The sequence below is a fragment of the Rhynchophorus ferrugineus genome, unplaced genomic scaffold, assembly GCF_030347505.1.
Source record: "Rhynchophorus ferrugineus isolate W39M unplaced genomic scaffold, kcgeb_rfMv2 rfM7, whole genome shotgun sequence".
NCBI classification, from domain to species: domain Eukaryota; kingdom Metazoa; phylum Arthropoda; class Insecta; order Coleoptera; family Curculionidae; genus Rhynchophorus; species Rhynchophorus ferrugineus.
The window spans coordinates 27,648,733-28,225,448 of record NW_027472586.1 but is presented as its reverse complement, the minus strand read 5'-3'; the positions used below and the strand labels follow the sequence as shown (position 1 = coordinate 28,225,448).

General features: G+C 32.3%; 2 protein-coding genes and 1 long non-coding RNA gene across 4 annotated transcripts; 2 read left to right on the top strand and 1 right to left on the bottom strand.

The window, feature by feature from the left end:
- Window positions 1-120,191: 120,191 nt before the first annotated feature.
- Oamb (Octopamine receptor in mushroom bodies) lies at window positions 120,192-462,433 on the top strand. 2 transcript variants are annotated; one of them, XM_076409536.1, is made up of 12 exons: window positions 120,192-120,438; window positions 238,648-238,720; window positions 241,154-243,204; window positions 243,280-243,474; window positions 243,536-243,603; window positions 298,096-298,529; window positions 364,732-364,968; window positions 403,703-403,913; window positions 430,064-430,308; window positions 442,963-443,256; window positions 459,921-460,229; window positions 460,295-462,376. In XM_076409536.1, the coding sequence occupies exons 6-12, from the start codon at window positions 298,263-298,265 to the stop codon at window positions 460,391-460,393; spliced, it is 1,662 nt and encodes a 553-aa protein (XP_076265651.1). In that variant the 5' UTR covers window positions 120,192-120,438; window positions 238,648-238,720; window positions 241,154-243,204; window positions 243,280-243,474; window positions 243,536-243,603; window positions 298,096-298,262; the 3' UTR covers window positions 460,394-462,376. The 2 variants fall into 2 exon arrangements, with proteins under 2 accessions (XP_076265651.1, XP_076265650.1); XM_076409535.1 differs by lacking the exons at window positions 238,648-238,720; window positions 241,154-243,204; window positions 243,280-243,474; window positions 243,536-243,603 and having other exon boundaries at window positions 460,295-462,433.
- A 14,040-nt stretch (window positions 462,434-476,473) lies between these two features.
- LOC143199612 (uncharacterized) lies at window positions 476,474-479,835 on the top strand. The gene is made up of 4 exons (XR_013006509.1): window positions 476,474-476,758; window positions 476,803-477,142; window positions 477,361-479,374; window positions 479,732-479,835. It is a non-coding gene; the product is annotated as an uncharacterized LOC143199612 (long non-coding RNA).
- An 11,700-nt stretch (window positions 479,836-491,535) lies between these two features.
- Window positions 491,536-576,499, bottom strand: LOC143199611 (facilitated trehalose transporter Tret1). Its single transcript, XM_076409537.1, has 6 exons — window positions 576,270-576,499; window positions 563,498-563,741; window positions 560,630-560,805; window positions 534,647-534,802; window positions 511,738-511,994; window positions 491,536-492,393 (listed from the first exon to the last, which is right to left on the bottom strand). The coding sequence occupies exons 1-6, from the start codon at window positions 576,373-576,375 to the stop codon at window positions 491,857-491,859; spliced, it is 1,476 nt and encodes a 491-aa protein (XP_076265652.1). The 5' UTR covers window positions 576,376-576,499; the 3' UTR covers window positions 491,536-491,856.
- Between the last annotated feature and the right edge of the window lie 217 nt (window positions 576,500-576,716).

The window sequence follows — 576,716 nt, the reverse complement described above, 5'->3', positions numbered from 1 at the left end:
GTTCAATTGGTGAAAATTACTGTATGATTTAGAATTTTCAATAGATTCTTATATTTTAAATGTATTATTTTAAGGATTCATTGAGCAAGTATTAAGAAAGCGACATCAAATTACGATATTTTTATTTTGGCAATTAAATCTAAGAAATACATTAATATAGTCGTTTTAAAATGGTACTAAACCTGGAAAACCCTCTTAGAATCTCGAGCGATATCTATGGTATTACCATAAAAACTAACAATTCACCTTTATCTCGGACTCGGCGACGGTAATTGTGACTTTGAGCTACGAACGATAATTTTCCGGTGCCTTGAAAAGTATATCAATGGTATAGTGTGTAAAACATATTTACGTAGTCTGTTTTTTATAAGAGCAGCAGCATTACAACTTCTATAACAGGAAAAATGTGAGTTCAATTGGTGAAAATTACTGTATGATTTAGAATTTTCAATAGATTCTTATATTTTAAATGTATTATTTTAAGGATTCATTGAGCAAGTATTAAGAAAGCGACATCAAATTTCGATATTTTTATTTTGGCAATTAAATCTAAGAAATACATTAATACAGTCGTTTTAAAATGGTACTAAACCTGGAAAACCCTCTTAGAATCTCGAGCGATATTCATGGTATTACCATAAAAACTAACAATTCACCTTTATCTCAGACTCGACGATGGTAATTTTCACTTTGGGCTAAGAACGATCATTTCGATTTTTTGGCCGTTCGGATCCGGGCGAGGCCGGGAACGTTTATCGAGCTAAAATTGCAGCTGGGGCATTAGATCTCCGGGAACTTTTCATCCACTTTGAATTCGTAAATCGTCACCGGCAACATTTTTATCCGGCATTCGAATTCAGCTCGTGACGCTACGCTCGTACCTGGATATTTTGCTCCTGTTCTTGTGGCCGTCTCCAGATTCGCCTTCGAACGGAGTTTCGGGAAATCTGAGCCTGCGTGCTTTGAGTTCGGGTTTTTATTGTTCTTTAGTCTTTATCCTTACGTTTCGGCCCGCATATGGAAAGGATGTTTAGATGGACATATATAGACTATACACCTTTTAATTATTTTTTTAGTAAATTTATATATAAGTAGTAATATATTCTCAAACTTATTATACGTATTATTTACGTACAAACGTATTATATGATTATATAACTTTGATATGACTCCTCTTTTTTAATGGTTTATGTTCTCCACACAATCATTTTGATTTAAAAAACCTTCTGCAATGGATAAGCGCTTAAGAAGAAGAGAGTTTAATAGCGATATATCTTTGTGAAAATAAGAAGTTTCAATGTACACGATTGTTAAATAACGTAACTTAACAGTTAAATTCGATAGTTTTAACATGTTTGTATATAAAATAATGAGTTATTCATTAGTTTTTTTAATTATTTAAAGAAATCTATTGTCGAAACAAATTAAACACTTTCAGAATCTTATAGTAATGCTGCTTTACTATATCCCAATTTTCGATGATTTTCGTGTATATGGCAAAGAACACGCTGAAGAACCAATAAATTATTGGACAAAATCTAGCTCAAACACTCGAAGAATTTTCAGGCAATCTAAAAATTGATGAATCAGTTTCGTGTCGTTTATATGTGAAGGGATATCCAAGAAGAGGTAAAGTAGATAATATACCATACGAATTCATTAAAACTGATATTTTGAACCTTTTCAGCATTGCGGTTTTGTTACTCTTCAGACAACAAATGAAGAGTTTTTTTGTAACACTTTGCGATTGGCGATGAGAAATGGATTTACTACGACAGTACCAAACATAGAAGGTCATCGACTAGTCCCACAGGGCCATCCATATCGATGCCGAAGCGGAAAGGTCATGTTAAATGAGCGTTCAAGCGGAAAGATGAAAAAAAATTGTAGGAAATGATGGTAAATATTTTGTCTTTGCCTTTGTCTCAGAGTATATGCAAGTATGCAAGCAACGCAAAAGTGTAAATAACGCAATTTCAACATTTTTTTACTTTTTACCATTGATTATTCTAGATTTGTTGGAAGATCAAAAGTAACTTCAAGTAAAATTATATTATAAACTAGCGACCCGCCCCGGCTTCGCACGGGTGCAATGCTGATACTAAATTAAATACACTATAGAAAAAATATGAACGTTGTATATAAAAACATAGCGGCCCGCTCCGACTTTGCACGGGCATAAAATATATATGCCTATGTCACTCAATGAAAACATGATTAAAATCGATCCAGTATTTTTGGTTCATTCATTACTGCCCTTGGCCTGCACGCATTAAATTTGGAGTAAAACAATTCCTCTTCCCCTATACTTACTATGAAGATTTCCTGCTATCTTTGGAATGTCTAAATTCATACAATTTTTGTTACATTACACATTTTTAAACGCAAATTTTAAATTTGTAATATCTCCGAAAATATTTGTTTAATTTACATGCTGTAAGGAACCATATTGATCTATATTAATTGCACACTGTATTTAAGGTACTTAATTCGATAAGGATTAATGCCGTATTGCTTAAAATAGCTTCGTAAATAAGCCATTTTCTCACGTAAAAAGTAAACAATAAAAATGGTTAATGTGGGTTATTCCTAAAAGATAAACATATACCATCGCGGACTTTTTTGTAGACCTTTTTATGGTGTACAATACTGTAGTACATTAATTTGATCTAACTCGTAGGGTTAGGCAGCGTTTTTGCTAATTGCTAAATAAGCCTAAAAAAATAGGTTAATTTACGACATCACGTTAGAAACCTCTAAAATTAGCAATGTTGCCTTAGTATATTATGCATGTATTATACATATAAACCTTCCTCTTGAATCACTCTATCTATTGAAAAAAACCGTATCAAAATCCGTTGCGTAGTTTTAAAGATTTAAGCGCACATAGGGATATAGGGACAGAAAAGGCAACTTTATTTTATACTATGTAGTGATACGAGAGACCTAAGCCAACCTATTTTATATTTTTTGCTTTCACAACAAATTAAGGTAAATGAAAAAAAAGACCATATACGAAAATGTCATCCATCCATTTTCTTCCTCTCTTCACAAGACGAGAATCTTACCATCTATTTTGGATTCCACCAACATTTTTTACAGATTCACAAAAAAAATATTGAGTTCAGTTGGAATATTAAGATTTTTGATGAATTTGTGACTGTGAAACGTAAAAAGAGTCTCACTAACGTAACAATCTCGTATCCAGAATCAGAGGAACTAGATTCATTTAAACTTTATATTCTTTAATGAAACCATATTTTTCGCCATTTTGTATTTACTTTTAATATGTTTTAAAGAAATTAATCTTATTTTATATCTGTATCTTGAGAATTTTTATTCTGCATTATTAATTTATTTCAAGTTCGAATAATTTAGAGTGCTTTAATAAATCCTTTAAATCATTGTTTTTGGATTAATATATGTAAGGAAGGGAGAAAATACTTAAATTTTTAATGCAATGTGTATACCCTCTTCTATAATTTCTAGAGCATCTTTTAGTGATGAGTGGCGATCATGCTTCAATGTTAATACAATTTACCTCCTGCAGAGCAAATGTGCTTATTTCGTGTATTTTTTAGTCTGAGTTTCATGTTTTTCCTGCCGATGTCGGTTGTGAATTTGTATTCACGTGCTTATTTACTTCCATAATTATTGTATTGTTTCTGCCAATTCCCCTGGTTTCAGTTTTTCGAAAATCATGATCATGAGTATTATGATCAAGTAGTTTTTCAGTAAAATCTCATGATTTTACTCATTATACTCGCTCTCGTCCCCCATTCGACAGAATGGTCTGATGTCCGACAGAGTGTCTCAATAATAGTGAAGATATTGAATTTTAGCGTGAATTTGGATGTTAGGTATATTCATGTTCATTTCCTTTAGTTCTCTTCTCTTTTATCTGCTATTAATCAGAAACAATGCCTCGGTTCAAACAAGATCGATTATTATTATGATCACTATGATTCACTATGATTATGTCATGAGGCATTCACGCATACGTACAGACCTATTAAAGACAATTGTTAAAATTATGTGGAATATCAATAAAAATCACCTGACCTCCTAGTACCAATGAACTATATCGATTTTTTTGTTAAAGACTATGGTTAAAAGAGTAAATCTTAAGAACAGTTTGATGATTTTTTTAGTTCTTTAGGTTTTTGGAGGTTGAATAAAACTTATAGGTATAATCAAAATGATGAACATCATTTGAAATATTATTTTACGAGTATCTGTAAATGTTTAACTTGATCAATCCGCACTTATGAACAGTTATGTATGGTACACAGCACAGATCTCAATTAAACAAAAATCATATGGAAAATGGGATTATTATCGAGAACTGCAAGATTGCTTTGTAGAAACGTTCATCTTGTCGGTTGGAATGTGTGGCTGTCGACGCGGTCGTTTATCGGAACACTACTATTTGTGTGGAAGGAAACTTGTTTCTTTCATGTGTTAAATACTACATGTGTCCGATGGGAGGATGGACAGAATATTACTCCTTTTAGCCAACCTAATGGTTAGGTAAATGGAATACGGAAGCGCTATGGCAGTGGTACCGTTACAAGGGAGTAGAGAAAAGAGAAAGATACGTCGTCGTGATGGTCTTTTATAGCCGGGAACCGCATAGATCACAATAGATGTATTAGTGGTGACCTAAAGAGTTGCAGCGGTCGCTATAGCTTCTTTTTAGTAGTAGCCGACTATGAAAAATACTACGGAAATCCATCTTTCAAACGGATTTATTATATCCTCGGTACTTTTGGATGCCACAATATATGAAAGTAAGTTTATGCACTTAGATCCTACTTTTATATAATTAGATACCTATTTTTTTTATTTTGTTATATTCTGAAGTATCCTTTTTACCAACACGGGTTAATCTGGATTGGGTCTACTGCTTAACGTGGGCTCCGAACCACGGTTCTTGGAATTAAGCCACCTGTGACCAACTTAGAGATCATCCCGGACAATATCTGTTCGTACTCAGCCTGATTACTGGCGTGACTGGGATTGTTATTCCTTATCGGATTTTATACCGTAACCAATAGATATTTATAGTTTAACCACAAACTAAAGTACACCATGCCCTGCGGTATTCGAACCCGCAACTGTCGCAGCAGTAAGAGGATCGTCCTGTCGCCTTAACCACTGCTGTTATCAAGCTGGCCAAATCAGATTTCGGTATGATATTTGGTTTTATTCTTGTGAGAGATGAAAGATTAATAATAAAAATAGTCATAAAAAAATTAACATTTTTTGACCAAATTTCTGTTCTACTTTCGGCAAATAGATGGTTTTCTGTGAATTTATTTTGTCACGCATATTCATCACATAATGTTTTAAATTTATCATAATACCAAGTTTTATTCCTCAGGACAGAAGCAACGCATTAAAGTTTTAAAAATGATTTTGAAATAATAAACAATTTTAAAATGCTAAATAGGAAGTATACTAGTATTCTTTTCGTATTTTTATCTCATTAAAAAGCCTATAACAATAGATGTTTTATTCTCCGAACCCTTTTCATGCGTATTACGTTCTATATTTTACCTAGTTTTAAAAATACGACCGTGGAGTATATACGTGAAATAGGCGACATTTTAAATTCAATTGTTCTAGAAACCAAATATAATACGGGAGAAACGTGCGCCGCGGCATTATCCGGAAAGCCCATTGGAAAAGAAAGGATTTTTATTCGACAATATCATCTGGGATAAATATAAAAATAAGGCTTTGAAACATAGGCATATAATAAAATAATAGCTTGTAGTTTTAGGATTTTAAAAGCATTGTTTATCTTAAATCAATACATATTGTTTCTCTGGTTATAACAAAACAATGGTAAAACTAACATATTTAAGATTAATGCTCCTTTTAATGCCTTTAAGTCTTATATGTTGGACATAACATTAAAGGATTAACATGATGATCTTTTGGATTTCAATGAAACGAAGTGGGCGAAGAGGGTGGTGTGTTGAAACCGTTCATTTCCTGGCAGTAACATTTACCGATGACCTTCCTGAGTTGCAAAATCATACAATAGCAACTTTTGCTTGCGATGCTACCAAAATGGTGGCAGAAAAAGACTATGAAGAAGTAGTAATGAAATTGCAAATGCCAGTAAACAATCAAAAAGTCACAAACCGGATCAAGAAATGGCGAATCGAATTGAACGACAGTAAATCTGCCTTAATCAATTTTGTAAATAAAATATATTGACACATATCTACTAGTATAAATAATATCCAAGTATCATATGCTAATGCAGCGCAAATATATCGGATTCGAAGCTACACAGGAAAGCTTATGCGAAGAAGAAGAAAGGATAACTGGTTATTAAATTTTAAAAAATGCGTTGGCTAGTTGTATGAAATCCAAACCCATCAGTTTAACATAAACTATTTCTTTATTAGCCAATTTTTGATTTCAAAGGCATATGGCATCCAAATATTTAGATGGGGTTGTACTAAGAAGAACAATTTGGTAATAAGCAGGGCATAAATCGAGGACTTAAATCTGCACATACACCGGATGCATAACACTTCTGAGATTGAAAATATATTATATTTCCTTGCACAAAAAATGGTGTTATAAACAAGAAATCACGCCACGAAAAAGTAGTCTAAGTTTTTGAAATGGTGGGACCACGCAAAATAATTTTCCTGTTGCGCCTGTTAAGTTAACCCTCTATATTACTCTACGTTGCTACCATCGACTCAATCTGTCATGCAACACAGATCCATTTTCTCTTTATCTCTGTATTTCATTCTTCCGTATGTCTCTATCTACCGAACTATAATGTCCAAACTTGCTAGGACTTTGAGAAAGATTTAAAAGATTTTCATTATGTTTCAATCTGAACCCACTCTTAGATAACTGCTCGATGTATAGACACCATGGTCCCGCAATAATGGTAAACATCTCAGATAGCAATGCCATGATGGAATTATGACAAGAATGCAATATACTTTATGATATATTGAGAAATAGTTGTTTTAGTATACTTTACAACATTATTACTACTTTTTGAAACACTTTGATATAAATTTTGTAATAAAGAACTTTTCTATCTATATATTAATCGGCACCTGGAGACCTGAAATTTAGAGAGAGTTAAAGCTTATATCGAGGAAGAATTTTTAGACATAATATTTTTGTGTGGTATGCGCTATAAATGTATATTTTCCAATAAAGCGAAAAACACCCAAATCAAACAATACGGAGTTACCATCACATCAGTAAAAAAATAAAGAAAGCAAACCTAGCGGTTAGCAGTACAAATTAGCTCGCCGACAATAATGTATTAGAATCGAATCTTGCTGGAGCTAAAGGATTTTTTAAAAAAGTTTATAAAATAAAATAAAGGATAGTGTTCGTTAAAATTAAGCGAATGTTTGTTTTCTATTTTTGAAATGATATTGAAACGAAAAGTGAGTAATTAAAACACTATTAAACGAAGTGATTTGATTTGAAGCAGTGTTTTTTAAGATTCTGTGATACTTTTAGCTATTCCCCTATTGTTGGAATTATTAAACGGTCATGGCAAGAGAAAACTGCTAATGTGCCCGCTTTATTGGAAGGTATATAAATCTGTGGAAGAAAAACCCAACATATGTGAAAATCATCACAACATTAGATTTTCAATATTAAGATTTTTGATGAATTTGTGACTGTGAAACGTAAAAAGAGTCTCACTAATGTAACAATCTCGTATCCAGAATCAGAGGAACTAGATTCATTTAAACTTTATATTCTTTAATGAAACCATATTTTTCGCCATTTTGTATTTACTTTTAATATGTTTTAAAGAAATTAATCTTATTTTATATCTGTATCTTGAGAATTTTTATTCTGCATTATTAATTTATTTCAAGTTCGAATAATTTAGAGTGCTTTAATAAATCCTTTAAATCATTGTTTTTGGATTAATATATGTAAGGAAGGGAGAAAATACTTAAATTTTTAATGCAATGTGTATACCCTCTTCTATAATTTCTAGAGCATCTTTTAGTGATGAGTGGCGATCATGCTTCAATGTTAATACAATTTACCTCCTGCAGAGCAAATGTGCTTATTTCGTGTATTTTTTAGTCTGAGTTTCATGTTTTTCCTGCCGATGTCGGTTGTGAATTTGTATTCACGTGCTTATTTACTTCCATAATTATTGTATTGTTTCTGCCAATTCCCCTGGTTTCAGTTTTTCGAAAATCATGATCATGAGTATTATGATCAAGTAGTTTTTCAGTAAAATCTCATGATTTTACTCATTATACTCGCTCTCGTCCCCCATTCGACAGAATGGTCTGATGTCCGACAGAGTGTCTCAATAATAGTGAAGATATTGAATTTTAGCGTGAATTTGGATGTTAGGTATATTCATGTTCATTTCCTTTAGTTCTCTTCTCTTTTATCTGCTATTAATCAGAAACAATGCCTCGGTTCAAACAAGATCGATTATTATTATGATCACTATGATTCACTATGATTATGCCATGAGGCATTCACGCATACGTACAGACCTATTAAAGACAATTGTTAAAATTATGTGGAATATCAATAAAAATCACCTGACCTCCTAGTACCAATGAACTATATCGATTTTTTTGTTAAAGACTATGGTTAAAAGAGTAAATCTTAAGAACAGTTTGATGATTTTTTTAGTTCTTTAGGTTTTTGGAGGTTGAATAAAACTTATAGGTATAATCAAAATGATGAACATCATTTGAAATATTATTTTACGAGTATCTGTAAATGTTTAACTTGATCAATCCGCACTTATGCACAGTTATGTATGGTACACAGCACAGATCTCAATTAAACAAAAATCATATGGAAAATGGGATTATTATCGAGAACTGGAAGATTGCTTTGTAGAAACGTTCGTCTTGTCGGTCGGAATGTGTGGCTGTCGACGCGGTCGTTTATCGGAATACTACTATTTTTGTGGAAGGAAACTTGTTTATTTCATGTGTTAATTACTACATATGTCTGGTGGGAGGATGGACAGAATATTACTCCTTTTAGCCAACCTAATGGTTAGGTAAATTGAATACGGAAGCGCTATGGCAGTCGTACCGTTACAAGGGAGTAGAGAAAAGAGAAAGATACGTCGTCGTGATGGTCTTTTATAGCCGGGAACCGCATAGATCACAATAGATGTATTAGTGGTGACCTAAAGAGTTGTAGCGGTCGCTATAGCTTCTTTTTAGTAGTAGCCGACTATGAAAAATACTACGGAAATCCATCTTTCAAACGGATTTATTATATCCTCGGTACTTTCGGATGCCACAATATATGAAAGTAAGTTTATGCACTTAGATCCTACTTTTATATAATTAGATACCTATTTTTTTAATTTTGTTATATTCTGAAGTATCCTTTTTACCAACACGGGTTAATCTGGATTGGGTCTACTGCTTAACGTGGGCTCCGAACCACGGTTCTTGGAATTAAGCCACCTGTGACCAACTTAGAGATCATCCCGGACAATATCTGTTCGTACTCAGCCTGATTACTGGCGTGACTGGGATTGTTATTCCTTATCGGATTTTATACCGTAACCAATAGATATTTATAGTTTAACCACAAACTAAAGTACACCATGCCCTGCGGTATTCGAACCCGCAACTGTCGCAGCAGTAAGAGGATCGTCCTGTCGCCTTAACCACTGCTGTTATCAAGCTGGCCAAATCAGATTTCGGTATGATATTTTGGTTTTATTCTTGTGAGAGATGAAAGATTAATAATAAAAATAGTCATAAAAAAATTAACATTTTTTGACCAAATTTCTGTTCTACTTTCGGCAAATAGATGGTTTTCTGTGAATTTATTTTGTCACGCATATTCATCACATAATGTTTTAAATTTATCATAATACCAAGTTTTATTCCTCAGGGCAGAGGCAACGCATTAAAATTTTAAAAATGATTTTGAAATAATAAACAATTTTAAAATGCTAAATAGGAAGTATACTAGTATTCTTTTCGTATTTTTATCTCATTAAAAAGCCTATAACAATAGATGTTTTATTCTCCGAACCCTTTTCATGCGTATTACGTTCTATATTTTACCTAGTTTTAAAAATACGACCGTGGAGTGTATACGTGAAATAGGCGACATTTTAAATTCAATTGTTCTAGAAACCAAATATAATACGGGAGAAACGTGCGCCGCGGCATTATCCGGAAAGCCCATTGGAAAAGAAAGGATTTTTATTCGACAATATCATCTTGGATAAATATAAAAATAAGGCTCTGAAACATAGGCATATAATAAAATAATAGCTTGTATTTTTAGGATTTTAAAAGCATTGTTTATCTTATATCAATAAATATTGTTTCTCTGGTTATAATAAAACAATGGTAAAACTAACATATTTAAGATTAATGCTTCTTTTAATGGCTTTAAGTCTTATATGTTGGACATAACATTAAAGGATTAACATGAGGATCTCTTGGATTTCAATGAAACGAAGTGGGCGAAGAGGGTGGTGTGTTGAAATCGGTCGTTTCCTGGCAGTAACATTTTCCGATGACCTTCCTGAGTTGCAAAATCATACAATAGCAACTTTTGCTTACTATACTACCAAAATGGTTGCAGAAAAAGACTATGAAGAAGTAGAAATGAAATTGCAAATGCCAGTAAACTATCAAAAAGTCACAAATCGGATCAAGAAATGGCGAATCGAATTGAACGACAGTAAATCTGCCTTAATCAATTTTGTAAATAAAATATATTGACACATATCTACTAGTATAAATAATATCCAAGTATCATATGCTAATACAGCAAAAATATGTCGGATTCGAAGCTACACGGGAAAGCTTATGCGAAGAAGAAGAAAGGAGAACTGGTTATTAAATTATAAAAAATGCGTTGGCTAATTGTATGAAATCCAAACCCATCAGTTTAATATAAACTATTTCTTTATCAACCAATTTTTGATTTCAAAGGCATATGTCATCCAAATATTTAGATGGGGTTGTACTAAGAAGAACAATTTGGTACTAATATAGGGCATAAATCGAGGACTTAAATCTGTACATACACCGGATGCATAACACTTCTGAGATTGAAAATGTACTATATATCCTTGCACAAAAAATGGTGTTATAAACAAGAAATCACGCCACTAAAAAGTAGTCTAAGTTTTTGAAATGGTGGGACCACGCAAAATAATTTTCCTGTTGCGCCTGTTAAGTTAACCCTCTATATTACTCTACGTTGCTACCATCGACTCCATCTGTCATGCAATACAGATCCATTATCTCTGTATTTCATTCTTCTGTACGTCTCCATCCACCGAACTATAATGTCCAACTTGCTAGGACTTTGAGAAGGATTTAAAATATTTTGAAGATGTTTCAATCTGAACGCACTCTTAGATAACTGCTCGATGTATAGACCCCATAGTCCCACAATTATAGTAAACATGTTATTATTGAATAATGACAAGAATGCAATATGCTTTATGACATATTGAGAAATAGTTGTTTTTGTATACTTTTCAATATTATTGCAACTTTTTATAACACTGTGCAAATTTTGTAATAAAGAACTTTTATATCTATATATTAATCGGCACATGGAGACCTGAAATTTGGAGAAAGTTAAAGCTTATATCGAGGAAGAATTTTTAGACATAATATTTTTGTGTAGTATGCGCTATAAATGTATATTTTCCAATAAAGCGAAAAGCACCCAAAATCAAACAACTCGGAGTTACCATCAGATCAGTAAAAAAATAAAGAAAGCAAATCTAGCGGTTAGCAGTACAAATTAGCTCGCCGACAATAATGTATTCGGATCGAATCTGGCTGGAGCTAAAGGATTTTTTAAAAAAGTTTATAAAATAAAATAAAGTATAGTGTTCGTTAAAATTAAGCGAATGTTTGTTTTCTATTTTTGAAATGATATTGAAACGAAAAGTGAGTAATTAAAACATTATTAAACGAAGTTATTTAATTTAAAGCAGTATTATTTAAGATTCTGTGATACTTTTAGCTATTCCCCTATTGTTGGAATTATTAAACGGTCGTGGCAAGAGAAAACTGCTAATGTGCCCGCTTTATCGGAAGGTATATGAAGCTGTGAAAGAAAAACGCGACATATGAGGAAATCATCACAACATTAGATTTTCAGAATAGCAATATTGATTAACTTTTATATCTGATGATGAAAAAGAAAAAAAAAAGAAAAAATTGTTCTTGCTTGAGGACTGTTATTAATTGACATGTTTCTTAAGACATAATACATCATTGCACCAAAGCTCATTCTAAAGTTTCTTAAGAATTTTCTGTAAGTCTTAGTGTTGTCTATTTTTGATTGATTTCAAGTTTCATTACTAAATGGATTTCTTAATAAAGCACTAACCAAATATTGCAGATAATAAACACGTTAATTTGTGTATCAAGAATTAAAATAAATTGTTCACAAAATATTAACAGCTACATTGAAGTTGAATAAGCAAAAAACAAAGCAACTTTATTTTAATATTTAGGTAAAGAAATTATTCTTTTAATCAGTCTGGTATATTTATGGGTTTTGTTATGTATAAAGTTTTGGAAAATCAGTAGTTAATTTAATAATTGTAAATACATTTCTTTAAGATGTATTTCTCAATTGTAAAATTAAATTACCTATATGTGTTCGTTATTGTTTTAATACACATGCTAAAGTCAAATATCAATTTCAAAACTGTTTTATTCATATATTATCTGTGTTAATATACAAACATATAGTATTTTTTTTACTAAGCTATACTGATGTTTATATCATAAAGCATAGAAAGATCTTGTATACTTATATTTGATGCTTTAAAGTTGTTGCAGTTCTAAAAATAATCTTACTTATGATACTTTTTTGTAATATTAATTTACGTATTAATTTAGACTTATTAACACTTTGTTGATTATTGAAAGTTAATGGCAATTAGATTTAATTAAATGCATTTCAAAAAAGTATAGTGAGTGTTAGTTCTTGAGATAGTTTGCATATATTTTAATGTGTTTTAATGTACAGACATTTATTATTTTAATCAATGTTATGTATCAAATCCATGTCCGATTTTTTTATTGAAAATACTGTGAAAACAAGTTTTACTAACATATTATTTATAAATTAGTTTTTTTGCATTAATATGAGAGAATCATTATTAATTTAATACATTGGTCGAATTCCGGCCACAGCGTAATCATAATTTTTCTGATGTGTAATTTCTGATAAAACTTTGATAGTAATTCACAAAATGATAATAATGATGATAATTTCATAAAAAATTATAAATTTAGTTAAAATCATTCGCATATAAACTTATACAGATATTCAGTCATTAAATATCGAATATAAGCATCCGTATAAAAATTCGTTTTCCTCTAAAGACGAATTCAAATTTCAAATATAATTGACAGGAGTATTGAAAATAGAGTAAAGTCGTTTTCATACTTCTGTCAAATATTCAGGCGATGTATGTAGATTTAGATATATTCTTCGCGACTGTTAGGAGAACGTAAAATTGGCAAATAAGGAAAAATGCTCAAAGAAAATTTCTTCTTCTTGATTTTGATTTGAACATATTCAAAATTGACTCGTTATTTATTCTAATTATATAGAGAAACATTTTATGTATCCAGCGTGAAACATGTTACAGTCTTAGCCTAATGAAGTGTCGATTCTTTTGTGTGATATACATTTTAAAATAAAATATTTTTTAGAAACTTAAAACACATGGTTCACATTTTACAGTTATTCACCCTCTAGTATTTTTTCTTCATATTGTTCTTAAAGTCTATAACTTAATTAGCGTTTGTGATGGATATACTGCCTCTGACGAAATTCATATACATATAATCATCACAGTGTTCATATATAATGTAACTATACTTATTCAAAGAGTAATTTTTGTCCGTTCAACTTTCCGGTATATGAGGAAGAATTTGTTAGAGAAACGAAGTGGATAAGCTTAAAAATTAAGAATAAGAAGCGCAAATTGAATTTGAAGCCCGACGAAAAAACTTATTAAACCCACTATCTACTATGATACATGACGTAAAATGATGAGGGTATTTATTATAAGTTACTAAATTCAAAAAATAAAGAAGGGTTCCAAATCAAACTCACAAGTAATACAACAGCAAAAGTTAATTGTATTATTCCTGAATCATATAGAAAAGTAGTAAAACTATTAAATTGTCCATAAATAAGCTTCCGTGCATATGAAAATGTACAAACTAGTCAAACTAGGCAATCCATAGAAAATATAATCCATAGTAATTCGAAAATTCAAAAAGAGTCAATCACTATGGCACACATACAACTACTGTGCTAGAGGGTCATGATGTGTGAGCAGAGGGATATTTCGCGAAAAGTAATATACATACAAATCTTCCAAGGCTAAGTACTGAGAAGTAGTCATGGTAGTAGCACCCAGGTACTACAGGATTGATTACTTACACCGAGACCTTCAGATACAGACTGTAACTCAGGAAATGAAGAGAATGGTTAGGAGACATGAGGACAGACTCCATTCTTACGTCAATATCGATGTAATACAACTCTTGGATAACACCAGAACAGGACATAGTCTCAAAACAATCAAATCAGTTGATCTTATGTAGCGTAGCATATTGAGGTGCAGTGACAGTAAGACATATATCCTACATATATATCTAGATTTATAATATTATAGAAACAAATTGAAAGTAAGTCGGCAATGACTAGTAATAATGTAATAAAGGAGATCTGAGGAGATCCAAGGAAATTCAGAAATTTCAAAGGCACAGACAATGTTTTCACATATTTTCTTATCTACAATAAACATATATTTCTGAACTGATGTGACAGAAAATCGGAAATCGTCCAGTGCAGCAATATAAAAATAATAATATAATTTGGTGACATACGAACAAAATTAAATCACGAACAAAACAAAGCAAATTTGTATCATTTTGTATTTTATCAGAAACCAAAATATGTTAACAGCGGAGAAGAGCATTTTGCTAATTATCGAGGTTATGTTGTTGTAAAAGGATTACAAAAGCTCCGAAAGAATAATGGTTATAAGGCTGCACCAAAAATTGAGATCCTGGAAAACGACACTCTAAAGGTAGAATAGGAAAATATAACTTTGATAGGGATATATTATTTAAAAAAAAGAAAAGCAACGAAAGTTAAGCACTAACTACAACAGATATTAAACATTATGGAGAGAAAAAAACTAATACTTAAAGATCAGTTCTGGTTTATTGACAAACACTCAGCAGTTGACCAGTTTCATAGAATGAAAATAACATACCGAAATAATACATTGAACTAATAAAATTTTACAGTATAGCCAGGATGTTTAGAGCGAAACAAGAGGAGGCCTACTCTACAACGAGCAAGTGTTGAAACCATTATGGACATACGGAAACCAATTATGGGGATATTTGGCGAAAAGTAATATACATACAAATCTTCCAAGACTAAGTCCTGAGAAGTAGTCATTGTAGGAGCACCCAGGTACTACTGGATTGATTACTTACACCGAGACCTTCAGACACAGACTGTAACTCAGGAAATGAAGAGAATGGTAAGGAGAGATGAGGACAGACGCCATTACGTCAATATCGAAGTAATACAACTCTTGGATAACACCAGAACGGGACATAGTCTCAAAACAATCAACTCAGTTGATTTTGTGTAGCGTAGTATATTGAGGTGCAGTGAGACTAAGACATATATCCTACATATATACCTAGATTTATAATATTACTAGCGACCCGCCCCGGCTTCGCACGGGTGCAATGCTGATACTAATTTAAATACACTACAGAAAAAATATGAACGTTGTATATAAAATCATAGCGGCCCGCTCCGACTTTGCACGGGCATAAAATATATATGCCTATGTCACTCAATGAAAACATGATTAAAATCGATCCAGTATCATCATTACTGCCCTTGGCCTGCACGAATTAAATTTGGAGTAAAACAATTCCTCTTCCCCTATACTTACTATGAAGATTTCCTGCTATCTTTGGAATATCTAAATTCATACAATTTTTATTACATTACACATTTTTAAACTCAAATTTTAAATTTGTAATATCTCCGAAAATATTTGTTTAATTTACATGCTGTAAGGAACCATATTGATCTATATTAATTGCACACTGTATTTAAGGTACTTAATTCGATAAGGATTAATGCCGTATTGCTTAAAATAGCTTCGTAAATAAGCCATTTTCTCACGTAAAAAGTAAACAATAAAAATGGTTAATGTGGGTTATCCCTAAAAGATAAACATATACCATCGCGGACTTTTTTGTAGACCTTTTTATGGTGTACAATACTGTAGTACATTAATTTGATCTAACTCGTAGGGTTAGGCTTCCTCTTGAATCACTCTATCTATTGAAAAAAACCGCATCAAAATCCGTTGCGTAGTTTTAGAGATTTAAGCGCACATAGGGATATAGGGACAGAAAAGGCGACTTTGTTTTATACTATGTAGTGATAGAAACAAATTGAAGGTAAGTCGGCAATGACTAGTAATAATGTAATAAAGAAATTAAAAGAATCTTATATTAAACAAAATTGGCCAAATGGAGAATTCTTTATTGAATATGGACCGACCTTGACTGATGTCTTATGTTTACCCACACCCTGGTAAAAAATAAAACTACCTTAATATACAATGGGGCGTTAACAATGATGTGAAAAACTTTATTTTGTAGGTTTGGATCCCATTGATATTGCGTTCCTTTGTGCAACTCAAATGTTGCACACCCTAGGTCCACATTGGTTTCACAATTTGTTTATATAATAACCATATAATATTAAGCGAGACTTTTGAAACGGTATTAAAACTGAAAGTGAGTTATTAAAACAAAATTAAACGAAGTTATTTCATTTAAGCAGTGTTATTTAAGATTTTGTCTTACTTTCCATTATTCCCTAATTGTTAAAACTATTAAAAAGTTACGGCAAGTTTAGATAAAGAACGATTAAGAATAATATTGTCACGTAAAGTTATATTTGATATTTTTTTGCAGAGAAAAGGAAAAACTGGACAACTGTGAAAATCGTCTCAACATACATTAACAAAATTTGAGATTAACCAAAATCGACAGTTTTCTTTGCTCATAACATATTTAGATTTTCGAAATAACAATATTGATTTAATTTGACGTGTGGTGAAGAAAAGGAAACAAGAAAAATTGTTCTTGCTTAAGGACTGTTGTTAATTGGCATGGTTCTGAAGATATAGTAAATCATTGCACTAAAATTATTTCAAAAGTTTGTTAAGATTTTTCTGCAAATTTTAGTAGTATTGACTTCTGATTAATTTTAAGTTTCATTAGTAAATACATTTCTTAACAAAGCACTAACCGAGTATTGCAGGTAATAAACACGATAATTTGCGTATCAATAGTTAAAATTAATTGTTCATAGAATATCAAGCTCCGTTGTGAAACTCAATTGTTGCACACTCTAGGTTCACATTACTTTCGCAATTTGTTTATATAATAACCATATAATATTAATCGAGTGTTTGTTATTTACTTTTGAAACGGTGTTCAAACTGAAAGTGAGTTACTAAAACAAAATTAAACGAAGTTATTTCATTTAAGCAGTGTTATTTAAAATTTTTGTTACTTTCCGTTATTCCCCAATTGTTAAAATTATTAAAAAATTATGGAAAGTTTAGATGAAGAACGATTAAGAATAATATTGTCACGTAAAGTTATATTTGACATTTTTTGCTGGGAAAAAGAAAAACTGGACATATGTGAAAATCATCTCAACATACATTAACAAAATTTGAGATTAACCAAAATCGACAGTTTTCTTTGCTCATAACATATTTAGATTTTCGAAATAACAATATTGATTTAATTTGACGTGTGGTGAAGAAAGGAAAAAAAGAAAAATTGTTCTTACTTAAGGACTGTTAGTAATTGACATGGTTCTGAATATATAGTAAATCATTGCACTACAATTATTTCAAAAGTTTGTTAAGATTTTTCTGTAAATTTTAGTAGAATTGACTTTTGATTAATTTTAAGTTTCATTGGTAAATGCACTTCTTAACAAAGCACTAACCGAACACTGAAGGTAATAAACACCTTAATTTGCGTATCAATAGTAAGAATGAATTGTTCATAGAATATATAGAAAATCAAGTTCCTTCGTGCAACTCAATTGTTGCACACTCTAGATTCACATTGGTTTCACAATTTGTTTATTTAATTTGTTTTTAATAATAAGAATAAAATGTGGAGTGATAACTCGTATATTCGTCCAAGAATCCATCGCAATTTTTGAATTACTCTAATGCGAATTATCACTGGCAAAAATTTCTTTTATAGTGTGAAATTCACATGTGTCGACCGTAATTAACATACTTCAAAAAAGGAGCAGGTTCTATGTTTGAGTGTATATTTTTTTAAATATATGTTCACCGATTTCTTCGTTAATTGCGCTACAATTTACAAAATTCTTTTTATTCGAAAGAGTGTACTTCCCAGTTGGTCCCACTGGAACCAGATCAGGATCTGATGGCGGAATCCGAGGAAATACAAGAAAATTCACAAATTTCAAAGGCACATACAATGTTTTCACATATTTTCTTATCTATAATAAACATATATTTGTGTATAATGTTATTTCTGAACTGATGTGACGGAAATGGGAAATCGTCCAGTGCAGCAATACAAAAATAATAATATAATTTGGTGACATACACACAAAATTAAATTACGAACAAAACAAATCAAATTTGTAGCTTGTATGAACTTCAAAGTGATCAGTCGGTAGTATTGTAAATAGATAAACCTAAACCTACCTAAATCTAGCTAGGTATTAAGCTAAATTGTGTGTATATAGTAGAATATAAAATACGTGAAGCAGATATGTGAAATAAGGGTTTTGTTTATTTTTATTTAGTTAATATAACAATTATTATGTGCATATTTTATTTTAAAAAGTTTTTTTGTGTTAAAAATCTAAGTTTGTTTATTTACAGAAATATTATTTACAGCTATTTGTAATTCATTTATAGTTGCCCAACGTTATTGCTTATAGCGATTACTGCAGTATGCTCAGCAAATGAAATAGTTTATATATTTTTTTTAATTCAAAATGCTAATTTTAAATAAATGCGCGAAAAGTTAAATAATCTCAGCGAACTATATTTAGCAACATGTATTCGTAACATATATCATGAGCAATCAAAAAACTGAATTAAAAAAGCTGATTGTATGTTGATTTATCATTTTCCATGTTCCTAGTTCTAATTTGATTATTCGTTACATTTCCGAGTATTTTGGTTGTGTTTACTGAAAAAAAGTGAGACACACAATCGATATGTTATATCGGAAAAATATGTCTAAAAATAATGGTTCTGCATAAAAGAACAATTTGTTTAGTAAAATTAATTGTTTTTAGTGGTGGGAGAATTAATTTGTTTAAGCAACTGTAGTCCACTATTATCGATCACTATTTTATTATTATTCGTTTACAGCTATGATGCCGAAGGTTCAGGGGACGGTCGTTCCCTGTTGAAAAAGTGAATTAAGTGTTTTAAGAGGTTTTTGGTGACAGTATCTTTATTCTGCTAAATAGCTATGGTTTCCCTAATAAATTATCCAATGCGCGTCATAAATAAAGTCGAATATTTCAGCCAAATTCAGTTTGTAAAAACGTAAAATTCTAAATCGTATAATTGCTGTTTAATATCCGTGGTTACTCTGAAAATACCAAAGCCATTAAAGAGCCAGATTCAGGAACTAGCTACGTCTCTAAATCATGAACTTCGAAGATGAACGTGATAATGGGGCCCCCTCTTACCAGTAAAATGCATTGAAGAGCAATCTTATTGGAAATATTTTTAGTGTCTTACAACTCCACTTAATATTAACATAAACACTGAAAACGGGTGACGAATCAAATTCTACAGATAATCCACGAAGAGGTCTAATTGAACTCTATGACATTGCTCTTAAAAGAATGCCATTTTTAAATGCATATAATAAAATTAAGGAAGAATTATTATTTCTCTTTATGTACCTAGAAGAGACATGTATACGGTGGTCACTACTTATATTTCGGGAATAGGAGAAAAACATGAAACAACTATGATCGATACACTTTTGCATGCGCTTAAACCAATTTTTAAAGCATTTATTTCATTCCGAAAGAGGTATCTTCAAAACATGATTTTTGAAATGTTCAATAGCCTCTTCGGGCGACGAAAATCTGTTATTCTTCACGGATGGGAACAAAAAGAAGTTATTGGGTGCTAAATTAGGGCTGTACGGCGGAAGACCCATCAATTCGATGTTTTAAGTGCGTGATTCGATGTTCTATGTCTCTTGTTTGAGCCGATGTGTGAGATCTCGTTTTGTCATGATGAAGAACAATACGGCGTCTCTCGTTTGTTTTCTTTATTTCACCGAAGACTTCTGGCAAACAAATGGTTGTGTACCAATCAGAAATTATTCCTCCATTATCTATCTAGATATACCTTATCCTCTAGAGGCACTTTTGCAATATGACTAGTTTTCACGAAGAAACAGTCCACCGTCTTCTTTAAAGTGCTTCATGCGCGAACAACTTTTATTGGATTTGGTTCATCTTGGAACACCCATACAGTTGACTGCTGCTTACTTTCTGGCTCATACGAATATATCCATGATTTATTTATAAACGTCTTTCGAAGCACCGCGATTGAATTTCTGAAGTATTTTTTGCACCAATCGACGCGAGCCTTTTTTTGAGCGATTGTCAAATTGTGTAGGATCCAACGCGAACATAACTTTCGCACAGCTAAGTGTTCATGTAAAATCATATATGCTGGTGCCTCAATCACATAATAGGTTCTGAGTACGTATATCGTCAAAAATGTTAAGCTTTACAACGGAACCGTCAGATGGACTCACATGATAACAGTGTTGCCAATTTCCGGAATGTAAATGGTGACCCTCGTAATGCATACTGAATATCGGATATTGGAACATTGGGCCACAACATTGGCCAAAGGCTAATAAAGGAGGAGAGGAAAGAGAGGTGTGAGGAGAACAAAAGTTCATTGAAAAATGTGGAAGTTAGAATAATATTTTATTAGGTTTAATTATTCGTAATATTTTTTAATAAGTCATTGAATATATATTTTTTTTATGATGAAAACAGGCATGGCTTTATTTCTGGAGCTGAGTTAATATTTGGTCATTCGGTAAGTATATGTTAATTTTTTTGTTTTATGTAATTTTCTTTTGGATTTGGAAACAGGTCTGATAAAAATATACTGTAGAAAGAAGCATTGTCCCCGATAATATTGTCAGTGTAGATAAACTCCATCAGATATAAACAAGTAGAAATTGACAAATAACTGAATTCCAGCGGTCGATAGATTAGAAATTTACAATTTTTTACTTGATAGGAACAGTAACTCTTATAGTGAAAGTGAAAGTGACTGCATTAAACTTTTCTGCGGTCTGATGACCCAATTCCGACAATTAGTAACACAGTGATAAAAGGGGAAACAACTAAATAAGATATATATAAGAATAATTCTCATAGCTTTCTGTGCTTGAAATTGTTGTAGTAAATCCACTTTTCATCGTCAGTCACAGAACGCCACATAAAACTATTCTTTTGAATGAAACGGCTCTAAATGATATATTCACTCAATTCTTTTGGATTCATCCGATTGCATGTAAAGTTCTAAATACAGTTTATTGATCGACTGTTTCATCAATCAGCTGTTTGAAAGTTTTTTGAGAGTTTGAGGTGAACTTTCATACAATAAGTCTTAAAATTAATTATCGTCGAAAATCATATATATTAAGACAATTTAAACATAAGATAATATAACCTTCCTGACATGTAAAAGATCGCTTCAGTAAGTGACCTGCTTTACAACTTATAATCTAAATCTTATTTTATATACTACTAGCGACCCGCCCCGACTTCGCACGGGTGCAATGCTGATACTAAATTAAATACACTACAGAAAAAATATGAACGTTGTATATAAAAACATAGCGGCCCGCTCCTACTTTGCACGGGCATAAAATATATATGCCTTTGTCACTCAATGAAAACATGATTAAAATCAATCAAGTATTTTTGGTTCATTCATTACTGCCCTTGGCCTGCACGCATTAAATTTGGAGTAAAGCAATTCCTCTTCCCCTATACTTACTATGAAGATTTCCTGCTATCTTTGGAATATCTAAATTCATACAATTTTTATTACATTACACATTTTTAAACGCAAATTTTAAATTTGTAATATCTCCGAAAATATTTGTTTAGTTTACATGCTATAAGGAACCATATTGATCTATATTAATTGTACACACTGTATTTAAGGTACTTAATTCGATAAGGATTAATGCCGTATTGCTTAAAATAGCTTCGTAAATAAGCCATTTTCTCACGTAAAAAGTAAACAATAAAAATGGTTAATGTGGGTTATCCCTAAAAGATAAACATATACCATCGCGGACTTTTTTGTAGACCTTTTTATGGTGAATAATACTGTAGTACATTAATTTGATCTAACTCGTAGGGTTAGGCAGCGTTTTTGCTAATTGCTAAATAAGCCTAAAAAAATAGGTTAATTTACGACATCACGTAAGAAACCTCTAAAATTAGCAATGTTGCCTTAGTATATTATGCATGTATTATACATATAAACCTTCCTCTTGAATCACTCTATCTATTGAAAAAAACCGCATCAAAATCCGTTGCGTAGTTTTAAAGATTTAAGCGCACATAGGGATATAGGGACAGAAAAGGCGACTTTGTTTTATACTATGTAGTGATCCTAACTTATTCTAAAGACGATTCTAACTTATTCTAGAGATTATTAAATCTCACTCTGTGTGTGCATTAATCAGTTCGTATTGTATTTTGCGTTTGAACCTAGTGTCATCGCGTACATTTAACTGTTTGGCGAGTGCATTAGGATTCACTAATTGTCTGCCAGAGTACTTGGCACTAACACTTCGAATCACACTCGTTATGGGTTCTAAGGGAATATCGTGCTGAATCAGTTTTTTGAAGACGTAATGTAAGACGTTGAAGGATACCTATATTAGATTTGCTAGTAGTACCCCACAGTTCAATACCATATGTCCAAATGGGCTTAAGTATTAACTTATGTAGCAAAACCTTGTTATATAATGATAATTTAGATTTACCTACTATCAGTCATTACAGTTCATTTGCAACTCATGTATTTGTTCTATTATTCCATGATTATTAGGAAACCTAAATTGATGGCCCGGAATAATATTTCCCTCTTCTGAGATTATTTTGAGTCTCTTAATGTATAGTTTTTCAAATAGTTTAGAGACCACAGGTAACAAGCTTATAGGACGACTAGAGGAGACGTCTTCTGATATTTTTTTCAGGTTTAAGAATTTGCACCACTTTTAAAGTGTTAGGAAAGTAATTAGGTCTTAGCATGGCATTAAATATGAATGTTATTAATTTGATGCACTTTCCTGGCCGCTCTTTTAAGATTCTTCGAGTAATTAAGTCAAAACCAGGAGATTTTTTAGCATTGATTTCTTTAACTATTGTTCGTTTTACTTCCTTAGCAGTAAATTTCTTATGTGGCAGATGTATTTGAAACAAAGTGTTAAGAAAGTCAACAATGTTATTTTCTTCTGTTGAATCTTGTGGTTATTTTAGACTGGCACGGATTAAATAGTGTTTTTAAGTATTTAGAGAAAACTGCTACTGTATCTTTATCATTCCTAGCCCATATATTGTTATCAATTTTAATAGGTGGATTATTTAATATTATTGTTGAGGTTTTCTAATCTTTTTTGTTACTTTCTAGAGAGAATATTCCGTTGCATCACTTGGCGTTAAGTTTTCAAAATATTTTTGAATTCCTTCATTTTGTTCGATATTTATTAGCTCATTCAACTCTTTTGTTGCCTTGTTGAATTTTCTGTTATTTTCTTCTGTTCTAATGCTTATTTTTACAGAAAAAAAAACAGAAATTAAGAGCACAAATAGCGGAAATTATATATTGTAAGAAGAAAGATATGAATACCAATTAGTAATGAGAAGCTTGTAGTAAATAAAACCCCTAAAAGCAAAACATGTTATTTTAAAATAAAAATAGATTCAAGATGTCTTGAATAGTTACGATCAAGCCAAAATAAAAGGCTGAGAAGAGCTTCTGACACGGATTTATACAAGGTGTTCAGTAGTTAGTAGGATAATTTTTAGTCTTTTTTATCTGATAGTTTGTTAAATTCATATTATAGAGTATATTTTAGTTGTGTTACTACGAATATAGCGTCAAATTTCTAGTTATATTATTAACGAAAATACTGTGGTCCACGAACTTGCTGAACAAACTAATATATGTATATGGGTAAGAGTTACGGCTTATCACTTTAGAACTATTAACGTTTATAATGCTACACCCTAAAACATACAGCTTTATTAGTCAATAATTAATGTAATTAGCTTAAAATATTATCATTTTATGTGGGCGCTTGCCAAGATAATACTAATTTATTAGATAAAGCATAACTAGTTCTATTTCGGTCTGTTAATAGTTTTGCCTCTCATTATATCTTTAAACATGTCGTTGGTATATACATATCGACATGCGTTATATTTAGTGTGTATATCCGATAAAATATGAAAGATTTTGAATATAGAGGGCTTTTGTAATGAAACCCAAATCAGTAACTTGCTTCTTGAAATTTATTTTGTCTTTTTTTTATAATACTTCTTGAGCAGGAGGTAAAATTGCCTGATGTTCCAGATAATTCCAGAGTGTAATATTTAGTAGTGTAGCTTTGATTCATGACTCGTAATATATATAAAATTTTTATTAAAATGCATACATAGTAAATGTTTTAATATAATTAATATATTTTCAATTAAATCCAAGTTTTTGTAATAAAATATTTCTAACTAATATCTATAATAATATCTAATATATGAATGTTTATATATATATATATATATATTTTTATATATATATATATATATACGATGAAATATAATGGATGAAACACAAGCGTCCTTGTAACTCAGAGAAAATAAGATTCTCTTATGGGCATGAAACGTTTGATGTCAGTTTCATTACAAAGAGAATGCAGACCAAACCGTTTCATATAGCAAAGCGTTTGGGATTTGTTTGATATGTTTTAGAGTAATGTCCAGTCTAATAGTGTACGCTATAAACGGGAATGAGACCTGTATTTCGGCGCAGTTTTATTATTCTGTAAATATCCTACTAGACGTAATGACGACTATTTGCTGTTGATATTGTGGCTATTTTAAAACTAATATCATATAACATTATTATTATTTTGTGAATTGATAAATTCAGTTTATAAAAATACATTTTGTTTGTTTGTTTTTATCTATATAGTCACGGGATTTATAAAGAGTAATTTAATTCATTTCATAGATATTAGTAAGATTAATTTCTATAATTTTAGTGTCTTTATATGCATTAATTGTATTCTTATTGTTTTTTCTTAAATAAAGTAAAAATATATTCAGCCTTTCAACCCTTTATCCACCTTTCGCAGTAGATGTTAAAGACTCCTTTTACAAAGACTCTTTAACATCCTTTTGGATTTAATTTTGGTTTTCTCAATCTACTCAACTCTAGTTGAAACTTTATTTTAGCTTAGGAACGTGTCAAAAGTCTAATAAAAATAGGTAAATAGAGTACATAAATACAATAATATGGATTGGAATTTTAAGGAAATATTGCTAAAAATTAACAAATATTATTGGCCAACAAGGCAACTCATAGCTTCACAAATTCATAGCAGGTCTTCATTGCTTCAAGTAAACCGTGCTTAGTATTTCCGTGCGTTCTAGTATTTTTTGATCACAGTAGTATATATTTTTTTATTTTTAAAATACTATTTTATTTATACTCGAAGAGGGAGAACCCTCCCAGTTTGGTCTTATGCCGCTACCTTTACTCCTCTTAGAGACGGTAGATACTTTTTCTAGATTGAATTAGTTTGTTTTTGGTTAATTGCTTTACAAGATAATATAGTAACTCAAATTTTAATACTTTAATCTTACGAAATTTCCTAAATATTTCTCTTTTATTTTGTTAGGAGGCTGAAATAAACCTAAGCTAAGTCGATGAGAATTTGAAACAACTTTCCAAGAATGAAACCAATGGTAGGATCGGTAGGGATAAATCTACCAATGATAATATTGTGAAAGTGGATCCTTAGTAGAGTCATACGACGAGCTTATCTAAAGACGGAGGGAGTTCTTTATGCAGCTCTATAATCATAATTCCCGTAGGTTTTAGAATTTCTACTAGCAATTGATTTTCCAGAAACATTCTGGAATTATTATATTTCTTAATGACGTCCTAATAGACAAAATACCAACGACAATAACATTTTTGAAGTTTGGTAAGACCGCTGGGGGCGATCAAATGATGGCAGACATTATTACGGTAAGGGATATATATTTCGATAGCCTCACCTTTTGCTCTCGCAAATTTGGGAATTGGAGAGCGATATGAGAGAAGTAAGAATGGAAGAAAGCAATCTTCGAATCAAGAATTGTCGAGGAGTAAGTATTCTATCAATTATCGGAAAAGTATTTATAAAAATCATATAAAAGAAACTTGCGAGCTAGCGAACAGACAAGCGAGGAAAATTAATTAGAGTTATGATTGTTCTTTTTTATTTATTTTCACTCATCTTTAGACTGGCTTTCATCTTCTCATGCATTAGAAGCTGAACATGTTCTCCTAAAAATTGTCAAACTTCTTCAGGTACCTTATGGTGATCGATTAGTAGAGTGCGAAATGATGTGTGCTGATTTTTGCCAAGGCGATTATTTCCATTGTTTTTAAGCATTAGAATGGATATTATTGTGCGAATAGTTTTTAGAAAAGGATATGGCGTTCAACATTATGTTAGACGATCCTTGAGGAATCTGATATTCGCTGATTATAGCGCTATATACGCTGATACAGATTTTTAAGATACTACAATTTTAATGATATAGTTCGCATTACAGAACCATATGGCTTGAGAATTAGAGAATAAAACTTAAGTATTGACAATTAACGAATCGTTTGCTATTGAAAATCTTATTACTATTCAGTTACTACAAGTCAGTGTAAGTGCTGGAGTTTAAGCACTGGAGATTAGTAATACTGGGAAAGACATGAGTCGTGAGAACTGTCATCTGCTGGTAATATTGAAAGAGTCAAGCTAGAACATCAATAATCCCTCTAAGTTGATTCGTATATATATTTATTTATACTAAAATCCGACTCTTTCAAAAGTTTATCTTGCCAGTCCTTCTGTATAGCTGAAATGCTTGAGCACTGTTACAGATTGATATCTATCACCTTGAAAGGCAATTATTAAGAATAATTCTATTTTATTAGATAGATACGAGCTATGGATTGATTGATGTAATGATTATGGAGTTGGTAAAGGTTGTTTAGTTTATTCCTAACTGAACTGCAAGGTCTTATTGTATCTGAGATAATCATTTCTCCAACAGAGATTGCAATATATAGTCATAGAGAAATAGAGATTTAACTTCATAGGAAATTTGGCGAAATGTTTCGCGACGTCCAACATATAGATATGGCTACCTTTAACATAAGTTGTTTTATTCGCTATGCTAAGAGCTGCGACGGAAATTGATTGGTTCATTTCGTTTTATGGTATGTTTATTTTGCACGCCTTTTTCCATGTGCCCTACATAGAGAATCGTGTGGTTAGCATTTCATAACGTTTATACATTAAATTATTATTTTATTTTATTAGTATATACAAGTCGGTAGTTGGAATGCATTCTAATTCTAGGAAGCGTTGTGAGAAAAAGTACCCGGCGATCTTTAAGAAATGAGTAGAAAATATTAAAAATCCTAAACGGATTGGGTTAAACATGAAATAGATTTATGATCGTTACAACGTGAGATATTTTTGTGATACATTTAAACTTTCTTTTAAGTACTTATGATTTAGTGATGGCGAAAATAATACCACCATCCCAGAATATGTACAAATGGAAGTGGATCAAAATCAAAATGATGTAGAAGGTAAATTAAAGGAGTCAGTAACATTTTTGTTCATAATTGTTACCATCAATTTCTAAACTGCCTTACTATATTTGTAGTACCTATTTCCATCGTTCAAAGACACCAGGGTGTTCGAAGCAGGTACCATCGACATTTGAACAAACTCCCGAAGGTAATGGTAAAGTTTGTATTCATTAAGCCAGTATCCCCCTTTCTACTCATTCTTACTGTTAACTACTTGACTCTATACATAGACTCTATAACTTCAGTCTAGATGTTGTTTAAAAAAAAATTAACTATGTTTTTTGTTACATACAATTATGAATAAATCAGTAGACCCACAAATGGAGACTGATTTTATAGAGGCAAAACAATATCTCGTGCCCCAGATTCCAACAAAATTCATTTATTATACTCTCAGTAGGTTTTTGAGCTATGTCTTATTTTATTCAGCGATTTTGCCACGTCGATAATGTAACAACATTTTTGCCAAATGTTTAAAAAAAAACCCTTCAATTGTACATTCCATAAAGATCTTTCGGATAAAATATAAAAAGTACTAACAAGGTGTGCTATATACTTTTGAGTTAAATATGTGGACAGAATATTAAGAGGGAAGGACTCAAAGTTTGCTTCCAGTATAAGAAAACAAATAGACAGAATTCTTATAGATCCCATTAAATTGATGGCACTAAACAAATATGAAAAAGGAAAAAAACGTAAGAGATAATTTTGATTTGCAATGCACCAAAGTTTTTTGCTTATGTTTTTATATACATGTATATAATATTTAGATTTTATAGACATATTTATTTTTTTATTACATTTATATTTTGTAAATAAATTTAAATTATAAATTTATATTTATTTTTAGAGATTATGTTTATATCTATTTATTTTTAAATATTTCATTTATCTGTATTTTTAATTGAAGTTTATTAAATAAATTTATTTCAAAAAAATGTCTTTTATTTAAAGTTCATTGGTCAATTAAACATGACGTCAAGGCTGTCACTTGCCAAACATTACTAACGAGCCAATCAAATGTCTTCACAGCAAAATATTTTTCTTACAGGTGCCTATGATGGAGATTTAAGTTGACCAATCAAGTTACTTGGCTCCCTCTGGATGTTGGCTAAAGCAAAACTTTTGCACCAGAGTCTCCTATTGAGTTGCATCTCTATTATTCTATGTATATAGTCTTTAAATTTTCGAGTCTTTCCACCACAGTAATACTGAAAATAGCACTTCTAAAACGTTTGTATCAGTAAGAATGTCACAAACTAATTCCTTTTTGTTTTTGTTTAAAATATTTTTCTCCTTTATGAGTTGCTATTATAAACTTTCTTGTTAGAAGTGGTTATGTAATCGCTATAAACTTGTGTAAAAAACCGATTGTTGAATACCATGACCATTAGAACATAATTATATATAAACCACATAACATAATTTTATATTAATACCTATTAACACATACATGTATAAATCAAAATTAATTATAAGATCTAAATTGAACATATCAGTTGACACTAATTCACTCATATATTCGAGGGTTTCAACTTTTGCGTATCCCTAATTTAAAATAAGAAACTACCAAAGCTAATGATAAACATTGGTATGGATCCCGACTAGTTTTCCTACTATTGTGAATAATTTATGAGATGTATTTCGTTCCAGCATGATTTCGCGGCTTGTACAGAAACTGGTGCTGTCAATGCCTAATAATATCAACTGCAGTGCTCTTAAATTATATTTATCTACGGAAATGAATAATCAATCCATTATTTATTATTTTATTTTAAAATTAATTATTAGGTATATAGCTATATAATTTAATTTTTGTTTGTTATATTTTAGATTCTCCTTTTAAAAACTCAGGTTTATCTGTACTGAACTGCTTGACATGGGGCCCGAAACACTTCAACATCGTCAACATTAAGGCTACCGATTGGCGAGTCACCCAAGATAGAAGTAAAATCAATACGAGCCTGATTACAAGCGCGACTGGGATGATTTTTGCTAGATCGATATATTTATAATTACAAGCGCAAAATACATCAATACCCAGCGGGATTCGAACCCGAAACTATAGCAGTGCGCTACCAAGTCGCTTCAGCTAATAATGGCTTAATTGTTTTGAAAGATGCTGAAAAGTGGTAGTTAGCCATCAATAATATTTGCAATGTATATTTGAGTAATAAAATGTTTAGCATTCATAGATTTAAAGAGAAAATTTTGTATTAGCAATATCTAAATATTATAATAATATCATTGGTCACAATATTCCATCCGGATAGCCTTGTGTTGGCGTCGACTTGACTATAAGTTATGGAATATATACATTCTGTTTACCATCAAATACAGAAAAAAGGGGAAAAATAAAGGGGAACGAAAATAACCCATTCTGCTCTAAGTTCGATAAAATACGGCCATTCTCTTTTTCGTCGAATGATATCAGGGAAGAAAAGTTTGGCAATATAGAGATTTTTTCTTCTTTCGTGAGATATTAGCAAGTTCTTTTCCGTTTCACAGGTTCCGTTATTGGAAGAATAATATAATATCGTAACGAATGCGAATCTATTCCATTTATATTCAGAAGTAAATTGTTGCTGTTTGATATTTACATCGTTCACTAATAAAATAAGTATACGAAAACAAAATAAATCATATATATGCATAAGTATATATACATATGCAATACCAGTTGAGCTCCATGTCATAACTTGAGATCCACTCGATTCGGTAACAATAATTTTATTTGAATTAGATTTTTAGCAATAAAAAAAGAACAACTTTTAAGGGGAAAACTGTGGGGTAAGTTATTTTAAAAAATTTATTTACATTAATTTATTTTTTAATATATTTTAAAGTCTCCTTTTACCAACTAGGGCTTTATCTGGAGTAGACCTACAGTTTAACGTGGGCTCCGAACCACGGTCCTCAGCATTAAAACTCCTCAACTTTAGAAATCATCCCAGAAGACATCCGGTCTTACCCAGCCTGGTTACTGGCGTGACTGGCATCATATTCCTTGTCGGATTTTACACTTTTGCCTAGGACAATCACACATTTTAAACATTAACAAACATAAATTTACGACCATGCCCCAACAGGATTCGAACCCGCGGTTATCTCAAAAGTAGGAAGACCATCCTATCGCCTTTACAACTGCGCCACCAAGCTGGCTACATGCATTTGTATATATCTGCAATGCAAGGTGGGGTCCAAAGTGTATATATTAAATTTTTCTGACAGTCTATCGACACGTCGAAATCCGGTGCTGTTTATGCCCAGTTCTGTTTAAGCTTCAAAGGGGCAATGACTTAATTACGACGTAAATCATATGTTTTAAATATACTTCGATTCCAGATTAACATATTTGAATTAACGCCTATTAAGTGTTGACTGAATAAAATATTTTAATATTTATATTTTTGTTACTGTAATTATTTATTAACTTAATATTTAAAAAAAAATTCTTCTATATATAATGTAGAAATATCAAATTGTCTTCCGTAATACTTAGCCTAAATAAGTGAATTTTGTGGAAGACTGTGTTTAATATATCATTATTAAAAATTTAATTACTGTTAAAAATAGACAATATTCTTTGTTTCATAAGCATGCTTGTTTAGAACAAATCATAATGTGAATCTTATTTTATAATAATCCCATTCTGAATTGTTAATTTAATTCTATTATATGGTTGTAAATAACTACCATTGACATTTATATAAAACTTTTTTAAGCAATTAAGAGGTTTTTACATTATATGTGAATAGTTTACACTCAACAATATGATTTTCAATATATGTTGTATATTAATATACTGACATTTAGTTATCTCTGCTCTTATCACTCTGTGCTGGTAATATTCGATATTGGAACATTATCCCACAACAAAAAAGCATCTTACTATCAGGATCACTGCTCAAGTCAGTTACCATATTGTTAATTTCTGATCAAAAGAACATTTGTTAAAGATTCCACCATCTGTCTATTTCATTTTCTGTCTGTCTGATGAAGTTTATCCAAGGCGAAGGTGTTATTGTAGAGAATGCTTCTTTCCACATTTCTACGTTTTATCTAGGTACATAATTTGAAATAATCAGTCTTCCGTAATTTTATTATGTGCCTTTACTAATATTATTCTTTTAAAAATATTGTTTTAAAGTTCCATTAGACTTGTTCGTGAGCTTATAACACTTAAATCATATGCTTCCTAACAGTGTATTATAATTAAGTGACTTAAATTTTGCAGTGAAAGTAAATTAATATGCCAAGTTTGTTATATGACATATTTAGTAGCAAGAGAAAGAAAAATTTCACCATGGCTTGCTGCACAACTAAAGCCGATAACTAAAAGGATCATCTGCCTTCTCTATATCTCCAACTTAATGATTTTAGTATCCGTACATACAGAATTTCGACAGCATCTTTGTCGAATCCATAATATAGATATTAAACAATCTAATCTATATTTTAAGAATTTGTAAGGCTTTCAAAGTAGGAAGCCATAGGACGATAAAGAAAAAAATATTGCTTAAAAAATGTCTTAGAAAACACAAGAAGACAAGAAGTATTATTCATAAAACTGTCGATATGATTATTATCTTACGAACGAATTTTAGGTAGGGTACGATAAGTTAAGACGAGTTACAGGCAAAATTGATTCTTAATAAATAATTATTATATAATAATTAATAACTTATATTTATTAATAAAATTTAGTATTATGCTGTATTTTTTTTTTACCTCCTCTAAAATGTTTCGTGAATTAATGTCATGTTCTTGCAGTTTTTTAAGTCATTTTTACTATATCTAGATATGTATGGTATATATAGCTTAACATAAAACTTATGAACATTACCCTTTATTTTAATAACTAATACAGATTATATTTTACGCCTCAAATACTAAAACTATGCCGATATCAGAAGTTTCGTTATAGTTAAGACCCTACCAATGACGTTCCAAGCAATACTGAGAATATTTAAATATTTCTAACACTGAGGACGCGTGCGCCAGCGCAATATAGTCAATCTACTAGACCACGATGATTTGTAATGTATGCTAATACATTAGAGAAGTACATAATTTCACCAATTTTGCAACAGTCGGAGTAGTGCGACGTTGCCAATTATACTCTCCAAACTATTATATTAAATACGAGTAAGGTAGGAAGTTTTGTAGGTGGGGGTAATTTCGGTAACATGTGGGAATATACTGTGTATTTTGCTTTGTGTTCTGAATGGGAGGAGGTACGTTTATATTAATTCGAGAGCAAAATTTAAAATTATCGCTTAATTAGTCTTTCTTTTTTTATAATTTTAGATAGTTTAATTTACAATTCTATAGAAATATTGTCTAATTAGTTTTTGATTTAAATAATTAGTTTATTTTTATATACACTAACACTACCATTTTTTTCTATATATATTGCTTTATATTAGACTTTTCTGCTGGATCTTACGATCATTTTATGTTTTAGGAAAAACATTTGCATCGAATCTCAAGGGTGCATTCGTTTTTAAATGTGTTACTTGTGAAAACAAATATAGCAGCAAACAAATATTTAAACAGTATGGATCCAAAGCAAATCATCCTTCTATTAATGAAGATATCAAAGTGAATAAACACTGTACACGTGTAAGTTATGCCAACATACTACAACGAAAACAAATCTTCTAATGAATCATATACAGACATCTCATAACATAAATGTTGAGAAGGAATTATTGAAATTTGACACCTCTAAAGAATCTGAAATATGGAAAAATGATGTAGAGCAAGCCACAACAGATTAATTTTTCAAGAGAAGAAGCTATATTTCTTTAAATTGTGCTACAATGTAAATCAACAGGTAAAAGACATATGAAGTTTGAAGGAAGTAACAAGATAAATACACATTGCTCTGCTACTATTAAATTAAAACAAAGGGGACATTTGGACAACAAAAAACACATTTTGGACATGAAAATGCCTTAAAACACCTACATCTTTCTGTAACAAATGAATTGCAACCAAATGAGCAGCTCAAACACTATTTTATGTGATAATGTATGCTATAAGAGACAATGTAGATAATACTAATGTAAGAAGAACAGATTTAGTGAGTCACAAAGATTTACAAAACTTACAAGCAGCTTGTAATCTTAAATCCACAGCTATTAGAGATGAAAATGATGCCATAAGTGTTGAAGTATGGGTAAATGAGCTAAAATATACAGAATATATAAGCCACAAGGTGAATATATCTACCCCAATTTGAAAGAATATAATACATTTGCAGTTATTGGCCAATGTCACAATCTTAATGATGTCCATATAACTTAGACCCTTAAGGAATAGTACAAAGAAAAGGAGAAAATCGATAAAGATGATGTAACGTAAAACAGAGTAGGTACAAAAACTGGATATAATCATGACTATGAAACTAACAGTGGTGTTTGATTCTTTTATAGTTATTGACCATTGTTACTTAAGTAAATGCCCATACTGGTGGATTAGACCTACAAAGAGGATACCACGTTAAAAAAGTTCGCCTAGAACTCTACCTCATAGGTGGTGTGGAAGAGAGACCATTTAAATATTATAATTTACTATGAATTATACATTCATAATAACATAACATTCTACAATTGCCCTTTGTATTGAAATGTATTATGTTTATTGTAATATTGTTGTTTTGTATTTTTCCTTAATTTCATAAGTGAAAAGTAGAAATTTTGAGAAAAATATGTATTACTTTACCTAGTGTATTTAAAAATGATAATAATAGTTATTTCATTAAAATAGTATTCACTCATCGCAGAAATTGTCAATTTCTTTTATGAAGTCCGATTAATACAAATCTCAAATTAGTATTTCAATTAATCATTAATGTTAGTGTATTTTAAGATGGTTGTTGAAATAGTACTAGATAAGGATACGCTTTGGGTCATAATATTCAAATTATTTTATCAATACCATTGTAATACGACCTTACAGTATTTCCAAATAAATCAATAGTTTTGAAGGTCTAGTTATGCAGGTATTAAATATTTCTTATACTTTTAAAATTGATAGATACTAACTCTAAATTAACTTTACCTCTAAGAATTTAGAGGTAAAGATAATTTCGTTATTACTATTTATATTATTTTATATTATTTTTCCCTATATGTAAATACTAATTGAACATATCGGTAACATTGTAGTCGACCTGACGTTATTTTGCCCTATAATGACATATATTATATGGTGTTAACATCCGCTATTATACATTAGACGGTATTGGTGATGTACATAGGCTGTTTTATTGGAAGGTCTATAGTTAATAGATGCTACGAAGCTTTTCTTCAGAGACCCTTATTAAGTTGTTTTATCATATATCTATAGTCAAAATAGCTGAGTGTATTAATTCGTTTTATATTTCAAAATATGATTAAACAAAATAAATAAACAAACATTATACAAATATTTAATTAGTTTTGAAGTATAGTTCATTCAAAATAGCAGTAACATGGGAGATTTTTCAAAACGTCGTAATGTTGCCGCAGCTACTCTGAGTTTTAGCACATTTAGGCTCTGACATATAACAAAATTTTAATATAAATAAAATAATTGAACAAATATTCTATTAAATATAATTTATTTTAACATTATAGTACATCAAATGCATTTACTATACATCAAGGAACTTAAAACTACAATTAATTTTACGCCCACAATAATTTATAGATGAATCATAAACCAATATTCTTAAAGTTTTATTCAATCATAGTCATTTTCATAAATACTAGTCAAGTTAATAACCAAGCTGATTTTTTTCGAATCTATTAAAAACTTGCTCAAGATCCTACCATTTGATAATTTCTTCTTCAATGGGTTTGATCGAGCTCATACATACCGAAGATGTTAATTTCGACAATGTTTCTTTCCATAAATTCAGACAGTTCTGGTTTGAATATCCTCCTCGACCTGAATATTTATTGTAATAATTCTTTGCAATACCCCATATCAACAAAATTGGATTAATAATGAACTGATAGGGAGGAAGACGTAATACTGTGTGGCCATAACATTCAGTAATCTGATCTACTATGTATCTTTTCTCAGGCTTAATTCAAAAAAAGTAAATTGCATAAAATGTATGATTTCCTAGAGACTTATTTTATGTATTTTAAGCCACTTCTTAATAGCAGACTTTGTTATACTATATATATATATATATATATATATATATATATATATATATATATGTATACATAATAGATATGGTGCATTGTACATAACAATAACTGATGGTTCCTCCAAGTTCTTTTAAAGCTGATTTTCAAATTACTGCAAAAACAAGTTATGGTTCATTTTTTCCTGGCAGTCACCCTTGGACTTAGAGAAATACTAATTCTGCACTAGGTATAACACCATTCCTGTTTGCAGCATGAAGAACTGTATGTCTGCAATGAATAAATATTATGACTAACAAAACCTAATCGATAGTTATTCCAACGTTTACCTTTTTCCATGAACCTTTGTTGTCTTTACACTATATTTATTATCATCTTGCCATGAGCAAGCCAATGTACCATTCCGAAATATTCATGTCTCTTTTAAATATATAAATTATTATAATTCTTCCTTGATTTTGTTACATGTTTTTAAAAATTGTATTCTTTTAAAAGCAATCTCTGGAAGTTCCATTATACCCCTTCGTGGTTTATCTCTACACCACTTAAATCCTATATTATCCAACAATGTATGAACGGATGTTGTACATCTCTCAAGTAGCTGTATTTCTTTTAAATTTTTGTGGATAGTTTCCAGACTAACAATTTTCACTGATATAATTGTATTAAATTATGTTTCGATTGAAAAAACCACTTATACATTTCGTATATTTGATCTCTGAAACACCAAGGTTGATCTTGATTCGTCACCTGTTTCGCATAAACACGTTTTTTTGCGAATTTAAGGTTATATTGTTTATTATTTTTTGAGATATTTTAGTGACCGTGTCCGTACTAATATATAGTGCAGCTGAAAAGCGCAAAAAACTATTTTCAATAAAAACCGCGGCGATTTCAGGTTTATTATAACAAAGCGTTAAAACAACATTTGCCGGTTTATAACCCGTAATTATAATATTTTAAAGAATTTTCATACGTTTGGCAAACGGACAACAACAGGCTCATTCCGTTACATGATCGAACTTCGCTAACAGCATTCTATCTCTTTTTAAATAGAATAAAATGACAAGGATAATATTGTCTGATTGTAAAACGAATTTACAATGTTAGGCGGACATATATTGACACTCGTGTCACTGCTATTTTGAATTGACTATATTTTTCGGATCATGTTTAACTAAATAAACACCGACTGAAATCGAATTTGCAGCCCAATTTAATTTCGTTAGAGAAAGTTTCATGGAAGATTAGGTTGTGTCTCACTAATGTACCGATTTCAGAGTTACATCGGGGGATAAAAAAAAGGTAGAAAACTTATTTCGATTTTCCGTCTTTTCGTTTCCCCGTAATGTAGAGCGTTTAATAGAATTTCGAATAAAGTTTTATGCCTTTCTTTTACGACACAAGTTCTGATAGTTCTTACTTTGTAATTTTGTTTTACTGTATTGTGTCGAAGTATAGTCCCAGTAACATATAAAATATTGAAATTGTCAATACATTTTTGTTTAAGTTTTGTCGATAAATCTTACCATTCATATGACAGTTTAATTTAATCGGTAATTTTACTCTTGGTAACAATCATTTGTATTAAATAGACTTATTTTACAATAACTGTCACTTAGATTTTGTAACGTAAAAATATTAATTATTGTGGAACTGGGATAAATAATTTTCTCGGGATTTTTTATTTTAATTCTGTTATTCTTTTATTAGCTTTTATATATTTTTAGCGACCGCTACAATCCTTTAGGCAACCACTATTACATCTACATTAAATGCAAAGGTTGGCAACGCTGATAGATTGGTACCATGCGCTTCCCGGCTATTTCATAGACGCATATCACATAATCCCAAATGAAGAATTCGATTTCCATGCCAAACATTCAAGTCTGCATCAAGCTACCCGCATCGCGGCAACAGTCCACCAGGCATTAAGAAAACAGCGAAAAACTAGAGCTATCTTTTTAGATGTCTCCAAAGCTTTCGATCAAGTATGGCATCATGGTCTAATATTCAAAGCGAAACAGCTTGGTCTATGAAATGACCTAATCTCCCTGATAGATTCATACTTGGACGGTAGGTACTTTCAAGTGAGGATCGGCGACGCAATCTCCTCTCACTAACAGATTTCTGCAGGAGTCCCGCAAAGTGCTGAACGATCCCCAGCCCTATTCAATCTCGATAAGGCTGATTTCCCACTCCACAAAGTTTCCGACACATCATTTTATGCAGATGATACCGCTTTTTTACACAACCGGTTATAGTCTTGACGCTATTCGCGACAGACTTCCAGAAGTCCAACTGAACCGGGCGATTGCATAGTACAAATTCTGGCGGCTGCAGATAAACTCAAGCAAAACTTAGGCTATTCTGTTCCACAGTAAGAAGGGGTTCCGCGCCTATCGCCTCCAAATCGATAAATTAGCTATCCCCTGGCTCCAGAAAGTATCATACCTCGGTCTCCAGTTCGACCGTAGGTTCCAATGGTCAGCCCAAATTCAGCACGCCATTTGGAAAGGCAATGGCGTGTACAGCCTACTATTCCTCTGAAGAAAAAGTAAACTTCCAATCCCCCCGAAAGCGACTCTCTACAAAATTCTAGTCCATCCAGTCTGCCTCTACGGAGCACAGGTGTGGTACAGGTATGTCTCTAAGAGACAACTTGAGCTACTCTAAGTGTTCCAACCAAAGAGCCGCACGTTACTCAATCGCCCATAATTTATGAGGAACATCAACACTTCCAATCAGGCATCCCGTTTGTGAAGAATTTCACGAGTATGCTTAGTGTAGGGTTCTCCATAGGCGCTTTAGAACCCGACAACACCTTGATTACATCCCTACCCATCCACAGACCTCGGTAGTAAACCAATTAGCACAATTCCAGTCGTAACCCAGGGTATCTGTCTCCCGCAAAACAGTCACTATTTCAACCCGAACCGACATCAGCAAAAGACCCTTTGGTTCTAGCTGGTTATCATGGAATAAAAAAAAGCGTCTTTCTCTTATAAATTTTCTCTACCCCCTTGTAACAGTACCACTTTCATAACTCTTCGGTACTTTCTTTACCTAACCTAATATTCTGTCCATTCTCCCATCGACCCTATGTAGTACTTAACACATGAAATAAACAAGTTTTTATTCAGCCGGCGTTTTCTGTTCCCGGGCGAATTCCTTTCACAAAAATAGTAGTGAGTGTTCCGATAAACAATCGCGTCGACAGCCACACATTTCGACCGACAAGACTAAGATTCCAACATATTAATCGGCATATACACAGACCCACATGTCCTGTTAAATGATGATGATGATAATGAAGATTTATGTATTTATAAGTTAAGCTGAAATGTAAGATAGGTAAAGTGTGGCACGTTAAAAATATTATGTAATATATACCAAAAATATACAACAGGAAATGATTTAAAACACACTATAAAAAGGCCCACAATTATTTGTATCTTTTAATTTGACCCTGCGCCATGTATCCCCAGCTCTATTTGTAATACGATAAATGTACAGCTTCTCCTATATCTAATTATTAACGAGAATGTTTCCTTTATTGCTAGATTGTGCTACTTGAAATTGTTATATTGTAAATTATGGAAGAACAAATATGTGTTCAGATTTAAAGATATTATAAATTGTGTATCGAAAGACTAGAGAAAAAGCTGTGAAAGATAAAAACATCACACAACAAATTTTCATGTTGAAATAGATCAACAAAATTTTAAAATAAGAAGAATTATCTGTTTCTAAGAGGAGAATGTCCTCACCCATGTAGATTTCACCATATCTTTCAGATTCATATGTTTTGTCAGTTTTTCTAGTAAGTATACAAAGCAACAGCTGATAGAAGCATATATTTTTCAGCTATAAAAACAGTTAGTCAGTTATGTGGCTGTCCAGCGTACACATTAGTAAAGTCAAATAGACATTGCAACATGCTGATTCAATACCAAACGGCCGTTGCAATGCCTATAACGAAGTTTAAGTTAATTATTAATTATATATAAAAAGACTATACATAAAAAGCCATGACTATGACTAAAAAGACTAAAGACTAACTTATGAATTGAAAGACTAGTAAATATTGTGACCACTGTAAATACAGCTCACATACACAAACCAGAAGAGTATCAAAACGCGAGCTAATTGATGTCACCATCTTTGCTGGTGCTTCAACCTTAGTCCGTAGAATGAGTAATCGTAGATCTTAAAAACTGTAGCTTCATTTCGAGGAATATAAGTTTCTTTGCTTTCCTTTTGTTGTGTTTCGTGCTTTATTGTGTTCGATCAACGGCCAACATAATTAATTTAAGTTTGCAGTATTTTCTGTGCTTCTTTTTCATTTGCAAGGCAAGAGCTAGATACGAACAAAATTGTTAACAAGATGGGCGTTAATAGAAAAAAATAATAATTCATGTGTGCCCTTCTACGTAAGCTCATATGTGTATAAATACGAATTTTTAACAATGGTGCCTTAACCAATTTCCTTAACCAACAGCCAGAATCTTCAAAAATATATTATTTAAAACATTTAGGGTAGTATTTATATTTGTATATCTAAGGTTATTGGTCAAACAAAATACTTGCGTGAAGTATATAGATTAAGGTTGAATCCATCCCCATTTAACTGAATATCGTCTAATGATTTTTGCCAAACAGAAATAGTAATTATATTTGTAGCCTGAACTTTAGTAAAGGTCTTGATTTTCATGATTTATATTGATTTATATATTTGTAATTTAATTGTGATATCAAAAATGAAATAATGAGAGTGAAATAACGTGTGAATAATAGTGAGAATGAAATAATTTTTGAATAAAATTTATTTGAGAACGTCCAAGTTGGGAGCAATTCTAAAATGGCGCAAGTATAAGGGTACTAAAATACTGTTTTTCAATTTATCAAAAATATATAATATATATGCATGTATATATGCATAAGTATCTTAATAAACTTAATTTCGATCGAATTTCAACAACTGGTTGATCACTTAATCTAATTATTATGGACAAAGGTTTAAAGTATATTAATTTCGCCGAAATTGATTGGAAATTTCCGGAAATCTAAATGAAATATGCGAAATTGTATATACTATAAATTATTAATACTTGTAAAATGTTTTTTTTTGTCATGTGATAGGTAGACACATAGTATTGTTTACTATTGTAATGTTGTTCTGAATGTTCTAGAAAAAGAACAATCCTCTATTTTTATGAAAACTCTTAAAATATTAAAATTATACTTGTCGAAAATTTGTAATTTTTGCAACTAATATAAACGTATAGTTTGTTTATGCTGACAATTCTAAATTACTTTTGCGTTTGTATTGTTCTTTAATTCGGTGATTAATTGAATTATAATATATTCTAAAAAAATAATTTAACAATAGACGAAATCAAGTTTATTATTTGAAGAAAATTTTAAACACACAAATATAGACTTAATGAAGCTCTATATAGAATAATTGGCGTTAAAATAAAATTTTGAATATTTTAACGAATAATAATTGTTATAATTAAATATTTTTAATACAATCTCTATTCGATGATATCCAAAGAGATGGTGTAATTCTACTTTGGCTTAAGGCAACTATAACTTGTTATCACCAGACGCCTACGAAAATTAAGTGAAATAATATGGAGATAAAGTGAAACAGAAATGTTTTTCTTATAAGAAAGCAAATGGCATCAAAAATTGCTTTATAAAAGCATTATATTTTCATTCAACTAACTGAAATTATGCTTGTTCACTTAGGAGGTGTATTATCTCCATTCTTGAAAGACAGGATAAATATTTTTATTTTCTGATATTGAATCAGTTCGTATTTTGATAATAGCGATCAATTTTTGAACTGCGGAATCAGATATAATACTTCACTGACAAAGTACTAAGAATATTTGTGTCAAATTGATGCAGACAACAATGCGAGCTTTTTATTTTACTAGTGTGCCGGTTACCTGTGGATAAAATACCTTTCGCGTGTCAAAAACTCTCACTAAATCCTGACATTTATATTATCTTCTTATGAAAGATGAATTATTAAAATTGCAACTGTTTTCAACATAACATACTAGGGCTCCTTTCTTTCTTTATGCAGTTTTTTATAACATCTTTATTAGATACGCTTAGTACAATTTTAATTTACAATTAATTTATTACTACATTTCCTATGTACTTGGATTAATTAACAAGCAAGACGAGTGCGAGAAAATACATCAGTATGTATTCCTCAATTATAAAATTATAATTATTTATTAATTATTAACTTACAGCTATAGTTTACACTAATAGTACACACTATATGTCCACACAAGTTCGTATGATTTTATTCGTTTCAGTCTCCTGACATCCTGCGCGCTGTCCAGCAGTTGTATTGCTTCCACGTTAGTATGATTTAGTAATCTTCTTTCGTGTTTCAAGGCGAAATCCTGAATAACTCCAGAAATCCATTTGATTTCCAGGTCATCGTGCAGTTCTTCATTGGTTACATAGCGATAGGCATTGGTAATCAATCGAAGAACCCTGTTTTGACAGCGCTGTATGACTAACTGGTTTGAATTTTTAGTGCAACCCCATATTTGCACCCGATAGGTCCAAATTGGCTTTATAATTGTATTTTAGATCAACCTCTTTGATTTTAGATCAAGTTGAGAGTATCTTCCAACTAACCAGTATAGTTGTTTTATTTTGGTTCTAATGTGTTTTGCTTTTTGTCTAACGTGATGCTTCTTTATGCAGTAAATTGCAAAATAAACCTAGAGTATTTCATTGAAGTTTAAACGATATATTGGCTATATCGAGTAAACCTATCCTTATTAAAATAGTTTACCATGGATTATTAATGAATGATTTTACGGAAAATCCAGTTCAGTGAGTTTCTAATTCAACAACAGGTAACTGCCATATATTCAATGTACTCAATAACTTACATGTAGTTAGGCAAAGCATCTGAGTCAATTATCTATATTCTACGTACATTGTATAAATTCTTCGAACAGCTTGTACAAGCACGTTTGTTTTAGGCTTTAATTTTCTGGAAATTTGAATTGGAAATTAAATTTTAACAGACATTTCAATTTGTATGCACTCTAATGGATGACTGGATTCGCAGCGTCAAACTTTAAAACTTTTCAGTCTGGAGAGCGCTGGATGTATTTTCTTAATTAATTATTATGTTATAAAGTTTAGCAATTAAAAACTTTAAGTTTGGAATGTCCTAGAAATACAATGAGCTAATTATGTTGTGCCATGAATACTGTGGTGTTGGCGATAGTTAATATAGGGTTCATATTTAAATCTTCCCTGGTCCTTTAATTTCAGTCACTTATATACTTCTTACTTCTTACTTATATCTCTTGTATATCCTCACTCTTGCTATAATACTTCGTAGTCAATTCCATATACCAACATTCCTCATTGGTGACATAAATTGTATAATATAATATATAAAATATATATTTATATTTTATAAAATATAAAATATATAAATTGTTTGTAGCAATCGACAGTACTGTCGGGCATAACTGATGTATATTGATAATGTATATAATCCTGAAAACATGCGCAGTTATCTATATATAACTCTATTATTTTAGGTATACATACCCATATTGTACATTATAAAATATATATTATATTGGTACATCTTACACCGCATTATAACTTTGTTATAAATTACGAAAAATCACATTAAAAACAACTATAATAAGTTTTTTAAAAGGAATTAAAATATTAATAGTAATCATTAATATTTTACAAAACAAACATTTTCACGCATAGAAATTATTTGCCGATTCCAAAATTAAGACTATATGATAAAAAAAACATCCAGATAATAAGGTAGATGGAGGAACATCCACAATTATCCGTGAAAATATAAGACGCTATAAAAGAGAGAAATTCAGCGAGGACTATTTAGAAGCCACCAGTGTAACTATTGAAAAAGTACACGGGCCATTAACAATGAGCCATACCCATCCACCTAAATACAACAACAACGCAGAACAATACCACGGTTTCTTTAACAAGCTAATTTATTGCCGGAGGAGACTACAATGCAAAATATGAAATGTGTGGTTTTAGATTAATAACACCAAAAGGCGAAGAATTGGTCAAAGCAATGGAGGCGCATAATTTACAGCATATCACTACTAGTGAGTCAACATATTGACCATTAGATAAAAATAAAATTACCGATACCATAGACATTTGTGTTATATCAAATATTAACATCAAAAACTCAGTCATGCTTTGATCTATCATCTGATCACTCACTAGTTATTATAACAGTCAACTCATATATTGCCAACAAAACAAAACCACCTTTCTGTATGACATTAAAAGTAACTGGACATTAGTTAGAGAGAAACTAGACAGTTTAATATACCTAAATTTACTTCATAAAACTGAAAGAGAAGCAGAAACAGCAGCAATATATTGATATTGTCTATAAAGAAATGAAGAAATGACAAGCATAGTACCTTCCAACCCCTTTCGGGCTTTACCACATCTAACTCTTCAACTCACTTTAATGTGAAACCCATTATTCTCCCACTCTCTTTCGCAAAACTATCCTTGATTTAAGAACATCCCTACCCCTTATAAAAAAATGTCTTCCCAAGCTATTATCCTCCTGCTGGATACACAAAAGTATCCTATGGTAGCAAATTTCAATATGAATTGACTTAAAACGCCATTTCGGGCAATATTAGTATCGTGGCTTTATTATTACCTACCTAAAAAATTCTTTGTGGTGTATTGTGACTGGCGATTAAAAATGGATTAATCACGATAATTCCAAGCATAGCAAATCATGGACTAGTCCAGGATAACCATCCACTGAAGAGGAATAAACTGTAATAACTGTAACTGTATAATATGTAACCATAAAATGTTGCTCTATATATGTAGGTATCAGTAAGTCATTGAAAGCCATTCTCCTGTATATCAATGCTCGGCCACTAGTTGCAAGAATAGTGAAGGATACACTGTTGCGCCTCGAAAAGGAAGTTTTATCGCACTCGTGTTTTCACTAACCAACGTCGATCTTTCGACGTGATATTGCAATGTTGTCGGAAAGTTTTAAAATTTGATTATATCGAATTGTCTTTTTAAGTGAAAAAATCATTATATATTCTTTGCTGTTAAGTAGTATATAATTATAAACTCCTTCCGTCCTCTCTATGCATAGATATAGACAAATTAAGAAGATATCTACATTTATTTGTATCAAAATGCGCGTGTGTATAGCTATACGCAGCTAAGCAGCTGCTTCGTTATATTACATCACATCTTATTTCTTCTGCTGTAATCTACTACCAATAATAGGTTTAATCAAACCACAGTAACGTGAAAAAAAATCTGTGTATATCAAGCTATAGTCCGCTTAATAAAAAAGTGAACTCACGGCATTTAAATTGATGATGTCAAAACGTGGCAATGTTGCCGGATTATTTATTATGTAGTATTTATTAATTTTGTTTTTGACATAAAAAAATTCTAATATAAATAAAATAATGAAACAAAAATAATATCAAAATATAATTAATTTTAACATTATAGTACATCTAATACATATATTATCGAATGATTTAAACTACAATCATTTGTATAATCATAATAGTTATAAGTTGCTTTTGTGTTTTATTATATTTACATAGAACTCTTTTCTACACCATCAATGAGGTAGAGTTCTAAGTACGTTTTTTATGTAATGGTATCCGCTGGAGGCCTAATCCACCTAATTAGCAAATCTATATCCAAGTAATGTACTTTACTTTCATTAGAGAACATATCTACCTTTTACATTTAGTTCTTGATTCCTTCGGTGCAGTGTTTCCATGAAAAGTCATTTTGATATTAGTGTATTCCTCCTTAATTTGATGTCATACTGTTCAGCAATTTCATCTATCATGTATTTTATAAAAGTAAATAATACGAAATAGTTCTTAATTCACTTCTTCGTCAGTGTACTATGCTATGATGCATGTTCATAACAATAACTGATGGTTCCTCCAAACTCTTTACAAGCTGATTTTCAAACCACAGCAAAAACATGTTATATTGCAATTTATTCACCCTTGGACATAGAGGAACACTAACACAAATTCTGCAAGGAATTATTAATAAATGTTATGACCAACAAAACCTAATCAATTATTGCAACGTTTACAATTTTCTGTCAATTTTTGTTGTTTTAACAGTATTTTTATTATCATCCATGCCATGAGTGAGCCTTTCTTGATTTTACTATAAGCTTCAAAAATTGTATTCTTTTAAAAACATTGACAAACTTTAGAACTCTCGGTGGGTTATCTTTACCCCATTTAAATCTTATATTTGTCAACAGTGTATAAAGCCCCAAAAAAGCCGCATCTAACAAAGTAATAATAAGCAGCGATTTGAAATTTAACAAAACAAGCAAATAAGCGTTAAAAAATTTGTAGTTATGGTATAACTAATATTTTGAAGAATTTTGCAGACTTTTGACAACCGGGTGACTTTTATACGCTGATTCATTTACATATTCGAACATATCACATGGAATGGTATCACTTTTTAGAAACTAGTGTTAAATGAGAAGTAAAATATTGTGTGCTTCAAAAACGAATATACAAATTATGACAGGCAATACATTAAACATCTTGATGACGTGAGTTCACTGTTACTTTGAATATACTATATACATCTTTTACTTTAAATATATCTCCTAAATAAATTAAAACCTAATTATAATAAACTATACTAATTAAAGACGTATTTTTGTTTCCAAAAGTAAACTTTCTGATAATAATTAAGTTATTACCGAACTGTATTCTCCAACATTTTACGTAACTTTTCACATAATAATTTACGAGTAATATATTTAAAAGACAGCGTATTAGATCGTTTGAATGGAAGTTTATAAACAGCGTAATTCGAGACTGAAATAGGGACTTTATCGTAATAACTGGCTCCTCGATATATAAAAACAAGCACATTTACTATTCCTTATCTAGGTCAAAAACTACAGTCGTTCGGAACCAGGGCTGGAGTCTGATAAGGCAGGGAGGAGCCATTCTTTATGTAAAAGAATAGCTGGGTTATTACATAAATCGTAACAAATGATGACCGGACCTTCTACAAACATCAGTCTGGCTAAATTTGTGTTTAAATATTCGGGACTTGATTGTTATCTGGAAGTTTTAGGTTAGTTCTAACCGAAAAATCTAGTTAGTTATATTCGAAGATCTTGAAATATAAAAATTATTAACTTTAGAAAGCTAAAAAATTATATAATAACAGGTTAATTGAAAATTCGCCGGCCTATCATAGTAAAACACATTTTTTGGCAAAGTCATTTTTTTTTATACAACATAATTTCCTTTAAGTGTGATACACTGATTATAGCCACCCTCCAGCTTTTCGATACCACATTTGTAGCCCAATTCTAACTAAAGTAATGGATTTTTGCCATCGTTTTCACTGATTTGTGACAAGGTGTATTATCCATGTGAAGCAGCACTTTCTTTTCCTTCAAATGCTATGTAATAATCGCTGTTGATGGTCCTTCCTTTTTCAAGGTAGTCAATGAAAATTATTCCACGCGCATCCCAAAATACACGCTATAACCTTGCCAGCCGACTATGGCGTTTTCCCACGCTTTGGAGCGGGTTCATCGTGTGCAGAGTATTTGGATTACTGTCGATTAGATTTCGGAGGGAAATGATGGAGCCATGTTTCATCCATTGTCACATATAGCCACAAAAAACTCGGGTTAATTACGCTTGAGCGAGCAATATGCTCAGAGCTTTCTCATACCCAAATATTCGTGAATGATATGATGTACATGAGTTTTGCTATTTCAATTTCAATTTACGGTCATTCAAAATCATTTTGTGGTTTTTTTAAAATGTTTTCGTCGGTAACAACCTCTTTTGGGCTTCTACTGCGTTCACCGTCTTCGGTGCTAATTTTACCAGGTCTAAACTTGGCATACCAATTCTTGATGTTTGATTTTCGTGGGGCAGTATCCGGAAACTCGGCATCAAGCCAAATTTTTGCTTCAACTCTATTTTTCCTTTCAAAAAGCAATATTTTATCAACACGCGAAATTCCTTTTTATCCGTTTTCTTCACGATAACAAAAGTTGCTTGAATCAAAATACTAAAATTCGCAGACTAATAATCCTACAGCTGTCAAACTTATACACGCATCTTTTGAGGGTTAGGGCTAACTAAAAAACATGTAATTAATTCTGGTAGTGCCATCTACATATGTATATATTCCGAGGTCTTTTCTATAGACCTGTTAGAGCCGTATCCTCCCGAATTTGGTACAAATTCCGCACTTTTTTCATAATAATCTACTAAAATTTGTTTAATACAATCATTGATCTCGCCTAATTGATCTAGCACGACTAATAGTCAGTTTTGTGTATCCTTTATTGTACTGGACTCCTTGTTATTACAGGCAAATTCCACCTTTCCTAGTTTCGGAATCATTGGTGTTATAATTTTGATTAAACCGTTCCACGTGTCCATTTGCGTGTAGTGTATCCACGGCTATCCATGATTCATATTCCCCATTTTTTAAAATTATATGAATATATCTGGAGTGAAAGCCTAGTACTTATCAATGATAATTCGTTAAGATTATCTGTAAAATCTATAATTAGGCATTCTTCTAATTTCATCGATTTATATGGATATTGTTTCATAATTTTGGTAAATACGGTAACGATTCGGAACAATTGTTTATAACCACTTGAAATTAACGGACCCAGATAATTTACATGTAAAGGTAACATAATCCTACTCTAATTTCTTGATAAATGAGGTCATCGCGTCATTTAACCGTCCGGTCACTGACGGGGCACCCGGGTATCCATTTCAAACCGCAGGTAAAAATAGGTAATTCGATATTTGGTAGAAATTCGTCAAAAATATTATAATAAAATATATCGATTTATATAAAAATTCTCACATATACGAGAAATCATTCTGACTTTTACCTGTAATTAATGAAAGTACATGTGTGAGATATACTCATCTCAAACACATATCCTTATTGCGATAGAAATAAATTTTAATAAAATTTAATGTTTAACATGCCTAGTAGAAGTGTTAGATCTGAACGATTAAACCTATGGCTTTATGACCTATTTGAGCAGATCTTTGTTGAAAATGTATTGTATTTACTTCTGTAAACTGGTCTTTACCAAATTTTATTTTTATCCAATTCGTCTAAGGTATGAAGACGAATAATCAATGTCATAACTTCTTGAAAAGTTTTAGTTAAGTTAACATTCGACATTTCATAAGTTAGTCGTAGGATACTTGACTCAAAATCAAAGAGATTGGTTTATTAGTTAATCATAAAGCCGATTTGCATTAAGACATCAAACCAACTAGTAAACCAACGCGCCTAAAACAGAGTCCTACGATACATTACCAATGCTTATCGCTATCAAACCAACGAAGAGCTGCACGATGACCTCAAAATCAAACGGATACCAAAAGTAGTTTAAGGTTTCGCCATAAAATATGAAATAAGGTTGTAAAATCACAGCAAAATGGAAGCAATAGAGCTGCTGGACAACATAGAGGAAATTAAAAGATTGAAGGGAATTAAACCACACGAATTTGTTTATAGTATAAGTGTATTTTTAATTTTGTTTGTTTTAATTTATGTTTTATTCTAATTTGGGATATACATACTGATGTATTAACCCCACACTAGCATTGTTTGTGTATTATTGCAAGTACAACAGAACAGTAGTAATACATTAATTTGTAAATTAAGATCGTACTAAGCATATCGAAAGTAATATGTAATTAATAAAAAAAATCATAAACATTTTATACAAGAAACAGTAGATGTGATACAAAAGCAAGTATATGAGAAGATATCTACGAATATGTGATTTGAAAGCTAGAATGGTAACACTCCTTAATGAAACTATGGGTGGAATTATGTGATTAGGGATGTAGAAATAATATCGATATATCGATATATCGATATATCGATACTTTTTTAAGCCGATATTTTTCGATGTATTTTCAAAAAAAATATAATTTTTTTTAAACATCATAAAAAACCATTTAATTATTTTTAATAAACCCTATAAATTGTACTTAATCTATAAGTTATAGTGTATTTTGGTACTTGATTGTAAGGGTTTATTTAAAATATATTGAAAAAAATATGGATATATATTTTTTCTCCGATATATTGATATGCTGGTATTTTTTAAAACATCGATATATCGAAATATCGATATGTTTCCCAGTGGCTGATAGCCCTTTATGGGGTTGCCCAAACTTAATAAACCAAAGGTTCTAGCAACGTCGTTAACGCCCCAAGGTATACTAGAAATGAGGATATCCACAAAGATCTAAGGGTATTAACGACCAGCGAAGAAATGAAACGTTTTGTGAAAAAAGCATGAAAAAGGTTTTGCGCGAACATAAAAATTTTGATGTACTGCAACTGCTCGACAACAGTGGTCTTACCCAGAAGTTGAACAGACAAAAGCCCACTGAACTAACATAATTAACACCGTGCTGTTTTTTGAAATTATATGAAGTGTATTACTATATCTATTAAGTGTTAATAAAGTATGTTTTAAATGTTTTCGACAACCAAAACAGATCAAATCCACTATGCTGCGATATTCGCAATGTTCAATGCAATTTGGTTGTGGAATAAGGTAAAATTGTAATCTGAAGTTTTTAACGTGGCCAAATCAGTCTATGACCTAATTAATTATCTGAGTATGTTTAAATAGTTTAATAAACTTAAAAACCGTCAGTCATGTATACGACGAGCAAATGGATGGAAGACAGACCAAGACACTAAAGAGTAACTTCTTGTACATGCACTGCCACTTGTTTTAGTTGGCTTTCTTCCATATACAGTCAGTTACCAAACAAAGTTGTTTATGGTTGTTAATCTTGGTGTGATGGCAGCTTTTGAATCAATTGGATCTTAGGTGAGTGTGCGGGTTTAAATCTTCACGCAATAGTTGATAACAGCGGTCCATTTCTTGTGCACGTCAAGGAATTATATATATTTATATATATATATATATATATATATATATATATATATATATATATATGTATGTATGTATATTCGTTATTTTAGTATTGAGAATTCAACGATTTCTCTCGATAAATTGACTTAGAAACTTTTTGTATCGCCAATAAAACCAATCTTTAGTCGTAGCTGTTTTATTATTTGAGAAGCCCGTAAAGTATTCTTCTTTCTTGTTTAAATCAGCACTAAACTTAAAAGTGTCGACGTTATTCTCTGAAATGTACGCGAAAAATTAACATAAACTTTCAACCGACGAACATTCAGCAGCCGAATCTTTGGATAGCACGATGAAATTAAAAGACTGAGCCGAGTTTCGAAACTGGGGACGGAAAAATAAACGATTCGGAAAAATCATAATTCAACCAGGAAATTTACGATTTCATTTAGAATTAGTATGTGGATTTATGAGTAGAAAAGGAGGCTGTGCGGTGGAGGAATAGTTTCAAGATAGGGTTGCTTGGAGAACGCAGCCGGCTATATCGATTTTATTGCAGTTACGGCGGCGACTGTATGTTGCTAGTAGCAAAAGTAGTTTTCGAAGGACGAGTTCAATTATATTTAAGTATACATTTTGGTGGATTGGGGGCGCTATGTCATAAAAAACTTGAAAAAGAATATGGAACAACCGAGATTGTATACAAAATAAGATGCTACTAGTTAAGAATCTAAAATAATTTGAATTTTAAAATACAATGTCGTAAAATTACAAATATTATCAACATAACCTTCAAATATTATCAAGTTTTGAAACACAAAACATAAAAATATAGACTGCGAGCTTAAGGAACACTTGCAACCATTTCTTGACTGTACGTCAAGGTCAGTCAGGTCAAGAGGGCCGGAGTTAAAAAGATGACATCTTAAGCTATATTTGTTTTTTGCTATTTTTGTGTATACTTTTAAGAAAACTTGTTGTTATGACATTATTTTTGTAGCATTTAAGCTAAATGTTATAAGATTAAATTCAAAAGCTTAATTAGAGCGTCCTCCAAAGGATTCTTCTATAGCGCAGAAATAGTTTTTATAATAAAACAATGATAAACCTCAGGAAATCTCTTAGGATGTTCTACATGAAGCTGACGAAAAGGAAGGTCTAATTTTTACATTTCAGTTCGACCAATTAATTGTGGACCAAAATGTGAAGGAATTCCTAATTATAATTCTAAATTATAATTAAAATTTTAAATTATTTGATTGTAAATCTTTTATTAATATTCACCTTCATAATTTAATTGAAATATATTCACAGATCAACTTAAATATTCGAATGGGGAGTTTCCCACATATTCCCATATTATATTCTTTAAAAAATATTAGAAGTAGGTACATATGTAATGATTTATTGAAAGGAAGTAAATTAAAAGTATTGAAATTTGAACACATTTATTCGCCAGATGTTTTAAAAATAGACGAATCTGTGCCTTCAACTTCATGCTGATAAGAACCAGACATCATAACACCAAAAAGACTAAGAACTATCTGTGTGGTAACAAAGCAAACAGCTGGCTTAATTGGCGCAGTGGTAAAGGCGACAGGATGGTTCACCTACTCTTGCGATAGTCGCGAGTTCGAATCCTGCTGGGGCATGGTCGTAAATGTATGTTCGTGATTGTTTAATACTTGTGAATGTCCTAGGCAAGAGTGTAAAATCCGACAAGGAAAATGATCCAAGTCACACCAGTAATCAGGCTTGATAAGACCGGGATTTCTAAGTTGGTCACTCGCCAGTCGGTAAGCTTAATATCGAGGACCGTGATTTAGAGCCCACGTTAAACTGCAGGTCCAGTCTAGATAAACCTCTAGTTGGTAAAAGGAGACTTTAAAAATACTGAAAACAGGAATTATTTTATAATTCTGCTATTATGTTATATTATCTAAATATTATTTAACTGTACCAGTCTTAACTGTAAGACCGTCCACCTACTCTTACGAGTGTCGTGGGTTCGAATCCTGCCAGGGCATGGTCGTAAATTTATGTTTGTAATTATTTAGCATTTGTGATTGTCCTAAAATCTATATATCCACTATTCTACTATATTCAGTTAATTTAAATATTGTATTTCTGGGTATATCTTTTAATTTATAGCTTTTAATGTATAACTAGAAATTATATCAGTTAAGAAAGATATGGTTATAGATTAGTTAGAAAGATATCAGTTGTCTGATTATATATAGTTTTTTATGTATTAAATATTTTATTAAAATTCTATTTTTTTAATGTCCTCCTGTAATATAAACATTTTTTAATTATAAATTTCAATTTTCATGTATTATCACATAAGGAGAGTACATCCAGGCAGCGATAAACTTATATAGTGGACTAAACTGACTGTACTGTGGAATAAAATTAAATGAGCTAAAATATGTTCCTATTTATTTTACCAACAAGAAACTAAACAATCCACCAGTCTTGAAATTGAATGGTGCTATACCGTATGTAGTTAGTGGAAAATATTTACGCAGAACGCTTGTCAAATTTAAATAGAAATAGCATATTAAAAGGAAATTTACCGAACTAAAAATAAAATATAAACAGTTATATTTGCTCCCTCGAAGAAAATCCAAAATGCCACAATGATATACTGACTTACAGTCAGGTGTTCAAACCAATATGACTATATGCTGTACAGTTGTGGGGCTCTACCTGGAATAGCAATGTAAGGAAAACTCCGACAAAATAATAAGTTATTGCGTAACGCAGTGGATGCACCTTGGTATATATGCAATGAAGATTTTCACCATGACCAAGAAATTCCCAACAGTTACAGAAGAAACTAAAAGTTCGCTGATAAACAGAAGTCAGGCTACACCTCCATGAAAACCCAGAGTCGCTTTAGCTACTGCATGGAAGACACCCTGTTTGCAAGCTAAAATGTGGGACTAAACTCTGGGAAGTTATGTGATAGTGCGCGAGTGAAGGAGTTTAAAGGCAGATAACGAAAACAAAGATTGTCGCTAGATAGACTAGAATGTATATATTGTAAGAACAATTTCTAGCAGTAAATTAATTATTTGTCTGGGAGACCAATTTTAATAATAAATAAATTTCAAAATAGTAGATAAACTTGGTAAGTATTTAAAAATAGTAGATAAACACCCACTTGGTGCCCTCTATTGCTTAAGAGGAACAAAACTTGGCATTAACTTTCCCCAATCCCACAGAAAGCGACTCTGTATAAAATGCTAGTCCGTCCAATCTCCCTCAATGGAGCACAGGTGTGGTACAAGTATGTCTCGGGGAGACAACTAGAACTACTCCAAGTGTTCCAATCCAAAAGAGTGAGTGCGTTATTCAGAACCCCATGGTTTATGAGGAACGTCAATATACACCTCGAATCAGACATCCCATGTGTGAAAAATTTCATAAACATGCTCAGTGTGAGGTTCTCCGTAGGAACCTTAGAAAACGATAACACCGTAATAAAATCCCTACCCGTCCACAAATCCCGGTAGTAAACAAACCACGACAGTCCCAGTCGTAACCCAGGGTCTCTGTCGCCCGCAAAACAATCATATCGTTGTTTTAGTTGGCTTTCTTCCATATACAGTCAGTTACCAAACAAAATTGTTTATGGTTGTTAATCTTGGTGTGATGGCAGCTTTTGAATCAATTGGATCTTAGGTGAGTGCGGGTTTAAATCTTCACGCAAAAGTTGATAACAGCGGTCCATTTCTTGTGCACGTCAAAGAATTGACTATATATATATATATATATATATATATATATATATATATATATATATATATATATATATATATATATATGTATATTCGTTATTTTAGTATTGAGAATTCAACGATTTCTCTCGATAAATTGACTTAGAAACTTTTTGTATCGCCAATAAAACCAATCATTAGTCGTAGCTGTTTTATTATTTGAGGAACCCGTAAAGTATTCTTCTTTCTTGTTTAAATTAGCACTAAACTTAAAAATGTCGACGTTATTCTCTAAAATGTACGCGAAAAATTAACATAAACTTTCAACCGACGAACATTCAGCAGCCGAAAGTAAAAATAAAATATAAACAGTTATATTTGCTCCCTCGAAGAAAATCCAAAGTGCCACAATGATATACTGACCTACAGTCAGGTGTTCAAACCAATATGGCTATATGCTGTACAGTTCTGGGGCTGTACCTGGAATAGCAATGTAAAGAAAACTCCGACAAAAGAATAAGTTATTGCGTAATGCAGTGGATGCACCTTGGTATATATGCAATGAAGATTTTCACCATGACCTAGAAATTCCCAACAGTCACAGAAGAAACTAAAAGTTCGCTAATAAACAGGAAGTCAGGCTACACCTCCATGAAAACCCAGAGTCGCTTTAGCTACTGCATGGAAGACACTCTGTTTGCAAGCTGAAATGTGGGACTAAACTCTGGGAAGTTATGTGATAGTGCGTGAATGAAGGAGTTTAAGGGCAGATAACGAAAATATAAATTGTCGCTAGATAGACTAGAATGTATAAATTGTAAGAACAATTTCTAGCAGTAAATTAATTATTTATCTGGGAGACCAATTTTAATAATAAATAAATTTCAAAATAGTAGATAAACCCATTTGGTGCCCTCTATTGCTTAAGAGGAACAAAACTTTAACTTTCCCCAATCCCACATAAAGCGACTCTGCATAAAATGCTAGTCCGTCCAATCTCCCTCAAGGGAGCACAGGTGTGGTACAAGTATGTCTGGGAGAGACAACTTGAACTACTCCAAGTGTTCCAATCCAAAAATGTCAGTGCGTTACTCAGAACCCCATGTGAAAAATTTCATAAACCTGCTCAGTGTGAGGTTCTCCGTAGGAACCTTAGAATATCATAACACCTTAATAAAATTCCTACCCGTCCGCAAATCCCAGCAGTAAACAGACCACGACAGTCCCAGTCGTAACTCAGGGTCTCTGTCGCCCGCAAAGCAATCATATCCCAAACCTGAAGCGACATCAGCCGAAGACTATTTGATTCTAGCTGGTCATTCTAGTAAACGAATCATTAACTTTATAAATGAGAAATCACATTCTGTCTATTCTGTGTTTTGACCCAAGTAAACGTCAGTAGCGTGAAATTTTAATTTTTCATCAGCAATTTGAAGAAATCTGCTGCCGAAATACGTAGATGTCTTTAGCACCTTCTACTAAAAATCTACTGCCTTAAATGAATGAAATTGTGGAAAATAGTTTCAAAAGCTTAAAGGGCGGTGAATCTGATGTCGAACCAACTTAGAGGCTGAACACTTATTAAGACTCGGAATTGAAACTAATTTATCACCAACGATCACTACAATCTGATATTTCGGTTAAATATTTAATCTGTTGAATTGAATTTGTTGTTGAAGAATGCGATCATTGGTTATATTCTACAAAATTTGTAATCTATCTGAAATTGTTGTATGTCCTTATGGATTCACCTTTAAATATAAGGAATTTTCATGCGGTCGTATAGGGCAAAGTCATACCGAACAATAATTTGAATAAAATATATTATATCAATTAACAAGATCTTAATAGGAAATTACAGGAAATACCCGAAAACTTAAACTTCAAAGTTAAAAAAAAACCTCAATATATATTTGAACACCGTACAATGGAACAATACGATATAAACAACACGGCTTTAAAAATAGAAAACAGAAAAAAATACAAGTAGATAGAAAAGCAGTTTCAAGTAAGAGTAAGTAGGAGGAAACTGGCAACTGCAATAAGGTTTTTGCAGTGGGTGTATTGATTTTACTACAAAGGCTTCAACGCCAGATTGTTTTTATTAATAAAAATGTTTTAAAAGCAATCAACTTGAATATCGTAAATATCAATTTTTATGAAACTATTTGAAGTACATCTTTGTGTACAATTTAGAATAAATAAAAGGTTTCTATAATAAAAGTTGATATTAAAAATATTTGCAAATTATCTCGTCATCTCGAATGATATTTTGAATAATATCCTTAAGGGAACCAAAATTATATAAAATATCCGGATATATGGATCCGGAGGGAATGAAAACTTTGTTTTGATACTATTGTTACAAGTAGTACGCTGTGATAGATATCCTTGTGATATTTTTATTATATATAATTAATATATAATATAAAATATGATATATTTAGTAATAAAATATTATAGTACAGTTGGTCGATAGTATAAATAATATATTTTGTGTATTACATATGCCTGAATATATGGCAATAATGATTTATTATTAGTATATAATTATGCAGGCTTAAAAAAGATTACAATCTATTGTTTTGCGGTAATTTAAAGCAATCTTTGGTCGTTAATTAGTGGTAAATATATCTAGTAGAAAGAAAAACAAGATTACTTAAGGTATAAAATTTAAGTGAGATATCTAACTGCCTTTCAGTTAAGAGTTAAAGAACCCTATCTCGCAATTTAAAATTAATCAACAATTAATTTTTAACGTTTGGTAAATAGGTTTTTCTTGTCTCTTTAATTTGTGCTAATAGCCTAATATAAAAATTAACAAACATACATAATTGTAATTACTATATGAACCCAAAGACATTTCACGTACAGAAGTACATTAAAATTAACGTTGGGAACTATCGACTGAAAACATTCGAAACAGTCGATAGTCGCAAAACAGTCGAAACAGTCGATAGTCGAAAAAAAAGCGACTGAAAATAGCAATTACTATTTTCAGTCAAATGCACGTTTCGACTGTTTTTTCCATTCGTAATGTCAGACGAAGATGTACGAATTCTTGTCTGTATAAAATGTGAGATTGGAAAGGACGGAGATATATGCTTGGACCAGTTAATTTTAAATGTCTATATTCTCCAATAGTAGTATAAGCCAGACAGAGATGTATATATATTTATTCCCGTGTTAATTTTAAAAAAGAAAAAAAATTACTAATTTCAATTGTCATGTAATAAATGTAATAAAAAACCATTAATTTAATGGGTTTTAAAAGTTGAACAAATTGTGTTAAGATAGTCCATTCGTTAACAAATAAAAACTGTGGTGCTCTTCTTAATAGCCAACAAAATATGAAAGTAGAGATTTCCTATCAGAAAACGTATTTATTACAAGTATTTAATATACTTTATTCACCTCTTTATCGTTAATATTTTTAAAAGAAATTTAACAACTGCTACTGTAAAAAACTCTTCAAATCTTTTGGATCTATGCAATTTCTGAAACCCTTGGAACCTAATTTTAGTTTTCAAGATTTTAGGAAAAAAGTTTCGACAAACAAGAGGCTTGGACAAAAATCGTGAAAATTTATCAAAAAAGTATTACCTATTATACCAGTCCAAAGTATTACCTATTAGGCCAGTCAAAAGTATCTTACTATTCATCATTTACAATTTAATTTTTTTTCCCCGAAAACTAGCGTACAATATATAGTTATTCACAAGCAAACTACAAAAAAACATCAAACCACATATATTACATATAAATCTATATAAGCATAAATGCGGCGCATTACTTTCAAGGACGCAGGTAGGACGGAAGGCCAGAACGTTAAAAATCAGTCGAGTGAACTAGTAGAACCGAAAATAGTAACTAAAAGTAAACGATTGAAACAGTCGATAGTAAATAGTAATAAAATCAGTCTGACCGAAAATGGCTACTGAAAACAGTTACTAGTAAAAACAGTCGAACCAAAAATAGCGACTGAAATAGTCGATAGTAAAAAGTAGTCAATTACTGAACAGTCGATAGTCGATTTTGGTCGATTGTTCCCAACACTAATTAAAATATATGTTTATGAAAAAAATTATCTCATTGGCAATAGATGCTTTTGCTTTTGAGACCCTTTAAACAGGGTAATATAATTAAGAAAAATCCAAAAACATTGGTATATTTTCTGGTGCTATTAGCTGATGTTGTTAAAATATTACGTAGTTGTTACTGAATTTTAAAAAGTAACAATATATAAATTAGTAAATAAATAAATGCATGTAACGTAAAATTCGTTAAAATATATTCTTTTTTGCGTTTAAGGTTTATCGACAAATAGAAAGGACCGCAGTCGAATTTTTTACCCTTCTAGATTCGAACATTTTACTTCAGACCTATACTGATTTTAACTTAAAAATTATTAGAAGCGCTGACAGATTGGAACTAAACTAGGGCTCGCTACAAATTTCGGTTCTTTAGATAGGTCGCCAAGACGTCAAGAGAAACAAAATATAATTACTGAATAGTTTTTGAAAAACTAACAATAATGTAATTCATTCTAAAACAAAAATAAAATATTAATTTTAGAATGGCGTATATCTAGGGTGGTTTGTATTGGTAATCAATAGTTTAAATTGGGATAGTCAACAATTTAGATAGACACAAATTTAGATACTTATAAATGACCTAAAAATGAATATCAGAGAAAGGGTAAGAGTTATAACATATAATTATGATATAACAAATAATGAAATTATTTTTAAACTGTTGAAATTACTAATTCATTAATATATTATAATAGCTGGAATGTTATTTTGAGTAACATCCTTAAGGGGCTAAAATTATACAAAATATTCAGATGCATTTTCTGAGCGTGAGGGATTCTGAGTGATTCTGAATGGAAATTTGGTTTTGGTACTATTGTTACAAGTGGTACGCTGTAAGATGTGTTTGTGATACTTTTTTCAGTTATTATACTTTTTTTATATATCTGACTTTTTTTGTTCGACAATTTGTTCTATTTAAAAAGACTGGTGTTGTCATGAAAGACATGTTCATCAACTTATATCTGTGATATTCTTCCTTCAAATAGCGATTCTCAACTTTTGATAGGTTGAATACTTTTAAACATGGAAACCGTGCCCTTTGATTTTATCTTGAGATGTATCGATATCTATGCAGTAAGCAATAGTGTCCCCAATTTGGAAATAACCACCTTGATCAAAACATGTTATATCACGTGTCTGATGATACTAGTTACTCGAAAGTACAAAGCGGTGGGTTTATATTAGACTGAGAGATATGATGAAGTACATGCCTAGACAGGATTGAGCAGGTAGTGTCGATTTTATGTATGTGTTACGTATGTAACATCATTATTTATTAATTGTGTAGGAATGTTCGTCTGGTCGGTCGGTCGGAATGTGTTGCTGTCGATGCGGTCGTTTATCGGAACACTCACTACAATTAAGTGGTAGGAATTCGCACGAGAACTGAAAACACTGGTTGAAGAAATACTTGTTTATTTCGATTTATAATTGATACATGTGGTCGACGGGAGAACTGACAGGATATTAGGTTAGGTAAAGGAAGTACGGTAGTGCTGTGGAACTGGATGTGTTACAAGGGGGTAGAGAACAGAAAAGAGATTGAGACGTCGTCTTGGTGGTCTTTTATAGCCGGAAACTGTATATTACAAATCCACCGGCGTTGCCAACCTTTGAAATTGCTGTATTCACCTACGTGACAGCCTAAAGGGTCGTAGCGGTCACTACATTTCAATTAACCCGAATCAAATTGCTTATCAAGAACATAAGACATATTGATTTACATTAGTTAAACGTATTCATTGGTGTATTTCTGCTGTAGTGCTTGATTTCAAAAAGTTGTGAATATAACGTATGTTGAAAAAACATGTCCTCAATCTTATACATATTTCTTTCCCAATGCGGTTAAGGTTCAGGAATTACCTGTTATCTCAATATTTGAAATATAGAAGGGATTTTGTTAAAGAATGGCTAGTAAAACATTAAACTTATACTCATTATTTACATACACTTTTAAATCAGTTGGTAGTGGAATTTCGTAAGGAAATTTCGATTTTTACATCAGACATCCATAAAGTAGGCCCCTATAAGAACAAACAGATTTAAGTTTTGATTTAGTAAGAAAACGTGTTTGAGTAGTAAAAACTTATTGATACTTCTTTTTATTTTTCAAGAAAAATTGTGTTTCATGTAACATATGTAATAACGTCATTTGAAAAGTCCCCGGCCTGACACATAGATGGCGCTACTAGAATTAAATCCATATGTTTTTTAGCTAACCCTAACCTTCAAAATATGCGTATATAATTTGATAGCTGACGGATCATTAGTTTGTGAATTATATCATTTTGAGTGAAGAAACTTTTGTTATTGTGAAAAAACGGATAAAAAGGAATTTTGCGTGTTAATAAAATATTGCTTTTTGAAATGTTGGAACAAATAAAGTTGAAACAAAATCTTGGCTTGATGCCGAGTTTCCGGACACTGCCCCAGGAAAATAAACCATCAATTATCGGTATGCTAAGTTTAGACGTGGTGAAATGAATACCGAAGACGGTGAACGCAGTAGACGCCAAAATTAAGTTAAGTAATTTAAAATTACTAAAACCATATTATAATTTTAAGTTTGGTTATCTAAGTTCCTTGAGCTTTTGTGTTGTATGTTGTGTATTATTTCTTATAGCTTTAATTTTATCATATTTATTTTGGTTGCGAAACTTTTTCCCATAGCCTTTTGCCCGATAGATTACATTAATTTTAAATAACCGATCATATCCATTGGAGCATTGTATGCCGAGACTCTATGTTATTATTACACAATTAATGATAACAAATCAGAAGCGTCAAAGCCCATAAGCTGTTGCGAAATCAGAATTGAAGTCAAATAAGTCATACAGTGGGATGGGGAGGGATTCGTTCACTGTGAGTATGACTCTTTACTGTGTACAATTAGAGACAGAAAAAATAACAGTCTAGTATTGAGGTAACTCTAATTTGATGAACTTTTGACATATCCATAGTATAGTTTAGACACTGTTCGACTTTTCAAAAGTGGTTATCTCAAACAGACATAACTGAACAGCGTTCAGTGGTAATGCCATCATGGTTGTGCCCAAAAAATTGCGAAGTATTGTTAATAATAACTGTATATATTTGGCTTAAAATTAAGTTTCAGACTGCCATTTTCATTAAAAACGCCACGAACATTTTCCCAGATCAATAATAATTTTGCGTTTCGCATATATACGTATTTGGTTTCTTATAAACGACAATTATTATTCCATACTTAGTCACAAAGAAAATTCTTTAATAAGGTTGTTTACGAAAACTCAAGTTTGTAAAGAAAAACAGAACGTTAAGGGAACGTGGTTTTATCGCTGAAATTGATAACGCTGCGTCAGTTTACACAGTAAACATTGCATACAGGTAACATCTTTAAGGGTATGACGGGGATGACAACACGGAACGCAGGTTGAAATTCTTTTTGTAGCCGAAATAAAAATATTTTCTATTTATCTGTATTTATGTAGTTATAACAGCAACCGATAAGAATAAACCTTGCTTAAAATATAATGTCGATGAAACTCATTGGTATTTTCAAAATAATATAGTTTAAACCACATGTATTTTTCATTATCCTGTTACCATGTAGGTCCTGTTGGTTAACACCGTTTCCAATAGACTGCAAAATGGATGAAGATGAAATTGTTATCGTTGGCAACCCATATTAATGTCGAAATATACGTACACAACGCAAAGATAACAAGTATTTTCACATATGTTCATTAAAACGATTAATTGGCTTAGCGTAAATTTTGCCTCCCTTTTTGACGAGGACGGGAGCACCGGAAGTCTATAAATTTAGCCCGAAAGCTTTTTGGAAGAAAAACTTTTTAACCTTAATATTTTTGTGTAATAACCATAACAAATAAATATATTCCAATAAAACTAAAAACGCCCAAATTAAGCAACCGGGAATAGTAGTCAAGTCGGTGACACAAAATATATAAACAACAACTAGCGGGTAGCCTTTCGGCCTAAGAGTTTAGCTCTAAAAAAAATTAAACAAATATATTAGGCTCTGGCCAACGCACTGCTAATATAAATTAACAAAATTTGAGAATAATAAGAATCGTCTATTGTGTTTGTTTACAGGATATTTAGAATTTCAAAATCAGCTTTTGATTTAATTTGATGTCTGGTGAACAGAGAACAGTTATGAAAAATATTTCTTGCTTAAGATCTAATAGAAATTGATATTGTTCTGGAGATGTAGTATATCATTTAATTAGAGGTAATTCTAAAAGTTATTAAGATGTTTCCGTAAATTTTACAGGTATTGACTTGTGATTAAATTCAGCTTTTAAAGAGTACATGTCTTAAAAACACTAACCCAATATAGTAGGTATTAAAAAGGGTTAAAATAAATGTTCCATAGAATATTAACAGTTATAAAATAGTTTCATAGAATCCTAATTTCTCATTTGTTGGTAGTAGTTTGTTACAAAGTAAGGAGCAGCAGATAAATGACAGCCATAAACGCTATAATCAGCTTTACTGACGCGCACCACATAATCCCTAATGAACAACTCGGTTTCCATACCAAACAATCAAGTCTTCATCAAGGTTCTCGCGTCGCAACTACGATCCATCAGGCACACAGTTGCAAAACTAGAGCCATCTTTCTAGATGTATTCAAAGCTTTCGACCTAGTGTGGTCCAACGGTTTAACCTTCAAAGCAAACCAACTAGGTCTACCGGATGACCTAATTTCTCTAATCTATTCATACTTGGAAGATATATCCTTTCAAGTAAAGATAGGCGATGGAGTCTCCCCTCGAAAACAATTATTTGTAAGAGTTCCGAAAGGTCCTCCACTTGTCCCAGCCGTCTTCAACTTGTACATGGCTGAATCCCACTCCCTAAGCCATCAAGCACACCAATTTATGCAGACGGTACAGTTTACTTTACAATCAGGCTCAGGTTCAGTCAGGTTTAACTCATTCCGCAAGTTCCAATTGTCTGCCAAATTCAGCACGCTATTTATAAAGGCAATGACGTGTAAGGTCTATTTCCACTCCTCTGCAAAAAAATCAAACTTCCAATCCCTCAGGATGCGACTGTGTATATGTTGGGCTGTTCAATCTGCCTTTACGGAGAATACGTGTGGTACCGGTACGTCTCCGAGAGACTACTTGCACTATTCGAAATGTTCAAATCCAAAAAAGTCCGCGCGTTACTCTATGGCTTGTGAGGAACGCAAATACCCATCTAGAATCAGGCTTCCCGTTCGTGAAAAGCTTCACGAATATGCTCAGTGTGAGGTTCTCCCTTGGTTCTCCCTTACAACACAAAAATAAAGTGATCAAATCCCTACCCATCCATAAATCTCGGTGGTTAATCCAAATATGGTAATCCCAGTCATATTCCAGGGTCTCCGTCGCCCGCAAAACCTCAGTTTCCTGAACCCGAAGCGACATCAGCAAAATACCAATTGGTTCAAGTTAGTAACTATGGAAAAAGAAATAAAAATGTCGAGGGCAGATTCCTCAGTACCACCTCGCCACCTACAGTTCACACTTCTTTTCTAATAAACATATATCTCTTAATATTTACGTTTTTATTGTATCGGCCTTAATGTCTGAATATATCGTTCACGCTTTCCTTTCTTGTAATTATTTAAAGAAGTTTCGCAGATGTGTTAAACCTGTTCGAGAACTTTCTTTTATTCTTCATTTCTAATATTAATATTTGTTTGTTTATTTTATAACAAGGTATTCAAGAAGAAAGCTTATGTTTCTTTAGGTTACTGCGTGAAGGTACACATTTGACTGTTGTCGAGACTTCTATTAACTTACTATTAAATTCTACTTGCGACAGCTTTACAAAAGGGATATTTCCGCGATTTAACTGGTGCGGCAAGCATTCGAATATGACTCAAAAATTCTGAATATATCAGTACTTCACTAGAAAAACTACGATTACCTAGACCAGTAGAAAACTTTAGTCAGTTTGTTCGCGGCCTTTCGAACCTCACGAAAAACGTACGAGGTCTTTAAATATGCGTTAGTCGTTCTTACATTGTTAAGTTATATTCTTGTAAAATTCAATTGCTGCATTAATTGGAGCCACATGATTCCAGTTAAAAGGTTGGTAAGGCAGGGAGTGCCTTTCATACTTGAACCCCATCTTCTTTAAAAAAAATACTAAATGTAAATTAATTAATAAATAAAATAAAGTAATTAATCTGGAGGACCAGCTTATAGAATAAAATTAATTTAAAAAATTCTTATTTCAAAAAATCTCCAAATAAAACATACTGATTGCTATTAAAAGCATATGACAATATTAATATAAGTCAATAAGTATCGAAAGGGGCTTCGAAAGCTTAAGGACAATGAATTTGGCGTAGAATGCTAAAATATAGTGGAAGGGCGAAAAGTATACAAAGGCGTGATACTGAAAACACTAATTTAAATAATTTCTAAAAAATAAAATATGTCGTTATGAATGTTAAAAAAAGTGCCACACATCAGAAATTGTTTCTCTGGCAATACTTGGTACTTGGATCCCCTTAAATAACGTTGCTAAAGATGGACAATACTTTTCAAATACAAAATATATTGTGCTAACAAAAAAAGACTCGAAATTTATTTAAATTTAATTAAAAAAAGGCAAATGAGAATTATAAATTAACATCGAGGGACATACGATATATTGCAACGTAAAGTTTCATAACTATATTATCAAAACTTCATAATTAGGTTTTGCTTTTTATTATGTCAGTTTGGTGAAGTGTAAATAATATGTTTTGTTTAAATTATGATAATCTCGAGTTACGAGCCAACGCAATACCATTTGCGAATTAACATTTTTTTTTGTTTAACTCAAAGAAAATCGCAGTTAGTTAAAAAACCATCAAGTTTGCCTGTTTATTCGAGAGTCTGTTTTAGCTATTCGATATATCAATAGAGAAAAATGTAGATCTTAAGAATTCAATAAAACGGCTGGAGATAGTTAAGAAAGCTATGCTTGACCGAAAATAACAGGTCAATTGAAAAGTCCCCGGCCTACCATATTAAAGCACATTTTTTTTGGCAAAATTAGTTTTTTATTCAACATAATACTTTCAAGGATGATACACTGGTTATAGCGATCCAGCTTTTCGATGCCATTTTTGTAGTACGATTTGTCTTTTGCTTCAAAATCGGCCTCAGTTTCGGCGATCACCTCTTCATTCGACGAACATTTCTTCCCAGCGAGCATTCTTTTGAGATCTGAGAACAGGAAATAGTCGCTGGGGGCCAGATCTGGAGAATATGGTGGATGAGGAAGCAATTCGAAGCCCAATTCATGGATTTTTGCCATCGTTTTAACTGACTTGTGACATGGCCCATTGTCTTGGTGCATCACCCCTTTCTTTTTCTTCAAATGCGGTCGTTTTTCAGCGATTTAGTACTTCAAACGGTCCAATAACGCTATGTAATAGTCGCTGTTGATGGTCCTTCCTTTTTCAAGGTAGTCAATGAAAATTATTCCATGGGCATTCCAAAATACAGACGCCACAACCTTGCCAGCCAACTGTAGCATTTTACCAAGCTATGGAGCGGGTCCATCATGTACAGTCCACTCGGATGACTGTCGATTGGACTTCGGAGTGAAATGATGAAGCCATGTTTTATCCATTGTCACATATCGATGCAAAAACTCGGGTTTATTACGCTTGATCATCTTCAAACACTGTTCCGAATCAACAACTCTTTGTTGTTTTTGGTCAAAAGTGAGCTCGCGCGGCACCCTCTTTGCACAGAGCTTTTTCATACCCAAATATTCGTGAATGATATGATGTGTAGGTTCAGTTGATATATTTAGAGTGTCTACTATTCATCCAATTTCAATTTACGGTCATTCAAAATCATTTTGTGGATTTTTAAAATGTTTTCGTCGGTAACAAGCCAAGTTTTCAAAAGCAATATTGTATCAACACGCGAATTTCCTTTTTATCCATTTTTTCACAGTAACAAAAGTTGCTTCACTCAAAATTCACAAACTAATTATCCGACAGCTGTCAAGTTTATACATGCATCTTTTGAGAGTTAGAGGGTTGAAAAGATATGGATAGAATTCTAGTAGCGCCATCTATGGGCCAGGCCGGGGACTTTTCTATTGACCTGCTATGTTGATAAACTGGAAGGAATTATAGAATATCTCTATCGATTACAGTAGATATATTTGAAGTGAATATTCTATGAAATAAAATCATTATATAAGCTGATATGCAACAAACGGGACAACCTACATGTATAGGCCTAAATGTACTGAATTATCTGCCATTAATTAACTTTCCGGAAGTAGTGCCAAGACTATTTCCATTAAAACTTCATGTTGTGCTTGCATATACAGCTTGATGTTTTGCTTTTACGAATACAACGATGGAAGAGAGTACCGCCAGTATGCAAGAAAGTAATAATTTATCTTATATTGAAAAATGGAATCTATAAGTCAAAGTATTTATGAACGTCATACAAATGCAACTTTAGAGAGCTCGAAAACAGGTTGAGAAAAACAGACAGGTTGAGAATAGCTAAAACCCATCTGATTTAGACAGAAGTCACTCCGACAGTTTACAGAGAATTGTTTATAGATACTGAAAGCGTGAGATTCTCATTTTTATTAATATTTTTTCTACCTTCGACCATATTCAGTGGGCTGCCTCAAAAATCTCCTACTAAATTATTAAACTTGATCAGGCAGCTTACGATGATGATGGTTCCATTAATCTTCGTACGAATACTAAAGGATTCGCCATTTTGAATTAAATTGAGATATACATCTTTTGCTTCATCACTGTCTTTCTATAGCTTGACCGATCTGATGTTCGCTGATGATAGCATATGGCTTGAAAATTAACGAAGAAAACATCATAGTATTGATCACCAGCTATGGTTAATCTCAACAGAATTCAGTTAAAGTAGGTGTAGAAGATCAAGTAGCAATGAACATGACAAGTGGTATATGCAGTATTAGGCATGATCGGCCAAGCGCAGACGCTTTTGTTTCTCTGAGATGATGCTTGTGAGAGGAAATATTACAATCGAGACCAAAATAAAGGTCTGTCAATTGCTAACCGTACTAATTCTTCTGTATGGCTCTGAGACTTGTGCACTGTAGAGTCTGCAAGCTCACCGATATCGTATTAGAAATGAAACCATATTCTGTTAAGATGCAATAGTTAATGACCGAAATCAGAAACGTAGATTACATTGATTTGAAAGTGTCTGTCAAGTTAAAGTTGAAGGAATTTCCTATCCAGTTCTATTGCGGAATCGATCTTTTGGGCGGGTTGAACAGCTTCAAAGAAGACCATGGAAATCAAGATCATGGAAAACGATGCGAAAAATAGAAAACTAAGAACTCCTGCAACACCAACAGCAGCATATTGGGAAAACAGGATTGCAGACATTTTCACTAAATATAGAAAAGGAATTGATATTTCTTATTGTAAAAGACTTCCCTTTCCAGAACACGAAGAGTAGGTTTAAGAATATGTTTATATAAACTAGAACTGCTCTAGTTTAGTTTTAAACAACTGAAAAACATTTTCCAATAAATCTTGAAGCAAGCGGAATATCAAATATTCTTGTGGTAAGGTTAACTATTTATATCAATGCTGTATGCCGAAAATGAAAAAGTAGTCAACATTTCTAAAGTTAATTTTATTACCGACCCTTTACTGGATTTCATTATGCGTTCATACTTAGGTGCAGTTGATTAATTACTGCTTTAACATAGGTATAATACCGTTGTTCCACTATGCGCGTAAATTTACAACTCACGTGTGTTAGCTAAATTATCGCCAGTCTGCGATGCAAGTTTTAGACCAATTAATCGAATTCGACAAAACATTCAAATAATGTTATTTGTTGGCAGTTGGAACTAAGTCACAATAAGCTGCATGAATTTGTGCCAATCAAAGAAAGGTAGTTTCACAGATTCAAATCACCTTGAATTTCGCCTAGAACTTGAATAATTGATAAAAATTTAATCGTATTAAGATATTATGAAATATTGAACACGACTACACCTAAAAATTTATGTTTTCTGTATATTAAATTTAGAACATATAGCCCTTACAATAGAACAGATAATGCACGTCATTAAAATTTTGTAATGCAACGTTGCCGCATCAAATTTTAGTTTTGATTTGTTTTGGCTCTGACATAACAAAATACTGGTGTAAATAAAAGGATGAAACAAGAATAATCAAATTAAAAATTATTAGGATATCAAAATATTATTTTAACATTATAGTAGATCTAATGTATATATTTTCGAAGGACTTAAACTAGAGTTAATTAAACAGCCATAATAATTTTTAGGTTTTAGTTGCTTTATTAACAGGTCAATTGAAAAGGCCTGACACATAGATGGCGCTATTAGAATTAAACCCATTTATTTTTTAGTTAGCCCTAACGCTCAAAAGATGCATGTACAAATTTGACAGCGGTCGGATCATTAGTTTGTGAATTATAGCATTTTGAGTGAAGCAACTTTTGTTATTTTGAAATTAATGGATAAAAATGAATTTCGCGTGTTAATAAAATATTGCTTTTGAAGCGAAAAAATGCAGTTGAAGCAAAAACTTGCCTTGACGCGCAGATTCCGTACATTGCCCTAGAAAAGTCAACCATCAAGGATTGGTATGCTAAGTTTAGACGTGGTGAATTGAGCTCCGAAGAAAGTGAACGCAGAGGACACCCAAAAGCGGTTATTACCGACGAAAACATTTAAAAAATCCTCAAAATGATTTTGAATGGCCAGAACTTGAAATTAAATTAAATGGCAGACACTCTCAGGATATCAACTGAACGTGTACATCATATCAATTACGAATATTTGGGTATGAGAAAGCTCAATGCAAAGTGGGTGCCGCGCGGGCTCACTTTTGGCCAAAAACAATGATGAGTTGATCATTTGGAGCAGTGTTTGAAGATGATTAAGCGTAATAAACCTGAGTTTTTGGGTCGACATGTAACTATGGATGAAACACGGCTCCATCATTTCACTCCGAAGTCCAATCGACAGTCATCCGAGTGGACTGCACACGACGGATGGGAAGGTTATGGGGCTGTATTTTACGATGCGCGTGGATTAATTTTCATTGCCTACCTTGCAAACGGAAGGACCATCAACAGCGACTAATATATAGCGTTATTTGACGTTTAAAAGACGAAATCGCCGAAAAAGGCTGCATTTGAAGAATAAGAAAGTGCTGCTTCACCAAGACAATGCACCATATCACAAGGCAGTGAAAACGATGGCAAAAATCCATGGATTGGTCTTCGAATTGCTTTCTCATCCGCCGCATCCTCCTGTTCCTGTTCTCAGATCTCAAAAGAATGCTCTCTGGGAAGTAATTTTTATCGAATGAAGAGGTGATCGCCGAAACTGAGGCCTATTTTGAAGCAAAGAAGAAATCGTACTACAAAAATGGTATCGAAAAGTTGGAGGGTCGTTAGAATCAGTGTATCATCCTTGAAGGGAATTATGTTGAATAAAAAGACTAATTTTTGTTAGACTTTTAAAAGACATTTATATTGAAGTTTTTTCCACAGCACCTATGAGGTAGAATTACCGATTCGGTTATAATGCCGGACGCATGAGACGTCATTTTGCTACTAACTAGAGTAATGCTAATTAGTAAAATGAGAAGAAAAATCCGCACCGAGTTTTAAACGAATTTTACGTTTTTCAAACTAAATTTGTGACAATACATTCAATGGCGTTGGCTGTTTTATTGGGAGGACCACAGACATTACGATTGTTGGCCGCCGTTATCCATAGATCAGAAAGGAATACAATATAAGCACACTGAATTATAAGAAACATTACATTTTTATAGACCTTTTTAGAACTGTCGCCGTAGAGGAATTTTTCCGATCGGGATCTAGCAGCACCTCCTTCGTTTTTATTTTTATAAGCGGGATTTTTTTGTACGAGAATGACGTAAGCAATGTCGATTTAACAGCCGTTCTGCAAGTAGTTTTACTACACATTATTTCCGTCGAAAATGTAAGTCCTGCTAAAGAATTGGCTATATATTTAATGACAAATACATAGTAAACAAATAAATAATAAGAAGTAATATTAATGAACTATATTATTAAAAATACCGACAGAGTGCGTATTAAAAATATTTCCACAAAACTATACTCTAGAAATATAAGAAAAATCGTAATTTAAGAAACTTGAATAAGTGCCTTATTTCCACATATCACATTGGATGCTCCCTGTTATTTAGTGAAAGGAAAACGAATAAATTCATAAAAACACATACGCCAAAATTACTATAAAATGTTCAGAAATAATTATTTTAAATTATTTTAATAATATATTCATATTTGCTGATATTTAAACATATTGCTCTTTTCTGATCACGTTCAAATTCCGTCATGAAATAAATATAACACTTGAGAAAAATAAGTAATTGAAAACTCATTTACACGCAATTAAATCAAAAAAATAATATATCGTATTTATCTCAACACATAACAGCGTCCTGATTAAACTTAGTTGGTATGAGAGCTTTTTTAGTCCCCTGTTAATCAATTACAGCGATATTCCATTGTGGATTGAAAATTACATTTACATACATTGAAAGTTAGACGTTTTTAAATAATTCAATCATCCCAAAAAAGGTCTGTTCATCGATCAAATTTTATAAAATGTGTATACCATAAAAACATGTCGAAAAACGAGAATTTAATAAATCCACGGTGACAAAAATAACATTTGCCACATTGTATAAAATGTCTATTGTTATTTGGAATATATTCCAAATATTAAGATTGAAAGATTATCAGATTTTAATAATTGAATAAGGCTGCCAAAAAATAATTACTTCCATATTTGATGTTAACACAGAAAGACGAATACGATTACAAATGATATAAAACAAATACAATTTTTATACAATATATAACATATTTATTATACCTATTACAACAAGTAGAGTAGTAGTATACAATTTAGAGTTATAGCATTAATTGATAGTTAACACGTGTGAAACTGAAAATGGAGAATATAGAAAATATTAACTATAACAGGTGGGGCAAAATTCCCGCTACCATTTAAGTTTAGCTCAGTTTTGCTTTAACCATTATGTTGTGTAAACGTCCAAATTTTATTGCAGAGAAATATTCGTCACAAGAACCAGCAGAAATAGCTACAATATTTATTGAAATTAGTCGTTCCATTATTGCCATTCAGCGGAAATTGCTTTAAAAATATCCTAATCGTCCAGTGCCTCACAAAACCACAATTTATCGTTTACATGCAAATTTTCGACGGTACGGTATGACAGCAGACCCTTTCTGGAAGACAACAAACCTCTCGTAACGCTGAAAATGTGGCTTTGGTGCGCAATAGTGTTGCAGAGTCTCTAGAAACATCAATGGAGTACAAAATTCAATTAGTCCAAAAATTGTTACCGAGAGATCCTGATCAACGAGTTGAATACAGTAATGCAATCCTAAGGCTGTCTGGTGAAATTGAGGATTTTTCGTCTAAATTGATAATGAGCGATGCAGCCCATTTTCTTCTCAAAGGCCATGTCAATAAAAAGAACAGTCGGTTTTGGGAAACACATAATCTTGAGTTAATTTATGAAACATCATTGCATCCACTAAAAACAACTGAATGGTGTGGTATTCATGCTGGAAACATCATTGGGTCCTATTTTTTGAAAATGACCAAGGTGTTGCAGTTTCTGTTACTGCTGAACGGTACCAAGACATGATTCGAAATTTTCTTGTGCTTGAAATGGAAGAGCAAGGATTAGAGGACATGTGGTTTCAGCAAGATGGGGACACAGCACACACAGCTCTTTCAATAATTCAATTATTGAATGACGTTTTTCCACGAAGACTAATTTTGCAAAGTGGCGATTTAGCATTTCTTGCATTTCTTATATTGTCTTTTCTTTCAGTAAAGTTATACGAAATCCAAATGGTAGCGGGACTTTTTCCCCCTTTTTACTTATCTCGAAGTCTCAAACATCTCTCATTTCTGAGCAGTGCATTGAGCGTATTTATATAGACTATTAATCATTTCCTATTAATTATGCTTAATCCTTATTAATTCATTAGGATTACACACTATCCAGAATGGTATTCTAACATGATTTTTTCAGCAAAGCAGAGAGCTGTCATTTTAACAGGTAAACAGTAACTTACTACAGGGCGAATTCGGCAAAGTTGGCTATATCAAAAGTAAAATGTTAAAACGTTTATTAAAATTAAAAGCTTCCTAATTTTTTAAACATGTTTAGTTAGATTTATATTTCAGATTTATGTTCTTTTCCAACTTGGGCCTATCCTGGGTTTAAGCCTTATTGGACTGCTTAACTTGGAATCTGCACCGCGGCATTCTTAATTATGTTTAGGAATTAGTAATTGATGAACCTAGATATCATCTTTGTCGAATTCTAAACTTTTATCTATAGACAATAACAATTACAAACTGTAAAGATACAAGTCAGTATCGATGCCTTAGTGTTATTACAGCAGTAGGGGGACTATCCCGTTGCCCCAAATATTGAGGCTAACAAACCGAAAAAAATATTATTAATGAGAATTTTTCATATTTCATCAGCAATTTGTTGTGATAATTCCAATACAGTTCTATTGGTTTAAATGATAAATGTGGACAATTATCCCGGAAAAGTACTCCTTCGGAGTTAACTCATAACAAGTTCTGAACTCTTGATTTACTTGATATTTATTTGTTATGTTTTAATATTTTATACTATTTATTTTCTGCTTGGAGATCTAAGCTGTGCGGTAATTTTGAGGATTTGTTTTGAGTGATTCAAGATTTCGTTATAGAAATTAGAAACTTTATAGCAAACTCTTTTCCCTATTCCTGGTTACCTCAAAAATAATTCAATAGCGAAAATTTAGCAGATCTCTTGAAACCGTTCAAGGACTCATATTTTAATTTCTGATATTGAATGATATAGATATAGAGACGATATTATGGCTTTTATGGTATTTTTCATTATAATATAGATATGCAATATTAATAATTTTTGTAGTATTTTTGTAGCCAAATATGAGTATAAATCTATTTTGAGTTCATCTAATATAATATAAAATATATCTGCAACTACGACCTGATAAATGAAATTTTATTAATATCTAATATGTGAAATATATATAACTATATTAAAATTCAGAACCCATAACCTCAAGTTGATATATACAGCGAGATCTTAAAAACATCTTAAAACTTCATAACAAAACTACAAGTATAGAAATTTTATTCCCTATGGTTCCATGTAAATATCTCAATAAATTATTTGGATATTGCCAAACCGGCATTGTAGTTCCAATAAAGTTTAGAAAATAATCGCCGTTCCAGTTATTATGCAGGAGACATGTCCTGTAACATTTTAAAAACTTGGCCCCAAGACAATATCTGACTATATGAAATCGATTTAAGATTTCAGAAAAAGGGGAAAAATGGAGGTTAGTGAGACAACATTTATAAATTGTAATATTATATAAATTTTTATATTTTTCTTAAACTGTTGGATCATAAGGGTGTCTTCTTTGAATTAACCAATTATATATTTAGTATAATTTAAACTAACAACAGTAAGATTTTTGAAATAAAATGCAAATGTACATACATATCATATATTAAAATCTAAGAACACTGGTTCTTTTTCAGGCATAAATTAAAAAAATTAAAATTTTTTAAAAACCTTAAATTTTGATCACAATATTAGTTATTTAATGAAAATCTGAATTATAGAAATTTTGAAGAATCGTGACATATTGTAATTTTACAAAGTTTAAACTGAAAAAAGTACTGGTTCGAGTTTAATACCTACAAAACAGGTTAATTGAAAAGTCTCGGCCTACCATAGTAAAACATATTTTTTTGGCAAAATTATTTTTTTATTCAACGTAATTCCCTGCAAGGGAGATAAACTGATTATCGCGACCCCCCAACTTTTCGATAACATTTTTGTAGTACAATTCATCACCTCTTCATTCGACGAAAATTCTTCAGAAAATTCTACACAGCGGGCCTACTTTTGAGATCTGAAAACAATTCATGGATTTTTAAAATCGTTTTCACTAACTTGTGACACGGTGCATTGTCTTGGTGGAGCAGCACCTACTTTTTCTTCAATTGCGGCCGTTTTTCGGCGATTTCATCCTTCAAACGGTCCAATAACGCTCTATAATAGTCGCTGTTGACGCTCCTTTCTTTTTCAAGGTGGTCAGTGAAAATTATTCCATGCGCTTCTCAAAATACAGACGCCATAAAGTTGATATCCGACTGTTGCGTTTTCTCACGCTTTGGAGCGGGTTCGTCGTGTGCAATCCACTCGGATGACTGTTGATTAGACTTCGGAGTGAAATGATGGAGCCGTGTTTCATCCGATATCACAAATCGACGTAAAAACTCAGGTTTATTACGCTTGATCAAACACTGCTCTGAATCACCAATTCGTCATTGTTTTTGATCAAAAGTGAGGCACCCACTTTGCACAGAACTTCCTCATACCCAAATATTCGTAAATGATATAATGTACACGTTCAGTTGATATCTTTAGAGTGTCATTGTGCGGATTTTTTAAATGTGTTCGTCGATAACAGCCTCTTTTGGGCATTCACTGCGTTCACCGTCTTCGGTTCTCATTTCACCACATCTAAACTTAGCGTACCAATCCTTGATGGTTGATTTTCCTGGAGCATTGTCCGGAAACTCTGCAACAAGCCAAGTTTTTGCTTCAACTGTATTTTTTCCTTGAAAAAACAATATTTTATCAACACGCGAAATTCCTTTTTCTCAATTTTTTTGACAATAACAAAAGTTGCTTCACTTAAAATACTATAATTCACAAACTAATAATTCGACAGCTATCAAATTTATATACACATCTTTTCATGGTTAGGGGTAACTAAAAAGCATGTGTATTCAGTTCTAGTAGTGCCAGCTATATACCAGGCCCGAGACTTCATTTCGCCTGTTAAGTACATATACAATGAGTATGTAAAAATTAAGAAAAGTAGTCTTGCTGCAGAAATATGTAATCAGTATATACATAACTAGCGACCCACCCCGGCTTCGCACGGGTGCAATGCTGATACTAAATTAAATACACTACAGAAAAAATATGAACGTTGTATATAAAAACATAGCGGCCCGCTCCGACTTTGCACGGACATAAAATATATATGCCTGTGTCACTCAATGAAAACATGATTAAAATCGATCCAGTATTTTTGGTACTGCCCTTGGCCTGCACGCATTAAATTTGGAGTAAAACTATTCCTCTTCCCCTAAACTTACTATGAAGATTTCCTTCTATCTCTGGAATATCTAAATTCATACAATTTTTATTACATTACACATTTTTAAACGTAAATTTTAAATTTGTAATATCTACGAAAATATTTGTTTAATTTACATGCTGTAAGGAACCATATTGATCTATATTAATTGCACACTGTATTTAAGGTACTTAATTCGATAAGGATTAATGCCGTATTGCTTAAAATAGCTTCGTAAATAAGCCATTTTCTCACGTAAAAAGTAAACAATAAAAATGGTTAATGTGGGTTATCCCTAAAAGATAAACATATACCATCACGGACTTTTTTGTAGACCTTTTTATGGTGTACAATACTGTAGTACATTAATTTGATCTAACTCGTAGGGTTAGGCAGCGTTTTTGCTAATTGCTAAATAAGCCTAAAAAAATAGGTTAATTTACGACATCACGTTAGAAACCTCTAAAATTAGCAATGTTGCCTTAGTATATTATGCATGTATTATACATATAAACCTTCCTCTTGAATCACTCTATCTATTGAAAAAAACCGCATCAAAATCCGTTGCGTAGTTTTAAAGATTTAAGCGCACATAGGGATATAGGGACAGAAAAGGCGACTTTGTTTTATACTATGTAGTGATACTAAATTGATTCCACCAAATGAGTGTTATTTTATAATTCATATTAAGATCAGAATTGATGGGTGGCCCAACTGACCTATCATGGGATCGCTAATGATATGTTTATATTCAAATATCATATGTTTTATAGATATAGCAACTTATTAAATACTTGGTCTTTTGTAGTCAATTTAATTAAATGTAACAACGCATCGCATAACAACATCTTGTCTGACCAGGTTTCTTCTTGTTACTGCAGAAATTAACTACAAAATTATATGAAAATATAATTAAGAATGATAAATAAAATATTTAACCTACATTAAATTTTTACATGAGGGTGTAAATATGCAAATAGGTAGCAGGAAATATTCTCAAAAAGTTTACAACAATGTATGTATTGTAATTTAATGTTAACAATATACCAAGCAATGCAACAAATGTATTGTCAACAAGATAGGGAAATTTTACAGTTAAGTAACGTGATTCTAATGCCATTAATTTAACAATTGAAAAACCAGAAGTTATTTTCCAAACAAATGAAGTGGACTAATTTAAAATATCTTGCGATTTGAACTTGCAAATTATTGAAACTAAATTTTAAACCTGAATATCACAAGAAATATCGGATCTGTATAATATGGATAAAAAACGTGGTTTCAAAATTTCAAAAAAAATTGATAACCCTTCAGGGCAGATCCGAGTAGCTTCGTAGAATGACCAAGTGGTTTGCAGAAAATGCTTGAAAAAAAAGCTTGCTGAGCTCAAACTCAGAAAATTTAATAAAGTTAAATTTTGCTAATTAAAAATACTTAATAATTAAAATGAATCTACAAAAAAAATTTAAATTTGAATGGGAAAAGGGATAATGTACGAATGAGAATGTGAAATAATTTTTGCTTGTTTTTAGGAATCAAGGAAATAGCTGATTCGAAATATTCAGAATGACCCTATTGAAGCTTTGAAGGCTTTGTTATATTTGTACTGAATATTTATTGTTCATTGTAACTTTATAAAAATTAAAGACGTTAGATGTAGAATGAAAATGATTTTATAAATTGAGAAAATATAGCGTCAAAGGTTCAGAAGATAAATTGAAATAGATTTGTCGAAAAAATTTCGATATATCGATAGTTTTAATAAATCAATATTTTAGGATGATATTTTTATGTTTTCCGATGATATGTTTACCTTTACGAGTAATAATCCTAGACAATATCGAGATTTCTCTCTAAGATACTAAGTACCGTTATATCGGGATATTTTTTAAATATCAAGAACGGTATATTGCTATTTTTTAAATATCGATATTTTTTCGCCTCCATAGATTAGTTTATCGCTCTAAATTTATCAAGTTATGTTAAATTACAACGTTTTTAACACAGCCATAATTTTTTGTTTAATAATAAGTATATCGGCAATATAAGTTATAATTGTATAATAGTTATATTGTTATGAAATTATTTATAGATTATAGTAAAATTGTTATAGTAATGTACCCTTATAAATTGAAAATTATTTTTAATTAGTAATTTTCAAATTATAAGGGTATATATATATATATATAGCACAGATATTATCGAAATTCCTACAATAAATGTAATTTTTATCTGTTTACATAGAATTATTTTCATCTTATCATGAATGATTGTTATATTTATTAACAAATATAAAGTAAATAATTCATCAATATAGAACAAATAGTTTTAGTTTCTTTTTACACTACTTGTACTTTTTAATAAGTCGGCCCAAAACTGAAATATTAATTGTTTCCCTCGACTGATATATATTTTTTTTTTTTTTTTTTTTTTTTATAATTATATACATTGTTACTAGTCGTTGCCGACTAACCTACAATTTGTCCTTATAATAGCTTAAATCTAGGTATATATCTAATAGGACTCATCAGTCCTACATAGTCTCTAACATAATAATAATTGTTTTAACACTTTGAGTTTTTTCTAATGCACCTCACTGCACTACACTACAACACACTACACAAGTTCAAATGGTTTGGTCCTTTTGAGTCTGCGTCCGGTTTTGGTGTTGTCCAAGAGTTGTAATACTTCGAAATTAACATGAGAGTGAAGTCTCTCCTCATGTCTCTTTGCAATTCTTTTAATTTCTTGATTGACAGTCGGTATCTGAAGATCTCGATGTAAATAAATGGTCCGGTAATATCTGGGTGCACCTACGATGCTTCTTAGGACTTTGTTCTGGAAAACTTGTATTAGATTTATGTTGCTTTTTGCGGAACATCCCCATAATTGTATTCCGTATGTCCATATAGGTTTTAATATTTGTTTATATAGAAGTAATTTATTATGTATAGTTAATTGAGATTTTCTTCCAATTAGCCAATACATTTTTCTATATTTTAACTCAAGTTCTTTTCTTTTCTTTTTGACATGTTCCTTCCACCGTAGTTTTGCATCAAGTGTCATTCCGAGATACTTAGCATTATTGCTGTATGGTATGACAGTGTGGTTTATGGTCAATGGTGTAAGCGCGGCCTGTTTATAGGTGAATTGAACATGCACAGATTTGTTTTGGTTAATTTGTATTTTCCAGATTTGGGTCCATTTATTTATAGCGTCAGTAGCCTGTTGTAGGTTTCTGGTTGCATCTTCGCTATTGTTTCCGACAGCAAGAATAGCAGTATCATCAGCAAATGTAGCCATTGTAATGTTTTCGATTTGTGGTATATCACATGTATAAAGTAGGTACAGAATTGGCCCCAGTACACTTCCTTGTGGTACACCTGCTTTAGCTTCTTTTATTGTAGAGTAAGCTTCCTCTTGTTTCACTCTAAACATTCTGGCTGCGATGTAAGATTTTAATAGTTCGGTGTGTTGCTTCGGTAATATTTTCTGTAGCTTATGGACGAGGCCTTTGTGCCATACCTTGTCGAAAGCTTGTGCTACATCTAAGAATACAGCTGAGCATACTTTGTTATCTTCATAGGCTTTTTCAATAACATCTGTTATTCTATGCACTTGATCAATCGTTGAATGTTTGGTAATAAACCCAAACTGGTGTGTTGGTATTAGGTTTTTTCTCTCTATAATTGGTTTTAATCTTTTCAAGAGGAGCTTTTCAAATACCTTAGCTATCATCGGTAACAGTGAGATAGGTCGATAAGCTTTTATATCATTTGGTGATTTTCCAGGTTTTGGAACCATTATTATTTCAGCCATTTTCCAAACGTCTGGGACATATTTCAGTCGAAATGCTGCATTGATTAAGTTAGTGAGCTTTATAATACCCTTTCTTGGCAGATTGTGCAGCAATTGCCCTGTTATTAAATCATAGCCTGGTGATTTATTTGGCTTGATGTTAGTTTTAATAACGTTGGTGACTTCTTTCGGAGTTGTTAATTGAATTGTCGAATTTTCGCCGTCTATGTCCGGTAAAGTATGTTCAATTTCACTTTCGTTTGGTTTGAAAGTTTTCTCTAAATGGTCAGCGAATGCTTCTGCTTTCTCCAGGTTGCTGCGTGCCCAACTTCCATGCATGTTTCTTATCGGAGGACTATGTAGACAGGATCGTTTTAGGTATTTAGTGGCTTTCCAGAGCGAGTAGTCTGTGTTCTTGTCATCTGTTAAATTTCGTAGATAGTTATTTATGGAATTGTTTTTAATTTCCAAAATTTCCCTCTTCAACCTTTGTGTTATGTTGTTTAAGATATTCTTATTTTCAGGTGTTCTATTTTGCTGCCATTTTTTCCGTAGTTTTCGTTTTTCAGCTACCATTTCCTTGATTTCTTTCGGGTAATTTATTCCTTTGGTTGAAGTTTTAATTTCTGGAGTGTTATTCCAAGCAGCCTGTTGGATGTCTGCAACGAATTTTTCGGTTTCATAATTTAATTGGTCTTCTGTCTTGAGGGGAACATTTAGTTGAATTCGATTGTTTATTTCTTCAACAAATCCTTCCCAGTCTGTCCTCTTGTTGGTTAATGTTGGATTTTGTTGTTTTCTTATAATGTTTTCACTCAGCGTCAAGATCACAGGTGTGTGATCTGAACTTAAGTCAAAATTTTCTTCAACTTCCATGTAGTTAGTGGTTATGTTTCTAGCTATAAAGAAGTCTAACAGGTCTGGAGTTTTCTCTGGATCGGTAGGCCAATAAGTTGGTTTTCCTGTCGACATGTAACTGCACCCTAGCTCAGCAGCTGCTTTATGTAATTCATTACCTTTAGTTGTCGTCATTCTAGATCCCCATCTTGTATTTTTAGCATTGAAATCACCACCGATTATAAATTTTTCTCCTAGGTTGTTTAGAACATTCAAGTAATTTTCTTTTTTTTGGTTGTATCTTGGAGGGCTATATATGGAAGCTAATGTAACCCTGTATTTGCTAGATATAACAGTTACTGCCGTTACCTGATTTTCTGCTAAACTGAGTCCGGGTTCTTGATGATGGCATATATTATTTTTTATTATTATTGCACTTCCTCCTCTTGCTGTGTTAGCTGGATGAATGGTGTGGTAAAAGTAATATCCTCTAAATTTAATAAAGGATTCCTTTGTCAAATGGGTTTCAGATATTAAGCAAATATCTATTTTTTGCAATTCTAGGAATACTTGTAGGTCAGCGTGATGTTTCTGAATCCCATTAGCATTCCAAATTGCGATGCGGATGTCTTTACTTGCCATTTTTAGTTCTTGAGGCCACCGCCCTATTGTTTTCGAGTTTAAGTAATCTTTCAGAAAACGATTCAATAATCTTTTCCTGGTTGTCCAGCTTTGCTATAAGTTTCAATAGCAGTTCGTTGGTTGTAACGTCTTCTTTTTTTGTTTCTTTTTGAGCGGTTTGGTTTATGCTTTGAGCATAGGTCATTTCATCGTTGATTTCGTTGTACATTTTTGGTTGTTTATTTTGAGTCACTGTTTTTTGCTCTTTAGCCTGACTGATTTTATTTCTTCTCTCTTGGAATGTTTTCGCAACTACGCATCCTCTGTAGCTTGCTGGATGCGCTTCATTGCAATTCGCACATTTCGCTTTTGTTCCTTTGGGTTTTTTGCATTCTCCCGTGATGTGTTTTCCTGAGCATTTTACACACCTTGGTTCCCTTTTACAGAATTTTTGTGTGTGTCCATGTAATTGGCATCTCTTGCACTGTGGCACAAGATTTGCCTTTCTAAGAGGTTCTATTTTTACTTCGACTCCTAGAATTTGTTTAATTTCATAAATTGCTTTTATGTCCGTGTTATGTTGGAATGATAACATAAACAGTGGTAAAGGCTTCTTCTGGACAACTATTTCTCCATTGTTATTTTTATTTCGTTCTTTTTTCAGGATATTTGTGACGTCAGTACATTTAAGTCCATTTTTTATTAACTCTTCCACTATTTTAGTAGTTTTAGCTGTCGGTGGAAGCCCTCTTGCCATTACTTTAATGTCTCTGGTTTGCTTATCTTCATACGAGTGCCATTGTAATTTTAGGAATTCCAAGCACTCAGCAATTTTCGTAAAAGTTTTACGACATTCGGCGTTTAATTTGATTTGTCCATTGTTTAATGTTGTTGCTCTAAATAGTATATTATTTGTTTTCATTGTTTCATATAGCAAGTCAAAGTCTGTGACATTACTTACTATAATTGGAGGTGGTCTCGGCACTTTTATTTCTTTATTCAATTCTTGTGCTTTAATGGTTTTTGGTTGTTGTGGTGAAGCTTCAGGTGTGTAGTTTGCTTTTCGTTTCTTATTTCTTTTAACTGTTATCCAGCCTACTTCTTTTTGCAATTCTTCCTCGTCTGTTTCATAGTTTACAGGCAATTTGTTTTCAGTGCACTGGTTCACTACGGGAATGCTAGTTGGATTGTATGTGTTTTGGTTTTTTATTAGGAGTTGTAGTGCATCTAATTGTTTTTGCATATTTGTTAGTGCAATTTCCAGATTCCGTCGGGCTGTTTTTTCGTTAATATACGCATTATAGAGAGCTTGCTCATTTTGCGTTCTCTTATGGTTTTCTTGACAAAAGATTTGATTCTGTTGTGCCAGATAAGCTTCACCTGACGTTGAAGATTGTGTTTCCATCTCATTTAGTCTCTGGTTCTCTCTATTAATCATTTTTATTTAATGAATAGTTTAATTCACGTTTTTACAAAAATTTCAGTACCGGTATTTGTTTCAGAACCGTTATAACGCCGCATTTGTGGTACAGATGATGCACCTCCGACCCTTAACAGCCCCCAAAATTTTACCTTTGTTACTTTATTGCAGTGACCATCGTTTTAAACACATTTTCACTAAACATTTAACGCGCAGTTTTAACACTGTTATTGTCGTCACGGTTTTTACTTATTTTTTAAAATCGCATTTGTGGCACAGGTAGTACACTTTCAAATTTATTACACTGACCGTCGCTCCAAACACGTCTTTACTCTACGAAGGTCGAACGACAACTGGACTGATATATATAAACCACATTTATCTACTGTAAATATGCACTAAAATAACAAAGAATTTAGCAGAAATTTCAGTTAACAAGTAAAAAAACCATTAATAATACCAAACAAAACAAAATTAACTTTGTACTAATTGACATAGAAGTGGCGCAATTCACTTTGATTCACTACGAATTATCTTGTCATCAATTGTTGGTGTATTTAATGGTCCTATTTGATCAAATAAATTATCAAATTATTCCAAAATGTAAAAATAAATACATTTTGAATGCAATACTTTTTAGTTATTCATAAACCAATGTCAAAATTAAAATGATTGTTAATAAATGATGTTAATTTTAATGTTTATTTAGTACACTAATCGGATGTAATATACTTATATTAAATAATTAGTATATCCTTGTTAATTAATATATATATATATATATATATATATATATATATATATATATATATATATATATATATTTATAATATATTTATATATATATATATATATATATAAATATATATATATATATATATATATATATATATATATATATATAAATATATTATAAATATATATATATATATATATATATATATATATATATATATATATATATATTTATATATATATATAAATATATATATATATATATATATATATATATATATATATATATATATATATATATATAATAATAATAATTATAGTGAATATTTTATTATAAAATTAATTAATGACCTTATTTTTTGATATTATAAAGTCTCCTTTTACCAACTATAGGTTTATCTGAACTAGACCTAAAGTCCCTGGAACCTCAGTATTAAGCCTACCGACTTGCGAGTGACCAAATTTAGAAATTATTCCAGAAGACATCCGGTCTTACCCTGGTTACTGGCGTGACTGGGATCATTTTCCTTATCGGATTTTACATTCTTACCTAGGAGAATTACAAAATTTAAACAATCACAAACATAAATTTACGACCATGCCCCAGCAGGATTCAAACCCGCGGCTATCGCAACAGCATGAGGACCGTTCTATCGCCTTTACCACTGCGCCACTAAGCCTGTAGCAGTACTGATCTTCTATTCATATTATTACAAATACATTAATATAAATATTGTAAGCACAAAACTGGAAAATTAATTGATTCCCACAACTGATGCATTTAAACCAGTTTTATCTACGGTTAACATGCATTAGAATAACAAATAATATAACAGAAATTTCAGTTAACAAGTAATGAAACTATTAAAAAACATAAAACAAAACAAAATTAAATTTGTATTTGTTGACATAGAAGTGACGCAATTCACTTGATTCACTATGATTTATTATCATAGATTATCAGTTGCTTATTAAACATAAAAATAAATAGATTGTTTAATGCAATAATTTTTAATAATCTATAAAAACATTTTTTTGAATTTCTATGTATATTAAGTAGTGTCAATGAAAATGTTTTATATTATGGTAATTATTTTGGTATTATAAATAGATTATTGTAACTATTGATTTATTTTTTGTTTTTATTTTTATTTTAAAGTTTATATAGTACACTAATCTGATATAATATACTTAAATTAAATAATTAGTATACTCTTATAGTGAATATTTTATTACAAAATAAATTAATGACCTTATTATTTGAAACTTACCGGATAAAAAATTACCCTCTAGAGCACACTTAGCAGTACTTTTTCACAAATCAACACAAAACTGGAAGACGAACTCATTCCGTGGCCTGATATATTTAAACTAGTTTTATCTACTTTTTTTATTTTGTCAAAAATGCATTAAAATAACAAAGAACGATAAAATATCATTTCTTATTCACGGCACTCACAACCTTTTTTACGGCACAATTGGAATCGGTGTATTAGGAACGGGTTTTCGGCGATAAACATTGTTGGGTTTCGCGTTGCCATAGATACCGTATACGCGTTAAACCATAGGCTGTGTACATTACTTTCGGCTTTTGTTGTAAATCGCTAATTAGTTACATCTGCGGAACGTTTATCTAGCGGGCCGTGTGCGACGAGCGCGTGTGTGCGATTGCAGAATTTACGAGTATACGTTTTGGGGTAAGTTTATTACTTGAAATAATTCTTAGTTTATTTACATCATATTTAATTTGTAATGTCATTACATAAAAAGTTGTTGGAAATGTTATTCAAAATAATATTACCTTAATGTTTACTTATTAAAAATTCAGCTGTTGCTGAAACTGCTTCTTGCTTCAAACTGTTGCTAAGAACAATAAAATCAAATAGCTTACAATTGTAATATATAAAATTCTAAAAGACTATAGATTTCGCTCGTAAAAATTCTTGAAACTGTTGCTTTTTTATGTTTAAGAACTGTAAATGAGCATGATAATTAATAATTGATGAATTTGAAATAGTAACTGATGGATTAATTAATTGATTATAAACAAATTCTGGTATAATATTTTGATATATTTCTATTTTCTATATCATACAATATATCTCCAGAAAATGTTTGGCTTCCAGGGATTGTTCCCCTATTTTAAGATTAAAATTCGCTAGAACGCATGCCTATATTATATTCTATCCAAAGTAGAAGTGAGCTTACGTCATTTCAATTTATGACCTCCAAATAGTGCAATGTTGATGCATTTTACATTTTGAGAATTTTTATTTATTTTAGCCTCGATATAAAACAATATTCTAATATAAATAAAATAATGAAACAAAAATTTTATAAAATATAATTTGTTTTAACATTACCGTACATCTAACACGTCAATTGAAAAGTCTCCGGCCTATCATAGTAAAACACATTTTTTTACAAAATTAGTTTTTTGTATTCAACATAATTCCCTTCAAGGGTGATATACTGATTATAGCGAATCTCCAACTTTTCGATACCATTTTCGTATTTTTGCAACCCGACTGTTACGTTTTCTCACACTTTGGAGCGGATTCATAGTGTACAATCCACTCGGATAACTCTTGATTGGACTTCGGAGTGAAATGATGGAGCCATGTATCATCCATTGTCACTTATAGATGCAAAAACTCGGGTTTATTGCGCTTGATTATCTTCAAACACTGCTCCGTATCATCAACTCGTCGTTGTTTTTAGTCAAAAGTGAACGCAAAAGTGAAAAGCGCGGCACCCACTTTGCACAGAGCTTTCTCACGTCCAAATATTCGTGAATGATATGTTGTACACGTTAAGTTGGTATCTTTAGAGAGCTATTTCATTCAATTTCAATTTACGGTCATCAAAATCATTTTTTGGATTTTTTTAAATGTTTTCGTCGGTAACAACCTCTTTTGTGCGTTCACTGCGTTCACCGTTTTCGGTGGTCATTTCACCACGTCTAAACCTAGCATACCAATCCTTGATGGTTGATTTTCCTGCGTCAGTGTCCGGAAACTGTGCATCAAGCCAAGTTTTTGCTTCAACTGTGTTTTTTCCTTTCAAAAAGCAATATTTTGTCAACACGCACAATCACATCAACGCAAAAGCTGCTTCACTCAAAATGTTATAATTCACAAACTAATGATCCGACAGCTGTCAAATTTATACACGCATCTTTTAAGGGTTAGGGTTAATTAAAAACTGTATCGATTTTGTTCGAGGATGGATGGATGGATTTATTTTTCCCTATGTGCATATACAATAAATAGGTCAAAATGTAGGAAAATATTATTATTACACAAATATTTAAACAGTATAAGGCGCTACTGAGGAGTGTCTCCTTGAGTATGAGTATTAAATGAGTATTATTTTATAATTCATATTAAGAGCAGTATAGGTCGTTGGTATAACCCGACTAATCTATCATGGGTCGCTAAACATATCTAAAAATCATATGTTTTATAGAATTAATAACTTATTTAGAACTTGGTCTTTTGTTGTCAAATTAGTTAAATGTAAGAACGCGTATATCCTGTTTGACCTATTTTCTTCTTTTCACTGGAGAAAGAAACTAGAAAATTATATAAAAATATTATTAAGAATGACAAACAAAATATTTTACCTACAGTAAATAATACTGTATTTTCTTGTCCAATCATTCTGATATTACTATATTTCTCTTTAGTTTCTTCTTCTACTACCTGTGTACATTTTTATTGATAAAATTAGAGGTAATCACTGCATTCTTTCTAATACTTTTGCCATATCTGGGAAACAATTAGTATTCATTCCCTCCATGTACATTTTAACCAAACGCTCATGTATATTCTGAAAAATTACATACATATCTATCCACATAATTTTACATCCACATATTTAACTCTCTACAGTTATCCTAAGTTAATTATATGCACACCTTTTGTTGTTTCCACTCTCATCACCCTATCTTGGTATTGTCAGCATTGAATCGTAATCCCATAGCCAGAATGTTTCATTCACTCACTATCACATTCCGCTGTTAAATTCCAATAAAACACTGGATAGCAATTCCTCCATTTGTCATGCCTTCTCCTCTGTGTCTAATGTAGTTCATCCAAACCGAAGGATGTTATGTACACATATCCAGCATTTCTTGCCTGTATAACTTTCTCGCCCTACAGATATTCTGTAATAGTTCTTCGCCACTTCCCATAACAATTCGATTTGATTGAGTGATATGGAAGAAGAGATTATATTATGTGGCCATATTATTCATCTGATTACATCAATTACTTCATCAATTCTCTCTTCATCAATTACATCTGATCTACAGTACGTCTTTCTTCAGGGCTATTTCTAAAAAAGTAATTTATATAAAATACAATTAAACATTTCATTTATATTTACCAAGTGACAATTTGAAATATTTCCAAGCCAATTCTTAATTAAATTCTTTGCCGATAACTTTTTGAATATGAATATGAATTTTTTGTATACTTATATGTTTTCTATGGATACTTTCCATACTAACACTTATCTCTGAAATAATTGTGTTAAATTATTTTTATACTAAAAAAACTACTCGCCGTTTTTATAGATTTCAATTAAACCTTAAATACAGCTAACATCAAGGTATCTAGATATTTCTTTTAGGTGAATCCAAAATCATAAACTTTCTCTTAAATTTTGGAGGTTTTAGTTATGATGACCATACTAATTTATAATGCAGCTGCAACACAATAGAAGTATTTCCTTGTTTCTGTTAGAAGTTATTGAGTAGAGAGGTAATCTGTTTTTGCCTGACAAATTATTTGGAATCTGATTCGGATACATTTTCGAACGATCAGACAACATTGTATCTCTTTTAAACTTGAATAAATGAGAAGGAAAGTATTGTCAAGTATCAAAACGAATTTACAAACTGTAATAGGCAATACATTATACATCTTAATAGTTCACTGCTACTTTGGATATACTATATGTGACGTAACGTCTATGTTAATAGGTTGCTCCAGCTTGAAGTTACATTATAAAAATTATTTATTTTGCTTGTAAATTATGAATTTTAAAGGGTATAAGTGTTGTGCGTCTCCTCAATGTGATAATACGTTAAATAGTTTACTTGTTTATAAGTATCTGATGTACAAAGCATAACAGGACAATACGAATAAATCGATTGAATCAAACTACTACAGCATGTTTGTGACATCTTGAGAAGCAATGGCTACATTCATTTTTTCAATAAGTAACTCTATGTATTTTGGCGTGGACCTTATATTCCGGGCATATATTGGTTTATCCATGTTATGTAATATGGCTCTGACTATCTCGCTGTCTGTTACTACCTGAACGGTAACCGAGTGGGACAGGTTGGTCAGTTATCTAATATGTCTTTCCGTAAAATAAAGTAAATTAATATTTTTTGTTTTCCAAAACCTTTAATGTGTTCTCAGGCTTTAGACTATTGTTTTCTTAAGGTGTATAAGCTTTAGAGCAAGATCTGAAGAATATATTTTAGACATTAGATCATTTAAGGAAGGGTTCTTTTACTTATGGTGTATATTATTATCATAAAAAAACTTTGATTGTTGAACCATCGACAGTACTAAAAATATCGGCATGTATGATTGTTTTTCAATATATATTGTAACTCTTTCGGCTCGTTCTTGTGGCGTATATTTATCCATAATAAAATTTGGATGTCTACACAACACAATGGTTAAAGCAAAACTTAGGTACACGTAACATAACCCAGATGGTGCGCAATCAAAATGATAGTGGGACTTTTTCCCCACTCTATATTTAGTAGTTTTATTTTATCAAAATCAGAAAATAGATATTTTTTTTAATAATCCAATTTCATTTAGATAAGTAGAATTTTTGTCCTTGTTGATTAATATGATCATGTCTTTCTGTAAATTCAGAAGTCAATACGCATAATATTCCTACGTTAGTAGCTGGTTTTTGTTTTTCATTCTGTTATTTCATCTTCGTTTTGTATTAGCAGAATTATTGTTATCTTGCGAATTATATCCATCAATCGCTATAATTTTTAGTAAAGAGGCAATTTCTTTTCTTTATTATTATATCTTTTATATTAATTTTACTATTAAAGCAAGGGTAAAGTTCTACAATTTCGCACGGTAATAATAGTAGAGTAATAAAGTAGTAAGTTCGCAATTCCTTTAACATTTTATACAGCATCGATGACATATCATATATGATATCATCTGTATATATTGTATAATTAAAATACAATTAAAATTTAATAGAAAAATAACGAAATATATGTACAATGAAAGCAACTTAAATATTGGCTCTAGCTAAGAGAAGGTAAAGGCATGCTGAGAATTCATCTCTGAGGATCCTTTGAAGTCCTTTCATAAGAGATCTTTTCAATGAATAGGACACGAGGCTTCTTGTAATATATAAGTGTTAATGTGATTAGATCAACTTCTTCATGTTAATGTTTCTTTTTATTTGATTGGTTATTCCTGTAATATGTAAAAAACTACTTCGCTTTTATTTTAATTTAGAATAATGACATATATAAATAATTAACCTGATCACAGAGAAACCGAACCGAACTTTTGTTTTATTTTTTGACGAACCTCTTACGACCTACTTAAATTTTTTGTCGTCGAAGTTATTCGCTGTTATTGCGGCTTCAAAGAGTTGGAAACAATAAAGGAAAGCTGAAGACCGGCAGAAGGTAAGATGGTGGCGTAATTCGCAGTAAATAAAGAGCCAGAATTATTTCTAAGTTTGTTGGGTGATTGTCGTTTACAGTTGATGAAAACAGCTGGGATGAAAATCGACGAGGTCCCTGACGGTTAGGGTACGAAGTAGAACGCAAAAAAGTTTCTTACTTTTAAGAAAAGTATTTTTTATGATATCTGAGCGTATAATAAAAGCTTTCGACTGTTGACACAGGAAAAATAAATACTCGAGACTTTTTCAAATTCCATTATAAAGAAATTTTACAAAATATATTAGTGAGGAAAAAATAACAATAATATTCGTATATTATGAAATCATTTATAGCCTTTACAGTAAACCTGTTATGTTCAATACTGTTAATTCAATACAATAAACATCGCCATGTTAAGTCAAACATTTATCAGAAGAGCTACGAAACATAGACGTCACTCACCGTTTCCTAACCATCATTACCGCATTTCAATCTTAAAACTTTTTAGCGCGCGTAAAAGATTGGTTTCCTACAACCAATGGAAAGAAAAGATTTTTTTTGATTCCACAATCTGCCCTATAGGCAATAAGTATTTCTTATGTCTATATTATATTTACATGGTATGCATCACTTCATTAAGCGATCTTCTGTATAAAATGTTATCTTAATTAATTAGTCTTATTCCAAAGCTTATTCTAAAATTTATATATGTCCAGTAACCAGATCAGGCGGTGTTAAACGTTCTACGCACCTCACTATCACGTCGCATATTTAGCTGATTAGCGAATTCATTGGGATGTACTGACACTCTTTCGAAGTACTTCACACAAATACGTTGAATTACACTCGTTATAGGTTCTAGAGGAATATCGCGTTGTATCACTTTAATCGAAATATTATACGGAGCATCAACAATTTCACGCAACACTTTTTTTTAAACCGTTGGATGATGGATATATTAGATTTGCTAGCGGTACCCCATAGTTGGATTTCATATGACCAAATAGCCTTGAGTATATTTGCGCCCGATGAGCCAATACATTTGGTATAATTTCAGTCGAAGTTGTTTTCGTTTATAGAGTATGTGCTTGTTTCAGGTTAGGCGTCGATCTAAGTGCATACCAAGATATTTAACTTGCTCTGCTTGGGGGAGTTGACGATGATTCATATTCACTGGTGGATATGTTCTTCTACGCAGGGTAAACGTTACATGGGTGTATTTTGTTTCATTGATTTTAATGCGCCATGTCTTCAACCATAATAGTAATTGATCCAGGTGGGTTTGTAGGTTTATTGATGCTGTGACTGTATCTTCATGGGATGCCAAGATTGCTGTGTCGTCTGCGTATGTTGCCACAGTAATTATATATGTGGTGGACAGATCGGCCGTAACAGAAGATACAGTACTGGACCCAGTACACTGCCTTTCAAAACTCCTGAATATATGGTATTTAATTTGGTATGTTCATCGCCTTGATTTATCAGATGAGGGAGAAGTTTCTTTAGTTTAATCTGCAAACCCGTATGCCTTACTATGTCAAAAGCCTGAGATATGTCTAGAAAAGCAGCCGAACAATATCTTTTGGCATTTAGGTCAGTGTTTATTTTGTTTACAAGTCTGTGCACTTGTTTTATAGTCGCATGCTTATTGCGAAACCAAAACTGATGTTCAGGAATAATTTTTCTTTTTTCTGTTATATAGTTTAGATTCTTGATGTATAGTTTCTCGAAAACTTTCCGGTATTTTTCCTGGTTTAAGAATCATTAGTATTTTAGCTACTTTCCAGATGCTAGGGAAGTAATTAATTCATAGCATAGCATTAAATATAAATGTTAATAGGATTCATACTCTTTTCTGATAGTTCTTTTAAAATTTTACAAAAAAAAAATTTAAGTAATTAGGTCATAACCAGGAGCTTTTTTAATTTTAATTTATCTCATTATTGTTTGTTTAACTTTTTTAACCGTTAATTTCTCGTGCGGTAAGTCCATTTGAAATGGCGAATCCAGAAAGCCAGTAATTTTATTTTCGTCATCTTTAAGTAGCTGAGACTGGAAAGGTTTAAAAACATTTTTTAAGTGTTTTGAGAAAATGTCGGCTTTCTCTTTATTGCTTCTAGCCCAATTAATTTGCTTGTTTTAATAGGTGGGTTATGCTGCTGGGGTCTCTTAATCTTTCTTGTTGTTTTCCACAATGAATAGACTGTAGCCTCAGTTGATGTCAAATTCTCTAGGTATTCTTGAATGATTCTATACATGATTCTGCATGACACTTTTTTGTATCAATATTTTTTGTAATACAGAAATCTATAGTATCTGGTTTTTTATTTCTGTCTGAAGGCGAATATGTTGGTTCACCAGTAGAGATCTGTTTTAAATTATCTGTCTTTATTTCTTTTAGCAGTTCTCTAACTTTTGAGGTTATTATTTTTGAACACCACATTAAATGTTTTGCACTGTAATCTCCTCCGGCTATAAATCTATTACCTAGCATACTGAAGAATTCTTGAAGGTGTTCTGCCTTGTTTTTTTTTGGGTGAGCAATAAATTGTAGACATTGTTAATGGTCCATGGGCTTCCTCTATGGTTATACTGGTTGCTTGCAAATAGTCTTTGCGGATTTTTTCTTTTTCGAAATGCTTTATATTATCTCGAATGATTATGGCTGTACCCCCATGTGCTTTATCAGGGTGTATCAGGTATTAGGGTTATTTGTATGATAAAGTTTATATTTGGGAATTTTCAAATAATGTTTGTCCGTAAAATGTGTTTCAGAAATCATTTTTGGTTCCCTGGTGTGTTGTTGGAGCCCATTGGTATACCAGACGGCGATTTTGTAGCTAATGGTTTCAGGCATTAGGCAAGTTTGCTGAGGACGGTCGTGAGTAGACCAAGCATCATACTCATTTGATCCATTAGTTTGGCCATCATGTTTTCTAATCTAGATATGTTGCTGCTAGTTTCAGAAGGTTGTGATGTGCTTTCTCGCTTTTGTTTTGAACCATTTTCTGGTCTGGTGGGTAGACTAGTAGGTGTGGATTGTTTTTGTTGCGGTTGATGCCTTTTTTCTCTTAAGGCAGGATATAGTTTCTGCTGCTCTTTGTGGATTGGATTGGATAATTTCCGTTACAGTTAGCACATTTCACTTTTTCATCGCGAACTTTATGAGTCCAATCTCCTGTTTTGTCTTCGCCTGCACATTTTACGCCTCCAAATGATTTGCGACAGTAGGTTTTTATGTGCCAGTACGCTTGACACCTCGTGAATTGTGGTATAATTTTTTTTGTGTGTGGTGGTTCGCATTTAATAATGTTGTTTTCTAATTTGGTGATTTCATACACCGCCTTATTATTTCCATTAGGTTTTAAATCAATATAGTACATAGGCAGAGGTTTTTTTGTTGTGCGATGTCGTATATTACGAACATTTACGATCTCGTGGCTTTGTTCAGCTAGGGCTACCTTGATGGTGTCAAAGTCCGTCCCGTGATGTAATCCTTTTAACACGAATTTAAATGTTCTCTCGGATTTAGGCCTGAATGTATGGTACTGGGTGTTTCTTTCGTCTCTCTCTTTCACTATAACTTTAATGTGCTCCACTTCGAATAATTGAATTTCTATTGTTTCATAGCTCACTGTTTTAATTGTCTAGTTCGTAGTGATGGCTTTCAATAGGTCATGGATGTGTCCATGGTCATGGTGGTTTGGGAAAAACTTTTTCAGTGCTTGATTGTATATTCTCTTCAATTTCTTCCGATAGGTCGCTAAAGCTGTTTTTTGGCTTTATTGATTTCTGCAACCAATAGTCACTTATCCTTGTTTGTTTTCTCGCAATTTCTTCTTCTGAGCTTCTCAGTCGTTCTTTGTTAATGACTGTAGTCCATTCTGATGGCGGAGTTTGCATTATTGCTGATTGTTCTAATCCTATATCAAAGTGTGCAGGTGATTTGGTTGAATTGCTATGGTTTGCCATTTTTAGATTTTTAATATTTTATTTTATTTATTTTCAGAAGATAAAATAAAATAAATACATTGTTTGTTTCACGGGCTTCATTTTTCACCTACGTTTTATTTCTTGCACTAGTTTTTGACCAAAAATACTATAAATGAATTTCAAAAGGATTGTTGTAAAATAATAGGAAATAATTTTAAAACGCTAATAAAAATGAGATGCAGTCTTTTTGTCTGGTCACGTAAACGCGTATTCACTACACTTTAGGTCCGCTGAGAGACGGATAGCCGCATCTATTATGCGTTTTTAACACTCAATTAAATAACCGTAATAAAATACTGGTTTCTTTTTAAAGAAAGGTATCTTTCTAGAGCTTGGAGCTTATTGAAAATACGTCTTCACCCCACGATAGTTGGAACCGAACTGGAAAGGAAAGATAAATGAAAAATGCAATTGTGATTTAACAAGGCAAATAACCTAAATTTTTCCACAATTGATTCGTCGATAATGAGGGTACTGTGTGACCGTAACTAAAATAACACTTTTAATTAGAACACTAAAAGTTTTATAGAACTGAAGTAAGTGAGTAGTACAAACACACTAGAAAATATAATATTGAGAAACATTAAGTAAAAATATTATCAGTATAACGCTAGGCAAGAAAATTAATAAATGTAAGTACTAGCTCTAAAGAGTACCCTATAATAGCAAAATTGCTAGTTGGAAACTGTTAGAATAGTATTACTAAGATACCCTATATTTCCTAAAAGAAATCAAGATTGTATGGATGGCAAACTTTACAAAATATGTGTTTAAACATGTTGTAACTTATCAAGTTCTATGAATTCTTAAACTAGATATCTGCTTAATGTCTTTTATTTTACTATTATACAGATACCAGGCTGTAAAAACTTGATAATATCAAATTGTTGAATGAAATATGTGTAACTTACGCTTTACCTGGTTAAATATAACCAATCAAACTAATTGATGTACGAGAAACCATTTATTTGATATCGATATAATAATGATGGGATTTGATTTGCAGTTGTCGGCTTGAATTTTATTTATATTTTTCTTTGTATTTCGAGAATATATTCAGCGATTCAATAGTGCAGCAGTGAATTCTCAATGAGTTCAGTTAGGATCGCATTTTCTTTTGTTCAGTGGTCATTCGAATTTTGTAGAAACATATACTGACCTCATACACACTTGTGCGACAAAACCAGCCACATTATATTAAATATAGTTTTCTTTAATGTCTGGTAAATGAAAAACAAAAAAATTATTAGGATCTTATACACACAATAAACAAAACAAATGAAGCTTAACCTCAAACGTTATCAACAGTGTTATATACCTCGATATGACGTTTATTGCACTTTAGACGTAATTAAAGGTAGTTAAAAGAGTAAATTCTTACATTAGAATTATTTTGTTGCTGTGAATATGTTACGGATATTCAAACTATACTGGCTAGTTCCCGTCTTGCAAGCTTTTTCTGCATTGTAACGAAAATACACAACTTGTTTGAAGCTTTTAGCGATATAAATTACATTGGGGGCCCTGACACCATCGATACACGATTGAATGTAATATAAAATTATTAAAATAATGTATAGATAAGACCTGCACATATCAAACCGTGCAGTGCGACTAAAACAACTACATCACGTGCAGATTTAGAGTGCTTTATCGCCCATTCAAAATTTTGTTATTTTAAACATCAATTTTTCTTTCAAATTCAATTCAAATTTTATTGCAGAAATAACTTTTATACCGAGTAAAGTAAATACATAGAATTGTTATAAATTGGTTTTTAAAAAATAGTAATCTAAACTATTTCATTATTAAAGAATTTGGTGTTATTATTTACGTTATTAACTCATTGGCCTTCTTAGGTACGCAACGAAGAAACATTAATAAATAGAGGAATAGAATTTATCATAGCGGAACCAATATTAATGCCACTATGCGTAACTTTCATTGTCAGAAATCGTTTTCTTAAATACTACGTGGCGTCTTTGATGAAAACCGATCCCTCTCCGCTTTGGTTAATTTATTTGTTGAATTTTCAAATCCTTCTAATAATTTTTGTTGAATAACATACATTTCTCTGCTTTGTTCATGATATTCATATAGGAGCAAAGCCGAATGTGATGTGAATACGAAGGCTGGTTCAAAAAACTCTAGATACAACAATCATAACATTTAAATTTTAGAATCTGAATCTAGAGATAATAATGCTATAGAAATATATTTCGAAAAATGTGAATACTTAGTTGGTAACGGTCGATATAAACTTGTACAAATAGTTAACATAGAGTGGATTATTAAAAGATTGATTGAAACAATATGAGATACATTTATCTATCTATTAAGGGCAAGCTATCAGTCTTTTAGTAATAAAATAAGAAATTGTAGATTACAATTGTTCCTTTATGTGACTGGTTTCGAAATTTTTACTGGAAAAAAAATGTCATTCTGGTTTTGCAATATATGTACTAAAGATGTTCCCAATCGGAAATGTAATGACCGAACTAGACATAGAACTAGAATTTTTTACAAAATTTGGCACAATAACTTTCTCTGCCAAACGTTCTAAACACGAAACAAAATAGCAATAATTTTCACAAAACTGCAACAACTGCAATAGATTTATTTCTTGCGAACAGCAACGACACGATTCAAGAAAATCCTGCTAGAAAAAATCAACATTATTAAAATTGAAGATGCAGCTTTTATGTCAGATCACGCCATAGAAAGACTAAAATATCATGCAGTATATGCAAAAATTCCATTTGCAATATCCACCGAAACTAAACTGAAACATTTTTATGTCCTAACTGTAAAAGTAATGATTTAAGCTTAAATAATAATTTAGTGTCAAAACTAAAATATTTTTTTAACAATAAACAAACTGTTAGAATTATTAGACTTTTATTTTACAACTTGGCAAAACGTCATTCTCTTAAGTTATCGAAGTGTTACAGTGGGGTATCATAGTTACCCTACACAGTCTGAAACTTAATTTTTGTAGGATGGTTTTGGAAAGTTTAACTTGAAAACCTGAGTAAAGGATTACAAATCATAAAAAGTGACCCCCGAAAGTGAGTGAGCTAAATATTAATCTGAATTAAAAAAAAATACCTTTTAAACCCGGAAAAACATGGAAAATATATTATTCTCCAAAGCAAAAATCTAAAAATATAATAAATTAATTTTCTCTAAATTGTATTATTTATTCACTATATTAGAATATTCCCACTGTAATTCCATATAAATTAAAATCCCATATTTGCAGGTTCTGTATTCAGTACGCAAATAAGGAATTTTTAATGTATTTTTTTTAATCATTTAGATCAATCACGTATTGCAAATCGCATACATTATTATGTGTCAGGTCCATCAATATTTTCCTGTCTGCTCATTCTTTTTGATTCGGCCGGAGGTTTTCCTCTCTTCTGAAGAACTTTTCTGATACATTCGTTCCAGGTTCTCTTAGGTCACCCTATAGTTTTTGTCTTCTACGCTCCTGTTTGCTCTTCCACTAATTCAATATTGACCTATATACTTCTCAGTCTGTCCATTTTTGTTAGACCCCTGACTCTTCTGAGGTATTTCATTTCTAGTGTTTGTATTTAGCTTTTAATCCTTCTTGACAATACCCACCTCTTGCAATCGATCTTAGAACTGATATTTCCTATTTGTTAATGAATTTATAAAGAGTAAAAATTCATAATGTCTTCAATTTATGCATTCTTTTCCTTCCTTTTGGAGTCCATTACCTTCAATGCTTTAACGTCTGTAGCCAACAATATCGTTAATATAATAACGTTAAGCCAATAATATCGTATTAAAAATCATGTAATCCCAGATATTTTAAGGATACTTTTTGTTAATATGTCCAATCAAATTAATTTTTTTTTCGATGTAACGTCGAAATTTATTAAAATGATGATTTATATGTAATATAATTTTTCTGTTGTTTTTTGTAATACATTACATTTGAGACATTTCACAGAAATTAACAATAATTAACGTTATTCTATTAGATGAAAAGCGAAAAGCTAATATTATATAATTCCCCTTAATTGATCTTGTTATGATTCTGGTTAAAGGGTAAGGAATATTGCCAATATCAAGTAATTTGAAATGTAATGCATCAAGTAGGTTATTGTCTAAAACTCTATTATGGGCCAGTTATCAAACAACCACGACAACGCCGTTGATTGAAATTTGCTTAATTTTGAAGCTATTGTCGTTGTTCACCAGCCAATATATTAGGTCTGCCAGATCTCAGAGATAGTTAGGCCGTAAGGACCACTGGGTCAAGGGTTTAGTTCCGGATAATAAACCATATATATCTCGATAAGTTTTGATAAGCAGAACATTTAAACTCACGTGCATATCCTTTAGAGCAGGAGCCGCATGAGTTGCAGGTAGATGGAAAATTAATTATTGTAATAATAGCATATTAATATAAAGGAAAATTCGTTATATTTATTTAGAATGTAGAATACTTTGATTTATATTTCAGTTTTAGGTATTTTGATAAACACTAATGAATATAAAATTATTACTGTGATGCGAATATCCATGTGATTGAAATGTTTTGGACGGTTTGTCGGGTTATATTTAGATTTGTAATTTAAAAACAGATTTTGACAATTACTTGTTTTCTGACTAGGTGGAAAAATTTATTAAAAGACCATGTTAATGATTATCTAACAGTATTTAAGTATTCCAATACTGTTTATTAGTCGTAAAATATAATAATAATTAAGTATCGACTATCTCTAGTTTTATAGACAATCGACACCCCAGTTATAACCACTGTTCCGCCTTTCTTGCATTATTTGATAAGCACAACGAATACTGGGTTAACACATCAATATGCATTTTCCAAAATAAAATAGAACTAAATTACTGATGGTGAAGCTAATAATACACTAGTCATGCACTATACACGTTCGTGTGGTTCGGTTTGCTTCAGTTTTCTGATTAACTGCGTGTTGTTCAGTACCTGTATGTTTCCAAGTTGCTCCGATTTAGGAAAGTTATTTCAGGTTTTAAGGCCTAATCTTGGATCACTTCGTAAATCCATTTGGTTTCGACGTCATCGTGCAGCTCTTCATTGGTTACGTAGCGATATGAATTGGTAATTAAATGAAGAAATTTGCTTTGGATGCGTTGGATTACTTATCGGATGGATCATTTTGTGTCACCCTATATTCGCTTCCCATAGGTTCAAATTCACTTTATGATTGACTGATAAACCAATTTCTTTAAGAGAAAATATGTGTGTAAATTCACTCAACAATCGTTATTTGCAAAATCGCAAAACTGTTATTATTATGGCATGAATGAAAGTAAAAAACTAGAATAAGTCATCGTCTCCACATAAAGGTTGCGAAACAATTTCAGTTATATAAAATGGTTGAAGCCTAAATGCAACTATCAGTTAATTTTGCTGTGCCTGTAAAATCAAGATGAAGGATGACTCCCAGGGTTTTTATTGGCGTATAGCTTTATTGAGATAAGGCAATCATTGGATATGTCTTTCCATTCCTAGAAATAATTACTAATCACGTTGTGAGAAGAAGACTTAAGCTAGCCTATTTTCTCAGTACAAGGTATTAAGGAAGGAGCAATAGGGGATAGTATTCACACATTCTTTGCCCAAGTCTTCGAGGGAGCGCGCACTTGATAGTTGAAAATTGTTTAAGAACTTTTACTGTAAATAAAATCATTTTAAATTTTCCACTTTTTCTCTTAAAATCGGGAGGAAAACGGCGCACAACAAAGAAGAACTCGACAAGCCTTTAATATCTCATGATTCTCATTGGGCGAAAAACATGGAGATTTTGGAGAAAGTTTGGTATTAAAGTTGTCTAGCTTCACAATGGCAACAGTCTTCCTTCTGTTTTGGTAGGCTATGATTGAATTACACATGTAGAACATTTATATAAACTCGATTCACATGAAAATCAATTTTTTGGACTACAAAAGTTGGCTTGATTTTATTTAAAATTGTTTACAAAAAGTCCAGAAACCACATTTTTATATGTTATACCATTCATCTTGCAGAACATCGTAATTTTCACCTGAAAGAAGTCTCCAGTGTTCTTTCAAAAAATTCGTTTCCTTCTCTGTTTCACTCCCCCACCTTCAGAGAAGTAGTCATTAAATCATTAGGGTGTCATTGATGACGAAGTAAATGTCTAATTTTTATCAGTTATTGCAATTTTTGCTACTATTTCTGATGGACAAACCCCAGTAATGAATTGGCTACTGAACTGAGAATCTAGCTTTTGGTTGATGATAATTCACTAACAAATGGGCAATTAGAATTCTATGAAACTATTTTTATAACTGTTAGTATTCTAAGGAACGTTCATTTTAACTCTTGATGTACAAATTAACGTATTATATATCTGCAATACCTTTTAGTGCTTTGCTTAGGAATGCATTTACTAATAAAACTGAAAATTTTTAACAACCGTTAGACTTGCCTCTAATATAATGATATGTTTCTAAAACCATGTCAGTTAATAACAATCCTTAAGCAAGAACAATTTTTCTTTATTTAATTTTCTTCATCGGCAAACAAATTAAATCAAAAGCTGATTTCGAAAGTCTAAATATATTGTAAGCAAAGAAACCTGACGATTCTTGTTATTTTCGAATTTTATTAACCTACGTTAGGATGAAATTTGTACACTTATCTCCGATAAAGCGGACACATTAATTTGTTTTCTCTGCAAAATATGTAAAATAGAACTTTATATGACCGTACTATTATTAACTATCACTACATAGTATAAAACAAAGTCGCCTTTTCTGTCCCTATATCCCTATGTGCGCTTAAATCTTTAAAACTACGCAACGGATTTTGATGCGGTTTTTTTCAATAGATAGAGTGATTCAATGCATAATATACTAAGGCAACATTACTAATTTTAGAGGTTTCTAACGTGATGTCGTAAATTAACCTATTTTTTTAGGCTTATTTAGCAATTAGCAAAAACGCTGCCTAACCCTACGAGTTAGATCAAATTAATGTACTACAGTATTGTACACCATAAAAAGGTCTACAAAAAAGTCCGCGACGGTATATGTTTATATTTTAGGGATAACCCACATTAACCATTTTTATTGTTTACTTTTTACGTGAGAAAATGGCTTATTTACGAAGCTATTTTAAGCAATACGGCATTAATCCTTATCGAATTAAGTACCTTAAATACAGAGTGCAATTAATATAGATCAATATGGTTCCTTACAGCTTGTAAATTAAACAAATGTTTTCGGAGATATTACAAATTTAAAATTTGCGTTTAAAAATGTGTAATGTAATAAAAATTGTATGAATTTAGATATTCCAAAGATAGCAGGAAATCTTCATAGTAAGTATAGGGGAAGAGGAATTGTTTTACTCCAAATTTAATGCGTGCAGGCCAAGGGCAGTAATGAATGAACCAAAAATACTGGATCGATTTTAATCATGTTTTCATTGAGCATATAAATTTTATGCCCGTGCAAAGTCGGAGCGGGCCGCTATGTTTTTATATACAACGTTCATATTTTTTCTGTAGTGTATTTAATTTAGTATCAGCATTGCACCCGTGCGAAGCCGGGGCGGGTCGCTAGTCGTTAATAATTCTAAAAATATGAATATAATCGAAAATAACGCACAATCTTGAAAAACTGCTTTAAATTAAATAAATTCCTTTAATAATATTTTTTTCAATATAAAATTTAAGGATTTGTGTTCCAATTCAAAATTGCACGCCGGAATTTTGCTGTACAATTTTGCCAGATTTGGATTTTAAAAACTACGCGTTCATGTTTGGTTTACGTACAACAGTAACGACGAATAATCTACCGTATACAAGTTGGAGATGGCAGCGCGTTGGAATGAGCCTAAAATATTTCCTGAAATATATGTTTTTTAATTTATTTCTTTATAGTTGCGTTATATAGCGGCTTCAGACACTCACTCGAATTTAACGAACACTGTCCTTTATTTAATTTTTAAACGTTTTTATAAAACCCTTAGCCCCAGTGGGATTCGATCCTAAGATGTTGTTACAATAAAATATCAGGCCTAAAAATTATCCCCCTGTATGTAAGTTTAACCGTGCCAAACATCACTCCTCTCCGTGCTCCCGTTTTCCAGAAAAAGGGAGGCAAAATTTGCTCTAAACAGATTAATATATAGAAGATATGAGATATATTCATTGTGCCAAAAAATAAGGTAAGTAGAAAAAATCGATTAATTAATATAAAACTATTATTTTACAACGTATTTTTTTAACACAAACTCCCATAAATTGACTGCTATCGCTTATTGGGTTTATATATCAGCAAACAGACAATATCAATCTAATTGATTTCCGAGGTAATTTACTGTGAAACAAAACACGTTGGGCCCTTATTAATTGATGATGGCGATGCAAGTGAACATATCTAGTAGACCCTAGAACGTTATTATATCAACTCAAGTTACTTACCCTCGATCGGTATAATGATAACTGCCACTAAATATATAAACATCCCCCGTTTATTTTGATGGTATTGAATACCAGTTTCACCCACGCGGCTTGTGTTTGGTCGTTACTGTTAAAGTAATTTGTATATTGCGAAAGAGGTGTTCCATGCAATATGTTATTAAATTCTCGTTTTATTATTTTTATTATTCCTATTTTAATTCTTCTGTTGTATACTAATTTGATGAAATAACGTAATTTAAGGGTTGTTAGAATATTTAAATATATAATGGTTAGGGAAAATGTAACGCTGCTGCTGGCGTTAGTTTTATTGCACTCATTGCATTTTCGGTTAGTATTGAGCTTCAAAAGAAAGCTGTTAGAATTTCATGATATTCTTCTCATAAGTTTACGAGTTATTGTGCTCAGAGTGACACTACTTTTGTTATTTGCAAAACAGTGCATAAAATTCAATTGTGTTTTAATTTTTGCGTTGATTATTAATGTAAAAAATACCATTCAAGCGAAGCAATGGTTTGAAAAGCGTTATGAGGACTGTGCTCTATCAGAAATAACAATGAGAAACCTCTGTTCTGTCGCGTTTGCTCACTGATGACCAAAAACAAGAACGTTGATGATTCTGAGCAGTGTTTAGCCATGTTTAAATACATGTCACTTCCCTCTGAAATCAAAATGATCGTTATCTGAGTGGACAGCAATTGGTCAAAGGATTATTTTGAGTATAAAGATAAATCTTAGTACAAAAATGGTAATGAAATGTTAGAGCGGTGCTGGAATCTTTGTGTGGCTCTTGATGGAGATCTTTTTGAAGAAAACAGAAAATTTTGAACAAAAAAAAAACGCGTTTTCTTTGTTGCGCACAGGATTTTTCAGCCGATGTGTTAATTTTGTTTCTTTTTTCATGTTATTCCCTGAAAATGTATTCATATAAATTTTAAACACTAACTTTTAACACACCTACTGTAGGTATTAATCAATATATACTCCGTTTTAATCAATGACTTTTTTCCACTTTCCTGCTAAGACTAAGTGTTTTTCACAAGCCTTTTTGAAGCCATTTTTATACTACTGAGAGGAAAATCGTGATTAACGAAACGAAATCGAACATATATACATAACTTTGCATTTTTCTGAAGGAAATAAGGAAAATATAATGAAATTATTTTCTGGAATTTCCTTTTTCTAGGCACAATTAATGTTTACCCAAAACTGAATAAATAAGCGACAATCTCTTCATATTTAGAATATTATGTGCCACCTTTCACATTATAGTATAGCTTCATGGATTAATTATTATCAGAAATATATGACTTTAAAGTAATCTACAATGGGAAATTAATTTTCCATTTTTGAAACTTATAAAATTTTTATCATAATTTATTTGATGATTAATAAAATAAAACAAAGCTGAAATTATAGTTATATAACGAGATTATTTAAATTATTTATAGATTTTATAAGGACAGAGACTGATAGATGATTTAATTTTGTAGGTTTTTCGAAAAATTTATTTAATCTAAAAAACTAGTATATATTGTTTAACATAGTTTTGGGAAATCTGAAGTTTCCATGATTCATCATCGTTGATAATTATTAATATGATATCGTTGATAATCGTTGATTTAAAATTTGCCCTATGACTTGCTGCTTTGCACTATCATTGAGTGAAAAATTACTATATCTTAATTGCTGAAAACGTATTCAACAGCTGTCATATGCAAGAATCATCATCATAAGTTTCCATAAATGTACTGATGGTCCTCAGTCGCAGATCTCTTCAAAAAAAATTAGAAGAAAGTGTAATGTCTGTAAGAATGTTACATATTAATATATAATGTGAATAGATATAGCTTGCCCCTGTATGTAGAGTTTAAATTTATCGTCATTTGTGACTGCTGACAAATCAAAATTTAAAAAAAATGGATTGCACAAACGCTATTACACAATAGAAGAAGGTATTTTCAAGGGACATTATTTTAAAATAATGATAATTTTAATAAGTGCATTTTTTACAAAATATGGCCTGAATATCCCTGTGAAAACTGGGAATAGGCAGGTGGTTTTTATGATAAAACTACTGGATTCAACTATGGTTTATTTTATTCGAGAATCCAGCTCAGAAGCTCATTAAATTGTCATTGAATAACTGCTCTTATTTTGCGGCCCTTCCACAGGTTATTAGGTAGGAAGGGGCTTCTTCCTATTTCTTGGAATATCCAAAGGAGGTTTTATTCCAACTACTTGCGGCTTTAACAGATGAATGCTCACATCAATTGCCATGAATTGTATCTTGAATTGTTATTTGGAGAATTCGAGAAGAATTAATTAATTTGTGATGCTAAATCCAAAGAAAATTCTATAACAAATCTTTCAAATGTTAATATCAAGAAGCTATTTATAGCTCTTAAAAATAATGGTCTCTAGTTAAAATGTTTTCTCTAGTTTTCTCAGTTTTAATATACCAACACGTATTACCTCATTTATCATTCCATATTCAAAAGGAAAATTGAAAAGTCCCCGGCCTACCATAGTAAAATACATCTTTTTGGCAAAAATATTATTTTTTATTCAAGATAATTCCCTTCAAGGGTGATACAATGATTATAGCGACCCTTCAACTTTTCGATACCATTTTTGTAGTACGATTTATGCTTTGCTTCAAAAGAGGCCTCAGTTTCGGCGATCACCTTTTCATTCGACGAAAATTTTTTGCCAGCGATCATTCTTTTGAGATATGAGAACAGGAAATAGTCACTGGGGGCCAGATCAGGAGTACACTGTGGGTGAGAAGGCAATTCTAAGCTTAACTCAGGGATTTTTGCCCTCGTTTTCGCTGACTTGTGACACGGTGCAATGTCTTGGTGAAGCAGCACTTTCATTTCCTTCAAATGCGGCCGTTTTTCGGCGATTTCGTCCTTCAAACGGTCCAATAATGCTATGTAATAGTCGCTGTTGATGGTCCTTCATTTTGTCAAGGTAGTCAATGAAAATTATTCCATGTGCATCCCAATATACAGACGCCATAGCCTTGTCAGCCGACTGTTGCGCTTTCCCACGCTTTGGAGCGGGTTCATCTTGTGCAGTCCACTTGGATCATTGTCAATTGGACTTCGGAGTGAAATGATTGAGCCATCTTTCATCCATTGTCACATATCGACTCAAAAATCGGGTTTATTTGAGTTGGTCATGTTCAATCACTGTTCCGAATTATCAACTCGTCGTTGTTTTGGTCAAAAGTGAGCTCGCGCAGCACCCACTTTGCAGAGAGCTTTCTCATACTCAAATATTCGTGAATGATATGACGTACACGCTCAGTTGATATCTTTAGAGTGTCTGCTATTTCACTCAATTTCAATTTACGGTCATTCTAAATAATTTTGTGGATTTTTAAATGTTTCCGTCAGTAACAGCCTCTTTTGGGCGTCCACTGCGTTCACTGTCTTCGGTGCTTATTTCACCACATCTAAACTTAATTGATTTTCCTGGGGTAGTGTCTGGAAACTCGGCATCAAGCCAAGTTTTTACTTCAACTGTGTTTTTTCCCTTCAAGAAGCAATATTTTATCAACACGCCAAATTCCTTTTTATCAATTTTTTTCACAATAACAAAAGTTGCTTTTCTCAAGATACTGTAGTTCACAAACTAATGATCCGGCAGCTGTCAAATTTATACACGCATTTTTTGAGGGTTGGGGCTAACTGAAAAACGTGTGGATTTAGTTCTAGTAGCGTCATCTATGTGTCAGGTCGAAAGTTTTTAATTGATCAGTTATGTTTATAACAGAAAGTAAGATTGTATATAGTTTGATGCCCTGAAATTGTTACAGTTCTGAAAATAATCTTACTTATGATACCTTGTTTTAAAATATAACGTTATATTTATGTGAGTAATGGCGTAGTAATTTACACTTATTATTGAGAGTTAATGCGAACTAAATTGAATAAAATGCAATTTAAAATATGTTAGTGACTGTTAGTTCTTGAGACAGTTTGCATATAGTTTTATATCTTAATATACGAACATTTACTATTTTTATTAAAATTATATGTAAGATTGATGAAATAGTCAATACAGTCAGTACTATCAAATCTAGGATCAAATTTATCTCAGTAAGAAGATAAAACATTGGTCAAGGAAAAATTGTATTAGAAGATACTAGGTAAATGTTTTCACGGCGTTTTATATGAACATTCTTAAGCTACGAGATTACCGAAAAGTACTCTAAAATTTGTTAGGGTTGCTTATATTTTGAACGAACTTAAAACTTAAACAAGCACTCCAAACCCATGCCGAAGAAACTGTTAATTAGCTAACACAGAAAAAATAAACAAACAACGACTCCGATACGTGACAAACAAATTGTTATTTTCGTCATTCCATTTAATTCAATCCCAATCGGTCCTGGGATAAGAAAGATCCCGACCGGGATACGCAAGGACATGCCGTTTTAGAAATTTAATCAAGTCGGCAACGACGGGTTCAAAATAGCTCTTCCCTATACTTTATTTTACTTTACCATCGTTCTCCCCCCTCTCGCTCCGCGGCGTATTGTTAGTCGTTCTCTATCTAGTACACACGCGTCAGTATTCCATCTCATTGCGAGTAATTTAAAACAATATTTTCCTCGGCATCAACTTGATCGACAGTCTTGACAATAACAACCAATTCCTTTGGCGCTTTTCTTCAATTTTCTTCCCGCTTTCAGACCATTAAATTGTGTTTTATTCTGTAACTCGACCGTTTTTATGTCAACAGGTGAACGTTGCCGCTTACCTATCGAGTAAACAAATAAAACGCCCTGTTGTGGGGCTCATTTTGTATTTCAATTCGTAAGTTGTTGTTTATAGAACTATTTGCAAGAATATTTTTGTTCAAGGAAAGTTCAAAAGACGTCGTGTCAATATATGGATTTTGTGCACGTTTTATTATCCTACAAGTTATTTTGATCACAGTATAAGTTGCCTTAATTTTAAGATAAAGAATACTGAATAAAGGATGATTTGTCACGCATTAGACATATAAATGCAAATTTATTAAGATCAAAATCATACGTTTTAAAATAAAGCAAGAACGTATATATTATCCAGTTAAGGAACAAAAAATAATCTTAGTCTCCTGTAACTAGCTATAAATATCCAGTAACTTATAGCAAAAAACAAAATTATAAAATCAGTTGGCTTCACGAGATCAAATAATTAAAATAACCATCATCTTAGGTCTGGTTTTCTTCAGAATCCGTGTCTTTCACAAGATGACATTCATTGCATATAATGATAGTGTGGCTTCTACAAATATTTCTATGACATGAAGTGAATTGATTCTTCGATTGTCTCCATTTTCTAGCTGGGCATATTTTACAGATTCCTCTGTATGTTATGTATTAACTAGTACTCGCTTCATCGCTTCTTAGCTTTCTTAGAAGATTTATCATTAAATATCTTCTTTGGACATACTCCTATTAGCACGTTGCCCAATTGACGTAAATATTTTCTCCTTTTTTTAATCACAACTTTATTTGCTCCTAATATTCTCATTGCATTTATTCCAACGACATCCAATAGACGAAAGAATAATGTCAACGGCCATCTATTATTCTTCCTTGAAATTATACGAGACCAATGTGGTTTTGTCAGAAAATAATTAACGACAAATAACGTTTTATCTTTTAGAAGTATTTTAATATACAAGATCTTTTCGGAAGTGAAATTATAAAAGTCACCACATATAAAACCTTGTCTGTATGATTTTCATTTGGAACAAACAAAGAACTTCAGGAACGAAGAAATCCGAACTATCCTGGCTGCGTTAGACTGGATGTATTTTGGGATGATTTCTAAGTTGGTCACTCGCCAGTCGGTAGGCTTAATGTCGATGACCGTGGAGCCCCTGTTGAACTGAAGGTCCAGTCCAGATAAACCCATAGTTGGTAAGAGAAGGCTTTCATACATATACATATATATATATATATATATATATATATATATATATATGTGTGTATTTACGGTACTTAATTTAAAGATATAGATTTTGAATTAATTAGAATACAAATATAAACTAGAAAAGAAGAAAAGAAGAAAAGAGAAAGAAATTAAGAAAGCTTAGAAAAAAAGAAAAAAACTTAGAAATTGAGCAGGTTGACATTGTATTGGTAATCGTTTCCTGATCAGGAAAAAAAAGGAAAGCTTGCTGATCACGATTTACGATAACCTAAGGCGGCTTGCTGCAATTCATTGGTATTGGTATTGGTATTGGAGTAGTATTGTACATCACAACATAAGAATCACAGGCTTTACTATGGACATTTTAGTAAAAACAATGCAAATCAGATGAAAAGCAAAGCAAACTAGCGATTTGATTTAAAGTACAAAGATAAAAATAGTTTTACAAGAGCTAAATATTCTCCATGGAACAACGGTTGCGTATATCCAATTTTCTTCAAGAGGGATGTGTTATAAAACTAAGAAATCGATGCTGTGTCTTGTGACGTGATGTAGGGTGTCAAATAAAGGTAAATATTTATATTAAAATAGGGTTAGGACAGCACTATTAGCTCTAAGCCCCTTCCAGTCATTTATTTCAGTTAAAATAGAATATATTTAAAGTAAATTAAAAGTTTATCTTAAACCCTACACTTTTCATAACTCATATGCATCGTACTTTCTAATTTTATTTTTAAACACTTTTATATCATCGATAAATGCAGTAAGTAAATGCTTAATTACCATATAAAAGAAATGGCATCACTCACTCAGCAAATTAGCTTCGCATATTTCTGAAAGAATGAGTTTACAGAATGAAAGAGGCGAGAATTGGACCTTGCTTTGGACATATAATTTTCTCCATTAAAGATCTTAAAGGGGATAGATCGCTGACTTTTCGACGATCATATTGTTAGCGTTATACTATGTTGAATATTTTACGTTCCTCGTTCTATAGACATTAAATTAATATTAAAAAGGAATGTAACTGGTTTGCTCACTTAATTACATGAATTGTTATCTAAATAGAATATCATAAAATACTGAATCAGCGCGGATATGGTTATAAAAAAAAGCATTATTATGCTAATAAAATGTATGTTTGATAACACCCAATTTCCATATCTGGTAAAATATTAAGAAATTTAAATATAATAATGTTATTATTAAACAACAAGCACATTTAGTATGTAGCAGGTTAATTGAAAAGTGACTTTCTTTTTCTTCAAAAGCGGTCGTTTTTCGGCGAGTTCGTCCTTCAAACGGTTCAATAACGCTATGTAATAGTGGTTGATTTTGGTCAAAAGTGTCTTAGAGTGTCTACTATTTCATTCAGTTTCAATTTTCATTCATTCAAAATCATTTTGTGGATTTTTTTAACGTTTTCATCGGTAACAAAATCTTTTGCACGTACACTGCGTTCGCCGCCTTCGGTGCTCATTTCGCCACGTCTAAATTTAGCATACCAATCTTTGATGACTGATTTTCCTGAGGCAGTGTCCGGAAACTCTGCATCAAGCCAAGTTTTTGCTTCAACTGTATTTTTACCTTCAAAAAGCAATATTTTATCAACACGCGAAATTACCTTTTATCCATTTTTTCCAGCATTACAAAATAACAAAAGTTGCTTCACTCAAAATGCTATCATTCACAAACTAATGATCCGACAGCTGTCAAATTTTTATACGCATCTTTTGAGTATTAGGGCTAATTAAAAAGCTTATGGATTTAATTTTAGTAGCACCATCTACGTGTCCGGCCGGGGACTTTTCAGTTTACCTGTTATATGTTTCAAATTAAAACGCAGTAAAATAGGCTCTATGTTTTTCAGTTATAATGTCCCAACCAGCGCTTATCTACCGGACCTACTCTTCTATGTGACCTATGAACTACGGTCCTCGGCATTAAACCATTCGAGAAGTTATCCGGGTCTCCCCAGCCTGTTTGCTGGCGTGGCCATAAAATGTGAATAAATTTGAAAATGAATTCGAAAGGACAGTAAATTAGTGTGTCTGTTTTATCAGAAGGTATATTCAGTTGTGAAAACAAACTGAAACAAACACGGCATATGCGAAAATTTCATCCTAATATAAATTAACAAAATTCAAGTATAACAAGAATCGTCTCTGCTCTGTTTACACGGTATTCAGATTCTCTCGAACAGCTTTCTCAGATTCATAATATAACAGTGTATAAACAATATAAGAATAAAAAATAATAGCAATGTATTTTACTCAAAGTATTGTCCATCAATAACAACTACTTTTTTTCATCATTCATGTCATTTATGGATTCCATCTCGAAAGAAAAAACAATATATCTTTTGACTCTATCCACTTATCCGTCTATCCAATCTATCTATCATCTATTTTTTCTTTATAGGAAGTAATGTTAAAAAAGTAACTTCTCATATATCGGAAGAAGTGGTAATGGTCTGGAGAATAGGGCGGCTGAGGTAGCCCTTCCCATTTTAATGTTCCCAAGTATACTCTCGACGGTTTTGCAATATGTGGTCGAGCGTTATCATGCTGAATAATAAAAATTTTCTGTCATTGCCCATATTTCGTCAATTTTTCGCGCAGTGGTATGTTCAAACGGATCAATTATAGTCAATCATTGAATCAAAATCAATTATAATGGTTTCATCGAGTAATACCTTCAAAACTTTGTCTTCAAATGACTGTCCAGAACGCTCTTTGTCTTCAGTGTTAAAATCGCCAACTTTAAAACATGGAAACCAGTGTTCATATGTTGAAATCGATGGATCATAATTGCCATAAACTTCACACAGCACCAATGGCCTTCAGCGGCCTTTTTCTTCAAAGCGAAATAAGTGGCTGAACTTTCCGCAAATGCGATTTACTCAATACAATTCAGTCATTTTAAACATATTGAAATAAATTTTTGTTCATCATTCGGTGAAATGATAAATACCGAAAAGTGAAGGCTGTCGGTGAGGATTTAATATGAAATCGGATACAAATGTTCCCAATGTGATTAGTTTACAGTAACACCATCTGTATTAAATCTTTTAAAATAATTATTAATAAGCCGTTATGTATTCATTTATTTTAAATATTAATGAATTGTCGGTTATTATTCTCTTTTAAATTTTTTTTATATTATTTTTTGCTTAAAAATATTTCCAAATATAATTTAAAATAAATTAAATAATAAATTTAGTCTTCATCTCTATATATTAATCGGCTTGGCGAAAATGTTCCCTTCCTTCTTGAGGAAAACAGGAGGATGGAGAGGCTTGAAATTTGACACGGTTAAAGATTATATGGTGGAATTATGTTTAGCGCAACCGAAACTGTATGTGTGTAGTAACCGCTAAAACCCTTTAGACCACCATGCATTCACCTACAACAAAGTCAAAGGTTGGTCAAACCAGTGCTTTTAGTTCTTGTGTGAATTCCTTCCACAAAATAGTACTGAGTATTCGGACAAACAATCTCATCGACAGCCACACATTACCACCGACCGACGCGACGAACATTCCCACAATTGGTGGTCCCAAGACGAACGACGTCCTGCTACAACTTTGATGGCAGCTGATCCCGTAAAACTCCTCACATAGGTTGGGATCCCCATCTCACAAGCAGTTGCAGGGTGATTCATTGCGTAATTGCGGGTGCTCTCCGGAACTTGCACCACATTGAGGTACGTTCCACGGCAGCTCCACTACGAGGGGATGATGTGGCGACTGCTACATGACTTTAGGCCACTACGTATTCACCAAATGTTGGCAACGTTAGTGGATTGGTACCATGCGGTTCCCGGTCATAAAGACCACCACGACGACGTGTTGCTATCTTTTTTTTTCTCTATCCCCTTGTAACTCTACTACTTCCACAGCGCCAGTGTTTTCAGTTTCCATGCGAATTCCTTCCTAAAAATAGTAATGAGTGTTCGAACAAACAATCGCATCGACAGCCACAGCACAATCGCATTCCGACCGACAAGACGAACATTCCTACAGTAGTTCGGTAGTTATGTTTTAACAATTAAGAAATGTATGATCATATAAAGTTGCATTTTATATTATTTAAAAGGACAACAAATTAATTTGTCCGTTTTATTGGAAGGTAAATTCAGCTGTAAAATAAACTGAAAGAGACACGACATATGGGAAATTTTCGTCCTAATATACATTAACAATGTTCCAGAATAATAAAAATCGTCTGTGGTCTGTTAAGTATTAAGATTTTCGCAAGCAAGTTTTTCAGATTCACAATAACATCAATCGATCTAGTTTTATCTTTTAAGAATTTCAGTTAATCTAGTGAACTCAGAACATCTAAGAAAAATTCCGCTTGCTTAAGAACTGGTAGTAATTGATAAGGTTCTGGAGACATAGAGACATCATTAGAGGTAATTGTGCAATTTATTAAGGTTTTTCTGTGATTTTTATTGGTATTAATCCATTTCAGGTTTCATTAGTAAACCTATTTCGTAACAAAGCAAAAAAAAAGCAAAGTTAAAAACATTAGTTTGTGTATCAACAACTTTAACTATGACTGTTTTAATTTTCCCTTTGTCAGTTTTTAGTACTCATGTGGGACTCAAGACTAATTAACGCTATAGAAGACAAATAAAAAATAAACTATCTGTAATGGAGAGATACCAGGATATTACTTAAAATGATAGTTTGAAATATATTTGCTGACAGAAAAAAATATAACAGCTACCATTTCAAAGATTGAATATTGGAATAAATAAGTAAAGAACGGTGCTCCTCCTACTAGTGCGATAGCCGCGGGTTTGAATCCTGCTCGGGCATAGTCGTTGTTTGTGATTATCCTAGGCAAGAGTGCAAAATTGAGGGAACCGACATGCAAAATGATCCTAGTCACGCCAGTAACCAGGCTGGGTAAGACCGGATGTGATGGGGTGATTTCTAAAGTTGATCACTCGCCAGGCATTAGGCATAATGCTGAAGACCGTGGTTCGGAGCCACGTATTCTTACGCCTTGTATATATATATATATATATATATATATATATATATATACATATATATATATACAATATATATATATATATATATACATATATATATATATATATATATATATATATATATATATATACATATATACATATATATATATACAATATATACATATATATATATACATATATATATATATATACATATATATATATATATATATATATATATATATATATATATAATTTATTTATTCAAAGTAATGGCCATTTGATCTATACATCTTGCCCATCTGTCAGACAACTGATGAATGGCATCCCAAAAAATTGTTTGTCGTTTGAGCAAAACCTTTCATCGAACCATTTTCATAAAATGCTGCTCTGCAAGCGCGTATCTCATTGATTCGAAAAGTTGATAGTTAGAGGGGGCCAATGGCCAATGTCCATCCAATTGCTTTCAATGCACCCTTAACCGGTTTTGCTTTATGAGACAACACGTTATCGTGCTCTAAAATAATTTTACCCTATCTTCTTGCCTATTCTAGAGGTTTTTCGATAAATTCATGATTCAAATTGATCATTTGTTATCAGTCGTCATCACTATTAACTGTTTCAAGAGTTCACGCCAATCACAGAGCAATGTCTTGTGACCGAAACGATTTGGCTTTTAAGTCGATCGGCCAGCTTCGCAATGATAACCATGATTTTTTGTCCTTAGACATTTTTATCACCCGTCACTGTTCGACCAACACCACCTTTGGAACAGCATTTCACAGAGGATTTTTCAATTTTCCATTTGCCTGTCATTCAATTGATGCGGGACCCATTTTTTGGATTTTGACCGTTACTCGTAATTAGTCGCTAATCGTTTATTGGGCCAGATTTAACGCTTCTGTCAATTGTTTTTGAATTTAAGTTGGGTCTTCAACCAATAACTCTTGTTGCACATCTTCAAAGTTTTTCGATCTACCAGAACGTTCTTGTTTAACATATCGAAATCACTACTATTGAATTTTCAAACGATGATTTTGAGCGGATTTTTACTTTTGATTAAGCAAGAAAAGTAATGCGTGCCGCAAAGGCACGTTTTCAGGCGCGAAACTTTACAATTTCAAGGAGTTATAAATCTATGACGGTGTTATTTTCGCAAAATATAACATGTATAGATATGAAGCTTGATGTCAGTAGAATAATCTGGACATGTGCCTAGTGACAACTGTTAGAATAACCGCTAATAACTTTCCGGTATATGTGGTATTTGCTAGTAACAGGTTAATCGAAAAATCCCTGGCCTGGAACATAGATGGCGCTACTAAAATTAAATCGAATTATTTTTTTAGTTAGCCCTAACCCTCAAAAGATGCGTGTATAAATTTGAAGTACAACCATCAAGAATTGGTATGCTTGGACATGGTGAAATCAGCACCGAAGGCGGGGAACGCAGTGGACGGGCAAAACAGTTTGTTACCGATGAAAACGTTAAAAAAATCCACAAAATGATTTTGAATGACTGGAAACTGAATGAAATAGTAGACACTCTAAAGATAATATTTGGGTATGAGAAAGCTCTGTGTAAATTGGGTGCCGAGCTTGCTTTTGACCAAAAACAACAACGAGTTGATGATTTGGAGCAGTGTTTGAAGATGATCAAGCGTAATAAACTCGAGGTTTTGCGTCGATATATGACAGTGAATGAAACATGGGTCCATCGTTTCACTCTGAAGTCCAGTCGACTGTCACCTGAGCGAAATGTACACTATGAACCCGCTCCAAAGCGTAGGAGAACGCAACAATTGGCTGGCAAGCTTATTGCGTCTATATTTTGGGATAGGCATGGAATAATTTTCATAGACTACCTTGAAAATGGAAGGACCATCAACAGCGATTATTACATAGCGCTATTGGGCCAAAAGGACCAAATCGCTGGAAAACAGCTGCATTTGAAGAAAAAGAATACGCGGCTTCACCAAGACAATGCACAGTGTCAAAAATCCGTGAATTGGGCTTCGAATTGCTTCCTCGTTCACCGTATTCTCCCAAACTGGGTCCCAGTGACTACTTTCTGTTCTGATATCTCAAAAAAATGCTCGCCTGAAAAATATTTTTGTCGAATAAAGATGTGATCGACGAATTGAGGTTTATTTTGAAGCAAAGGACAAATCGTACTATAAAAATGTTATCGAAAAGTTGGATGATCGTTATAATTAGTGTATCACCCTGGAAGGGAATTATGTTGAATAGAAAAACTAATTTTGCCAAAAAAATATATATTACTATGGTAGGCAGGGGACTTTTCAATTAGCCTGTTTTATCTGCAATAAATATAAAGAAAACCCAAAACCTTTAAATGACACCTTTTACTTTCAGATACACCGCTAACGTTATAAATATTGTAATCGCTATCACTAATATTTTAATTTTAAACAAAACGTAGTATCATTCAAAAATTTACTCAAAGAATTACTCTACGCCCATATTGGCAAGAATGAGAATATATCGAAGTAAAGATGCGTGTGCCGACGGAGTAAATACAATCGACTGAATGGTATTATGTATAGTAATGGGAGAGGATGCTTAACATATTTTACCAAACCAGCATACTTAGCATTATCTACTAGATACAGCATCATTTTTAAGTACCATTTGTACAATTTTATACCCAAATCACCAACAATTAATAGTTTTTAAGGATTAAAATTGGACGGACATTTTGCCTTTCAGTAATAATAACTAATTGCAGTTAGATTTGAAGATCATTAGCAACTAGATAAACTGGGTTTTCATACCTTTATTAATTATTCCTATTAATTACCAGCTAAAACTTATTGAGAACTAATATTTCTAAAGTTCGATCAAGTGGCCCAAATTTGCCAGTTTAATTAAATCTGATTGATGCAAGACGCCAATCAACGTAAATGTTTGAGTTTATTTCTAATTAATTAGCTCTTCAGTTACAGCTCTTAAGTACACCTCTACTAACGTAAGTTGGTAAAATAATTTAAGATATTTGGATCTATTCCATTAACTTGATATACTCGACTTGCGTTGCAATGCCACGTAAAGCAAAATAGTGTTTCATTGTAAAACACGAAGTTGTATAATATAATAGTACCTTATAAATATTTACTTCATTTGAATTAAACATATTTACCAATTTACACCTAATTTATCACTATCTTTTAATTATGTAAACAAATATAGTGTATTCTTCAGTTATTTTGTAAACATGTATTGTTGACTGTTGGAATTTGGATAATTAAAATTTGAATTAAAGTATTTTTTACACTAAAGAATTTTTACTATACTGTTAATGCCTGTACAATAAAATTCTTTATTTTAAACTTCTAAATAAGTAATTTCAGAATGGTTCTTCCATTCTTGAATTGACACAGTTGTTTTGAGAAGACCTTCCTTTAAACTCCTTTGATTTATTACTATTGTTTTCTTTTTAAATGTCATAAGAAGAAAGAAGAAGACAATAGCTATTGAATCGAGTTTATTTATTCTATTATTGTGGTTTTCGGAGAAATAAAAATTATCGTCTGTATAGTCCTTTTGAGCCTCCATTGATCACAGTAATGGCAATGCTTCCCCTTTACGTTTCTCTTTTAATGTTAATATGTATCTGACGGAAACACCTACAATATAAAACAAAACAGGTTATACATCCAAGTGGTTTTTTATATTACGTGGAATTGTAACACATTCTTTGTACGGCATGTAGATATTTATTTCTATTTGATTGATGTGGCTTCAAACAAAATATATTTTAAATTTAAAATTCATGTTATAAAATATTTTTGGGAAATACATACTGTATTACAGTATGTATTAATACCGTACTTGTCTCGCTTTTGTACTAACACGAGTACAACAGAACAGTAGTAATAAATTAATTTGTAAATTAAAGTTGCACTAAGCTAACCTAATGTAAGATGTAATGAATAAAAAAGGTTTTATAAAATACAAGGAAAACACGCGAGCGATCGACATAGAGACCATTCTAGAAAACATTTGGTTTTACCTAGTTTGGTTACCGGTATTGGAATTTGGATAATTAAAATTCGAATTAAAGTATTTTTTACACTAAAGAATTTTTACTATACTGTTAATGCCTGTACAAGACAATTCTTTATTTTAAACTTTTAAATAAGTAATTTAAGAACGGTTCTTGCATTCTTGAATTGACACAGTTGTTTTGAGAAGACCTTCCTTTAAACTCCTTTGATTTATTACTATTGTTTTCTTTTTAAATGTCATAAGAAGAAAGAAGAAGACAATAGCTATTGAATCGAGTTTATTTATTCTATTATTGTGGTTTTCGGAGAAATAAAAATTATCGTCTTTATAGCCCTTTTGAGCCTCCATTGATCACAGTAATGGCGATGCTTCCCCTTTACGTTTCTCTTTTAATTGAAAAATCTCAGACCTGGCACATAGATGGCGCTACTAGAATTAAATACATATTTTTTTTAGTTAGCCCTAACCCTCAAAAGATGCGTGTATAAATTTGACAGCTGTCGGATCATTAGTTTGTGAATTATAGCATTTTGAGTGAAACAACTTTTGTTATTGTGCAAAAATGGATAAGAAGGAATTTCGTGTGTTGATAGATTATTGCGTTTTGAAGGGAAAAAATACAGTTGAAACAAAAACTTGATGGCTTGATGCCGAGTTTCCGGACACTGTCCTAGGAAAATCAACCATAAAGGATTAGTATACTAAGTTTAGACGTGGTGAAATAAGCACCGAAGACGGTGAACACAGTGGAAGACCAAAAGAGGTTGTTACCGACGAAAACGTTAAAGAAATCCACAAAATTATCTTAAATGACCGTAAATTGAAATTGAATGAAATATCAGACACTCTAATTATATCGAGTGAATGTGTACAGCATATCACTTACGAATATTTGGGCATGAGAAAGCTCTTTTTCACCAAAAACAACAAGTTGATGTTTCGGAGCAGTGTTTGCAGATGATCAAGCCTAATAAACCCGAGTTTTTGCATCGATATGTAACGATAGATGAAATAAGGCTCACTTGGAAGTCCAATCGACAGTCATCTGTGTAGACTGCAGACGATGAACCCGCTTCAAAGCGTGGGAAAAGGTAATAGTCGGCTGGGAAGGTTATGGCGTCTGTATTTTAGGATGCCATGGAATAATTTTCATTGACTACCTCGAAAAAGGAAGGACCATCAACAGCGACTATTACATAGTGTTATTGGGCCATTTGAAGGACGAAATCTCCGAAAAACGGCCGCATTTGAAGAAAAAGAAACTGCTGCTTCACCTAGACGATGCACCGTGTCACAAGTCAGTGAAAACAATGGCAAAAATCCATGAATTGGGCTTCGAATTGCTTCCTCATCCACCGTATTCTCCGGGCCAGGTGCCCTGGCGACTATTTTCTGTTCTGAGACAAACATTTACTTTAATATACTAGTTTATTATATGGAAAGAAGATGAGACTTGTTGAACGGCAATATGAAATGACACTTTTATCTATTTTTATTTATTAGAAAACAGACTTAACTCTCCTAGTTTAATGATCGTCGAAATGGCACTGTTTCTATAAAATTTTTTATGGCATATCTTGTATGCAGTGGTTTCCCAATAGTTCTAATATTCTACGGATTATATTCTACTTATCGATGGCAATCCTTCTTTGGTGGTCGTTCACTTTGAATTACAAGCCTTTGTCCAGATTGAAGCAGACTATGTTAGTTCACAGCAACTTCAATATGCCTTTAGTGGACTTAAAACCTAAGCTATGAGATTTGTGCCGAAAATCCACATAGAATTGATATTTTTTACTTGTAATAGTTTATGACTAGGCGTCTTTGAGTATCTTCAACCCACATTTAGCGACCTTATAGCTTTAGCTGCCACATTTTTGCTCGAATTCACTCAACTATACCAAAGAATGCTTCGAATACTGCTGAATTAGCCATCATCCAATATCAGCCTGTCTTGTTTTCTTGATAATTAATTTGATTTCCGTTAACTGAATGAATTCAAATGGGAAGAGCCTTACCAACTCCTATTACTGCCCCAGTTATCAAATATGTAAGAAATAAAACAACAAAACTTAAAAAAGTATATGAAAAATTTGTGATATATTCAACAGTTTAATGGAAAACATAATTAATTATTATTTTTAATATAAAAAGACACATAACGGACTTTTTTCTCGGCTTGATAGCAGAAGAAGTGACGTCTGAACTTTCCCGGAAATATAGCTGCCGAAAAAGCTGTACGATTTCTTATCGGGTGGGTTTAATGTCGGGCCAGGAGACCGATAGTCGTCTGCAGCGTCGATGCACCAGCTCGTTGGCGGCGTTCTCACCGAGACGCTCCAGTGTGCTTCTGACGGCGACACGAAACGGGTCACAGGAACGAGCTGGGCGTCGAGACGCTCGACGTCGGCCAACACGGACCGACTTTTGGCGCGCGCCCTTTCAAACAATTCATGTAGGTAAAGTGTCGGGCGGAATAAAAAAAACTATTCGTTCGTTGAATTTTGTGCGAACAAAAATTGTTATACTGAAGCTGATTGGACAAAAGTTCGACAGGAATCTTTTTTTGTATAGAGCACGAATACAAGGTAACTGTGTCTTTTTGTAACACCATCTTTCTAATGTTAAGTTTATAATTTTTGCAAATAAATAGTAAAAAGTTTTAATAATGAAAAAATTGTCATACAACACTCATGTCAACGCGTTCTCCATCTTGAGACTTCATTCAGCTATAAAAGCGGCAACGTTATATTAAAAAGTGAAATTGAAACCGGATTTCGAATGTATTGTATTACATATTAAACTTCAGAAACTTATAAATATTGAAACCTACTAATATTTAATTTTTGTAAAAAGTAGTAAGAGTTTTTGTTAAAGTTTTAATTAATTAAAAAAAATCTTGTTATTCAATACTCATATTACTACATTCTGCATCTTGAGACTTCATTCATTCATAAAAGCTGTATTGTTATATGCAATAATGAATGTATAATACTACATATTGAATATACAGAAACTTGATATAAGCGGAAAAAAGTTATATATAGTTCTTACTGACTTATGAAGGAATTATTGCTGTGACAAAAAAATTGATATTAATTTAAACATTTGACCATTTATCAGTTCAAATATCTCTAATAATTAAGCTATGTGGCTAAAAATTTGTTCAAATTTGTTATACTAAAGCTGATTGTTCAGAACCAGTAGAACAAAAGTTCGACAGGAATTTTTCTTACATAGAGAATTAATTTAAGGTAACAGCGTTTTTATAAAAGGTCCTTTCTAATATTAAAATTTAAATTTTTGCCAAAAGTAGTAAGAGATTTTATTAAAGAAGAAATTGTTACTCAGTACTCATGTGAGTACGTTCTGCACCTTGAGACTTCATTCATTGTTACAAATTGAATATACAGAAACTTAATATAAGCGAAAAAATAAGTTCTTGCTTACTTATGAAGGAATTATTGCTGTGACAAAAAAATTTATATTAATTTAAACATTTGACCATTTATTAGTTCAAATATCTCTAATAATTAAACTATGTGGCTAAAAATTGGTTCAAATTTGTTATACTAGAGCTGATTGTTCAGAACCAGTAGAACAAAAGTTCGACAGGAATTTTTCTTACATAGAGAATTAATTTAAGTTAACAGCGTTTTTGATAAAACGTCCTTTGTAATATTAAAATGTTAATTTTTGCAAAAAGTAGTAAGAGGTTTTATTAAAGAATAAATTGTTATTCAGTACTCATGTCAGTACGTTCTGCATCTTGAGACTTCATTCATTCATAAAAGCTGTAACGTTATATTCAATAATGAATGTATAATGTTACATAATGAATATACAGAAACTTAATATAAGCGGAAACAAATAGTTCTTGCTGACTTATGAAGGAATTATTGCTGTGACAAAAAAATTGTTATTAATTTAAACATTTGACCATTTATTAGTTCAAATATCTCTAATAATCAAGCTATGTGGCTAAAAATTGGTTCAAATTTATTATACTAGAGCCGATTGTTCAGAACCAGTAGAACAAAAGTTCGACAGGAATTTTTCTTACATAGAGAATTAATTTAAGTTAACAGCGTTTTTGATAAAACGTCCTTTCTAATATTAATATGTTAATTTTTGCAAAAAGTAGTAAGAGGTTTTATTAAAGAATAAATTGTTATTCAGTACTCATGTCAGTACATTCTGCATCTTGAGACTTCATTCATTCATAAAAGCTGTAACGTTATATTCAATAATGAATATATAATGTTACATAATGAATATACAGAAACTTAATATAAGCGGAAAAAAATAGTTCTTGCTGACTTATGAAGGAATTATTGCTGTGACAAAAAAATTGTTATTAATTTAAACATTTGACCATTTATTAGTTAAAATATCTCTAATAATCAAGCTATGTGGCTAAAAATTGATTCAAATTTGCTATACTAGAGCTGATTGTTCAGAACCAGTAGAACAAAAGTTCGACAGGAATTTTTCTTACATAGAGAATTAATTTAAGGTAACAGCGTTTTTAATAAAACGTCCTTTCTAATATTAAAATTTTAATTTTTGCAAAAAGTAGTAAGAGGTTTTGTTAAAGAAGAAATTGTTACTCAGTACTCAGTCAGTACGTTCTGCATCTTGAGACTTCATTCATTCATAAAAGCTGTAACGTTATATTCAATAATGAATGTATAATGTTACATATTGAATATACAGAAACTTAAAATAAGCGGAAAAAAATAGTTCTTGCTGATTTATGAAGGAATTATTGCTATGACAAAAAATTGATATTAATTTAAACATTTGACCATTTATTAGTTCAAATATCTTGATTAAGCTATGTGGGTAAAAATTGATTTCGATTTGTTATACTAAAGCTGATTGTTCAAAAACGGTTGAACAAAAATTCGACAGGATTTTTTTCTTCTGTAGAGAATTAATATGAGGTAACAGTGCCATTGATTTGACAAATAGTTGAAGTTGGTATAAATTTCGCTAATAGTTAAAATATTTTTACTAAGCTATATAGGTAAAATTTATTATGTTAACTCTAATTTTGACTAAAAATAATGACTAACTATGAAAGGACTAACTTTTTCAATATTACTGATAACAGTATTTTTTATATTTATGTTAAATCATGACTATCAGATACTCTGAATGAATTTATGTAGTAATTAAAGGACTACAATAAAAATATGATCTATTAATGATTATTGTGGGAATATATTTTGTGTGAAAAGTGTACACATTTGTGCTCTTTATATATGTCCATTTTAAATTTTTTAAAGCTATAGAATAAGATAATTGCTTTTACAAAAAAAAATCTATGACTCTACTTATCATATATTGATTCAGTTATATAAATAAATGTTGGTTATTAATTATACAAATATTATAATTAATACCTAATTTAAAAAAGATAATATATCAATGTCACATAAATGTCTGATGATATTCATAATTCATTAATATAATATAACTTTGTAAAAGTAAAAATACTGAAGCAAAACTAAGATATATGAGTTTTTATTGTGTAAATATTTGTCTATGCAGTATCCTTGCTGTATAGACAAATATTCATATTCATTTTATTTTATCTGTATTTAAGTGAAATATAATTAAACAATTTTAAGCAGTTTCTTTGAGAAATAGAGCTTGAATTTTCGTCAAATAACCTCGTCACTATATTCTCGGTCTTGCGATTTTATTCATATATATTAGATGATATTTCAAATTCATATAACAGGTCCATTGAGAAGTTCCCTGCCTGACAAATAGATGGCACTACTAGAATTATATCTATATGTATTTTAGTTAGCCGTAAACCTGAAAAGATGCCTGTATAAATTTAACAGCTGTCGGATCGTTAGTTTGAGAATTATAGCATTTTTAGTGAAGCAATATTTGTTATTGTGAAAAAAAATTATAAAAAGGAATTTGGCGTGTTGATAAAATATTTCTTTTTGAAGGGCAAAAATACCGTTGAAGCAAAAACTTGACTTGATGCCGAGTTTCTGGACACTGCCCCAGGAAAATCAACCATGAGGAATTGGTATGCTAAGTTTAGACGTGCTGAAATGAGCACCGAAGACGGTGGAAGCAGTGGATGTCCAAAACAGTTTGTTACCGCCGAAAACATTAAAAAAATCCACAAAATGATTTTAAATGACTCTAAATTGAAATTGAATGAAATAGATGACTCTAAAGATATCAAGTGAACATGTACGTCATATCATTCAAAAATATCTGGGCATGAGAAAACTCTGTGCAAAGTAGGTGCCGCGCGAGCTCACTTTTGACCAAAAACAACGGCGAGTTGATGATTCGGAGCAGTGTTTGAAGATGATCAAGCGTAATAAACCCGAGTTTTTGCGTTGATGTATAACAATGGATGAAATATGGCTCCATCATTTCACTCCGAAGTCCAATCGACCGTCATCCGAGTGGACTGCACACGATGAACCCGCTCCAAAGCGTTTGAAAACGCAACAGTCGGCTGGCAAGGTTATGGCGTCTTTTTGCGATTCGCATGAAATGATTTTCACTGACTTCATTGAAAAAGGAAGGACCATCAACAGCGATCTATAACATAGCGTTATTGGCCAGCTTGAAGGACGAAATCGCTGAAAAACGGCCGCATTTGAAGAAAAAGAAAGTGCTGCTTCAGCAAGACAAGGCACCATGGCACACGTCAGTGAAAACGATGACAAAAACCTATGAAATGGTCTTCGAATTGGTTCTTCATGCACCGCATTGTCCAGATCTAACCCCAGTGACTATTTCCTGTTCAGATCTCAAAAGAGTGCTCGGTGGGAAGAAATTTTCGTCGAATGAAGAGGTGATCGCCGAAACTGTGGCATGTTTTGAAACAAAGGACAAATCGTACAACAAAAATGGTATTGAAAAGTTGAAGGGTCGCTATAATCAGTGTATTATTTGAGGGAAATTATGTTGAATAAAAAAAACTAATTTTGCCAAAAAAAAAGTGTTTTACTATGGTAGGCAGGGGACTTTGCAATTGACCTGTTATTTTACTAAAACTAAAACGACTAAAGAATATAAATATATTAGTTTCTCCATGAACAATTAATATTATATTTGTAAAGGATTTTTTGAAGCTTCATTGTGAAAAATCGGTACATTGTATTTTACTCAAAGTACTGTCTATCGATAGCCATTATATTTCGGCATATTTCAGGAATTTTTTTTGTATCTGTATAAAAGGTGAAGCGCTGTATGAGCACAGACCACATTCATATATCGGAAAAAGTAGTGATCAGAAGGAGCAAGGTCGACGACGACAGACATACGACAGATGTAGTAGCACTTTAAAATCATTTTAATATCTTCACCGGTTTTGAAACATGTGGATGATTGTGGACGTGCTGAAGAATAATCTTGTTGTATCTCTGCTCGTAAACCGGAGGATATTTTTTCGCGCAGTACTTAGCTCAAACGCATCAATTGTAGTCGATGGCGTACCACGATGATGGTTTCATTGAGTAATGCCTTCAAAGTATGTTTTCAAGTTTATTAACTGTCCAGAATGCTCTTTGACTTTGGTGTCGAAATCACCACTTTCAAAACGTCTAAACCAGTATTCACATATTGTAATCGATATATCATGGTTGTTTACTTTACAACTTTACACAGTATTCGATAATCTTCAGCCCCGTTTTTCTTCATATTGAAGTAAGGAAGTAGTACTTCTCACAATTGCGATTTACTCGGTACAAATTCAGACATTTTAAGCGAACTGAAGTTTTTGTTTTTTTTATCTCGAACTTCCATTAACAAATAGTGAAAAGTGATGCATATAAGAGAGGCTTCAACATGAACTTGGCTATGAATGTACCCGACGCGATTTAATATGGAGTAACCTTTTGTAAATCTCTTGAAATTAATTTATTGGCCTGATATATATAACATACTATATATATACAATTTGTAAGATTCATATATAATCTTCATAAAAATAGTTTAAAGTAGCAGGCTTTGAAGCAGCTCAAAAATATTTTCATCTACTTTTCTTGTCATTGGGTTCACCGTCTTGTGATTTCCTATATACTATATATATATATATATATATATTTTAAACTGAAAGAAATATTATCAGAAAAACTTTAAAATATGAATATGTTTATACAGCTTATCACTGTAAGTAATATCCAATAATTTCCCACGATTTATAGAATTATTCCTACGATTTTATATTGTGATGATAAAACAAATTCATTTGGGGGTCTTTTGATATGTCAAAGAATGTCAAACAGGTTTCTGGTTCGGGAAATCACGTTGTTATTCAATAACGTGAAAATTTGCAAAATTATATGTTTAAATCTTGTTCTAAATATGTCGCGGCTGAAAATTATGACAGTATTTACAATGTTCAATAATTATACTCGTTTGTACGTGACGAGTACGATCATACCGTGCGACCAGTAAATTTAAGTATCATTCTTTCGGACGAGTGTATTAAAAACAAATACAAAAACAGCCATTGAAGTGATTGATTTAAATATTAAGCAGTAACCTGCAATTAGCTGTGGCAGCTGTGTTAAAATTAGAATCAGCCATTAGAAAAATTGCATGACGCTTTATATAGGGTGTGCCTGGGCACAATTTCAACTACTTGAGTAAATAAAATTTATTGTAGAGTTGCTTGTATTAAAATTATTTTCGCTTCTAACCGGCCAGTGTTTTCTTTTGGTTTTTTTCGTGCTCTTTTTATAGAATAATGGATCATTGTCCTCAAAATAGATATTTTTTCCGTTCTACTATTTTATTTGAGTTAAATTTCCAAGCCTTTATTAATAATATTTAATGTTTAAATCTAACGTCATTTGGGGTAAATGAACAGTTATGTTTACATGATGTGACCGGTACTTATTGACGATATATAAAATATTAAGGAACAATAAAAAAATTAAAGGTATCGGCGCTGGGCTTACCTGTAGACGAGGCTGAGGCAGTCGATGGTGGTACGTCTGATCTGAACGCTTAATAACAATCCATATAACCGTCCCGGGGTTGCCAGATAATCGTTATCGTTTCATAGTTGCCGCTGCTAGCACCCCGGCCGTGTTCAACATCTGGGACTATATTTCTGTGTATTTTGTAGACAGTTATTCCACGATGTAAAATTCGACATGCCTCAAGATCGCTACAATACTCCCCTGCTAGGATTTTACATATAATTCGTAACAAAAAATATACAAAAGAGGTGCGAAAAAAAAATTAAATACCATATATAGATATATAAAAAAGTATGTTGTATAGAAAGAGCTTTAAAACATTTGGATATAATTAAAAAAAACTGCCTTATACGGCTGACAAAACGGACTAACTATTTCTTCGACGACGAGACATTGGCAATTCTGTTACCGCAGCGAAGACATAACGAGTCTACAGTGGTGACAATCGGTACCTAGCTTCTGGGGCTGCTCTGTGACTAATCAGTAGTCACATACGTTACGGTAATCAAGATAAAACAAATAACGACGGTATACGACCGAAGCTGCCCAAAATCTTTCAAATTAACATGCCTGCCAATATGACTGAGATTGCGAGCGAAACGATTGTGAGCGGAGCAATTATGACATTATGATTTAAACATAGTGCCAAAAGAAATGCTTACTAGACATGTTGATGATCAGATAGTGATGTCAAAAGCTCTAAGATTTCAAAAGATTGCGAAAGAAATAAAATTTGGACAAAAATTTAATAAAAAATGAAATGGAGATAATGAAATGAAATTAAAGTTCATTTTAAATAAAATTAAAATGGATTAAATGTTTGAAAGAATGTAATGTTGAAGGAACAAAAGTAATATGAGAAAAGATTCGACCTAAAAATATTGAAAATTTTATTAAAAAAAAAAACGTTTAACGTGACCGTTATAATGTAAAATACACCATGTTGCACATATCCTCCATTCATGAGTCCAAACCCAATTTTGCGAAATATCACGTCGGTGCCACCACTTTAGGGTAAATGATATGGCTCAGTGAATGGAGATAAAAACGAAATGAAATAGTTCTGGATACATGATGTGGCCGTTATTTATTGACGATATAAAATTTTAAAGAAATAGAAATAAATGAAAGGTATCGGCGCTGGATTTACCTGTAGATAAAGCTTGGGCAGTCGATGGTGGCACGTCTAAACTGAAGGCTGGTCAGATACTGAATAATGAAAGCACCCTTAAATAACATCCTAGATAGTCGTCTCGGGGTTGCCAGATAATCGTTATCGCTGCTAGCACCCCGCCCATGTTCAACATCTGGGATTATATTTCTGGGTATTTTGTAGACAGTTATTCGACGACGTAAAATTCGACATGCCTCAAGTCGCTACAGTCAGATGAGTATGGTGCATAGTCAAGAAATTGAAACTTGACATCACTTAGTTATACTTGATCATTTTTCATGCTTTGCCATTCACTTCACTCAATAACGCCGTATAATTCGACAGTTTTAGCACTTTTCTACATAAAATAATACTTTTCTATTTAGTATTATTGACTTCTTCACTATATAGAAATATTAGTTATGAACGCTAAATATTCAGTTTTCGACACTCATTATTTTTGCTGTTTAATTTAAAGAAATCTGCTTCCGAATCCTATCAAAAACCAATAGAAACCTATGTTGATTGTGATATCAACTGTCGGTTTTGTTTTCTACAATTTGAAAGATTTTAATGCCAATAGCAATGAATAACTGGGAAGACCAAACAAGTTCAAGACAATGATTGTAAAGAACTTTCAAACAGATTGACACCTTCGCTGCCAATCTGGGATCAAATACTTACCCTAGAAACGGACTTTTTTTTTAAATTATAATATTAAAATATTCCTAATACCGTTTTTTAACGTGTGTTACATTTGTTTATATCACGCGCCAGAGCCTGATAGGCAAATGGACAGAATAGGAAAATAGATTGTTGATTGGAAGATATAATTTAATATACTATAACAAAATTATATACATAATGGAAATGAATCAACTACTAAAATAAGATAAAAAAATAATAAGAAAAACGAAAAGAAAATAACTAAATAAATGTTACTACAGTCAAACCAAATAACTATTGAAGTAAATTGAGATGTCAATAGAAATAAATGAACAACCATATGCTAGTACAAATTTTCACTAAAACTCACAAAATAAATAAAAACTCTACTCAGATAAATCAAAAGAGGTCACTCAGGATATTCAGGACACGCAGTGCATACATAAATAGTGTCTTTTTTTGTAAATAATAATTTTTGGTTGCTTCCTCATTACGTTTCCAGCTCTCTTCTCCTCTCATATTTTAAAAACATGTTCGCTGACAATCTCTGGAAATAAGTTTAGACGGAGCCTTTAATAACCATTTTATGACAGACAAACGAAAGTTGTAAATTGAAATACGATTGCCTGAATATTTATTGTAAAGTTAGGGCACGTTTCATATCTATTTTTCCACTTTTAGGACGAGAGGGCCTGAAATATATCGATATTTTTTGAAATACATATGAATCAAAAAGGAAAAATCAAAACCAAGCACGTAAATGACTCAAATGTAGTCTTCAGATAATGCCTATACGAGCACGCTGCTAATGCCGAACTAAATGCAAGGCAATGAACTAAATGCAATGCACATTTCACATTACGCGCTAGCACTCTATTGGTAGCGAAGGTGTTAACAGTCTTTTTTGGATGAATCAACTATTATCAGACGTGCATATATGACGGGAAAGACCTAAATGAAAGGAATATGGCCACTACACAAATTGACTAAATATGCCATTTCGAACCGTTTCAGCACTGAGACGTATTACGAGTGGTCATAAAAAGTGGGTCGGCTAGGATGCTCCCAAATACAAGAAGTTATGGGTTAGTTAAGGAAAATCATCCATTTCGACATCGAAGAGGAATATTCATTACCATAAAGTCTTATTGTGTAAACAGTGGCATCAGCAAGGTTTAAAAATAAGCTGCTAAGAAAGCCGAAAGAAACGGGTGAATGACGTATTCTTGTAAAAAGGTCAGCAATAGCGAGTAAGAAATGCAAATACATTATCTTGCATGAGCGAACGTTCGGCCACATTTTCCTATCCAGTTATTTTTAGGCGGTATCATCATGCTTCTAATAATAAGGAAAAAACTGGTAAAGAGTGATAGGAAATATTTTGGTTAAAGTATATAGTACCAAGTTTTCTCAATAAATGCCTTTTTTAAAGTGATTTAATATTGTTTTATATAAACTCATCTTCGGTAATTTTTTCATCATTTCATTTTAATCTATCATCGGTCATTCTAACAAAAATCATCGAACATCGACTAACCTACAATTTATCTTTACAACTTAAATCTAGATATATATATATATATATATATATATATATATATATATATATATATATATATATATATATATGTATATATATATATATATATATATATATATGTATATATATATATATATATATATATATATATATATATATATATATATATATATATATAGAGAGAGTAAAATATACAAGGAGTGTCTTCTCATGTCTGCTTAATATTTTCTTCGTTTCCTGCTGAGTGATATATGAAAGTCTCGGGGTAAGCAATCAGTACTGTAGTATCTGGGTATACTTACAAAACATGTCCGTATAGGTTACAATACTTGCTTGTATAGATTTTCGTCCAATTAACAATATATTTTCCTACATTTGAACTCTAGTTCTTTCCTTTTCTTTTTTACATGTATCTTTCAGAGGTTTGCATCAAGGTTCATTACGATACACTTAGTATTGCTGCTATATGGAATGATTATTATTTTACTGTTATTGGTGCTTGTAATGTCTGATTATACGTCAACTAAACATGCACAGATTTACTTTAGTTATTTTTTAATTTCCGGGTTTGGGTCCAATTATTTACATTGTCTCTTACGTGTTGTAATTTTTGAGTGGCTTCTTCGCTATTGTCTCCCAAAACAAGAATTAAAGTTTCATCAGAAAATGTAGCTATAGTGATACTTTCCATTGTAGTATATGACATATGTAAATTAGGTATAGAATATGCTTCCTTGTGGTACACCTACTTGTTTCGGTATCATTTTCTATAGCTTATGAGGCCATCATAGCGTACCTTACCAAGGGCTTGTGGTAAACCACAGCTGAAGATACGTTTTCGCGTCTTCAACTACATCTATTATGCTATGCTCCTGGTCATTTGTTGCCTGGAATTCTTTTTAATTAACCCAAACTGGGGTGTAGGGTTTCTCTCTCTCGCTATAACTGGTTTTATTTATTTCACTTAAAGTATTTCAAATTCCTTAGATATTATTCGTACTAGTCGTATAGATTTGTAACCTTTCATTTCATTTGTTGATTTTCAATTATGATCTTTCAAAAGTCTAACATATGTTTTAGGCGAAATTCTGTATCATTGAGAAATTCAAACAAATATTTTCATATACCTTTTACCTTCACGCCTAACATAAAAGCCCCAACTATGAGTCAAAGAATTGGTTGTGGTTAATTAACCCGCTTCAACTTCACTCTAGGTTTACCGTATCAATTTATTTACATTTTTACATGTATGAAGGCAATACCAGTTGATTAAATTTGTAACAATTTGTTAATCAGGGGTCAGATATATGTGGAAATTTTGATTATACCACACCAAAATCCAATATTTTTTTCACGATTTATACCGACAATATAACATTTATTACCGGCAAGTAAGAACACTTAAAACCTATCCAATTACTAATGTATCAGTGAGGTTAAGAAGAAAATTCGACCACTATCGAGTAACGACGGCTGAAGTGAAAGTTTATTTGAGGTAAAATAATAGAAGGAAAGAGGATAAAGAAAGGGAGATAATGAAGAAAGTACTTATGTAGACACAGTAAAAGTTTTTCTTTTTTCCCTCGATAAGGCTACGAACGTATCACTGAAATTCTGAGGGAAAATCAGGTGAGACTTTATTTTCATTGTCGTTTGTTTTATACCAGATAAATAGGACCTACCATATATACAATATACTGGTGCCTTTATAAAAATCAAAAGTAACTTGTTTTTTTTAGTTAGTTCGTTGTTAATATTAGGGCGATGTTAAATAACTTTTTTTTTGTAACCGAGGATGTGCGTTTTATTTTTCCAGCTCATATCAATGAAAAATGTTGCTGCAAGTCCGGAAATGAACGCGAAATACTCTATCCATAAAAATCTTTACCCATAAATTGTATTATTTAAGAATAGGTATTTTTTAGATAGGGTTGAAATTTTTATAGATTATGTCTAACTAAAATCGTTACTATTTGTGGGTTTTTTTAATTATCTGTTTTAACATGAACATATCTGCGTATCAAATAATTATTATGAGGCCACTACATATACAACACAATTTTGAAGAACAAATTTCAAGCGCTTAAATTGGCTAAAACTCTCATTCGAATTGATATAGATTGTACTTGTCGTGTTCGATATATTTTGTATATTTTAGTCTCCTTTGTACCAGTTAAGGTTTATCTGGACTGTGCCTATTGGTTCATCACTTCATTGGACCGTCCTCAGCATTAACACTTGGCAATAAACCATCCTAACTAAGAGGCCGTCTCAGAAAACTTTCTGTCTTTTCTAATCTGCACTAGAATAGTTACTCCTTGTTTTATTTTACACTGTTACTTATGGACATCTACATTTATAATCACAGCATAATGTAAATCATGACATGACAAGTATAAAGCAAGCGACTATCGCTGTAGTAGGAAGACCGTCTTTTTTATTAATTACATCTAACAATATAACGAGTTAATTGAAAAATGTATGGCGCTACTATAATTTAATCTATATGTTTTTTAGTAACCCTCAAAAGATGAGTGTATAAATTTGACAGCTCTCGGATCATTAGTTTCTGAGTTATATCATTTTGAGTGAAGCAACTTTTGTTATTGTGAAAAAGATGGATAAAAGGGAATTTTGCCTATTGATAAAATATTGCTTTTTGAAGGGCAAAAATACCGTTGAAGCAAAAACTTGGCTTGATCCCGAGTTACGGGACACTATCCCAGGAAAATAAACCATCAAGAATTGGTAAGCTAAGTTTAGACGTGGTGAAAGGAGCATCGAAGACGTTGAACGCAGTGGACGCCCAAAAGAGGTTGTTATCGATGAAAACATTAAAAAAATCCACAAAATAATTTTGAGTAACCGTAAATTGAAACTGAATAAAATAGCAGCTACTCTAAAGATATCAACTGAAAGTGTACATCATATTATTTACGAATATTTGGATTTGAGGGAGATCTGTGCAAAGTGGGTGCCGCGTGAGCTCACTTTTGACGAAAAGCAACGACAAGTTGATGATTCGGAGCGGTGTTTGAAGATGATCAAGCGTAATAAACCCGAGTTTTTGCATCGACATGTGATAATGGATGAAATATGGTTACATCATTTCACTCCCAAGTCCAATCGACAGTCATCCGAGTGGACTGCACACGATGATCCCACCCCAAACCGTTGGAAAATGCAACTGTCGGCTGGCAAGGTTATGGCGTCTGTATTTTAGGATGCGCATGGAATAATTTTCATTGACTACCTTAAAAAAGGAAGGACCATCAACTATCACATAGTGTTATTGGACTGCTGCTTCACCAAGACGATGCACCGTGTCAAAAATCCATGAATTACGCCCCGAATTGCTTGATCATCCACTGTATTCTCCAAATTTGCCTCCCGCCAACTATTTTCTGTTCTTAGATCTCAAAAGAATTCTCGCTGAGAAGAAATTTTCGTCGAATAAAGAGGTGATCCACGAAACTGTTGTTGAAACACTATCGAAAAGTTGAAGGATCGCTTTGATCAGTTTATCATCCTTGAAGGAAACTACGTTGAATAGAAAAACTAATTTTGCCAAACAAATGTGTTTTACTCTGGAAGGCCGGGGACTTTTCAATTGACTTGTTATTAGTATAGTGATAGCCCATTGGTCAAAATTCGACGAAATTTTATTAAGTTGGTATAACTAATTATTATAGTTAATTATATTAATAAAAAATAATCGAGTAATACAATAGTATAATGTTAATATGTTTTCTATCTCAAACACTGACTCGCTCTAATAGTGTTTTAATTTATTGATAATTATTGATAATCATGCTTTGTAATATTATTTTTCTATAATACAGGTGTATTAAATATATTACAAAATCACTTTAATTATAAAAAATATAAGGTTACCTTTATATAAAATCGCCATAATTATCGTAACAAAATATTAATAAGTTGAAAATAATGTAGCACGAAAAATATATTATAATTAAGATAATTTTAAAAACTGTGACCTTAGAGCACTAAATATAATAACATGAAATATATATGATAAATATTCTTCACTTTGTTTTCTGGTCATGTACACTGGTATATGATGTATACTGGTGGGTATAATAAATAAACTTTATTACAAACATTAATTTACTATTATCTTGTAAACACTATGCTTATTAACTAAAATAATAATTGATAAAAAATATACGTTGTTCTACTAATATCTCTAAATGTATAAAAATATCAAACAAATTACTAAATTACTGTGAAAAATGTATAATTTATTCTAGTTGTAGCTTCTTTAATTTTTCTGCATATTTCCATTAACTCATTAAAGTAAACTACTACAAATCTTTATATTTTACTCTGTAAATGTATCCGTAATAATTTACCTTCCAAAAGAATACAGTCTTTCACTTCCAAGGCAATATTCATAGTCTATATTATATTTTTTCATCATTTTTTCTCAAATTCTTTCCTATAAATAAGTGTATGTATTTAAGATACCTGTTTTCTAGTTTATTTTTAATTCTTGATGTACAAATTAAGGTATTTATTACCTGCAATGTTCGAGTAGTGTTTTGTTACAAAATGCATTTACTAATGAAACCTGAAATTAATAGGCAATGAACAGCAATAAAATTTAAATAATATACTAAGTATCTCCAGAACCATATCGACTACATTCAGTTTTTAAGCCATAACTTCTTATGTTTATTTTCACAGCTATTTTCTGTTATATCCATATATCTAATTTATCGACATCCTTAAAATTGTTATATTATGAATTTGAAAAAGTTGCTTGCTAAAATTTAAATGCCCTGTGAATACAGTGCTAACGGTTTTTTTATTCTCGAATTTTGTTACTATATATTAGGACGAACATTTGTAATGTCATGTTTTTCTTTCACTACTGAATATACCATATAATCTTGTTATTTTTATAAAAAGGTAAAATGTAATTATATTATCATATTGTTTCTAATATATATTTATCCCAACTTATTCATTATTTTTAAGAGTTCCAACAATACCCGAACAACCAAAAGAATACGAAATCTTATACAATGTAGTTTAAAATTAAATATCATCATATAATAATGTTTTAATCCAGTCCATTTTCAAAAGAATCGTTCAAAATTCTTTTGAAAAAACTCATGCTGACATTCGTTTGCTTTTTTATAAGCCACGAAAATAAGTTTTTAGGTCATAATCATGATGTTATTATATTATAATGAAATACACTACTTAAAAATGAAAAACAGCTATACATCTTAGTGATAACTAAGTGATTATTTCTGGAAATTGCGTCGCTACAGATAAAAATTTTATTACACAAACTAGCGTAATGATTGAGTCAAAAATATTATGCTGTTAGTGAGGTGAGATTATAAAGGTATGCTATCTTTATACGTATATAAAAATTCAGGTTCCGTGTGTTTGTATCCGAGAGAATCCGAACACGGTTGATAAACTGACTTTAGTAGAAGAATGTCAATATATCGCTTTTAGCTCGAAGGTAAAAAGGAAGTGGGAATTTCTAAGCGTTTAATATGATAATAATTTTTCATAGTTACGTTGGCATTGCATTGTCATGTTCTTACTTATATTTGTCAAATATTAAGATGTAAAATTGTAAACTGGTAAAAGAAATAATTTCTGTATTTTAAAGTGAATTTATCACAGAGATTTATCAATTAGTCGTATTAATTGATGATATTTGTCATTATTTAGATTATGATAGAAGATAACGTTTTTTCTTTTGGCTAATTGTAGAGTTCTTTTTAATTCTCTTGTTCAGTCGTTCAGTTGAAGCAGCTCATGATGAACTTTCCAATCATACTAAATAGCTACTGTTGCCTTCCTTAGTATTAATGTGAGCTTTGTAACCGCTTGTGTGGCCTCTCCGGTACATAATTTACTTTTTCATAATCATTTGTTTAAAATATTACTCGAATTCATTTCGTTTCGTTTTTTATTGTGGAACTTATATATCGAGCTTCTTTTTATATCCAGTCTTATGCAAATGGTATAAAACCGCTTTATGTTCGGTACTTAGTTCCGCACTAATTTGGCGAGATAAAATCCTTCCGATTAACTGGACGTTTTTGATTCTTTAATTGACTTTTTCAACGATCGAAATGTTTTACATCAACATTTCTGGAACATAAACAGACTAGTTAGCCTAAGCTGAGAAGGAAAAACTACATTCCCTTCTCGGAAGTAAAGTGGAAAAATATATTAAGTTCGAATAATGTGTGTACTAGGTAAATTTATTTTTGTTAGACTATTTTCATCTACTGCCCTACAAATAATTTGACTGAACCTTAGTGAAAAATGGCTTAAATTAGTTAATATGATAATAAAACTCTAGCTTTTCATTATAAAATTACTTTAATAGATTAAGATACATTTCTCTAATGGTACATGATGAACACACACATATTTCATATCTGATAATCACAGAAAGTAAGAGTTAGAAGAAGAGTTTAAAATACAGGGACTAAAATATATACGTAGCTCATTAAAATTTAGTATATATAAAAAATAATACCGCAAAACCAAAACTGTTATAATCAGGTTCAACATATTTAAATTTAACTTAGATACGAATATTCATTTTGATATTTATCAGTCAGTTAGATTTAATATCGGAGGTTAACAAAAAATTTTAATACATTCATAATTAATTTGTTTTTGTGGCAGCCAATAATTTCTATTATTGAATTAATATTGAAATATTAAGTGGTATTGAACTGTAGATATTGATGTAACTATGAATAATTAGACTGAACTAGTATTTTAGATATGTAAATGCAATTATTTAGTTATTATTAGTTTTATGTATTGATAAATAGAAGCGTTGGGATCTATCGATTGAAAGCAACTATCGACTGTTTAGTAATTAACTAGTATTTACTATCGACTGTTTCAGTCGCAGTTTTCGGTCCGACTGATTTTGTTACTTTTTATTAGTGATTGTTTCAGTCGACTACTTTCAGTCACTATTTTCGGTCCCACTGATTTTACTACTATTCACTATCGACTGTTTCAGTCGTGTAAATTTAGTTACTATTTTCGTTTCTTCTAGTTTCATTCGACTGATTTTAACATTCTGACTTTGTCATCCTAGCCGCCACCCTGAAACTAACGTTTAGAGTTTATGCTTACATAGATTTATATGTAATATATGTGGTTTTATGGATTTTGTAGTTTGCTTGTAAAATATATTATACGTATATAAATACTGCAGCATTTTGGATCGCTATTTTTTAAGATTATTAAAGCAATAGGGTAATAGACATAAAATGTGAATGATAAATAATAAAATATTTTTGATTGTTTTTATGGAAATAATAGGGTTTTTTCTCGATTTTTGTTCAAGCCTTTTGATTGTCAAAATCGATTTCTCAATATCTTGAAAACTAAACTTAGATCCGAAAGATTCCAGAAATCGCATCTATTCGAAACGATTTCAAGAGGACTTTACAGTAGCATATGTTAAATTTCGTAGAAAAATATTAACGATAAAGAGTTGATAAACTATATTCAATATGTATACTAGCCGGCTTGGTGGAACAGTGGTGAAGGAGACAGGACGGCTCTACTGTTGCGATAGTCGCGGGTTGGAATCCTGCTGGGGCATGTCCGTAAATTTATGTTTGTTATTGTTTAATATTGGTGATTGTCCTCGGCAAGAGTATAAAATCCGACAAGGAAAATGAACCCAACCACGCCAGTAACTGGGTTGGGTAAGACCCGATGTCTCCTGGGATGATTTCTAAGTTGGTCACTCGTCAGTCGGTAGGCTTAATGCCGAGGACCGTGGTTCGGAACCGACGTTAAACTGTAGGGCCAATCCAGATAAACCTCTAGTTGGTAAAAGGAGACTGTAAAATATATATAAAACATATTTATACTAACTATTTCTAATAAATAAATGTTCTAACAAGAAAACTTTTTAATATTCAACAATCTATTTTCATGGCTATAAAAAAATTGAAAAAAATAATCATGGTCGCGACAGTTTTGGTTAACACTTATTTTATCAGCAGGAAAGGCAGATTATTACACCAGGTAATCCAACAACTTTACAAATTAAGCAGTGTTTGGAAATGTCACTGATTGGGAGTTTAGAAAACCCATTGGATTTTTGGCAAGCTCATAAAATGGTATTACTTGAAGTATGTTAGTTACATTTAAAATATTCTGCATATACATATAAATATTTCTTACATATATACATACATATTACATATCAATCAATATAATATATATATATATATATATATATATATATATATATATATATATATATGTTTATATTTATATATATATATATATACATATATATATATATATATATATATATATATATATATATATATATATATGTATATATATATATATATATATATATATATATATATATATATATGTATATATATATATATATATATATATATATATATATATGTATATATATATATATATATATATATATATATATATATATATATAATAAGAAAACTCTTTAATATTCAACAATTTCTTTTCGTGGCTATAAAAATATTCAAGAAAATAATCATGGTCGCGACAGTTTTTGGTTAATATATTTATTATATTTATATATTTAGAAATAAGTATTTTACAATCAACAATAAATACGACAATTAAATCATATAAAAATTGATTAATTTAAAATGTGATCCTGAGATTTGGACATCTGACAACAACATAACCTAAAATTATTATTATGTAGAAGATATAATACTTAAGCTTCAATTGGTTAAGTAAAGTAGCGTCGGTCCTAAAATATTTTTCGTTGCTAATTTTTTAGGTGAGCCCCAAGGCTTGAATCATTGGTTAATTTATTTATAGGCTAATCCGGCCCTGCTTTTATGTCTAGTAACTGTCGAACTGCTGTTTTACCCACTAGCTCCACCTAGCTCCACATTCACCATACATTAATTCTTACAATATCCATATCTTCTACTTATATACTTATAGATTGTTCATACATTATTGTTCAAACTTGATTAGTTATATAATTCACATTATTTAGAAATGCGATCCATCTAATTTTACATTACAAAGTTAATTAATACAGTGCGTCTGTGGTTATGGAAAAGTCTCTGATTCTTTTGATCTGATTTTTTGGATAATCTTCTTCATGGATATTGCCTCTTAACTATATAGGATCCGATCTCTTTACTGATTCAGTATGAATTTATTACTGATTTCATTTTCAGGTTATTTTTTGTATTAAATGATTTACACAATACATAAAACTTAAATATTTCTATGTTTTCTAGCTACTAATAAGTACCTCTTAAGTTAAACAACTCAGTCAACAGAAAACATTCTTATCCAAAATCTGCTCGGTATTTGCTATGACCAGTACTACACATAAGTTTTTATTTACGAGAAATAAATCTTATTTTATTTTATAGAATTTGGGAAAAATAACGTAATTATAATATATCGCATAGACAAGCTCTATAGCTTATCTTTAGATATCAAAACTCTAATATTAGACACTTTAGATTTTGTTCTAATCTTTTTTATATTTTTTTCTAAATCCAGTGATACATGATAATATTATATTATATTGATAGTATTATAATTATAATAAAATTAAATTATGTTAAAATAAAGTTTATTGAAATACTAAATGTTAAGAAAAGTTATATTTTTATTCAATTAATTTTCTACCATTTTATTATAATTTCTATATTTTATTTTATTCTGATTATACTACTGATGATGATTTACTATTCATAAATTTATTATGGTAAGAACTTTTCCATGTAGTTTACCACTGAGGTATAGAACTCAATAAAATATTTACAGAACCTAAGAATAAATAGTGCTTGACTGTAAATCATACAGAAGAAAATCTGTAGAGGTATGAGATACAACGTGGGGCAAAAGCCCCGCTACCATTTTGATCGCCTATAAATTTGCTCAAAGAAAAGGTAAAAAAAGGCTCAAAGTCACATAACTAAAATGGCGCGCATTCAAAATGGTGTCAAATTTTTGTCCCATCACTTATATAAATCTAATAGATTTTCAAAAAGATAATTATTTTATAATGTATTAATGGAGTACTGTAGTTTATAGCCAGAAAATTAAATGTACCTACGTCTTTTTTACGTGGTATCATGACACAGCACATAATTTTTCTGGATTGATAATATATAGAGACCAATATTTTTTTAGAAATTCATTTTATTAACTAATTATTTTGATGAATTTATAAAATATTATGACCAGGTAGTGGTTCATTGAAATTTTTGGAGTGAAAACGGACAGATCATTTCTGACACTGCCGTGCACTTAAGCATTCATCACCAGCCAGGAAACCGTATTATACCTATATAATTTTATGAACTATTTTATGAAAATTTTAAATTTAATGACAAAAAATATCATTTGGATTTTTGTCATTGTTTTGTTGATTATCTAAAATTTATATAGCAGAAACAATATTATCAACCAATACGTTTGTTAACATTTTATATGTAATTGGAAAATGAAAGATTTTATACACATATGTGTTAAACTAAACATAATTATTGATTGTTGATGTAATGTTATAGTCAATCATCTACTGAATGTGTTAGCGTAGGCTGTTCTAAAACAAAACGAAAACTAACCGACTTCAAAATAAGGAGGAGGTTCTATGTACGACTGTATATTTTTATATCTATGATTTCTCCGTCAATTGTGGACCTATTTTTAAAATTATTTTTTTCGAAAGAGTGTACTTCCGAGGTAGTCCTATTGGAACCAAGTCAGTAGGTCATTATGGAATCCGGAGAAATCGAGGGAGGCCCTCAAATTTCAAAGGCACGTACAAAGTTTTCACAATTTTTTTATCTAAAATTATCAGATATTTGTATATAATGTTACTGCTGAGCTGATGTGACGGAAGATACAACTCCTCAACGGTTAGGAGTTAGAGGATATTTCTGTAACTATTATGGGGAGCTGAGCTGATGATGAAAGCAGGGACGGGACCGCTATACACGACAAAAGTTTTTGAGGATTTTTTAGTAAGAGTTTGCTTACCAGAAGTCGTTCAATGCAAAAGCTGTTGAATTTGTCTTTTAAGCGCTAACCATATCAATGGCGGGCAACATTTGTAATCCTAGTTTGGATAGAACATTTCGCAAATAACTTTAATCGTTCTATAGTTTTAATCATTGTTTCTTTATTCCTACTTTTCATCATATGAGCAGCACCTTTTCTTGACGTACCTGCTTTGATACTTAATTAAATAACTGAGTAATTTATTGAGCAAATATCTAACACTAAAGTTGAATCGACTGCAAATAATAAATTAGGGACTCACTAAAAAGTAGAATAAAAATATACAAATTAGATTTGTGTAGTACGTAATTTAATTTTGTGTATATGATACAAAACTATATTATTATTTTTGTATTGTTTGGGCTCGGCGTCGACTCCAAGGTGATTAGTTGGTAGTAGTAAAAATAATATTGTAAATAGATAAATAGGTTTAGGTAGGTATTAAACTAAATACTATAAAATACGTATACTAGATAGGTTAAATAAGGATTTTGTTTATTTTTATTTAGTTATTACGACGATTATTATGTACATATTTTACTTTAAAACGTTTCTTTTTTTGTTAACAATCTAATTTTCATTATCAATTACTTTTTAGTGACTTCCTTATTTATTTTTTGAAGTCAATTAAATTAAAAAAAATATTTGTATTTGTTTTTTTGGTTGGTTTATACAATGTGATTGCAGAAAAAGTAACTAACAGCTAAAATCAAACAAAATATTCTCACCGTATGGCGTTACATTGTTTCTGAACTAGATAACAGCCCAGTACAAATTCATAGATGTGTGCGTGCTCCGAATAGTGAAATAATCTTGGCGCTTTAGCAATACCGACTTCCTTTTTGTAACTTTTCTCATCGAAAATTTCATCTTCTTATTTTCGTTTCCAGCGTACGAAACTTTTATTTACGATTTTCAGATGCTGATTTTTATAGAATCAAATTATAAGCATAAAAACATGAGAGATCTGTTTTATATGCATGTAAATGTCATCTTTTAGGGTTTATTTCGATATCGGGCAGACGTCGCGGTAGTTTTTCGTTCGAGAACTTTCTCGTTTTTTGTTTCAAATCAAATATGTGTCTGATGAAGAGTTCTTTTGTGATACAATGTGAGATTATATTTTCTCCTTTTTGATTCTTTCAGAATTCTTACAAGACGTATAAATATCTAAAAACTTTCTTTAAATATTCTAAAAGGGAATTAAAAAAAAATAAATAGAATTGTCGCGTTAAAATAAATTACTATTCATGACATAGAATATGCCAATTTCTACTTCTGGGATTCTAATGTAAATGAAATATTTTCTATAATGCTTTCATTATCTTTATCATCTTACGCTTGATAACATTTATAAAAATTATGTTTTAATACTCTTAATGAAGTGATTGATTTTATTTTTTTCGTTTTTTAAATGAATTTATTCATATGAATTGTCGTTCTGATCCAGAACTTTTATCACTCTTCTGGATAAACAATAATTCCAACATAACTACATAATTTCTGAGATCTCTGGACAGAAACAAAATCAAATAATTTTTATAAGCCTGTTTTGAAGCCTGTTTGAAGAAGTTAGTAAAGATATAATCAACGTAATATTGAAATCATGGAAGGAAACCTGCTTCCTACTGACAAATTTAATTGTTTTTTAAATTGCCTAGTATAATCGCCTTAGTTATTCGATAGCAGAGCATTTAAGCAACTCATAAAGAACAATTCTTTTCCAATTCCACCAAAAACACATCCTTGACCTGGATAGGAGTTTTTTAACCTTCTGTAAACTTTAAGCAAGAGCTTTCTTCCAATTGGCATTACGTCTAAACCAAAAAAAATCAAGATATCCGGGTTGACAAAATTACCAAGTTTTTAAAGTGGCGCCCTACCATGATCCTTCATAGATAAGATCATTTGAGACGTCATCATCTGTGTGGCAAGTAGCTTTGTCCTACAGAAATCACATACCATTCACCTCAATTTCGTTAATTCTGAATCAAAATAAATTGTAGTGATAGCCGTGGCCAGATCCAAACAGTGATTTTTTGTGGATACATTGTCACTTGATAAACCTTGTTAATCTAATTTTATATACCAATGGGAGTTCAATTTGTTAAAAAATGGGAATCCTAACGGAGTCCTATTGGAAAGTGTAATTTTGACAGTAAAGTTTTAACGAGTTTAAATCGAACAGCTTATTTATTTATGTATTAATACTAGATTAATAATAACAAATTACATTAATGATCACATTAATAATTTTATTGTGACCATTATTCGCTTTTATATTATCTCATCTAACAATACATGGCATGTCATTTAATATAATTCAAATAATTTTCCAGGGAATAATGATTATCTAACAATATAAACCGAATCTGGCGAATTATATGGATTTACAAACATTTAGTGCAATAATCCTGTTATATTACAGCTAATTATATTATAACTATCCGAAGCTTCTCATTATCGTTATCACCATCATTAAAAACTATCTCATCCAATGTTCGGAGAGAGTGTTTACTTTAACAATTGGCCCCAGCTGAAAATTTATTTATAGTGTGCAAGTTTATGAACTGGATATATAAGTTTGTCCAGAAGATTGATTGATTGTTTTTTGTTGATTAATGTCCCTAAGCCTCTGGAATATTTGGAGTAGGTGTTTACCAAACTCTATTATATTTTTTTGCTTAAGGTAATACAATTACACCAAATATATAAATACAACACCGATAAATATGAAACAAATAGGAGCAATATCAAAATAAATACATCATAAATAAGTAAGTACAGAGGATCATCGATTACAATAATTTTGTTTTAAATTTTGTCTCAAATAACCTGAGAATGAATTAGTCTCATAAGTGTGAATGTGTTCTACTGAACGTAACGAAATAATCTATTAATGCAATTGACCGAAAGTAGCAAGACTAAATAAAGAAAGGCACCAGGGAAGTTTTTATGTTCCTTGGGGATGTCACCTGTTCTTGGCCGCCCGTAAATATTATTGAACAGTCCACGTTAGCAATTTTTAGTGCATATTATTTGGATGATTTGTTGTAAATACGAACTAGCCTGGATAGATAGATTGCCCTTTGCTTCAAAATAGGCCTCAGTTTCGGCGGTAACTTTTCATTCGGCGAAAACTTTATCCATCGAGAATTCTTTTGAGATCTGGAGAATACGGTGGACAGGGAAGCAATTCGAAGCCCAATTCATGGATTTTTGCCATCGTTTTCACTGATTTGTCACACGGAGCATTGTCTTGGTGAAGCAGCACTTCCTTTTTCTTCAAGTGCGGTCGTTTATCGGCGACTTCGTCATTCAAACAGTTCAGTAACGCTACGTAATAGCCGCTGTTGATGTTCCCTCTTTTTCAAGGTAGTCAATGAAAATTATTCTATGCGCATCCTAAAATAGAGACACCATAACCTTACCAGCCAACTGTTGAGTTGTTTTCAGACGCCTTGGAAGGGGTTCATCGTGTGCAGTCTACTTAGATGACTATCGATTAGACTTCGGAGTGAAATGATGGAGCCATGTTTTGTCCGTTGTCACATATTGAGCCAAAAACTAGGATTTATTACGTTTGATCGTCTTCAAACAGTGCTCCAAATCATCAACCCGTTGTTGTTTTTGGCCCAAAGTGAGCTCGCGTGGCACCCACTTTACACCGAGCTTTCTCATACCCAAATATTCGTGAATGATATGATATACACGTTCAATTAATATATTTAGAGTGTCTGCCATTTCATTAAGTTCCAATTTACGGTCATTCAAAATCATTTTGTGGATTTTTTAAATAGTTTCGTCTGTAAAAACCTCTTTTGGGCGTCCACTGCGTTCACTGTCTTCGGTGCTCATTTCACCATGTCTAAATTTAACATACCAATCTCTGATGGAGCAGTGTCTGGAAACTTGGCATCAAGCCAAGTTTTTGTTTCCACTGTATATTATTAACACGCGAAATTCATTTTTATCCATTTTTTTGACAATAACAAAAGTTGCTTCACTCGAAATGCTACAATTTGCAAACTAATGATCCGACAGCTGTCAAATTTATATCTTTTGGGGGTTAGGGCTAACTAAAAAATATATGGATTTAATTTTAGTAACGCTATCTATGTTTCAGACCGGGAACTTTTCAAATCATCTGTTACGGTACGTAATTTACTCACAGAGGCATAACTTTAAATCAAAATCTGACAGCACTGTACCTCACAATACTGGCAGGAACTTTTGTATCGGAAAACAAAACACATAAATTTTACATTTAAACGATAATAAAACGGAAAGTGACTGTGTTAAAACATTAGTAAATGAAGATATTTCCATATTGAAGGAACTATTAAAGAGCTTCGACAAGTTTGGACAAAAAAAACCATTAAGAGTAGTATGATCGCGTAAAATTATATTTTACATTTTTTGTAGAGAGAACAAACTAATGTATTTGCTGCATCGGAAAGTATATGCTGCTGTGAAATAAGCTGTAAATAACTAGTCTCTTTGTTTACAAAATTATTAGAATTTCGATTAGAGAGATTGATTTTATTAGAGCTTTTGTTTGAATATGATATCTGGTGAACAAAGAACAGGTAATAAAAAATGTTCTTGCTTAAGAACTGATAGTAAATGATATGGTTCTGGACACATAGTATATTATTATACTAAAGTTAATTCCAAAGGTTATTAAGATTTTTCTATAAATTTTAGTGATATTAACTTCTGATTCATTGCATATTTCATTAGTAAATGCATTTCTTATCTTAACAAAGCACTAACCGAATTGTGCAGGTAACAAATACGTTAATTTGGCTTGAGTCAAAATGAAGTATTATCTATTCAAAGTTTTTTTAGTAATGCGTCATGGATATTTGTGACGTCGAAATATCGCAATGTTGCCGCATCAATTCTGAGTTTTAGTTAAGTTTGGCGATGACATACAAAAAAATTCGAATCTAAATTAAATAATTGAACCAATATGTTATCAAATATAACATATTTTAACATTATAGTACATCTGATACATATATTATCGAAAGACTTAAAACAACAATTAAGAACACAGCTATAATAGTTTGTAGATTAGTTTTGTTTTGTTTTCATTCAACTCTTTCCTACACCATCAATGAGTTAGATTTTCTAGGCCCATTATTTTATGTAGTGGTATCCCCCTGGAGGCCTAATCCACCTAACTAACAATTCTATATTCGAGGAACGTATTTCACTTTCATTCGAGAGAATATTTACCTTTTTACGTTTAGTTCTTGTTTCCTTCGATGGTTTGTTTACTTGTCAAGTTATCTTGGTATCACTGTATATTTTATTTCTCCTGCTACTATCTGTGTACACCATTCTTCATAAAATAAATCACTGAATTATATCTAATGCATATATCACATCTACAAAACAGTTAGTTCATTCTCTGCTCATACGTTCTAACCTAATGCTCATGATTAATTTTGAGCAATTACATTCATATCTGTGCATATCAACCTTTCACCACCTACAATACCATTTTCTACCGTTACATTCAATTAATTATGTGTACACTTTCAGTTGTTTCCACTCACATCACTCTGTGTCAGGAATTTCCAGCATTGCACATAATTATCACATATCCTGAAAATGTCCTTCGGCCACTTTCACTTTCCGACTCACTGTCCAATTCAATCACTAAACTGTTAATTTCTAATCTGTCTATAGTTATATGTTCATGATTCCACTATTTATCAATTACTTCCTCTGTATGTCTCACCGAGTTCATCCAAACTGAAGGTGTTATAATTTGACTATGCTTCCTTCCACATATCCGGCACCATCAGGAGCACATTGGTTAGGAAGTAGACATTGTGCCTATTAACGGGTATGGATTGCTTAAAAATAATTTATTTCACATTCAACAATCATGTCGAAATATTATAATATTTGCCTTTCGACATAATCTTTGTCTTCAGCTCTTTGATCTTGATCAGTACACGTTTTTCAGTTGGTGATATTAAATCTTGTTCATGTAAATATGGTACCTGTTTCCATCGAAATTCACCATGTATAAATGCAGTTGTGTGGTAGGGTCATTCCACCGCGTGTGACAAATTAATACGCCGTCACATACACATGTACAGCTGTTCCGTATTGTTCCAACGTTATTTATTCCTTCTCGCGTGTTATAACTCAAGATTATGGACCTATCTCAGCCAAAAATAAAGGCGACCGATTATTTTTTTACGTGAATGCTCGACGATTACGTGCCCGTTCTACATAACCGTTTTTTTCCTATTGCGTTCATTTTCTCCATCGACCATCGGCATTTTTCTTTTCCTCTCTCGCTCACCACTGATTCGAAATTTATCGACAATGGACGATATATTTTCGCTGGCGAAGATTTACGACGCGATGTTAGAGCATATTTTATTAATAAAATTAGGAAAAGAAGCTGCGCGTCGAGTTATCTCGGACCCGATAAAGTAGGGGAGAAATTTCCTGCTTTATATTCATTGTTTTTCAAGAAGCTTCGTGATAGATTTCTTGATTTTCTGGCGATGTTTTTTTTTTCGTTGTTCCGAAGTCGAATATGTATTTTAACCGAGATTTAGAGTTTTATTTGTTTTCTTTTGAATAATACAAGGATGAGACAGGTAAATGCCCATAAGATATTTTAATATATTAATGGATTATAAATGGTGGTAAGGGCTTATTTTTAGATATTCTCCAAATATGTGTTATTCACCACGTATTCTTACATACTCGAAAAGCGAAAATATATAAAGGTCACCAAATAATTATCTTTGGACGGTGTAACAACCTTTTGGGTTAGTTGCAACTCGATATTTGCAGTTTTGCTTGTTAAGAATATAATCGTTTTCCTTTAAAACTTATATTAATTGAATTTTGTGACCATGGAGAGGTAACTTATTCATAAAATTATTCCTATAAATTAGTAATCTGATGTTTTGTAGTGAAAAATTGGTATAGTGTATTTAATTCAAAGAATTGTGAATGAATAGCTGCTACTTCTTCCATCCTTCAGGCAAATTAAGGATTCTATCTCGAATGAACGAGGTATATCCATTGTTGGGTATCTTAATAACAAGTGAAGTGAAGCGCAAGCGAAGTCACGATGATATGTCAAGTAGTAATCACAAGAAGCAAAGTCCGAAGAATATGGGAGTCGGATAACACTTTCCATTTGGATGTTTTCAATTATGTTTTGACCGGTTCTATAACGTGTGATTGAGCGTAGGTATGTTGAAGAATAAAATGTGAATGTCTTTCCTCGTATTCCGGCCGTTTTCTCGCGCAGCGCTCAGCTCAAGTAAAAGAGTAAAACCTCAAGCAAAAGTGATGTTCTCAGTACAAATTCAGATTTTTTCAACACATTAAAGTAACGTACCCTAAGTACACTGAGTAACGCTTCAGCATGAAGTTGGTTACAAATGTACCCGATGTCATTTAATACACAGTAACATGTCGTATCTTACTGAATCAAGTGTGTTTATGTCAAGAGAGTTATCGAGAAACACAAATGTTTTTTTTAACTAAAATGCAGTCTTTAATCGTCAAAGGTCAAGAACTATTGACCATATAGTCATATAGTTCTGCAGATTTCTCGATATTTATATAACAGTTCATACAACTTAATACTTTTTTACACTCAGTTTGTACTTGTACTAAACAGGAAATCACATGTTGCAAAACCGGTCATACTTGGAAACATTCTTCAAATCAGGCTCTTGCAGATTGCTGTGTGCTGTGTGCTGTGTGCTTCACGTATAATGAGGATGCCAAAAAAAAAAACGTCGATTCGTCGATACAGCCTCAAAAGATACATCGTTAATTAACTGAGAGATGGGAAAAGTAGTAGCTATCCATGGACAGTACTTTGAATAAAATACATTATACTAGTTTTTCACTATAAAGCTTCAAATTTTAAAAAAATGCTTTAAAACTCATTTTTAGGCCTAATATTAAGAATAACTTGCCTTTCCATCCTCACAAAGTTCAGTTTAAAACCAAACTGTTTTTAACCGAAATATTTAAACCGTATTCACTGAATATTATCTATCTGATCTCTCCATGGTCCGCCCCAGAAGTACCATTTGATGAGGAATATCGAAAAGGAGCCGCCTAGTTGATACCCTCAAGGATCATATGGTTTGTCCACCGGAAAATAAGGAACCATGAAATTAAAATATAAAACAAAGATTATTAAAATGCCAGTAAAAGATGATTCGTAAAATAAGATGGACAAATTCAATAATGTATATAAGATGATGTTGACTATTATTAGAGTATTCAAGTTACAACATCATTATATCTCCACTAATAAACTGAAATCCATGTACCTTACTCCTCAAGTGAAATACAATTCGTGAAAAATGCTAGAAACTGCATCTAATGGACATCGTTTGAAGTATAAATCATGTGAGGAGCGAACACAATCAACAAAAACATGTAAGGACTGGTTATCTTTTACAACTGAGGATTTGCTACAACAAACCATAATCATATTGTAACAAAGACCATTTACTTTAGTGGCGAAACCTTATATTAATGGCAGGAAACTAATGTTATTCATCTGATGGCATCAGCTCGGAGCGATGTCCCATTATTACCAATAACAATTTTTTTGAAATTTAAAATGCACAAGGTGAACATATAGTCTATTCAAAGTTTTTTTAGTAATGCGTCGTAATAAGTCGAAACATTACAATGTTGCCGCATCAACTCTCAGTTTAGTTCAGTTTGGCTTTGACATAAATGAAAATTATAATTTAAATATAATAATTGAACAAAAATATTATCAAATATAATTTATTTTAACATTATAGTGAATCTAATACATATATTATCGGAGGACTTAAAACTACAATTAAGAACACCGGTGTAATAGTTTGTAGGTTAGATTTGTTTTGTTTGCATTGACCTCTTTTCCACACTATCCATGAGGTAGAGTTTCTATGCAGTGTTATCCTCCTGGAGGCTTAATCCACCTAATTAACAATTGTATATCTGGGAGACGTATTTGATTTTCATTCGAGAGCATATTTACCTTTTTACGTTTAGTTCTTCTTTCCTTCGATGGTGTGTTTACTTGTCAAGTCATTTTGGTATCACTGTATTTTTATTTCATCTACTACTACCTGTGTACACCATTCTTGATAAAATTAATCACTGTATTCTGTCATCATTTACCATATATACAAAACAGTTAGTTAGTATACGTTCTAACCTAATGCTTATGTTTGATTTTGAACAATTACAATCACATCTGTGCACACAAATCTTTCATGCCCTACAATACCATTTTCTACTCTTATATTCAATTAATTATGTGCATATCATTAGTTCTTTCCACTCTCATCACTCTGTCTCAGGAATTTCAAGTATTGCACATCATTATCACATATCCTGAAAGTTTCCTTCAGTCACTTTCACTTTACGACTCCTGTCCAATTCAATCATTAAACTGTTAATTTCTAATCTGTCTAAACCATGTTCACGATTCCACCATTTATCAATTACTTCCTTTCTAGATCTTATCGAGTTCATCCAAACGGAAGGTGTTATGGTTGACAATGCTTCCTTCCACATATCCAAACAGTTTTTGATGAAATATCTTTCTCAACCAGCAATATATCTGCAATTAACTATTAATAAATATAATGACCAAAAAAACCCTATTGAATGCTATTGTAACTTTTATCTTCTTCCATCAAGTTTTATTGTCTTTACACTATTTTTGTTACTGTCTCTTTAAGCTGTCAAGAATGCCTCAATGAACCATTTTGAAATATTCAAGTTTCTTATATGTTATGCCTTTAATTGAATTCTTTTTGAGGTAATGTCTAGAAGTTCCATTAAACCTAGATAACCGAGGGTTATTTTTACACAATTTGAATCCTATGTCTTGTAAGAGTGTATGAAAGGATGTATTACATCCCTCAAAAATCTGCATGTCCCTAATTCCAGGCAGACAATTTTCTCTAAAATAATTTTATTAAATTTTGCTTATATCGATAAAATAGTTTGTGTACTTACTGCTCTTATACATTTCGTATATTTGGTCTCAAATAGAGCCAATATCAAGATGGTCAAGATTCGTTACCCACTTTCTATGTGGACCGGTTTTCTTGAGTGAATCTAACGTATCATTCTTCGTTTTGTAAGCGATGTTATTCACAGAACCCACAGTAATATTTAGCACTCCAGCAACCCGCTAAAAACAATTTCAATAAAATTGTAGGGACTTGTATTATTTAACATCAAGAATAGTTACTTCACTAACGGAATTTACCGGCAAAAGGAGGCCTCCCTTATCTCGTCCTTTTCGAAATATCTTATTAAATTCGCAGTCAATTTGTGACCCTGAATATCTATTATTTTTGGCATTTTCAAACAAAATAATATGATATATTATGGAGCGACTTAAATTTTATCAAAATAAAGGGTTAAAGTAATGTTTGCCGGTTTATAACCTGTAATAATTATAATTAATACTATATAACTATAATATTATAATAATAAAATTTTTTTTCAATTATTTTATATGGATTAGAATTTTTTTTTATGTTAAAGCCAAACTGAATAAAAAATCGGAGTTGATACGGTAATTTTGTAATGTTTCGACGTCACAAATATCCACAACGCATTACTAAAAAGTTTTTGAATAGACTACATTACTGCTTATTCAATATTTAGTAATTCTACTTCATATTTTTCTAGATAAATATCTAATATTATCTATTAGCCCAGATCTAATATTTCAGATCCAAACTTAACTACCTTTTGATAAACTAAATTCCACAGGTGGAACTCCACATAAGAATGACACAGTTTTCGCACAGAGCCTAACTATCTTATTCGAAGAGTTTTTTCTCTTCTACCTCCTAATAGGCCCACTTATATTAATTACTTGCGATATTTAGACCTTTTTATGTCTACACAACCTTTTTGGCGTTCAAAAACTGTTTAATGTTTTCGCTGACGATTGGCGCCTTTACATCTTTGTGGTCGTCCTCAGTTCTAATACACTATGGGACCTTAACAGTGCTGTAAAGGCTTTTGTTTCGATAAGTTTAGATACCATAGTACCATTCTGACAAAATTTGTTTATACAATAACAATTTTGAAATGTTGTACAAACAGCCACCAAAATCTTTTAAGGCTTTTACCAATAACAATTGTTACGATTATAGAGAATATTATAATTCAAAGGCATTCTATATACCTGAAAACATGATATACTGATATTTTATCAAAAACAATACTATATAAATCAGTGGCATTATCATAATTGTTTTGAACTTATTTAAATAATATTCCAATATAGATATTACAACTAGCGTTGGGAACTATCCACTGAAAACAGTCAAAACAGTCGATAGCCAAAAAATTGCAGGGCTCGACTGTTTTTTCTTAATTCGTGATGTCAAATGAAGATATACGAATCCGTTCCTATATAAATTGTGAGACAGGAAAGAACGGATATAATTGCTTGGGACAGTTAATTTTATATGTGGTTATTTTTTCCAACAGTAGTATAAACGAGACGGAGATGTGTAAATTCGTTCACGAACTAACTTTAAAAAAAAAGAAGGAAGAAAATAATTATTGAATATTATTATAATATTAATCCATAACATCCAATTTATAATTTAATTTTAAACGAAGTAGAATTACTTTTATATCTGAAAGTTCTGTGGATCAGTAAAAAGGAATGGAATTCTTCTATGGAATGGAATAATACCGCACAAATGTTTTATTGTATTTTAATGTGTTAATTGATATTTTTAAATAATATACTATAATAAATATAGACAATACAATCGAACTTATATAAAACTTAGAAACTAAAGATATACCATAAATAACCATAAATAATATATAAAAATTAAACGTATACCGAATGATAGAAAAAAAAATTATTATTGAACGGAAATATTTTTTAACAATAATCGAGAGAGTAATCGAAATATTAACTATTATTGCCATAAAAAACAGTCAAAATATTTTACCATTTATCATTCCCAATTTTAAACTTATTACCATAATACATTAACAATCTTGAAAAATATCGTTCCAAAATGCTGCTATATTAATATACGATATATTGTTATTTACAAACAAACTACCAAAAAATCATAAAACTATATATATTACATATAAATCTATGTAAGCATAAATGGATAAATTTTTGTTAAGGTCGCGGATACGATAGAGCCGGAACGTTAAAAATCAATCGATTGAAAAAAGTTAAATCAAAAATAGTAACCAAAAGTATGACTGAAACAGTAGATAGTAAATAGTAAAAAAATTAGTCGGACCGAAAATAGCGACTGAAAATAGTCAATAGTAAAAAGTAGTCAATTACTAAACAGTCAGTAGTCAATTTCAGTTGATAGTTCCCAACACTAACTAAAACATAGCTTTCAATTATAATGATCGTGTGAAATTTTTATACAGCATTGTTATTGTTTTACCTTCTCACCCAATATTTACCACTCTAACATTGTTCAAAATGTACCATCATAAAGAAGCCTAATTTGCATAAAATAAAGCCGTGAAAAGCTTGGAAATTAATTCAATTTACAAAATCGAATATGAAACGCGAGCGAGGGAAAATGTTTTGGTAGAAAATTTGTTTTCTTAAGATAAGGATTCGTCAAACCTGTTCGCGTTTCCCTTCTCCGATAACGCTCATTTCTTCTTTCCCCCCAAAAAAATATATTTTCCAGTTTAATTAAGTTATAAGGCGGATTTTCCGCCCCATAAATAGCCGATTTTAGTCTATTTACGAAGATCGTTAGGGAAAGAAAAAAGATTTAACCGCTCATAAGTAACCCGAACGGGTCTTTAAGTTATATTGTTAATATTTGTTTAATAATTGAAAAGTATATAATCAGGAGGCTTGGTGGCCCCCTAGTAAAGCTAATGTTTTGCTCGTACTGCTACAGGTGCCAATTTCACCGGACATGGTGGTAAAATTATCTTTGGGATTGTTTGAAATTGTAATTGTACATAAAAAATAGTAGCGTTGGGAAGGATCGACTGGAAACAGTCGAAAGAGTCGATAGTCGCAAAATAGTCGAAACTGTCGATAGTCAAAAAAACTAGCGACTGAAAATAGTAATTACTGTTTTCAGTCAAATGCACTGTTCGACTGTTTTGTTTAATTGGTGATGTCAGATGAAGATGTGCCAATCCTTTCCTGTATAAATTGTGAGAGAGGAAAGGACGGATATAATTGCTTGGAGCATTTAATTTTATATATATGCTTATAGTTTCCGTTACAGTAGTATAAGCGAGACGAAGAACTTTAACTTTACTAACTTTAAAAAAAATGGAAAAAAAATTATTGAATACTATTAACATGCAATTAATAATTTCACTTTAAATGAAGTAGAATTACTTTTATATTTGAATGTTCTGTGGATCTGTAAAAAAGATTGAAATTTTTCTATGAAATCAAATAATACCATACAATTGTATTATTCTATTTTAATCATTGAAAAAAAAACTAATTCATGACTTAATTAAAAATTATCGCAAAATAACTACTCGAGCTTCTTTGATTAAAGTAAATGCTTTATCTATTATTGAACGGAAATATCTTTTAACAAAAATCGAGAGAGTAATCGAAATATTACCTATTATTGTCATAGAAACAGTCAAAAATATTTTACTATTTATCATTCACAATTTTAATCTTTTTACCCAATTACATTAACAATCTTGAAAAATATAGTTCCATAATGCTGCTATATTAATATAAAATATATTGTTATTTACAAGCAAACTACCAAAAAAATCTTAAAACTATATACATTACATATAAATATATGTAAGCATAAATTGATTATATTTTTGTCAAGGTCGCAGCAAGGACGACAAAGCCAGAACGTTAAAAATCAGTCCAATGAAACTAGTAGAACCAAAAATAGGAACTAAATGTACACGACTAAAACAGTCGATAGTAAATAGTAACAAAATCAGTCGGACAGAAAATAGCGACTGAAAACAGTCGACTGAAAAAGTCACTGGTAAAAAGTAATAAAATCAGTCGCACCAAAAATAGCGACTGAAACAGTACATGGCAAAAAGTAGTCAATTACAAAACAGTCCATAGTCGATTTTAGTTGATAGTTCCCAACATTAAAAAACACTATGAAGTTCGACAGAAAAGTCGTCTATTCAAAGTAAAAATGACGAATAACACAGGTCTGCAACAAATTGCTGTATCAACCATTTTCAACCGATTTTTGTGGATTTTGGCATGTTAAAAACTAAAATAATATTTTTACACCAATATTAAAAGTTTTCTTGCCGTTTGCACGAATGTGACCATTTCATAACTTGGATGCATTTAATTTTATGGATTGTGGTTTTACGGATGCAATTAAGATCCAATACAGCACAATGGTATCTTTTCATATATTCATCGACAAAAAGCCTTATAGTAGTTCTGCTTCACAACGCCGATTTTTATGGTTCCATTTTCGTAGGTCATTCCATATACTTCAAACAAACCTACAAGAACTTGTAATTGGTTCTTGGCAAATTAAAATATGCGAACCATAGTCGGCAGATTTGCAGTGGCATCTCTTTAAAATTTGAAATGGAAATAAAAATAAAAATGGGGCGTCTGAATAATATCAGTCTCTTGTTGGTTGCACGTCCAGTTGGACGCAGCTCAGAGACTTTCTAGGTTCTTTCTACAAGCAGAAATATACAAAAAGGAGTCTCACTGGAAAAAATACGTATTTTCAGTGTATGCCTGTGAATGTATATTGGATCGAAAATTATGCATCATTAACGGCTTGTAACTGAAATAATATTTTTCAGGTCTAAGCTTTTTTATTTTAATATAATAACTCATTTAACACCATTACCCAAATTTTCAGTTAACATTAACTGTTCGGATTCACCACACCCAAGATAGCATTACAAAACCTAAACAGCTTTTAAACACTTTTTGCAGACCTGTATATTCGGATTTGAAGCCTATTCGGGTGTACCGAAAAGTAGTGTCTTTGGACGAATATTTTAAATGCGAAGAATTAACAACGACCACATTTGCTGATGCCTTAATTGCTACAAGTAATAACATTAACATGTATACAAATGGGTGTTAATAACATTAATGAATGAATGCAACGGGGCTGTGGATTTCACCTACGAAATATAAATTACCCGTAGGTTATAAATGGCTCCAGAATAGTTCTGCATGGAAAGCGCAGCAAAATACTTGTATGCCAAAGTATGCCAAACTCAAGTGTAAAGAGCCTGTTTTGGAGAAACGAGCAGAACTTGGAGACCAATCCGTACCATTTTACCATTTTAAGACTTGTTATTGTATAAACAAATGTTGAGGCCAGTGTAGACCTACAATGCATAATTATGGCGTTCTACCAAGAAATTCAATAGCAATATGATCCAAACCTACCAAAAAATATTCTTAAAGGCACTGTTAATGCTCCATGATAACATATATTATGAATCAGGGCAAAAACCCAAGAGCATTGAAGGGTTTACAAAAAAAAACCAAACGAGTTGGCTCCATGAGATTGTAGCGACCTTGAGGCATGTCGAATTTTACATCGTGGAATAACGGTCTACAAAATACCCAGAAATATAATCTCAGATGTTGAACACGGGCGCGGTGCCAGCAGTGCCAACTAGAACCCGATAACGAATAGCTGGCAACCCCGAGACATTTATCTGGGATGTTATTGAAGGGTATTTCTATTCAATGAGAACTCGACCATTGTTTGGTTTAGACGTGCCATCGACTGTCCAACCCTGGTCACCAGGTAACACCGTTGCCACCCGTTTTATCATTTGTATTTTTACATTTTTATATTACTTTAATAAATAACGGTCACATAATGTAAACACCACTGTTTCATTTCGTTTTACCTCCATTCACCCAGCCACATCATTTACCGTAAAAGATATTTTCATCCATTCTTCGTGAGCTGTTTTCAACCGACATTATTTTTTTGTCACTTTGTATTTAACTGTAATACATTATCAAGGTCGATGTTTGATATTATGTTATTAACTTTTTAATATATATTTATTCATCTTTGCTGATATTATATGCCTGATATACTGGAACTAACTATTGGAACTGTGAAATGGAATATGGAATCTCTGAATATATCTATGTCAAGCATTTTACAGAATCACCAAAAAAATTATTCTGGCGAATCAGTTCCTGAAGTAAGATCATGAGCACATTTTTTGTATGAAAATATATTCAGAATCCCCCAAAACACTAATTCTACCTTCAAAGATCTTAAAATCCGTCATATCATCCAAACCATTCTATAAAAAAATCATTTACGTAAATTTCTCTTAAAATAAACAAACAACGATGTTCTATTGTTATTTCTCATACGCAGATGCAGTGCAATAGCTTTTATTCAAAGCAGTATATATTATAAATAGTTTGTGTATATATTTAAACTGTAAAGGTCGCAAGGGCTGACCTCAACAAACGTGGAAATGAACGCGCAACAGATAAGCACTAACAATTCAGCATCAAATACTTCATAATTGTTTATATTTATCGAAAATTTGTATTAATTATAATCGATTCGTAATTGATATATATTTTTTATTGTTCTTAAATATATTAACTTTAAAAACATCTGATTATTATAAGAAAGATATAATATGCAATATATATAACTTAATATGTATATTCAGCTTAATATCATATACATTAATACCTGAGGCACAAGCTATTGGATTTTGAATTTTGAATAGAAAAATTGAGCTCATGGAGGAGTGTGACAATTCTAAATGTAATGTTAGTACAAATATCAAATACTAGGTGTTTGGCGAGATTCGAAAGTGCTTGTTCATCATGACACTCTTTATCGCAGCAGCTCAAACCTGACTGAATAATTAATTAGGTTCTCTACGCTCAACAGCTAATTCCACTGAAGCAGGTGACATTTTTAATGACTCGGTAAAAATTGAGAGGGATTGGCAGGTGTTTTGATTCATCCACCCTATAGTCCGGATCCAGTCTCACTCGACATCATTTGTTCCAGTCTATGCAAAACTCTCGGAATGGCTTCAAATCTGTAAAACTCTTCTTACAGCTACCTTCAAAAAATTTCGGAAAATCACTTGATTCCGTTTTTTGCTCAGAAAAGATCTATTGTGGTATAGGGATGTTTAAAATATGACATAGATTATTGGTTAGTGTTTCCAACTTCTGTGAACAAAATACTCTTTAGGGCACGTGAAATAAAAACCAAAATCACTTTTTCTCCATTTCATTATTTCCAATTTTAAATGTTAGTGTGTTTTTAATTTGTAATAATTTTTCTAAGTTTGAGTTAAATCTATCTATTTCGTCTGGGTAAATCAGTTTTACATATAGATATTGGTAGAGCTTTTACATCTTAAAGTTCTAAATAAGAAGCTTACTGACTGTTACTGGCACAACTAGGATAACTATACTTTGGGTAAAATTTCACAAATAGCACACGATAATGTTCAACTAATGGTATTCTTTTCGATCTTTCATGAACCTTGTGCTAAACCAATGCAATGTTTTTATGGACTTGTATGTTCTAAGTTAAGTTAACTAAAATTTTTAAAAAGGGTAAAATGTATATGGCTCGGTGAATGGAAGTAAAGCGAAATGAAACAGAAATACCCTTCAATAACATCCCAGATAAACGTCTCGGTGTTGCCCAGCTATTCGTTATCGTGTTCTAGTTGACGCTGCCGGAACCCCGCCCTTGTTCAACATCTGGGGTTATATCTCTGGGTACTTTGTAAACCGTTATTCCACTATGCAAAATTCGACATGCCTCAAGTTCCCTACAGTTTTTTTTATCTTAAACTTATTAATTAAATGACTTCGACTTATTGTCGTTCCCAGAAAACCACAGCTATACGTCGACGTACTGCAAACAAAATACGACATCTTCATAAAACCAACATATATTTTACTCCTAAACACATCAAAGATAGTGGCGTTCCATAAATAATGGAATATATTGAAAACGGCAACTGATTTCCGAGTAAACCATAATAAAAATATACACGCTGGCATTTAGAAAGATCATAAATCTATTCAATAGACCACTAATAGTCAACAGATAACGTTATTTCAAACAAATTGCCATCGGAAATGCCAAAAAATTACCCATTAATATGTCGGCGATGTTCATTCAGTCACATATTTCATTTTACTGAATGATTCGAATTACAAAAATTCGAACAAATCAATTTAAATTATAAATATATAGGAGGATAAGCAAAAATGAATTTAAGCAATACTTATTAAATGAAATTCACTGTTATATTACCTTAGAAAGGTAATAATTGGTAGAATATTCTAGATATTAGATACTTTTTATATTGTAGGAATCTTGTCGGTCGGAATGTGTGGCTGTCGACACTATTGTTTATTGGAACACTCACTACTATTTTTGTGGAAGGAATTCGCAAGGGAACAGAAAGAACAACTTGTTTATTTCATGTGTTAAATGCTACATCTGTTCGATGGGTGGATAAACAGGATATTAGGTTATGTAAAGGAAGTACGGAAGCGCTATGGAAGTGGTAATGTTACAAGTGGTAGAGAAAACAGAAGGAGGTGTTTTTTTTTTCTAATTTCAGTTTGGCCAACTAGAACCAAATCGTCTTTTGTAGATGTCGCTTCGGGTTCGGCATGGGAAAGTATTTTGCGGGCGATAGAGGCCTAGGATACGATTGGGATTGTCGTAGTTGGTTATCTACCTAGGTTTGTCGATGGGTAGGGATTTTGTCATGTTGTTATCGTGTTCTAAGGTGCTTAGGGAGAACCTTACACTTAGCATTTTCGTGAAAGTATTCACGCACGAGGTGCCTGATGAAAAACAACGACGAGTTAATGATTGGGAGCAGTGTTTGAAGATGATCAAGCGAAATAAACCCTAGTTTTTGCGTCGATATGTGACAATAAACGAAACATGGCTCCATCATTTCAGTACGAAGTCCAATCGACATACGATGAACGCGCTCCAAGGCGTGGGAAAACGAAACAGTCGGCTGGCAAGGTTTTGGCGTCTGTATTTTGGGATACGCATGGAATAATTTACATAGACTACCTTGGAAAAGGAAGATTTGTCAACAGTGACTATTATACAGCGTTATTAGACCATTTGAAGGACAATGCACCGTGTCAAATATCCATGAATTGGGTTTCGAATTGCATCCTCATCCACCGTATTCTCCAGATCTAGCCCCCAGTGACTATTTCCTTTCTCAGATATCAAAATAACGCCCGTTGGGAAGAAATTTTCGTAGAATGAAGAGGTGATCGACGAAACTGGGGCCTATTTGGAAGCAAAGAATAAATCGTACTACAAATATGGAATCGAAATATTAGGGGTTACCCTTGATGGGAATTATGTTGAATAAAAAAAACTAATTTTGCCAAAAAAAAATGTGTTTTACTATGGTAGGTCGGGGACTTTTCAATTGACCTGTTATTTATATCCACACACTTAGTTCTCACTCGAGCTAAAGGATTAGCTATATCACAGATTTTATGACTCATTCATATTTGGTTTTTAAAGAGTAGTTGGAGGACAGATGAAGAACAATATATGCGTTCATGTTATTTTATTTTTATAGAACCGAACCGAATTTTTTCCGAAACTTAGATATATATATAAAATAAAATCTTGTAAAATATAGAATGTACACATTTATCTAATTAGAACTAAATGAATGATGAATGTATTTAAGTAATCAATGCCTTCTAAATTAGTTAATTTGTCAATTATCAAACTACAAAGCATTGTAATGAATAGGATCGGCAAGCCAGGAAACAAACGAGCTATTTATTTAGGAATTGTTCTTGTTTCACTGCTGCCGTGATCTCAAACGGACGACAAACAATCCGGGTGCGGTTGTTGCACATTCTCTTTATCGGCGGTTTAAATTCATTGCAAGGGAAATTTCTTGTCAAAGGAGCAGGTTATTTTGTAGCTAGCAAACTCGGTGAGATTTCATCCGATTTCGGTATATGTTTAACGATTGTGACTTTGCAGCGTTATTAGGAAATGGCCTGTTTTAATGACTTTGTTGTTCGAAACAAACGAAACGGTATTAATCGCTCGCATAAAGTTAATTGGCATAGTTTACAATCAGCAACAACCGGTTTATATTGTATATTAAGAGGCGATGTGAAAATAAGTACCATAATTATTCGTACGGTAACAGTTTCTTGTTTTTGAAACCGACTGAGGATGTTTTTTTAATTAAGTGATATGTACCTGTCTAAATTGAAATCTGTTTTCTCATTAAGGAAATTTTGTTTACAGGTTGGATTATGGAATAGCAGAAGTGTATATGATATATATATGTTTTTTTATATAGATACTATGATAAAAATCCATATTGTAACATTTTGAAAAAATGAAAGGCAAACGGGTTATTTACTTTATTACGCAGACACTCATATTTGTATTCGCTGCCGACTATACATAACAAGTCAATTGAAAAGTCCCCGACCTAATATAGCAAAACACAATTTTTTGACTACATTAGTTTTTTTAGTCACCATAATTCCCTTCAAGGGTGATTCATTAATTATAGCGACCCTCCAACTTTACGATACTATTTTCGGAGTACGATTTGTCCTTTGCTTCCAAATAGGACTCAGTTTCGGCGATAACATCTTCATTCGACGGAAATTTCTTCCCAGCGAGCATTCTTTTGAGATCTGAGAACAGGAAATAGTCGCTGTGGGCCCAAACCTGGAGAATACCGTGGATGAGGAAGCAATTCGAAGTCCAATTTATGGATTTTTGACACGGTGCATTGTCTTGGTGAAGCAGCACTTGCTTTTTTCTGAATGACGATTTCGTCTTTCAAACGGTCCAATAACCTATAGTCGCTGTTGATGGTCCTTCCTTGTTCAAGGTAATCAATGAAAATTATTCCATGACAGAATGCGAAATATAGACGTCATAACCTTGCCAGCTGATCGTTGTGTTTTCCCACACTTTGGAGCGGGTTCATCGTGTACCGGATGACTGTTGATTGGACTTCGGAGTGAAATGATTTAGCCATGGATCATCTATTGTTACATATCGACGCAAAAACTCGGGTTTATTAGGCTTGATCATTTTCAAACACTGCTCCGAATCTTCAACTTATCGTTGTTTTTGGTTAAAAGTAAGCTCGAGCGGCATCCACTTTGTACAGAGGTTTCTCATACCCAAATATTTGTGAATGATATGATGTACACGTTCACTTGATATCTTTGATGTCTAATATTGCATTCAGTTTCAATCTATGGCCATTCAAAATCATTTTGTTGATTTTTTAAATGTTTTCCTTGGTAACAACCTCCTTTGGGCGTCCAGTACGTTCACCGTCTTCGGTGCTCACTTCAACACGTCTAAACTTAGCATACCAATCCTTGATGGTTCATTTTCCTGGGGCAGTGTCTGGAAACTCGGCATCAAGCCAAGTTTTTGCTTCAACTGAATTTTTTCCCTTCAAAAAGCAATATTTTATCAACGCGCGAAATTCCTTTTTATCCATTTTTTTCACAATAACAAAAGCTGCTTCACTCAAAATGCTATAATTCACAAATTAATGATCCGAAAGCTGTCAAATTTATACACGCAACTTTTAAAGGTTAGGGCTAACTAAAAAGCATATGGATTTAATTCTTGTAGTGTCATCTCTGTGTAAGGCTGGGGACTTTTCAATTAACCTGTTCATATATCTTTACTGTGCGAGCTCTAAAACTGATGCTGTCTAAGCAGTTTGTACCATTTAAGCAATTTTCTGCAATGGATGAGTGATAGATCAATTGAGACGTTGCTTTTTCATGGTCATTTGAAGATCTGAATGGAGATATAATTTTCTGCTGGCCCTTCTGGTCTTTTCGTTAAGATTGTTTTAAAAAATCTAAAAACTTTCTCGATGTTTTCTCTCATAATGGTTTTGAGGAGTGACCAACACCTCGATTTTATCGAATTGTATGTTGTGGCCAGGATCTATCGAATGTCCAGCCAAGGCCATGTGATGTTCTTTTATTTTTGAACTTATTATTTTTCTAGTTTCTTCTATGTACTTTTCCCAGAGTAGCGAAAGTTATTCCCTTCTTGCTTCAGAGCTAGTGAACACCTGAAATTTATTCCGATGTGGTTTTAAGATGACCTTCTGAGTTGTTTTATTTCTTTAGTACCCAGCAAATGCGGTAATCTGTTTCATAAAGAAATAAGTGAAGTGCTAGTGAAAGTGGTCTTATTGTTTTCTATTTCCTTGTCCACAGTAGGAGTGTATATAGATATTATTTCTCATTTAGAAGATCTCTTTATAGGATCCCTTAAACTGCATCTGAGATCATCAATTTTATTCTCTAAGGTATCTGGTTCAGATTTGATCAACTATATTGAGTATCTCAAATTCAGATAAGTGATAGTATGATATAACCGTTGCTGTATCTGTCTGGATGTGTTGGATTCCTGTAAACCTGATATTGTAGTTGACCATTGCCCTTTCGTATAAATATAACGACTAAGAGAAATGATTCAAAGGAATTTAATTTTATTTCTCAGTCTCATTAGTAAATTGGATTAAGAATACTGGTGAGTGAGGAAGCGGCTGAATTTTTCCATTCCATGCAACAGATGACAAAAGCGTCGTCCGTATATCTAAACCAACTAAATGTTTTTAGGTATATGAGGAGAAATTAGGGGAACTTTAGAATCGTTGGAAATATGTTCTTAGAGTGTATCTTGTAATTGGAAATATGTGGAGAATGAGCAATGCTTTATGGGAAGGAACAGGTTGCATGGTATCCTTTCTGATATTTTGTTTATTTCAAAAGAATCATTAACGGGTGCCTTGTTTAAAATATACATTATTTCGAAACCAAAAATAATGTCCCTAGAATGGATTCGGATGGTCCCCACCTTGAATGTTACTGGTTCGTGCCTGTTGGTTCTTGGTGGGGTTTAGTGAGGTATTCAGCAAGATCGTAAGTTGGACCACTGATGTTGCTAATTCCTTCAATACAATGAATCTTTTAAAAGTATTTTTTCTCTACCATTATTTTTCATTTTGGGGACTAAAAATTATCCAAAACTCAATTGTAATTATGATACTTTAAATAAATTAATAAATGAATTTTCATATTGTATTCTAATACTTTTTCATTCATTTAGCAAACTAATTGGATAATAACAACAATTAAATGGTAAAACACGTCAAACATCTCACTGAATACCTCAGGGAACGATGATATCTACTCTTTACAGTTATGTAATCAAAATATAATTTGAGATCGAAAGTTATTACGGTGTGCTTGACGCTTTACTAATCTTTCAATTGCTTTTAATACAATAACATTTAGGCTTACAAATATACGTTATATACGGTTGACTATTTTCTTCTTTCTCTCTTTCTACATTACATTCTAGTTTATTTATTATCATACTTGAGTAGAATCGTATAGATGTTGTTTAGAAGGAGAATTACATTTATCAAAGAATAACGAATACAAATAATAAAATATACATTTAAATCTATTTATAATGTTAACTGTCAAGTAAGGTTTGACTTAATTGTGTTATATAATAATTAAGTTTCTATATATAGCAGGTCAGATTCATTTTATATGTTCAAGAGAATTAGTGAATTAAAATAATAATTAAGCACAGTTCCCTGTTTGGATCAATTTTCATTAGGTATATTTAGATATGGTGTGAATTTATTATATTGTATTTTATGCATGGTATGCATTGGACATATTACATTGGACTTGTATATAAATAAATGAGAAAATAGTTGGGAAGTTCATGTGTTATAATATCCAGTAATCATCGATTATTCCAAAATAAATGATTGCTAGTAATCTAAAATATGTTGTTACTTTCTTGCAACCAAGATCAATGGATGGATAGAATGGGTTAAAGAATGACATAAATTTTTTTATTAATTAGTCTATTCTAGTATGAAGAAAACTTTCTTTGGTTTGTTGATACCTCATACCCGGTTGATGTCCGATCTCCTATCTTCAGTTTCTGCAACTCAGTTATAAATACGAGGACAAGCTATTGCAATCACTGGATACTTCTAACCACAAAATTAGCATCGGTGGAGGTAAATAGCTATAGATTACGAGCAGGGTTGTTTTGGATTCTTTATTGGCCAGCATATACTCACTTTCCAATCCATTCAATTCCAAATACGGTTTAGGCATTAAGGATCTACGATGGGATAATTAATTTCCTTATTTGTTTTCCATGTCCATTTTCTATATGTCTCTTCGAACAATTTCGGTACAATATTCACCAACCACGATAATTTCAGTGACGATATGCTAAGAAGAATGTGTAGGAATGTTCGTCCGGTCGGTCGGTTGGAATGTGTACCTGCTTATGCTATTGTTTGAACACTCACTACTAATTGTGGAAAGAATTTTCACGAGAACTAAAAACACTGGTTGAAGAAGTACTTGTTTATTTCTATTTAAATTGATACATGTGGTCGATAGGAGAAATGACGGGATATTAGGTTAGGTAAATGAAGTACGGCAGCACTTTGAAAATAGTACTGTTACAAGGGGGTAGAGAAAAGGAAAAAGAGAGCGAGACGTCCTCGTCGTGATCTTTTATAGCCGGGAACCGCATGGTACCAATCCACCGGCGTTGTAAACCTTTGAACTTGGTCTAGGTGAATGCGTGGCGGCCTAAAGGGTCATAGTGGTCGCTACAAATGGTTAAAGAAATTGCTCTTTAATTAAAGGAAGGATGCATTATAGGTATGATTCATTTATTACATATATGCAGCGTTCTCTACGTAAACATTTAGCCATTTAGGTATTCGTAAGTCCACAATATTTATGACGAATAAGGTTTATTTCGATTCCAACAGAAATTATTTAGTCTAAGGTTCAAAGAAATGAGATCCTTTAAAGGAATAATTTCAGAGATTAAGTTGAAACGAACCGAAAATAGAGAAAGAGTGTTGCATTTTCCATCGGTATGTATATGTAAGAATGGTTTTTAATTTTTTCTAACTTGATAGATAGTACACTAGGGGTCGGTTTCACCCATCAATGCGTTAATGTTTTGAACTGTGAATCTAGTTCTTGTTGAATATTCTTCTTGACTAGGATTTTATATTCCTAATTCCAGAAAAACATTGTTCCCAAACATAACGGCCATTTCACGAAATTTTTTCCGACAATAAATAGCAAGTAATCAGTAACTTCTAAATTATTTGCTAAACTACTTTGACATGAAAAAAAGTCATGTCGAAAGTCATTATATTTCCTTGCATATCATGCTTTTTCTGAGAAATGTGTCAAAATTGGTTTGTGGGGTTAAAATAGTTTAATATAAAAGAACAAGTAGTTGAAAGAACTCGTGGTAAACATTTCAAAAATATCGTAATCAATAAAATTTGACTTATCGGTATCGTAGCTAAACATCTAAATGCATTGACGATGATAAACGAAAAGCGGAGTTGACACCAGCAGGAATTTAAATCCAGAGAAAATTTTTTTTCAGTTGTAGTCTGCTGTATTGACGACGACAAAAAGTCTAATTTTTCAAGTTTAATATGAGTATACTCGTATTTTTTATATATCAAGTGTAAATTGGAATTTAGGTTAAAAATTAACGTTTCAGCGATCAAAATGATCACATAGGTTATATAATGAAAATACTTTGCCCATGATCCTTGTTTTAACTAATCATCGTGTGTAATTAAGGCTCGGTGAAATGCTAATAAAATATGGACGTGGCAGCAGAATGGAAAAGGTAAGCTTCAGTAAAGCTTTCACACCTAAATTAAATTTAGGTATAAAGGATTTTAGGATGAAGAGAATGACATCCTGATATGTTACCTAGATCAGTACATTAGGTGTTTTGTCGTTGAAAGATCTAAAAGAAGGAAAATTTAAAACACGAATTGGCTGGAAATGGCACTTGGAACCTTCTCGAACCCCGGGTTTCAAGAATGTTTTGTGCCTTTTGTAATTGGCGCTAACAAGTGGATCTATTATAACAGTTCCTACCGCAGAAAGGCATGGAGAGCCATCCACATTGGTATGCAAATGGTGGCATCAAGCAAAAAACCATCACACCAGTAAAATTATGTTGAACTCAGCATTCTAAGTAGACGTAGCTTCTTCTGATTACCTGTTGTTAAGATCAATGCAGCATTTCTTGGCTGGTCCATGACTGTGAAATTTTAAACTGCTAAAATGAACCAATGATTGGATCTCTGTCAAAACAACACTATTCTTTCGATTCAGTATCGCCATCTTGCCAGAAAATTGTGAAAAAGTGATAGAAAATATTTATGTTTATATTGAAATTAGAGTCATCAGTATTATCAGTCTTTTGATTTGTTAATATTACAATTGATGATATAGTCTATACAAAACAGTAGTAACACACGTGGCCAAAACGTCGCAATATTGCCGCAGCAACTCTGAGTTTTAGTACATATTGGCTCTGACATATAACAAAATTATAATCTAAATAAAATAATCAAACATAAATGTTATGCATTAGAATTTATTTTAACATTATAGTACATCTAATGCATATATTATCGAAAAACTTAATCCACAATTAATTATACAGCCACAATAATTTATAGGTTAGACTTATTTTATTATATATACATTAAATTTTTTTCCACAATAGTATAGGTAGAGTCCTGACACTTTTTGTATGTAGTGGTATCCCCCAAAGGCCTAATCCACCTAATTAACAAATGTATATTTGAGTACTGCACTTTACTTTCATTAGAGAGCATTATGTTTCATGCTTAGTTCTAGATTCCTTCGATGCAATGTTTTCTTGTAAAGTCATTATGATATTACTATATTTCTCTTTAGTTTGTCCTGTTACTACCTGTTTATAACTTGATAAAATTACATTAAAATCACTGCAGTTTCCTTAATGCATTTTTGATATCTGCAAAAGTGTTAGTATTATTTATCTCCTCAGACATTTTAACCAAAGTCTCATGTATATTCTGAACAATAATACATATGCTTATAAAGCTTTCACACTCTATAAAACATTTCCCATATATAAATTATATAAATTGTATACTGACCTTTAGTTGTTTCTTATTTCATCACCCGGGCTTGGTAATTGTCAGCATTGAATCATAAACCAACATTCATAAAATTTTATTCAATCACTGTTACTTTCAGAAAAACTAATCAAATTAATAACCCAGCTGTTTATTTCCAATCTATCAAAAACTTGCTCAAGATTCTACCATTTGTTAATTTCTTTTTCAATGTGTCTGATCGAGCTCACACAAACCGAAGGTGCTATTTTTGACAATGCCTATTTCTATAAATCCAGACAGTTCTGGTTTGAATGTCCTCCTCTACCTGAATATCTATTGTAATAATTCCTTGCAATACCCCATATCAACTCAATTGGATTAAAGATGCAGTGATAGGGAAGAAAACGTAATACTATGTGGCCATAGCATTCAATAATCTGATCTACCATGTATCTTTTCTCAGTCTTATTTCTAAATAAGTAAATTACATAAAATGCAATTAAATATTTCATTTATATTTACCGAGTAACAATTTGAAATAGTTTATTCCTTAACATGGTTTTCTCGAAACTTATTTTATAGGTATTGGTACTTTAAGTGATTCTTTAATTGCAATTTTTGTTGATGCACCTGTTGGGATTTTCTGCACCAGCGTCATATATATATATGGTAGATACAGTGCATTCTACATAACAATAAAAGGTGATTCCTCCAAGCTCTTTAAAAGCTGATTTTCATACTACTGCAAAGACAATTTACGGTTCATTTCTCAATGGTAGTCATCCTTGGACTTAGAGGAAAACACTAATTCTGCAGCAGGAATAAAACCATTAGTGTTTCCAGCATGAAGAACTATATGTCTGCAATGAATTATTAATAAATGTCATGATTAGCAAAACCTAATCGATAATTACTCCAACGTTTACCTTTTTCCATCAACTATTGTTGTTTTTACACTATATTTATTATCATCTTGATATGAGCGACCCAATGTACCATTCTGAAATATTCATGTCTCATTTAAATATATAAAATGATATAATAGTTCTTCCTTCATTATTTGTTAAACGTTTTTGAAAATTCTATTTTTTTAAAAGCAATCTCTGGAAGTTCCGATAGACCCTTTCGTGGGTTATCTTTACACCACTTAAATCCTGCAACTATAACCCAACAATGTAGAACGGATGTTTTACAACCCTCTGAAACATCAAGCTGAACTTGATCGTCACCTGTTTCGCATAAACACGGTTTCCTTTTTTTGCTTTTTCTTATACCATGATGACCAACTAGAACCAACTGGTTTTTTGCTGATGTCGCTTCGGGTTCGGGATAGTGAGTGTTTTGCGGGTGACAGAGACCCTGAGTTAAGACTGGGATTGTCGTAGTTGGTTTACTACCGAGGTTTGTGGATGGGTAGTGATTTAATCAAGGTGTTGTCGTGTTCTAAGGCGCCTATGGAGAGCCTTACACTGAGCATGTTCGTGAAATTGAGTAACGCGCGGACTTTTTTGGATTGGAACACTTTTAGTAGATCAAGTTGTCTGTCAGAGACATACCTGTACCACATCTGTGCTCCGTAGAGGCATATTGAACGGAATAGCATCTTGTACAGAGTCGCTTTCTGGGGGATTACGGTTTCTTTTTGGTGAATTTAAGGATATATTGTTTTTTATTTTTTGAGATACTTTAGTGACTATATCCGTACTAATATTCAGTGCAGCTGGAACGCGCAAACAATATTTTCAATAAAAACCGCGGCGATTTCAAATTTGTTAATAAGTTTGAAATCGCCAACAAATCGTTAAAACAACGTTTGGCAGTTTATAACCCGTAATTATAATATTTTGCTTATGTTTGACAAACTTTTGCAGGTTCTAAGAGAAGTCTATTTCTGTATAAATGGAATAAAATGAGAAGGAAAATATTACCTAACTGCAAAACGAATTTACAACTTTTGACAGACACATATTGGTCACGTGTGTCATTACTGTTTTGAATTGACTATATAAACATTATAGTTTTATTAAAATATTGTTTTGGGAGAAGTTTGTATTCATTAAACGACTGATAATTAATCGACAATTAAATTAAATCGGTTATAAATTAACCACGATTGTTTGCCCACATGCCGTGAAACATATTGTTATCTTGTCGTTATGGATCAGACAATGAGCTGATTGATTGCATTCCTTGACTCATTGTTTTAATATCCTCGATTATAATTAGCCAATCAATGAGCTTCCGACGGTTTGATTTACATAACGTTTGTAACGTTCCGGTTTAAGCTCAATGTTGAAGTGTAGGGTGATTTAATTTATTATTGTTGGAGCACTTGTTGAACGACGTCTTTATATTCGGTCAGTTTGTGTGTATAATAGTTGAAAATGCATTTATTTCATAACAGAATGAACTAACATATTAATTAAAGTATTGAGCATCGCTGTATATTACTTTTTTTCATATATCAGAATTTTTCTAATGCTGTCAGAGAAACTGTATGTACAGGATATGGGTAAAATAACATGTACATAAAATGTATTTATTAATAATAAAGAAATCAACTTACCATGTTTGTGTTTATTAACAAATAATCAACAGTTAATTAGGTTCATAAAATGAAGAAAAAGCCCATGAAGGTAAAAAGTATATTTAGCTATACTTTTAGATGTAGCAGAAGCTTTCGATAAGATATGCTTATGAGCGCCTTGTTCATAAGCTACTGAGAATGTTACCGCAACAGCATACTGAAATATTAAAATATTATATTAGAGCCAGAATGTTTAGAGTTAAACAAGAGGAAGCATATTTTACAATATAAAAAGCTAAAGCAGACTTACCACTAGGAAGTATATATTGGCCCATTCTTTACCTACTCTACACATCTGATTTACTACAAATAAAAAAAAATCACGGTGGCTATATTTGCTGATGATACTGCGATTCCCCTCGTTGAAGATAATGGTGAAAAAGCCACACAAAAATTACTATAGGCAAATGACTAGAATTATCAATAATTAGAAACAAACCTGGAAAATAAAAGTTAACGAAAGTAAATCTGTGCATGTGCATCGATAACAATAAATAATAATATCCATATAGCGACAACGCTAAGTATCTCGGATTAAATCTTGATGTAAAACTTCGCTGGAAGGAAAATGTAAAAAATATAAGGAAAGAACTAGAGTTAAAATATAGGAAAATGTATTGGTTAGTTGAAACTACTGAATGACTACATGAGCAATGAGTTATAAGTGTTATAAGCACTATAAAATGATACATATTTTTTTACCACTTGTTTCAAATAATTAAATAATAAAATGTCAGAGATTGGTAGATTATATAACTATTTTTATATTATTTTCCGAAACAACAGGCAAAATAAGTCGGGAAATAGTCATTATTGATTATTTTTTTCATCGTTGGCCTGTGTTTATTATGCCGTATGTAAATTCAATCAGTTTGGTCAAATTGTCATTCAGTTAGATACATTTGTTAATTAACTATGCCTGTAACTACATCTAGATTATAATTAAAAGATTGTATTACAATTTTATATTGGACAATGGTAAACATGAAACAATAAAATGTCCAAAGTTCAACGCTCGTGGACAATTATTTATTATCGGTAAACGTTTTGGTAGTATTTTAAGCCGATTTTCAGAAAATTTAACATCACATCGACCGTAACATTAATTAATGAAGCTTATAAAGCGCCAGCTTTAAATCACGTAATAATAAATCGGAATTTAATATTCGTCTTAAAATCGCAGTCTGGATACAATTCGACGATGCCGAAAATTGTTAATTAAACGATATAAAAAGGGTTCTAATTTACCGACTTTATCATTATAATTTTAATTATTGCTTGATGGTTAATAGCGTAGAGTAAAGATGGACGTTATTAAGAATTAATTATGTATGAATTCATAATATTGATTGTCTTGTGTTAATGTTTAACATTTATATTTCAATCAAAATTAAAGAAAATTTAGTATCAAAGAAACTATTCAATAACTTAACAAAATTATACAACAAAAGGATGTACAGGATTAATACATCAGTATGTATTTCCTTAATTAGAATAAAACTAATCTAGTTAAGCTGAACTTAAAAATACACTTATACACTAAACTAGTTCGTGTGGTTTGGTTCGCATCAATCTTCTGATTTCTTGAGTTTTGTCCAGTAGCTGTGATTTAGTAACCTAGTTTCATGTTTTAGGGCGAAATCTTGGATCTCTTCCTGTATCCATTTGATTCCGAGATCATGGTGCAGATCTTCGTTGGTTACGCAGTGATAAGCATTGGTAATGAATCGTAGAGTTTTTTGTGTGCGTGAATTTTTAGTGATGTTTTAGTGCAAGCTCATATTTGCACCCCAGAGGTCCAAATTGGCTTTAGGATTGACTGATAAACAAATCTCTTTGATTTTAGATCAAGTTGAGAGTATCTTCCGACTAACCAGTACAGTTGCTTTGAGACTAATTTGCTCTGCTTTTTGTCTCATATAATGTCTCCAGTTTAACCTACCATCGAGATATATTCCGAGGTATTTAGCTGATTCTGCTTGAGGAATCGAGCATCGGTCATGTGATAAAATTAAGTTTTTGTCAATTCGCCGCAACGCCAAATTAACATTGACATATTTGGAGCTATTATTCTGTATTTTCGAGTCTCTATTCCATTTGGGGATCTGATTGACCACTACTTGTACTTGTGCTATAGCCTTAGGCAGATATACATCTTTTGCGGTTATAACTGTGTCGTCAGCAAATGTTCCAGTTTTGTTTCTTTTGTTGTTGGGATATCAGCAGTATATATATAGATATGGTCCCAAGACACTAACTTGTGGAGCTCCAGTCGAAATAGGTTTACGTGTTGAGAATGCCCCTTCATGCGAGGATTTACGTTTTCTTTGGAAAAGATATGACTCCGGCAGTCCACAGTAATTCCGCGGTAGCAATTTGCTGTTTTTTAGATTAATCCGAAATACCATACCCGGTCAAAACTTGTGAGATATCCAGGAATATTGCATTGTTTTCATCGAATGCATTTTCTACAACCGCTGTTACTCTGTGCACTTGATGGATTGTCGAATGGTGTTTCCGAATTTCAAGCTGGAAATCTGGTATATCTATAGATGGTTTAATATGTTTAAACAGCAGTTTCTCGAATAATTTTTATATTCCGGTAGGAGGAAAACAGGCCTGTAAGACCCAACATTTTCTGCCAGTTTTATCAGGTTTTTAAGCAAAATTATTCTAGCAACTTTAAGGCATTCCATAACATGGTTCAGTCCCAAACCGCTACTGATATATATGTTAACATGATTGATGCTTTTCGTGGTAGCTCTTTTAATAACACAGGTGAAATATGATCAATTCCAGGAGTCTTTTTAATATTGAAGTTATTGTCAATTTCTGTGGCAGCTTCCATTGGAGAAATCAAATTTACGGTTATATCGGGCTGATAAACCCGATTTATATCTATATTATTTGGTTGAAATACATTAGCTAAATATTCTGCAAATGTATCAGTTTTTTCTTTTAATAATTGGTCTTTTAAATCTCCGAGTTGCTTTCCATAGCGAACAATATTTGTCTACTTCCGGGCATAGTTCACTTAGATATATCTCAAAGCAACTCTGTGTATATTCTTTAATCTATTGATTTGTCTGATTATTTTGATTAGTCTTTCTTTTGCCGATTAATTTCGAGGGGGTTATTTACTTCATATTCTGATTTGTCTTTTGATAATTCATTAAAAAACGATTCCTGCATATACTTAAGCTATAATTTGTGAAAGGTTTTAGAAAAAATAACAACTATAGATTCACTTTTAAAAACTGTTTTATTTTAGAGAAAGAGGAGGCGATTTGTTGAATGGCGATACAAAACGACATTAAGGATCTATTAGAAAATAACCCAACCCCTCTTACTCGTTAACCATTTAGGTAATCAAAAAGAAGTCTGGGTCGTATTACATAATAAATATAGCTATAGCGAATTAAACAAAAAAATCAAAAGCGATAGTTATTTTTTATTCAGAAAAAAAATTCTGTATTTTTAGTCTTAATTGACTTCCACTGCTTGCACCCGTAATTTACGAGGAACTAAAATATCTGGGTATGTTACTTATTTTTTTCAGCTTGCGTAGTTTGCATGTTAGTCACCATATTTCTAATTTTTTTTTGTTATGGCCTAAAACCAGGTTGAACCTGGTTATGTGGGACTGCCTCTGTGCTTACCAATACTCTAAACCGCAACCTCTGTTTATGTATCTATTCATTACTTGTCTTATCGTCATTAATTTAAATTGTCTAGCGCAAAAGATGTATTTACGTTGTTTACGACAGCAAATAAAATAATTACAGTACAGTGAAGATTAGTAATACTACTTCTAAATAAATGAATACTTCTAAAACTCTGTACCTTTCCAAAGCTCTGTAGTTTCTGGCATCACAACGTTTTCTATATTTATTTTTATATTAAATACCCATTATTATTATCAGCCTCCTGGACTATTTCGGGTCTGTTTACAGATATAGAGTATACATCACATTTACATCAATTAAAGGATACTGTGTTACTACAAGTATAGAGAGCAAAGAACAATATTAAATACGTGGTCGGATATGAAATATAATTCTGGAGTTAGATGTATAGAATCAAGAGTATATATTGCAGGACAACAAGTAAAATATGTAAAACCATAGAGATGCATGAATATATGAATGCTACAGTACAATGGTCACACAACCCATAACTGCAATAAGGATACAAGATACAAAAAGATATAAACGAACATGCATGATATTATATAGTTTCATACTATTATATTTCTAGTAGTAGTCTGTTACGGTTAGAACATTCATCAGCTTATCCGGCTTATTCAGCCTAAAACACCATTCCATCATCTGTCCCAGGTTGACCAACCGTCTCTGTGAGTTGAATCTTAGACATTCAGTTAGAATGTGTTTGATAGACAGTGAAACACATGAAAATGTTTGAAACACTTCGACGCACATTGTTGGACTTCTTCCCTTAATGAAAAACTGATAGGTCAGTTCGAAATAAACAATTCTGAGGCGCTAGAATTAGCTTAAGTTGCGTCTGCTGATGTTTGTGGTATTAAGGCTCTAATGATATGCTTTTTTCACCTCCCAAAGCTTGTTGTTGTCTGTTAGATCTCATCTGAGTTGGTCTAGATGTCTAAAGAACCTAGTAGAGTTGTGCTTCTTATCGCTACTGCAGAAATGATGATGGTTTTGCCGTTTCTTTCCAATTTAGAGTTTAGTTCACGGATAAGCACTCCTAGAGGGTATAGAGGAGATGGTTGGAAGAACTTTAAAGAGCTCGTTGAATCGGAGGCGATAACTAATCATTTGTCTTGCACATGATACATGTCAATCAGTTCAGCCGTCAATACGCTCAATAAGATGGCAAGTTTGAACTGTCCTTCCGACATCACTGACGTAAATGCTGCCCCCATGTAGTCATTGCTTTTAGAGCCGCCCGAGAAGAGGTGCTGATAATGTTAGAGTCATCACGACGTTTTTTGTTTTATTTTACTACATTCATTGACCATACGCAACGATGAGATCTGTCGCTGTGGTACGTATTGTCACAAATTCTGCAGTTTTTGCGCATTTCTTTCAATAACACTTCGCATACAATTGCGTCCGTATAAACTTATGATTCGTACTACATTTTTGAATTTGTGATTTCTGATATTGTTTAGTAACATCTCTCTTCAATAATTAGAGAAACACGAATTAAAATGTGGTTAGGTAGTGAAAATCACTATGATAATTATTGTCAGAATAATAGATCTGCAAAAAGAATGTCATGATATTAGTTAAATAGAGCTTTCAATAAACTTTAATACCGTATTACCGCTAGAAGACGCTGGATAAAGAAATAACGAATAATATTTACGTTTTTAATACTATACGAACTGTCTATATTATGTCAGTTTTTTCCTTAATCGGAATATAGGAGACGGAAATAAAAATTAATTTATTAGCAGATAAATGCTGTCAATATCAATTTTCAATCAACGAACCAATATTTTCTGGAATAATTTTTTTTATGTTCGATTAAACATTAAATTACCAAGAAATTTAAATGACCCAATTTTCAATATGTATTAGTCACCTGATAGTACAAGTTTACTATAAAATAAGTTTAATAATGTTTAAACGATGCTATTATTGTATTAATTTTTTAAACAGTTGAAGCACTGATTACAACAATTAATGTTTGATCTGGTATAGGGTGAATTTTAAATTACTTTGCTATTGACAATATTTCGCCGTTTTTAAAATCCGCCTCTAATTCAATGAGCTCTTTAAAGTTCTTCTAAAGTTCCAACCATCTCCTCTATACCCGCTAGATATATCCAATCTTTTGGGTTGTTTTATTGGTTCTCGCAAAATTCGGACGATATTATGATGGTATAGAACAGCTCTCCAATTGTTAAACTTGGACCGTCTGAAAAGTTTTTCATTACCATCTTACCCATATTGGATCGTAGCAACTTCCTCCATCACTTCTTAAATAAGGATCATAGTTCTTCGTTCACAAGATCTAAATTTCAGAAAATGCTCCGCCTTTACCCCCGGCAGATCTATACTGATGACTTCAATTTCGGTGGTGTATTTGGATGTGCCTTTGTCATAAGTCTTTGCTTTTAAACTTCCAGAATAGGATCCAATACTGATCATCGAGCTCTTTGCAATTTCTACATGATTGAATCACACATCTATTATCGCGTAAGTTAATGTTTAAGTTGTATAATTATAGAAACATTCTAGTAGGCGATAACACCGGAAACTCATATGGTAAGAATCTATTTTTATGGTCGATATATTATTGTTTGTCTTATACGCTTCCCAGTCTATTCCCAAAATTATCGATATTTAAATTTATTAGGAATTTATGTATGTTCGCTCGGTTTACTTATATATTTTGATACGTTTAGTTTATATAGAAAACTATTTTACCTTATCGTTTTTATTCCCACTCAAATGTGCATACCATTGAAACATGTGACACTATATTATATGAACTAACTCGGGAAATCCTAAAACTTTAGAAAGGTAAATGCCCTGGTTCCGATTTTATTAACGCTACGCTTTTGAAGCATCTCCCAAAAAAAGAGTTACTGCTGATATTTGTTATATTCAATGTCTAAGATTGTACTTCTACCCAAGCCAGAGGAAAATTGCCCTAATAATAATGATACTGAAACCAGGCAAACCAGCTCAAAATATGACGTCATACAGGCCTATAAGTCTCCTTCGTGTTGTTAGAAAACAACAGGAAAGTATCTTTATAAATATAATTCGAGAACATCTAACAGAGATAATAATAACTAACCAGTTTCATTTTAGAGAGGGCAGGATACCATCAAGCAAGTGCATGGCTTGGTTGACGTAATTGTTAGATGGCTGGAAAACAAACAATATTGGTGCGTAGCCTTCCTTGACATTAGCCAAGCATAGGACAAGGTGTGCCATAATGCGCTACTTTTCATTATTAAAATTACGAAATAATATATAATTAAATTAGGAAAATCACAAGGCCAATTCTCTCTAACATTTACAGATTTACATCAGATATACATGCCCGTGTCTGTACAACTACAGTGACATATGTAGATGATATAGCAACCCTTTTAACACGTGAGATTCACCAGCAGTGGCGTATTAAAGCTAATATAGAGAAGTCAGTTCAAGTAATCTTCAAATTTAGAAGAAAAGCCTACATATAGATCAAAAGAAAACAATTAGACTGCAGGCTCTGGAGCACGCACTGGCTCAACGCCCTCAAATCACAGTTATTAGACGCCAGTAAAATGGCCATCTACAAGACTATACTAAAGCCTATGTGGACATATGCCATACAGCTATCGGTCATAAACAGTTACAGTAACATCGAAATACTAGAAAGGTTTCAAACTGAAACGAGGATCCAATTCGGCGAAATACAACAGCTTGGTTTTTCTACTTAAAGTCAAAGATGAAAATAAATTTCATGAGTAAACGGTTATTTACTAGTAATCGCCCTGTGGCCGAAATTCGACCTGAATGTATTAAATTAATCATGTTTCTTCCATAATAGAGTAAAGGTAAGAATTTTAAAATTATATGTTACTAAAACTTCCTTTCAGTTTATCTTCAATATGAGAAAAGAAATACATATGATAGAAATTAATTAAATTAATAAATGTGTGTATATGAAGAAATATTAAAATATATTCAAACTATACCAAGAACAAACATACACTAGCATATTTTAAATTGCATGTATTTAAATCTAATTTCCATTAACATCCAACCAACGAAGTATTAATATGTGTAAATTGCTACGCCACTGAACATTATAACTAAGTATCATAAGTAAGATTATTTTCAGAACTGTAACAACTTCAGAGTATCTAATATAAGTATACACGATCTTTCTTTACTTTTATTTTTTAAACATAAACATGGAATAATAAACGCAGTGATACATATTTGTATATTAAAACAGAGAATATATGAGTAAAAGAATATTGAAATTTATATTTAACCTTAACATGTATATAAAAAATAATAACGAGCACAATTAGGTAATTTATTTTCTACAATTTAGAAATGTGTATTAAAAGAATTTATTTACAAACACTAAATGAACTATTGATTTTCCAAAACTTCGGTCTATAAAATAAATAAACAAAATAATTGATACATGGTGCAAAGAATAAATTAATAATTAAACACCTTAATATTTATTAATTCCTTAAATTGTGTATAAATGTACTGCTAATAATTCATATTTTCTTCTATTTGTCCAAAGTGTACCATTTATATTTTATTTTATTTATGTATCTTATATTATATTTGTCAGGTAAAAATATATTCCAAAAACCATTAATGCATCAGGCTCATTAACAGAATAGTTTCCTTACATACGCTTTAAAATACAATTGCATTGTTCTTTGCCTATTTATTTCACCCGTAAATCTTGCCCTTGCAACAAATGACAAGTTGGAATACTATGAAACTATTTTATAACTATTAATTCGCTATGGAACATTCCTCTTAACTCTTGATGCACAAATCAACGTGTTTATCACCTGCGATATTCGGTTAGTGGTTTGTGAAAAAATTTACTAAATAAGCCTGAAATTAATCAGAAGTTAATATCACCAAAATATACAGAAAATGCTTAATAACCTTTAGAATTACCTCTAGAAAGAGCAAGAAAAAGGTTTATTTTTTCCTTTTTCTTCATCAGACATTAAACTAAATCAAAAGATGATTTTCTCTATCTAAATATCTTGTAAGCAAAGAAACTGAGGATTCTTGTTATTCTCAAATTTTGTTAATCTACGTTGGAATGGAATTTTTACATATGTCGAGTTTTTCTTCCACAGCTGTATATACATTCGATATATTCTTCGGATAGAGCGGACAGGTTAATTTGTTTCTCTGCAAAAAAATTTAAATATAACTTTAAGTTACCATACTGTTCTTAATAGTTTTTTATCCAAACTTGCCATAACTATTTAATAATTCCAACAATACGGGAATAATCGCTACAAATGTAAAAGTTAAAGATTTGTCTTCCGATTCAAAATTACCTGCCGGCATTTTGCGATACAGCGTTGTCAGATTTTGATTTTTAAAATTACGCATCCCCGTGAAACGACAAATCTTTTACCGTATAAGAGTTGCAACTAGCAGCTCGTGAATGATATGATGTACAAGTTCAGTGATACCTTTAGAGTGTCTGCTATTTCATTAAATATCAATTTACGGCCACGCAAAATCATTTTGTAGATTTTCTTAATGTTTTTATAGGGAACAAGCTCTTTTGGGCGTCCACTGCGTTCACCGCCTTCGGTGCCCATTTCACCAAGTCTAAACTTAGCATACCAATCCTTGATGATTGATTTTCCTTTTAATCCAATTTTTTTCACAACAATAAAAGTTGTTTCACTCAAAATGCTATAATTCACAAACTAATGATCCGACAGTTGTCAAATTTATACTCTCATCTTTTGGGCTAACTAAAAACATATATTTTAATTTTAGTAGCGCCACCTATGTGTCAGGCCTGGGATTTTCATTTCACCTGATAGAATTCGATGAGCCTTCTCTGAATTTCTCCTTTTATATGAAGCTTTTGCAATCGTTTGAGAAGGTTTTCCAAGCTTCGATCAGGATCTTTTCGCACAGTATAGTCTAACGAGATATAATTTTCAGAAAAAGTCCAGTTTCGTTTTCTTCCAGCAGCGATTCACAATTGGTAAGCTACAGTGGCCAAATAGCTGTTTTGTAAAAACATATTACAGGCAAAAATATAAATAAAACTTTAATGTTAAGTATATTACTCTTTTATATTTAAAAATAATCAAAAACTTGTTAGCTCGTTTACAAATTCTGTAAATGCGGTTTTAACAACAATGTACAAAATATAAAAATATTTTTTGGAATACCAATTCCGTCCCGGGGGCGATATTGAGATCACAAGTACCATTATGTGTACTAAAATTGTATTCATTGTAATTATATAAATTTAGTACTTATAATCATATCACAATAATGTAATCAGACTTTTGTTAATCATTAGTATGGAATAAGTAATTCTAAGTTATACAGATAAATTTAGAAACACAAAACATAAAAAGAAACATTTGGTGCTTTTTCTCCATTTTCTCCCTTCTTGTCTTGACAAAAGCTATATTATAAAGCTGAACATTCACCTTCATCATTTTTGCTATCTTCTTTATCAGTATAGACCAAAAGCGTGTCGTCATCAGATGTTTTTTCGTCACTAGACTGTTTCTTTCGTCGTTTGCTTTTATTTCTATAATTTCCGGCTGTTTTATTTTTTAACACTTCAGTCCCTTTTTTTTCTTACGATTTCATTCTTATCATACCGCATATTTTCTGCATTCATAATTTCTTATTTATTTTGTGAGGTCGTGATTATCGCAGATTTGTCCCATCTAGTTGATGTTGAACGTAGTTCAATAATTAGAATAGGCTCAACATCTGCTGGTACTATGATAGAGATGAAGAATTTTCTGATCGCAAAAGTGATGAGATGTCTTTTAACAAGTATGCTTGTGTTGGGAATATTTTCTGAAATCGATATTTCTCCAACTTTGTAGTGTATTTAAGGGAAAAAAAATCCAAAGTCTGCTTTTGATCGAGGTAGATTATAGACACACTATTACCACGTACAATGTCAATTACGTCTAAATCTTTTGTATGCATGTAATAATCATCTAATACAAGCATAATAGGATATAGTTTTATGGTTTTGATCCACCTAGGCGGGTGGCATCAAGTAATTCAGACTTCCATGTTTTCTATCTGGCAACCATCATCATGGATAAATACAATGACCAGTTCATAACATACAGGTAACAATAGGTACTAGTGCTCCTATCTCAGTAGATGATAACTTGTGAAGCTACCTTTTCGCAATCAGAAATTTTTCTGACTTTGTTCTAATCATTGTTGGTTCCTGTTTTATTAACATATGACATTTGCATTAGGATTGAGGTTAATATTTTGCAGTTTATGTTTCATGTCAAAAATAGCTTACGGAATGACAACTCAGGATGTGAATCAAAAATAACTTCATACATATTTCATACATGCTTTCTTTTTGTTCTGTTAAAATGGGTGTGGAAAGTTATTATAATTGAAAAGCTATTCATTTTAAATCAGAAGCGGTGACGCCATGGAAATTCTTATCCATTTGAAAGCAATAGTTTACCAATAGATCCTGTTCTAATTTTACTGTCAAAACTTGTTTTTAGATTTTCCAGAAACTAAACTTTCTACAGTATTTTTCACGTAATCTTGGAATGTGGAGTGACTTTACTGATTTTTTATAACCCATTTCTTTCGTTCGTACAGATCAAACAGCTTCTTCATTGCGAGGATATTCTCACCCTTTTTACTGACTATGTAAGGTTTTTCTTAAGTAACTTGCACAGGAATAGGTTGATTTGGTATGCAGTCTTATGTAATTTATTTAAAACTGTTGATGAAAGATGAAATATGTCAACCCACCACGATAATATTAAGAGTTTCATCCACATTTTTAGCGACTAACGGACCAGAGCTTGACATAGAAACTTCAAAAAGTAAATCGTTCAAAGCAATGCTGACATCGGCAAGCGATTATTTTCATAACCACCACACAATTTTTTCGGAAGCAAGATATGCCAATAAAAACCGAAATATTTTACTCGACCAAATATAACATAATTCAGTTTATCTCATTAAAACGAAATAAAGAACTACTCAATTTCTTTCCTTGTTTTTCCCAAAAATAAATAACAACGACTATAATCAATCATATTCCATTCCTAAATAAGCAATCTGTTTTGTTCCTGTCACGACTCGGGAATTAATTATGATTCTTAGCACTTCAATTTCGCGCTTTTATCTAATAATGCTATCGCAAACACCGTGTAAAATCGAGCGACTCATTCAATCGGTCGGAAATTCACTGAGCCCATAAATGGCATTATCGGAGCGACTCGCTCAAAAAGTATAATTAATCAGTCCATTGTCTATTAAAGTTGAGCAAATAACAATGTAAGACAACGGCGAACTACGGCGGGCGCGCTGGAAAACAATCGTGTCTAGGTTAAGAGAAATTTACCAGTGCATTCACGGCAAAAGTGCCACATAATAGGATGGCTCTTTTGAGAAAATGCTGAGAAATTATTATCTATTAATTTTGCTAGAACGGGGATAATTAATGGTATTTATTAATTTGTATTGTTTTGCTGGATCAGTCAACGCTTATGAGAAATGGAGAGTTAACGCACAACAAAATAATATCACCCTATAATCAATCTATAAGATGGTTTGAAAAACTACTGATAATTGATAACTAATATTCCCATGCTAATCCCATGCTTGTATAAGATAATAGTACTACAATTTTTAAATATTGGACGCTCAATAGAACTTCATATCACCTACATCTAACAAATGCATTGAGTCCCCGGTCGGACACATAGATGGCGCCACTAGAATTAAATCGATATGTTTTTTAGTTAGCCCTAACCTTCAGAAGATGCGTATATAAACTTGACAGATGTCGGATCATTAGTTTGTGAAATATAGCATTTTGAGTGAAGCAACTTTTGTTATTGCGAGAAAAATGGATAAAAAGCAATTTCGCCTGTTGATAAAATAATACTTTTTGAAGGGAAAAATACCGTGCAAGCAAAAACTTGGCTTCATGCCGAGCTTCCGGACACTACCCTAGGAAAACTAACCATCAAGGATTGGCTTAGTATGTTTAGACGTGGTGAAAAGAGCACCGAAGACGGTGAACGCAATGGACGCCTAAAAGAGGTTGTTACCGACGCCGTTGCGACGAGTTGATGATTCGGAGCAGTGTTTGAAGATGATCAAGCATAATAAACCCAAGTTTTGCGTCGACATATGACAATGGATGAAACAAGTATCCATCATTTCAGCCCGAAGTCCAATCGACAATCATCCGAGTGGATGGTACAAGAGGAACACGCTCCAAAGCGTGGGAAAACGCAACGGCCGGTTGGCAAGGTTATGGCGTCTGTATTTTGAGATGCGCATGGAATAATTTTCATTGACTACTTTGAAAAAGGAAGTACCATCAACTGCGACTACTACATAGCGTTATTGGACCATTTGAAGGTCTAAATCGCCGAAAAATGGCCGCATTTGAAGAAAAAGAAATACGATGTGTCACAAGCCAGTGAAAACGATGGCAAAATTCCATCAATTGGGCTTCAAATTGCTTCTTCATCCACCGTATTCTTCAGATCTGGTCCCCAGCGAATTCGTGTTCCCAGATTTCAAAAGAATGCTCTCAAGAAATTTTCGTCGAATGAAGAGGTGATCGCCGAAACTGCGGCCTATTTTGAAGCAAAGGACAAATCGTACTACAAAGATGGTAGCGAAAAGTTAGAGGGTGCTATAATCAGAGTATCACACTTGAAGAGAATTATGTTTAAAAAAAACCTCATTTCTCCAATAAAATATGTTTTATTATGGTAAGCCGGGGAGTTTTCAGCTGACCTGTTATAATTTTCTCCTATAATAACAATAGCAAACAGGTATTTTTGTCTACTATATGATTTATGCCGACACACATTTATGACATATATATATATATATATATATATATATATATATATATATATATATATATATATATATATATATATATATATATATATGTATGATCGAGAGTTATCGATATAATAAAAACAAAACCTTGAAGACTGTGGAGAAGAGTTTAACAACCTAGCCGCGTGTAATTAACAAAAGTCAATCAGTGAAATAATAGAAAACTAGGAACATGGGATTTAATACATTGACAGGTCTAGAGAAGCACTAGGAAACTAGAAACATGAGTTCCAAGAGAGCTACAGAAAGGATAAGAAGCCATTGCGATCAATGGAGTAGAGTCTAATAATAAATTATTAGTATTATTATATTTATTATGATTTGATATAATTATCAAATCAACAGGAACTGGAATTCATGAAGCAAATTGTCGATCGTATTTTTAATAGATCAATAGATAAATATATCTATATCAGGAAATCAGAGGGTTTCATTACTGAAACAAGATAACAACAATTAAATCAAGCATTGTCTGCTAAACTGTGTGTAAAATTCATCAAAATTTTGGCGCATAAGATTTAATGACGCGATGAACAAGTCACAGTTTGATAGTGAACAACGGACTTAATGGAAATTCATTTTGAAGAGTAACAGAAGTAGAATGTTTTATCTTAATCGAAATAGAAAATGCAGAAAAAGTGTTTAACGTTTGTAGAACGGATTTCATTATGTGGGCGTAAATAAAAAATTTAAATTATATTTAAAGGATATTTGGTTATTTTATTTACAAGAAAATGTGTACATGATTAAAACAAACATCATATAAAGTGTTTACAGACAACAATAAATCAATTAAACTAAAAGTAATTAGGTGGTAAGTCTATTGAGGAAATAGTCTGTTGAGTTTGCCGATAATGATAGCAATGCCTAAACGTGTCATTAGAGAATAATGATGAAAGACAAGAGCGATATCTGATAGAAATGACAAACTACGCTTGGATGAAATATGACATGTTCACACGGTACGAAGGGATATGAAGGGCTTATGTCTTAACACTAACAATAATGACGTGCAATGTGTTCAAGGGATAACGCCCGAGATCTACTGTCACTAAGGTTCGTAGGCCTTGTTAGGATTAAGCTGTATTTTTAAAATAAATAAACAAATTAACAAATGAACAGTACTGTTACTGGTGCACTCACTTCTCCAGCTCCAGCTATGATGGACTTGCAATGCGTACAAGGGAGAAAGCTGAAAGCCACACGCTAGATACGCTGCCATGAAACCACTTTCGGTGGCGTTTATGTATGCTTCAAATTATCCATAGATCATAACTATACATCAGAAACTTTGGCCATTATGGCATTAGCCTCTGGTTTATAAGATAGAGAGCAATTTATATTTACAGTTGCAACCATATCATTGATTTATAGTGATTACGATTTATAATAATTAAATAAATAAATAGCGAAGAATGTTCAGAATTAGTTGATAACTGAATAAATAAATGAATAGATAACAGAATAGATAAATGAATAGATAAATGAATAGGTGAATAAAGAGTTAAATTATTAGAATTAAAATAAAAAGAAAACTGGAATACTCTGTGAAAAACTCAGAATTTTGAAAACTCGGGTTGTATGCTGCACAAAGCGCTGTATAATCGACACGATTAAAAAACGTAGTAACTGTGACGGTCGCGGCTGCATATCGATATGCAATATTATCGATGTTTTATCGTTAACGTAAAGTTTCCAAAGGACGATTCTGGCATTTCCAACTCCTCGAACCACAAGCGTTTCTTTTTAGAGATGAATTTTAAAAAAATATATGAAAAAATAATTCGCTTTTACACGTTTGATGATTTAACGAGTGCTTGAGATGGATGATAGCAACACTGATTGAAATTGATTTTAACATCAGCAAAAGTGGAGAAATAATTTAAAACGTAACTTATAAAAGTTTAAAATTCAGTCGTATATAATTTTCGTTAGTTACGAGATCAGATATTGCATATAGTACTTCATATTTAAACAGACATTTGATAAACCATTGGAAAGCTGAAAAATGAATAATTTGAAACCTAAAAAAAATTGTTACAGAAAGCTTTTGTATTCATATGGAAGTTTATAAGGAATATGCCCTAAAGGTGGTAATTTTAGTGTAATTCAGGCCTGTGCCGCATGTACGAAGATAGGTAGCTGATAGCTCTACTGAAGGGAGATTCAGCCTAAAATATAAGAAATGTTGGGGATCAGAAAATATTGATCAATAAAATAAACAAGTAAGCAGAAAAAGATGACCGTCCTGCCGCTTTGACTACTGTCGCTCAAGATTTTTAGTTACTAGTTAAAAGTGGTAAAATAAGTGGTATATTAATTAAAATCAAGTGGTACATAAAGTAGAATTAATTAACATAGTGGGCAATTAGTAATTTAATTTTAGAGCATACTTGGTTGGGTAAGGGAATATTAAAGTTGCATATAAAATAAGCTTTTAATTAAATACATTTTTAATTTAGAATCTGACAATGTCAATAAAAACATTTATATATTATTTTGAATTAATAATATCATAATTAAGGATTAGAAATGTATTCATTCTTAACTATTTAACTGATTAAAATATTTTAACCCAAACATGTCAAGGTATTTATTTTACAATATTTAGTAATTTTAAATATTAATGAATTATGATTTATACAGTTTAAGAATATATTAAAATCATTTCATAATTTGTTATATCATAACAGTTTGTTATAACTCTTAATCTTTCGATGCTATTTATTTTTATGTTATTTATATGTATCCCAAATTGTGCCTATCTCAAATGTTGACTATCCCAATTTAAACTATTAGTTGCCAATATAAACCGCCCTAAATATAAGCCGTTAAAAAATTAATGTTTTATTTTTGTTTTAGAATGAGTTACATTATTGTTAGTTGTTCATCTTTGATTTACCAGAAATTATAATTCAAAACTATTTAATAATTATCTAAACTCAACAACCGAAATGAATAGCAAGCCCTCGCAAGCAAGATTGCGGTCCTTTATATGTGTCCATGACCCTAAACGCAAATAATAATTTATTTTAACAAATTTTACGTTACATGCGTTTATTTATTTACTAATTTATATATTGTTACTTTTTTAAATTCAGTTAGAACTACGCAATATTTTAACAAAATCAGCTAACAGCAGGAGGAAATATATAAACGTTTTTGGATTTTTCTTAATTATACATTACTCGGTTTATAGAGATGCAATATCGAAATCATTCATAGTTAATGAGCTAATTTTATTTAAAAACATATATTTTAATATACCTCTGTACAATGCCCTGAAATGTCTTTGGATTCATATAGTAACTACAATTATGAATATTTGTAAATTTTTATATTATGCTATTAACAAAAATTAAAAAGACAAGCAAGCTTTCCAAGCATTGCTAGACATATTCACAACTAATTAACGACCAACGATTATTTTACATTGCTGCAAAACAATAGATTTTAATGTTTTTAAGCCAAAATATATTATTTATACTATTGACCAACTATACTATAATATTTTATTACTAAATATATCATATTTTATCATATATCAATGTTATTATAAATTCCAAGAATTAATTCTGCCGAATCCCAATTAAATCGCTTTTATTTACAACAAATAAGTTTGTCGATACATTGCTTTTGACAACAAACAATATATATAATAAACAATATATATATATATATATATATATATATATATATATATATATATATATATATATATATAAATATATATATATATAAATATATATATATATATTTATATATATATATATATATATATATATATATATAAATATATATATATATATAAATATATATATATATATATTTATATATATATATATATATATATATATATATATATATAAATATTAAATTAGAAATTTTAATATATAACCAGAGGCAGTACCAGGCTTCAGATTATAATTGAGTATCGCCTCTGTTAGATTCTCGAAACTACTTCAAAGGACATTCTCTTTGATAAGATGTTATGTAACAATCCAGGGTTTGGGGCTTTAGGATCCTTTTTGTCGATTTATGCGTAGTTTTGATTTAATAAAATCCATTTAGGCGTTAGTTGAATCTTCATTTTATATTATTTAGTGTGCTAAAATATCATCAACCCAAAAAACCAAGTAATGGCATGTAGACTGACTTAGTATTTGTTGTTAACGAAATTAAGGATTATATTTTTTAAATCTCCTTGGTTTATAACGTAATTAATTTTGTAAAATAATTATATAGGATTATATATTAATTAATTAAGTGAAAAAGAAATTCTGTTGCTCTTTGGTTTCTGAGGAAATGAAAAAAAAACCTATTTTTGTTTACTGTTTTTAGAATTACGCTAGTTAATATCTTTTGGATTTAATTATTATATCTGCTAGGCCTATAAATTAATTTTAAAGGTTTTTTAATTAAAAGAACTATTGTGAAAAAAAGGTAATATGTATATTTAAAATATTGTCCATCGATAGCCACTACTTTTGTCCATCTCTCAGGCAGTTTACGGATTTCATCTCGAAATAACGTAGTATCTTTTTAGGCTATCCACGAATTGAAGCATTCTTTGATATTGAAGCTCGGGGAGGTCACGACTCATATATCGCGGGTAGTAGTACTTAGTAGGAGCAAGATCTGGAGAATGTCGCGTGCTGGGGTAGCGGGTGATCTTCCCATTTTAATGATAGTTTTAATGATCAACGTCGAGAAATGTTTGAAATACACGTCCTCAAATTTGTTCGATTGTCCAGAATGTTATCTGTCTTCGGTAGAAAGATAAACACTCTTAAAATGTTTTAAACAAAATTCCCATGTCGAAATCAATGAAGCATAGTTCCTATAGGTACCACACAGCATCCGATTATTTTCAGGCCCATTTATCTTTAAATTGAAGTAAAAACGTTCCCGATTTACTCTTTACAAATTCAGATGCTATTAGCGCCCTGAAAAAAATGTATTCACTCATCCACGAAAGGACATATATTGAAACATGAAGCCCTTCAGTGAAGTTTCAACATGAAATTGATAATAAATATACTATATGCGGTTTAATAACACCTACACCACATATTACAAATCCTTTAAAATTAATTTATGGGCATAATATAATTCATTCAATTATTAAAAGATTGTGAAGCAATAATTGCTACTATAAAATGATGAATTACGATTTTAAAAGCCTCAGTGGAAATTAAATGCAATTCTAAAATTATGAGGTAAATATAACAGGCTAATCCAAAGTCCCCGACCTGACACATAGAAGGCGCTACTAGAATTAAATCCATATGTTTTTAGTTAGCCCTAACCCTCAAAAGTTGCGTGTATAAATTTGACAACTGTCGCACAATTAGTTTGTGAATTATAGCATTATAAAAGGAATTTCGAGTGTTGATAAAATTTTGCTTTTTGAAGGGAAAAAAGTGGAAGCAAAAACTTGGGTTGATGCTGAGTTTCCGGTTACTGCCCTAGGAAAATCAACCATCAAGTATTGGTATGTTAAGTTTAAACGTGATGAAATGACCACCGCAAAAGGTAAACTCAGTGGTCGCCCAAAAGTGGTAGTTACCGACGAAAACATTTAAAAATTGCACAAAATGACTTTGAATGACCGTAAATTGAAATTGAATGAAATATCATACACTCTAAAGATATGAACTGAACATCATGTAGTTCACGAATATTTGGGTATGAGAAAGTTCTGTGCAAAGTGGGTGCCGCGCGAGCTCACTTTTGACCAAAAACAACGACGAGTTGATGATTCGGAGCAGTGTTTGAAGATAATCAAGCGTAATAAACCCGAGTTTTTGCATCGATATGTGAAAATGGATGAAAAGTGACTCCATCATTTCACTCCATCCAATCGACAGTCATCCCAATGGACTACACATGATGAACCCGCTCCAAAGCGTGGGAAAATGCAACAGTTGGCTGGCAACTTTATGGCGTATGTATTTTCAGATGCGCACGGAATAGATTTTATTGATTACCTTGAATAAGGAGGCACCATCAACAGCATCTATTATATAGCGTTATTGGAACATTTGAAGGATGAAATTGCCGAAAAACGGCCGCATTTTAAGAAAAAGGAAATACTTCTTCACCAAGACAATGCACCGTGTTATAAGTCAGTGAAACGATGGCAAATATCCGTGAATTAGGTTTCGAATTGTGTCTTCATCCACCGTATTCTCCAGATCTGGCGACTATTTCCTGTTATCAGATCTCAAAAGAATGCCCGCTGGGAAGAAATTTTCGTCGAATGAAGAGGTGATCGCCGAAACTGAGGCCTATTTTGAAGCGAAGGACAAATCGTACTACAGAAATGGTATCGAAAAGTTGGAAGGTCGCTATAATCAGTGTATTACCATTGAAGTGAATTATGTTGAATAAAAAAAAATTGCCAAAAAAGTGTTTTACTATGGTAGGTCAGGAACTTTTCAATTGACTTGTTAATATTTTAATCATCAGTGATATATAAACAAGAGTTGTTGAGGTTTATTATTAAAGGAAACTATCAATATGATATTGTAACTCGCTTCGTCCGCACATATTCAGAATGGAGAATATTGGTAATAACAAGAAAAATCGGGAGTTCAATCAAAACCAAAGGTACATTGGTTGAAAAGTTTCTGGTCTGACACATAGATGGCGTTAGTTTTATTGCTTTCCATATCTATTTATAATCATATTATCAATCATAACTATATCAATTAGCACTAACCTTTAAAAGAAAGCTGTTAAAATTTCATGATATTTTATTCATAACTCAACAATGGATCAAAAACCACTTTTCCAGAGCCTAGTGCATCATGTAATTGTTATCGAAACAGAATCAACAATATTAAAACTGTGCTTAATTGGTTATTCTGGTACAGGAACCATAAACGCTTTTCACATTTTCAGCCACGTTTTAATTTAACTTTATTATCCTTTATTGATGTAATTTGAAACCAAATTGAATAAATTTTTCACAAAACGCTTTACGTCAAATACGTTTTTTTAGTACGACATCATGTATATTAATGATTATTAGAGAAAAATTGTGGGTACTCTTTCTAGAAATAATAAAAACAGGCCGTTTTGAAAACATATTATATTCCTTGCAACTTCTTGTATGATGAAAAATACTACACAGATTATCATTACAAACAGACGTTCGATTGTTTTCCTGCTGATGTTTTCTTTTTCGGTCTGTGTCTAAAATTCCTTTAGGTACGAGGCACAAATGCAGATTCGGCCCAGACTCCTTGCTATTCTTGCCCCGTTCTCCAAACAGTAAATATCGGCGGCTACTCCCCAATTCAGCTTAGGCCTTTACTTTTTCTTCGTTCGGTCTTGCTCTTGTTCTGTTTTTATTTCCGATGAAATCCGAAACCTTTTGTTTTATTTTGTTTTTCAGTTCGGGTCCTGCGAAGGTCTCGAAGGGTGTGTCACGCTAAGAACGGTAACTTTGCAACAGGTATTTTTAAGTTAATTATACACCTTGTCTGATTACTGAGATGTATTTATCCTTTTTGTGTTATAATTACAATTCCGGATCTCGTTTATAATTTCAGATTATTATACCTGCCTGGTTTAATTATATTATATTGTCCATTAAAGAACTTGAATGTTTCCTTCATTTCATGGGGGCTAATCTATATAATAATTCGTTTAGTGAAAAATATTTCTCCCTTTTTGACGAATACAGGGACACCAGTAGACTTGAAATTTGGCACAAGAATTTTAGGCCAACCTTTTTTATCTAAAAACAGGTCAGTGCTGCTGATTATGGTTGTATGGCAGTATAATTATTATAATACACTGATTATGGCGACCGTCCAAATTTTCAGTACCATTTTTGTAGTACGATTTGTCCTTTGCTTAAAATAGGTCTCAGTTTCGGCGATCATCTCTTCATTTGACAAAAATTTCTTCCCAGCAAGAATCCTTTTGAGATCTGAGAACAGAAAATAGTCGCTGAGGGCCAGATCTAGGGAATACGGCAGATGAGGAAGCAACTCGAAGCCCAATTTATGGATTTTTCACACGGTGCATTGTTTTGGTGAAGCTGCACTACCTAATAGTCACTGTTGATGGTCATTCTTTATCAAGGTAGTCAATGAAAATTATTCCATGCGCATCCCAAAATATAGACGCCATAACCTTGCCAGCCGACTGTTGCGTTTTTGCACACTTTGGAGCGGGTTCATCGTGTGCAGTCCATTCGGAAAACTGTCGATTGGACTTTGAAGTGAAATGGTAGAGCCATGTTTCATCCATTCTCACATATCGACGCAAAATCGAGTTTATTACGCTTTAGCATCTTCAAACACTGCTCCGAATCATCAACACGTCGTTGATTTTGATCAAAAGTCAGCTCGCGCAGCACCCACTTTCACTTTCAAGCACCACTTTCAACAAAGCTTTCTCATACCCAAATATTCGTAAATGATATGATGCAGACGTTCAGTTGATATATTTAGAGTGTCTGCTATTTCATACAGTTTTAGTTTAAGGTCATTCAAAATGATTTTGTGGATATTTTTAATGTTTTCGTGGGTAACAACCTATTTGGGCGTCCACTGCATTCACCGTCTTACTTAGCATACCAATCCTTGATGGTTGACTTTCCTGGGGCAGTGTCCGGAAACTCGGTATCAAGCCAATTTTTTTTTATTTTTTGCTTCAACTGTATTTTTGCCCTTTAAAATGTAATACTTTATCAACACGCGAAGTTCCTTTTTATCCATTTTTTCAGAATAACAAAAGTTTCTTCACTCAGAGAGCTATAATTCACAAACAAAGATCCGACAGCTGTCAAATTTATACAGGCATCCTCTGAGGCTTAGGGCTAACTAAAAAAAATGTAAATTTAATTCTAGTAGTGCCGTCTATGTGTCAGGCTGAGGACTTTTCAATTGAGCTGTTATGAGCTACAATTAAATAAATTTATCTGTTATACGCAAATCATCTACGGACGCGCAATGTTTAAGATCAAAATTAGGCATCGTTGTATTGTAAAATGCCGGCAGGCAATTTTGTATCAGAAGACAAATCTCTATATTTTATACTCGAAATATTAATGTTAAAGCATTTTTAAAGAAACTTATTTAATTGTAACACAAGCAGTGTTATTTGAGATTTTGTGTCACTTTCCGTTATTCTCGTAATCTTGGGGAATTATTATGGGTTATGGCAAGTTTAATTAATTTAATTAGCTTATAAAAAAACTATTAAATATAGTATAATAATTTAAAATTATATTTTACCATTTTTGTAGAGAGTAAAAATTAATGGTTGCGCTTTATATGAAAGTATGTTATATAGAGCATTTCGAAATCATTTTTTGATTCAATTTAATGTTTAGTGAACGGAGAAAAATTATACTTATTCAGGGACAGATCATTAATCATTAATCATAATTAAATATATCATTAATCTAGAGGTAATTAAAAGCTTTTCTGAAATTTCTATAAATTCTAGTGGTATAAAGTTCTGATTCATTTCAGGTTTCTTTAGCAAATTTCTTTACAAAGCACTCACAGAATATTGTAGGTCATAAATGTGCTATTTTGTATATATTTGCATGAACAGTCAAAATTAATGTTGCAAGAAATATTAATAATTCTAAAATGGCTTCATAGAATCCTAATTCCTCATTTGTTGATGTGTTGTCAGTTCCCACGTGGGACATAAGACCAAGTAGAAAGGTGATATTTTATCTGAGAAATATTGATATAATGATAATGACTATTTGAATAAATAAAAGAGGTAATGAATATATACAACAGTTAAAACGAAAAAAAAACGAAAGAAATTTAGAATTATTAACAGTAAATTTTCAAATGTTTTAAAGCATTGATAAATATTAAGGTGTTTAGCGATTAATGTAATATGTTATGTGATTATATGACATTTTATTATTTAAGCTTCTATAATTTTTATATTATTCCGTTTAATGTGTTATGAGATAAATGTGACTAACTTAATAAATTTTGGTCGAATATCAACCACCGAGCGATCACTAATTTTTACTAATTTTCTTACAAGAAAAGCAAATTATTAACAGTATATTAGCTCTAGTTTTAGTATTTTTTTATTTTCTACCCAAAAAAAGTAGCAAATCAGTCGGCAGTTGTAGACTAAATAAAAGCTCTGTCTTCTCCTGTGATCAACCAAGGAATGAGATCACTCAGAGCTCAATATATTTGCATGAATTGAATTTCTACGCAGACCTGCTATCAACGTTAACGCTGAGAATTCGCTGTAGAGAACTACCAAAAACTTAAAAGGGCTTATCATGCAAGCGCTTGCGATATATAATATATAACCATCGGAGATAACAACATTGAATCATACGAAAAGTTACAAACAACTATTGCCAAATACAATGCTGTGTAGAAAAATAGCGCATCAAAATTAAACAAAATGAGTCAGTGCATTTTCATTGCACCAACAAAAGAATCAAGCACAAGCCGGTATATATAAACTAGCAAGTAATCCCGTATTGAAGTATAGACAAATATCTTGGCATGGCTCTTGTGGTGAAAGTCATATGTTAAGAAAAATTGTGAAAAATTCAAGCTGAAGTACAAAAGAATCTACTGGTTATTGGGTAGTTATTCATCCCTATCAGTATATAATAAGTAGCTTTGGGAACTATCGACTGAAAACTGTCGAAACAGTCGATAGTCAAAAAATATCGACTGAAAATAGTAATTACTATTTTCAGTCAAATGCACAGACAAAGATGTATGAACCCTTCTCTGTAAAAATTGTGAGAAAGGAAAGGACGGAGATAATTGCTAGGAGCAGTAAATTTTATATGTGCTACTATTTTCCAACGGTAGTATAAGCGAGACGGAAATATACATATTCCTTCACGTACTAACTTTACAATAGAAAAGGAAAAAAGTAGTTGCTGAATACTATTAAATTGAAATTAATAATTTCTTTTTAAAAGAATTAGAATTACTTTTATATTTTAATGTTCTGTGGATCTGTAAAAAGGTTTGGAAATTTTCTATTTAAATTCTATCTAAATATTTTCTTTCTAAATGGAATAATACCCTACAAGTATTATATAGTATTTTAATTGCTATTTTTAAATAAAATAATATTGTAAATATAGATAATACAAAAGAACTTAAGCATATTTAAGTATGTTTACTAGATATATTAGGTATATTTAAAAGAAAATTAAGCATATTCCTATTTATAGAAAAAAAAATTAATACGTGACAACATTAAAAATGATCGCACAATAACTATTAGAGCTTTTTTTAATAAAGTAAATGCCTTATTTATTATTCAACGAAAATACTTTTTAACAAAAAACGAGAGAGTAATTGAAATATTACCTATTATTGCCCTAAAAAGAGTCAAAAGTGTTTTACTATTTATCATTCACAATTTTAATCTTTTTACCCTACTACATTAACAAACTTGAAAAATATCGTTCCAAAATGCTGCTCTATTAATATACAATAAATTGTTATTTACAAGAAAACTACCAAAAAGTCATAAAACTCTATATATTACATATAAACCTATTTAAGCACAAATTGGCTACATTTTTGTCAAGGTTGCGGCTAGAACGACACAGCCAGAACGTTAAAAATCAATGTAAAGAAATTAGTAGGATCAAAAATAGTAACTATAGGTACACGACTGAAACAGTCGATAGTAAATAGTAACAAAATCAGTCGCACCGAAAATAACGACTGAAACAGTCACTGGTAAAAAGTAGCAAAACCAGTCGATAGTAAAAGTAGGCAATTACTCAACAGTCGATTTCAGTCGATAGTTCCCAACACTAATAATAAGTTTTTGCTTTACCAAGAGTTGTTTGAAACCGGTGTGGAGTTACCGTGTTCAACTCTGGGTTCTACGAGCCAAAGCAATCGAAATTTCAAAACAAAGTACTGTAAAGTATTGTTGATGCTCCATCATGACGTATATACCACGTCATGATAATATGTATAAGGAACTGAACGTAGAAACTGTCGATAACGTTATCAAGGCCTATCCCCAAAGATATTAATGGAGGCTCCATCAGCACATAAACATTGAGGTTGTCCAGCCACTAAGTAATGATGGCTTAGTCAGTAGAGCAGATAGGGTAAAACTATTTAATCTAGTTCAATGAAGTTATAATAAAAATCAGCAAATATTAAAAAGTGTGACTTGGATGTTCAGCCCAAATTTTAAAACAATATAAAATTAAGATAAAAATAAATAGCTTACTGGTGTCAATTTGTTAAATTGCTATATTAAATAATAAAAAAATCTTCAGACAACCTATCACTTTTAATCTACGTCAAAATGTAGAAACCGACACACACGTTTTTATACACGGTAATCGTGTACCCGACGAGATATGTCAAGAAATCCCATTAAAATTCTCAAGATTAATTCACAATCCTCGTAATATAATAATATTCAAGGTATACAAAAGGTAAATTGTAGAATAAAATAAATGAATTGACGAAAAATTATCAATAAGATTTCAAGCGGTTAAGTCAAACTATCCTGTTACGGATAATTTACTTGTTTAACCAGATATATTAAGACGAAAACAGCAATAAAACTAAGGCCTAACCGATTCAACCCTCGTATAAAATAGCCGTAAAGTTCCGAGGGCTATTTTGTTGCAGTATAAATTTGCCTCCCTTTTTATTCCGACTGAAATGAGTGTTTTAGACCCGTTCGCTTTTGGCGTTTCCTGCCTCTCCGTACAATGCATTTCCCGACTGTTATTTTTAAAAAGGTTAATGGTACTCGTAATTATCTTTTTTTCTTTCTCCTGTCTGATTCTTGTAGTTTTCTTTTGTTTTTCTTCTCCGTCGTTCTTAGGCAGGGCATAATTTCTCTCGTTTAGTTCGTTCAGGTTCAGGAGGAATTATTATTTACTTCCGTGCAGTTGACTATTGATTTCAGGTCGGGCTCTATCTCAGATAATGGAGGATGTATAATTGTGTCTTTTCTATTTGCAAACCAATACTATTTTAATGGAATAGCATTTTTATTGTTCCCTTAAATCGATTTCAGTTTTAATTGAACTAATAATAGATCTGATATAATATTTTTGAAAGATGATTTAGTCTAGATGAATAAGTGTTTTTAAATAAGATTTTGAGTGTTTTAGTTAAGAGTTTAGTTTTATTCAGATAAGTTGTTATTTTATTATTATTTATATTTGTTTATAACCATTATCTATTATCCACTATGAGTTCTGACAAGATTAACTTCAAATAAATACTTTATAATTTTCCATCTAAACATTTCCATATGGATTTCGTTCTGTTGATAAATCCGTGGTTGACTGGGATTTATCAATTTTAATAAATGGTTTGATTTCATACTTGAGAAAATTGTTTTACTTGTGTCAGCATTGTATACATTACTCAACTGCAGATTTCGGCATATCAAATTCTAAAATGTCATGCCCCTCAAAATTCAGTTTTTGAAGATGTACTTGTATCTCTTTCCCAAAAATATTGGTGTTGTGAGACATGACTATGATAAGAATTTTCACCGAGACATATTAGACATAGAAAGTCAGCATAGTCAAAATGAATTCTTGCTGAGTTTTAATAATTGATTGAACATGCGCTTGACACTTTGAAAGGAAAATTAACTGTACAGTAGGTGTAAAAAATCTTTTAAAAAAGTATAATTAAAGATAATTTGATAGAAAATTTTTACGATTTAACCTAGCCTTATATATAAATAACGTGCTATATAAAAAGAAGAAATGGCATCATATATATGGGTGGTACACATTGTTTCTTGCTATATTTCTATACAAAAGTATCAATTATACAGTGCCCGAAGTAATTATTTGGGACAATATTGAGATTATTTAATTTTCTAGTTTAATTGGATTTTTGTAATAAATGATTAGTTGAGTGTCTCTTATATATTTTTTATTTGTATCTGTAATCTATTGAGAATATAAAAAGTACAAAAAAATATACAAAACCGTTTTATAATCTTCGTTTTAGCAATTTTAATATAACTAAAAAGTAATAGAATTAATTTTAATGTTTAGTGATGCCACCCTTTGCTGCAATAACAGCTTCTATGCGTCGGGACATGTCGCATCTTTCTAGAGTTGCTAGTTGTGATGCAACTCTCTGATATAAGTTTAAATTAACTGCTACTTGATCTCTAATTATTAATCACTTCTTTTACGATCACCCGGTTGGTGAGTTCCTACATGTTTTCTATGGGATTCACGTCTGAATACACAGTAACAGTTCTGACTTTGTGACACGGTGCCAAATAATTCATAAAAATATAGTTGTTTTCATCAGGGAACCATTAGTTGATCTGCGGTAGTAATCAAGTTTCTACTACTCGCTTGTATTGGTCTTGCTTTATTGACCCTTCTACAATGTATCGGCGCCCCATGGCTTTGGCTGAGATAACAGACCACACCATAACACTAACCGGGTATTTAACCCACTCTATAATGCAATAGGCGTTGAAATGTTGTTGGTACTAGGGCGTCGTCTTACAAAAGAACTTTTGTCAATCAAAATTTTGGAAGGTTGATTCACTGGAAAAACACACCTGTAAATTATTACAATTAATACTAGAAAATCGTTATTGACCAATTCAGTTATTAAAAAAAATTATACTTACTCGACTCCAGTCTGCACCAGTCATAGTTCGATGTTGTCTACCCTATTGGAGTCGTTTCTTGTTTATGCTGTCGGTTAGGTGTGTTTTTTTGGAAGTGGGCCGTCCTATTAAATTCTCTTCAACCAACTGCCTCCGCATTGTCCTCTCCGAAATTTTTACACCCTCGTCGTTTATTATCGTAGTCAAATGAGCAACGCTGTTTTTACGATTTTCGAGGCAAATGTTTTGCTGATTGTCCGGTACGAGGTGTAATGATTCTTTTTTTGCCACATTTGCGGATACGATTTGCTTCAAGAGGCTTTTTATTATCAATTTAAATTCTACTCCGATTAACGACAGACATGAAAGCCCTTTCTCTCTTTGGGAATATGTGGAGTGCGATAACAACGTTTGTATGTCTCTACATTTTGCCCTTACGTCGTCCCTTACCCATCCTGAAAAGTTGAAAATTTGAGGTAATCGCGCCGAACCATTAATAAAATATAAATTCCTAGACGAAACATAGCAAAAGTATTATTTAACGAAAAAGCTTTAACTTACATATTGGTTGTTTTAGATAGAAAACTCAATTAAAAGTAAATATATTATAATATCTAGACAATAGAAAAACATTACTGCAGAGCGCGCGTTTTAACGGAAATTGACTGAATTATTGACACAGAGAAATGTCACCAAATTTACAAATGAGGCGCGTATACTATGTTACAAAAACAATAATAATTATATTACTGTCTATTTAAGATAAAATAACCCTTTAGGAACAACATTATATATTCAAACAAATATAATAAAGTATAAATAACATAAATACGTATATATTATCATGAAAGGAAATAGTCTTTTTTTCTGTGTTATTCCTATAAACTGGACTGAAAATTACTAGTAGAGAGTAGGTACTGAAAGTTTTGTTGAGAGTTAATTCAGAAGTTAATGAAACACTTTCAAAAACTATTTTAGTAAAACTAACATAGTCTCTGCCATTGCCACCTAAACTGGGTTAACTGAACTTCCGACATTAAATATCCATGACACAAGTAAACATCTCTACTTCCAGGATTATCTGCATATGCTTACATTGCCTACAACTACCAGCTATACTATTGTATCTAGTCTTCATCGTAGATTTCTAAAATTATGTTGTTGTATAATATGAATTCCTTCCGCACAACTAAACTATCAAGGGGAATATTATTCGAGTGTTATGTTATTAGTCTCAAAAAGGTATGTCCAAAAAGGCCGAATGACTTACGCGCTTGATTTAATTCCGTCAAATTTGTATTACTTAAATCCGAAAAAACTAGTTTGAGGACATGGTTTTGAGTAAATTGAGCATTATATAACCGAACTCTCTCTTTCCTATCATCCATATTTCCTTTATTTGTAATTCAGTAGGTTCTTGTAGGGTGGTGATTGCTAAATACCTTTTTTTCTTTAGGTACTAATCTTTTTTGTCCATATCGGTAATAGCAACATACAAAACAAAACTTTTAAATCCTTGCCGATCAAAGTCTTTACTCATTAACTTCTTCTTAAGCTTTCCATTGGTTACTGCAAACGCAACATGGTAGGGTCCAGTAACGCTTCAATTTTAAGGACTGAAATTCGAAGAAGTGGTTAGATTTTAATATTACTTATACAAGGTATCTCTAAAGAAAGTTATTTCTTTTTATTATATCCCAAAGATCAAATTCATACGACGACAAAAGCCTAAAACTGCATCCTTATCAGTCAGAGGGTTGTCTTAACCTAAAAAAGGCGGTTGAGTAGTTTTAAACGTTCACCAACATATTATTTTCGAGTGGAATTCATTTTAATCTTAATTAAATCGTAAATAGACAAAACTGCTGCAACAGGAGTGCAACGTACCAGAAATACAAGCATCAGGAGCCCTTTTGTTCGCCTGTAGTGGCCATACCACTTATCGTTCTTAATTTTTTGAAAATAAATCATCGTCGAATGGTCTGCCTTGAGAATTATTTTTACTAAACCTATTTACTAAATAAAATCATTTTCTTAAGTTTTAAATTGAAATAAACTTGGCATAGTTAATGTAAGAAACTTGAAAGAGTTTTGTACAAAATTAAAACAAATTCGTTAAAATGAACTTTGTTTTTTTCACAAACATTAACAGTCTGTTACTCTATGCAACTATATTAAGAATTTTAAAATATTTAAACGATTTACTAACTTCTTATTTTATAATATTTAACGATAATAGAGTAAATAATCCTCTAATTTTATTTATTTTTATTTAAGTACTGAATGAAAATTTAACTTGCCAATGATCGTAATTTTATTTATGGTAACTAGTGGCCTATCTGTGGTCAAGATTCCAAGACCACGATTTATTAAGTTAATTTATTTAAGTTTCTCTCATAACAAAGAAACGGGAATAATGTAAAAATGGAATGTTACTAAAACTGGTTTTCACAGTATTTAATAAGTATAATTAGTATAATTAACTAATTAATAATTAATATAAGAATTAATATAATCAAAACGATATTTGATACATAACCTTAACTAAAATAATAAAGATCTGTATAATAAAGTATGTTAAAACAACTATCTCATGAACTAACATTCATTGACCTTTTTTAAATGGCACTTAATTAACTCTGATATCCATTGTTCATGGTTCAATAATCAATAATGTATTGATAAGTTTAAACTACTACACCACTAAACATATTAACACGATATCACAAATAATTATTTTTAGAAATGTAACAATTTCAGAGCACATATAAGTATTCATGATTTTTCTTTACCTTTATATCATAAACCTCAATATGGAACAATAAAAGAAGTAAATGTTTAGTAAATAATTCTAAATGAAAGTACATGTTTGTATATTAAAATAGAGAATATATGAATAATACAATTTAGAAATTGATATTTGACTTGAAATTGATTTATTAGGAATTAGGAAATTTATTTTTAGTAATTAAAAATGTCTGTTAAAGGAATGTATTTACTATTATTTAATTAACTACTGGCTTTACAAAATTTAGGTCTATAAAGAAAATAAGAAAATAATAAAATAATAATAAATAATAATAATAAGTCGAAAGAATAAATTGTTATCTCTAAATCTAACACATATGAACACTTTGTGCAAAATTTACTCTTAACAATTCATAATTTCTTCTGTTTGTTCAATATGTTCCATCTATGAAAATTATGTAGTTAGTTTAACTTTAATTGCTGCATTTTTGCATTACTTCATTTATGTATTGATATAGTCTTTCCCTTTTATCCATATTTCATGAAATATATATTATAAAATCAATAAATCCACCAGGTTGGGTAAAACAATAATTTTTTGTCTAATTTTTTAAATAAACTTCACCATTCTCTGCTTTCAATTTAACCCTTCTATCTGACCCTTGCAGGTAGCTCATCTTTAATTTGCCTTTTTTCGTTTCTTTACTGTTTTCTACATTTCTTAGTTATTCTCTTTTCACCAAACATCAAATTCAATCAAGAGCTGACTTTGAAACTTTAAATAACCTGTAAACAAAGAGGACAGACGATTTTTATTATTCTTGAATTTTGTTAATCTATGTTAGGATGCAGATGGCAGACACATTAATTTGTACTCTCTACAAAAAACTGTTAAATATAATTTTATATTATCATACTCTTCTTATTAATCTTTTATCTATACTTGCCATAACTCTTTTATAGTTTCAACAATACTAAAATAACTCAAACTATATACTATACACTTAATATAAAAAAACTTCGTTTAATAATATTTTAACATACCCATTTTCCGTTTTAATATAGTTTTAAATGTAATATTTAGGGATTTGTCTTCCGATTCTTCATTGTCAGCCTGCATTTTGCTGTACAACGTTGTCAGATTTTCATTTTAATAATTACGCTTCCGTAGTTGATTTACGCACAACAGAAGCAAATAGTCTACCGTATAAGAGTTAGCTGCGCATCGGCTAGGATGTGTATTTGTTCATAGTTCATAGGTAGCATGATTTGGGCGTATATAATTTTATTGGAATTTATTAATTTGTATATTACACAAAAAAAATAGGCCTAACAATTCTTCTTCAATTTAAACTCTAACCGTGCCAAATTTCACACCTCCGGGTGCCCCCGTTCTCTACAAAAAGGGAGGCAATTTTCGCAAAGCCGATTAATATGTAGATAAAAGAAACCATTTTGTTAATTTCTTTTTTATTTCAGTTAAAAGCATGAAAATAGTTTCATTATTGCAAAAACAAATTTATCCCTCTTGAAAAGTACGGAAACTTGATGGAAAGCACTAAATAGCTTAAGCGTTTTTAATCGTTTCGTCTTTTGTTCAAGACCGAAGTCAGTCAAACTTTACAGGCGGCATAACTTGTCAGTTGAAAGAACCGCCGAGAGCCCCAAAATGCCGGGGCGTCTTAGATGACAAAACTTTGTTTAGGTTTTACGAGTGGGAAAGGATTTACATTGAAGGAAAGTGTTGAAAATACTTTTTTTAATACAACTGTAGACTTGTTTCTGTGGTTTCGCTTCAGATATTCATTTAAATAAAATACTATTTAACTATGGGTTTTTTTACAAGTTCGGCTACCTTGTTTAATAGTCGTGTTAATTTATTTTAAAAACTGATTTATTTAAAGAAAGAAGAGGTGACTCGTTGAACGGCTATACAAAGCGACATAGAAGGTTTTTTTTATCTATTCGAAAGAACATCAAGCGTAACTCACTCGTTTGCCATACAGGTAGTTGGATCTTGCATATGGCCGCGATAGTCACGGCCATAACGTTGCATTCTATAACACCTCTATCCTAACGAAACGACCACAGGGATGTCCATGGATGTATCTGGACAGCTTATAGTTGTTATATTATATTAACATTTTTTTTGAGTGCCGATTATATCTTCGTCCGCCAGTTTATCTTTGAAGATGTTCTAAATGGCACTGTTTCCAAATTTTGGTCACTTCAGAGTCCAATAGTCTACGACTAAGAAAGTGCTCTACTACAATCCGACTGGAGTGGCCGTTCACTAACCTGCCTAAAGTGCGAGCTTCTATAGAAATTCCAGTGGACTTATTAATAGTAGTTAATTTACAGCAATCCGCTTTTAGTGGCCTTACGTCATGAACTGTGATGCATAGGCTGGGAATCCACGGACTAGTAGTGCTTTCCAAAGACTGAATATTTCTTACTTGGAATAGTTCATGGCTAGCAGATTTTGAGTAACTTAAATCACCAGCTGCGATAGTTCTGCCAAGTCCACTTAAAAACACCAAGGAATTCTTTCTGTTAACTTGTGATCATCACGGAATCCTAGCGGTTGTACCAGTTATAAAAAAGGAAAGGGATTTAAACACAGAAAACTATATATATATATATATATATATATATATATACTAGCGATCCGCCCCGGCTTCGCACGGGTGCAATACTGATACTAAATTAAATACACTACCGAAAAAATATGAACGTTGTATATAAAAACATAGCGGCCCGCTCCGACTTTGCACGGGCATAAAATATATATGCCTATGTCACTCAATGAAAACATGATTAAAATCGATCCAGTATTTTTGATTCATTTATTACTGCCCTTGGCCTGCACGCATTAAATTTGGAGTAAAACAATTCCTCTTCCCCTATACTTACTATGAAGATTTCCTGCTATCTTTGGAATATCTAAATTCATACAGTTTTTATTACATTACACATTTTTAAACGCAAATTTTAAATTTGTAATATCTCCGAAAATATTTGTTTAATAAAATAGCTTCGTAAATAAGCCATTTTCTCAAGTAAAAAGTAAACAATAAAAATGGTTAATGTGGGTTATCCCTAAGAGATAAACATATACCATCGCGGACTTTTCTGTAGACCTTTTTATGGTGTACAATACTGTAGTACATTAATTTGATCTAACTCGTAGGGTTAGGCAGCGTTTTTGCTAATTGCTAAATAAGCCTAAAAAAATAGGTTAATTTACGACATCACGTTAGAAACCTCTAAAATTAGCAATGTTGCCTTAGTATATTATGCATGTATTATACTATTGAAAAAAACCGCATCAAAATCCGTTGCGTAGTTTTAAAGATTTAAGCGCACATAGGGATATAGGGACAGAAAAGGCGACTTTATTTTATACTATGTAGTGATATATATAAATATATATATATATATATATATTATATATATATATATATATATATATATATATATATATATATATATATATATATATATAAATAGAAAATGAAAACGAATTGAAAAATTATATGCAGACTTTGTGAAATGTCGGAAAATTGAGAGACAAGACTTGCCTATAGGTGAAAAATATCATGATAAATTCAAGTATATTATTTCAAATGAATGAGATAATAAGGATGTCTTTAAGCCACAAAGGCGACAGAAAAGTCGAAGAAAAAGGACCAAAAGGACAAAACTGTAAAGAAAGAAAATCGGAAATTGACCAAAGATGATCACATGGACATGTAACACGAAAATAGATGGATAAAATAGTTGAATAGTTAAAAATAGTTACTGATGAGAATTGGATAGATATGACATAACGAGGGCGTAATGAATGAAAATTATGAAAAACGAAGAATTTAAATTCAACAATGTTCAAAATTATAAGAGAGAAAGAGGAGGAAAATATCACGAATTGGAAATACTAAAATAGTGTGGCAGATGGGAGAGTGAAACATACAACGACTAAGGATTAAAAAAGAGGAACAAGAGGAAGAATTTGAACAGATAGACATAGATATACTAAAGATAACCCAAACGAAAATAAGAGATCTAGCAAATGAGTAATGGGTATATTCATAATAATAATGATCTGATGCCATCACACGTACATTTTTCACAATTTGACCTATCTATTGTGTGTGTATATCTGTTTACTTTAAGCTTAAACGTATTATATAGAAACTTAATACTGTTTTAATTAACATCAAGCAAGAAAAAAGTTATGTCATTTTCGTAACAGTTACCAAAAATAACAATGTATATATACATTCAATCTTAATATTGACAGGGACGATATTTTGTTTCTTTTTTATATTGTACGTGCGATTTGATGAACAATATTTTTAGTTAATACCTGAGTTTAAATGATGATAACTGACAAGTTCAGCTCGTGTAACTAGAAGTCAAACAAAAGAAGGAAGACCGGAAAATGGCACATCAAATTCTACCGAAACCTCGTCAAAATATTACTCCACCATGTAGCACTCGCGAAAGCATAAAAAATAAAATATGATATTATAATTTGTTTGCTATTTCCACCCACTCATTTGTGTTCGGATATGTCGATATTAAAATGTAAAATTATAAAGCGAATACATTTTCTGTTTTTGAAGCTCACTTAATTCCATATAGATTTGTGTATTCAATTATTTTATTTTATTTTGTAAACAATTTGACCTATGTAGGTTGTCGACGAAAGTACAGTCCTAATAATTAATATCAGATTGAGCATCAGCGGCAATGTTACAAAGTGGGAGTATTTTCATTCCAAATAAATTATAGTCTATATAAGTTGGAGCAATGCCTTAAGGGACATAGGTAACTTTTGATTTTTGTATGGATGACAACAAACTTTTTAAGTAGAACAATTTTATTTCAAGATTAATAAGTGAAAAAATGTTGGAGCCATGAAGGCACTAACAATACTGAAGACATGTTCATATTTGTTTTTAACGAAATATTAAAATATAAAGACTTATACTTGAAATAGAATATTGGCTACGTGTATAATATAATTACCTGGGGGTACCTCCCTCTTGAAGAAAATCAGCAAAGGGTTATCCGTGGTCGTAGCCCACTTTGAGAAGCTTCTAATTGATTATAGTATTGACTAGCATTTGGAACTATCGACTGAAAATAGTTGAAACAGTCGATAGTCGCAAAACAGTCGAAAGAGTCGATAGTCAAGAAAATAGCGACTGAAAATAGTAATTACCATTTTCAGTCAAATGTACGGTTCGACTGTTTTTCCCATTCGGAATGTCAGACGAAGATGTACGAATTCTTGTCTGTATAAAATGTGAGATAGGAAGGGACGCAGATATATGCTTGGAGCAGTGAATTTTAAATGTGTTTATATTCTCCAATGGTAGTATAAGCGAGACAGAGATACTAAATATAAAAATGCTAATTTCTATTAACATGTAATAAATAATATAATTTTAAAGGAAGTAGGATTACTTTTATATTGAATGTTCTATGGATGTGTAACAAGGAACGGAATAATAATACCACAAAGGTTTTATCGTGTTTTAATATATTAATCGCTATTTTTAATAACATAGTATAATAAATATAAATAGTACAATATAACATACTTACTACAAAACCTAAAAAACTAAATATTTTCAATAACAATAACTACTAAATAAAATGTAAACGTTTACCTAATCATTGAAATATCTAATCCATGATGAACCTAAAAATGATCGTACAATAACTACCAGACCCTTTTTAAATAAAAGTTTTATTTATTTTTGAACCGAAATACTTTTAAATTACTGTGAATATTATCATGTTCAACTATTCTCCCATGAGGCAATTTCTTCGATCGTTAATTATTTGCCCAGATTAAAAAAAAACCCTTTGTCAGGGGACACATGTTGCGGGTATAGAGGAATATTTTACGTGTAACTGACGTAATTCAGGTAGTTTCATTTTATGGGCTTGCCAAAAATCCAACGGGTGTTCTAAATGCCCAATAAATTGAATTTCCAAATACTGCTAAATCTGTAAATTTGCTGCAGTGGTTGGAGTAATTACTTCTTTCATTCTAGCCATTTTTTTATCAAATTGTTTCCTCAAAGATATCAATACATTCTTGGTCAATAGTTGTGCCTCGAATTTCGAGTTGTGGAACTATATTTGTATTTCTTGAAGTTAGAATGGGAGATGCCTCTTTTGTGATAATTTTTTGTATCTCAGCATTATCTGCAATATCAAATCCTGCTTTTTTAAATCTAGGATCTAAACATGTGGATATCCCGCATATCGTGTTCATTTCTAAAATTGTCAGACTTTTTTTGATGACATCAAATAAACAATTTTGTAATTTTTTCCCCATTCACTTGTTAAAATCCTGGATTTGATGGAATGTTGCAGTCCTCTTATTAATGGTATAATTAATGACATTGTTGTGATATTTTTCATCAGTTAACTTGGTGGTCATTATCTCAATGGGCTTTAAAAGATGAACACATTCTGTTAAGATAATCCATTCGTTAACAAATAAAAACTATGGTGCTCTTCTTAATAGCCAACAAAATAAATTGTTGAATATTAAAGTAGAGTTTTCCTATCAGAAAATGTATTTATTACAAATATTTAATATACCTTATTCACCTCTTTACCGTTAATATATTTAAAAGAAATGTAAAAACTGCTACTGCAAAAATTTCTTCAAATCTTTTGGATAGATGCAATTTCTGAAAACATTGGAACCAAATTTTAGTTTTCAAGATTTTAGGAAAAAAGTTTTGACAAACAAGAGGCTTGGAAAAAAATCGTGAAAGTTTATTAAAAAACTATTACCTATTATACCAGTCGAAAAAAATATTTAGTTACTCACAAGCTATCTATAAACACATAAAAAACACAAAACCACATATATATATATATATATATATATATATATATATATATATATATATATATATATATATAAATTCGGCGCATTACTTTCAAATTCTCGACTAGGACAGAAGGCCAGAACGTTAAAAATCAGTCGAATGAACTAGTAGAACCGAAAATAGTAACTAAAAGTAAACGATTAAAACAGTCGATAGTAAATAGTAACAAAATCAGTCGGACCGAAAATAGCAACTGAAAACAGTCACTAGTAAAAACAGTCGAACCAAAAAAAGCGGTTGAAACAGTCGATAGTAAAAAGCAGTCAATTACTAAAGAGTCGATAGTCGATTTCAATCGATTGTTCCCAACACTAGTATTGACATTTCATTCGTCAGTCAGTTTTATATTCATGATATTCTGAATTGAGATATATCTATCGAAATTTCAATAATTTTCAGACTTAGGAATGATTTTCTGAGATTAAATATTCTTAAATTTTTATAACCAACAGCGGAGTAACACAGATACGCCTCTCCGCCTGTGATGCCCGTCCACTCTGAATCGCAAGCTTTTGCTTAAATCCTGGTAGACTAGGCTAATAGATTTAGCGGAAGAATTTCTAAATTCCAAGTTTCCAAATTACAATAGTTCACGGTATCTTAATTTAAATGAAAGCTTAAAACATGAATGCTTGCCATCATAGAACAACAAACCAAAAATAACATCGCTTCATGGGTATTATGTAATTATGTACTATTGCGTCAGTGTATTCCATATTTGAATATGGTTTCAAAGAGAACAACACTTTTAATTCATAGTCGGCACAAAGGTAGAGTGTCTACCTATCAGACTTCTTGATAGAACCATTCTGGTAGGAATTCTGTCAATCTCCTGTTATTCAGATCGTTCTCTATAGATTTACGCCTTGCTTTTTCGGGCTACCTGTTAGGTCTTCCATTACTATTCGACAACAATATTCCACATGCATTTATAAGGAATAAATGTTTACTTGCTGAAATTATAAGGGCTATTTTTGTACTTCAAGATTGGTCCCCATATTTCCTTCAACTGGAAAACACGAATTTTGAAACCAATAACCGTTTCGATACGTATCGAAGATATTAATATAGCTAAATATAATCACAATATGAAAATCATCATAATGATATGACTATTGGCCAACCAAAAAAAATTAGATGATTTTTTGACTAAACTTTTTTTGTAATACTATATTTCTGTCTTTGTAGGACTTTCGCAAGTTAATTTTGAAGCCAGCTTCACACCACTAAAAGGTTTAAGTAACTGGAAGAACGTCGTACATAATCCACTTTTCCAGATTATATTGCCAAACCAATACTAATATAAGTGGCCTCAGAAACAAAAATGGGGTATCGAGAAAAAGGCGGCCACAAGGCGAGACTTTTTTAGTTATTATCATTTGATATCATTTAGGTATTATCAAGTATGACAACTGTAGTTCCGTCTATTCAGTCAAGTATGAGCTGTAACCTTTAATGACCAAAATTAGAGGTATTAGCAGCAAAAAGGAACTTTATTCTGTATCTGCATCAATGCTCTTCTAGAAAGCAAGTAGAGTAATTTCGATAACACCTTATATCCTCTGCCATTGCATTTCAATAAGGATAAAGCCATTGTTTTTTCATCCAACCTGAAACGAAGCTGATGGGACAGGCTGAGTTATCTATAAATAATATGTAAAGGAACATATAAATGGAATTTGCAGTTTAGAACCTTCATTCTCTAATAATAAAAATAAGTTTCTTATTATATACTTACTTCTAGGTCTTGTTGAGGTATAAAAATCTCCTGTATATCTATCAGAAGTTGACGGCTTAACCCCAATAGCCTAAAAAAATATGTGATTGTAATCTTGCCACTGCGAATATATTTTCCTTTTCTTGTAGTAAAGGCAAAGAATCTGTCAACAAATACTGCTTAATTATTTCAATACAATAAATCATAACATAATACTCACTATTTAAATTACAAGTAGGAATTACACGTTGTTTCAGCTATGGCTCTTCACATTTTGGTCTATAGTCTTCATCTTTAAAATGATTACAAACACTATTACTTTCCTGGACCTACATAGGAGATCATAAAGAGATCCTCTTAAGGCTTTCTTTTGATTACACTAATAAACTAAAATACACAGAATAATCTAAAAATGTGGCAAATAAACACCACAAATTAACCACCCAAAAATTGTCGTTAACTGCTTATGTTAGAATTATTAATACCGAAGCCGAACGAGAGAGATACACATATAGAGCTATTAAATTTTTCATTTCCATTTGGCCGCGTAACGGGGATTCCGAAAAGCTTAAACATGGACCCGATAGTTCCATATAAGTTTCACCTCTATATTTCTCTATTCTATGGTTATTATCAGATATAATGTGTAGGCAGTTATTTAATTATTTGGAGAATAAACTGCTGTAAAGTAAAATCTATTGAAGTTTTATTTCTGTTGAGTTTGAAAGTTTACGTACATAACAAATTAAATTACTATTATTATATTTAATTTTCATGATAAATTTAAGATCTCTGTAAATAATTTCGTTATGCTCACTGTGTTGTCGACATATTGACATATTGATTGATATGCTAAATTTAGACGTGGTGAAATGAGCACCGAAGACGGTGGACGGGGTGGACGCCCAAAAGAGCTTGTTACCAATGAAAACATGAAAACAAATGATTTTGAATGACCATAAATTGAAATTGAATGAAATAGCAGACACTCTAAAGATATATCAACTGAACGCGTACATTTTTACGTATATTTGGGTATGAGAATGTTCTGTGCCAAATGGGTGCTGCGCGAGCCCACTTTTGACCAATAACAACGACGAGTTGATGATTCGGAGCAGTGTTTGAAGATGATCAAGCGTAATAAACCCGAGTTTTTTCGTCGATATGTGATAATGGATGAAACATGGTGAAATAATGATAAAACATCATTTCACTCTGAAGTCCAATCGACAGTCATCCGAGTGGACTGCACAGGATGAACCTGCTCCAAAGTATGGGAGAACGCCACAGTCAGCTGGTAAGTTTATGGCATCAGTATTTTGGTATGCACATGGAATAATTTTCAATTGACCTTGAAAAAGGATGGACCATCAACAGCGACTATTACATAGCGTTATTGGACCGTTTGAACGATGAAATGGCCGAAAATACCGCATTTGAAGAAAAAGAAAGTGGTGCTTCACAAAGACAATTCAGCGTGTCAAAAATCCATGAATTGGGCATTGAATTGCTTCCTCATCCACCGTATTCTCCAGATCTGCCCACAGCGACTATTTCCTGTTCTCATATTTCAAAAGTATTCTCGCTGGGAAGAAATTTTCGCCAAATGAAGAGGTGATCGCCGAAACTGAGGTCTATTTTGAAGCAAAGGAGAAATCGTACTACAAAAATGGCATCGAAAAGATAGAGGGTCTATGTGTTTTACTATGGTAGGCCGGGGACTTTTTAATTGACCTGTTACACTGAAATATAACTTTGTCTGTTCCCTGTATTTTGATGTAGTAAAAAACTTAACACGATTTTTGTTCATTAAAACACACAAAAATACTAATTGTGTTACTTTGTCAAACTAACCACAACTCATTAACAAATATTAAAAAAAAGACATGTAACGTAATAAGTTTCAAAAGATGCATGCAAAGCAAAAACGTCCTTATTGCTTTATGCTTTTAGTATAGCTACGCTTGAAGGATATGTGACTACATAGAAAATTAATAGCTCTGCATGTAGTTACAACGGCTTTGATTAAACGGAGAAATTTAAGGAACTTTTTGAAAACTAGTATGATGTATGAAATTCGTGCTCCCATGCCAAGACATATTTAATTTCATATTAGTAATGAGCACTTTCATGTTGTGGCAAGGCTTCTATCAAACTGAAAAATGAACAATGACGAAAACAAGACTATATTTTTAATTGTTAGTATGAGAATATTGGAATGGTTGCAGTGATTTATATATAGATAATTGTGTACCTTATGATTAGTTGTATGTCCGTGTAAAACGTTTAAACTATTGTTATTTATCGCAAAATTATGAGTAATTTAGATTATCTTTATAAAGCTAGAGTACCAATCTATTTATTAAAAATAATTAATATTATCCAATATAACTAAATATAACAAATTAAAAAATGGCAATATATTTTAGATATATAACAACTTGTGGCTAGATATAATTGTTGTTTATTAATATTTCACTATCGTTATCATGTTTATTAACTATAAAGTTGATATAAATATTTTACATATAAACATGATAATAAATTTTAGTACTAATATTTTCACGGAGAATAAGTTTTTTCACGAAAAATTTAGCAATATTTAAGTTAATGTTCCTTCTCTATTTATAAAGTATTTTTTATGTTTATATATATTCATTAAGTTTTTTTAGCGAGTTCATTCAATAACTATATGGGAACAGCGAGGAATTCCTGAACTGTATATTGTTTGATGTATGAAAGACATACCTAAATTTTTTAACAACTTTCCCCTGTTCTTTACTAAAAAAGTTATTTTTTTGCTGAAGGGTATTCAGCATATTGTTTGGAACCTGTAGAAGTTAATATGAAAATATCAAATAACCTGAAGCCATTCATAAAACTTTTCCTATAGAAGACTGTAAACCGAGTTTGCGTTATTAGCTCCTGTTACTGATTATGAGGCCTGTTTATTTCAGATTAAAAAATAATTTTGATGTCGTTTTAACATATTTTGAAAGCCCTGTTGCTTTTAATTCATTTTGTAAACGTATTTTCTATTATAATCTAGCGTAATCTAGAATTTACATAAGTTTTGAATATGTCATCATGACAGCTGACAGTTTAGGAATAGCCAAAAGAATTCCTACTTCCTTATAACATAGCCGGCTTCATTAATCCTATACGCTACTATATTTTAAAAAAATGCATCCACAACTGGTTATTAGTTAGTGCCAAAAGCATTATTGAACTTTATTAAAAATTCTGCCTAAATCGGAATAACGTCAAGAAGAAATTCGAACTAACTTCGAGATCAGAATTGGTCCTTTATATCATATTATTTTAGTATATTTGTATAAGTATTTGTATATATTTGAAGTCAAATCTATAAGCCAACATCTATATGCAAATAACAATATACTCATGGAAAATTTAGCAGAATTTATATAAAATAATCATGGAAATATGTGAACGTTGACACAGAGTTGACGTCGTTCTTCTATGGTATTTGATTCAATAGGAAACAAATTTAAAATAACTACGCTTTGCATTTAACTGCATATATTGAGACAGCCTGTACACACGATGAAATTATTAACTAATGATAAAAATTGAGTTTATATACGAAAGTATTGTCTATGTGTATTTACGGCAAGAAAAATTGAAATGAAATAAAATAATTATAATTTTTGCTTGCATTGAAGAAAATAGAATAAAAATAAAATAATGATTAACCTTTAACCGAGATTAAATACTGTACGAGTCGAAATTAAACAATAGAAAATAAGAATAAATCTTAAAACATTAAAAAAATAATAACAATAAAAAGAATTTCAATACCGAGATTGTTCAATATTTTTTTTTAATGATGGTTTAAAAGAAGAGTTATCTTGCGTACATTTGTTTCATTTTTCTTATTCATTTAGAGTATCGCAATAAACAGCATTCTCGAAATTTAAAACTATTTCGGCTGGTGTTCCACAAGGTAGCGTCTTAGGACCTGTCCTGTATCTGCTCTACACTGCTGACCTCCCAATAACAAACTAAACACTACTTGGAACCTTTCTTGACGACGCAATTATTATGGCAAAAGATATATCTCTGCCTAGGGCAGCAGAAAAGGTGCAAGTGGCAGTCAACAAAATCTACAAATGGACGAAAGATCGGAAAACTCAACTTAATATCTCCAAATCTGTCCACGTTGATTTTGCATTGCAGCTAAATAATAAAAACTATCCAAACTAATAATTATATAACTCAATGGATGCCCGATTCCTCAAGCAGAATCAGCTCAATACCTTGGAATCCATCTTGACGGTAGATTAAATAGGAAACATCACGTTAGACAGAAAGCAAAACACATTTGAACCAAAATAAAACAACTATACTAGTTAGCCGGAATATACTCCCAACTTGACCTAAAATCAAAGAGGTTGATCTATAATACAATTATAAAGCCAATTTGGACCTATGGGGTGCAAATATGGGGTTGCACTAAAAATTTAAATCGACTAGTCGTCATACAATGCTGTCAAAGCAAGGTTCTTCGATTGATTACCAATGCCTATCGCTATGTAACCAACGAAGAACTGCATGATGACCTGGAAATCAAATGGAAGCAATAGAACTGATGGACAGCACGCAGGATGTCAGGAGATTGAAGCGAACAAAACCATACAAAAGTATATAAAGTGTATACCCTTAGTGTAAACTATAGCTATAAGTTAATAATTAATAAATAGTTATAATTTTATAATTGAGGAATACATGTTGATTTATTTTCTCGCACTCGTCTTGTTTCTGAATTAATCCAAGTACATAGGAAAAGTAGTAATAAATTAATTGTAAATTAAGATTGTATTAAGCGTATGTAATAAAGATGGTATAATTTGTTTTTCTTATTCATTTGTATTCATATAAATTTTAAATGTTAATTTATGAAACTCATGACGTTTTAATTGATGACCTTTTGCCATTTTGGCAAAGCATTAGTTTCTTCCTTGTAAAGAACTGGAATAACTGATATTTACAAGCATCATTTGAAGCTGGATTTGCAGCATTTAAAGTGCAGTAGATGCATTTAATATTTTCGTGTCGATCTATCTCATTATTTGACGAGTGGAATATGTCAAGCTGACCCAATATTTAAGGAGTTCAACGATTTACAGGCCAAGGCAAGGATTCATCTTTAATATCAAAAAAACCGATTCTAATACTGGCATCCAGGAGCACTAGAGCCCATTTGCCTATGTAAATGGAAATGATGTAAAAAAGTTATATTTAACGAACCTTTTAGAATGTTCAATAGACTTTCGCCTTTCTAAATGGCCTCCGTATGGCTTCATTGAATATTGCTTCATACGTTATTGCTAGAGATATGATTTTTTCTCCTATTTGTTGTTCAAGCTGTGAAACAAGGGGCTTTCCGTGTCTTTTAAGCTAGTTCGAACCTAGTTTGGCCGTTTCTTTGTCTTTGTGTGTTAGGTCTAAAAACAAAAATTGTACTCTTTTAAAAACAATCTCCGGAAGTTCCAATAAACCCCTTCGTGTGTTATCTTTACACCACTTAAATCTGTATATGTTTTGGCTTTTTAAGATATTTTCCAGGCTGGAAATTCTCTCAAATAATTGTATTAAATTATGTTTTGATTAAAAAAACTACATTCTGTTTTTTACATTTCGTATATTTGTTCTCTGATATAGCTAACAACAAGCTGATCTTGATTCGTCACCTGTTACCCATAAACACGCTTTCTTTTTGGTGAATTTAAGGTTATGGTTCTTATTTTTTGAGATATTTTAGTGGCCGTACTAATATACAGTGCAGTTTCAACGCGCAAAAAAATATTTTCAATAAAAGCCCTAGCGATTTACAATTTATTAAAACAACGTTTGCCGGTTTATAACCCGCAATTATATTATTTTGAAGAATTTTGCAGACGTTTGACAAACGTACAACTTTCTCAGGCTCTTCCGGTTACATGATCGAACTTCTCTAGCAGCATTCTATCTCTTTCTAAATAGAATAAAATGAGAAGGATAATATTGTCTGACTATAAAACGAATTTACAACTTTAGACAGACACATATTGACACATGTGTCACTACTGTTTTGTATTGGCTATAATTTTGTGTCATATACACAAAATTAAATTACGAACAAAATAGATCCAATTTGTTGCTTGTGCAAACTTCAAAGTAATCAGTAGTAGTTAAAATAATATTTTAAATAGATAAATAGGTTTAGGTGGGTATTTAGCTAAATTGTGTATATATTAGAATTTAAATAATACGTGTAGTAAATAGGTTAAATACGGTTTTTGTTTATTTTTATATAGTTATTACAACGATAATTATGTACATATTTTATTTTAAATCGTTTTTTTTTTGGGTTAAACATCTAAGTTTGATAATTTTTTAATTTTTGGTCGGCTCAATTTTTTTAAAATATTTTAAACTTATTACAATAAGAAAATAACATAAATATACAAAAGTGTCTTGCTTTAGGAAAATAGAATCATGAAATTGATATAACTAAGACTTTGACAAACTGCTGGCAGAAGTTATGGCGTTTACTAAAAACAGTTTCATCCTGAATATTGTAAAAATGTATTGAACAATCCCTGTATTAATGATGGAAGATAAAAAGGGCGAACAAATTCCGTAAATTTTGTTTGTTTTTTTCGTATCATCACCTTATCAGTAGACATTGACGTAATTAGCTGAAACGTACGGAATATAGTAACAATATTACTCCATCTATAGTTTATACGTACCCCGATTTTATTATATTCAGATTGTTATCGCTGTTTACAACAAATGGCTATTAGAGCGCGGGCAATTTATCTCCGCTTCATATTTATTATAAAATTAGCGAACTAGTTCGAAGTTTGATTCATGCCTGTTTATTTTCTTCGTATTTGATTTATTCTGGTGCATTTATTGAGTTAGTATCGCGGCGGCAACGCGCTTGAACGTTACTCCGAACGATTAACAATAGTTAAGCAGTGGTATAATAAATTAATTCGTCGGGTATAATAAATTCTCATGCTTAAATAATTTAGCGGCCAAAGGGACAAAATTTAGTGTAATGGACGAGGCCGGGAATTTACAACGAGCACGGCTTTTTTAAGTGCTTCTCTTATGCAATATAGACCTATAATTTAAGTCCTTTTAAACGCCACTCTGTTTTAAAATACGCGTGAAGGGAAAAAGGGACAAGTCCCAGATATGATTCAATGAAATTGTAAACTTATTAGATACTATTTAATAAAATATCAATTTGTCACTATGTTAAATTGGTGAGTAATTCATTGAAGGGGTGATTTCGATACAGTTCAAGGCGAATATCTGAATAATTGTTACATGTGTTACATTTTTATACTACTCTCTTACTCTATTAAGACTCTCATATAAATGACTCCATCTTTCCTACTAACAGGTCAATTGAAAAGGCCCCAGCCTGCCACATAGATGGCGTTACCAGAATTAATTCAATAAGTATTTTAGTTATCCTCAAAAAAAGTATAAATTTGACAGCTGTCGGATCATTAGTTTGTGAATTATAGCATTTTAAGTGAAGCAACTTTTGTTGAAAAAAAATGGATAAAAAGGATTTTCGCGTGTTGATAAAATATTGCTTTTTAAAGAGAAAAATGCAGTTGAAGCAAAAACTTTGCTTGATGCCGAGTTTCCGGACACTGTCCCATGAAAATCAACCATCAAAAATTGGTATGCTAAGTTTAGACGTGGTGAAATGAGCACCGAAGTCACTGCGTTCAAGTGGACGCCCAAAAGAGGTTTTCACCGATGAAAACATTTAAAAAATCCACAAAATGATTTTGAATGACCGTAAATTGAGATTGTATCAAATAGCAGACACTCTAAAGATATCAACTGAAAGTGTACATCATATCCTTCACGAATATTTGAGTATGAGAAAGCTTTGTGCAAGTGGGTGCCGCGTGAGCTCACTTTTAATCAAAAGCAACCATGAATTGATGATTCGGAGCAGTATTTGAAGATGATCAAGCATAATCAACCCGAGTTTTTGCGTCGATACGTGACAATGGATGAGACATCGTTCCACTATTTCACTCCGAAGTTCAATCGAAAGTCATCTGAGTGTACTGCACACGAGAACCCGCTCCAAAGCGTGGGAAAACGTCAATGTATGCATACTGCCAGTAGTCACAAGGGGTAAAATCTGTTTTACCACACACTGTGTCATAGGAAATACGAAACATTTCCATTGACCTTTGACCCGGCGAATTGTCCTGATGAATAAAAATACTTTTTCCTTTGCATTTGAGAATATTTTATTTTTATTTCTTCACTCAGCCAATAACGCTATATAGTCTACAGCACCAATGGCTTTCTAAATTTCTTTCCTTCCGAAACTAAGATTCTACGCATGGCAAAATCCATACTAACTGATGTTTCATTATTTTCGCTTTTGGTCGCTTTTGGCCGATTTTACCGATATTGTTGCCGATATTTTAGTTCAGGTAGTGAATCCATGGTCGAAAGATCCCGTATGTTTCCCTTAAATAACTCCAGATAGCGCACTACAATGTAAAATGCGTGAAAGATCTGTTTTTCTATTTGATATGACTGTGAACAAACGCGGCAACCATTTTAAGCACAACTTTCTCATTGACAAACACTCATAGAAAATACTGAAAACCTTCTGATACTCTGAGCATTTAACATTATTCAAACGATTTGGATGTCAAAATACCGCCTGCTAGCCATTATTGTTGATACAACAGACCCGAATACCAATTTATTAAGCCAATGTTTTTCTTCAACAACATTTCTTTATATTAAAACGAAACATACGAAACGATATACGAAATTATATTTTGTTCCCTGATTCGAAAATAATAGATGTTGTTTTACTAAAACCGCCGTAAATATTAAAACAATACTGTTACATGTGGTTTGAAAATTCTAACAGGTTAATTGAAAAGTCCCCGGCCTACATAGTGAAACACTCTTTTTTGGCAAAATTATTTTTTCTTATTCAACATAATTCCCTTCAAGGGTGATACACTGATTATAGTTGGAGGGCCGAACTTTTCGATACCATTTTTGTAGTACGATTTGTCCATTGCCTCAAAATAGGCCTCAGTTTCGTTGATCACCTCTTCATCACAGCTGAGAACAGGGAATAGTTGCTGGGGGGGCATATCTGGAAAATACGGCAAAACACCAGATTGTTACAGATTTTTGACATGGGACATTGTCTTGGTGAAGCACCACTTTCTTTTTCTTCGCTTTTCGGCCATTTTGTCCTTCAAACGGTATAATAAAGCTTTGCTTTTTTTGTAATAAAGTCGCTGTTGATAGTCCTTTTCCAAAGTAGTCAATGAAAATTATTCCATGAGGGATAAAGGTACCGATATATAATACAGACCCCATATACTTGCCAGACTGTTGCGTTTTCCCACGCTTTCGAGCGGGTTCATCACGTGCAGTCCACCCGGACGACTATCAATTGGATTTTGGAGTGAAATGATGGAGCCCAGTTTCATCCATTGTCACATATCGACGCAAAAACTTGGGTTTATTACGCTTCATTACTGCTCCGAATCATCAAGTCATCGTTGTTTTTGGTAAAAAGTGAGCTCGCGCGATACCCACATTGCACAGAGCTTTTGATACCCAAGTATTCGTGAATAATATGATGCACATGTTCAGTTGATATCTTTCTGTTGATATCTATGGTTTCAATTTACGGTCATTCAAAATTATTTTATGGATTTTTTAAATTTTCGTCGGTAACAACCTCTCTTGACCGGCCACTGCGTTCGCCGACTATGGTGCTCATTTCACCGCGTCTAAACTTAGCATACTAATCCTTGATGGTTGATTTTCCTGGTGCACCTCAACTTTATTTGTTCCCTTCAAAAAGCAATAGTTTATCAACACGCGAAATTCCTTATTATCCATTTTTTTTCACAATAGCAAATGTTGCTTCGCTCAAAATGCAATAATTAAATAATAAAATACAATAAAACTAACGATCCGACAGCTGTCCTACAGGCATCTTTCGAGGATTATATCTAAGCGCCATGTATGTGTCAGGCCTGGGATTTTTCAACCGATATGTTATGTACTTAATTTTACTGTTAGTTAATTAACTGTACATGTCCATACACATAAATACATGTTTAATAATGCCTCGTTTATTTCATATGTTTAACTATTCTTTTATTTACAAATATGTTGTGATCGTGTCTATAGTACTATATACAATTATAAAGTCTTAGTTATTATATAATGTTTGTATATCCATTTCATTGCAAATACTTTTTACAAAAAAAAGCTTTAATTTAACCTCTTTCAAAATTAATTTACAATCCTGATATCATTATCTACCTATATAATCACTTTAATTCTAATGAAGTAATATATAGCGATACAAAAGAAAATGTATATGCGGAGGGTATGTCAGTGTAGCACGGCTTTAGAGGACAGAGGACTGGACGTTATGCGAGAATTGTATAAAATGTTATTTGAGGTTAAATATTTGAGAATTTCGCCACTTAAATATCACGACAAACATCTTTCTCATTAGAAAATTAATCAAAACGCTAAAAGAGGGTCACTATTTATATTTCGGGAATAGGAAAAAAACGAAATAGTTAACCGGCGAATATATTTTTATTGCTTTTCAAAGTACTCGCTACGATGATCGATACACTTTTGTATACGCTTAAACCAATTTTCATAGCCTATATTCCACTCCGAATGAGGTATCTTCAAAACATGATTTTTGAACGCTTCAATAGCTCCTTCGGGTGGTGAAAATCGTTGACCACGCAGTTTATTCTTCACGGATGGAAACAAGAAGTCATTAGGTTCCAAATCAAGGCTGTACGGCGGATGATCCATCAATTCGATGTTTTGAGTACTTTAATACTCTCTTATTTGGGCCGATATGTGAGAGCTTGCATTGTTATGATGAAGAACAATCGTTCGTGTCTTGTTTGTTTTTCTTATTTCACCGAAGATTTCTGGCAAACAAATGGTTGTGTATCAATCATAATTTACTATTATACGATCCTCTATAGGCACTGTTGCACTATGACCAGTTTTCCAGAAGAGACAGGCCACCATTTTCTTTGAAATGCTTCGTGCACGAACAACTTTGTTGGAATAGGTTCATTTTGGAAGATCCATATAGTGGACTGCTGTTTACTTTCGGGCTGATACGAATATATCCATAAACGGTCATCGGTCACGATTTTAAAAACGTCTTTCGAAGCACCGCGATTGAATTTATTAAGTATTTCTTTGCAGCAATCGACGCAAACCTTTTTTTTTTGAGCGATTGTCAAATTGTGTGGTATCCAAAGCTAGCATAACTTTCGCACAGCTAAGTTTTCATTCAAAATCGCATATCTGCTGGGCTAACTAATGCTTAGGGATGTCTTAATCTCACGATAGGTGACATGATGATCTTGCTTAATCATTTCGCACATAGTATCGATGTTTTCTGGCACAATAGCCGATTGTGGACGACCTTCAAGAAACTCGTCAGACGGCGAACTACGACCACGATTGAATTCACTAAACCAGCGATACACGATAGTTTTTGATGGCCAAAGGTCAAAGTTGATTGATGCATTCTTGTGAAAATCTACGTCGAAAATAATAAAAAATCATCGCACCAAAATGTTCACGATTCAGTTCCATTATTTGCCGAGACGAAACTTTCAACTAAATATAAAATAAACAAATAGCGTCCGTGCGACAAAATGTTCTGAGTACGTATATCGTCAAAAATGTCAAACTTTACGATGGAACTGTCAGATGGACTCACATGACAACAGTGTTGCCAATTCCCGAAATATAAATAGTGACCCTCGTATAATAAATAAAATAACAATATGCGGGTTACCAAGATTATCAGAAAGATCACCCCGGCGAAAAATTTTCAGTCATTCCGTTAGGACTAAAACCTTTTCATTTAGGAGGGTACAAGTCCTCTAAGTGTCTATAGATGACAATTATACTACGCTGTGCACAAAGACCTAAAGCCACAACACTATAAAATTCAAATGTTTGAATAGTTAAAACCGCGGAGTACCAGTAAAAAACGTCTCTCAACGATTTCCAACATCTCATTTTCGACTTTCGAATCTCGTTTTTAGTTTAATAAACAATTAAATAAGTGAAACAGCCTCTACTAGGGCGTTACAAATCGTAAAGCAGGCATAATAAATTAATTAATTTGCTTAAAATATCCAGGTTCTTAGATATAAGTGACTGATTATTAAGTAAAGTTAAATTAATAGTTAAAATAGCGCTAATAAAGAAGCAACATATACAAAAGAAGGTAGTGTTGAAAGACAGGTTGTTATGAAAAGTGAAAAGCCTCAAATCGCATTAATATTTAAATATAAGGATTATGAATGAAGTTTACATTTGGAAGATATTTCATTGAATCATTCCACTGAATATAAACTTTCTTTTGAAACACCTGATATAACTTCAACCCAGAAATATTTCTATTCAGAATATAATTCAGAGAAAACTAATAAATTGTTAACTATTTACAAATTATACCTTATATAAATAATAGACAAATTACGGCTTTTTATACAGAGCCTCACCTTCTGTCCTCACCACCCAGTGTGCCCCGCCCTCGCCATAATGACACAAGTCTTCCACACGCGTAAAAATAAAATCTAAAAGCGGAAATGAACACGATTCTAATCTGTTTCAGGTTTGATAAAACTAAACGATGATTTACGATGGCGCTACGCCTTTACGGTAACGATATATATCTTGGTCAGATTTACATCTGTTTTGGAATATAAATCAACGCTTTTAAGGGTAATAGCAAACTCTGTGATAACAAACAGATAAAAAATAAAGTATATTTAGGATGATATCAAATTATACAAAAGTAATAGCTGTAATACCACTGATTTGATAAACGTCGTCAAATTAACAGGGTAGTGAAGGATATTTCTTGACGGTTAATATTAGTGTTGGGAACTATAGACTGAAACCAACTATCAACTACTTAGTAATTGTCTACTTTTTACTATCGACTGTGTCAGTTGCTATTTTGGTTCGACTACTTTTACTAGTGATTGTTTCAGTTGCTATTTTCGCTCCGACTGATTTTGTTACTATTTACTATCGACTGTTTCAGTCTTGTACTTTGATTTACTATTTCTGGTTCTACTAGTTCCATTCGACTGATTTTTAACGTTCTGGCTCTGTCGTCCCAGCAGCGACCTTGACAAAAATGTATCCAATTTAAGCTTACATAGATATATGTAATATATATAGTTTTATGACTTTTTAGGGTAGTTTGCTTGTAAATAATAATGTATTGTTTATTAATATAGTAGCATTTTGGAATGCTATTTTTCAAGATTATTAGTGTAATAGGGAAAAAAGATTAAAATTATAAATGATACATAGTAAAATACTTTTGACTGTTTTTATGGCAATATTAGGTAATATTTCGATAACTCTCTCGATTTTTGTTAAAAGATGTTTCCGTTCAATAATAGATAAAGCATTTACTTTATTAAAAAAAGCTCTAGTTATGTCAGCTAATACAAAGCTAATTATGTCATGATTTTTTTTCTATGTTTTGGTATATGTTTAATTATTATTTAGTATTTATTTGTACATCTTTAGTATTTATCTATGGTCTATTATATTGTCTATATTTATTATAATGTATCATTTGAAAATAGCAATTAATATATTAAAATACAATGAAACATTTGTGGATTATTATTCCCTCCCATAGAAAAACTCTATTTTTTTACAGATGCAGAGAACATTCAGATATAAAGGTAATTTTGTTTCGTTTAAAATGAAATTATTAATTGCATGTTAAAAGTATTCAGTAATTATTATTTTCCTTTTCTTTTTTAAAGTTAGTACGTGAAAGAATATGTACAGCTCCGTCTCTCTTATACTACCGTCGGAAAATATAAGCACATATAAAATTAACTACTCCATGCCATTATCTCCGTCGTTTCCTCTCTCACAATTTATACAGGAAAGGGTTCGAATATCCTCGTCTGACATCAAAATTGACAAAACAGTCGAACCGTGCATTTGTAGTAATTACTATTAGTAATTACTATTTTCAGTCGATAGTTTTTTTGACTATCGATTGTCTCGACTATTTTCAGTCGATAGTTCCCAATGCTAGCGAAACTAGGGATCGCCCTGTGGTTGAAATTGGACCACAATCTACTACCATGTTTCTGTCATAATAGAGTAAAGGTAATAATTTAAAAATTACATTTATAAAAACTTGTCTTTGCAGTATTTTCAATATAGGATCTGTAAGTATTTAATTCATAACATTAATTGAAATAATATATGTCTGTTTATTAAAACATATTTAATATATGAAAATTATCGCAAGAACTAACATTCACTAAAATTTTTTAAATTGCATTTAATTAAATCTCATTTCCATTGAATTTCAATAATCAAGGAAGTATGGATAGCTATAAATTACTACGCTACTGAACAATATAACAAAGTATCGTAAGTAGTATTATTTTTAGAACTCTAACAACTTCAGACCATCAAATATAAGTATAAATAATCTTTCTTTACTTTTCTGGTATAAACATAATTATGGACCAATAAATGAAATAATACATGTTTGTATATTAAAACAGAAAATCTACGAAAACAATTTTTGATATCTAACTTTAGTACATAAATTAACACAATTAGGTAATTTATTTTTTACAATTTAGAAAAGTATATTAAAGGTATGTACTTTACAAACATTAAACTAACTATTTATTTTCCAAAACTTCGGTCTTTAAACTAAATAATCAAAATAATTGATTGATAGAAAATTCATAGAAGGAAATGACTTATAGTCAAATATCTTATTGCATTGACCAATAAACACCTTATTATTTATCAATGCTTTAAAATGTTCACAAATGTACTTTAAATAATTCATAATTTCATTTATTTTTGCTATGTCCCCCCATCTATGTAAATTATGAAGTTGTTTTCATTTTAAATACTGCATATTTTAATTAGTTCATTTATGTATTTATATAGTCCCTACTTTTATCCATATTTTTCACCTAAAATATATGTTGCAACCACAATAAATAACAAGCTGAGTAAATAATAATTTATTTGCCTAAATTTTTGGCATTGTTCTTTGTTTATTTATTTCAAACTTTGATTTCGCCCTTGCAGTTAGATCATATTTATTTTTGTCTTAAATCTGCGCATGTGACATTCGCCCTTTATAGAAGAACATGTCCTTCAATAAAATTGGGTATGCATGAACTGCCGCAAGCACACAACGTTAAATAGCTAGGAATGCATTGCGATCGAAAAAACATATAGTGAACTGTGGGCTATTACTAGCAAATCTAACATAGATATCCTCCAGAGGTTCCAGAATAAAGTGTTTCGAGTCATCGTTGATGCTCCATATTGCGTGTCTAACAAACTGATTCTGCGTGATATCCCCATAGAACCCATAAGGAGTGTGATTCGAGGTGTTAGTGCGAAGTACTCTGAAAGACTATTAGTGTACCACAATGCACTCGCCAAACAGTTAAATGTGCGCGATGATAGTAAAGTGCGTAGGCTCAAACGCAAACTGCCATACGAACTGATTATTAGACACATAGAGTGAGATTTAATAATCTCTAGAATAAGCTAGAATAGTTTTTAGAATAAGTCAGGATAGAATTTAAAATAAGTTAGGAGTGATCTACTACATGTCAGTATAGTTATATTATATAACTGAAATCATATTATAATATTTATTACCCACGGGAAGATTGTTGACGTCCTAGGAGATTAATTAATAAAAAATGTTCGTCTTCTGTGGCTTTGATTTATCTACTGCTTTCTACTTTGTTTGATGACCCACGTGGGAACTAACAACTAACCGACAAATGAGGAATTAAAATGACATAAAATCAATATTCATTTTAACTCTTGAAGCCAAATTAAGGGATTTATGACCTGCAATATTCGGTTAGTGCTTTGTTAAGAGATTCATTTATTAATGAAAGTTAAAATTAACCAGAAGTCAATACCACCAAAATTTACAGAAAAATTTTAACAGTCTTTAGGATTACCTTTTGTACAATAATATACCATGTCTCCAGAATCATATCAATAAATAACATACCTTAAGCAAGAATAATTTTTCTTTTCTTCTTTTTCTCAAAAGACATCAAATTAAATCAGTATTGTGAAAATCTAAATATCTTGAAAGCAAACAAAATAGACTTGTAGACTTGTTATTCTCGAATTTTGTTAATCTATGTTGGGGTGAAATTTTCTAATGTCGGATACTTTCACTGCTGTATATACTTTCCGATATAGCGGGCACATTAATTTGTTTTCTCTCCAAAATATATAAAATAAATAAATTATAAGATATAAGTGAAATTATTAAAATTAATAAAATTAATTAAATTAAATATATATAAATTAAATTTACATGGCCATTATTAGTCGTTTTTATCCAAACTTAACATATCTAATAATTCAAAGAATATGTGAATAACCAAGCGGTAACACAAAACACAGCTTAAAATTATAACTTCGTTTAATTCAGTGTTATTGACTTAGTTTTCGTTTTAACATTCACGAATACATGTAACCCAGTTTCCTTCAAAAAGGGAGGCAAAATTAAAATGGTTGTTAAACGATTTTCTGACGGTTATCTATATATATTTGTCTTCAGTTTTCAATTTAATATTACCTGGTAATTCAATATATACAGACGCTAACCATGGAATTCCGAAATTGTATTTTCGACATTCGTCATCTTTGTTCTTTGATTCGAAGTCATCTGCTGTCGAAGCCCATTAAATTCTCTTAGACTCTTATGTTGATGCTACCTTGTTATATCCGAACTGTCGGTTTTGATTTCAACGATTTAAAATATTAATTTTGGTGCCTATGATAAAGGATAGCTTGAAGTAGCAAAGAAGATGTATATTGTACGAAAACACATCTCTCGCTCTCAAAGAACTTTCAGACAGCTTAGCAGTTGATGAATCAACTATTTCCAGAGGTTTGCATATGATGGGAGAGATCCAAAAGAAGTAATAAGGGCTATAGAAAAGGGAATATTCATGGTCATAAAAGTTTAACATTTGCAAGAACCAAATGAAACTGCAACTATATATACTGACGAAAATTTAATAAATCGAATGACATATGGTTGTAAATATACTGATCAGTTGGTAGTAGGTAAAATAAGATTGTAAATAGATATATAGGTCTAAGAAGGTATTAAGCTAAATTGTGTGTATATAGCAGAATATAAAATACGTTTAGTAGATAGGTTAAATAAGGTTTCTGTTCATTTTTATTTAGTTATTACAACGATTATTATGTATATTATATAATATAAATATAAGTTTTTTTGTGTTGGAAATCTAAGTTTGATTATTTATTTATTTTAGTGAGATCCTTATTTATTTTTTAAAGACGGTTCAGATTTTCAAAAAAATATTCCATTTTTCTCTTTTTAGTGTTAGCTATCTGCGCAATAAATTATGCAATTATTTTGTTAAGTGATACAATGTTTAGACCAAGTAAAGGTGCAGCCCGTATGACGGAAAATAAGAACAAAAAAGGGTTCGCCACTTAGTCCAGGTGATTTAACAAATATTCTAACTAAACTAGAATAACAATAAAAATTCGCTGCCCCCGCCGGGAATCGAACCGGAGATCTCCGGGTGTGAGCTGAACGCTCTAACCACTACAACACAAAGGCAATTGCTCGCAATATTTTTACAGTTTCCCATGATATATGGTTAGTGCTTTAAAAGAAAACTAAACGTCTTTTGCCTTGAACTACTTTGGTAAGCAAACCCGTACTAAAAACCCCCAAAAACCCCTGAAGGGTATAGCGATCCGGTCCTTGCCTTCATAATCAGCTTACCTGAATATCTTCTAAATATATAATTAGTTGCCTGTAAAAAATATGTGAAAACATTGTACGTGCCTTTGAAATTTGAGGATATATATATGATGGATAGCGGAAAGCTACGTGGACAACTCTTGACAAAATAATATAGAATAATTTGTATGCATATGATTAAGATGTTTCGCAAACGCCTTCAAGAAGAGTAATATAATTTTTATGCTTAGCAAATTGATGTTAAAAAACATTCGGCTAAATATTTTAATGTGAGATTATTGGAAAACAGTTGTACGAATAAATAGTAAAATGGCAACATTATTGTTCTAATAAATAATTCGGACAAAAATGAAGTTTATCCGAAACATAGTAGAACATTCTAGATCTAAAACCATTTCATCCTATATAATAAAATATAATAGTAAATAGCCGTCAATTAAGTGCCTTTTTAACGACATTTTAAAAATACGTGTCTTAACAACTTACGTCAGAATGTTGGAAATATTTTATAAACTATTGATTTCCCATATCCAAGAATAACTTCCATTACTGTTTAATAGATAAGCGTCATCAGATTGTGAAGTTTTTATAGTTTTATGATATATATTGGGTTGGGATATAAAAAGTTTGATTCAATATATATATATATATATATATATATATATATATATATATATATATATATATATATTATATATATATATATGTATATATGTATATATATATATATATATATATATATATATATATATATATATATATATATATATATATATACGTATCTGTATTGCTTCCACGTTAGTATTATTTAGTAATTTCCTTTCATGTTCCTTTGATTTCGAAATCTTGCAAATTCATTTGATATCCAAGTCATCGTGCAGTTCTTCGTTGGTTATATGGTCGATAGGCATTGGTAATCAATCAAAGAACCTTGTTTTGACAGCGTCGGATGACTAGTTGATTTGAATTCCTAGTGCAACCCTATATTTACATCCCATAGGTTGAAATTGGCTTTATAATTGTTTTTTAAATCAACCTCTTTGATTTTAGATCAAGTTGAGGGTATCTTCCGACTAACCAGTATAGTTGTTTTATTTTGGTTCTAATGTGTTTTTATTTTCGTCTAACATGATGTTTCCAATCTAATCTAACTTCAAGATGGATTCCGAGGTATTTAGCCGGTTCTGCTTGAGAAGTCGGGCATCCATTGAGTGATGTAATTAAGTTTTTGTTATTTTGCCGTAATGCAAAATTAACATGAACAGATTTGGAGCTATTAAGTTGAATTTTTCAATCTTTCGTCCATTTGTAATAGTTACGGTTTAATTTACTCATCTTACAGATTAATCCCAAATGCCAAACCCGATCAAAAGCTTTTGAGACATCCAGGAATATTGCAGGGCAGTATTTCTTTTCCTCAAACGCTTTTTTAATAGTTGTAGTTACTCTGTGCACTTGATCGATTGTTGAATGGTGATTTCGAAAACCAAACTGGAAAACTGGTATTATTGCAAAATGTTTAGCGCGTTTAAATATTGGTTTTTCAAGTAGATTTGATATTGCAGGTAGCAGCGAAATAGGTCTGTAAGATTCGACTTGTTCTGCAGGTTTGTCAAGTTTTTTGAGCATAATTGTTTGTGCCACCTCACATCAGCATTCCGGAACATGCTGATCAGACAACATGCAAGCACTTAATATTATATATTATGAAGCACTATTTTTTCCACATTTTTCTGTTCCTTCTAATACTGCAATATTTGATAATACTCAACAACTAATATCCGCTTCATCATCTCTGAACGACCAAATTTGTCTCAGGCGATCTGATAGTGTGAAAAACAAATAATCAATTAACGTCAGAAATTGAATAATTCATCCCTAATGCCGTAATCGATACAATTTAATATTGCAGAGAGCTTATCTGATCTATTTCCGGGAAATTGATTTCGATATTCGAAGGACTCTTTGCTTGTGAGGAGGAAGTGGAGGAAGGGCGGCTGATTGGTCATGTCCGTGAGTTTATAATTAGAGAGTTGGAAAGAGCTTATCCGAATCAAAGGCAGCTTGAGAACTGATAATAAGAAGGAGGTTGTTGTCGATTCCCCTTTTTAGTAGAATGAAAAAGTTTAAAACAACTTCCGGGGTCGTTATTTATGTTTGTTTGAAATGGGTTCGGACCATTTCGAAAGTAAATGGAGACTTAAATATTATATTACTAGCGACCCGCCCCGGCTTCGCACGGGTGCAATGCTGATACTAAATTAAATACACTACAGAAAAAATATGAACGTTGTATATAAAAACATAGCGGCCCGCTCCGACTTTGCACGGGCATAAAATATATATGCCTATGTCACTCAATGAAAACATGATTAAAATCGATCCAGTATTTTTGGTTCATTCATTACTGCCCTTGGCCTGCACGCATTAAATTTGGAGTAAAACAATTCTTCTTCCCCTATACTTACTATGAAGATTTCCTGCTATCTTTGGAATATCTAAATTCATATAATTTTTATTACATTACACATTTTTAAACGCAAATTTTAAATTTGTAATATCTCCGAAAATATTTGTTTAATTTACATGCTGTAAGGAACCATATTGATCTATATTAATTGCACACTGTATTTAAGGTACTTAATTCGATAAGGATTAATGCCGTATTGCTTAAAATAGCTTCGTAAATAAGCCATTTTCTCACGTAAAAAGTAAACAATAAAAATGGTTAATGTGGGTTATCCCTAAAAGATAAACATATACCATCGCGGACTTTTTTGTAGACCTTTTTATGGTGTACAATACTGTAGTACATTAATTTGATCTAACTCGTAGGGTTAGGCAGCGTTTTTGCTAATTGCTAAATAAGCCTAAAAAATAGGTTAATTTACGACATCACGTTAGAAACCTCTAAAATTAGCAATGTTGCCTTAGTATATTATGCATGTATTATACATATATATACATATAAACCTTCCTCTTGAATCACTCTATCTATTGAAAAAAACCGCATCAAAATCCGTTGCGTAGTTTTAAAGATTTAAGCGCACATAGGGATATAGGGACAGAAAAGGCGACTTTGTTTTATACTATGTAGTGATTAACACACACGATAAATGGGGTTGGGGAGGATATTTGATACTTCTTTCACACAAGGCTTAAATAAAATGGACGCACTGCTGCAAATATGATATTCACAAATAAAATTATTTTTAATACATAGGTCGATTTTCTTGCAGAATTTAAAAATATTTTCAAGGTTGATGGAAAGAATTATATTTTTTATGGAGTTAGATTAAAACGTCTTCCAACAAATATTCAAGAAGACAATGGAAATTATACTGACAATGGCCTCTTAATGAAGCATAAGGAAGAAATATATAAATTTCAATCAGTAGACTATTTGGAGACTATCTAAATTGTACATTTTACTATAATTTCATATTTTTACTATAATTTGTCTGTGTATTGTGAAGGGATGGAAAGAGACGGAATTTTTAATTGGGGAATTAGCCAGGCTTCAGATGAATTTCACGACTTGAATCATTCAGAAATCTATGATTTTTAAATAGTTTGAGGATATTTTAAAAGCTTTTAGGATAACTAATTGATTATAGTAAGGTAGTTGTTAGATAATTATTTAATTTTATTTATTAATATGTTATTATTAGTGGTTGCTGACTAACTTGCAATTTGTCTTTACGGTGACTTACAAGAATTAGAAGCTATTTAGGAAGACCCGCTGGCCCTTATTTAACCTCCAATATACAAGTTAATAGCATTTTTATATTGCCACTAGACGAACTTTTAAGGTTAGATGTTAAAACTTGAATCATTTACACTCAAAGGGTTATAATGGCTCTGTTGAATAGGTGTGACTAAGAATAGAGCCTTTTGGGAATTTGGACAACAAAACAGAATAGGAGGGGAAAAAGTGTGTAACAGTGTTTAGCCTACCGGGTTTTTATCACGACAATGCGCCCAGCCTCTCGCTTAACTACTGATTTGACCTTTCACGAGTGCTTCGCCATTCGACAACTTCTATATTCACCAAACGTAGCCCTATGCGAATATCTCCTGTTCCTCAAAATGAAATAAAATATAGAGAAGACCAACCATTGTGATGGTTGATTAGTCGACAAAAATATGTAATAAGTGGAAACCGGAGCTTCCAAATAGCGAGTTTAGCAAATAACGTTGTTTCGAAATTATTAAAAGAGCTCCAGTGTAAATTTTAATTTATTTCTTAGGGAGAGCAGTTAATATTAAGCACGCCATTTACTTTTATTAAAAATTACATTGTATGTTGCAGATACTCAAAGCACCGACTTTCAATATCAATTAAAATAATGGAAATGGCTGCTATGCAAGCTAGTTCAACTGAAAAACACGTGCATAATTAACGCGTGTTCAATGAAAATTGGACAGAATAATTTAGAACGAACGAAAAATTGTATATTAAATCGACTAGTAATTTGAGCCTGAATTTTTTCATCTCCCTCGTTTCGTGATAGATATCGAGTCAGTATTACATGTTTTTAAGGTATAAACAGGCCATTAATGATGAATATTGTTTAAAATACATTTCTTAACCATCGAAAAAAGTTAATTTTCTCTTCATAAAAATCTGTGATGATATATTCTTTGATATTAAGCAGCTTCTAAAGAAAACAAAACTAATAACAATTACTTGGAGAAATTAATATCTGGACTATTCGAGGGATAGTTCCAATTTCATCTAGTCAATTTGTTTGTGACTTTCTTTATCTTTTGTCTACTATGGTTTTGAAGCTGTTGTACGATAATAAGCACCGGCTTTCAATATCAATTAAAATAATGGAAGTGGCTGCTATGCAAGCTAGTTCAACTGAAAAACACGTGCATAATTAACGCGCTTTCAATGAAAATTGAACAGAATAATTTAGAACGAACGAACAATTGTATATTAAATCGGGTACTGATTTGAGCCTGAATTTTTTCGTCTCCCTCGTTTCGTGATAGATATCGAGTCAGTATTGCATGTTTTTAAGGTATAAACAAGCCATTCATGATGAAAATTGTTTAAAATACATTTCTTAACCATCGAAAAAAGTTAATTTTCTCTTTATAAATATCTGTGATGATATATTCTTCGATATTAAGCAGCTTCTAAAGAAAACAAAACTAATAACAATTACTTAGAGAAATTATTGTCTGGTCTATACGAGGGATAGTTCCAATTTCATCTAGTCAATTTGTTTGTGACTTTCTTTATCTTTTGTCTACTATGATTTTGAAGCTGTTGTACGATAATAAGCACCGGCTTTCAATATCAATTAAAATAATGGAAGTGGCTGCTATGCAAGCTAGTTCAACTGAAAAACACGTGCATAATTAACGCGTTTTCAATGAAAATTGGACAGAATAATTTAGAACGGACGAACAATTGTATATTAAATCGGCTAGTGATTTGAGCCTGAATTTTTTCGTCTCTCTCGTTTCGTGATAGATATCGAGTCAGTATTACATGTTTTTAAGGTATAAACAGGCCATTAATGATGAATATAGTTTAAAATACATTTCTTAACCATCGAAAAAAGTTAAATTTCACTTCATACAAATCTGTGAAGATATATTCTTTGATATTAAGCAGCTTCTAAAGAAAACAAAACTAATAACAATTACTTAGAGAAATTAATATCTGGACTATACGAGGGATAGTTTCAATTTCATCTAGTCAGTTTGTTTGTGACTTTCTTTATCTTTTGTCTACTACGGTTTTGAAGCTGTTGTACGATAATAAGCACCGGCTTTCAATATCAATTAAAATAATGGAAGTGGCTGCTATGCAAGCTAGTTCAACTGAAAAACACGTGCATAATTAACGCGTTTTCAATGAAAATTGGACAGAATAATTTAGAACGGACGAACAATTGTATATTAAATCGGCTAGTGATTTGAGCCTGAATTTTTTCGTCTCTCTCGTTTCGTGATAGATATCGAGTCAGTATTACATGTTTTTAAGGTATAAACAGGCCATTAATGATGAATATAGTTTAAAATACATTTCTTAACCATCGAAAAAAGTTAAATTTCACTTCATACAAATCTGTGAAGATATATTCTTTGATATTAAGCAGCTTCTAAAGAAAACAAAACTAATAACAATTACTTAGAGAAATTAATATCTGGACTATACGAGGGATAGTTTCAATTTCATCTAGTCAGTTTGTTTGTGACTTTCTTTATCTTTTGTCTACTACGGTTTTGAAGCTGTTGTACGATAATAAGCACCGGCTTTCAATATCAATTAAAATAATGGAAGTGGCTGCTGTGCAAGCTAGTTCAACTGAAAAACACGTGTATAATTAACGCGCTTTCAATGAAAATTGGACAGAATAATTTAGAACGAACGAACAATTGTATATTAAATCGGGTAGTGATTTGAGCCTGCATTTTTTCGTCTCTCTCGTTTCGTGATAGATATCGAGTCAGTATTACATGTTTTTAAGGTATAAACAGGCCATTAATGATGAATATAGTTTAAAATACATTTCTTAACCATCGAAAAAAGTTAAATTTCACTTCATACAAATCTATGAAGATATATTCTTTGATATTAAGCAGCTTCTAAAGAAAACAAAACTAATAACAATTACTTAGAGAAATTAATATCTGGACTATACGAGGGATAGTTTCAATTTCATCTAGTCAGTTTGTTTGTGACTTTCTTTATCTTTTGTCTACTACGGTTTTGAAGCTGTTGTACGATAATAAGCACCGGCTTTCAATATCAATTAAAATAATGGAAGTGGCTGCTGTGCAAGCTAGTTCAACTGAAAAACACGTGTATAATTAACGCGCTTTCAATGAAAATTGGACAGAATAATTTAGAACGAACGAACAATTGTATATTAAATCGGGTAGTGATTTGAGCCTGAATTTTTTCGTCTCTCTCGTTTCGTGATAGATATCGAGTCAGTATTACATGTTTTTAAGGTATAAACAGGCCATTAATGATGAATATAGTTTAAAATACATTTCTTAACCATCGAAAAAGTTAAATTTCACTTCATACAAATCTGTGAAGATATATTCTTTGATATTAAGCAGCTTCTAAAGAAAACAAAACTAATAACAATTACTTAGAGAAATTAATATCTGGACTATACGAGGGATAGTTTCAATTTCATCTAGTCAGTTTGTTTGTGACTTTCTTTATCTTTTGTCTACTACGGTTTTGAAGCTGTTGTACGATAATAAGCACCGGCTTTCAATATCAATTAAAATAATGGAAGTGGCTGCTGTGCAAGCTAGTTCAACTGAAAAACACGTGTATAATTAACGCGTTTTCAATGAAAATTGGACAGAATAATTTAGAACGAACGAAAAATTGTATATTAAATCGGCTAGTAATTTGAGCCTGAATTGTCTCGTCTCCCTCGTTTTGTGATAGATATCGAGTCAGTATTACATGCTTTTAAGGTATAAACAAGCCATTCATGATGAAAATTGTTTAAAATACATTTCTTAACCATCGAAAAAAGTTAATTTTCTCTTCATAAAAATCTGTGATGATATATTCTTCGATATTAAGCAGCTTCTAAAGAAAACAAAACTAATAACAATTACTTAGAGAAATTATTGTCTGGTCTATACGAGGCATAGTTCCAATTTCATCTAGTCAATTTCATTGTGACTTTCTTTATCTTTTGGCTACTATGGTTTGGAAGCTGTTGTACAGTAATAAACACCGGCTTTCAATGTCAATTAAAATAATGGAAATGGCTGCTATGTAAGCTAGTTCAACTGAAAAACACGTGTATAATTAACGCGTTTTCAATGAAAATTGGACAGAATAATTTAGAACGAACGAAAAATTGTATATTAAATCGGCTAGTGATTTGAGCCTGAATTTTTTCGTCTCTCTCGTTTCGTGATAGATATCGAGTCAGTATTACATGTTTTTAAGGTATAAACAGGCCATTAATGATGAATATAGTTTAAAATACATTTCTTAACCATCGAAAAAAGTTAAATTTCACTTCATACAAATCTGTGAAGATATATTCTTTGATATTAAGCAGCTTCTAAAGAAAACAAAACTAATAACAATTACTTAGAGAAATTAATATCTGGACTATACGAGGGATAGTTTCAATTTCATCTAGTCAGTTTGTTTGTGACTTTCTTTATCTTTTGTCTACTACGGTTTTGAAGCTGTTGTACGATAATAAGCACCGGCTTTCAATATCAATTAAAATAATGGAAGTGGCTGCTATGCAAGCTAGTTCAACTGAAAAACACGTGCATAATTAACGCGTTTTCAATGAAAATTGGACAGAATAATTTAGAACGGACGAACAATTGTATATTAAATCGGCTAGTGATTTGAGCCTGAATTTTTTCGTCTCTCTCGTTTCGTGATAGATATCGAGTCAGTATTACATGTTTTTAAGGTATAAACAGGCCATTAATGATGAATATAGTTTAAAATACATTTCTTAACCATCGAAAAAAGTTAAATTTCACTTCATACAAATCTGTGAAGATATATTCTTTGATATTAAGCAGCTTCTAAAGAAAACAAAACTAATAACAATTACTTAGAGAAATTAATATCTGGACTATACGAGGGATAGTTTCAATTTCATCTAGTCAGTTTGTTTGTGACTTTCTTTATCTTTTGTCTACTACGGTTTTGAAGCTGTTGTACGATAATAAGCACCGGCTTTCAATATCAATTAAAATAATGGAAGTGGCTGCTGTGCAAGCTAGTTCAACTGAAAAACACGTGTATAATTAACGCGCTTTCAATGAAAATTGGACAGAATAATTTAGAACGAACGAACAATTGTATATTAAATCGGGTAGTGATTTGAGCCTGAATTTTTTCGTCTCTCTCGTTTCGTGATAGATATCGAGTCAGTATTACATGTTTTTAAGGTATAAACAGGCCATTAATGATGAATATAGTTTAAAATACATTTCTTAACCATCGAAAAAAGTTAAATTTCACTTCATACAAATCTGTGAAGATATATTCTTTGATATTAAGCAGCTTCTAAAGAAAACAAAACAAATAACAATTACTTAGAGAAATTAATATCTGGACTATACGAGGGATAGTTTCAATTTCATCTAGTCAGTTTGTTTGTGACTTTCTTTATCTTTTGTCTACTACGGTTTTGAAGCTGTTGTACGATAATAAGCACCGGCTTTCAATATCAATTAAAATAATGGAAGTGGCTGCTGTGCAAGCTAGTTCAACTGAAAAACACGTGTATAATTAACGCGCTTTCAATGAAAATTGGACAGAATAATTTAGAACGAACGAACAATTGTATATTAAATCGGGTAGTGATTTGAGCCTGAATTTTTTCGTCTCTCTCGTTTCGTGATAGATATCGAGTCAGTATTACATGTTTTTAAGGTATAAACAGGCCATTAATGATGAATATAGTTTAAAATACATTTCTTAACCATCGAAAAAAGTTAAATTTCACTTCATACAAATCTGTGAAGATATATTCTTTGATATTAAGCAGCTTCTAAAGAAAACAAAACTAATAACAATTACTTAGAGAAATTAATATCTGGACTATACGAGGCATAGTTCCAATTTCATCTAGTCAGTTTCATTGTGACTTTCTTTATCTTTTGTCTACTACGGTTTTGAAGCTGTTGTACAGTAATAAACACCGGCTTTCAATATCAATTAAAATAATGGAAGTGGCTGCTGTGCAAGCTAGTTCAACTGAAAAACACGTGTATAATTAACGCGTTTTCAATGAAAATTGGACAGAATAATTTAGAACGAACGAAAAATTGTATATTAAATCGGCTAGTAATTTGAGCCTGAATTGTCTCGTCTCCCTCGTTTTGTGATAGATATCGAGTCAGTATTACATGCTTTTAAGGTATAAACAAGCCATTCATGATGAAAATTGTTTAAAATACATTTCTTAACCATCGAAAAAAGTTAATTTTCTCTTTATAAATATCTGTGATGATATATTCTTCGATATTAAGCAGCTTCTAAAGAAAACAAAACTAATAACAATTACTTAGAGAAATTAATATCTGGACTATACGAGGGATAGTTTCAATTTCATCTAGTCAGTTTGTTTGTGACTTTCTTTATCTTTTGGCTACTATGGTTTTGAAGCTGTTGTACGATTATAGAATTAATAAATGCTATAACAAATTTACTGGTTAATGGCGTCAAATAATCTTTTTCAGGTGGACCAACGTTGTAACAATTCCCATATTTGCTGATGATACAGTTTTACTCGCCACAAGTAACAAAACTGAGGCAAGTAGATTACAAACAGCTTTCAATAACCTTCCTGAAAGAAATAACAAGTAAAATAAATGCTACGAAATTTACACGTGCGGGTTTCACATATGAAAAATTGATTTCTTGCCAGTGAAAATTGGGCGTCGTGGAAATCCGTATGTATACACAGCAAAATACTTGGACACCACAATAGACGCCAAGCTCAAATGGAAATAGCATGTTAAGAAGAAACGAAGAAACCTTTGTGTGGGACTCAAAAAACCTGGTAGTTGCTTGAACGACAATCAACAAACGAATTATCATTTTACAACAAATTACTATTATATAAACAAATTTTAAGCTAATGTGAACCTACGCTGTGTAACTATGGGTTTGCATAAAGATATCCACTATCAATATGATCCAATTTTATTGAGGCAAAGTTCCTCGCATTGTGAGCATCTCATCGTGTACTGGAAATGGTGACATCAGAATAAGCTAAAGGTAATAACGGTTTTCGAAGAAATTACTACAACCACTGGACAACAATGGACTTACCCGGAATTTGAAAAGAGAAAAACCCTTTGAACTAATATAGTCAAGCTATGTGAAAACTGGGCCTATTAAACATATGTAGAGTGCACCAGTTGGCCTATATCCATCAAATATGAACTGATACTGATCCTAAAATCTTATATCCGGACTTTATGAAAGACAATAAGGAAGAATTACGAGATTACCTACTTATCCTAACGAATGACGCCTGAGATCCAGCCATTTCTTTTATTTTTGCGGAATGAATCAGTTCTAAAGATATAAATATTGTGTCTGTTTTCCACATAGAGCTGAAGCGAATTACATGGTTTACTCATGTTAGTCTTAGTTATCAGACTGGATTGAAATGATAAAAAACTGCAAAAAATATTTCTAGCATTTTAACTACTGACTGTTCTGTAATGTAGCCTAAAATAAGTTAAATTATCCAAGTCATCCAACAATTTAATTTCTGGACTGTTTCAATGAAATTATTCCATTAATATACATCCATTATACAACACATATTTCGCACTGGTTTCCGCGTAGGTGGTTTTATCAAAATTGCATTTATAATTTTATACTGAAGTAAAACCACTAATAATATATAACAATATATAACATTATTTCTTGTTTGCTTTATGAAATATAAGATGTTCAGTACGCCAAAAAACACCGTCAATTTCTTGCAATTTTACTAATATATTAAGGACTATGTGAGAAAATAAGACTGCAATCCCTTTAAGCGCCAAATTATCTAGGAAATGATTAATTTCCATCGCCGGCTTTGTTACATGCACGTTCACTTACTTAATTATTATGATGGCTACCTTAAATGATAAGTAATGAACTGCTCATTGGATTGTTTTAATAATATTTTTCTAAAAACTAAGGCATTTTGAGATCTAAATTTTATATGAATAAATAATTTTTTAAGATTTTATATATATAATATATATTATAACAGCCGACAGTTGCCTTTTCCCTGCTTTGGAGCGGGTTCATCTTGTGCAGTCCACTCAGATGACGGTCGATTGGACTTCGGAGTGAAGTGATGGAGCCATTTTTCATCCATTGTCACATATCGACGAAAAAAATCGGGTTAATTACGCTTGACCATCTTCAAATACTACTCCGAATCATAAACTCGTCGTTGTTTTTGATCAAAAGTGAGTTGCACGGCACACATTCTGCATAGAGCTTTCTCATACCCAAATATTCATAAATGATATACACGTTCAGTTCATATTTTTAGAGTACCTGCTATTTCATTCAATCTTAATTTACGGTCATTCAAAATCATGTTGTGGATTTTTTAAATGTTTTCGTCGGTAACAACCTCTTTTGGGCGTTCACCGTCTTCGGTGCTCATTTTACCACGTCTAAACTTAGCATACCAAACATTGATGGTTGATTTTCCTGGGGCAGTGTCCGGAAACTCGCCATCAAGCCAAGTTTTTGCTTCAAATGTATTTTTTCTCTTCAAAATGCTTTATCAACACGCGAAATTCCTTTTTATCAATTTTTTTCACAATAACAAAACTTGCTTCACTTAAAATGCCATAATTCATAAACTAATCATCCGACAGCTGTCAAATTTATACACGCATCTTTTGAGGATTAGAGCTACCTATAAAATATATTAATTTAATTATAGTAGCGCCATTTATGTGTCAGGCAGGGGACTTTTCAATTGACCTGTTACCCTATGGATCTCCACCCGAAATAAATATGAATTTCGAATATATATAACTTCAATAGTTGACAGTAATTTCTAGCATTTAGTAATTTGCTAATCACTAGCGATTTGCTCATCTTTCTTTTAAAAGAAAATAGTGGTTTAATACCTTATTAACAAATCAATATTATGTATATTATAATCCCAACGAGCTCTCTTTCGAGTGATAAGTTTAATTTTGTTTTCCAAAATTGCAGTTGATGTTGGGTCCACAAAGTTCTACACTGCTGGTCTAGGATAGCGTGACCGAGAAGCTGGAAGTAGTCCGACACAAAGGAGGATGTGATGCCCTTCGTCAAGTTGTCATTAACACTTTTAAACCAGCATACTTAAAATATTTACTCAAAAAACGATTCTAAACTCTTGAAGCAAACTTAACTAACCATTCAGGAAACGTGAATGAAGTTTTCGTGTACTTAATATTTTAATTAATCCTAATCACAGTCTTATTTATAATTTTCATAGTCATTATGGCCACCTGCTTAGTTTGTAATTATACATTCTCCGACTTGACCGTAAGTAAGTGCTCTTGCCGATATTGACATCCTTTGGCCGGAAATAGATCTCGCTATGCTTCCTGAAATATTTAATCACATCGATTATTGCATTAGATGTTAATAATTCAGTGGCTGACGTATAGGAGCCTTGACGCAGTTTTACGGGTAACAGACAACATGCACTGCAACTTTTGATGTTTCATTTATTTTTAAAGTTGCTACGTAATAAAAAGGAGAATTGGACTAAAACACGCCCATTTAATAATTCACACCCTCAATATTTCAGATTAACGCATCTCCGTCCTCTCTATCTCTTTCTCTCTATCGTTGCGTTTTTCTTTCTCTCTCACTACATCGTTTCAAATTTGTATATTTTGTAACATTAGTTTCCACGATTTTGGCAAACTTTATATTCTATGGTGAAATTTGTTTTCGGTATTATTTTTACTTCTTTAGCTCCTTGTGTAGGTTTGCCTTCTCGTGTAGACTCCTTCGTTTCATAGTTATGTTTTTGTTTTTGGAATAGGGAAGGTCATACTGATTTTTTTATTTATATTGAAAGTTTGTTAGTTCAGTTCTGTTGTCCCTTTAGCATGTGGTGTCTTTGTTCTTCTTAAATCTTCTTCCTTATATGACACATTTCTTGATTTTGTCAACGTGGCCAAAGTATTTTTTCGATATTTTTAAAATGCTTGTACCTATTCACCTTTCTGGTCGTTGTTTTATCATGGCTTTATTCAGGAATGGCTGAAGCTATGACAGCTGCTGGTATAAGTGAGTGAAATAGCAGTCAGTATGAGCTTGTGATACTGAGTGCACGACTTTACTTTCTTGCAGACTGTACTTCTACTAGTACCTCCAAAAAACATCCATTGAGAAACCAATTCTTGTATTTCTTTTATATTGTATTTTTGTATTGTGTTTTTTAAAAAAATTCGTCAAAGTGTTATCTCCAGGTATATCAACCATTTTTGTATTCAATTTATGTTCCACTAGTTGTACCTGATAGGTTAAATATGGCGCTTTTATATACATAATATGGAGATTTTACGTCTTATTCGAACACAAGTCATAGTGAAAATGTTACTGTTAATTTTGTTAATTTGGTTAAAACCACATTATTATTATGAATTTTAAACAATAATCAGTACTATATGCGACGTTTTAATCGATGATCTTTTTGTACTTTTCTGCTAAAATAATTATTGGATAATTGGGATTTCGACAAATTGAATTAAGAGATTTTTATTAGATTCTTTTGAATCCAGCTTTTTGCATTAAGATAATTTTGCCGGTACAGGAATACATAGTAGTCGAACAGGGCAAAGCCAAGGCTGTATGGTGGATATATCGAAACTTCCTAGCCAATCTGACTCAATTCTTGGTCTAATGGTTTAGTATTGTAGTGGTGAGATGCAATTTGTTTTTTACTGGCCAATCCTGATCAAATTTTTTATCACCTGTCTTAATCGCATTAATTGTTGTCAAATTAATGATTTGATTGAATTCTCGTAGCTCATGATTAAAAATATTTTTCCAATCTCACCCAACCCTTAGCACCATCTTCACTAACAGCACTCTCCGATCATTTAGAACAAACTTTTAAAACCGAATCAAAATGGATTTGAACATAAGTTGTTACACCAAAATAAGTTTCCATAGTTATAAAAAGTGACATTTGTCCAAAGAAGATGGAGCATTCTGATTATTTCATGTCCTGGATATTTGAAAAATGGCTGAACACTTACCAGGTACATAGAATCACCAATATGATTGAAGAAGTCCACGAAGAGAAAAAAATTGTTCAGCTATATTTTTGGGCGTAGAGCAAGTCTTCGATGAAATCTGACATAAGGGATTCATGTATAGACTGTCATGATACCAACTGTCATAGAGGAAATTTAAAGATTCAAGAAGATGTGACGAAATACTCCACTCTCATGTGCTGCAACTCTTGGACAACACTGAACTAGGACGCATACTCAAGAGAACCAAACCTTGTGATCTTGGGTAGTTGTGTAGTGAGTTGCACTTAATGGTAAAAACACTGAAAAATGCTATTAACTATTATTTTAATTATAGACTAAGTAAAGCTCAATGGACCTCCTCCTAGTTAAGTATCAAGTTTTAAGTCACTGTAGAGACAAATTGTAAGTTAATTGAAAACATCTAGTAATAATGTATTAATAACTGAGCGGTGACTGTCGAGTTGTTAAGGAGAGAAGACAATGTTGCAATGAAATACAATTTAGTTTCTCTTTTATTTACGTAAATTAATCCATCAAGACGAGTTTGTTTATTTAAATTTATAATATATAAATTATATGAAATCATGTAATGAACATTAAATGGATACGAAATGGTTAAAGAATTATAGATTGGATGGAAATGGCTTACTAAAACGTCTATCTGGTTTATGATAATACTGATCATCGGCCCAATTGATGGTTATACACATGACATAATTAATTGTTCTAGATTTTAGGCTTCCATTGTTGATAACTCCTCTTTCTTCTAAATTCTGATTAAATCTTGATTCTCTTGATTGTTTCTATTGCTATTTCGGTAATTATTTTACTGTTTCTGGTCTTTGTTCGGTAACACTTTCATTCTTATCTTGGAAAATCTGATGTTCTGTTCTTATAATTCTATGGCCAATTCTGTCGTTAATTTTGTTGTACTTCTTTAGTCAATTCTTTAGTTAATTCTTGTTATCCTTGTCGATGTACCGTGTATTATCGTTGGAGCTCCTCCCTCAGGTTCTTGGTGGTTGATGAGAAGGCTGGCTCAAGAAACCCTTTCTGTATCGCGAATCGTTCATCTTCCAGCTAAAAACTTTTAATGCCGATGGAACACCCCTGAATTCCTGAACTCTAGAATCTGAACTCGCATTATCTGAAATACTCGACAACGATCCGATAAGACATCCTTTTTGCTAGACACGTGTTTTCTGTTGGCTCGGTGGCTTTCTTATCTTGACCTAGCTTCACAATACCATAATGTATAATATCTCAAATTATAATTCCTTTCCCATGTCACAAATGTTACAAAAAAACAGTTAAATGGTCTAATATATGAGACCCCTAAACTATACAAAAGAGAAAATATTACAATTGTCAGAAACAACATAAAACAATTTTCTTAAATATAATTTTTTATTACTCTTCGTGATTCTGCAATTTGCCCTACTGGCAGTATTTATTATGTCTTTATTTATATACATGGCATGTAGAAAATCACTTCATTAAGCAATCTTCTGTATAAAATATTGTCTTAATTAGTCTTATTCTAAAGCTTATTCTAAAGTCTACATATGTCCAGTAACCAGATTAGGTGGTGTTAAACGTTTTAGTCTACGCACTTCAGTATCATGTCGCATATATTGTTGATTAGCGAGTATATTGGGATGCACTGACAGTCTTTGTTGTTGTATTACTTTATTTGAAATATAGTACGTAGCATCAACAATGGCACGCAACACCTTATTTTGAAACCGTTGAATGATGGATATATTAGATTTGCTAGCGGTACCCTATAGATGGATTTCATATGACCAAATGGGCTTGAGTATAGACTAATACAGCAATACCTAGTTATCTAATGATAACCTGGATTTGCGCCCGATGAGCCAATACATTTCCTACAAGTTAAGTCCAAGTTGTTTCCGTTTAGAGAGTACGTGCTACTTCCAGATTAGGGGTCGATTTAAGTGCACACCAAGATATTTAACATGCTCTGCTTGGGGGAGTTGACGATAATTGATATTCACTGGTGGACATGTTCTTCTACGCAGAGTAAACGTTACATGAGTGGATTTTGTTTCATTGGCTTTATTGTGCCATGTCTTCAACCATAATTGTATTTGCTCCAGGTAGGTTTGTAGGTTTGTTGATGCTGTGACTGGATCTTCATGGAACACGGCTAATATTGCTGTGTCGTCTGCGTATGTTGCCACAGTAGTTGTTGTGGTGGGCAGATCGGCCGTATACAGAAGATAAAGTACTGGACCCAGTACACTACCTTGGGATCTCCTGAATATGTGGGATTTAATTCGATATGTTCATCGCCTTGATTTACAAGAAAATTTCTGTCAGTGAGATATGACTTTAGTAATTGATAGTCCGGATGAGGGAGAAGTTTCTTTAGTTTAACCTGCAAGCCCGTATGCCATACTTTATCAAAAGCTTGAGATATGTCTAGAAAAACGGCCGAACAATATCTTTTGGATTTAGGTCATTATTTATTTTGTTTACAAGTCTAAACACTTCTATAGTCCCATGCTTATTGCGAAAGCCAAACTGATGTTCTGGAATAATTTTTTTTTCTATTATATAGTTTAGCTTCTTTATGTATAAATTCTCGAAAACTTTCGAGATTATCGGTAATAAACTTATAGGTTGGTTTAAGAATCATTAATATTTTAGCTACTTTCTAGATACTTGAGAAGTAACTATTTCGTAGCATAGCATTAAATATAAATGTTAATAGTTTTATACCCTTTTCTGATAGTTCTTTTAAAATTTTGCCAGTAATTAAGTCATAACCAGGAGCTTTTTTAATATTAATCTCTCTCATTATTATTTGTTTAACTTCTTTGACCGTTAATTTCTCGTGCGGCAAGTCTATTTGAAATGGTGAATCCAGAAAGTTAGTAATTTTATTTTCGTCATCATTATGTAGCTGAGATTGAAAAGGTTTAAAAACGTTTTTTAAGTGTTTTTTAGAAAATGTCGGCCTTCTCTTTATTGCTTCTCGTCCAATTATTTCCGTTTATTTTAATAGGTGGGTTATGCTGCTGGGGTCTCTTAAGCTTTTTTGTTGTTTCCACAACGAATACTCTGTAGCCTCAGTTGGTGTCAAGTTTTCTAGGTATTCTTGAACGCTTTGGTTTTGTTCAATTTGGATTAGTTCCTTCAGCTCTTTTAATGCCCTATTAAATTTTCTTTTATTCTCTTCAGTCCTTTGCTGTTGCCAATTCCGTCGTAATTTTCTTTTTTCTGCTATCTTTTTATGTATTGTACATGATATATGTGTATTTTTTCTTGGAAATATTTCACTGTTAGATAGTCGCGGAATATGCTGCCTTGGTATATTTTTTGTAAGGTTTATTTCTGCTATTTCTATATCCTTTTAAGTTTGTAGAGGTAAGTTTAGAGATATGTTTCGGTCTTTGTTTTCTCTAAATGAGGGCCAGGTAGTTCTATTATTGCACAGCCAAGGGGGCTTATCTTTGATGGTAATTTTTAAAGAAATTGTTACTATTATTGGTGAATGATCAGAAGACAGGTCGAAATATGATTTTGCATGACACTTTTTTTGTATCAATATTTTTTATAATACAGAAATCTATAGTATCTGCTTTTTTATTTCTGTCTGAACGCCAATATGTTGGTTCACCAGTAGAGATATGTTGTAAATTATCTGTCTTTATTGCTTTTAGCAGTTCTCTATCTTTTGAGGTTATTATTCTTGAACCCCACATTAAATGTATTGCATTGTAATTTCGTCCGGCTATAAATCTATTACCTAGCGTTTTGAAGAATTCTTGAAAGTGTTCTGGCGTGTTGTTATGTTTGGGTGGGCAATAAATCGCAGACATTGTTAATGGTCCATGGACTTCCTCTATAGTTATACTGGTGGCTTGCAGGTAGTCTTTGCGGAATTTTTCTTTTTCTAAATCATTTATCTCGAATGATTATAGCTGTACCTCCATGTGCTTTATCATCATGGTAATTTGTATGATAAAGTATATTTGGGAATTTTCAAATAATGTTTGTCCGTATTAAATATAAATAAATGTAATTAGGTCTCAATAATTACAATGCGGTTTATGTAGCGCATGTCTAATGTAACATTCTCGGCACCAATTACCCTTAAGTATCATCGGTAGTAATAATCGGTAGTAATTATTAGATATTTTATGATCTTTATTTTCATTACTTATTGTAATTTCTATAACTTCACCGCAAAGAAAGTATATCTTTTTATTGACTTTTAAACTTCACTTGAACTTGCAACCGTCTGCATGATATCGAAGTAAATAAAATGAAACGAGAACCGTTGCCGAGTTCGTTCTAATAAGAAAAAAAAAACTTTTCAAAAGTCGATCTAAGTTTTCCCGTATTAAAGAATAAAATCGAGAAGAGTATCTGTTTCATTACCGACTCTCAAGCCATCATTAATTCGAATAAGGTTTTTAGAACGCTCTAATTATTCTCCTGATATTAACCGCGATTCCCAGGAGGTGATTTTTTTTGTAAATTTTATTCACTGTTAAAACTGCTATCAATGGCATCATTATTTTATTTCCTACAACTTTTATATGGCTATCTATTTAAGATAGATTATCTAGCGATGAGCCATTTATAGTTTTGTTTTTTCAATTTACACACTTTTCGCTTGCACCTTATTGCTCAATTTGCCAGGGTTTACTCATCACCGGTCTGCAAATGATGTGTTGTCCATATAGCTCTCAATGAATCTTTTAATATATTTTCTCTTTTTCTTCTGTATCAATGTAAGTCAAAATTACATATATACCACGTTGTAATAAATTGTTCTGAATTATTTCAACATTTTTATATTGCCCCCCAACCCAAAACAAAAGTTGTATAACATACAGTAGATTAAAATCTTACTGTGTAAATTTTAAGTTTTCCTGTAGGAATCTTCTAATTACTAGATATGACGTATGATATTTAACTTTATGTGGTGTAACAGTACTATATAAGTTTAATTTAAGATGAGTTTTTCATATTTTCTTGGTAATTTTGACAAACATTTATATTATATTATAATGGTATTTGCCATTATTTGGTCTATTCTATTATTTTATCGTTAGCTGCCTGAAATATCCATTATGTACTTGTTCTAATTGAAAATATTCATCTTCTTGTAGATTCTTCAGAATAGTTCGTAGGATAGAGTTTGATGTTAATAGTGTATTATTGATTGCACACTTTGTATATTAAACGTTCATGTCAAAAAAGGGTTTTTTTTATTTATCGTTTACACTTTTAAGTTATTTCTAAATATCTGTATCTATCTGTAGTATACCTAGTTTGGTGATATCTTCTCTTAGCGTTCCTTTTTTCTTTAACTATATTTTTATCATTGCAGGATAGTTATTTTATTTCAATGTCAGGTGAAGCTTTCAATATTTTTTAACATTATTGTCTCCATCATTTTGATACAAATGTTTTGTTATCAATGTTGCACATAAAGTTAATCCGCCTTGTTATCAAAGTTTTAGTAATGGTGCTCTTGCTGTGCTATCTGTTATATTTTCACTTAAAATTAAAGCATATTTATATATTATTAGATATTTTTTTATATACTATTGAATTTAAAGAAGAAATTAGTTAAAATTAAAGATATAAATGTTGAATCACATTACTAAATACAATAAGACCTAATTTTTCGGTATAGATCAAAATTATTAAAATATGAGTGTATAAAACAATTACATGTTAACGAATATCATCACAGTTATCATTTGGTGCATAATTACACTGCTAAATTTAGTAGTTTCTGAATATTTACCTAGCAAAAACATGATTTGAAGATAAAAACATATAGATATGCTATTGTGTTAGAAATTAAAGTGAAGACTTTTAATTTAAATCACAAAACGGTTCTTTATTTCTCTAAATTTAATTAATACATTTTAGAGCAATCTCTCTTGGATGGCATAAGTAAACTAACGCTTTTTCCACCCTTAGACACACGTAACAAATCTCATTTCTGGTATAGCTTCTTCTATTTAGTTGAACCTCCCTATTCGAAATAAAATCCTCGAAGTGCTTTTTTTGAACGTAATAACCAGAAGCCGGATGAAGTGAAGTTATCAGAAAGGGAGGCATTGTGGAATGATACCAGCTACATATTTGTTGAAAAAGTTGTTAAGAGCTAATACAAAAAAGCAAATATAAAAGGTCAATTGAAAAGTCGGCCTCGCCTGACCCATAGATGGCATTACTATAATTATATCCATATGTTTTTTAGTTAGCCCTAACACTCAAAAGATCCATGTATAAATTTGGCAGCTGTCGGATCATTAGTTGTGAATTATAGCATTTTGAGTGAAGCAATTTTTGGGTTAATGTGAAAAAAATGAATAAAAAGGAATTTCGTGCGTTGATAAAATATTGCTTTTTGAAGGAAAAAAAATACAGTTGAACTTGGCTTGATGCCGAGATTCCGGACACTGCCCCATGAAAATCAACCATCAAGGAGTGGTATGCTAAGTTTAGACGTGGTGAAATTAGCACCGAAGACGGTGAACGCAGTGGACGCCCGAAAGAGGTTGTTACCGACGAAAACATTTAAAAAATCCACAAGTGAGTGACCATAAATTGAAATCAAATGTAATAGCAGACACTCTAGAGATATCAATTGAACTTGTACATCATATAATTCACGAATATTTGGGTATGAGAAATCTCTGTACAAAGTGGGTGCAACGCGAGCTCACTTTTGACCAAAAATAACCACGAGTTGATGATTCGGAACAGTGTTTGAAGATGATGAAGCGTAATATACCCAGGATTTTGCTTCGATATGTGACAATGGATGAAACATGGCTCCATCATTTTACTCCGAAGTGCAATAGACAGTCATCCGAATGGACTGTACATGATGAACCCACTCCAAAGCGTAGGAAAACGCAACAGTCGGCTGGCAAGGTTATGGCGTCTGAATTTTGGGATGCGCATGGAATAATCTTCATTGACTACTTTAAAAGGACCATCAACAGCGACTATTCTATATCATTATTGGACCGTTTGAAGGACGAAAGAGCCGAAAAAGGCCGCGTTTAAAGGAAAAGAAAGTGCTGCTTCACCAAGACAATGCACCGTGTCACAAGTCAGTGAAAACGATGGCAAAAATCAATAAATTGGGCTTCGAATTGCTTCCTCATTCACCGTATTCTCCAGATAAGGCCCCCAGCGACAATTTCCTGTTCTCAGATCTTAAAAGAATGCTCGCTGGGAAGAAATTTTCGCCGAATGAAGAGATGATCGCCGAAACTGAGGTCTATTTTAAAGCAAAGGACTACTCGTACTACGTAAAAAGAAAGAGAAGAGGGCCCGTTAGTTTGGATTTAATAAAAAAGTGGTTTGAATAAAATGTTTTATTTTTTTTAAATGGATTTATTATCATTCAAAAACTATGTAATACTAAAGCAGTACTATATAAAATATAGTATAGTAGTATAGTAAAGTTAGAAAAAGAGGAAGAATTAGTCAAACTGAAAATCATAAAGAACTATTTCTCCGTAGAAATAAATAGATGGTAAAAAAATTGTTTCGCGAAAACCCGAAGTTGTAGGAGCAATTTTAACGAGTACGATAGTCCCCCAGGAAGCTTTATGGGAGCGATTCGCGTTGCACGACCTTCCTGAATTATTTATCGGCCCGTTGAGTAAAAACGTGTTTTGTTTTCATGACACTCGGACAATGTTCATTCCGTATATAATTGCCAATTAGCACCGTTATTTACAACTGCGTCTACATGACTGGATAAAAGCATTAGGCTTTTTAGCAACAGAATTCGCAAATAGAGTAAGTTATCTTTAACGGATTGACAACAATAATTGAATCTGGTTTTATTATTAACGGAATCGCTCTAGATTATGAGGATCGTTCAACAAGTGCTTAGAAACCAATGCAATAGCAAACTAACGTTTTGGAAACAGAGAAGTCACTGAAGTGAAATCAATTGAATGAATTGATAGGAATATTGGGGAAAAATATAATATGGTTTATGGTTTTCACGTCTTTCAAAGCACATATATTTATATAAATTTTAAACATAAATAAATTCCACTAGTTGTATTTTGATCGAAGACCTCCTCGAAGAATAATTTTTAGGCCTAAAATGTTTGTGTAATATGCGCTAGAAATAATTAAATTTCAATACATCGAAATAAGCCCAAATCAAGCAACCAGGGATAGCCGTCAGATCGGTGATACAAAATATGTTTATATATTTTTATCTAGTATTTTTGGCTCTGGCCGACATGCTGCCAGCTCGAACTTTTACACAGCAAATTTTTAAAATCAAAATCTGGTCAGGTGATACCGCAAAATGCCGGCAGGCAATTTTGAATCAGATGACAAATCCCTGAATATTACATTTGAAATATATTAAAATGGGAAATGAGTGTGTTAAAATTTATTAAACGAAGTCATTTATTAAAGGTTATTAACGAGTTTTATTTAAGGTCTTCTGTTATTCCCGTATTTTAGGAGCTGTTGAAAAGTTTTGGTAAGTTTGGATAAAAAACGATTAAGAATAGTATTTTAGGGTAAATGATGTGGCTCGGTGAATGGAGGTAAAACGAAATGAAACAGTGGTGTTTACATTATGTGACCGTTATTTATTGGCTAGATAAAAATGTGAAAAATACAATGATAAAACGGACGGCAGCGGTGTTACCTGGAGACGAGGCTTGGGAAGTTGATGGTGGCATGTCTAAACCAAACGAGGGTTGAGCACTGAATGACCGAAATACTCTTTAATAACATCCCAGATAAACGTCTAGCGGTTGCCACCAGCTATTCATTGTCGGGTTCTAGTTGGAGCTGCTGGCACCCCGCCCGTGTTCCACATCTGGGATTATATTTCTGGGTATTTTGTAGACCGTTATTCCACGATGTAAAATTGGACATGCCTCAAGGTCGCTGCAATACCCCTCTGTCAGAATTTTACATAAAATTACCCCAAGCAACAAAAATACAAAAATGTATGAAAAAAATATCAAATACAATAAAAATATATATACCAAACAAAATGAGCTGTGTGAAAAGGGCTTTGAAAAATATGGTAAATCGAAACAGTTATAGTTGGTACGGGCGCGATCCGGTACGGCTGTTGATATCTTCCGGTCCTACAGATACCGTTGCTTCATCGTCGCTTTGGCACTTGAATGTGGTCTATCGACGACGTTGAGAACAAGCTATTATTCGGACAGGGCTCCCGTAATCGACGCTGTGGGAGGATCGATTGTTCGACGACGTGGTAGCTCATTTTCTTCGACGACGAGACGTTAGCAATTCCGGTACCTCGGCGAAGACATGATGAGTCTACGGTGACTGCAATCGGTACCTAGCTTCTGGAGCTGCTCTGTGACTAATCCGTAGTCACATACGTTACGGTAATTCAGAAAAAACAAATAACGACGGTATCCGACCGAAGCTGCCCAAAGCCTTTCAAATCAAAATGTCTTCCATTATGACGGAGACGGCGAGCGAAGGAAGACATTATGATTTAAACATAGCGCCTAAAGGAATGTTTAGCAGAGACGCTGATGATTAAACAGTGATGTAAAAATATCTGTGAGTTCAAAAGATTGTGAAAAAAAAATTTTGACAAAAAATTAAAAAGAAATTAATTGGAAATAATGAAATGAATAGGAATAAAATGAAAAGGAATATTGAAGGTAAAATCGAAAACGAATCGAATTAAAAATATTTAAAATTTTGAAACAGAAAATATAACGGCCACGTAAAATACACCATGTTCCACGTACCCTCCATTCGCGAGTCCAAACCCAATTTTGCGAAAGATCACGTCGGTGTCACCACTTTAGGGTAAATGATGTGGCTCGCTGAATGGAGGTAAAACGAAATGAAACAGTGGTGTTTACATTATGTGACCGTAATTTATTGGCTATATAAAAATGTGAAAAATAAAAATAATAAAGCGGACGGCAGCGGTGTTATCTGGAGACGAAGTTTGGGCAGTCGATGGTGGCACGTCTAAACCAAACGAGGATTGAGCACTGAATGACCGAAATACCCTTCAATAACATCCCAGATAAACGTCTCGGGGTTGCTGCCAGCTATTCGTTGTCGGGTTCTAGTTGGCGCTGCTGGCACCCCACCCGTGTTCAACATCTAGGATTATATTTCTGGGTATTTTGTAGACCGTTTTTCCACGATGTAAAATTCGACATACCTCAAGGTCGCTATAGTATGATCGCGTAAAATTATATTACCAATTTTTGTAGAGAGAATAAATTAATACCTCTGCTTTGTCAGAAGCTGTGAAAGAAAAACCCAACATATACGATAACTTTATCCCAACATTATAAGTTTACAAAATTCGAGAAAAATAAGAATGTCTATCCTCTTTGTTTACAATATAGTTAGAAATTCGAAATCTGGTTAACAGAGTACAGATAAGAAAAAAATGTCATGTCTAAGGACTGATAGAAATTGATATGGTTCTGGAAACATATTACATAATCGTACAAGAGGTAATTCTAAAGGTTATTAAGATTTTTCTGCAAATTTTGATGGTAGTAGCCTCTGATTAATTTAAAGTTTTTTAGTAAATACTTTTCTTAAGAAAACACTAACCAAATATTTTGGTTAATAAATACGTTATTTTGTGCAGCAATATTTAAAATGAATTATGCAGAGAATATTAACAATTATAAAATACCTTCATAGAGTTTTAACTACTCATTTGTTTGTAAGTTATTAGTTCACGCGTGGGACATAAGGCAAAGTAGAAGGCAGTAGATCAACGATAGGCAATAAGTATTATTATATGATTTTAGTTATATAATATAACTATCCTGACATGTCGAAGATCACTTCAGTAAGTGATCTACTGTACAACTTGTAATCTAAAACTTATTCTAGATACCATTCTAACTTATTTTAAAGTCTATCCTAACTTATTCTAAAAACTATTCTAGCTTATTCTAGAGATTATTAAATCTCACTCTATGTGTCTATTAATCAGTTCGTATGGAAGTTTACGTTTGAGTCTACGCATTTCACTGTCATCGCGCACATTTAACTGTTTGGCTACTGCATTGGAATGTACTACTAGTCTTTCAGAGCACTTCGCACTAACACTTCGAATCAAACTCGTTATGGATTTTAAGGGGATATCGCGCTGAATCAGTTTATTGAAGATGTAATGTGGGGCACCAACGATGATTCGCATCACTATTCTGAAGCCTCTGGAGGATATATATGTTAGATTTGCTAGTAGTACCCTACAGTTCAATACTATAGGTCTAAATGGGCTTAATTATTTATTTATACAGCAAAACTTTTGGCCAGCCAGTACATTTGGTTTAGCTGTTTGCATTTTGTCACTATAGGTTTTTTCCATGTCAAACGTCGATCAAAATGCATTCCCAGGTATTTAACATTGTCTGCTTGCGGAAGTTCATGATTGATCAATTTTACTGAGGGACATGTTCTTCTAAAAAGGGTGAATGTGTAGAATGTATCACCCTGTTTGACAATAAAATGCCTGCCTCTGAGGTATGATTTCAGCAGTTGAAAGTGCGTATGGGGCAAAAACTTTTTCAATTTAACATGCTTATTATAATTCTATAATTGAGGAATTGATCAGTATGTAGATGTATTTTCTCGCACTCGCCTTGCTTGTTAATTAATCCAAGTACATCGGAAAAGTAGTAATAAATTAATTATAAAATAAGATTGTACTAAGCGAATCTAATAAAGATGTTATCGATGAATATCGAGAAATGCAGCCGAGCAATATTTTTTATCGTTTAAGTTTTTGTTAATTTGGTCGACTCTTCTATGTATTTATTCCTTTGTTCTGTGGTTATTACGGAAGCCAAATTGATGATCTGGAATAATACTTCTCTCCTCTGCGATTATTTTGAGTATATATATATATATATATATATATATATATATATATATATATATATATATATATATATATATATATTAATGTATAGTTTTTCGAATAGTTTAGAGATCACAGGTAACAGGCTTCTAGGACGATAAGAGGAGACGTCTTCTGATTTTTTCCCAGGTTCAAGAATCATAATGATTTGAGCCACTTTCCAAGTGCTAGAAAAATAATGAAGTCTTAGCATGACATTAAATATGAGTGTTATTAATTTGATGCACTTTCCTGACAACTCTGTTAAGATTCATTCAGTTATTAGGTCAAAACCAGGAGCTTTTTTAGAATTGATTTCTTTATGTATTGTTTGTTTTACTTCGTTAACAGTAAATTTCTGCTTGGCAGCTCCATTTGAAAGGGAGTGTTAAGAAAATCAACAATGTTATTTTCTTCTGTCACGGATATTTCAGATGGGTACGGAGTAAATACTGTCTTTAAATGTTTAGAGAAAATTTCCGCTTTATCTTTATCATTCCTAACTCAGGTATTGTTGTCAATTTTAATGGGTGGATTATGTTATTGAGGTTTTTTAATTTTATTTGTTACTTCCCAGAGGGAATGTTCCGTTGCATCAGTTGGCGTTAAGTTTTCTAAATAGTTTTGTACTCCATGATTATGTTCCTTATTTATTAGCTTTTTCAGCTCTTTTGAGGCCTTGTTGAATTTTCTCTTGGTTTCTTCCGCTTTGATTTGTCAGACTTTTCGTACTCTTCTCTTTTCGGCATTTTTTGTTTAATTGTACCATATTAACCTTACCATATTTTTGGCTGCTATTTCCTTATCTCTTTCTCTTTTGAGAGGTAAATTTAGATATGTTAAACTGTATAATTTCTCTCTAAATAATGGGCAGTTAGTTTTGGCGTTATGCCAAGAGGGTGGGTTTGTTTTGTTGAGATATTCTCAAATATTTGAGTTCACTGTTATAATAACTGGTGAGTGATCAAATGATAGATGATGATGATGATGATGAAGCATGATTCGGATTTGCACGTTTTGGTGTCAATATTTTTTGTAACACAAACGTTTATGGTATCGGGAATTTTATTTTTATCTGACGGCCAATATGTTGGCTCACCAGTAGAGATATGCTGTAAGTTATATGCCTTCGTTGCTTTGACTAATTCTCTGCCATTTGCTATTATTAATCTAAAACACTACATTACATGTTTTGCATTGTAGTCTCCTCCGGCATTGAATCTATTACTCAGCATGTTAAAGAAACCGTGGTATTCTTCTACCTTGTTGTTGTATTTAGTTGAACAATGGATAGCACACACAATGGATACACTGGTGGCTTGTAAATATTCCTCGCTGAAAAGAGAACTCTTTCACAGTGTTTTATGTTTTCACGGATAATTATAGATGTTGCTCCATATGCTTTATCATCTGGGTGATTTGTATAAGACATCTTATTATTTCGAATCCGTAAATAATTTCTGTCAGTGAAATATGTTTGGGATACCATAATGATATCACTATTTTCTTCATATAAAAACATTTTAAGTTCCCTGGCATGTTGCTGGAGTCCATAAGCATTCCAGACGGCTATTTTGTGTTTGATGTAATGGCTATCAGTCATTTGGCTAGCTTGTTAATGAGGGCGATGAGTAAATTCATCATTTTACTCATTTGCTCCATAAGTTTACCCATAATTTCCTCTGCCTTACTAATAGTACTTACAGGTTAAGTGGTGATTGGCGTTGGTTAATTTAACGATTATAAATATTTTCATTTAATATACATATCTAAATTGTAAAAAGTAAATTATCTAATTGTGTTCTTTATTTTTTTAATTTAAATGCTAAAGTCAAATATAAATCGCTGTTTTAATATACAAACATGCATTACTGCATTTTTTATTCTATATTTATGTTTATAACATAAAAATTAAGGAAGATCATGTTTATCTGAGGATTTTCTGAAGTTGTTACTATTCTGAAAATAAAGATTATTATTTACTTTTGATATTTTGTTATAATATTCAGTGCTGTACTAATTTAAACTTATCCATATTGTTTTGATTATTGAAAGTTAAAACAAATTAGATTTAATTATATACCCTTTAAACAGGTTTAATGAGTATTAGTTCTTGATATAGTTATTTTAATATATTTTAATATACAACCATTTATTATTTTAATTAATGTTATATATCAAGTACAATTCTGAACTTATATTGAATATACTGCGAAAACAAGTTCTAGTAACATATAGTTTTTAAATTATTCACTTACTCTGTTGTGAGAGAAACATGGAAATTCGACCTCAGGGAGGTCACTAGTGATTAATTATTTTATTAATTATTCCTATATTAGAAAAGTTCAAAAATATATTCGTACATAATAAATAGGTCTTTATGTTTAATACTATTTTAAACTAGAATTGTGCGGTCGTATCTTCCTTCAATTGGAATAAGAGTATTGTCATCCAATCAGTGTAGGCGTCGATTGGTTGCTTTCCATTGCAAATGCCGTTCTTCCCCTATAATTTACATTAATCTCAACCCTATAAATAGTCCAATAGATTTTAGATGCGACTATCGTATAAATCGCCGGATCTGGCGCTCGTTTTTCCAAGTGATAGGAGGATTTCCATCGACCTGATTGTGGTCAGAGGCGCTCATCATTTAATAACATTTCGGTTTAACAATGAAAACCATTTTTTTAGAGATACTCTTTGTATATCTTTTCGATGCTTTTTTTAACCGATTTATCTTTGATCTCAAAAGACCTCACGTTCGGTAATCGCTTCTTCCTTTAAGAATAAACTATAATTCATATGAATAGTAGTACATCCATGTTTCATTCATTGTCATCTATCAATATAATTTATCTCAGCACAGTAGTTCAGGAAAGCCTTTGTGGAAATTACTATATCTTCGTTTGATGAAATGCATATCTAACCAAATACTCTGGGAAATTGAAATAAATCTGGCTAATACGCTAAGGTTGAAAAAATGCATATAAAATGAGCTAGGTTATTATATGGAAATTATTTATTCTTCCTGTAGACTGTTACAAGTTACGCGTAACATCATTTTTATCATTTCTGTAAAACTCCAAATGTTTCTGATAAAATTGCATTCAAATATTTTGTTCCATTTCAGCGAATATAATATACATTGTGCCGACATATTTTTAGCATGCATTCGCTTAAAGTACAAAATTTCCATAAAATATTGTACACTATACCTAGTGAAATGTAAAGTAGTACTATTAAATATTGGTTAATAAATTATTTTCCAAGAACATGTATTATATTTTTGTGGAGTTAAATCACAAATGCCGGATTCTCATTATTTTTCACCATTAAAAATGCTCTGGCTTGCATCAACAATTAATTATTTATAAACAAAGAATAAATTGATAATATAACTGAAAATTATGTATTTGTTATTTTAATAATTCTCGATTGCTGTAGCGTGGAACTAAGTTGATCATCGTGTAACATTTTATCACATTGATTATTTTATTGTATATCTTCAGTCATATATGTCATGTAATATATCATATACGTAGTATGTCATATTATGTCATATTTATGTAATATGTCATATTACTATAAACAGGGTATAGGCAAAACAAATTTGAACATTTACACATGACACAATAATATGAACGGGATATGCTAGTCATAGTAACAATTTCATTATTGAGGATGTCGAGATATTCATTACCATATTCTTTGTGGAGCTCCCATCGTTTTTGTCGAAACAATACTACTCAAGTAAGTGTTGAGTTCTGTTGTTGCTTTTTTCGGAGCTGTATTATGTTGCCTGGTCACAGTACAATATTCGTTAGTTTCTGTCCAAGACCGAACAATATGTTTTGGTTAATTTTTGGGTTTCGCCAACTATTCCTCTTTGCTAATGATTTTTTACCTTGTTTTGTGTATGCTGCCATTACGGTGTATACTATCGCCCGTGAAACATTCGAAAGGTTCAGCTATTTTCAGAGCACCTACAATTTACCCCCCTTCGAAATATGAGAGATCACAGTTTTCACCTATAGCTTGTCTTAACCCTCCCAAAGCAAATCGTTTAATATACTGAAATATAACCTACAAAACTTGGTATACAAATTGAGCAATACATACGCATCGCATTATTAACGCAGAGGCAATGTTAACATGTAACAATGTCTACTATATTGCATAGTATTTTCTACTATTTTGTCTATCCCTTTTTCTTTTGTTCTGGCCTAAAAACCAGGCGGTGGAATGCATGACGCATACCTGGTCGCAGAGACTTGCCCTGGACTGACAAGTTGGACCGGTTTATGTGGGACTCCCTCTGGGCTTACCAATGCACTAAACCGAAACCGCCTCACAGTTGATCCCTGTGGATCGCTACTGCTACTGCATTAAATTTGAGGATATGGCACCCGCTGATCGGGCAGACGTTATTGGGCACGAGGGCCCGGCGATTCTATTGATTCGCGAACCTCGGTTAACACACAACTGGATACTGTTGTATGGGCAAAAGTTATGACTGTAGCGACGGATGAGGTCGTCTCAGCCTAGAAAAGCGGGGAGCTTGTCGGTGACGCGGTGCTAAGCTCCCAGCATGTCGACCAGCTCGCGAACAAGTGCGTTTTCAGAAGAACTTGAGCTGAGTTGTTGTTTGTGGAATGATTGAGATATGAAGGGCTTGATTTCTGGAGTGTTAGTTTCCCTATGAATTTGATTATCTCTGACAAACCATGGACCGTTTAATGTACTTTTGAGGGGCTTATTTTGGAAAACTTGAAGCCGTTTGACCTGGTTGGGTGTAACAAACTTGAAGTAGACATTAGATCCGTAGAGGAGTACGAATTAGCATCTTGTAAAATAAGCATTTGATGGAGATGGGAAGTCTGCTAAAAGGGCAGATCAGAGAAGATAGCAAGTTTGCTATCCCCGAATCTTTTCGGATTGCTTTCTGGATTTGGGAATGCCAACCGAACTTCCGGTTGAAGTGAAGACCTAGGTACGTGATGTTATCCAGGCATGGAATTAATCAGTAATTGTTCGATCTACATTGTCTCTATGCGTTCGTTTAATTTAATTAAACACAAGTATATATTTTTTAACTACTATATAATTTTCGGATAATATGGCTTGATGGACAAAGGTAGGAATTAATTAAAAGCAACATGGTACTAGGATATTATTCACTAGTACAATACAAAATGGCGGAAAAGAGGATAAATGAGAGTACACGAGGGGCTTACCTGAGAGACTCTTGGGACAACAACAGGGTATATTGCATCATGTATGTGCCCTTTGTTGGTTAATGGAAATTGAAACTGAAGGAATCTCTTGAATATTGTCCCAGGTCATATAAGATATCAGCGCTGGAACAAGTTGATAGTGCGGCAGACGATGTTGGTCACTCGTGCATGTTTTGTCTTAATATCCATGGTCTTAATATCAGTAGAACGTCTCTTGCAAATATTCCAAGGTCGCAAAAGAATTAACTATTTAACTTAGGAATTTTACCTATGACTTATATTAGATTTCCGTGACTATAACGAACTATGGACATCATTATTCACTCCCAATTTTTAAGAAGAAGAATGTCTCAGCTGACGACATATGATAAAATGCACAACCATATTATCGGCCTATGTATGCCTCATTATACGGAGTGTTCCATATATTAGTTATCTAGTGAAAGATAACTTGTCGTGATGGTGGATGTAACTATTATTATAGATTATTCTTTTATAAGTCTGTTAAAATAACACATTTATTAAACATAAAAGATAAATATATTCAATATTTAATATATTACAAATAATTGCGTAGATAATATGAAATTGCGTTTATTAATATAAGTAGTCGTGTAATATATATTAATACAGTAAAATATTATACTTCTCTAACGTTAACTTGTAAGACATCTTGAAACAATGAACATTTATGTTAAGTAGTATCAAAAATACAATTTGCTTCAAGATGATGGCAAAGATCTCTAAATTAATAGTTACCTTTCAGTTCTTTTATCTTTGGTATTTCCAACTAATATAATTACATAATTATAAAATTTCAATACAAGCATAATTATTAGCTCCCTTTACTATGCATTAGTGTTTAGTAGATCAATAATGAAAATGGTAAAAGAATAGTGTTAACTCTGATGATATAAAATCAATAGTAGTAACTTACTGACAGAATCAAAAGAGTGGATTTCCAAAATGGAAAAAAAACTACGAGACTAAACAGGTCGATTGAAAAGTTCTCGACCTACAATAGTAAAACACACTTTTTTGGCAAAATTATTTTTTTATTCAACATAATTCCCTTCAAGAATGATACACTGATTATAGCGGCTCTTCAACTTTTCGATACTATTCTTGTAGTACGATTTGTCCTTTGTTTCAAAATAGGCCTCCGTTTCGGCGATCACCTTTCATTCTACAAAATTTTCTTCCCGGCGAGTATTATTTTGAGATCTGAGAACAGGAAATAGTCGCTAGCACAGGGGGCGAAATCTGGAGAATACGGTGGATGATGAATGAAGTCAAAGCCCAATTCATGGATTTTTGACATGTCTTGGTGAAGCAGTACTTCCTTTTTCTTCAAATGGCGATTTCGTCCTCCAAATAGTCCAATAACGCTATGTAATAGTCGCTATTGATGGTCCTTCCTTTTTCAATGTAGACAATGAAAATTATTCCATGCGCATCCCAAAATAGCCATGTTTCATCCATTGTCATATATCGACGCTAAAACTCGGGTTTATTACGCTTGATAATCTTCAAACACTGCTCTGAATCATCAAATCGTCGTTGTTTTTGGTCAAAAGTGAGTTTGCGCGGCACCCACTTTGCATAGAGCTTTCTCATACGCAAATATTCGTGAATGATATGACGTATACGTTCAGTTTATATTCTTAGAGTGTCTGCTATTTCATTCAATTTCAATTTATGGTCATTCAAGGTCATTTTGTGGATTTTTTAGTCTTTTGATTGGTAACAACCTCTTTTAGACTTCCACTGCCTTCACTGTCTTCAGTGTCCGGAAACTCGGCATCAAGCCAAGTTTTTTCTTCAACTGTGTATTTTTCCTTCAAAAAGCAACGTTATATCAACACACGAAATTCCCTTTTATCAATTTTGCCATATCAAAATTTGCTTCACTCAAAATGCTATAATTCACAAACTAATGATCCGATAGCTGTCAAATTTATACATGCATCTTTTGAGGGTTAGGGCTAATTAAAAAATATATGGATATAATTCTAGAAGCGCCATCTATGTGTCAGGCCGGGGACTTAAATATAGGTATATATTTAGCTATCAGGAGTGTCCATCCGCCTTATCTTAGTCCTTGGTGTAATAATTTATTTTTAATGTATTTTTATATCAAATTCACCTCACAACACTACATAAGATCAAATGGTATAATCAATCGTGTGTTTGTGTGTGTATGTGTAAGAAATCAGTCCTTTTCTATCTAGATGCACTTACAATACCTCTCAAGGGTTTATTCTAGAGAACTTGTATTGTATTTATATTACTTTTTGCGAAATATCCCCGTAATTTAACTGCATAAAATTATGCACAATGAATGCACAACAGAAGTTTGTTATTTAAAGATAATTGTGATTTTCTTCGAATTAACCAATATATAGTTGTAAGAATTATTCATAAAATATACAGAATAACTACCAATGTCATTATTGCAGACATGTTTTGTTCCCTGTTCCTCTAGGAAATTTTGCAGGTGATAATGTAATAAGAATAACTACACTTCTACAGAGAATCTGAAACAGATGGAATATCATGCTACGACAATATGCTATGGTAATTGATAAAAGCAAAACCAAAGTCAAAGTGAGCCAGAAGTAATAAATATCCAAATTGAAAATGTAATAGAATTCAATCAAAGGAAATGAATGCCAAAATGTTATAATTGGATAAACTATTAATATGTACTATCAATAGGCAATGAAAAATTCATTAATAAAAAGGAAATACCAAACAAAATTAAGAGGAAATATATATTAGTACATTTGGAGACCAACCTTAACACTCACAGTCAAAGAGGCACAAAAGCAAGATACAATATCAGAAATGAGATACCAGAGAAGAGTCAGGGGTGTAGCAAAGATGGACAGGATGGGTTGTATAGAAATAAGGAAGGACTTGAATATTAAATTATTGGAACAGTACATATAAAGAAGGCAATTCAAGAAGTTTAAGAGGAAACTTACAGTGTTGGCAGACGGGTAAAGAGATTATGGGACTCCAAGACGCTAACTCAAGCTGCCTATCTATGAAATAATGTCGTAAAACTATAGAAACGTATTTTCATATTATCTACAGCTAACTTCCTTAAAAATAAAGTAAACATAAAGTTAACCTAAGACACACAAATTATCTTTCAGAAAAATGTGGCATGTGATGTTTTAACTAATAGGCTAGAAATGAGGTGTACGGTACATCGATAATATAGAAGCGCATTTTGCTGTATGCTAAAATAATATCCTGGTAAACCGAAGATGATAAACTAAAAGCCAGAAGCAAACAAAGTCATTCATTCTAATTTGTCCCTTTTGACATTCATTCTTCAATACAATTTAACATTCTTTTACGCGAGACGAGTATATGTATTACTCGTTTTGTTGAAACACCGATTATCGAGAATTTTATGATAATATTTTTTTACGGCGAATATTACGAATCCAATTTATCCGCTGGTGGGATGTTAAAGAGATGGAAGAGGGGTGGAGGTGGTTTTTTTTCTTCATGGAAGCACACCGTTCGCATGTTTAAAAGCTGCTTTTTCGCATAAGAGGATATTACGGTCTGATCAGAAAATATGATATCTCGATAGAAAAAGGCAATCTTCTGTCGATCCGCTCGGTCATATTAAGTTCGTTATTATCCCTACTTTGGTAGTTGAGGTGCTTCGTATTAATAAATATAAATATTTAAAAAAACGCATCCACCGAAAAATATATGGTCTTCAGTTAATAAAAATAAATAAGACCTGATGGAAATAATTTAATTATGTAATATTATGGTTTTCCTACAGAGGAATAAAGAAATTGTCATTGATTTTAATGCTATTTAGACTACTAAGATTTAAACTAGTAACAAATATTAACTAGATGGATATATAAATTAGAGATTGGTCGGTGCAAGTAGAATTAACTAGTGTTCTTTCTTGTATAACGAATGTAGTGAAGGTCTGTGATGACGGCAATAATATTTTGTCCCGAATATTGGTTTAAACTATAGTCTCTTACGATCATCACCAAAGTTTGGTTCCGTTAACCGAAGTCTAGTCGCTTGACTGCAGACTGGTTGCTTGAGTGAGCGCTTGTTTGAAGCCTGGTCTGTCTGACCAAATCTTCTCTCTGATTGTTATTCGCTGAATGTTTTTACGAACGGAAAATACACCAAAATGTGCTTTTCTTATATCGATGGATAACGTATGCTTTGTATCAATTTGTATTAAGGCGTTCGGTAGAGATATTGCTAAATTGTTACAATGGTCATTTAATTTTCATTTCATTTAGTACAACATTAGAGTAGAATTATGTTATAGAGTAAAAAATAACAAATTACAAGTCACAAACAGTTCAAAGTTAATTCAAACAAAGTATTTTATGCCCATACCAAATATTATTGCAATAGTAGTTTAAATTCATCAACGGTAAGTATCAAATCATAGTATGTAAGACTTAATCGCTAAATGATTAGATAAGAGAGGTAAACAGAAATTCAGGGTAAATTATGGCATTTGAAGAGTCTGTAGAAAATTTTTAATATAAAGGTAGTGTCAGCCATTCACTGATACAAAAGATATTACGTTTTGAAAACGGTGAAGTATGTGAACGCCCATGTCAGAGTAAGATTGCTTGTGTTCATTCGAAATATATTGTTATTACAGATGCTTTCAAGGAGGACCGATGCAAAAAACTAAACAACCACTACGAAATAACTTTTCTGTTTTTTGTTCTGTTCAAACTAGGCGGTGGAATGAATGGCGCATCAGCAGCAGCAGGTCGCGGAGGCTTGTCCTGGAGTGACAAGTTGTGTGACAACCGGGTTATGTGGGAGTGCCTCTGGGCTTACCAATACACTAAACCGAAACCCCCTCACAGTTGACTCCTGTGGATCGCTATTATTACTGCATTCAATTTGCAGCCGTTATGATGCAGCCGTTATTGGGCACGAGGACCCGGCGATTCTATTAATTCGCGAACTTGCTTTAACACACAACGGAATACCGTCATATGGGAGGAAAAGTTATCACTGCAGCGACGGATGAGGTCGTTTCAGCCTGCAAAAGAGGCGGAGGTTAGCGGTAACACGCTGCTAAGCTCCCAGCATGTCGACCAGCTCGTGAACAAGTGCGTTTTCAGAAGAACTTGAGCTGAGTTGTTGTTTATGAAATGATTGAGATATGAAGTGCTTGATTTCTGGAGTGTCAGTTTTCCTATGAATTTGATTATCTCTGACAAACCATGGACCGTTTAATGTACTTTTGAGGGGCTTATTTTGGAAAACTTGAAGCCGTTTCACCTGGTTGGGTGTAACAAACTTGAAGTAGACATTAGATCCCTAGGGGAGAACGGACCGAATTAACATTTTGTAAAATAAGCATTTAATGGAGATGAGAAGTCTGCTAGAAGGGCAAATCAGAGAAGATAGCAGGTTTGCAATCCTCGAACCTTTCTGGATTTGGGAATGGCAACCGAACCGTTGAAATGGAGACCTAGGTACGTGACGTTATCCAACCATGGAATTATTGCGGTATCGATCTTAAGTTGCGAGACGAGCAGTGCGTAACGTTTCTTACGGAAAATGATGGTCTGGGTGTTCAGGGGGTTGATTTGCAAACTCCAGAATTGGAAACATTTGACCGCATAATCGAGCTGCTTCTGTAAACGTTCACGAATTGTAACTTCGAACCTGGCGGCCGTGAAGAAAGCAGTGTCGCCAGCGTAAAACGCGACGTCAAAGTGCTCTTTTCTCGGCACTTCTGAAATAAAGAGATTTAATAAGGCTGGGCCAGCGGTGAACCTTGAGGTACGCCAGCATCGATTGAAAGATCTGTGCGATAGATAGGACTTGATAAGAGCGATTAGGTCTTCCGGGAGGCCTAACCACACGCATTTTGCGATAAAACCGTCGTGCCAGACCTTGTCGAAGGCTTTGTTTAGATTCAGAAGGACTGCTCCAAGCTTTTTACGTAGGTCAAGAGCGCGATGGATGTGTGCAGCTAGACGGGTAGCCTGACATACGAGACACCTTGGATCCGTTTACATTAAATTGATTACTAAAAGGTACTCGACACTAAAAAGAGTAATTTTCAAATTGTATGATTAAGAGTAATAAAGTACAGACCACAAATAACAATATCTAAGGATAATTTGAAACATACATATAAACGCCACCGAAAGTAGTTTCTGCTGGCCCTTGATGGCAGCGTATTAAGCGTGTGGCTTTTAGCTTTCTCCCTTGTACGAAGTGCAGTAGTAACAGTACTTTTCATTTGTTAATTCGTTTATTCGTTTATTTTATAAGGCCTACAAACCTTAGTGACTGTAGAGCTCGCACGTTATCCCTTGATCACATTGCACGTCATTATTGTTAGTGTTAGGATATAAGCTGGTACGTCGCATGCTATCCCTTCGTTCCGTGTTCATATGTCATACTTCATCCAAGCATAGTTTATCATTGCTATCAGATATCGCTATTGTCTTTCATAATTATCCTCTAATGACACGGCTGATTTAAAGTCCTTTATATCTTACTCTTATTCTCGAAAATTGGTTGCTCAGGTACTTTTTGATCTATTTCAGAAGTGTCGCTCGACTATTTCCTCAATAGACGTTTACCACCTGTTTATTATTAGTTTAATTGATTTATTGTTGTTTGTAACATTGTAGTTTAGTTGATTATTGTGTTTATATGATATTTGTTTTATTGTGTATATATTTTCTTGCAACTAAAATAAACAAATATCCTTTAAAAATAATTTATATTTTTTTATTTACGCCCACATAATAAAGTTTGTTCTACACCTATCATAATAAAGTCCTTTGCAGTCTTGTAGACGGTACATAAGCAATATGGAAATGCACAAAAAGCTTAAACGAGACTTAACTTAAGAAAGACTATAACTAGAGATATCAAGCAATTTACCAAAATATAGGAAAAGAGCCTATATGAATTAGACACTATCAAAACGCTACCATTACTTGATAACAATGGATTTAGTCTATTTATGACTTAGTGAAAAAAATATAAATTATATATATATATATATATATATATATATAATTCTAGTATAGATGGTGTTGTTTAAATTATTAAGAGTTGGTAAATTTGAATATTGGGGAACAATGAAATTATGCATTCATGTGGATAATTACCTGTAATCAGAAAATCACTGGATTATATATTATATCTTAATATTATCTCTTATTGGTGATTCCCAAATTATTTTGAAATAATCCACATAAAAGTCTGAAACGAGTTATAGAGGATAGCAACAAAATCCTAGCGCACTAATTTTGCTACAAGGAGAAGCTGAAACATATATAAGTTCATAGATTTACTAACATAGGTGAAAAGTCCTCTGGGGAAAGAAGAACCTGTATTATTGTTTTTCTTGGTTTATAATAGGGTCTTAATAAGGTGTTACATCTTATTAAATACTATTGATATTACCCAAACAGTCTGCACAATCCTTAAAGTTTCATAATTTGAGCCTTAAAAGTTAAACATGAAGAGTATTGTATTGGTACCGCTCTTTAAACTAATGTAGGCATGTGAGATTCAATAGCTAATTTTGCTGAAGATACTGCCAAAATGACTGTAGAAAAAGGTCATGAACAATACTAATTAATTATTTAAACAATAAAAATTAAATAAAGCGATGGCGAATATAACTGAATAAAATTAAATCTGTCCACGTCAATTTTACGAATGGAAGAAATCAACACAACCTTGCAGCAATGAATAATATTAAAATGTCGTATGATAATGCAGCTAAATATTGGGAAACGACGTTAGATGCGAAGCTACGCTGGAAAGCTCATGCAATGAAGAAAAAAGAAAAACTGCATATTAAATTTAGGAAAATGTATTGGCTATTTGGAAGACACTCTATTCCATCAACGTACAATAATCTATTAACTATTAGTCCCATATATACATATGGTACATCGAAATGGGGTTGTCCCAAGAAGAGAAATTTGGATAATTAGTTTATCGGCTTCATAACAATGCTAACTCCCCATGGTACCCAGGTATTGGTCTCCATAAAAATAAAAATAGGTACCATTGCACCATCAACAAGGCCATTAGATAATTTGCCTGATGTCATCACGTCAATATTGAGGCAATCAAGCTTCTGGAGGACACGAATTTGACAAGATAACCCAACAGAAGAACTAAACCTTTTGAGCTGATGTATTGCTGTGTTAGTGTAGACACAGAGAATAGTATTAGTATACCAGTCAATATTACTGTAAACAAATAATTGAAAATTGAGAGATTTTAGAGCTAGAAACTTTAATTTACATATTCGTAGTTATTCAAGTTTCGACTTTTAATTTTATATGAATAAAATATCTGGATACCTAATGGTAGTTGATTCATTACAGTTTTTTGATATTAATATAATTTTTAATTTGCAGAAAAATTAATCTTAACCATTAACTAAAAATATCTTAGTTTTAATTATCATTACATATCCCAGGTAATTAAAAATAGAGATGAAAAGATTATCATAAAGTTTAGTAGACTAAGCCAGGGAAGGAATATTCAAGACCATGTAGTTTAGAGTATAACGGTTAATATGATATTTAATTTTATTAACATTATTATTATATACAGTTAAAACTTACGATATTAGCACAATGCGCCATTCTGTTAAGCAGTGTACTAATTTTCTCCTGCTACTTTGCGCTAAGCAAACCATTTCTAGTAATAAAAGTAATAACAATAAGTTTAAAAAATAAACAGCACAGGTCCTCTTAAAATGTACGTAAGAAAACTGTATGCTTTTATAGAGGGATTTATATCTGCGATGTAGCATAGTTATCGGAACCATCAAGAAACAAACAAGTTGAAACAAGAAAGCCTGATGCGTTAGTCCTGAACAATACTCGAAGACTCCCGTTAGTTATTTATTTTCCGATTATTGAAGAGTACAGACCTGGTCGGATCAACACCGTTTTTATCCCAAGCGTGTCTCAGGTAGCTTTACCGCGTGTTTTCTCGTTTATGCTTTTGTCAGCCATTTTGTGTTTTCCTAATAAATAACATCCGAACCCTATGTAAAATTTAATATTGTTCTATCCCTATTGAAAGAGCCGCAATAATAAAGTGATGACTCCGCGTTATTTTTTTCAAAATGTTTTTATTTATATTTAAAAGCACATGGTGTATACAAAGTGTAAAATAGCTAGAAGGTATTTTATTTCAATAATAATATTATTTGAGAAAAAGTTTAAAGATTCAAACCGAAACCTGAACAAGTTACAAGTTAGTTTAGTCTATTTATGACTTAGTGAAAAAAATATAAATTATATATATATATATATATATATATATATATATATATATATATATATATATATATATATATATATATATATATATATACTTAGTTATGCCGTGTGTAAAGTTATGCCGTAATAAATTTTTTTGCTAGAGTTTTATGTGACAAACAAGGGAATGAATTGCTACAATGAACCTCAAAGATAAAGCTCTTATATCTTATTCGACCTTACGTACCTAATTTCTGTCGCTTTCCCACGTGCTGTGAAACAAAAAATCCTTTCTTGTAACGAAATCATTAAAAGTAAAGGGAAAACACTGAGTTCCGTTTCCTTTTCCCTTTTATGCCACCGTAAAAAAAGGAGATCCAGTTAACAAGACCGTCCCTGAAATTCTGAAAATATTTGTAATTCATTTGCATCACATTTAAGTGTGTTTGCATAAGTAAAAGTTTATGTACTTATACCTATAAGTTTAAGAAGAAGTAACTTAAAGGTAAATGGTTGAAAAACAATAAATGGTAGAAAATAAGACACTGTTCTTAATCATGTACCTGACAATTACAAGTATGAATGTAAATTTAGTCATAAATATTAACAATAAAAGTTGCTCGAATGGAGATATGTTTGCTTTTCATTTAGATATTCATACTATTTTAATTTTATTTATTTGAATGTTAAAATTAATCATTTTTTGAGTACCAATTCAGATCCAATGGAAAGTGGTAGTAAATTAGTTGGAAATTATGTTATTTACATAAAGTGTACAATAGTGTGTAACAGATTTCAGTAACAGGAAAAAAATAATAAGAGTAGCTCGTTAATTTGATTGCACTCCAGCCTGGGTAAAACCCGATGTCTTCGATGCTACTAGTCTTTATACCAAAGCCATATTTCGAAAAACATTTAAATCGGTCCTGAAAAATGAAACAAGACTTAACAAAAAAGCGACATTAATAACATTTTCACATTATATCCTAAAATAAAAAAGTTTCATTTAGTACCGTACCTAAAGAAATAAGATCATAATTATTATATTTTCCATTGCTAATTTAAGATAAACTAACTTGACAAAGTAGAATAACTGAAAAAATTTAAATATAAAATACACATTCGGATGTAGGCAGTAGAGTCTTTAGAGTGTTTTTACTAAAAATTTAGTCATTCGCCAGATATTTTAAGCAAGAAAACTTGGAGGACCAGCTTTTAAAACAGACTTCCTTAAGAGTTTTAAACAATTCTTATCTCCGTATATAATTCTAATAATATCGTACATTGACTCTATACTTTATACTATTTTACAAATGTATTATAATAATTTTAATATTAGGTATATATGTGTATACAGAGCATATTAATTTTGAGTGACTGACAATAAAATGACTGGCGCATTTGGGCTTAATTACTCAAGTTACTTCTTAAATATACTTAAAACTATTTGACCACAGAACTGGTGATTTTGATCTTAAATTAAATAAATCAATGCTAAAAAATGTTAAGAAAACGAATAGAGTTATTTAGTCAAAATAATTATCATGATAGTGTTAATGGCGTAAAAAAAATTATTCAGAAGATTTTCTACAGCAATTGAAGATAGGTTAAACTAACAGCATGTTTGATTGATTTTGTTGTTTTTTAAATAATTAATTATTTTGTTATTTGACGCCTACAAGAAAATTTGTTGGATTAAGGATTACAATTCACAAGAATATGTTAAAATACACACACTATTTCGTTATAACATAACACCACACGTTATAACAGAACATAAACCTGAATCAAATGAACAAAATAGTTTGGGCAAGGTTCTTGTCTCAGAGAGTTCAGGTCTCATTATGTCCAAAAATTGACATTTCATAAGAATGTGACACACTGTGTATGAAGCGCCACAGCGGCGATGTTGATAACCGCTAAGAATATATGAGTGCATAGTTGACCTTGTAGGATCTGGATTTGGAATTGATAACGGAGGAGAAAGAATCATATTTTATTGGTCACATTTTATTTTTACCTTCAAGTAGGTTCCATGCTAACTGGGTCAAATCATTAATCTTAGTATCTCAAAGGGAATTGGTCTTGTGGAATAGAACTGAGGTCTTGTATAATATTATGTATTCATAGCAAAGTCCGCTTGATATGACGCCCTTGGCTATGAGATCAATCATTTCATTTCCCTATATTCCCATAGGGTCGGGGATCTAGACAAGTTAAACATTGTTGCTCAGTGAGGTTCTTTTGTTGTATTTCCACTGGTTCCTGCAATGATTTTCGAGAACAGGTGTGTTATTCTGATATAAAATTATTTTTCCCTCTTTTTTTTTTAAACAAATATTCACTTGTTTATTCACAAAATATATGTATGACTCAAGATCATTGTAATCTATCACCAATCATCCAGAGTATCCTCAGTATAGAGGGTTTAGAGTATCCTCAACATTTCAGCATTTCCTGGAGACTCACATTATCAATACACGCCAAAAATTATTAGCGACAACCGAGGTTAAATACCCTTCGACAGTTGCGCGTTCTAAGGAAATCCAAAACAATAAGCCAATTAACAGTCAGAATGTTTAAAATTAAAAAAAAAAAACGATTAAACAGATCAACTACCAAACCTACATAACAAATCTTGAGACAATACAAATATCCGGACAAACAAATGAATAATAACATTTTGTATACATAAAAGTTATCCTAAAATAAGGCCACGTACAGGTTAAAATTAGACTTTAAAATACAGACCGATTTCTTTGAGGAATTCAAATTACTTGGGCAGGTTTTGAGGCTAGAACACATCCTTCAATGAATCAGGTGAGCCATGAATTCTTCTAACATTTAATAAATTTCTGCATTTCACCAAAATAAGGGAGACTGATATAGGTTCCTCACAATTGAGATACAGAGCTCTCTATTCGATTCATTAGGTAGGAATGGGTGAATTGGCGGTGACCTTTTTTTCTTATTCCATGATGACCAGCTAGAACCAAATGGTCTTCTGCTGATGTCGCTTCGCATTCGGGAAAATGAAGTGTTTTGATGGCAACAGAGACCCTGGGTCACGACTGAGATTGTCGTAATTGGTTTACTACCGAAGTTCCTGTATGGGTAGGGATTTTATCAAGGTGTTGTCGTGTTCTAAGGCGCCTATAGAGAACCTTACACTGAGCATATTCGTGAAACTCTTCACGAAGAGGATGCCTGATTCTAGGTGAGTGTTGACGTTCCTCATAAACCATGGAGCATTGAGTAACGCGCGGACTATTTTGGACTGGAACACTTGGAGTAGTTCAAGTTGTATCTCAGAGACATACCTGTGCCCATATATATATATATATATATATATATATATATATATACTTAGTTATGCCGTGTGTAAAGTTATGCCGTAATAAATTTTTTTGCTAGAGTTTTATGTGACAAACAAGGGAATGAATTGCTACAATGAACCTCAAAGATAAAGCTCTTATATCTTATTCGACCTTACGTACCTAATTTCTGTCGCTTTCCCACGTGCTGTGAAACAAAAAATCCTTTCTTGTAACGAAATCATTAAAAGTAAAGGGAAAACACTGAGTTCCGTTTCCTTTTCCCTTTTATGCCACCGTAAAAAAAGGAGATCCAGTTAACAAGACCGTCCCTGAAATTCTGAAAATATTTGTAATTCATTTGCATCACATTTAAGTGTGTTTGCATAAGTAAAAGTTTATGTACTTATACCTATAAGTATAAGAAGAAGTAACTTAAAGGTAAATGGTTAAAAAACAATAAATGGTAGAAAATAAGACACTGTTCTTAATCATGTACCTGACAATTACAAGTATGAATGTAAATTTAGTCATAAATATCAACAATAAAAGTTGCTCGAATGGAGATATGTTTGCTTTTCATTTAGATATTCCTACTATTTTAATTGTATTTATTTGTATGTTTAAAATTAACCATTTTTTGAGTACCAATTCAGATCCAATGGAAAGTGGTAGTAAATTAGTTGGAAATTATGTTATTTACATAAAGTGTACAATAATGTGTAACAGATTTCAGTAACAGAAAAAAAAATTAATAAGAGTACCTCGTTAATTTGATTGCAATCCAGCTTGGGTAAAACCCGATATCTTCGATGCTACTAGTCTTTATACCAAAGCCATATTTCCAAAAACATGTAAATCGGTCCTGAAAAATGAAACAAGACTTAACAAAAAAAGCGACATTAATAACATTTTCACATTATATCCTAAAATATAAATGTTTCATTTAGTACCGTAGCAAAAGAAATAAGATCCTAATTATTATATTTTCCTTTGCTAATTCAAAATAAACTAAATTGACAAAGTAGAATAACTGAAAAAGTTTAAATATAAAATACACATTCGGATGTAGGCAGTGGAGTCTCTAGAGTGTTTTTACTAAAAATTTAGTCATTCGCCAGATATCTTAAGCAAGGAAACTTGGAGGACCAGCTTTTAAAACAGACTACCTTAAGAGTTTTAAACAATTCTTATCTTCGTATATAATTCTAATAATATCATACATTAACTCTATACTTTATACTATTTTACAAATGTATTATAATAATTCTAATATTAGGTATATATGTGTATACAGACCATATTAATTTTGTGTGACTGGCAATAAATGACTGGCGCATTTGGACTTAATTACTCAAGTTACTTCTTAAATATACTTAAAACTATTTGACCACAGAACTGTTGATTTTGATCTTAAATTAAATAAATCAATGCTAAAAAATGTTAACAAAACGAATAGAGTTATTTAATCAAAATAATTATCATGATAGTGTTAATGGCGTAAAAAAAATATTCAGAAGATTTTCTACAGCAATTGAAGATAGGTTAAACTAACAGCATGTTTGATTGCTTTTGTTGTTTTTTAAATAATTAATTATATTGTTATTTGACGCCTACAAGAAAATTTGTTGGATTAAGGATTACAATTCACAAGAATATGTTAAAATACACACACTATTTCTATATAATAAAAACTAGTTATGACAGAACATAAACCTGAATCAAATGAACAAAATAGTTTGGACAAGGTTCTTGTCTCAGAGAGTTCAGGTCTCAATATGTCCAAAAATTGACATTTCATAAGAATGTGACACACTGTGTATGAAGCGCCACAGCGGCGATGTTGATAACCGCTAAGAATATATGAGTGCATAGTTGACCTTGTAGGATCTGGATTTGGAATTGATAACGGAGGAGAAAGAATCATATTTTATTGGTCACATTTTATTTTTACCTTCAAGTAGGTTCCATGCTAACTGGGTCAAATCATTAATCTTAGTATCTCAAAAGGGATTGGTCTTGTGGAATAGAAATGAGGTCTTGTATAATATTATGTATTCATAGCAAAGTCCACTTGATATGACGCCCTTGACTATGAGATCAATCATTTCGTTTCCCTATATTCCCATACGGTCGGGGATCTAGACAAGTGAAACATTGTTGCTCAGTGAGGTTCTTTTGTTGTATTTCCACTGGTTCCTGCAATGATTTTTGAGAACAGGTGTGTTATTCTGATTTAAAATTATTTTTCCCTCTTTTTTTTTAAAACAAATATTCACTTGTTTATTCACAAAATATATGTATGACTCAAGATCATTGTAATCTATCACCAATCATCCAAGGTAATGAAGCGATGCACACATTTTTTTTATTGCTCGTTATTATGGGTTTAGAGTATCCTCAACATTTCAGCATTTTTTGGAGACTCACATTATCAATACACGCCAAGAATTATTAGCGACAACCGAGGTTAAATACCCTTCGACAGTTGCGCGTTCTAAGGAAATCCAATACAATAAGCCAATTAACAGTCAGAATGTTTAAAATTAAAAAAAAAAACGATTAAACAGATCAACTACCAAACCTACAAAACAAAGATTGAGACAAAACAAATATCCGGACACAAAAATGAATAATAACATTTTGTACAGATAAAAGTTATCGTAAAATAAGATCATGTACAGGTTAAAATTAGACTTTAAAATACGGACCGATTTCTTTGAGGAATTCAAATTACTTGGGCAGGTTTTGAGGCTAGAACACATCCTTCAATGAATCAGGTAAGCCATGAATTCTTCTAATATTTAATAAATTTCTGCATTTCACCAAAATAAGGGAGACTGATATAGGTTCCTCATAATTGAGATACAGAGCTCTCTGTTTGATTCATTAGGTAGGAATGGGTGAATTGGCGGTGACCTTTTTTCTTATTCCATGATGACCAGCTAGAACCAAATGGTCTTCTGCTGATGTCGCTTCGGGTTCGGGACAATGAAATGTTTTGATCGCAACATAGACCCTGGGTCACGACTGAGATTGTCGTAATTGGTTTACTACCGAGGTGCCTGTATGGGTAGGGATTTTATCAAGGTGTTGTCGTGTTCTAAGGCGACTATAGAGAACCTTACACTGAGCATATTCGTGAAACTCTTCACAAAGAGTATGCCTGATTCGAGGTGAGTGTTGACGTTCCTCATAAACCATGGGGCATTGAGTAACGCGCGGACTATTTTGGACTGGAACACTTGGAGTAGTTCAAGTTGTATCTCAGAGATATACCTGTGCCCCACTTGTGCTCCGTAGAGGAAGACTGGACGGGCTAGTATTTTATACAGAGTTGCTTTCTGGGGAATTGGGAGTTTACATTTTGTGCAGAGGAGCCGGAAGAGTAGACTATGAACGCCATAGCCTTTGCAGATAGCGTTCTGAATTTGGGTTGATCATTGGAGTGTGCAGTCGAACTGGAGAACGAGTTACAATAATTTCTAGAGTCCGGCTCTATCATCCGCATAAATGCTGCGTAGGAATTTTGGTGGAGCGGGAAGTCAGCCGTACAAAGGTTCAACAAGGCAGGGGATAGTGGAGTACCTTGCGAGACCCCTGCGGAAATATGTTTTCGAGAGGAGACTGCGTCACCGGTCCTCACTTGAAAGGACCTACCGTCCAAGTATGAATCTATCAGGGAGATTAGATTTTTCGGCAGACCAAGCTGATTTGCTTTCAATATTAGACCGTGGTGCCATATTTGATCGAAAGCTTTGGAAACATCTAGAAAGATGGCTCCACTTTTTCGACCTTTTCTTAATACCTGGTAGATTGTTGCTGTGACGGGAGCAACTTGACAAAGGCTTGAATGTTTGACACGCAAACCGAATTGTTCGTTCGGGATTATGTGGTGTGCGTCTGTGAAGTTGTTTAAAGCGTTCTATCGTTTTTTCAGCAACTTTGGATGTGAAGATTTGGCAGTGACCTATCAGTAGCCTTCTTTGTCAATTCTTGCTCTTCCGGCAGATCCCACTCAACATGCACAAGGCTATCTACCCTACCTTCTATAAATAATATAAATGACCATCTGTTACAGCGTCTTCAGCGGCACAAAATTTAGTTGCCTTTTAAAATGGCTTTTTGTCAACAGGATGTCTTTAAATTTTTGAAATTTAATTTTATTTAATCATTATATTTTGGTTAGGTTTTTATGAGACGTTGACGTCATATTTACTTCTACCATTGGCGAACAAATAGTACTCGACAGGCTTTTTTAAAAAGTTAGTATAGCCTTTAAAGCACCATCAACTTTTATTCAATTTTTTTCACTCCAATTGTTTAAATGGAAACGAAATATTTTTGTCAGTGGAAACTGAACTAAAAAACTAAACATAAAGAGGGTTTGTTCTCGACATAGGCTCGAATAAGAGTTCCAATTTTTACCGAAACCTTGTCATTACGAATAAAACTGAACCTCGGTCGACTTGCTTTCCCATTTTGTGATTTCACTCTATACCCTTTCGAGTTATTCGTCGATTTAGGCCGAGGATTTTACTGAAATAAATGCCGTTGAGAGATGACATGATTTTGATTCAATCACACGGATAAAAAAAGCGAAAATGTTTATATTCTGTGGAAATGGAATTCATATTTATAATGCGTTAAAAAATCAATAAGGCTTTGTTGCGTTAACGTTTTTTATATAAATATTTGCATACTGTTTACATATTACAAATTATAACAGCATCACCGATATGTAATACTAAGTAAATTATGTCCTAAAATTTACGCATGAGGTAAAGTTGTCACTATTTGTTCGGTAAATAGTTGGCAACCTCCCCCCCCCCCAAAAAAAACAACAATTTTATAGTTTATCTAATAGTTTAGTAAGATAGGGTTAGAAAAAATAGAGCACTATAGTCTATTCAAACTTTATCTATATATGCGTCATCGAAATTTGTGACGTCAAAACATCGCAATTTTGTCGCATCAAGTCTTTGATTTAGTTCAGTTTGTACTAAAACTTAGGTAATACAGGTATAATAGTTTGTAGGTTAGAGTTGTATTATTTACGTTGAATTATTTTCCACACGATCCATAAGGTAGAGTCCCTAGCAGCGTTTTTTAGGTAGTGGTATGGCCCTGGAGGGTATATCCACCTAAATAACGAGTATATATATCAAAGTAATGTATTTTACTTTCATTTTTACCATATTTAGTTTAGTCCTTGTTTACTTCGATGGTGTGTTTACTTGTCAAGTCATCTTGGTATCACCGTATATTTTATTTCTTCTGATACCATCTATGTACACCATTCTTAATAAAATTAATCACTGATTTCTGCCTAATGCATTTACCATATCTACAAAAGAGTTGCTATTCATTCTCTCCTCATACATTCTAACCTAATACTCATGTTTTATTCTCAACAATTACAATGACATCTGTCACACATCTTTCATGCCCTACAATACCATTTTCTACCGTTATATCCTATTAATTATGTTCATACCTTTAGTTGTTTCCACTTCATGAATGTTCCTGTCTCAGGAATTTCCAGAATTACACAGCATTATCACATATCCTGAAAGTTCCTTTTAGTTACTTTCACTTTCCGACTCACTGTTCAAGTCAATCACTAAACTGTTAATTTTTAATCTGTCGAAAACATGTTCACGATTTCACCATTTATCAATTACTTCTTCTGAATTTCTATTGGTTTCATCCAAACCGCTGGTGTTATGGTTGACAATATCCTTCCACTTATCCAAACAGTTCTTGATTGAATATCCTTCTAGACCAGCATGGCTATAATAACTAGTCTTTGTTACCCCTCATATCAACTCGATTGGATTTAATATACAGTGATAAGAAGGAAATCATAATACTATGTGACCATATTGTTCAGCCATCTGATCTACTGTATATCTTTTTCCGGCCCTATTTATAAAAAACTTAATGAAACATATCTTTTATATTTAACTAGTAATAATTCGTAACATTACTTCATTACAGACTTTGTTGATGCTATTGTAGGAATTTTTTCCAAAAGTGTGCTATGATATGGTGCATTGTCTATAATAATAAATGATGGTCCCTCCAGGTTTTCCATTTATCAGACTAATGCAAAATTCTTGAAAGCAATAGTGACAAGAGCTTTTAACTCTTACCTATAAATTATTGTTGCTGTATAATTAACTGCAGTTTTAAAATATACTGTAATGTTAAAATAAATTATATTTGATTACATTTCAATTGTTCAATTATTTATCTAAATTAGAATTTTGTTTTATGTCAAAGCCAAACTGAACTAATAGTCAGAGTTGATGTGGCAACATTGCGACGTTTTGACGTCAAATAATTTGATGACGTATATATAAATAAACTTTGAATATATTATATATGAAAATGTTAAGAATTTTATTGTTCAACAATATTTGAAAAAAGATGGAAACCTCGGCATCCTAGTCGGAATATTGTTTTAACTTCGTCAAACATGGAGATATTAATTGAAAAATTCAGGTAGATACGATCAACTGATGATGCTAAACATATATACCAATTTTATTTAGTAACCAAAATATAAACTTATATGCACTTCTGCCACAATTTTTCTCCAGTGATAATTTATCAGTTTGTATTAACAAAAACGCTACGCAATTATATTAGCAGAATATTTTTTGCAGGTGTATTATTATTTATTATTTACTAGATTCACCTGGAATATTTCGCAGTATCACGTGAAGTAAACAAATATTTGGTTATATGATCTAAGTTATATGATAAAATGATATATTAAAAATAATTTGTTTCTTGCTTTAAGGGCAGGTATTTTGCTCAGCGGTATATGTTGGTGAAAATGCGAAGTATGAATGTAAACGAAAGAACGTAACTGATAAAATTCGATGGTTTGTCATTTATCCACATAGAATAAGTGTTCCATTTAGTATTATTGAGTTATGCAGTGTATACGGATGCTAATTATAGCTAAAGGAGACGTTTACATACAATAACAAAGATCCAACAGTTGGAAAAAATAGAACTACACGAATTGACTGAAAATGTCATTTCGAACTGAACAAAAAGGTGTTTTTAAGAGATATTGTGATGAGTCATGCAGTGCGTATGGTGAGAGCAGCGAGATGTAGTGTCAATTGAACAAATTTAATGGCGTATTGTTGCAAAAAAGACAAGCAGATGGGAATGACAGACGCAAGTATGCCTTCCTCTTGCATGACAACGCTCAGCTATACGTTGAAAGATTTCTAAAAAATAGACTATTCCAACTCGAATAGCAAATTCCACCGCACCCAAGCATATTGATTACCACTTATTAATATAGATACAAAATGGCTTTAAAATTCATACCCATAATATACATATAATATATATTTATTGATTAAAATTATCAGTCGCCAGGTATTTTTGTAAAATAAATTGTTGTAAAGAATTTAATTTAATAAAGCTAATAGCCTACAAATACATAACGTTAGAATCCTACTCGACCCCGTATTTCTAATTTCGCCAACTTGCGAGACACAAAAGTATCTTTGCTTGTGTAAAGGAGATTAAAAGTAAAAGGTAGAGATCCAATTCTATTCTTTTTTAATTTCGAACACAAAAAGGAAGTGATTTTCTTTTCTTTTTTTTGCTTGCTGAGAATGGAATGAAATGAAAAACAATTAAAGGGAAGTTTTTATAAGTTCATTTAAAATAAAAGAACATCTACATATTAGATAATGGTTTACTTTCTTTAATGATGAGTTTTTATAATATCAATAATTAATTAACTAAATTTGTTTTTGAGTGTACATTAGAACAATAATTATTATAATTAGGCATTCTTTTTATTAATTTATAAATATACATTTAATGAATATTCATCATCAAAATCGGTCCAATCGTTTAGGATTACCTACACACGGACAAAATAATCATGTTGTTAGCGTCCTAAAATTGGCTCTGTCGATTTGGCCGAACTACTTTTGCAAGCATACAATAGTCATATTGTAATTTTCGCTTTAGAACATGCGCATTTTCTTTAACCTGAACTCTGAGGAAACTCTTGGAAACTTCTTAAAAACATAAACACGGTGTTTTGTAATTAGTGTTGTAAATTTTAGTAAATTTTTCTTTGTATATGCAAAGTGTTAATACTTCCTTAAATGGTGGGAACTCGTTTAAAAACTAACAAAGATAATAATATGAAAAGTTATCACTAATTTTTTTAAAAATATTTTAAATTAAGTACTACCTTTAAAAAGCCCAATATATATGAATAAATGTAATGTAGGAATATTCGTCTTGGTCGGTCGGTCGAAATGTGTGGCTGTCGATGCGATTGTTTGTCCGAACACTCACTACTATTTTTGAAAGAAATTTGCACGAGAACTAAAAACACTGGTTGAAGAAACACTTGTTTATTTCGTTATTGAAGGATATATGCGGTCGACGGGACAATTGACAGGATATTAGGTTAGGTAGAGGAAGTACGGTAGCGCTGTGGAAGTGGTACTGTTACAAGGGGGTAGAGAAAAGAATAGAGAAGAGAGCGAGACGTTCGTCGTGATGCAACTGCCGTGTAACCTATCTCTATGTGGTGCAGGTTCCGGAATGCACCCGCAATCACGCAAACGATAGCCCAGGGACTACTGATGAGATGGGGATCCCAACCTGAGCGAGGACTGTTTCGGGATCAGCAGCCATCGAAATTGTAGCAGGACGTCGTTCGTCTTGGGGCTATCCGATTTGTTTGAGGGTACCCGTAAGTGTGGTTCCTTACGTGTCCTGTTTCGTGGATTGATGTTATACATGATGGACTTCTGTGGTTTTCGTCCATTAGGATAGTCTCGCGCTGTGGAAGTGGTACTGTTACAAATGTGACACATCATATTTATATAAAGACATCGTTTTGAAAGATTTTTACAAAAAGTCCATGAACCATATTTACCTAAAGACTTGATATTTTCTAATATTAATTACAAAAAGTCCAGAAACCTATCTATCTCAAAGTAAGATCTTCATCTGGCAGACTAACGTACTGGTTATAAGGTTATACTTGAAAGAACTCTTCAGTCAATACATTCTTATTTTGACAAAACAATAACTTATTTAAGATTTATTACACTTTACTTAAGATTTATCCACACTCTTGTATAAAGATAATTTTCCTTATTTGCTTCACTCATCCACTTTCAAAGTAGTAGTCACTATTTATTTATTTATTTGTTTGTATATTATAGACCTATCAGCCTCTGGGACTATTTAGGGTCTATTTACAGATATATAATATACAACACATTTGCAGTCTCAGTTAAAGTATACGATGTTAATATAATATATAAGTTTAATTAAAATAATATATAAGTAATAATAGACAGAACGTTGTCCGAACACGTAACAGATTGAAAATGAACGTGTACCGTAATTCCGACAGATGAATAATAAAACACTAGTGAAATCAACTCGAATAATATATTTTCGATATAATTAATCGGATATCGAAACCTCGACTGGAGATTATCAAGTTTAATAGGAACTACTGTATATAATACTCAGCAATACTAAAGTATTGCTGACTATAACAGATCATTATTTATTTCTGTCTGTGTCTGACATTTTAATGAATTTACCGTTCGGTTTTAAAGTAGTTCAAAATGTTGACAAAATATCGTTCTTTACAGTGGTATCAAAGTTATCAAGACCTTTTTGTGTTTAACTCTTATTTGACTGTGTCGATCTGACTCAGGTCATCTTCCCGTTAGAATTGTTAATAAAAAGGAGCAAATTTGTGTCTGCATAATATTAATTGTTAAATACATTTCCTAAGTGTGCTTTATCATAAACGGTCACTATATATTTCATCTCTATCTCTGGTAAATGTTTACTGGACCGTAATTACAATACGATTTGATATTACCGTTAGTACGTGGGTATATCTTATTTCACTGAAGTATCACAAAATTGTGTCTTTACTCGTGTTCCAGCTGTATTTCGGGCAGTATTGGGCTCAAACGCATCAATGGTCACTGTTTCATCGAGTAATGCCTTAGTAATCGAGTAATTCCCCTTTTAGTTATTTTGCCTGTCGCCACCACACAGAGAACATCGAAATTAGTATTCACATATTGAAATCGATGTAGCATTATTGCTATAAGCTTCACAGAGTATTGGAGCCGGTTTTTTTTTAAATTCTAACTTCTAACGTATGGGATTTACTCGGTAAAAATATTTAAGGCACTGGAAACAATTTTTTGACACTTCGACGAAAGTACATATACTGAAATATGAAGCTTGTAAGTAATACTTCAACCTGAAGATAGTTAGTAATAGCGTCTCGTCGATCAACGATTATCTTTAAAAATTATCACAAAAGGGACAGAAAAGAAAATGGAAATAACACATGGGCTGAAAAATCCCGGGTCTAACACATAAATGGCGATAGCTTCATTGCATTCACCGCTTTTTCAATGAGTACTAACCTTCAATAGAAAGCCGTTAAAATTTCATGATATTCTATTCATAAGGTTGTGAGTTATTGTGCTAAGAGTGATACTACTTTTGTAATTTCCAAAACATTGGATCGAAAACAATTCTTTATGGAAAAAAATACAGTTAAAGCGAAGCAATGACTTGAAACGTATTTTAGGAACTCGGTTCCATCAGAAACAATAATAAAACATTGGTTTGCTGACTTCAAATTTGGTCGTAGAAATACCGATGATTCAGAACGCAGTGGGCGTCCAAATGAGGTGGTAACAATAGAAAACATCAAATATATCCACAAAATAATATTGAGTAATCGAAAGTGGAGCTGTGTGGAGTTAGCTAATATCATAAAGATATCAAGATAACGTGCTGGTTTTATTTTGCTTGAACATCGCGCCGGAATCAAAACGATCGTCATTTGAGGGGACAGCAACTGGTGACAGACCTATTTTGACACCAAATATAAATCGTTCTACAAAGGTGGCATTGAAATGTTAGTGCAGCGCTGGAATTTTGTGGCATCGAGATTATGTTAAGAACACTCAAGACTTTTCAGCTCATGTGTTATAATTCATAGGTAAATTTTGTTTTAATGTATTTTCGGACCCAGAAGTGTTTATATATTTTTAACGTTTATTTTGGTTAAGTAATAAGATTTTTAAAAATATTTTCAAACAATCTTATGAAGCAAAAATTAAATGACTTATTTTAAAAAGATGGTTTATATCGTGTAGAATTAAAAAGAACAAGCACACGCTGACATAATATGTTTTATCCCATAAAATAAAAATCCTTTTAGCGCCAAGCTCTCTCAAACATTTACTATAAATAATTCAAACGCTTAAAGAGGTAGACGTGTGGTATCTAAAGTCATAAAATTCACCCCTTCGCTCAAGAGATTATAATTATATTGTTGAGATACGCCGTATAAATCCAAACTTTATCATATTGGACGGATGGATGAACGACAACAAAGACCGGGCGCCATCGAGAGCTATTTTGTTTTCGTGTAAATCCGATACTGGCCTGGCAATGGTATAACTGTACAACGAGATAGAGATAATTTTATTACACCGGCTTTTATCTTATTACCATTACGGAGGCTGATGTGTGCGTTCAATCCACATCAGAAAAAAAAACATGTTTTTCTTGATGTTTCGAATTCGATAATGATATTTCTGTTTTGGTTTTTAATATTTGAGAAAAAATATAGATTGTATCGGGTTGTTATTTATTGGTAACTTTGCTCCATTCAGAGAAATTGGTGCTTTGACACACTTCCACAATACGCTACAGGCGATGTCCGTATTATGGAGTGAAAAAATATTTGTCCTTTTAGTATGTGCTGGAAGTCAAAAACAATCGACCGAAACAAGTGCTAGAAAAATTCCGTGGGACTTTCTATTTAAGAAGTTCCAGGTGGATTCAGGGATTGTATAAACCAGAATATTTAAACTAGCGTTGGGAAATATCGACTGAAAACAGTCGATAGTCGCAAAACAGTCGAAACAGTCGATAGTTAAAAAACTACTTTGGTACTAGCAAACAAATGCACGTTTCGACTTCTTTGTTTAATTCATGTTGTCAGAGGAAGATGTATGAACCCTTTCCAGTGTAAATTGTAAGAGCGGAATGTCGATAGTAAAAAGTAGTCAATTACTAAACAGTCGATAGTCGATTTCAGTCGATAGTTCCCAACACTAAATCAAACGTTACAAACACGTTGCAAAATCTTTTGATCGCATTTTTAATTATATAACTACAGTTTATACTCAATGTTTGAAACTGTTCCCAAAAATTTATTTGACTTAAGTCATCTGAGTACTTTGCCAGTTCTTGGTCTCCGTTGATTAATTACTACGTCGTTGCTGACACCTAGCACATATTTATCATCTGGGATTGTATTTTTGACGACCGCTTTTACGAGTTATAAAAACCAATATATCCTAAGGTCACAACACTGCATCATTATCAGAAAAATTTACACTCTCGATTGGTTCAGAACATAACTAACCGGTCCTCATTTATCTTGTAGCTGTACTGTTTTGTTTGTGGGGCTTTCCAAGAGTAATAATATTTAATTTTTTGCTGTCACATAACTTCGTTGGCTTTATGGGTCATTGTTTTATCTATTTCCCTGACTGGTATTGTTGTAGTTTATGTGGTATTTTTCCAGTTTCATGAAAAGAAAGAGTGATGTATTTCCCAAATTTACTTTAATTGGACTACTTAATCTAAAATTAAATGTAAACACTTATGCTCTATACAAGTTCGTGTGGTTCAGTTCGTTTCAATCTTATTATTTCCTGCACGTTGTTAAATAGATTGATTGTTTCCATGTTGCTGCGATTTACTAATCTTATTTCACGTTTTAAGACGAGATCTCGGATAACTTCGTAAATCCATGTGATTTCAAGGCCATCGTGCAACTCTTCATTGGTTGCGTGGCGATAAACATTGTTAATTGATTGGAAATTTTTTATGGCAGCGTTAGCTAACTAATTGGTATAACGTATTAGGGCAACTGGATGTTTGTACCCCGTTGAGATGTAATTACATTTTAAGTTTAGTAAAATTATAATGTTTTTCTTTTGCATAGTTTAGGGGTCTAAATTATTAGATCATTCAGCTGTTCTTTGTAATATATGTTAGGTAGCAAAATAATTATGACTTGAGACAATATTCAATATCGTATTGAATAGAGTTTCTGGTGAAGCCAGGCCAAGATAAGAATGGCACGGAGCAAAACCGAAAATACGGCGCTAGCAAAAGGGATTTCTCATCGGCCCGTTGTCAAGTGTTCTGGGTAATGGAGGTGCAGGTACCTGGGCTAAACGAAGCCTGTAAAAAGTTAAGACCTGGTGGCTTTAACCATGAATTTCAGGAAACCACGAGGTCGTGGAATATTTGCGTGTCGATGAACGTGTTCCATTCACGTGAGAAGTTTCTAGCTGGAAGAGTCTTTCTCTCCCCGAAATTCTGAATGAATTGAGATGCAACAAGGGGATTCTTGAATCTGCCTTATCAGCCTCCACCACGAAAACCTGATGGAGGAGCTTCAGCTATAAAACACGATGGATCGAGAATGATGGTATAAAAGGTGATGTTTTCTATTTACCCTATCATCGAGCAAGATATCAAGATACTTCGATTATTTTGCTTCGGGAATCCAAATGGTACTGTCAACTGATATGATTTGGCCGCAACGTAAATTTGAATTGGACATGTTGAAAGCTATTGAGCTATATATTTTATTATTTATCGGACGTTGACTGCCACTTTAAAATTTTTTAGGGCCTTATGCAGATACATATATCAATGTCGTCGACAAATGTCCCAAGTGCTATATATTTTATCAAGAGTAGCAGTACAAGTTTGGTCCTAATACACTAACTTAGGAAACACCAGTCGAAATAACAGGTCAATTGAAAAGTCCCCGGCCTACCATAGTAAAACACATTTTTTTGGCAAAAATTGTTATTTTTTTTTATTCAGCAGCTCTAGTTCTTCAAATGTGGCCGTCTTTCGGCGATTTCGTCTTCGTTGATGGTCCTCCCTTTTAATGGTTGCCAACGAAAATTATTCCATGTACACCCCAAAATACAGACGCCATAACCGTGCCAGCCGACTTTTGCGTTTTCATCGTGTGTAGTCCACTCGAATGACTGTCGATTGGACTTCGCAGTGAAACAGTGGAGCCATGTTTCATCTTCAAACACTGTTCCGAATCATCTACTCGTCGTTGTTTTTGGTCAAAAGTAAGATTTTTTTAATGTTTTCGTTGGTTACAACCTCTTTTGGGCCTGCAACATCTTCGGTGTCCATTTCAACACGTGTAAACTTAGCATATCAATCCTTGATGGTTGATTTTCCTGGGGCAGTGTCCGGAAACTCGGCATCAAGCCAAGTTTTTACTTCAACTGTATATTTCTCTTTAAAAAGCAATATCTTATTAATACGCGAAATTCTTCTTTATCCATTTTTTTGACAATAACAAAAGTTGTTTTACTCAAACAGCTGCTCTCAAATTTATACACGCATCTTTTGAGGATTAGTGCTAACTAAAATACATATGGATTTAATTCCAGTAGCGCCTATTAATCCGATTTAATCTATGTGTCTGAAGTGTTGAGAATGGCCCTTCATGCGAAACTCTGACAATAGTTCCGTGGTAATAATTTGCTCATTTTGCAGATTAGTTCCAAATGCCATAATCGGTCAAACGTTTGTAAGACGTCCAGGAATATTCCAGTGCAATATTTATTTTCGTCAGAGGACTTTTCGATAACCATATTCACTCTATGTGATCGGTTGCGATTGTTGAGGTGTGATTCCGAAATACATACTGGATATAATATATTGACAAGTGGTTTAAAACGTTTTAATAGAACTTTCCCAAAGAGTTTGGATAGCGAAAGAATCAGTGGAGAGGGACCTGTAAGATACGACCTCTTGTTTTGCTTTTTAATAATGGGCCGCCTATAAGCAACCCGGGACGCTTCAGTCTCAAACAGGCATTAAATATATATGTCAACATGCTGATTGGTTTTCGTGGTAGTTCTTTCAATAATCCAGGTGAAATATTACCAATTGAAGAGAGCATTTTTAGGATTGAGTTTGTTGTTCATTTTCGTGGCAACTTCCGCTACAGAAATCGGAATTACACCTATTTCGAGCTGAAAAAAAAGTAATTATAAATTACTTTTTTGTAGTTATGATATATAAAAAGAAATGATAGTATATAGTACTTCTTATAATATATCAAGATGAATTAAGAGTGAAATGTTACGAAAAGTGGATTACGTGTAATAAAAATATCTTTAAAATTTCGTGGGCAAATCCATGAAAAAAATTGCAAAAAGGCAAAACCTACATTGGCACTAAGGAAAACAATATTGTTTGCTGAGGTATTGGAAATGCAATTATTTATCAAGAGCGGCTCGAAACTGGCCAAAGTATTAATCCAAATTTCTACTGTCAATAACAGCTATGTTGTTGAAACGAAAAAAAAAAATCAATACACGCTTATCTTTAGGCGCATGTGTCGCACCTTTAGTAACAGGGAAAAATTGAGAAAGATTAGCTGCTATGTTTTAATACATTCACAGTAGAGTTCGAAAATTGTCCCATGTTATAACAATTTGTCCCAGTTTCTGCAGGACTTTCTTAGTGGTATAAAGCTGATTTCAAAATTGGCTTAAAACGGTGATAGGTGCCCAGAACCTCAGAAGCTGCTCACTGAAGGAATAATTGTTTCCCCATTGATTAGTGCTTGACATTTATATGAAATAAATGTCATTGAAAAACATGAAAGAAAACGAAATGAGTTCCTACTTAATTCTTTGTTTTACACTATAAGCTGTTCAGTAAAGAACTTACTGTTTCACTAAAAAATAGTAAAACCTCGTCAACTATAACGGCATATATGCCATTAATTACGGCTTGAAATTTATTTGAAAAAAATGTCATTGAAAAACATGAAAGGCCACGAAATGACTTCTTCCTAAATTCTTTGTTTCGCATTATAAGCTGTTCAGTAAAGAACTTATTGTTTCGCTAAAAAAATAGTAAAACCTGGTCAACTATAATGGCATATATGCCATTAATTAGTGCTTGAAATTCATATGAAAAAAATGTCGTTGAAAAACATGAAAGAAAACGAAATTATTTCTTCCCCCACCCTTTGTTTTACATTATCCTTCACTAAGTTTCTTACTCAACCAATGAAAATGCCACTAGATGGGTAACAGAAAACGTATATTAACACCCTATAACCAAACAGCCATCAAGAAAATTAATTCTTTGATACCCTGGAAAATCCCATATCAATCCGGAAATTTAAAATACCGACGTTTTAACCTTTGTGTATCAATACAGACCGAACATATCGTAGTTTGAAATCATGTGAAAAAACTGGACATAGAAAAATTCTATGTATGTGTAGAGCTTGTAATTTTACAGTGAAATGTTCGGTGCATCATGTTTTTGTGCCTGACGAGTCTGTAAAAAAACTGCTAATATCCAATCACTTAAATGGGTTATCAAATGTGAAGGGAAACAATTTTATTTTATTTATAACTAGTTTATTTCACTGAAATAAGCGACGATATTGGCGTCATATAATTATACATAAATGACATTCAAAAATAATAATTACAAAAGGTGTAACAATCCAGCAGCCGTTAAATAGTTTAAAAGCATATCCAAATACTTCGGTTGGACCAGTTCTTTAATGATCTTGGCATTCCGAGCTGCTGTCTCAGTACGTCAAACTTTTCACACTCCAGAAGGATGTGCTTCACGCTCTGTTGGGTTTGGCGTTCGTCACATTGTGGGGGATCTCTTCCTTTTAGCAGATGCTCACGCATTAGTCTGCTATGCCCTATTCGCAGGCGAGCAAGGATGCCCAATTGGAACCTGTTGAAATTGTTAATATTAGGAGATTCATGAAACGCCCCTTTTATTTCCCACAACTTGTTATTTTCCATAAATAGATCTCAATTTAGTTAATCCAATTTTTTGTATGGAGTTTTTATATGTGTTTTAGCGTCTTCCTTACTGAATAAAACGATCAGTTTGATTGACTCATCCTTTCTGCTTGCCAGATAGATGAGAAGGAACCCATAGATAATTTATTCTTACTCCCCTCCTCTCCAGTGCTGTATGTAGCTCTCTGATAGCTATAACTAGAGGGTGGACTGTCTTTACTGAAACCCGACTGTCTAAATAACTCATTGAGTCTGATACCACAAGTATTGATGCGCTCACCGACAGTCCATCCAGGGCAGATAGGGCCTTCTAAGTGTATGCGGCACCAACGAAATCTCCCCGTTTAGAACCATCCGTATAAATGGTGAAGTGATTTGGGTAATTCTCCTCAAGTGTATGGGCGAAGAGCTGTTTTACTATGGATGAGCTAATATATTCTTTGTTTAGTGCCTTCATGGATAGGTCTACAGATATATTGGAGTACTGCCAGGGTGGTATTGTCGCAGTCCTGTTGACTGTAACAGGTTTTCTGTCGATTGTAAATCCTACGAAATACTGATGATGGACCTACATGATTTCTTATTGTAGTGTTGTTGCCTAGGTTATTGGATAAGAAGTAGTCGAACTGACTCAGCTCTGGATGAAATCTGAAGGAGCTTGCATAGATCATAAGAAGGAGCTCTCGTCGTGATCCAAGTGATGGAATTTCTGCCTCACATTGAAGGCTCTCAACCGGACTGGTGTGATATGCTCCCAGTATAATTCTCAAGGCATTCTTGGTCAAATCTCCTAACATAGGAAGGAGCTGCAGTGATGTAACATTGATATCCTTAATCTAGTTTACTTCTAATTAATGTTTCGTATATGTTAGTCGGTGAGATTCTATGAGCACCCCAATAGTGATTAGAGAGAGTCTTCATTAATCCAATATCTGTTAAGCATTTTCCCTTTATATAATTTATGTGAGGGATCCAGTTTAGTTTGTGGTCAAATAACAATCCAAGAAATGTATGTTCCGGTTTATTTATTAAACTCTTACCATCCATCGTCAGCTCAGCCATCCGTGGGCAATTTCTTCGCCTGCAAAAATGTACGTTTACAGACTTTTCAACAGAGAATTTTAGTCTGTTTTGATTGGCCCCATTTGGTATTATATTGAGGTAATTCTGTATAAGATGTTGTCTATATTTGTGATCCGAGTGCTTATGATAAATAATCACATCGTCTGTATTAATCAAGCATTAATGTGTTGTGGGATAACCAGATTAATCGAGCTAATAGAGATAATGAACAATAGTGGACTGATGCGGAAACCCTGTAAACCCCACTGGTCCGACGATAAGATGATGTTACCCCATTCATTCTAACCCGATTATATCTGTCGGCTAAGAAGGATGTAATGAATTTATATATATTTCCTCCTATTTTCCATCTCAAAAGTTGTTTCTGAATACTGGAGATTTTTATGGTGTCAAAAGCTTTTTCTAAATCGAGAAAGACGGCGGTCACATGTTGTCCCAAATTGAATGCTTCACATTGATCCTCCTGGAATCCGACCAGATGGTCAAGTGTGGAGTATCCCCCTAGGAAACCCAATTGACGATCATTTAGTAATTTATGATTTTTAATTAGATATATGAGTCTACTGCAGACCATACGCTCTAGTGTTTTGCACAAATGGCTAGTTAGGGCAAGGTCTGTAGCTTTTAACTGAATGTCTCAGTTTACCCGGTTTATGTATAGGTATCAAAAGCGATTGTTTCCATTTTAGAGGCAGTTGTCCTTGACTCCAAATGTCATTGTATATTTTAAGAAGGTGAATTAGTTGGGAATGTGCGAGATTCTTCATCAGAGGGAAATGAATTTCGTCAGGTCCGCAAGTCGTATCCCTGCTCCTGCTAAACCTCCATCAAGCTCCTCCATTGTGAATGGGTCGTCCAATTCATATGCGTCCCCAATCTCCCCAGATCCGGCGCTCTCATCCTCTCCACCGTGTGTGTTTAGTATGGTGTCGTAGTGTGTTGCAAACAAGTCCGATATCTGGTAGGGGTCTGCAAATCGATGATCTCCGTCTATCATCGCTGGGATTTTAGGCGGTAGGATGCCCTTCAGAATTCTTACTTTCCTCCACAACTCATGGGATGGAGTTTGTGGAGTGAGGCTACTAGCAAATTCTCTCCAGGGGTTGATCTTCGATTACCTTATAATTTTCCGGGCGATTGCTTTTATACTTTTGTAATTTTCAAAACATTCAGTCGTCGGGTTTAATTTGAACCGGTTGAGAGCCTTTCTTCTGTCCTTTATAGCTCTGGCGCAGTTCTTGTTCCACCATGGTACTGGTAATCTATTTGTTCCTGTAGTAGTGGCGGGAGTGGACTCCTTGGCCGCTTTTATGATAGAGATTGTAAATTTCTCCACACTAGTGTTAACGTTCTCGGAAATTTTTTCGTTTTTCATTTGCGATCTAAATTTATCCTAGTTTATGCCTCTAATGCTCAGCCTTGTTGTTGTAGATGATGCTTTTATTGAATCTGTAAGTTCTATCAAAGCAGGGAAATGATCGCTATCAGGTAGATCAGCGATGGTGGTCCATCTCGCCAACCTCACCAGAGATGGGGAGCATAATTCCAGATCCAGACCTGATAAAGTGCCTGAAGAGGCCGGTAAAAATGTGGGTGACCCATAATTCATTATGTGTAGATTATTTTTGTAAATTTCCTCCATCAGCCATCGGCTTCTTTGATTGTAAAATGACGATCCCCACTCAAGTGAATGTGCATTGAGGTCTCCTATTATGATTTTGGGGCTCATTTTTGCATACTCATTTACCAAATGAGTTATGATAACATCAAAATTCGTTATATCGACATTCGCTGATGGAGACAGATATGGGTTGCATAATGTTATGTTTCTTCGTGCTAGATGTGTCTGATTGTCATCGCTTCAAGTTCCGTTACTATGTTTAGTTCTTCTACATATATGTAGTTATGGATTATGATTGCAAGACCTCCAGAAGGACGTGCAAAATTGTTTCTGTCTCTTCTAATCATTTTATAGCCACGCACCTGAATGGGATCAGTAGGGGATAAGTTGGTCTCTTGGAGAAAGACTATCGATGGCTTGTATAGGCCCAAGATTAGTCGAAGCTCTTCCTGCTTCCTTTTCAATCCGTTAATGTTCCACTGAATAATGATGGACGTTGTTATTATGTTTCTGTGTCCACATCTCTCCAAGATCTATTTTTTGTGCTTAATTTTGCGTAAACTTTTTTGTGGTATGTGTTTTTCTTGCTTGGTGGTGGGGAGCCGCGCGAGGATCCAGGCATGGGGTTCTGACTGTTTTCGGAGGCAGTCTGTGTTTCTTTACCCTTATCTGGTTGCTTAGAATGGGTGTCCCCTCTCCATTGGGACGAAGATCGAGACGAATGGGAGTGGGGGATGGTAGTAGAATGGCAAAGGGATCGATCCCCCACCCGAGGTAACCCGGGCCGGGGAAGATCTTCGGTGTGATGGAGGAGGGGCTCCTTGATGTGTTGCCAATGTGTTTTCAATTTTTAATTTTGTTTCAGGGGTTTTATCCTTAGTTGTGAGAGTCCTACGAGTGGAGGTGGATAATTTCAATGTAGGTGCTACCTTAAGTTCTTGTTTGTCCATATCACATTGGGTGGCTATGGTAACATATAAGTCTTTTTGACAGCATTAGCAAAGTTCATTTGTGTTTTTCCTTGTTGCTGCTTAGCTAGATTTCTGGGCAAAAAAATATAAGATTTTTTCCTGTACCTTAATTCTTTGTATCAAAAATTCTTCTTTATAAACAGGGCATGTCCTGCAACTTGGAGAGTGCTCCTGTCCACAATTTACACAAAGCGGCGGTGGGGAACATTAATTCTCACAATGCGCATTTTTTCCCACAGGAGGGACAAATAGGTGCGTACGTGCAGTTAATAGACACACAATCTCTGACACTGATAACATCTCATTGGATTCGAAATATACTTCCTAACTCTCAGACTAAGACATCCCGCTTTGATCCTATAGGAGATACGATTTCTTCTGAAGGTCAGGATGAAACTGTTGGTTTCTGTGTTATCTCCATTCTTTCTCGAATCAATCCGCTTAACCGATGTTACTCCCTGCGATGTAAGATCCTGCAAAATTTCTTCATCCGTACACACAGACAAGTCCCTACTTGACATTACGCCTTTACAGAAGTTCAGTGTGGTATGTGGGGTAACAGTTACTTCTATATTATGCAGCCTTTTAAGCTTTAAAACTTTCTCTGATTGCCTAGAATTAGCTACCATTACTAGTATAGTTCCATTTGTTAACTTTTTCAGAGACTTCAATTCGCCCACTGCAGATAATAATTCTTTATGTATAATAAACGGAGATAGACCTTTCAATAGATCACACTCTGGAATTATTACAAAGTATCTATCATAGTCTTCCTGCGTATATCTGTCTAGAAATTCTATTTCTCTTCTGGGTCTTTTTAGACCCAGATTCTGGTTGCTAGTAGTAGTTACCTGCATGCCGGCCTGGTCACCTACCGGAACTGCTGCGCAATCGAGGGTTAACGGTCGAGCGGGGCCTGCGCGACCACCCACGGTCTCGACCGTATTGGGGTTCCGAATCCCTGCACCGTAATTTTATGTTCTATTTTAAGTACTTCCATAATTGATAGAAAAGAACATAGAACATGCAGAGGACGTCACAAAAACACCACACAACTGGGGCCCCGGGGTCGTCACGCCCGTACTATGGCTGCGACATATCAACCTTGGTCAACATCTCGCAACCATAGCCCCCTGGGGGCAGAAATTCCTATAGCCCATAGCTGAGAAATTGAGCAACAGCAATCCATCTTGGTCGCAGTACCCCTTGAAGTGCAAAATTATGTCCCAAGTTCCGCTAAATTTTGGAAAAGAATTTTAAAGTCGGAGTGTGAGACTGCCCCAGGAACCAACAATCCAAACCTTATTTTTTTTGTCAAAGGTTCTACCTACTAACAAACCACTCCTAATGTCCAGTTAGACACCCTCGAAACCTCTACAGCATTACTTTAGATTGTCCGATTATCTACACAAATTCTCTAGCCTCTCCCTATCAATCCTCATATTTAGCTCTTCTGATGCCTCTAAACATCTTCATAAATCCCTTCTTTTCACCATCACTTACCAGTATCAAGTTCGTATCGTTTAACCTATTCCACTTTGATACCCAAACAACACGCGTCTTGGGGTATTCTCCTGTCTTCAATATCAGCACGCATTCGTTTCAGCCTTCCCTATCTTGTGTAAATATCGACCATCAGACCAAACTCGTCATATCCTGTAAATGACTGGTCGTGTAATAGTCCACTTCTACTTTACTATTAATTCACATTTTAATATCATTGATCAAAGAACACTCTAACCCATCTAATGGAGGTATTTCACTACTTCTACCATTTCTCTATTCTCCAATACTTGTCTGGCTCTGTTTTGAACAAATTTCCGACTATATCTTATTCCTTTCCTCCACCTGTAGTTTAATGGGAGGTAATCCTGCCAACACCAACACAGCTTCCCGAGATACCGTTATATTTTCATAAATATTTTCGTAAATACAAAAGCTCAGATCATCGTGACGTCACCGTCAACATTCTCCTCTTCGCTGGACCCTGCCCTCTAACATAAAGGGTGATCCTCGTCACCTATGTTATAATCTGTATTGCCCTCTCCTTAATCTTATTTCTATGCGGCCTCATTCTTAAATCTCGATCAATAAAGACTACCATATATATTACTGCCTCCTGATTTTTTTCTATGTGATCTCCCATCTTCACCTCCATAGTCATCAATAATAACCGCCCCGCATCCTTTTTTCACTTATCATATCCCCGGTCATTCCGAATCTAGTTTCCCGCAGTGTTTTTGTTCCAGTTGTCACCGCCAACATAAGATAGTCAGCATACGCATTCATTCTCTCAACTGATTATAACAGACGTTCCACAATGTCGATGCCAGTACCGAGCCTTGCAACCCTCCCTAGATCAGCTACCTTTTCAGGCTCTTTTGAGCCAATCCGCTCATGGTCGTGTTCCTCTTCATCTAACACTTACACTTTGTTGACAATTACCAGTGGCAATACCACCGTCGTCATAGCACGCCGGGTAAAATATAGTAAGTACTAAACCCCACCGATAGGACAACACGGGAACACCTAGGTGGGGAATTCCAGTAAACCATGTTAGTTCACCGCAACTTCAGTCCACCTTGGTTGCCTTATACTCTGAATTAAGATTTCTTTGCGACGAATTCACGAACTAGGAGTGTTTTTCAAAGTTTGAAAGTTTCATAGTTGGAATAAGAGGTCAACTGAAAGGTCCCCGGCCGACCAGAGTAAAACAAATTTTTTTAGCAAAATAGTTTTTTTTCTGTTCAACATAATTGCCTTCAAGGGTGATAAACTGATTATAGCGACCCTCCAGCTTTTGTCATTTGCTTCAAAATAAGCCTTCGTTTCGGCGATCACCTCTTCATTCAGCATTATTTTGAGACCTGAGAACAGGAAATAGTCGCTGGGGGCAGATCTACAGAACTTGGAGGAAGCAATTCTAAGACCTATTCATGGATTTGGGCCATCCTTTTCAGAGTTGTGACACGGTGCATTGTCTTAGTGAAGCAGCACTTTCTTTATCTTGAAATGCGGCCGTTTTTGAGCGATTTCGTCCTTCAAATGATCCAATAACGTTATATCATAGTCGCTGTTGAGGGTCCTTCCTTTTTTAAGGTAGTCAATGAAAATTATTCCATGCACATCCCAATATACAGATGCCATAACCTTGCCAGCCGACTGTTGCATTTTCCCACGCTTTGGAGCGGGTTCATCGTTTGCAGTCTATTCGGATGACTGTCGATTGGACTTTGGAGTGAAATGATGGAGCCATATTTCATCTATTGTCACATATTGACGCAAAAAACTCGGGTATATTGTGCTTGATCATCTTCAAATATTGCTCCGAATCATCAACTGGTCGTTGTTTTTGATCAAAAGTGAGCTCGTGCGGCAACCACTGTGCACAGAGCTTTCTCATATCCAAATATTCCTGAATGATATGATGTACACGTTCAGTTTATATCTTTAGAGTGTCTGATATTGCATTTAATTTCAACTTAAGGTCATTCAAAATCATTTTGTGTACTTTTTAAATGTTTTCGTCGGTAACCTCTTTTGGGCGTCCACTGCGTTCACCGTCTTCGGTGCTCATTTCACCATGTCTAAACTTAGCATACCAATCGTTGACGGTGCTTTTCCTAGGGCAGTATCCGGAAACTCGGCATCAAGCCAAGTTTTTGCTGCCACTGTATTTTTTCCCCTTCAAAAAGCAATATTTTATAAACACGCGAAGTTCTTTTTATCCATTTTTTTCACAATTACAAAAGTTGCTTCATACAAAATGCTATAATTCAGAAAATAATTATCTGACAGATGCCAAATTGACACACGCATCTTTTGAGGGTTAGGGCTAACTAAAAAATATATGGATTTAATTCTAGTAGCGCCATCTATGTGTCAGGATGGCGAATTTTCGATTGAGTTGTTAGTTTGTGGGTCTCTTAGCATCTTTAATTCCCCCTTTGTGACCTTACAGCTTCAGTTACCATACTTTTGCCAAAACTCCACTTAGGATTCCGGTAACTGCGATTGGTGCTCCAACGTTAACCTTGATAAGTTATTTGATACCGGTTAAATGAATTAATTTAAAAGAGAACAGCGCTATCCTACCAAATCCTTTCCCCCACGAAATATTACCGCCTGTGTCATTTATGACATACAAACAATTTAAAATAAGAAAATTTCCTATATTAATCTCTAAACTATTTTAATTTACCTTCTTCTCGTAAATTAAAATAGTTTATGTTTATGACGACTATTGAGCACAAAACGATAGCGAGGGTTTAAATATATTCTAATGGTAACCAAGGCACTACGTCTAGACGTCACACTCATCACACCATTAAGTGAAACATAAACACACACAGTCTTTGTAATGAGGAGAGCCGCACTAGCGCGATATAATATATGTTCATTGTTTCAGTAAAGATACAATGTAATCTCTATCTCCACTAATTTTGTAATATTATTATTGGCAATGTTTAAATATGAAATCAAATTAAAATATTGTTTTTATTTCAGATTGATTGACTGAACAATGTCTTTGATCTCAAGTAACGTCCGTTTCCATTTTCAAGTCATATGGAACATGGAAATTGATGATAACCCACCATCCGCAAGAAGATCGAATTGTAACGGCACTACAATAGAACAATAATCCAATCGAACAAGACTATTTTGTAAATGTGATGCGAAATACACTAAATGAGTCCGCTTGCGCAGCGGTACTGGAAAATGTCGATTGGCTGGAACCGAACGCCTTGGTACGGCTCACAATTTTATTGCTAATTGACGTCATGGTCATTGTTGGCAATTGTTTGGTGATTGCTGCCGTACTATGCTCATCAAAACTGCAACTAGCTGTTACGAATATCTTCATAGCGTCACTGGCCGTGGCTGACTTGATGGTTGGAGTGGCGGTGTTACCGTTTTCATCTGTTTGGGAAGTGTTCAAGGTAAGCTTTATGTTCTAGTTTCATTCCGTTTTGCGACTGATATAACAATAGTTGCCACTGTTTAAAATAATAGAAACATTATTACATATTGTATTGTTATTATTTTTTATACATTCGGTAAAGAGATAACATGTTTTGTGGTTTATATTTGAATTGTCAAACAAAGTGCTTGTAACAGAGACAATATAATATATATTTGCGAAATTATATTACGTATAATATAATGAATTTTCAGACACATACATTAAATCGGATTAATAGGCGCTACTAGAATTAAATCCATATGTTTTTTAGTTAGACCTAACCCTCAAAAGATGGGTGTATAAATTTGACAGCTGTCGGATCATTAGTTTGTGAATTATAGCATTTTAAGTGAAGCAACTTTTGTTGTTGTGAAAAAAATGGATAAAAAGGAATTTCGCGTATTAATAAAATATTGGTTTTTGAAGGGAAAAAATACAGTTGACGCAAAAACTTGCAAAAAATTTCTCCACGCTTTGGAGCGGTTTCATCGTGTGCAGTGCACTCGGATGAATGTCGATTGGACTTCGGAGTGAAATGATAGAGCCATGTTTCCTCCATTGCCCCATATCGGCTCAAAATTTCGGGTTAATTACGATTGATCATCTTCAAACACAGCTCTGAATCATCAATTCCTCATTGTTTTTAATTAAAAGTGGGCTCGCGCGGCACCCACTTTGCATAGAGCTTCCTCATACCCAAATATTCGTGAATAATATGATGTACACGTTCAGTTGATATCTTTAGAGTGTCTGCTATTTCATTCAATTTAAATTTACGGTCATTTAAAATCATTTTGTGAATTTTTTTAATATTTCCCTCGGTAACAACCTCTTTTGGGAGTCCACTGCGTTCGCCGTCTTCGCTCATTTCACCACGTCTAGACTCAGCGCATCAATCCTTGATGGTTGATTATCCTGAGATAGTGTCCAGATCGGCATCAAGCCAAGTTTTTGCTTCAACTGTACTTTTCCCTTCAAAAAGCAATTTATCAACACGCGCAATTCCTTTTTATCCATTTTTTTTCACAATAAAAAAAGTTGTTTCACTCAAAATGCTATAATTCACAAACTAATGATCTGACAGCTGTCAAATATATACACACATCTTTTGAGGATTAGGGCTAACTAAAAAACATATGGACTTAATTCTAGTAGCGCCATCTACGTATCAGGCCGGGGACTTTTCAATTGACCTGATACTGTTCTGTATGGCTCCGAGACTTGTGACGATATTGTTAGTCTGACATACGTAAGCTTATGGACTTTTAAATAGGATAATTAAAGCAAATTCAGCGTGTTTATCCCCGAGGCTATATAAGAAATGAAGATACTCTTTTAATCATTTTACAGTCGAGGAAAAACTCAGAGACCGAATTACAATGGTTGGACATTTCTGTCGTATGAAAATTGAACGTTTTAATGGATTGCGAGTAATTATAGCTATATATAACGGCAAAAGAAAATTAACACAGAAAAGCTACTCTTTGGCGCGGATGTTAGATGTAGACAGCCGGCATCAGTGCCCACATTTGTACCGCCTCAATGGCCACAGAACGAGAATAACAAACTTAAGTTCAAACAGAACGATATCTACCGTGATTTCAGCCAGAGAACACCACATCCCAGAGAGCGGGCTCCATAATAGAGTGATACTGATACTGACTGATACTCTTAAAGTAGCCATAAACCACAATCATAGCCATAGCTCAAATTCAGCCAGATCTTTGCGGCATAGTTAATTGAAGTTATTTGTATTTGTGCCACTGTGTGAAGCTATGGAGTAAATTTCAACTATTTTATTACAGACATAATGGCATACATTTTAAATAGAAATTGTTCCACAATAACTCACATACAATTTGTTTTATTTCATTTTAACATCAGCCTGCCGTTATTGGACAGTTAAATATTTAAATAAAGACATGAAAAGCATAAAAGCATTTTCACCTTTTTTTCATAAATGATAACTATAGCATGAAAATAAGACCGATAATATATATTTATAAACTCATATGATAATAATATTCAAGTTTGCCAATTTACTAGATTAGGATTCGAACCAGTTGAGAGGTATTAAAATTAAATATTTTCACTACAGGTATACGCCACCAATCCAAATCAGTTCCCGTGAGAATATATCTCTTAGTACTAAACCAATATACCTTATTAGAGCAGTTTAAATTATGTAGCTGTATCCCAATCTGCCTGATTGCAAATGCTGGAAAATGTAGTATAAATATGCGTTGAAACCGTCGGTCATGGCCTATAGTGAATTAATTAGTTTTCAGATGGCAACCAAGGGGATTAAAACCAGGTATATCCTGCTGTGTTCCTTTGTTATTATTATGAATATAATATGGCCGTGATATGTCCCATCGGATATCCGACACTTCAGTAACTATTATATTTGTAGGGTAAATGATGTGGCTCGGTGAATGGAGGTAAAACGAAATAAAATAGTGGTGTTTACATTATGTGACCGTTATTTATTGGCTATATAAAAAAATGTGAAAGATACAAATAATAAAACGGATGGCAGCGGTGTTACCTGGTGACGAGGCTTGGGCAGTCGATGGTGGCACGTTTAAATCAAACGATGGTTCAGCATTGAATGAATCGAAATGCCCTTCAATAACATCACCCAGATGTTGAATATGGCACCCCGCCCATATTCAATATCTGGGATTATATTTCTGGGGATTTTGTCGACCGTTATTCCACGATGTAAAATTCGACATACCTCAAGGTCGCTACATATTTATGTAATTTCACTTTTTAATATTCGTCCTTTTGCTGCAATTTATACGATATATGTATATGGTTTGGAAAATACTTGAGAGTATAAAATAAAATTTAAACGCTTTTCGTTTTATTATATTTTAGTAAACCGAAATCAAGGTATAAAACACATTGTCATACATACAGTATGTAATAACAAAATTGGTCAACAGTAATATTGCTCATAAAATAGAAAAAAACGTTATACGTGTAGACACGTAGAATTCTGCTATATGAAAAAGATATTTTTGTTTAATACACGCTGTACATGTATTTGAGTTATAACATGTCAAAGTGTTTCGAAAACAAAACTAGTAATTTACTTTAAGAACTGCTTAATTTTACGAAAAGAAGAGGCGACTATTTGAAAGGCGATAAAAAGGGACACTGAGGGTCTATTAGAAAACGGACCAACCCGTCTCACTCGCTCTCCATTCAGGTAGTTCTTTAATAAATGTATATATACTCTATTCAAAGTTATTGTGTACATACGTCATCTAAATTTTTGATGACAGAATATCGCAAGTTCACGTTGGCTTTGACATGCAGCAAAATCAAAATAAAATATTGAAACAAAAATGTTATCAAACATATATAGTTTTTTTTATTATTGTTATACATCTAATGCATATATTGAATAGTACATTGAAGGACTTAAAACTACAGTTAAGAACATAGGTATAATAGTTTGTAGGTTACAGTTCTTTTATCATTATATATGCATTGAACTCTTTTCCACAGCACCCATAAGGTGGAGTTCTAAGCATATTTTTTATACAGCAGTATCCCCATGGAGGCCTAGTACACCGAATTAACAATAATATATCAAAGTAATATATTTTACTTTCATTAGAGAGAATATTAACCTTACGATTATTTCATGTTTCCTTCGATGGTGTGTTTACTTGCCCCAAGTCTTCTTGATATCACTGTATTTTTTATTTCTTCTGCTACTATACATGTACATCAATATTGATAGAAATACAAAACAGTTCCTTCCACATATCCAAATAATCCATGATGCAATATCCTTCTCGACCAGCATGTCTATTCCAATAATTCTTTGCTACTAGCCCTATCAACTCGATTGGATTGAAGATACAGTGATAGGGAGGAAGTCAATTCAAGAAAGAAGTAACATTATGAGACCATATTGTTCAGCCATCTGATCTATTGTATATCTTTTTTCGGGATTATTTGTAAAAAATTAAATTGAAAAAACGCAATGAAACATATCATTTATACCTATAACCTAGTAACAATTTGAAATAGTTCAGTTTTTGGTATAGTCTCTTCAAAACTCAATTCATATTTTGAAAGCCATTCCTTCATTACAGCCTTTGTTGATGCTATTGTTGGGATTTTTTGAACCAGTATGCTATGATATGGTGCATTGTCCATAATAATAACTGCTGGTTCCTTCAGTTTTTTTTAATTGATTTTCACACGATAACAAAAACATGATATGATTCATTTCTCCATGGTAGTCGCCCTTATACTTGGAGGAAGACACTAATTCTGCACCAGGAATAAAACCGTTCTTATTTCCTGCATGAATAACAATATATCCGCAATTAAACGCTAATAAATATTATGACCAACAAAACCTAATCAAATGCTATTGTAACTTTTACCTTCTTCCATTAGATTTTGTTGTCTTAACACTCTTTTGGTGACTGTCTTGCCAAGAGCACCCCAAAGAACCGTTTTGAAATATCCAAATTTATTAAATTTATTAAAGTTACACAAAGTCAAATAATTTATCTTCCTTCATTTTATTGTACGTCTTTAAAAAATTAATTCTTTTTAAAGTATTGTCTGGAAATTCCATAAAACCTCCTCGAGGATTATCTTTAAACCATTTAAATCCTATGCCCCGTAAGAGTGTATGAAGGGATGTCTCACATCTTTCAAAAAGCTGCACGTCCCTAAATCTTTTATATATACTTTCTAGACTAACAATTTTCTATGAAATAATTTTATTAAATTATGTTTATATCGATAAAATTGTTTGTGTACTTACTGTTCTTATACATTTCGTATATCTGATCTCGAATAGAGCCAATATCAATATGTTCAATATTCGTCACCCACTTCGTAAGTAGACGAGTTTTCTTGGTTGAATCTAACATATTGTTCTTCATTTCGTAAACGATGTTACTCACAGTACCCACTACGCGCTAAAAGCCTTTTCAATAAAATTGCAACAACTTATAATATTTAATATCGTCAATATTTACCTAACGGAATTTACGGGCACAAGGGTTCTCCACTATTTTGTTCCTTTAGGAAATATCTTATTAGAGACGCAATCAGTTTTTGACTCTGACTATCTATTGTATTCGACAATTTCAAACAAAGTAATATGATATATTAGGCAACGATTTAAAATTTAACGATAAAATAATAACGATAAAAATAATCCAAGCCCTAAAATAACGTTTGCCGTTTTATAACCTGTAGTAATTATAACTAATACTGTGAATAATTTTGCGTATGTTTTACAACCGGACATCTTTGAGAGGCTAGTTTGGTTCGATGTTCGAACTAATCAGACACCATTATGTCTCTTTTTAACTAGTATAAAATGAGAAGGAAAATATTATCTGATCCTGAAATTAATTATAACATTAAACATATTGATGAAGTATGTACAAAAAACTTTTAATAGATTATATATCTAAATCATTATGGCAAGTGTCACACCTAAATCAAACTAAAGTTAATATGTCCTGTAACATTTGTTATGTATATAAACGGTATAATTTTGTTTTCTATAAGAAAATATTGCATTAATTCTGTTTTTATATTAAAAAAGAAAAAAGGATAGAAACCAATAATATAATTAATAATAAAATCATTATATAATAATTACACGAAATATAACATTTCTTAAAATAGCACGGTGGAGGATTTATTTTAAAGGATCCTTAAAACCAGTCTCCTCCAGCTTGTTCATATTTGCGCCATATAACAGGAATATACTACAAATATTTTACAGCACATTTGTGTGCTAGCTTTCTGAGATCTTCAGACAAGAGGTCAAAATAAATACACGAGGATCTTTTCAAGTACTTGACTAATTGCTTTTCTTCTTCTATTTTAAACACAAATCTGGATGTAGACCCTACTGAAACTGTTATATTAAAACAAAAGTCCCCTGTTATTGTCGTAATTTAACAATTAATATTATATTATTTTTGGAAAAGTAAGTTTCTGTTTTGTAAGTAAGTACTAAAGGGTATGGATGAATTTGTTCTTCAAAAAATCCACGTGAGAAAAATCCTTTCTAAAAATCACTTTCTCAGTGAATGTGTCTACTGGTTCCAAAGTCTTAAGAGTGATGATTATTGTCATAGATAGAAAATATCCAAGAATGGAAGGCGATAAAATTTAAAGTTACTGGGGTTTTTATTGGAACTAGATTCCTGTCAAACTCAGTAGTAGCTTGCGGAAACCGTGATAATGGCTTAACAAGAATCTCAGGGATATGGGCGTGATACAAAAATAAGAAAATTGGATTCTGTATGAACACAAACTAATAGACATCCTAAAATGGCGGGGTAAAGTCGGCCATGCTTCAACTTTAATAATAACAAGTTTATATTATGTCATCAAATATCTACATTTATGCCGTTAATAAGAGCTTCTCTTAAAATTAGTTAAATAAAAAGAGAGAATAATTTATGAGTAGTATATAGGCATGTAGATTTAAATGATTTAAGGCCGTTTGATGTATATTAAATGAACAGCATTTTGTCCAAGTAACTATTTTATTGCTAGTTAAACTATCACCGAGACGACTCGCCACTCGAGCAAATCAATTAGCTTGTTTTTCACCTCCTCCTATGCCGCCAAGGCCCAAATCTGGTTTTTATAATAGTTTACGGTATTTCCAGTCTTTCGCATAAAGGACTAAAGTCATACTATAACGCATTTGAGACATAAATGTCCATACAACTTTCTGGATTTAAAAGTACCGTCGTCTGTTTGCTTCAATTAAAAATGAATATTCCAGAAGGTCATATATTGGCTTGAGCAGGAAACAATTTCGACTTTCTTTCCATGCTATTTTAACAGAAAGTTTTCATAAACATTTAAACCCTAATCAATTATATATTCGCATATGTATGTAGTAATGTGTCATTTTAATTGATAATTTTTTTGATCTATATCTATCCTGTATAAATTCAAAATAAATCGATATTTTATAAAGTAATTTTATACACAGCAGTAACAGCAAATATACAAATGATTATTAATTAATACATCAAATAAGAGGAAATTTCAAAAACTGAAAATGTAACGGAAAATATTAATACGGCCACTACAAATACACTTAAACAATTCATTAATAATAACTGATACATAATCTACAATTCTCTTTGTCGAATTAAATTGTTATTGAAACGAATATTGCAACGCTAGTCCAGTTTTTTAAACGTATTTAATATCAGCATGACTGTTATATGGTACTGAATATTTAGTAATATAATATTCGTAGTTGTTATATTTTTTCTTTATGTATTATTTGTTCGTTTTTGTAGTTTATAAAATATGTTTTTTAAAAGTTCTTTTTACCTCCAAATTGGTATTTAAGGGTATATTTTATAGTATATATTTCAAATTGAAAATAGTTGAATTTTACTGTTTAATTAAACTGCATAAATAGGAACATAAAAATATTTCAAATATTCTGTAGAGATAACAGGTCAATTCAAAAGTCCCAGGCCTGACAAATAGATAGCGTTACTAGAATAAAATACATACGTTTTTTAGTTAGCACTAACCCTCAAAAGATGCGCGTATAAATGTGACAGCTGTTGGATCATTAGTTTATGAATTATAGCATTTTGAGTGAAGCATCTTTTGTAATTGTGAAAAAAATGGATAAAAAGGAATTTCGCGTGTTAAAATATTGCTATTTGAAGGGAAAAAACACAGTTGAAGCAAAAACTTGGCTAAATGACGAATTTCCGGACACTGCTCCAGGACACTCTTCCAACCATGAAGGATTGATATAAACTTAATTTAAACGTAGTGAAATGAGCACCGAATACGGTGAACGCAGTGGACATCCAAAAGAGGTTGTTACCGAAGAAAACCTTTAAAAAATCGACAAAATGGTTTTGAATGACCGTAAATTGAATTTTAATGAAATATAAGACACTTTAAAGATATCAACTGAATGTGTACATCATATCATTCACGAATATTTGTGTATGAGAAAGCTCTGTGTAAAGTGGGTACCGCGCGAGCTCACTTTTGACCAAAAACAATGACGAATTGATGATTTGGAGCAGTGTTTGAAGATCAGCAAGCATAATAAACCCGAGTTTTTGCATCGGTATGTAACAATGGATGAAATATGGCTCCATCGTTTCACTCCGAAGTCCAATCGATAATTATGCGAGTGGACAGCACACGATGAACCCGCTCCAAAGCGTGGGAAAACACAACTGTCGGCGGGCAGGGTTATGGCGTCTGTATTTTAGGTTGCGCATGCAAAAATTTTGACTAACTACCTTGAAAAAAGAAGGACCATCAACAGCGACTATTATATAGCGTTCTTGGACCGTTTGAAGGACGAAATCGCTGAAAAACGGCCGCATTTGTAGAAAAAGATAGTGCTGTTTTACCAAGACAGTGCACCGTGTAACAAGTAAGTGAAAACGATGGCAAAAGTCCATGAGCTAGTTTTCGAATTGCTTCCTCATCTAATGTATTCTCCAGATCTGGCCTCCAGCGACTATTTCCTGTTCTCAGCTATAAAGCAAAAAAAAATACCAAAAGACAAATCGTACTACAAAAATGGTATCAAAGAGTTGGAGGGTCGCTATAATCAGTTAATCGCCCTTAAAGGGAATTATGTTGAATAAAAAAAATATTTCTGCCAAAGAAATGTGTTTTACTATGGTAGGCCGGGGACTTTTAAATTGACTTGTTATTGACTGATTATTACCAGAGACCTGCTCGCTCGAATCTTTTTGTCGAAATTTGCCCTAATCCCGCCATGTAGCAAAATATAGTATTATTAAATTTTCTCATTCAATAACCTAGTCATTGAGGTATTCTTTAAAATAGTTATAAGAAAATGAATTATGGGATGTTAAGTCACATGATCTTGGAAACTAGCTCCTCTCACTATCACTCAGATGAGAGTTTGTAGGAGCAGGAAATATATCATGGCTTAATTAGATTAGTTTATCACTGGTTGCCGTGTTACCATATCAAGCAGCATTAAGAGTTACTACTATGTTTAAAGAAGCAAAATAGGATAGTATGTTCTTAAATAATTACTGTGTTCTAATGAAACGTAACATAGTAAGACAATATTTTATAATTTTTAAAATTTAAAAATAAACAAAATCAATGACAACTATCAATACTTCATGATAAATATCGAAATAAAACAAATAAATAAATAAAATTGCGAAGATATAAAATCACCATAAAATGAAGCTTTGTACAAGATAAAATTAGATTTCAAAATAAAAGGAGAATTTTCTTAAGAAATTCTAATAATTTGGGCGGATTCCGAGACAAGAAAACATCTCTCAATTAATGAGATAAGCTGTCTTCTTCACATAGTTAATAGGTTTCCATTAAATCTAATTACGTAGTAAATAGTAGGCAGAGGGAATCTATTTTTATTTTTTCATTGGGATCAAAAACTGGAGGAGGGTTTACCGCTCTCTAAATACTGAAATAATTTAAAGGTTTTGATTTTTATTGCTTTATTACTGTATCCCGTTAGTTTCTTGTACGAGTTGCATAAAATAGCGAGGCCTCTTGTCTGGCTCACGCACCCTTTTGATAGGGATACCAAATTAGAACATACCAGTATACCATCATCGAGGATTTACCGTTATACGGGCGTGTGCCGAAATGAAAATGACTATTGTTCCTCGCCGGGTTTTGTGTTGCGCTTCCGCTTTTTCTTTCGATAAGATCCCGACAGGTAACGAAGGCGAATCTGGAAGATAGCCAAGGCAAATTTTCGACGTGCACCGCCATGTGCCTTGGGGGCGTACTGCAAGCCCGCACGCATCTGACAATGGAGTTTTTGTGCCTTCCTTTCGTCTGTTGCCGGCTAAAGCCTCGAGGGAATTTTCAAAACCTATGTCGGTCGTGTATTCTTATTTTAATATGCAACACTTCATAATAAAAATGTAATTCGATCATATCACATTAAAAAAATCGTTAAAGCATTTTGTTAAAATATGTTAGACGGACATTGATTTGTCACAATTAGGACACAAAGGTCTCTCAGTTCCATCTATTGGAAATGATGCACATACACTTGCATTTAGGTAAATATATTAAAACCCAAATGTATGACACCAATTTCTTATGTTTTTGAAATATTCAACTCTCCTATTACATTTTTGGAAGCATCATTATTTTGTATAGTGTTGCAATTTTAGGAACTCTTATTTATCAGTTCTATCACCCTCTGAAAATTGTAGTTAATATATTTTATATAATTTTATTTTGGTTAATATCAACTATAATAATTTAGCTATTATTATTAATGAATATTTCAGATTGTATTTGGTCCTAATTTTGAAAATGCTATAAAATATATATAATAAATTATATTAATATATAAATACTGACAATATTAAATTCTATAATATATATAATTGAGATTTTAGATTAATTTTAGCTTTGATTTAAAAGGAATAATATTAAAAAATTCATTTATAGACACTATAAGTTAATACATTTGAATATATATAAAATTATTAAAATGGCGAAACGTTACACAATAAATATGACTACATACATATATACACATATGCGACAACATTTTTCTAAAATTCTCTAATGCTATTTGTCTGTCGTGGCACAACGGCAGCGGTCAGTTTTCGTTCAATGCATTCAATTCATGTCCTTTTCGCACAATGGATATCACGAGCTATTGACGAATATCCGAATTAGATCGATGGGTACAGAATGAAGACGGGAAATAACAGCGGCAGAATCACTCAGGCCACAGATCAATAAACAATTTTCGTTAAATGAAAGTATTTTTTCAGCATTTTTTACAAGGTATAATTCAAATAGGTTCCCATTACAACGAATTTAAATCTATTATCGTACTCATATTACGAGTGCACATTACACATACGAGAAATCAAACATACAAATTAAACCACTCTTAACAACACAGCATAAAGTAGACAAAAATGGCAACAAAATAATGTACCAGCAGATAAAATTATACAAAATCAATAAGTTAGACAGAAATCTCTAATAACAGGCAGTAAGAAATTATTGTAAATACTTCCAGAAAAATTATCAGGATTAGAAGGATGAGGAGGAGAAGCAGGATTAGGACAAGGCGGAAAATGAAGCCTGTCATTGATCATAATATTTAATGATGGAATAATAAAGAAATGTGAAATCGAGAGAGAACACAATGTATAAGAACATAAAGAAAATAACTATCGAAAGATGTTGTTGATGATGATGTACTGATAACAATTGATACTACAGACTATCTGCAAAAAAAACTAAGCGGTTTGGAATTACACTGTACAAAAACAAAAAAAATTAGGGTGAAGGAAGAAATAGAATAAATATTATAAATAATCAATTTCAGAAAGTGAAGATAGAAGAGCTGAATTATTTTAAATGTGAGTGAATAGAAATTGGCTGAATTGAATGTAACGGAAGCCAGGCAAAGGAAATGAATAACAGAAATAGGCAAACTATTAATTTATAATCCACTTCAAAATGGACATATATACCAAGGGGTAAATATATAGACCAATTCAAATATTCGACAGTGTGCCGTGGGTACTATTTAAAGATAATCCAAACACGGAATCCGAGAAGACGAAATGTTATAACTTAGAAGATTGAGAGAAGTAACAAAGAAAATGGAACCATTTGAATGCATAGAGAAAATACAAATTATTTGACCAATTACACTGTATGAAAAAGATAAGACAGTTAAGCCAGGAGCCTAGAAAGCAAAGATGGAAATGAGAAAGGCCAAAGAACGACCTAAACGAACATGGGGTTAAGGTATCAGCGATAATTTAGAAAAGAAGAAAAACTCCTACTGAAGCAAGAATATTTATTATAATAATAACATAGCCAGCTTGGTTCGAATCCTGCTCGGGTATGGTTGTAAATTTATGTTTGTGATTGTTAAATATTTGTGAATGCTCTAGGCAAGAGTGCAGAATCCGAAAAGGATAATGATCCCAGTCACGCCAGTAACTCGCCACTCGCCAGTCGGTAGGCTTAATGGTGAGGACCGTGTTTCGGAGCCCACGTTAAACTTTAGACCCAGTCCAGATAAACCCATAGTTAAAAAACATAATAATAATATATATTACACAATATCTACACCACTTAGTAATATAAACTGTAAAATTTTATTCAAAGTATTGTCGCAGTAAAAGATAGCCGCCCATTATCCCATCTTTCAGACAATTTACGGATTCCATCTCGAGTAAACGTTGTACTTTTGAGGCTGTGTTCGAATCGACCCATTTTTTCACCACACTTCTAATTTTAATCTTGTTGCCGAGCATTGTCATGCTGAAGTATAACATTGTTGTGTCTTTTCATGTATTCCAGCCGCATTTCGCGCAGTGCTCAATTCAAACGCATCAAATGCAGTCGATATTAATCTGCATTGATGGTTTAATTAGGTTTTAGTAGCTCGATAACAACTATACCACACCAACCTGATCCCATGAAATATAGAGCATTAGCTTAAAGCCATATATTCAGCTTTGCCGCTGCCGTTGATGCATAATCACCACATGATTTTTTCGCTTTCTTTTCATCGGCAGTAACAACACGATGCAAAATAATATTTTCGATATTTCTATTGAAGAAGCACTTCACAGATGGCCAGACGCATTTAAATGTCTCTTGGCTTCAATTCGTGCGTCAGGAAATACCTAAGCTTTTGGATTATTCACATATCTTTAAACGATTGAAGATAGTGTCTTCTGTTACTCCCAACAATTCTGTATATTCTTCTTGTGGTCTACATAGATCATCATCGGGTAATGCCTTTAAATCTTCGACTTCAAATCGTTTTCCTCTCCTGAAAGTTCTTTGCCTTCGGTATTAAAATCACGACATTTAAAACGTTGAAACCAGTATTCACATTTTGAAATCGTTGGAGAATGATGGCATTCACAGTATTCGATGAGCTTAGCCGCGTTTGTCTTCAAATTGAAACAGAAAAGTAAAATCCCCGCTCATGTGATGTATGTTACTCGACACAAGCTCGAACATTTCCAACGCATTAAAAATTTTTTGTTCACTTCAATGAAATTACACACTGAAATTTTAAACCTATTATGGGGGCTTAAACGTGCAATTTAAGTGAAAATAAATTTAATAGATAGTAGCACCATCTGTTCTAAATTCGTTAAAATTAATTTATAAGCTAATTCTTATTAGTTAATTGATCATTTTTGGGTATTAATATAGACTTTGGGTATAATATAAACTTTTTTTTTGTATTCTTTGTGATTCCACAATCTGTCCTATAGGCAATAAGTATTACTTATGTCTATATTATATTTACATGGCATGCAGAAAATCACTTCATTAAGCGATTTCTGTATAAAATATTATCTTAATTAATTAGTCTTATTCTAAAGCTCATTCTAAAGTTTATGTATGTCCAGTAATCAGATCAGGTGGTGTTAAACGTTTTAGTCTACGCACTTCACTATCACGTCTCATATTTAGATGATTAGAGAGTACATTGGGATGCACTGACACTCTTTCGAAGTATTTCACACAAACACGTTGAATTACACTCGTTATAGGTTCTAGAGGAATATCGCCCTCTATGACTTTATTTGAAATATAGTACGGAGTATCAACAATGGCACGCAACACTTTATTTTGGAACAGTTGAATGATGGATATATTAGATTTGCTAGCGTTACCCCATAGTTGAATTCCATATGACCAAATAGGTTTGAGTATAGACTCATACAGCAACACCTTGTTATCTAATGATAACTTGGATTTGCACCCGATGAGCCAATACATTTGACATAATTTCAGTCGAAGTTGTTTTCGTTTATAGAGTATGTACTTCTTCCAGGTTAGCCGTCGATCTACGTGCATACCAAGATATTTAACTTGCTCTCCTTGGGGAAGTTGACGATGATTGATATTAACTGGTGGACATGTTGTTCTACGCAAGGTAAACGTTACATAGGTGGATTTTGTTTCATTGACTTTAGTGCGCAATGTCTTCAAACATAATTGTATTTGATCCCGGTGGGTTTGTAGGTTTTGATGCTGTGACCGGATCTTCATGGAATGCCAATATTGCTGTGTCGTCTGCGTATGTTGCCACAGTAGTTATTTTTGTTGTGGACAGATCGGCCGTATACAGAAGATACAGTACTGGACCCAGTACACTACCTTGCGGAACTCCTGAATAGATGGGATTTAATTCAGTACGTTCATTGCCTTGTTTTACAATAAAATGTCTATCAGTGAGATACCATTTTAGTAGCTGTTAGTCTGGATGAGGGAGAAGTCAGTGTTTATCATATAGGTCAGTGTTTATTTTGTTTACAAGTCTGTGCACATTTTCTATAGAAAAGACAACATTTAAAAAAATATATCTTGCGGTCGGCTTTATATTCGCCATTATTACACTTTATCTATTCCTTTTACTGCATTCTAATACACTTCTGTTTAATCCTCGTCGACATCTTGAATCAATATTTAAATAAGACAGGTTCATTTTACAGTCTCCCGCATTCTACATCATAATCGGAAGAACATCATCTTGCGCTATATCGAAATTAACTTCGGTTTAGGTCTGCAAATATTGTAAATGGAATGATACTAGCAGAATAGGGGAATATTTACCTGGTGATATATGTCATATGCACAGCTACCGGTAAAGGGGGTTTATTGATTTTTCTTTTTTTTATTTTCCAGTAGCTCTGATGTATATTAGACAGTTATTGTTTTATCATATGTATAACAGTAACTTTTAATTAAGCTAGGATAAAAAGGCATAGTCGTGAAAATTATATTTTTATTTAGTCTTTATGTAAATATACTTATGTATCTTTTAGTAAATATTTCGACAGCTTGAAATATTTACCTCAACTCTTTTTGAATCTATTTCTTAGGTGTATCTGAAATTTAATGAACACGGCTTTAAGTATAAAAAAACGACTTAGGTACTTTAGATACCTTGGTCACATTTCAACGTATTTGTCTGAGTATCTAGGATTTAGTTTTGGTTGTTTTACTGCATAAAACCTCCATAGAAAAACTATTTGTGAACACTAAAGTTAAGTTCAAATCAATCAAAAGAGAAAGCTTCCAGCAAAATCAGAGGCTGTTAATTATTTGCAGAGTACAAGGACTCTTTTACAGACTTCAGTTTCGTCGAATACTCTTCGCTGATAAGTAGTTTTCCGAAAACAGTGCTGATGATGTCGTAGTTGAAGAGTCATTGATCACGCTGAACAACAAACATGACAAACTGCAGTAGAGAATTGAAGAATATTATGTTGCATGTTTAATAAAAATTCGTAAAGTTTTTTTCGTTAATGATGCACACACAGCTTGATTCGTTCAATAGCCACCTAAATATATGTGGATTGGCTTATTGCAAAATGTACTAAGAATACTTTCATGTGTAATTGATGATATCCTTCCTATTTTCTATTTACTTGACATTATAGATAAACACTAAATTAAAAATGTTAAACTATTTTTTAATCAGAAATAGTATGTACATAATAATAAACAGTTAGCTAAACAAAAATAGATTCAAAGCAGTAAATTTGATAAATATTTCTTTAATATACAAGATAAATACACTTAATACAATTAGTGCCAACAAGGAGAGTTTTACATTAACTTATTTATTGTTTCTTGAATCAAATTGTGCTCATTGTGACATTTAAAAAGTCACTGAAACTATTTTAGTGATATTTTTTCTTAATTTATTGGAATTATTATGAGACCATAATAATAAACATTATATTTCACTTATACATGTGTACTCCTTTTAATAGTATAGAACTAGAACATGTGTATATTATCTTATAAGATGTGGCCCGCTTAAGTTTTTGTTTCTTGATACTTTACCTTGTTAAATCCGTTACGAAACTACTCGGGTGAGAACTTTGCGTCTGGAGTAGTTGATATAACAGGCCAATTGAAAAGTCCTCGGCCTACCATAGTAAAACATATTTTTTTGGCAATTAGTGTTTTTATTCAACATAATTTCCTTCAGGGATGATACACCGATTATAGACACCCTTCATCTTTTCGATACCATTTTTGTAGTACGATTTGTCCTTTGTTTCAAAATAGGCTTCAGTTTCGACGATCACATCTTCATTCGACGAAAATTTCTTCCCAGCGAGCATTCTTCTGAAATCTGAGAACACGAAATAGTCGCTGGGTACCAGATCTGAAGAATAAGGTGAATGAGGAAGCAATTCGAAGCCCAATTCATGGATTTTTGCCATCATTTTCATTGACTTCTGACACGGTGCATTATATTGGTGAAGCAGCACTACAGTTTTCTTCAAATGCGGCCGTTTTTCGTCGATTTTGTCCTTCAAACGACCCAATAACTCTATGTAATAGTCACTGTTGATGGTCTTTCCTTTGTCAACGTAGTTAATGAAAATTATTTCATGCGCATCCTAAAATACAGATGCCATAACCTTACCAGCCGACTGTTGCGTTTTCGCACGCTTTGGAGCGGGCTGATCGTGTGTAGTCCACTGGGATGACTGTTGATTAGAATTCGGAATAAAATGATGGAGCCATGTTTCATCGGTTGTCACATATCGAGGCAAAAACTCAGGTTTATTATGCTTGATTATCTTTAAACACATCTCCGAATCATCAACTCGTCGTTGTTTTTGGTCCAAATTGAGCGCGCGCGGCACCAACTTTACAAAGAGCTTTCTCATACCCAAATATTCGTGAAAAATATGATGTACACGTTCGGTTGATACCTTTATAGTATCTGTAATTTCAATCAATTTCAATTTACGGTCATTCGAAATCATTTTGTGGATTTTTAAATATTTTCTTCGGTAACAACCTCTTTTGTCTACTGCGTTCACTGTCTTCTGTGCTCATTTCATCACGTCTAAACTTAGCATACCAATCCTCGATGGTTGATTTTCCTCGGTCAGTGTCTGGAAACTCGGCATCAAGCTAAATTTTTGCTTCAACTGTATTTTTTCCCTTCAAAAAGCAATATATCGTCAACACGCGTAATTGCTTTCTATCCATTTTTTTACATTAACAAAAGTTGCTTCAATCAAAATGCTATAATTCACAAGCTAATGATCCGAAAGCTGTCAAATTTATACACGCATCTTTTGATGGTTAGGGCTAACTAAAATAAATATGGATTTAATTCTAGTAACACCATCTATGTGTCAGGCCGGAGACTTTTCAATTGACTTGTTATTTTACTTCGGGGTATTGTACTATTCACATAAGACTACAGGATAGATCATGAATACCAAAGGATATTTGATACATAAGGTCTATATGAATTCACAGTGGAAAGCTAATGAAGCAGGATTCCTTTTACGATTAGCTGCTGAAACAAACTTTGTTATCTAAGGATAATTTAGATATATGCCCTATAAGCCAATATGTCTGATTCCGATTAAGTCCAAGTTGTTTACGCTTAATTAGTATGTATAGGTTCTTTCCCAGATATTTAACATTATCTACTTGTGGAAGCTCATAATTATTAATTTTAATCGTATGACGAGTCGTTCTATACAGGTTGAACATCACGGCAGTAGTCATTTGCTTTTTTAATAGGCCACAAGTTTTCAACCACAAATGCATTTTGTTGAGATGTAGTTGCATGATCCTTATGACTAAGGATTACGTACGTCACTAATGTGTGCTAAAGATTATGGTTGAAGCTCGGAGACTACTAATAATCCAATGCAAAGCCTGCTTTTTCCATAAGAAGGGTGATGTTTTTTTAGGTATTCGTCTGAACTAGAAAGGAATTGTTCATCATAATTCAAACATAACCGGAATATCAGCTCAAATCTCTGCAGCCAACAGCTATTGCCATTGAAACAGACGATTAAAAATTAATTTAGTGTAGAAAAATTAATGTATCTATATTGATAATAGTAAATTCAAAAAGAGAAGAAAGACTAATATTAGCATTAGCATTAGAAATGGAACAGCTATATTGGAAATTATTATTTTTATTTTCAACCTAGTAACTATAGCTACGAAATCGACACTGACCTGCGGCATGTTGATCAATCAATTCAATTAATGAATAACCAGATCTGGATCACACTGTTCTTAAATTATTTCAGCTTATAACTTATAATTTATGTGTCAACATGTTTTCTTTATGAAAGAGCACGATTATTAGTAATAATAATGAGGGGTTAAAAAATTCTAAATCAATTCTTGACAGTCATGTTTGAGACTGTCTATAGGCAATATTATATCATCTCCCATCAGTAACCAAGCTAAATAAGAAATAATATATTCAGGTTGGTCAGTTACAACGATAAAGTGTAATTAAGGTCCGTAGTCGAAATTCAATATGTACGGATACTGAAATCATTTAATTGGAGACACAGAGAAGGCAGATGATCCTTCTTGTTATTGGCTTTAGTTGTGCAGCAAGCTCATGGTGAAATCCTTCTTTCTCTTGCTACTATTTATGTCATATTACAAACTTCACATATTAATTTACTTTCATTGCAAAATTTAACTCATTTAGTTCATTTAACCTATTTGTAACAACTGAAACTAAACCTACCTTTTGACATATTTTTAATTCCGTTAAAACGCTGAAATGTTAAACTAAATGGCCTTCTTCTTAAGTAAAAAGGAACATCACAATATAACTTTAAAAATGCCATATCAAACGCCTTAATTGTTAAACAAATAAATGCCCAACGTTTAATCAAATCAAAACGGTACATCGCTATTTCTTTTGAGTAACGCTTGGAATACTATGCAGTGTTGCCAAATCTAAGGGCAAGACTATAAATTATACTATATATTATATCTATTATATATTATACCCATATTATATAATATATACTATATATTATAACAAAATATAAAATTGGAATGTCCGGACCACGATGGTTTTTAATGTATAATAAGAAGGGGCCCCCATTATCTCATTCCTGTTCGAAGTAACTGATTACACGCACAATCTATTCTGTCAGGTTTCGGCATTTCCAATTAGAGTAATAATAAGCAGCGTTTTTAAATATATCAAAACAAGCAATGCGCTAAAACAACATTTGCTGGTTTATAACCTAACAATTATAACTAATATTTTGAAGTAATTTGCAGACATTTAGTAACCTGACGACTCTTGCAGACTGGTTGGTTACATGTTCGAACGTATCAGACAGCATTTTGTCTCTTGTTAATTAGAACAAAACGAGAAGGAATATATTGTCTGATTCTAAAAGGAATCTACAAGTTTCGGAACACAGTACACCCTGATCGCGAGTGTTTACTGTTATTTTGAATAGACTATAAATAAAGATCGGTCAATCCAATGTAACGCCATATCCTGTATTTTTTTAAATGTTCTTGTACTTCAATACTTATACAGCCAGTTATAGACAAACCAGTCCACTCCACAGACTTTTATTATTTAATTTTATTTTATCATTAACCTTTCTTTATTAATATTAACTTCAAAATTATTTATATTAATTCAAAACATATCTAAAAGAAAATATTGGTTATGTTCTCAGGAGAGAGGCAATATAGTAAATATGTTTGGTCTTTCTTTCAGCTATTGAGGGACAGATACATGCTTCACAAATTCATTGGACCTACTAATTTAATAGCAGAGTTAATATTTCAATCGACACTATTTATTCATTATTAAAGGCAACGGGGCATTTTCTATTATCTCTAATTAAACTTTACCTCGAAATTGGAAACACGCCGATTTTATGATATATTTAATAAGAGACTGGCCTTAATCAACACTGAACGGAGTTAATTAATATCGAAGACCCAAACTAAAAAAGCTAATTTCAAATTGGCAATGATTTTGGAGTAGCTCTCTGTCGTTCGTTTAATTAATGCCAAATCAGTCCGTGTATTTCCTGTTAATTATTGGACACAATACGAGAACTATTCGTTATTAGGGGCTATTAGTAAGAACTGGACCACATATAGAGCAACAAATTCGACTGCACCGGACAAATTACAATACTGTAAATATACGTTAACGCAATTCATGTTTTTGTTTTAGTTATAATGGCATTTTCGCAACATTGGCATTACTACAAAAATTATGTGTAATATATCTGTAGCGACCTTGATGCATGTCGAATTTTACATCGTGGAATAAGGGTCTACAAAATACCGAGAAATATAATCCCAGATGTTGAACACGGGCGGGGTGCCCGCAGCGCCAACAAGAACCTGACAACGAATAGCCGGCGGCAACCCCGAGACGTTTATCTGGGATGTTACTGAAGGCTCATTCAGTGCTCAACCCTCGTTTGGTTTAGGCGTGCCACCATCGACTGCCCAAGCCTCGTCTTCAGGTAACTCCGCTGCCATCCGTTTTATTATTTGTATTTTTCACAATTTTTTTATATTGCCAATAAATAACGGTCACATAATGTAAACACCACTGTTTCATTTCGTTTTACCTCCATTCACCGAGCCACATCATTTACCCTAAATATCACATATAGTCTATTCAAAACAGCAGTGACACGGGTGATCTGTCAAAACATCGCAATGCTGCCGCAGCAACTCTGAGTTTTAGTACATTTTACCTATGACATAACAAAATTTTAACAAAAATAAAATAATGAAACAAAAAATCTATCTATTATAATTTATTTTAACGTTATAGTACATCTAATACATGTATTATCGAAGAACTTAAAACTACATTTAACTATACAGCCACAATAATTTATAGGTTAGAGTTGTTTTATTATATATACGTTGAACTTTTTTCCACACCACCCATGAGGTAGAGTTCTAGGTGCGCTTTTTTATGTAGTGGTATCCGCCGAAGACCTAATCCACCTAAGTAACATTTGTATCTGAGTAATGTATTTTACTTTATCATTAGAGAGCAATTTATGTTTTACGCATAGTTCTTGTTTCTTTCGATGCAAAGTATCCTTGTAAATTCATTATGATATTATTATATTTCTCTTTAGTTTGTCCTGTTACTACCTGTATACATCTTTCTTGATAAAACCACATTTAATAACTGCATTCTCGTTAATGCATTTGCTATATCTGCAAAACAGTTAGTATTATTTCTATCCTCATTCATGTTAAACAAATGTTCATGAATATTTTGAACAATAAGACATATGGTCATAAAGCACTCACTTCACACTCTGTGACACAATTTCCTACAATTACAGTATATTAATTGTATATTGACCTTTAGTTGTTTCCTTTTTCATCACCCTGTCTTGGTAATTGTCAGCATTGAATCATAAACCAACACTCATTAGACTAGTTTCATTCAATCACTTTCACTTTCAGAAGCACGTTCAAGTTCAAGTGAATTACTAAGCTGTTTATTTCCAGTCTATCAAAAACTTGCTCAATATTATACCATTTGTCAATTTCTTCTTCGATGTGTCTGATCGAGCTCATACAAACCGAAGGTGTTATTTTCGACAACGCCTATTCCCATAAATATTGACAGTTCAGGATTGAATATCCTTCTCGACCTGAATGTCTATTGCTATACCCCATATCAACTCAATTGAATAAATATGCAGTGATAGGGAGGAAGATATAATATTTTGTGGCCATAACATTAGTAATCTGATCTACCATGTATCTTTACTCAGTCATATTTCTAAAAAAAGTAAATTACATAAGATGCAATTAAATATTGTATATATATTTACTGAGCAACAATTTGAAATAGTTCATCCTTTAACATGATTTCCTCGAAACTTATTTTATGTACTTTAAGCCATTCCTTAATTGCAGCCTTTGTTGATGTACTTGTAGGGATTTATATATATGGTAGACATGGTGCATTGTACATAACAATAACTGATGGTTCCTACAAGTTCTTTGAAAAACTGATTTTCACACTACTGCAAAAACAAGTTATGGCTCATTTCTCCATGGTAGTCACCATTGGATTTAGAGGAAAACACTAATTCTGCACCAGGACTAAAATCATTCCTGTTTTCAGCATGAAGAACTATATGTCCGCAATGAATTATTAATACATGTTATGACTAACAAAACCTAATCGATAGTTATTCCAGCGTTTACCTTTTTCCGTCAACTTTTTTTGTATTTACACTATGTTTACTATCATCTTACCTCGAGCTACCCAATGTATCATTCTGAAATATTCATGTCTCATTTAAATATATGAATTGATACGATAATTCTTCGTTAATTTTGTTATATGTTTTTAAAAATTCTATTCTTTTAAAAGCAACCTCTGGAAGTTCCAATAAACCCATTCGTGAATTATCGTTACACCACTTAAATCCTATATTACCCAACAGTGGATGAAGAGATGATCCCTCAAATAGCTGTATATTTTTGGCTTTTTATGGATACTTTCCAGATTAACAATTTTCTCTGAAATAATTGTATTAATTTATGTTTAGATTGAAATAACTACTTACTGTTTTTATATATTTCGTATATTTGATATCTGATACAGCTAACATCAAGCTGATCTTGATTCGTCACCTGTTTCGCTAAAAGACGGTTTCTTTTTGGTGAATACAGGGTTATATTGTTTTTTAATTTTTGAGATATTTTAGTGTCCATAGTAATATTCAATACAGCTGCAACGCACAAAGGATATTTTCAATAAGAACCGCGGGGATTTGAAATTTGTTAAAACCAAGCGTTAAAACAAAGTTTACCGATTGATAACCCATAATTATAACATTTTGAAGAATTTCGCAAACCTTTGACAAACTGACGACTTTTGAAAGCTGATTCGGTTATATGTTCGAATTTGCAAACAGCATTCTATCTGCTTTTAAATAGAATAAAATGAGAAGGAGAATATTTCCTGACTGTAAAACGAACTTACAACTTTCGACACATATTGATGACGTGTGTCACTACTGTTTTGAACTATATATATCGAATCAATTGGAATTTTTAATTCATGTAATGTAAAGTTATGTATTTTACCCCATCCTAATATATACTGAAAAATGTCTTAAAATATTACATAAAGAAAATGTACATCAGTTAAATGATCTGAAACAAAGAATAATAATTCTTTTATGATGTTAATTTGAGTACTCTGCCCGAATCCGTGTCATTTATCAGGTGCTAATCAATTAACTTTAATGAAGGAGATGCAGAATAATTAAAGACTAATTGCTATGAAGCATTCCCCAAGACTACCTCCCTGTTCAAATTCAATTATTAGAAATTAGGTTAAGGGCGCCATTAACTGCAAAAAATCCCTACACCACATTAATTAATACTAATGACATTATTATTGGGGCAGATAAAAATAATTCGACCTGCTATTAATAGCTTATTAATGTTTAATGTTAAACTGTCTGGAACTTGACTCTCATCATCGAACAATGGACATAAATTATGGAAATGCTATTTGTAAAGCTGATCGATTACGAATTTAATAGAAACATGCTCGAAAATCGGTGCTATTTCTATATATTCAAATTGTTTTCATTGACAATTAATGTCCGATTGGAAATGAAGTTTGTAATAATGTCATCAATGAACATCGTTAGAAAATTAATGTCATTCAGGTTAATTTAGACAGGTTGAAAGCAGAAAACGTACAATACCATTGGTTATATCGACGCGAATCTAATTAGATTTAAATTGGATTTTGATTGTATGTCTTAATTTTCACAGATTTTTTTTCTGCTAAAAATTGGATTTTAGATAGATATATTTTCGCGGTCTTTTATGATTTTCATGGATCCACGCGATTTGGGTATCATCATCGATTACTAGTCGGTTTGATGAATTAGTTCAAAATCATCTAGAGCCCCCGGAAGTTATAAATAGGCTTTATTAAGGACTAATAAATGAATTTCTTTGATCCAAGTTGAGTTGAACTTACCAGTAGAATTGTTTAATTGTGAGGCAGACATTTTTAGATAATACCAATATTCTCAATTTAATTTGCCAAGGAGATGAATGCAGAAGTATTTCATAGATTCTGAATTCTGCTAGAGAAATTGTGCATTCCTCAAAAGATATCATTGGGAATATGTATGCAAAATTGACCATTTGTGAATATGTTAACTATCTTTTGTGGTTCGTCTATTGCTAAGTATAGTTTATTTTGTTGTTGGGATAGTGTAGAATATATATATATATATATATATATATACATACATTTGTGATGAGGAGAGTTATACTCAACGCGGTGTATTCAGCATTGTTGCCGCGTCTATTTCCAAGCGCCTTCTTCCGATTATAAGTGCTGGTACGGTAAAAACTACTTTATTAATAATAACATTTAAATTAGAAGTGGCTCAAATTATCCCAAGATTAGGTGTCTAAATATTCCTAATGACTCGTGAAGACTCGTGTGAAGGCTCGTAATGGAACCGGTGAAGCCATGGGGACCCGCAGGAAAGATTAGTTCGACTAGGTTATGTGCAGGCTGTCTCTGGGCTACTCATGATCCTTACTGATACATCTTACTTTTAGAAAAGAGGGTGCCAGTGACCACTAACACCGTTAAGAGGCACAAGGGTCTAGCAAGGTTATAATATTGTTATCAGACCATATATCTCGCGAAATCTGACTTAAATGTTCGACGGAGGAAGTTGAGACGATTGGGACTAACAGCACGATGGGGTAGGTGTCGGCTGCGATACAGTAAAGCCGCGTAAAGCCGGATTAGTTAATGGCCTAAAATATTGGCCAGCTCCTATTTTCCGAGAGACGAAGTGTAGAGAAATATCTTGAGTAGAGCTCGGATATCTCTATGAATTTGATTATTTCTGACAAACCATGGGTATTAACTTGAGGACGTTCCACCTGACTAAGTGAGGAGTATTTGACATATACACTGGAGCCCTATAGAACGACTGAATGTTTCAGCATCGTACATCATCACACATCATCATCACAATTTTCAGCATCATACACGAGAGTCTTGATGAGAAGTGGAAGATTGCTATCTCGATTAATGAACGGTAACAGCAAATTGATGATTCCTTGACCTTTTTGAAGGTACCTCTGAATCTAGAGATACCACCTAAACTGCAGATCGAAGAGAAGATCGATATAGATTCCACCATGATACACCTTGATGGTCATTCAAGTACAACCTGATGGTTATTTTCTCTACCCTGAATAGTTGATTTTTCCTAGGGAGTGAAAGACTCAATAATCTATGCTCTTTTCGCTCAAGTAAAATACGTACGCTTCCAAAATTATGGAATGTTCATATTTTTTAGTACCGTACACCGTGTTGTCCATCAGGTCAGTATTACGAAATAGTTCGTCCTCGTCTATATTGAGTAGGTATCCAATTGCGACCGGATTATTTAAACTAACGTGTTACACACCCTTAGAACTAATATCTTAAATATTAGCTATTTACATGTTTCAAACTAATGCGTGTGTTTCGAGTATTTTTATTGTCATAAATAATTCTGACATAAATAAACTCCAAACACATAAATGCATTAGACGTAGAAACTATTTTCTACAAGCATATTAGGCCCGTTCTGAACCTATTTCATTTGTTTCTGTAAATATAGCACTCCTTTTTAGATATGGTAGTGCAAGGTTAAACGGAAAAATTAAGGTTAAGATAATATTTTCTGTTATCTGCTTTTGTATGGAACTAGTTTGTCTAGAACACTAAAATGAGATCCCATATCTTAACTAACATGAGAAATATGAAAAAAGATAGATAATATGAAGACAAAATTCGCGATCATAGATAATATATACCATATCATTTTTATGTTATTGTCATCATCGTTTAATATAAAAATTATACCATATAAGTTGTTCAACAAGTACCAGAAAAATTGAACCTTTTAATAACAGCAACTGTTGTGTACACAATCATCACTACGACCTCAAAAAATGTTTAAAATTACTTAGGGAGTCGTTTTGTTAATATAGATTTTTCAGTATTTTGAGATACAAAATGATATCTGACCGTGGGTTTCGTACCAAACTGTACAAACAACAAACTTCAATAATTTTATTGACCTTGGTCCAATTACATGTACATATTTTAGGGAAACGATCTTATGTCCCGAGCAATAAAATGTTGTTTCATCATAACCCAGTCATTATAAAATATTTTGAAAAAAAAATTAACTAACTGAAAAGTAAAAAATAGATTTTAACACCAAAAAAACATTTTAAAATAAACTATGTACATAATAATAATTTCAATAACTAAATAAAAATAAACAAGAACCTTATTTAACCTATCTACTATACGGATTTTATATTGTACTATATACAAATAATTAATTTAATACCTACCTAACCCATTTATCAATTTACAATATTATTTTAACTACAACTAATTGAGCACTTTGAAGTACGAGTACGAGCAATAAATTAGATTTGCTCGTAATTTAATTTTGTGTATATGACACAAAATTAAGTTATTATTTTTATATTTTTTGGGCTCGACCTGACTTTAAACTGTCAAACCTACTCAGCAATAATATTATTCCCAAATATGTGATTATTTTAGTTAAAAACAAATTTAAAACATTGTACGTGCGTCAGAAATATAGGGTTTTCCCTCGATTTCCCCGGATTCCATCATTAGATCCTGCCTTGGTTTTAACGAAAGTGAACTCTTTCGACTAAAGAAAGAATTTAGAGAATCGGTTCATAATTGATGGAAAAATCGCTGAACATACATAAAATAAATATAGTTTACGACATGGCTCTGGAACTAAATATTGACTTTAAAACAAAGAAATTTTGAAGCATAAGACTGGTTACCAAAGAAAGCTCGTAAAGTACTTGTGTTCGACATTAATTAACACTAAAAAATTTAATAATCCAAGTCTTCATTTGTACACTTTTAAAGCAAAATATAACAGGTGGATCACGTACAAGAATAATGTGCGAAAAAACCAGAAAGAAGGAGATCCCTTGACCAAAGTATTATAACACAATTTAATCTCTCTCAATCTTTAGTCACCCGATAATAACTGAGAAAAAGTTAATAAATTTCGAGGTGCTCACTAAATAGCACGAACCAGGCTCCACAACTATTGGTCTGCAGCTCTACAAAGATCTCTTAATAGTGTAAAGCTGACTTCAGAAAAGGCTTGGTTCATTCCTTCGCTCATAAATCTCTGGAAGTCCTACAGTGGCGAAATTATAATTTTAATAAAAAGTGAAAATAAGCATAAAAATTATGCAAATAAATTCGTTTTGAAACACTTAACCAAAAAAGCATGCTACTTTTTCCCTAACTTCATTTTTATATTAATTATAAATTCAATAAATCGAGTGTAACGTATACACCCAATATTAAAAATATTTTATCAATAGAATTTGTATTAACTAAATATAATGCAATATGATTAACAAGAAATAATACAATATAATTTTTATTATGTTAATTATTGAATATATAAAACAGATGTATTATTTATTAAATTTACCTGTTTATTTTAACGTTTTAGTAATAACATTTTGGTACAATATTTTGAAATAGGTTATGATTTACATTACCAATTAATTAAAAGGAAATATAATTTAATTAATAGTTTTATTAAATATAAAAACATCTTGTTTGTTTGTTATAATCAATGTTAACACTTTTCATTAAAGTTATAATTTATAATAAGTGAATTTAACTGAATAATTCATAAGCCTAATTAATAAAATAAGAACTTTTAGGGGAAACCAACTTTATTTATTAATTTTTATGCCTTTTTTTATAACTTCTTTTGAGCCAGGCTTTTCTTGGAGCACTTTTTAAGGTCCGCAGACAGGATATATTATTCGGTAACTTCTCCGAATTTGGCGCGTGCCCATATTTTACTTATATATTATATTTTAGTTTATTTACTTATTTTTTTATCGTGACCATTAGATTCAATGTCGAAGATATTAAGCGGATAAATAGGTTTAGGAGGTAAATAAAAATTGTAAAATTTTGGAATTAACACATTTTATTTAAAAAAGTATTGAATAAAAAGAAATAACAAAAATATAATTAATATTTGTCCAACTATTCTATTTTTATAAAAACATCATATTACACATAAATAAATGATTTAATGTTGCAAATATATATAAGGAGATATAAGGAGAGAGAACCATTGAATTTTTTTTTGAAATAACACATTTTATTTAAAAAATTATTGAATAGTATAAAATATTTAAAATATATGAACAATTTACAAGAACTCCAAAAACCATATTAATAAACATTACGATAAAAAACACCAAAATCGTTTAGATCAAACAGAGCCAATATAGTTAAAATGAAACGAAAAAGCCACCACTATATGTGAAAGCAGTAAAATTTTCCTAAAAATCTCCAAATAGTATCGCTATCGCTATAGTACTATTCTTGATCCACGAGCCCCATTAATAAATTTTTTGCTTTTGATTAACATATTGTAGATTAACTAAACTAAAACGAATAGATGATCGTCCTTTAAAGCTGAATAAAACAATTATTTATTTACCTATGCTCTTATATAATAGTGCATTGTATTTTCCTTGTCATTAGATCACTAGAGTGTCGTTGATAGTTTTATATATCGGTTATTTGATCAAGCAATATTATTATTATTAATAATATTATATTGTTAGCAAATTTAATTACTTAATTATTTCAAAGTATCACGGTACACTGTTCTATATCTTAGCAAAAAGCTGTCTAATTTACAAAATCATTTTGTTCTCTGTACTTGTTATCATTAAATTTTGGCATACGTTGATATCTATTCCAGGTCGTTGAAAATGATGTGTTATAAATTCGGCAGCTAAAATTCCCACTATAAATAAAATTAATGATGTATGGATTTTATGAATTTTAAAATTTAACCTTACATTCTGTACTTACCCTTGTTCTTTCATACGTTAAAAAACCACCAAGAGTAATACAATAATTTAATTATTATTACTATAGAAATATTGAAATGTAACACAAAATATAAATATTCTAGATTTTTTTAATTGTTTTAATCTGATCGACCGATCAAATCGAAAAGAATGGACCGCCGTTAGGGAAGGAAAACAATATAGCGTCATATAGTTTATTCTTTTCTATGATTTATGCTATGCAGGAGAGTGCGCATGCGCCAAACTCGGAGATGTTGGCGAATAATGCATCCTAATACGACCAGCAGTATCAGAATTTTATAAGAGTATATGGAATGCAAAGTAAGACGCTGGAATATCTGTATTATACTAAGCGGGGCTTATTTTTAAGACGACAAAATAAATTTCGTTAAACTATTTAGTTTCTGCGGCGTATTGATGTCGAATGACGTCGAAGGTAATGCATGTTATTGCCATATTCACTCTGGATGAATAAATTAAGATTAAGAATGATGCAAACTGTTTCCGAGTCAAGTTTGACCTTAACTGAAAAAAAATCCAACCAGATTGCTATCATCTAAACGTAACCCCATTATACGGCATCTGGACTTAATTTATTAATAAAACAGGATCAATAATAAACGAGATATGCTAAGAGAACTAAGGCTTCGTGCCAAGGAGAAATTAGTTTTCGTTGTTTTTTTATATTATCAGTTTTTTATTGAATAGGAATAATAGATTAGTATTTTCTTCATTTTCGTTATTAAAAATATATTTCAATGTAAATTATATTTTCTTATGATATTAAAGCTTAGGAACATATATTAGCGTCGTTATAATATTTTTTATTAAAGGAAAACGTTCTCATTCAATATCTTATAGATTTAGTGTTTTAATGTTTAAATATATACAATCAATGGTCATTATGTGTAGGAAATTTTATTCAGGGCATTTTACTTAATACTTCTATATTATATTTTAGTAATATTCAGTCAGCATTTAGTTAAGTGGTTATATTATGTTGTAATATTTACTAAATTTTTCAGGGAGTTAAATTAAGCAAAAATTAAATTCAGAAATTTATTTTCGGGGAAAACTCGCTAAATCACTGTCTTATTATTAAGGGAATTTTTTAGTGCATCAAAGATGTTTTGGCAGCTTTTGTTTTAGTAGAATATTTAACTTCCTTTTATAAGAAAACATAATAATAAAATATATTTACAAATAAAGTTAAACCGACTTCAAAAAGTAAATAATGGACACACTAAAATATAAAAAAAATGGTCAAACTTAGTCCAAACAGATATAATAAATTAGATTTGTTTTGTTCCTTTTTAATTTTGTGTTTATGGCATAAAATTATAGTAATGTTACCGACTTTGACTTGCTATACGAAACACTGAGGTCCGACTATGTAGTATTCAAAGCAACGGTACTAAATAAAGGACAAATAAAACTGAACGCCGAATGTCGTACAACATTCACAAAAATAATAGATTGTTTAGAGTTGATCAAACTACAATGGCACTCTTATGAAGACACCAAACCAAACCAAAGACATGGCAAGAGGGATGAACAGCTAAAAGTGAAAAAATTATCGCAGAACTAAACCAAAATGGGCTTAAATACTTGCGACAAATATTAAAAAACGACAATATGCGACAAATATTAAAAAAAAAGAAAAGACCGAAATTAACAAAGGAGAAATTTTAGTCCATAAGAAGCCATTACCTCTATTTATGTTAGCCTTTGAACATGATACGGACACAAAAACCATTTTTGGTATTAAAAGAATTTTAGGGGCCTAAATAGAAATCGAACCTCTAAAAAATAGAACTTAATACCGCAATGCAAATGATGCCAATTGCATGGACACACACAGAAATTCTGCAGAAGGGAATCTAGATGTGTAAAATGTTCAGGTAAACATATCACCACAGAGAAGCTAAGACAAAATGTGCAAACTGCAGTGAATCGCATCCGGCAAGTTATAGAGGATGTGTAGTTGCTAAAACACTACAAGAGAGGAGAAATAAAGTAGCTCAAGTTAATCCTCAAGAAATAATGAGTAAAAAGATACAACCGAAAAAATATAACAACTTTAATGGTAAAAGGATTTATACCCAAAGTATCAGTCAAAATAACCAAAGAGACACCAAGGACGATGAAGCAACCACCATCGAATTGCTACTTAAACTAATAGGAAAGCTGGACAGACAAGAAAAAATGATCGAATATTTTTCCGAAAGGATTGAAAAACTAGAAATGAAAAACATTAAGCCTGTGGCCCCAAAAACCCGAAATGGCAAATAAAGATATCCGAATAGCAATTTGGAATGCTAATGGAATTCAGCGACATCACGTTTGATATTTACCATATATCAGAAACCCATTTAACAAAACAATCCTTTATAAAATTTAGAGGATATACATTCACCATACATCCAGCTAAAACCGCAAGAGGAGGAAGTGCAATTATAATAAAAAAGAACATTTCCCAACATCAAGAACCCGGTCTCCGTACAGCAGAAAATCGGGTAACAGCAGTAACTATTAAATCAAGCAGATACAAGGTAGCAATAGCCGCAATTTATTGTCCTCCAAGATGCAATCAAATAAAGGATAATTATTTGAGTATCCTAAGCAACCTGGTAGAAAAATTTATAATTAGAGGTGATTTTAATGCAAAAAATACAAGATGGGAATCCATAATGACAACAACTAAAGGCAATGAACTGCATAAAGCAGCTACTGAACTAAGATGTAGTTACATGTCAACTGGAAAACCAACTTATTGGCTGACTGATCAAGAGAAAACCCCAGACGTGTTAGATTTCTTCATAGTAAGAAACATAACATCTAACTGTATAAAAGTCGAAGAAAATTTTGAGCTAATTTCGGAACATACGCCAGTGATTCTGACGGCGAGTGAAAATATAATAAGAAAAGAAAGAAACCCAACGTTAATAAACAAGAGAGCAGAGTGTGAAGGATTTGCTGAAGAATTGAACAAAGGAGTTCAACTAAATGTACCCCTTAAGACAACTGACCAATTAAATCTTGAAGCAGAAAAATTCGAAGTAGATATTCAACTCCAGAATGGCATTCCTACTGGAATAATACTCCAGAAATTAAGAGTACAACTAAAGGAATTAATTATCCAAAGGAAGTAAAGGAAATGGTAGCTGAAAAATGTAAATTACGAAAAAAATGGCAACAAAACAGAACACCTGAAAATAAATATAGTTTAAATAATATAACCCAAAGACTGAAAAGAGATATACTGGAAATAAAAAACAAAACCACAAATGACTATCTCAGAAATTTAACAGATGATAAAGAAACTAATTACTTACTCTGGAAAGCCACAAAATATCTAAAGCGCTCATGTCTACACATTCCACCTATAAGTGACCTATGTGGGATTTGGGCACGTGATAATAGCCAAAAAGCAGAAGCATTTCCTGAATATCTAGAAAAAATTTCAAACCAAACGAAACTAATATTAAACATAATTTGCCGGACATAGAAGTTGAAAATTAGATGATTGAATTAGTCACGCCGAAAGAGTTAACCAAAGTTATTAAAACTGACATTAACCCCAGGAAATCACCAGGCTACGATTTAATAACAGGAGAATTACGGCAAAAACTACGGAGAAAGGGAATTATAAAACTCACCAACTTGATCAATACAGAATTTAGATTAAAACATGTCCCACACATTTGGAAGATGGCGGAAATTATAATAATCCCAAAACCTGAGAAGTCACCAAACGAAATAACATCCTATAGACCTATATCACCGCTGCCAGTAATATCTAAGGTTTTTGAAAAACTCCTGTTGAAAGAAATAAAACCGATCATAGAGAGAAAAAACCTAATACAAACACGCCAGTTTGGGTTTATTAACAAGCACTCAACAATTGACCAGGTCCACAGAATAAGAGATGTTATTGAAAAAGACAACGAAAGTCAAAAACTATGCTCCGCTATATTCTTAGATGTAGCATAAGCCTTCGATAAGATTTGGCAGGAAGGCCTTGTTCATAAACTACAGAAAATGCTACAAAAATAACACACCGAACTGTTAAAATCATACATTACCACCAGAATGTTTAGAGCCAAACAAGAAGAAGCTTACTCTACAATAAAACAAGCCAAAGCAGGTGTACCACAAGGAAGTGTACTGGGACCAATGCTTTATCTACTTTACACTTGTGATATACCACAAATGGAAAATATCACGATGGCTATATTTGATGATGATACTACGATTATAGCTGTCGGAGACAATAGTGAAGAAGCCTCACGAAAATTACAACAGGCAAGTGGCAATATAAATAATTGTACACAAGCTTGGAAAATAAGAATAAATGCAAGCAAATCTGTACATGTGCAGTTCACCTATAAGCAGACCGTACAAGCACCAATAACATTAAATAATATTATCATTCCCTATAAAGCAACAACGCTAAATATCTCGGAATGAATCTCGATACAAAACTTCGCTGGAAGGAACATATAAAGAAGAAAAGAAAAGAACTGGAATTGAAATATAGGAAAATGTACTGGCTAATTGGAGGACAATCACAATTATCAGTGCATAATAAATTGCTATTATATGAGCAAATATTGAAACCTATATGGACATACGGAGTTCAATTATGGGGATATTCTGCAAAGAGTAATATAAATAAAATACAAATTTTTCAGAACAAAGTCCTGAGAGGCATTGTGGGTGAACCCAAATACTATAGGACTGATTACCTACATCGAGACCTTCAGATGCCCACAGTCAGTCAAGAAATCAAGAGAATTGCAAGGGCGCATGAGAAAAGACTCCATTCTCATACGAATATTGATATATTGCAACTTTTGGATACCACCAGAACAGCAAACTGAATGACTTTTGCACTAAATTACTACCGATTTTTGGTCACGTCAATTCAGCGATAACATTATACGCAAATATCTCATTATTTTTGATAAAAAATATGTGAAAACTTTGTACGTGCCTTTGAATTTTGAGGTTTTCCCTCTATTGCCCCCCTTCCCCCCATATGAATTTAACTTGGTTCCAATGGGACTACCTCGGAAGGGCACTCTTTCGAATAAAAAAGAATTTTGAAAATTGGTCGATAATTGACGGAAATCGGCGAACATACATAAAATAAAATACAGCGAACATAGAACCTCCTCCTTTTTTCAAATTAAATCACTCGGATCGAAACTAGCGACTGAAAGTTAGTCGACTGAAACAGTCGATTGCAAAAAGTAGTTAAATCAGTCGGATCGAAAATAGCCAGTGTTACAGTCAAAAATATAAAATATGTAAGTCAGACGAGCCGAATATAGCAACTGAATGTAGTCGACTGAAGCAGTAGATAGTAAAATATAGTTAAATCAGTCGGATCGAATAAAGCGACTGAAAGTAGTCGACGGAAGCAGTCGATATTGAAAAGTAGTTAAATCAGTCGAACCAACAATAGCGAGTGAAACTGTCAGTGGTAAAATGTAGTTAAATAAGCCGAGTCGAAAATAGCAACAGAAAGTAGTCGACTGAAGCAGTAGATAGTAAAATCTAGTGAAATTAGTCGGACCGAATAAAGCGACTGAAAGTAGTCGACTGAAGCAGTCGATATTGAAAAGTCGTTAAATCAGTCGGATCGAATAAAGCGACTGAAAGTAGTCGACGGAAGCAGTCGATATTGAAAAGTAGTTAAATCAGTCGAACCAACAATAGCGAGTGACACTGTCAGTAGTAAAATGTAGTTAAATAAGCCGAGTCGAAAATAGCAACAGAAAGTAGTCGACTGAAGCAGTCGATTGTATAAAGTAGTTAAATCAGTCCGATCGAAAAAAGCGAGTGAAACAGTCAATAGTAAAATTTAGGTAAGTCAGGCGAGCCGAAAATAGCAACTGAAAGTAGTCGACTGAAGCATTAGATAGTAAAATCTAGTTAAATTAGTCGGACCGAATAAAGCGACTGAAAGTAGTCGACGGAAGCAGTAGATAGTTAAATGTAGTTAAGTCAGTTGGACCGAATAAAGCGACTGAAAGTAGTCGACTGAAGCAGTCGATATTGAAAAGTAGTTAAATCAGTCGGACCAACAAAGGCGAGTGAAACTGTCAGTAGTAAAATGTAGTTAAATAAGCCGAGTCGAAAATAGCAACAGAAAGTAGTCGACTGAAGCAGTCGATTGTAAAAAGTAGTTAAATCAGTCGAATCGAAAAAAGAGAGTGAAACAGTCAATAGTAAAATTTAGGTAAGTCAGGCGAGCCGAAAATAGCAACTGAAAGTAGTCGACTGAAGCAGTAGATAGTACAATGTAGTTAAATCAGTCGGACCGAATAAAGCGACTGAAAGTAGTCGACTGAAGCAGTCGATATTGAAAAGTAGTTAAATCAGTCGAACCAAAAATAGCGAATGAAACTGTCAGTAGTAAAATGTAGTTAAATAAGCCCAGTCGAAAATAGCAACAGAAAGCAGTCGACTGACGCAGTCGATTGAAAAAAGTAGTTAAATCAGTCGGATCGAAAATAGTGACTGAAATAGTTGATAGTAAAAGTAGTTAAATGAATGGAACCAAAAATAGCGAGTGAAACAGTCAATAGTAAAATGTAGTTAAATTAATCGAGCCTAAAATAATAACTGAAAACAGTTGATAGTAAAAACTAGTTAAATCAGGCGGAACGAAAATAGCGACTGAAAGTAGTTGACTGAAACATTCGAGACTGAAAAGTAGTCAAATACTAAACAGTCAAAAGTCGGTTTCACGTGTAAAATAATATAACACCCGTAAGAGCATAAAACAAACATAGCGTGTGAATGAACACAACATTTTAATAATACTTAACAATGGCCATCAGAAACACAGCAGACAAGGGCTGCGATTAATTACCAATCAATATTGCAATAAAGGACAAAAACAATGTAAAATCACAGATCAAAATTAATCTTGGCAAATGAATATTCATTCGAACAGATTCATTTTAACAAAAAGAAAAGGACGGAAAAATATTATTCTCGCCTTGATATCTGAACTAGTAAAATACACTCGATTAAAGCTCGAACTCGAAAGAAAAGGAGGAAATGACAATGGGAGGTGCTTTAATCGAATAGAGTGCAAAAAATTAATTGACATCGCGTTTCTCGCCATCAATCACTTCATACGCAGACTTTGAAGATTAATGGAGAGAGAGAGAAAATTCGAAATCGTCGAATAAATTGTTATATAATGCTTCTGATTGTTGCTTGAAGATTGCACGTTACTTCTTAGTCAAAAACAAAATCACTTGCATTGACAGTGCCTTAGAACTCAAACCAGTTAATTTTCTATTAGTTTAATTGCTGTAAGTGTTTTTAATTAATTTTAAGGGTTGTCTCTGAATATTTAACTCTTTGAAATGGAAAATTAGTTATTAAAATAGTATTAGTCGTTTAGGGTAAATGATGTGGCTCGGTGAATGGAGGTAAAACGAATTGAAACAGTGGTGTTTACATTATGGTACCGTTGTTTATTGGCTATATAAAAAAATGTGAAAAATACAATTAGATAAAACGGATGGCAGCGGTCTTACCTGGAGACGAAGCTTGGGCAGTCAATGGTGGCACGTCTTCAATAACATCCCAGATAAACGTCTCGGGGTTGCCGCCAGCTATTCATTATCGGGTTCTAGTTGGCGCTGCTGGCACCCCGCCCGTGTTCAACATCTGGGAATATATTTCTGGGTATTTTGCAGATCGTTATTCCACGTTGTAAAATTCGACATGCCTCAAGGTGGCTACAGTCGTAAAAGAGAATGATATCTCTCTTGGAAGTGCTCTTCGTCGAAATGGTAAACCATGTGGCAAGAGATAAGTGATAACCGAAAGGACCAATATCAGGTGAATATCGCGGATGTGGTGCTTTAAAATTTTTTTTATTATTATTTAATTGTTACATTGTTACTAGTCATTTCCGTCTAACCTAAAATTTGTCTTTATGATAACTTAAATCTAGGTATACAACTAGGAGGATCCATCAGCCTTATCTCAGTCTCTGGTGAAATAATGTTTATACATGTCACTGCTGAATTTTTTAATATATGCACCTCACTACACAACACTACACAAGATCAGATGGTTTGATTCTTTTGAATCTGTGTCCTGTTCTGGTGATATCCAAAAGCTGCAATACTTCAATATTATCAAGAGAATAAGTCTTTCCTCAGGCCCCATTGCAATTCTTTTGATTTCTTGACTGACTGTGGATATCTGAAGGTCTCGATGTAAGTAATCAGTGCTATAAAATTTGGTGGGTAGGCCCACAACACCTCTCAGGACTTTGTTCTGAAAAATTTGTATTTTATTTATGTTACTCTTTAAGGAACGTCCCCATAATTGAACTCCGTATGTCCATATAGGTTTCAGTATTTGCTTATATAATAGCAATTTATTATATACTGATAACTGTGATTTTCTTCCAATTAACCAGTAGATTTTCCTATATATCAATTCCAGTTCTTTACTTTTCTTCTTTGTATCTTCCTTCAACGAAATTTTGCATCAAGATTCATTCCGAGATATTTAGCGTTGTTGCTATATGGAATGATAGTATTATTTAATGTTATTGGTGCTTGTAGGGTCAGTTTATAGGTGAACTGCACATGTACAGACTTACTTTCATTAACTCTTATTTTTCAGACTTGTGTGTAATTATATATATTGTCACTTGCCTGTATTAATTTTCGTGAGGAGTAAATAAAGCATTGGTCCCAGTATACTTCCTTGTACTTTTTATTTGATTAAGTCATTCCCTATATATTTTTACAGATATTCATGCGCTCACTAGCGATTTTTTATGATGTTTTATTTTGATTTTAACTTTTACTTCTTAATATTAATTTTTTTCCAAAGCAATTTCCATATCACGGTAACAATTTCAAATACATTGAAGATAATACACGTTTTTATTGTTAAGGACATAGATTAGTGTTATTAATAATATTTTTTATTAAAGGGAATTCTTTTATTAACGGATCTCTTTCGATATTTTATAAATTTGGTGTTTTAATGTTTAAATATATGCAATCAATGGTTTTTATCATTATGTACTTTATGTTACTTAATACTTCTCTCTTATACCTTGCTAATATTGAGTCAACATTTAGTTACGGTGTCATATCCTCTTGGAACTTTTTTCACATGTTTCAGTGAGTAAAATTATGCAAAAAATATATTCAAATATTATTTTCGGGAAAAAACAAAAGAACATCCTTTAGCTATAGTTTACGCTAAAGGTATACACTTTATATAAGTTTATATGGTTTTGTTCGCTTCAATCTCTTGACATCCTGCGCGCTGTCCAGCAGTTGTATTGCTTCCACGTCAGTATGATTTAGTAATCTTCTTTCATGTTTCAATGCGAAATCTTGGATAAATTCGCAAATCCATTTGATTTCCAGGTAATCGTGTAGTTCTTCGTTGGTTACGTAGCGATAGGTATTGATAATCAATCGAAGAACCTTGTTTTGACAGCGTTGTATGACTAGTTGATTTCAATTTTAGTGCAACCCCATATATGCACCCTAGAGCTCCAATTGGCTTTATAATTCTATTATAGATCAACCTCTTTGATTTTAGACCAAGTTGAGTTTATCTTACGATTAACCATTGATTTATTTTGGTTCTAATATATTTTGCTTTTTGTCTAACATGCTGTTTCCAATTTAATCTACCATCAAGATGGATTCCAAGGTATTTAGCTGATTCTGCTTAAGGAATCGAGCATGCAGTGGTATAATTAAGTTTTTATTATTACGCCGAAATGTAAAATTAACGTGCACAGAATTAAGTTCAATTTTCCAATATTTCGTCCATTTGTAGATTTTGTTGCTTGCCACTTGCACTTTTTCTATTCCCCTACGCAGAGATATATCTTTTGCCATATTAATTGGATCGTCAGCAAAGGTTCCAAGTAGTGGTTCTTTTATTGTTGGAATGTCAGCAGTGTAGAGCAGATATAGGAGAGATCCTAAGACGCTACCTTCTGGAACTCCAGCCGAAATAGTTTTAAATGTCGAGAACGCCATTTCGTGCGATACTCTAAATTTTTTTCCGAAAAGATATGACTCCAGCAATTGACAATAGTTACGCGGTAAGAATTTGCTCATCTTACAAATTAATCCCAAATGGCAAATCCGATCAAAAGCTTGTGAGACATCCACGAATATTGCAGGGTAGTATTTCTTTTCCTCAAACGCTCTTTTAATAACCGCAGTTACTCTGTTGAATTGTTGAATGGTGATTTCGAAAACCAAACTGAAAATCTCGTATTATTACAAAATTTTTAATATGTTTAAATATTAGTTTCTCAAATAGCTTTGGTATTGCAGGTAGTAGCGAAATATGCCTGTAAGATTCGACTTGTTCTGCAGGTTTGTCAGATTTTTTGAGCATAATTATTTTTGCCACCATAAAGCATTCCGGAAGATGCTTCAGCTTTAAACAGGCATTAAATATATATGTCAACATGATGATTGCTTTTCGAGACTATTCTTTCAATAATCCAGGTGAAATATCATCTATACCAGGTGCCTTTTTAGGATTGTGGTTATCAATTTCAGTTGCAACTTCCAATGGAGAAGTTATTATTAGATTTACATCGGGTTGATAAACAAGAGATGTATTCATTTTAGATTCTATATCATTAGGTTGAAATATGTTAGCTTAGTATTATGTGAACAATTCAGTTTCTTCATTGTTGCGTCCAACCCATTAATGCCGATCATTTTTAATTGGCGGTACTCGAATAATTGGTCTTTAAATATTTTAATTGCTTTCCATAGCGAATAATATTTGTCTACTTGTGGGCTTAATTCACTTACATACTTTTGAACGCTATTCTGTTTATATTCTTTGATCTTTTGATTCATGTGATTACTAATTCTATTAAAAGTAGTTTTGTCAGCAGCATTTCTGGTTCTGTGCCATACTCTTCTACCTATTCGCCTTTCTTTTATCATTTCTCTAATTTGGAGGGGGTAAATTACCTCATATTCTAATTTCTCTCTTGCTAATGGGGTTGCATCCTCAAAATTATTAAAAATCTGATATACCGGGCCTCAAGTTACTTTAAAAATAAATAACATCAATAACATATCCAAAATAATTATTAACAAAGCCGGTGGTAACAACTTATTACAATAAAAATCTCGCCACCTCCTTCTTTCTCCCGCCACGATAGAAAAGTCCAAACAAAAACGGAATAAAGAGTGGCGAGGAAAACAGCGGGGTAGTTTGGTGAATGCCATTTTAACTTTCTGTGTATTTTTTTGTTCGTTCCCGTTGGCCAAAGCCGGAGAAACGATGGCCTTTTCAAACCGGAGTGAGACTTTTCTGTAATACGTGCGCTTTAAGAAATTTAGGACGTGGGAAAAATTAAAAACACTATGTTTTACGTTATACACGAGATTGAAACGTGAACGGTAAGGGCATTACAAGTAGACGTAATTCTTCATTCCATTGTGTAACATTTCTAAGAAAAGGAGAGGTATATTTGGATAAAATATTCATATTGCGATTTGTTGTTGAATAAATTAACACAAATACAATTGTGCAGTCAGCATCTAGTTAACACCAGCTACTTATCGAAATGGAAGGGCACTGAGTTAAATACAGAATGACATAAAACTGACAATTAGCTAAAAACATATTTGGGGTAATTGATATGGCTCGGTGAATGGAGGTAAAACGAAATGAAACTGTAGTGTTTACACTATGTGACCATTATTTATTGAAGTAATATAGAAATGTGGAAAATACAAAAAAGATAACAGTTACATAATGTAAACACCAGAGTTTCCTTTCGTTTTACCTCCATTCACCGAGCCATATCAATTACCCAAAATTGGTGACCCCAACGTGATCTTTCGCAAAATTGGGTTTGGACTCGTGAATTTAGGGTGCGTGCAACATGGTGTATTTTACGTGGACGTTATATTTTTTGTTTCAACATTTTCAATATTTTTAAAACTATTCTTCTTCGATTTTATTTTTGTTCGTGCAGTATTAGATTCATTCAAACAATCGTTCCTCATTAAATTTTATTTTAGTGCTGGAACAATGGACCTTAAATTTCATTTCATTATTTCCATTTCTTTTTTTTTAAATTTTTTGTCCAAATTTTATTTCTTTCACAATTTTTTGATCTCTTAGAGATATTGACATCACTATTTAATCATTAGCGTCTCGACTAAACATTTCTTTCGGCAGTATGTTTAAATCATAATGTCTTCCTTCCCTCGCCGTCTCCGACGGCAGCTTCGATTTCATACCGTCGTTATTTGGTTTTTCTCAATTACCGTAACGTATGTGAATACGGATTAGTCACAGTGCAGCTCCAGAACCTAGGTACCGATTGCAGGCACCGTAGACACGTCATGTCTTCGCCGAGGTACCAGAATTTCCAACGTCTCTTCATCGAAGAAAATAGGCTACAACGCCGTCGAACAAGCGCACCTCCCTCAGCGTAGATTACGGGAGCCCATCTCCGAAAATAGCTTATTTTCAACTTCGTCGATAAACCACATTCAAGTGCCAAAGCGACGATGAAGCAACGGTATCTGTAGGACCGAAATCTATCAAGAACCCTACCAGATCGCAACCGTACCAACCACAACCGTTTTGATTTAGCATATCCAAATATTTAAAACTCTTTTCATGTATTTTTTTTTGTTGTTTAAAATATTTGTATGTGAAATTCTGTCAGGGGAGTATTGTAGCGACCTTGAGGCATGTCGAATTTTACATTGTGGCATAACGGTCAACAAAGTACCCAGAAATATAGTCACATATGTTCAACACGGGCGGGGTGCCAGCAGCGACAACTAGAACACGATAACGAATAGCTGGCAACCCCGAGACGTTTATCTGGAATGTTATTGAAGAGTATTTCGATTTCAGTAACTGATCATCGTTTGGTTTAGACATGCCACCATCGACTGGCCAAGCCTCGTCTCCAGGTAACACCGTTGCCATCCGTTTTATCTATTTTTCATTTTCTACATTATTTAAATTAGCAATAGATAACGGTCACATAATATAAACACCACTGTTTCATTTTGTTTCACCTCCATTCACCGAAACCCTAAACATACATTTATATATAGAGCCATAACAGGATACCCGGAAATATATTGGCTAATAGCTATGTACCCAATAATTATTACAATTTATACAATATAGTATATCCAGTGACAATTTATAATCTATTCAAAATTACTTTGTACATGCGTTATCTAAATTTGTGACGTCGGAGTTTTACTTCAGTTTGGCTTTGACATATAACAAAATTCTAAACTTAATTAACTAATCTAATTTAAAAAAAATGTTATCAAACATATATAGTTTATTTTAACATTATAGTACATCTAATGCATATTTTATCGAAGGACTTGTTACTATAATTAAGAATACAAGTATAACAATTTGTAGGTTAAAGCTGTTTTATTTATATTTGGCCATCACCAATGACGTAGAGTTCTAGGCGTGTTTTTTTATGTAGTAGTATCAGCCTGGAGGTAATATATTTGACTTTCATTCGAGGGCATATTTACCTTTTACATTTAGTTCTTGTTTCCTTGAATGCTATGTTTACTTGTCAAGTCATCGTGATATCACTGTATTTTTTATTTCTTCTGCTACTACCTGTATACAAAATTTTATATATATCTGAATATCCTTCTCGACCAGCATGTATATTATAATAAGTCTTTGCTGCACCCATATCAACTCGCTTAGATTGAATATACAGTGATACGGAGGAAGTCACATTAGTCAAGGAAGGAAGTCAGTATTGTATGACCATATTGTTCAGCCATCTGATATATTGTATATCTTTTTTGAGACTTATTTCCAAAGAAAAAAGGAAATTGCAAAAAAAAACGCAATGAAACATTTCATTTATATTTGCCTAGCAACAATTTTAAATATTTCATTTTTTAACATGGTTTCTTCAAAATTTATTTTATGTACTTTAAGACATTCCTTAAAAGCAAGCCTTTGTTGATGCACTTGTTGGGATCTTCTTCATGGTGAATTGTCCATAACAATAACTGATGGATATTCCAAGTTCTTTAAAAGCTGATGTTTTACTTCTCCATGATAGTCACTGTTGCGTCTTTATATGTAGAGACGCATTTAATTATATATGATTTACACGTCGATGGGCAATAGTTCATTCATCGATGGGTAAGATAGTTCCGATGTCCTCGATGTTATTAGTTGTAACTTTTGACATGTGAAAAGTTAGGTTAAGTTAGAATATAAGCGAAAAAAACAGTAAGGTTTGTAAGAAAGAACAAGAATATTAGCATCTAAGACTAACATGTGTAGTGTTTTTATATTCCTGTTTACAGCATGAATTAGTTCTTCATGACATATAATTATGTCTGCAATTAATTATTACGTGATATAAGAATTGATGATATGCGAGATTAATTTACATTTGAATTCGACCCTTTCTTTTAACTAGGCATAGCCTCTGTCTAGAATCACAAAAGAATTTTACGCACTCGATTTTCGGATTCTAATCATATTCTAAATAGGAAATATAGTTTTGTATATAACAAAAAATTGTACTTTTTATTTTGTGGATCATAGGAAATTTAGAATTCCACTTCATCATATCAATTTTCCACCATTGTGCCTGGGTAACAGAAGGACTGTCATTTTGGTGATGATAGTCCATGCATATCAAATACATTTAAGATGAAAGGTGTTTTATAATACAATTGTCATTTTTAGTATTATTTTGTTAATTAGGTCCATAGCAATTTAGTCCTCGTTACTCTTGTTTACATATAAAAAGCATCAGCCTACATTTTTTATAAATTATTATCATTTTGTAATTTTCTTATATAACATCAACTTGGTCAAGCTCAAAAGCACTTTTCAGACTTGCTTTGAGAACAGTCTTTTGTCTAAGAAACTACACCACTAGTATATCTGTCACTTACTGTGTATCTAAATCCTGTATTAACATGATGTACATTAATATGTTTCATAGAATAGTCGAGTATTGTCTTTTCTTGATATTCAATTCTTCATTCTTCAGATTTCCTTTGAAAGTATCCTTTTGCCTCAATAAGAAATGCATCACTACTATATACATCACCTACAGGATATTTACAATCAAGGATATTTTCACCGGATTTTTCAATTAATTTAATTATAATCGTGTATTATCATGATATAGTAGTATGTAGTAGTATGATGTAGTAGAGTAGTTGAGTTTTGTTTTTTTCTTGACATGAACATATATGTATAATATATACGTTGGTTACCTATACATGAAAGGAGTAATGTAAGCTATTTCTTCATATGACGCGTTTCCCCGAAAAGGCATATATGATCTTTCAGCTAAGAGCTATATACAGATTTTTTCTGTAACGGTTTTAGAGTTATATTCGCTGACGCAGATATTGATGCTTCGAGCATTCTCGATATAGTTATCATTGAAAGGAATAATCCAATTGAGAATAAATAAATAAATGACCAAACCATTAACAACTAAAAGATGTCCTATTATTGTAAATATCAGCGGCATTCAAAGTAGTCAAGGTTAGCTGCAGGAGATTTAGTGACTCGAAGGTAGTCTATGTGGAAGAGAGGAAATATTATTACCACCAAGGCTACAATCCGGCCGTTTGGAACGCTTGTTGTGCCAACCCTTCTATATGTAATGTACACTTCTACACATAATGTACATGTGTTCTGTAAGCTTCAAGTCTTTCAATTAAGCCAATTCTACTTGTTTCTCGCCGGGATCATAATAGAAATCAGGTCTTTTGATTAAGATTTGACAAGCTGTGCACACTTAAGGGATAAATCCAATCCAAGGATGCTAGTTGCAATGGCTAGACATGGCTATCGATTGAAAGATGATATCCTAATAGGCTTCTATGGCGAAATCGATCTTGTGGGTGAGAGATGGAGTGACAGCTCCAGAGATGACATGGATCAAGATACGGAGAGCGATTTAAAAAATAGGGGACTAACATTCTCTGAGGTCAGAATGGTTGCAAGTGATCGTGACCAATAGCGAGATGTGGTACTCGTTCCGAGAGCCTAGTGATGATTTTTAACGATTTTTAAAATAAAATTCATAATTAGAAAATTAAATAGTCAATAATATGATATCCATTATATATAAAATAGTTAAAATAAATCTCAAATATAAAGAGCCCATAATTGAGTGGTTTCGAACTTGATCCGTTTCTAAATGGAAAGAATTATTCCTCTGCCATCTTACGTTGGCCTTGGTCGACTAATGGCAAGTCTAAGATTTCGCTGCGTCTCATCTTTATGCACCAGTTCCGGCTTTGATATTGCACGACCCACTTTCAAGATACTGCGAATCATTCGTGTCCCTTTTTTTTCTCTTTTCTCCTTTCGATGTCGGTCTTTTTTCACTATCGGCTTATCGGGTCCACTTTTCCGTTCGATTTTATTGCAACTTTATGGGAAACTCGATAGGTTGTATAAAGGGCTGTATTTTAGTAAACAGCTATTATTACTGTAATTTATGGATACTAAAATGGAATTAGGATTAATATTGATTCGGAGTTTCTAAATCTTTTAATAAGATACCCGAAAATATATCAAAACTTGGATTAACTAACAAGTCCTTAGTTATGAACAATTCAGCTATTGAGATAAATAAAAAATATGATACAAATAGAAAACAAATCCAATTTTTAATTGAAATTTTCTAATTTACTAATTAAATACTCAAGGTAAGGTTATGTTTCCTAGCGCTATTGGATACTTTCTTCATTGCAAAGCTGGCCGTGAGCTTGCTATGCAAGATTATGATTTCAAATAAACCAATAAAAAGGTGTTAAATAACATTGTCTAGAGGATTTATAATAGTTAGTTATTTCTAATTACCAATACGAGAGAGAATATAACTAATAAAATATATTTAATAAAAAAAAAACGAAATCACTAAAATTTTAAAAAATAATCAAACTTAGATTTTTAACACAGAAAAAACATTTTAAAATAAGATACTTACGTTATAATCGTTGCAATAACTAAATAAAAGCAAACAAAAACCTTATTTAACCTTGTTGAGATTTTAGGTTATTAATTGATATTCTGAGATTACTTTAACAAACAGCTTTATTGATTTAACACACCTATCTAAATTTTAGAAGAGTCTATAAACTAAAAAGTAATAATATATCACAACAACGTGGAGTTGGACAATATGGGATTTGTTTTTGATAACCTATGTACAAGCCGAGAGCCGATTTACAAGGCGAGATCTGAAATCAGAGCTCGGCTTGTAATCCCCGTTTCTTTTAGTGATTCGGAGTATATACGGTCTAAAATGCGTAATGGCAAATATTTTGCCCGAGCTCACTTTCTTAAGAGTTTAACACGGAGGCCAACCAAAAATATATAGACAACATACAAGACGTGCTATGATATATGCGGCAACATCGCGCGAGAATAATTCGGCTCGTTTATTAGTCATAGCTTACATTTGAGTATTAGTTTTATAAAATTACTAGCGACCCGCCCCGGCTTTGCATGGGTGCAATGCTGATACTAAATTAAATACACTACAGAAAAAATATGAAGGTTGTATATAAAAACATAGCGGCCCGCTCCGACTTTGCACGGGCATAAAATATATATGCCTATGTCACTCAATGAAAACATGATTAAAATCGATCCAGTATTTTTGGTTCATTCATTACTGCCCTTGGCCTGCACGTATTAAATTTGGAGTAAAACTATACCTCTTCCCCTATACTTACTATGAAGATTTCCTGCTATCTTTGGAATATCTAAATTCATACAATTTTTATTACATTACACATTTTTAAACGCAAATTTTAAATTTGTAATATCTCCGAAAATATTTGTTTAATTTACATGCTGTAAGGAACCATATTGATCTATATTAATTGCACACTGTATTTAAGGTACTTAATTCGATAAGGATTAATGCCGTATTGCTTAAAATAGCTTCGTAAATAAGCCATTTTCTCACGTAAAAAGTAAACAATAAAAATGTTTAATGTGGGTTATCCCTAAAAGATAAACATATACCATCGCGGACTTTTTTGTAGACCTTTTTATGGTGTACAATACTGTAGTACATTAATTTGATCTAACTCGTAGGGTTAGGCAGCGTTTTTGCTAATTGCTAAATAAGCCTAAAAAATAGGTTAATTTACGACATCACGTTAGAAACCTCTAAAATTAACAATGTTGCCTTAGTATATTATGCATGTATTATACATATAAAACTTCCTCTTGAATCACTCTATCTATTGAAAAAAACCGCATCAAAATCCGTTGCGTAGTTTTAAAGATTTAAGCGCACATAGGGATATAGGGACAGAAAAGGCGACTTTGTTTTGTACTATGTAGTGATATGAAAGCCTCAAAAATAGCCGATTGTTTTGTATTATTAATTTGTATCACTCCCGTTCAGAAATGAATATTGATAAAACACATTAGGTTTAATTTTATTTCATATTATTTTGAAATTTATTATAATGTGATTATAGAATATTATATCTTATTAATAGTGACCATTAAATTTAAATGGTATATCAAATATAATTAACTAACATAGTTGGCAAACAGATTGGCAGCTTAATGTTTAACTATTGAATTGATTAATATATTTTAACCCAAATATGTCAAGACATTTATTTTACAATATTTAGTAATTGCTATAGTATATTAATGAGCTATGATTTACACCTTTTAAAGTAAGAAGAATATAAGAAAGAACAGAATATTACATTTTAAGAATATTATATCTTATTAATAGTGACCATTAAATTTAAGTGGTATATCAAATAGAATTAATTAACATAATTGGCATCCAGATTGGCAGCTTATTTTCATACTTACAATTTTTGAAAATAAAAGAGAAACTAAAACGAATAATCCAGTATGTAAACCAGTAAGTATAAAACTGTTACATACAATTAGTAAGTTAAGTTTAAAGTATATTTGTTTGAGAAGAGAATATTAAAGTTGCATATAATATAAGTCTTTAATGAAATAAATTAATAGTTTAGCATCGGACAGTGTCAAAAAGACCTTTATATATTATTTTGATTTAATTATATCATAATGAAGGATTAAGAAACATTAACTATTGAACTGATTAATATATTTAACCCAAATATGTCAAGGCATTTATTTTACAATATTAGGAATTGCTATAATATATTAATAAGTTATGATTTATGCAGTTTAAAAAATATTTAAATCATTAGACTCTTTGTTATATCATAATTATTTGTTATAACTCTTAAAGTTTCGCTGTTAATTACTTTTATGTTATTTATATGTATCTAAATTTCTGTCTATCTAAATGGTTGACAATCCCAATTTAAACTATTGGATGCCATTATAAACCGTTCTAAAATTTATATTTTATTTTTGTTTTAGAATTAATTGTATTATTGTTAATTATTCATCTTTGATTTACCAGAAATTATAATTCAAATCTATTTAATTATTAAATATTGTGTTTCACATGACGGCTTGCCGACCTATCTCAACAACCGAAATGTGTAACGAGCACTAGTTCGAATGCACTAGTAAAATCTTCGAATCTCGAAGTGTAAAAACAAAATCAGGCTGCAGTCCTTTCTATGTGTCGATGACCTTAAACGCAAATAAGAATATATTTTAACTATAATATAATTTAATATATAATTTGTATATTGTTACTTTTTAAAATTCAGTTACAACTACGCAATATTTTAATAAAATTAGCTAACAGCACGAGAAACTATACCAACGTTTTTGGATTTTTCTTAATTATATATTACTCTATTTATAGGCACTCAATAGCGAAAGCATCCATAGCCAATGAGCTAATTTTTTTCATAGATTTATATTTTACTGTACTTCTGTACAATGCCGAAATATATTTGTGTTTTTGTAGTTATTACAGTTATCTATATTTATAAATTTTTATATTAGGTTATTAACAAATATTGAAAAGACAAGCAATTCACAAGGAGAAAAATCTATTTACCGAACGTTAAAAACGTGGGTAACCTCTAATTTGTTGATTAATTTTAAATGGCGAGATAGAGCCCTTTTAACTCTAGACTGATATACAGTTAGATTACTTAAATATTATACCATAAGTAATCTTCGTTTACTTCTAATAGATATATTAACAATTAATTAACCACCAACTTTTAATTTACATTACTGCAAAACAATAGATTGTAATGCTTTTTAATTATACTTAATTATATACAAATTATAATTCACTATTTATACAAAACCCGCAAATGAGTCTTCTGAAGTGGTTTGGTCATGATGTCGGCCACCTACTGTTGAGTCAAGACATGTTAAATCGCGAGTCTTCCTTCTGGAAGCTTTCCTCGGACGAAAAAGTGTTTGTTTGATATATGTTTAGTTCTGCGATGAAATACAGAATTTTGTACCAACTTTATTGCTGCCGTATTATCGATTTTTAAGATCGGAACATCCTGAACCCTTGAGATCCTGCCAAATAATCGATTTAACCAATCTCCTTAACAGCTTCATTTGCAGCTAGCAGCTGAGCTTCAGTAGCTGATGTTGCCACCGTAGCTTGTCTTTGATTCAACCATGAAATTGTCCTTCCAGAATACGTTATGACAACACCGGATGTTGATCGACCTGTTTTTAAGCAACCTCCGAAATCTAAAGCACTTTAGCACTCGAAGCTTGCACTTTCTGGATTCGACATGTACGTGATTCCGTAGTTAGTTGTCCCTGCTACGAACGTTTTCAGTCGTATTCCATGTTCAGCCGTAGGATTTTCGAGATATTTAGACAAGGCTGTTGGCCAGATTTGGCCTCTGTATGGAAACTTCTGCTTTGCATTATCTTTTTTCCCTAATTGTGAAATTTCTCCAAACTTCAACATTGGGGTAGACACTGAAAAGTTGAAGTGTTTCAAAACGGCCTTAGCCTCCTGATGGATTTTGATACTGCAATCTTCTTCCATTTCGATTTGTAAGCGTAAGAAGTACGCTGCGGTTGCTGTTGTTATCTTAAACTATGCTTTCAGCTGTCTGCAGAAAAACTCCAAGCCTGTATGATTTATAGCCGCTACTAATCCGAAGTCCATATATAACCATAAACAGTTCTCTTCCGTGTTCACTTCTAACATACAAATACGGATCAGCTTCACTCACTCTGAAACCAAGTTCAATTAGAAAGCTTCCAATAGGCTTATTCCAACATCTTGGTGCTTGTTTTAACCCATACAAGCTTCTTTTTAATTGGCAGATCCTGTCTGTGCCAGCATTGCAGCCGCTAAGCGGCATCATATAAATTGTTTCTTCTAATTCTCCGTACAAGAAGGCAGTTGATACATCAAACTGTGCAAGATGCATCTTTCTATTTGCTACAACGCTTAGAATTGATCTAATTGTTATCATCTTAACAACTTGACTGAATGTCGAGTCGAGCTTTATACTTATCTACGCTGCCATCTGCGTTTGACTTCAGTTTAAAGACCCATTTACACGGATTGCCTTGGCACCTTTTGGTAAGTCTTCAAGTTCCTAAGTTTTATTCTCCTTCAATGAATCCATATCTTCGTCCATTGATCTCCTCCATTCAACACAATTTTTTGATGCTTAATTGCATCCTCATAAGTTTCAGGAACCTCGCTTGTATTGACTAAACTTTCTGTCGATAGAATATAATCAATTAACGACTGAGCCTTTTTCAAAGTGGAATGATCTCTTACTCTGGGACCTAGTCCCTCTCCTTGCAGCTCTGAAACAGCTTCATCTAAGTCTTTCTCGGAACTATCCTCATTGGTGCTCTACTCGTCACTGACGGTATATTGCGATTCATTATGAACAGTTTCCTCTTCCAGTTTCACCTCTTGAAATGGTAGTTTAATATATTCATTACAGTATCTACGTTTTGTCTTCAAGTCGTACATCTCTAGGCAAAATAACGCTTTGGTCCTTTTCAATCCAAATTCTAAACCGTTCATCATCATCATATCCTATGAGGTGCCATTTTACGGCTTTTCTATCCAATTTTCTTCGCTTTTGACTAGGGATATGGGCATAACATATTGAATCAATGGCAATGGCGTTTCCATACAAATCTGATTGCACTTTATAACTCTTCACCATTTTGTCGTCAACGTTCGCCGCCAAACCATCCGGTTTCACCAACTTGCCGTCGATTACATCTAAAGCTCCCTCGTGGTAATCCAGCAAATCTCGAATTTTATGCTGTCACATCGGCCACTCCGCTTCACTACTTAGCACTTTAATGTTTTTAATTAAATCCATTTCACTATTTAATCGCAAAACTAATAACCTCAAAAAATATTTATATTCTTTTTAGATACGAAACTAGACACATAACCTGTTGAGATTTTAGGTTATTAATTGATAATCTGAGGTTACTTTAACAAACAACTTTATTGATTTAATACACCTACCTAAACTTTAGAAAAGTCGATAAACGAAAAATTAATAACAACTTCATAACTCAAAAGTCCCTAGAAACTAGTGATATTTCATTATTGTGCTTAACACAGAAACCTTGCTTTAACTACAGAAACTCTAAAAAAACTCTAAGGAACTTATACACAACACGTATATTATATTCTACTATATACACACAATTTATCTAAACATAATACCTACCTAAACCTATTTACCTATTTACAATATTATTTTAACTACTACCTACTGACCACTTTGAATTTGGTACGAGCAACAAAATAGATTTGTTTTGTTCGTAATTTAATTTTTAGAATATATCACAAAATTATATTATAATTTCTGTCTTGTGTATAGCCTCGGTAGCGACTTCAAAGTGATTAGTTAGTGGTAGTTAAAATAATATTGTAAATAGATAAATAGAAGTAAGGATATGTTGGGGGTAAGGGGGAGAAATCGAGGGAAACCCTCGAATTTCAAAGACACGTACAAAGTTTTCAAATATTTTTCTATCTGAGATAATCAGATATTTGTGCACTCTTTCAAATAAAAAAAGAATTTTGAAAATCGGTCCATAAATGACGGAGAATTCGGCGAACGTACATTGAAATATAAACAGCCGAACATAGAATTTGATCTAAAAATATTATATTATCTAAATATTATAAAATATTTTCTAATAATAAGTTGCTGGTGGTAACTCGCGTATCCTACATTCTCACCAAATTTATCACCCTCTGATTGTCATTAGATCAGATCGAAGCTGCAATAGCTGAACAAGTTTCCGAAATGTTGAAGAAGGTATGCCAATTTCATATCTCACATATACTTTGTTTAAGTAAGATGTTTTTTAATTGATTTTTTGGATATTTTGGAACATTCTTCACTATTGCATTTAAATTTAATATATCTTAATTAATTATTGTTAAATTCACAAAACTATCATTAATTAATTATTAAAGATATAAAAGATATCGAAATCAATGGAATAATCTGAATCAAGAACTGTTAAAGAAAACCAATATGAATGAGCAAGTACTGTAAATAAATATAAGTGGCAGTTGTTAACTCGCGTACCCTGCATTCTCACCAGATTTAGCGCCCTCTGATTGTCATTCGATCAAATCGATGCAATGATTGCTGATCAAGTTTACGAAATGTTGAAGTAGGTATTCCAATTATTCGTATTTCATATATACTTTGTTTAAGTAAGATGTGTTTTAATTTATTATTTGGACCTTTTATAATACCCTTTATATATATCAGTAATATTATCGACCTAGGTGGTAAAAATTATCTATTAGATATATTCTGTACGACGAGTAGAGTCCGAAAAAAAGTATTGTAGTAAATTTGTAGTAAAGTTCTACCGATTTTAGTTTAGTATGAAAATAAATGAATTGAATTAACCAAATATGCTCTATTATGTTTACCAGTATTTCGACTTTTGGCAGACAGAGACACGATGCCATCGGCGACAAACTCATTTCCCATTATTTTTCAAGAGATTTCAATAAAAATTATTTATTTTCAGTTACTAAAAATAGTATTCAGACACGATTTGCAAAATATATTTGGCATGCCGTAAAATGAACCAAAAATTTCCTGCCATATATTCCACAAATAATATCATTTATTTTTACAGATTACGTTCTTCACTATTGCACTTAAATGTAATACAACTTAATAAATTATTGTTAAATTCACAAAACTATCATTAATTAATCATTAAAGATATAAAATATATCGAACTCAATGGAATAATCTGAATGAAAGACTGTTGAAGAAAACCAATATGAATTAGGAAGTATTGTAATTAAAAATAAATGGGTAATGTTAACTCGCGTACCCTGCATTCTCACCAGATTTAGCGCCCTCTGATTACCATTCGACCAAATCGATGCATTGATGGCTGATCAAGTTTCCGAAATGTTGAAGGAGGTATGCCAATTTCATATGTCACATTTACTTTGTTTAAGTAAGATGTTTTTTAATTGATTTTTTGGATATTTTGGAGCATTCTTCACTATTGCATTTAAATTTAATACATCTTAATTAATTTTGTTACATTAACAAAACTATCATTAATTAATCATTAAGGATATAAAAGATATCGAACCCAATGGAATAATCTGCATGAAGAACTGTTGAAGAAAACCAAAATGAATGAGCAAGTATTGTAAATAAAAATAAGTGGCAGGTGTTAACTCACGTACCCTGCATTCTCACCAGATTTAGCGCCCTTTGATTGTCATTCGATAAAATCGATGCAATGATTGCTGATCAAGTTTATGAAATGTTGAAGATAGTATTCCAATTTCGTATTTCATATATACTTTGTTGAAGTAAGATGTGTTTTAATTTATTATTTGGACCTTTTATAATACCCTTTATATATATTAGTAATATTATCGACCTAGGTGGTAAAAATTATCTATTAGATATATTCTGTACGACGAGTAGAGTCCGAAAAAAAGTATTGTAGTAAATTTATAATAAAGTTCTACCGATTTTAGTTTAGTATGAAAATAAATGAATTGAATTAACCAAATATGCTCTATTATGTTTACCAGTATTTCGACTTTTAGCAGACAGAGACACGATTCCATCGGCGACAAACTTATTTCCCATTATTTTTCAAGAGATTTCACTAAAAATTATTTACTTCCAGTTACAAAAATAGTATTCAGACACGATTTGCAAAATGTATTTGGCATGCTGTAAAACGAACCAAAAAATTCCTGCCATATATTCCACAAGTAATATCATTTATTTTTACAGATTACGTTCTTCATTATTGCACTTAAATTTAATAGAACTTAATAAATTATTGTTAAATTCACAAAATTATGATTAATTAATCATTATAGGTATAAAATATATCAAACTCAATGGAATAATCTGAATGAAAGACTGTTGAAGAAAACCAATATGAATGAGCAAGTATTGTAATTAAAAATAAATGGCTAATGTTAACTAACGTACCCTGCATTCTCACCAGATTTAGCGCTCTCTGATTGTCATTCGATCAAATCGATGCATTGATGGCTGATCAAGTTTCCGAAATGTTGAAGAAGGTATTCCAATTTCGTATTTCATATATACTTTGTTTAAATAAGATGTATTTTAATTTATTATTTGGACCTTTTATAACACCTTTTATATATATCAGTAATATTATCTACTTAGGTGCTAAAAATTATCTACTAGATATATTCTTTATGACGTGTAGAGTCCTAAAAAAATTATTGTAGTAAATTTGTAGTAAAGTTCTACCGATTTTAATTTAGTATGAAAATAAATGAATTGAATACACCAAATATGCTCTATTATGTTTACCAATATTTCGACTTTTGGCAGACAGAGACACGATGCCATCGGCGACAAACTTATTTCCCATTATTTTCCAACAGATTTCAATAAAAATCATTTATTTCCAGGTTTTAAAAATAGTATTCAAGCCCGATTTGCAAAATGCGTTTGGCATGCTGTAAAGCGAACCAAAAAAAATGCCATATATTCCAGAAGTACTATCATTTATTTTTATCGATTACGTTCTTCACCATTGCGCCGCCAAATGTTATCGACGGATTTCAACAACTTTTCGCCCACTATAGGCGCGCTAATGAATTAAAATTGTAAAAATATATGTACGAGAGATTTATGTGGGCGATTCCATGCTGAAACGGGAAATATAAGTGGGAAAGATTGCTGAATACAAACAATAACGAAAGTGGGTGATATTTGCTGCCAACGTGAAAATTGCTATAGGTCGATCGATAAAAGTTAGTTTGGATATTACTAAAAGTTCATTGTTTTATATAAATATTCTAGGTGGTATAATAAGTTTATTATATACTAGATGATTCCATGTATTTTGATCAGTGATTTCTATTGGTACAGATGTGTAAAATCAATTGAAACAACCGTTAAGTAACCTAACCTAGCTGTTAGATTCGATAGTTTTTAAATATATCTAATCACACAATCCTCACAACTAAGTTTTCGACATTCTTTACTTTTGTTGTTTGATATAACGAAATTTGCTTCCGAGGTTCATCAAACACTATCGTCGGACTTGATTTCAAATGGTTTCAATTGATTTTTTATTTATATCTTGGAGAAATAGTTTCATTCAAATGAAATTAAAACATGGAATTTTAGTTAGGTTTGAGATATTAACTTATGGAGCTTATTGAAGTCAAACTACATAGTATTAGGCGTAGTATATTTTAACTAGATAGAGCTACAAAGTGGCAGTTCAGAACTGACTTGAAGATTATCCTTCTCAAAAAATAGCATAGCATATTTACGATTGACGTTATTCGAATAATACGTAAATAATAGATACGCTTAAGAAAATGATACTTGTTTAAAAATATGATGATCTTGATGATCGAAATATAGTAAAACCTTTATCGTGAATATAATCCCTCTTGAATATAATGCATCCAAATTTTTTGACTCAATATAATGCCCACAGAGAGTTTGTTCGTTAATTAAGTTTGGCGTCTATTCAAATCAAGCGAATTTTGAAATTATTTTTGAATTTATGATGAAAAAGTTGTGTAGATAAGACGAGGAGTAGTTAGCTCCTAATTCATTTCATATGAATAATCTAATACTCATGGATTTCCTTGAGTATGTTTCCTTTCTTTCCTTTGGCTTGGAGTGTTTGGACCTGAACGTGGACGTGGGTAGTGACTGGTAAAATAAAACTGCTGGGTGGCAAAAAACGGGCATGATTTTTGAATATTCTTTTTACGTGCCTTCTCATCCGAGTGAAATTACTCACAAAAAGCGATATTGTTTAGATTGAAATGTGAACAAATCGCCACTATACTTTGTTCTAGTTAAATATCTAATAAGCTTAATATTAATTAAATATTTTGTAAACTTAATAAGAAGGCGAAAGTTAAAACTCGGGTTCTTTTCGAAGTTTTATAGATCGGGCAATGTTGCGGCCATTTTGCTGGATTAAACCGACTTCGTCTAATCCTAAGTGATATTCCGATCGATCGACAATTTCAGACATAATAAAAAATAAAAGGATGGATTAAAAAGCTAAGAGCCATTAACTCAGTTTGTCGAATGTTCCCTTTTAACCATGAAACAATAGATAAACTGACTAATTTTAATGGTATTTGATTATATTCCAATTTTCGCAAACAGTTTTAAGCTTACAGTAGGCAAGGTCGTTAACGAAAATCAATTTTAACCATAGATTTTGGGTTTATGAGCATTTTAAGAAAATGGCATGCTGTATAATTAATAAAAAAACATCCCAAACTTATTATTATTATTATCGTGATTATAATACAAACGTTGCTATCGTTAACATAATTACAGTTTGATACAACTGAATATTTTAGTAGAGAATCGATTCTCCAGTTTTGGTTTAATTTAAACTATCAGATTTGGAGAACTTTGTAATATTTTAATTAATATCTAGGTTCGCCCGTCTAGTAAATTTGACATAAATTTCTTTGAATAACCAACAACAGATGAAGCTTGATAATTAGTGAAACGCAAAATAATCATGAGTTTTGTAAAAGCTATTAGTTTGTGATTTGTTTGCTTAATTAAATTTCTTGCTCTGTAGGATTTTATTTCTTGGCAGTCTAATTATATAACAAACGAAAGATATCCATTAAATATTTTTGCACGAGCTAATTGGTTTATAATACTGCGCTGGAAATATATTAAAATTTTTAAAATAATAGGCAAGTAATTATTTTTTCAAAGTAATCCCTCTTGGATATAATATCAACTTTATTTCGAGCATTGAAATGTAGATGTTTGGAGTAGAGATCCGATTTGAAGATGTTTAGTAAAATTTAATGGATTCAAAGTGATTTATTAGATGGATTTTTGAGTTTAGGGACAGGTAATTATATCTGTAAATTCAGATTCTTTGAGACTATTAGTTTCAAGTTAACTTTTAAAGTAATCCATAATAAACAACACCACAATGCTTACGTCTCTTTATATTTTAACACTTAATATATTACGTAATATATTCGGCATCATTTCCTATGTCTTACAAAGCAAATTTGTTCATACAAATATTAAACACTAATGTAAAAATAATATATGTTATAGTAACATGCGTATATATGTTAAAATAGATATTACAAAATAAAAAAATAAATATATATATATATATATATATATATATATATATATATATATATAGTGGATCTGGTTTAGTGAATTCATTCATTATGGTGGTAGTTCGCTGTCCGACGAGTTTCGTGTAGGTCGTCCAAAATCGGCTGTTGTGCCAGAAAACATCGATGCTGTGTGCGAAATGATTAAGCAAGATCATCATGTCACCTATTGTGAGATTAAGGCATCCCTAAGCATTAGTTCCACCAGCATATATGCGATTTCGAAATGTGCTTCGAAAAACGTTTATAAAATCGTGACAGGTGACGAGTCATGGATATATTCAAATGAGCCCGAAAGTAAGCAGCAGTCGACTGTATGGGTGATCGAAGATCAACCAAATCCAACAAAACTTGTCCGCACACGAAGATCTTCAAAGAAAAATCATACTACAAATGGCACTCAAAACTTATAAACAATAAACTCACCATAGAAACGAAATGAACCTTCGTGGTTGTAAGTATAGCCACTGAAACAAGTAATAATTTCGAAATAGTACATCTAGATATTGGACGTTGCGAAATATTTCCCCAAAATTGCATCTAAAGTTAAATCTCTATTTTTCTCTGTGATATAAAGGTAGCATCATATACTCAGTCCAAAACTATTGAGCTCTGAACATAGAGATTCCGGAGTAGATCTTCGTCCTATTTTGGTCGTGAAATTATATTTCGGATTTTTTTAATGGTTTTGTTTTCTAGAAGATGAAAAGTGGATCACGCACGACAATGTTATGTGCAAAAGACCATGGTCGAAACCTGCAGAGGGACGAAACCAGGAGAAATCACCGCAACTGGCCAAACCACTAATTCGGCTTTCTACTAGCAATCATTAGAAAATTGGGGCAGATGATTTTTAAAAAATGATCAGGATTTAATAATAGAAAAGTTGTCTGTTTGTTTGTTGAAAGTCTAGCGTTTTCTATCATCCCGACAAGGCTAGACTACACACATTATTCTGCAAAAATTGAGTCTGTTGGTCACCTGTTTCCAGAAATGTTGTCTATAGTCTGGACCTTGATTAGAATACCACTTGTTCCAAAGTCTGCAAAATAACAATAATATATAACACGACTTGGGTCGATTTTTCACCCACATATCTTAGTTCAATTAAGTTCTACGGAAATACTAGTTTTACTCAAAATTTGGCTAAATTAAGGCTAGAAAGGGAATCGATAAAAAGTATAAATAAAAGAAATAAGAAGAAAATGGCTTTCTTAAAGCGGAAACTTATTGAGTGACTATAATAATAATAATAATAATAATAGTAATAATAAATAAAGTTTTTATTCCTACTAAAATGTTTAAAAACCTCTGATTACAAAACAACACAAAGGTATTATAAAAAGATAAAGATAATTCTACGGTTTTCTTGAGAACAATCGTAGGTAATGTAAATTTAATTTAAAAGGTTTTTTGGTGGATTAAAAATCACTTTTAAAATTGAGATCAGTAGACCATCAAATAATATTTTTGAAACAGCGTTTTGACTTTAAGCTTGCTCGCGAATCTGTAGGCTTTCAACGTAATGAAGTCCTTCCTGGCATTTTAATTAAACAAGAATTACAGGGTATTTATTCAATGCAAATTAAATGTAAAAATGTTCCGTTATCCCCACATTTACAAGCATACCTCTATAAATATACACAATTAATTTTATTGAACTCGCAAATTTAGGAAGTGTTTTTTTTATGGAAATTTACCGCCATTTTTACTGGATATTACTTTAACTTAAAAGTAAGAAAAAATTTACATACGATGCACTTTAATTAATGTGAAAACCGTATGAGTAAAGTTATATAGCTGAGAGCAAAGAAAGTATATTCTTGTGTTCAAAAAGTCGCGTTATGCCCTATTATCTGTGTAAAAAATAAATAACGAATTAATCGTATATTTATGGATTTATGGATTAACAACTAATTTTATTAATCCTTCACATTTAGGACATATTTGTTATAAAAATTAATCGAATTTCTTTTGCTATGATGGATGATATGTATAATAATTATATGCATCACTTAAATAAAATAATCTACTAGAGAGATAATGTATGGTTTATCTAATTCAATATTAAAATAGTCAGCAAAAAGTCAAATATATAAGAGATATATTAAACGTGTTAGGGAAAAACTCATTTCGGTCGTTTTTCTGGTAAAACCACCATTCTGACCTTGAAGAAACACGGAAATTTGTAGTTGCACTAAACCGAGTGACTTCAACAAACCTTTTTTGAAGATTTAGACCATGAATGGAGTTTTACAGAAAACAAAAGAAATAGTAGCGCCAATTTTTCTTATTGATCACCATTTAGGTTTTTAGTTTTCTTTAAACCGTGTGTTATAATTGTTTATTCTCTTACGGGATAAAAAGTCAATGGTATAAAATATTTTCATTTTACAAACAAAACTTAATATTGCTTTTTATTTATTTGTATACATTTTTAGACTCTATAAAACAATAACCCAATTTTTAGTCGGACGTTTTGCTATTGAAATATGCGAAATGCAATCTTACATTTATTTAAACAATAATTTTAATTTTCCAAATTTATTTTGTCTTTATCAAGGTAATTCCTTGGATAGAATGGATTTACGATAACGTTTTCTCTAGTCTTTGATCGCCAGATGAATTTGATGTTTATTTAAGGAAACGATATTTTAGAGCATTTTTGCAAATCTTCTTATTCGCTTTAAGACTATTTCTGAAGAGGTTTTTTGAGTTTCGGAAACAGCCAAAAATCTGACGGAGCTAAAACGAACCCCAAGCAAAGGCAAACATGAAAAATTATCGTCTATTAATGATATTTTCTGTTTTTTTTCGGTGGGAACTTTTTAGGGTGACGTTGGTAAAATATTACTATTTACATAATTTCACTCTTCCGAGCCCTTGGCAATCAAAGTGACATTTTTGACATCTGGTAATTCCTATTCATTCATTCTCTCTCATCTAGCTTCCAGTAGAAGAAAATTTGATCTAATTAATCAAGTACTAAAACCAATATGGTTATTTGGTATATAAATGTGGTTATATAATATATGTATACCTTAGTATGCAGGTAATGCTAACTTGCATACAAACCTTAGGATCCATAGAGCTAAAGAAGAGATCAACAAGTTCGCAATTATATGGAGGGTGCCTATGAGCTATCCACTAAACCCCACCCTATCAGCTGAGCTCATGATTCTAACTGATACTTCTTACTGCTGGTAAGGAGGGTGCCCGTGATTGATCCGTCAAAGATCAAGAGCTCGGATACAAAATCGTTAACCTGGGGGACATCTGTGTCTCTATGAATTTGATTATTCCTGATGAATTATTATGCTATGATTATTCTCCTGAGAATGTTGTTCTGAAAAACTTAAAAAGATACCGGACCCGTATAGCACGACTGATCGAACCAGCATCTTGTACAGGAGATATTTTATTGAGAAGAAGCTTTCTGGCCCGGTTGATGAGCGGGAACAACATATTAACAATACCTTGACCTTTGAATCTGGAAAATCCACCTAAACTTCCGATCGAAGAGAAGACCAATATAGGTGGCTTCTTTTGACCATCGAATTTGGGCATTCTCGATTTTAAGACGCGAAATGCTGGGTACGAAGCGCTTTTTCTAGAAGAAAATGGCCTGGGCCTTCTGTGAGTTGACTTACAACCTCCAGAAATGTAACCACTGGACCGCTTATTTGAATGGTTTCTGCAGTCTGTCTTAGAAATACGGTAAGCAATGTCATCTGCATAAAAATCTGCCTCAATTTGTCGTCTCATAGATTTTTATGAAAGAAAAATATTTTAAAAAGCGGATGCCCGGCGGACCCTTATGAAATTCCTGCATCGGTGGTTTTCCGACTGGAATCTTTATTCTTCCCCTGGAACGATCGTCCTGCGAGAAATGGTTTGATAAGAGCGATTAAGTAACCGGATAGACTTAACCCAATGCATTTCGCCACTAAGCATTCGTACCAGACCTTGTCAAAGGCTTTGGTTAGGTGCAAGAGGACCGCTCCAAGTAGTCGTCGTCGGTTAAAAGCACAGTTGATTTTGCGGCTAGAAGATTGGCCTGATAAACGGCTGAATGGTTGGCGCGGAACCCGAGTTGATCATCTGGAATAATATTGTTTGCCTTCGTAAAATCGTTAATAGCATAAAGAATTGCTCTTTCAGCAACTTTGGAAATGGAACTAGACTGATAGGTCTGTAGTCAGAAGTTGATCACTTGGCTCCTTTTTTGGTCATAACTCTGATGAATGTATGTTTAGGTGAATGGGAATTATTACAGCCTCAGAATGAAGTTGGTGATATTAGTTAGTTCAGCGAGCTTGTTGAGTTGGGCTATCGAGATATTAGCGATACCCGGGGCCTTCTTGTTCGGAATCTAGAACAGGCCATAATTATATGGAAACGCAGATACTCTTCAGCTACTTAATGAAAAACACAGCGTTTTCAGTCTAAAAAAGACCAAACAGTAGGAACTTGTGTAATAAATAGGTAGATTGTCTAGGCTCAGAGGGCATCACTGTATGTTATGAACTATAAAGTATTTATATGGAAACTAATTTAAAAATTAATTAACTAAGTTAGCCTAATAGATCAGATTTGTTATAGAAGAAAGCACTAAAAGACGGTTTAACAAACAGTTCATCAAGTTTTTAATCCTCATCAACTCAGTATTGGATAAAATAATTACTTGATCCTCTAATACACATTGACTAATGTAAGAAGATTTTAGTGACTCTGATTTTTTGTTTCAACGTCAATTGTTCATTTTCTTCACTATTTTGCCTCTACTATCATCTAAAAGAAGTAACAATTATTGTAATTTAAATGCTGAGTTGAATCTAATCTGTGTTAAAAGACATTTGTGGTTTTCTAGCCAAGTGTTTATCTTTTATATGTTTACTCTGTTAATATGTAACTCACATATAAAACTTAATAAAATAACAATATATGCTATTGCGTGACAAAGGGCAAATAAAAAAATAACGTCTTCTGATTTTGTCTGTTTAATATCAAACGGTACACATTTATTACCCTTTTACGATTACCCTTGTGGTATTACGACGACCTCAAACATATTAAATCAATAAACCAGACATCGTAATCTCGACTGTTAGACATTTGGCGATAGAACGACTCGAAACTAGAAAATAATATTAACGAGAATTAGTAATTTTATTTTTGGGGGTGGTTATATTAAAATAGAATAAATAAAGAATAAAATTTTACGACCAATACTATTCAAACCATAGCACATGAAAACAAACTTGTTTTGAAATTATTTGAATAGAAATAATATAGCATTGATATAAGTTATGTTTGAAGACGAATATTTTTCTCTTATATCTCTAATAAATCTGTATTCGACTATATATATATATATATATATATATATATATATATATATATATATATATATATATATATATATATATATATATATTTTTTTAAATCTATGTTCGCCGATTCTTTTTTTATTTGAAAGAGTGCACTTCCGAGGTGGTCCCATTTGAACCAAGTCAGGATCCGAAGTTTTCACATATTTTTTATACAAAATAATCAGATATATGTGTATAATGTTATTGCCGAACTAATGTAACGGAAGACCGGAAGTCGTTTAGGGGAAAAGCCGACCAGTTTGCTTTTTAAGAACTAATCATGTCATATGAGAAGCCGTAGATAAATTACAGGCAACTGCTTCTATTGTATAGTGACTAGAGCGTCCGGCTCTTTTGCGGAGGTCGATTCCTGAACTATATGAAATAATATTCTGGTGGTTCTTAAATGTTAGAACTATTTCATTATAAACGGACATATATTTATTTTAGCACGATGAAGGAATGTATGTGAAACGAAATAAAATTCACAAGGTTGGTTTTAGGACTAATAAAAACTTCCCAAACTCCTTGTTTGTGGTGGTGTAGTTTGTTGAAAAATAATACCAGGAAATTACTGTAATTCTCGTGCTTAAGAAATAAAATTGAATAGCAAATTGTTTCTATATGAACACTATGCAATATAATACGAATTCCGTAAAAATAATGCAATCATACAATAGATTTAGCTAAGTATACATGCCAAGTCTTGTAGATGTTATATTTCAGTATCTTGTGCGCTTTGTACGACTGTATAGCAAGAGATTGGTGATATGTATCATCTCTTAGAAGTTGTTTAACATTTCACAAGCGACCATATCCACAGTAATCTGAACATATAAAAAAAACCTAGTTAAACATCATCGGCAACGAGAATTAGTGGGTGAAACTCAAAGTCCACTCATAGGGACCCACAGACATTTAAAAGGATTGTGGCCACGCAACATAAAGCTGCATAAATATTTTAATATTAGAATAGGGCAAAAGACCCACTACCATTGACGTAATTTCCGCTGATTGACAATAATGGGACGATTATTTGCAATAAATATTGTCACTATTTCTGCTCGTTCTTGTGGCGTATATTTATCCACAATAATTTGGACGTCTACACAACACAATGGTTAAAGCGAAACTGAGCTAACGTAAAGAAGCCCACCTTAGTGTCAAAGCAAAATGGTAGCGGAGCTTTTGCACCACACTGTACAAACACGTATTACTTCACTTATTATTCCTTATTTATGTTTATAACATAAAAGCAAAGAAAGATCATATATGTTATACCTATATTTGATGATGGAGTTCTGAAAATAATCTTATGATATTTTGGTTATAATGTTCAGTGGTATAGTGATTTAAACTTATGAATACTCTATTTACTATTGAAACTTATCGGATATTATATTTGATTAAGTGCAATATAAAATTATAAGATATAGTTAGTTTTATTAGATTAGTTAGTAAATGCTAATGCTTGAGATAGTTTGCATATATTTTAATACGTTTGAACTTACAGATATGTATTACATTATTTAGTACATCAAGCATATTTCTGATCTCATGTTGAAAGTATTATTAAGACAAATTTAAGTAGCATAACATAACCTTTTAAATAATTATCTCGACTCTATTATTATCATATTTTTCTCATATGATTAACTTAACAGGCCAATTGAAAGGAGAAAGAATTTAATTGAAGTCCCCGGCCTACCACAGTAAAACACATTTTTTTGGCAAAATTAGTTTTCTTCATTAAACATAATTCCCTTCAAGAGTGATACACTGATATAGCAACCCTCCAACTTTTCGATACCATCTTTGTAGTACGATTTGTCCTCTGCTTCAAAATAGGTCTCAGTTACGCCGATCACCTCTTCATTTGACAAAAATTTCTTCTCAGCGAGCATTCTTTTGAGATTAGAAATTCTCTGAGAATAGAAAGTAGTCGTTGGGGAATCCCAATTCATGGATCTTTGCCATCGTTTTCACTGACTTGTGACACGGTGCATTATCTTAGTGAAGCTGCACTTTCTTTTCGGCTTTTTCGTCCTTCAAGCAGTCCAATAACGCGGTAATAGTCGCTTTGATGGTCCTTCCTTTTACAAGGTAGCCAATGGGAATTATTCCATGCGCATCCCAAAGTACAAGCGCCATAACTTTGCCAGTCGACTGTTGCGTTTTCCCACGCTTTGGATCGGCTTCATCGTGTGCAGTTCACTCGGATGGCCGTAGATTGAACTTCGGAGTGAAATTATAGAGCCATGCCTTATCCATTGTCACATATCGATGCAAAGACTCAAGTTTATTACGCTTGATCATCTTCAAACACTGCTCCGAATCATCAACTGGCTGTTTTTGGTCAAAAGTGAGCTCGTGCGACACCCACTTTGCACAGAGCTTTCTCATACCCAAATATACGTGAATGATATAATGTACACGTTCAGTTGATATCAGTTGTCAGAGTATGTCTGCTATTTCATTTAATTTCAATTTACTGTCATTCAAAATCATTTTGTGATTTTTTAAAATGTTTTCGTTGGTAACAACCTCTTTTGGACGTCCACTGCGTTCACCGTGTTCGGTGCTCATTTCACCACGTCTACACTTAGCATACCAATCCTTGATGGTTGATTTTCGTGGGGCAGTGTCCGGAAACTCGGCATCAAGCCAAATTTTTGTTTGAACTCTATATTTTCCCTTCAAAAAGTAATTTATCAACACACGAAATGCCTTTTTATCAATTTTTTTTACAATAACCAAAGTTGTTTCACTAAAAATGCTATAAATCACGGTGATTCGACAGCTGTCTTATTTATACATGCATCTTTTGAGGGTTAGTGCTAATTAAAAGACATATAGATTTAATACTAGTAGCGTATACTATATCGAGCTTAAAATTGCAATATTGATTTCATAAAATGATTATCCATTATTTAACGTTTAAAACCTTTCTGACTGAACGTCGCTACTTAGTAACAAGTTTCGCAAGACATTCTCTCTTACACGGACGACTCCTTCCTGTTTTTTCGTCTATTTCTTTCGTCACCCACCGTCTATTTACGAGAGAAACCTTTCCAAACTACCTAATCCCATGGTTATGTAAATAAAAGTTATTCTCGTAGTTGTGAAACTTTATATGAGGATTAAAAAACCGGGATTAAAACCGAATACAAAGGATAGTGAAAATCCTCCTCATCCATGCTTGAAATAAGCGATAATATTTGGAGGATCTTAAAGTCACAACTCCAGGGGCTTTATATCAATGAATTATAAAGGCACTGAACGCTCCCATTCACTGACTTATTTTTGTTTTTCTTTTCCAGGTCTGGACTTTCGGCGATGTCTGGTGTAAGGTGTGGTTAGCTGTGGACGTCTGGATGTGTACCGCATCCATTCTAAACTTGTGCGCCATTTCGTTGGATCGATATGTAGCAGTAACGAGGCCTATAACGTACCCGAGCATCATGTCTCGGTCTAGAGCAAAAATGCTAGTTGGGGGCCTATGGGTGTTGAGCTTTGTCATTTGCTTTCCACCACTTGTAGGCTGGAAGGATTCAAAGGTGAGGTTTAACATTTTCCAATGATTTAGTTGTAGTATTTACAGGGGATAGACATATAAATATGAACGCCATACAATACAGTGCATATGTTTGCATGTTGGCAACACAGTTTCCATGTAAATAATGCAACGTATATGTATTGCTAAGTTTAAAGACAGAAACCAACAAACATTAAAAAGTATTATGGCCAGACGACATAAAACTAAGAATTTAAAAAGTGAAAAAAATGAAAGCTGTACTCAACACTCACTTGAGTAACAGTGTTTCGATAAAACAATAAGACCATGGACAAAATTAACTAAAAACTGAATTTCTAACTTGTAAATTGTTGGGCGGACTATTTGTTAATAAATAACATAAAAATGTTGTCACTTTATCTTGGTTGGCCACGCTTTCGTTTAACAATGCTTCTAAACATGTCAGCATCAGCCAACAATCACGATTAAATAAAATACTGAACTCTTTACATAATACAGAAATGACTTCTTTTCAAGTTGGTAAGTACTTCATATTGTTATAAACGATCTACCGTGAAGTTCTTTTAAGTTTTTTACATTTTAGAAATATATAACTAAATTTACACAATCTTCCAGCATTTTAAATCTTGTTGGCGTTTAAATAAATCCATTTGCGTCACATCCATAATTTTTTTAATAAACTATTCATAAATTACTTTACTGTCTCTACAAAAAAATTGAATTGCTGTAGATTGCAATTAACAGAGTTTTTTTAAGACAATACATATTTACTAGACTATTTAATAGGTTAAAAATTCCGAAACTCCATCGGGAACAGTCGGTTTATGAAAACATATTGCCACTTCTTAATGTTGAAGAACCGTCAAAATGTTTGAGAGATAAAATAACGAATTATAGTAAAGTTTTTGGGTTAATAAAAACCACTAAATATGAGAAAGTATATCGTTATCGCAGACGACTATTAGTAATTTAAAAGAACCACCTTCTTTCGATATAGACCAACCCAATTCCAGTTTAGATTGGAGAGGAAGACACCGGGTTCTTTTTGAAGAGGTCTCAGTTAAAACAGGCACGCGGCTGAGTTAGCGGTCAAAAGTTTGCTTCACATGTGGTACCGGGAAGTAATCGGGTTCAATCTACAATATCTTATTCAATATTATATTATCAATATTTAGTCAATATCTTGACATAAAATTTTTCTTATTACACACTTTTTTTGAATTTGTAATTGGAAAATATATATTTTTGTAACTACATTTATACCATTTTTTAGTAATACTTTATAAATACAGATAATTTTGAACTTATTTAAATTAAATAACCAAATACCAAGATAATCCATTTGAGGACGAACATTAGAAAAATAGCTAAGAACTTTTTTTCTTGATCATTTAGAACTAATGTACTCTTTGAGATATGCTCGCTTCACTATAATACCCGGACAATACAGGGTATATTAAGTAAAAAAATCTAAATATTTTTAGTATACTATTAGATCATGCCTTAAGTTATTAATAATTTGGTGCTTTTATTTCTAAACTATCAAATCTTGTCCTTATACCTTTACCACGCCACACTGTGTGACGGGAGCTCCAAAAAGCTAACACGTCATGGAAAAGCAAGCTAAACTACAAAATAAGAGGTGCAACGATTACAAAACCTGGAGACTTGATGATTGGAAGAATGTATGGTCCCATAAATCACCATTTACATTTTATCCTGAAAACGAACGTGTTTATATATGGAGAACTCCAAAAAAAGCTTACAATCCAGACGGTCTGCTTCATACAGAGAAGCATCGACTCGAAGTTTTGTTATGCTTCCGGCAGCAATATCGAGGTCTTTAGTGGTCCTATCATTCACACCAGTGGAATTAGCAATCTCAAATGAGTATTTCGACACTCTCAATGATGAAAATTATACTACGACTAGTATACAGCTACCAAACACTGCCATATTCCAAGATGAATTATGGGGTCATAGACACAATCAAAAACTTTACTTTACGTTTACTCTTACTTTGGAGAGCGTCAAAATATCAGCAGAATCATCACGCCTCAATGTAATTAAACTATTATGGAGAGTTTTGGAGCAGTGAGGGGGTGAAGATATCTATCTCCAACATCAATGAACAATTAACGAATATTTTGATAAAAGAATGGGAAATATTTTCGTTGTAAACATTTCAGACACTCTATGAATCTATTTACTATCATCGTTTTATAAAGAATATTTTTTATATATCAGGTGTTCAATTTATTTTGTTCATTCCCTATATATGATTATTATTTGGCCTTTACAAAGCTTAAATAGTACACCACAAGGGTCGAAAGTTAAATCATGACGAGCGGGACTGAGATTTCAAATTTTATCAATTTTTTTTTTCATAGCCTGTTGAAAGTACGTTATTAAAAACGTTAGGAATAACATTGATGATTATTTTTAAGGTTAGAGGTAGCAGCGTTAATGACAGCGGTAAACAATTTACTGTAGCGACAGAATAAATAGTCCCTAGTTATGAGTATAAAAACGCATAAGAAATTCTTTCCTCCGGCCGTTATAGAGAGCGTGGGTGTACTTCTCACAGGAAGTAAATGTTTAACTTTTTTCCCTGTTATTAGGGAGGAAAGTACGTAGTTTCGACCTAGCTATAAATTTTTTTATATATCCTCTGAATAATACTATTGCTCCAATACTTCTAAATCGACTATTGGTTCAATATATTGAACAATTCGAAAAGGAAAACAAAAATATGTATTCAAAAAGGCCCTTTACGTTAACTGGAACTGCCTATTATAAGAGAAGTATTTCTATGCCTGCTTGTTATTAACGGCATGTCACTTAAATAACCTTTCAGACATATATTTGAACAAAATTAAATGTGTTTTCTTTTGTGTCTGGATTAATACACGCTGTTCTAGCCCACGACAAAATCAATAATCGGGTGAAATATATGTTTCTGATGTCCAGACTATATATTAATACGAATGTTCCCTTCGGATTTATTAATGGACTTAAGTATGTGAATAGAAGGTTTTCAATTGTCATAAAAAGGAGAAGGCTGATTTGGAAGCGATGTATGCAAAACTTTTTATTTAAGAACTTCCATGTAGATTTTCAGTGATTTTGCAGTATGTGACCGAGAGTTCCTGTATTCAGTATTTAAGCCTAAAGTATCATTTTCAATGTATATCAAGTATCAATATAAGCAATTCTTAAACAACCTAATCTAGCAGTTTTATCATGAAAAGTTCAAAATTCCACATTCGTTATTTTTAACAGACTTCGAAAGAGGAGGAGGTTCTTTGTTCGACTGTATATATATTTTTAAATGTATGTTCGCCGATTTCTCAATTGTAGGACGATTTTCAAAATTATTTCTTTTTATTTGAAAGAGTGCACTTCCGAGGTGGTCGCATTGGAACCAAATCAGGATATTTTGGGGGAACGGGGGGAAGAAATAGGGGGAAAAGCTCACATACGTGCAAAGTTTTCACGTATTTTTTTATCTAAAATAATCGGATATTTATGTAAAATGTTATTGTTTAGCTGATGCGACGGAAAATCGGAAGTCGGTCAGCGCGAAAGACATTCAATTTGCTTTTTAAGCACTAACTATAGCGTATAACACCTCGTAGAAATATTGAAAACAACTGCTTGTATGGAGTATTGGATAAAGGAAGAAATCTCTTTGAAGTCTGTGCCAAGCTTGTTCAATTTTTTTATTGAAAATATTTTTGTTGTTCCATATGAAGAAATCTGATGCCTAAGCTTATAAATATCTTTTAGAAACTTATTTTGGTTCCCGATTGTTATTGTCTAAACAATATAAAAGTGGTAATTTTGGGCTTAATTACTAAGGATGAGGGTCAAAAAAAAGTTCAAATATAGTGACTAGCAACAAACTTGAACCAAAAACCGAGCTCAAACATTCCAATAATTTCAGATAGTTCAGCAGTTGAAGAATCAAAGTTTTTCAAATTTTTGCGGTGATGGGATTAAAAAGAAGGATAATGGCTGCCATATAAATTGACTGAAAATGTCATTTCGAACCATTTAATATCGCGATTACATATTGCTTGACAGAAGAAAATTAAGATTTTTCTGTGTTATTTTAACTGAGGAAGAATTATTGTGGTTACTACTACTTTTATTTATATATATTGTACCTATTTTTTCAATAGAGGCACTTTTATAGTTAAAACATCAGCAAAATACGTTCAAGCATCTATTAAATAAGAATTAATAAATAATAAAAACTGACATATAAACATCAAAAAATTATTTATTTTAAAATGCAACAATATTACAGATATGGTTTGGGGCGTATATAATGTTTCTTTGTAGTCTCTTTACACGTCCAATTAACAGATGCTCGTGAGGATACTTTTATTTTATTCTTGTCTAGCTGGAAATTTCTACTTTTTGAATGCTCCGCCAGTTTTACTACTTCTAAGACAGTAAATCAGGAAATAATTTTGCTGAATTCTGGAAGTAATAAAACATAAATTATTTGAATCAAAAACTATTAAGTTACTTGAAAACTATTTTAATTTAACGGAAATAGATAGCAACTTCTTGATGCCACTGGTACTTTTTCACTAATTATGAGACTACATGTCTCTACAAGAAACTACTATATAAAGATTGAACAATGTATTAGCAAATTCTCAGTTTCTGCGATTAATTATTTATGATCTCTCTGAAGTCTCATTTATGTTACCTGCTTATTTCGGAATAAATTCCTTTAGGATTTTGCCACTTTAGCTGGTGCTTTAAAGAGTGATCAGATACCGTGCTACTACTACAAAGTTATTTGATAGCAAATGACAGTAGACATAAACAATTATCATTAATCCGAAATTTCCTAGAACTTTTTACCAATGTTTTGGGAATAGAATCAAAAATACTTTAAGTTGTTTTTAGTAGTCGTTACGGCTGCACCTATCTACATCACAAATTGTTCTCTTCTGGATTATGAAACTGATGCTAGCTAATCTCTGATCACCATTGGAGTAAAGATTACCATTTCATCGATAATCGACAAGTTAATGAGCACTGTTTCGTATCCAATTATGCGTAGCTCGGAGAGAGATTGCGATTTAACATTTATATCCTATTCGAAATATTCGAATTAGCTTCAACGTGGAATATTTTATCTGTGAAAGAAAATTTTGTTAACGGAGGTTTTTTTTATACTCGCTATCCTATACTCAAATTACCACCCCTTGGTTCCCTAATGCTAGCGCATCAATTACTCCGTGTGCAGTAATATATATTTTTTGACCTGTAACCCACTTGTCAACTGTACCCTGTTTCCCTAATACTATAAAAAGATTTCCTGGCTCACCGTAACAATGTGACTAATCTTTTCCTTTCCTGTCTGTACCAAATACTCGGCAACAAAAAATGTCTTTTGAGGAAAACTATGATAGATAACGAAAAGTAAATTTTACAGAAATCCCATATACCAAATGTATCGATAAATTCCTGGCAATCTAATATATAGACGGAAAAATTTGAAATCACGTTGAAGAAGGTTCCTCCATATATCTGGATAGACATAACATGGGTGTTTTATTACTAACTATAAGAAACTAGTTAGACGAAGACTTGATAAGAACATGCAATTGACTTTTCAAGGAATCAAGCAATATACACTGCAGCACAATATCCTGAGGCCTTCTTGAACTAGATATGGATATCAGATTCTATCCCACTATTATTTGTTTCAGTCAATGCAGAATCATTACGCCGCTGTACATACGCCTGAGTACTACAGGACTTTGAATATTCTTCACTAAATCTCTCCACATTTGGCGATCGGTCGCAAAGCATCTGGGGTCGGACAATGTGAGTCTCTTGTTTTCCAGAAGGCTTTCTATGATCATGTTATGATCCATAACTTTTCGAAGCTACTCGACTTCGGAGACGAAGCTTCCATTCAAAAAATCGATGTTGAAACATAAATCCGGGATTTCGTACGCCTTTCACTCGACAGATATGTCCAACTCATTGTAATCTATCTCTGAATTAATTGCTTTTTGTGTACTCTTTGTAGCATATGAAAGGATGGACTTCATTTTTAGAGCGTTCTCTGAAAGAAACATGTAGAATTTCTATTAAACACCACCTTGAGTCTTCAAGTTTACAGACATCTTACTGTCACAGTGGCCAAGTGTTGGAGCCATACTGAAGTACTGCCTTAGATAGATAAGTTTTAGAAAGAAGCGGATTTTGGTATTGATTGTAAATTTTCCTCTCGTCCATACGCTACATCTTAGAGAAGCAAAAGCTCCTACCACTTAGCTTATTAATTCAGCAGAAGGTACCACTTTCTTCGCCTACATTACTGATTCCAAGTGCACAATCTCCTTCACATTGAAAAGAATTAATATTTTTTACGCGATCATATTCAGCTTCCAAAGCTTCCATATGAAAGCTAGCGTCGACATTCGAAAGCAGAGTGATATCAATAAAACCAACAGTCGAACGCTTTCCACTATTAATACATTCCTCCATAAGTTAGAGTGGGGTCAAAAAAGATGCATCTAAACAGCCGCCATTCGGTCTAAATCATACCTGCTTTTCTCAAGTGGGCATCTTCCCGACAACCGACCTCGGGAGGAGACCTAGATAATTTTTACAAACTTTATTATCGCATTTTCTCGGTATATGAGCAATTATTTATTTCTTCCATCTTGATAGTACTCTTTCTGATCGTCAAAATTATGTGAGTAGAATCTTAACACATTGAAACAATTGTTCTTTACTGGCCTTGACCATATTTGCCGTCACTTAATCTTAATTACACGTCAATCTTAATTCACCCATTTTTGTCTCGTCATCAGAAAATGAAATTTCCGGCTAATTACTAGCAGAGTGGCAAAATCCTGTGGTGGACTTTAATTACAGAGCTGCATGAAGAATTCCTTCGTCGAGACGCTGATCATGTGACTTTACGAAGGCTCCATCGGCTTATTGAACGTTTTTGGTGGGTTTACTCTTCTAAGTGTTTAATTAAGAATATACACGAAACATAACAGGGATCGGTGATTATCGCGACAGATACTGCTAATGTCAGGTAATATTGAAATATGACGGTCCTGATAGTTAATATACTGGCAGCTAAATGTACGGGTAATTCGTTATGTTAGCGGATCATAGTACTGATAAATAAGATATGTAACAATAACTAAATGTACCGACAAGTACTGATTATAGATGGTAAGAATAATAATAATGACAATGGTGGTCAGAAACAATGACGGAATCACGGAATGTAATGGAACCAGGATGGTTGACAACAATCTCAGTCCATAGTAGTTATTAACATTAACGGGCAATCATTATACATCAAACAATAACGGTACTTGATAGTAATGATATAATATGCTAAGTATGACATGTGCATATGATACGTAGGGAAGGTAAAGTACGACGGAACAGCTTATATCCTAACACTAATAATAATGGACGTGCAATGAGATCAAGGGTGGCAAACGTGCGAGAGCTTGCCACTAAAGTTAGTAAGCCTCTCGAGGGGAACTCACGCCTAAAACTCAAGTAATTAATTGAATAAGAAATATTCTTGCTATAGTGGGTGCACACCACTTCTTCAGCTATGATGGACATGCAATGGGTAGAGGCGAAAAAAGCCAAAGGCCACATGCTAGATATGGTGCCAACAAGATCCAGCAGAAACCTGTTTCGGTGGCGTTTATGTGTGCTTCAAGTTACCCACTAACCATAACTACAAATCAGTAACTTTGTCCATTTTTGCTTTGGTTTCAGGTTCGTAAACTAGTTATAATTTATATTTACAGTTGCAATCATAAAACTAGTATATTTAGTTTACCGTAACTTAAGAATTATGGGGAAGATACGAAGAAATAATAAAATAAAGGAGAATAAAATAAATACTGATAAATGGTTAAATAAATAAGTAGAAGATAAAGAATAGAGTATAATAAATAAAAACTAACAACAAAATAGAATATAATAGATGAACAGGAATAAATATAAAACAATAAATATAAAATAATAAATGGAGATTTAATAAATAATAAATGGGAATTAAAAAAAGAAAACTGGAATAGTCAGTGAACAAACTCACCATTTGATGAAACTCAGGTTGTAATGTAGTAAGTAATTCTGGCCGTCGCGTATTTTCGAAATGAATATTTATGAAGTTCTATCGTCCCTAAGACGTGATCACATATGGCAAATTCAACCCCTGAAGGAAGATCAGCAGTGTTGCCATTCATGGTAATTATTTATATTCCTAAGTATTCGTAACGGCGACAAATAATACAAATAAAAAGAATCGGCAATCCCGCCATTTCCTTTACACTATTGTTCAAACCATTAAAAAACCATAAACCACCCAAAATTAAAAGGTCTAAAATATTCAACTGCATAATTAAACATAATTAATTAGTTTTCATAGTCCTATGTTAGAAATCCAAAAGCTGCTGCAGCTTGGCCAATTCGACTCATTATTTCGCCGGTGATGTCACTCTTTTCTTCTGTATTACTGACCCCAGGTACATCAACTGCTGCACTTATACCAACTAGATACCGTTGCAATACAAAGCGATCCGTCAGCTATCAGAGCTTTGGTCTTTTCTTCATTAACATATGGTTCTGTTATGCGACCTATATTATTAAAAATGCTATAAGCGTCAATAGAGAGCATCAGATCGGTTAAGGATTTTGCTGCACCATATTGGACACCTTGTCTCTTTTTAAAATCTTTTGCCGCATCAACTCAAAGTTTTAATTCACTTTAGCAATGAAGCACAACAAAATTGTAATCATAATTTTTTTCTAAAAATGCAATTTTTTTCTTTTTAAAGATAATTTTAATACCACTCTATTTCTCTTTAATTTGTTCTGTCACTACCTGCATCCATATATCTTCATAAAACCAGATTTAATCAGTGTATTCTCCCTAATGCATTTGCCACATATGCAAAAGAGTTAGTATTCTTTACTCCTCACACATTTTAACGAAAGCATGTATTTTCTGAACAACTAAACACATATAGGAGCACTTAAAACTTTCATACTCTACAATAAGATTTCCTACAGTTATAGTATATTAATTATATCTCAACTTAAGTTGTTCCCACTCTCTTACATTACATTACCCTGTCCTGGAAATGCTCAGCATTGAATACCATATTCCGAAAGTTTCATTCAAGTGAATAACTAAGCTGTTCCAATCTGTCCAACATTTGCTAACAATTCCAAAATTTGTTAATTTCTTCTTCAATTTGTCTGACCGAGGTCATCCAAACCGAAGGGGTTATGAACCAATCCTGTTTCCAGCAAAAAGAACAAAATATCTGCAATGAACTATAATAATTAATGAAACCTATGGAATTGTTATTCCAACATTTTTTTCATAATATTTTGTTGTCTTAACACTATTTTTATTGTCATCTTGCCATGGGATACATATTGAAATAATAAGTTTTCCTTAATTTTATTATATACTTAATTATATTCTTTTAAAAGCAATTTCTACAAGTTCAATTAGACCTCTTCGTGGGTTATCTTTACACCATTTAAGTCCTATATTACCTAACAGTTTATGAAAGGATGCTTTATAACCCTCAAGGAACTGCATACGTCTTAGTTTCCAATGGATACTTTTCAGATTAACAGATTCGTCTGAAATAATTTTATTAAATTATGTTTATATAAAAAACACTACTCACTACTTTTATACTGTTCATATAGTTGATATCTGATACAGCTAACATCAAACTGGTCTTGATAGTTCATCCTCTTTGTATAAGAACGGGTTGTTTTCGGTGAATCCGAGATTATATTTTTAATTTTTTTAGTTATTTCAGCGACCTTGTCCATACTCCATACTTAGTGCAGCTGCAATACGCTAAAATATTTTTACTAAATACCCCAGTAGCTAAAAATGCTTACATCTCTAACGAATTTTACTGACAAGAGGACATTATCTCCTTCCTGTGCGAAATAACTGATTAGAGACGTAATCTATTCTCTCTGGCTTTGGTATTTTCAGTCAGAATAATAATAATCTCTATTTAAATAGAATAAAATGAGAAGGGAAATATTGTCTGACCCCAAAACGAATTTACAATTTGCGACAGGAAATATATTAAACATATTGATGACGCAAGTACACTGTTACTTTGAATAAACTATATATTCTTGTTTTGCTTTATGGCGCTATTAAACAATTTATTAGTAAAAGATTTCTTTTGTGTGAAGTTAAATCCAATACAATTTGCTATTGCCACTTCCTATTCTATAAAACCGTATACAAGAACGGTGGCGCTAAACCCATAAGAGAAGAATGGTATTATCAGATGCAAAACAAATAAACCATTTCATGCCCGAGCGGAAATTCCATCTCGGCTGCCGTCGCCCCACCGACTGGAAACGCTTCCGCTATGATGACACGAGATTTTCACCATTGTTAAAGATATTTTCGCGAGACGACGGGGACCAGGAGAAATTCGGGGGGGATTTGCGGCTTCGGAATTTCCAATCCGATTGCGTGTCGACGAAAGGTCGTCGCAACTTATACGATAGACATCCGTCTCTACCGATTTGTAATTTGTCCCTTTCTCGATCGGAAATCTACATTCATCCGTCATGAGGATTCGAATTTCATCTCGGGCAAGGTATATTCGGTTCTGGCAACCGATAAATTTTCATGAAATATTCGGTAATTTTTTTTTCGGGTGCTTTTATTATGAATATTTTTCTTTTTACATATTCTCGCCCTTACAGAGAGTATTAAAAACTAAGCCGTAGAGTAGTAACACATTTTTGTACCCATAAGCATGCTATGTTGTGATTTTTAGATATTTTTAGACTTTTTTTGATTCATATGACATCATAGAGTAACAGAAAGAAAGCCCTATTGGGGAAATTCGATTAATCTGTTTAAATCTCCATTACAGTTACCTATGAGAAAAACAGTTTGCTGTAAAGACATTTGATTTTTCTTATATAAAATTTCACAGATACCAATGAATATTAAATCAAAATATAAAAATTAAAGTAATATATATATATATATATATGAAATATATATATATATATATATATATATTTCATATATATATATATATATATATATATATATATATATATATATATATATATATATATATGAAATATATATATATATATGAAATATATATATATATATATATATATATATATATATATATATATATGGAATACAAAAAACATTTTCTCTTATTCTCCAAACGAGAAGTGTACTGCCGTATAACAGAAATGGAAACAGAAACCAACCAACATAAAACCAAATATATTTCTTTAGCTGTCATTAGAAACCGGTTTCTTCAAGGACTAACAGACATCATTGGGAAGGTGTTAACGAAATATAATAACAAAGTCACTTCCAAACCAAACAGGAATATATACTAAAAATTAAAAAAGCCCCTTGACCCCAAAGATGAAACAGATCCCTTAAAGGTAACATGACTCTGTAAGGTCCTCTTTAAATGCATGTTATTACTTATGAGAAGTTCTACATAGGAGAAACAGGGAGAATGATAAGTATACGTAACAAAGTACATCAAAGATATGTGGGATTTGGACATGCAGTAACAATATTCAGTTTATTAAATTCGAGGTCTTAACTAATATTCAAGGCTTTGGAAGATTATATTGAGAAGGTATTAAAATTTATGAACACCAAAATAATATCAAGAAAAACAAGGGATATATGACCAGCCATATTTAGAAACTACTCATCAAATAACAATAGACCGTAATAACCATATATGCTTAAATAGAATCACTTGATATGAATTTACTTTCGGGTGTTTTTATTATGAATATGTTTCTTTTTAAGTGAAGAAAACTAAAAAGTAATCAATACCGTAGTGATACATTTTTGAATATTTACATTAAAATTGAAAATCTTTCTACTCTAAAACTACGATGTGTTTCGGTAATTACTTTACGCTTTATGTAATCGATTTCACTAACCCGAGGTATGCAATGTTACGACTTATAATCATTTTAAAACTTTTTATTGATTCATATGATATCATAGAGTAACAGACAGAAACCCAATTGGGGTAGTCAGTCAGTCGATTAGTCAGTTTAAATCTCCATTACAGGCACTTAAAAGGAGAACATTTTGCTGTAAAAATATTTGATTTTTCTTAGATAAAGTTTCACAGAGACCAACGAAAATAAAATCAAAATATAAAAATATATAAATAAGTGTAAAATCAAATACAAAAAACACTTTCTCTTACTCTCCAAACGAGAAATGTGCTAGCGTATAACAGGAATGGAAACAGAAACCAACCAACATAAAACCACAAATACTTCCTTAGCAGTCTTCCAGTTTCTTCAGGGACTAACAGACATCATTGGCAAGGTGTTAACGAAATATAATAACAAAGTTACTTCCAAACCAAACAGGAGTATATAATAAAAATTGACTGTGTAAGGTCCTCTTTAAGTGCATGTTATTACTTATGAGAAGTTGTACATAGGAGAAACAGGGAGAATGATAAGTATACCTATTAAAGTACATCAAAGATATGTGGGATCTAGACATGCAACAACAATATTCAATTTATTAAATTCGAGGTCTTAAGTAATATTCAAAGCTCTGGAAGATTATATTGAGAAGGTATTAAAATGTATGAACACCAAAATAATATCAAGAAAAACAAGGGATATATGACCAGCCATATTTAGAACCTACTCATCAAATAACAATAGACCATAATAACCATATATGCTTAAATAGAATCACCTGATATGAATTTACTTTCGGGTGTTTTTATTATGAATATGTTTCTTTTTGAGTGAAGAGAACTAAAAACTAATCAATACCGTAGTGATACATTTTTGAATATTTACATTAAAATTGAAAATCTTTCTACTCTAAAACTACGATGTGTTTCGGTAATTACTTTACGCTTTATGTAATCGATTTCACTAACCCGAAGTATGCAATGTTACGACTTATAATCATTTTTAGACTTTTTATTGATTCATATGATATCATAGAGTAACAGACAGAAACACAATTGGGGTAGTCAATCAGTCGATTAGTCAGTTTAAATCTCCATTACAGGCACCTAAAAGGAGAACATTTTGCTGTAAAAATATTTGATTTTTCTTAGATAAAGTTTCAGTTGCAGTCATAAAACTAGTATATTTAATTTACCGTAACTTAAGAATTATAGGGAAGATACGAGGAAATAACAAAATAAAGGAGAATAAAATAAATACTGATAAATGGTTAAATAAATAAGTAGAGGATAAAGAATAGAGTATAATAAATAAACACTAACAACAAAATAGAGTATAATAGATGAACAGGAATAAATATAAAACAATAAATATAAAATAGTAAATGGAGATTTAATAAATAATAAATGAGAATTAAAAAAAGAAAACTGGAATACTCAGTGAACAAACTCACCATTTGATGAAACTCAGGTTGTAATGTAGTAAGTTATTCTGGCCGTCGCGTATTTACAAATGAATATTTATGAAGTTCTATCGTCCCTAAGACGTGATCACATATGGCAAATACAAACCCTGAGGGAAGATCAGCAGTGTTGCCATTCATGGTAATTGTTTCTGTTCCTAAGTATTCGCAACGGCGATAAATAATACAAATAAAAAGAATCGGCAATCCCGCCTATTTCCTTTACACTATTGTTCAAACCATTAAAAAACATAAACCACCCAAAATTAAAAGGTCTAAAATATTCAACTGCATAATTAAACATAATTAATTAGTTTTCATAGTTCTATATTAGAAATCCAAAACCTGCTGCAGCTTGGCCAATTCGACTAATTATTTCGGCGGTGGTGTCACTCTTTTCTCCTGTATTACTGACCCCAGGTACTTGAACTGCTGCACTTATACCAACTAGATCCCGTTGCAATACAAAGCGATCCGTCAGCTATCAGAACTTTGGTCTTTTCATAATAACAAAGTTACTTTCAAACTAAGCAGGAATATATACTAAAAATTAACTGCGTAAGGTCCTCTTTAAGTGCATGTTATTACCTGTGAGAAATTGTACATAGGAGAAACAGGGAGAATGATAAGTATACGTATCAAAGTACAGTAATGATAACCGATTTCACTAACCAGAAGTATGCAATGTTACGACTTTTAATAATTTAGTTAGAGAGTTTTAATAGAGTTACAAAGAGAAAATTCAATGGGAGTAATTCGATTAGTAAATCTAAATCTCCATTATAGGCACCTATAAGAACATTTTGCTGTGACCTATGAAAATAAAAAAATAATTTAATTGCTGAAAAAATTATTAAAAACAATTAAATAAGAAAAATGCAAAAAAAGTTTTGGTACATAGAAAATACAATTATAAATTTTCTTTTTCGACTTTCCCTGTTAAAGTTCTATTCACCTTTTTAAGTCAAATATGCGTGGCGCACTTTATTATTTTTAATATTTTATCTGGAAAATCATGTATTGTGCCACTAAAAGGTTCAAAATTTATCTTCTTTACAATATATGACACAAAATGCGTTACATTATTGACATGGCATTATCGTAGGATAAAATAAGGGAGATAGCCCAAACACCTATTAACGGTATAAAAAAACAATTCTGTTGGAGACTGGGGCATGATATATTGCCTTGACTCTATAAAATTAGTGTCAATTTATCAATCTATTGGTTTACTCACAATTGAGTGCAAACAAGAATTGCAATTAATTTATTTTTTCAATAGTTTTAGCAAACTTGAAATATTTACTAGAGTATAATTAATTTTTTTTGTTCGTATAGGCACATCTAGAACTGAAGGTATAGAGTCAAGTTGCAATTTCTCAACTCCTGGAAATCCATCCCCTGTTAATAAAAAGTAAATTATCTAAAGCGCTCTCATGTCCATCCTCCTCACAATTTCCTAAATGCTAGTGAGATGAAAAAGTTGAACTTGTGATGAGCTCTACAAATAATTTTTCAAACATGCTTGAACTCTAATGAATATAAAAAGGGTCCAAACTATCTTAGTTAAGTAGTCTTAAGCCAGTATATATAATTGCTCAAAATATTTATTTTTAAACAAATGAACTCCCATGAAATAGTTATTAAATATATCAATGACGGCACTTTAAAAAATATGTTTTTAGTTTTGCGGTAAATTTTGCACTATTCAACTATAGAATCGTTTTGCACTAAAATTCATCGTGTATTACGGTTAAACCTATCTAAAAAGGTTTGCAGAGAGGAGCTTTGATCTTGGTGTAGAGCTATTAAATAGTTGATGCAGTAAAAAAAGAATAGCTTCTATTTGCATCACTTCTTGCAGAAGGGCATTAATTTCTGAAATTAACAAATAATATTTGATGGATTATTAATATAAATAAACATACCCCAACTTACAATAAACTTAAACTCACCCACCCCCTCCCGCGACATTTCTGTACTATCTGAGAATCCGGATACACAACACATTTTGCATATTATGTTTATGTTGTACTACCGACTAATATTATATATTTTATTAGTACACATTGCCAGCACTCCTGCCTATGCGATATATTCCTTTCCAAGGTCCGGTTTATTAAAACTAATCGACGTTCCCAAATAGTTAGAGGTTGGACTTTCACAGAAGCTTTGATACTGACACTTTTATAATCAGATTAATCTGGTATTATTATGGTCTACTAATCTATATAACTAATCTTTCAACATTAGTTCATTACATCTAAGCATCATAATTTATCAAGAGTACCAAGAAGAATTGTGATATTCTTTTCTTGGACGTTTTGGTTCAATAAAAAAACAATGAACAGATAGGATGCAAGATTTAAAGTAATCACACATATAGATACCATCATCCATTCCAAAATGGATCCTTTTAATTGTTTTGCTGAACCTTCAACAAATGCAAATCCTACTCTTTAGAAAATAAGTCAATTCTCACCAGACCTCAAAGGTGTTCTTTCTGAGAATACGGCTTGAGGGAGTAACTATAAAGATCTCCAAATGAGTAATGTCCTCTCGTATAACAGAAATGGAAACAGAATAAGATTAAACTAAGTAAATTTCAATATTGTTTTTCTCGTTCTTCATAGATTAACAGATAGCATTGGCAAGGTAATAAAGAAGCATAATATCAAAGAAATCAAATAGGAATATATATTAAAAATTAAAAGAGCCCCTTGGCTCCAAAACTAAAAAAGCTCCGTAACATGACTATATAAGGTTATCTTTAAGTTGTACATAGAAGAGACTGGGAGAATGATAAGTATACGTATAAAAATACATCGCAATGTGTGGTATCTCATGGTCATACGGCAACAATATTGATCTTAATAAACCCGAGGTCTTAACTAATCTTCAAAGCCTTGAAATAAAATATTGAAAAGATACTTATGAACACCAAACGATATTAACAAAAATAAAGGCTATAAAACCAGCACGTCTACAAATAACAACAGACCATACATGTTTAAATAGAAACCTAATATAAACATAAAAGAAATGTGAAGACTTTGAAACGATAAATTAATCGCAGTATTTTATGCACATAATCCTGATTTCTAGAACAGTTCATTATCTAAGGCTTTCTACATTAACCAGAATAAGGAGCAATCACATGAGACAAGGTCTGGTCGATGCACCGCATAGAGGAGGACTTACCACCGCAAGTTCAAGATGATCTTCTCAGCCACAACAAACAACTAACTGTAAAACACTGCTAACCAAGTTCTTCACTAAGTTGGTCACATGAGGCCTGTAGAGTTCCGCATTCACCATTTAACCATTTTCCAAAGTTCGTAATAACACCAATTTTAATAATAAAATTTTATTATTTGGACGTTTTATGGAATCATGTAAACTGCAATGGTTATTTAGTATTAATGACTGAAAAACAATCAACAATGAAAGAGGTAAAAGCAGCCAAACACAAATAGAAAATATTACCCTGGCTGTTAACTCTGCGATAATTGCTATTGGAAACAATAGCGCAGCAACAACCAGAAAACCACAACACGCAAGTAATAATATAAAAAAGTTAACCCAGACATGGATAATAAAAGTTGAAGTGAAAGTTCGTTGGAAGGACCATACCAAAAAGAAAAAATAATTCGAATTGAAATACAAAAAATGCACCGGTGATTGCAAAGAAAATATAAATTATCCAACATATTATTTACACAAGAAGATGCTACTCTGGAAATATATTCCCCATAGATATACTAATTGACTATATCACAATTCTAACTTCTTCTAAAGAAAATAATCGAAAATAAATTAAGTTATAGACACAGCAAGAAAAAATAAATTTCTCGAGCTTTATTACATAATGTTTAAATAACTCAAACTTATAAATAGAAATAATATTAATTAAGGTCTTTTTTTATATAAAAAGAACGCTACTGTTGAAAAATAAAAGCAGCATTTAAAAACCGTATATTGTTGTTGTTATATAGAGATTGTATGCCTTATTACCTCACTTTTGTTAGGTATTATTTTCCTGTAAACAACACAGTTTTATCAGTTTTGATGTATAATTAGGAGCAAACATCATTTGCATGTTTCAGTTTTTCAGTTTAATTAAAAGAAGAATGTTGATAAAAGCAGCGTAGTATTATTAAAAATTTATGGTGAACATACTACATTAGTACAAATATAAGGAATATTGCTCCGATATTTTAGACCTGGCGATTTTTAAAGTTGCTCAACCGAAAAGGAATGTGTTAATTAACCTAAACGTTAAATTAATCTTTGCACAAAGTCACACGTTATACATTGTACAAAACTATTGAGCAAATTATTGCATCGCCATAACAACATTCATGGAAATATTTTCGCTGAGTCCCACCTAATCTTCCATATTCACCAAACATAAACGTTTCAGATTTTTTCAATTGTTTAGCTAAATCGATTCGTTGATAATGCCTATACCCTGTGACCGTAATTGAAATATTAATTTTAAAAATAATACTAGAACTTTTATTGAATTGAATTGAGTGAGTACTCCAGGCACTCCAACCATGAAATGTCACGTGAGTATTTTAACAAATTTTAAAAACATTTAGTGAAAATATTAGCAGTATAACACTTGGTAAGAAAATTGATTAATGTAGGTAATAACTCTAAAGGGTGGACAATAATGGCACAATCACCACTTGGTAACTGTGAGAATAGTATTATTGTAATCAAGTGCTCTATATTTATCTACTCAATAACCGAACCTACTCAATAAGATACAGACGCAAATGTATTTGACGGTACTACCAAAATATACATTTTATATAGTTGTACTATATTATTAGAAACTCATATACACAATAAATAAAGCAAATGAAGCCCAAACTCAAATGTTGTGAACAGTGTTATTTAATCCAGTACAAAAAAAAACGTTTAAATTATATAAATTTGATGATGCAGCTCTGTATTGTATCAAAACTGCCTTGTAATATTTGGGTAAACAAAATACACAAATTGTAATTCTGATGTTCATTTAAAAGCCTAAATATCATTATAAGCATGTGCCACTACAATACTTCATCAAGTACTTTACAAAATATGTGTTTAGACATGCTTTAACAAATCAAGTTTTCCCATTAGTTCTTCATTAGATATCCGCTTAGGTTCTTTTACTTTACTTGACTTCGTGACACTTCTACTAGTGAAACTAGCACTTTTACTAGTACTTTTACTTAGTGACAACATTTGGATCATACATTGTCTGTACGTAATTATTAGAAATGTTAGAAACTTCTGTTTGCCATAACACAGAAACCAGGCTGTAAAAATTTGATAAAATCACATTGTTCAATCAAATATGTGTTACTTACCCTTAACCTAGTAAATTATAGGCCATCGAAATATTTGGTGTACAAGAAATCAGAAATTTGATATTGGCCTTTTGTAATCCAACTGTGATGAGATTAGATTGTCACTTGTGGAAGGCTTAAATTTAATAAATATTTCCTTTCCATTTTATGTATCATATAGCCAGTAGTGAACAACAGTGAATGTTCAGTGAGTTCAGTAGAAGTTAATTTTCTTCTGTCTAGTTGGCGTCCGAATCTTGCAGAAACATATATTGTCTTAATGCACACTTATACGACTAAACCTGTCACATAATATTGAATAATATTATTTTGTATATTTTTTGGTAAACAAAACAATAACAACATTTTTGGGGCAGTATAGATATTCAAACTATACTACCTGGCCTTGCAATATTTTTCTGTCTTAGAATAAATACACACGTGTCTTAGAATACACAATTTGTTTAAGGTTTTTAGAGATCTATAATAACATTAGGGCACCTGACACCATCGATAAATGATAAAACGTTTAATTATAACACAAAATTATTAAAATATATAAGACTTATACTAATACAGACCGTCCAATGCGCATATAGTGTGCATTTAAAATAAATTTTATTATTTCAAACCTTAATATGTCTTTCAACATTTTTTTTACAGAAATAACTTTTATTCCAGGTAAAGTAAATACGTAGAATTGCCATAAAGTGGTTTTACAAAATTTAATAGCCATATTAATAGTCATATTAATAGCCGGTCATACATACCCTTATTGTCGTATCCTAATTGAATAACTTCATTTTAGAAAAGTCAGAGAAAGAGAAATCATCAACCAAGTGCTTTAATGGCCACATTCGAAAGACGTCAAACTTACAGACGCCAGACACTGTCTGCAACAGCGTCCAAGTCTGGAACCATATAGAAGAATTAGCAAAATAACAATTCGGAAAAGTCAATTTTTTTTTCACTCGCATCATTTTAAAGAAACGATGCACGTGCAGATTAAGCTTATTACTTAATCATTAGATGCCTCTTTAATATGAATCTCATACGAAGACATGTAATGGAACCAGGTAAAGATGTCGAAAATTAATAACTATTAGCCAGCGTATACAGCCGAAATCAAAAGAGTACTAGATAAAAATAATTCTTCCATAACCTGAGGATCTAGACAAATGACAAGAGAGTAAATGCCTAGTTACCACTTTTAAGAAGTCTCCTTTCTATAGTTTTCATAAACACTTTCAAACACTCTTTAGCTAGGAGAGCTGTTTCTCGGTAGTTTTCATAATATTTACTATATAGTTACATTTTTCCCTGTAGGAATATTTACTGCCGTTGTCCATTGATAATAGTTTCCACGATCGTCAATCTGGTGTCGCCTGACCAACTTCAGTGGTCTTACCATATTTAATTTCTTAATATTGATGCTGTTCGCAACTGATCTATTGTTGTCCCTCATTAGAAGATTAAGGTTGTAGAATGTTAACTATTTTGCTAAACCTTATGGGGGTATAACCATAATTGTAGTGCTACCTAAGGAGTTTCCTTAATCGTTCCGCATCATGGTAGTTTGGTTTGGTCCACTTATTGAATTTTGTTATATATTTTAACCGTATAATGTCCTAAGTCTTTGGTATAACGTCCGCATCCACACCTATATATATATGTTACATTGTTACTAATCGTTGCCAACTAACCTACAATATATCTTTACAATAACTTAAATCTAGATATATATTTAGGAGGACCTATCAGCCCTATCGTTGTCTCTGAGGTAATAAAGTTTATGTATTAATACTGCTGTTTCCTATTAAATGCACCTTACTACACTACACTCTGGATCACATTGTTTGATTTTTTTGTGTCTGTATCCTGTTCTAGAATTATACAAGTTGTAGTTCTTCAATAATGACATGAGAATGGAGTCTCTCCTAATCTGTCCTTGCGATTCTCTTTATTTCCCGACTTCTGAAGGTCTCGGTGTAAGTAATCAGTTCTGTAAAATCTGGATGCACATAGAAAACATCTCTCTATATTACCTTTCGCGAAACATCCCCATAATTGATTTTCGTAACAGTTCAATTGAAAAACACATTTTTTGGCAAAATTACTTTTTTTATCCAACATAATTCCCTTCACACTGGGTGATAAACTGATTATAGCGTCCCTGCAACTTTTCGATACCATTTTTGTGGAACGATTTGTCCTTTGCTTCAAAATTGGCCTCAGTTTCGGCGATGACCTCTTTATTCGACGAAAATTTCTTCCCAGTGGGCATTATTTTGAGATCTAAGAACGGGAAATAGTCGCTGGAGGCCAGATCTGGAGAATACGGTGGATGAGGAAGCAATTCGAAGCCCAATTCATGGATTTTTGCCTTCGTTTTCACTAACTTGTGGCACGATGTATTGTCTTGGTGAAGCAGCCTTTTCTTTTTCTTCAAATGCTGCCGTTTTTCGGTGATTTCGTCCTTCAAACGGTTCAATAACGCTATATAATAGTCGCTGTTGATGGTCCTTCCTTTTCCAAGGTAGTCAATGAAAATTATTAAATGCGCATTGCCAGCCGATTGTTGCGTTTTCCCACGCTTTGGAGTGAGTTCATCGTGTGCAACCCACTCGGATAACTGTCGATTGGACTTTGGAGTGAAATGATTTCAATGAGCCATATTTCATTCATTGTCATATATCGACGCAAAAACTCGGGTTTATTACGCTTGATTATCTTCAAACACTGCTCCAAATCATTAACTCGTCGTTGTTTTTGGTCAAAAGTGAGCTCGCGTGGCATCCACTTTCCACAGAGCTTTCACATACGCAAATATTCATGAATGATATGATGTACACGAACAGTTGATATATTTAGAGTGTCTGCTGTTTCATTCAATTTCAATTTACGGTCAAATCTTTTATTTTTTAGATTTTTAAAATGTTTTCGGTAGTGTAACAAACTCTTTTGGGTGTCCACTGCATTGACCGTCTTCGGTGCTCATTTCACCACGTCTAAACTTAACAAAAGTTGCTTCACTCAAAATGCTATAATTCACAAACTAATAATCCGAAAGATGTCAAATTTATACAGGCATCTTTTGAGGGTTAGGGCTAACTAAAAACGTATGAATATAATTCTAATAGCGCCATCTATGTGTTAGGCCGGGAACTTTTCTATTGACCTGTTATGTCCATATAGCTTCCAATACTAATTTGAATATTAGCTATTCATTATATACTGGAATTTGTGATTTTGTTCCAATTAACCAATACATTTACTTTCATATATTTGAACTCCAGTTCTTTCCTTTTTTTACGTGTTACTTCCTTCCGTGCAATTATTTATATTGTCATTTGCCTGTAATTTTCGTGTGGTTTCTTTGCTATTGTCTCCGACAGTAACTGTCGCCATCATGATATTTTACCCTTGTGGTATATTATATGTGTAGAGTGGGTGTGGTGCATCTGATTTAACTTCTTTTATTACAGGGTAGACTTCCTCTTGTTTCATTCTAAACATTCTGGAAATATTTTAATAGTTCAGTATGTTGTTTGGGTAAAATTTTCTGTACCTTTATAGGCTTTTTCAATTAGATCGGTTATTCTATGCACCCAAACTGGTCTGTAGATATTAAGTTTTTTCTCTTTGTAGTATCCTACCGGTAAGCCTTTCTCTACAACTTCAAATAAAATCAAGATATTAAAAAAATCACTGACTCCAAGAAAAGCAATACGACTGGCAATACTAACAGGACTAATATAATTGCAGAATTTATGAAAAGCAAAAATGCAGTGATTTATTTTTATATAGTCTTTTATATTGTCTTTTATAATGACGATTTAATATGATACCCACAGAGTCTCCGGTCATAAAATCGAGAAATATTTATCAAACTATACTCGCGGGTGTTCTTTGATCGATTGAATCCCTATTCTCTTTACAGGCAGTAAATAATAACGACAAAAAGATCGGTACGTGTAGAGACTAAGCTAAGATTTACTACCCACTGAGTTCCAATCATTTTTCAAGATTGCTTATCGACGAAACGTTTTAAAACTAAAAAAATATCGTTGAAAAATGGATTATATTTGCTTATACTTCTTAAGATATGGTGTGTTATAAATGTAAACTGATAAATATAATCTCGATGATACAAGAGTTTTACGGATTAGAGTTGTAGCAATATTAATCCAAATTTATATAATAATTGCATAGGTTTTAATAAATTACTCAAGATGCATATCCTCTTTCATATTGTCTGCACAATCTCACCTAAATTTAAATTCGATTGTTTTGACATGTATCTACTGAAAATTGCTGGAAATTGGATTTTGGACATTAATTATATTCGTTGTTTGTTTTGAACAAACTTTCTGTCAAACCTCATCAAACACTTTTAAACACTTGACGATGATCATGATGCTGCTCTGTCAAATCATGATGCAGACATCTAACGTTTAATAAAAGGTTATTTGTCAATATATTCTGAAGTTTCGGCTTTCATAAAATTGTTCTGTGCACAAATTCTACCGCATCCTCTAACAAGGAATCAATAGAATGGGAACTTCCTGATGATTGAAAGAATTTTATACCAAGAATATATATCAAACCAAGAGGCAAAGCAATAATACAATATGTATCTCAGCACTTCTGACCCAAAAGGAATTCTGTTTATAGATAGCTTGCAAATTATTGTAGAATATATGTTTCAGATCATATGTGGGAGGCAAAATAACAAATAATTTTTAGTTCAAGTGGATGTAAACGTTTAAAAATTGTTTATATAAAACCATTTCAAAAATCTATTATTTATATTGTATTTATTTCTACGCTTTATCTTCACCTTTAGAAAGATTACATGGCATGGAAAACGAATTTCATCATTCAGAGATTCAGAGATTCCATCCAATTCAGCTAGTGTCGGCTGGTGCATAAACGCTGCAGTGCTGCAGAGATCCCAGAAAAAAACTAAAGAAGCTGCCAAAAGTTAATTATGTAACAGGTTAAATTAAAAGTTGCTGGCATGACACATAGATGGCGCCACTAGAATTAAATGCATATGTTTATTAGTTAGCCCTAACCCTCGAAAGATGCGTGTATGAATTTGACAGCTGTCGGATCATTAGTTTGTGAATTATAGTATTTTGAGTGAAGCAACTTTTGATAATGTAAAAAAATGTATAAAAAGGAATTTCGCATGTTGATAAAATATGGTTTTTTGAAGGAAAAAATACAGTTGAAGCAAAAACTTGGCTTGATGCGGAATTTCCCGATACTGCCTCAGGAAAATCAACCATCAAGGATTGTTATGCCATCTTTAGACGTGGTGAAATGACCACCGAAGACGGTGAACGCAGGGGACGCCCAAAAGAGGTTGTTATCGACAAAAACATTAAAAAATCTACAAAATGATTTTGAATGACCGTAAATTGAAATTTAATGAAATATTAGACACTCTAAAGATATCTTCTAAACGTGTACATCATATCATTCACGAATATTTGGGTATGAGAAAGCTCTGTGCAAAGTGGGTGCCGCGCGAGCTCACTTTTGACCAAAAACAACGACGAGTTGATGGTTCGGAGCAGTGTTTGAAGATGATCAAGCGTAATAATCCCGAGTTTTTGCATCGATATGTGACAATGGTTGAAACATGGCTCCATCATTTCACTCGAGTCATTCGAGTGGACTGCACACGATAAACTCGCTCTAAAGCGTGGGAAGACGCAACAGTCGGCTGGGAAGGTTGTATTTTGGGATGCACATGGAATAATTTTCATTGGCTACCTTGAAAAACGATGGACCATCAACAGCGACTATTACATAGCCTTATTGAACCGTTTAAAGAACTAAATCGCCGAAAAACGGCCGCATTTGTATAAAAAGAAAGTGCTGTTTCACCAAGACAATAAACCATGTCACAACTCAGTGAAAACGATGGCAAAAGTCTATGAATTGGGCGTCGAATTGCTTCCTCATCCACCGTATTCTCCAGATCCCGTAGGCCCCAGCGCCGGTTTCCTGTTCTCAGATATAAAAAGAATACTCGCCGGGAAGACATTTTTGTTGAATGAAGAGGTCTATATTGAAGCAAATGACAAATCGTACTACAAAAATGATATCAAAAATTCGGAGGGCCGCTATAATCATTGTATCACCCTTGAAGGGAATTATCTTGAATAAAAAAAACTAATTTTGCCAAAAAATGTGTTTTACTATGGTTTTCAATTGACCTGTTAATCTCACTAAAACATCTTCAATCACTTAGTAAAAAGGAAACCCCACTTAGCATTCGCAAATTAGTGTTATAAATGATAATAAAACTGCAATGCAAAAGTGCTAGCCACGGGAGTAACGTGGACCAGTGGAATAATCTACTGTATCGACTCACGCTATCGCTATTACTTATCTGGGCCTCACGATCGTGCTCTGTGAGCTCCTTTAAACACCCACACGGGACACTGATCCATCGTGGCAAATAAAACAGTCTAAAACTAGACCGATATTATATTATCCGTTATCTGTATCGGAATATTATGGGTTTTTCGGTCAATCGGTTAATAATAACAATATTAGTACCCTTACTTATTAACTCTGACTAAGGAAGTGGTCTTTAATTTAATTAATGCAAAGACATTTTTAGAATTTACCAGATATGATTATTGAGAAACCTGGTGCAAATAGAGAGAAAAGTTACACTCGTAAATTTAGTAGACATTTATTTAAAGAATGAATGGATTTGTGATGATTATCCTTGCTTACTTTTTGGTGGCTATAAAGCTTGGATGAAAATAAGGGTCACCGTTCTATAGCAATTAGTTTTGGAAATAAAACAGCATGAAAATTTAAAAATCCATCTTCATAATTGTATGGAATTTGCATTACTACAGTTGACCAATATTATGGCTCATATCGATTCTGCGTATTGGGTAAATATACAGAGACATAATGAAAATTTGTCAAAAATTTTCTAGAGCGTTTGAATTGGCCCTTCGGGGACATACTTGTGGACACGAGAACGATACTTATGGATATTTCATGGACTTAAATATTCATATTTTTTTCGGGTGAACTACATGCAACTCTAAATGAACACCTAAAGAATGTTTCAGTATTTAAAAGCACCTCAAAAGAAATACAGAACGATCTGTTACATTATGTGGTTGAAGTTTGTCATGAACATGAAATTATTGAGAAAATTAATAATTCTTTATATTTGGCGATCATGACTAACGAAACAACTGATGTTGCTGCAAAATCTTAACAGATAGTTATTTTTAGATATGTTCACTATGGTGAGCCAATTGAGCGTTTTTGGAAATACATCATTCCTGTACAATGTAATGCAGAAACACATCAAATTGACACTTGAAAATTCACCCAATGAACTGATAGTACAAAGCTATGATGGAGCAGCAGTGATAAGCGGCCAACGTGTAGGCGTTCAAGCATTAATTCAAAAAAGTATCCCTCTGCTCACTGTGTACACTGCTATGCGCAGTAGTTAATTTTGATTCTGTCTAGAGCGACTTCCACGAGTAAGCAAGTTCGTGTAAGTTAAATAATTTTATTGTCATTTAACGTTTTTATAAATTTTTATTTAATATTTTTACAATATTGATAATTTTGATACAATTTATAAAATATAGTCGTTTTGCTTGTCCGTTTGCCTTTTTATAATTCTTCGTTTATTCTTGGAATGTTGAGTATTTGTTGCTTTATATATTGGTACTCTGATAATTCAAAACTTCTATTCAAGGGGAATTCTAAGTTCGTATGGAATAGTAGTATTTGATATTTTCTATATATAGACATTCTGACGAATTTCCTATGGTCCTTATCAATTTGGTCATATTACATGTACTTTTTGGCAATCTACAAGACATCCTGGCTCTTTTAATAATTCACCCCAACGAGTAGAAGTGTTGAACGAAATTGTGAACAGAAAGATCCCCCAAGGTTCACTAACCCGTTGGAACTTCAATATTCAAACTATTAATGTTGAGTACGAAAACAGAAACCATCCCATTGGTTGAAATAGGAAATCAATTCTCCAGCCACATAGTCTGTAGTAGAGCATCCTCTATCCACGGTACATTAAATTATCCAATCTTCAACTTTTGGCTAAATTTTTTCCATCATGTGATCATGATTATCACGTAAACATACTTTTTAACCAATTGCAGCGAAGAAAAATCGAACCTACTAGAATAAAAGACGCTATCGATAATATTGAAGGCAGTATTATTCAAATTCGAAATAATATTGATAACATCATTAGTGAACTATCGGATATAATAAGTCATGGGCCCCCAGAAAATTAACGCCTATACCTTTTGGGTGGAAAATACATCTCTTCCGAAAAAGGCATCGATCAGAATCATAGCAAGCGATCTGAAAAATATGAGACTGACATTGTCCGAGGCCATAATAGTTGCCTCTGATCGCCAACATTTTTCGCGAACGAACAGCAGGGTATTATATATATCCAAATATATTCGATTCATTTCAATCAACTTTTCGAACAAAAACAAATACACTAGATCGGAAACTTTTCCCTACAAAATACAGACACAGACAAGTAGCATTCAAGGAAATCATGAATCATTCCGAACGTCTATGGTACTTAGCATTCAATCTCGTAGTTTGATATTTTAGACTTTTTAAGTTTTGGGCCGTTCAAGTGTTTTTAAAAAAAGGTTTGAACGATAATGTAAAGGAACTAGGTGGGATTGTCGCTTATTTTTAATTTCATGATTTGTCACCGTTTCGAAAACTTATTAACATAAATAATTACCATTAATGGCAACATGGTTGATCTTTCTTCCGGGGTTGGATTTGCCAGATGTGATCGCTTCGTAGGGATGTTAGAACTTCATAAAAATCCATTTCTAAAGACGCGACGGTCAGAATCACTAAATTCTCATCGTCCAGTTTATTTTTATTGTGTTTTGTGCCGTCCAAGCTGAGCTTCATCAAATGGTGAGTCTGTTCACAAAATGTTCCAGTTTTCTCTTTTTATTTTTCATTTATTATTTATTAAATCTCGATTTATTATGTTCTAATTATTATTTTATATTTATTAGAATTCATTTCTCATATTCTATTTATTATTTTCCACTTAAAATTGTTCGTTTATAATTCATACTTATTATTCTCTATTCATTATGCTTTACTTAATTATTTATTTATCCGTCGTTATAAAGCTTATTCTACTCTATTTTATTATTTCTTCGACTCGTCGTATATTCTCCATAATTCTTAGATTATGGCAAATCAGAGATAATAGTTTTATGGTTCTAACCGTAAATATAAATTACAACTATTTTATAATCCAGAAACTAACGGCCAAGTGGCTAAAGTTATTGATGCGTGGTTATGATCAATGGATAACTTGAAGCATATATATGTATGCCACCGAAAGTGCTTTCTGCTGGGTCTTGGTGGCGGTGTGTCTAAGATGTGACTTTTAGCTTTCTCCCTTGTACGCATTGCACGTCGATCATAGCTGTAGCTGGAGAAGTGAGTGCACTAGTAACAGTTCTGTTCATTTGTTTATTTATTTATTTTGAGAATTTAGTTTAATCCTAGCGAGTATTAATTGGTACAAAACGCTAATGGCTGCATTTTGTGCGTCTACATTTCTTGATCTTATTACACGTCCATTATTGTTGGTGTTAGGGTATAAGCTGGTACGTTGCGCGCTACTTTTCCTTCGTACCATGTGCACATGTCATACTTCATCCAAGCATAGTTTATCATTGCTATCTGTTACCGTTGTTGTCTGTTTTATAACATTTCTCTATTCTTATGATGATCGTTCGTCAATTATTCACTGATATGCAATAATCTTAATAAAAATAACAATAATGAAAACAACCCTACACCCGAAACAACTATTTCTGTTAACCATTCCTACTCTGGACGATTATCTATAAAAATAAAATCAGAATATCGATTACATTATAAGAAAGGAAACAAGCCGTAAATAACCGGCAATACGGAAGAAAAATGTGGCTGTTTTAAGGTCAATATATCTAGAGCGGGGAACAATATAAAGTAAAACACGGTTCACACGTAAACCTCAAAATATATTTACGAGAATAGAGCGACTAAGCATGTCGATTTTTCCTCTAGGCGTGGAGCTCGAGCTTTGAGAAAATTAAACGTATTTTTTAAGTCACGACCGTATTATATATGACGCCGGCATTGTTCCGGAATATATTAGGAGCAATATAAACTCAACAGTGTAAAAAATCGGCTACTATACATATTTATATTTCATCTGTTGCTTTATTCTTATCTGTTTCATCGCCGCGGATCATTAATATTATTTTTTTCAAAGCCACCAGTCTGCAGTGTTTTTCACTGCTCCATTTTTAACAGATTTCAAAAAACTAGGAGGTTCTGTGTTCGACTGTATTTTTGTTTATTAATGTATGTTCGCCGATTTCTCAATTATGAATCGAGTTTCAAAATTATTTTTTATTCGAAAGAGTGCACTTTACGAGGTGGTCCCATTGGAACTAAATCAGGATCTATTGGGGTGAAGGGGGAAAATCGAAGGAAACCCTCAAATTTCAAAGGCACGTACCTTGCTTTTCACCTATTGTTATCTAAAATAATCAGATATTTGTGTATAATGTTATTGCTAAGCTGATGTGACGGAAAACTGGAAGTCGTTCAGCACAAAAGCCATTGATTACATTTTAAGCACTAACCATATCATATGAGAAGCCGTAGAAATATTGTAGGCAACTGCTTCTAGGCTGTAACGGTTAGAGCGTCCAACTAACACGCGGAGGTTGCGGGTTCGATTCCCGGCGGGGACATCAACTTCTTGTTTTCGTTCTAGTTTGATTAGAACATTTCTCAAATCTCTTAAGCTAAGTAGCGGACCCCACGACCTGAAGAGTTCCTTATTTTCAATCATTGTTTCTTTATAACTATTTTTCCTCATACGGTCTACTCCTTTACATGGCCTACTCATTGTAATATTTAATAAAGTAAATGCATAATTTATTGAGTAAATATCTATTGCTAAAAAGAGAAAAATAAAATATTTTTAACACCAAAAATTTAAAAAAATTAGATTTATAACAGGAAAAAACGTTTTAAAATAAAATATGTACATAATAATCGTTGTAATAACTAAATAAAAATAAATAGAAACCTTATTTAACCTATCTACTACAATTACTTTATATTCTACTATGTACACACAATTTAGCTTAATACCTATCTAAACCTATTTATCTATTTACAATATTATCTTAAATACTACCAACTGATCAGTCTGAACCCGGTGCCGAGCCCAAACAATACAAAAATAATAATATAATGCTGTGACAAATATACAAAATTAAATTGCAAACAAAAGAAATCTAATTTGTTGCTCGTCGGTCGGTTCAATTTTTTTGTAAAAATATTTTATCACGAGTATTATTTTCTTTGACAGCGTTGAATGGGACTACAGAAATAATCAATCTGGGTCACAAATGAGGTTGGAGAAGCTGAGTTCGATCTTTCCTAACAGGCTTTAATAATATTTAGTCAATGAAGCCATACTAGGACGTATTTAAAAATTAACAATTCATAGAGCTTTCTAGATATAAAGGTATGGTATAGATATAAAATACATTGCGGTTTGAAAAATCCCATTAATCCTCTTCTTGTTTAGTTTTTCAATTCCTAAAATGCAAAAACGCAGCTCATCGAAAATTGTGTGGTCTTTAAAGTAATGCATACGTACTTATTTAAAACGTTTTAAATTTACTTTTTGATGATAAATAACAAAAAATATGTTATACTATTACGTGGCAATATCGTAACATAAAAGAGATAGGTTAGAGACCTAGTAACAGTATAATAAAACAATTTCGTTTGAGTCTCGGGCATGAGATAGTACCTTGCATATATAAAATTCGTCTCAACTTGTCGATATACTGAGTTACTCATAATAGGATGCATAAAAAATTACAATTATTTTTTTTGTTAAGTTCTACCAAATAACCTGAAATATTACTGCAGTACAGTGTAAGTCTTTTATGTTCGTTTTATGTCTTTTATGAGCATCTGGGACTGAAGGTGTAAATTCAAATTGCAATTTTTCAACGCCTGCTAAAGCAATTTTCACCCTCTTCTTAAATTTCTTAAATAAGAGACGAATGAGTTGAAAAAAATGAATGTACATCGAGCACTTTATTTGATTTTTCAAACATGCCTGTTAAGGGATGTACATATATATTTCGAAATTCATGAGCTCTAATAGATCGAGAGAAATTTGCCAAATGATTTTGATTAAGTAGCCATAAGCCACTATATTTATATCGATACTTACTTAAAATATCTTTCTTTAAATAAATGAACCACCCTAAAATAGTTTTTATTTTTTAATAGTAATTTTTAATTAACAGCACTTTTGATACACATATGCTTTTAGCTTTGCAATAAAAATGTGCATTATTTAAGTACCTCTATGGCTTTACACCACAATTTCTCATATATTGAACTTGCATTTAATTAACTCTTAAAAGGTATGTATGAATCTTTTCTTTTAGTAGAGTTCATATCCGTTTACAATGTAATTATAAAGTAGTTGATCCAAAAATAAAAGAAGATCTGATATTTGAATAGATTATTTCGGAAGGGTGTTTATATCTGAAATTTAAAAATAATTATTTGAATGATTAATTAACATGGAAACTTACCCTAAATTACAACAAGAAAACATTCATATGTAATCTAGTCAATTTGGAATTTTGTTACAATTGGGACAGCTGACTTATCCAAAGGAAAACATTGCTGCGTTTTTTTACTATCTGTGCATCCAGGTACACTACACTTCCTAAATCGAGGATTTACTTATATTATACTAGTGACTAATATTATTGTAATAAACTAATAACTAATAAATAAATAAATACGCTCTTTCCTACGTAACAAACACACAAATCAAGTTCAATGTACTGGCATCAAGATATTGGACGTCGCGAAACATTTCTCTAAAACTGTATATAAAATAAAATCTCTATTTTCTCTGTGACTAACATATTTCATAGCGCGATATCACTACGAAAACAGAATCGATCATAAATCAATTTTGAGCCCTCTACATTCAGTTTGCCGATAAGAATGAGCAGATTTACACTGGCGAAATTAGAGCTTTACCAGAAAAGTGTCAAAAAGTAATCGATCAGTCGAGTGAGTTTCATTGTGATTAACTAAAGCAATCCTCGTAAGCATTTTCCATTGCGCCTTTCCATGTGTAATATGTTGTGATAAAACCTTTCAAATTATCTATCTGTTGTATAATCAAGATTTTGAAGTAAAAATGTAAATGTGAGATTAAAGGATGAATTTTGGGAGGTATATTGCAACTCTAAATGTTATACATTTTTATTTTGTATAAAATTATCAGATTGCTAAAAAATAATATTCTATTGGCGGATTTTAGGCTCAGTGCTGACAAAATTTGTAGATGATAATTATATTGACCGTTAGCTGTTTGGATATTTTATACTGTAAATAATCATTCATTTTTTTATGGTATTGATACTCCAATAATTAGCTTTGTAAACGTTGAGTTTTTTAAACCAATCTCCTAGCGTTCTTTATCAGTTCCATTAATAAGTATTGATAAACTTTTTTCACCAGAGGCATTATTATATTTTGTTGCGATTTTATTGTTATCTCACCAACTTGTGCATTTTATAAACCAAAACCATTAAAAAAAACTTTAAGTTTCTAATTCACTTTTCTTTCACGCTGTTTTTAAGACTAAATGTTTAACTACTATAAATAACTAAAAATAATAACTATATATATAAATGTTGGACAAAAGTTGCCAAAATATGTTATGAATTATAAACATTCAAAATTATTTCCACTGATGTTACTGTCGTATACTAACCCTCGTAAAATTACAATAGAATACAAAACACTCTGTTGATCTGTTCGTATTTAAGTACCAACATAGCGTCAGTTATCAATGGCAATGGCGCCTGGTACATAAGCGCTGTAGTGATGCAGAGCTCCCAAAAAACTAAAGAAGCTCTAAGAAATAATAATTATATAATCTCACTAAAATAAGAAAATATTTTCTATTACTTAATAAAAAGCCTATCCCAACTAATATTAAGGCTCAATTAGATTCTGCGTATTAGATAAATATAAAAAGATATATTCAAAATTTGTGAAAGATAGATATGTTTTATCAAAAAATATAAATTACATTAAATTTTGTGGAGAGTTTGAATTGCTTATTTGGGAACATAATGAAAGTCTCAACTAGATGCAACTCTAGGTACACCTCCAAAGAAATACAGATCTATCTCTTACAGTGTCTTCCTGAAGGTTGTTATGAAATAATTGAGCAAACTAATAATTCTTCATTTTGGGCGATCATGGCGGACGAAACGACTGATGTTGCTGGTAAATCTCAACCAGTTGTTATTTTTAGATAAATTGAGCGTTTTTGGAACTACTTAATTCCTGAAAAATGTGATGCCAAAGCGCTTAGTAAAACAATTTTAAGTATTATAAATCATTTAATTTGATTATGTCTAAATCTGCTTCCACGAATAAGCAAGTTCGTGTACTTTTTGGCAATCTACAAGACATTCCTGGCTATTTCAATAATATACCCCAACGAGTGTTGAACAAAATTATGAGAAGGAGAATACCCCACGGTGCTCCAACCCGTTGCAACTTTAATATATCAACTAATAATGTTGTGTGCGGTAAATTTCGCGATGATACACTCACTTCCGTATGTTCCTTTCATCCCACACTTGATAAAGAATGATTACGAACTGAAGTGTCAATTATTTATTCAAAAAATTATAGCAGAACATTAAATGGTGCGCTATCTCTTCTAAACTTTTTAATAGCAATCAACCTAAGAGACACGTTAAAGAAAACTAGACAATTATTACAAATCGTGCCGAAATCTAAAACCCATCGAAAAGTTTCTCAGAAATTCTATCGAAGATCGTTTAAAAGCTTTTTCGATGCTATCTATTAAAAAAACAGTTTATCTCTCAAATAAAGAATTCTAATGACAAAGTAATTACCAAATTTGCCAACAGATAAGAAATTAGGATGTACTTAAGTTATAAAAAGATAGGTAAGCTAACAAAAATTACAGAACACCTAAAAATGTGTATCAGAAACCGCCACAGATCAATGGTGTACCAATGGTAAAGCCTGTGTAACTGAATACAAAACCAATATGCCTGCTATTTTTTTAGCCGTTAATTAATTAATTAATTAACTTTGTGATTTTATAACCATTTTAAAATCGTACTCAATTTTTGGCTTTTGGGTAAGAAGGAAACCGTTATCGGTTTAGGTCTTGAGTCATCGCCAAGAACAAGTGGCAAGTGAGAAAAAACAACCTCTAGTAAATAGGCCAGATGGGGTAAAAATTCTCATTTAAGGATTTCTACAGATTTGGACAAAACAAAACAAAGATATTAAGAAAAAATGTTCCCGTTAAAAATTTCGATCTAGTTTTTAGTTTTGTAACAACACTTTCGAATAAATTATTCAGTGATATGTACATATTTCAATTTATACCGCTATTCGAGATGATTTGGTTCAGTTTAAACCTTCAACTTTTACTTTTTTAAGATTGAGGACGTAAAATAAAAGTTTCCTGCAAATGAGGCTTACTCGATTAAACAGATTTAAGAATTATAAGAAAAATATATTGTGGTGATAGAAAAATGGCTATGAAATTAAATTATTGACAAATGTGACAAATAATAAATCACATCACAAATAACTAAACGCCTTATATCAAATAATGGTATATCACTTTCATAGCCTTTACTTTGATAAGTTGTATAAGATTTATTTATACACCTAATATAAATCCGAAAAAACTATGATTACTCCAACGATAAGAGCATAGCTGAAATGATTTTTTTTTGAAAGGTTAGAGCAATTGTTTTTTAAAGAGGTCACCAAAAATAGAAAATCTTGGGACTGATTGTATCGAAATGACAGTTGATTGAATTCTAATGAGTGTGTAAAAATATTTGGCTCAGGTGTTTTTTTCTTGTCTATGTCATGTTCTTATCACACAAATGTCGAACATTGACATCCTTTACAGTGATGAATAAATAAATATTCCAACAGTATCACATTTTCTTCGAAATAAAGATTATTGTTATCGTGCTTTCATTTTATTTTATATTACTGTAATAATTCTACAATCGAAATGAAATTATTTGAAATTTATGGGAGTCGTAAATTATTGGGCTTAGTGTGATGATGCTTCCATTACGATAAGGTATTGCAGTGGCTTATTAATTGGCTGCAACTGGTTAGGAACTAAATATTTAGATATTCATTAGATTTCAATAACAGGCAAGAAGCTAATAGTACCTATTTCTGTGCCAAGTAAGCATATATACGCTGATATTGTAAACGAACCAGTGAGCAGCATATATTGACAGGTTTTGGATCATTAGTATAACGAATTTCTTGTCAGGTACCGGTAAGCTAAAATAAACAAACAAGTTCAGAACTATTTAAAAATGATGGAGAATCCACTTTCATACTAAAACAAGTCAAATTGCAGCATATCAAAATGCATGTGGTGGTATAAGCGCCTAGTAATCTAATATGAGCTATTCCGGTCTAATTAGTCATGCATTAGCCTTGCATAAAAGCTAAAACATCTCTAATATACAATGACATGTTATAAAAATTGTGTTGTGTTCATTGTTCTTCCCAACTACCACTTGTTCTAGTCGATGACTATTGGGGCAAAGGTGTTTTCTCCAATTAAATAGTAGACATTTTACTACAGCAAAAAATACACTTTTTGCTGAGTTTAACTTATGTTGTAGGTCTTATGGCCTTCAGTAGCAGTGAACTTATTCTCCTTGTCTGACGAGGTACTTACTACTTACCTTATTTACCTTATCTCCTTATTTTCAGTTAAATCATGCCATAACTATTTTCTCCTCAATTTGATTATTCCAAAATTATACAAATCATGGTCAACTCTTGATTCATCAACTTCTCACTCATCTTTCGCCATTCATATTAGACGTACTTGTGAGCAATTACATATTAATACGTGCATGTAAGACTATAATGATTTAATAAAGAATCAGATAATTGCTCTAGAGGAAGTATTATGTGTTGGGCTGTTATATCTTCTGAAAAGAGAGGCAGACAAAAATATATAACCTATATAAATACGGAATACAAACTGCTGATAATGCCAAATGCTGTCCTGTTTTGAATGAATGAAAATTGTTATATTGGCTGGCTATATTTTAAAGCCCCTCTTTACCTTTTTTATTTTTTTTATCTTCTTAAAAATAGTTAAGTCTCCTTTTACCAACTATGGATTTATCTGGACTGGCCCTACAGTTTAACGTGATTTAACGATGACCCTCAGCAATAAGCCTACCGACTGGCGAGTTTTACCAACTTAAGAAATCATCCCAGAAAATATCCGGTCTTACCCAGACTGGTTACTGGCGTGACTGGGAATATTTTCTTGTCAGATTTTACACTATTGCCTAGAACAAACACAAACATAAATTTACGACCATGCCCCAGCGGGATTCGAACCCGCGACTATCGCAACAGTAGGAGCACCATCCTATCGCCTGCGCCACCAAGCCGGCTATATTAATTTTATTTTTTTTACGTTGTTTATCTGGACCGGACCCACTCTTCAACGTGGGCTCCGAACCACAGTCCTCAGCATTAAATCTACCGACTGCCGAGTGACCAACTTAGAAATCATCCCAGAAGACATCCGGTCTTACCCATTCTGGTTACTGGCGCGGGTGGGATCTACTTTCTTCTCGGATTTTGCACCCTAATCGCAATTGTTAAACAACCTCAAATATAAATTAACAAAACAATAGTAACATTTATATGAATACCATGACTAATCATGGAATTTAAAAGCTAAATATTTGCTTTTCTAAGAGTTGTAATGAAAAATGTGTAGTGTGCTAAAGTTTTGTCGCGGAATAAATAGCGCTAATGGTCGGAAACTTCCTCAAAGCAAAGAAGGAAGAAAATTAAATTATATATTATTAAAAAAATTATTAAATATGAAAATAATAAAACGATATGTAAAATTTCTTGCTTGCAATTTTATCACATATACACTTAGTTTTTAGACTTTCTGATATTGATTTTGGTATTATCTGGTTCCTATCTGCATGAAGTTGAAGGCACTGTGTCGTTTGTTTCAAAGAATCTGTGAAGAAACATGTATTATAGTTTTCAGTTTTGCAAAGCCCGTCAATTTACTTTACCTCCTTTGAAAAAAAAAACATATTTGTATTTCTAAGTCCATTTCAAGATTCTAATGTGGGTTAACAACTCTCGATTCCTATATTGTACCTGAAATATTTTCCTTTTCAATAGGTTAATGCAAAGGATCTGTGAATATAACAGGTTAATTGAAAAGTTCCCGACCTGACACATAGATGGCGCTATAAGAATAAAATGCATATGTTTCTTTTTAATTAGCCCTAACCCATAAAGTATGCGTGTATAAATTTGACAGTTGTCGGATCATCAGTTTGTGAATTATAACATCATGAGTGAAACAACTATTGTTATTGTGAAAAAAATGGATGAAGAGGAATTTCGCGTGTAGATAAAATATTGCTTTTTGAAGGGAAAAATTACAGTTGGATCAAAAACTTGGCTCGATGCCGAGTTTCCGGACACTGCCCCTGGAAAATAAATTATAGAGATTTGGTATCCTAAGTTTAGAGGTGGTGAAATGAGCACCGAAGACGCAGTGGACGCCCAAAAGGGGTTGTTACCGACGAAAACATTTAATAAATCTACAAAATCATTTTGAATGACCATAAATTGAAATTGAATGAAATAGCAGACACTCTAAAGATATCAACTGAACGTGTACATCATATCATTCACGAATATTTGGGTATGAGAAAGCTCTGTGTAAAGTGGGTGCCGCGCGAGCTCACTTTTAACCAAAAAGCATAATAAACTGACTTTTTGCGTCGATATGTGACAATGGATGAAACATGGCTCCATCATTTCACTCCGAAGTCCAATCGACAGTCATCCGAGTGGACTGCACACGATGATCCCACTCCAAAATGTGGGAAAACGCAACAGTCAGCTGGCAAGGATATAGCGTCTGTATTTTGGGATGTATTTCAATTCAACTACAGATGTAGACTTTAATGGAAGACTTACCATTTCAATTATAACTAGGAATTGAATCTTAGTTAAGCTGTGCTCTTCCATATTTGAATGTATCAACATCTAGTCTTAAATACAAAGAGCACAATTTCCTGACCAGAAACCTGTTGTAGGAGGTTTACTTTAGAAACAATTTCTACGTTAAAGCAAAACCTTTTTTCCACATCAAACTGAATTTTTTTGCAAAAGATTATATGTTTTATTATTTTTTCAATTTTTTTATATTTTGTATTAAAAATCATATTTACCTTAGATGAGGTAAAAATAACGCCGCAAGAACAATTTTCGTTAAAATTATAAACAAAAATAGTAAAAAAGAATTATAACCAAAGATGCAAAACTGCAGATAGAAAGAAAAGAAATCTCTAAGTAAGCACATGGTTACGAACGCACTTTTTTTATTTTCAATATTTCTACCTATTGTAACTAAAATGGTTTGAAAGTGCTTGAAATATTCAAAAGCCATTTGTTGCAGAGTGACTATAGTAAAAACTTTTAATTTGGAATCAAGTCTCTTCTACTATTTACCTATGAAATTCTAAAATATAGAATGTATTAATATTTTTGAATATTTCCATTTTATTCTGTAGGATATGAAGCATTAATTATTATTTAATTAAGAGCACTGATGTATAGAGAATATCCATTTTTTACACATACCTTTTAAAATTAATTCTATAAATATATATTTTGTAATATTGTTTCAGTCAGATGAAGAGTCATCAAATACCACTTTAACAGAAGACAATCCACACTGTCCATGGAAGTGCGAGCTGATCAACGAGTCCGGCTACGTGGTGTATTCCGCATTGGGCTCATTCTATATTCCCATGTTCGTGATGTTATTTTTCTATTGGAGAATTTACAAAGCCGCAGTAAGAACTACGCAGGCCATCAATCAAGGTTTCAAAATTACAGGTTAGTATAATAGAGTTACGCTCTACGTATTTCTTGCAATTATTATCCATATTCTCATTTAAAGAACTAATTTTAATTGCTATTATGCAATAAAGTGAATAGGTTTTCTGTAGGTATAATACAATACGTTAACTTTCTAATAATAATATAGATAACAATATACATATTAGGTAAAAATATTACCCTAAAGGCCAAGTTACTCAAAATTGATCACTGAAATCTTATATAAGTCTTATATACATACAAACTAATTTATATCAAGCCTAATACAGCCAATTTGGGATTTTTCCACTTTTGAAATAGAGCCAAAATGTTTCCTAAGAAAACCGTGCCCCAATTCTTTAGTTTCTATACAACTAATATTAATTATAATTTGATCCCGATAATTAATTAACAAAAATATCCATAAAAATGAATACCAAAGTAGAAAATACTCAACGGAAATCAGCTAAATAACAGTGATTCGAATGAAAATGGGGAAGAAATGCTTCATGAGTTTGGACAGTGTACAATTAAACCAATAAAAAAATATATTTATTACATTGTTACTAGTCGTTGCCGACTAACCTACAATTTGTCTTTTCATTAACTTAAATACAAGTATATATCTAAAGAGGCCCATCGGCCCTATCTTAGTCTCTGGTGTAATAATGTTCAACACTATTGATTTTTTATTAAATGCAAGCTTACTACACTACACTATACAAGATCAAGCGGTTTGATTCTTTTGAGCCTGTGTCCTGTTCTAATGTTGTCCTAGAGTTGTATTACATCGGTATTGAGAATGGAGTCTGACCTCATGTCTTCTTGCAATTCTCTTGATTAAACTCGAAACATTCTAGTATATGGTTTCGGTGACATTTTCTGCCATATGCATTATGCATTATGAACAAGGCCGCCATTCCATACCTTATCGAAGGCTTGGGACACATCCAAGAATATAGCTTAACATACATTTCTACTAGTGTTGGAAACTATCAACTGAAATAGACTATAGACTGTTTAGTAATTGACTCCTTTTTACTATTGACTGTTTCAGTCGCTATTTTTGGTTCGACTGATTTTACTACTTTTTACCAGTGACTGTTCCGCCGACTGTCTTCAGTGGCTATTTTCGGTCCGACTGATTTTGTTACTATTTACTATAGAATGTTTCAGTCGTGTACTTTTAGTTAGTATGTTTGGTTCTACTAGTTTCATTTAACGTTCTGGCTCTATTGTCCTAGCCGCGACCTTGACAAAAATGTACCCAATTTATGCTTACATAGATTTATATGAAATATATATAGTTTTATGTTTATTTTTTGGTAATTTGATTGTAAATAACAATACATTCTCTATTAATATTTTGGCAGCATTTTGGAACGATATTTTTCAAGATTGTTAATGTAATAGGGTAAAAAGATCAAAATTATGATTGATAAATAGTAAAATACTTTTGACTGTTTTTATGGCAATAATAGATAATATTTATATTCCTCTCTCGATTTTTGTTAAAAATATTTCCGTTCAATAATAAATAAAGCATTTACTTTATTTAAAAAAGCTTTAGTATCATTTTTAATTATGTAATGGATTAGGTTTTTTTTCCATGATTAGGTATATGTTTAATTTTTATTCAGTATTTATACACACAACACAGAGGAACACAAACACAATTCTCAATATTTTGTGGTATTTATGGTTATTGTACATCTTTAGTTTTAGCTTTTGTTTAAGTTCTATTGTATTGTCTATATTTATTATAGTATATTATTTAAAAATAATAATTAACATATTAAAATACGATAAAACATTTGAGGGATATTATTCCATTCCATAAAAAATTTCATTTCTTTTTTCAAATCCACAGAACACTCACATATAGAAGCAATCCTATTTCCGTTAAAATGAAATTATTAATTGCATATTAATAGTATTCATTAATTATTTATTCCTATTCTTATTCGTTTAGATTCAAGGTTTATTCTAGATAGTCAGTAAATACTTCAGCTATTTGTTTATTACTGCCTGTCCAATTACCACATAGTTCCTTTACAGGTCAATTGTGCAGACATGGTCGTTTTTGTTATTTGGTGGCTTTCGAGGGTGAATAATCTGTTTCCTTGTCATCTGTTAGATTTCTCAGATACATATTAATGGATTTGTTTTTAATTTATAATATTTCCCTTTTCAAACTTTGTGTTGTATTGTTTAAAATATTATTATTTTCAGGCGTTCTATTTTGTTGCCTTTTTTTTCGTAGACTTCGATTTTCAGCTCCAGTTTCCTTGATTTCTTTTGGATAAATAATTCCATTAATTGTACTCTTAATTTTTGGAGTATTAATCCAGTTAGCTTTTTGGATATCTACAATGAATTTTTCCGCCTCAAAATCCATTTGTTCGGCTGGTTTATTAACGTTGGATTTTGTTCTTTTCTTATTATATTTTCATTCGGTGTCAACATCACTTGTATGCAATGTAATCTCAGGTCAAAGTTTTCTTCGACTTCCATATGATTGGATGTTATGTTTCTAACTATGAAGAAATTTAACAGGTCTGGGGTCTCCTTTTGAACGGTCGGCTAATAAGTTAGTTTTCAAGTTGACATCTAACTACATCTTAACTCAGCAGCTACTTTATATTCAAGCATGACCCAAGCTTTAAATTCATTTCCTTTAGTTGTCGTCATTCTAGATCCCTATCTTATATTTTTTGCATAAAAATAACCTCCAAATATAGAATTTTGACCTATTTTATTTAGGACATTCAAATAATTTTCATTCTTTTCATTGTTTCTTGCAGGGACATAAATTTTAGCTAATGTAACCCTGTATATGCTTGATTTAGCAGTTACTGCTTTTACCTGATTTTCTGCTGTACTGAACCTGGTTTCTGATGGTGGCAAATGTTCTTTTTTATTATTATGGTATCCTCCTCTTGCGATGTTAGAGGGATGTACGGTATGATAAAAATTATATACTCTAAATTTAGTAAAGAATAATTTTGTCAAGTAAGCTTCAGATATTAGGTAAATATCTATTTTTTCCAATTCTGGGAATACTTGTGGATTAACATGATGTTGCTGGATTCAATAAAATTGCAATTCGAGTGTCTTTATTTGCCTTTTCTTCTTTTCGAGGCTATAGGTCTACTGTTTTCTAATTTTCTATTATTCTAGAGAAGACTGAAACATTTTTTCGTGTTTGTCCTACTTTGCTATAAGTTTTAACAGCAATTCGTTGGTGGTTGCTTCTTCTTCCTTTGTATCTTTTTGATTGTTTTGGTTTATGCTTTGGACATAAGTTATTTTATCATAGAGATGATTAGATCCTTTCGATTGTATCATTTTAGTCACCGTTTCTTTTAGTTTAGCTGGAGTGACTTTGTTTCTTCTGTCTTGTAGTGTTTTAGCAACTACACGTTCTCTGTAACTTGCTGGATGCTCTTCATTGCATTTTGCTCATTTTACCTTAGCTTCTTTAAGTTTTTTACTATCTTTAATAATATGTTTACCCCAAAATTTTACACATCTATTTAGTTGAATTCAATTATTTATTCCTTCCCAATCTATTCTCTTGCTTGTTAACGTTGGATATTGTTCTTTTCCTATTATATTTTCGGTGTCACAATCACTTGTATGTGATCTAAACTTACGTTAAAGTTTTCTTCGATTTCCGTATCTTCTTCCATACTTCATGAAGTTCATTGCCTTCAGTTGTCGTCATTCTAGATACCTATCTTGTAATTTTTGCATTAAAATCACTAACAAATATAAAATTTTCACCTAGGTCATTTAGGATATTCAAATAATTTTCATGCTTTTCATTATTTCTTGGAGGGAAATAAATTTTTACTGATGTAACCCTGTATCTGCTTGATTTAATAGTTACTACTGTTATTTAATTATCTGCTAAACTGATTCCGGATTCTTGATAGCAGCAGATGTTCTTTTTTATTATTATATCACTTCCTCCTCTTGCGGTGTTAGCAGGATGTATGGTATAATAAAAATAATATACTCTAAATTGAGTAAAAGATTCTTTTGTGAAGTAAGCTTCAGATATTAGGTAAATACCTTTTTTACAATTCTGGGGATACTTGTGGATTAACATGATGTTGCTGAATTCAATAAAATTGCAATTCGAATGTTTTTATTTGTCTTTTCTTGTTTTCGAGGCTACAGGTCTATTGTTTTCTAATTTTTAATTATTTTAGAGAAGATTCAAATATTTTTTCGTATTTGTCCAACTTTGTTATGATTTTTAACAGCAACAACAGTTGGTGGTTGCTTTTTCTTCCTTTGTATCTTTTTGATTGTTTTGGTTTATACTTTGGACATAAGTTCTTTTATCATAGAGTTGATTATATCTTTTCGATTGTTTCATTTCAGTCACCGTCTCTTTTAGTTTAGCTGGAGTGACTTTGTTTCTTCTGTCTTGTGGTGTCTTAGCAACTACACATTCTCTGTAACTTGATGGATGCTCTTCATTGCAGTTTACTCATTTTGCCTTAGCTTCTTTAAGTTTTTTACTCTATTTAATAATATGTTAACCTCGACATTTTACACATCTAGGTTCTTTTTCGCAGAATTTCTGTATGTGTCCATGCAAATGGCATACTTTGCATTACAGAATTAATTTTTTTTTAATGGTTCGATTTTTGTTTAGAACCATAGAATTATTTCGATACTAAAAATGGTTTTGTGTCCATATCATGTTCAAATGCTAATATTAAAAGGGATAATGGCTTGTTGTTCACTGTAATTTCAACTTTGTTATTTTTAGTTTCATTCGTTTTTTTATATTTGTTACACTTGATCATTTAAATCAATTTTGGTTTAATTCCGCAATAGTTTTTTCCATATAAGCTGTTACCGGAGGCAATCTTGCCATAACTTGGTGTCTCTGAACGAATAAACTGACTAGAAAAAGTGATTGCAGTTCCATTTAGTTAGAGCAATCCACGAATAATTTTCCAAGTTACCAGCATTGTAGTGAAATCTCTATTTATTCTATGATCAAAGCCACCTCCCCCTCCAAACCAAAATCCCGGATCCCCTACTGGTTACCTAATTAAGGTAGCAAATCACCTAACCATATGGTAGATATATATTTTTAAACCTATATTTTTTATCAACTACTTTTTATCAATATATATTCAAGTAATATTTTTTCCATATTCAGTCAATTTGTATTTAATAAAACGTAATATTATATAGCTTCCTAAACTAAATAACAACCTAGAGAGAACACTCAAAGAAAATTAGATCAAAAAGAACCTCAAACAGAACAAAAAATTAATTTTTTAAATTAGCTGGAGATCCCAATTAATTGATCGGGCTATGGGCGATTGAATTTGCATCGGCGGAAAAAACCTTTTGAAATTCTTTCCGACCTTTCAATTAAGGGTTTAAAAATATCACTCTTCTTTCTTGCCTCTTCTTTTTCCAATCTCACTTTAACATCAATCGTCTTAAATTGTTAAATATATAGGGAAATGTGTAATTTACTTTTTACAGAATTTTTCTTTAAGCTTAAAAATATATAGAGCTTGTCATTAAGAGTTGGTCTATGTTGTCGGCCTTTAACGTGCATGTTGTTTTGGTGGCGTCCGTCCTGCTGTTTATTCTTCAGCCACTGACAATAAATTAGAATGATAAATATTCGTTAAGACCTTAATTTTGTTATTAAGTATAATTGTCATATATAGAACGACGACAACCAACACCAAGTTCAGAAATTAGTAAATATCTTACAAAAATTTCTGTTTTTTATAACGATTCGTCATTGGTCATGAACGATGACCAGAGATCGCTTTGTGGTCGGAATTCGACCACACTTTATAAAGCGAATCATGTTTTCATCATAATAGGCTAAAGAGAATAGCTTAAAAATAATATGGTAGTATTACTATAACCTGTAATGACAACATTATTAATATAAGGCCAGATATATATTTGATATATGATATTAATTACAGTAACAAATATGTGAATATTAACATGCAAACTATCTCAAGAACGAACAGTCACTAACTTTTTTAAATGGCATTTAAATAAATCTAATTTCCATTAAGTTTATATTATCAGCAAAGTATTTGTGAGTTGATATTATTATGTGTGTTACTGTTCATAAATAAATATATCTTTTATTTGTCCCATGTATTTCATATTGCCAAATTATGTAGTTAGTTTCAGTTTATTTACATATTTTGATTACTACATTTATGTATTAATATATTGAAAAATATGTATGGATATTCTTCACCCAAAATATGACAGGCAAATTGAAAAGTCCCTGGCCCGACACATAGATGGCGCTACTAGAATTAAATTCATATGTTTTTTAGTTAGCACTAACCCTCAAAAGATGCGTGTATAAATTTGACAGCTGTCGGATCATTAATTTGTGAATTATAGCATTCTGAGTGAAGCAACTTTTGTTATTGTGCAAAAAAATGGATAAAAATGAATTTTGCATATTGATAAAATCTTGCTTTTTGAAGGGAAAAATACAGTTGAAGCGAAAATTTGGCTTGATTCCGAGTTTTCGGACACTGCCCTAGAAAAATCAACCTTCAAAGATTGGTATGCTAAGTTCAGGCTTGGTATAATGAGCACCGAAGACGGTGAACGTAGTGGACGCCCAAAAGAGGATTTTACCAACGAAAACATTTTAAAAATCCACAAAATGATTTAAACAATAGCAGACACTCTAAAGATATCAACTGAACGTGTACATCATATCATTCACTAATATTTCGGTATGAGAAAGCTTTGTGGAAAGTGGGTGCCGCGCGAGCTCACTTTTGACCAAAAACAACGATGTGTTGATGATTCAGAGCAGTGTTTGAAGATGATCAAGCGTAATAAACCCGAGTTTTTTCGTCGATTTCTGACAAAGGATTAAACACAACTCCATCATTTCACTTCGAAGTCCAATCGACAGACATTCGAGTGGACTACACACGATGAACCTTCTCCAAAGCGTGGGAAAACGTAACAGTCGGTTAGCAAGGTTATGGCGTCTGTATTATAGGATGCGCATGGAATAATTTTCACTGATTATCTTGAAAAAGGAAGGACCATCAACAGAGGTTATTGCATAGCGTTCTTGGACCATTTAAAGAAAGAAATCCCCGAAAACGTCCGCATTTCTAGAAAAAGAAAGTGCTGTTTCTCCAAGGCAATGCACCCTCTCACAAGTCAGTGAACGTAAATCATGAATTGGGCTTCGAATTGCTTCTTCATCCATCGTATTTTCCAGATCTGCCCCCCTCCCCTGACTATTTCCTGTTCCTAGATCTAACAAGAGTGCTCGCTGGGAAGAAAGTTTCGTCGAATAAAGAGGTGATGATCGCCGAAACTGAGGCCTTTTTTGAAGCAAAGGACAAATCGTACTATAAAAGTGGTATCGAAAAGTTGGAGGGTGGCTATAATCAGTGTATCACCCTCGATGGGAATTATGTTGAATAAAAAAACTAATTTTGTCAAAAAAATTTGTTTTACTATGGTAGGCAGGGAACTTTTTAATTGACCTGTTTTATTGAAAAACAATAAAGTTAACAAAAAAGGCCAAAAAAGCTAACAATAGCTATTAATAGACGCATTCATCCTCTCGCATGACAACACTCGGCTACACCTTCCAATTATCGTGAAGGATATCTTGTTGCAGATCGAATGGTACTGTGGCACCTAATTTTTTTAGTTGTACGATGTACGGTCATCGCCACCGAAAAGTAAACAGGAAAACAGTACAACGCATTTTTTTTGTTACATCCATAAATCCATTAATTTTTTAAATAAATATCTGTATTAAATTTACGGGTGTAACTTTTTGCTCTACCTGCACCAGATTCCTCAATAATAATATCTGGTAAAGGACTACCTTTTCTTTTGAATTCCAAGTTTTCTTCGTAAGAATATTTTAAAAAAACTTTCAGTCACAGTTATTAATATTGTTATTATTAACTGGCCGAAAGTCGCGTAAAATTCCGATACAGATGTGGCGACCTCCACGACCCTTTAGGCCACCACGAATTCACCACCAGCATGTACGGAGGTTGGCAACGCCGGTGGATTGGTACCATGCAGTTTCAGGCGATAAAAGACCATCACGACGACGTCTCGCTATTTTTTCTTTTCTCCATCCCCTTGTAATAGTACCACTTCCACAGCGCTACCGTACTTCCTCTACCTAACCTAATATCCTGTCAATTCTCCCGTCGACCACATGTATAATTTAATATTAAAATAAACAGTATTGCTTCAACCAGTGTTTTTCAGTTCTCGTGCAAATTCCTTCCAAAAATTGTAGTGAGTATTCTGACAAATAATCGCAGCGGCAGCCACACATTTCGCCCGACTGACCGACCCGACGAACATTCCTACACAGATAACCGATCCGTACGGCGCTGGACTAAAAATATCGATACTGGCCTTGTTTTCGACCGTATGTTGAAGGACACGGGGATAGCGGAGTACCTCGCGGGTGTTTGAAGGAGCTCGCAGAGCACGATGGTGTGGTCCAGATAAATAATGGCGATAGCCTGAGTCGTTAGCCTATCGACGGTAGGATATTGCTCTGGTCCACGTTACTTACGTGGTTCGCACTTCCTTTGCAGTTTTTTATCATTTATTACAACAAAAACATATTTTAGTATTTTATTGAGTTTACATATTTATTTATTGGGAGCTTCTTTAGTTTTTTTTTGTTTGGTGCTCTGCGGTGCTGCATCGCTTATGCACCAACCGCCACTGGATTCGGTTAAAGTAAAGATAAAATATTAAAATTTCATTGAATTTTTTGCTCGACTTTTAATGTATGATGTCCCTCGAACTTATTGAACAATCCGGTATACGCATTCAATAAATAATAAACGGAAAAACCGCCGTTAATAACTTGTTACAAGCGTCTCTAATTCGACAAGTTGTTTTGTCTTTCCTTTGATAATAAACTTGTAACGTCGGCCGGCACAAATTGGAACAATAAATCAATATCTCTCTAATACAAGGTGAAAAATTATCATCACGCAATGTGCTCGTTCCTAAATAAACCCGGATAATGTCAAACCCTTATCACTAATCGGGCCGTGCACGCCGGAGTCGGGTAAAAGAACGTTCGTTAACGCCGTGGAAATTATCTTGAAAAATTACGACGGTAGAGATAAAAAAGCCTGCTCCGCAGTAACGTATTGGTTGCGTCGTGCCACATCCATCAAAAGCTTATCAATTTTGCCGATATAAATTGATATATCATTAGGTTGATTGTTTCTGGTTGTCCGATTATGAGCAGAATGGGAAACGAGGGGAGTGTTATGTTACATTCATCATTAAAATTGGATTGATATCTACGAGAATGTCAGGAATAATGACGGAAACGTTCTTATACGATCAAAAGTTCGGTTTGTTATTTGTTTTAATATAATGTGGTCAACTAGGGTGATTAATGATATAGTAAATATATTTTATGCATAATAAAAGATAACGGATTAATTCTGAATCTACATATTAATCGTCTTAGCGAACATTTTGCATCCCATTTTGAGGAAAACCGGGGCGCTTGGAATTTGTAATGAGTAGGAATCTTTAGGCCTAACTTTTTAGTGTAGTATGCACTACAAATAAATAAATTTCAATAAAAAAATAAGCCTAAAATAGGCAACCGGGAATAGCCATAAGATCAGTGACAAAATATACAAACAAATATTTTAGAGTCCGACCGACGCTCCAACTTCTTTTAACAGGTCAATTGAAAAGTCTGGTACATATATGGCGCTACTAGAATTAAATCCACACGTTTTTTAGTTAGCACTAACCCTCAAAAGATGCGTGTATAAATTTGACAGCTATTGGATCATTAGTTTGTGAATTATAGCATTTTTAGTGAAGCAACTGTTGTTATCGGAAGTATTATCGGTTTGTATAGGAATATCGCGTTTTGATAAAATATTGCTTTTTGTAGAGAAAACATACAGTTGAAGCAAAAACTTGACTTGATGCCGAATTTCCGGATACTGCCCCAAGAAAATCAACCATCAAGGATTGGTATGCTAAGTTTAGACGTGGTTAAAGGAGTACCGATGATTGTGAACGTAGTGGACGCCCAGAAGAGGTTGTTACCGACGAAAACATTAAAAATATCCACAAAATGATTTTGAATGACCGTAAATTGAAATTGAATGAAATAGCAGACACTCCAAAGATATCAACTGAACGTGTACATCATATCATTCACGATTATTTGGGTATGAGAAAGATCTGTGCAAAGTTGGTACCGCGCGAGCTCACTTTTGACCAAAAACAACGACGATTTGATAATTTGGAGCAATATTTGAAGATGATTAAGCGTAATAAACCCGATTTTTTAGTCTATATCTTGACAGTGGATGAAACATGGCTCCATCATTTCGCTCCAATCGACAGTCATCCGAGTGGACTGCACACGATGAACCCGCTCCAAAGGCAAGTTGTAGGTTTATGGCGTCTATATTTTGGGATGCGCATGGAATAAATTTCCTAGTTGTATCATCAGCGTTTCAGTAATATATGCCACTTTTTTTCTTGTATTGCTGGTCCGATGGTTCTAACTAGATTCTGTTGAATTTTATAATAGCAGGTCCTCTGTTAAATCTTAATTGTTGTTGTAGTTTTCTTAGTTGATTTTGATGGGACATTTTGTTTCAAATACCTTTCGCATAATAAGTTGAATAGCAGTAGAAAGACCTCTTCGGTGAACATGAGTTCGGATCTCTGATAAATTTGACAAATAATTTAGCCCTTACTCAGCTAGTGAAATCATCGTAAAATACCTGATGAAGTTTAATGTTCTTAAATATTATCTACACAGACGCTATTCTGTCTAAATACTGTCTATTCTTCCCGATTTGTTTCCCCACGGCCTCTTTTAACTCCCATTTCTATACTTTTCATAAATACTTTTTTGGCAGTTTATGTAAGACTTATTCTCCCATAATTTTTAAAATCCTTTCTACCCGTTTTTCTTCAACATTGCAACAATTATTAGCTCGATTACCAAATATACATAATTTGCATTTCTACTGTCTCTCTAATCTCTTAAATTTATTGCCATTCTAACTTCCTTATTAGGAAATTAATTTTCTGAAAAAATAATTCTTTTCGAAATTGCTAAACTTTGTGTTGCTATTTTTGAACGAATAAGGTAATAAAAGATATAAAGTAAAGAAACATCACGCAAACTCCAATCTTGCATATACATTGTATTCTAATTCTCGTTATCTGGACTGGAGGCACTCTTTAAAGTAGGCTCAGAACCACGGCCCTCGGCATTAAGTTTACCAACTGGCGAGTGACCAGCTTATAGAACATCCCAAAAGACACCCGGTCTTACGCAGCCTGGTTACTGGCGTGACTAGGATTATTTTCCTTGTCGGATTTTTCACTCTTTTGAGCCATTTGAATTTTTACATTTGAATAATTACGCTTATAAACAATCATAATAATAAATTTACAGCCATGCCGCAGCAGGGTTCGAACCCACAACTATCCCAACAGTGGGAGGTAACAGTCACCAGGGCCAATGCGCCAACCAAGCTAACTTTTTTGTGTTTTGTCCATAACATTTTTTGATGTTTGTTGTAACAGAAAAAAACTAATTATGCAAATATGATATTTTCATTGACAAAACCAATATTTCCACTCCAAATATTGCAGAAATAACAAAAAATTTCAATAATAATAAACACCTTTTGTAAAGGTGCCTGTTCTTCACATCGAACTTGGAACCTATTGAATTTCAAACATAGACGACATAGCAGAAACAGATTTTAACGGAATATCTATAGTATATCATAAAATCAATAGATTCAAACTAATAAACCAGTCATTACTAACTTAACACATGAAAATCGATATTTTATTAATAAATATTATTGTTTACTAGTAGATAAAAATATTTCATTTAAACAAACCTAACAGGCGTAAAATGAAACATACCCATTAATAGGTGCTATATTATCACTGACGTCACAGTATTAACAGCACTGAAATAGGACAAAAAATTCAATATGCATGAAAGATTAATACCTTTTCCGTGTAGGTTCATTATCGGACCATTAGTGAGAATAAAAACATATTCCAGAATCTGCTGAAACATTTTATCGATTTGAATATCTGCATTCACGTTCTCATTTATTTTAATCCAGCTGAAATGAGATGTTTAGTCAAGGAAAAAGAGAGAAAATATTACAGCGCTATTATTATCACAATATTTCATTTGATTTTTAGTTTTTAATTTTCGCGGGTATTTAGAATTAAATATAATAGTTAAAAGTGTGGAAAATTGGAAAAGTTAACTTTTATAGTATTTAAAAATAATTATGTAAATATAAAAAATGAAATAGATTGTCGTAGATATATGATAAAGTAACTGTAAATATCAAGGAGATATATTTATATAAATAAAATTGATAAATGAATTCTGGTAACATTTTGGTTAGTTATTTTGTTCAGATAATTTTTTCACTTTAGAGAGGTATTTATTGACAAAATTTGTTAATAATATAATATATTCCAACTTTTCCCGTCTTTCTGGCAACATTGCAACACAATGTTGAAGTCGATGCCGATACGCCACAGAAAACTTTTTGAACCTAACCAGCAATGGAACCACAATGTTGAAACGACCCGAAATAGAAATCGTGTGGTAGCTATTTTCCAACCTTTTGGACATTTCCGATTCTCATTCATATTGGTCCTCTAGGCCTTCATCAAACGTCATTCTAAAATTCTCTCCTTCTCATGACTCAATAATAGTAAGTAGAAAACTGTTATTTTATCTAAAGAAATCACCGAATTTAATAATTAGGTTAGATTGTTTATTAATTATTTACATTAATACTTCGCATTTTTATTAATAGATATTTCTGATTAAAACACCTGCAATAACCTTATATCTACCTTATATACACCATATATGCATCCATTGTTGTCCATATCCTGCACGATCCGACCAAGATAAATAGGAATATTATAACAATAGAAACTTTCACAACTTCCTCATGACAAAATTTAACATGGCATTTGTCATATTTGAAGTGTATTTCTTTGTGTTTCCATACAACAATAAGTTAGACGATTTCAGAACATGTGAAAAAGCTATATACAAGCTAGGAAACGAGCTTCGTATGTATAAGTTATAACAGTTCCAGTTCTAAGTAAAAGGCAATTATTTCTGCAACATAGAAATGGAATAAGAAGAAATGGAACATCATGTCATGAACGATATCAACACTAGATGTACTGAGGGTAATTCAATAATTACTGCATCGCCATATTACAATCACTTAAAACATATTACTCACACAAAATTAGCAGAGTTAAACCATCAAAGCTATAATTTTAAAGGATAACGTTTTCATTTGTTTCAAAGCATGGATGACCTTGATATGTCCCAGGCAAAGCCTTGTTACTTGTTGCTTGTTATGATTCATTTTCTTCTACGGATTAGACTTAATTGTTGATTCACATTATTTAATCAATTGAACATTATAACAGGTCGGGGTACGGGAGGTATCACTAACAAAGACTAACAATGATTCGCTATATGAGGAAATCAACGCACCTTCTGTGTCCTACCCAATCACCACAATTATTAATATCATGCAACTATTCAATTTTCCTTGTCAAATATTTATCCCAATACAAATATAGTTAATATACAAGTTTAAGGATTGAAGAATTTACATAAAAACGATAAAAACGACGAAACTTCTTTACAGTCTAGTGGTGTAGAGGTATCTGGATAAAACTGGAGGTAACTAAAGCCATTGAATACTGAAGTGAAGTGCATTCATTAACTTTTGACACATTAGTACAAATGGTTTCACAAATAAACAGGACAATTCACATTAGGTAGCAGACTCTCCCTGAACACAGTAGCAGAAACTCACTCAACTACCACGGTTTGAATAGAAGATTCTAGATTAAATGCAATAAGGATATGTTTTCTTGAATTATCATAGACATGACAATTCTGGCTCCAAATTTATAAGAATTTCATCTAACTCTTATTTATAGGAGTGTTCTTGTATGAAATATTTTAGTTCCAAAACCTAATTAAACAACGTTGTTGCAACTGAAGCTGAACGTTCAGCAAAAATGAAATACATACAATAAACTGTTACAAAAGTTTTTCATAATTCTGATGCTCTATTGGAAATATCGTCAATGCCAAAGACTTTAAATATAAATATATTTAAATATTGTTTTAAAATATTTTCTTCTTTTAACTTTTAGAAATTATTTTCCATCTGACCCAATTTTTTTGTCACTATTTAAAAGAAAATATATTTTATCAAACATATTATTTTTCTTTATAAATGCAAAATAAATTAATAAAAGATTAAATAACCAGTAGTATTAAGTCGGATAAAGTTCATGAACAGAATTAGTGGCTTTGAACAACTGGACAAGTGAATTCATTATGTCTGCGGACATATACAAGTCATCCATAATACTCCGAGGTGAACCAAATTTCTCTTGGCCCTTGATTAAGAATTTCTATCTCATTCAATGTTCGAATGTTGGAAGCGTTTGATCGTTCTGGTGCAATTAATTCAATGGCTTTTAAAGTTTAATTCGATGCAAGTAGAAGTAGGACAGTGGACATAACTTAAACTGGTATAACTTATTGTAAAGTTATTTAATTTATCGTTAGATTTAAAATAGCTATTACAAAGTTTATGTAACATAAGCCGGAGTATAATAAATGAAACACCTGACTTTTAAAATGAAAACGATTTTTTTAATCATATCAAGTTGCCCTCGAGGTCCCTAGTAATGATGATATATACGAAATTATAATTATTCTACAATTTTAGGATTCCTGTTGAACCGTATATTTGAGATATTTCCATGAAAATTAACCAATGTGAAACAAAGTGGTCATTAATGTTAGTACGATGTTCATTCTAGCATTAAATGTACACAAATAGACTAGATGAAAACAGTTTATATACACTCATTAATCTCTTGAAGTACTAGACTTAAAAACACCAAAACTATTCACATTCAAAGTTTTAAAAAGTGAAAGTGAACTTTATTTTGATCCACCGAATATACTACATACACTCTATTGTGCTGTATTTTATGAAAACACATTTAGCATAAACACTAAATAATGAAGAATGTATTTATTGATAACAGAAACAAAAATATCAATATCTGTCAAAATATTTTTCCACCAAATTCCACTGTCTTATCTAGCAAAACAAACCTTTAAGGCCATTCATTATAATTGATAATAAAAACAGGGCTTTCTCGAGTAATGAATATTTTTTATCAAATCTAATAAAATAAATCTAAAAAAACTGCTCGCTGATGACTGCCTTGAAGCTGCCTAAGTGACGCTTCCTGGTGAGACATTACCACAAGCTCCTTGTCGTTCATCATGTCATTGCCATTCTGGTTGTAACAGGTTAATTGAAAAGTTTCCGGCCTACCATAATAATATAAATTTCTCTGGCAAAATTAGTTTTTTTATTCAACATAATTCCCTTCAAGGGTGATACACGTATTATAGCGAAACAGGCCTCATTTTCGACGATTACCTATTCATTCGACAAACATTTCTTCCCAGCGAGCATTCGAGAACAGGAAATAGTCGCTGGTGAACAGATCTGGAGAATACGGTAGATGAGGAAGCCTAATTCATGGATTTTTTGCCATCGTTTTCACTGACTTGTGACACGGCCTATTGTGTTGGTGAAGGAGCACTTTCTTTTTCTTCAATTGCAGCCGTTTTTCGGCGATTTCATCCTTCAAAAGGTCCAATAATGCTATGTAATAGTCGCTATTGATCGTCCTACCTTTTTTAAGGTAATCGATGAAAATTATTCCATGCGCATCCCAAAATGCAGACGCCATAAACTGTTGCGTTTTCCCGCGCTTTGGAGCGGCTTCATCGTGTGCAGTCCACTCGGATGACTGTCGATTGAACTTCGGAATGAAATGATGAAGCAAATATTCGTGAACGACATGATGTACACGTTCAATTCATATCTTTAGAGTGTCAGCTATTTCACTAAATTTACGGTCATTCAAAGTTATTTTGTGGTTTTGTTTAATGTTTTCATCGGTAACAGCCTCTTTTAGGCCTCTTTTAGGTATTGATATTTGATTTTCCTGAGGCAGTGTCCGGAAAACCGGCATCAAGCCAAGTTTTTGCTTCAACTGTATTTTTTCCCTTCAAAAAGCAATAACAAAAGTTGCTTCACTCAAAATGCTATTATTCACAAACCCATGATCCGACAGCTGTCCAATTTATTCACACATATATTAAGGGTTATGGCTAACTAAAAAAGATACGGATTTAATTCTAGTAGAGCCATCTGTGGGTCGGGACGGGGACTTCTCAATTGATCTGTTGTCAATAGAAGAGTGCGATTAGTTTTTTTCCATCTATTACATAGTTTATGAATGCTCCCCTGAATATAGTCCCCCATCATTTTTCGAACTTCAAAATATATCGAACCAATTTTCCGGAATCCCAAATTTCACACAAAACCTTTGATTGTTTTTTATAAATTAGGAATATTAAAGAATTAGGAACAGGTATAATTAACGCTTATACCGGATGGTTTAGAATTTTAGTCATCTCAATCCTAAATATATCCACTCTAAAGTAGTATTTATGCTGGAAATTAATATCAGGTGGAGCAACCTAGTCGCTTTCTTTACAAATAATGGCACCATTTTAAGGAGCTTGGCTTACAGTTCATAATACAAAATGTTGCAAATCCACCACATGCAGAATATTGCCATAAATATTCTTATATGGCGGTGATTTTGGTATTACACATGGCATTTTCCAAGAAATTCCCTACAAATTAATTGAAAATCCCACTATAATATAAAACCTGTTTTTATGATTTAACGAATAATGAATTTACCAATAAAGTAACAAAAAAACATGTGAAACAATCAAATTAATTAAAAATGAGAGAGGCTATATTAAACCTATACCGGGAATATAAATACAACAGGAGAATCCTGGCGATTTTTCCACTTCCATTCCACACGATCCCGTCATTTTTCCACTTGACTTGCACAAAAAATACGCATAAAAAATAAGCGCCGGAATTGAAATGTTTTATTTTTGTCGGGAGTATCCCATTTATAAACACAACAAAAAACGTAATAAAACGACATAATCAACCAAATTCCAAACCTTTTCTACCATTCGAGGACCCCGTTCGTATAAAATTTCACTTTAACCTATAAAATGCGTGAATAATGTTTCGCACTATAAAATACAAAAGAGAAGTGCCATAAATGTGCAGCATTTTATATTATTTTACATTTTCTACATATATTCGATGTATGCATTCGAAATTCTCGTCGGTATATATCAAATATATATATATATATATATATATATATATATATATATATTCTCCATTGGCGAACTAGCTAAATATTTCAAGGAATGTTTCTAGGCAAATAGTGTTCATTACTGTTAATTAAATAACTTAAGAAGAGTTTAAAATATAAAATCAACCCGATAGAAAAGTTTATATCTTTTTTCACTTATGCTATTTATCATCTTTATTAATTACCACTAGCGATCGCCCTGTGGTCGAAATTCGATCACGGTACGTAACATTAATTAGAATAATAAATGTCTGTATAATAAGACATTTTAAAAATTATTATATGCAATCAACCTCAAGAACCAACACTCACTAACATTTTTTAGATTACATTTAATTACATATAATTTCCATTAAATTCCAATAATCAATAATATATTAAAAAATATAAATTACTACTCCACTGAATATTATAACAAAATATCATAAGTAAGATTATATACAGAACAATAACAACGTTATAGCATAAAATATAAGTATACAGGATTTTTCATTAATTTTATGTTATAATCGTATGGAATATTTAGTTTAGATTTTTCAAAACGTAGGTCTATAAAGTAAATAGTCAAAATAATTGATACACGTTTCAAAGAATAAAATGTCATATAGTCACATATCTTATTGTATTAATAAATAAACGCCTTAATATTTATCAATACTTTGAAATGTTTATAAATATGCTGTATACTGCAGATAAATTTACAGATAATTTTAAACAATCTTTAGAATTACCTCTAGTACAATGATATACTTTGTTTCCAGAAACATATGAATTAATAACAGCCCTCAAGGCAAAACATTTTTATTTATCTTTACCCGACATTAAATTAAATCAAAAGCTGATTTCGAAATATCTAAATATCTTGTAACCAAAGAAAACAGACGATTCTTGTTATTCTCGAATTTTTAAAATATATATTGGGATGAAACTTTTACATATAAGCGGACACATTAAATTTTTTTCTTTACAGAAGATGCAAAATATTACTTTTCGTGCCCATACGATTCTTAATCGTTTTTTAACCAAACTTGTCATAACTCTTTGATAATTCCATCAATGCGGGAATAACCGAAAGTAACACAAAATCTTCACTGACACTGCTTACAACTAAATAACTTTGTTTGATCATGTTTTAAACACTAACATTACGTTTCGAAATCGTTTCAAATATTATATTTAAGGATGGAACACTTACTATTTTATTTTTTAAATTAAAAAAAACCTCCGGCGAGGGCTGATAGTAGATTGTCGGTGAGCCAGACTCTTAGTCCGCATGGCTATCCACTAGGTTTATTTATATATTTTTTGTCACCGATCTGACGGCTATTCCTGGTTGCTTGGTTTATACGTTTTTCGTTTTATTGAAATATATTTATTTGTAGTACATATTACACCAAAATATTAGGCCTAAAATCATTCCTTGATATGAGCTTTAACCGTGCCAAATTTCAAGCCTCCCGGTGCCATCGTTTTCTTCAAAAAGAGAGGTTAAATTTCCAAAGATAAAAATATTATTTGCATTACCAGTTTCACTACCAATTATCCTTACTTAAATTTAGTATCTGCTAATTAATCTAATGAACCAATCTAATTCAACTAAAAATATACAGGTTATGGATCTACACCAACCAAAATCAAACTAAAGGAAGGCATTCAATTCGAGAAATGAGCTCAAAATATCTACCTAGAAAACCAATATTAGCTTATCTCCTATTAATATTCCGATCTTAATTGAGCAGCGTTACACTCAAATATGCAATGTAAATTTTTTGCCACAAATCGAAATCGATATATCGATATTTTTTTAAATAAATAATATGCTTAAATAATATCATATAAAATTTCAACCATAATGAAACAATTTGATTTTTTTTTAATAAAAGCTAGCGTTTGGCATATTATAAACAAACATAAAAATATCTGGTAATCAACTAAATATTCTTGTTAAACCTATCAAAGTTATAAAAAAGTATTCATTCTTAATTATTTTAAAAACTGAGTATTTTTACCTGTTTAGATACGTAAACGCAACCCTGTCGCCAGCCAGATAGGCCGGGTGCTTACCGAAAGACTGAAAGAGATCAAATGTCAAAAGATTAGCTTATCTGAAATTCTTGTTTTCTCTACGTTGCTAGCTCCCGTACTAATAACTGAATGTCACTAAATCATCTAGGCTCTACTGAAAATTGTCTCGAAGTTTTTGAGAAAACGTTACGGGATTTTAAGACCAAATTAGTAAGAATCTAATTCCAGACTATGAGTTTGAGTTTAAAGAGTAATGTTCGAAAATGGCATCTTCAACTAGTAGATGAATAAAACACACCTCTCTGAGCTATCAAACTCTGAGAATATTTGTAAATCGAGTGAATTGTAATACAGGTATCTTGCAGGTAGGGCGAAGCTTGCTTGAAGATCTTCCCATTGCAGGTATCTGATTCAAGAACAAACAATATGTTTTCCACAGTTAGTTAAAAATAAGCATAATACTTTGATCTGTTAATTATTTTCATCGGACTCAACATCAACATTCGCGATGTTAAATATTTATGGTTCAAATCAAACTGTGAGTACTCGTATCAGATTTTTTTATTGTTATTTAATTATTACATTGTTATTATTCATTTGCGGCTAACCTACAATTTGTCTTTATGATAATTTAAATTTAGGTATATAACTAGGAGGACTCATCGGCCCTAACTCAGTCTCTGGTGAAATAATATTTATACATGTCACTGCCGTATTTTTTAATAACTGCTCCTCACTACACAACACTACACAAATATTTTCATGAGAATGGAGTCTTTCCTCATACCCCCTTAGAAGTTTCTTAATTTCTTGACTATAGGTATCTCAATGTCTCGATGTAGGTAGTCAGTCCTGTAGTATTTGGATGCGCCCACAAAACTTCTCAGGACTTTTGACTTTCTGAAAAAATTGTATTTTGTTTATGTTACTCTTACTTATGCGGAGCATCCCCATAATTGAACTCCCTATGTCCATATAGGTTTCAGCATTTGTTTATATATTAGCAATTAATTATGTACAGATAATTGTGATTTTCTTCCAATTAGCTAATACATTTTCGTATATTTCAATTACAGTTATTTTCTTTCCATCTTTATATGTTCTTTCCAGCGAGGTTTTGCATCAACATTCCGAGATATTTGCGTTGTTGCTATATGGAATGATAGTATCCCACAAATTTACTTTCGTTAATACTTATTTTTCAAACTTCTGTCCAATTATTTATATTGTCATTTACCTGTTCGTAATGCGTAATTTTCGTGTATCTTCTTCACTATTGTCTCCGACAGCTATATCACAGTATCATCAGTAAATATAGACATCGAAATATTCTTAATTTGTGGTACATCACAAATGTAGAGTAGATAAAGCATTGACCCCAGGAGACTTCGTTGTGGTACACCTGCTTTAGCTTCTTTTATTGTAGAATAAGCTTCTTTTTGTTTAATTCTAAACATTCTGGCTGAAATGTACGATTTTAGTAGTTCGGAGTGTTGTTTTTGTAACATTTTCTGTATTTTATATAATCGCATATATGCGAAATCTTATCGAAGTTTTGTGCTACATCTAAGAATATTGCAGATCATACTTTTTTACTTTCGTAGGCAGTTTCAATAACATCTGCTATTCTGTAGACCTCGTCACTTATTGAAGGCTTGTTAATAAACCCAAACTGGTGTGTTGGTATTAGGTTTTTCTCTATGATACTATTATCAGATGATCAAGAAAATAAACTATGATCTGTGCTGTATAACAATAGATCTCGCGATTTTATTACAAAGAAAAATGTAAGCTTATGGATATCTGACTACTGATTGCTGTCACATGCAGAACGATTTGCTTGTTCACTTATTCACTTCTTTCTCAGTTATCAAATATGACTTCTTTGGATCGCCTAAAAAGAAAATTCTTGGCCACAAATAAACGGAATGGAATAAATAACTATTATGCTTTTTCATACTCTGAGGAAGTTATAAAATAATCACCTATTCTTGGAGGGTGTAAATATTAGTACAAATTTACCCTTTTTGTATTCGTTCGTCTATATATATAGGCTCTTCAGCTAATACATGAACAAAACACACCTCTTTGAGCTACCAAACTCTGAGAATATTTTTATAAATTGAGTGAATTGTAATACAGTTCATTGTTGGATACACTATGCGAATAGAAATTAATTTAGAAGTTAAAAAATAATTTAAAAATGGTGATGGACAATGTCTTGACAAAGATATCTACTTCGACATAATACAATGCTAAATACATATGATATCGAGATACAATAGTTTTTGAGAACAACTAGTAACACTGAAAACAACATTTGGAAAAACTGGTTATTTTGTCTGATATGAAATTATTATATGCGTCAAAACTCCATTCCAAGAAAGGACTTTAAACAGAATTGTTGTATGGTTTGGAGGATAATATATGTTATCTAAGTATACAATGTATGCATCATGTAATAAATCTCGGGTCTACAGTTTTGCTGGCACATATGCATTATTTTATTCCATTTCTCTATAGTCATTCTGAATATTACTCCTTCAAAATATGGATATATTTTTGGCATCAGCCTTAGATCTTAAAACATGTAGAAAATTATATATAGCATATGTTAAACGGCTTTCTATGAGAAATAGAAATAAACCTTACAATTTTTATTTTTTTAACATTGTTTAATAATCCTTCTTTTTTGTTAATCTTAGCAGCAAATTAATATTTAACAGTAAAAATGCTTACCTCTATAACGAATTTTACTGGCAAGATGGGGCCTCTATTATTTCGTTCCTGTTCGAAGTATCTGATTAGAAATGCAATCTGTCCTGGCTTTGGAATCTTCAATCAGAGTAATAATAAGCAACAATTTGAAATTTATCAAAACAAACAAAGCATTAAAACAACGTTTGCCGGATTATAACCCCTTATCAGATTGTTTTAAAGAATTTTGCAGGCTAATTCGGTTACACGTTCGAGCTTGTCAGACAGCATTGCGTTTCTTTTAACTAGATTAAAATGAGATGAAATCTAAAACGAATGATGTCTAAAACGAATTTGCAAATTTCAACAGGCAAAACATTCATCTTGATGCCAAATGTACAAAACTTCTTAGGGTAGACTATAGTCCATGTTGGATAGTAATCAAGGTAATCCTTACATTTGTCTCTAGGCGTCATAAATTAACAAAAATCAATGTCTGGAACTGTTGATTGGGTTGGAAGTTCGTGTTAAGCGTTACAAATAGTACTAACATATACCAAGACGCACAAGACTAACAATTAATAGATTTGCTCAAAGCAAACATGAAAAGTAATAAAATTCTCTAGTAACAGGGACTTGAAGGTAAAGAACACGAATTTACTTTCCCCATGTCATTGCGAGTATATAAAACATAAACTATGTGCATATATAATTTATTATTCTTCATTAATATTCATGCGAAGTATAGAAATGCAAAATTGTGCTGAAATATTTCGGAAAATCAAAATTTATAACGTAATAGTGCACCTTACGTTTTTATTCCATGAAGCCAAAAAGCAAAAGTTGCTACTCGATTTTGCGAATTTAATAAAGTAAAACCATTATTCAACTAGGCCCTTTAAAACTAAAGTAAATACACACAAAGAGGCAATTTCGTGTCTCGAAACGGAAACTATATGCCATATGCACCGGCATATTCGCATTTATGATGAAATATAGCATTCATAATAATATTTTAGGAGTACTTTAAGTATAACGCTTTCGTAAAAATGGAAATATTCATACATTAAATGTTATGTAACGGTACGAATACAAAAAGGGCAAATTTGTACTAATATTTATACCCTCCAAGAATAGGTGATTATTAAAAAACTTCACCAGAGTATGGAAAAGTAATTTAGTTATTTAGTCCGGTTCTTTTATTTGTGGGCAAGGATTTTCTTATTTACGAAAAAATTAATGAATATCAATTAGTAGTTTGGTCCATCTCCGCTTACTACTTTTTTCCACCTCTCATTTATGATGGCGATCCAAGGAACTAATATTCGATAACTGAGAAAGAAGTGAATAAGTGAACAAGCAAATCGTTCTGCATGCGACAGCAATCAGTAGTCAGATATCCATATCTGGACCATTTCAGGTTTTATTACTAAATGAATTCCTTAACAAAGCATTAGCCGAATACCGCAGGTAATGAATACGTTAATTTGTGCATCAAGAGTTAAAGTGAATGCTTCTTAGGATATTAAGTGTTATAAAACAGTTTCATAAAATTTTAATTCCTCATTTGCTGGTGAGTTGCTACTTCACACATGAGACAAAGTATAAAGCATATCTTAGGTGAAAAATATAAATAAAAATTAAGATTACAAAATAACTACATAATTTGCATAGATGGTACACATATGATACATAGAAGAAATTCTGAATGAGCAACATTATCTATGTAAACATTTTAACGCATTGATTAATATTAAAGTGTTTATTGATTAATGCAATAAGATATGTGATGATTGCATTTTATTCTTTGAACCTTTTATCAATTAATTGGTTATTTACTCTGTAGATCTAAGTTCTGAAAAATAAATAGTAAAATTAAATATTGTAAATATATTTCTTTAATATACATATCCAAATTGTTTAAAATACATTACCTAATTGTCTTCGTTATTATTTTAATATACATACTAAAATCAAGCATCAATTTCAAAATTGAAATATTCACATATTCTCTGTTTTAATATAAAAACATATATCACTTAATTTATTATTCCGTACTTGCTGTTATAACATGAATGTAAAATAAGATCATGTATACTTTTATTTGATGCTCTTAAGTCATTATAGTTCTGAAAATAATATTCCTTATGTTACTTTGTTGTAATGTTCAGTGGCGTAGTACTTTACACTTATTAAATATTTTGTTTATGATTGAAACTTAAAGATAATTAGATTTAATTAAACGCCATTAAAAAAGTCCGTTGAAGATACATATTTTACGTATAATTTACGCCTGACACATAGGTAGCGGTACTAGAATTAAATCCATATGTTTTTTAGTTAGACCTAACCCTCAAAAGATGCGTGTATAAATTTAACAGCTGTCAAATTATTATTTTGTGAATTATAGCATTTTGAGTGAAGCAACTTTTGCTATTTTGAAAAAAAAATGGATAAAAAGGAATTTGCTTGTTAATAAAATATTGCTTTTTGAAGGGAAAAATACAGTTGAAGCAAAAACGTGGCTTGATGCCGAATTTTCGGACAGTGCCCCTGGAAAATCAACCATCAGGGATTGGTATGCTAAGTTTAGACGTGGTCAAATAAACACCGAAGACGGTGAACGCAGTGGACGCCCGAAAGGAGTTGTTACCAATGAAAACATTTAAAAAATCCACAAAATGATATTGAATAACCGTAGATGGAAATTAAATGAAATAGCAGACACTCTAAAGATGTCAACGGAACGTGTATATCATATCATTCACGAATATTTGGCTATGAGAAAGTTCTGGGCAAAGTGGGTGTCGCGCGAGCTCACTTTTGACAAAAAACAACGACGAGTTGATGATTCGGAGCAGTATTTGAAGATGATCAAGCGTAATAAGCCCGATTTTTTGGGTCGATATGTGACAATGGATGAAACATTGCTCCATCATTTCACTCCGTAGTCCAATCGACAGTCATCTGAGTGGACTGCACACGATGAACCCGCTCCAAAGTGTGGGAAAACGCAAGTCGACTGGCAAGGTTATGGCGTCTGCATTTTGGGATGCGCATGGAATAATTTTCATTAACTACCTTGAAAAAGGAAGAACCATCAATAGGGACTATTACAGAGAATTATTGGACCGTTTGAAGGACGAAATCGCCAAAAACGTCCGCATTTGAAGAAATATAAAGTGCTACTTCACCAAGACCGTGCACCGTGTTACAAGTCAGTGAAAACGATGACAAAAATCCATGATTTGGGCTTCGAATTGCTTCTTCATCCACCGTATTCCCTAGATCTGGCCCACAGCGACTATTTCCTGTCCTCAGATCTCAAAAGAATGATCGCTGGGAAGAAATTTTCATCGAATGAAGAGGTGATCGCCGAAATTTAGGACTATTTTGAAGCAAACGACAAATCGTACTACAAAAATGGCATCGGAATGTTGGAGGGTCGCTGTAATCAATGTATCACCCTTGAGTTAGGTTGAATAAAAAATAAACTAATTTTTCCAAAAAAATATGGTTTACTATGGTAGGCCGTGGACTTTTCACTTGACCTCTTACAGACCTTTATTATTTTAATTAATGTTTTGTATCAAATACCTTTCTGGTCTTATATTGAAAATGCCATGAAAACAGGTTTTAATAACATATAATTTTTAAAGTAGTCCTTTTACACTATTATGGGAGAAATATGATCAACTTCGATAACAGGGCGATCACTGGTACGTAATAATATTACTAAAAGTTTGTTATTATTTCTCTCAATTTGAAAATGCAAGTAACATTCTCACTACTGCGCAGAGTCGAGGTTTACACTCTGAAAGTAATAACTAACAAAATATCACAAGAGAAATAATCTATCAACCACCTGCATAACAATATCAATAGGAAATACTCAAAAATAGGATATTTTTAATAATCGTATCCCATTTGAATACCATCTGAAATAGATGGAATAACTTTGGATCCCAATCCTATCCTGGGACAACGTATCGTCCGCAAACTGTCGCATTAAATAATCGTTTCTCCCGTTGCAGGTTCTCCAGGAAACCGCTTCGAGCAGCAACGGCTGACGTTACGAATTCATCGGGGCCGAGGTAGCTCCACCAGAGTGCCGCACGGTTCTCCCAACGGCAGTAGTTACACGGCCACGACGACTAGCAGCGCCTCGCCCAGTCCCCGCAGGAATCATGAGAGAACGCACGAGAGGGTCAAGATTAGCGTCAGTTATCCCTCGAACGAAAATTTGTCGTCGGCCACGTCTTCGCCGCAGCTATTGGCGGTAAGAGGTTCTGACGTAAATGGCCACCATTTTCGAATATAACTAGACACAAATGAAATCTGACATTTTTTTTAATACCCATATTTTTGAGGTTCTAAAAATATATCCACTATATGTAACGAAAAGGTTGTGGTTGTCCTTATTCCCCCGAGAATCCGATATAAAAAGTGTTATCTAAGAATAAAATATTACTTTTGAAGGATGTAACCTTTTCTCAGTTTAATCACTGTCTATCGGACAATAATTTTTAATGATTCAAGATTGACACCTTTATGGAACTATCGACTGAAAATAGTCGAAACAGTCGATAGTCGCAAAACAGTCGGAATAGTCGGTAGTCAAAAAAACTAGCGACTAAAAATAGTAATTACTATTAATATACTAGCTGACACGGCAGACTTTATACTGCCTCAGTCGATAAATAAAAGCCCTAATTATCCCCAATTAATAAAAAAAAGGCTCGGTATGAAGGAATTTTTATTATTTTCGATTATTTAGACATGATGTTTCATACTTAAAAAACAGAGTTTTCCTGAAATACTGGCTATTGATAAGGTTTCAATTAGTTATTTATAGACACACACACAGTTATGATACAGTTTATTAATGAATTTAAAGCTTCCTGATAAAATATATTTTTTGTTTTGTTTTGTGGTGCGTAAATAAACAAAGATGACGGTTTTCCGACTCGCGAACACACGACTTATAATTGTCCATGCGCGAAACAGGGAAACTCCAAGTTAGTTCCGCAAACTTCCAACGACTGGCCTTGAGACTGATTTACGGTCATGGCAAAGGCCAGTCTTGTAACAAATGATCCTACGTTTAACCTCAAATTGAGAGGTAGTAATCCAGGCATTTCCAGTGAATTTAAAAACTCCATGGGATAGTTGAATCCGTCGTCATGGTTCTTAACGGTGTCGACTGATTTGAAGGAAACCAACTGTCCCGCAAGAAAGTTCTGAATGGTTGCAATGGACCATTTTCTAGATGGACTGCCAAATGGACTACTGTAGGGTGTCTTGCATGGATTGCAAATGAAAAGATACGCCAAATTGCTTCGTTTCTACTTACATAGCGACCCATCTGTTACTCTGATATTTCGTCATTTGCATTGGTTACAGCGAAGACGGCCATATCGCTACCTTTGTTAACATATTTATATATGTACTTTATCGACTTCACAGAGTTACAATATTCCACATTAATGTGAGTCCCAAAAGCTTTGGATAATATTGGTGAGTATGGCACCATCCAACGATTGCTTATATCAAATTTTTGTCCTCTTAATTTCACAACTACCGATCGCTCAGTGTCCGCAACTGATCGCCGTCGATACAGTAGGTATCTACCATTTCCCGTTATGATTTCAGCAATCAGATCTTTTGGGTTTCGCTTGGAACACTTGCCGTCGACCATACAGGGTAAATTGTAGTTGGAAACTCCACAAGGTCCATGTATCATGTATTTGGTAACTACTGCATGCAATTTTGGGTCAACTGTGGGAAAGTGGGCATGAAATTGTACTGTAAATTGTACTATATGTGTAGTGTCAAATGATGTCATCTGGAAACAGCTGTTATATTTCTGAATGTTGGCCAAGAATTGCTTAGAATCATTTCCAATCCCAGAAACTAAAGACCGTAAATGATCTGGTGATGGAGCCAATTGTGGCAATTTTACTTTTCCTCCAGCATAACATAATCCAGTAGATTCACCACTGTATTTAAACGCCTTGCAATATTTTGCAAATTATTGTCATTTACCCAATTGTTACCGATTTGTTGGCACAATAATCTATTACTGCATCACAGTGGAATGCAACTCATTCCAGGATCACAGAAGCACTGTGTCTGCGGAATCGCTCAGTTTCATTATGTCGTTCTTGCTGCTGTTTTATTTGATGTGCACGAACTCGTTGCATTCTAAGCCTATCTACTTCATTGTCACTCTCTAAAGAACACAATTCTGACATAGCAATACGACTATTTTCTTGATCTGCCCCTCTCTGGTCATCAGTGCGGTTAGAACGTTAGGTAGCTCTTCGCGCATCTGATTGACTGCGACGACCTAAGTCAGGTCGTCTTCTGTTGTGTCTTGAGACTACTTGTTGCCTAACTCCTAATGATTATGTAACCTTTTCAAACGCTTAAGTCAGATTTTCACCGAGTACTACTTAATTATAAATATTAATTAAGTAGTAAATTAAAAATATTAAACTAAATTATATAATTTTTCTCCAGTTTTTTTCAGAACATTAGAACTGTGCTTGTTTTCATCACTAAGATCACCCAAAACAAACCTTAAAAGTCGAAACTATCACCTAACTTATTTATCATTTAAATCATTGTGTCCATGAACAACTAATGTCTTTCGATGTGTTTAAACTCCACCTGATATATAAAATTTGAATATCCAGTATATATTGATTAGTTAACGCAACATTTGACACAATAAAAACAGGGGTTTAATATCGATATAAAAATTTAAGAATAGAAAAAATGGGCCGAACACATATATAACAAAAAGGTTCTAGTTGTCTTTATTCCCTTGTAAACCTGACATAAAAAGGGCTAACTAAGAATAAAATATTACTTTTAAAGTTAACCTCAGCTTTGGACACAGTATTGACAGTTTTATTTTTTTTAATGCAGATATTAAGAAATAAATAAATCGGAACATCAATAACTTCGCGAAATAGATGTGAGAAAGAGACATCTAATTGTAAAAAATATTTTATTTTATTTTTCAATGTTTTTCAAAATACTCTTTAAGGAAGTGATGACTTCCTCATCTGATTTATTTTTTAAACCTCGTTTCGTTTAATAGATAACTCTAACCATCTGAATTAATGATTTATCTACTTTAGAGTTAATTCCTGAATAAAATTCCTATGGAATTAACAAAAATAACCTTAACATTTTGTTAACAATTTTGAACTTAAACTCTCTTCGAAAATGGACACCCAAATTATGGGTAAATATAAGCGTTGGGAACTTTCATCTGAAAATAGTGGAAACAGTCGATAGTCGAAAGAGTCGATAGACAAAATACTATTTTTAGTCAAATGCGAGAATATACGAATTCGTTCCTATATAAAATATGAGAGAGTAAAGGACAGAGATAATTGCTTGGACCAGTTTATTATTTTAAATGTGATTATTTTTTCCAACGGTAGTATAAGCGAGACGGCGATGTGAATGGCGAAAAGAAAAAAATCTATTAAGAATAAATAATATAATTTTAAATGAAGTAGAATTACTTTTATATTTAAATGTTCGGTGAATCTGCCACGAAAAGCAATCATCCTGTTGACATATATATTTAATGCCTGTTTAAGGCTGAAGCATGTCCCAGAATGCTTTAAAGTGGCACAAATAATTATGCTCCAAAAATCTGACAAACCTGCAAAACAAATCGAATCTTTCAGGCAACAATATCAGATATCCAGTTTGGTTTTCGAAATCACCATTCAACAATCGATTAAGTGCACAGAGTAACTGCAGCTATTGAAAGAGCGTTTGAAGAACAGAAACACTGCCCTGTAATATTCCTGGATGTCTCACAAACTTTTGATCAGGTTTGCCATTTGGGATTAATCTGAAAGATGAGTAAACTGTCATCGCGTAACTATTATCAACTGCTGTAGTTATATTTATTCGGAAGAAGACTATCGCACGAAATGGCATTCTCGACATTTAAAAATATCTCGGCTGGAGTTCCACAAGGTAACGTCTTAGGACCTCTCCTGTATTTGCTCTACACTGCTGACATTCGAACAACAAAAGAAACACTTCTTGGAACCTTTGCCCACGACACAATTATTATGGCAAAAGATATATCTCTGTCTAGGGCAATAGAAAAAGTGCAAGTAACAGTCAACAAAATCTACATATGGACGAAAGATTGGAAAATTCAACTATACTGGTCAGTCGGAAGATACCCTCAACTTGATCTAAAATCAAAGAGGTTGATCTATTATACAATTATAAAGCCAATTTGGAGCTATGGGGAGCAAATATGGGGTTGCACTAAAAATTCAAATCAACTAGTCATACAACGCTGTCAAAACAAGGTTCTTCGATTGATTACCGCTATGTAACCAATAAAAAACTGCACTGGAATCAAATGGATTTGCGAAGCTATCCAAGATTTCGCCTTGAAACACGAAAGAAGATTACTAAATCATACTAATATGGAAGCAATACAACTGCTGGACAGCGCGCAGGATTCAGCCGATTATATAAAGTGTATACATTTAGTGTAAACTATAGCTAAAAGTTATTAATTGATAAGTAATTATAATTTTATAATTGAAGAATACATACTGATGTATTTTCTCGCACTCGTCTTGCTTGTTAATTAATCCAAGTACATAGGAAAAGTAGTAATATTTAATTGTAAATTAAGATTGTACTAATTGTATCTAATAAAGATATTATAAATAAAAAAAATATTTAAATATTCTGTGAATCTGTAAAAAGGAATGGAATAATAATCCCACAAATGTTTTGTCGTATTTTAATATGTTAATTGCTATTTTTAATTAATAGACTATAATCAATATAGATAATACAATAGAACTTAAACAAAACCTATAACCTAATGATGTACAATAACCATCAATACCAAATAAAAATTAAACATATACCTAATCATAGAAAAAAACGAATCCATGATATAACTAAAATGACGGCACCAAAGCCTTTTTAAATAAAATAAATGTTTTATTTATTAATGAACGGAAATATGTTTCAATCACTATTCAAGAATATAACGTACATCTTCAGATTCTCTCGCATGATGCGATTTCTTGGACTTTTAATAATTTGGTCAGATTTTGAAGAAACTGATTCCGAAAGGATAGATGTTGCGGGTATAGCAAAATATTTTAAAGGTAAATGATATAATACAAGTAATATCATTTTATAACCTTGCCAAATGCCAATCTAATGGGTTTTCTAATCGCCCAATAAGTGGTATTTCCAAATACTGCTTAATTTGTAACGTTGTTGTAGTACCTGGTGTAATTATTTCTTTCATTCTAGCTAGATTTTTTTATCAAAATGTCTTCAGATGTAATACATTCTTCGTCAGTATTTGTGTCTTGAGCTTCGAGTTGTACTGTATTTATATTTTTGAAGTTATTATGGAAGATATTCCTTTTGTGATAATTCCTTGTATCGTCTCAGCATTGCTTGTAATACTAAATACTGATTTTTAAATCGATGATTGCAGATAGCAAAAATTGAGAATTATTTTTCAAAATATTCTCAAACCATAGAACATTTCGCTGAATGGATCATTCTACTGAAAAGTTATAAAATAATTAAAGTAGATTGCAAAAAGATTTCACTGTCTTACCTGCTGATAAAATAAATCTTACCCAAAAAGTATCGCGACCATCATTATTTTCTTGTATTTTTTAATAGCCGCGAAAATACATTGATGAATTTTAAATAAGAGATTTCCTCTCAGAAAATTTATCTATTAGAAATATTTACTATAAATATTGAATATAGTTTATCGCCTCTTTAGGGTTAATATCTTTTCTAGGAAATTTAACTGCAACAGCAAAAACTTCTTCAAATCGTTTCAAATCGACGCAAATTCTAGAACCTTTCGAATCTAAATATAGTTTTCAAGATTTTAGGAAAGAAGTTTTGACAACCAAGAAGCTTGAACATAAGTCGAGAGGGTTAAATCAAGACAAGTCAATCAAAAAAAAATTTATGTATTATTGCCATAAAAACAGTCAAAATTATATTACTATTTATTATTTACAATTTTAAGCTTTTTGCCCTATTACATTAATAATCTTGACAAATAGCGTTCCAAGATGTTGCTCTATTAATATATAGTATACCGCTTTTTACAAGCAAACTACCAAAAAAAATCATATAATAAATATAAATCTATAGACGTGTTCCTAAATTCGGAAAATTTTTGTCAAGGTCATGTATAGGACGACAGAGCCAGAATATTAAAAATCAGTTGAATGAAACTAGTAAAACTGAAAATGTAAACTAAAAGTGCACGACTTAAACAGTCAATATTAAAAAGTAGTTAATTACTAAACAGTCGATAGTCAATTTCTGTCGAAAGTTTCCAACACTAGTAAATATCTATAATATTAAACGATGCACAAAATATATGTAATAATATGCACTTGGGATAGTACATTATTTAGTTTACGCTGCCTAGGAAAAACATTTAGCTTTCTTTATGTACACTTACACTCAAAGCATTACCATTTTATAGCAATACTAGCGACCCATGCGAAGCCGGGGCGGCTTCGCATGGGTGCAATGCTGATACTAAATTAAATACACTACAGAAAAAATATGAACGTTGTATATAAAAACATAGCGGCCCGCTCGGACTTTGCACGGGCATAAAATATATATGTCTATGTCACTCAATGAAAACATGATTAAAATCGATTCAGTATTTTTGGTTCATTCATTACTGCCCTTGGCCTGCACGCATTAAATTTGGAGTAAAACAATTCCTCTTCCCCTATACTTACTATGAAGATTTCCTGCTATCTTTGGAATATCTAAATTCATACAATTTTTATTACATTACACATTTTTAAACGCAAATTTTAAATTTGTAATATCAATTTAAATTGTAATTTGGAAAATATTTGTTTAATTTACATGCTGTAAGGAACCATATTGATCTATATTAATTGCACACTGTATTTAAGGTACTTAATTCGATAAGGATTAATGCCGTATTGCTTAAAATAGCTTCGTAAATAAGCCATTTTCTCACGTAAAAAGCAAACAATAAAAATGGTTAATGTGGGTTATCCCTAAAAGATAAACATATACCATCGCGGACTTTTTTGTAGACCTTTTTATGGTGTACAATACTGTAGTACATTAATTTGATCTAACTCGTAGGGTTAGGCAGCGTTTTTGCTAATTGCTAAATAAGCCTAAAAAAATAGGTTAATTTACGACATCGCGTTTGAAACCTCTAAAATTAGCAATGTTGCCTTAGTATATTATGCATGTATTATACATATAAACCTTCCTCTTAAATCACTCTATTGAAAAAAACCGCATCAAAATCCGTTTCGTAGTTTTAAAGATTTAAGCGCACATAGGGATATAGGGACAGAAAAGGCGACTTTGTTTTATACTATGTAGTGATTTTAAACCAGTAGATTTCGTAACGATTTGTCTTATTAAATAATATCTCAGTGATATTACTGAAAAATTACAATATAAATAATTACTACTTCAATGAGTAACATTATTCAATCCTAAATTAGTATAAATAAAAAAACTAAATATTCTCTCATTAAAATTGATTACTGTATTATTAGCTTTATTTACTCACTCGATACTATGTGATATGATTAAAAACACTTAATAGTATCCAAGTCTAAGTTTTTATGTAGATCATTTTTAGTACCACGGCGTATTAAACAGATTTTTTTCAGATTGTTCTTCTTGCCACAACCCCATAAGTGGATGCCAAATATCCATATGAACTTAAAGATTTATTTATATAACAGTACTTTCTAAATATTATATATTCCTCTTCTTTCTTTAAACTTTCCAGCATCGGTTTGGGTCCAATATCATAACAAAATATTTTGCTGCAATGACACTTCATTATTATTTATTCTAACATGGATGTGTTGGTTTGACATGTCTTGTTTGTAAAATAGATATGACCACAGTAATAAAGAATCACAAATATATTGATTTACAATAATAATATAGAATAAACTTATTCTAAAATAAATATATTTTTAAATTACAGTCTGATCGTTATGATTTTAGTAGGAATAAAAGCAGAATATTTAGAAAACAAAAAGGTTTAAATCAGATACATTCAATGATAGATGTTCTCAAACTTTTAGCAGCTATGTGGAAAGAATAATAGCTAAACTTATAATAGCACATGCAACTGAAATGTTTTATAAAGTACTTTATATGAGTTTAGATATGCTTTAACAAATTAAATTTTTAATCTAGATATTTTTATAGCTTGTTTTAGTTTACTTGACTTCCCTGACAACATTTTAGTCCATACATTATATGTAACACATGGGCTGAAAATTCCGAAGCGTAACGAAGAAAACACGTTTTGTTTTGTTCATAATTGGTTTTATTCATCAACGCATTGTCCATCAAGAGTCACCCAATCACTCCAAGGTCGCTCTAACATTTCAATACCATTTTTGTAGAATGATTTATCTTTTGCTTCAAAATATTATATTATATTATATTATATTATGTATATATATATATATATATATAATTATATATTATATATTTTGCCGCCACCAGTTGCTGTCCACCCAGATGACGACCGTTTTGATTCCCGAGTAGCGCATCCATGTTTCATCCATTGTCGCATATTGATGGAAAAATACCAGTTTGTTACGTTTAAACATGGCCAAACATTGATCCGTATCATCAACGCGTTCTTGATTTTGGTCGATAGTGAGCAAGCGCGGCAACCACTTTTAACAGAGATTTCTCATAGACAAATGCTCATGCGGTATAAAACCAATACGTCCTTTTGCCATATATATGATGTAAGCTAACTCATGCAACTTCACTTTTCGATCATTTAAAACGATTTTGTCGATTTTTTATGTTTTCAGTGTTACCACCTCATTTCGACGTCAGCTGCTTTCTGCACCATCGATGATACTACGACCGCGTTGGAAATCAGCAAACCAACAATTTATTGTTGTTTCTGATGGAGCTGAGTCCTTATATCACTTTTCAAGCCATTGTTTCGCTTGAACGTTATTTTATCCTATTAAGAAACAGTGTAAAATTAACCAATTATTGAAATATATGAAATTGATCCGTTATTTTGAAAATAAGAAAAGTAGTGTCACTCCTAGCACTATAACACTAACAAACTGATGAGCAAAATATCGTAAAATTTTGACAGCTTTCTTTTGAAGGTTAATACTAACTGTAAAAGTGGTTAATGCAATAAAACTAACTTCGTCTATGTGTTAGGAGCGGGACGTTTCAGCCAAAATTTTACTCTAAAAATCTAATAAAATCACACTGTTCTGGAGAGGTATCGTTCATCGAATTATTTTTTCAACAAGAGACCAGATATTTAATATTAATGAAATTTGTCCTTGAAATCAATTTTTTGTAGAAATGACTTTCATTCCATTTAAGATAAAGCAAAAATTGTTATAAAATAGTTTTATAAAATTAGTCATCGTGTATATTGGCGTAAACAGATTTAATTTAAATTAAACTTTTTCTCCATAGTTAGATCCAGCTGTTAATTGTATTTACCGACATTTCCAGTTTCATTGCCATTTTCTCTCTATTTCTATGTATATTAGGTAAGCCCTTCATAACGCTTTCAAACTCAAATGATAACTAACTAACAACTACTTGAATATCCCGAGAAATGTTATCGTTAGAACCAGTAATATACTCGTCGTATTCAACAGAGAAGACTTTACTATCTATTTATTTTGATCTCCAAAAGTAAACTAATAACACCAAATTGTCTAGTACAATCAATATTTAACAATTCAGCTTGGTTAGTTCATATTGGCACGAATCTAAAACGATTAATGATTTTGATTCAATATCTTCGCTCGTTGGAAGTTGTTCAAGGTATTTTTCCTCAACTCTACTGAAGCTCCATACAGGGAGCTATGCAATTAGTTAGTATACTATATTGTAACTAAGAAACATCACCGATGTACAACAGGTAAAGGACTGACCCAATCGCACTACCCTACGGAATACTCGCTTTTGTTTATTTCAAATCCGAATATATACTATTTTAAACCTTAACCTTAATAAAACAATTTAACATCTTAAATAAATTAAAACAGATCAAAATTGATGATATAACAACTACTTACTCAATAAATGGTAAAATAAATAACGTAAATAAAAATGGAAAACGTACCTCAGCAACCAATTTTCAATGACAAAGGTGAATTTAAAAATATACATGATATATAATAGGGATCGGTGCTCATCGCCACTGATATTTTCAATGTCAGATAATAACAGGTCAATTGAAATGGCCCCGGCCTACCATTGTAAAACACATCTTTTTGGCCTTAGTTTCGGCGATCACTTCTTCATTCGACGAAAATTTCGTCCCAGCGAACATTCTTTTGATATCTGATAACAGGAAATAGTCACTGGGGGTCAGATTTGGAGAATAGGGTGGAAGAAGAAGCAATTGGAATTACATTTCATGGATTTTTGCCATCGTTTTCACTGACTTGTGGCGCGGTGCATTGTCTTGGTGAACCAGCACTTTCTTTTTCTTCAAATGCGGCCGTTTTTTCGGCGATTTCGTGGTTCAAACGATCCAATAGCGCTATGTAATAGTCGCTGTTGATGGTCCCTCCTTTTACAAGGTAGTCAATGAAAATTATACCACGCGCATCCCAAAATACAGACGGCATAACCTTGCCAGCGGACTGTTGCGTTTTCCCACGCTTTGGAGCGGGTTCAACTTCGGGACTGTCGATTGAACATCAGAGTGAAATGATGGAGCCGTGTTTCATCCTTTGTCACATATCGATGCAAAAACTCGGCTTTATTACGCTTGATCATCTTCAAAGACTGCTCCGAATCATCAACTCGTCGTTGTTTTTGGTCAAAAGTGGACCCGCACGGCACCCACTTTGTACAGTCACATGTCCACGTTCAGTTAACATATTTAGAGTGTCTGCTATTTCACTCAATTTCAATTTACTATTATTCAAAATCATTTTGTGGATTTTTTTAATGTTTTCGTTGGTACAAATTTTTGGGCGTCCACTGCATTCACCATCTTCGGTGCTCATTTTACCACGTCTAAACGTAGCATATCAATCCTTGATGGGTGACTTTCCTTTCAATGATCCGCATTTTGGTACAATTTCGCAGCTATTAAATTTACACACACATCTTTTGAGCGTTAGGATTAATTAAAAACCAAATGGATTTAATTCTAGTAGCGCCGTCTATGTGTCAGGTCGGGGACTTTTCAGTCGACCTGTTATTGAAATATAACGACACTGATAGTTTGTATAGTGACAGTTAAAATAATAAGAAATTGATGGCGTAATTACTGGCGGATCATAGTACTGATAACATATATAAAAGTATCGACAAATAACGAATAATAACTATAATTTATAGCAATGGTAAACTATTCTAGGATGGGGTATGACATGTGCACACGGTACGAAGGGAAAGTAACGTACGGCGTACCAGCTTATACCCTAACATTAATAACAATGGACGTGCAACGATATCTGGGGAAGCAGAAGCACGAGATGCTATAATTAAGATTGGTACTTTAAGGAGGTTCATTTATTTGAAGAAAAATATTTTATGACTAAATATCCGAATAGTTTTTTTTTCAACGGGGAATGTATTACCAGGAATTTAGAAATTGCACTTGACTTTATATCTTCAATTCCAGATGTTCTTATACGAAGAGACATACTTTTACATTATAATATAGTATATATATATATATATATATATATATATATATATATATATATATATATATATATATACTATTATAATATCCGACTTAAAATGTGTTATAATATCGACGTGGCAATATCGCGGAATATATAAAATATAGCTAAAAAAACTGTTAAACGTTTAATTAAACAATTTTGTAATTTTGTTGGAGTCTGGGGCATAGCTGTCCAACTTGTCGACCTACTGAATTATTCATAATTGAATGCAAACAAACATTTCGATTAATTTCATTTTTCAAAAGTTTTGATAAGGTCAAATTACAAAATTGTTTAATTAAACGTTTAACAGTTTTTTAGCTATATTTTATATATTCCGCGATATTGCCACGTCGATATTATAACACATTTTAAGTCGGATATTCGAAAAATTAATTTGAAACCTTTTAATTTCAAAGTCTGTATTGATAAAACAAAAAGATGACAGCAGAGTCCTTTTCACGGAACTTTTTTCTATACACTTTCCAAGCAAATACAAAACTTTCAAACGACCGTAGCATAAGATTCGCCAGTTAAATCTTCACATTCATTATATATATAAAAAAAAACTATGAAAAAAATCCAATACCAGTGTTCTACAGTAACCGTTAGGATAGAGTCCTAATTTAAAATATAAAAATTCGCTAATAAAACTACTGATTTGTAAAAAAATATTAATTCCTAAAATATATTACTAAAATAATTAAATAATGTAAATAAATTCACATCGACATTTTTTCTTAAAAAAAAGTAAAAAATAAAAAATGTTCTTACTAAACGTAATTGCAATAAGACGAAAGATTGCATTGGAAACTGCAAACTTTCCCGTAATACCGTTTAATGTCCGCGTATTAAAACCGCACAAATTCCTTCTGACAGTATCACAAACAAAATATAATTTCTTAAACTATGAAATTCCGATTCAGAACAGGCACGTTCCCGAGCTGCAATGAAACCCTAAGTACATCACCATTTGCTCAGTTGCGGTTTACAACAGCTGCAAATATCTGAACGGCGTCGTAAAATCTGCTTAAATTAAAATAAGGATTTCGCGTAGCGAACATCGTCGCTATCTGCAAAAGCATTATATTTAGCTTCGTGTTAATAATATTCCTTATTGTATTACGTCATAGCAACGTTATTATTATTACTGTTTTAACTAGGTGACACCCACTTCTCCATCTGGTCATCCGTCCTACGTAGTCCACTATACAGTCAATGGCAAAGAATCACCCTCCACCAAATTATGCAATCGTCGTTCTCAGGTTGGAGATAACGATCACCTTCTGAAGGTGAACAGATGCGACTCCCTCCAATCAAAGAGAAGGTCCAGCAGCGTGGACAGCGGCAGGAAAAGGGCGCCTAGTCCGACTCCTAGCACCAACGAGGACGGTTCATCCAGCGGAAAAATGAAACTAACCACTAGAAGAATGGGGAAGAGGAATATTAAGGCTCAGGTAAATTATAAGTCATTTAATTCAAAAAGGTGAAAAATTAAATTTTTAAAAATTTCTCAACTTCTCTATACTCCATTTTTTTGCACGCTTATCTCAACTTGAACTTATCTCAACACAGAAACTTTTTATCAAAAAATAACCTTAACATAGATTATATGTTATTAATATTTATTAGACTATCAAATTTCTTCAATACTAATAATTCGTCACATATATTTGACAAAAAGGCTTAGTAATTTTAATGGATTTGCGGAAGATGACGTAATGACGTGACCGACAAGTACTATCGTGAATAAGTAAAAAGTGGGTATATTATAAGAATTACGATGCATAAAATCATAGAATATTAACAGCCATACATCAACTTCATTGGCCAATCCAAATACTCATGACAACAAAGTAATATTTTGCGTTTAGTTTTGATAAAAATTGATACAAACTCAAACATATCCTATACATTTCGTCAAATTTTTAGTGAAACCATATTAAAAGCCGCAATTGTAGAACATACAGAACTCAACCAAGTGGTTTTCACAATCCTCTTCAAAACAAGATTTACAGTGGGTGGCCAAATTATATTATTATATAGTATATTATTGTTATACAACTGTTATACAAAATAGTTTTATAATCTTCATTTTAGCAATTTTAATATTATTAAAAAATTATAGAATTAGTATTATTTAGTGCTATTCAATACATGCTTTCGCGTTCACCTGGAGTCTAGAGTTGTGATGCTATTCTTTGAAGAGGGTTTTGAAGTAACTCATGCCTCGTGGTAATCATTTCTTTTGCAATAGCCCGTTTGGTGAGTTCAAACATGTTTTCAATGGGATTGATATCTGGTGAATTCCCTGGCCATGGCAAAACTGTGAATTTTTACCGCCAAATACGCACTAATGCTTTTGGTTTTGTCACACTGTACCGAATCATGCAGGAAAATGTAGTTGTCATCGTCAGGGAACTACTCATTGTTCGGCGCTAGTAACAAGGTTTCTAGTACTCGCTTGTATTGGTCTTGCTTTATTGACCCTTCTACAATGTATAGGTGTTCTATGTCTATGGCTGAGATAACAAACCACACTATGATCCTAACCGGGTGCTAAAGACTTTTAACATTTTTCAATCAAAATTTGCAAGATTGATTTGGTGCAGTAACGACGTTTGTATCCTTCTACATTTTCTTGGATATGTATCCAAAGCCTTACCCATCCGGCAAAGTCGAAAATTTGATGCAATCGTGTTGATCCATTAATAATATATAAATAAGTAGACAAAACACGGCAAAAGTATTATTATATGGAGCATTGCTTAACTGTCAATTGTTTTAGACACAAGAGTCGATTAAAACTAATGAATTTACTTTTAATCTGTACTTAATCTAATCTTAATTTGACAATACTGCAGCAACAACACTGCAAAGTGCACGTTTTAACGGACTATTGACCAATAACGTCCCTGTTCCTGAAAATTTGGCCACCTACTGTAAACCATGAAAAGGTTTTTCAGTCGCCCATTTCAATCACATTAATTCTTTATAGCAAAGAATGTTAACGGGTTAGCAAGCTTCGAGAGCTCATGAAGAAATCCCACAAATCCCACCAAATGCTATAGCGCCGAGAAATCATACATTATTATTTACAAAGGCCCACAATGATTCTGTAAATTGACCTAAAACTTTATTAAAAAAGCACGATATATTTAGTAATTTCAGATATTAGCAAATGTTGCAAAAAAAAACAAGAATTGACAATTAATGGCAATTATATTATTATATTTTCTTAGCAATTATTCCTATTCTTATTAGAATAATTAGGAAATATTTTATTACTTCATTTAAACAATTTTATGAAATAATGGTGAACGGTTTTGATATATTTTTTTAACCCTGAAAGCCCTAAAAAATAGTGGTTTAGAAACGACAATTTTAAAGTTTAAATGGGTTTATAGTATTTTTATAAATTTTATACAAGTTTATTATTGGTGTTTGCCGTTTTGTTTGGAGATAAAATAACATATGGGCGGAATACTGATCCAATTTTTAATTATTTTCGACAGATGAATGTTACCTTATTTGTTTTTTGTATTTAAAATGCTCATGTTTGTTTAGCAACACCCCACTGAAACAAAACGAATTTATTCGCCAATTTATTATATAAATAAAACTTTATATAAACAGAGTTTTACAGCCATTGTTATTTGTACTGTAATTATGGTAAAAATATTTTGAGTATTTTGTATTTCTAATGGTATTTTCACTTCTATATAGCTACCAAGCTTTTTCTTCTGAAACAAAGTAAATATTTCAAATTTATTAATTTTTATCTAGAACCAAACCATTCTAGTTTTTTCTCAAACAACCTCTAATCTCAAGCTAAATAATATATCATTTGTAGGAATGTTCGTCGGGTCGGTCAGTCGGTCGAAATGTGTGGCTGCCGCTGCGATTATTTGTCAGAACACTCACTGCGATTTTTGGAAGGAATTTGCACGAGAACGGAAAAACACTGGTTTAATTATCACTTGTTTATTTCGATATTAAGTGATACATGTGGTCGACGGGAGAATTGACAGGATATTAGGTTAGGTAGAGGAAGTACGGTAGCGATGTGGAAGTGGTACTATTACAGGGGGATGGTCAAATGGATCAAAAGTGATCCAAGATTTCGCCTTAAAACATGAAATAAGGTTGCTAAATTACAGAATCGTTGAAACAATACAGCTACTGGACAACACACAAGAAATCATAAGATTGAAGCGTACCAAAGCACACGAAATTGTTCAGTTTATAAGTGTATTCTTGACTTCAGCGTAAGTTGACTCTAGTTTTGTCTTAATTTTGGGGACTACATACTGATGTATTAATCCCATACTCGCCTAGCTTGTGTATTAATGCAAGTACAACAGAGCAGTAGTGAGAAATTAATTTGTAAATTAAGATTATACTAAGCATATCTAATGTAATATGTAATTAATTAAAATATTTTAATAATCGTTCTCTATCTAATAATATTCTCATACCAAGTTTAAGAGAGTGTTCGTTGTAACTAAGAGAGCGCTAAAAATTGCTACATAGAGTACAACATTGTTACTCATATTTTAAACACACCTCTTTGCAAAAATTCCCATACAATTAAGTTGGCCACGTATCTTGAGCTTTGCTGAACCTTGAAACTTTGCTTCTGGTAGTAAACTTTTTGTCAGAAACGTTTTAATATAATTTTAAGCTGAAAGAAAGTATAAAAATTAAATACATATCTAACACCAGCTGTGATTTTGCAATTGTCTTAGTATATTCAGTACTGTATTACGTACTGTGAACGGACATAAAATCAAATAAAATAGCGATGGTTACATTATGTGACTGTTACTTATTGGCGTTATAAAATATAGAAAATACAATAGGTTAAATACAGAGCAACACAGTGTTGCCTTACGAGAACGTTTGGGCACATCTGAACTGAACTATGATTAACGGCCAAATGAACCAATGTACCCTATAATGATATCAGATATTAACGTTTACTGGACGTTGCTGCTGGCACCACGCACGTGTTCAAGATCTGAGATAATATTTTATGGGTATTTTGTAGGTCGTTATTGAATAATTTAAAATTCGACATGCCTCAGGTTCGCTACAACACTTTTTACATATAATTATTGACAACAAAAAAAATTAGATCCAAAATATTTTACCAAAATACAAAATACAAGACTCGAAATAATAAAATCAATTATATATATACTACGCACAAAGAGCTTTAAAACTTCATGATACGAGAAAAAATAACTAATTTATAAGGTGAACAAAAGCGACTGATGAAACGGAATATATTTTTCGGTCCTACACATACTGCTGCTCCATTGTTGCTTTGGCACTTGAATGTAGTCCATGGACGAGGTTGAAAATAAACTACTTTTCGAACAGGACTCCCGTAATCTGTTCTGGGACGCTGTGGTGTTTGATATTTCGATTACGTGGTAGCTCATCTCCTTCAATGGCGAGACGTTGACCATTCTCGCACGGCAGCGACGACATGACAAGCCTACAGTGACTGCAATAAGTACTTAGCTTCTGGGGCTGCTCTGTGACTAATCCGTAGCCACATATGTTACGGTACTCGAGGAAAACAAGTAACGACGGTATCCGACCGAAGCTGCCCAAAGCCTTTCAAATAAAAATGTCAAATAAAAATGTCAGATATTAACATAGCGCCGAAAGCAATATCTAGTCGAAATTAATGGTCGGATAGTGAAAATAGTGATAGTGATGTTAGAAGCTCTGAGATTTCAAAAGATTGTCGAAAAAAAAAATTTGGAAATGAAACAAATAAAATTAATTTTATGAAAATTTATTCCAGCACTAAAATTAAATTTAATGAGGAATTATTTTCTTGTAAAAAGGTCAATATTTAAAGAAAAAATAATTGCAAAACTCTATGCAAAATTTGAGAAAATTTTGTGTCAGAAAAAATATAACGGTCACTAAAATATACCAAGTTACACGAAACATTCACAAGTCCAAACCCCATGTTACGAAAAATACCGTCGGGATGCCACCACTTTAGAAGTATATGGCTCGATGAGTAAGACGAAATAAAATAGCGATGGTTATATTATGTTACCGTTATTTATTGGCGTTATACGGGGATGGTTCAAATATAATGGAGACAGACGCTGTAGATGGGCATATATGTTTTGAAGGTCGTGGCTTGAGTATGTAATAGCTGGGTCCCTTATGAACAGTGTGGCATAGTTTTCGTCGGGAGCGCATGTTTCACGCCCGTACCACGACCATGATTGAACGTCAAGTGCCGACCGCCTTAGCGCAACGTATTGTCATTCGTTTTTTAGTATGTGAAGGTATTAAAAAGACGGAAATTTTTCTGCGTTTCGAAATCAGTTCGGTAGTGAGTGCCTGAGTAAGGCTGCCGTGTTTAAATAGGCCAAAAGATGGCCGCGAAACCATCTCATTTAGGAGGACCGTAATGTTTAGGTTGGATAATGTTCGAGATATTTCGGTTGAACTCGGCATTAGTATTGGTAGTGGAAATCTATCATCGTGATCTATAATCCACAAACACCTTCAACATCGCAAAACAACGGCGCGTGTTCATAAACTGTTGAATTTCGATCAAAAATTTACGCGGTTGAATGTTTGTCGCCGCTTGATGACGCGATACGATGCGGAGGGGGACGGTTATTTAACGCGAATCTTCACTACAGACGAGACATGGGTACACTATTATACTCCCGCAAGCAAGATATCGTCTAAAGAATGGAGGAAGAAGGAGGGAGGGGCACCAGTCAAAGCGATGATAAGCAGGTCCGCGTGTAAGGTACTGTGTACGGTGTTCTGGGACAGGCGGAGCGTGCTGTACATCGATTTTCTGGGCACGCAACGTACCATTAATGCTGCCTACTATACTTTACCCTTCTGAAAACACATGTGAAACCCGCTTATCGCTCGAGCGGAGGAGCATTCCAGAACGAAGTGCGATTCTTTTCCAGGATAACGCGCGCCCTCATACCCGCGCGTCTCACGCTCGATACAATATCGGAATTAGGGTGAGAGATACTGGAACAACCCCTACAGTCTGGTTTTAACACCCTGCGACTACCACATGGTCGCACTACTGAAAGAAGTCCTTGGAGGTCAAAGATTCAACACCGACGACGAGGTAGAGGAGTTCGTGCGCACATGGCTGTCCGAGTTGCCCAAGGAATTCTTCGATACCGGCATCAAAAAACTTCCGGGAAGATGAACAAAATGCGTAACTAGTGAGGGAAAATACCTAGAAAAACTGTATTTTTTTCAATACTAAATAAACGTGTCAGAGTATTTGTGTCGATCATATTTGAACCACCCGCGTAATTTATACAAAAATAATGATTAAAGAGAGAGACCAGCGCGGGGATACCTTAAGAAAACGCTTGGGCAATCGATGTGGCACGCCTGAACTGAACGAGAGTCAGTGGCTGAATGAATCAAAAAACCCTTTAATGATAACCGAGATTAACGTCTTCGGGTTGCAAGATCTTCGTTCTCGTTTACTGGAACTCGCTGCTAACTGCAATATCTGAGGTAATATTTTCTAGGTGTTTTGTAGGCCATTATTGACTGATGTAAAATTCGACATGCTTCAAGGTCATTACAGCGCCTTAGGCCTCCAGTTTACCTTTGATGATCTTGTATAGCCTGCATGGAATGGTTTAATAGCCCATGAAAGGAGGGTTAGAACACCTTATATAATTAATTACATAGTAAACACCAATCTATCTTTGGTAATCTTGTAGCGTGAACTACGTATCTTTGCGTGAATGTAGCGCCACCTTGAATCTTGTAAATTGGAAGCGTATATATATATATATATATATATATATATATATATATATATATATATATATATATATATATATATATTATATATATATATATATATATATATATATTATCAATCTCAGTATCATCAATATCAGCAAAATTAAAATACTTAAAATAACAGTTAATGGAGAAAAGCCGTTGCGTTTGACGTCATCATCGCTTGGCTCTGTTGCACTGGCATAAAGCTCGAATATGAATAAATTTCACCTCACAATAGGGGCAGCAAGATCATCTTTATAAAGCTGTCACGTATTTGATACAATATTTAGAAATTAAAGAGAACTACTATTTAATCATTTCTCCACGCTTCGGTAATACCATATTTCATTATTTTCTTTATATACTATCGTCATTATTAAGTTCTAACTAGAATTTCATCCCTAATAGCTCCTGAGTGTGTACGATATTGTGTAAAATTTTAATGTCTTTTTATAATTTAAATGTTTGAATATACGTTTAGGATAACAATTAAGTTTATACGAAATTCTTTATTATGTCTTACATTACATATACTTACTACAATATTAATTTCTTAATTTACAAATTAATGTATTACTTAGTGTATTACTATTATTATAATCAAGAATAGTATGGGATAAAAATATTATCACCTATATCCAAATATATCTCCTAATTAAAATTAAATAACTTATTAAGTTAAAATAACATTTATACATTATATAAGCCTTGGTTCACTTTAATCTTCTGATTTCCTGCGCGTTACCTAGTTGTCTACTTGTTCTATTGCTTCCACGTTACTGTGATGTAGTAACCTTATTTCATGATTTAAGGGGAAGTCTGAAAGAACTGCGTAGGTCCATTTATCGTATTACATTTCCTTGATGATTACGTAGCGATAAACATTGAAAATTGTCATAGAACTTGAATGAGCAGTTTTCTTCTTATTCATGTTTGGACCAAATACGTTCAAATAGGTTTTATAATTGACTGATAAACCAATCTCTTGGATCTTAGGTTGAGTTGGGAATATCTTACAACTAACCCAAGTGAAGTGATTAAGTATTTAGCCATATTTTCCAATTTTTTTGTCCATTTTTGTATCTTGTTGACTGCCACTTGTACTTTTTCTGTAGCCCCAGACAAAGACATATGTCTTCAAAATTCAATCTTGTGGATTAGTCCCAAAGGCCTTATTCGATGAGATGCTTGCGAGACATCTAGGAATATTGCAAGGCAGTATTTATTTTCTTCAAACGCCTTTTCAACAACCGTTGTTACTCTATGCATTTGGTTAATTGTTGAGTGGTGATTTTTAAATACGAACTGAAAAAGTAGCTTAATTCGTTTAAAAAGCAGTTACTCAAATAATTTGGATATGGCAGGAAGAAGCTATATAAACCTTGTAAGCTCTGATTCATTCTAATTGAATAACAGGTAAAACCTGATATAAACTGTAAAATAACTACATTAATCATCATTATTTATACCTACATGGATACTGGTGTATCTGGCGCTATTATTAGAAACAATTTATAACAAATTATCATAGGTAAGACTATTTTCAGAACTGTAGCAACTTCAGAGCATCAAATATATCTATATACGTTCTTTCTTTACATTTAAGTAATAAACATAAGTATTAACAAATGAAGTAATACATGTTTGTATATTAAAGAAAATATATGAAAAAACCAAATATATGTATTAAATAATTTTGAAATTGATATTCGAGTTTAGCATGTATTTTAAAACAATAACGAATAAAATTAGCTAATTTATTTTTACAATTTTGAAACGTATATTAAAGGAATGCATTTACGACCATCAAATTAACTAATGATTTTTTAAAACTTAGGTCTATAAAGTAAATAATCAAAATAACTGATACAAGGTCAAAGAATAAAATATCATATAGTCACATATCTATAGCGTTCATTAAATACCTTAATATTTATCAATGTTATAAATTGTTTACAAATGTACTCTTAATAATCCATAATTTCTTCTATTTTTCCTATATATTCCATCTGTGGAAATTAAGTAGTTAGTTTCTTTTTAAATCCTGCATAATATCATTATTTCATTTATGTATTCGATACAGTCCTTTTATTTTGTCTATATTTCCCACCCAAAATATAATCTACTAAAATATATACACCAGGCTGATTAAAAGAATTACTTCTTTACCTAAATTTATTCATTGTTCTTCGCTTATTTTTCCACTCATCGATCTCGCCCTTAGACATTACTCATCATTTGGTTTTTATGACTTTCAATTATCTATTCCTTTCTACTTTGTCTTTATGTCCCATGTGTCCCAATTTTAATTATCTGAAACTACTTTAAAACTTTTAATATTCTATGCAATATTCATTTTAACTCTTGATGCACAAAGTAACGTATTTATTTGTTATACTGATTTGTTCATAAATACATTTACTAATAAAAACTCAATTTAATCACAAGTCAATAGCACCAAAATTTACAGAGAAATCTTTACAACCTTTAGAATTACCTCTAGTATAATGATATAATATGTTTCTAGAATCATATCAATTACTAACAGTCCTTAAGCAAGAACAATTTTTCTTTTTTTTCATCACAAGATATCAGATTGTCAAAAATCAATATTGCGAATTCGAAAATCCAAATACCTTGTAAGCAAGGAAAACACACAGCTGTTTATACCTTCCTATAACTCGAACATGTTAATTTGTTCTCGTTTTTCGTTTCGTTTTTCATCTAAACTAGCCATAACTCTTTAAAAATTCGAACAATATGGGAATAGCGGAAAGTAACACAAAACGCTGCTTAAAATTATATAACTTCATTTAATAACGTTTTACTTACTCACTCTCTGTTATCTGTTATCTAATATCATTTCAAATATAACAAAGAATATTCACTTAAGTTTAGTGAACAGTGTATTTTATTTTATTTTATAAAAAACTTAAAAAAACTTCATCCCCAGTGACATTAGATCGTACTACGTTATTGTCGGCGAGCTAAACCCTTAGCTCACATGGTTACTCAATGGGTTTGTTCATATATTATATGTCACGATCTGGCGGCTATTCCAGGTTGCTTGATTTGTTCGTTTTTAATTTTATAGAAATTTATTTATTTGTAGCACATATAGCACAAAAATATTAAGCGTAAATATTTCTCCTCAATATAGGCTTTAACCATGTCAAATTTCACGCCTGCAGGTGTCCCCGTCTTCTTCAAAAAGGGAGGCAACATTTTTGCTAAGCCGATTAATATGCCGATAATCTAACAATTCTATGTAGCTTTTGACTAAACTTAATGATTAGCGTGGTTTCCGAACCACTGTCCTCTTGAAACCTTAGTTTACCTAACTTTAGGATTGAATCCATTAGAATAATCTCAACTATCAAACCTGTAGAGAACCGAATAGGATTCGAACCTGTATAAAAATGATTATTGAAAGTGAGAAAATGATAACCAAGCTTGAGTGAGTTCAATTCAGTTACTTGAAGCTTCGCAGTAATATCTCACACCCAAATGTATTTATTTATCTAACGCAAAGGCATAAACGGCTTCCTTACGCCTCGGTGGTCCTTCGCCCTCGCCCGAAGCTCAATAAAGAATACGCGAAACCGAAAAACAGATAAATATTTGACAGTTTTCGGCGGGTGCGACGAGTGAGAAACCGCAAGCCCACCCTTTCGGTAATCAGGGATGAGCGTCAGAAATATTGCCGCTGGATATATTGGGAAAAAGCAGAAAATGGAAAATATTGACACTCGTATTTCAGTTCGCTTGGCTCGTGTCAATAAAAAAAAATTATAATATCTAATCTCTTTCATTTGTTGCTTGCTTGGACTGATCCGATATTGATCCGATGGTTACACTGTGTGAAACAATTTCCCTAAAATAAATCAGATTACGTATTTTGAATTACTCATTCCATTGTTAAAAATACTAGTGATCACCCTGCGGTCGAAATTTGACAAATATGTATTATAATACTCATATTTCTCTTATAATAGAGTAAAAGAACTAATTTAAATATGATATGTTACTACTAAAACTTGTTTTCACAGTATTTTCAATATAAGATCAGAACTGTATTTGATATATAGCATTAATTAAAAGAATAAATGTCTGTATATTAAAATATTTTAAAATATATACAAAATATCTCAAAACAACGTTTTTTGAAACATTAAAATCTAATATCCATTAACTTTCAATAATCAACAAGGTATTAATAAGTATAAATTACTACACTGAATATTATAACAAAGTATCATAAGTAAGATTATTTTCAAACTGTAACAACTTCAGAGCATCAAAAAAAAGCATACATGATCTTTCTTTACTTTTATGTTATAAACATAAGTAAGGAATAATAATTGAAGTAATATATGCTTGTATACTAAAACAGTGAATGTATGAATAAAACAATTTTGGAAATGATATTTACATGCTAAAGTATGTATATTAAAACAATAACGAACACAATTAAGTAATTTATCTAATTTCCATTATCTTTCAATAATCAATAAAGTATTGATATTTTTTTTATTTGTTCTATGTGTTCCATCTATGCAAATTATGCAGTTAATTTTATTTTGAATCTTACATATATTCATTACATGATTTATGAATTTATATAGTCCTTATATTTATCCATATTTGTCACCTAAATTATATATTACAACAACAACGAAAACACCTTGATGATTTATAGAATAATTTTAAAATAAATTTGCATTGGTCTTTGCTTATTTATTTCAGTTTTAGATATCGCACTTGCAGATAACTCATCTTTAGATTGTCTTCTCGTGGCTTTTATTTATTTATTGCTTTCTACTTTGTCTTATGCCCCATGTGTCCTAACTAAATTTCTCTGAAACTATTTTATAACTGCTAATATTTTATGCAATATTCCTTTTAACCCTTGATGCAACGTAACTATTTAATACCTTACCTTAACGTATTTAACAATATTCGGTTAGTGCTTTGTTGAGAAATATATTTACTAATGAAACCATAAATTAGTCAGAAGTCACCGCTAAAATTTACAAAAACTAGAGCAATTTTTCTTCTTTTTTTTTTCTTCATATTTTCCACCAGACATCAAATGAAACCAATATTATGATTTTTAAAATCTGAATACATTTCAAGCAAAGAAAATAGACGATTTTTGTTATTTTCGAATATTATTTATCTATGATAAGAAGAAATGTTCACATTTGTCGGCGAGGTAAACTCTTAGCCCGCACGACTACCAGCAGGGTTTGTTTACCGATCTGACGGCTATTTCAGGTTGACTGATTTGGGTGTTTTTCATTTTATTAGAATATATTTATTTGTAGCTCCTAAAACACAAAAATAATTAACCTACAGTTTCTTTTTCGATATAATGTTTAACCGTGCCAAATTTCACGACTCCAGGTGCCCCCGTATTCTTCAAAAAGGGAGACAGTCAAAAAAATGTTGTACATACGTCATCTAAATTCAAGACGTCAAAACGTCGCAATGTTGCCGTATCAACTCTTCTCATTTTTGAGTTTCAGTTCAGTTTGGCTTTGACATCCAAAATAATTCTTATCTAAATAAATTAATTAAATAAAAATACTGCTATCAAATATAACTTACTTTAATATTATAGGATCGAAGGACTTAAAACTACATTTAAGTACCCGGTTATAGGTTTGTGTTTGATTATATTTACATTGAGCTCTTTGCCATACCACCTATGAGTTAGAGTTCTACGTGCATTTGTAGTTGTATTCCCTGGAGGCCCAATCCAAGTAATTAACAATTGTATATTTTAGTAAGTTTAGTTAAAGTTATATATTTTACTTTCATTAGAGAGCTTATTTACCTTTACCGCTTAGTTATTGTGTCCTTCGATACAGTGGAGTCTTTACAAGGGAATAAAGACGTTAATATCACTGTATTTATCCTTTGTTAGTTTTGTTAATACCTGTATGAATGTTTATTAATAAAACTGATATTGATTGATAGATTTAATCACTGCATTCTCCTTAATGCATTTACCACATCTGCAAAACTATTACTATTGTATCTCCCTTGACATATTTTAACTACATGCTAATATATATTCTGAATATATATGTGCACATAAATCTTTTACACTCTACAATAACATTTCCTACTGTTATACTATATTGATCATATACTCACCTTTACTTGTTTCCACTCTCATCACCCGGTCTTAGAAATTGGCGCCATCGAATCATATCATATTCATAAAGTTTCATTCAATTGAATAACCAAGCTGTTAATTTATAATCTATCTAACATTTGTTCATAATTTCATCATTTGTCGATTTCTTCTTCAATGTGTTTGATCGAGTTCGTCCAAACCGAAGGTATTATTAACCATTCCTGTTTCCAGCATGAAGTATATCTGCAATGAATTATTAATAAAAATTATGGCTTATAAAACCTAATCCATTGTTACTCCAACCTTTTTCCATCAACTTTTGGTGTCCTAAAACTATTTTTATTATCATCTTGCCATGAGTGACCATAGGGTATATTCGTCCCATTCTGAAATATCCATGTCTCATCTAAGTCTCTACAAAAATTGACATAATAAGTCTGCCTTCATTTTATTATAGGCCTTTAAAAATTGTCTTGTTTTAAAAGCAATATCCGAAAGTTCCATTAGAGCTCTACGATACCTTTCAATGTACCGTATAAGGGCAGTTGTTTTTCGGTGAATTCAAGATAATATTTTTAATTTTTTCAGATATTGCAGTGACCGTGTTGTATAATAATACTAATAATCAGGGCAACTGCAGGATGTTAAAAATCTTCTTAATAAAAACCGCAGAAACTCAATGTTTAACAGTAAAAGTGCTTATCTCTCTAACAATTTTTACTGGAAAGTGGGGCTCTCCATCATCTCGTTCCTGTTCAAAGTAAATGAATAGAGACGCAACCTGTTATGTCTAGTGTCGGCACTTCAATCAGAATAACAAGCAGCGACTTGACATTCATCAAAATAAGCAGTGCACTAAAATAACCTTTACCGGTTTATATCCTCTTATCACTATTGTTTTGAAGAAATTTGCATTAATTTGACAACCGGATAACTTTGGCGGATTAGTTCGGCTACATGTTCGAACTTACCAGTCAGCATATCTTTTTAACTAGAATAAAATGAGAAGGAAAATAATGAATAATAAATAACAGAACTGCAAGATTTGTGCTGATTTATAAGATGTTGCAATATTGCTTGGACTGCAGCAAGCTTTCAGGGAATATTTTTATTTTTTCCTTTGTAGAACAATAGATCAAAAACCCCTATTACAACCACTATTAATTTAGAGATTGGCCGTTAAATACAATACGTTGAACGTTAAATATAAACCTTTTACTCCACAAGAATATTTGATTCTTTCACTTTTACATATAAAACTTGGTATAATAAAAAAAAATTGTCGAGGCCGTGGATAAAAATGGTAAAGGATTATTGTATTTAAAAACTGTTTTCTCTAAATTAAGTGATGCTAAATTAAAAGAAGGCCCGCAAATAAAAAAAGGTATAAAAAATGAATTGAAAATCTTACCGCGAAAGAGTTAGCGGTCTGATCATCTCTAAATAAAGTAATTCATGGGCTTTTAGACAATCTTAAAGACCAAAATTGAAAACGATATGGTACAGAATGTCTTTAAAAAAACATGTCTTGCATTCCCATTTGGATTTATAACCCCCTCCCCATTCATAGAATGGTGAGTGAAGATAAAGGTAAACGCTTTCACCAGAATATAAAACAGACAGAGGAGCATTATCAATCAATATTAAATATTAAAATCTAAGCAGTTTACTGCCGGTTTGTAATGAAAGAGGATTCTACTGTTCACAAGGGCCAAAAGTTCATTTTTCGTATTCTATTTCAGAATATGTAGGTAATTTTTTCTATTGACACCTTAAACCTGACCTATTTTGATTCATTGCCTGTTAATATATATTAAAATAGATATGTCCTACTCTATTTATTTATAGTACTTTCATTTATCATAACTTTCAAATTGTACGAATCAGCTATAGATGAAAATAGACCAAGAAGAAGTGACAACGTGATTAATTAAATACTCACAAATTTTCAAAGTTCATGAAAGGTCGATTTCTAGTATATCGTAGGGAATCAACGATGGATCTCCTGCACATTTTCACGAATAATAGCGAACTGTCAAATCTAATCTGCCAATGGGTTATTCTAAATAACCTTAAAAAGGCATTTGTTGAGAACAATTTGTGCAATATATACAAAATATGTTTCATAATTTCCAACTTTTCGAATCTTTCTGGCAAAGTGGCAATACCGTGTCGAATAGATATTTGTAAACCATGTGATTATTCGAAACCATTCTGTATCAATCTCCAACGGGCAAAGTGTATAGAGCCGTACACAATCAATAGCGACTGGAGCTACTTGTGCAATTCAAAACATCAGAAGGAGTTTTAAATCAAAACTGCAAATAAATTTCAGGTCCTAAAACAACTAAACAAACAGATACTACTGATATTGTTGTTTGATTATATACTATTGATATAATAGAAAAGAAAATATTTGATATAATTGTTGAGTGACACAACTGTGGATATCTACCGAATGTCTACAGATGGTAGGTCTTGAGAAATGCGGAAAATTAAACAGAGATGTTAGGTAATAATTAAAACTAACTATTAAGACAAGTATACTGGAATGGTGTGGTGCACAAAGCAGATGGAACCCTCGTAAAGTCAGACGGTGGGCACTTTATGCACGATGCAACTTTGTAATAATGACCCACCACAGTGTCTAGCAACTCTGCCACCAGTTGATATTCCAGAAACTTTATTTCTTGATAAGGAGTCAAAAATGGACGAACTGCGAACCTCAATAAAATCATTGAAGTATAGAATCGACCAAGTTACAACAAAATAATCAAGGCCGATGGAGAAACGTTGTTTTGACGGATTCACATGCTGCTGACGCAAATTTGACAAGTGAAGAGTACCGAGAAAATGAAGAAAAACAATAATTGTACCTATCCTGAAACAAAGAAGCACTAAACAGTGTAAGAAATGTACAGATAAGTCCCCTATCAATTGTCAGAAAGATGTTTATGAAGATTATACAAATGGGAGCTTGCGAAAAGACAAGTCCAGAAGAACAGGCGAGTGTCAAACTCAATAGAGGTCGCATAGATAAGGTTATCGCGTTATGCCAACTGATTGAAGAGCCTATTATATGTGGAAAGATTGTCGTTTTTGTTTATTTTATTGGGTTTGGATTTGGACAGCTTTGCAAGCGGAACAGTCTCCCCTAAAAGTTATTAAACTTCTTGAGAGGTCCTACAATGATTCCATAAGCTGTACGAGAGTTGAGTTTTTAAAAACAAACATGACGTTCAATATAATGCTACAAACTATTTGGCCGATCGCATTTTATCGATGATGTTTGCGCTATATTCGTTAATTGATGTTGAGAATTAGAACTGACAGATCGTAGGTTATTGTAAATTTGGACGGGGTCCAGTTGGAACAAGTGCAGGAATTCATGTACTTGAGATCAGTAATACAGGAAACAAAAGCGGCATCTACCTCTGAGGTAATAAGCCGAATAGACCTCTAAAAAGGTGCCTGTGGAAGAGAAGTATCATAATAAAAACTAAAATTCAGCCCTTGTGAACGATTATCTTGCCAATTCTTCAGTATGGTTCCGATACTGAAATTCTAATTCTACATGTTTCTCTCCGAGGTCGTATTAGAAACGAAGTCACTCGTTTAAGAGGCGACAATCACAGCAGAGTTGAGCAAAAAATGTCAGCGATTCTGTGGCGAAATCGACCTTCTGAGTAGAAGACAAAGCGAAAAGCCCCATAAAAGACATGAATCAAGATCGAAAATGATCTGAAAAATAGGGGACTAAGGTTGTCTGAGGCTACAACAGCTGCTGACGATCGCCTACTGTGGAGGAATTTAGTGAAGAATGTTCGAAATCCTGCGGCACCAACATTTTTGTTCAATTATTTTGTTTAGATTAGAATTTTTTTCTATGTCAAAATCAAATTGTACAAAAACTCAGAGTTTGCGACGTTTTGACGTCACAAATTTCCATGACGCATATATAAAAATAACTTTGAATAGACTATATTATAGTAATGATAATATGACAGGACTCCACATTTATTAACTTACAACAATAAAAGAAAATATAGCATTATGTTTTAATTAGTTCGAAATTTAGGACTTAGCATATGATGAAGTTGAGTTTTTTCAATACACAACAATAAACCATAATTTTAGTGGGGCTTTTCATTACAGGTAAAACGTTTTCGCATGGAAACCAAAGCAGCCAAAACCTTGGGGATCATCGTCGGAGGCTTCATCTGTTGCTGGCTGCCGTTCTTCACCATGTACCTGGTGCGCGCTTTCTGCGCCAGCTGTATCCATCCCCTAGTATTTTCCATCCTCTTTTGGCTGGGCTACTGCAACAGCGCGATTAATCCCATGATCTACGCCCTCTTCTCCAAAGATTTCCGATTCGCCTTCAAACGAATCATCTGTAAATGTTTCTGCACGGGAAAAGGATCCCAAAACTCTCGCAGAGGCTCAGATGGATCACAATTACAGGTATTAAAGCAATCTTATTTATCCGGCTATAACCATAATCGCCTGATTTTTATTTTTCTGTATAGGGTCGTCAATTTAGATCTCCAAGTTACAACGTACAAGTCCACGGTCACTCTCTAGGCGAGGAAAGCGATCCGGGCGGCGATCCCTCGGATTCCAGGTGACGTAGAGCCATGGGACACTCCAGTGCACACTTCAGAGTAGAAGGGAACAGCATGTTTAAACTAGCTATGGGCGTCGTCATCGGATGACAGCTAGAGAGCCTCGGAGGAGCGACAGGGCGCCTGAGTCCACGAAAATAACGAGAACATGGCGGAAATTAATCAGATATACCTCGGTAAGAGAAAAACTGAAAATATAAATGTATTCTAAGTGTAAAGGTATACAAAATAATATATATGCAAACTCCTTTCACCTAGTCTCATCGCTAAAGATACTGCTGATAACAATGTAAAATGAAGACCGATTTAGGATCAGTCAAATTCTTAAATATTTATTATAGAAGCAATTTTCTAAAATTTTGTCACTTATATCAATTAATTGGTTATATTTTAATAAACTGCAACTATTTTTAAAAAGGTATTTATAAAAACTAGTGTACAACTAGCGATTAATAATTAACTACGACTAAAATATTTTCCTCTGAATAGTGTTCAGACATTAGTAAGATCATATGGTTTTTAGTGTAGATGCTTCCGTTGACGTAATCTTGTTTGATGTATATATCATCAGCAAGGAAAGGAGTGTGCTATATAATTTTGTTGGGAAATCACTGGTGTAAAGAAGATAGAGCACTAGCCCCAATACAACTGCCTAAGGATATGTAACTTTTTTATATAGCAGGCCTTTCTGTCAAATGCCTGTGACCAACATCGAAAAAGGCAGAAGAGCACATCCCTTTACTTTCTAGATGGTTTACAGTTATATCTCTAATTCGATTTACTTAGGCAATGTTGAGTAAGAATTCCTGAAACCCCACAGATGAAATTCTATTAGCTTTCTTCGCTTGAGAATATGTTTGAGGCGTTTTATAATAAATTTTGCAAGTTTAGCTATAACTGGCAATAACGAAATAGTGCGGTACCATTCCACTTTACCTAGATTTTTATCAGGTTTTGGTATTCTTATAACTTCAGCAATTTTCCATGCATCTTGAAAATAGCTTAATCGAACACAAACATTAAACAAGTCAGTTAGTTTAGACAATGACTGTTTGCATTATTTTAGGTATCTCTCTCTTCACAAGGTCATAGCCTAGTGCTTTTTTCAAATTTAAGTAGTGACACCTCCTTTGAATGTACTACTGCAATCTTCTCAGATATATTATTCGGATAGAGGTACATAGTTGAAATCTATCTTCCAAATGCTCTGGACATGTATTTGCTTTTTCAAAATCATTTCAGGCCAACCTCTCAAGGTAATGGAATGCTTAAGATGTTTACTAACTTTCCATAGTGAATACTGGACATTATTAGTTAATGGAGTTCTGAAAGGAATATCGCGATTGATTCTTGTTTGACTTCTTCTCTTTTTCTTTCTTCGATTTTCTTCTTTTTTCTGTTTTTCAGCTAAAAAGGCTTTTATACAATAATAAATGACGTTACCATCAATAGCAAGAAATTGTAGAAATTGTGAAGTTCCTAGGATGTAAAGGAGATTTCAAACGTTTAGCCTAAATTTTGAGTTTGAACTGATGGATTTTATGAAGTTCTGTAGAAATTTCGCAAAAGTGTGAATCTTCAATATCACAAATTTCAAAAAGCTTCGTTTCAGTATCATTTTTCTGTTTTCATATAAACTCTAGAATGTTGACATTGAAATCATACATGACAAAGCTTGTAATATAGTATTTAAGCCTGTCTAATTGTGTAATGTAGAACCACTGTAATAATAACTTAAATAATCTTCCATGAAACTGGAATTGACACGTTTACGTGAAGCGAACCACTAATAAAGCAGAGTCAATAAATATCAACTCCTTCAGATATATAGGAATTATTTATTGGGCAAGGGGGATATTACTTTTTGAACAAGATTTGTTCAACATGAATATTAAACAGAAGTAAAATTAATTATTTTTTATAAAATAAGCAGTTCTATGGAAAGAAACTTAAAGCATTATAGCTCAACTGCTTTAAAACATGACATAAATATATATTTATATATGTTTTATAGAATATTTATAATTGACTATTATAAATAAAGTATCGTGCAAATAAACTTAAAAGAGTTTGCCTCAACCTATCTATGTTTATACATTATTTTTAATATATGCTAATTTATAAGAAATAGTTGCAGTTATAAAAAAAATATAGTCGACGAAATGCTGTTCATTCATTGGTTTATTAATTACACGATTAAGACGTTAAATTAAATAAAACTATAGCAATCCAGATTATTTAAAAAGTTATATATAATAGTGTCACTTCCACTGTCTATCATAGTATTCTAATGTACAAAATATAGATTTTTTTCTTTACATTGTGAAAGGTTTTCACTGAAAAACAAAATATAACAAATCATTTTCGTTCGCCATCAATCATTGCGAAAGTATCGTCACGTTTCGAACTAAACAGTCCCTTCGATTTATAACCGAAAATATTCCGCGTCAAGACATGTCACTTAACATTCAGCCATTTTTACAGTCTACATGCGTTATACATTAAACGTTGTGAAAGGCAATATTTCAAAAAAAAATCGCACAAAGAGTCACACAGTAATTTTTCTTGATCCATTAAAAACGTGCACTCTTTTTGTTATGCGTAAAGCTTGTCGTTTTATATTCAAGCGAAAGAATCAGTTGGCCCAAACCAAAACCTGAATACACACGATAAAAATAAAATAGACATTTTTCTTCAGTTATTTTAATTGGCTTCATTTTACATAACAGCATTTTGAGGGTTAATAAATAAATCCATTTTCCTATATACGTGGTTACATGTTATATTTTAATTTGTTAACTACAAGAAGTTGGAAATATTTATTTCAAATTTTAATAAAACCTTACATAATACAAATAAATGTTCCCAAAAACTTTTTAAAAATTATTTATTTATTTATTTATTATTCTTTAATAATTTATTATTAGTTATATAGATATTTATCACCAAAGTAATGAAAAAAATTTAAATTGTATAGTAACCTCTATAGTTTTTAAAAGGTAGGTTCTTAATTATTAATTTTTATATTGGAGAGCCCAACTGTTTAATATAAAAACATAAAATAAAGATGCTTATCCAATATTTCGTTTTAATTGTATATATAAATAAATCTGCATTCAGTATAAATATTTATTTTATATTATTTAACAACGAACTACAATCTCAATTTTTGTTCTGTCGTAATTTATAATACATTAATAATAATATATGCATCACAGATATAATATATTTAATGGTAAGTCTTGTAAAATATTAAAATAGGTGGAATATTTGTACTAATTAACTAACTAAACAATTAATTACATCGATATTCGCACGCAAAATTTAGCCATATATGTTATATTTATAAAGTGAGATATAATTAGTAAATTAATGAGATTGTTCTAGTAATTTGACGGTTGTTATTAGACAGTTTTCAGCAATGATAATGATGTTTTAAATAGAACTACTAAAATCCAGGCAAAGCCACCAGTATAATTTTTGAAAGTATTCTTGAGCTGACTAGATAAAGTAGGCGTAATTGAGGCAAAATTATTTATTAAATGTAAAACTTGGAATAATAATTATAATTAAAAATGTTCATGAAAAGTTAACATTTTTAATAATTTAAGATGTATCGAACATAATAATGCCTCTGTATCTCGTATAATATACAGTATATCCAAAAACTCAACCACCTCATTTTTGACTCAATTTATAGAAGTATCATCAGTTGTGAATAAATTTTGAATAAGTATAGATTTGGGCGCCCTTAATATACATTTGTCTCCTCTTAGCATTCGTTTTAATGTTTCTTGAAGTCAGGTAACTATTTTAAAAAAAAACAAGATGTAAATACTCAATAATGAAAATATTGATTTAATATATACACAAAATTGGTACATTTCCTAGTTAACAACCAAAAATAATTATCGCTGTAGAAATATATATTTATATATGTATATTTATATATGTATATTTATATATGTATATTTATATATATATATATATATATATATATATATATATATATATTTATATATATATAACCATAATATAACCATTTCGATAATGTGAACTACACTCCCATTACTATTGTTGAGGTTTACACGGAAACAGAAACCCAAAAAGCAGAATTAGGAAACGAAAGAGGGGAAAAATATCGGTATGTGCAGAGACGTTATCCTTTCTATTCTAGAACCACTTGGTTCCAATTCCGGTGTACTGCCAACACCTGATTCCTGTATGTGTATGTGTAATGGTCCATGGAGGCGATCGGTGGCTACAAGGCATTTTCAACTGACCCCACCTAGCTCTAAAAACGCCAAGAGCCTTTTCGCACACTCACAATAAATATCAAAATGTTCTTAAAGGCATAGATTGATGTTCAAGAATGTGCCTATAGTCTATCTAATAAAATAGTGAAGACACGTCGTAATTTAGGTCATTAACACGTCGCAATGTTGCCGCATTAAATTTTAGTTTATATTAGTCTTCGACATATAAGAAAAAAACAAACTCAATATATACATATATATATATATATATATATATATATATATATATATATATATATATATATATATATATAAATTAACGAAACAAAACTAATATTATCAAATATAATTTGCTTCAACATTATTGTAGTGATATTCATCGAAGGACTTAAAACTACAATTAATTTCACAATTATAATAGTTTGTAGGTTAAGGTTGTGTTTGATCATATTTACATTTAATTCTTTTTACACCACCTATAAGGTAGAATTACATGCACGTTTTATTTAGTGGTATCCTCTGGAGACCTAATTAACAACTGTATATCTAAGTAATGTATTTTACTATCACAGGAGAGCATATCTACCTTTCTACATTTAGTTCTTGTCTCCCTATTTTGTTGCTGTTTTTGATATAACTGTATTTCTCTACACATACGTTCTAACCAAAGGCTCATCTATATTCTGAAGAACTACACACAGCTTTGCATCTTTTACACTCTACAATATGACTTTCTACAGTTATACTATACTAACTATATTATCTCTTAATTATATAATCTCACATGCTGAATAACTAAAACTAAAGTTTTCCATCTATCTGACATTTGTTCATGATTGCACCTTTTATCTTCCTTTGTTTTTCAGATAGTACAGTTCCAGACAGTTGTTGTAGGCAATGCTTCTTTCCTCATATCCAAACAGTCTTTGTTTTATGTCTCTAACAATAATGTTCAGTTAGTTCAGTCTCATTCAGTTCTCCAAGTTCTTTAAACCATTGAAATCCTATCTTTCCTAATAGTTTATGATGACTTAGATCAAAGAGCAGCATCATGTCCAAATGTTTATGGGTTTTTGCCAGACTAATAGTTTTCGCTGACGTATAAAGTTATGTTTATCGAAAGAAATTGCAACTGTTTTTATACTTTTCATCAATTTGGTCTCGAATAGAGCTAGGATATCAAGGTGGTCTTGATTCGTCACCCGCTTCGTATGCGGACGTTTTCGTTTCGTTGAATTCGAACTTTTTAAGAGATTTTAGTCACAGTATCCATACTAATACTTAACATACCTCTCTAGCGCATTTTATTGGCGTCATTTTATCGGACGCAATCTGTTTCGACATATTCGGGCACATCAGACAGCATGGTCTCTATTTTTAACTAGAATGAAAAGATAAAAAAATACTGTCTTATTTTAAAATGAAATGATAAACTGATATAGGCACTACGTTCGACATGAGGATGTCGTGCGTTCACTGTAGGAATGCAGAAAAATAACGATATATAAGTTTTTTCAGAAAATATTGATATTTTGGCCGATATATCGATATGTTTGTTTAGAAAAAATATATATTTTTTAAGCTAATGTTTCACTATTTTTATCTACTCTTATAAATATAGATATATTTTTTCCTACGATATATCGATATATCGAAATTTTTTTAATTATATCGATATTTTCTAAATATCGATATTTTTTTTCGGTGGCCAACACCTCTAGTTCGCTGTTAGGTTGGATCGACTATATATATATATATATATAGATTTGAGATAAAAGGCTCTTATAATTGTCATAATATGTTTTCCTTAATTATTTTGATATACTTCTAGAAAATCGTTTAGAAATTATGCAAACTTGATAGTTTTCCAAATCTAGGAAGGCCCGTTTTTAAGCTAAGCTCCGCTCCGCGATTGAGTATCTCTATATTGTTGAATCAGATTTAGTTATTTTTTGTATCGTATAGAGTCCCAGAGCTGTGCGATAACAATAATCATCTAAATTTTGGTCTTATTGAAAACGTCGAAAAAAAAATATTATTTTTCTCAGAGAAACGTCGCAAGACTCCAGCCGGATGTTTTCCGTTTCTGTAAATCAATCTTTTATCCGGTAGCGTTAGGCGGAGGGAAAACTTTTCGGCAAGTTAACACCGCTATTCTCGCTACTGTCCCGCCATTTCAACTTATTTCGCCTCTAACAATATCCACTTTAGTTCGGCGACGACACGAAAAGAATAAACAAGGGCGAACAATGCCTTGGAGTCGCCGCCAAGGAGGAATAATCGTGAGATGAAGGAGAGGAAAAAAGGTTCGGCCGGAATTCGGCCAATAGAATTCGGGAAAGATAAAAAAAATCCGACGCAGGGGGATCCCGGATAGAAAAGGCTGAATATCTGGATAGCTGTCGGTTCTATTGAGGCTTATATTGCAATATAAAATGTAATTAACCGCCGCTTTCACTGCTCAACAGTTTTCACTTTGCAAATAGAAGGTACTAATCGGCATTATACTAAAGACCTCAGAAGGAATTAACATTAATCAGGAAGATTAACTTTAAAACAAATTATTAAAACTGATTTTTTGTTTTTCAAAATATACCCCGCGTAGCATTTTCCCTCTCCCATTGAGGTACATCCAGAACCCATGTTTTGAAAGTGTCAATCACTTCTTCAGGTATCAGGAATCGTTCACGACGTAATTATTAAAGTGTTTTTAATGTGCAGAAACAAAAAAACACAGTAGTAATCAATTCGATATTTTCTCTATTGTCGTGATGGAAATAGTTTTATACTATTCGGAATTGGTCGTCCTACAGTACGTCCTACTGGCCCTATGAAATCGGTAATACTGAAACAAACTTTTGCATCGATGTGCTTCTTCCGCAGTATAAGAGGTTTTGTTAGATTTAGCTCGCTGTGTTTTTATATGGCTTTTAAATCAATCTTTATACCTCTAGAGATGCTTCACACAGTATTTGATGTACGCATTTGCCTGTATCAATCGATTCTAGTCGTTATTTGAATATTTGCCAGATGATGCGAAATCCAACTCGAAAATATCCCCTTTACAACCAAATAATCATGCAATGTTTTATTGATGCTTATCATAATAATGCCCAAAGTTGCCTAAATCTCACAATAAGGCACGTAACAGACTTGCTTTATAATATAATTTAGAGCATCGCTATTTTCCAGCAATAGAACCAATTTCGGAGGACCTTACCGGTATTTGTCCTGGGGCGAATATCAGAGGCGGTTGAATTCATTATACCAATTTTTTACAGTACCGTAGCTTTAAACCGTCTGCAAAATTAAGTTCGTCCAAATATTGTTGTATAGATAATACACCTCAAAAATTATGAAAAAAATAATCGAAGAAAAAATGTTCCTGATTTATTTTCCGAGAAAAAAATATTTTATACCGCACAAATCACGCTCAAATTACGAAATGTTCTGAAGAAAAGTATGTTCAACAACGTCTACTTTGCAATGAAAACGCCAGATTGCGTTTAGCAATACTAGGTGCTGCCAAAGCCGGAAGTACCAAACGCTTTAAAACTCAACATTATAGGCAACATTGAATAAATCCATTTAAATAGTTACATAACTAATAAAATAATGTCCAGTAAATAATCTAATGCATATTCTAAACTTAAGAGAACCAAGATCAGTTTTCCTACGCGTTTAAAATAACGTAAAACTCAGCAAATATGTGTTATTTTAGAGAATTTCACAACAAACAATTGCAAATTAGATATTGCCATTTAGCCAACAACAAAACATGTTTTAAAATTGAAATTTCTATGCCACGTAATGTAAAAAAGTATTTAATATGTTGCATAATATGTCAAGTTGTATAAAAAATTGTACATTATAACTACTTCTTTTTCAGTTCATTTTCATTAGAACTATTTACGTATTTATTATTTATGAGATGAGATTATTTACGAGATCAAATAAATATAATAAATTCCTCGTCTTTTGTGAACTTTATTGTCATTATCTGATTTATAGTTATTGTTATATATTGAATTTTAATTGATTTTTAGCAGTTTTTTCGTTTACTATTTATAACATCAATTTCTAACTATTCTATATATCTATACTTTCCTTACATTCTTTAGATTTATTTAATCGGTAATTTTGTTATTGCAATCAAGACAGAAATATTTTTTCTGCAAAGCTCTCTCTCTCTCTTAGGGCATCCTCTGTTTGTTATTCACAATAGTAATAAAAATTCTTTTATTTTCCATATACCTGTTTCTGGAGCAATTACGTTTTAGTGGTAAGAAAGGAACTTCTATCCTAGGAGGTGTTGGATACTTAGACATACCTTACTTTAGTTATTTTTGAAAAATAAATTAAACAATTGCACTTTTTTTAGTATCCCCACAGCTATCAAAAATGTTTGCTAAGTTTTATTGCAAATTTATATAAGGTTCGTCGGACGTCAAGCAGTCTGCTTTATTCATGTATCGGAAAAACAACAAGAAAGCATAAACAAGAATGTGTATCCTAACTAATTTTAATTGCCAACAACAACCAAACTTTTTTACTTTACAAGACATGCTAGGTACAGCTAGGTATTAATTGCTAAATTTAACTTTATTTCATTGACATCTCTTCAGATATAACTTCAAATTACATCTGGATTCTATTACCATAGTGTAAATATAAACTAAAAGCCATTTATTTCATTTTGACGTCAATAACCTCTGAAGATCTATGAATTCTTCGTAATCCACGATGGTTAGTGTAACAGTTGAATTTTTGATGATAAATTAATTGTGTATCAATTGAATATCTATTCATCAACCCACAAAATAATTTGACTAGTATTTCAGGAGGTTTACCAATCTCCATTCTCGTCTTTCTGATTTTATTTAGTAATTGTAAAGTGTCTTTATAAGTAATAGTAAAAAATAGAAAACAATCAATGTAAGCCTTCTCTACACAGTTAATGTATAAATCTAAATTTTTAAGACCGATAGCTAAACTGCTATGTAAACTTCAATAGAGAAAACCCCATGAATTTAAAACAAAAACATTTAATAACATTTGATAATTAACAATGAAAAAATCTATGAAATTCCAAATGCCCAAACAAATGGTGTATAATACCATTATATAATACCGATAACTGAAACCTTCTACTCATTTATATGTAATTACTAGTTGACCCGGCAAACGTTGTTCTGTGATGTTTCATGTCATGTTCAATTTGTAGAGAATTTAGAGTGTAAAAAAAGACTAACTTATTGGAAGTGTGTAAGGATGTCGTATATGAGTGAAAAAGGCATGGAGCGCTGTGAGCGATGAGGGAATATAAAAATAGCGAAACACTAAACATTAATTTTTTTAATCTATTATTTATTTATTTTAAGTAATAATTATTTATATCTTCACTTCATTACATAATATTAATCTCTTAATGCTACAGCGTGACCAGTATTTTTTGTTAGGCCGTCTTTAGCTGATAAAACAAATTTGATGGTTTACCCACTCGAGAGCATGCAACGTATCATTGTCCGAGCGAAAAATATGGTGTGCTCAAATCTAAGCCACAAACAGAGATTGTTTGGTTTTGGGATTTATTAATAGTCATTGCAAATGCCAATTTAATCGGAAATTAAGTAAGCTTAAATTGAATTGACACATGGGTAGAATAGGTATTCGTGGTATTAATATATTTTCACCTTGAACCTTGAAACAGCCGTGGCGGATTCAAATTACGAAGCAGAATAACTGGAAATGCAACCTTCCATTGTAAGTTATGCGGTGGCATGCCTGACAAATCCAGTGAGTTCAAAAACGTGGTAGAAAATTTACAGCTTCAGTGGCATCGGACACTGTATCAATAGATTTATATGATAAAAAGTCCCTTGGCAATAACTCTTGTATTTTCAGATTCAAAATGTCAACTTCTACATTTTTGGCCGCTAAAATTGATCTTTCTGCAAGCCACTCCAGATTTATATAATTCGTGTATACGTCGGGAAATATTTGTTCAATGAAAGCATCTCATTAGGGGAATATGTTCAGCTTCCGCAGCTGTTAAATGTGAGGACCAGTATATATAGTCGAAAGCTGTGCGAGAATCGATGAGAATGATAATAACACACTTTTTTCCATCTAACACGTTTTCTCATAAACTGGCAGAGTGCGAAAAGTAGAAATGTCATGTAGAAAACCGCGATTCCGTCTATATTCCTCATGCTATTCTAGGCTTGTCTCTTCGCGAGCCTTTTGAAATCTCATTTGTATAATCCATATAAGCATCTTCCCGACAATTGATGAGAAGACTAATACCTCGATAGTTTTGGAATGTTTACTATCTTCATTTTTCAGTTTAGGGACAATCACCGCTTTCTTCCATGCTCTTTCCAATCGCCAAATATGTGTCAGCAGCAGGCGAATGCTGTATTCATCTTGTAACTTGTATCTTACCTCTTAACAAAAGTTTTTTATATTATATCATATTTATATTATATCATATTTATATTATATCATTTATCGAGATCTTTATTGAGGAACTCGAAATATGAAACTTCATGAACCCATCATCAGTAAGATTATTCCATGAAATGATGTATTGTGGTAATTTGATTTCTTTCACTAGATTTATTGGATAAGTCTCCAAGTATATATTCATCATTATCCAGCTGGTCTGAATCCACCTAAAATGTTCCCATAGTGAGCACCCTTTAATGAAGACATTTAATCACTTTTCGTATTTGCTCGCAAAGAAAGACATTGACGAAATTGCCCTCAGAGTATTATAACAACGTATAAATTGATCAATATTATTCCGACCATATTTTGGAAGCGTTAGAAGTTCATACATAAGAGAAACATCACATTCTATCAACTATCTTGTTTTAGAAGTTTCTTGGTTGTATACTACATTTTTGGCCGGTAAAATTGCTCTTTCTGCAAGCCATTCGAGATTTATATAATTCGTGTGTACGTCGGGAAATATCTCGCGATTCAGTGATTGTGCGGAAATGAAATAATTAACTGATCGTGCGAATTACACTCAAAATTAAAATTTTATTAGTTATTAATAATTAATTATATTCAATAATAAGTTATTAATAAATAAATAACAAAATTACTTGAGAATATATTTGATATGAGTGTTACATTGAGATAACAAAAATGTTTACCTACTACGCTTGACGCATGAACACTAATGATAGCCAAAAACTATAGGAGTGAGAGAAGGCTTATTGTTTGACAGAAATAGGAGACCATCTTCGTTGTCATCTCTACTCCGTACTGTTTACTGGGTGAGAAGTGACAACCGGTAGACACATGGAGGGGATAAATTGCCAAGTGATAATAATTGATGTTATCGAGCGGGATAAAAAATGATTAAATTATTAAAATGACTATTAAAAGGCAAAGCAGGGGTTGGTAGTAGAAAAGTGAAATTTTAAGGTTTTTTTAGGTTGGACACCTCTTATCACTTAGGGCTTTAAAAAATAGATAGTAGCCGATTCTCAGACCTACTGAAAATGCATCAAAAATTTCATAAGAATCGGTCAAGCCGTTTCGGAGGAGTATGTGAACGAACATTGTGACCTGAAAATTTTATATATAACATAATATTTTTCAACCACACTTACTGTATGTTTGCTTTACTATCATTAGATTTTTCTCAGATTTCATACTGATTTCTGCTTTATAGTTAATATTATCTCTATATAAATAAAATAACCATCTGGCATGCTGGAGTGGCCCAGAAAAAATGAAATTGTAAGCGAGAGAGAAAGCGAGTAGATGGTATTTCGGCAGGATCCGGAGAATTTTTATGCGATACATAGCACACCCCGTTGAATTTATTAAATCGGCCTAAAAAAATACATACGCGGGCCTTCTACATCATGAAGAATTCAATAAGTAAAGTTCGTATAACCGTAACCGCCTTCCTTAAATATAATTTGACGAAACGTATACCCCGTACGTCGAAAGACACACCATAAATATTTTATATGGAACCCTCGCGCAGTCCGAATTTATTTTCATTTCACTAAATTGGCCTCGAGGAATGTTATTTTGGGATTATGACGAATTATAATTCCTTTTAATAATATGCGTAAGGGATTAATTATATAAAACATGGGCTTAAAAGTTCAGGGCCTAACACATCAATGACGCTAGTTTTTTGCATTCACCGCTCTTTCAGTTGATACTTACCTTGAAAAGAAAGTCTGTTAAAATTTTATAACATTCTACTCATAACTTTGTAAGTTGTTGTACTAGGAGTGACGCTACTTTTGTTATTTTCAAAGCAATATATTAAAAACAATTTCGTGTTTTAATTTTGCATTGCTTCTTGATGGGGAAAATACCGTTTAAGCAAAGCAATGGCTTGAAAAGTGTTGTAAGGACTCCGTTCTATTACAAAAAATAATAAAACGTTGATTTTTTGACTTCAAACGTGGGCGTAGAGACACCGATGATGCAGAACGCAGCGGACGTCCAAATGAGGTGGTAACACCAGAAAACATAAAAAGAATCCACAAAATCGTTTCTAATGATCGAAAAGTGAAGTTGTGTGAGTTAGCTAACATCATTAAGATATTAAAAGAACGTGTTGGTTTTAAATTACAGAAACATTTGACAATGAGAAAGCTATGTTCACAGTGGGTACCGCGTTTGCTCACTGTTGTCCAATAACGAGAACGTGTTGGTTATTCTAAGCAGTGTTTGGCCATGTTTAAAAGTATCAAACCGGAATTTTTGCATCGATATGTGTCAATGGATAAACCACTCAATCCGGAATCCATCATTTCGCTCCTGAATCAAAACGAGCGTCATCTGAGTGGACTGCAACTGGTAACATTCCTATTTAGAGGCAAAAGATAAATCGTTCTACAAATTCTGGTATTGAAATATTAAAGCGAATGAAAGCTATTGAAAGAATGATTGTGTGACTCTGGATGGAGATTACGTTGACGAAAAAAAACCAATTTATTTCTTTGAGAAATAAATTTGATTGATTGATTGATTGGCATTGATTTTATGAGAAGTTCCACTATTAAGAAATAGGACGGAGTACAATAGCAACAAGTGTCACACATTTCACTTTGCAAAGTCTTCCGATCAGTTTGTTGTAAATAGTTTTATAGAATAATGTCGATTCAGAACAATCACACCTATTAATAAAAAAATATTTTGTTACTGCATTTTCATCTATTATAGAAAAAAGTAGTGATATAGTTTCTAGTCTTAAAGTGGTTTACCCAGCGATTAAAATATCCGGATATATGCCACAAAACGAAAAGTTTCTACACAGTATGTAAAAATTCTTCCTTCGTTCTTCTATTATTGTAAGACATATTTACTTATTCCTTGTGTAATTTTTGGTTCATTGCATCATCGCTCATTGGCAGAATAAACGACGGCAATTTAAAAAGAGGGTCACTAAATGATTGAAAAGCTGTGATCGATTTACTTTGATTAATTACTAGCTAACGCTTTCCTCTATAAAATGTAATAGACCATAGCAAATACAGCAAGTATTTGCCGTATCTCTGCTGAGTCTAGCATCACAACATCTTTGTTCCTCAAGCATTGCATTCGTGGCTCACCAGTTTCGCCCACCATATACTATGACACACGCTGTTGCATATGCTCTAGTTGCTCTCATTGCTTTGTAATTTTCAATCATAAGCTGTATTGAGCTTACACAACCTGCAGTAACCTCATTTGCGTTCTTTTCCCTCATATAAGTTCTCATAAAGATTGAATTTCGCATGACATCCTGAATTTATATTCTCTCACATTGTTTGGTATCACCTTACTTTACCATTACAAGAAGTCCAGTTGAAAATCAAAACAATCATCATTGAAATTGGCAGAAGAATGAGTCTACAACTTAATAGGCTCTTCTTGACTGTGCGAATTTAGAAAATTATAATTGGTATTCTTCCGTGAATTTGCGAAAATATTTTTCCTGAATTTTAGGTTCGTATAGCATTTACAATTATGTATATTTGTAAATATTTATATTATGCTATTAGCAAAAATTAAAAAAGCAATTGACAAGGAGAAAATCCTGTTTATCAAACGTTAAAACCGTTAGTAACCTGTATTTTAATGATTGCTCTTAATTACCGAAACAGTGTTTAAATAGGGTCCTTTAACTCTTCACTGAAATACAGATGTCTCGCTTAAATTTTATGCCAAAAGTTATCCTTGTTTTCTTTTACTAGCTATACCTACAACTTATTGACGACCAACCAAAATTAATTTATATTACATTGTAGTGTTTTTCAGCCTCGATAATTATATACAAATTATAATGGTTTATTGCCATAATATACTCTGTCATATGTAATATATAAAATATATTATTTATATTTTATCAGCTCATTATATAAATTCGACAAAGCAAAAAGTTTTCTTTGTAGTTGATATTATAAGTTAACCATTTTTGTTAAGCAAAAAGTTAAGGCCTATAGCGCATAATTATCATAGTTTTCTCCTATAAATGGTGAAAATTTAAATCTCATATTAGTTTTTTAATCGCAATGGAAATTTGAACCACATTTGTAATGTAAAACCTGCTAATTGAAAATTGTTCTATAGAGTCAGTGATAATTATTAAAAATCATATGACAGAATTAAATTAGCAATTCAAAATGGGATTATTATAAAATAAGATTCTACACTATGAGTTCTTGAAACAAAAGAACTGTGATATTTTTTTCAAAAATGTTATTAATTTTATTAAAGATAACTGGTACTTATGAAACTAAGAATATTGTCAATTTTTCTCTTACTAATAAAATATTAGGTCAGGTTACTAATAAAGTATTACAGTCTGTTGTAAAAGTTGACATATTTAGGTTAACTATTCCGGAAGAAAATTTAATTAATTAGCACATTATATATAGAATAAATATCATTAATTATTAAGCTAATAAATGAAGTAACAAAAATATAGATATTAAAAACATTGTCGATCAAGTGTCACAAAAAATTAGTTCATATACGTTGGACCTCCCCTTATATTACAGATCTCTAAAGTTGCATGTATATAATTTTTTTAAAATAATTTACCCCTCGGTTTTCCCCTTAAAAGTTGTTCTATTTTTGTTACCAAAAAGCTAATTCAAATTAAATTATTGATACTGGATCCAGTGGATCTCGGGTTGCCATAGTTATGACATGGAGCTCGTATATTACATATTCATATATATATATATATATATATATATATATATATATATATATACATATATATGTAGATATATATATATATATATATATATATATGTATATATATATATATATATATATATATATATATATATATATACATATATATATAGATATATATATATATATATATATATATATATATATGTATATATATATATATATATATATATATATATTTATATATATATATATATATATGTATATGTATACAGTCTAACGTAAATACTATAGTACATTAAGGATTTTTTATAGGTAGATAGATATATTATTGACAGCCCATAAAAGCCATAGAATGTTGCCTATTTCTATAAATCGATCAAGTACAATATCGTCGAAACATTACCAGAAAGAATTCCCTCCGCTGCATGCTCGTGCCTTTGTCCCATCTCTACTATTTCAACCTTCCTCACCAGCAATATCCACTTTGCCAGTAGCGCAAAAGAACCGATAAGACCGAACAATGGCTTACGCTCGTCTAATGTAAGCAATAGAGCGATAGACCTCAAATAAAATCGAACAGGAGAGATGGAAGAATATAACGGAATGCAATCGATGTCGTCGAAGAAGAAATATTTTTAAGCGGTATCTAATGGAATGCGACTAGAGATGGAAACACAAAGCGGGTATTGATGAATTCCGGGTGGTTGGCAACACTTAGTTTCAGATTTGATCAACTCACCAATATTTTTTAAAACATCAAGAATTTTAACTTGAGGAAAGCAGAAAGAACATTTTCGCAATAAAAATACGGAGACAGAAAATGCTCTTAATGGTGATATATTATTACAACATTCAAAAACAAAAATTATTATAATTTATATATTAAATCATTAAATATCTCAAATTTAATTTAAAATACATTTACATTAATAAGAAAGTTGCTGTTTTTTAATTTTTATTCGAAAACACATATATTTAGCTATCTAGTAATTTTATCTTAATTGTTTTCCAGTCCAATAGAATCCTTCACAAAAGGTTTAACTTAATTATATTGGGTCAAAGGGTTCTTGTCTCATCAAATTCCAGTATTGGCGAAGTATTGAGTTATATTCACACAATCCAGCTTTACCAAAACGTTTGAATGATTCACGAATCATCGTAACGTTAGGTTCCTGTAACTCTCTCTGTTTCCATTTCTAACATACCACGGGGCGTGAGATTGCTCCGAAAAACTTTGGCTTGATATGTTGGGATTATATTGACATTGGACTAATTTTTCAACGACATATTACACATACTACGCGTAGATCAACACTAATTTCAAAATGTATTTAGATAAATTATTAATAAGGCTTTCTTACATAAAGATAGTTCATATTGTCTCAATAAACCACCAAGGTTTTGCTCATTTCTTCTTAAGAATAAGTATAAGATATATATTATAATATATATATATATATATATATATATATATATATATATATATATAGTATCACATTATTGAAATGTTCATTGACTTTGCGCTAAAAGTATTTTGTATGGTAGTCACATTCCTTCATAATCTTTATATTGTTCCATTTGAACATAATTTGAGCTTATAATATGGCCAATATTTTTACAACAAACATCCCATTGTTAGTACCTAATTGAAAAATAGCTTAACTTTCTGAAAAACAACTGTTTATAAATATACAAAAGCTCTGTGTATATAATTTTATACATACCGGATAAAAACGGTACTGGATCACGCACGACCCATGCATAATCGAAATAAATTGGATTTTTCTATATGATCTACCCATTTCATAAATAGAGTAGAAAGCTTCTTAAATGGATAACAAGGTTTCATTTCTTTACTTTCTGTACATCTAGTTACACAACACTTTATAGATCGAAGAAGCATTAAAACGAACTAATTTCATAAACATAAAGATATTCGAAATTTTCTCTCTTCTATATTATGCACACATAACATGACGCTCAAGACAAATAATTGCAACTAAATAAACCAATTAATTCTAACAATGCTGCAACGAGCCAATTTAAAATAACTTCAGAATGACTAGAATAAATCTAATAGGTCTGAAATTAATAAATTTAATTATAACTTCATTAAAGCTACATAATGCTTATAGTAAATAGATTTAACGAGAACGTATAATTAGTAGAAATATTCTACCAAGAATATCTCCTAAAAAATATTGTTATATCAACCATTTTTGGAGAGGGAAAGATGAAACGACTTATATATTTAGCTTTAAGATGTCCTTATTGTCGAGTATACTATTAAATAAATAAAATAAAAAAGACAACTTGTTTATAAGTTAAATAATGATATGGCAAAATACAACGCACACGTAAAATGTATGAACAAATATAATCTAAATAAAACTAGCAGGGTATAGATAGCGGAAATAAAACGTATTTTAGCCAACATTTTCATTTGGATAGATATTCTGCCGTATAGAGTATCCCGAATGTCAAATTATTTGCCAGTTACAGAACAAAAGTTTATAATTAACTCGTACCTAAAAATACGAAAATAAAAACAATTGCACACACGAATACTTATTTATTACAAAAAATAATGAATATGTCCTTGTGACTTAAATTTTTTAAAATATAAAATTAACTAATTGTTAAAACTAGTTCACTTACTAAGTTTAAGTTATATTCTTTCATATGCTTTCAGTTGTTATTTTTTAAATTAATTCTGATATTATTATATCATGCATGAAGATCTTACTAATATATCTCAATATTGATATATAAATAAATTAAATGATTAGCTGAAAATAATATTTTATTTGTGAATTCTCTATTTTTATATATAAACTTGTAAATATTTCGAAGCTTAATGCTTGTGTTGTAAATTATAATATGTGTAAACATCTTGTACATATACTCTAATGAATGTGATGTAAATTTAGCGTATAAAGTATTGCTGAACACAAAATGTCAGCAATCAAAATAAGGCTGTGTCTTAGCCAAATGTTCTAGTTAATAAACAGTTACTATTTGTTATGAATGTATAACTATATCTAAATATATAAATGTTATGATTAAATGTAATAAACCTAAGGCTACAGTGTTTATCAATTTCTGATTTTCAGGATTCGTGATGTTATTTTATACGTTAATTTATGTTTAGAGTGTAGAGTTCCTAAATATTTTTTCTATGTTCGATTCAGACTAATTTAAATAGTCACTTTTATCAGTATTCATATATGTTTGTTATTTATGTCTAAATAAATGGAGATTTTATCAGGATATGTTTTTTCTTCTGTTTTAAATATAACTATTTACTTACTTTTATAATATTGGAAAGCAAGATTATAATGAAACTACTAACCACAAGGTTATAATGTTATCAAATTTGATCAGTGAGTTCTGATCATCAAAGCATTCTCTCTCTCTAATGTAATAGATTTAAGATATATAGTGTTTACCCATTTCTTATTTTCACAGTTAGTGCTTTGTAAGTTAATTTACATATTAGAGTGTATTAGTATTCCTAATCATTTTTTCATGTTTGTTTAGTTTCTCATTTTAGTTTTAGGTCAATTAATATATTTACCTTTTATTTAACTATTATAACGTCTAAATAAATGGAGATTTTATCAGGATATGTTTTTCTCCTGTTTTAAATATAACTATTCACTTACTTTTATAATATTGGAAAGCAAGATTGTAAAGAAACTACTAACCACAAGGTTATAATGTTATCAAATTTGTGATCAGTGAGTTCTGGTCATCAAAGTATTCTCTCTCCCCAATGTAATAGATTTAAGATATATAGTGTTTACCCATTTCTTATTTTCACAGTTAGTGTTTTGTAAGTTAATTTACATATTAGAGTGTATTAGTATTCCTAATCATTTTTTCATGTTTGTTTAGTTTCTCATTTTAGTTTTAGGTCAATTAATATATTTACCTTTTATTTAACTATTATAGGTATCTTTGATCAGTATTGATGTATATTTGTTATTTATGTCTAAATAAATGGAGATTTTATCAGGATATGTTTTTTCTTCTGTTTTAAATATAACTATTCACTTCCTTTAATAATATTGGAAAGCAAGATTATAATGAAACTACTAACCACAAGGTTATAATGTTATCAAATTTGATCAGTGAGTTCTGGTCATCAAAGCATTCTCTCTCTCTAATGTAATAGATTTAAGATATATAGTGTTTACCCATTTCTTATTTTCACAGTTAGTGTTTTGTAAGTTAATTTACATATTAGAGTATATTAGTATTCCTAATCATTTTTTCATCTTTGTTTAGTTTCTCATTTTAGTTTTAGGTCAATTAATATATTTACCTTTTATTTAACTATTATAGGTATCTTTGATGAGTATTGATGTATATTTGTTATTTATGTCTAAATAAATGGAGATTTTATCAAAATATGTTTTTTATACTGTTCTAAATATAACTATTCACTTACTTTTATAATATTGGAAAGCAAGATTATAATGAAACTACTAACCACAAGGTTATAATGTTATCAAATTTGATCAGTGAGTTCTGGTCATCAAAGCATTCTCTCACTCTAATGTAATAGATTTAAGATATATAGTGTTTACCTATTTCTTATTTTCACAGTTAGTGTTTTGTAAGTTAATTTACATATTAGAGTGTGTTAGTATTCGTAATCATTTTTTCATGTTTGTTTAGTTTCTCATTTTAGTTTTAGATCAATTAATATATTTACCATTTCTTTAACTCTCATAGGTATCGTTGATCAGTATTGATGTATATTTGTTATTTATGTCTGAATAAATGGAGATTTTATCAGGATATGTTTTTTCTTCTGTTTTAAATATAACCATTCACTTACTTTTATAATATTGGAAAGCCAGATTATAATGAAACTATTAACCACAAGGTTATAATGTTATCAAATTTGATCAGTGAGTTCTGGTCATCAAAGTATATAGTGTTTACCCATTTCTTATTTTCACAGTTAGTGTTTTGTAAGTTAATTTACATATTAGAGTGTGTTAGTATTCCTAATCATTTTTTCATCCTTTTATTTAACTCTCATAAAAATCTCTAAACATCACATCCCTCAAACAGAGTTCATCACACCTGAGTGATAAAACAATCACCTGAAAGGTGTTCTTCCTCAACATTAATAGAGCTTGTAGAATATAAATAAAAAGACCCTTGAACTGTGGAATAAGATCCAATGCTCACCGGGGTGTCTCAAAATAACTCCATGAAACATTTTAAGCGCTAATTTTATTAATTCAAAAACATAGACCTTTAACAAAGATATACACATCCGGTTTTGAAATACACACCTCTTCAGCATCTTTCCGCCACGATACACAGGTTTAAACGTGATTTGCGGTGAAGGACCGCGAGTCTTCGCAGCAAGGCGACCTTGGAAGCCGTATCCGCTTGTTCTCATTTGTGGGGAGCTCATATTTTTGGCGCCTGTACACCTTGAGGTGATTTTTGGTTCCTTTTTGGTTATTTGATGAATCAACGACTTGCTTATACCAATCTCATGGGCGACTTTTCTCATGGAGATTCTAGAATTTTACTGCACTCGCTTCTTGATGATCTTGCGATTAGCTGGACGTTGATCATCATGGCCAAGATCTTTGAAATGATTGATGGCGCGAGATATAAAGATTTGGTATCCTAAAAACACGACAAAATTAGTGAACATTATAACAATGGTTCATAAAAACATAGATTATTACGGTACAATACTGTTGTGTTAGGATAAATTAAACTTTCATGGAGTGTTTTCATTTAATATCGAATATAATTAAATAACTTGTATATTTATTTCTTTATGATTTTATTCTTATTGGGGAGCATAAGGACACACTAAATCTTTTTACGTTTAGTTCCTATATCCTGCTTTACTGTGTTCCAATGTCGTTTCCTTATGAAATAATTTTAAAATGAATTCCTGTTCAGTTCTTGCATATATATTTTTCTCGACCTGCATATCCATTGCATTTATTCTTTGCCACATCCCGTATCAATTCGATTTGATTAAATATGCAGTGAGAGGGAAGAAGACATTACCCTCTGTGGCCAAATTGTTTAGGCATATGAACTACTATGTATCTTTATTCAGGCCTATTATTAAGAAAATAAATTACGTAAAACACAATTAAAACTTTCATTAATATTTACCTTAAAAACATAGAGAATCCGATAGTTTATTACGGTTCAATACGTTCGTGTTAGGATAAATTAATCTTTCATGGAGTGTTTTGGGACACCCTGTATAAAGATCAAGAGAAGAAGATAAAACAGAAAAAATTGTCCTAGCAATCCTCCTTTTTTTTTCAAGAAACACCAGGTCATATTGGAAGTTACTTTCAAATCGCACACGAATATGTCTGTCACTACATTAACAAGTTTCTACAAGGTATCCTATGAGTATGGGCAAGTACACATAAAAAATTACGAGGATGATAAATACACAGAAGAAAAATAAAAACGATGTTTCAAATATAGATACACGGTTGGTATGAATACTGGATGTATACTGTCCACAACAACCTATTCAATAAAATAAAAGGAAAGCTTTAGGAACTCATTTTTTGTTAATAACTAGGGGGTTTTGAAATGTATAGACGCCAAAATGGCAGGGACTATAACATCATCTCTATTTACTTCCCCAGGATTTTATTTATTTGCAAAATTGCTATTAAAAAGCCTGAAAATCACTATTCGGCAGTATTAAATATTCAATGGCAGTGCATGATTTCATTGAATGAGGATTAAATAGGAAAGACATAATGTATATGTATAGGAAAGACATGTGTAATGTAACATGTAATTCGATACCTTTGAGGCTGTACAATATCGTGTGTTTTATAGCAAAAAACCTATTAACAGCTAATTAAAAGCATCGTCTAATATTACAGCCTTAATATGTAATGTATTAAAATAAGACTAAGAAAAGAAATTGACCACCCATTTATGTATATAATTATATTTTGCAATATAGTACAAAAGATTGAATATTGATATGCATATCCCGTAAACTTGACCACTTTCAATTCTAGGGCACTTTGAAACTAAATTACAGTAAGACGAGACTTCGTAAACTTCAAAGAATATCTGATACAGAGAGAAAATTGTCCATATTTAGAATAAAGTCATAAGTACTACATATATATATTTTTAGACGTTGTTCTTAAAACGTTGACATAAGATATCGTCGAGCTCACCTGATAAAAAATTTTTTATTATTTGTAGATGTAATATCTCAATTTTATTTTATTAAAAATAAAGCTAAATAACTTATCTTAAACCGTTATACTATCATGTATAATATTTTTAATTTGCTATTTTTATTATATATATTTTTTACCAATTCTCATCTGTCGGATCCTTAAACGAGTCATGGTTTTTTTAAAATAAATTTTGTACTTAAAGCAGTTAAAGCCGTCTTCTAATAATTAACTACTAAAAGAAAGTATCGTTTATAGTGCAATATATATTTGACAACTTCCTTAATCATTCCAAAAATATCCATTACAATTTTTACAACATAAAGAAACAAATTGATAATGAACATTTTTTCATTAATTACATCCTACACATATACTTAGTATAATCTCAATTTCAATTACAAGTTAATTTATTACTACTGTTCTGTTGTACTTGCATTAATACACAAGCAAGGCGAGTACGTTAAACAAGTTCGTGTGGTTGGTTCGCTTTGGCGTGATGTCCAGTAGCTCTATTGCTTCCACGTGGCTGTTATTTAACAATCTTATTTCATGTTTTAAGTCGAAATTTTGGATCTTGGTTAGGTAGCGATGAGCATTGATAATTATTCGTAGAGCTATGTTTTGGATATGTAGGATTACTAGCTGATTTGATGTTTTAGTGAAACCCCATATTTGGACCCCATAGGTCCAAATTGGCTTTATGATTAACTGATAAACCAATCCCTTTGATTTTAGGTCAAGTTGGGAGTATTTTCCGACTAAACAGTACAGTTGTTTCACTTTGGTCCAATTTATTCTGCTTTTTTTCGAGATGTATTCCAAGATATTTAGCTGATTCTGCAATCGAGCATCTGTCAATTGATATAATTAGGCTTTTGTCATTTCACCGCAACGCAAAATTAACATGGACCGATTTGGAGCTATCAAGCTGCATTTATTAGTTTCTAATCCATTTGTAGATCTTGTTGGCCGCTACTTTTTCTACAGCCTTAGTTAGAGATACATCTTTTTCCATGATAACTGTGTCGTCGGCAACTGTTCCTAGTACTCTTTATTTTGTTGTTGGGATATGTGAGGTATAGAGCAGATATAGGAGTAGTCCCAAGACACTAACTTGTGGAACTCCAACCGAAATCTATTTAAGTGTTGAGAATTTTCTATCGAAAAGATATTATTCCGGTAGTCGACAGTAATACCGCGGTAGCAATTTGCTCATTTTGTAGATTAATCCCAAATACCATACCCGGTCAAAAGCTTGTGAGACGTACAGGAATATTGCAAGGCAATATTTCTTTCCTTCAAATAGCTTTTCAACAACCGGTATTACTTTGTGCACTTGGTCGATTGTCGAGTGGTGATTGATAATGAACATTATTCAAATAATTAAGTAAAATATTAGTTTATTATAATAATATTTTACATCCAATTAGGAATGTTATAGTTGAGCATTATGTTTTTTACAGGTTTTTTAAGAAGTTTGGTGTTGGATAAAAGAGGATTTGTCCATAGAAATGTAATTATAGGAATGTATTATGTTACTTAAATGTCATTAAACTGCTAAAATAATATCCACCCTATTTTACATCTTTAACTACCTCTATCTAACGATATCTATAGTTTATGAGGAGTATATTGAACTGGAAGAACAGATTCCTAAAAGGAAATTCATATATCCAGACTAAAAATAAAGAGCAGAAAGCACAGCGTACAAGAAAATAAAATTTAGTTAATTTGGAATAAAAAAGGAATAAGCGATTTATGGATCAAACACGATAGTGAATATGCATAGGAATATGCAAAAAATAGAAAAAATGGAAAAATAGAAAAGTCGAAAGGAAAAATTCCCTAAGCAAATGGAGCACGATACATGAATGGTAGAATGAGGATGATATTGATGAAGGTCAAAACGTTCTAGTGACTTTGTGTGATATATTATTTGTATATTATTTATTTGTATATTTATTTCTTTCTGATTTTATTCTTATTAGAGAGCATAAGGGCACACTACACCTTTTTACGTTTAGTTCTAATTTCCTGCCTTGCTGTGTTCCAGTCTCATGTTTCCTTTACAAATCATTTTAAAATGAATTCCTGTTCAGTTCTTGCTTATATATTTTTCTCGACCTGCATATCTATTGCATTTATTCATTGCCACATACCATATCAATTTGATTTGATTGAATATGCAGTGAGAGGGAGGAAGACATTACCTTCTGTGGCCATATTGTTTAGGCCTCTGAACTACTGTGCATCTTTATTCAGGCCTATTACTAAGAAAGTAAATTACATAAAACACAATTAAAAATTTCATTTATATTTACCAAGTAACAATTTGAAACAATTCACTCTTTAATATGGTATGTTCTAAACTAAATGTATGTCTTGCAGACCATTGAAGTAGAGTATTTGCCAACCACTTGTTGGAATAATTTTGTTGGATTTCTGTTTCTAGCATGAAGAACAAATATTTATATCTGCAATGAATTTTTAAAACATGATAAAACTTTTATCTCTTTCATTGACTTTGTTGACCTTACACTCTTTTAATTAGCGTCTTGCCAAGAGTGGCTAATATTCCATTTTGAAATACCCATGTCTGTACACAAATTGAAATAACAAGTCTCCTGTAATTTTATTATATGCTTTTAAAAATTTTATTGCTTTAAAAGTAATGTGTGGAAGTTGCAATGAATATCTTCGTGGGTTATCTTTATAATATTTAAATATTAGGGATCATATTCCTCAAAGATGCAGCTCTTTGTTTTCCCTAAGTTTTCTATGGATATCATACATTCTAACAGTTATCTATGAAATAATTTTATTAAATTATGTTTATATTAAAAACACTACTCACAATTTTTATATATTTCGTAAATTTAATCTTGAATAGAACTAACATAAATGTACTTAGATACTCTCTTTTCTACTATCAAACGAAGGTAACAGAAACAAACCCGGCCGAAGCAAGAATTTGAGGCAGAGGCAGAATTTATATATTGAAAATAGGATAACAGACACTAAATATAACGCATTAGCACCACTTGGAGTATATATACAGTGTATTCAAAGAGTTTTATACATACGTTATCTAAATTTCTAATCTAAATAAAATTATCATCAAAAATACATTTTATTTTAACATTATAGTACAATTAATTCATATATTATAGAAGGACTTATATCTATAATTAAGTACACAGCTATAATACTTTGAAGGTTATGGTTGTGTTTGATTATATTTACATTGAACTATTTTCCATACTACCTAAGAGATAAAGTTCTATACGTGTTTTTTATGTAGTTGTGTCCCTCCACATAATTAACAATTGTATATCCATGTAATATATTTTACTTTCAATAGAGAGCATTATTTACGCATAGTTCTTATATATAGTGTTTCCTTGTAAAAATACTTTGGTATCACTGTATTTCTCCATAGTTTGTTCTATCACTACCTGTATCCCACATTCTTCATAAAACTAGATTTAATCACTGCATTCTCTTTAATGCATTTGCCATATCCGCAAAACACTTACTATTATTTCTCTCCTAAAACATTTTAGTCAAATGCTCGTATACGTTCTGAACAATTACACGCATATCTGTACACATATCTTTTTATACTTTACGGTAACATTTCCTACAGTTATCATATAATAATTTTATTTTCCCACTTTCACAATTCACATTCAAGTGAATTACTAATCTGCTAATTTCTAATCTATCTGATATTTGTTCCCAATTTGTCTTACCCAGTTCATCTAAATCGAAACTTTTATTTAACATTCCATCAGTGTGAAAGTGAATTACTAATCTGCTAATTTCCAATCCATCTGATATTTGTTCCCAATTCCATCATATGTCAATTTCTTCTTCAATTTGTCTGATCCAGTTCATCCAAATCGAAACTTTTATTAAACATTCCATCATTCAATTCCTTTCCAGCATACAGTTCAATATATCTGCAGTGAATCTTAAAAGAATGTTATAACTAAAAAAACCTAATCAATTGTTATTCCAACGTTTACCTTTAATCATCAACTTTTGTTGTTATTACACTATTTTTATTATCATCTTGCCATGATTAACCATTATGTATATTGGTCCCCTTCTGAAATATCCATGTCTCATCTAAATACATAAATTGAACTAATAAGTCTTCCTTCATTTTATTATATACTTTTAAAGTTATATTCTTTTAAAAGTAATGTCTAGAAACACAATTAGACCTCTTCGATACTTTTTAGGCTGACAGTTTCCTCTGAAATAATTATGTTAAATTATGTTTATATTGAAAACTCGCTGTTTTTACCATTATACTACTTATATTACTGATTATTTTTTTATTTTCCTGAGATATTTCAGTGACCGTGCCCATACTAATATTAAGTGAAGCTACAACACCATATATAGCTACATATAGCAATTAAATATTTTCGTTAAAAACTACAGAAACTTAATATTTATTAGCAAAAATGTTTACCTCTCTAACGAATTTTACTGGCAAGAGGCCTCCATTATATCGTTCTGTTCAAAGTAACTGATTAGAGAGGCAATCTGTTCTGTCTGGCTTCGTAATTTTCAATCAAAGTAACAATAAGCAGCGTTTGGAAATTTATCAAAAACAAACAAAGCATTAAAACAAGGTTTGTCGGTTTATAATCAGTATTTCTGTTATCAGTATTGTTTTGAAGAATATTGCATACGTTTGACAACCGGACGATTTTGAAAGGCTAGTTCGGTTTCACATTCGAACTTATCAGATAGCATGTGTCTCTTTTTAACTACAATAAAATGAGAAGAAAAATATTGTCTGATTCTAAAAAGAATTTACAAATTGCGGCAGGTAATACATTAAATATCTTGACGACGTATGTACAAAACTACTTTGGATAGACTATATGTATTAATGTGTTAATATATAACACACAAATGTATGACTGAAAGAAATTATATTAAATATTTAAATATATAATACTTACAATATACATAGTATACCTATAAAAGTGTATTTTCCTTGCCTCTTGCTAATTGGTCTTCTCTAATATCCGGTCATTCTGTGTGTCAATACAAATATAAAAACATTATAACTAATATACACAATTCATTGATGCTCGAAACTATGGAAACCAAAATGGCGATTATTAGGTACTAGCGACCCGCCCCGGCTTCGCACGGGTGCAATGCTGATACTAAATTAAATACACTACAGAAAAAATATGAACGTTGTATATAAAAACATAGCGGCCCGCTCCGACGTTGCACGGGCATAAAATATATATGCCTATGTCACTCAATGAAAACATGATTAAAATCGATCCAGTATTTTTGGTTCATTCATTACTGCCCTTGGCCTGCACGCATTAAATTTGGAGTAAAACAATTCCTCTTTCCCTTTTAGTTACTATGAAGATTTCCTGCTATCTTTGGAATATCTAAATTCATTATTACATTACACATTTTTAAACGCAAATTTTAAATCTCAGAAAATATTTGTTTAATTTACATGCTGTAAGGAACCATATTGATCTATATTAATTGCACACTGTATTTAAGGTACTTAATTCGATAAGGATTAATGCCGTATTGCTTAAAATAGCTTCGTAAATAAGCCATTTTCTCACGTAAAAAGTAAACAATAAAAATGGTTAATGTGGGTTATCCCTAAAAGATAAACATATACCATCGCGGACTTTTTTGTAGACCTTTTTATGGTGTACAATACTGTAGTACATTAATTTGATCTAACTCGTAGGGTTAGGCAGCGTTTTTGCTAATTGCTAAATAAGCCTAAAAAAATAGGTTAATTTACGACATCACGTTAGAAACCTCTAAAATTAGCAATGTTGCCTTAGTATATTATGCATGCATTATACACATAAACCTTCCTCTTGAATCACTCTATCTATTGAAAAAAACCGCATCAAAATCCGTTGCGTAGTTTTAAAGATTTAAGAGCACATAGGGATATAGGGACAGAAAATGCGACTTTGTTTTATACTATGTAGTGATGCATAATTATTTCATATTTTTGATAAAAAAAATATCTCCTGTAATTAAGCAAAGTACCCTTGAAGAACACTTAATTATAATAATCGATCACTAAATGTAAAATCGAGATGCATAACACTAAAATGTTATTAGGAAAAGTAGGGGCATAATAAATAGTAGCCACGTCGAAGTTTATCTAATTTCCTTGTAGTAGAGGTACGAAAGTTTACTGAAGGTTTTAACACAATTTAGGCTACAGCGGCCGGCTTTTTGAGAGCAAAATATGTTACGTATTATGAATATCAATTTACCAGCTCCTTTGCTATGGTAATAAACATTATTAGAGACTCGGGTACCTCATGTTGGCCGGTTGTTCTGCTTTGTGAAAAATCGTTTGTGGAAATGACAGAGCCTAAACTAAATTAGGAGACTAGCGGGGTAACTACGAATATTCATTTAAGCTGGCAAATGATTAAATTGCCTAGGTTGTGTTATATATATAATCATTTTACAGGATCATACTAATTTTCTGCAATATTCATTATTTGTGTTTGCATAGTTTCTCGAGTAATAGTTATTTATTAATAATCACTACATAGTATAAAACAAAGTCGCCTTTTCTGTCCCTATATCCCTATGTGCGCTTAAATCTTTAAAACTACGCAACGGATTTTGATGCGGTTTTTTTCAATAGATAGAGTGGTTCAAGAGGAAGGTTTATATGTATAATACATGCATAATATACTAAGGCAACATTGCTAATTTTAGAGGTTTCTAACGTGATGTCGTAAATTAACCTATTTTTTTAGGCTTGTTTAGCATTTAGCAAAAACGCTGCCTAACCCTACGAGTTAGATCAAATTAATGTACTACAGTATTGTACACCATAAAAAGGTCTACAAAAAAGTCCGCGATGGTATATGTTTATCTTTTAGGGATAACCCACACTAAACATTTTTATTGTTTACTTTTTACGCGAGAAAATGGCTTATTTACGAAGCTATTTTAAGCAATACGGCATTAATCCTTATCGAATTAAGTACCTTAAATACAGTGTGCAATTAATATAGATCAACATGGTTCCTTACAGCATGTAAATTAAACAAATATTTTCGGAGATATTACAAATTTAAAATTTGCGTTTAAAAATGTGCAATGTAATAAAAATTGTATGAATTTAAATATTCCAAAGATAGCAGGAAATCTTCATAGTAAGTATAGGGGAAGAGGAATTGTTTTACTCCAAATTTAATGCGTGCAGGCCAAGGACAGTAATGAATGAACCAAAAATACTGGATCGATTTTAATCATGTTTTCATTGAGTGACATAGGCATATATATTTTATGCCCGTGCAAAGTCGGAGCGGGCCGCTATGTTTTTATATACAACGTTCATATTTTTTCTGTAGTGTATTTAATTTAGTATCAGCATTGCAACCGTGCGAAGCCGGGGCGGGTCGCTAGTTATTTAATAAATTTTAGGTTATGGGGAGTTTAATTTTTATCTATATTCTAGCTACTGTTGCTCTAATTTCTTCTAAAGAAATGTATATTTCGCTACATAAAGTAGCAGTTTTCCATTTAGTATTATTGAGTTATTCAGTTTATACAGCAGCTAATCATAGAACGCTCAAAATTGTATTGTCGAAGCCCACCAAACGCTTTTACAAACTTGTACTCATGCTGTTCCGTCATATCCCTATTGCCAATTTTGGTTTCAACTATTTATGTGAATATCATGATGTCAATGAAAAAGTGCAGCCTGGAAAACCAACCAAAATCAAAGATGGTGAATTGTAAGACTTATTGGATGAAAACACAGGTCAATCTCACAAGAAAATTTCAGACATTTTAGCAGTTGATGATTCAATTGTTCCTAGACGTGATTCATGGATCATGCGTGGATCATCATGAATGGATGCGAAGGGAGAGATCCAAAAAAAAAAAGAATAATTGCTACCACAACTTGACCAGAAATGTCGTTGCGAACCCTTTCATCATCGCAGGTCCATCACTTTACGAGGTAAAAAGAAGAGTGTTTTCTGTGGCGTATTTTGTCTAGTGATGAAAAGGATGCGATCAGAAAAGCCTATTTTATAAGAGTTATGAAGTAACTCAAGCATTTTGACCAAAATGCTGGATAAAAGCTGCTGAAAATAATGTCCCAAAATCACAGCTTCTAAAATGCTTAAACCGAAATACCCATAATCTATCAAATTTCATCAATCAAGGGTATTAACCTTTCAAGAGCACTTTTTCTCTGAATTGAACAATATTCACAATTTTCTGGTCTAATAAATTTCTTTCGTTATAAGGAGAAAGATACTCCTTATAACTATACAGCAAAATGGGACATAATAAAAAAACCTATTATGAATATTTTAATATGAATATAATTACAAATATCTATTGTAATCCTTTAGGTCGATCTTCAGTAATCCTTGTTACGTTATATTAATAAATGTTACAGCAAGATTTATGTCAAGGGTTTATGGTAAGAAAAATTCAACAATAGAAAATAGAATTATTATTATTCAAATTTTTATAAAAATATCATAACAGTAACTAATTACTTACTAAATATTTTACATATCAAAACTAACAAAATAAGTCGTTTATGTATCTAAATTAGTTCAAGTTCAACTTGAAATGCTTGACTTTATTTTTTTTGCATTTTCATAATTACAGATATATTGATCAACAAGTATTTGGTCTTGACTAGATTTAACAGGTAAAAACGATCGTGAACTAGATATATAACTGTGCTTATTATTTAGGATTATATAAATTATAACTATCTATACAAATACAAACCAATAATCACAACCAAAAATCACACCAGCGTTGTCATCTTGTCACATTTGATGTCAATGTCATTGATGCTCAGTGTCTGCGGCTTCTTGATCCCTAGTAACATGTCGCCGACCTCCTCAATGCTTTTCCCTTTAGTTTCCGGCAATAGGCATGATATAAAGATGGTGCCACAGCCGCAAATCGCGCTGAAAATCATGAAGGCAACGCCGATCCCGAAACAGCTGACAATGTTGGCGAATTGGTTCGTGACCACAAAGGCTATGAACCAATTGAGGGAGGCGGACAACGAGCTAGCCATTCCTCGGACTTTAGGTGGGAATATCTCGGCCATTATTAACCAAGGTATAGGACCCAGGCCGATAGAGAAGAAGACGATGAACAGAGCGATGCTAACTAAGGGCAAGAAAGCAAGAACTGGCGATTTCTGTAATTCGCTAAAATAAAAGTAACAACCAAGAGAGGCCAAGGATATACACATGACGAAATCCGATGCTATTAGCAGTATCTTGCGACCGGCACGATCGACGAGCAGCGTTGAAGTCAGGGTTGCAATCACCTGCAATAGAAATAGAACATGAGACATAAAATACAATTTCACAAAACACACATGCAATAATAATAATAGTAATAATAATAATGACAGTAAAACATATACATATTACATATATATTAATCAAACTGTATTTTAAAATATATAGCCAAATAAATAAGTTTTGACGGTTTTTAAAAAAATTTTAAGCCTTAATGTAAAAAATCAGTAGAATGGATTTTATTCAAAATATTGTCCATCGTTAGCCGCGAAGTATCTTTAGACGCTATCCATGAAACAGGTCGCGACTCATATGTCGGAACAAGTAGTTATTTTGTGTAGTTAAGAAGGAGCAAGGTTTGAAGAGTACGGCGGGTAGCGTAGCACTTCCAATTTTGATGTTTCCAAGTATATTTCCACCGATTTTATATGTAGTCGCTGAAACATCCTGAAGAATAGCGCTCTTTTGCTTATATTTCAGCTGCTTTTCGAAAAGTGCTTAACTCAAACGCATCATTTATAGTCGATACAAATCCCCATTGTTGTTTATATTTTAGCATCTCATAGTATACCACACCAAGTTGACTCCATCAAATACAGAGCATTAGCTTGGAAACATGAATATTCAATTGTTGATGATGATGCATGACCAGGCGGTCTCCATGAAGGTTTTAGCTTTCTATTATCATAATGAATCTACTTTTCATCACCAGTAACAATAGGATACAAAAAACCAAAAAAAAATTTCATGGAAACATCATTTCATATATGACCAAACTTTTTCAATGAAATAATTTCTTGTATTACTCCCAATAATTCTGCATATTCTTATACATGGATCATATACATGGATCATCATCAAGTAATGTAGTCAAGTCATCGTCTTCAAATTTGTTTGGCTGTAAAGCACGTTAAAACCTCCACTTTTAAAATGTTGAAACCAAAATTCACATATTGAACAGTAACACTTTCTGTTGTAAATCATATAAAATTAATATATAGGCCAATATAAAAAAAAACTGTGGGCAGGCAAAGCTGAGAGAAAAATCCAAGATTCAGCTAACCATTGTATAAATATCTAATCATATCAATAATTATAATTATAGCAACCAACGGACCTAACAACAACAACAAATTTTATTATAGCACTCAACAAATTATTGACTTTATAGTTTTCTTTTTATTAATTGTATCACATGAGGTTACGGATACATACATAAACCGATTTTAGATTATTTACCCTTGAATAATTACTAAACCACTCTTGAATCTGATCTATACTGTTGATATCCGAACAACAAAATAAACAGTACATGGAATACTTACTGACGACACAGTTATCATAGCAAAAGAAGTTTCTCCGTCTAAGGCTGTAGAAAAAGTGTAATTAGCGATTAACAAGATCTACAAATCGATTATAGATTGAAAAATACAGCTTAATAGCTTCAAATCTGTCTGTAGTTTTGCATTGCAGCGAAATAACAAAAACCTATTATATCGCATGATGGATGCCCGATTTCTCAAGCAGAATCAGGTAAATACCTTGGAAATTGGAGTAACTTAAATTGGAAACATCATGTTAGACAAAAAGCAGAGCAGATTAGACTCAAAGTGAAGCAACTCTACTGGTTAGTCAGAAGATACTTGGCCTAAAATCAAAGATATTGGTTTGATCTGAAAATCAAATGGATTTGAGAACTTATCCAAGATTTCGCCTTGAAACACGAATGAAGATTACTAAATCATACTAACGTGGAAGCAATACAACTGCTGGACAGTGCGCAGGATGTCAGGAGATTGAAGCAAGCCAAACCATATGAACTTATATAAAGTGTATAACTTTAGTGTGAACTATAGCTATAAGTTATTATAATTTTAATAATGAAAGGAATATATATTGAAGTATTTTCTCGCACTCGTCTTGCCTGTGAATTGATCCAAGTACAAATGAAAAGTGGTAATAGATTAATTTATAATTAAGATTAAGCATACCTAATAAAGATGTTATAAAAAAAAATCACCAATAGTTACTACCTGTTTACCGACACATGTAGTTCGAAACTTAGTAGGAGCCCCTAACAGCCCTTTTCCTCCCACCACCAAAACCAACGATTTCAACCCAAAATCGGATCCGGGTCCGGACTGTTTTTGCTGCCGTCGGATTTTCATTAACGAATCCACCACACCCAGCGTCCGAACTCGTCCATACACGTACCCGATATTGTCTTCTATTTATCTATCATCAAAAACTCAGTCTCAGACCCCTCACTTGCCCCTCGCCAACCCCACCCACCCGGACCGTTTCGAGTGGCTGGGATTTTCCTTCCGGTTTTTCTTGCTGTCTCGCTAAGCCGACGCAACTCGATTGTTTATTGGCTTTGTATCGAAGGAGCAGAAATGCGAAGCGGCGACAAGAGCCGCAGCGGCGAAAAAAAGAGGGTTTGTTTGCGAAACAGAGACTGGCGCTAAGAAAATATTTGGATGGGAAACGGTTCAGGTCTAATGGAATAAATAGTTTTCGGTTTTAGTAAGTATTCGTTCTGGACGTGCTCCGGTATCACAGCTTACGTAATAATTAGTTGCTTCTGGATAAATCGGCGAGATTTTTCTTCGATTAATCAAATTAAAGAAAGGTTTCGACTAACAAGTCAATTGAAAAGTCGCCGGCCTACCATAGCAAAACACATTTTTTGCCAAAATTAATTTTTGCTTTATTCAAGCCTTCAAGGTTGATACACTGATTATAGTAACCCTCCAATTTTTCGATACCATTTTTGTAGTACGATTTGTCCTTCACTTCAAAATGGGCCTCAGTTCCGGCGCTCATCTCTTCATTCGACGAAAATATCTTCCCAGCGTGCAATCTTTTCAAATCTGAGAAGAAGAAATAGTCGCTGGGGGCCAGATCTGGAAAATACGGTGGATGAGGAAGCAATTCGAAGCTCAATTAAGGGATTTTTGACACGGTGCATTGTCTTAGTGAAGCAGCACCTTCTTTTTCTTCAAATACGGCCGTTTTTCGTCAATTTCGTGTTCCAAACAGTACAATAACAATATGTAATAGTTGCTGTTGATGGTCCTTCCTTTTCCAAGGTAGTCAATGAAAATTATTCCATGCGCATCCGGAAATACAGACGCCATAACCTTGCCAGCCGACTGTTGCTGAGTCCACTCAGATGACTGTCGATTGGACTTCGGAGAGAAATTATGGAGCCACGTTTCATCTATTGTCACATATCGACGCAAAAACTCGGGTTTATTACGCTTTATTATCAACTCGTCGTTGTTGTTTGTGAAAAGTGAGCCTGCACGGCACCGACTTTGCACAGAGTTTTCTCTTACCTAAATATTCGTGAATGATATAATGTATACGTTCAGTTGATACCTCTAGAGTATCTGCTATTTCATTAAATTTCAGTTTACAGTGATTTAAAATTATTTTGTGGATTTTTTATTGTTTTCGTCGGTAACAACCTCCTTTGGACGTCCACAGCGTTCAGCGTCTTCGGTGCTCATTTCACCACATTTAAACTTAGCATACCAATCCTCGATAGTTGATTTTCCTGGGACAGTGTCCGAAAACTCGGCATCAAGCCAAGTTTTTCCTTCAACTGTATTTTTTGCCTTCAGGAAGCAATGTTTTATTAACAGGCGAAATTCCTTTTTATCCATTTTTTACAATAACAAAAGTTGCTTCACTCAAAATGCTATAATTCACAAAGTAATCATCCGACAGCTGTCAAATTTATACACGCATCTTTTGAGAGTTAAAATATTTGGATTTAATTCTAGTAGCGCCATCTAAGTGCCATGCCCGGGACTTTTCAATTGACCTGTTATACAGGGGGATTACCTACTAAAGAAGCTGGGTAAATATCGTCTCTTTTTCGCTTATCAAACAATTAATAATAGTTAAACTAAAATTATAAATGAAGTATACCAAACGATTTCTAACTCTAGGAATGTTCGTCTTGTCGGTCGCAATGTGTGGCTGTCGACACGGTTGTTTGTCGGAACACTGACTACTATCTTTGTGGAAGGAATTCGCACTTGAACAGAAAACACTGACTGAATAAGAATTTGTTTATTTTATGGGTTCAATACGACATGTGTTTGACGGGAGGATAGACAAGATATTAGGTTAGGTAAAGGAAGTACGGTAGCGTTATGGACGTGGTACTTTTATAAGGGGTAGATAAAAAGAAAAGCGGGAGAGATGTCGTCGTGGTGGTACCAATCTCCCAGCGTTACCAACTTTTGAATTTATTGTAGATGTAAGAGTGGTGGCCTAAAGGGTAGTAGCGGTCACTACATAACAAATGTTTTTGATTGTATATCTCTGTCGCTGTTGGCTAATCAAATCACGAACCATTCAGCAGCAATCTCTGAAAGTGTACCGGCATATTCAAGTCTTAGTGTTTCCGTCTAACTCCGATGATAGAGCTATTAATCCCGGTAATCTCTACCCCTGGTAAGTATTGCATTGCAGGGCCAAATGGTTTGCGAGTTAATTAACTTAAAAAAAAACAAAATATTGACATCTACCAGATCGTCTACTATTTAAATTTCGACCTCATCCAGTTAGAGTAACCACAGGCATTCAAGTATAGTCCGAAGTAGCAATAACTCTCGTCATCAAGATGTATAATGTTTTGCCTATTTCACTTTGTAAATTCGTTTTAATGCCAGACAATATTTTCTTTCTCATTTTAATCCATTGGAGAAATACATACTGATGTATTAATCCTGCACTCGCTTTGCTTGTGTATTAATTCAAGTACAACAGAAGACTAGTAATAAATTAATTTGCAAATTTAGATTGTTCTAAGTATATTTAGTTTAAGATTTAAATAATAGTAATAAATAGTCCATTTGAAAGAAGATACAATGCTGTCTGATTCGTTCGAATATGTAACCGTATCAGTAAATATCTGCAAAATTCTTCAATAATTTAATGATAATAAGAGGTTATAAATCGGCAAACATTGTTTTGGCACATTGCTTGTTTTGGTAAATTTAAAATCACTACTAAATATTTATAATCACAAATATAGAGTAATCACTCTGCTTGGAAATGCCGAGGCCAAATAAATAGTCAGTCGCAAACAGGTTGCCTCTCTAATCAACAACATTGAACAGAAACGAGGTAACAGGGGCGCGTTCTTACCAGTAAAATGCGTTAGAGAGGTAATTATTTATACTATTAATATTTTATTATGTTGCAACTACACTGAATGTTACTATGGGCACTCAGCTATGGTTAAAATCTCTCAAAAAAGAAAAACAATATAATTTTGTGTGCATACCTTAGGTTAATTCTTTTCTAGTTCTATTCGAGTTTAAATAAAATATAGAAATATATAAATTATTATAAAAATAGTGCGTTTTTTTATATAAAAATAATAAATATAAAAAGACAACCCGGGAACATCCTAGGATACTTCCAAACATTAGATTTACAAGAATTTAAAAGAATTTTTTAAAGCATATAAATAAAATTAAGGGAGACTCGAAGACACCATGTTAAAGAATGAAGTATTTTAAACTGTTAATTGGTAAATATAATTGAAACGTTTAATTGTGTTATATGTACTTTACTTTTTTAGTAGTAGGCCTGAAAAAAGATAGAGTAGTTTAGATATCTGAACAATATAGCCGGCAATGTTTTCCTCCCTATCATTTATCTATCTATCTATATATATATATATATATATATATATATATATATATATATATATATATATATATATATATATCAAATCGAATTGTTACGTGAGATGCCAGAGAATAGTTACAATAAACATGTAGATTGAGAAAAATATACAAGCAAGAACTGTTTGCATATGTGGAAAGGAATATCGGATGAACCCACACACAGATATATGTGGGATTATGATTATGATTAGATACTGACAATACCAAGACAGGATCATGAGAGTGGAAACAACTACAGGTAATTTATAAAGTTATTTTATAATTAATATAAGATAACTATAGAAAATCGTATAGTAAAGTTCTGAAAAATGTACGTGCACAGATATGTATGTAATTGTTCAGAATATCTATGAGCATTTGATTAAAATACAGGAGGAGAGAATGAATACTAAGTGTTTTGCGGATATGGCAAATGCATTAGCGAGATGCAGTGAATAAATCTAATTTTATCAAGAAAAATCTACACAAGTAGAAACAGAAACTAAGGAGAAATACAGTCCATACATATTAGGAATATCTGACAAGAAAACGTACTTTACTGTATTTACAATTGTTAAATATGTGGATTTGGTCTCCAGAGGATACCATAGGTGTTTTAAAGAAAGGGTTCAATGTAAATATATTGAAATAACAAAGCAGCTAATAAATCCATTGATTTGTACATTACATACAAGAATTAAAATGAATATTGCATATATATGATGATTTAACAGTTCTAAAATAGTCTCATAGAATTTTAATTCCTCATTTGTTGGTGAGTTGTTAGTTGGACGTGGACAAAAAAGAGTAGAAATCATTAGAAAAAGGAAAGCCATGGGAGGCAAACTAAAGATGAGCTATCAGCATGAACGAGGTCGAAGAGTGGAATGAATAAGCAAAGAACAATGTAATTTTATTTAAAAATGTAGCCAAAAAATATTATTTTAATCAGCCTTGTGTATTTATTGTTTTAGTAATGTATATTTTGGGTGATAAATATGTACAAAAGATAAGGATTATATGCACATACGTTATAAATAAAGTAATGAAAATATGCCGAAGTTAAAATGAATATTACTAAATAATTTGCATAGATGGAATACTTAGACATATAGAAGAAATTATGAATTATTAACCGTACATTTGTAAACATTCTAAAGCATTGATAAATATTAAGGTGTTTAATGCAATAAGATATGTGTGTAAGATATGTAATTATATGATATTTTATTGTTTGAACCTTGTATCAATTACTTTGATTATTTACATTATAGATCTAAGTTTTGGATAACCAATAATATATTCAATGACTCGTAAAGACATTTCTTTAATATACATTTCCAAATGGTAAAATATATATTTTTTATTAATCTCCTAGAATTTCAACAACCTGCCCGTGGGCAATAAGTATTATTATATGATTTCAGTTATATAATATAATATAACTATCCTGACATGTAGTAGATCACTTCAGTAAGTGATCTACTGTACAACTTTTAATCTAAATCTTATTCTAGATTAATATTCTAACTTATCTTAAAGTGTATCCTAACTTATTTTAAAAATTATACTAGCTTACTCTAGAGATTATTAAACCTCGCTCTATGTGTCTATTAATCAGTTCGTATGGCAGTTTGCGTTTGAGCCTACGTATTTCGCTGTCATCGCGCACATTTAACTATTTGGCGAGTGCATTGAAATGCACCAATAGTCTTTCAGAGTACTTCGCACTAACACTCCGAATCACACTCGTTATGGGTTCTATGGGGATATCGCGCTGAATCAGTTTGTTGAAGATATAATATGGGGCGTCGACGATTAACAACAATTTACAATTAGCAACACTTTATTCTGGAACCTCTGGAGGATATATATGTTAGATTTGCTAGTAGTACCCCACAGTTCAATACCAGTCCATGGGCCTAAGTATTGACTTATACAGCAAAACCTTGTTACCTAATGATAATTTAGATTTACGCCCTATCAGCATTTGGTTTAGTTTAGTTTAAGCCCAAGTTGTTTGCGCTTTGTAACTATATGTTTTTTCCATGTCAAACGTCGATTTAAAAGCATTCCCAAATATTTAATGTTGTCTGCTTGCGAAAGTTCATGATTTTACGGAGGGACATATACTTCTACGGGTAGTGAATGTTACAAGGGTAGATTTTGTCTTATTTGCTATGATACACCACATTTTCAACCACAATACGACTTTGTTAAGATGAAGTTCGAGGTTTCTTGTGGCTGATATTGGATCCTCGTGTGATAATAAAACCGCTGTATCGTCAGCAAATGTTGCAACAATAGTGTTTCTTGAGGTCGATAGGTCAGCTGTATACAAAAGATATAACAATAGGCCAAGAACACTGCCCTGCGGAACACCCGAATATATTGGGTGTAGGTCAGTGTATTCGTCACCCTGTTTGACAATAAAATATCAATGACGCACGATTTTAGCAGTAGAAAGTGCGTATGAAGCAAAAGCTTTTTCAATTTAGCATGCAGTCCAATGTACCACAACTTGTCGAAGGCCTAAGAAATATCGAGAGATGCAGGGGAGCAATTTTTTTTTTCGTTTAAGTTTTTGTTAATTTGAATGTTAATTAATTTGAATCCATGTATATGTCCTATTGTCCCTGTTTATTATGGAAGTCAAATTGATGGTCTTGAATAATAATTATCTCCTCTGCGATTATTTTGAGTCTCTTAATGTATAATATTTCGAACAGTTTACAGATCACAGGTAACAAGCTTATAGGATGATAAAATTGTAAAACATAAATTACCTAATTGTATTCGTTATTGTTTAAGTATACATACTAAAGTCAAATATCAATTTCAAAATTGTTTTATTCCTACATTATCTATTTTAATATATAAAAATAAATTACTTAATTTATTATATGTTTATATTTATATATATGTTTATAACATAAAAGTAAAAAAAATCATGTATATTTATGTTTGATGCTCCGAATTCGTTACAATTTTGAAAATAATCTTGCTTATGATAATTTGTTACAATGTTCAGTAGCGTAGTAAAAACACTTATTAATTATGTTGTTGAATATTGAAAGCTAATGGAAAATAGATTTAAATAAATGCCATTCAAAAATGTGTGTGTTAATTATTGAGATAGTATGCGTATATTTTAATATACAGACTTTTACTATTTATTAGTATCAAATAAATGTGTGATCTTATATTGAAATACTGTGCAAACAAATTTTAGTAACATATAATTTTTAAATTATTTCCTTTACTTTATTATGACGGAAACATGATTAACTTGATAAATTGTGGTCGAATCTTGACCACAAATCACGAGAATAATATAATTTCCCTTATTAAGTTGATTTTTCCCAACAGGAAATGAAATTCCGGGGATATATTTAAAAAAATTACACAAACATAATTAAGCAACGGTATTCTCGATTAGATTTTGGCGGGTCCATCGGCCGTTTCCTTATCGGATTCGGGAATCGGTCAAATTTATTCGGTCCATCCCTCAAAAAAAATATTCCAAACACGTTCGTTCTCCCTGTCCATCGCCCCGAACGACCACTGTTCCCGTCTCCCGCTTTCCCACCTCCCACCTCCATCGACTGAGCGAGAAGAATCCCGGCACATTCTTAAAAAAATAAATAAATAACAGACCCGACATAAATCCTCTCCGTCCTGGTGACTGCTACGGGAAATATGGCTGATCAAATTTCACGTCGTCGCCATGGGGTTCGGCTTTATTCGGATCATGGAGAAATTTGAATGGATAATGGCAGAGGGGATATCCCGAAGGTCCCCGTCAATTAACTGCCCATACAATCAATCTGATTCGATCTCAAAGTTTGGATAAACGAACAGTTTGGTCCTAAATTATTCGAATGAAACAAATATATAGTATTTTTTTGGTTTTGCGTTGCCGGCATTGAATAATATCGAGAAGCAAATAGTATAATATTTAATATTATGTAACGTAAGAACAATTATTAACCGACAAAAAAGGATGACGTTCTATGTTCGACTATATATACTTTTATGTATGTTCATGGATTTTGCCGTCAACTGTGGACTGATTTTCAATATTTTTTTATACGAAAAAGTGTATTTCCGAGGTGGTCCCATAGAAACCAAGTTAGGATCTAACGATGTAATGCGAGGAAATTAAGGGAAACCCTCAAATTTAATAGGCACGTACAAAGTTTTCACATATTTGTTATCTAAAATAATAAGTTATTTGAGTATAATGTTATTGCCGAGCTGATGTGACAGAAGATACAACTACTCAACGCTTATGAGTTAAAGGATATTTCTTTGACTAGGATAAATATATAGGATAAACATTATGGGAACGTACAGACAATTAACTGTATACTTTGAAGTTATTTAGGTAAGCTGACGATGAAAGCAGGGATCAGACCGCTATACTCTTCATAAGTTTTTGAGGAGTTGCTTACAATTGTAATGTACAATTGTACTGTAGTAATGGTTTACTTACAATTGTCGTTCAGTGCAAAAGCCGTTCAGTTTACTTTTACTATAGTATATACTAACCATATCATATGATACGCGGAGGTCGCGGGTTCGATTCTCGGCGGGGGCAGTAACTGTTTGTCATTGTTCTAGTTTGGTTAGAAAATTTGTCAAATTATCTAGGCTAGGTAGCGGACTCCGGGACCTGGAGAATTCTTTAATTTCAATCATTGTTTCTTTTACCCTATTTTACCTCATACGGACTGCACCTTCACTTGGCATACCCCTCCCTACTCATCGTAATATTTAATAAAATAACAGCGCAATTTATTGAGTCAATATCTAACACTAAAAAAAGAGAAAGAAAATATTTTTTTAAATTAACTGGCTCAAGAAATTAATAAAGAACTCACTAGAAAACAAAAAATATTCAATCTTATATAAAAAAAAACATTTTAAAGCTAAATATGTACATAATAATCGTTATAATAACTAAAGAATAATAAACAAAAACCTTATTTAACCTATCTACTACTCGTATTTTATTTTTACTATATACACACAATTTAGCTTAATACCTACCTATATATAAAAACTTATTGATCTATTTACAATATTATTTTAACTACTACCAAGTGATCACTTTAAAGTCGGTACCAAGCCCAAACAATACAAAAATAATAATATAATTTTGTGTCATATACTCAAAATTAAATCACAATCAAAACAAATATAATGTATTGCTCTGTTGAGTGGACAACTGGTGCACCTCGTTCAATGCACACGAAAGCACAACAATTGGCTGGAAAGATTATGGCCTCGGTATTTTGGGATGTGCGTGGTGTAACATTCATTGAATATCTTGAGAAAGAAAACACCATCAATAGTGGACATTATATAGTGTTATTGAAGCATTTGAAAGCCGAAATTTCAAACTAACGACCGCATATGCCTAAGAAAAAATTATTTCATCAAGACAATGCACCGTGTTATCAGTCAATCAAAACAATGGCAAAACTACATGAATTGAACTTCGAATTGCTCCCACATCCACTGTATTCGCTAGATTTGGCTCTCGGAGACTACCGGCTGTTGGCAGACCTCAAAGGAATACTCACGCATGCAAGATATAAACCGTTCTACAAAAGTGGTATTTAAATGTTAAACTTGTGTGGCTTTTAGAGATTACATTGATGAATAAGGCCAGTTTGGAACAAAAAATGCGTTTACTTTGTTACGCCCGAGACTTTTTGGCCCATATATCACCAGCGGTGCACCACTGCAAATTGGAAACCCAAATGTTTATAAACCACCCCCGTAATTTGTGTAGGATGAACAATGAGGAACTGACCGAATACTCACAAAGAATTTTGTTGTATATGTGAAGTGTTAAGATTATTGAAGGCTACAACCATGAAACTTGGTTCTTGTCTTAAGAAAAGAGGTGTTAACTTATGTGTTAGCTGACAACTGAATTAACTGCTGTATAACTGATACGCCACTGATAATTCGATTTCTAATCTCATCATTTCATATTCATAATCAATCCGATCTAATTCAACCTGATACCTATCTATTTTTCTTGAAATTAAAAGTTTTAACTAAACATTCATCCCCTCATAAATCAATGCTTTCTATATCTATGAATACCTCTATTTCAGAAAATTCGACGTAGCAATGCAATATTGATCTATAAAGTGCCCCCTAAAATTTGCAATCCAGAATATAGCTCACTATCGAAAAATGTAAATAACTCTCCGCATGGCTTTTACACCTACGCTGTCGTCCTATTTTGACGTCAATACCAATTTGTTCGCAATGTGTTAACTTTTTTTCCTCATCTCAAATTAGGTAGAACCAGCCAGAATCTCACCCAACAAGTAAGTAATTAGTTTATTAGAGCAACGTGGGCTTGTTTGTAGATGATCACTGTAATCCTAAGCAGACTAACCGTAGCTTTCGAATAGTCTGTTTTTACCCCTAACATAAAGTCGGTTTTTAATCAAAAAAATTTTAAAAAAAGAAATGAGATATTACGAATTTAGAATATTGATATTAAAAAGTTTTTTTACGTAGTTAATTTTAATAAATATCTACGATAATATTATTGTAATTGATATTACAGTAAAAGACGTGTAAGAGCGAGTTATATTTGTTTAAATGTTCTCGATATTTTTCAGCTAAAACACAGAGAAAGACACGTACCATTCAAGGAAATCATAAATCGTTCCGAATATTTATGGTATTTGGAATTCCATCTCGTAGTTCGATATTTTAGACCTTTTAATTTTGGACCGTTTAAATGTTAAAAAAAAGTTTTTAACAATAATGTAAAGGAAGTAGGCTGGATTACTGCTTCTTTTAATTGTAGAATTTGTTGCCTTTGCGAATATAGAAATATTTACCATGAATGGCAACACTGTTGATATTCCTTCGGGGCAGTATTTGCCAGATGTGATATCTTAACACATCCTGGGGATGTTAGAACTTCATTTCTAATGACGCGATGGTTAGAGTCACTATGTTCTACGTATTAAATTTATTTTACTATATTTTGTGCCGACCAAGCTGAGTTTCATCACGTGGTGATTTGTTCAGAATATTCCAGTTTGCTCTTTTTAATTCCCATTTATTATTTATTAAATCTCCATTTATTAAGTTCTATATATTATTTTATATCTATTAGCGTTCATTTATTATATTTTATTTACTATTTTCTATTTATTATTTTCCATTTGTGGTTCTCTATTTATTGTCCTCTAGTTATTTATTTATTTATCCATTTATCAAAATCTATTTTATTCGACTTTATGTTACTATTTCTTCGAATCGTCGTATATTCACAAGGTTTCTTAAATTGTGGTAAATCAAAGATAATAGTTTTATGGTTGCAACTGTAAATATAAATTACAACTATTTTATAAATGAGAATCTAACGCCAAAGTGCGCCATATATAAACGCCAGCGAAAGTGCTTTCTGCTGGCCTTTGGCTTTCTCCCTTGTACACATTGCACGTTCATCATAGCTGGAGCTGGAGCAGTGAGTACACAATATTAATAATACTGTTTATTTTTTAATTTATTTATTTGAGAATTTAGTATCAGGATCATCGCGCATTACTTCCCTTGATCTCATTGTACGCCACTCTTGTTAGTTTTAGGACATAAGCCCATGTCATACTTCATCGAAGCACAGTTTATCATTGCTATCAATTGTCGCCATTATCCATTATATGTAGTTTGTTGGCTGTATATTGTTATTATAGTTTATTAACAATCGCAAACATACATAAACGCGACCAAATGTGGTTCCTGCTAGTTCTTGGTGACAGCGTATTTAGCGTGTTTGCCTCTGGCTTTTTCCCTCGTACGCATTGCACGTTCATTATACCCGGAGTTAGGAGAAGTGAGTGCACAATAGCAACAAGATCTCTTATTTATTAATTTGCTTATTTAAATATTAACTTATTTATATATTAGATAAATTTAGTTTTACAGAGAGTTAGTAGCGAGTACTACTAACCCTAATTGCAGGATCTCGTGCTTCTGCTTCCCTTGAACTCATTGCACGTCCATTATTATTAGAGTTAGGGTATGAGCTGGTACGTCATGCACATATGTTCATTCTAACATAATTTAACACTGCTATCACTTAACGTTATTGTATGTTTTATAATGATTGTCCGTCTATGTTATTCGACCTTTTAACCAGTCAAATAGGTTCTTTCGGTCGAGGTGTGGGAGTTTGTGCATTATCATGATGAAGAATAATGCTTTGCTGCCGCTTCTTTTTTCACATTAAAAAAAATTATTAATCGAAGCTATTTAATTTTAACCAGTGTTCTTTAAGATATTGTGTATTATTGATATTGTATTGTTCTTGCAGGACTGATATTAATTGATATAGTTCTGGAGACATAGTATACCATTGTACTAGAGGTAATTCTATATAAATCTAAAGATTTTTCGGTAAATTTTTATTGCAACTTCTGATGTTATTAACTTCTGATTCTTGTCAGGTTTCCTTAAATAATATTATATGAATACTTAAATGAGGTAATGAAAATATGCAGCAGTTAAAATGAAACTAACTACATAATTTTCATAGATGAAACATAGTACAAATAGAAAAAAATATTATATTATAAAATAAATTATTCACTATAAATTTGTAAACATTTTAAGCATTGATAAATTTTAAGGTGTTTAATTATTAATGTTATAAGATATGTGACTATATGACATTTTATTGTTTGAACTTTGTATGAATTACTCTGATTATTTATACATTTCTATATTGTAAAAAAAATTACCTATTTTTGTACATTATTGTTTTAATACACATGCTAAAGTCAACCATAAATATCTCTTTTAACACACAAATATGTGTTACTGCATTTATTATTCCATATTAATGTTTATAACAAAATGAATGAAAGATCATGTATACTTATAAGTGAATGATCTGAAGTTGTTACAGTTCTGAATAAGATTATATCACTTTAATAAATGATATTTTGTTATAATATTTTAATTAATGTTATACATCAAATACATATCGGATCTTATATTGAAAATAATGTGAAAAGAAGTTTTAGTAACATATCATTTTTAAATTAATCCCTTTACACTGTTAATGAAGAGAGAAATATGATTATCTCAATAAATTGTGGTCGAATTTCGACCACAGGGCTATCACTAGTATAAAACTAATAAAAAATTCTACCTAAATGAAAAAAAAAACAGTAATTCTGTAAAAAAATTAAAATCTCCTCTGTTCCTGTAAAAAAACACGCTGCTAAACTAAATTTCAATGTAAATGTAATTAAAGCCACTCATATTAATGTACAAAAGACCAAACTATTCAAAGGCGTTACTATTCGCGTATCTGTACATTGAAAATAATCGATTCGCTTTTATGGTGTGTCACACAAAGGCAAGAATTCGCATCGACAAGTGGGAATGTATTTACAAGGATTTCTCAAGGGAAATTCAGGAATTCTTGGGAAGTTTTGGATAGTCCCGAAGGAGCTCTAATATCAAGTGGTTAATATATTTCTAACAGGTTGTTCTCGTGTCGTTCGCTAGCTGAATCAAATAAGTTTTGTCCCTTTTTCCCTTTTGATTATATAATTTACTCAAAATTGCCTTTTACTTATCTTTTATTGGATTATTCTACGTTTTGGGTTTATGCATCACTTGTTCGAGCTGATGAAATAATATTATTGTTTCATCTTATTGAAATTTAAAATTCGTGCTAATATTAGCTGGTGAATATGAAGTTGCATCTTCTACATTAATTACTTTTGTTATCTGATTTGAAGGAATTGTCGATTTTAATTTAACCTATTGCTTAATGCTTTAAACTTGCATATTTTATGTTAAATAAAAAGGAATATTCAAGTGCCCAAGAAACCAAAAAAACTTAAAAGAAATGCTTCTCTCTTATACTTCTCCCAGAAAAAACTATTAGTTCTCTCTATATAAACTCTAAACTATTAGCCTGCATTTAGTACTAAATATATGTACTACCATTTTACTTTCGCTCAAGATGAATAAATTAGTTTCATTTAGCATAGTTTCTGTTCCTTTTCTAATATAATTTTCTAAATTCATCACTTATCTACTATCACTCTCTAATTTAATTTTTCAGTCACCATTTTCATCAACAATCCATAGCGAAAACTAGAAGAGTTCAAAGGAAATGCTAATGTTAGTACCACAGTGCCTGGAATATATTTTCTCAAATCTCGGCATTATTGATGTGGGACAACAACCGTTCTGACTTCGGGTAGTACCCGACCTGCTTTTTACCAACTACGATTTTGTGTTTCATCCAAAACCTCGACATCTCCACAGATATCTATGGCACTCATTAATCTTTTAATCGACAGATATGTTTGTATCGACAGTTTGGTCTTATTACTTCAGTCCTAGATATCACTTTCTTATATTATATTACTCATCACAAGTACTTGAAATCCTGCATTTGCCCGAACTCTTACTTAAAATTAAACCTACTGTTAAGAGTTAACGATAGCAAATAATCCATCAGCAATCAATATTTTTTGTATAAAAGTTATTTCTTCTTGTCAGATTATATGGCTTTGCAATGCGAATTATATAGTGAAGAATCGAATCTTCAACATCTGCAAATATAGCACTATGGTCTTTTTGTAACATTCTTAGCAGAATTACAAAATTGAATCTATTACTATTATTCGAATCAGGCTATTTGTTTGTTTCATTCTATGTTTCTATGATGATTCTATGTCAAATTTAACGACGATATAGCTATTAAAGTTTCCTAATAAAATTTATCTTAAAATACTTCTTCTATATTCATTTTAAGTAGTTTGAATTTATAGGAATGTTTAAAAAAGACAAGCAGAACGTATGAAGTACGATAATCATCCTGGTTATCCTGCACATAATCAGGCGATAATAACAGACTCGATTACCATCATCCGAAATTATAATTTTATATGATAATGTTGACCACAAACGTGTGTCCCCTAAAGAGTGTCTGCATCTGCGCCATTGTCCTCATTGTCATAGAAGATAAAATATAGTCTTGTCACTCCATCAGCCAATCAAGCGAGTACTAAGGTAAAAAAGTACCAAAACATATCAAAAATCAAAGTGTTAAGAACTCTCTTTGATTATGGAGATGCTGTTCATTATGAAATCGGACCAAAGTTAGATCCGTCCGGCTTCTGGCAATTTTCTGAGCTCAAAAACTCAATTCAAGTAGAATGTTTTTATCAAACAAGGATAGTGGAGGCAAGGCCAAATCGAGGAAGATTTTAAACATTAGCCCAGAAATCGTTCACATCTTTCAAGAAAAAAGCGTGCCCGTAAGTGTAGTTATCCAATCCAAATTGCTTTGAAGGTGACGAAGTAAATTACGAAAAATAAATAAGAGGTTTGAAATTTCATTTTTTGATATTGAAATGAATTCGATTATATCCTTGTCCTACCTATTTACGTCCAGATATCTGATATAATAATGTACTTTTAATTTGTTACTTCTTTTCCAATAAACTGGCCAAGTTTATATGTGTCATTATTCGCGATAATGAACACGCAAAGTAATTTAATACTAATTGCTTTTTAATAATCACGATATCCCTGATAAGTTCAAAGGGTTCGGAATGAAGTAAAACCAGCATATTTTTGTGTTGTTTAACGAAATTTGAATAAACAGAGCTTAATTAATGAATATATTACCGTATTAATGATTATATTGCGTGAAATAAAAAGACAATTTCTAGTAGATTACGTATATACATATCAACAACATAAAATAAATTAATAAAACTATCAATAGACCATACATTTCAATATTTATTGTTAATGATGAATATATGACATATGCTTGCTTAACCATTAAGTATTGGCCATATTAGCTTTTCCGTGGATTGAATCCAAAATCGTTTATACTTTTATGTAACTATGGCTTCGAAATGAAGATTTAAATATTATATGTTCTCTACATATCACATTATTAATCAATAATCACTGATCTGCTGAGATGGATTTTACGATGAACAATAATGAATTAAAAGTGTGGGACGGTTGTTACTATTTGAATTTTTTTGGTCATTGACTAAGTCAAAAGTTAAAAAGCTTTGAAAATAAAGATTCTAAAAATAATTTTTTGATCCAACAATGATATGCAAAAACAATCGTGGTTTCATACATGGTTTCAAAGTACCTATTGATGCCAAAAAAGAAGGAAAACTTCATCATGCACTATTCCAATTTTATTAAACAAATAATTCGATACTGTCAACAACTACTACGATTGAAGCAGGTTATCAAAAAATAACGGTCAAAATCCGATCACAATAACGCCAGAAGACATAAACCTTTAGGTACTTGGAACCAACCACTATAATCTTCATTATTATACTTAGTAACTTCTATTATAATAAAGTTGTTTTTATAATGAAATGAATATATGAAATTTAATATATTCTATACATTCTACAATTATTATTCATATTATTATTATTATTTATTATTATTATTATCCTATATATTCTATACATTATTATTATTCTATACAATTATATAATTATTTAAAATTTATATATATATATATATATATATATATATATATATATATATATATATATATATATATATATATATATATAATGATAAAATTTTACAATTTACTTTACGATATGTACCCAATTCATGCTAACATAGGTTTATTTGTAATATATATAGTTTTATGATTTTCTGATAGGTTGCTGGTAAATAACAATAAATTATATATTAATATGGCAGCATTTTGGAACGATATTTTTCAAGATTGTTAATGTAATAGGATTAAAATTGTGAATGATAAATAGTAAAATACTTTTAACTGTTTTTATGGTAATAATATTATATTTCGATTACTCTCTGGATTTTTTGTTGAACGGAAATATTCAATAATAAAAAAGCATTTGCTTTATTTAAAGAAACTCTAGTTGTTAATGTGCGATCATTTTTAATTATGTCATGAATTATTTTTTTATGATTAGGTATATTAGGTTTAATTTTTATTTAGTATTTATGGTTATTGTACATTTTTAGTTTTTATATTATTCGAAAATAGCAATTGACATATTAAAATACGATAAAACATTTGTGGGGTATTAGTCCATTTCATAGAAAAATTCCAATCCATTTTCCAGATCCACAGAACATTCAAATATAAAAGTTCTTCTACTTTGTTTCCTTTTCTTTTTTAAAGTTAGTACTTGAAGGAATATGTACATCTCCGTCCCATTTATACTACCGTTGGAAAATATAAGGGCATATAAAATTTACTGCTCCAAGCAATTATCTCCGTCCTTTCCTCTCTTATAATGTATACAGGAAAGGATTCGTACATCTTCGTCTGAGATCACGAATTAAACAAAACTGTCGATCCGTGCATTTGACTATAAGTAAATAGTAATTACTATTTTCAGTCGCTAGTTTTTTGCCTATTGTTCGACTGTTTTACGACTATCTACTGATTCGACTGTTTTCAGGCGATAGTTCCCAACGCTAATTTATTTATTAGTGAAAGCAATATGGGCCGAAAGAAGAGGAAAAATACTGAAATGTCCCTTTGTTGTATTTCGCGTGGTCCAATAGGGCCCAAAAGCGCATAATAATAATAAAGTTGTTTTAATGCTGGTGTATAGTCCTGATATGCGATCTTACCTGGACTGTTCCAACTAATATACTGCTAGTTTCTGGCGACATAGATCCTCCACCTTGTGTGAATATTTTGTTGGCATAGAATAGAACGGCGTTTACCCCGCTCAGTTGCTGCAATATCATCAAGCCGAAGCAAACAATCAGACCTTTCACGGTCACCTTGCAATGAATGAAGTCACTAAATTTGGTTTTGTTCCGTTTTGCCTCTTCCAGATCGTCTATTATTTTCACCAGTTCATCTTCGACATCGTAATCTTCACCTGAAATATTTACAATATTTATTTATTTATATTAAAATATTATTTTTATTGTAATAAATATCCCACGTAAGTAAAGGGGTTTAATTTATTTCTTGAGAGCAACGTACTATAATATTATTTTAAACTAATTTGAACTTTATCAGATTAGTCTTTCATAATGCTGTGGTATTTTCCATTAGCTAGCTAATTTTATACAATAGCTTATATTGTTTATTGCCTTTTTCCTATGAAAACAATAAAGTAACAATAAAGGCTCCAACACTTATACGGTAGATTATTAAATGTTTCTGTTGTACTTTTTTTTAAATCAAAATCTGGCAAAGTTGTACCGCAAGATACCGGTAGGTAATTTTGAATAGAAATTCTAATTAGTGTACTAGTTAGTGTACATTATTAAACGAAGTTATCAATTCTAAGCAGTGTAATTTAACATTTTGTGTCATTTTTGTTTATTCCCGTGTTGTTGGAACTATTACAGAGTTATGACAAGTTTAGATAAAAACCATTAAGAATGGTACGATCAAATAAAATTATATTTTAAAGTGTCTGCATAGAGAATAAATTAATGTGTCCGCTTTATCGAAAGGCACGTACAGTTGTTTAGATTTTCGAAGTCAGCTTCTGCAGCTAACAAAAAATGTTCTTTCTTATCGACTGATAGTAATTGATATGGTTCTGGATACATAATACATCATTATACTAGAGGTAATTCCCAAGGACAGTAACATTTTTCTATAAATATTAGTGTTATTATCTTCTGATTTATTTCAGGTTTTTTTACTAAATGCATTCCTTAAAAAATCTTGCAATACTTGGAATTTGTGCATCAAGAGTTAAAATGAATGTTACAAAGAATAATAACAATCATAAAATAGCTTAAATTAAAGATAAGCTATCGGCAAGGGTGAGATTGGGGAGTGGGATAAATAAGCAAAGACTGAAGCAATTTTATTTAAAAATGTAGGTAAAGAAAATATTTTTTAAGCAGCCTTATGTCTTTATTGTTTTTCCAATATATATTTTTAATTTCTGAAAAATCAATAGTTAATTTAATGCTTGTTAATAAATTCTTAAAACATGCATTTCTAAATTTTAGCAGGGAAATTATATAATTGTGTTTGTTTTTGCTTTAATATTAATGCTAAAGTCAAATATCAATTTCAAAATTATTTTATACATACATTCTCTGCTTTAATGTACCAATATGGACTTCACTTATTATTCTATATTTATTTTTATAACACAAAAGTAAAGAAAGATCATGTATACTTTTATTTGATGTTCTGAAGTTTTTACAGTTTCGAAAATAATCTTACTTATGATTCTTTGTTACAATGTTTGGTGGTGTAGTAATTTAAACTTATCAATACTTTATTTAACATTGAAACTTAAGGGAAATTGGATTTAATTAAATACGATTTAATTTAGTTTGATTATTAATTCATGAGATATATATCTGAAATGTTTTAATATACAGTTATTTATTATTTCAATTAATGTTCATCAAATATATTTCTGATTTTGTATTGAAAATACAGGGAAAATAAGTTTTAGTAACATATAACATTACATTTTTAAATTATTCCCTTTACTCTGTCATGAGAACAACATGATTAACTTAATAAATTGAACTTGAATTTCGACCACAGGGCAATCACTAGTATGTAATATCTATTTGTTTGTAATAAATGTTTTTGTTCTATAAGCTAAGCATAATTGGTTTCAGTGCATTGTGAGCACTGTAATCTAGTGTGAAACGAAATAGCTTGTTTGAGAATCAATCGTTCTAGTACGTCATTTTCATCTTCAAGTAGCAATTTAAACATTAATGTATCAATTATTAATAAATAATAAATGCCTCTTATTTATTTTATTGAAAAATGATCCAGGAAATGATTACAATTTTAGTATCAAGTGATTGTTGTAATGTTTCTACTAAAATTTACAAAACACTGATAAGGTGTGCTCGGCATACCGAAAAGGCATCGGGATTAATTATATTTCTTCTAAAGTCTCTTTTTACCAATTAGAGGTTTATCTGGACTGGGTCTACATGGTTTAATGTGTGCTCCGAACCACGGTCCTCTGCATTAAGCCTACCGATTGGCGAGTGACCAACTTAGGAATTATCCCACAAGACATCCGGTCTTACCCAGCCCGGTTACTGTAGTGACTGGGATCATTTTCCTTGTCGGATTTTGCACTCTTGCCTAGGACAATCACAAATATTAAACAACCACAAACATAAATTTACGAAGTAAATAAACTATTGAGACTTCTATGTTGAAACTGGTTCTGCACTAACGTATAATTTATTTATAACAATTCTAGACTCGTTCCTATTGAATTTACACTCTTACACAAGCTCCCATGTTTCGTATTTCCCAGAAAACCTTTCGATTTATTTATTGGACGTAGATAGTTTCAATTGTCAATGTAAATTATCATTGTATTCCACGCATATTTGCTATAATGCCTTCCGTAAGTTTCCAGTGTGCAAATATATATTTGAGCCTGAGAGACTTCGACTTGAGACATGAAACTAGGATGACAACAAAGCGAAATAAATAAACTTGCTGTAGATATGACGAGATCAGCAAGGTATTAAATATTGGCAATTGCTAAAATCGAATAAAATTGTTATTATTAATGTTTACCGATATCAATTGAGCAGACTAAATGATGTATTGTTGTGTAGGCAATTTGGTACATTGGTGAGGACCATATGGTTTACTTACTGGGTATTGTCCCGCTCTGATTTATACAGAGTCGTTTAAGGATCGGAACAAGAGAGGGCTGTTCAGTGCTTTAAGAAAGATGTATTTCTGGGCCGTTCCAGGTAGGTTTTTGGTCAGTGTTTTCTGACTTCTTTTTTCTGACAGTTCTTTCTTCTTATAATTCTGAATATATCAGTTGTTATTGTTCCTGACTGTTTGATATTTTTCCCAATTTATCGCGTACAGTTGCAAAAAAAGTAAGACCGATTGACACACACAAAGTAATTTTCTAATATGACAGGGCTCGGCCACACGTTGCAAGAATTGCGAAGAATACCCTGCCCATATAATGCAATCGCTGTTCAACTTAAATTATTATTTTATTTCGACACTGTATCATCATGTTTCCACAAATATAGGAAAAAATCAGTATTTCCAGACACCTCACAGGTCAATTTGAAAGTCCCCGGCCTAACACATAGATGGTGCTACTAGAATTAAATCCATATGTTTTTAACCTTCAAAAGATGCGTGTATAAATTTGACAGCTATCGGATAATTAGTTTGTGAATTATAGCATTTTGAGTGAAGCAACTTTTGTTATTGTGAAAAAAATGGATTAAAAGGAATTTCGCCTGTTAATAAAATATTGCTTTCTGAAGGAAAAAAATACAGTTGAAGCAATAACTTGACTAGATGCCGAATTTCCGGACACTGCCCCAGGAAAATCAACCATCAAGTATTGGTATGCTAAATTTAAAGGTGGTGAAATGAGCACAGAAGACGGTGGACGCAGTGGATGCCCAAAAGAGGTTGTTACCGACGAAAACATTTAAAAATTCAACAAAATGATTTTGAATGACCGTAAACTGAAATTAAATGAAATAGCAGACCCTAAAGATATCAACTGAACATGTACATCATATCATTCACGAATATTTGGGTATGAAATAGCTCTGTGTAAAGTGAGTGCCGCGCTAGCTCACTTTTGGCCAAAAACAACGACGAGTTGATGATTCGAAGCAGTGTTTAAAGATGATCAAGCGTAATAACCCCAAGTTTTTGCGTTGGTATGTGTCTTCATCAGTTCACTCCGAAGTCCAATCCACGGTCATCCGAGTGGACTGCACCGATGAACCCGCTCCAAAGCGTGGGAAAACGCAACCGTCGGCTGGCAAGCTTATGGCGTCTGTATTTTCAGATGCGCATCGAAAAATTTTCATTGACTACCTTTAAAAAGAAAGGACCATGAACAGCGACTATTTCATGGCGTTATTGGACTGTCTGGAGGATGAAATCGCCGCATTTGAAGAAATAGAATATGCTGCTTCACCAAGACAATGCACCGTGTCACAAGTCAGTGAAAACGATGCCAAAAATCCACGAATTGGGCTTCGAATTGCTTCCTCATCTACCGTATTCTCCAGATCTGGCTCTCAGATCTCAAAAGAATGCTCGCTGGGAAGAAATTTTCATCTAATGAAGAGGTGATCCCCGAGATTGAGGCCTATTTTGAAGCAAAAGACAAATCGTACTACAAAAATAGTATTGGAAAGTTGGAGGGTCACTATAATCGGTGTATCACCCTTGAAGGGAAAAACTAATTTTGCCAAAAAAATGTGTTTTACTATGGTATGGCGGGGACTTTTCAATTGGCCTGTTAATAATAAGAAAAACATAATATATGGTAAATTGGCCGATAGAAAATACAAGACTGATCATTATCCATATCTTCTAATCGAAAGCAAAATCTATTATTCAACGCGTGTTATTTGATAATCTTTTTCAATTTTCTAGAAGACTTATCCGGGGTTCGGTTTTCTTATAGTCCGACTAATCGACGGACGCTAACCGAATTAGATCCGTAAGAGCATAGCGCCGAAATAATACGATATTTCACCGGTTTTAAACCAATTATACTGGACCAGCCGTGCGAATACGCCGAGATTTACTTAATATTTACCCGGGCATCGTCGAGAAAAGATAATTCCGTTTCAGTTTCAGTCGACGTTTCACGTAGTGACTGGCACAAATGCAAAAAGCCGAATAAGTTCTCTCCGTTTAAGCGCCGGGGATTATCCCCTCAGAGTGGCAGTAGTTCCAATCGGACAATTCCTTCATTAGAAGGTATAATATCCTTATTTATTTATTTTTATAGCAGCGCAGGAATATTATATGCCGTTTATTTTCCTGCTAGTCTATGAATAGTATTTAATTACAAACTGACATGATGAAAAAGTAAGTCTAGAATTCAACTAATTGTTCTATATACAGATCGAACTGATTTAAATACGATCATATTTTAGAGGGATATATTTTCTTAAATTAATTACATCCAACATTAGATATGCTTAGTACAGTCTTAGTTTACAAATTAAATTAAAATTTAATAATTAATTAAAATTTAATTAATTTAAATTTAATAAAAAATTAAATAATTTATTATTACTGTTATTTTGTACTTGCAGTAATACATAAACAAGACTAGCGCGAGATTAATACATCAGTATGCAGTTCCCAAATTAATATAAAATTAATTACGTAAGCTAAAGTTAAGAATACACTTATACACTATATAAGCTCGTGTGGTTTGGTTCGCTTCAATCTTCTGATTTCTTGCGTGTTATCCATTAGCTGTACCGCTTCCACGTTGCTGTAATTTAGCAACCTTATTTCATGTTTTATGGCGAAATCTTGGACCACTTCGGGTATTCATTTGATTTCGAGGTCATCGTAGAGCTCTTCGTTGGTTACGTAGCAATAAGCATTGGTAATTAATCGTAGAACTTTGTTTTGGGTCCGTTGGATTACTAGTTGGTTTGATGTCTTAGTGCAACCCCATATTTCTAACCAATACAGTTTCTTGACTTTATGTCTAATCTGCTCTGCTTTTTGTCTAAAATGATGTTTCCAATTTAACCTACCATCGAGATATATTCCGAGGTATTTGGCTGATTCTGTTTGAGGAATCGGACATCCGTCAAGTGATATTATTAGGTTTTTGTCATTTCGCCGCAACGCAACAGGTATATATGCTGAATAACACTGTTCGATGATCCGCATTACATCGCTAGTGAAGTGATGTCAATCAGTGTCAACGTAATTTTTTCTTAGAATTTATTACTCAATTCCCTATCGCCAAAATGCACTTGCTAATTAGTTAAATGTGTTATATTGATCAATTTTCAATTTTAAAAAGGGAGATATTCAATTATTGAGAAAAATCACTGCAATATATAATAATAGTTAAGAACATTCCATCCTTTTGTAACCGACATCGTATCCAAACAAAGACGTTAGTTTGGCAGCGATCCAAACTGCGGTTCATTTTCTCAGTTCAGCATATCCAAAGTGTGTCTCAACCAAACTATGCATCATTCCGATAAAGTGGTATCACTAGGTTTTGTGAGTTCGTTGACTGCTGCAAAAATTCCTGTTCAATGCGACAACGATATTTCTCAATTGTCACAAAATATGGCCAAGCGTTAACATTGTCTGTGATACAAGGATAACTCTGTGTCTATTACTCGCTATGTCTGGTCTTTTTTGCAACAGTCAGCCGTTCAGTCAGTAGAGTGATAATTAAATTTGATTTTAATTTAATTTTAACAACTCGTGATACACTACAGATTGCTGATACCACCATATGAACAGCAATACTTAATTTCCATGCTGAATGGCCATGAATTCAATGAAATCCTTAGGTATCCATTATCCACTTTTCATCGCTGGTTACAGTATGCCAAAGAAAACTATTCTTCTTTTGCCTGGCATTTTCCCTTTTGATTGTTCCCATCACATGTAAAAGCCTGAAGACAGTGATTCTATCAAATGTCAATCTTTCTTAAAGTTCTTTGAGAATTTGGGCTGGATTTTCATCCAACAAATCTAGCAATTCATTAAATTTTTTTTAGCACTCGTTTTTTGTTATTAAATTCACAATCAGAAGGCTTTACAACAATCACAAGTTTCTTAAATCGTTTTATGGAATTCGACAGCAACTTTCGTCAAATGAAACAAGTAACGTGTGTAAACACTGAATAATTCAATAATACTATATGAAAAACTGTTACTTTATAGAGAGAAATGTCAAAAACCATTCAATTTAGCAGTTGCTTAGATACATATTTCGTATTTTCACCAATAGATATCGCTGATGAGCATATAAAATATGCTGATAAAATATCAAGCATCTAATAATTGATAAACTAAAATAGAAGAAATACTTTAGATTTAAATAAAGATTTAAATAAAGCATACTTTAGAAGAAATTTGGGCTAATACCACCGTGATCACAAAATCGCAATAATAAGCAGTCATTTTTTGACGATATAATTGTCGATGACAATTTTGTTTATTAGGGCCATTTCATTTTCCTCTCTGAAAATATTTATCATCTCAAAATCAGCCAGTTGTCCTTATATTTTTGGTTACAAAGAAATAAATGCCTTGGATGCTTCCTTTTAACCACTGCAGTAATATGCTTGACAAACTACACTCAATTGTACTGTCAACTCAACTCAACTGCATTGTAAAAAAATGCATAGTATGCCCGTACAATACAGTGATGGTGACCAACACAGTAATCTGTCAATTAACAATTATTTAGTTAATAATTCTAAGAATTCCATGCATTCCTAGAAGACCCCAAAGAAAGCTCTTCGTTAAATTAACCAACCTGTTAAATGCTTGCATTCGGTTAAGCTGTGTGTGTCAGATCCATGGAAGGTTGCTGAAGTCATAATGATATTAAAACCTAGTTAAAATCTAAGGGAAGTTAAATCATACCGCCCTATATCTTTATTGTCAGTTAAAATCTTTGAGAAATTCATTGCGAAACACTTCAAACATATACTCGACCAACGAAAGCTGATACCATCTTACCAGTTTGGACAGCTTCAGGAATGCCTACGCAACAATTGACCAAGTACATCGGATTACAGATGTAATGGAAAAATTTTTAGAGAATAAAGATAAGTGCTCTGCTGTCTTCCCCAAACTTGCACAGGTTTTTGACAGAGTATGGAAAGCCTCCTATGAACTCTAAACATTTGTACCTGCTGTTAAAATCTTATTTGATTAATCGATACTTCCGTGTTAAACATGAAGGGACATACTCTGATCCTAATTGACAAGGGCTGACGTGCCTCAAGGAATCCTCTCTTAAGTCAGTATTCTCCCGACAATATTATATAGTACAATTGCTATCGTTGCTGATAATATGGCAATATTAGTAATATCAGAGACTGTAAAGAGCTCAACCCGCAAACAACCATCTACTCTTGATAATGTATGGATGATATATGGACTAAAAATGGCAAGTTAAATTAAATTAAGCAAAATCTACACACATTGAATTCACAAAGAAGAGCATCATGCCAAAATGTGACTTTATTAATGGCATACCAATGTTGTTGCCATATGCCAACACAGCAAAATTCCATGGCACAATTCTGGATGCAAAGCTCAGATGGAAGGAGCATATAAAAAAGAAACGCGATTAACTCAACATGAAATTCAAGAAAATGTGCTGGTTGCTTGGCCGAAACCTCGAGCTATCTTACTAATTTACAACAACAATTTATTGTATATCAGCAGATACTGCGACGAGATCAGAGCTATGGAATTCAGCTGTTGGGCTGCGCAAATGATTCCAATGTCTAAATGATTCAAAAGTTCCTAAATAAGGTGTTGAAGTGCATTGTGAATGCGCCTTGCTATGTACGCGTTTATTATCTCCATTACGACCTAGAAATTGATATGTTTACGGATACTATCAGGAGCTTTGAAGATGCCCATCAAAGAAGACTCCAGAACCACGTCAAAACGGAAGCGTCCAGTCTTCTGAATATGCATAATATCATTAGACGTGTCAAACGCTAATAATAATAAACGCCAAAAAAAATCTGATCTTGCAAATGTTCGAACACTGATTGAGCGGAAAATAGCTTATTTGTAGTTGTTTATTAGTAGGTGCAGTTAGATTAAAGTTAATTGTTAGATAAAACAACTTGGTTAAAACTTTTTAGGTTATTCGAACGGTTAATATTAACTATTAGTTAACAAGTTAAGATGGCTTTTATTCTTATAGTTTCCTAAAGCTAAATCTTGCTATTTTTAAAAATATGAGTAACAAATACTTGCATTTATTGGTAACACACTGTGTTTTGCCGAGGAAGAATATTGTTGAAATCAGAAAATCAAGTGTTAAAATAATGAACACTAACTATTACTCTGTAAACGCCAATGATTGTAGAAGAATGATGGTCCCAAAAATCGACAGTTGTTTAACGAAATAGTCAATAAAATATATTTTTAAAACGGTAAATTTAAGTTTTCTAATATTCTAGTAATACTTTCTAGTTTCCTAAGTAAGCTAATGACGCAATTGAATAAAGCCACGTTTTCTAACACTAAACCAAAAATACCAAAGCGTCAAAATTTCACGCCATTATTTGAAGCTGTTGTAGCAAACCAAATAAGAATTTCTGACACGAATTTCTAAAAAGTACAACTGTACAACGATGATTTATATAAACCGCTACAGACTTTAGTTGAACTTATATGGAGGGGGGTGAATAGATAGACATTATTATTGTACTTTGAGAGGAAAGCCGCTATTTTTAAATAATTGGAGCATGTTTAGGGGTTTTAAATGAGGATGTTGTGTAATTTTTAGTAAGTAAAGTATGCATAGATAAAATGAACTATCAACGTTCAGGATGACAGGAACAGGGGTGAACAGTTAATAGACACAAATACAAACAGTTATTGACAGTTAAGGGAACGATTCATATAAGTTAATTTTTTGATAATAATCGATCTCTCGCAAGAATCCCATCAACCGATGAGTATTGTCGCCGACTAGAGTATTACTATTATTCCAGTATTCCAGTCCGTAACCCATTCTTATTGAGAAAAGGCGATGTCGTTCGAAAGGTGGAAGACCGAAACTGGAGATTGGTCACATAATTCACCGCTCGATGCAGAGGTTGAGGACATCAAGTTTTTTTTACTTTTATTAATCTCTTGGAATGTCAACAATATGCCCGTGGGCAATAAGTATTATTGTTTGATTTCTGTTATATAATATAACCATCCTAACATGTGGAAGATCACTTCAATAAGTGATCTGCAGTACAATTTATAATCTAAATCTTATTCTAGATACTATTCTAACTTCTTTTAAAGTCTATCTTAACTTATTCTAATAACTATTCCAACTTATTCTAGAAATTATTAAATTTCACCCTGTGTGTTCAAGATTCTTCCAGTAATTAGGTTAAAACCGGGAGCTTTTTTATCATTGATTTATTTAAGTATTGTTTGTTTTGCTTCCTTAACAGTTAGTTTCTTATTTAGCAGATCCATTTGAAACGGAGTGTTAAGAAAGTCAATTATGATATTTTCTGTTACGGGTATTCCAGATGGGTACGGATTAAATACGGTTTTTAAGTGTTTAGAGAAAACTTCCGCTTTATCTTTATCGTTCCTAGCCTAGGTATTGTTGTCAATTTTATTGGGTGGATTATGTTGTTGAGGTTTTTTAATTTCTTTTGTTACTTTCCACAGAGAATATTCTGTTGCATCAGTTGGCGTTAAGTTTTCTAAATAGTTTTGAATTCCTTGACTTTGTTTCATATTTATTAGCTCTTTCAGTTCAATTTCAATTTATTGTTTACTTGTAGATGAAATATAAGTATAATTAAACTTTGGTATGTCGCTCTATTAGGTGTTGCGTACATGCGGCCTCTTGTATAGTTAAACAATAGTATAGGGCAGATAAAAAAAATAGTAAAGGGTAGAAAGAACAGGAGGAAGACTGAAAAAGACACTTTTTATTTCAAAAAGTTTGTTTAGTGCATCCCCGAGTTCCAGCATCTTTGTACTGTAGCTCTAGTAAAGGTTCGATTCGTAGTTTGAAAAGACTCCTAAGATAAAATAGCATAATGTGTTATATAAACCGTAGCTATTATACTAGCAATATTTGTATGAGTAGTCGTAGTTTTTCTTGTGGGACTTTCTGAGCAATCCACCGATATTATTAGTGTATTAAAGCCAACAAAACAAAACCTAACCATATAAGTTTTACATTGAATTGGCCAACATACCCACCATTAAATGTTAATAATAATCTAATCTCCCAGGCGATGCTAAGAAGCACATTCTTGGTAAACAAAAATTACTTGGACTTATACTAAACTAAATGTATTATCTTATAGGAGGATATCCTTGGATATTAAGAACTGTACAATTCAAATCCTCCTTTTAGGCTAAATTGGGTTCATACGGTATTCAGCCACCAAATTCAACGGTTCCAAAACAAAGTACTGCGTGACATTTAATTCCATGGCTGGATAACGTCACGTATCTAGGTCTTCACTTCGACCGGCGGTTCGGTTGGCATTCCCAAATCCAGAAAGCAATCCAAAAAGGTTCGGGGATAGCAAACCTGCTATCTTCTCTGATCTGCCCTTCTAGCAGACTTCCCATCTCCATCAAAGGCTTATTTTACAAGATGTTAATTCGGTCCGTACTCCTCTACGTATCTAATGTCTACTTCAAGTTTGTTACACCCAACCAGGTCAAACGGCTTCAAGTTTTCCAAAATAAGCTCCTCAGGAGAATATTAAACGCTCCATGGTTTGTCAGAAATAATCAAATTAATAGGGAAACTGACACTCCAGAAATCAAGCACTTCATATCTCAATCATTCCACAAACAACAACTCAGCTCAAGTTCTTCTGAAAACGCGCTTGTTCGCGAGCTGATCGACATGCTGGGAGCTTAGCACCGCGTCACCGCTAAGCTCTCCCATTTTTCCAGGCTGAAACGACCTCATCCATAGCTACAGTCATAACTTTTGCCCCCATACAACAGTATCCAGTTGTGTGTTAACACAGGTTCGCGAATCAATAGAATCGCCGGGCCCTCGTGCCCAATAACGGCTGCCCGATCAGCGGGTGCCATATCCCCAAATTTAATGCAGTAGCAGTAGTGATCTATAGGGGTCAACTGTGAGGCGGTTTCGGTTTAGTGTATTGGTAAGCCCAGAGGCAGTCCCACATAACCCGGTCCAACTTGTCACTCCAGGGCAAGTCTCCGCGACCAGGTATGCGTCATGCATTCCACCACCTGGTTTTTAGGCCAGAACAAAAAAAAACTGCGTGCCATTGTTGATGCTCCGTACCACGTTTTAATGAAGTAATACAGCACGATATCCCTCTATAAGTCATAACAGTGTAATTCAAAGTATTGATGTTAATATTGATAATAACAATAATAATAAATGATATTATATATAATATATATAAATTTTCATATAAATCACATAATCATTAACATAACAAGAATAAGTCTAACAAAGGAAACCCTAATGCAATATGAGCGTAACATTTTTCCTTTTCGAGATATATCTTTCCCCCTTTATTCCACATAATAGTGGCCATTTAAGGCGCCCTATTGTCTTCTGCTTACGTTTTCGTCGTTTTTTTCCGCTCTAACGAATTAAGTATAAAGCGCCATCAATAAGAATAAACTATAAGAAAAAACGTCCAGACTATCTCAGTCGAGAATACTCACGGTACATAATAATGAAAAACTTTCAGACTACTTCAACGCGTAAATAATAGAAAACGGTTCTATTTGTGCTGGCTCAACCTTAACACGCCAAGCTATGGCACAAAAAATGTATAAATTCAAGATTCAAAATTACAAATCCTTATATGTGTGTATACGATGTATCCATATTTTGAAAAGGATTTTTTCCTTATCGAAAGTTATGAACTAACAATTTTAACAATATATATAAAAGTTTTTGACTCAAGAAGGGCGTAATTTAAACATATAATTAACCCAAACATTTATTTTGTTAATTTCTGTACTAAAAGGTGTCTCAAATGGATGTATTTTTAGCTTTCTGCATGAATGCAGCGAATGTTTATAGTATTTCCACAATATCCCAGGTATTAGCCACTTATGCAGTGGATCAAGTTCATTATTATCGGTAAAAAATTCTGAAATTATTAAACAACCAAATCGTATGCAGGCAAGTGCTTTTAAAGTTCATGATTACATGGTATTTTACAACAGCTATCAAAGCTGAGTTCTGCAAAGCTCAATTGATAAAAAAATTAAGGCATTAGGATACGTAATAGACTGCCAGGACATTTTCTGAGTGCCTTTGAATTAATGAGTGCCTTTGAACAACATATAGATCATATCACAATATTTACTAGGTGTTAGGGAGTTTTCTTTAATTGGCAGCGGCCATCGATGGTCGCGTTTGTAAATTTATATTTAGGGCAGAGAGTACCCTTTCTGGAACAATTTTTACCACTCTCGCCGTACGACGAATCTTAGTTATTTTACGGAATAGTCTTCCCACGGTTAATGAATTTTTCTTTATTAATTACATATCACATTAGACATACTTCGCACAATCTCAATATTCAAATTGATTTAATACTACTATTCTGTTGTACTTGTACACACAATATGTTTAATGTATACACAAGCAAGGCGAGCCGGCTTGGTGACGCAGCGGTAAAGGCGACAGGACGGTCCACCTACTGTTACGATAATAGCGGGTTCAAATACTGCTGGGGCATAGTCATAAATTTATATTTGTGATTACTCTAGGCAAGAGTGCAAAATCCGACTAGGAAAATAATCCCAGTCACGCCAGTAACCAGGCTGGATAGGCTTAATGCCGTGGACCGTAGTTCGAAGCCCAGGAGGACTGTAGGTCCACTCCAGATAAACACCCTAGTTGGTAAAAGGAGACTTTAAAATATATAATAAAAATAAGCAAGGCGAGAACGGGATTATCGCGATGTATTTCCCAAATTAAAATAAAACTAATCCACTTAAGCTAAAGTTAAGAATATACTTATTCACTAAACAAGTTCGTGGGGTCTGTTCGGACCAGAAGCTCTATTGCTTCCACGTTGCTGTGATTTAGCAATCTTATTTCAGGTTTTAAGGTGAAATCTTTGATCACTTCATGTATCTATTTGGTTTCGAGGTCATTATGCAGTTCTTCGTTAGTTACGTAGCGATAAGCATTGATAATTAATCGTTGGGAACTTTGTTTTGGGTGCGTTGGATTACCAGTTGTTTTTGATGATTTAGTGTTACCCCATATTTGCAACTTATAGAGCCAAATTGGCTTTATTATTGACTGATAAACCTATATCTTTGATTTTTGGTCAACTCCAGAGTATCTTCTAACTAAATAGTATAGTTGCTTGACTTTGGGTCTAATCTGCTCTGCTTTTTGTCTAACATGATGATGCTGATTGAGGGATCGGGCATTCGTCTAGTGGTATAATTAGGTTTTTGTCATTTCGCCGCAACGCAAAATTAACATGGACAGATTTGGAGTAATTAAGCTGTATTTTCCGGTCTCTAGTCAATTACTTATTGATCTTGTTGATTGCTACTTGTACTTTTTATACAGTCTTATATAGAAATATATCCTTTGCTATGCTCCAGGTATTGTTTCTTTTGTTTTTGGGATAGCAGCAGTATAGAACAGTATACAGTATACAGTATAGAGTGGTCCCAAGACACGACCTTGTGGAACCCTAACCGTAATAGGTTTAAGTGTTGAAAATGCCCTTCAACCAGACTCTAAATTTTCTTTCGAAAAGATGTGATTGTGGTCGGCAGTAATTCCGCGGTAGCCATTTTCTCATTTTGTAGATTAATCCAAAATGCTGTACCCAGTCAAAAACTTGTGAGACGCCCAGGAATATTGCAGCGCGGTGTTTCTTTTCTTCGAATGCGTTTTCAACGACCTCTGTTACCCTGTGCACTTGATCGATTGTCGAGTGGTGATTTGGAAATCCAAAATGGAAATCTGGTATCTTTGTAAGTAGATTAATACACTTTAACAGCAGTTTTTCAAATAATTTCGCGATTTGATGTCCATGAGCTACTAGTTCACATTTAATAACTACTTCTGTACCACTTGTCACTATCTAGTTGATATGTGTTTATTAAATGGATTATCCATCGTCTCTTTATTTTGTTTCATTTGAATGAGACATTACTTTATACTTCTATAATCTATTTCATATGTACAAATATCGCTAACGTTAATATTTGACAGAACTTTGAACTATACTTGGTTATTGGCTACTCCTTTTATCTGTGTTCTGAATAGGTTAAAATTACCAATATTGCTTACATTAACCTTACAGTGAATCTGGAACTTCTTCCTATTTTTATTTTTCACTTCTGCCCATTCGGATCGTTCGCCTTGTTCTAGTTTGTCTTCATCAGTGAAATACTCTTCTATATAATTTTCTCGATCTCTTGGCGTCTCCCAGATATTTTGTAATGGACCTTGCATATGTAATCTACACATAGCTGCAATATCATTACTTAGTTCCAACAGTTTTTGGTTCAACTGCTGATTAGTTGCTTTTAACACATTGTTTTCATTCATAAATGAAATTGGATCCATTTCGTTTCATATTTCTAATGTATTTTTCCAAAAACTTTGCAAGTTTTCGCTGTCCAATTATAAGGGCGAAACTTGGAAAGTTCTTTGTTTCCCGGCACGTATTCAGTTTACTTTAGGTTGACCGTATCGCCGTAATACGTTATTCTTTGAGACCGTTAATTAAAAGTTGACCGTAATAAAATAGAGATGTATTTTTTGTAATATTTCTAGAGAGTTGTCTTCGACAAGGGAGAAACACATTTTGACTCTGTGGTGGTTGGGACCGAACTACGGTTAATGGATGAGAACATGTGTAAATCCGTTGATGGGGTAAGGTTCTTGGAAAATAGGGGGAGAGCGGACTAAAGTTTAACCTAGAAAAAATCATCACCCTAATTCGTAGCAAGTACAGTGAGTGCTTTATTATTTACATGAAAATCTAGATGAAATTGTCAGCTAGTGTAATCAAGGCAAAAGTTAGTGTCAGTCTGTGAATCGCTGGTGCTAACAATACAACAAATAAAAGGGATCCAAAGGTAGTTTACTATGGAAACTACCGAAGAACCTGTTTTATTAACATTTTCGTTCCTTCGAGTCATGAAGAAAGAAGCAAGTGGGCAAGCAAGCAATCCTGTTACTATCCCTATCCTATTAAAGCAGATGTATAAGAATTATACGGTTTCATTATGGTTTATATTCCTTTCATCATGACATCACCGGATGAGAAAGAGCAGTGGCTTAAGTCAGAAAGGCGTATCGCAGATGACAATTTTGAAAAAGTATTTAAAACTCCTAACTCCTGAACACTCGTTAAATGGTACTGAAGGATATTATTGTCTAAGATGTGAGCTTAAAGAAATTCTTAATTTTAATGAGATATTATATGAAATGTCTGAGGTATTTTTATCATTTTCATTAGCAAATGTGAGAATGGACAGAGGAAACAAGTGCAAAATAAATTAGAACGATATACGCTTGATAAAGAGAAAGATGAAACATGCCATTTTGAAAAAAATCTATTATAACATGGGGAATATTAAGGTCACTTTTAGAATGTTTTGTAACCACAATAGTGACGATTATAAGTTAAAATTACATCTAACTTCTTCCAAAATTTAACGGTGAATCTAAATAATGGGTTGAACTTCGAGAATATTTTTGTTATTTTGAATTAATTATAAAGATCTTTGATGGCGCTCAAGCAGAATTAAAATTATATGTACCTGAGACTGAACCAGAGAGAACCAGACTGAACTAAAACAATAATGTCCACAATTTCGAATTTGGAATTTCCTGTCATCATAATAATAACGAATACAGGTTAAAAATACCTCTTGTCTATTTGTCATATTTTGATGGCGACTTAATTCGAAGCACTTTTAACAGTCTCATACATGTTAACAATTGTCTTTCACCAAAGCAAAGATTTAATTATTTAAGATCATATTGAAATAAAATTCTATTTCCAAGGTGATTCGCTCATTGCACTTTTCCGATGATAATCATAACGCGACATGTACAAATTTATGTGAACTACATGTTAGGAAAATAAATATGGGTCTAGGCCATCCGATACATATCGAGTTCAATTAGTACGGATAAGGGTAGTAGATTAGTTGAAAATGTTTTTGGCGCCGTTTATAAACAGAACAATAAATGTCAAGATGTTATTGTTCATATTCCATTAAAAGAGTGTGAAAAAATATTGTGCCAAATAAAAAAAATATTTCTCAAAGTTAATTAATATGGGGGGGGGTGTATTCTTTCAAATGGAGTTGTATAGCGGCCACGCTACTATGCATAGCTGCATAGAGAGCATCGTAAGAGAGAGCACCATAAACCATTTACGATAATTCATTTACGTTCAAGAGGCCGAGTTGAGAAGGCCTAGAAAAACGCATTGCCTTGATCCACTTCAGTGTAAATAGTTAGTTAATAAATTAGTAACAGGTCAATTCAAAAGTCACCTGCCTGACACATAGATGACGCTACTAGATCCATATGTTGTTTAGTTAGCCATAACCCTCAAATGATAAGTGTATAAATTTGATTGCTGTCGGATAATTAGTTCGTGAATTATAGCGTTTTGGGTGAAGCTTTTGTTATTGTGAAAAAATGGATAAAAAGGAATTTCGCTTGTTGATAAAATATTGCTTTCTGAAGGGAAAAATACAGATGAAGCAAAAACTTGGGTTGACAACTGCCCCAGGAAAATCAACCATCAAGGATTAGTATGCTAAGTTTAGACGTGGCGAAATGAGTACCGAAGACGGTGAACGCAATGGACGCCCAAAGGAGGTTGTTACCGACGAAAACATTAAAAAAATCCATAAAATATGGAATAACCGTAACTGGAAACTGAATTAAATAGCAGACACTCTAAAGATATCAGCTGAACGTGCACGTCATATCATTCACGAATATTTGGGCATGAAGAAGCTCTGTGTAAAGTGGGGGCCGCGCGATCTTACTTTTGACCAAAAACAACGACGAGTTGATGATTCGGAGCGGTGTTTGAAGATGATCAAGCGTAATAAACCCGAGTTTTTGCATCGACATGTGACAATGGATGAAACATGGCTCCATCATTTCACTCCGAAGTCTAATCGACAGTCATCCAAGTGGGCTGGCAAGTTTGTGGTGTCTGTATTTTGGGATGCGCATGGAATAATTTTCATTGACTACCTTGAAAAAGGCAGGACCATCAACAGCGACTATTTCATGACGCTATTGGACTGTTTGAAAGATGAAATCGCTGAAAAATAGCCAAAATTTTAGAAAAAGAAAGTGCTGCTTCACCAAGGCAATGTACCGTGTCACAAGTCATTGAAAACGATGTGTATCACCCTTGAAGGGAATTATGTTAAATAAAAAAAACTAATTTTGCTAAAAAAAAATTTTAACTATGGTAGGCTGGGCACTTTTCAATTGGCCAATTACTAAGTGAGTGCTTTATTATTTACATCCAAGTCTAGATGAAATAGTCAGCTGTGAGCAATCAGGGTAAACTAATCGCACTCTGTTAATCGCTGCTGCTAACAATACAAAGAAATAGAAACCCAAAGACAGTTTACTATGGGAGCTATTGAAGAATGAGCTACTATGGGAGAAGTTCTCCATTAACGACGAGATAACAATTTTTAATAACACTACTTATATTTTAGATTTTAACTTTAAGTTAAACAGATTTAAATGATTTTGAATTCCGAAATTATCTATAATATGTATATGGAAACATGCTTGCAACAATCAGCAGAAGCTGCGGAACTGCACTAGCGAATAAGGGAATTGTAGAATGATGTTAGTCAAATATTTCGAAAAAACTTCGCAAAAAATGTGACTAGATTAAAGTGATCGCGATGAAAAGAACAAAGAAGAAGAAGGACATTTTTATCTTTAAAGAAACATATCTGGTTCCAACAAGTGGATTGACAAAGGCCGTAATTAAGTACTGGTTTACTAAATTTAAATTAAATTCTCACAACCAATATTTAAGAGAGAACTGTTACGAATTGTCACCCCATAAATATAAATTAATTGATTGTATTTAATATAATTCACTTTTTTCGAAACAACTTGTTTACTTAACTCAACCCAATAAAGTAAATATGCTCCAAAGAAAATAAAATACGTTACTATATAATATAGTATTAGGCCTACAGCAAATACCACTAAAAAAAACGTGCCTAGAACTGTTAATCTTGTAATATTAGTCTTGTAATATATTTTTAAAAATATTTTATTGTGGATTGAAATAATTATACATGTATGTTATTTTCAAGTTTGTGCTCACATATTATTACGACTGATCTACTCCATATTGAGTAGTTTAAAATGATATCGTGGTAACCTAAAACATTTTTAAAATCGCAAAAATATATTTCAATCGGTGTAGCTATTTTAATCCAACTCTCTAATTGAAATATTTTATTTTCCAAACATACGTAGCATACCGGAAAAACAAGTTAGTTAGAGCGTTAGTTAAATTTAACATTATTCAGTTGGCAACCGCGAAAATAATATGAAAACTTTAGCTGTAGTTTCGAATGTAATATCCCTGTCGGAAACAAAAACGAAAATAGTGCCGTTGTGACCGTGACTTTCAACTTGTAGGTTCTAATAGTTGGACGGCAAAGGAATTTCATTAAATAGTTTTTAATCCTATATATAAATGGAAATAAATAAAACCGGCCGGGCTACTCAGAGCCCTCATGTCCGGTGACATTTCGATAACTTTTAATCTAATTTTCGCCCAAAGTTCGTGGAGTCACGAAGCGTGGCTTGTTGACTAATAGAAAATAAGCTTACAAAACATTGGATTAATTTAAACGTAATTAATTTTGCCAACCCAAGTGTAAATTTTTAATTAAAATCTAGTTTATTTAAGAGGTTGTAAAGGGGGATTCTAAAATGTATGTTAGATTTGAATGTACTGCAATTTCGGTATAATATTGGCAACTCAAAAAAAACTATTTGAGACCAAAAAAATATAGTCACAACGTTCCTTAATAACATTTAGATGGAATAGTCAAGCAGTGGCTGTTACTGGTACTCGATATTGTGCATCTTATTTCTACCTAAAATGAATGATAATGTGGGTGAGAATATGTGGTATTAACCAAAATATGTGGTAGACAATTTATATCGAGTGAGAAATTGTAGGCCTAAAATGTCAATAAAGCCTAAAGTCCAATAAAACAACGTACGCCCAAATCAAGCAACCAGGAATAGTCGTCAGATCGGTGACAAAATATATAAACAAACATTTGCAAGTGAGTATGTTAAAACATTATAAAAAACGAAATTACAACGAAATAACAAAGAAATAAAAGAAATTATTAATATTAGGCAGTGATATTTAAGATGTTGTGTTATTTCCGTATTGTTGGAACTATCAAAGGGTTATGACTACTTTGGATAAACAAGCGATTAAGAATAGTGTGATCACATAAAATGGTATTTTATATTTTCTGTAGAAAGAACAAATTAATGTGTCTGCTTTATCGGAAGGTACTCTATTTTAATACACAAAGATGCATTACATAAAAGTTAAGCATACTTAAGATCATGTATACTTATACATTCTGTGAAGTTATTACAATTCTGAAAATAATCTTACTTATGATACTTTTTTTATAATATTCGGTGGTGTAGTAATTTAAACTTATCAACACTCTATTGATTATTGAAACTTAATGGAAATTATATTTAATTAAATACCATTTAAAAAAGGTTAGTGAGTGTTAACCCACTAACCCACTTAATTTTTGATATATATATTAATATGCTTTAATATACAGACAATTATTATTTTAATAAATCATATAATGATATATCAAAACATCATTTTTAAATTATTCCTTTTACTCTGTTATGAGACAAACATGACTAACTTAATAAATTGTGATCGCATTTCATATATGCTAATTTATTTAAAAAGAGATAGAATGTTGTTAGAGAAGTACGAAAATGTAACGGAATGAACCTGCAAAAGTTGTACGTTTGCCAAACGTCTGAAATTTCTTCAAAATATTATAATTACGGATTATAAACCGGCAAACGTTGTTATAACGCTATCAAAGGAAATCATGTTAAAGAATGAACTATTACAAATTGTTATTCGATAAGTATAAATGAAATATTTAATTGCATTTTATGTAATTTATTTTTTTTAATAATCCTGAGAAATGATACGTAGTAAATCAGATTACTGAATATTATACCACCGAGTATTACGTCTTCCTCCCTATCACTGCATTTTTAATCCAATTGACTTGATATGCAAAGAATTATTACAATAGATATTCAGGTTGAGGAGGATATTCAAACCAGAACTGCCTGGATTTATGGCAAGAGGCATTGTCGAAAATAACAGCTTCGGTTTGTGTGAGCTCGATCAGACACATTGAAGAAGAAATTGACAAATGATAGAATCTGGAGCAAGTTTTTAATTGATTAGAAATAAACAGCTTGGCTATTAACTTGACTAGTGTTTCTAACAGTGACAGTGATTGAATAAAACTTTATGAATGTTGGTTTATGATTCAGCGCTGACGATTGCCAAGACAGGGTGATGAAAGAGGAAACCACTAAAGGTCAGTATATAATTAATATACTTTAGTTGAAGGGAATTGTATTATAGAGCGTGAAAGCTTAATGAGTATGTGTGTTATTGTCCACAATATACATGAACGTTTGGTTAACATGTATGAGGAGAGAAATAATATTAACTGGCAGATACGGCAAATGCATTAAGGAGAATGGATTAAATGTAGTTTTATAATATTTACAGATAGTAATAGGACAAACTAAAGAGAAATATAGTAATATCATAATGACTTTAAAAGGATACATTGCATCGAAAGAAACGAGAACTAAACGCAAAACATAAATATGCTTTCTAATAAGAAAAAAAGAGAAAAAAGCTCAATGTATATATAATAAAACAACTCTAACCTATAAACTGTTGTGGCCGTAAAATTAATTTTAGTTTTAAGTTCTTCGATAATAAATGCATTTGATGTACTATAATATTAAAATAAATCATATTTAATAGAATATTTGTTCAATTATTTTATTTATATTTAAATTTTGCTATATGTCACAGGCAAAATGTACTAAAACTCAGAGTTGCTGCAGCAACATTGCGACGTTTTGACAGGTCTCCCGTATCACTGCTATTTTGAATTGAATATATGTACCTTCAACAACAGTCGTCCTTCTCAGCCACCACCAGAAGAACCACCGAGGGGAAACACCAGGGATAAAATAAGATGTATCTATCTTTCAAACACATATACTTCTAATCGTATATTCTTCTAAACGGCACAGAATTTTATCATCAAAAAAACCTGTTTATTACAACAACAGAGTCATCTAAATAAATGGATACGTAGCAAAATCATGTTCAAAAAAATACCAATAGTCAATCAAACTAAGCATAATTAGGAAATTATCAATCCTATTTGAATCCTAGTCTAAAGCTTATCTATATATATCTCATATTATCTAACCTGTCGTACTTCAAATTTATAACCATATCATTCATCATTTGTACGTATTTGTTTATATCTATATTTAATCTCAAAATTTTTGTATATTTAAATTAAGTCGTTTTATCTTTTAAATTGTTTGTATAAATGATGTTAACTCAAATAAGTATTTATGGATTAATTTGCTCAAGTAAGGGAGAAAATACATTTGTATTGTCTGTACCATCTTTTGTACCGCACAATTTACGTGGTATCATGACCGCATTTTGTGACTTAATTTTTTATAAAATTATTTTTGTATACTTGAAGATATATACATTGAATACGTCCATAATGTGACTTGAATAGTCTTTAGCACAAATAATAAATTTTTGGAAACATTGCTCTTTCCTAGGACATCAGAAATACATCAATAAAACAACGTTAAATGTTTTAGAAGTATAGACAAACAGGTACAAACTAATTTTGTTGCTAAAAGTATTGTGAACTTACCCCTAAACCACCTCAGGCTCTTATTAGCAGCGACCATTTTGTTCTTCGATGCCAGATAGACGGGTGATTCTGGTATAAAGACAAAAGTTAAGAGAAATACTATCGGAAGAACGGCAGTTATTAACGAGAGAGTCGTTAAATCCATAATGAGTCCACCTGGAACAAAAAACACTTACAATTACAAATTAAACGTGGACAGTTTCATATGTTGATAATGGTAATGAGTCCAGGGCAGGTTCAAATGTGAAGAAATATGAAAATGCACGAAATCAAATAAAAACAACAATTTTGTTTTTTTCTTTGATGTCGAGGATCGAATTCGACAATCTACGTGCGCGAGAACTTTCTTAACTTCGGTGATCCTTTGCGATAGTGACATTTCAAATTATGTGCTCCTTTTTTGTTGATTTTTCGTGACACTTTACTGCTAAGTGTGCGAGAAATTTTCTCACTTTCATTAATTACAAATTATTTTACTACTAAGTGCGCGAGAACTTTTCTCAATTTGATTAGTTAAAAGAAGAAGAAGACGACCTGACTTAGGTCGTCGCAGCAATCAAATGAGCGAAGAGCTACCTCACGTGCTAAACGCACTGATGACCAAAGAGAGACAGATCAAGTAAATAGTCGTATTGCTATATCACAATTGCGTTCTTCAGAGAGTGACAATGAAGTAGATAGGCAGCGAGCACGACATAATGAAATTGAGCGATTCTGCAGACACAGTGCTCCTGTGATCCTGAACGAGCTGCATTCCACTATGATGCGGCAATAGATTATTATGCCGACAAATAGGTAACAATTGGGGAAATGACAATAATTTGTAAATATTGCAAGGCGTTAAAATACATTGGTGAATCTACTGGATTATAGTGTGCTGGAGGCAAAGTAAAATTTCCACAATTGGTCCCACCACCAGATCCTTTACGGTCTTTAGTTTCTAGAATTGGAAATGATTCTAAGCACTTCTTGGCCAACATTCAAAAATATAACAGCTGTTTTCAGATGACATCATTTGGCGCTACACATACTATACAGAACTATTTCATGCTCACTTTCCCACAATTGACCCAAAATTGTAGGCAGTAGTTACTAAACACATGATACATGGACCTTGCCGAGTTTTCAACTACAATTCACCTTGTATGGCTGACACCAAGTGTTCCAAGCGATACCCCAGAGACCTGATAGCTCAAACCATAACGAGAAATGATGGATACCCATTGTATCGTCAGCGATCAGTTGCGGACAATGGGCGATCGATAGTTGTGAAGGTAAGGCGACAAAATGTTGATGTAGACAATCGTTGGATCGTGTCACACTGGAAAATATTATCCAAAGCTTTTGGGGCTCACATCAATGTGGAATATTGTAACTCTGTGAAGTCGATGAAGAACATATGTAAATATGTTAACAAAAGTAGCGATATGGCCGTCTTCGCTGTAACCAATGCAAATGATGAAATATCACAATACCAGATGGGTCGCTATGTAAGTACCGACGAAGCAATTTGGCGTATCATTTCATTTGCGATCCATGAGAGACTGACTGACAGTTGGTTTCCTTCAAATCAGTCGACACCGTTATGAACCAGGACGACGTAGTCAACTATACCATGGAGTTTCCCTGTTTCGCGTACGGACAATTATAGGTCGCGTGTTCGCGCGTCGGAAAACGGTAATCTTTGTTTATTGACGCACCACAAAACAAAACAAAAAATATAGTTTATCAGAAAGCTTTAAATTGATTAACAAACTGTATCATCACTGTGTGTCTGTAAATATCTAATTGAAACCTTATAATTAGCCAGTATTTTACGAAACTTAAAAATAATAATAAAAATTCATTCATACCGGGCATCATCTGAAAGATATTCAACAAATAAGAAACGAAAACTAACTAGGAAAAAAATTAAATCAAAAGAAACAAAATGGCTTCTCGGGTCTTAGAATATATATTCAAACACATCAATAAAACGACTCTAAAAGGCCATTACAGGGTTATCTGGTTTGTGTATTTGTATAAACGCAAATCTCTATTTATCCTGTGTATATATTTAAATTGTCAACAAAAAATCTACAAAATAAACATTTTCGAAATGTTTTAAAATATAACATATATCAACTAACAATAAAGTCAATTAAATATAAACATTAATAGTATTTTTATATCATATTATATAAAAGTATCTATGAAGTAATGAGATATAACGTTACTTCATAGATATTTTAGTAGCTTTCTAGTAAGGTGTTATTTAATTTAAGAAAATGCCAAAATTTATTTTATGAGAAGAAACAAAACAATTTTTTTGCAGAAGGAATTTCGATTCAAAATTCAAAATGTTTGCACCATTTGTTCGAGAGCGATTTTCAAATGGATTAAAGGATTTTATACACTCACTTATTGTTTACTCACTTTTTATTTAAAAATATTGTTAAACGTATTGTTGAATAATAACTGTTTAATAACTTAGGCTATTCTGTTGACAAGGAAATCATTGTTTTTAATAATTATCCAATTCAAAATATGCCCAAAATGAATTACAAATTCTTAAATATTATTCGGAATCAACCCTGTAAATCAAATTATTTTGAAGTAAACTATGATGAAACTGAAATGTCTATGTGTATACACTTTTTAGTCTCACCAGAATTTTCTGGGAACCTTTTGCTTCTGGTTTACTAATTTGCCCTTAGTAATCTATAACTACGTAGCTTAAAGATACAATAAGTTAAAATGACACACATGCTATAATATATAATTATCATGGTTCTGTCCAAATTCCAATAAGATAGGCTAAGCGCATACTGGATTGGATTTGAAATCCTACCTCAAGCTCTCTTACATTTATTATTTATTATTACTAAATATACTTTATGAAACCGGATTATTAAACACCTTCAAAGAGTCATTTATTTATGGCGCATGTACTTTTTCTTTAATTATTTTTTGTTGCTAAAAAAAATTGCTTGTTAGATAAGCTGTAAAACCAGCTCAAACCAGCCTCATCGATACAAAACGGCTATAAAATTATATGACATTTAAACGAGATTTCTAGTAATTTTGTTTAGTAAAATAATCAGTAAAGCCAAATTGCTTCACTTAATTATATTAATGAAGATGGTCTATGGTAATTTGCTTAAATTATTGTCGAATACTAACTACGGTTTTTCTACGTAGTTCAAGCAGCTTACAGATATCCTACAACCGATACAAATTTTAACATTGTACAGATAAATAAAATACTATTCTTGTAGGTGCATTATCCAACGGAAGATATAGTAGTTGAAAGGAGCAACGTCTGATAAATGCAGAGGGTTGTATAAAGCTTTCCATTCAAACATTTTCGAATAGAAGGTCATACATATTGTAAGACGAGCGAATATTCTCATATTGAAAAATAACTTCATCGCGTTCTTCATCATGAGCCTCAAAAATGAAATAATGTTATATTACTCAACTAGTGGTGCCTTCCTCTACTTTCGGTACATTTTTTATACATTGCATGATTGTATAATATATAAATTTTTAACGAAATGATATTATCAATTTTGAATAATAATTTATGCTAGCACGTTACGACGTACATTTACAATAAACGTATCCATTAGAACTTCTATTGTAACAAAAATTAAAGGAACTTGTACGAATATAAATAGATTTTACAGCAAAATGTCAGACACGAAATAGGAAAACTATTCACCGAACGGTGCGTTTAAAATTCAGCTCGTGAAGCCCGCCAGAAGGAATTGTAACGTTTTTCGTCGTGTCCACGAGAAAGAAAAAAAAAACGCGCAAACCCAATGCGTAACAAGTCGAAAAACATGAAGCAGCCTTTTATTTAGACCGTCTTTCTCGCGAATCAAAAATATGGAAATTAATTTTGCTCTAAGAAATTTGATATTCAGATTTTCTTTTTTGCGCGCAAATCGAGTTAGAGCCGCTGCAAAGATTCTAATGGAAATTTATTGTTTGAGACGAAGAAGGGACCTTTGCCTTAACTCAATTTTGGCGCCTTTATTTTTGGATTCGGTCCAAAAAATGTACTAATTTTCGGCCAGAGTAACGGGGACTTTCTCGACTGGAGTCTTCGATGTTGTAATCTCGAAGAACTTCGAAGAACTTAATTCGTATTGTCGCTGAAACCAAACTACTGAAATTAGTATTGAGGTTTGGTATTTAATGAACTTGATTGTTTAAATAAAAACTGAGCGGCAATCTTATTTAATATTAACGCACTATATCACTCGATAAGTATCCCGTACAAGAAAATATATTTTTTAAGATTTAAAACTCTAAAGAATACTGGTGTAAATGGTATTTTCTTGTTTTTATAAAATCGGAGCTTTATTTAATGTAACAAGAAATATCTCGTAAATACGGTGGATAGTGTAAAGATTCCGATTTTGAAGCATATGGATGTAAATATTCACTGGTTTAAAGGGATATTTACTTTTTGCAGTAGAAACTTGTTACTTGTTTAACAACAATTTGTAATCATCCAATATTTCATAATACTCTTATCTCATTTTGTCTCATCAAATACAATACGTATTCATCTAAGCTTTTAACCTTTAATATCAAGTATACTGTTCTTAAGCTTCTGCAACTACTAAATAATATTGATTTACTACATTCTACTATAGATTCCTACCAATAAAATCAACTATAGAAAAGAAAATTTACAAAATATTCATAGACTGTAAGTGCAAGCTACCAAAGATATAACAAAAATGTCACTATACAAACCTAAAATAACTGAACTACCATAAAAGCGGTATAAGTAAAAATAAAAAGATTTTGCTGGCCCTCTGACAACTAGAGAATTAAACCACAAAGTGAAGCAGATAAGGTATATTTGTATAGTATATATAAGGTATGTGGTGTTCCGATAACAATGACCTAATATAAAAATCTATCTATTTCATATAAAAAAAATAGGCACCATCACAACATTTTGATAAAGAGATGGAGCTATAAGAAATGGTCAATAGTATGAAATTTTGCTTGTGAATTATTGTTCTTATAAATGTAATGTAATAATAATAAGCTCCAGAGATTGCTTGCAAGAAAAAAAAAGGCGCATGAGCCAACAAATGATTGTAGATCCTACCACTAGACAGATGCCCTTTCAACACTTTAAAATATAATTTAATAATTTAAAATATAAGTGTCCCTTTAAAAAGGCACATTCGCAATTTGAACACTTGACATATTCGTTTTTCTTAACACAAAATCAACAATAATTAAATTAAAAAGAAACGCAATATACAGTTTTGTTTTAGGGAAGTGTTGTCGATCATTGAACTTGTATATACAGTTAGACTATACATTTTTCCCTTTTAAAAAATATTGTTTTCTCACCATGGTAGGTAATAAATTCGGAAAAATATCAAACTGGTAACAATAACAATTGATATATTTAGAATTTCAATAAGTTACATTTACAAACAGCACGGCGGTTCTACCAAATTTTCTTTACACATTCAATTACTATGAACGACTGATTAAAAGCTACTTGGAAACGCCCAGAGGGACGTTATTAAAACACTTAACAACCCTCTCTTGTTCCGATCTATAAACGACTTGGTAACAATCATATGGCCGTCGCCAATATACCGAATTGCCTACACTATATTAGACCATTTATGTATTTTGATCAGCGATCAGTAGCCATTTACATAACAACCACTGTTAAATACCTGTTAACCATTTCTTTACATAAAATAATAATTTTATTTGGTTTTACTGGGTTTTTAGTGCTAGCAATTCTGATCTAAGAACGATCAATGTATTCTCGGTACTCGTTAATTTTGCTATCAGATTTGAGGAAAGAAAAACACTTGTGGAGACAATTTTGGTTTAGGCGATTTAAAAATTGTGATTGTGATCTGGAGGTCCAGAAATCGAAGCTAATGATTTCGGAAGAAAATCCAACCCAAGCCAACAAATAATCAGACAACTTAACATTTAGCAGCAATAGTCGCAAACGCGAAGAGGGCATAGACCATCCACATCGACACTGAAGAGGAATATTCACGGCCATAAAGCCTTTATGTGTATATAGTGTGATCAGCAAAGTGTAGTGTAGTGTAGATGCCTACCGACATAACTTAAATAAATTGAATAACTTATTGTTGCAAACAATAACAGACAGAAAGTCCTCCTCTTGCAGGGCAAAGCTCAGAGACAGGTCGTAAGAATTGTGGAGGACACTGTGTTGCAGCTCAAACAGGAAGCTCTTCCGCACTCAGTGTACTCACCAGACACAGCACCTTCTACATGCCTTGGCTAACACGTTGTTTCCAAAGACTGAAGAAGTGCGAAAATGGATAGATAATTGGATCGTTGCTAAACTAACGTCGTTATTTCAACACAGTATCGCCATGTTGTCAGAAAGATGGGAAAACATTGTAGAAAATTAAGGCCAATAGTTGGATTAATATATATTTTCCAATTTTTTTTTCAATAAATGCCTTTCTAAAGTGAAAAAAATATCGTGAGTACCACGCGTAATAGTAATTATGAAATTTGCGCTAAATTTTTCCAGACCTTTTAACCAAATTGTTATACTGACAGAGAACGCAGAACAAGTTCCTGAAAAAAAAGCAACACATCCTCTTCTTTATCGTGTACACCACAAAATCGAATGATATCAATCAGCATGTTTGAAATGGACGCTACATATCCACAGGGGTTGGATAACATCAATACGATCGCAAGCTTTTTGGGCGCTCGAAACTTATCGGTGTCAATAATTCTCCATCAAGAGTCCACAGTCACGGTCCCCTTGATTAATGTGCTTATGCCCTCGCATCGAAACAAGCGACAACAAAGCGAGGTTAATCGCAAAAAAAATTAGGTCGACAAAAATCTGGGAGATCGTTCGTCGGACTTAAATAGTCTCAGGAAAATCAATAGACATTTCCCTGTGTAATAGCTATTTTCGTTTTATGCATAGCGCATTAATTAATGGAGGAAAGAGATTTTAATAAATAATTTCTTAAAAGTTTCACATCAACTATTAATTATTGAATTCAATCTATATTATTTATATAAACTACCTAGTAAATTTTATTCACAACGAATTACTGAGAATTAATCGTATACACGAGTTTTCAGAATTGTTAATTAATATATTTTTAAACTAATTGCCGTTAATAATACTATATTTTAAATTATTATCTTTATAAGATTAAAAGTTGCCTCTACAGAGCTTTAGTTGGAAGCAGTTAGTGAACAAGATTATACGTATAGGTCTATCAATAAATAGCCAATGCACGTTATAGATAACGTCGAATACACTGCCAAATGCAGTTTGTAAAAATGTAAAATTCGTTTTAAACCTGGAGCGGATTAATTAAAAAGAAACAAACTACTGTCCGATGCCTCACTGTTGAAATTCATTTTGTGTTGGTACTGGTCGACCCTGTTGTTAAATGCCTACAAAATTATTTAAAAGGTTAGTGATAATTATCAGAGGTCACAAACCGACAAAGGTTGTAAATCAAAATTCTAAATTGATGCAGCAACATTGCGACGTGCTGACGTCATAAATTTTGCTAATGTACATTGACTGTTTTATTGGATATACATACACACGATCACATACTTTTAAAGATAGAACAAGATGTGAATAAAATCACTATCACATTATCTGGCAATGAAAAAAAAAACACATTCAAATGCCATAATAAAGAAGATTATGGATGACAGATTGATTAAAGGAAAACCGTTTTCCGTGAGTATAGTACACCTACTCAACCTACTACGCTTGCTAATAGAACTGTAACGAATATTTATAAAATATTGTAGTAATAGATGCTTTTGAAAAAATATACAGATGGAATTTAGAAATAATTGGTCAACAAAACAAAACAACTGATTTATTAAGAGCAACAATGTTTGTAAATATTCATATAATGACGGATGTTATTTGATTCTTAGCTAAAAAAAGGGTAAAATTATTTTTATCGCAATAACGACAAGATGAAGAGTAAATTTCACTAATTATATCCGATCAATATTTCTTGCTAATAGAATTCAGAGAAGCTATAGATTTGATCAAATTTCAGAAGGCAATACTTAGTTTACTGCAAGTTTAAATGTGGCCACTAAGTAACTTTAGAGAAGAAAAAGCCCCATAAAGCTAGAACGTGAGAATTATTATGGCAAATAAGTCGCAAAAGGTAACCAAAAAGATACTATAAAAAAGTTATATTGAAAGTGAAAACTGTCTAGAAAAAAAAGTAATATTATGTAGTCAACAATCGTCCAGATGCCATATTAGAATAAATACTGAATGAAGAACATTCCGCTGAATCTATATTAAGGTTGGCAAAAAGTCGTAACGTTTTTTAACGTTAAGTAAAATTTAAATCTTTCACATAATATAAAGTTGAATGTATTTTTTAAACCAAATTTTTTAACAATTGTTCTTAATTTAAACTATTTTTCGAGTAAAACTATGATACTACCTGCGAACAACTTTCTAATGGAAATTTCTTGACGAAAAACTAAAGTAAGTATTTTTTACAGGTTCCTTCTCGGGTTTTCTTAAAGCAATTTAATTGCATTGAGAGAATTATGCAAAGATCTATGTATAATCGGTATAGTCATAATGTAAGACAACAAATTTCTTCTAGTTCAATTTGAATTTTCTTTCAATTGCCTGGAATAACCTCTTTAGTTGTGTTGGAGGACGATTCCAATCCTGGACTCACAAATTGTTGTAATGACTCACCATCCTTGTTTTTTGATATTTATGGGTAATTTTCAACATCAGCTATGGCACGTTTTAGGTACGACTTGATTTCATTTTTTTAGCACAACATCGCACATGTTTTTATCTATTAAGGTCTCATACTAACATTTACACGGTTGGTATTGTTGTCTTGATAAACAATATACAAATAAAAATGCAACCATATTCATGCAGTATATTTTAATAAAGCACAAACATGTGCATGGTTCTTCCCTTTACCGTAATACTTTTCAAAATATAAAGCAATTTTATAATATTTTTTCCATTTTAAAACATATACATACGCTACATAAGTTTTGGTTACCCCAGCATTTTTTTCATTTAAAGCTATTTCGACTGGAGTTCCGCAGGGCAGTGTCTTAGGACCATCCCTGTATCTGCTCTACATTGCTGATATCCCAATAACAAAAGAGGCAGTCCTTAAGACGTTTGCCGAAGATATAGTCATTATGAGTAAAACATATCTCTGCATAGGGCAGAGAAAAAAGTACAAATGGCAGTCAACAAGATCTTCAAATGGATTAGAGTCTGGAAAATACAGCTTAATAGCTCCAAATCTGCTAATTTAATTTTGCGTAGCGGCGAAATTATAAAAAATTAAATATAGCACTTAATCAGCTAAACACTTCGATATCTGCCTCAACGGCAGCAGATTAGATTCGAAATTAGATAACCTGTTAGTCGATAGATACCCCAAACCTAACCTAAAATTAAGGAGATTGGTCATTATCTTGACTCTACAACCGCCAATTTCAACGTTTATGCACTCAAAACGACATTCAAAATGTTACATTTTCAATGAGCGTTTAATGATGTCTGTATTTCCTGAACTAAATAATAACCAGAAGAGAAGACGCCACGAACCAAATAAAATAATTTAGATAAAATAATATACACGCGAAAATAAATTTACTCATAAATGTGGGACGGATAATTGAATGGTGTTTATATTTCCACGTCCTATCTGAATACCAAGCCATCCGTTTAAATGTTGTAAACCCTTCCGTAGCTTATAGAATGGCCCGATCACAAAATGCACTTATATCCTACTGGATCCCGTAACGCTTGCCTTGCAGGCTACCGACGGTCCATAATAGCCTACCTGTGTCTCAGTTATTATTCAGCCGACGGTCTTGCGACATCAGCCCGGGAGGCGAATCTGATTAAACGTGAAGATGGATCGAAATAAAACTAGGGACAGAGACAGAGAGAGAGAGAGAGAGAGAACGTACAGGTTGAGTTACCGGGTGGAAGCGTCCTGCTATAGTCACGTAATGAAAATGTGGATTCCTGCGCTCATCAAGTGCGGACAGGCTTATTAATTTTTATGGTAATTATCCAGAATAAAAATTACCATAGTAAATAACTAATTTTATATTTTAAAGCTAATATGAAATATGTACCATTTTTATGGGTGACCATTTGCCACTATTCTGGTAAAACCATAATGCGACAATTGTCTGGTCAATTTCTGAGATTTTTGAGTGAAAAACTGAATTAACGGAATTTCACAAACGCCTTTTGAATCCAACTTTACCCCACTATAAGAGTGTAAAAGCGAATAATTTTTTAATATAATTTTTTAAATTTATCGATAAAAAAACAAACAAAAAAGAAACACTTGTGGTTCGAGGAGTTGGAAATACCAGAATCGACCGTTAAAAAGTTTACGTTAACGGTAAAAATCATCGAAAATATTTTAAGTGTAATTTAATATTTTATTGGTGCGTTTTATGTTTCTGGAAAAATTGAAATGGCAGTAAAGAAACTAAAAGAGCGAGGTTATCACCTCTGCTCGTTTGGGATCTGCCACCTTCGCAGACACCCAGCACCAAAAACAATTGACATAATTGGCAACATGTTTGGCCCGCACCTCGAACTGCATTTACCAAATGTGTTAACTTAACATGCCCAAGGGCCTTCACTCGATCGTATATTCTGTAGCAACAGTTCGTCTTAACAACAATGCTTCTGCTGGCGAAGCCAATCAAACCCTTTTAGAAACTTATGGTGATGCTGCATATCTCAAAAATCATTTTTCATTTCAAGGATTTAAAATAACGATTTTAATAACAGACCTGGGGGGCAATTAAATTCAAGATAAGGAATTGGAGTTATTGGGCGAAACATCACGTCAAGCCCTCAAAAACACTTTCATTTTATGAACCAACTCTTTCTAGACGTTTATATGGAATGAGGAATATCCAGAAGAAGTCAAAATGGCCATCATACGGATTGATTGAAAATTCCATTACCAACCGTTTCAGCATCGCGGTTTCATTGCTTCTCAGGATAAAAGAAAAGTTTACTCTAACGTGTTGCGACGGCAATATAAAAAAGTGCCTATAAAAAAACTATTTTTACTATGACAATCACAAGCACTTAAAACTAGTTAAAACAACAACTAAAAGTTATGGGTTAACCCAATAGAGGCATTCACATATGAAGTCATAAAGTCTTACTATGCATATAGTAGGATCAGCAAGGTGTAGTGCATTACGAGCTGCTCACACCGAATGAAATTCTAACTGAAGATGTCTACCGATACTAATTAAACAAATTAAAAAATCTTTTATTGCAAAAAAGTTCTAATGAGGATGACGTTCTTATACACCCAGCCTACTGATCAGATAAAATGCAGATATCTACACAGATTAGCACTGACTTACATCTGGCACACAGCTGCAGCATAGTTATTTCGACGAAGTATCACCATGTTTTCAGAAAGATAGTAAAAAGTTGTCGAAAATAATGGAAAGTATATGGATAATATAAAATATATCAGATTACCTAATAATTCAGTTTAAAGTTTAAGTTCCGCAACTTTACATACTTTCAATATTCCATTACCCCCATCATTAAATCAATAATTATCCGGAATAAAAATTACCATAGTAAATAACTCATTTTATATTTTAAAACTAATAAAAACTAATATGTGAATGTGTACTGTAATATGAAATATGTACCATTTTTATGGGTGAACATTTGCCACTATTCTGATAAAACCATAATGCGACAACTGTCTAGTTAATTTCTGAGATTTTCACAGACGCCTTTTGAATCCAACTTTACCCCACTATAAGGGTGTAAAAGCGAATTAATTTTTAATATAATTTTTTAAATTCATCTATAAAAAAAACAAAAAAGAAACTCTTGTGGATCTATTCATTTCACTACTCATTTATTTATTCATTTATCTATTCAGTTATCTAGTCAGTTATCTATTCATTTATCTATTCAGTTATCTATTCATTTATCTATTCATTTTTCTATTCATTTATCTATTCAGTTATCTATTCATTTATCTATTCATTTACCTATTCATTTTTCTATTCAGTTATCTATTCAGTTATCTATTCAGTTATCTATGCATTTATCTATTCAGTTAATTATTCATTTATCTATTCAGTTATCTATTCATTTATCTATTCAGTTATCTATTCATTTATCTATTCAGTTATTCATTCATTTATCTATTCAGTTATCTATTCATTTATCTATTCAGTTATTTATTCATTTATCTATTCAGTTATTTATTCATTTATATATTCAGTTATCTATTCATTTATCTATTCAGTTATATATTCATTTATCTATTCAGTTATCTATTCAGTTATTTATTCATTTATCTATTCAGTTATCTATTCATTTATCTATTCAGTTATTTATTCATTTATCTATTCAGTTATTTATTCATTTATATATTCAGTTATCTATTCATTTATCTATTCAGTTATATATTCATTTATCTATTCAGTTATCTATTCATTTATCTAATCAGTTATCTATTCATTTATCTGTTCAGTTATCTATTCATTTATCTATTCAGTTATCTATTCATTTATCTATTCAGTTATCTATTCATTTATCTATTCTGTTATTTATTCAATTATCTATTCAGTTATCAATTTATTCTGAACATTACCCGCTATTTATTTATTTAATTATTATAAGTCAAAATCAGTATAAATCAAAGATAATAGTTTTATGGTTGCAACTGTAAATATAAATTGTAGCTATCTTATAAACCAGAGGCTAATGCCATAGTGGCAAAAGTTTCTGATGTATAGTTATGACCCATGGATACTTTGAAGCATACATAAACGCCACCGAAAGTGGTTTCTACCGGCTTTTGATGGCAGCGTATCTAGCGTGTGGCTTTTAGCTTTCTCCCTTGTACGCATTGCACGTCCATCATAGCTGGAGAAGTGAATGCACTAATAACAGTACTGTTCATTTGTTAATTTTTTTTTATTTTAAAAATTCAGGTTAATCCTAGCGAGGCCTATTAATCTTAGTCACAGTAGATCTCGCGCGTTACCCATTGATCTCATTGCACGTCATTATGTTAGTGTTAGGATATAAGCTGGTACGTATCGTGTTTTCCCTTCATACTACTGTCGCCCGACTATTTCCTCAATCAACGTTTTCCTGTTTAATTTAATTTAGTCGATTTATTGTTGTTAGTAAGTACTTTATATGATGTTTATTTTTATTGTGTATATATTTTTTGTGACTACAATAAACAAATATCCTTTAAAAATAATTTATTTTTTTATTTACGCCCACATAATAAAATTCGTTCTACAACAATTTTCTAAAACCGAAACAAATAGTAGCCTGACGGAGAAATGCCCAGGCTATATTTATTGTGAAGCATCAAAACAACTGAAGTTTTGCCTAATGACAGTGAAGAGTAGAATTAATAATTTGGCCAAATTTAATTAGCGCACAATGAACAAATCTTTTGCAATCCGGGCTTGGACTACAATCTGTTTCGCACATTATTGTCGTAGGTGATTTGCTTTTCAACGCTCATAATCATTCGTTCATGTTTAAACCAAGTATCGAGTTTCTGTTTGTACCTACTTTTATGCACATTTTTTTATAACATCTTTATTAGATACGCTTAGTACAATCTTAATTATTATTATTATTACAATTAATTTATTACTACTTTTCCTATGTGCTTGGATTAATTAACAAGCAAGACGAGTGCGAGAAAATACATCAGTATGTATTCCTCAATTATAAAATTATAATTATTTATTAATTATTAACTTATAGCTATAGTTTACACTAATAATACACACTAAATGTTCACACACGTTCGCATGGTTTTGTTCGCTTCAATCTCCTGACATCCTGCGCGCTGTCCAGCAGTTGTATTGCTTCCACGTTAGTATGATTTAGTAATCTTCTTTCGTGTTTCAAGGCGAAATCCTGCACAACTTCGCAAATCCATTTGATTTCCAGGTCATCGTGCAGTTCTTCATTGGTTACATAGCGATAGGCATTGGTAATCAATCGAAGAACCTTGTTTTGACAGCGCTGTATGACTAACTGATTTGAATTTTTAGTGCAACCCCATATTTGCACCCCATAGGTCCAAATTGGCTTTATAATTGTATTAGAGATCAACCTCTTTGATTTTAGATCAAGTTGAGAGTATCTTCCGACTAACCAGTATAGTTGTTTTATTTTGGTTCTAATGTGTTGTGCTTTTTGTCTATCGTGATGCTTCCAATTTAATCTACCGTCAAGATGGATTCCAAGGTATTTTGCTGATTCTGCTTGAGGAATCGGGCATCCATTGAGTGATATAATTAAGTTTCTATTATTTCGCCTTAATGCAAAATTAACGTGGACAGATTTGGAGCTATTAAGTTGAATTTTACAATCTTTTGTCCATTTGTAGATTTTATGCACATGATTGAAATTATTTTACGGGAGATATTTAGTTCTACAGCTATGTTATTAGATGAAATAAATTCCAAACCAATTCTCAGTATCAGAATCACATAAAAACTCGAGGAGGCTGCGAAAAAAAACCAAATATGACCAAAAAGTTACAAATCAACTGGTCAAAAGAAAAAAACAAAAGAAAGACTGATTATATCGATTTTACTATTAATTTCCAATGCTTATCGATATGTAATCAACGAAGAGATTTCGTATTAAAACGTGAAATAAGATTACTCGTAGTAACTTGGAAGCAACACAGCTACTGGACAACACGCAGGAAATCAGAAGATTGAAGTGAACCAAACCACACGAACTTATATAGCGTATAAGTGTATTCTTAACTTTAACTTACCTAGTTTAGTTTTATATTAATCTGGGAAATACATATTGATGTATTCGTCTTGCTTGCGCATTGATGCAAGTACAAAAGAACAGTAACAAAAAATTAATATGGAAATTAAGGTTGTACTAAACATATGTAATATAAGACGTTATTCATTAGAAAAATTAACGCAAATAGCTTTTATTTTAAGCATGTTTATAAGCTTGCTAAAAGAAATTGGAGAAATCATCTACCTTGAATTTTGACCAAGATACATCTTATTGTTTGTACCTTGGACTCTAATCTATATATTTTAATTTTTCTTTGTGTATTACAAATCTTGTTCAAATTATATGATTACATATAAAAACATTATAGGAAAAGTTCCACAAAATTAGTAAAACAATAAAGAGAGCTATATTTCGATAAACAAAAATTCCATTGACTGATTGCCTCGGTGAAATTACTTATTCGAAAATGAAACTGGATATGATAACTTTTCCAACTAAATCGGATCATTTTGTTGTTGACAACATGTCGCATAAACAGTTCCAAATGTCATAGAATTGTATTCTCTCGTTTTGGTTCCTAGAATTGGTTTCCTAGACCATATCATTTAACAACACTTCTATTTCATTCTATATGGTTAATTTAAGTCACAAGTCTATACTAACATATAGGATGTAAATTCACGACCATACATTGAATGAAGAGACTCAAGTCTACATTAACAAAATTCACTCATATTTATACAAAACAAGAGTATGCATGTGCCAGCAAACCATACAGGCAACAAAAAAATAGCTAAGTAAATCTTGAGATAACCTATAAAATGTTTGCAAAGTTATCCCAGTCAAATACGTATAACAAAAACAAATAATGCATACAGCAATATTACAAGCATAAATTAGATGAAACAGATGCTGCTAATAGATTCGTTAGCACACAAATTATAAGGAAATTGTTAAATATAATCATATAATTCTAAATCGCTTAATGCATATTTATATGTTTCGTTAATACTTTAGAAATATGGGGTATAAAAATTTAGTTTTTTATTCGCTGTTATTATGATTTGTTGGTAAAATAAATAAAATTAAAAACATTAAAGCCCTATGCAGAAATTCAGAAAACATTTCCACAAGATAATTATTTGTTCCATTGGAGAATGTCTGATGAATATGGCAGATGTGGTGATGACGCTTAATTTTGTTGTTCTCAATTCAGATGATTCAATTGGATACCAGATTGAGATACCAGAACCAGCAACAGTTCGTCTCAACAACAATGCTTCTGCTGGCGAAGACAATCAAACACTTTTAGAAACTTATGGTGATGCTGCATATCTCAAAAATCATGTTTTATTTCAAGGATTTAAAATAACGATTTCAATAACAAATAAAGACCTGGGGGACCAAATAAATTCAAGATAAGGAATTGCATGAATTATTGGGCGAAATATCACGTCAAGCTCTCAAAAACTAGGCTCTTTCTAGGCGTTTATATGGAATGAGAAATATCCAAAAGAAGTCAAAATGACTACCACACGGATTGATTGAAAATTCCACTACCAACCGTTTCAACATCGCGGTTTCATTGCTTCTCAGGAAAAAAGAATAGTTTTCTCTAACGTGTTGCGACGGCAATATAAAAAAAGTGCGTATAAAAAAACTATTTTTACTATGACAATCACAAGCCCTTAAAACTAATTAAAACAACAATTAAAAAGCCATGGGTTAACCCAATAGAGGCATTCACATATGAAAGCATAAAGTCTTTCTATGCATATGGTAGGATCACCAAGGTGTAGTGCATTACGAGCTGCTAACACCGAATGAACTTCTAACTGAAGATGTCTACCGATGCTTACTAAACAAATTAAATAATCTTTTATTGCAAAAAAGTTCTGATGAGGATGACGTTCTTACACGCCCAGCCTACTGATCAGAAAAAATGCAGATATCTACACAGATTACCACTGGCTTATATCTGGCACACGGCTGCAACATAGTTATTTCGACGCAGTATCACCATGTTTTCAGAAGGATAGTAAAAACTTGTAGAAAATAATGTAAAGCATATGGATAATATAAAATATAATATCAGATTACCTAATAATTCAGTTTAAAGTTTAAATTCCGCAACTTTACATACTTTCAATATTCCATTACCCCCAACAGCTTGCTTTACCGAAGTCAGCATCACCAAATTATTTGAATAAATTGAAAATACCCCGAATATAATGTTTGCTGAGCTCACAGTGAGTGATGATATCTTTATATCCCCATAAGAGGGGATAAGAGGGACATAAGAGGGACAGTAGAACGGTCCTCCTACTGCTGCTATAGCCGCGGGTTCGAATCCTGCTGGGCCATGGTGGTAAATTTCTGTTTGTGATTGTTTAAAATTTGTGATTGTTTAAAATTTGTGATTGTTTAAAATTTGTGATTGCTCTAGGCAAGAGTGTAAAATCCAGTAAGTAAAATGATTCCAGTCACTCCAGTAACCAGGCTGGGTAAGACCAGATGTCTTCTGGGATGATTTCTAAAGTTGGTCACTCGCCAGTCGGTAGACTTAATGCTGAAGACTGTGGTTCGGAGCCCACGTTAAGCTTTAGGCCCAGTCCAGATAAACCCAAAGTTGGTAAAAGGAGACTTTAATATAATAAAATATGATTAATATAATATCATAAGATAGACAGTAAAACTAAGATAAGACAAACATATTTTTAAAAAGTTTTACTTAATGCCATACAAGCCAGAGACAAAGATTTAATATGTCTAACATAGGAGATAACTAAATGAACCTTCAGACCTTTACACCAATTATCTGATTACATCATTAATAGACAGCATACGATAAAGTTGAAAATGTTGATTAACGACTACCATATCCAATCCAATATGTGATATATCACGACCGGTTATTGTTTTGCTCTTTTAGAATAAAACCGCAAAGTGACAAGGCAACACGGCCGGCAATCGACGGCAACACGAACGAAATTCTCCTCGCCCGATGAAAAATGAACTTCCCGAAGCGAACGCCATTGCTATGCACGGCACAATCAGAATGGAGTTGCTCTTACACTTTGTATTCGTTTTGGATAGATTTGCGGTGAACCCGAGGCTTTTTATTGAAAGCAGTGACGAGGTGGGTACGGGGAGACCTCGGTGTTACTTAATGAGAAAGCGAGTATAGAAGAACATGCCGTTTTACTTTTCCATGGAAAATAAAAGTATATAAGCTAAAATAAATACTTTTGTGCGAGGGAATCAAATATAAACGGCAATTTTCTATATTAAATTTATTGATCAATGGTATAAACAAACTAAACTAAATGTTTAGTTTTTCTTTACATTTTTAGTACATTTTTCAATGTAGTTACCTCCGTAGTCTACACACTTTTGACACCAATTTGGAAGCTTGTTGTCAGCCAACTGTGCACATGAGAAGTATTTCTTGATTGCTTTCAAATATTTTGCCTCCAAATTAATCTTTCATCAGCGTATTTTCTCAAAAAATAATCACAAGGTGACAAGTCAGGGCAATAAAGAGGTTGCTCGAAGGTTTCCCAACACATTTATTCCAATTTATTCCTTGTCAAAATTGCAGTGTGCGGCCTGGCGTTGTTATGAAGGGTGATGACGTCTCGAATGGACACACTCCGTCGTTTGCTGCGATACACGATTTTTGTCAACTGTAACAACTCAGAATATAAGCCGCATTCACCGTTCATTGATCGTGAAGAAAACCAATGCGTAAAGATCCCCTTGAGTCAAAGAAAATAGTTGCAAGCACTTTTTCGGCTGAGGGGCGGACTTTGGCTTTGACTGAGAGGCCTTCATTATTTCTTTGCCACTCCTTACTCGCCATTTTTGATTCCACAGAGTAATTTATATAAAAACCCACGTCTCATTCCTCTTCTTGTCGAAATCTATTCAATTGATTTGTTTTTTCACTGATTTCCCACCTGACCTGACATCATTTTGTTTTTGATTTTCGATCAACAATATTGGAACCAACATTGGCACTATGTTTATAAGATCTCGAACAGCACGGATGTTGTCATTTGTGAGACTTGTTCGTGAGCATCGATCATGACTCTTATTTTCGACAGGTTACCCACATATACCCTCGACTCTAAGAAAGTGCAGCATCCCCAAACTGTGCTTTCAAACGAGTGAATATTTCCGATGGTTTAACGCCTTTATTGGTTAAATACTTTATGACGAATACGTTGTGCAATAGATGAAGGTAGCTCGTGCTCAGTCATGGCTGTACTGCAGCTGTACTCCGGATTTGGGGCATGCGCACTCTCCTTTATAGAAGAAAAAATAGAAAAGAATAACGTATATTATTTTCCTTTTCTAATGGCGGTCCATTCTTTTCGTGTCGGTAGATAATGTCGGTCAGATCAAAACAACAAAAAAATCTAGAATATTCAGATTTTGTGTTACATGAATAATTCTAGAGTAATAATAATTAAATTGTTGTGTTATTCCTGGTGGTGTAACATACAATGATTTTAAAATATGGAAGAACAAGGGTAAATGCAGAATTAAGGTTAAATGAATGAATCTATATTAAGGTTGGCAAAAAGTCGTAACGTTTTTTAACGTTAAGTAAAATTTAAATCTTTCATATAATATAAAGTTGAATGTATTTTTTAAACCAAATTTTTTAACAATTGTTCTTAATTTAAACTATTTTTCGAGTAAAACTATGATACTACCTGTGAACAACTTTCTGATGGAAATTTCTTGACGAAAAACTAAAGTAAGTATTTTTTACAGGGTCCTTCTTGGGTTTTCTTAAAGCAATTTAATTGCATTGAGAGAATTATGCAAAGATCTATGTATAATCGGTATAGTCATAGTGTAAGCAAACAGATTTCCTCTAGTTCAATTTGAATTTTCTTTCAATTGCCTGGAGTAATCTCTTCAGTTGTGTTTGTGGACGATTCCAATCCTGGACACACAAATTGTTGTAAGGACTCACCATCCTCGTTTTTTGATATTTATGGGTATTTTTCAACATCAGCTATGGCACGTTTTAGGTACGACTTGATTTCATTTTTTTAGCACAACATCGCACATGTTTTTATCTATTAAGGTCTCATACTAACATTTACACGGTTGGTATTGTTGTCTTGATAAACAATATACAAATAAAAATGCAACCATATTCATGCAGTATATTTTAATAAAGCACAAACATAGAATATTCAGATTTTGTGTTACATGAATAATTCTATAGTAATAATAATTAAATTGTTGTGTTATTCCTGGTGGTGTAACATACAATGATTTTAAAATATGGAAGAACAAGGGTAAATGCAGAATTAAGGTTAAATTTTTAAAAATTATGAAATCCAAAAAGCATCAATTTTAAAACACATCATTTTCAACGACCTGGATAATAATAGAATTTAAATTCTATTATTATATTTTAAACAGTAACTAAATGAGTGGTGAACCCCGTGTAACCTCAGACTGGGTGAATCTTCTAGACAAACAATAAAAAGGTACGTTAATTATTAGGTAAATTACTAGGAAGTACTAAATTAAAAACACATGGTAAGTGAATTTCGTAGTAAATAAAATAGCCCTACACCTAAACACACATATCTGAGTTTTTAAGAATCTGCAAGTACATGTGTCACATAGAGGTGAGAATGCACAGTTAGCCAACTATGTTTTCCCTAGATACCTAAAAAAATCCCGATCCAGAGGGGGACTTTTTAATTAAATCTTTTCAGTTATCACTAGGAAATCCAGGAAGCCCAATCAGGGATAAAATACGATGTATCTGTGTAATCACCAGTTCTTTTTATCAGCAGTACCTTCGTAGCAAGATGTAGTCTTCCTACTAACAACACTCAATTAATCGTAAGTTATCAAAACAAAGTAATACGTTGAATTCATTTGCATAGTTTTGTAGCATTTTTGTAACTATATGTATTTATACTTGTGTCTATATAATTTACTTTATAGCTGCGTTTATTTTATTATGTGTTTGTTTCGACAAATCCTTTAAAACTAACCACGTCTGTGCGGAATAATAGGCCCAAAAAAGAGAAAAATTACAATTGTATTTTTTAGTGCAACATTTATATTCGACAGTCTTCCTATTTGTCGAAATAAGTCCACAGTTATTTTGGAAAGCATCATGTATTTGTAAATTTATTTTTACGAACAGAAAATACTCATAAACTCGCTGAACCCATAATAATTTAGGCAATTCTGAAAATCTTAATATTAAATTAGACCAGTCGGAAAGGTTGAAGCAGAGCTGCGGGGAAAGGCAACTTATTATAACAACTTCGGATGAGCCATGACACGAAACGACCGTAAAAAGTTGCTATAATGCTTGTTTATCACGCTCCACTATGAGCTATTCTCAACACGAATAGAAAGAAATGTATAATAACACGTTATACGTCATGTATATATATATATATATATATATATATATATATATATATATATATATATATATATATATATATTTATTTATTTTATTTAAAGAACTACCACCGTTATGTTATGTTATGAATTATGAGGTTACATTTTTTTCCTTATTTTCATGCAAGCGTTTTACTTGATAAGTTAAACTTGTCACTGTTGTCCAATTTCTTACTTACTATTTAGCCTATTGCGATTTCCCGTTTTAAAATTTTTAAGAATACTACATTTTCGCTCGATCGATGCGTACAAGAAAGGCAGTTTCAGCAGTAAGGACATCACAATTTTATATTTGAGAACAAAAATTTATACAGAGTTTTTAAGACGAAACACTTTCCCCCGTAGCAATCACCATCAATGTTATCTTCATCAAGTTCAGTCACAAATTGACCACTCGTCATATTACTTTTGTGCTATTCCAGATTTATGAAACCAGGCACCAGCCATTTTCAATCAATTTGTAGCTGCTGAGCCTCTGATGGATTTACGGCGGATATAAAAGAAAATATAGTATAGAATTTTTTTCACATTTTCCGTATTTTCTCTAGCTTTTCAATCTATATTTCGCCAGCATTTAAAATATTAGCATAGGACGTAGTTAATTAAGTTAGCAGACGGGGTTGTCGAAAGATTTTCTATCGGGCTTTAATTTCTAAAGAAGGGATGTTTCTGATTGAAATTCATTAACAGTGAAAATACATAAGACATAAATTCTAAATATTCCACAGTGATAGATTCACTAAATTGGGTCACTGAACATTTCACACAGACTATCAATATTACATTTACAATGAGATGTTAAAATCACCGCATAATGTCAATGCCTAGTATATCCCCATCAACATGAGGTTCCCCAGAAGTTCTACCGATATATATATATATATATATATATATATATATATATATATACATATATATATATATATGTACATATATATATATGTTCATATCAATGAAGGAAAACACATAATCACAATGATCGCTGAGAATATACATAATTCATAAGTTTTTTTATATCAAATTCAAGTAAACTAAAGTTTTATATTTTGGTAGATTACAGAAAATAGATGTAAAAGCTCCGCAGGGTAAGCTGTTGGGGCCAATCTTTTACCTGATGTACCTGATGTAAAGTTGCTGAACTTTAAAATAACACTAAAACTATTTTATAAGACAATGCTTTCAGCATAATCAATTTCAATTTTCAAATTCAATTTGTCCACATCAATATTGGTCAGTTATACATTTTCTATTGAAAACATTTTTTTTAAAAAAATTATATTATTTTTAGATCCCAATAAGAAAAGAAAGAGACCCAACGTTAACAAACTAGAGAACGGATTGGGAAGGATTTGCTAAAGAACTGAACAAACGAATTCAACTAAATGTACCCCTCAAGACAATTAAACAATCAAATTTTGAAGCAGAAAAATTCGCAGTGGATTACGATAAGATAGAAAAGCTAGAACAAATATAGAACAAGCTGCTTGGAATAATACTCCAAAAATTAATAGTACAATTAAAGGAATTAATCATCCAAAAGAAGTCAAGGAAATGGTAGCTGAAAAACGAAAATTACGAAAAAAATGGCAACAAAACAGAACACCTGAAAATAAAAATACTTTAAAAAAATTCATAAATGCCTATCTGAGAAATTTAGCAGATGATAAGGAAACTTATTATTCACTATGAAGAGCCATGAAATATCTAAAGCGCTTATGTCTACACAGTCCACCTATAAGAGACCTATGTGAGAATTGGGCACGTGACACCAAACCACACCAAAAAATAGAATCATTTGCTGAATATATAGAAAAAACTTTCAGACCAAGCGAAACTAATATTGAATATAATCTGAAAATTCGATGATTGAATTTTTACGCCGAAAGAGCTAATCAAAGTTATTAAAACTGACATTAAACCCAGGAAATCACCTACGATTTAATTAAAGGAGAATTACTGCAAGAACTACCAAGAAAGAGAATTATAAAACTCACCAATTTGATCAATTGGAAGATTGGGAAATTATAATGATCCCAAAACCTGTGAAGTGATCAAACGAAATAAAAGCCTATATCACTGCTGCCAGTAATATCTATGGTTTTTTGAAAAACTCCAGTTGAAAAGAATAAAACCGATCATAGAGAGAAAAAAACCTAATACCAACACACCAGTTTGGAATTATTAACAAGCATTCAACAATTGACCTGGTCCACATAGTAACAGATGTCATTGAAAAAGCCTACGAAAGTAAAAAACTATGCGCAGCTATATTCTTAGATATACAAGCAATTCTTAGTATACAGGCCTTCGATAAGATTTGGCAGGAAGGCCTCGTTCATAAACTACAGAAAATGTTACCAAAACCACACACCGAACTATTAAAATCGTTCATTACAACCAGCATGTTAAGAGTCAAACAAGAGGAAGCTTAATCTACAATAAAAGAAGCTAAAACAGGTGTACCACAAGGAAGTGTACTGGGGCCAATGCTTTATCTACTCCACACTTGTCATGTACCACAAATGGAGAATATTAAGATGTCTGCATTTGCGGATGATACTGCGATTATAGCTGTCGGAGACAATACTGAAGAAGTCTCACGAACATTACAACAGGCAAGTTATAATATAAATAATATATAAGCTTGGAAAATAAAAATTAACGAAAGTAAATCTGTGCAAGTGCAGTTCACCAACAATCAGACCGGACATGCACCAATAACATTAAATAATACTATCATTCCATATAGCAACAACGCTAAATATCTTGGAATGAAACTTGATACAAAACTTTGCTGGAAGGAATATATAAAGAAGAAAATAAAAGAACTGGAATTGAAATATAGGAAAATATACTGGCTAATTGGAAGAAAATCACAATTATCAGTACGTAATAAATTGCTTTTATATAAACAAATACTGAAACCTCTATGGACATACGGAGTTCAATTATGGGGATGTTCTGCAAAGAGTAACATAAGCAAAATACACATTAAGAGGTATTGTGGGCGCACCCAAATACTATAGGACTGATTACCTACATCGAGACCTTCAGATACCCAAAGTCAGTCAAGAAATCAAGAGAATTGCAAGGGGGCTGAGGAAAGACTCCATTCTCATGAGAATATTGAGGTATTTCAGCTGCACATATATATTGAAGTATTGCAGCTGCTTATCTACCTAGATTTAAGTTATCACAAAGACAAATTGTAGGTTATTCGGAAACGACTAATAACAATGTAATAACTAAATATTAAAAAAAAAATTTAAAAAATAGATTCGACAATAACTATACATTTGTTCTAATTACTATGTTTTATTTTAATACAATCTTCAGTTTCAGCAAATTAAACAAAAAGTAAAAAAATACTCTTTGATGGAATATTAGTTATATTAGTCAATAATAATACCAACAAATTAACATAGGTGTAAATAATATTCAAGGACCATGTATGAACACAATAAATAATTTGCTAATAGCATTGGACACGCTGGAGAGCTCAGATAAAGAAGAAAAAGAAACACTGTATATTAAATTTTGAAAAATGCTATAATTATTTGGAAGAAATTCTACTATGTACCTAAATACATACAATAAGGTACTTAAAAAAAGATTCTAAAACGTATATGGTCATTATATAACATATAGATATGGGATTATAACACAAAGAAAAATTTAGGCAAAATTCAGAGGTTTTAGAATAATCTATTGAGGGTTACTTTTAATGTACCTTGTTAGTTCAGAAATAGTGATCTTCTATGAGATTTGGTAATGGGCACCATTAACCAGACTATTAAAAACTTGATTCGTTGACACAATCCAGCTAAGAACCAGGATTGTCTCAACGTTAAGAAATCTCGTCTCAATGTTAAGAAACAACGCGGATTTGACAAGACCAGTCAAGAAGACCAAACTTTTTGAGCTGGTGTGTTGTGGAGTTAGAGCAAAACAATATAAAACTAGTGTGCATGTCAATATTAGCTCAAAAAATTATTATAATTTAAATCATTCTTAATTAAGTTTTCAGACTGTAATTTTAGCAACAAAAAAAACTAATTATGCTCCATTATTATGTTTTTGATTTACTTCTTGAGTAGAGTCAAGTTGCCACGCTTTTTGTTTATAATTGTAAAACTATATCAAGTGGTTTTTACAGTCTACTTTGGAAAAAATATTAATTTCATTAATAGAGTCATTATACTTTCACTTGCGCTTCTGAAGTCCGCTCAACTCTACTTGGATACTTTTGTATCCAGATTTGCGTAAACTATTCAAAACTTTTTCAATATTTTCATGAAATTTTTCAAAGACCGGACCAAAAAAAATTAATCGTCTCTCATATCAAATTATAACGAACAATTTAAGTAATATATTTTATAAACAATACCAATTTCTTCATAACCTTTAAGATTTATCTAAAATATCGTATGACCAAGAAAAAAATCGTAATAATGAATTCAAAACATCGATAAAAACGAACGTAACAAGAAAAACATCGCTAATTAAATAAAGATAAAATTACAATTAATCAAAACAATTACTGCAAGTTCACGTTTTGTTTATTTCAGATGATCCTTAGTTGTGATTTGGTGGGTATGTTATATTGTTATGTTTTGACTTCGACGATATCAGAGTGAATTTGTTAAAAAAACCAATCGTGATTAAAATTTCGGTTGGTTACTTACCCAGAAGATATTGAAGTAATATTCCAATAGTTATCTGCGCTTGGAAGAAGGTTCCTAACGTGCCTCTAACGGATATGTGTGCTATCTCACTCACGTACATTGGAACTACAACGCTTAGAGCTCCACCAGATAAACCAGCAATAAACCTGGCGAAATATATCAGCTCTACAATATGACTGAAAAGAAAACACTGCATTATATAGCAATAATATGGCATATATTTTAAGATTTATATTTTTATTGTGATAAATATCTAACAGGTCAATTGAAAAGTCCCCGGACTGACACACATATGGCGCTATTAGAATTAAATCCATATGTTTTTTAGTTAGCCCCAACCCTCAAAAGACGCGTGTATAAATTTGACAGCTGTTGGATTATTAGTTTGTGAAATATAGCATTATGAGTGAAGCAAATTTTGTTATTGTGAAAAAAACGGATAAAAAGGAATTTCGCGTGTTGATAAAATATTACTTTTTGAAGGAAAAACACAGTTGAAACAAAAACTTGGCTTGATGCCGAGTTTCCGGCCACTGCCCCAGGAAAATCAACCATCAAAGATTGGTATGTTAAGTTTAGACGTGGTGAAATGAACACCGAAGACGGTAGACGCAGTGGAGGCCCAAAAGAGAAGACGAAAGAGAGACCAAAAACAAATCCACCAAATTATTTTGAATTACCGTAAATTGAAACTGAATGAAATAGCAGACACTCTAAAGATATCAACTGAACGTGTACTTTTAATTATTTCCGAATATTTGGGTATGAAAAAGCTCTGTGCAAAGTGGGTACTACATGAGCTCGAATAATCTCGGGTTTTTGGCTTCGATATGTGAAAATGGATTAAACATGAATCCATCATTTCACTCCGAAGTCCAATCGACAAGCATCCGAGTGGACTGCACATGATGGACCTGCTCCAAAGCGTGGGAAAACTCAACAGTCGGCTGGCAAGATAATGGCGTCTGTATTTTGGATGCGTATGGAATAATTTTCATTAACTACCTTGAAAAAGGAAAAACCATCAACAGCGACTATTACATAGCATTATTGAACCGTTTGAATGACGAAATCGCCGAAAAACGACAGCATTTGAAGAGAAAGAAAGTGCTGCTTCACCAAGACAATGTACCATGTCAAAAATCCAGTAACTGGGCTTCGAATTGCTTCCTCATCCACCCTAGTCTCTAGATCTGGCTTCTAGTGACTATTTCCTGTTCTCAGATTTCAAACGAATGCTCGCTGAAAAGAAATTTTCGTCCAATGAAGAGGTGATCGACGAAACTGAGGTCTATTTTGAAGCAAAGGACAAATCATCAAGTTGGAGTGCTGCTATAATTAGTGTATCATCCTTGAAAGGAATATTTATTGAATATTCAATAAAAAAAAACTAATTTTGCCAAACAAATGTGTTTTACTATGGTAGGCCGGGAACTTTTCAATTGAGCTGTTAAGTAATCTAGCAAAACACGAATATATAAATGTAACTATGACATTTATTCCAATGGCCCTCCTTTTGATAGATCATCATCATCATTATCAATTCATAGAAGGTGCTCGAGAAAAGTATCTACTTCTCAATACGCAGATGTTGGTGCTACAGTTCTTGACCCATGTCTTCTTCGAAGCTATTCGCTGCGCCTTCTGCCTGTCGATTTCGCCATAGAAGTCTGTATAGAATCGTTCACCTTTCATTCAACGGACATATTAAAAATATTGCAACCTGCGTCGCCGACTTTGTTCTTCAACATTACCCTTATCATCTTAAATGAATGACGTGTATGCTATTTAAGGATATTATCAATACAGAAATATAAGTGAAGAAGTAAGAGGAAGCTAAATCTGATATATAAGCAAAAGGTTCAAAAAATTTGTACTTGAGCCGTATAAGCAAATGTTATTTTTCTGTCAATACTCATTTTGTTATTTCAGTTTCACGTGAACAAAATGATGTTTACATTCTAAAAGGTCATGCTTAACTAATTTTTAGACATTAACTCGCAACTAGACTGAAAAATCTGCTTTTTATAATATATGTGTCATGGGAAAAGAATGATGACATGAGACAATATCAAATATCGCTTTGTATCGAATGTCTGATGAACCTAGGCCAATACAAGAAAGGCACCGAGCAAACAGAAAACACGTATCGAGCAAGAGATGCCTCATCAGCTCGTGTGTTCTCTCGAGTGTTCCATATAATGGGAGTGCAGGTATCGAGGCAAGCCGAAGTGTTTCAGAGGTTGCATCGGCGTGAGAGTTCCCAGCTGAAAGAGTCTTTCAATCCCCGAAATTCTGAACGAATCAGAATACAGAAAATTTGACTGTGAAACACGGTGCATCGAAAATGAGAATCAGAATTCAATAACGTCAGAATTTTCCATTAGAACTGAATTATCAAAAACAGAATTGACTAAAGAAATAGCGAGAATACCAGAATTAAAAGAGTAAAATAATTAAAGAATTAGTCAAAAGCATGAATTAAGAAACAGTCAATATAGTCAAGATTTAATAAGAATTAAGAAGAAAGAAAAGGTAACAATGATGGAAGTCAAGAATCAAGAAGAGTAGAATTCTTATATGTCGTGTGTAATCATCAGTTAGGTCCGATAACGGAATCATTATTATCCAAAATCAGACAGACGATTTAGTAAGTCATTTCCATCCAATTCATAATTGTTTCACCATTACGTATCAATATAATATCTCTAAATGTATATATTTTTATATTATACCTTTAAATAAACAAACAAAGAGAGAAAATAAATTGTATTTGACTTGCAATATTGTTTTCTCTTCCTAACAAGTCAACAGCTACAATATTTTTCAAATAACGCGTTAATTATTAATATAAAATCAAATACTTACTAAAAGTAAGCTATGATTATCCAGCTAAGGAATAATGGCAGTATAAGAATCTGTAAAAGCCGTTTCCTGCCCAAGATTTTGCTGAGAGATCCTGCGGGTATTGCGCCGACGAAAGCTCCTAGCGTTACGAGCGAACCGATCCAAGCCCCTTGCGTTTCACTAATTCCTACTTCCCTCTCCATCACCGGAAGGGCAGACGATGTCCAACTAAATACCATCCCTAAGCACAATGCCGAAAAGGTGCCTGAAAGGAAATATTTAAGGTATAAAGTATAATGTAAAAACAATGTTTCAGATAAAAACCCCCCAGGTAGTATAAACTTGTTACTAAAACGTGTGTTAAGAGGGGTAAGAGGGGTAGAACGTGTGCGTATTTCGGGTAATTTTTTATTTAAGAGTTTACGAATAAATTTTCAAAACTTCTGTTAATAACCCAATGAAGATATCAGCTGCCACGCGTTGTGGCTCTTCATCCAGGTAGGTGATTTGTGTACATTTTGCAAGTCACTAATTAAAAAAATTAGTTTTTTTAAAGTGTCTCTTCTATTCGAACTAAGATTAAAAGAGAAAAAACGAAAATTATTAATTTTTAATAAATAAAAAAGATATGGTTAAAAACTCTAAGAGTTAGAAGGTATACAAATTTGAAAAGCATATTTTCGATAAAAATGCGTTTGAAAGTTAAAGTAGCTGTAGAGGTAAAATTACGACAGTAATTAATTAATATAAACAACTGACTAATTAATCAGCTATGCTTACTAATTAATATGCTATTGCTGCTGTTCTTTTCGAGCTTTTCGAGTTTCTTTACTGTCTAGAGAGCTTCGTCGAATTTGTAGCATTATGCGTTGATTGTCTTTTCTTGGGCATAATTGAAACCTGCTATCAACGGTAATATTAAGCTCGTTCATAATGGTTAAGATACTGGAAATTACTTAATTAACTAAACAAGCAGCGAAATATGCCTAGCTCTCAGCGATTTTTAAACCAGATTGCAAAATGTTTTGGAGCCAATTGCCAAACTGTTGAAATGTAGTTTTCATATGTATTTTGAATATGACCGTCTAAACATCTCACGAGTAAATCATTTCTCGTTAAATCTTCATTTTCTTCTTCTTTATTTTTTCCTTTCTTTCTCTTCTTTCTTTTCTTCTTCTTCTTTCCCGTTTTTCCCTTCTTCTTCACTTTTACTACAGTTATTTATCTGCCGATTGGTATACCGATTTCCGTTAATTGTCCGTGTGTTTCATTCATATTGAAAATGTCCTCGTATCCGAAAAACGACTATGATGGTTTAAGCCTAGTACTAGGCCTCCCAAAAAGCTCACTTCACCGTAATCGGTATACAAATCGGCATCAAATAACTGTAGTGCAAATGAGGAAGGTGAAGAAAAGACCGAAGAGAAAGAAAAAAAAAAGAAAGTAAAAGTTAAGTAAATGAAGATTTATCGAGAGATCTTTAGGCCTTCATATTCGAAATGCAAATGAAAGCTTCAACAGTTTGGCGATTGGCTCCGAAATATTTACATTCCGATTTATATTAAAAGTCGTAAAAGTCTCGGCATATTTAGTTGTGTGCTTATTTAATGAAGGAACATCTAGTATTTTAACCATTCTGAACAATCTTAATATTACCGTTGGTAGCAGAAGCTTCAATTATGCCCAAGAAGTCGACAATCGACGCATAATGCGAAAAACTCGACGCAGCTCTCTGAACAGTAAAGAAACCAGGAAAGCTAAAAAGGAACAGTAGCAAGCTGAAAATAACACATATGAAGCTGAAAAAGGACTTCAATAATGATGCCGGGATAGCTGATTAATTAGTAAGTTGTTTAAATTAATTAATTACTGCCGTAAACTTGCCTCTACTGCTACTCTAACTTTCAAGAACGTTTTTCTCGAAAATATGTTTTTCGAATTAGTACATTCTAGCTCTTAGAGTTTTTAACCAATCGTTACGAAATTCTACACAAATCTTTACAGAAATTAAAAAAAAATGGTAAAAAATCCTACTTGATTTTCACTTTCCGAAAAAAATAATTTTCGTTTTTTATTCTCTTTAACGTTAGTTCGCATAAAAGAGACACTTAAAAAAACTTTTTTTTTTAATTAAGACCTCCAGAATGTACAAAAATCACCTACCTAGTGAAGATTTACAAAGCGCGGCAGGCAAAAACTTTTGAAAATGTTTTTATAAACTCTTAAATACATGTACAATATGTTTTCAAAATAAAAATAAAATAAATGTTTTGATTCTTAATTATCCATAAAAAAATCGTAAAAATTACCCGAAATACGCCGTCCTACACCTATTTTCCCCCTTAAAAGGAAAGTGTATACTAGTTCCAATATAAAGTGCCTCAATAAAATTAGTAAATACTATTTTTCATATACTGTGAAAATAACGATACTAACAATGACGGCCTCTGACCGATTAATCATAAATAATCTGGGTCAGTATGTTATTTAAAAAAAATTACAAAGATCTAATTGTTAACACTTGGACTAAATATCGATCAATAATCAGTTTAAAGCTATTTATAAGAAGTTAGACATTAGATATATTTGACTATATTATACTGTTGTTCAATAACAGGTCAATTGCAAAATCCCCTGTCTGACAGATAGATGGTGCTACTAAAATTAAATCCATAAGTCTTAATTAGCCCTAACCCTCAAAAGATGCCTATAAAAATTTGCTGTCGGATCATTAGTTTGTGAATTATAGCATTTTGGGTGAAGCAACTTTTGTTATTGTGAAAAAAATTGATAAAAAGGAATTTCGCGTGTTGATAAAATATTGCTTTTTTAAAGGAAAAAAAGGCTTGATGCCGAGTTTTTGGACACTGCCCCAGAAAAATCAAGTATCAATAATTGGTACGCTAAGTTTAAAGGTGGTAAAATGAGCACCAAAGACGGCTAACGCAGTGTACGCCTAAAAGACGTTGTTACCGACGAAAATATTTTAAAAATCTACAAAATCATTTTGAATGACCGTAATTTGAAATTGAATGAAATAGCAGACACTCTAAAGATATCAGCCGAACGTGTACATAATATCATTCACGAATATTTGGGTATGAGAAAGCTCTGTGCAAAGTGGGTGCCGCGCGAGCTCACTTTTGACCAGAAACAACGACGGGTTGATGATTCGGAGCAGTGTTAATCCGAGATTTTGCGTCGATATGTGACAATGGATGAAACATGGCTCCATCATTTCACTACGAAGTCCAATCGACAGTCATGCGAGTGTATTTTGGGATGCGCATGGAATAATTTTCATAAACTACCTTGAAAAAGGAAGGACAACCAACAGCGACTATTATATAGCGTTATTGGACCGTTTGAAGGATGAAATCGTGGAAAAACGGCCGCATTTGAAGAAAAAGAAAGTGCTGCAATGTGTGCTAAGGCAATGCACGGTGCATTACAAGTCAGCGAAAACGATACTGGCTGGAAAGAAATTTTCGTCGAATGAAGAGGTGATCGCCAAAACTGAGGCCTATTTTAAAGCAAAAATCATACTACAAAAATGGTATCGAAAAGTTGGAGGGTCGCTATAATCAGTGTATCACCCTTGAAAGGAATTTTATGTTGAATAAAATAAAATAATTATGCCAAAAAAAAAGTTTTACTATTATCCAAATTAATATCTAGTGAGTGAAGTCAATAATGTCAGAATAATTTTAACAGGTATCTTTATAAAATTATATATGTTTATCCCTTTCGCTGTATAATACGTAACCGTAAGGAACGTTAACTACATTTTTGAATTCAGGAGGTTAATAGAATTGTAACAGGGAAAGATGACGAATTTATTTCAATCTAGCAATTTAGTTTTTTATTTCAATTTTATTGGTCATTAGAATGTGACCTTTATTAGTCAGGTGATGCTATGGTCTCAGGTTACGCGCCTGCGTGGTAAAATTTGTTTAAGAACCAATCAATTGAAAACAACAAAGTTTTTTCTTTATAGGTGCCTATTATGGAAATTTAAACTGACCAATAAAATTATTATAATGGTAACCACAGTACCATCTAGAAACTAAACAATGCGAAACTTTTCTCCAGAGACACCTATTTAGTTTTCTCTCTATTATTATATGCCTAAAAACACTAATTTGCATCTTGCATAAGAGCATGCGAGAACTAGGTGAAAAGTCGGTTCTCGGTACAGAGATCGTGCTCCAATCAGCAAAAAATTCAACCAAAATTTCTTCTTGTTCTTTCAAATAGATTGTTTACACGAATAATTATAGCTAAAATCTGATGAATTCTTCATTCAAATAGATAAACATATGTATCGAACCATCATAATATTCTTGTTTTCGGGTGGATTAGCCCTTAAGGATATTCATACAAAATTGACAGATATTTATGGGAAATGTTCATTCTATGTTAACCGTCAAAATTAGGGCAACTAAGTTTAAACCTGGTCGTATGTCCCTCCAGAAGGGCGTTAAAAAACCTCAACCTCACCAGAAACTATATCACAAAAGTAGAGACTGATATAACTAAGGCTATGGAAAGAAACTGCGTGAAACATCATGGATTAAAAATTAGCAATGCGAAAGTACTCCGCAATATTCATGCCGTATTTGCTGAATACTAATCAAAATCACATGGGCAAAGTATTTTCGCAGTAATCTTTAGACCGCTTCAATAAGAATCCAACCGATTTTGTGCAGCAATTGGTCACCACCGATGAGACATAGGTCCACCACTACATACCAAAATCGAAACACCAGTCAAGGCAATGGGAGAAAGTCGGTAATTCAGCACCACGAAGAGATAAGTTCGATCTCAGCTGCCTAAAAAATTATGACTAGCATATTTTAGAAAGCCAAAGGGATCCTTTTAATATATTACGTTGAAGAAGGTAAGACAATTACAACCGAATTTTACTTCGATCTTCTTAGCCAACTAAATGTTAAAATTAGCAAGAGTAGACCTAGGTTGATGACGATTTTTTAACAGGATAACGTAACGAAAAGTGCGGGATTTGGGGTAAGATAACTTATTCACTCGGCCACCGATCAATTCACAACCTCGACTCTCAGCCTTTCATGTGAACAATTTGGTTCTGGAAAGCGCATCTAATGAAGGAGTTGATGGGGCCGTAGATGAATATTTTCACATTCTTTCAGTTAAATGTTTGGTTAAGCTAATTATAGATTCCCTGTCTAAATACAGTTATGTTTGATAACAAAACATCAAGAGATATACTACCAAATGGGTAAATATACGATTGCAATTCAGTACGAATATATGAATACATATCAAAATGGGATTAAATTATTCTGCATCTTGAGACATATTTTGCAAAAACCGTAAAAATCAAAATGTTTGAAAACAGAAAACCCTACTCCAACTATCATATTCACCAGACATTGTACCTTCCAACTACCTCTTCTTTCACCTGATTCACCGAGCACCTCTTACGACGAAACCCAAAATGAAATCTAATCCTGAATGATCTCAAATAATAAGAGATGTTTGCAACGCGGAAAAAGAATGTTTCCTGAAAGATGGAGAAACATCATAGCTAACGATAAGCAATACTGATACTATTTTGCTATTTACACTGAAGTGAATCAAAGCGATGATTTTTCTAGGTCTTCTCAACTCGACGTGCTTCATACGATGCTCTCTAGCTGCACCATAACCTGGTGGGCATCACAACAGCTTCACCTTACAACTTCACCTTGTGAAAATATTATATTTTCCAAGTACCGTACCCCATCAACGGATTTACAAATGTTCCCAAATTATACACATTAACCTTGGCAAGTATATTTTGTGAAATAACTAAGATTTGGGATATGGCGGTGGTTGTAAAATATTCCCTAAAAAGGGTACTCTATGCACTAAATATACTTGACCAACGCAACCAACAATGGCGGTTGGTCCATTAAAAAAACCTCTAAAATAAAATACTTAGAATACAAAGCTAAAAATAAACAACCCTCAATTCAAATTTGTACACCCTATATTTCCAAATAGTGAAATAAGATCAGTTGATAGTGAATATCAACATTTAACATGATTGCAGCAGATTACAATATATTTCCAAAAATAATATTAATTCCCTATTTATAAACAACAGTTATTTAAAGATTTTTTAAATTAAATAACGTAGCTAATACATAATAAATCCAAAGTTTAAAGGCATATAAACAACACTAATTATTTACTATGTAGGTTGTCAACATATATTAAATGATCTTTGGATTTGACGATGTAGTGTGTTTATGGTATGTCTCAATAGCGTCATAGTTGTGACCCGTAAATAGTTATGAATGAAACCAATGATAATGATAAGACTGAAGGTGAATAAAATGTGGCAATGTGTCAATGTCAACATTGAATATTAATTTTTTTATTTACACTCTGTATATAACATATTTTGATATTATTTCTTTAACATTTAATGGCTATTTTTACATATATTTCAACTAAGTAATAACACTGTAACCAGGAGGTAGTAAGATTAAATCAAGTAGTAGTAAGTAAATCGAGTTATTTTTCGTTATAAATTACTGTTAACAAAGAACATTATTCATGCATATGTTCGTATAACCAATCGTCCCAAAATGGACTTACATACAATTCGCCCGATTGAGCAGCGTTGTACTCAAGAGTTCGAGAGAATAATTTAAAATCTATTGATAAAATTAAAACCAAATTGAACAAATCTTTAAAGGAAATTCCAGAAACCGAATTAGATGATTGTCTAAATTTGAGAAAAAAGTGACAATAGTAAATAAATAAATCATTATTATTCCAAAGACTGCAAAGGGAAATACTGGAAATTAAAAACAAAACCATAAATGACTATCTGAGAAATTTAACACATTATAAAGAAACTGATTATTCACTCTGGAAAAACCACAAAAAATATAAAACGCTCATGTCTACACAGTCCACCTATAAGACCTTTGTGCATTTGCTGAATATCTAGAAAGATTTTCAAACCAAACGAAACTAATATTGAGTATAATTTGCCGGACATAAAAGCTGAAAATTCGATGATTGAATTACTCACGCCGAAAGAGCTAACCAAAGTTATTAAAACTGACATTAGCCCCAGAAAATCACCAGGCTACGATTTACTAACAAGAGAATTACTGCAAAAACTACCAAGAAAGGGAATTATAAAACTCACCACCTTGATCAATACAGCATTTAGATTAAAACATGTCCCAGGCATTTGGAAGATGGCGGAAATTATAATGATCTCAAAACCTGGGAAGTCGCCAAATGAAATAAAAGCTTATAAACCTATATCATTGCTGCCACCAATATCTAAGGTTTTTGAAAAACTCCCGCTGAAAAGAATAAAACCGATCATAGAAAGAAAAAACATAATACCAACTTACCAGTTTGGGTTTATTAACAAGCATTCAACAATTGACCAGGTTCACAGAATAGCAAATGTTATTGAAAAAGCCTACGGAAGTAAAAAAGTATGCTCAGCTATATTCTTAGATGTAGCACAAGCCTTCGATAAGGTTTGGCGTGAAGGCCTTGTTCATAACCTACAGAAAATGTTACCAAAACAACACACACAACTATTAAAATCGTACATAACAACCACAATGTTTAGAGTCAAACAAGAAGAAGCTTACTCTACAATAAAAGAAGCTAAAGCGGGTGTACCACAAGGAAGTCTACTGGGACCATTGCTTTATCTAATCTACACTTGTGTTGTACCACAAATGGGGAATAATACGATGGCTACATTTGGTGATGATACAGCGATTATAGCTGTCGGAGACAATAGTGAAGAAGCTTAACGAAAATTACAAATGACAATATAAATAATTGGACACAAGCTTGGAAAATAAGAATTAATGAAAGTAAATCTGTACATGTGCACTTCACCTATAAACAGACCGTACAAGCACCAATAACATTAAATAATACTATCATTCAATATAGCAACAACGCTAAATATCTCGGAATGAATCTTGATGCAAAACTTTGCTGGAAGGAACATATAAAGAAGAAAAGAAAATAACTAGAATTGAAATATAGGAAAATGTACTGGCTAATTGGAAGAAAATCACAATTATCAGTACGTAACAAATTGATTTTATATGAACAAATACTGAAACCTATATGGACATACGGAGTTCAATTATGGGAATCTTCTGCAAAGATTAACATAAACAAAATGCACATTGAGAGGTATTGTGGGCGCACCCAAATACCATAGGACTGAATACCTACATCGAGACATTCAGATATCCACAGTCAGTCAAGAAATCAAGAAAATTGCCAGGGGGCATGAGGAAAGACTCCATTCTCATGAAAATATTGAAGTATTGAAGCTTTTGGATACCACGAGAACAGGACACGGACTCAAAAGAATCAAACCATCTGATCTTGTGTAGTATTGTATAGTTAGGTGCATATAATAAAAAATACAGCAGTGACATGTATAAACATAATTTCACCAGAGACTGAGATAGGGCCGAAAGGTCCTCCTAGTTATACACCTATATTTAAGTTATCATAAAGACAAATTGTAGGTTAGACGGAAACGGCTAGTAACAATGTAATAATTAAATAATAAAAAATAATAAAAAAATTTATTCGTACTTCATTAAGTGCTGAAGATCATATTTTTAATACTGCGTATTATTATTTAAGGTAAGGTAAACAGAGAGGTGGATGTCATAAAACATTTAGAACTTTTACACCAATCATATATAGCACTTCGTGAATGTTTTTGATTTTGAATTACCCTGTTATTAAGATTTATTTACCTACTCAAAGGGGATAGACAAAATAATGTCAACACGATGCAATATAATACATGTTGTTGCATGTCGGCAACACTGCTTCCGTGTAAAAAATGTGACGCATGTGTATATGCATATACATCCAAGTAATGTAGATTATATTTCAGTGTATTTTGCAGGAGCTCCATGAAATTAACATTCAAGAGCTTCGATTGCGAAACCCTTTATAACTGATGCCAACGCTAAGGTGCCAAAGAAGTGATGCAACGACTTTCCTACAAACGGCCGAATTTATGTATGGAGAGCCCTAAAAGAAGTCTACGATCTGGACTGTATGTTTCCTAGAGTCAAGGCTGGGGAAAGTTCTGTTTTGATTTATGCGGTAATATCGTGATATTCAGCTGGTTCTCGCATTCACATCATTGGCCGGATTACTGCAAATTAATATATCCACATCCACAATAATGAGATTCTTATTATGACTAGCATATTGCTGCCAAATGCTATCATATTCTAAGATAACAATAATTCCAAAATTACATTCAAACATCTTCACTGGCCAGCATAATTGGCAGACCTTAACGTAATTGAACTATTAGAGGAATTTTAGAATAGGGAGTGAGAGTAAACTTCCATCTCCAACATCATTGGAGACATTGGTAGATGTTTTGGTACATTCAATGTAATGGGAAAGCAACTCATTATTACTAAATAAATATTGTGTATATGTCAAGTTCATATTAGTTTGTCTATGCCCTGTATATTTTTGAATATTTAGTTTCTGAACATTTTTAAATATATTATACATATATTCGTACAATATTAAATAAGAGTAGCAGCAGACTGTCTAACATATTTGAGAGAATTCTGTAATTCAAAAGACAGAAAATATCAATAACGACTAAAAAATTAGGCAGTTTGAGTCAATACTAACGCTTGGAAGAATTTCGAAAGTATTTAAATCTTTGGAAATACATAACTTTGAATATCGAGAAATGCCCAAAACAGTCGGGTATAAAAAAACTATTTTTAAATGATCTGTTCTGAACTGTAGTCATACTTTATGCACGCCCAAGTAAGTTCTTTTTCATTGATAGATAATACTTGAAAAAGTGAAGAAACACATGTGGGTGTTGCAGTTTTAGAATACATTCTAATAAACAAAAACAACCTCATCAAATTACGTAAACATCATAATTCCTAGTTGAAAAATAAAGCTGCTATTTGAAAAAAAATGCAACGTCCAAGAATACAAAAAAAATGAAATTAAATGTTGGTATTTAAGATTTAACTTTTTTATTTATTATAAAATTTATCAAAAAAAAAACAAATGATTGTTCGACTCTTTTATAAAATCAAAAAAGAATCATCTAATACGCCTATCAAAATTAACTTGTGTCATGCATTTTATAAATGTTTTGTCGCAATAATAATTAAAAGTAGCATGGCATCGGACTGAATATATATAAATTTAATTATTATAGATAAAAATTAATGTAACACTACAACTGGACATTCTTGCGAGAAGATAATAATTGCTGTGTTAAGACAAGTATCAACTTATTGGCACAACATTTGGGTAACCTATTCCAACCGATATAGAATCTACAATGGATACAAATCTTGTTTATCAACCCGACGTAGATATTAATCCGGTTTCTCTAATGGAAGTTGCCATGGAAATTGATACTAACTGAATTCTAAAAATGCTTCTGGAATTGATGATATTTCACCTGGGTTATTGAAAAAGTTGCCATAAAAATCAATCATCATGGTGACATATAGTCAATTGAAAATTTCCCGGGCTGACACATAGACGGCGCTACTAGAATTAAATCCATATGTTTTTAGTTAGCAATAAACCTTAAAACATGCGTGTATAAATTTGAGAGCTGTCGGATCATTAGTTTGTGAATAATAGCATTTTGAGTGAACTAACTTTTGTTATTGTGAAAAAATTGATAAAAAGGAAAAAAATGTGTTGATAAAATATTGATTTCTGTCCCAGAAAAATCAATCACCAAGGATTAGTATGCTAAATTTAGATGTGGTGAAATGAGCACCGAAGACGGTGAACACAACGGAGAACTGTTGACGCCCAAAAGAGGTTGTTACCGACGAAAACATTTAAAAAATCCACAAAATGATTATGAATGGCCATAAATTGAAATTGTAGGAAATAGCAGACACTCTAAAGATACCAACTAAATGTGTACATCATATCATTCAAGAATATTTGGGTATGAGAAAGCTCTGTGCAAAGCGGGTGCCGAGCGAGCTGCCAAAAACAACGATGAGTTGATGATTCGGAGCAGTGTTTGAAAATGATCAAGCGTAGATATGTGACAATGAATGAAACATGGCTCCCCCCTTTCACTCTGAAGTCCAATCCACAGTCATCCGAGTGGACTGCACACGATGAACCCGCTCCAAAGCGTGGGAAAACGCAACAGTCGGCTGGCAAAGTTATGGCATCTGTATTTTGGGATGCGCATGGAATAATTTTCATTGACTACCTTGAAAACGAAAGGACCACCAACAGCGACTATTACATAATGTTATTGGACCGTTTGAATGACGAAATCGTCGAAAAACAGCCACATTTGAATAAAAAGAAAGTGCTGCTTCACCAAGACAATGCACCGTGTTACAAGTCAATGAAAGCGATAGCAAAAATCCATCCATCCACTGAATTCCAGATCTGGTCCGCAGCGACTATTTCCTGTTCTCATATCTCAAAAGAACGCTCGCTGGGAAGAAGTTTTCGTCGAATGAAGAGGTAGCCGCAGACACTGAGGCCTATTTTAAAACATATAATCATCCTTGAAGGATATTGTGTTGAATAAAAAAAAATTGCCAAAATAATTTGTGTTACTATGGTGGGCCGGGGATTATTCAATTAACCTGTTATTCCCGAATATTTTAATGGCTCCAATAATCATTCTTAAAAACTGAGAAACCGGCAGAACATGTAGGATCTTACAGACCTATTCCGCTGCTACCTGCCATATAAAAATTACTTGAGAAACTGCTGTTAAAGCGTATTTTACCATTTTTACAAATACCAGATTTTCAGTATGTCTTTTGAAATCACCAGTTAATAGTCGACCAAGTGCACGGAGTAAGAGCAGTTGTTGAGAAGACATTTATAGAAAACAAGTACTGCCCTGCAATATTCATCGACGCCTCAAAAGCTTTTGACTGAGATGGCATTTAGGAGTAATCTATAAGATGAACAAATTTCTACCGCAGAACTAGTCTCGCATAAAAGAGCATTTTCAACATTTGCCGACAACACAGTTAATACGACAAAATATGTATATCTGTCTAAATCTGTAAAAAAAATACAAGCGGCAGTCAAATATCAGAATCCGCTAAATGCCTCGGCATCCATCTTGATGGTAGGTTAAATTGAAAACACCATGTTCGTTATCACAAAAAGCAGATCAAATTAAACTGAAAATCAACTGCTGTACCTATTACCACTCTTACCTTTACCTCAACATCAAAGAAATTGCTAAAATAAAGTCAAATAATATAATAAAAATAATTATCTATAATTATTAATATATATATATAATAATTATCTAAAATAATTATTATATATAATTATTAAAATAATTATCGCTACGTAACCGACGAAGAGCTGCACGATAACCTCGAAGTCAAATGGATTTGCGAAGTTATCCAAAATTTCGGCTTAAAACATGAAATGAAGTTACTAACCCACAGCAACGTGGAAAAAATTCAGCTACTGTGTAACACACAGAAAATCATAAGATTCAAGGCAGCCAAACCACATCAACTTGTAGTTACTTCTTAAATCTTTGAGAAATACATGCTGATATATTTACCCCATACTCGCCTTTCTTACGTATTGATGCAAATACAATAGAACAGTATTAATAAATTTATATATTAATAACGATTGTACTAAGCATATCTAATATAAGAGATAATTAATTTTAAAAACGTCAACTACCCGTTGCCAACATTAAAAAACTATTTAAATCATTGATACTCACTGACGAATGCACCAACAAACTGTGGCAGATTCTTCGGTGGTTCGACACCAATGCCCGTCATCAGACCACTTCTGGAGTTTTCCGTCAAAAGTACCGGTCGCGTCATGTTGATTTGAAACTTAGTTTTCTCCCGTGATTTTCCTTTCCTTCAATTAAACCGACGATATCGGCATCGGTGTCTTGCTTCACAACGTTCACTCACAACAACGATTCTGACATGAAGAACGGCAATAACGTCGATTCGTCTCATTTATAGATCGCCAGAGGTGAGAGGTCATGTTCGATAACCTCCTCCTTTGACATGATAATCTGACGAGCCCCTTTTCATAACATCGATCTACAGTTAATCGTGATGATGGACTTTGGAAAAGACAAGTTATTTTAGCAATTTTATTGTTACATTGGGTTGGAGAAAAAGTAATTTCGGTTTTTTTCGTTATAGTCAAA

Coding starts and splice junctions, on each gene's coding strand:
- LOC143199611 (XM_076409537.1), bottom strand. CDS start 576,375: ATGACGCGACCGGTACTTTTGACGGAAAACTCCAGAAGTGGTCTGATG. Junction 563,742..576,269: donor GTTTGTTGGTGCATTCGTCA/GTGAGTATCAAT, acceptor ATTTCCTTTCAG/GCACCTTTTCGGCATTGTGC. Junction 534,803..560,629: donor ATTACTTCAATATCTTCTGG/GTAAGTAACCAA, acceptor TTTTTGTTCCAG/GTGGACTCATTATGGATTTA.
- Oamb (XM_076409535.1), top strand. CDS start 298,263: ATGCGAAATACACTAAATGAGTCCGCTTGCGCAGCGGTACTGGAAAAT. Junction 364,969..403,702: donor TAGGCTGGAAGGATTCAAAG/GTGAGGTTTAAC, acceptor ATATTGTTTCAG/TCAGATGAAGAGTCATCAAA. Junction 460,230..460,294: donor CAGATGGATCACAATTACAG/GTATTAAAGCAA, acceptor TTTTCTGTATAG/GGTCGTCAATTTAGATCTCC.